The sequence below is a fragment of the Rhodnius prolixus genome, unplaced genomic scaffold (assembly GCF_049639745.1).
Source record: "Rhodnius prolixus isolate KJV_2025 unplaced genomic scaffold, Rpr scaffold_30, whole genome shotgun sequence".
NCBI classification, from domain to species: domain Eukaryota; kingdom Metazoa; phylum Arthropoda; class Insecta; order Hemiptera; family Reduviidae; genus Rhodnius; species Rhodnius prolixus.
Window position 1 is genome coordinate 398,616 of NW_027411638.1, and position 457,132 is coordinate 855,747.

A 457,132-nucleotide genomic window follows, 5' to 3' on the forward strand; every position below is an offset into this window, starting at 1 on the left:
GGGATCCATTTGTCACCTATACTGTTCAACTGTGTGCTCGAAGAGGTGTTTAAGGACTTAAATTGGAATATCAACAAATATGGAATCGATGTCAATATGAGAAAGTTGACTCATCTTAGGTTTGCCGACGACCTGGTACTCTTCGCCCAAAGTGCAAAAATTATGGAAAAAATGTTAAATGAATTGGATATTGAAGGCCGTATAATTAATGAAAAAAGACAATGACCAAACAAACGGTTCAAAGGAAGATGTAAAGTTTTCGGGCAAAGCACTGATCTATGTAGTTAGCACTATACATATATCAGGGACAGCTAATAGGATTTGGAAATGGGAATGAAAAAGAAATAGAGAGAATTACATTATCATGGATAAAATATTGGTCGCTGGTACTTCTAATGAAGAACTGCAATGTTCCGATAAAGAAAAAAGGAAGAATATTGGATTGCTGTGTAATGCCAATGCTGTGCTTAACATATGGGTGTCGAACACGGACTTTAACAAAAAATATAATTAGTAAGTTAAAAGTGACGCTAAGGGCAATGGAAAGAAGAATGAAAGGTTTGAAAAAAAAAAAAAAAAAATTAGATGCTCAATAATTAGGCAAGAAACAGAATTTAAAGACATAGAGAAGACCGTAAAGACACTGAAATGGAAGTGGGCTGGCTATGTTATGCGATTTAATGATGGAAGATGCCACATGCATCATTATAGATGCCCTTTTATGGCAGCAGGAACAAAGGAAGACAAAAAATGAGATGGCAGGATGACATAGTATACGTAGTCGGACACAAGTGCTAAAAAAGAGTTTACAATAGAGATGAATGGACCGAGATGGGAGAGGCATATGCTCGATAACTGGGTCTGGTTTCAAAATAAAGAGGAAGAATTACATTTTATTTTATTTGTTATATAAAGAAGTATTTATTTATTAAATATTTAGTTTTGTTTGTTACTTATCTGAATAATAAATAAATTAAATTTGAAAAATAAGTTACTATGCAAGTATGTAATGAAACCAATTAAGACTTATTATTATTATTTATTCAAGTACTCAACTTTAAAAGGCAAAATTTCCACGGCATTTCATTAATACATGTACGCGTTGTTCTTTAGTAAATCAAATTTAATGTTGGCCCGCTATGAATTTCATTAAACACATTCAAACTGAAAATTAATTTTAAATTCTATAAAAAGCAACATTTTTCTGTAAAATCTACACTATTTTTTCCCCCAATGCAGCAATCTCATTTAATTAATTTTAAATCCAATAAAGTAAATGCGGTTACTTTATTGGTACGCACAATAATTTTTAAGGTATGTTTTTCTGTTTTACATTTTAGAGCGACTTTTTTTTTTCTTTTTTTTTTAAATTGATTGTATCTAAAAATGTTACTGTTATGGTTAGTTATAGTACTGGGATGGCGCTAAATCTGGGCTGTAAGGTAGTAAAAAGAATTTCAATGCAATAAATTGTAATTTTTTGGAACTTATTTTGACTCGGAAGGTTTGATCGAGCCAAATCTTTTTGGTAAAAAGGATAAAAAACATAGCGATTGAACAATATTTTGTATAACCCTGATCTTAGAACATTCTTTCAGGAAGTTAGGGTCAGAATTCATGGGAGTCTATCTAGAACGAATTCATGTTTAATTACTGCTTAAACCTTAGATCCTAGGAGCTTCTTACAGCTCACTGTCCGGTGATGGACAGTGTTGTCTGTAACGAGAGAACACTGTCCGGAGGCCGGCAGTGCACTGGAAAAAGCTCCGGGCGCTAATGACCTCAGCTGTTGATGCGCCAAAAAAAAAAAAAAAAAAAAAAAAAAAAAAAAAAAAAAAAAAAAAAAAAAATTACTGCTTCGCAGTTCTGGAACAAATGTTATATGTTTTCTTGCACCAATTGGAAATGCGTTTGACCGCTATCTAAATCATTAACCATTTACCAGTAACCCACTTCCCATTAACATGTCAATATTATTTTGTAGAAGTAAATATGACGGATTTTTCTAAAAGAGAGGCTCATTTTTTGGGCGATGTATGGGGGACGTAAGTTGCAGGTTTTCCAACTGAAGAACTAACTATTTGAAAATGACATAATATGTGTAAAGACACTGACATTGTCTAAAGAGTAACATATTGTAATGTTCGTAAATTTTTTCTCGCAAAGTACGTGACTCTGGAACAAAACAAATCGTGGTTGGTGTAGTCAATTTAGTGGGTCCAAAATGGAATGATTATACGGGCAACTTAATATTAATATATATTTATTTGTCCTCTCAACATTGTTTTGTTGGAATGGACAGAATGATCCAGCAGATCTCAATGTCTTCTACTGTGATGGCAAAGTTTAAAACTCGCATGAAAATGTTTCGACACAATTAAAATTAGATTTAGCAATATTTTAATTTCTTACACAAATATAACCTTATATATGAAACATCTCCTCAAAGGAAACTGTTTTTGATTTTGTTTTAAGGATTCTTAAAGAATTGGAACTCAAAATTTGAAATCAGAACAATATTCAAAAAATTTTTTCGTCTTATTGTTGACTCACACGCAGTAATTTTGGCTGCGAGGAAGAGAACACACTCGCTCTCATGATGATCTTCAGAATACTTTAATAGGAAACGCTGTGATTTCGGTAGGATGCAAAGTTATGTTGCAATGCAGCGGCAAAGAAGGCGCCCAGAAAAAGCAGCGCTATATAGATGCAATCTGTGTCTATAGATACAATCTGCTAAGTATGCCATTCAAACCAAAAATGTTTCGAAAATTTCTTCGTGAAACCTGTCTTCTAGAGGTTGGAAACAAGGAAAAATCGTTGTGAATAAAAAGGTTTATTTATTGAGTTTTTTTTACGATTGTATAGGAGATTTCTTTTTGTTGCTACACAAATTGGCATTGCAGAAATACATAAATGTGAACAGGAACGAAACATTGTTGAGAGTTTAATGCCCTATTCCCCTTATCTTATTAAAAAAAAATTGGTCGAAACAATGGTAATATTCCCAAAGTGATGAATGAAAAACAAAGACATTTAGAGGATGTTATTAGACGGATATCTATATTATTTAGGAGTTCGTTTCACTCCTCTAGATAGACCACGGAACAGGAAATTGTTTTGAATGGGCCATTTTAAGGAAAGCTGAACTTAGCAGTTTCCTACCCCAAAAATTTCAGTTTTTGATGGAAAATGTTACAACATAAAAGTGATAGACTTTTTACAGAAACAAATGTATATTTACTATACGCAGTTCAAAAAATTCCTTGGAGTCATATTCGACGAAAATGTAAGAGCAAAATCGTTGGGATTTTTCACGCCAGGAATGCTCACAATGAATAGGAACATTTGTGTATGGAGGTTGGCACAGAGTAATACTTATCACACTATCAGTATTGGAGGAGGTTACGCACCTACTCTGGGTTGCTGCGATATGTCAGATCCGGAACCCTTTATCTTGAAATTTGATGTTCCAACGTTCCTTTTGTTTTATTTTTATTTTTTTATTTAATACTAACACGCCTTGTCCGGGATAGGTTTTTTAATGATACGAAATTAAATTTACCTGTGTGCCTCGATTTATTTTTTAAATTAATATATAAGACAATATTGAACATGAAAAAAATAATGATTTTCGAGAGGTAGAGAACTGAAATTTTAATTTACTGGTTAAAGAATTATTAATAGGTAAGTTGTAATTTATTTATTTTAAAAAAGCTTATGTATTTTAGTTTATTATATTATTTTCCAAGCTTAGAGATAGCCAAAAATAGTGGTATTTTTAGTTTCTACAAATCTTATTGAAATTGAATTCTTATTTCAATTGAAACATTCAATTTTTTCTTTGCAGTCTACTGATTTGTTTGTTACTAATTAGTCACACTTAAAAGTGATTGAGTGAAGTCCTAGCTGAGTTGCTATCCTTTTTTGCTGATTTGTATTAGAGACTAGTGTTCTGACATCCACAGCATTTTTTATACAGACAGTTTTAAATATGAAAACATGACAAAAAAGAGACATCTGATTCGACCCTTTAATCAAGTTGGATTGGTTTAAGTGACAGTGTATGTTTTCGGCTTAATTTAACTCTAGCTTTGCATTATAAAGAATGTAAGAATGTACTAAGTAATGATTAATATTTTTGAGTAAAGAAGGCGCTAATTTATACCTGTTACAGAGTTATTCCCCACTGATTAAAACTAGTTAAATAGGCAATTCATCTGGACTATTTATTGTATGCATATCTGTCAGTTATTAATTCCTTAGCTGTTACTATTCGTTTGGTTCAGAATTATAAAAAATAAAACTACTCTGCTTTCATCTGAGGTAGTAACCAAAATTTCTCCCGAAGTGAAAGTGTGCAATGATTAGTTCATCTGTTCTTTATAATGGAAGTAAAAGAAATGAAATTTCTTCAAATTCAAAACATTTTTCTGTCTATTCCGACAGAAGAAGTGTGACCGAGCTAGAACAAAATTGGTAGATGAATCTAGATTAACATGGTTTTCAAGAAGAGCCGTATTTGGACAATAATCATTGCTCACTTGTGAATAGTACAATGTATTGCTCTTTATGTATAATTTTTTCAACAATTTAGGTCACTGGCGTCTGCTGCTTCTCAATGCACTGTTGTCTTCTGGTCAGTGATCTATGGTTATAGGCAACACTCTGTGTCATAAAACAGAGAGCTGTAAAGCCTCCTAAGAAGAGAAAATACATGAGCTTGTTATACTAACCTAAGTTGGCAGCATCTTCAGTCTAGTTACCAGGACCTCCCCTGGTATCACTGGATACCCCTTCCTTGTTTGTGAATTTTGGTATTTACCTTTGTGCTGTTAAAGGTTTTAAAATATAGCACATGAAATTTATATGACATTTAACCAATTCACTTATTGAGGGCAAGAAAATTATTACTTATTGATGCAAAAAACAATTTTTTTTTTCGTTTATCACAACCAAGAACCACTATTTCAACAACCTTTAAGTTGGTTTTAGTTTTTTTAAGGGGTTTAGAGAGAGAAGTTAGATGATGAACCCTTTGATATCGAATGTTGAATTTATGTTCTGAAAACTCTGATTCTTAATATATTCAAATAGGATTTGAAAAAATGTTAACTAAACTCTACATTTAGGTACCAAGGTCAAATTGAAAACAAAAAATAATTTTTGTGAAGATTTTACTCAGTTAAACAATCAGTCTGCATATAGTTTAGTATTTTGTGAGAAAATAGAAGATTGAGCTTCCGCTGTGCCAAGATATTTCCAAAAGTTACTTAGAGTTAACGAGTTTGAAACAAGAAGAATTGTCGTTTTGCATGAAGTAAATATCTCTTATGAGAAATCGTGCATTATTTAGACTGAAACCGTTCTTCCGTGCTTCGAGTGTGAGGTCCTGGTATAAGAAAAGCATCTCTAGGACCAAGTTAGGAGGGTTACAATCATGTCAGATTTTCGAAATTTATTTGAACTCCTCGTAGTTCATGGAGTAAGTGAGAAGTAGAAAGAAGTTGGTTTGATTAATTTAGGAAAACAAATACTTTAATTTCTCATTCTGCGAGAACTGCGCGATTAGAGTTTGCTCATTGGCAGAGGCTAATGTAAAAGTATCATTTTCTTCTTTCGACATAAGCAGCTATATGTCGGTAACTTTTGCCTTTTTACGTTTTCTATTTTAGTAAGATTAAGTATTGTAATCTTGCATATTTTGAGTTTTCGCTGGTAATATCAGTTTTGAGGCTCTTGAGTAAGAAAAAGTGGTACAAAATGATCTATATGTGTCGGTTTGTTTGTCTGTGTTTGCACCGTAACTCAAAAACGAAAAAGCCCTGGAAGTTCAAATTTGATATTTCGCTTAATACCAACATAGGACGTCACCTTAAGGTTTTAGTCAAAAGTGTACCACTACTGAATCGATTTTTCTTCTTTTTTTTTTAAGATTTAAGAAACAGTTTAACTTCGGTAAAAATTTAATACGTTTCAAAACGTCGGAGTTGAAAGAGAATTGGTGAGTTATTGCTGAACTTTAGAATTGTACAAGAAAATTGTAGAAGAATAGTAGAAAAGAGAAAGTCACGTGAGTGTTCGCACCGGATTATTTCAGTAATTTTCGTGAACAGAGAACGTTCAACTCAGTGTAAAGTTTACAAAATTTCACACACAATTTACATATCATCCAAGGAAACATAATTTCTCATCAAAAAAAAAAAAAAACAACAACAAAAGACATAAATGACAAAACTATGTTTAGCACATCCAATGTAAAAGTGGATTGAGAGTTTGAATATAGGCTTCCTTGTAATGTGATTGTTCAGAACAATTGAGTGTACTCCAATTTTTATATAAATTCAAATAAAATAGTTTAGGATACAAAATTTGTAGAAAATCGGTTAATTGGAAACGGGATTTTACGGAGAAGATCCTGGGAGTTTGAGAAATTTTCCCGAAAATACAGCATCGTTTAGTATACTTCGAATTATAATTACACACACATATACACAATTGTAAATCACTCATTTAAAAGAAAATTAAAAAATAAGTTTATGGGTTCTTACTCCGAATGCTCTGAAATTTATTTTAATGCTAAGGATGAAGTACAGATCAATAACTTCACCCTATATTCCTGTGAAAGAACCAACTTATAGTACAAACCATTTCTGTACGTATTTTGAAGGAAAATATACATTTGAGTAAAAAAGGAAATTGATTTTAATAGTTGATGTACGAGCAGGTCGAGTGAGTGTACATACCAGTTTTTCATTGTATTTGTTACAACTGGATTGTTAACATCTTGTTACCTTTTGACCATACAAAAATATGGCTGAGTCTTAGCAAGATCTTTTAGCAGCCAGTTATTAAGGATTCAAATTACTTAATGGGATTTTTTTTTCACTGGAATCACCCTTACTAGACAATGATAATGTTGAATTTTAACATTTGTGCAAAATTTTAACATTTTTAAAGTTATAGTACTAGATTATTCCTTCAACTAAATTACTTTCCAAAACCTTGTTACAACTAAGTGGTTCCTACTACAAAGGCAAATCTAATTATGTTGGCTAGTAAGGTCAGACCTCTTATAAGTAGTAGAGGAATCAAATTAGTTAATTTAAACACTATTTATATCTATTCACTATGCATTTTAGGAACTTTGGCTGCATCGAAATGGAGCCCTCTGCAAATTAAGTGCTCCACTTCTTTACTATATTTTTAAATTTAAGAAGCTATGAAACGGTAATCTCTGACCGATATATTTCAGGTCGATCATTCATCTTTTCGTTAACCGAGATTTCTGTAGATCCCTTTACACGCTGTAAATTGTGGATGTAGCGTGCTAGTACGAGGGTCGTTTGAAAAGTCCGTGCAAAAATAAAAACTACTTAATTTTTTTGGGTAAACCTTTTTTATTTTTCAACATAGTCTCCTTTTAGGCTTATAAACTTCGTCCAACGTTGCTCTAGTTTGTTGATCCCTTCCAAATAATAGGATTTGTCCAAGTCTGAAAAATAGCCATTCGTTTCTGCAATCACCTCCTCGTTTGAATAAAATCTTTTTCCCGCCAGCCATTTCTTCATATTGGGGAACAAATAGTAGTCCGAGGGAGCCAAGTCTGGAGAATAGGGGGGATGTGAAACGAGTCGGAACCCTATTTCCATTAATTTTGCGACCACAACTGCTGAGGTGTGAGCTGGTGCGTTGTCGTGATGGAAAAGGACTTTTTTGTGGGCCAATCGTGGGCGTTTTTCTTGCAGCTCGGTTTTCAAACGGTCCAATAACGATGAATAATATGCACCTGTAATAGTTTTACCCTTTTCCAGATAGTCGATGAGGATTATTCCTTGCGAATCCCAAAAGACAGTCGCCATAATCTTTCCGGCCGAAGGAACGGTCTTCGCCTTTTTTGGCGCAGATTCCCCTTGGTAACCCATTGTTTAGATTGTTCTTTGGTCTCAGGAGTGTAGTGATGTATCCATGTTTCATCCACAGTGACGAAACGACGCTTTAAGTCCTGCGGATTCTTCTGGAACAGCTGCAAACCGTCCTTGCAACACTTCACACAATTTCGTTTTTGGTCAAGCGTGAGCAATCGTGGCACCCATCTTGCGGATAGCTTTGTCATGTCCAAATGTTGATGCAAAATATTATGTACCCGTTCGAGATGCCCACAGCACTAGCAATCTCACGCACCTTCACTCTTCTGTCATCCATCACCATATCATGGATTTTATCAATGATTTCTGGAGTAGTAACCTCAACAGGGCGTCCAGAACGTTCAGCGTCACTTGTGCCCATATGGCCACTCCGAAAATTTTGAAACCACTTATAAACTGTTCTAATCGAAGGTGCAGAGTCACCATAATGTTTATCAAGCTTCTCTTTAGTCTCCTGAGGCGTTTTGCCTTTCATAGAGTAGTGTTTAATCAACACACGAAATTCTTTTTCGTTCATTTTTTGAAAATCACTCGACTTCCTCGATTCAAACGAATGCCAAACACAAAGAAATAGACCGATCTGGCTGAAACTTGGTGTGTGTTCTTCCAAGAGATGCTACTAACTAAACATAACCTCGATACGCGCCAGTAGTGCTATCTCTCTGACTTTGCACGGACTTTTCAAACGACCCTCGTACTTCGGGCTTTATAGCGGTGACTCGTTGGTCTACTCTAGCGAGGTCTCTGATTTAGAATAATTCTTTTAGAGTAAATTATTTCAATATTTGCTTATATCGTACATTAATTCACAGGTGGGTCTTGTCTATTTAAGAATCGGGAGTGAAGCATTCCACACGATCTTCTCTTACTAAATTGTAATGTTCCCCCAGCCTCTCTAAAATTACTTTACCCGAAAAAGTTTCATATTTAAAGTGGTAGATCATGTAACCTCATTACTTAATGGTGATTTCATCATTTTTACTCACCTAAAAAGCGAGAGATGTGTAATTGCAAAAACTTTACAAATGGGTGACAAATTTTCTACATCAATCTACTAAACTAGCCTCTGATGATCGATGAAAGTACGAAACCTGTAAGAAATATAAAAAAAAAAATTTGCTGTGAGTGATAAAATCAAAGATGTAATCCAGTATTGCACAGCCAACGCGCCCATGAACCTTGTATTTATTAAATTTATAAAAGAATAGCATCTTCCAAAAATCTTTCACAGTTCTAGACAATGATTGATCCTAGTTCATCCGAGGAAGAGAGTGAAGAGGAACAGCATCCAACGGGAGGAGACTCTAGCAGCCACCATGGCGGGACGAGCCATCACAGTACCGGAAGTCATTACCACCACCATCATCATCAGACCGATACTCAGAGCAACCTCGATGTACCACACCAGACTCAGTCCCAACCAAGGTTGATGATTGAATTTTGTATTAGTTAATTTTAATTTCGTGGAATGTAAAAAAAATATAGTTTTCAATAAAAATACATTTTCTGTTTGGTCCAACGAAGGTTTTGTGGACAAGCATTAACTTGCTGAAACAAAAGTTAATATTTCAAAAATTCAAAAGAGAATGCCCAAACTCGAAAACGCTGGGGCTTTTTTCATTACAACTTATAGTTTGCAGGTCGGGATTCCTAGAACATTTAGGAACTTATTTGAGGTGATTACACCTCTATAATTCCAAACTAAAACACAGCATCGACTTTGTTTCGAATTACCTACTTGTACCCACCGGAAATGCCGTTTGACTACGATCCAACGAATGACTACCTATCTCAGGATTTCACCAGTAATTACTCTCCATCTAAGAGAAGTTGACAAGTTGGCTCACTGCCTGTTATTCATGCGGCAAGATCCTCTTTTTTACTCTCGTATAGTAGAGATGGTAGCGACTCTTTATACACTGCCAGTCCTGCAGCAAGTGCACGGTCTCTCTTGCCCTGAACTTTCTTTATAAAGTTATATCAGTTTTGAATTTTTTGAATGCCAGACTGCACTCTGAGCAAGAACATCTTTTTTTCGGTTTCACATCAAGCAATGTAGTTTCCACAGCTGTGCTCTATTTTTCTCTAATAACTATTTTTTATTGTCTCTATTGCATCGAACAGTCATGGTGCTCTGAAGAAGCTCACAATTTACCAGTATACTTGGAAGAGACATATTGTATACAATGTCTAAAGATGAATATGAACATTGTTTTTGCATATCGCACTCTTATACGGAGAGGTTTTAAAATCCAAAAAAACGTTTTTAGTTAGAAGTGCGGTTTTGAATTATAGGGATTATTTATAGAAAATAATGTGTTAATTGTTTACTTGTTAACTCAGTTATTTTCATTTTAGATCTCTTTCACCTGGGAGTACTCTATCATCTGATATGGCACAAATTCCTGGACCGAATACTTCGCGATCGAATTCACTTCCCAGACCTACCAGCCCTAGCCCGTCAGTTGTCTCAGAGAAAGCTGAAGCTGAACTTCAGGTAAGTTGATTTATGAATGTGATTACAGAAATACGAAAAAAAGAAATGTTTCAGCGAACGTTGTACATATGTGTGAACAAAATCCCTCTAAAATGCAAAGTCATACGAAGCTCAAACATGGCATCTGATACTAAATTACAGACAAATTCAGTCAACCAAAATGCGAATTCGGTTGTTTGTTTCGACGATTGTCAGAATATTTCACTTTTGAGTTGAGTTTGTTTTTGTTCTCTAGTGTTTGGATTGCCAGAGGCACTAATCTCTTATAGGGGACGTGAACTGGCTACTTCTTCAGGGTTGGTGTTCCTGCGGAAATTTCAGTCTAACAAAACCCACACTGACACACCAAACACCCAAATATTGCACATAGGATCTTACGAATTAGTTGATGTGAGCAACTATTGGAGTTTAGATTACTCACTGACAAACTATAGCTCATTATATCCCACCTACGAATAACTCATTATCACTCTTTATTTCTGCTCATTTGTCAAATTGCAAACGCTCATATTGTAAGCTCAATCTATACACTTAGCCACAGTAGAACCACATCAGATCTTTGGATTTGGCTTTCAGCAATTTCCTATACAACCTAAAGCTCTACAGACATTGTCGATCATTTGTAGGCATCCCAACCTTGACCTCCCTCGACGCCTCTGTCTGGGTGACGATGTACTAGGTTCCTTATTCATCCATTAGAGATTGGCACACCTGATGGGCACTTAAGAGATGACGAGCTTCTTGAATCTGGCTGCCTTTGCTTGTCAAATTCTGAGACAGGACTTGGATTTCTCTTTCTTTCTGAACCAGAGCTCGATGCCCTCCACTTGAATACTCAGAAGACGTTGAGAAATCCTTTCATTTGATGATGATGTAACGGTCAAGTTTCAGCGCCGTATAATCACTGATCTATAGGTGAGGATTTGCTTTTCTGAAAAAATTTCTACTTTTCTAGCATACGGCTATATATCTGTAAAAGTTCTACTTCCTACGGCCTGCCTCGTCTCAGTATTTTTACCACTTCATTTCTGCTTTAAAAATACAAGATACTTGATCTGAGTCAACCCGTCAAGACTGCGATTTCGTAAATTTAAATCTCTGAATGTTCTCCTTCAAACACATAATCAAATCGTCTGTACGGTATTACGGTATTAGCCTTTAAAATACTAGAACAATGTAGATTTTTTTAAATGTTAACATTAAAGCATTTTGTGTTGCTATGTAATTATACATGTGGGTTCTCTTTATTTGTCATTTAAAAGGGTTTTTGTTTTGTAAATATTATTTTTTCAATTTATATTATTAAATAAATGAAAATAATAATTTATATTTCTTTAGGATAAACAAGAAAGAGAAGAAGAGGAAAGAAAACGTAAACTTCAGTTGTATGTCTTTATTTCAAGGTGCATAGCGTACCCGTTCAATAGCAAACAACCTAGTGACATGGTCAAGCGACAGATGAAGATTACAAAGCAACAATTAGAAATCATACAAGGCAGATTTGTGGTAGAAGTTTTGAATTTATTTAAAGTAACTTTTTAAAAAACAAAGTAGTGCATTGAATAATTTAAAAAATGTTATTTATATTTCCAGAGTTTTCTTAAAGGCGACACTCAAATAATGGCCGATGAAGCGTTTCAGAATGCTGTACAGAACTATTATGATGTATTTCTTAGATCTGACCGAGCTTTAAAGATAGTGCAGAGTGGCGCATGTTCTCAGTTTGATTTCAGAGAAGTGTTCAGGAACAACATTGAAAAAAGAGTGAGGTAAATTAATTTCCCTCTTATATTTACTTTTATTTATTTCTATCTCTAAGAATTTTGGAGAAATCGCTTAAGTTTTGTAAAGAATTTTGAAGATTAATTACAAAATGTACACAAAATTTTACAATAATTTACAAATAAAGGGGCATTAGGTAAGGGATTAGCTCAGTGGCTAGTGTATACTGGACTTCAACCTGGAGATCCCAGTTTCCAATCCATCTTCTGGCCTTAAGATTTTCTCTTCCTTGGAGCTTCTCTCAGCTCACTGCCCGGTGATGAACAGTGTTGTCTTTAACGAGAGTACACTATCCGCAGGCCAGCAGTGCATTGAAAAAAACTCCAGGCGCCAATGACCTCAGATGATGACGCGTCTTATATTTAAAAAAAAAAATAAATAATAAAATGAAAGGTTATTTTTGTGTAGATGTTAGGCATAGTGTTCATTTATTATGTGCTTCAAATGTAAAGAAAAGTTTTCTAGAGGAAAAAAAGAACCGTGAAAAGTTACATTTAAAAAAAGAAGTCATTTCTGAGAAAAAAAAAAAATTAAAATGAAAAAAAAAGTATGGTAAAAGATAATAAAAAGTTGTCAAAATCACAAAAGAAGAGGGTAATACAGATGCAACAGTATCTTTATGGTAGTATTGTTTTATATGTTGAGTGGTGGTAATAGACAAGTTTTTAAAAAATGACGCCAGGTGATTCAAGTGTAGAATGTTTTTGTACGGGATTTAATAAAGTGATATTGAGACAGAGGCCATCAAACAGTAGGTACTTCACCCATCCTAATTCATATACTCTCATCGCAGTTGCTCGCAAAAGTGTATGAGGCATTTAGTATCTTTTCATTGTGAGGAAAGTTTCCTTACGTCTGTATTATTATTTTTGTAGATCTCTTCCGGAAATTGATGGCCTCAGCAAAGAAACGGTACTGGCATCATGGATGGCTAAATTTGATTGTATATTTAAAGGTAAATTGTGTCAAAATTGTTGAGTATATATCCGTATTTTGAAATAAAAGTGGTTAACATTTGTAAATTCGCTTTACTCCGTAGTGACGGATGATGATTCAAAACGGCCCTCTAGGATGCAGCAACAGATGCTGAATAGTGAAGCAATACTTTCAAAAGATCAGCTGTACGATATGTTCCAACAAATTTTGGGAATAAAAAAGTTTGAACATCAACTTCTATTTAATGCGTTACAGGTAAATGCAAAGGTTCAATTAGAACTATTTCCAAAGAGTCGGAATTACATGTTGAAAGTGTAGTTAACTGGTTTTAGAATATCATTCATCTTGCAGCTAACTGCAACAAGTTCGTGACAATTCCACTTTTAAAATTTCTGTCCGTTGAGTAAGTTTACTGCATATTTTTTCCACCTTCATGCAATTGTCTCGAAAAATTTCCCACACACACATATATTTTTATATTCACTAAATACTTACGAATCTGCAATTTTTGTTTCAAAACATTGTCCAGGAAATTCATTTATTATAATTATTTACAGCGAGTGTCACTACAAAAACAACAATAGCTTCCTTTGAACTTCAAGATTGTGCGTGAGTGGGACTATCATTGATTTTTGTTAGATTTTTCAGAATTGTTAGATCTAAAGGGGATTCAGGCAACGCCACGATGACACGTTTCTATCAAAATTATCATTTGATGTTATTACATTTTGAAGCCAACTTTAATTAAATATTTGTGTGTCTAAGAAAACATACTAGTTTTTTGAAAATCGATTTTTAATACTCTCTTGGAAAATGTCACATACAATAAAAAAAAGAGGATTAATTTTTAATTCAAGTCCTTTTTTGATGAATATTTCCTTTTTTTTCAGTTGGACTCGGCTGATGAACAAGCCGCTGCAATCAGACGAGAATTAGATGGAAGAATGCAGAAAGTTGCTGAAATGGAAAAAGTATGATTCAAATTTTTATTTCTATCGCAAAAAAAAAAAAAAAAATCTAAATGATTATTTTTTCTAGAATCGAAAATTGATGCCAAAATTTGTCCTCAAAGAAATGGAATCATTATATATTGAAGAACTGAAATCATCAATCAACCTCCTGATGGCAAATCTTGAAGCACTTCCCGTATCCAAAGGCTCAATTGATTCAAAATACGGTTTGCAAAAATTAAAGAGATACAACCATCGGTTAGTTAAAAATATTTTTGTTTCTTATTTATTGTCCTTTAAAATATGCAATAAAAAATAGAATGGATTTTTCCAATTTTTACGCGATTTTCTTGAAAATGCCTTCAATTATTTTTTTAAACATTCTTATCGTCAGAACAAAATACAAAAGCCTATCTATTTTGTTGATAAGGTTTCCTCCAAAACATAGATTTTTTAGAGGGATTTTAATGAACTGTAGATTTGAGGCCCCTTTAAAAATACTGTTCAGAATACATTATGCCTTCTGTTAATTGTAGTAGTTTTAGTTAAAATAAACTTTTAATTCATTCTAATAAAAACTTTTTTTAGACTAGGTATTACCTCTTTTGAAATATTAGAATCATTATAAACTTACTATGATTCTTCTATGAATTAAGTTGGAACCTCATTATGAGCAACCAAAATGTATTTTATACGTTTCTGAGTTTTTTAAGGTGTAGTAAACAAAAAAACCCTGCCGCTTTCCTCTAAATTTAAAATACCAATTACGCTGGTGTAAAGCTGGTATTTATATTTGAATTTTTTTCTGGACAAATTATATTTGATGGAGCTTGGGATAATTAAGAGTTCGATGTCTATAGGTCTCAAGGTTCTCTGGCGAAACTAGAGGGCGATTCCGCTGACAACGACACACAGCTTACAAAATTAGACGTTGTCTTGACCTTCCAACTAGAAGTTAGTTTAACAATCTTATAATGTCTTTCCATGAGCCCATCATCTATTTCTTATTACGTTCGACGTTTCCTTTTTTTTGCAAAAACAGGTTGTAGTAATGGAAGTGAAAGGCTTAAAATCGCTCGCTCCGAACAGAATCGTATATTGTACAATGGAAGTAGAGGGTGGCGAAAAATTACAGACAGATCAAGCGGAAGCTTCCAAACCAATGTAAGTTACGCAGGTCATAATTTTTATTTATAATGCTAAAATCCAAAACATAATTTGCTGGATAAGAAAAAAAATTGACCTCTGAGTATACAAAAATTTGTATTACATTTTGTGAATTTTGTATTAATGTTCGAATTGTTAGCCCATTCCTCAGTTTCGTTTTTAACTTTTGTAAATCATTTGTTGTAAGCTATTTTTTTAGTCATATTGCCAGCTGTTACATCCATCGATAATTGATACAATTCTGTGGGTTTCGAAAAAAATATCTGCATTTCCACTTAATTGTCTTATTGATTTTGTCTCGGACTGAAATTTTTTTACACCTTCTATCGGTATCTAAAACTTTGAATTTTAGTTTTTCTAAATGAGAAGTTGAAAAAATTTCAGTATTTTTTTTACTTTTTTAATAGGTGGGACACTCAAGGTGATTTTTCAACCACTCATCCGTTACCGAGTGTGAAAATAAAATTGTATACAGAAAATCCAGCTATTCTGGCATTAGAAGACAAAGAATTGGGTAAAGTTATTTTAAGACCGACACCCTTATCATCTAAGGTAAAATTGAAATTTTATTAACATACTGTTAGATATTGTTTTTAGTTTTTTTTTCTGACTTCTTCTGTGCCTCCTTGTACAAAAAAAGTAATTTTACGATCTAAAATCTGTAAAATAGAGCGAACTTCGGATTATTATCAGAACTGCTAATGGTAATCAAATAAACTTGTAGTACTACTTGCATACATTTGCAAAAATTAAGATAATTTCTTTGTAAATGTAGCGCAGTGGTACATAGATTCTGTTTGTATAGTCATTAAGAATCACATCTCTTCCTCTACAATTGTTTCTGCTTCCCGAAATACATATATTTATATATATATCTATTAAAGCCAATTGGTTGATAGAATAGATTCTAATCTGATCTTTATAAAGTGATGGCACGCAAAATCTAGCTTGTGTCATCAGCGCACTTATTTGAGTAAAAATATTTTACTCTTATGATGAATCATTAAATTTGTTTCCGAATTAAATTTGGGAAGTGTGTTTATACAAAAATGAAATAGAATTAAAAAAGTAAATAAAAAAAAAAAATAAATAAAAAGATTCAGATACTGAGACCAAGTTGTTTCGGTTTCTTTAGTATGTAAATGGTGGAGTGTTTTTAAACGATTTTTTGATTTCACTTACCATTTCTTCATTACCGTATGTAAAAATGCAGAAATGATAATTTATTTGCTTTCAAATTAATTTTTAAATTAAAGAAGCAATATTTAATAAATTTTTGGGGCGCATCGACTGTTGGGACTATTTATTTGTTTTTATCATTTGTTTATATTTTTTAGTATAATTTTTCTAATATTTTTATTTAATGCATTCGAAAATAGGCTTAAGTTTATATAATCATGTAAATTCTTAGCCAACCTAATATTTGTTCTATTATATATTCTTGTTTTTAAGCAATTAAATGTTTGATCATATCACTTTGTGATTAAATTTTTTTTTGTGATATTTGTGATTAAAATTATTTCATTACCAACCTTTGATTTAATTATCGCCATATCATTAAAAGGTTGCAGTAAAATTAACAACGACGTTAACCAGACATGTAACAGTATTGTGAAGTGATTTGTTTGACTTTTATGATGCATTCGAAAATGGGTTTTAATACCTGATTTATTTTTTCAGGTTCCGGAGTGGCACAAGATGTCTGTGCCGAAGAACTGCGCTGATCAAGATCTTCGAATAAAGATTGCATGTCGTATGGACAAACCGTTAAATATGAAACATTGTGGGTAAGGAGAATTTGGTGGAATTTAAAATACAGTGTGATTTAACAGTCGTTAGTGGGTATCCCCTGCGTTAAAAAAATTCGTCGTCAGAATTAATCAGTACAACTCAAAACCGAAAAATCGTAAAAAGCAAGTTTTATATTTCGATTAAGTAGCACATGGAAATTAGGTTTTAATGGCTAATTAGTTTAGCTGGAAATATCGTACTACGGCTGAATCGATTTTTTAGTTTTTGGTTTTTGTTCAGCACTTTTCGTGAATCCTTCTCCAACGGTTTTTTTAAAATTTCGGTTACACATTATGTACATGTAAATCTAAAAATTTTATTTAAAATATTTTTCCGGGAAACACTTTTTAAAAAAGTTCAGTACAAACTGGCATGTTTCACTCACTCGTCCCCTAATAATCACCATTATATTGCAGCGAATTTATATTTGTATAATATTAAAGTCAACTGATATTTTTAAAAATAAGAAATTTTAAGAAAGTATTTAATTAGAAACGTTTGAATTGCAGTAAGAAAAAGTGTGTGAGTTTTTCTTACTTCTTTTTGTTTTAGGTACTTGTATGCAATCGGGAAGAATGTTTGGAAGAAGTGGAAGAAACGTTACTTTGTACTGGTACAAGTATCACAGTACACATTTGCTATGTGCACTTACAAAGAGAAGAAAGCGGAACCATCTGAAATGATGCAGTTGGACGGCTACACAGTAGACTATATTGAGCCTGCAAGTGGTGAGTGTATGTGGAGTATTATCATAAAATCAAACAATATTATTGCATTTGTTAATATCAATGTGTTTTATGTAGCCAATCTTATGGTTGGAATGGGTATGTATGGTAACTCAGTAATTATAAACATTAAAAATGGATTGAAATTTTAATTAATTTATTAATTATATGTATATATGTCTATTATAGTAATTGTGCATTTGAATTTTATGAATATAGATCTGGAAGGAGGTAGGTACTTCTTCAATGCAGTCAAGGAAGGAGATAACATTATTCTAGCTTGCGACGATGAAAATGAATGCCACCTGTGGGTTATGGCCATGTACCGAGCCACAGGTCAGTCGCATAAACCCACACCGTTGGTAACATCCGCTGCAAAGAACTCAACGATTTATAAAATCCAAGGAGGTACTATATATTTTTAAGCTAAGATTAATTTGCGAGTTTCGTAGATTTGTGTTCACATTTTTATAATGTATTTCGTTCGTATTGACATAATGTTATATTTAAGGACGAAAAATGTTTTTATTTCTAGATGCGGATCGTGCTAGAAAACATGGTATGGAAGAGTTCATATCTGCGGATCCTTGTAAATTTGATCACGCGTCGCTTTTTAAAACTTTGCAGACACTTGCTCTTGACTACAGGCTGAATGATCCGTACTGTTCACTTGTAAGTAATAATTTAAGCAGATTTTAAACGGTTGCTTTAAATAGTGCAAAAAATTTGAAAAATTTACCACTAACACTTAGTGGAACCATAAATAATATAGTAGAAAACTAGGAGATACAGTTTACTAATTTATAATGAAAGTAATCGTTCATGTGACACACAGTTACATTCCTGACAACAATAAAACTGAAATCATTCAAAATGTCCACATCTTAAAGCATACTTGATCTTGTTGGGCTATTAAAGATCAAAAAACGCTAATTTTTAGAGAAAAATTATAAACTGCCCGCATTAAGAGTGCTCTTAGGTTGTACAGATTGATGATTTCTAATGTGATAATTCATCCTTATAAGAGTTGAAGATATAATTTGAGGTTTTAGCGAATTTTGGGCAAATTTGCAGCATTTAAGAAATCTTAATCACACAGGGTGGCTGGGGCTCCTGTGGGTTGGTTGCTAGATTTTGCTGAAAATCCGAATGCAAAAAAAAAAAAAAATATGACAAAAAATTCTGTTGACTCCAAATAACCAAACCATGGATAATGGATCAAATGATGCCTTCCTTTTTTGACTTTGCCCACAACTTCACTTGTTATTTTTAGGATTGTGCATAAATGATACTGGTGTAATTTTGGAGTTAAATTTCTTTGGTGAACATATTTTGACAGAATAAAGTTTTCAACATTATTTTGAACCATCACTTTAAATCTTTCATGTTCTAATTTACTTCAGAACTGATGTTGTCTGTGATTTTCCAATAAGCACCATCACCTAAATCATTCTAAGCAACTATGTGTATTTCTTTTTTCAGCCGACTACATATTAATGAAATGAGCTATAATCAATATTATCGATTAGAACTTGAAGTTTTCAAGTAAGACGTAACCGTAGAACATAAATATGTTTTGGTGGCTTATTTTAGGTTATTTTAGGAAAGTAGTTTTAGTCCAGGCCGATAGTAGCTGCCTTAACATTAGCTTTATGATGGTTCTTTTCATTAAAACACATTTTTCTGAGATAAATAGTAACCAAGGTTGTTGTTAGGGATATAGCATTCATTAGGGATATATTAATTCTCATAAGAATTAATGAGTAAATCAAAAAACCTCTTCAAGTTCAATGTTTTAGTGGTCAAATAAACAATTTTTTTTAGCAGGAAATGTATATTTATTTTCTAGAAAATGATTTTTCAGCAGTGGCCAGAGAATATTTTTTAAAAATCGTAAATTTATCTGGCTTTACTTATCTGATGTACTTCATTAGGAGCCTCTGAAATTTTTCAACAGAGTTCTCTTGTATTGACCAATAAAACTATGTTAAGTAATTTACTTACAAGTATGTAAATTATGTTACGAAAATTTCTGGTAGCTTCTAATGGACACAAATGGAATCTGAAATATTGAGAAACAGCACTGCTTATTACTTTGAATAGACAATAACCTTTCGACATTGATTTTTCACTGGTAATACATCATATTGTGAGAACCACTAAACACGAAACACATTTTCAAACGTATTGTGTTGTGTGTGTGGGTTTTACTGATATCTGCATTCTGTGAATCTCTAAGTAGCATGGAGGGCCCATAACATTTTTACGTCGCTGTAGATTTTTTTCTGTAGACATTTAATTATCTATTTTAATTAAGTACGAATATTCTCAAAATGTCTCAAAACTAAAAATTGCAGAAAGCTCTGATTTGGTAATACTTTTTGATGTTTTTTCTATTTCTGATAAAGTTTTAGCCGAAATCTATCAACCTAAACCGTAATTATTCACTTTTCATTTATTATTTTCACTTTATAGCGATTTTTTATAAATGGCTCCTACTACTTTTTTAAAATTTCCTATATTACCGATACACATTAATGTTTACATTTTTTATTTGAAGCTTCCAGGAAATTTGTTTTTTGGGTACTCAGGGAATTGCCATGGACATGGTTTTCTTCTATAGAGCACCTTCAGAACAAGTTAATACACCTATAAGTAATTTTTTTATACTTAATGTAACCAGTAATTTTTTAAAAACTGAAATTCCAAAATTCAGCCAAAATCGGTTTACCGGAAAAAAGTACGATTTACAGAGTCGAATATTAATTTTTTGTTAAATTTTCTCGATTAATGCTTTAACTTAGTGTGCCAACTGCTTATATTACTATCAGTTACTTTTATTTGAAATATTTTTTCAGAAAAGTAGTTACAGTGGATGGCTTATTTGGCGAAGTTTTATGGATCTTAAAATTGAAACCATACTTTCCGGGCAAATGGTGGTCCTGCCTTATGGCGGGCAGTATATGTGGCTAATTACAATCAGTTATACTTAATTGAAATTTATGGCAGGCTTACTGGCAGCACTGGTATATTTATTTTTAATATGTTGTTTTTGTTACAATAGGGTTGGTTCAGTCCGGGACAAGTGTTCGTTCTGGATGAGTACTGTGCAAGATATGGAGTTCGCGGATGTTATCGCCATCTTTGCTATCTACACGATCTTCTAGACAGAGCCGACAAGAACATTATGATTGATCCCACTCTAATTCATTATAGCTTTGCATTTTGCGCCAGTCATGTCCATGGCAACAGGTATTCATTTTTATTTTATAAAAATCTATTTTGGTACTCTGTGCTTCATTTTCCTTCTTTTTGATGCATTATTTTCTATATAGGTTTATTACTGTTTTAATGTTCTGTCATCTTTTCTCTTATTTAGAAAAGCTGCCACTTCTAGTGCCTCGAATTCATTAAAATTTCAATAGCGGTGTTTAATCTTTTATTTGCTTAATTCTAAAAAATAAAAATATAAAATAAAAAATAAAAAAACTTTTTTTTTGCTCATGGTTATCTTATTTAAATTTTTAGTTTTTATAGCTTACTTTTTTTTTTTGTATTTTATTTATTTTTCTAGGTACTTAGATGAGTAATTGTCGGTTATGATGGGACTATCAAGTCGTACACCTCTCCCAATTTTTTACCTTCCACAACCATAATGATGGTTAAGGATGTTACCTAGATTTCTACCACTGATATGACCCATGTTTGGTCCCATCATACCACACAATTACTTTTAGAACGGATGGTGAATTATTAGTTGGACCGTCGTTAGCTGCACATTTAAAAACATTTATCATTAGATCTCTTCATTTAATAGACAGGAGTAATCCACATTATTATTTGACATAGTCAATATGTTTTAATAACTACACTGCTACTCAAAATAAGTGCACTTTAGTTTTCAGGCTAAATTCTTTGATATTAAAAACTACATCATTCTATTGTGATTAATTTAATTTTAAGAATGTTTACCGAGTTTTTAATCCTATTCCGTACTTACCTTTACCCTATGCTCAGTGGTTGAAACTAAAACAATGTATTTTGTTTTTGATATCCGTTCTTTTTGTGCTGTTTCTGTTCAATATCCTGCATATTTTCCAATCTGAAGTGCTCTTAACGGTCGGTATTTTACAGCCAGAATTGAGGGGGGGATCGCCTACAACGTTTTAGGTAGCACATTGAGCAGGTTTTCTATCTCTCTCGTGGCTGGTCCAGTTTGCTTCTAATAGCAAAAGTTGAAGTAACTAAACCTCTTCTGCAGTTAATTAAATTTCTAAGCTCGGTGCTTGTAATTCGAAGCTTGTTGCTTCAAAAACCTGTCAGATCTTTTGGATATGAAGCTGCACGTCCCCTTCGGAAACTGGGCCACCTTGACAGAGGTTCATTCTTAGCTAGAACACCGTCAGAGATGCATGGCGGCCTATTCTACATTAAATTTCGTACAAATTCTTTTAAGATAAGAAAAAAGTGAAGAGAATTGAATACAAGGAACTCGGCAACTAATTGTACTGATACTGTAAACAGTTCTAGAAACTACTAAAAATGTGTAGTTAATGAAAATGAATAATGGTCATAATGAAATCCATAATTGAGCTTATAGGCTTATAGATATGACAAACTGGATTAATAACTCTCTTTACACTTCCTATTACTACTTATGTTGCATACATTAGTTTTTGATGTAAAAGAATTTTTTTTTTTAAAGTGCTACACTAATTTGAGTAACAGCGTTTTTAAGGGTTGCACCTGTTTTGTTTTTTATTTTATTTTTATAAACAATTCTAAATTTTGTAAGCTTGTTTTTAATTATTTTTTAAACAGTACGCTTCGATTAACCTGTGATTACTAATATTCGGGAACACTTTTCAAAACACTTATCAGAGTTAGGAAATCGCTGTTGTAGTTCACCAGTACACAATGATAGACGAAGAGTAATCAGTTTGATGGTTTCACAGAAAGTTTTGGATAAATGCAACGTCGCTTCTGCAACCAAAGAAATTGGAACATTATTACCCTTGCCCAACTACCATAGTTTGATAGGTTATTTTTATTTCACATTTGGTCCCCTTCGCATGAAAAATATGCAAGTTACAAGATAGAGCCTCTTGGCAAATACCTGGTCCTATCTTAAGTTCTAGGTAGGTACAGAAGTTCAATCAAAGTAAATAATCGATAGAATTAGACTAGAGAATAGCAAGCCGCCCGCCCTTATACACCTTGGACTCTTCAGGCCGTAATGCCGACCTGACAGGGTTCTTAACCACTGTTGTATGAACCCCATCTTGTGGCTAGATGCAGAAACACTTAATGAATTTTGAAAAAATACTGCTTTAATTAACCGTAAAAAAGTGGATTAAAGGTTTAGGCTTAAAATATAAATCCATAAGATTTAGTTTAACTACTCTTGCAAGTACATTTTTTAACTTTATTTCCACAGTATTTATTTTTTTTGTACAATAGCCAGGCGTTTAATGCTATTAATACTGATGCAGGTTCTTTTATTTTAATTTTGATAAAAAGCCCACGTTGAAACATACCCTTACATACCAATTAAAACAAACCTAATTTTGTCATTTCAAATAAAAAATGGTTCAAAAAAAGAATCGAAAAATTATACTGGAGGACAGTATGGAAAAAATAAAGAAATAAATGGGTTGAATGGAAGCTAAGAAAAGGATATTCAACATTTTGGTTTCTTGATTGGTAAAGATTGTACATCCTCGCGCTCAAACTTTCGTATTAGTATTTATGACAGCGCTGCGCATTGGAGGGCATTGAGCATGTCTGAACTTTGTTCTTTTATTCAGCGAATAATCATTTGACTTTATTAAAAGTAATATAATATTGAAGGAAATAATGACTAAGATAATAAAGACAATCTGGTATAATTTTATTAATATTGAGCTTGTTTCTGTTCTCTTTTTCTTTTCTTTTCCCATCTAATGATTGGTTTGTTTGCCAGCACGGAGGTTTTAGAAGATAATACCCCTGTTGCGAGGTTTGTACTTAACGATTTTTTTTTTCAAATTTAAGCACAATTTCTAACACTTTTTTTTATACTTCTGGCTTCTGTACTTTTTGAAATTTTATTTTGAAAGTTTAGATTTATTATCTACAATTATTCTTTCATGTAGTTGAAGCATGCCACTTTTTTTGCAATATTATTTATTATTAATATATTTTAGTTCTTATTAACCATTTAAGAGGAAAGTACAAATACGCATTAATTTTTCTTCTTTCTTCTAAATTTATAGTTATTTGGCTCGACTCTAAATACCTTCTTCCTTTATTTACGTTGTCATGTAATTACATAAAACTTGCTTAAACTATTGCATAAACAATATGTACTTTGTAAGTTTATATAGGCATTGACATTTATTTTGTCTATATAGTTTTTGAATTATAGATAATAATTATTTTTACTTGAAATAGATTCATATTTGAAATTTCAACATTATATATATTTGAAGTCCACGGAGCGTGTATTGTTGGTGGATTTTTTTGTGTGCCTGTATATTAAGGGTTGGTACATAAGTTATTTCGGAGGTTTTTTTTTCCCATGTTTAGAAGCGTTTTGGCGAAATCAGCTTAGCTAGAAGCGATTTACAGTAACTTCTATCGCTTCTACGACTACCTTGGAATAGATCAGATGTTCTTACGAGAGACCTTTTGACTCCAATCCTCTGAAAAAAATAAATAATTTTGTAGCAATAAAAAATTCTTGATTAGCTTTCAGACTAAGGACTTTTGGGCTAATAATCTCGGTGCTAGCTTATTCTTAACAGTCTCATCAGATGCAAGTCTCTTTGATGGCAGTGGATTTCCCTTGCTACTATTCCTTAATATTGTTTATTATTCGCTTCGCATCAACGAGTACAAACTGTTGGGTGGGACTATTTCATTATGACCTTCGTCAGCATTTTGTTGAAACTCAAGGATTTCCCAAGAATTTACTAACAAACAATTTCTTTGCCTCCAGCCTATCTCTAACTCGAGCTATGACGCTATCTGTTGGCCCTAAGTTATTTGTAGAAATAGACTGGTGGAAGCTTAGCGAAGCCCAGCTTACTAATTTGTTTATGCTCGAAGTGCTGCAGCTGGTTCCTTCATAAAATTTTCCCCACGTTGACTTTGCAAATTCTTGTTCATGGAAATCACGATATCGAAGATTCGAGCAGCATTGTTTCCTAGATCCTTTATTAATAATAGAACTTTATATGATTGTCCGTAAAAAAATTCAGGAATCTTGTACCTGCAGTGGTTATGTAAACAGCCTATGGCCCTATGGCCGCAAACAGCTCATGATTTAATACAAGTCTTCTGAAATCTGAGTGCACGGAGCTTTTATCAGTGTCTTGTCGACCTCCAGACATTGCCCCCTATTAAAGCAAATACTGTCAATCACCGGAAAGTGAGCCACTAAAAGACCCTGAGAAGAGAAAAATCTAAGAACCTGGGATCTTCACGTGCAATCCTCAATACTAACCACTCAGCCAATCCCTTCCCTTATTATTATTTGTCATATCGGGAGCTAGATCAGTAGCATCTGTTTTTAAGGCACGTCTCAACAGCTGTAGTCATTGGTGCTTGACTCTGAAGCCTACTTAGCGTCCGAGAAATCAATAGAAATGTTCTATGATGAGAAACTGTAAAGGCAGCGAGCTTTGAATTTATTCCGGTTCCTTCGCTTGCAAATCCATTGCGGCGCGAACTGAGCAGATTTCATGGATTGCTAGAGCTAATTAATTGTTTTGTAGAAATATTCAGACGATTCATTGTCTGATGTTTGGTAAATAGAGGGAGTTGTATCTCTCTTTGAAGAAAATAATGAAATTCCATCCTTTAAAAATTCGCAAGTAACTTGCAGTTGTACTAATCAGCCTCTAGAAAGTGCTTTCTTATTATTATAATTTTTTTTAAATCTTGGCATTTAGCAGTAATGCCGACGAATCATATTTTTATTACCATTATCGTACATCTAAGCTGGTACTAGCCATTATTAGCCGATAAATGTCTTTAATTTAGCCTAACATTTTATAAACTGTCATCAGAAAAAAAAAAAATCATTTGTTTTAGATCTTAACATGCACTGTTCGCAAATGTAGTTTTGTAGAAGACCAAAACCTATTTATTATCCACAAATTCTTTATACAGCACATAGTTGAAACCAATTTTCAAAATAATCAAAATAGGTTAGCTGATTTTATACGGTTTTTTGATTTTTATTAGGTTTGTGCACTGTTTACTGTTATATCGCTAAGGAAAAAACAGAACTTATGTATCAACCGAACACTATAGACTAGCATTATGATTCCCTACTCCTGCATATTTCTGCTAAGTACATTCTGCGTATGTATTTATAATTCTTAATTATTTAAAAGTGATGCAATTTTACTTTTTGTTGAGTTTTTGTAAGATGAACTGTGGTAAAGTGAAATTTTAGTTTCAAAACTAATTTTTCTTTGTGTATTCATTTTAAGTTGTGCCAACATGTGCAACCAGTGCAATGACGGCCTGCGGACAGGGTCCTCTCGTTAAAGACTACTCTGTACTTCCCTAGTGAGTGTAGAGGCAATTTGAATAAGAAAACTAAGGTTCGACCTGACCTTTCTCATGCGTGAAGAACTTACCACTTAGATAATTTCGCACCTCTTTCATTATTTATGTCGGTGCAAAACATTTTATTTCTCTTTATTATTTGTCAAATTCTATCTTAGATTATCACAATGATTTCACTCATTACGGTGAGAGGGCTTTTACATACGCCACTTCGAAGTCATATGAATATAAACTGACCGTTGAATCGTGGTTAAAAATTAATCCGATCATTTAATTAACGAATTCTGCTCACAGAAGAAAAATAAAAATTCTTTGCAAACAGTAAAAGTGAGTAATCTACAATTATGTATATTTATTTTGTACATCTAGCTAAATTGATATTATAAAAGAATTAATCGTTTTCTAGGTGCTGAAATTTTGTTGAATGCCGCCTTGACTATTTAAAACGATTGAAAAGACACTACAGTCTGTCATTTTTCTTCGATGGTACAGGAACCAACGAACACCATTCCTCCAAGTTTTTTTTTTTAACCAGCATGCTGAAGAGGCAAGCTTTGATTTGGTTCTAAATCTGCGTAGAAAAAAAAAAGAAAAGTTTTCTAGACTACGGTCATTAATATCGTCATGATAGTAGTTCCTGGTCATTAAATATGATTATACACACCTATCTTGCTTACTTATCTGAGAAAAACAGAAATATATGCAGACGGGAAGAGATGTGAGCCTTGATAACTTCATTGTATAGAAGAATTAGTTACTACTGCACTATGTTTGCATAGAAAATAGTGGTGTATTCACCATGAATGCAAGGCATAGGTGGGTGCCTGTCTATCCTGCTTGTATTTTACTACTTTAGATGATATTACTCATTTGCTAACATATCATTTCGCTACCTGACAGCATTCTTCAAATACTGATTTTTGAAGCCTTAAAAATGAACTCTAAGTTGAAAAATCACCACTTGCAACGACATTGTGCAATTTAGTTTTACAAAATTAGCTACTGTTGAAATTGGCTATTGTTATAATGACATGTAAAGAAAATTATATCAGATTTTTAAACAGGATTTTTTAGAACATTGTGGCTGAAACTTGAAGCAACTTTTAAATTCTAAAATTCAACGAAAATTATGACCATCAGTTTTACCTTCTATAATAATTTTTGAATAAGAAATATTTCTTGTGTATAAGTGCTACCATTTTTTAATAGATTTAAGGGTTACATTCTATTATGGGATAGCAGCGTTTAAGGGTTATATATAACATAATATATATTTACTTTTACACTGTTTTGAATGTGTTATTTGAACCTAATTTGTACAAAATACACTTGTAAACAGAATTATGAGTTAAGTGATAGTGAATGTATCCGTGCTAAATATCCTTCTTTATCCGAATCCCGTGTATGGTTTTAATTACATCACAATACTATAATGGCATGTTTTGCATTTCATGGAGGCTTACTGATTGAAAATGCACATTATTTTCACATTTCGTAGCTTTTATTATGGACTTGTTTTCGCTATTAAACCAATAAGCTCCTGTGCAGATTTTTAGTTCAAGTGAATAAAAACCAGCTATGGTATTATTTTGTACAATGGTAAATATTTTTCCTATAAAAATGGTTTAATAATATTTTATTGGGAAAAATAGACAATTTTATTGAATAATTAATTTCTCATCTTTCCAATTTTTGGTTTTAAGCTACTTATCAGACTAGAAAGTACCTTCAGGATTCGACAATTTTGACTTTTATTTTGGTTAGTTAAGTCTTTATCCCTTTTTGTTGAGAGGATGTAAGGTGAATCAAAAGTGTAAGAAGAATCGTGTGATCGTGCTGAATTTTCATAATTGAGTTTTACCGAAAAACATTTTTCCATAAATCTGGAAAAATGTTGTTAGCACGGTATGCATTTCGGGTGTGTGTACATTATATATAAGAAGGTTTGACACTTTCACAGCTTGCAAGATTAAGTTTAAATGTTCTAATTTACACCTTTTCCTCAGACTTAATTAAATATGACAAAAAAATGTTATTCTTTTAATTGCCGATTGGATATTGCTCTCTCTCTTTACAATCATAGGATCATTACGTTTAATTTAGAAAATGATCAAGTTTAGCTTAGAAAGCGAAAAATCTCAAGTCGCTCAAACTTGGTATTATGTTTAGGTATTACCATCTGTTAGTAACATTTTGAACAAAATGCACTAATTAAAGTATGACCTTATTGGATTTCTCCTTTAAGTGAAATGATTTTAGAGGGTTTCAGGGAAGTACAATCTCGGCATGCCTCTTGATTGCCGTTCAAGTTGTTTTTCTGTTTAGTACCAGTACAATTATTGGAAAACGATACCGTGGGACGTATAAACCTTAGATCATTTCTCGTATAATTAAATTATTATTTTTGGGACAAATTACTTGCGATACTTTTGTAATTCTAAATATTCTCGTAAACTTGTGTTTTGGCTATTTGTAGTATTAAGCTGTTGAGTTCCTTTAGAAATATTTTTATTGTTATTTAAAACATATTTACAAAATTAATTAAACCATGTTTAAACCAACTTAAGGCCTGATGGTGTGGGCACAGTCACACATGAGGAGAAAGAGAGATTCCAAGAAATCAAGGAAAGGTTAAGAGTGTTATTAGAACATCAGATCACTAATTTTAGGTAAGGTATATTGCTCATTGAAACTACTAAGTTCATTTTTCAAATGTTCATTTGAAATTCATTTTCATTATTTGGTTACTTTTAAGGTATTGCTTTCCATTCGGAAGACCAGAAGGTGCGTTAAAAGCGACACTGTCTTTGCTCGAAAGAGTAAGTAAATGGTTGATATTTATCCTGTAATAATCGTAATTATAATCTTTATTTTGTTTTCAAGTCTTAATGTCCTTTATAAAATGGAGTTGTGCCCACACATTCCACTGTATTTTCTTTAAACGTACTAAATTACTGAATAGAACTATAAAAAAAATTAAAATTAAATATACCGAAAGCAATTACTTCTAAATATCAGTAAATAATCATAGTAAGTTTAAATAAGTTGCAATAACCAATATATTGGCAGCAGATAAATTCAATTTGAATTTATACAAATTACAAGAAGTTATCATTTGTAAAAACTGTCCACATATTCGTCCAGTTATGTTCTACTACAGTTTCATGATTATTTGTTTGTACTTTCAAGTAAATCCGCAGTTTCGGATGGGTGGGAGGTGGCTCTCCAGTTAAGAGCTATTTTAATATAATTTAATTAACGTTTAATTTATAGTTTTAATAAATGTATGTTACTAGTAATAAAATACTTCTTCTTTATCCATATCCCTCATTACTCGTTCTTTATAAGTGTTGGGGAATCCAATAAGAGAATGGGCAAAAATGTCACTTATAAGTCTGTTATCTCCATCTATTTAGAGACCCTACTGTCGGTTCAGAAATCTCCGTTGTCAAAATTTAACAGTCTTGCTCCACAACCATTCTGTTCCCTAATGTCAATAGTCTTGCTGAAAAGTGTTCAGAGTTATATAAAATTGGAATGATCTCCTGTTACTTACTATCTATTCTCATTTCCTGGCAAAGCTTGGCTTCCTTCCAAAATAAATGTAAATATAAGTAAACGTTTATGTGAGAAGGAAAATTGCAATTTAAAATTTTAATAAATTATGACATAGACATGTATATCAATAATAGAGTCGTATAAGGGCTTCACTTCAAGTTTTTAAGTATATATTTGAAAATCACTCTAACATTTTATTGGACTTTTTTATTTATTGAAGCCTGGATAACTCATCTCTGTTTGATGCATTTTTTTTTTATAAATCACGATATTTTTTTGGTTTGTTTATTTTGATATGTGTGATTGCAGGTTCTGATGAAAGACATAGTAACTCCTGTACAACCTGAAGAAGTCAGAGCAATGATTAAGAAATGTTTGGAAACTGCAGCGATGGTTAACTACACCAGACTATCAGCTGAAGCTAAAATGGAAGGTATGTGATGGTGGATACAACTAATGTAAACAATAACGTTATAGGATATTTTGTAAAAATCCTTGCTCTATTTTTCTTTTTTATTGACTGTTTTCACGCATCTATTCATCTTCAGCATGTATTTGCTAAGCAGTATTTATCAAAGAGTGTGTTAGGGCTTTCAGAGAAAATACAAAGTAGTTTTGTGAGTGTGTCGTTGTTGTGATAAACGTTTCTTTGATAATTAATCGAGCTAAGGTTTTCTTGTAATAGTTTCGGTAGGTGCAGCAGGAGGTAAAAAAAAAAAAATATTTCGGTGATTGAAGACCAACTGGAACCGGAAATGATCAGAATTAATTCCTGTTACTGTGAGGTAAAATTGAGAGTGTTACATGTAACGATTTACAAAACCTCCAACTGTTAACCTCCTATATCATAATTCATTGACTTAAATCGGTACACGTATCGATAATTTAACCGGTTGCAATAATTCCTTTTAGTAGGTGTAAGAGCATGATGGCACTTTAGAGTCAAGTAGGGAAGCTTTAACCACTTCTTTGAACTAATTTTTTGTTTTTTTTTATCGGACTAAGTGTTAAAGAAAAATTAGTAATAATAGTTTCATAGAACATTCGCGAGTTACTGAAGTAAACAAAAAAAAAACTTGTTTTTTCTATTTACTTGTTATTAAAATGTTAATAGGTGAATTAATTTATCAGTTTACAATATATTTCCGTGACCCTAAAAAATTCTCTCGCGACCCCCTCGAGGTGTCATAACCAATAGTTTAAGAAAAACTGTTTTAAATCAGTAAACCTCATTTACAGATAACCTAATCTTCTTAAATCCATACATTTCAACCTTTTTTATTGTAATTTGCGTATCATGCAATTTCAGCAAAGTTAACATCTCATTGAAATGTTCAGTTTATAAAATTGTCACACAAATAATTCCTCAACCATGATGGCTCTAGAGAAGGTAGTGGGTGTGCACTAGGAAAGTTGTGGCGTGGAAATATATTAAATTCTTCTCATCAATATTTTAACTAAAATAATAATATACATTGTTTCAGGTGGTGATATTGTTCAAGCCCAACCAGGTATTCATTACAAAAATATTTTTTTCTCTCTCTCTTACTGCTGGGGTTTATCGCGTTCCTGATTATTTCGAAATAAAGTTTTTACCGGGTGTAAATGTTTTGAGGTTCTTTGAAACCTAAAAGATGATTTTTAAGAAATTGACCTGTACGTATGTATAGTCAGCTTATCTCAGAAATTTAAAATTATTATTATTTTTTTTTTTGTATTAGTTAACGCAATATAAAATTCGCAATATTTATTTTTACAATCGACTAAGCAGAAGTATATTATCTCTGTTTATCCCGAATTTATTTATTTTAATCTTACAGTTTTTTGTTGCAATTTTCTAGAAAAATCATTATATTTAGTATATATAAAGTTTATAGCAGAGGACTATTATTTTTATATGAATATATTTTGGGAAAATGTTTTCTAAGGGAAATTTATGGAAGGCCTAAACCCCTTTACATCCAAATTCAGAGTACTTTACTTGTTACATAATGTTTCACATGTTAGAACATTAGAATAAATTTATTTATTGTACAATATTATATGAATTTATTGGAATAAATACATATAATGAATGGACTGTCATGAGAAAAAATGAAAGAATTTAGTAAGCTTAACAATTTCTGGACTCAGTTATTATTAGATACAACAATAAAAACCTTATATTTAGTGTATTAAACAATATTGTACAGTATTTTTTTTTTGTTTTCTTTCTTATAAATACTTCTTCTGCAGTAGGATTCTCTACTTCTGGAACAAGCGCTCGAAGTAATTGAGATGAGATTGAAGATAGCGAGTAGCTTAACAGAATTTTATTAGGGGATAGTCTGGCCAGATCATCAAGTTGAGGAGCAAGTATTCTTTTTTAGGGAACGCCGCGCCATACCCGAACAAACGCTTAAGTGACATCCTAGAAAGTTTTTGGCCATTACGGCTTAGACCAAGGATGAGCAACACGCGGCCCGCCAAGCATTTCTAAAATTGAATTTATTTTATCGACTTTCTCCCATCAATATATTGTTATAAAATAAATTATAATAGAATGGTAGTACATACTAAACCGAAATATTTTTTTATGGCGAGTTACTTGTCGACGACGTATTTAACCATGCAATACGAACGCGCCGCGTCTGCGCGATTTTTTTGTGACGAGATACACACTTGTCGGTGGCTTGTTCAAACATGCAATACGGACGCGATGCGTTTCGTACGAAGTTTCGTAAATTATTAATAAGAGTTAATCTATATGCGGCCCGCCAAAAAAAATTAAAATTTAAATTGGCCCATTGATTAAAAAGGTTGCTCACCCCTGGCTTAGACTAAAGAGGTTTAAATACCAATAACTTAGTTATATTTCTGCTTTCAGATGAAGTTACTGGTGAAGTTGCCATACCACCTAGTAAGAAACTAGAAGATCTAATACATCTAGCTGAATTATGTGTTGATCTTCTGCAGCAAAATGAAGAACACTATGCAGAGGTAATAGAGTCTATTACAGTAATTTATTATTCACCCTCAATGAGGTCTAACATAACAGAAACCCTTCTGTACCTTTTCCAAAAATTCTGCAAAATAGATTTTTGAATTGCAGCTCTTATTTTTCTCTGTTTTGAAAAATAAAATTGATAACTTTTTAATTGGATAAGATTGGATAAAAAATGCACCGTCGTGTAAGCTATTGTAAATGGATGACGCACGTTGCGTACTAAGTGCAGATTATTACGAATTGCTCTGTTTCCCTTTTTTTTTTTTTTTTGAGTGTTTGTGTGTATGTAGTTCCTGTATATATGTATATTTATTAAATTTCATTTATTTATTTACTAATTTTAACATTACTTCATTTCGTATTATGCTGTTGTTTATATACTTTTTTTCTTTTTCTTTTTCTTTTTTTTGATACAGACACCAAAAAATTGTATGCCAGTTTTCGTCAAGCGGCATGTCCAGTGTGACATACATTTATATTTATGTACAAAAAATTTCTATGTACAAAAAATATAATGATAAAATTAATTGGAACTTTAGGATGCTAGATTTTACTAACATTTTATTCTACGTTTCCCTTAGTAGCACCTATGCAAATTAACAAATTAAAATTTTCTGCGATTTGCCGTGTTTGAGTTATGATGATTTTACTAAACACACAGAATTCACTTTCTAAAAGTCACTTTTTCTGGTCTAGAGACCTCAAGAATAAAAACTTTTAAAAACTTACACAGATGCAATACCTGCTCACCATTCAAATAAAAACAATATAGATCAACGTGAGTGTAGTTTAAATTAATTCCGGTAAAAAATCCGAAATCGAAAACCTGCAAGGTTGCATTTTTTATTCTAACGCGATATAAGAAATAATAAGAAATCAGAAAGATAATAACTATATTTCTTAATGAATTGAAATTTCTTTTCTGTACATTCAAGGGTATTTGCTTGAAATGGATATTTGCCTCACCTAATTTGTTAAGAACTCCTTGGGCTTAAAGATTTATCTGCAACGTACATTTCGACCCTTATCCTTTGTTTCTTAAATTTTTCTTTTATGGCACCACTACTTAATATAATTTTATGTTGTATTTTCTTTTTTTATAAGAGTGCAATGTACCACATTAATTTTTAATATGTTAAAGTAGTATAGATTTACTGATATAACTTTTTGCACTCCTTTAACGCTTAAAAGGTTTATAAATGTACTATAAAATTTGATATATCATCGTGTGACAAAAATCTTCTTCAGTGGAGCTTCGTGAAGTTAATTGGAGAATATTTAAAATTTAATACCTGCACTTTGAGCAGTATAAAACTCAAATGAAAACATAACAATAATACATAATTGTTATTATAAATCCCAGTCTAAATACAAAGAAATGTTTGTCTAAATACAAAAGAACGTTTTAAATATTTGTTGGAAAATGTGCAAGAAAGTGAGGAAGAATATATTATTTAAAATTGCTAGATACTTGTATTAACTTCGATAAATGTTGACACTTATTTTCATCATCAGGTTTGAAGGAATTCTAGGCACTTCACTTTATTAAATAACTGACACATTAATAATTCCTTAAAAATCACACCGTTCAGAAAATGGAGAAATTAATAAGCAACTCTGTTCTAAGTCTTGAATATTACAGGATTTTAGTATGGGGTTACTGATGGAGGGAATAAGTTTTTTTGCAGCCATAAACACTTTCGCACAGGTATTTCACTTACTCGCTGTGATCGACAGCTATACTCTGATAACAGGAACCTATCGATCAATTCGCTGAAGCCAGGAGTTCACCTATCTTGTTATTACGGTCGTATTCTGTTGGCTGATCGACACTCCAAACTAATACTTTGGCTCGTTTTCTCTGAGATTCGTGAAGACGCTCTGTCGCCAGCACTGCCTCTCTTCGACTTACTAGTCCCTTTTCTCATCTCCCCAGTTAGCACCAGACACCCAACTGTTAACTCTTCTATTTTTTTTACTAATTAATGTATTATTATTTTATCATATAATGAATTAATTATCATAATTTATTATATTTTATAATAGAGTATTATTATTATTATATTATTAAATTATTAAATAATACCTAATATTTTATAACGCTATGTAGTTATGTATGTTATTTGCAATAACAGTCCAACGTAAATTGAAGCAGAATTTGTCGCACAATAATATCTCTGCTCGTTCAAAAGAAGGAGTGGGTAAATTATCTGAATTATCTTATATAAAGCAGAAATTGATTGAATGTGTTGATATCCAAAGAATTTATGTTGCACCTTCCTTTTTATTAATTTATGTGCCCTACAAGGCCCGAGTGTTCTTAGCCTATTTGTGTATCCTACAAAATACCAAACTTTTTTATTTTATTTTGTATTCGTTTTTGTAAATTGCTTTAAATGTAAAAATTATATGTGGTGTTAGTTTAAACACAATGAAAAGGTGGTCCATTGTTACGAAAATATTTGAACAATAAATTTGTTTTGTCACCTTTTGAATGTATGGCTTACTTTAATTTAAATTGGAATGTGATTTCAATGTTTCAGCATGGTTTGTGTTTAAATGTGTGGGTTATTTTTGATTGATTTATTTTTTGTCAACAGATAATGTGACCAAATTTTGCCTTGTATTTTTTTATTTTATTTTAATTTATTTTTTTTATGTTTCCCAAATAATACATATATTCAAAACTATACTCTCATTGGGTTGTTGTAAAAAATAAATAAATAAACAAAATATGCTATTGAAATAATATTGAGGTGTGAACTCAACATTCTCTTTTAACAATTATTACCAAAGAGTTCTTACAAATTGTATACGAACTTCGAATTTTTCCCCACTGTTGTCTTCAATATATAATTTTTTAGAGATTCATGATGTCTCAGCTCCCAAGTATTCCCTTTAAAATTAAATTTCTCCAAAATATTTCAAACAAAAGTGGCAGAAAATTTATCAGTGTAGAGTTGTATAAATTTAAATTAACGACTACTAGATTTTTTTTTTGTTTTGTTTTCAAGAGATTCACCCAGTCCAGCGATTTTCTTTTCCCTTTGAATTTTCTACCCGTTTAATATCATTATTATTTTTTAACGGGCAAAACAGTAAATTCAGTAAAGTGACGTTTAAAGGAAGAATATTTTCGAGAAAATCTTACAACTGGAAACAAAAATTCTCCATAAAGTTCGCTCATCCTGTATAGCGATTTTCTGCCATGTCGGAATTATAGCAAGAGATTTATATTTCTCAACACGGTGCAAATAATAGCTTTAAACTTTTCACTTAGATTTTAGACAGAAGTTTATCTTACCCTTCCTGCAAAAATGCCCTGTAATGTGAAATTGTCGTAAAATCTCGATATCGACAATTTTACACAATCAGATTCATCCTCGTAAGGGAAAGTGGGCAAAAATATTAGTGTGACCCTTTACACGACTTTCTTTTACTAATATAAGTACAGTTTTAATGGATAAATTTTCTTCAAAAGTTTAGTTTGTTTCAACCAAATATAGATGGGTTATGGGACGATTGTTTCTCTCACAGGTATATAGAAAGAAATAATTGTACTGCAGCGCACTAGTCATTAAAAGTCTCCAAAATACAGTTCTCATTATTGCAGATTCTTTTTAAAATCATCCTTTTTGAAAAGATAATAGGCATTAGTAGCAGAAGTTATGTAGGACTAAAAAAGACTGACTTTTTTCGAGAAAATTAAAAAAATTATTTTAGTTTAAAATTGCATTTCTGGTTAGCGAATTGTCTCGTGATTTGATATTTTATTGGCGCAGAAGCATATCACTTTGCAAAGCAAAGCCTTATCTGGTAGTTTCTTGTAACCGCCAAATGTGAAAATATTTTCAATAAAAGTTAAAGGCAATAGTGTATGAAATTTTAAGAAACAGTTCAAAAATGTAGTTGGTGAAATTGAAAAATTTAGACGGGATGTATTTAATAGCAGGTTATAATTTTGCCGACGTACAAAATGGCAAAACCTATGAAATCAAATTTATACATGCTTCACCATTATAATACTTTTTCCCACAAAATCGATGACCATTCTATTGAAAAATTACAAAGGACTTCTCATGGCTTACACTCAAAGAGTTTTGAGAATAATTTTCTAGCATTTGCTAACACCTGTCTGCGTCTTCGCAGGACGTTGAAGAGCATCTACAAGAATACCAAAGCGGAATACCAGGTTTGAGCTTCCTGTGATTATTTGTCTTCAAGTTACTCTGTTCAGTACACATAAACACAGGGTACATAATGTTGAAACCATTTTTTCTTCATTTAAAGAAATTCAAAACAAGTTTTTCCATTGAAACTTCAATTTCGAAAATTTGACCAACCCTTAAAACTTATCCGGATTTATAGAAAGAAACAAGTTTGTCAATAATAATATTTAAATAATTTTTGCAACAACCCTAACGTTTCCATGTTTTTTATAGTTTAATTATAAGATTAAATATATATATTAATAATCTGCCTTAATATACAACTCATCATCTGTTTACTGTCTCATTTCATCTGTTTATTTATTTTTACTTGGGGATGAATATGTTTATTTATTTAAAAACAGATTATAGTTTAAAAATGAATTTTAAATTTTATTGGAATAACTTTTAAGGAGCACAAGACTCGTACCAATAATAATCTAATAAATTTAACAGCAGTAATATAAATGTTCACATACTGTGATGTATTAGTAATTCACAAGCTTGTGACGATAATAGTGTATTCTTTGCAGTAATTTTCGGCAGAAATAAATTATTTAAACACAGACTATCTTTTCGGAAATGTTACTTGAAAATGTAGTTAGGTCCGTAGTATTGGATAATACCGTTGATTTATCTGTCGCAGCAGTTAATTTTATCCCTCATCGGTTTCGGACTTTCATCCATCATTAGAGGTACATTAATCATTTGGTGTAGAGATCTCAAGTTCTCTTATGTTTCCGTCTCCCACCACACTTGTTGACTCGCCGTACCTTGATTCGTTTTATTATAATACATATTTGAATCAGCGTTTTAACCGAAACGGCATTTAAAGGATATCCTAATTTAATGCATCATTCAGAACTGTCATTCACAGATGGAGAACTGTGCAATTTATGTTTGCTCTATACGATGATCCAGCGAGGAAAAGATAGGTACTTCCAAGGAGCACTTTACATGTTCAATCAGGAAATGGTGAAAATGATCAAAAAATAGAATGCAATAGAATGACGATAAGTCTACACTTGTTGGAGATTGGGAGAAAATTACACTGCAGTGGTTTCCAGGTACTACGGAAATGAGAAGGCAAATCGTCTAGACAAACTGGCTTCTCAAAAACTGCGGTCAGACTTCTTCCGTCTTATAAAAAAATGCCAATATGATTGTTGGCGCCCGAAAAATGTGCTTGAAAGAAGTATTAATCACTCTCAGGAAGACATTAGAGTCAGGAAGCTTCTTGCTTCTTGGCGCAGTTGGAATCTCTACGTTTAGGTTGATCATCAGCCACGTGCCAACTATTTAGAAATCGCAGACCAACCCAAATATTCTGAGCCAGATAGACGAAAATGCAGGAAAGCACTTCTTAACTCTGCCCTCAGCTGTTAGACCTGGCCAGAGTAGAGGAAAGCAAATCATTCATACAAAAGGGTGAGTCCCTTTGCTCAGTACACTGGGTAGCAAGATAAAGAATCGCCGAAAGATCACAATAACAGGCGTGGTAAAAAAAAGTTAAGTTAGCACTCCTACTATCATTATTTTAGTACCATTAGCGGTAATAGTTGTTTAACGGAATTCAATGTTAGGGCTTTTAGATTTTGAGGTAATCGATATACATAGATACTTTTTATTCTATTCAGTGTCTACAAAACACGTATTTCCAGTGAAAATTTCAAGATCGCATTGTTTCCAATATGAGGAGTAATATCAAAATAAAAATAGAAATCCCAACTTCCGTAGATTTTAAGTAACAATTAATCAATGTATCGAAATTTTCGCAATTTATTGTCATTTCTGCCGAAACTTATTATCAGGTCTGCAAACATTTTTTTTACATTGAGGCAATACTTTAATGGTCCTATACTGAGAATTTGTTCGATTTGCATTGAGAATATTATTGTATACAAATATATGTACAAAACATAAATATTGCAGTATGTTATGTTGTTGCTGTTACTTGGTGTTGTGTACATGTCGTAATTTTACCTTCCTTTCTTCTTTCTCTTCTGTTACTTCTTTTTCACCATGTTGGCTGTCTCTCTCAGGCTTACAGATCGGTGAGTGTCTTTTTTGTTGCTTTTTTAATTATTTCTAATTAATTTGTAAATTATATTTTGTATTTTATTTTTATATTATAGTACTCTTTTTAAAAATGTGTTATTTAATTTATTTTTTTACTAAAACAGATTTTTATTTTCTAAAATAGATTTAGACCCGAAACTTAAATCTATTATGGCACAAAATTGAAATGGTATCTTCTTTTAAATCATTATGAGATTTCTAATTAATTTAAACTGGATTTTGCAGGCTATTTGGTATACTGTCTGATGTGCTTTGATTTAACGTCCGGTATCCTCTAGAACTACCGTTGGTATTCTGAATCATCTCATTATTATTGCTGAGGAAGCCCTTCAAACTGTTGCGAAACTTCCAACCAGACGTAATCCTTTCTCTTATCTCTTTACCCTTCAATCAAGGCCCAAATATTTGAAGGAACTCATTTGATTCAGTGTGCAAGTGCAACTGTGATCAATTGCCCCTTTTTGTTTCTGAATTTCATCACGTTTGCTTTCATATGGTTAATAGTCTTATTTATGCTACTTTAATTCCTCCTAAAGTATAATTAAATTCTTCTTGAAGGTCCTGTCATCGTTCACAAAATTCACCCAGGCATATGCGTTTGCCTAGTGAAGTATGCTGGCTACAGTGTTTCCCATAGACAATTGAAATTTAACCAACCTTAGTCTTCGCTTAGCATTTGTGTTATACTAATGCTTAAGTTGTACCTTAATTATAATATAATAGTTCCTAGATTAAGATTAAGAATGTATTTTTGGGGCAACTTTTGAACTGAAAGTGATATATTTGCAAATGTTTTGGGTAAAACGCTAAAAAGCAAATTGTTGAATAGATTTTTCGAACTATCTTCGTGTCAGAGAATTATGTTTTGTGATAATATTTGTCATTTTTCGCAAAAAAATTAAAGTTTCTCTTTTTCAGTAAACCTATAAGACAACCCCACGCGGTGATTACTCAAATTTCAATCCGTAACAGTTCTAACGAGCCGAAATAGGAAATAGCAAATGATAGAAACCTGATAAATTTAGATGAAATTTGGTTCTCATTTCACTATTTTTTCAGGCGGGTCTTAACGTCCAACTACCAATTAGGTGTCGTGGACGGAGGCGACTAGCAAACATACTTTACTGTAAATTCCTTTTATTAACCATTAAATAAAATCCAAGGCCTAAGATCGGGAATCGAACCCAGTACCACAATAAGTATTAGCTTCGCAGGTCTCGCCTCTAACCGCTCGGCTACCGTGGCGCCCTGGATAGAAATAGATTTTGTTTCGTGAGATTGATTTGATTTCGTGGATCTCGTATTTGTAAAGATGTCCAGATGAGTCTTAGTTGAAGTCAACTGCATCATTTCATCATTGCGACAAACTAACATAATTTCCTAAGTGTGTACCACGTTTTTTTATGGTTTCAGATGACCTCAAAACGTTATTTGCGGAAATAGCAGACACTCTGATGAAAATTACTTTTCTTTTCGTTAAACGATTTTTTTTTTTTTAATAAGTACATAAAATATATTTAATTAAAACAGATTTAATAACTTCTATTTTGCTCTTGATTAATTTTATTTTTACTTTTATTTGGTTATACTTTTCCTTTTTTATATTATATTCATTATTTGTTGATAAATATTATTCGTGTTCTTTTAAAAATTCTATGACAGGATAAAGTGAGTAAAATCAGTGTATTTTGCATGCCTTTTTTTTTTATTTTTTATAATTTGGTTGACTGCAAGATATTGTAAATGTGCATGAGTTCTTAACGGTATTGATTTTTCAGTGCTTATTGCTTGAACTCTTTTAATATTTGCTTGAATTCTTTATTTGTTGTGCATCTATTCTAGTTTTCGGAGTCTTGCAGGTGTGTGCAATTGTCCGCTGATGGTGGCCTCGTGATGGTGCAAAAATAATTTGTATCATCATTTTTTTTTTAACTGACTTAAAATGTACTAGGCGTATTTCTAATTAGCAACATAAACGGTTCCCTCGAATTATCGATTAAACGTCTAATGCGATAATAACGGAAGCTTAAGAAATTGACTTCACAAGTTGGCCAGTTTAGTAGAACAAACAAATTTTCATCCTTGCCAACGTTGTAAAAGTATAAATTAATTGCGCTGTCACTTGTTCATTGAAGTGACGTTATAGCATTACGAAATATCAGTTTGAGCCTTCTGTGATTTTCGTTTTTGAGTTATTCTTGTCACACACGCACCCACCTCAAACATTTTGTTGGTGACTGAAAAGAAGTTTTTATTACTGAAAAAAATATAGATCCGAAATGTAGGAAAGAAAGTGAAAATTTCATTATACTTCCCTGAAACCAACCTCCACAGAAGCTGATTAAAACAAATTGTTTCTCTCTCTTGTGTGTTGTATTATAAACATATGGTAAATTACACGTAAGTTCCGTGCAGTTTTCACCATTTCCATGCTTCATGGACTACTAACATCGTGACTGCGAATACTCAACTAAAAACACGTAAAATTTCTGAAGCTTCATTAATAACACCAGCTGACAACGGCAGTATCTAAGTTGTACCTTCCTGCATCACCCAATACTGTTGTTACGATCTAAACATACATATTTTTGATTTATAAGATTCTGCCATATTTAACTATTTTTATGTATATCTTTATTTTTAATAAAGGTACGTCAAAATCTAAGGTCATTAGCACCCGGAGCATCTTTCTGCCCATTGCCGGCCTCCGGACAGCATTGTCCGGTCACTGGAAAGTGGCTATAAGAGGCTCCTAAATTTAATAGCATTGTTAATAACTAATTAATTTAATGGTTGAAATCACTATCGCCACAAATAAACTTCAAAAGAACTTTAGTGTTGGTGAAGTTAATTTAAACATAAATTCGTATTCATTTTAATTTATGCATGATCTTATTTTATTTATTGTATTATTTTATTTATTAGGCTTAACAGTTAATTATAACTTTATTGCGTTTTTTTTTTAATTTTAGTTTTATTTTTTCTTCTTTTATTTTTGAAAAGTTGTGTTTCATTTTTATTAAATTAAACAATAAAATATTTTATTCAAGTAATATCCTGCTTTTATATTAGTTTATCTATTACTTTTATTATTATTTAAATTTTATTTTTTTTATGATACTTTTTTTTTAATGTATCCATAATGTTGTTTTATAATAACCTACTTGGTTATCTTGCTAGCTGCACTTTGCACTATAATAAAGGTATAAAAATGGTAGTCAATATGATTTCTTAAATTTATTTTTGCTAATTTCAATAAATTGGAGTAGGGTTGACAAACACAACCTTACTAATGCTAAAACTGTTCCATAGCTTTTTCATATTTTTCAAACAATTATGAGCAAAATTTTAATCACACAGAAAATATTTAACCGCTACAGTAATAAGCACACATATTATGCATCAGCTCTTGAGACGCTTTAAGAGGTTATGAGAAAAAGAAAATCTACGGATAGGTCGGCTGGACTCGAATCTGAGACCCCGACTGAGTCTAGTACACTACTTTAAGCTCAGCCTTTCTTTTCTATACATTTTTTAATGTCAGAAGGTTAACATACAGTGTACTTTTCGTTATGAACATGTTATTAATTAATTTATGCTTAAGTTTAAAAAAAAACAAGTCGAGGAATGCAACTCGCAAAACAAATAAATAAATGATATAGTCACCGAAAACATATAATAACGAAGATGGTATAATGTATTTTCTAAATCATAATTTGAAGAGTACATTGTTTTATGTGGTAAGCGGTTAGATACTATATTGTAGATATTTTTTTAAACAATTTTCACAAGCTGTTTAAATTTCTCGCTGAATAAAATTAAATTTGGGAGGAAGCCTGGATAAAATTTCAAAACAGTCTTTAAAAGTGAGAATGGCCCGGAAAAAATTTGTTTGAAGAGGCATTTCACAAATATTTTAAAATATACGGGTACCATACATAAATCTCATTTCCCTGGAGTAACGTAATAAAAATGTGTGGAATGTATTCTTTTACATAAGGCTTTTTAAAAAGAAACGAAACTAAAAACCAAATCAACGCATTAAATTACAGGTAAATGTAATAAATTTTGGGCAAAACAATAAAAACTTGAAAATTTCGTCATACGTTTTTTCAGCTGCTCATATTTTTTATCACTTATGTATTTATTTTTTAAATGTTTATCCTTTTCAGAAATTATTTAATGAATAAGGTTAGTAAAAATAAATTTTTCTTAATTACTAACAGATCTTGAATGAGAGTAATTAAAATCTTTAAATAAGGCTAGATGCTTACATGTGAAATTAATACGTATCAGTTTTGTTGCATACTTACACAGTTTCATTAAGGAGCAGATATTGAAATACATATTTTTTTTAGCCAACGTTTACAAAACTGTAGAGAGAAAGATTATCTTAATTAGTTGAGGACCGAACGAAACTAACTGCATGTTAGCTAGGCTTAGATTGTGACTAAAATCGATAAAGTATGATTTCTTGCTGATGCATTATTGGTAGTTTCATGGAGACAACTTTTTTAAAGGTACAAGCGGAGTTGAAACTTGTAAAAAGAGATATAGGATTAGTCCTAAAAATGTAGAACATTGTAGACTCTTCTTGCATAGTTGTTTGCTGTTTTCAGAGAAGTGATTGATGTCATTACTGCGATCGGAACTAGACGAACGTCTGTCCAACCCCAGTAGAGCTGGTAGTTCCTATTTGGTCGGTGCTTGCGATGGTTATACTTTTAGGCGATTTCTGTAACTTGTTGAGCATTGAAGAAAAATATGGCTTATAGTTTTAATTCGGTTATTTTATTATTATTATTTTTTAAACAGTTTTCAATAAAACATAAATTTTATGTGACTTTTTACTATTTTTTCTAAATGTGGCCCACAGTAGTAAGCCATCCCTCACCGAAATCAAAATTTTTAAATATTGGAATAAAAAATCACTGCACTCCAGTTACGTCTTTTATGAAGTTATTAAATTTTCACCGTTAAAGGAAATGCGGCATAGTCCGAAACAAATGGTCGGAGGAGCCATGACCGGACATTATGGTGGTTGTAAAAAATTTCAGTGTTCTTCAATTTTTCTTCATTTTGATGGAAATTACTTGGCCAGGTGTTATTGTGCTGAACAAAACTTGTTTGCAATTGACACTTGTTAGATAACGTTGAGCTATTTCTAAGGACATTCTATCCAATCCCTATTCGTACTGAAGTAATTCGGTAACGCTTCATAGATCCAGAAAACATACATCAGTTTTTTCTTAAAATGTTCTCTTGCATCATCTGGAAATGCCATTTGATCACGATCCAACCAAAGACCAGCTATCTAAGAAATTCGCCAACAAGCCCACTTCACATCATATGTATTTTTTTTTTTTTTTTGCGAGCTGTAAGTTCATGCGGCACTACTCTACATCTGATTTTTACCTTAACTAGCTAATGGCATTCAACCAGTTCTGCAGTAAAAGCTCAAATACTTGTGTTTGGATGTAGGCAGACAGATTTCCGTAAAGCTTCAAGTTTTCATAGTCACCTTCCTGAACGGAGAAGTCGTATCACCACTATTATTAAATTTTAGAAAAGACCCATTTTAAATTATTTGCAGGAGTATGTATTTAAACCCTCTACTCAGTTTTAATATTGATACAATATCATGGTTTTAAGTATTGAAGGGATTTTGATAGGATTTAAGTTCAAAGATCCACTTATAAACTTACTCAGTTTCTGACTAGGAAATGTAAATAGAGGCATTAATAGTGACGTATACGCTGAGTTTCTGAATCAAGTGCCTATCTACTTTGCACCTTCAGAAAATTCAGGTTTTTTATCAGATGTTTTGACGTAAAATCTATTGTGAAAAAAATTATTTATTTTATGAGATGTTGCTAAGAATTTGGATGATTGTTGTTTGTCTCTGGTCCAGCAAAAATGTTAATATTAAGCGTTCCATTTCCGTTCGTTTGTAATCAACATTAGACATCATAGGAGCCCTAGACAAGCTATGAGAAGTTCATGCTGTAAACTGAATAAGTGTTTGCTTTTTCTACGACGCTTTATTTGAGAGGCTAATTTGAGACTTTGCTTATGTGAAGGCGACTTAACCAATGAACAATCAAATGTGTTGCACAATTGCATGTGAGCGCCTGGCCTGGACAAATTAAATGAAATTCATGTATTTTTGTGTTATTAAATCGTGAGGCACCTATTTTCTACAGTAGATCTAACGTTTATTTTTACTTCCTCTTGCTAGTTTTGTTTTCTTTGTCTTCTTGATGTTGATTTTTGAAGTGCGAAGTAACATAATTAAATACATACGTGTGTTGCAATATATTTGCATATGCTTTTGTTTTGTAGGCATTTGCTTGGTTCAGTGATCTCCTAGTGGAGCATGCAGAAATATTCTGGTCGCTGTTCGCCATGGACATGGACCAAGTTTTAGCTGAACAACCGCCAGATACCTGGGATTCATTTCCACTCTTCCAAATTATGAATGACTATCTTAGATCTGATGGTAATTTGTTTTAATTAATGCAACTTACTTTCTCCTGTTAGGTAAAAGGTGCCACAGTTGAGATCTTGAAGATCTCGGATGTCAAAAAAATGTATGAGTTAGAACTTTAAGAATTATAGTAAGAAAGACTTACGTCTTTTTCCAGATTTTTTTTATTTTTTAATGAAGTGTTTACGTTACATGTTTTCTTAAAATTATACCCATACAATTGTACGCCTTTATTGTAGTTAATATAGCAAATTCAAAGAATTCTGATGCTTTTTGTCGTAAGAGTGCTGTTACCTTCAGTCTAACTTTTATCTTCAAATTAGCATTGAATTTCCTATTATTATTCTTTTGGAGATATTTTATTCATATACTCTTACACCGACAATGAAATCATAAATAAATAATAATAATTATGTTTCGAAATGTGAATAACACATTTTAATTAATTAATAAATTTTAATAAAAATATTGTTCTAATATCAATGCAATTCCTACTTCTTCGTACTTGCTGTAAAAGAAAGTAAAATTCTGGTGTGAAACATTCACATGAATCTGTTATCGGTTGAAACGAGATCTTTGTAGGAAGCATTCCCCAAACTAATTGTTTTCTCGGTCGTTGAGAAAAGTAAACAAAAGCGATAGGTCATTGTCTGAGAAGTCAGTTCATGAGTTCCTATAATGAAAGTTGGTGGCGTTCATTTCTCGAATAAAACTAATCGTACTCATGATTATTCAACTTTTGATGGATGATTTGATTGATCTTAATTGCAGATAACCTGAAGAATGGCCGTTTTCATCAGCATTTAAGAGATACATTTGCACCACTGGTTGTCAGATATGTAGATCTTATGGAGTCTTCAATCGCACAGTCTATCCATAAAGGGTTTGAAAAAGAACGATGGGAAATCAAAGGGTATGAAATGTACACTTAATTTCTAATCAGTTTGTATTTACGCCATACCGCCAATAATATACTGAAAGTTCATGTACATAGCGTTTATAAAGTATTGTGTGTGAGTCAAGATCAATTATCTCTTTTAGAAACTTAGTTACTTTCTTCAATGCTGCTAAACCTAAGATTACCTGGTCGATGTATATCAGAGTTAATTTGTCAGTCATCTAAAAACGTATATTACTTATTTACTTATTTGTAGTTTTGTTTTGTACATTTACTTACTAGATATATTTGTGGGTTAAAAAAAAAAACATCATATTCACATACAGCTGTGATGTAGGCTTTTCAGCCGTCTTTGTTTGGTAAAGAAAAAGCTGTGTATCTTTTCAAATGTATCATGGTTTTCAGATAATTTGCTGCAGCTCTCTTGGCTACAGATCTTGTAAATAGTAGAACTAATTTTATCTTAGCTAAGTCGTTTCTAAATAATATCCACCGGTTTTGTTGTTGTTCTGTTTTGTTCTGTTTGTAGTGGTTCTGAAGTTTTAAAGTCGGAAGTAGGAATCACGGATTTGCTATTATGCCTTCCAATTCTTTCCCTATGTGTTCATTTTATTCGCTCTAACGATTTATGAAACACTCTTGTCAGGTTATTGAAGTTTGTCCAAGGAAAAAGAAAATATATATTCGCCATAATTTCGATAATTTTATTATCTTTTTTAAGGCTCAAAACTATTAGATATGTAACCGCGTCAATGGGCACTTCACGTTACAAATACGGTTATGTTAATTTTTAACATTAAAAAACGAGACTTTGCCAAAAATACACATCGATTTTGTCTTGGGCCGAACCTCATAAACATTGAAGATATTTACTTCAATTAGTATCCAATAATTGTAACCAATATGGTTTCTACTCTACAAGGAAATCATATAACGTCAGATAGTTCAGTTGATTAATTTTGTCTGTTTATATTACACTTGTTGCAGTGGACAAGTGAATGATTGAAGTTGCCACCTCTGTACAGTCAGATCACTCTTGGTACTATTTGCCTACTTTATTTTGTATAGATTATTTGAGATTGTAGTTAAACTCAAGCCATAGTATCTAGAAGTGTCTTTTTCCACCCAATACCTGAGACTAAAACTTGACTAGAGATAATTGATTATGTGTCGATGTAATGTCTCCCCTAACTGTCCTTTCGCTTCTGATCTTCAATGATGTTTTTTGTTATTGACGAAGCGCCCAAAGACGTGAAACGAGGGCCTAATGCGATTTCAAACAATGTCACGTTACAGAATTAACTAAATCTTCTAAACATCAGTTTATTACTATGCATTTTTTAACATATCTGATGGTTTTTGTAAGAAATGGATGTGCTACTTCTGAAGACTTATTTTGGAAACTGGATGCTCTACAGTCATTTATTCAAGACCTTCACTGGCCGGACACTGAATTTAGACAACATCTGGAACAACGTTTAAAACTAATGGCTTGTGATATGATTGAATCATGCATTCAAAGGTAAGTTATCTCCTCCAGTATTACTGTCAAACGTTAAGAGAAACGGTGTAATTTTTCTCGCTCTAAATAGATTTTATCTTATAATTTTTTTGTCATGCCCTTGAGCGCTCATTGAGCAATTTGTTACAACAATTTCGTTGCAGGTAATAAGTGCAACAAATTTTGTAATATTTCAAATTTTGACCCTCAAGTGACCAACAAAATAAGAATTGGTCAGATGTCATTCTATTTTTTTGTTTTTTTGTTGATTGCTTCGACTTTTTTGGCCGTTAGCACAATTTTATTTTAATTTTTAATGAATCAGTTTAATAAAAAGTAAATTGGATTAGATTTTGTATTGTAGAGAAAAAATAAAAATTGAAAACCTTATACTTCAGGGCATCATTTCTTAAAAATTCGTGCATTTATTGAAGAAAACCATTTGCCGAGGGGAATAATGGTTGAAAGCAAAACACTCTTTTGCCCAACGGTGAATTCCTTAATCAGTGAATTCACTACAAATCACTAAAACTTAACAAAAGTTTCCGAATGAGTTTGGTCTTTTTTTTAATAAAAAAAGGAGAGGTTTGTGAGTCTCCAAAGATGAGAGGAATGAAGCAGTCGCACTTTCAATTAGGCGATCTTCTAAAGCGAAGAGCGAAGTGAAAACACAAAATCTAAGATAAGAACAAAATGCAGGGTTTGGAATACAAGTTCCAAAAAAGCAAGTATGTGAAATTATTTAGAAGCTTACACTTGAGCTTACTAACACTAGGTAAATTCTGAATCATTTCTTTTTTTAGGAATAAAACTGGTAACAATAATTTTTATTACTTCTTTTCCCTTAAATCTGCTAACATGATTTTTTATATTTTAAGTAATTACTCCTTTCGCTTCATTGAACAGTTAATTTTTTTCGATTTACAGAACTGAAAGTGCATTTCAATCCTGGCTTAAGAAAGGTGTTACTTTCATTTCAACAGACTACATCATACCTTCAGAGATGTGTGCCATGGTCAATGTAATACTTGATGCTAAAAACCAGTCCTTTAAACTGTGTGCAGTCGATGGTATTGATCTGGTAAGAAGTGGTCCAAAAGCACTATCTCATTATTTCTTGTCACTAGAGCTAGTCAAAAATCCTCAACTTTTTCTAACCTTAAGTAAAAGAAAGTAATGCAATTGTGCAAATTTTTAATTTGAATTTATTTTGAAGGTTCGGAAGTACAAAGAACTGGTTTTTAAACGAGTTGGTTTTAAGAAAACAAAACTAAAGGAAACCGATAATCGAAGTTAAAATTTGATATTTGGTTTTTGTGCCATCATGAGACCTGGTAGAAATCTTTTGTCGATGTTCTATGATTTCGAAGTGCTATTTTAACGCCTGTTTTTTTTCCAAGGATTTGGTTTTATTTTCTTAAAAAAAAAAAAAAAAAAAAAAAAAAAACTGTAACAATGTTCTTTAACGTTTCCATACAAGTACCGTACTTTAATGTTTATTTGATGAAACATTTTGATAAGAAAATTAATGTCAAAATTCTGAATTGGAAGGGAATCAGTTAACGAGAAGTCTTTCTTAAGTAATAATTGTTTCGTTTTTTATAATGTAATTATTTTAAAAAGTACTCTATCGATTATCTTTTTACTTGGCACGATGCTAAAAACGTTTAGATCTTATTTGAAATATTAAATTTTGAATCAGAAAAGCTGTGTGAGTGTTTCGCGCAAAAAACTTTATTTACAACTGAAACTTTTGAATTTTAACTCATTTGTGATAGTTTAATGACTTTAGATAGTATTGTGTGATGTACTTCTAGTAATTGTAATGAAAATTTTTATTTTGTCATTTGCAGCATCAGTATCATACCAAAATTGATGATTTGATTGAGAAAACTTCTGCAAGTATGAGCCAAGGTATGATCTCAAAATTGATTGCTGTGTTGGAAGCGACATTGTCAAAAATGTCAAGATATGATGAAGGAAGTTTGATTGGTTCTATTCTGAGTTTTACGGTTGGTATATGGTTTTTATTTTTTAAAAATAAAGATTGTTGTATTGAGTTCTTAGGGTTAGAGGCGTGGCTTAGATCCCCAATGTTTAATTTTATAGAATAACAGGCTAATGTAAGAAAGATATTACATGTGCTAAAATTTAAAGTTACTTTAAAACTATTGTTTGATTCAATTTTACTGCTCTTAGAAAAAGAGTTTTCATCGGAAATATAAGTTTTGTAATCTCCTGAATTAGAAAAGATGTCCGAAAGACGTATTTGTGGAGAACCTGTTTTTGTTTGATCGGCAATCAGAAAATATCAAAAATTTAACTTTTATATGTCCTGAAAATTCTTACCAGAGGATTTTTCGGATTACAAGTTTCTGACATTTTCTTGAAAATGGCTCTGAATTTTTCTGTAAACATCGTATAAGATCGGTGCCGTAGAGAATAGGTCCCGCCCCGCTATTTTCACCTTTAATCTCTAATCTCTATTATAAGAAACAGGGAGGTCAAATTCTATTTGAAAGTTCTTGCAATAAATATTTATTTTATATTTACGTTTTAAGGGATAGGTACGCAATTTTGTATAAATGCCATTTCAGTAAATGTTCGAATATTGGAATTGTACGAATTATTATGAAAGTTTCCAGATAGGCAAATTGGACTTCCTTTCTATTTAAGTTCCATTTCTTTGAACATATATATATACATGGGTTATATATATATATATATATATATTATATATTATACATATATACATGGGTTAATCACTAAAAATAATTAAATACGTGTTTTTTATTTTTTCGAAATTTCCCGCCGTTTAAAAAAAAAGTGGGTGGAGCATATAACTCTGGTCACCCTGTATATATTGGTAGGGCAACATATTCTTTATTGTGTCTTTCTATTGGCACCGCGAGACATGTTTAGCTCTCCCTTCCGAATTACGATTTCTGGAAAATCTGGGAGGGTTAAGCCGATGCCGTGGGGAGTGAAACTCCTCTCCCGTGTTTTAATGATATCTAATTTAAAATGATTCCAATGCTTAAACCAATAAATAATTCAAAGGATTCTAAGTTTGAGAAACGTTATGCTAGGACCTCGAGAACTTAAGAAAGAGAATGTCATGTGAATGTTTTAAACCAAATTGTTATTTACATCCTTGTTTAGAAATGAAAAGTGTTTATTACAGAATGTATCTGGATCGGGAAAAGATATGGGACAAGCTTATGTGAACTTCACAAGAAATAGTATGGACCAAATTCGCAGCAAAGTTAATGATGAACTGTGGATTTTAAACTTTTTTGAAGTAATTCTTTTTTTGCTTATAAATTTTTGTATATGTAAGTGTTATCATACCTTAATAAAATGATTTTTACTATTTGTGTGCTGAACAGCAATGGTATACTGCACAAATACAAATGCTGTGCAACTGGTTGTCTGAAAGAAACGACCATTCTCTTCATCCATGTCAGTGTACATGTCTATCCCATATTGTTAAGGTTAGTTAAAACTTTTTAATGACTAGGATTAATAAAAGTTTGGAAAAATGAAATCAACCCATTTATTTATTTGCAGAAACTATACTCTGATTTTGAATTACAAGGCGTGATGGAAGATAAATTGAAATCAAAAACTTATCAAACTGTATCTTCAAGAATGCAAACAGAAGAAGCAACTTGTGCACTTACCATGTCTTCACGACGTGATGGAGAGTCAGTTTCATTAAAATACATAATTTCATTTAAAATAACAAGAATGTATTGTAATCAGACAAATTTTTTATTTCAAGTTTTCACCGTTTTGATGTCCCTTGCCCTCAAAAGTTTTGTGTTTTTACAAATTACAATTACAAAGGAAACAGCAATAAGGTTTGACCAGTTTGGCTAAAAGTGGTCAACCGGATGTGCGAAATTGCTGAATCGATTTTAAGTTTTTTGTAGTCGAAAACGACTTCTAAGATTTTATTAAAACTTTGTATTTAATTAGGCTTTACAATTTTGGTGAACAGAAATACATAAATCTATGACTTTTATTAATAATTTTTTTTCCTGGAATATTCTAAGTGTACTTTTAGAGAGGGGACCAGTAGTATGCCTCTATACGACATTCTTGTGTAATGATACGATCCTTTCACTTATTTAATTATAAGAGCCAAATGTGTTGTTAAAATTCTAAATTAGATATTTATTGTTAAAATATTTAACACAACTGTATCACTTCAAAAATAAGAAAAGAAAACAGAACCCAAATTTACGTACTGGAGATATATGGATGGGTTTTAACCCAAGTTTTAGTTAGTACTTAAAACGTTTAAAACGTAAATTATATTATTTTTTTTCTGTTCTTTCTGTGCAGAGGTAACGACGAGGAAGGATTTGATGAAGAAGACCGAGCCCGGCCCAAGGTGACAGTCAGGGAGGGCATTGGCGGTGAAGAGGACGCAAACTATGTGGCCAAAATATCCAATGTTACAGCAAATGTTGTCGGCAGAGTTGGTAATGTATTTGGTAAAGGAATTGGAGGCCTTACATCCAAATTTGGAGGCGGAAGTTGGTTTTAAAAAAAAGTGAAAACAAATAATAATAAATAATTATAAGGAGGAAAACGCCATTTGCCTAAGGTGATATTGTTACTATAATAAATAAATAAATAAATAATAGTCCTAACGTGATATTAATAAAGGAAATAATTATAAATTTTCACAAATAGTACTGGATTTTACTGTTGTTTTTGTAATAAATTAGTGGTTAGTGAGCATTGACTACGTATTTTTATTTATAATTATTTTTTTTATAGTTTCTAAATTTATTCAATATTCGCCTTAGGGTTTTATTTTTTAAATTAGATGTTGATAACAGACTGTTTTATTTGTGTATTTTATAAAAAGCTTTGGTATTTTATTTTATATTTTTGAATTTTACAAAAATATTGAGCTAACAATAAACCATTAAAGGAAAAACATTAAAAAACAAAGAAAAAACAAAATCTGAACATCCTACTAATTTGAGCAGATGCTTTAATAACTTGCTTTTTTTCATTTATCACTTCCTGAGTTTTTTCTGTTTCTTACTTGAACTTTCATTTAAATATGTTCACCACAAAAAAAAGATAATAATAATAAATAAATAAAATTAAAAAAAGATTTTAATCTGGTGTGAGATTTCATGCGACTTTTCATTTCCTAGTCTGTGCTTCTAAAGTTAGCATGTTTTTCCCTAGCACACTACTAAAATGTTTTTTTCGTGGAATAATGTTTTGTTCCTTAGGGAGCCTACAAGAAAGTTGTTGGTGCCGATTTAGAGAAAATAACGAAGAAGCTAATCGCTAAAAACAGACTTCCGAAGAAATGATGTAGCAAAAAATTTAGAGCTTAATAAATATTGTTCAGGTGTAATCACTAGTATACTAAAGTAGTAATTTAAATGAAATCATAACTTCATGTCCTAGAAATCTTATAAAATGAATTTCCTGCTCAAGTTTTTCAAATAAAATTGATAAATACAATTTTTATTCAAATTTTAAAGAAATTTTTTGGAACCATTTTCAAGAAAGTTACCTGGAAAACTGATTTGTAAAATGGGTGGTGACGAGCATAACCTACTGTTGAGTTCCATCTTATTTGTGTTTCTTGTAACAAATTGTAATTTGTATTTGTTCATTTTTCCACCACCACATGGTTATATTCTTCCGATGTTAAACTCTGTAACAAATAGGAAAATGAAAATTATTTGGCAACCAAAGGAACAACAAAAACACGCTGGATTTGACATTCAAAATTACACTGTTAACATAAAAATTGCTAGAGAAAGATAAGACTTTCAGCTTAGATGGTCTTACTCATTTCCCTTCAACTCTGAAGCTTTTGACAGATTTAGAAAGAAGCAGCTGTATAGATCAGTGAAAGTTAACGGAGTTCATACAAGGATGGAGTGGTCATAAACAGTCTGTACCTCCAGGAAAGCAATTTAACGAAGCGAGAGTATTGTGGTCCTACATGGACATACAAGAAATAAGAGCCAGATGAAGAAGTTTCATACCAGTTTAGAATTATTAATTCTGTTGTGATTATAAAAATGTTGCTTTGGCGGATTTCGCTCATTTCTGCTCGCAAACAACTTTAAGAATCTCCAGGTACAATCAAAGCGTGCCTAAAATAATAGGCATTATGTAACTTTTTAAAATTTTTACAATATTGTCTTATTCGAGCGGATCATGAACTCTCACAAAAAATAACAAACAAACAAAAGCCTTTTCTAGACGACGGTAATGAGGTTTTTAAAGAAAGTAGAAGGGAAGACGCTGAAATATAAGATCAGGTATATGGTAATTAGATTCAGTTCACACGTAAGATCATGGCAAGAGGTAGTTAGGCCTAGTTAGTCTCACTTATCGAAGCTGGCATAGCAGCACAAACTTCATTTGAAGTAAAGCTCAATGACCGCAGCCCTAAAGAGCAACCTAGGAAGGTGGGATAAAGAAAATTAACACTAAGCGAAAGGAGATGGAGAAGAGAGATAAATGAACATGGATCAAGTGGAGATTGCTTGGGATAAGGGGAATGAATTTCACATTGCTTCAGACATTGGATAGGATATAGTCTTAGAAGAAATAAAGGGATAATGAGATAAAGTTCCAGATGATGTTTAGCATGTCTAATGGTAGTTTTCTTTAAGGGAATTTATTAAACTTACGTAAAATCTGTTCTTCCTTTAAGCTCACATTAACAACACACACATATAAACAAAAGAAAGTTTGTTGTAATACATATGTTGTAAAACCTCAAGGAAGTGAAACATGAAAAAAAGCTGATATTAGAGAAAGTTATTAAACCTATTTCCCAAATAAACCAGAAGTTCCGTTTTTATTTATTTCGTTCTTTTATCAGCCGATTGTATTAACGCAAGCCATTACAGCACATCTACTCCGTATTTTGTGCCCTAATTGTTATTATAGTTTGTAGTTCAAATAAATATTCTAAAATTTATTAATACAGAAAAAAAGTTACATTCTTCTGCATGTATATATTGATAATCTATGTATAATAATAATAATAATAATAATAACATTATAATAATAATAATAATAAAATAATATGAAACGCTGTGTGTTTACGGAATAATATTAGTATTAGAGGCGATTGATCAAGTAAAATTAATGGACAAAAACTTTGTAATGAATGATTGTTATGGAGGGGTTCCAGTTTACTGATAAATAGTACATATAAAAAAATAATCTAGTATTCAATCTGGTAAACTCTTACTTTTACCGCAATTCTCAAGTTAACACCTCAGATCACGCTAAATGAATATTCCAGGTTTTTTTTTTTTTTTTTAATAAATAAATAAAAGTAGTTGTATGAATAAGTAGTTAAAAAAATATTTAACATGAAGAAATGACACCCATACTCACACCCACTTACAAAAAAAGAAGCGATCTGACATATTCATAATCAGAGTTTAGCACTGTAATAAGGTACTTAAAAAAAAATTATGGGTTTTTAGATGGGTAAATAAGATACTAAATTTAAAAAAGGTAGCGACAGTAGGATCAAAGCGAAATACCAACTTTAAGGCCTCCGCATTTTTTTATTTTTTATTTTTTAGTTCTAAAATTATATCATCTCATTTACTGATTAGCGAACAAGAAAATATTATCTTCATAAAATAGTTGTAATTAAATATACTTTTGCTTTAACTCTCGAAAACATGAAATATTAAAAAATTATAAAATGTAAAATTTCCCTAAAACGATCGAGAATGAGATCTCGCTTTATGAATACTTTTTTCTTTCAATATAACTTGGGATTGAAAGTAGTATTAATCAGTAAATGTTACCACTTCTTTTTAATAAATAATTCGTTTTTTTAAATAAAACTTGTAATAATTAACCAGTATAAAGGAGTATATTTGTTAATATTGGATTTGCCTTAAAAAAATATATAAGTAAAAGTAAAAACAGAAATTCTGTTTTAAAAATCTTAACGGGGTACAAATCTATTGTAAATGAGTTTAAAGTAACCAATTTGACGTATACATATATAAATCAATGCACATTGTAGATGTGGTATGGCTTGTTTATTATTTGATTTTATAATTGTAATCTTACTTATTTTATAGAGGCTATGTATTTATGCCTCAAACCTGTTATGTATTTATTAAGAAACTGTAGGATAGCGTCATATAAATTAGCGTTCATAAATATATATATATATATATATTATATATAATATATAATACAGTAAATGATATATATATATATATATTATATTATATATAATACAGTAAATGATATATATATATATATATATATATATATATATATATACATATATATACAAGAAAATAATAATATAGTGTAACTTATCTTACAGTGCCTGAGTTATAAAAAAAATTAAATACGTTAAGGATACAAAGTTAATATTTGTTCCAAATTATATAGCCAACAAGAGCTAAGTTGCTGTTTTTATTAAGTACACAACTTCTTAATCCGTTGTCAAGTTATTCTGTCACAGTACTGATGTTTACAATTCCACTTTTCGCACATCTAGTCATCTTCATTGATTTTATTTAAAATTTTGTTGTTGGTAAAGCAATTCAGCAAAATACTTTAAAAATTGATTCTTAAACCTGAAGAGAGAGACAAATTCTAGTGTGAAACTCACAATTTCCTCTTCTTTTCAGTTCTTCCACTTGTAAATGACCAATTTTCTTCAGAATGAATTTTTACTACATTTATTGACTCCAATATTAACTAGCTGAAAGAATTCCCATTAAAACAAATATTCTTGGATTTAATGTGAACTCCAAATTATTCTATTTTTACCATTATTATAATTTATTGACTAATTCTTTTAGTTTTCGTTAACTAATTCGGTGATGCGGGCCTGCCATAAATTACAGACGTTCAGTAATTAGTAAATGTATCTCACTATACAGTCCACACATAATATGCACGCCAACATCGAATCTGAGACTTATGGTTTCAATTTACAGACTTAATCCTACATATATGTCTTACAGAACCTGTTTTACTAAATTACCAATATTTTTTCTTCAAATGATTTTTTAAAAAATTATTGCAAAATATAAGCATTAGAATCCAAATCATTTAGGACGGAATTGAAAATAAAGATAGATTTTCATTGAAACTGATAATTAGAAATGCTTTGAATGTCCCTTAACATTATTTAGCTGGTGGAACCGTAGCCATATTTTCCACAAAATCAATTTTTCTAGGTATTTTATTTTTCAGAATTACTTGAGTGATTATTGTAAAGGAAGTGTAAAGAAATAATTGAAACTCCATTTCATCCATCCATCGCGAAAGCTGAAAAAGACTTTCAGAATATTGGTCTTCCGATTCGGATTTTAGCTGAAATCTTAGTGTCAATATCAATACCAAGTATGAAAACTTTCATAGGTACGGATCATGCCGTAAAAGTTTATATATGTATATAAGTTGTAAAAATCCTGTTAGGGCTTTAGTTAGCTATACGTCAAATAAATTTGACTCTCTCTTACTAGGTATATACCTAGTAAGATATATATATATCTCTCTTACATATATATATAAATGATTGCTACCTAGTAAGAGAAAGTAAAATGTATTTGACATGTAACTAACTAATGCCCTAACAGGGATTTTAACAACTTATTTAATTATAATTAACTTTATATATGCTGTCAAACCGGCATCTTAAGGGGATTTCTATAGTAATCCCTCCCTCGAAATCTCCTAACATATTCAATTCAACGAAGAAAGTTTAAACAAAAAAAATTAATACAAATACGGGAGAAATCTAAAAGACCCTGTTTCAAGAAACCCCTGATGAGATTTTCGACTAAATCTTGGACCGTTCAGGAAATTCGTAATTTTATTCAAACATGGAATTTTAGCGACCATTTATTCTGTTAATATCCGACGTGACAATTCCGATCTTTAAATTGAAATCACACTTAAGGAGAAATCAACATGACCTCTCATCTACAACTGCCTAAAATGTTTTTCTGGAAAAATATTTTAAATAGAAGGTATTGATAATAACAATGTATGTAACGATATAAGTTATTTATAGAAAGTCTTATTCATTTTTCCGAAACTAGTAGTGATAAAATTTAAAAAAATCAGTTTGTGGAAACTGTGAAAATTGCAATGGTATTTCTTTCTTTCAATGAAGATGATAGTGTGTAAAATTAAGAAAACTGAGGCAAAATTTACTTAAAAAGTTATAATATTGGTAATTTAATTTATAAATAGGCACAAGTTCGAGTTGGAAATTGGGAATTTTTAAATTTGAGGGGGGATTTTTGATCACTTACCTAACCGTTCTGCAAAATTTTGTGGTCTGTTTTTCATTTACTAATATTCCATTTTATTTTTTTTTAATTTTCTAAAAAATATTTTTCTTTAAAATAATAATAAAACATTAATATTAAAAACACATGTAACAGAAAATCGTGGCCTAATTTAGTAAATTTTAAATAGATATTTAATGTTTAAGAATTTGATGTTCTTTAAATACTTGGTCATTGTTTTGTCAATGTGATATTTCTATTTTGATTTGATTTGCTAATTTCTTTATTTTATGAACAATGAATAGATGATAAGAAATTTTTACTTTATTCTGGTTTTTAAAATAAATATTTTTGAAAAAGCATGGAATATTGTTATGAGAAAGAAATTAAAGATAGTTTGGTTACTTGCCTTTTCAAGGTTTTTCTCTAAATATAAATATATATCTTAAAAACTTGATTGAATCAGTTGTCGGATTTAGTATTAAGTACAGTTAGAATCTGTCTCAGTGATAACGTATGCTATTTCCTCACTGTCAAATAGCTTTCTTGTTTACTGTCAAGAAGCGGCCTACACAAGTAACAATTTGTTGTAAATCTTTAGATGTTAGGCGGTCTGAATGATCATTGCATTTGTATATTTGTAGCACTGTTTCACAAAGTGAGCAGTACGGAAAAGGCATTTCGTCTTCATTATGGCGCTGCCATAAAGTTGGCAAATGGTGGCTGCCATAATATGAGGATCCCAATTTGGCTTCTTAGTTTCTCTTTGTATTTATAGCGACGTTTCGATGGTGTGCCAAACACCATCAAATTACAGAAAATACAAATTTTGCTAAACTACATTTTTGACCGGAGCTGTAAAAATTTTCCATTTTTAAGACTACAGAATCATATCTGATTTCAGGGACCATTTTAAAAAAAAATAAAAAAAGACGCCAGAAATTATTATATAATTTACAGAAATCAGTCCACATAAAGGTAATGCAATAGCGTTGCCTCTTTTTTTCCGAAAACATCAATTGCAGAAAAGTAAAATAGAAAAAAAAATGTGTATACAATAATCTTAATTTTTATATATTATTGTCTATATTTATTTATTTTGTGTTAACAGTTTTATTTATTTAGAGCGTGCCGACTTCATGACATAATCTCCAGCACATACCCTTACGTTAAAAGTCCTGATTCCATAATGTGTAGATTTTACTTACATATTTTCGGTTTATTTATTTTTGTCTTATTTATATCATTTTATTGTAGTTCTTTTTTAACTATTTCCTTGTGGGAATGTTTTCCTTTTATGCTTAATTTAAAAGTGTTGTTTCGTATTAAATTTCTATTATCTGCCTTCATTTTGTTCAGTTTTTTCATCATTCATTTTCTAGAACTAATTTTTTTGATTTTATTTACAATCTTATTATTAGACTATAGACTAAAAAAAATTTGTTTTGCTCAACACATTATTCATTTGTTTGGTAAGATTATTGATTTCTTGTTTAATGGTTAATAGTTAAGCAGCGAATGACTGTCCGAACGATTTATCACACAATGTATCATATAAAATTAGGTTTGCTTAATGGAAAAATCAGCAAGCTGTTTGCTATTCATTTTTCATTCAATATGTTCTACGATCGAAGGTAACATTGCAACGTGTGTAGGCCGCTTTGCAGTTTAAGCAACAATTCTAAATGTTTCACTTCTTTTTCACAAAATAGTGTATAGGGCCCAGAGTGTTTTATGGATGTGAAACTAAAACGGTAATGTGTACTAGAATAACATAGAACTGGGGTGTGTTTAATGAACCTGAGGGCTCATGAATGTTTACGAGTCGGATACTTGAGGAATAAACCTGACGGTCGCAATGTGAAGATACATAAATATTGTACCGATGTGTTATTAACAATTTTATTAATTACCAATTAAACAAACTTTAAGTAACATGGACATACGCAAATCAATGCTGTTTTGTTACTGCAGATTTCTTGTTAATAATAATAGGGGCAGTAAAGTTTCCGATTTAGCCGCCTCAAGCGAAACTGCACATGAAGCATGCAAAGCACAAGTTTGTATGCATGTTTGCTTTGCAAAACATTCCTGTAAGTAACACCTTAAAATAGAACGGTCCAGGCCTCTCCTTGTTTCTTATAAATTTTTTAACATTCAGTTCAATAACGTCCCTTTACAATGTTTTATTCTTCAATGGGAAAAATTTTCGGCTTATTCCTATACTCAGTTGAGTAATTCGCATTTTCCATCTCCATGCTTCTACAAATATAACCTTTCACTTGCGATCAACAGCTGCAGAAAAATTAAATGTTGGTGCCAACTCTAATCATAAGATTTACTTTAAAAGTACATTATAATGAATGCGCGTATTTTACTAGCTATAAGAATGTTGCTGAGAGAGTCTGCTGATTATCATGGGGTACCATGTAGCTGCGCGGTGGCCTACCTTAGTGCCGAATTTCTAACTGAAAAGTTATTTAAACACACAAGATTTAAAAAAAAGTGTTGCGGAATCGCATAAAATTATTGAACGCTCGTAAGTAGCAACTTATGGACAAGGTAATTTTCGCTGTGCATCGCCTCAAATGCAGACGTAGATTACCCTCAAATTAGGACTTCTCCGGTAAAATATACTGATCGGATGGAGTTTATCCATGATAATGCTTCGGTGTAGGGAAAAAAATCTAATTTAAATTGAAACCTTGATTTGAGAAATTAAGATGGTGGTAACCTAAACATGACACCAATTTTGAGCTTCTTGCGATTTTTAATTTCTGCGATATTCAGTTCGTTGACACACATACAATCGCGCGTAAATATGTATTGTCTTTAAAAATTTGACACGCTCATTTTCTTCTTCCACTTACGATTAGTAAGTCTCTTACATTAAAAAGCTAATGTTATTTACGGGCAGATTGCAACTGTTAACTGCAAACGACATATATTGCTATTCTAACGACTTTTTATTTTTATTTGTTTATTGTTTCAAACAAATGAAATACAAATTTTTTAATCATTTCAATAATATAATGTAGAAAAAATTAAAATATTTACAATTTATTTTTTCGCTTCTAGTGTATAGTGGATTTACCATTTCCGATATAAAGGTAAAAATAAATCAATTCAAAGAACATTTGAATTGTAGAATATCCTAGATCAAATAGATTTTTTCGGTATTTGTCCAAAAATAATTTGTTCAAAACTGTGGCATCTATTGCTGTTTAATAAGAAAATATTTAAAATGAAATATTAATTTAAAAAAGTATAGTAGCACAATTACAGAAAAAGTGTGTAAATTAACATCTTTTTTATTGTTATACAATTTTTTTTTATAAATTATTTGTCTGAATTTTACTAAATTATGACTTTTAAGAACAATGTTTGTTTTGTCTATTATTATCTAATGTCTTTGGAAATATCTATTGTTAATTTGTATATTTTTTTTTTTAACATAAAGAAAACTTTAAGTAAGCAGGGTCACTGCTTCGAATATTGTCTATTTACTATTTGTCTCAATTTCATGTCAAGACCAAGAAAATTTAAAACTTATACATATTTGGGGTTTTCACAAATAAGTGAAATTAAGAGAAAGAAAAAAAAGCTGCAAAAGCAATAATGCTGTAAAAAAATAATTGCAGAGCTACATTTATTTTCAAATTAAGTTGTTATAAAATTAAACAACTAACTAAATCTGTCAGCGTTAGAAGCTTGGAAATTACAGCTGTACTGAGAAAAAGGCGTGTGTAGTCAATGTAGTGCAATGCTAAAATTTGATGGTTCACCCTCCTTCCACACTACACCACACAATTCGTTGATGCTGAGAGATGTGGGCATCATAGTGCGAATAAATTCTAGTTTTTCGTTATTAATATTATTATTTACCTTATTTATTCTTTTAAATATAATGGAGATATCTAGTTTCAGGACATTCTCTGTTATGATGCGCCATTGTCTTGGGCAATCAAAAAATTATCATCAGTATTAATAGGAAGTGAACCCTGGTTGTCGCAGGAAATATCTCTGATTTACATGTGATCCTGCTTATTTAATAATGATAATGCTAAAAACTTTGTATTTTTTGAAAAATGTATAAAATAACTCTCTTTAAAATTTTAATTACGTCTATGTCTTACAATTTATATAATGGTAAACTTATGCTCCTTTTTTATTTGTATATATTATTATTTCTATTTGATTTTTTGTGTAATGAATAGGAAATAAAGCTCTCGTTTCATATAAATAAATAAAAATGCACCCTGCATATATTTATATTTAGATTTACAGAAATAAATTTCAAAGTAAGTGAATTTATTAAAATTTAGAGATTTATCTATTTCCAATCGTTTTAGTCACTTCATTAAAAAAAATAAAATAATAATATTTCACTAATTAAAAAACAAAACAGCATATTCAAGAAAATATTCAGGTTTTAAGAAAGAGATTTAAGAAAAAAACTAATTTATTTTTTCTTAAAAATAAAAATTATTAATTCAATAGAATTAATCTTGCTTATTAATTAGAAGTGACCTTGTTCGTGAATATTTCCATTAATTTTTTTAATAAAAAATAAAATAACACAAAGGTAAATTATCCTCTTTGCTTGGTTTGTTAATTATAGTGAAATTAAAAGAATAATTGTAATTTAAATTAAAAATAATAATTGCAGGGCACTATGTGCTGTTGTTATTGTGCGGAAGTAGACATTAAAACAAGTTTTTAGCGTTAGACGCAATATAATGTACATGTTTAAAAATTGTAGACATTAAATAAAATAATAAATTCGAAATTTATGTCTACACACAACATACACACACACACACATACACATACACATACACACACACCATACACAAACACACCATACACATATATCAATTAAAGATTGTACAATTTTTAACCAAGATTAAAACCTTCTTATAAATTGCCTGTTACTTATTAATTTAATTTTTCGTTAGAATTAGTCCTGATTATTCAAAGTACATATTTAACTTTCATATTATTCAGAAGTGTTTGGAAAAAAAAATTACTATTAAGGATATTGGATCTCAAAAAATAATTAACTCACAACCCCCTAATAATGATTAATAATAAAAAATTATCTTGTACATTATCGTCAAATCTCTTTAAATAAATTACAAAAAAAAAAGGAGTAACGCAATTTCATTTTTCTATTATTTAATTTCTTAAATTATTATTATTTCATCAATGCTACATATTACCTAAAAATATCTCAGAAGCAGTTAAAGAGCTTGCCGAAATTTTTAATTTTTTTGAAAACATTCTAGCTAAAATTTAATTTGTGATGTACGTATTAAAATAATGTATATACGGAGGAACCAGAGCCAACAAAATGTGAGGTAGAAGATGGCTCATTATGAAGTAAATTGTTTGCTTGCGTAGACTCCTGCTCGCTCCCATTTTTGGTCATAAAAATATAAAATAATAATTTGCAGCTAATTGAGAGGGTATAGTATATAATTTGCTAATTCAGAGTACATCATCATCATCATCATCAACTGACGTTACAGCCTACTGATGAGCCTTGGCCTTCTCGATGCTCTTCCGCTTGTCGTCTCGATTCATTGCGGCAAACTTCCAATTCCGGATGCATAGCATTATATGGGTACTTACCCTGGGTACTTACTTTCAAGGCAAAACATTTGCACCAGTCTGAAGCAAAAATTCTATGAATACCTGAATTTTGTAAGAAACTAATCAATTAATAATTAGAAAGTTACTCATATATAATAATATTGGGGCGGGTTTTGGTCTAGTGGTCAAGAGCGTGGCTTTTTAAGTGGGAGATTCCCAGTTGGATGCCACGTATGACTGTTTCTTATTTGTTAAAAAAAAATTGTTAATGGTCAAGTATGAGCTTCCGCCTCCGTCCACGACACCTACTTGTTAGTTGGACGTTAAGCCCCGCCTGAAAAAATAGGCGATTACTTTACTTTTACTAATAATAAGAATACATACTAAACTTACTTGGCGCTTCAAAAACTACTTCCGCTTTCCTTACAGTAAAAAAGTGTACAGGTAACCAATGCGGACAAACCAATTCATTGTCATACTTCTTGTGGAATATATTGGTAATATTTAAAACTGGACATTTTAATTTTAAAATGATAAGTTACGTATGCACCAACTTATCTTACTCAAAAGAACAATAAATTTTAAAACTAAAAGTTTTTCAAAATAGAGGTTAATTGTCAGAAGTGAAAAAAAAAAAAAAAAAAAAAAATTAAGTACCTAGAGTCGCTGGCTACCTGACAAAACGGGACTAAATGACATATTTTCGCCAGACTCATTCTATTACAACCCCCACAAACTATATTTATGTGGTATGCTCTTTTAAGATGTTTTGAGAGAGGTTTTACGACTGAATTGTGACAAGTTTTGTAAGATTAGAGTAGACCCGCTCCCAAGCGGGTCAAGTATGAGCTTGTAGAGGGAAAATGGCGGTTCGGGCACACCTAAACTGTGCACCTTTTTTGTGCAAGATGGCCGCCATCCCCACTCCGCCAACACCTACCCCACTCATCCTTATTGAATACCCATCGAATTCGACGAGGGCTTTAGGCCACGCCCCCTACCCCCTCTTTATTGATCAATCATCGACACACCTAAATTGTGCAAGATGGCCGCCCTCCCAAGCGGGTCAAGTATGAGCTTGTAGAGGGAAAATGGCGGTTCTGGCACACCTAAACTGTGCACCTTTTTTATGCAAGATGGCCGCCATCCCCACTCCGCCAACACCTACCCCACCCCTCCTTATTGACTAATCATCGAATTCGACGAGGGCTTTAGGCCACGCCCCCTACCCCCTCTTTATTGATCAATCATCGACACACCTAAATTGTGCAAGATGGCCGTCCTCCCAAGCAATCCGAATTCAACGACATCACCTTTACCCCCACCCCTTCTTAATCGACCAATTAGCAAATTCGACTACACCACCCCCGCCCCCACCATTCTTAATCAACAATCAAGAACTAGGACGAGGGCTTTAGGCCACGCCCCTTTCCCCACCCATCTTAAGAAATTAATCAGCGAATTCGACGACACCACCTTTACCCCCCTTCAAAAACGACCAATCAGCGAATTCAACCTTCACCCCCCCTTTTGCTGTGGGAGTTATAAGGGCCCCATTTCACAGCAAAACCATGACCCAAAAAAATTTCAAATCTCAATATCTCCTCAACTAATGGATCTCTGTACTCAAGAAAACTGTAGCATACTACTCAGTAAAACAGAGTGTGTAAGAGCAGAAAGTTTCATACGAATAATCTGTTGTTTACTGTGGGAGTTATAAGGGCCCCATTTCACAGCAAAACCATGACCCAAAAAATTTCAAATTTCAATATCTTCTCAACTAATGAATCTGTACTCAAGAAAACTACAGCATACTATTCAGTAAAGCTAAGTGTGTAAGAGCAGAAAATTTAATACGAATAATCTGTTGTTTACTGTGGGAATTATAAGGGCCCAATTTCACATCAAAACCATGACCCAAAAAAATTTCAACTCTCAATATCTTCTCAACTAATGGATCTTTACTCAAGAAAACTAAAGCATACTACTCAGTAAAACAGAGTGTGTAAGAGCAGAAAGTTTCATACGAATAATCTGTTGTTTACTGTAGGAATTATAAGGTCCCAATTTCACAGCAAAACCATGACCCAAAAAAATTTCAACTCTCAATATCTTCTCAACTAATGGATCTGTACCTTAGAAAACTATAGCATACTACTCAGTAAAACAGAGTATGTAAGAGCAGAAAGTTTCATACGAATAAGTTTGACATGGGGTGGGACTAGTGAAGTAAAAAGTAAAGTAAAGTAATCGCCTATTATTTCAGGCATGGCTTAACGTCCAACTACCATTTACTAGGTGTCGTGGACGGAGGCGAATAGCAAACGTACTTTACTATTTCTCATTTAACCATTAAATAAAATCCAAGGCCAAGACCGGGAATCGAACCCAGTACCACAATGCATATTAGCTTTGCAGGTCTCGCCTCTTAACCCGCTCGGCTACCGTGGCGCCTAGGGTGGGACCAGTGATTGACAACAAGTATATGCCTGAAACGACCTAAAAAATCCAAAATACCTAAATCACTGTTCCACTTTGATTTTTAACAAAAAAAATCAGTCTTATTCATAATTAATAACAATCGTTTTTTAAATTTGCCTACCTAAATAATGTAATATTTTTCAACATTACGCTTTTTCATTCAGTTATTGACGATCAACCCTTATACAACTATCCTACCGGAGAGTTTTAATTTCTTTCAAACCTTCTAGGGCATCTGCGTCATTCAATTATTGAGAAACTTCATTATACGAAACGTTCAAACTAGTATTGGTTACTTTGGCTCAAGAAACAGTTCGCTTATCCTTCTTGCAATGATAGGATGACGGTTCCGGAATGCTTTCTACCAAGATTTACCTGGTAGGTTATTATTGAAAGGGTTCGGTATATCTAGTTTTTTAATAAGTTGCCACACACTCATCAGTAGAAGGCTTTTAGTGATGGGAAACCCAGCTCTGGCAACGGACGTGATCCACAAAACTAAAAAAAATCCTCTTTCGCAGAGGAGAGTACTGTACATGGCTCCATTTGTCTGCTGACTGTAGATTTACCTTTCACTTTGTACAGTAGGGTAACTCGAGCGACTGATATTAAGTTTGTTTACAAAGAAAGTGAGCGATTGAAATCATTCTGGAAAAAACAAATAAAAAACAGACTGCAACAAGATACGATTCTGTTAGACAAGAATGATTAATGAGTTTGATATTATGATGTAGTAAGCATTTAAAAATTTTGATTGTTTGTAAATATGGCAGCGATTTCTGTCAGATTAATGTCAAATTGATGAGATTAAATAATGTTATACGAGTATTTACATACCGTTACTCACTACGGGACGGAATGTTTTAGTAGAAAACTCTGCTCGAAGATAATTTGGAAAACAAGATTTGTTAATGATTTGGTGGAAATCTGTTCCCTTAGGCTTTACTTAAGGTCTGCTTAAAATAATTCATTAATTGATTAACTTCATTGCATTTTTTAACAGAATAATTATTAAATTTTATTGTAATAACTTCTTCTATGTATAATTTTTATATTTTCTTAATTTAAGAATTGTTTTAAGAAAAGGAATGTTTTCAAAACAGGACCGAAGCCTCCAAATTATCTGACTGTTCAAAAGTCTTCCTTCGTTAAACACCAGGTTTTTAATTTCCTTTTTGCATATTCCAACTCCAAAACTTCTTTCTTGACCTCCTTGTGCAGTCATTGAAACAGCATTATCAGCATACGCAAATAATCACCAGTTTATCATTTACATAATGTACAATTGTAACAAAAACCTGTACAAAAATTGTCTCTTCCAGGATAACTCTCAACGCAATTGTTTATGGTGGCTTACTCCTATTTCACAGAAGATAAATCATTTCAAGGATAGATATCTTTAATTTTTGCATATCTATAACTAGATTGCAGTTTCACCTTGTACAAAATTGGGTAAGCCGTCTCTGAATCGAGCCGTTTAAGGGCACAAGAGAATTTGCAGTTGTACAGGATAAAAAATTGAATAAGAAATATGTAAGGGTTCCAGTTTCATACCCTATAAGTGCATAAAACTTGTTTTTAAAACGTGAGATGGCTCTCTAGCATCAAATTGAAATAAATTATTTTTTTACTCACGTAAATTGGAGTCTAAAGTATAATACTCAAACTGACTCACCTGCAACCAACAGATAAAACAGATACTAAGATTACATCAACAATAAGAGCATTTTTACAGAAATAACATGAAAGTAAAATTGTCGTGAAAATTAAGGAGAGGGTAGGTAACCGTAATTGCAGTCTGAATTGTTCTGACCTTAAAAAGCCTTTGAGCTTACGGAAGGAAATGCAATATTGCACAATTGCTACTTTCTTTCCAAACAATGTCCACAGTATGAGCTAGTTCCTGGTTTCATTGATCACATTGAAAGCAAACTTTCTAAATGTTACGATATTGGAAAGGTTAGTGCTATTAATTGATTTTAAATTCTTATTATTAAATGTAGCTTGGCGTTAATGATTGGTATGAGATCTGAAATTTAAATTTATAATATTTTTTAACAGAACAATTCATTAAATTTTATTATAATAACTTCTACTTTGTATAATTTTTACCGCAGCTTTTTGCAGTTCACTGTCGGCCTCCAGACATCTCTTGTTTCTAACAACCGGATAGTGAGCTGTAAGAAGCGCCTAGGAAGAGAAAATTTAAGGGCCAGCAGCCTGGGATTCGAACTCAGGATCTCAATCAATGAGCTAATCCTTAGTTGAGAAAATTAGTTGAGAAGATATTGAGGGTTGAAATTTTTTTGGGTCATGGTTTTGCTGTGAAATGGGGCCTTTATAACTCCCACAGTAAACTACAGATTATTCGTATGAAATTCTGTGGTCTTACATACCTGTTTTACTGAGTAGTATGCTATAGTTTTCTAGAGTACAGATCCATTAGTTGAGAAGATATTGAGGGTTAAAATTTTTTTGGGTCATGGTTTTGCTGTGAAATGGGGCCTTTATAACTCCCACAGTAAACTACAGATTATTCGTATGAAACTTTCTGCTCTTACACACTCTGTTTTACTGAGTAGTATGCTATAGTTTTCTAGAGTACAGATCCATTAGTTGAGAAGATATTGAGAGTTGAAATTTTTTTGGGTCATGGTTTTGCTGTGAAATGGGGCCTTTATAACGCCCACAGTAAACTACAGATTATTCGTATGAAATTCTGTGGTCTTACACACCTGTTTTACTGAGTAGTATGCTATAGTTTTCTTGAGAACAGATCCATTAGTTGAGAAGATATTGAGGGTTGAAATTTTTTTGTGTCATGGTTTTGCTGTGAAATGGGGCCTTTATAATTCCCACAGTAAACTACAGATTATTCGTATGAAATTCTGTGCTCTTACACACTCTGTTTTACTGAGTAGTATGCTATAGTTTTCTAGAGTACAGATCCATTAGTTGAGAAGATATTGAGGGTTAAATTTTTTTGGGTCATGGTTTTGATGTGAAATGGGTCCTTTATAATTCCCACAGTACACAACAGATTATTCGTATGAAATTCTGTGCTCTTACACACTCTGATTTACTGAGTAGTATGCTATAGTTTTCTAGAGAACAGATCCATTAGTTGAGAAGATATTGAGAGTTGAAATTTTTTTGGGTCATGGTTTTGCTGTGAAATGGGGCCCTTATAATTCCCACAGTAAACAACAGATTATTCGTATTAAATTTTCTGCTCTTACACACTCTGTTTTACTGAGTAGTATGCTATAGTTTTCTTGAGTACAGATCCATTAGTTGAGAAGATATTGAGGGTTGAAATTTTTTTGGGTCATGGTTTTGCTGTGAAATGGGTCCTTTATCACTCCCACAGTAAACTACAGATTATTCGTATGAAATTCTGTGCTCTTACACACTCTGTTTTACTGAGTAGTATGCTATAGTTTTCTAGAGTACAGATCCATTAGTTGAGAAGATATTGAGGGTTGAAATTTTTTTGTGTCATGGTTTTGCTGTGAAATGGGGCCTTTATAATTCCCACAGTAAACTACAGATTATTCGTATGAAATTCTGTGGTCTTACACACCTGTTTTACTGAGTAGTATGCTATAGTTTTCTTGAGAACAGATCCATTAGTTGAGAAGATATTGAGGGTTGAAATTTTTTTGGGTCATGGTTTTGCTGTGAAATGGGGCCTTTATAACTCCCACAGTAAACTACAGATTATTCGTATGAAATTCTGTGCTCTTACACACTCTGTTTTACTGAGTAGTATGCTATGGTTTTCTAGAGTACAGATCCATTAGTTCAGAAGATATTGAGGGTTGAAATTTTTTTGTGTCATGGTTTTGCTGTGAAATGGGGCCTTTATAACTCCCACAGTAAACTACAGATTATTCGTATGAAATTCTGTGCTCTTACACACTCTGTTTTACTGAGTAGTATGCTATAGTTTTCTTGAGTACAGATCCATTAGTTGAGGAGATATTGAGGGTTGAAATTTTTTTGGGTCACGGTTTTGCTGTGAAATGAGGCCCTTATAATTCCCACAGTAAACAACAGATTATTCGTATTAAATTTTCTACTCTTACACACTCTGTTTTACTGAGTAGTATGCTATAGTTTTCTTGAGTACAGATCCATTAGGTGAGAAGATATTGAGGGTTGAAATTTTTTTGGGTCATGGTTTTGCTGTGAAATGGGTCCCTTATAATTCCCACAGTAAACAACAGATTATTCGTATTAAATTTTCTGCTCTTACACACTCTGTTTTACTGAGTAGTATGCTAAAGGTTTCTTGAGTACAGATCCATTAGTTGAGAAGATATTGAGGGTTGAAATTTTTTTGGGTCATGGTTTTGCTGTGAAATGGGGCCCTTATAATTCCCACAGTAAACAACAGATTATTCGTATTAAATTTTCTGCTCTTACACACTCTGTTTTACTGAGTAGTATGCTATAGTTTTCTTGAGTACAGATCCATTAGTTGAGAACATATTGAGGGTTGAAATTTTTTTGGGTCATGGTTTTGCTGAGAAATGGAGCCTTTATAACTCCCACAGTAAACTACAGATTATTCGTATGAAATTCTGTGGTCTTACACACTCTGTTTTACTGAGTAGTATGCTATAGTTTTCTAGAGTACAGATCCATTAGTTGAGAAGATATTGAGGGTTGAAATTTTTTTGGGTCATGGTTTTGCTGTGAAATGGGGCCTTTATAACTCCCACAGTAAACAACAGATTATTCGTATGAAACTTTCTGCTCTTACACACTCTGTTTTACTGAGTAGTATGCTATAGTTTTCTAGAGTACAGATCCATTAGTTGAGAAGATATTGAGGGTTGAAATTTTTTTGGGTCATGGTTTTGATGTGAAATGGGTCCTTTATAATTCCCACAGTAAACAACAGATTTTTCGTATTAAATTTTCTGCTCTTACACACTCTGTTTTACTGAGTAGTATGCTATAGTTTTCATGAGTACAGATCCATTAGTTGAGAAGATATTGAGGGTTGAAATTTTTTTGGGTCATGGTTTTGCTGAGAAATGGAGCCTTTATAACTCCCACAGTAAACTACAGATTATTCGTATGAAATTCTGTTGTCTTACACACTCTGTTTTACTGAGTAGTATGCTGTAGTTTTCTAGAGTACAGATCCATTAGTTGAGAAGATATTGAGGGTTGAAATTTTTTTGGGTCATGGTTTTGCTGTGAAATGGGGCCTTTATAACTCCCACAGTAAACTACAGATTATTCGTATGAAATTCTGTGCTCTTACACACTCTGTTTTACTGAGTAGTATGCTATAGTTTTCTAGAGTACAGATCCATTAGTTGAGAAGATATTGAGAGTTGTAATTTTTTTGGGTCATGGTTTTGCTGTGAAATGGGGCCTTTATAACGCCCACAGTAAACTACAGATTATTCGTATGAAATTCTGTGGTCTTACACACCTGTTTTACTGAGTAGTATGCTATAGTTTTCTTGAGTACAGATCCATTAGTTGAGGAGATATTGAGGGTTGAAATTTTTTTGGGTCATGGTTTTGCTGTGAAATGGGGCCCTTATAATTCCCACAGTAAACAACAGATTATTTGTATTAAATTTTCTGCTCTTACACACTCTGTTTTACTGAGTAGTATCCTATAGTTTTCGTGAGTACAGATCCATTAGTTGAGAAGATATTGAGGGTTGAAATTTTTTTGGGTCATGGTTTTGCTGTGAAATGGGGCCTTTATAACTCCCACAGTAAACAACAGATTATTCGTATGAAACTTTCTGCTCTTACACACTCTGTTTTACTGAGTAGTATGCTATAGTTTTCTAGAGTACAGATCCATTAGTTGAGAAGATATTGAGGGTTGAAATTTTTTTGGGTCATGGTTTTGCTGTGAAATGGGGCCCTTATAATTCCCACAGTAAACAACAGATTATTCGTATTAAATTTTCTGCTCTTACACACTCTGTTTTACTGAGTAGTATGCTATAGTTTTCATGAGTACAGATCCATTAGTTGAGAAGATATTGAGGGTTGAAATTTTTTTGGGTCATGGTTTTGCTGAGAAATGGAGCCTTTATAACTCCCACAGTAAACTACAGATTATTCGTATGAAATTCTGTTGTCTTACACACTCTGTTTTACTGAGTAGTATGCTGTAGTTTTCTAGAGTACAGATCCATTAGTTGAGAAGATATTGAGGGTTGAAATTTTTTTGGGTCATGGTTTTGCTGTGAAATGGGGCCTTTATAACTCCCACAGTAAACTACAGATTATTCGTATGAAATTCTGTGCTCTTACACACTCTGTTTTACTGAGTAGTATGCTATAGTTTTCTAGAGTACAGATCCATTAGTTGAGAAGATATTGAGAGTTGTAATTTTTTTGGGTCATGGTTTTGCTGTGAAATGGGGCCTTTATAACGCCCACAGTAAACTACAGATTATTCGTATGAAATTCTGTGGTCTTACACACCTGTTTTACTGAGTAGTATGCTATAGTTTTCTTGAGTACAGATCCATTAGTTGAGGAGATATTGAGGGTTGAAATTTTTTTGGGTCATGGTTTTGCTGTGAAATGGGGCCCTTATAATTCCCACAGTAAACAACAGATTATTTGTATTAAATTTTCTGCTCTTACACACTCTGTTTTACTGAGTAGTATCCTATAGTTTTCGTGAGTACAGATCCATTAGTTGAGAAGATATTGAGGGTTGAAATTTTTTTGGGTCATGGTTTTGCTGTGAAATGGGGCCTTTATAACTCCCACAGTAAACAACAGATTATTCGTATGAAACTTTCTGCTCTTACACACTCTGTTTTACTGAGTAGTATGCTATAGTTTTCTAGAGTACAGATCCATTAGTTGAGAAGATATTGAGGGTTGAAATTTTTTTGGGTCATGGTTTTGCTGTGAAATGGGGCCCTTATAATTCCCACAGTAAACAACAGATTATTCGTATTAAATTTTCTGCTCTTACACACTCTGTTTTACTGAGTAGTATGCTATAGTTTTCTTGAGTACAGATCCATTAGTTGAGAAGATATTGAGGGTTGAAATTTTTTTGGGTCATGGTTTTGCTGAGAAATGGAGCCTTTATAACTCCCACAGTAAACTACAGATTATTCGTATGAAATTCTGTGGTCTTACACACTCTGTTTTACTGAGTAGTATGCTATAGTTTTCTTGAGTACAGATCCATTAGTTGAGAAGATATTGAGGGTTGAAATTTTTTTGGGTCATGGTATTGCTGTGAAATGGGGCCTTTATAACTCCCACAGTAAACTACAGATTATTCGTATGAAATTCTGTGGTCTTACACATTCGGTTTTACTGAGTAGTATGCTATAGTTTTCTTGAGTACCGATCCATTACTTGATAAGATAATGAGAGTGGAATTTTTTTGGGTCATGGTTTTGCTGTGAAATTGGGCCCTTATAATTCCCACAGTAAAGAACAGATTATTCGTATGAAACATTCTGCTCTTACACACTTTGTTTTACTGAGTAGTATGCTATAGTTTTCTAGAGTACAGATCCATTAGTTGAGAAGATATAGAGGGTTGAAATTTTTTTGGGTCATGGTTTTGCTGTGAAATGGGGCCTTTATAAATCCAACAGTAAACTACAGATTATTCTTTTGAAATTCTGTGCTCTTACACACTCTGTTTTACTGAGTAGTATGCTATAGTTTTCTTGAGTACCGATCCATTACTTGATAAGATATTGAGAGTTGATTTTTTTTTGGGTCATGGTTTTGCTGTGAAATTGGGCCCTTATAATTCCCACAGTAAACAACTGATTATTCGTATGAAACTTTCTGCTCTTTTACACTCTGTTTTACTGAGTAGTATGCTATAGTTTTCTAGAGTACAGATCCATTAGTTGAGAAGATATTGAGAGTAGAAATTTTTTTGGGTCATGGTTTTGCTGTGAAATGGGGCCTTTATAACTCCCACAGTAAACTACAGATTATTCGTATGAAATTCTGTGGTCGTACACACTGTTTTACTGAGTAGTATGCTATAGTTTTCTTGAGTACCGATCCATTACTTGATAATATATTGAGAGTGGAAATTTTTTTGGGTCATGGTTTTGCTGTGAAATTAGGCCCTTATAATTCCCACAGTAAACAACAGATTATTCGTATGAAACTTTCTGCTCTTACACACTCAGTTTTACTGAGTAGTATGCTATAGTTTTCTAGAGTACAGATCCATTAGTTGAGAAGATATTGAGGGTTGAAATTTTTTTGGGTCATGGTTTTGCTGTGAAATGTGGCCTTTATAACTCCTACAGTAAACTACAGATTATTCGTATGAAATTCTGTGCTCTTACACACTCGGTTTTACTGAGTAGTATGCTATAGTTTCCTTGAGTACAGATCCATTAGTTGAGAAGATATTGAGAGTGGAAATTTTTTTGTGTCATGGTTTTGCTGTGAAATTGGGCCCTTATAATTCCCACAGTAAACAACAGATTATTCGTATGAAACTTTCTGCTCTTACACACTCTGTTTTACTGAGTAGTATGCTATAGTTTTCTAGAGTACAGATCCATTAGTTGAGAAGATATTGAGAGTTGAAATTTTTTTGGGTCATGGTTTTGATGTGAAATGGGTCCCTTATAACTCCCACTGTAAACAACAGATTATTCGTATTTAATTTTGTGCTCTTACACACTCTGCTTTACTGAATAGTATGCTAAAGGTTTCTTGAGTACCGATCCATTACTTGATAAGATATTGAGAGTGGAAATTTTTTTAGGTCATGGTTTTCCTGTGAAATGGGGCCCTTATAATTCCCACAGTAAACAACAGATTATTCGTATTAAATTTTCTGCTCTTACACAGTCTGTTTTACTGAGTAGTATGCTATAGTTTTCTTGAGTACAGATCCATTAGTTGAGAGTCGAATTTTTTTTGGGTCATGGTTTTGCTTTGAAATGGGTCTCTTATAACTCCCACAGCAAAAGGGGGTGTGAAGGTTGAATTCGCTGATTGGTCGTTTTTGAAGGGGGGTAAATGTGGTGTTGTCGAATTCGCTTATTAATTTATTAAGTAGGGTGGGGAAAGGGGCGTGGCCTATAGCCCTGGTCCTAGTTCCTGATTGTTGATTAAGAATTGTGTGGGCGGGGGTGGTGTAGTCGAATTTGCTGATTGGTTGATTAAGAAGGGGTGGGTTGTAAAGGTGATTTCGTCGAATTCGGATTGCTTGGGAGAGCGGTCATCTTGCCCAATTTAGGTGTGTCGATGATTGATCAATAAAGAGGGGGTAGGGGCGTGGCTTAAGGCCCTCGTCAAATTCGATGATTAGTCAATAAGGAGGGGGGCGTTGCTTAAACCCTCGTCGAATTCGATGTTTATTCAATAAGGATGGGTGGGGTAGGTGTTGGCGGAGTGGGGATGGCGGCCATTTTGCACAAAAAATGTGCACAGTTTAGGTGCGCCAGAACCGCCATTTTCCCTCTACTGATTAGATTCTTGTTTTAACAAAATAGTTTTCGCTATCGTTAATTTGTTCTGCCCGCTTACTTTTTTTAACAGAAAGAACTGATAAATTGCTCTTCCAAAAAGATATACAACCAACGTTTTTTCAACCTCTGCATTTTTTGGCCATATCTAAAATAAAATATTGAATTTTAAGCAATTAAGATTAATTTTTTTCTCGTTAACTTAAGGATTTACCAAATTTTTGGAAATCACTAAAACAAGAAAATAAAATCCTATACACTGTTCAAAAAGTATCTCATTTTCTACCAATTTTACCTATGGCGTGGCGGCATGGAGTTAAAAACAACGCTAGCCTTCACTAGAGAGAATAGATTGACGTCTGCTAATTATAAGAGTATTTAAATCCCAAACTCAAGACTTGGAAGTGTTAGGGAGCTGTATGTTTTGATGATTCTGTAGAGTCGATGTACAATGTACCCTTTTCTGATATGGGAAGATTAAGTTTTTATGCCAGGGCGCAAAATTTGATCCAAAAAGAACAAATGCTAAATAGTCAATACACTGTTCAGTTTACAGACAACCTACATCACGGGATGTGAGGTTCGTTGGAAAAGTCACTTGGTCTGACTCCTTCCACAGCATTCTTGACCGAAACCTTCATCATCCATTCCTGTGACGTGCAAACCCGGAGAAAAGATTTTAGAGAAAATAAAATTATTATCTTTTTGGACAGACTGGCAGTATTACCGGCACAGGCCTTCCGTATACCTTGATAGAGATTACACGAAGTCTTTGACTATATTTGGATTGTACATATTTGAGAAGCTGCGCCTCAAAGCTGTAAAATGGTTGAATCACGTATTAGGATAAGACTCTTTTGTGAATGTTACATAGTCGTCAATCACAGTTTTGAAACAATGAGCAGCTTGACTCCAAAATTATTCAGATTCTGAAGGGGAAAAGGAGGAGCGTAAAAGTATCTTGCCATAAAGTTATAATTCTCAAATTTTCTCTAAAATAAAGATCATATCCTCGATTTAAACTGTATTTTTTTCGCTACAACTCATATTATTTAGTTTTTCTCACAAACTGGTGCTAAGGGTATTTTTGTAAAAAATAAAAAAATATAATAAATGACCGTACACAAACAAAAGCTTTAAAACAATTTATTTTATTTATATATATATAATAAAATAATATTATATATATATATATGATATTTGTGTGTATAAAAATTCAATTTAATCACAATTAATTGTGCATTGCCTTAAATTTACTGTGTGCTCAGTGCTAGTTTAAAAATATACTTACTATACAACAAAACTTAAATTTACATAAAAATTATAAAAATAAAATAAAAAAAGGTATGTCTTGGGGTGAAAGTTATAAAATTTTAAGCTACATATGTATATATTATATATACTGGAATCCCTCAAACTTAGATTCTTTTTTTTTTTTTATTGCCGTGCTTTATTATGTCTATATACTTGACTAATCTTTATGATTTCAGTTTTATTTATTTCAAATATTAATAACAATTAGGACTAAATTCAACATTGAGTTAATGGCAAAATTTTAGATGTAACAATCTCTCAGTTGCTGATATTCTTCATTGAGCGCGCTAGTACGTTTATTAATTCAGAAATGAGATACACAGCTCATAATAGTGACTAACACATTTAAATTAAATTACCGCTGGAAAATATGTACATATGTTCAAATTTGATATTTCATTTACATAGCTACCAAGTAGACAATCCGATAACGAGATTTTGGTCAAAATATTGACCACTTTGTAGTAAATGGAACATTTCCTTTGAAACTTTACATTATTGAAAATGTGGTCGGGTAGTACACAGTGCTGCAGATTGGTTTTATCATAGGAAAATGTGTGACGGATAAAATAAATGACTTCTTATTATATTCACCACTAAAATGTAAGAATATTTCTTTTACTAAAAAAGAAACGGGCAAAATTCATTTTAGGTTTCTGAGACATTAAATCTGAAATTGCGTCCATTTAGGACATACTTAACTCAAAGAATATATGCTCTTGTGTGGTGCACGTGAACATTTCGGACCCTCACTACCTTCCTTTAAAAGCAATAAATTAAAGTTTATAGTGAAAAAAATAATTAAATTGCATCAGGTAATGGAAAATAATAAGACTGGCATGAAATAATCCGTTGGCCGAATTCGGTGGAAACATTTTATGGTGAAATATATATATATTTAAAAAGACTAAATTAGCTGTTATTGAAACTACAGTCACCTTTCGTTTTAACGAATACCGATCTGATGTTGGCACTTTAATATTCACAATTATTTTGGAAAATAAATAGGGATAATACAGTACTGCAACTTTAATCAAGCACCCAAGCCGGGCTGAATTTTACAATAAAACATCCAGGTCAAACTTCACCATGTCTTTCTTCACCCTCTGAGTTAATGCTTGTGAAACCATTCAGAAAAAATCAGAAACATTTAACCAACTTTCTTGGAGTGGAATAGATCGGCAAGGTGTGCAGAGTCGCTGTGAACGTCAGCGTTAAAACAATAAAATTTCTTTCCTTACTACATTATTTTTGTTTCCTCTCTCGTAACTTTGTTATCCTTACGTGCCTCAGTAATGTAAGAAAGCACTATAAAAAGTCAATCCCAACTGCGCTTTTTAAATGATTTTTATTTATCAACACATTAATCTTGACACTATAACCAGCAACTAACCATCCATTCTCAAAACGCTGTCGTTACAGTAGGTACTAAACTGGGACTATTCTGGTCCATTAGGTGTAACACTTAAATTACAAATACGGTATAAATAAGGCTGAACGAACTGATTTGAAGTCACGATGTTGATGAACTTCTCATTCAGCATCGAACAGCACGAGTTGAGTTCGTTAGAAAAGATCCGCTCCTTCCTTCTGTCACCAGGCTGGCCAAGAGTGTTTTAGAGAAGGTCAACTGAGGGTTTATCACCTGCACCTCCTCCTGTTTCTTTCCGACCAATCTTTTAAAAAACAGTTTTAAGAAGTTATGTTACTTCTCATACCTCATACCCTGCCTACAATGACTTTTAGTTTTCATTGTGCTTAATATGTATTTCACAGCATATTTTTGTGTATGGAAATTTTTATTACTTTATATCAAATTTATTTTACTCTTGGATAAACGTTTTTCTGGAGTTCTTATTATTAATTTTTTTTATCTTCATTAACTTAGTTTTGATCCAATTAAATTAATAAAAAGAAACAATTTTATGAGACCGACGGCCAGCTATGGTTTTGGTCTTTAAATGTACATTATGTTTTATGTTGTGCAAGTGTAAATATTGTAGGAAAATGTATTCAATACTTATATTAAGACTATTAAACAAAACTAAAAAATAAATAAGGAATTCCGTATTTTTTTCACCCTCGTGGATTAAAATAATAATAATTTCAAGGACACAAAAATAAAATACAAACTAGTTTAGCTATTAAAATAATAGAAATATAAAATGTAATTTAATTTATTCTTACGTTCACTAGCTCATTCGAGTTTTTATATCAGAAAATTACTGTACACTTAATTTCTCATGTAATCTATCAGATTCAGTAAACTTGGAAATTAATACTTTCTTAAAATTAACAATTTTTATTATTTCCTTCATGTGAGGATTTTTTTTTTTTTTTAAGAAACCTGTATAAAATATAACAAAAACAAATTAAAAAAGTATAAAATACAAAATTACAAATTACATAGAAATATTTACAAAATAGTAAATGAAAAAACAATGTTGTGAATGTATGAGGTTTACACATCACAGTAAATATATTCGCAGATAACCCGATATAACTCTTACTTTATTATTTACCCTAACTAAAGCATAACTCCTCTTTAAAAACTTTCATTGCTATTGCTGACAACCTTTACATTTTTAATTCTATTTATTTAATAATTTATTTTGTATTTTTATTTAAATAAGGTCAGTAGAAAATGTTGGTAAAAGTATGTAAGATTGCAGTTTTCACCACCGAGCTTTACATTAGCGAAATGATATAATAGTGTACACGTCAGCCACCAACTACTGTCCTACACTTCAGCTGAGCTTATTAACTGCTAGCTTTAAAGCTAGAACTAAGCAAGGTCCAGCCTTCTGGAAAATCCACTATCTCGTAGACATTGTGAAGCTGGATTATATTCAATTTAACTAGGACATTAGTGCCCCCAGAAGCAAAAGAAATGAGGCACCATAAGTTTGATCGTCAGTTTTCTGGAGGAGGCTATTTAAAAAATCAATGGAAGAACGTATTTGTTTGTCATTCTGATGGTTCCGCAGCTTTGTTACAGGGTATGAATAAAGGGAATTCTGTGCTTCTTCGAAGATGACCAAATCTTCCAGGCTGAGATTATTGGAATCATTGAAGGCTGCTGATGATTGGTGGAGTTACAGGGAGGATGTAAGGAAGGGAGAATATTTTCGGATAGTCAACTGCACTCAAGGCTATCAATTTTGGAGCTCTAAATTAGGGCGTGAATTAGAAGAGTAAGGAGCAATTAAAAGCTCTTTCAAGTATCCGAACGGAAGAAATAAGAGAGCAAGTGAGTCACGAAGTGTTTCTGTGGCAAGGGAATTCAAAATTGGGGAATAAGGAAACTAAGGGATCACTGAAGGATGCATTCAGCCTTAAAGGCTTATAAGAGGAATTACACAGACAGACAGCATCTTCTCTCTACGGGATGCCCTCTCGCCATATCTAGGTTTAGATTATTCAAGAGAAGTACATTCTCAAGGAAATTACTGGCACGATTTGATTATCGCCAAAGCTTGCTAAAATTATTTATTTGTTTGGGAGATACTTTTTTTTTATATATATATCAGACTAAAACAAATTATGTTACATAAACAGGCGCTAAATAATAGCAGCCGTAAATGTTTTGCACAGAATAATAGTTATATGGTACAGATATTTTGATAGATACTATTCTTGAGTTATCCTTATATTTGGTCAATTTATAACTCTTTATGCTAGTGTTTCGAACCGTATTTGGTTAATTATCAGGGCTTTGAATTAAAAATAATAACTATATGTACATATTTTGTAAAAATTATTGCACTAAAACTATTTAATATTTTTTTCACAGATTAAAACAAACAAAAACAAAAGTTGCTTTTTTAAAGCGATATGCAATACTAAGTTATATGTGCAATAATTTTTACAGAATATGTGTATGTATTTAGCACACTTCTAAACCCTGATAATTAACTAAATATGGTTCGAAATGGAACAGTGACAACAATTGACTAGCTATATATCCAAATGCAGAATTGTGTTAAGAAATAATTATTTTGAACCCATACATCCGATAATTCGAGATTTGTTCATAGTGCAAAAGCTACCCTGTAAAGATCTTAAAAATCCGTTGTGATTTGATTTTTGGGTCAGATTTTGGAAAACTAGACTTTAATATACGAGGATAAATGTTTACCAAAGCAGGATGGTAGGAATGAAAATTGAAGCTGGTTCTTGAGCGTCTATGACTCATTCTGTACAAAAGGACAATACTATATAATAAAAAAAATACTGACTCTTTAGTCAGAGTGGTATTTTTACTACAACGTATACATTACATTTTTCTAAATATTGCTTGAATTTGTATCGAAATTCGAATGTGCGCCTTCATTAATGTTATCTTATTCATTTATCACTGAACCAACATACTGCGTAAAAGTAATGCCCAAGCACTAGTTTTCTTCAGATTCAACCTCAACTCCTTTACAACCTGCATTTTACTTTTATTAGTACCAATCAATCGACTAATCTCGATATCGACAGTATCGTATATTACTAAACTATTAGCCTTTAATTAAGAATGAAGGATGAAATATCATCCCATTCGTAAAACCATGCGGTTGTTTTCTAAAATTAAATTGAATGTAATAATGTTTTTTTGTAAAAGTTCATAAAGCACATGACAAACTTATTTTGGTAATTTAAGAAGTACTTTTCGAGAATCGTTGTGTCATAAAATAAAATGGATATTCCTTGTCGGGTTCCGCCATGCAAACAAAACTGTTATGACAAAAACTAATATATTTGGAAATTTGATTCTGTATTTATTATTTAAGCTCAACGGGGTCACCACCCACCATTCCTGGACTGGCCTAAGTTGAAACTAACTAAGTTGAAAGAACATAAAAGTACGAGTATGAAAATTGAAAAACATTTCCCGAAGTTATGACGAATATAAGGAATGAAAATAAAAGTACAGGCTTAATTCATATTTTTTAAATTAGAACTGTTAAGCAACACAAATAACTATTTTTTGGAGAGCCTGAATATTTCGATATGCTAAGAAATAGTTCAATTTATGACCATTTATAAAAGGCAAAGAACACCTTCCAATTCAATAAAAATTTAATAAATCTGGTATTGCTTCATTTTATTTACAATATTTATTTTATTTTTTCAATTTAGGGTTAACAAATGCTCTTTTACTAGCAAAAACAACTACAACTTTATATAAATAATACATAAATATGTATAGATTGTTTGAAAAGTAGTGTGATCTTAGCTCTAAGCGTCTGAGACCTACCGAGTTAATAATTACTATTACAGTGTTGATTAGAGGTTGCAGATTTTTAGAATTATAATATGTACATAATTTTTTCAATAATACATCTTCTGGCGTCCTCTGAGCACGAAACACGAATAAACTTAGTATTTGTTACGAAAAATATCTAAAATGATGTTGTCGGAGAAACTTTTTTGAGGGTTACAGGAAATTTTTTGTTTTTCTTTTGAACATTAATTATAGGAGTTTCGGGGACGCCACCTTACCTTAAAATTTGTGGTTTTACAATGAAATAATGAAACAGTTAAAACTTAAGACAAATTCATAGTTGACGAAAAGCTAAGTTAGAACTCTAAAAAGGAAAACAGTATGGGTTTAAACAAAATTGTAAAAATCAAGCACTACTTTCCAAACCAATCTTATTTAATAAAAATAATTGGTAAAATTTTTTTTGACTCAACTTATATATTTATATATATATATATAAAAAAAATATTATTTTCATCAAAAGTTTAGAAACTGAAAATTCTAAAAAATAACAACTATTTGGCTTCTTCCTTTTTAATTTTTAATATTATTGCAAATTTAAATTAGGTACTATTTTTTATTTCTCTTCCAATAAAAATATACTATTTTTATTACAACTGTGCAGCATTTTGCTGAGAAAAGTTTGATCCAGTAAGATCACTATATTAATATAATTTTATCTTAAATTATTAACTGTGTCAACAAAGTGTATATATATTTATCTTTACTTAAAAATTACGACACTTCTTTCTTCTTTTACCCTCATAAACATGAATTTTAATTTTGTTTAATTTTAAAACTGTATCATTTATTTCATTTGAATACATTATTTTATATACAACAAAATGTACATATTTTGACAAAACAATTTTTTTTTATTCTCACTATAGGATTAGTTTGAATGGAGGTTAGGTCAGCTTATGGAGACTTCTGTCAGTTCAAAACTTTTTAAATTGCTTAATTTTTTAATTCAAAAGCTTAATTCGTGGTTTATACTTATTTATTCAAATAATCATACATAATGAGAAAACATAATAGTCCTTACATTATCCCTAGTCAAAAAGCTTTTTTTACAAAAATTAGCAACCAAATTGCAGTTTGTTAGTAAAAAAGCAGAAATTTCCTTTGTCCTGAGAGAAAAAATATCTTCTAGATCCCAAAGAAAAATTAAAAAACAAAAACAAATAAATTTAAGATAAATTGCAGTGATAATGCAGTAACAAATACAAATTATAGCCCCAATCCTCGTTTTAAAACGTTTTGGGATAAAATTATTAGTGACTTTTAAATAAAAAAGACTCCTTTTTTCATAGAATTTGTGAGATGGATAAGGAAAAAACACCAATGTATCCACCTTAAGAAGGATTGTTCAGGGTGTGAGGAGGTTACACATACGACATTTGTCAGGATGAAGGTAAAGGAACTTAAGCTGCATTTCTTAGGTGGCAGGCCTAGGAGTGGATTTTCATCGTTGAGCAGTTGCTCTAATTGTTTTTCTTTTGGATAGCTAAATGGGTCTCGTAGGGCTTTTGATAGCATGAGGCTTCCATCTCAACTGACGAATAATAATAACCATCAAGTGAAATATGAGGTAATCGGTGTTTCTTTCTTCATCGGCGTTTATTCATCAATAGGGTGAATGCTTTGAATTTATACATTTATATTCGGGGATTTGTAGCAAACAAAGAACACCATCTCTCGCAAGCAAAGGATGCAATTTGGTTGCTAAGGTAACAAGTGAACAAAATATAAATATATCATTTATAAAATTCATAAAAAAAACAAAAACCTTTTTTGGCACTAAACTTCAGTGTTTTTTTAAAAATACTTTACAGAGGCTATTATTAAACCACTGATTTTTGTAAAATTATTTTCAAAATTAAACTGACGACACTTAAAATTAAAACAAAAATCAATTATATCGTTTGTTTTTAAAAACATGATATTTTCAAAATATTTATTAAATTTAATAGTTTAATTAATTCTTAAGTTTTTTATTTTTTTTTGGTAACATGGAACTTTTATGTTGATGTTTAAAACTCAACATTTCAATTACTTTACAATAATTTTATACAGAATGTATTACTGGTTTGTAATTTATTTTTAAGCGGAATATACGATTCAAGCCTATTTATAAAAATATATAAATATTTCGCAGTTGAAAATATTTCTTACTTTAAATGAGCTAAGTGACTAAACACTTCTATTTTGTCAAATTTAAATTATAAGTTGGTGCCAATCGGTTATTTCCAAAGAAGTAATTAATAAAAATTAATTCATTAAAAATATTACGACTTATTTATAGCTTTATTGAAGCACTGTTTACATTTCAAAATTGTCGCTTATGGCAAATTTTTATTTAAATCCAATAAATTTCAGTAATTCCTAACCATAGAGTAACTCTATTCATATAACTTTCGTGATGGTAGAAGTCATGATTCCACAAACATATTACATGACTTATGTAACTATTTAGTAATGTTGCCTTAAATACTGATCAGCCACGGATTGCTTTGGTTATATTGTATATGTCGTTATCTTGGTAGTTGCATTTTGCATTTTATTAGCGAAATTTCAAGTGCTAGACCGTTTGCGTTCATTACTTGTTTCATTACATGGAGTGGAATGAATATTGCTTCTAATAGCTCTTCTAAAGTGTCCAAATCTGCTTCTCCAATCTTTTATAACACTTAATTCTCTAGGTTAATAGCTGTGTTATTCAGTTTTTAAGAAGCACAAGAAGTGACTGTAGATTTGAATGAGAGCACCAAACAACTGTTATGATTTGGTGAGCCAATGAGCTATCACAGGACAATACAAAACTATGATAACTAGCGGAAAAAAGGTATCAATGTTTTATGAATCTCCCCAAAATTTTTTCAAATTTTCACTGAATGTTTTTACAAGATTCAGCAACTTCTGTAAAAAGTGTGGTATACCCAAGAATGCTGCTCAGCTGCTCAGTTTATTAATACTATAGATTATTATATTTTTAGGATTGGGTCCTAAAAGCAAGCCTGGAGATCACAATCCTCTGTACGGCAATATATTGACAGATCTTGAGAAAATGCTGGTAATAGATGACATTCCAGGGTAGAGCTTTAGTGAGTGGTTAGTGAAGGTCAACTCACCATTATCTCGTTAAAATTTGCGAATTTAATGGATGGATGGTTAAGAGACTCAAAGCGTGTTTTTACATATTTTTTTTGTTTTGTTTTTTATAGTCCTTGAGGATGTTACTGTTGGTTACCAATAAAAATTTTATTTATTTTAAACTGGTGATCTTCTGTTTTGTGTATCAGTATTTAAAACAGCATCAGATATATTCGCCATTCGAAAACCTTCTGAACTATCAAAACTAAGAATGGAATCCTCCGAAAGAATTTAAAGTGTTCAATTTTTTTATTATTAACAAAAATGTCTTCTGTTTCATCTCCAACAACTGCACCAACCTCCTCATTACATTCGTGCCCCTTTCTCACAATAATTAAAATCTTGTAATCTCACACATACAAACTCATCTCATCTTTAAAAATTACAGCTTAATACTGTGATTGAAATTAATACTAATTTACAAATTATTTGTTTTGTTAACTTATTGAACTATTATTTACAAATATAATCCTTAGAGCATATATTAATGCTTACTATCTCGACAAGATTGGCAACATTGAGTTTGGTACCTGTACTTACGACACATGTTCATGGCCCTTATGTTTTGGCAATATTTGGAATGATCTGTACAGTCGAATTCTGGAAAAGCAAAGCAGAAGTGAAATGTTATATAAAGTACAATCGCATATTATGAATGGATGAATCAATGAGGTAAGAAAGAAGTGGAGCAGTTATAATTAGAAGGACACAGAAGAAGTGACAAAAATAAAAGGATTTGTCTGTCATTTCTTAGGAAGCACTTTAACAGTCGAATTAAAGGAATGGAAACACCATATCAAGGTCTTAAAACAGAGGAAGAGCTCTTATAAAGAAGTGAAAGCCGAGAGTTCTTTAAACAATACAGCTCTATCAACAGGCTTTAGCACCTTCATGACTTTGAATCCCTATACAGGAGGTTGGAAAGCAGCAACTGAATGAGTAACGATAATATTAATTGGTTAACTACTTGTCTTGAGGATAGGCGCGTAGTAGGCCCTTTTTTATTCACAGTTCATTCCGTAAAGAAGATAAGGCACATGAAAGCGCTAGTCAAGAAGATAACATCGGGGTGAATTTATATCAGAATGCTACAAAAGAAAGAGTTCTTATCAGAGAGATACGATCGGGGATCTCTGGTTCGTTAGATATGTTAGTATCAGGAAAGCCAGAATAGAAACTCTTGGCTTAAATAGGTAGATTAGAGAGGTAAGTATATAGCTATTGTCAACGAAAGAAAAAAGATTCAAAAGCATTTATTTATTTTTTTAAATTTTATATAGTAAATTTCAATCTGTATATAAATATATTCAATAAATAAATAAGAAAATAGTGAAGATATATTTGGAGCATGAAGAGCAGGAGAAGAAAAACTACCCAGCGATAGCACTCCCTACAGGAAATCGATGATGATCTTCAGACCTTAAGGAGGGAGAAATAATATAAGAGTATAAAACAGTTTCAATGTGAGATAGGACAGAAGGATTTTTTTTTAGAATTGAAATGAATATATTGTCAAGAAGACTGCTATTCTTAACACTGTTTTCTAAAATTTGAAAATTCCTAACTTACTGTCTGTACATGGAGGGCCTTTGCACATCTTCATGACGGCTGGACGTGGTATGTCACGGCAGGCATTACCCGCAGCTTTCTTAGTGCCGAACCACACACATTGGAGTATTCTATATTTAACTCCCTGGGCGTTACAACTGGCTGCACACTAATTTTTACAAGAAGGTAAATAAATTTTAAAATCTAGAATATTTTTTTTTTATTCAATGAATTCAATATTGGATACCTCAGACCAATCGCCAACCCTCCAGGTGCCTTTACAGCGATCATTGTAACATTCTTGTCTCAAAATTGGTTTAGTCACTTCGTTGCACATCTTCTGATCAACTATGGTACCATTTGCTAATGCGCATTCAATTCCTCGCCTTTGCATGGCTATAAATTGAAAGCAATTTAAACGGGTAATTAGTCATTTTTACTATTTTTATACAACGTAATTTTACAAAGAGGGTCTGCAAAAAAAGCTGTAACCAGCGCAAATTTATGTGTGTCCGTTTGATTTTCGCAAAAAAAAAAGTTTCGAATAATAAAATGCCAAGGATTGCTACTAATAGAGGAGGTTAATAGTACTAATGTAAAATTTAATTTAAAAAAACATACGCAAAAAAGGGCCTAAGAGAAAATTATACAGATTTACATATTTTAAGCACCAATGAAGATTAAAAACATAATCATAACAACTGTATAAATAAGGAAGTTCGCTAGATGTTTATCCCTGACACTTTGCTATACATTTTCATAGCAAACCTTTTTACAAATTTTTTGTATTTAAATCACACTGATATCAGTTAATAAATAAAAGTTGAGTGCTGCATACTAGCACTGGGAACAATCTAACTATTGAGAGTTAGTAAAGTTAATTTCTCCTGTGGCAGTAGCTGTTATGTACTATCAAAGACAAGCTAAAATGAGTATTTTAGTTACACTCACCTGTATTGTATGTAAAACAGCGAGCTTCAGAACAAGGCTGCCATTCGGCGACTTTCCATTTAGGACATGGAGTCGGCGTACAAGCTCTTTTAATTTGTGGCATCTCTATTCCTGCATCTTCGCACATGTGGCCATCTACAGATTCAGTTCTATTGTCCAGTCTAACCGTACATTGCGCTACTCTCATCTTGGGGCAGAAGTAATGTTATGTTAATAATAAGAACCAAATAATGGCGTCATTTAAAAATAATTAATATTAGTATTCATTAACTGACGACATGGGATAAGAACCAGTACGTCAGCTGATAAGAAAACATATAATTATATATCTTATAGCCACAACTGAAAATGAAACTATTTTTAAACACAATAAATAAATAATCAGATGAAGTTCGTATATTAAATAGGGAGAGTAAAAATTCTCTTGAATTTTCTTGCAAAGAGTTTGCAGCCTTAATGCAGCGACATGACACAACAGAGTGAACATCAGATTCAAAAGCCCTCCATTTAAAATATTGTAACGAAGTTGACCTGGGCGGAGAAGAAAGGCCTAGATTGTTCTAGAGGTTGAACGACCAAAGTCAGTAACAGGCCGCCACTGCATCAACAAAAGGGGCGGTATCTACTTGTGGCAGAAAAGAAAGGCCTAGATTGTTCTAGGGGTTAAGCGACTAAAGCCGGTAACAGGCCACCACTGTGTAGACAAAAGGGCCGGTCTTTACTTGAACTAGAAAGGAAAGGGCTAGATTGTTCAAGGAGTTAGTGACCTGTGTAAAAGCCAGCTAAGAGAAAGGCCTCAGTTGGGGTGGTGGCATATGTGTTTCCCAGCCAGTGATTGACAGGTGAGAGTGAGACAGACGGAGTTGGAGAGAGACGGAGAATGGGAGGAGGCGGCTCACAGCTGAGGTGGTGGCAGTATGTTTTCTCCAGCCAATGAACGTCAGGAGGGCGTGGAAACTTATGCTCAGAGAGTTGGAGGAGGGCAGTCCCAGTTGGAGGGAGGCACGCAGTTAAAAGGAGGCAGACACAGCTGGAGAAGTCAGTTTCAATTAAGTTTTTAATCAAGTTTTAAGGAGTTATTAGAGTTTATAGTTATTAGTCAAGTTTATGAGTTAGTCTTGGAGAGTCAGTGTTGCGGAGTGCTTCAGTGGTAGCTAGTTGGGCAATTAGTCAGTTGATGAGTAGAGCTGTGTTAGTGTAGCTGAGACTAGTGCAATTCGGTGCAGTGCGGACCAGTGGTCAGTCGGGGAACAGTTTTGTGGCGTTACGAAGTGAGTAAGTAACAGTAAACTGTTGGGACTGTTGTAAATGGTGACTGTAATGAATAGCGTTAGTTGCTTGTAAATGTTAATGTGAATAATGTTAACGTGTTAATAAATCAGGTTATTACTTACAACTTTAGCGAGTTTTATTAGTTAATCAAACCCACATATTTAATAACTAGTGGCAGGCATTAGTTGTGTAAGTAAAGTTTTTTTTTGGGGAAAAACTTTACAATATTTTTATAGTGCAATACGTTCCTTAAGTTGCGAATAAATCCTAACTTAGTCAGCTTTATTTTCTTAGCAAAATGTTCGCTAAATAACTTGGAGTTTAAAGCTATTTATTATTAAATCGTATTTCTATTTCTGAGTCTTTCTTTTTTTAATTTCTCTTTTCATCACTCAGTCTAAATTTAGTGTTAGTATGTTCATTTAAGAAATCATTATCTTAATCTACATTAACTTTATACGCTTTTAAATTATCTATGCTTTTCTACAAAGCAGTAGAAATTTAGGCCAACAGTTGCACATTATCAGAAATATGTTTACAAAAAAATAAGTATGTGTTGTAGTAATAACGTCTAATTTACACGGAACCTATACTGCCTAATCCTAATCAAATAGGGACACTCCGTTGTGAATTTTAATTTGGCATTTTGATTCTTGTATTATTTGAATGTTTCTTTTTTTAAATTATAACAAAATGAAAACAAATGCTGGTGTTTTCGTTTCAAATAGATTCTAGGGAAAGGATTACTGAACGCTACCGTACAGGACCGTTGTGGTCCTGGGCTAGGCGTAGCGGCCTTAGATTTTCTTTATTTCTGAAACCTCTACAGCTCACTGTTTCAGTGGTGTATAGTGTTGACTCTAAAGCAAGAACAATGATTGGAGCCCGGCTAGTGAGCTGCTACGGCTCCGAGCGACCACACATGCTTACTCAGCTCATCGTACTCACTTGAAATCCATCTTTACCACAGGATACAGTACAAGGTGACCAATCTGTCAATTCCCAATGAAATTTTAGATCATTTGCATTCCCTAAAAGCAAAATGTTAGTGATTAGCTGAATTAAAAAATAAGGAAATTTAGATGTTTGTGATAAAAAAAAAAAAGGTTCGGAACTTTGTTTTTTAAACATACCTTTACCAAGCACTACGGCCACACCAAATGTATCATCAGTTACAGCTGCTAGTTTAGATAGTTCAATTTCTTCAGGCTTATCAGTGTTAATGGCGTCTTCAGCTTCAACAAATTCATCCGCATCAGCGATGAAAGCAGGTTGTTCAGCTACTGGCCTCTCATCTCGACCTCCTCCCAACCTCTGTGAGCGGTGTAAATACGATTAAATTTGACGAAGTGTATTAATACTCACTTTAATGTGGGGTTTAATGAATAAGCCAAAAAAGAGGTAAAACCATACCCCTGTTCACAAAAGTACAGTACTATGTGACAGAGGACAAAACACTATTTCACCGAAATTTGGACTGAGCAAGACTTGAACCACTCTAGAGATAAAATTCCATATCATATTTGGAATACCAAAAGTTGATGAAATACCTAGATGTGCAACTTTATGAGATAGAATTTTTTTGCAAGAAAGACTTCACCGACATATATCACAGGGATTCCGAAAGATTATGTTGTTAATGTCAAATTTATGACTGTAAGCTAATTCACTGACCTGTAAGTTATAAATTAGTTGGTTTAAATGAGGCATAGCTCTGGACGCTGAGGAGACTGGAGCTTCTAGATGGTCTGGCTCTTCTGAAGTTGTTCCGCTAATAATCTCCTGCAACCCATTACCAGCTGACGTATTAGTAAGGTTAGTTTCATGCAGATTTCTTTAGAAGAATCTTTAGTCCTCTGTTCATGCTATCTACTTAGAGGTGTTAAAAGTTTTAGTGGTCTTACTTGACATTAAGGAGGTTAACAGAATGAGGTTAGTATCTTGATAAAATGAGTTACCAAAATATTTATATATTAATTCCAAAAATCAATTGAAGCAAATTGATTAATATTAATCTAAAATATTATTCACAGAAATTGTTATTTCCCTCAAATTGATAATATTAGCATAGTTTGTATTGAGTACAATAAAAAAAAAAATACCTTGGTTTTATTGCCGTAAGAACTGTGTTATGTTTCCAAAGGTTTTCAAACTTTCTGTACTGGCATCCTTTGTTGTTCAAAATTAAATTTTCGCGCCTCCTTGCATTTTTTTTTCAGTAAATTTTATAAATACTATTCCAATACTAAAATTAGTTTAATGAATCAAAGCATAACATTGTGCTATATTCTTCAAAGTTTTTACGGGAAAAATGTAATCTTTTTTGTTACAGTGTACTATACTTTCTTTTCCTTATCTTCCAACGTATCATGCCTATTTTGTAGCCTAATGAGGTACCTTTAAATTATATTTATATTTTAGGTTGTTTTTATATATTTACACGAAGTTCTGAAAGAAGTTGCGATTGTCTCACGCCCTCTTTGAGACGCAGAAATATTGGTATACATATCTCGCTTTTAAAGTGAACAAACAATTTTCAAAGATACTTGGGTTATATTACAGAGATGATATGAGTTAAACAAACACCCACAGACCTGGTCAAGATGTGAATTGGTTGTAGACTGGGAATGGTGTTGTGGCCAAGCGGGATCTGGTTTATTCCGATCATGTCTAATGGTTGTAATCTGTGCCGGCTTTTGGCGGGTTCTTTGTGTTCCGGTTCCGCTCCCCAATTCTCCAGGACGTTGTTCGTGACTCTCGTCATCGCCAGGAAGTAGAAATGGACGGCTTCCTACTTCTCCATTGTTCGTCATACCTGTTGGCAAACTTGCTTTCTGTAATTTTTTTTTTTCTAGTCGGGTTAAGTAATTTCGCTAATTGAGCTTCCACAGAAAAGATATAATTTATGTAAAATATAATAATATATGTAAAAAAAACAAACGTTATAGGATCACCTCCTAGAGAGGTACATAAACTTTACTAAGAGCGGAAGCAAACAAAAAATAAAGAATAAGCTGAAAAAGCCAGTTCAGTTATCGAGGAAGAATTGCTTTACACGTCGACTTAATGCAGTTGACGCGGTCCCAATGTTTGTTTCTCAATGTAAACAAACTCATAACAACACAACCACAAAAAGTTAATTACCTGTATCCAACTGGTTACTTATATGCTTTTCAATCTCCTCGGAGCTTGGAAACTCGCCAGGTCTCGCTTTCACAGTAATGGTAATGTCCGCAGATGATCTGCCCGCTACAACGGGAAAGAATTTTTTTGTTATATTTCTCCTTTAATTAAATGTTGTTACAAAAGTTTAGGTAACTTTAGATTTAAAAGGAAATATAAGAATGCTTACTTAAAAATCTTATCAGTTTTGGTGTCCGTACTTATTACTGTTTTAGACATCTACTAAGAAGAGGAGAAAAGTTCAGAGCCGTGAGCACAAATGACAATGCTCTCATCTTAGTGCACTGCCAGTATTCGGACAGTGAGTCGTAGAGAATCCACTGAGGATATAATCTAAGAGCGGTAGGTAATAATTCAAGCTAGATTCAAATACTCGTTATTATGAAAATACTGTTTTGGTCTTGAGGGGACTATTCACGTACTAATCATTCATTGTATTTATTCTTAATTTTCAACGTCACTTTTGGCAAATCTGGCCCGAAACAATCATATGGTGCAACATCTGTGCTGATTATAATTCTTACTTCGCTTACTTGGAGTATATGTTGCTTTGCCATCACTACGTTCGCTGATTTTAAGGTCATACCAAACTCACCAAGGTATGCAGGGATTCCTAAGTTACTCATGCATCTGACAAGTTTGTGCGTGAGTAGGTATCATTTATTATTCTAAAGAACTGCTGAAAGATACCCATTGAAACCACAAAATAGGCTATAAAGAAAAACATTTTTCTTTTTTTAGGAGAATCTTGTGGGCACCCAAATTTTTTAACAACTTAGAAATTTGTCATTATCAATTTCACCAACATTTAAGCAAAAATCACTTACCAAGGCAGGTAAAGATACCAGTATCGCCGTAACTTGCTTCTTGTATTTTTAGAGCTCCTTTTTTCGAAATTTTATACTTACTCGAGGAAGATATAAGCTTATGATCTTTGGCCCATTGGATTTTGGATCTAAAACCGTTGGAATTAACAGTGAAGAGATTTCAAAAATAAGACCATGTGTTTGGCTGAACTAAAAACAATACTAACCTGTCGAATTTCTTCACTGGGCATTTAATCTTTACTTGTGAACCATGAAAAACTTGCGCTGTACCACCAATCTTTAAAGCAACTCTTCTTTTTACTGGATTCGTTTGGACATATGTTTGATTGGAAGCGATTATTGGTGGACGTTGATCGTGTGAAGGACACGGCTTGGTGTTGCATGGCCTGCGAGATGGTGGACGATTCTTTGGGCACAGGTTAGGTGGCCTTGGAACAACGTGATTCTGGGCCATCACTTGCTTGCACTCCACAGTCCGAGTTTTTACGCCGCCGCCGCATCTCTTATTACACTGACAGATAGTTATTCATGAATAAATTAAAAACAGAATGAATGATGGAAAATGACATTTAAGTGGACACAATAAATAATAATTGTGATACCTTGGACCACTCAGATGTATGCCACGCCACCGGACAGTCAAGTATGTTGCAGTGCTGTCGATCTGTGGGCGGAGGCTGAGGGCACATGTGATCCGGAACTACGACCGTATTGTCACCACCTCTTGTCACTTCGTGGATACACTCAACCTCTCTGGTTTGTATCCCCATACCACACGGCTTGGAGCAACTTTCAAATTCTGAATAGTTCCATCGAGGTGGACATGGATGATCGTTGCAGGTTTGTGTCAACGCTTCTGGGCGAGTTTCTGATGAACAAAGAAATGGTCCAACCACTTTTTCATCATCCTCTTGTACGCACATAATGATTGATTCTTGGACGCCTGGAATAAAATGAATTTATTATTTTGATTAATTTTCTTGAAATTAAATGTCTAGTTGTATGGTAAAAACCAGCCAACGAAACAAATTAGGTGTATTCATACGCATGTCTCTCACTATAACTGAGGATTTTACTGTTGGTTGCCAAATAAAAGTTATGTTCAACATCAAATTGTTTTAACTTGTTTTCAATTTAACATAAACAGTTGTATGACAAAACTCAATTTAACTTTTATGATGTAGTTTCTATGTACCTCCAAGACAACTAGCACTACAATGCGTGTAGCCCTTCATTTTCCAGGTATAAGTTTTACCAGTTCTGTGAGGAGCGACTCTGATTGCACTTTCAGAAAACTGTCTGAAAGTATCGCCATAGGTTCCATCGTTGTATCCATCACGAACTGCTTCCATCCTAGAATTAAAGGCAAACATAAATCTTATTTTAAAACACTGCAAATATCTGATTGTTATAATCACTCCTACCTCTGAAATTTGGTTTAATAAATCATTATACATTTTTTGAGGTAAATTGATCTTAAAAATATAAAATAGAAACATAGGGTTTGATTGCTTTTTAAAATTACATTTTTGTAACAAGTATTTTGTTTATTGAGAAAAAATTGATTATAGAAAACCATCTTCAGTTAAAAAAAAAAAAAAAAACAGAAAATTTATACTTTTACTCGTAAGAAAAAGAAAATAAAACAAAAAAAATCATTTAAATCATTTGAAGATTTACAAAAACACTGGAAAAAGTCAGAATCCCAGCATAGATTCACCTTAATTAGTCAGAAATAACCATTTACTAAAACAGCGCTGGATGTTCTTACTTCCTAATATAAATTCAGAAAAACATGGGAAAAGTGAGAATCCTAGCCTAGATTAACCAAAATTATTCTCAAAAAACGATTTACTAGAACTGAGCTGGATGTAACAACCCGGGAAGTCCTTATTTCTTAACAGAAGTTCAGAAAACATGGAAGAAGTCAGAATCTCAGCCTAGATTCGCCTGAATTAGTCTCAAATAACCATTAATTAGAACAGGACTGGATGTAACAAATTGGGTCGTCATGTATTCGTAATAAAAGTTCAGAAAACAAGGAAAAATTCAAAATTCCAGCCTCAACTAATTATTTACTAGAACGGAGTTGAAGGTTACGCATTGGATAGCCCTAAACTCTTAATACAGGTTCCGAAAACATAAAAAATTAAGCACACTGGCCTAGATATACCTAAATTAGTCTGAAACAACCATTTACTAGAACAATGCTCGATTTTACCAATACGATCGCCCTAATTTCTCAGTAGAAGTTAAGAAAACATGGAAGAAGTCAGAATCTCGTCCTATATTCTGCTAAAATAGGCTCAAATAACCATTACTAAAACTGGGCTGGATATTACGAACTGGGTTATCCTTAATTCCCAATTCAAGCTTTAAAAACATTGAATAAGAAAGAATCCTGGCATATATTCACCTAATTAGTCTCAAATAACCATTTTCTAGAACGGGGCAGGATGTTACAAACGAAGTCGTCCTTACAATACAAGTTCAGAAATCAAGGAAAAAGTCGGAACCCCAGACTAGATTCACTTAAATTAGTCTCAAATTACGGCTTACTAGAACAGAGCGGGATGTAACAAACTGGGTCGTCTTTATTTCGTTAAAAAGTTTAGAAAGCAAGGAAAAAGTTGGAATGCCATCCTAGATTCACCTAAATTAGTATCAAATAAACATTTACTAGAATAGGGCTGGATGTTAAAAACTGGGTCGTCCTTAATTCGTAATTTAACTTCTAAACACATGGAAAAAAAATCAGAATCTTGGCCTAGATTCATCTTAAAAGGTGATTTTTAATGTGAAGTAACCATTTACTTCAGTAGGGCTTGTTGTTTGACTTCATAAGACATAATACTTCGTTACTTCATAATATTAGTTCAAAAAACAGAGGAAAATGTCGTTATTGCAGTTTACATTCGCCCTATATGTGATTTTAATCACATACCTTAACAAAAACTTACAGTTTAAAATGTTAAGTATAAGGGTTGATTAAACGTAGGACAGTTTTAATAACCATTTAGCGGAGCAGTGCAGTTGTCAAAACAGTCTGGATTTTCCTTATTTCATAAAATAAGTCCAAAAAATATTGGAAAAGTACATGAGATTGGTTATATGAATCTGCTTTTTTTTAAAAATATGTCTAGTGTTTATACAAAAACAACCATTTCTAAAGTTCTCAAATCTACTCAATAAAAATCCACATTTCAAACAGTTATATTGGTAAATGCTACAGTAGGAATTATAGTTTCTTGCTTGATCTTTAATGGAGAACAAAATGTCTTAATTACAATGAAGAAGGAAAATATAATTAATTACTTATCACACTTACCTATTACCAAGGGCACATGGTTTCTCCACACATCGTTCGCTTACCGGCGGCTTAGTGCCTTGACAGTGGGAGTCGGGAAGTCTAGCAAATGTTCTAGAAAATTCAAGAAAGATTGTACAGTGTACTTCTCTACGGCGGACTCCCTCTCCACAAGTAACAGAACAATCGCTCCATGGTTCCGGTTTAAAACTGCAAAACAATAGTACGTTGTTTTCTTTGTTTTTTGTTTTGTTTAATTATATCAGTAATAAGAATCTAAAATAATGAATAAAAATAAATTCAGTACAATTATTATTTATTGTATTATTAATTTTGCTATGCACTATTATTATAATAATTTCCAGAATTTAATAGGGGACTAAGAAGGACGAACTGAGGAGAAGAAGGGCCAGTCGCAACATTGGAAATAGGCACAGCGCGCTTTGCCGGGCAAAGCAGAGAAATCCTTCTGCCTTTAGTCAAAAATATGAGGAAGATTGATTAACATTTGTCCGGTTGCTAATATATCTTATAAACATCTCAAGTACAATTCCAGAAAGATGATGATAGGAATGCATATGATAGAATGCCTCTGGAGTTGGGTCTATTTTGCTTTCCAATTTTACGTGTAGATGTACAAGGAAACCGTGTAATGGAGATGCGCTCTCGAACTAAATAAACTCGAGTAAAATTTAAGAATGTGGAGTATATTTAGAGCAGAAATGTTAAATTAGTACCGGAATTCTTTAGTGTTATACAATTTTTCTTTATGAACTCCCTCGCTACCAGACCTCAGTTTTGCTGGGGACTAAAGATGAATTCGTACAGCCATAGTTACAACGCAGAATTAGTTGATATCGTAAAACATTTATCAGACCCTTCTTGGGGCTAGTTCGTCCGCCTTTTAAGTGCTGATGGCCATGATTAAAAGGTAAAACCCTAACTTTCATGTGCGCCTCACTGACTCTCTCCATCTTAAACTACTAACCAACCATTTCTCTGATAATGCTTTTTGTAAAAAATGGAAACAACGCCCAACCGTATGTTTGCTGTTGAGGCAAGGTCCATGTTGTTCACACAATAAGACCAAAGACGAATCAATAAGTAATCAAAGTCACAAACAACTTTGCACCTTCAGTCATATTAATTTTCCCCTGGATAGTTCTTTTAACTTATTTATAATTATTATACATTTAAAAAACTGTAATAAATTTTCTGAATGAACTAAATAGCATAGTTCTTGAATAATATAAAAATAGAATAAGCAGTTTTAATAAATTCACTCAAAAAATATAAGAAATAAAAGGTGCAGTAAAGAAATTTTTTTAAGGAACGAAATAGAGTTTTAAAAAGTGATTTTATCGAGTAGGCAAAAGATAAAGAATTGTTTTTCGTAGGAAAAAACGAAATCATGAAATAAAAACACAAAATCAAAAGAAGAACAATTTTGGATCACTTTTTTCTATTTTTCAAAAACAAAATTAAAAAATATCTTTTCTTTCTTTGTAGAGTAAGACAAAATAAAAAACTGGTATTTGTTAATTGAAGAAACCCAGAAAATTTAAGAAAATAGTTTTATTGATAATACTAATAATAAAATTTTGAGGGATTATTTTTGATGGATGTAGTTCAGTTTTAATGAAACAGAGATATACTGCAACCTACTAGGCAGCCAGTATGGTTCGAACCTTTTACATCTCCTCTTTCAAGCTTCTTTCTGTAAAATCTATCGTAAGACCTGGCGAGTTCCCAGGTTTCTAAACCTTTACAGACAAATTTCAACAAATTTACAGGAGGTTTACTAAATTTACCATTCAGAATCTGCAGCCCTAATGTTCTTCTAACGTTCAACAAAAAAAAATTAGACGGCGATTCCTGTATCCGCAGAAATACTTGTGCTCTAGAAATCTAAATGGTTCATTAAATAAGTGGACACTACAGCAAGAATGCTCTAAACTTATTAGTATGAGCTATTACTAGTTTGTAGTTTATTAAAATTAATTTAAGTAAATCTGAACGGTATATCCACAAAAACGCATTTTTTCAAGTTCTCTTATTAAATAAACAAAACAAAAAAAAAAGAAAAAGTTAATTCAAAGGAAAAAACTGATCCAAAATTTAAACATAAAATAGCAGAAGCGTATAAATTAATTATCAATAATAAAAGTTACTATAATCTACAAACTTGCACTATACAAAAAATGAATCTATGCAAAATTGTCAGAATTTTAAATGTTTCGTCCATAAAGGATTTTAAAAAATAGTTGGAAGAATGCAACAATAAATTTGTAATTTGATTTCGTGCATTTTTTAATTATTATTATTTGTTCTGAGCTTTCTACTCAATTTTTTTTTATTACTGTGTAATTCCATCTTATTACTTTTGGCTAATTTGTGCAACAGTGTTACAGCAAGGCTTGAGTGAGTTGGCAAGGAAGTGAAAAGTGTGTATAAAATCAATTCTCTTTGCTTTTTAAATTGACGGAGTGTTCAAATTTTGCTGTTTCGTTTCAAATAAAATGAGATTTAATATAATTAGGCGCAAGATCAAGTAAGAGATCCAGCAAAAGGGCTTAAGTTGTTTGGATTAATGTGAATTCGAAACAAAGTCTGGTGTGACACACTCACACGTCTCTCAGTGCCATAATTAAGAGCTTTCGCAGTTTAAAGCTAAATGCCCACTATTAAAGTTTCAAATGAACCTTTCTAGTTAACTCATTTATTTCCAAACCACAATTCTAGCAATGTTTATAATGTCTCTTAAACTTGTTCTCGAAATACCTTTGCTGCTTTACTAGTTATTCTTTCCTTATGAAAATTAGGTAGATCTGTGCTTTGTATTAAAAAGCGACACTTTAGAGCAATGTTGAAGACTGTAGATCTCTGCATTATGTAGGTAGTAGGTATGTACCTGTACTGACGACGTACTTTAGCTGCTTGAAGTTGTAGCTCTTCTCAATATTATTGGTTGTAATAAATTTTTTTTAATCTAAAATTTAAACATTATACACGGACTGACGGATTACTTTAGAGAGATGTTTAAAGTGACAGTGCTTTAAAAAAACCTTTCAAAATATGTTTTGAATAAACGAGATAAGCCTACCGATTGAGTAAACAAAATCGTTGAAATAATTTTCGAATAAATCACGAAAATTGCAGAAAATGAAAAGTTTCGACCGAAACCATAGAGTCGGTAACAACAAAAGAACGTATTTTTTCAGCTATATGTACACACCTCAGAAGCCATTATCTACCGAAAAATATAAACTCCCGGTGTAAATTAATTTCGAAAACTAGAAACGCAAAACATCTTTTAACAAGAAGTAGATAGATGCATTGCGCTGATTTACTTGTCAAAGCTGGTTTAAATTCTTAATTATAAGCAGTGTGCATTTGATTCTTTTGTATCTTATTCGAAATTGGTCCTTCTGGTTTGACTTTTTAACACCGAAGTTTTATCGTCACAAAGTGTCACACGAAAATGACTTAGAAAGAAGGGGGAACAAAACGATCATTGCTCTGGAAAACCCTGCCAGCACTGAGGCATACTAAGATTTGACTGGCCAAGAAATTGTGGGAAAAGAAAAGAAAACCAAGAAAAAGCACTGATCTGTTCCATCACTGAGGCTGTTTAAGATTTAACAGGCTAGGCTCCCTCTTATACCACCAGACCTATTTCTTTAAATTGTTAAGTTTTACCAGAAAAAAAACAACAAACAAAACATTTTAGTGGAGATCTTGTGGAGTTAACAAGTCACGCTTCTGTCTATTTACAAAACCTGTGTAATATTACAGAGAAATTTGTAAGTTAGAATTTTGAGAATTACAGTATGACAAAGTCGTGAGAGTGTTTCACCACAGATTTATAAATTTTAACAAAACTACTGAGACAATTTTCACTTCATCATAAAATGGAAAGAGAAAAAAAAAAACATACCTGTGCTTTGTGTGCATTAATTGTGTTGGAGTAAGGTAATTATAAAGAAATAAAAGGATTTCTCTGAGATGGATGGATAGAAAACGAGAGAAACCAAACAAAAACGAAAATGAAATAATAAATTCAGAATTAAAATGGATATATGATAATTTTAATCAAGTTCAGGCCAAGTTTGACAACTAAACATGTGTGATGACTTTAGCTCGGAGCTCATACTTTGACAGTGATGTCCATCCTAGGACAATGAAATGTAGAGGCTGCTAAGAAGTAAAAGTTACAAGACACCAGTAAGTTACCAACAAGAAAGAATAAAATAAAATCGAAAACCGATTAAACTACTTTATTCAAATTTTAAATTCACACTTAACAAACGCAAATATATCACTGGGTCTGAACACCAATTCTCAGACTGCATGGTTAATTTCCATACTCAGAAGCTTATCAGTAAGTAATAAGCACAACTCTTTAATCTGAACAACTGCAAATAGAAATCTCTTTGGTTTATCTCCCTCAACAATATAATACCAACAGTGTAGGGATGCATAAAAACTCTCTGCATTCTCCAATTACTCGACAGAAAGCGGCTACATTTACTTTTAAATCCAAAAAACTCGTAACTTTTTTCTGTGAGTTTCGCTATCGAATGCCACCAAGTTTAGCTTTCTGCAATTTATCATTTTTGAGGCATTCAGTTCACACACACATGTTTTAAATAAAAACAGAAGAGTAATTTGCTTTTTTTTCCTTTCTTTTTTTATTAAAGTATTTATAAAGTTTTTACAAAACCTTAATATCAGGTGCGATGGTGGAACCCAAAATTGAGACATGTTTGAGATACAAGTTGGTACGATCACAACACATTTCAGTTTCGAACAGTAAGAAGCGATTCCCATACCATGATTTCATAAATAATAATAAAAAATACAAAAATGAAAAATAATGCTGACAAATGATGCTGTCAAATGTATTAAGGAAATCAAAATGAATGTTAAGACAGGAATCCGTGCTCTGTGTTAATTTTGATGAAATAAATTGTTTGTTAAAAAAAAAAAAAAAAACTTATTGTTCTCAGATATCTGTTTGGGGTCAGAAATGCTGGTTTACTGTTTACCTTATGTATAACCATCCACACGCAAAATACATTCGAACTGTGACTGGGCTGAAAAATAAGGTGTGTATAGATCAAGAGTTAGGTGAGGATATCATCAGTGTGCAAAGTGCGTTAGTAAACATGGAGCTTTTTTTAGTTTATGTATTTTATTTAACATTTATTTCCATAGTTCTGATTTATAATATTAATTTTTAACCGAGAAACACCTTGTTAAAACTGAAATATTGAAAATAGCAACTTTATAAGAAAATTGGCTTATTCTGAATTTTGACCCATGGATGCGATTTCCAATCATACATTAACTGGATTTAATACAATGACAAAAATGTATAATTTTTGGACCTGTTGTTTTGGAGCATGTTATATTCTTATTGAAAAATAAGAATAAAACATAATTCCTTTTTACTAATAATAAAAATAAATAATACAAAAAGATGTTTTTTATTTTTTAAATTTAAGGCGCTTTTACATTTGTCTGTAGCGACCGGATCCTTTTTCAGTACAGTGCCAGCTTCCATACATATTTTCTTGTTATTGAAAACAGTGAGCTGTAAAAGGTATTTTAGAAAACAAATTCTGAGCAGCTGTATTGAACCAAGGATTTCCGCGTGGGAAGAATTTTTATTATTATTAATTAATTTTTAATACCTCGCGGTCGAAGACAAGAAAGGTATTAGTTTAAATCAAGTTTGAAAAATCACAAAATTATCAAATTTTCTTTCTTTCGGGGAGGGGATAAAAGTGATAATAGCACCCTATATCCTTATAACAAGGTGTATCCCCGTTGGTGCGTTCACTCAATATGTGAAAATAAAAAACGACATTGATAGAAAAAGTAAAAGACAATTTTTTTCAAAATAAACTCTACAGGAAATCAAAAGTGTAATCAAAACATACAGGATAAAACATAGATGTACCAGTCCAAGTGATTAGGGGTGTGACATTTTTTTTAAAAAGAAATACTCTTTCAAAGTAGTAAACGCATAGATTTAATTAATTACTTATTAGGTATCTTTACTAAATTTGAATTGACAGGATACGTAAAATGAATAGAATTTGATATATGAGTTTGGACAGAATTTTATTTTTTGTTTTTTAAGTAAGTGTTTGATGCTAAGAAAGGTAATCAACTATATAAAAAGTAAATTGCATATTTAAACTATATTACCTAATGGAAAATCAGCTGAGCTCCGTTAGTAAATAGTCAAAGAGATTAGAACTTCCAGCTCGCTGATTTTTTAAAATATATATTTGGAATTCTAGTAATGGTTTGAATGCCCCTTGATATTATTTAGGCGGTAAGTCTGTATACTGTTTGCTGCGAAACTTCAGTTTGATTATAGCTGAAAAAGCAGAATTCCCTGCGACGTTTACAGGTCCATTGTGGATACTATGTGTTTATTTCTAAAACGAAGGCATTTGTTTTTGCATGTTTTGAGACTTCTAAAAAATTGTCATCCTTGCAGAAACTTGTATGTCATTATGTGAGCGTTGGATGGTGACAGCATTAAGTTTTTTTACTCGTTTCTCTAAGGAAACCCCGAAGAAACTCTAACATCCCTAAAGTTGTGTCTAGTCGGCTTTACCCCATTCAGACTGATGCTTAAACTTAAGTTCCCCTTAATATTATACAAGTAATTAATTTGTTAAGTTTCACTGTCTTTAGATATAAGCTTAAGCTTCTCCAAAAACACTATTTTTCTGATGAAGTATTGCATATGAAAGATTTCTTAAAAAGCAATTAGTACACAAAACAAGTAATGTATGTAATCGTCAATTTTTCAGGTGGCCCTAACATCACGGGAAAGCTCATATTTATTACTAAAGGAGGGCAGATAGTAAGAGAAATTTATTCTTCATATTTCTGGAGACTACAGCAGAAATTCCAAGGTATTAACGAGATTGGAAACTTACTTTGGCTCTGAAGAAGGTACTGAAGACACTATCGGCTCACCGATCAATCGTTCAGCGACTGGTCTGAAGGGTGGATAAGGATGTAGAATTCTTAATGTGTCCTCAACGTCTAAACTTAGACCAGTGGTGTCTGTCAAAAGCAAAATGAAAATATCATTATAGATGATAATAAGAGTTTGGGCGAGAGATAAGTAAATAACTAAAACTTCTAGCTCTGTTCATTGGCAAAAACGTTTTTTCAGTAATTTTTCCCCCCTTTAAGATAACCTTCAGCCATAAAATAATAATCAACTGATGAACTTGGGTTTAACCGCCCTATGGGTTTAACAAACCATAGCAAGTTTACATCACCGAAAGCAAAACAAAAAAAACATTATTTAGACGAAAACAAATTCTTTAAAACTTATTCTTTGCAAACCCAGCAAGGTTACAGTAGCTGGTAGAAAGTACGAGTCTATTGCTAGTTATAAGCTCCATTTTGAAGATTAATAAAAACAATTTCTTAAGGGCAATGCAAAATTGATTAAAAAAAACAAAGTTCATTTTGTTTGAAGACACTCAATTATTAATAAGTTTTGAAGTTTGCAGCAGAAATCTTGTACCTTGGTTGCAGGGTATGCCGGTGGTGCAAGGATGCGAGGTATCTGGTTTGAGGGTTTTGTCACAGGCCTCTTCTTCCTCATTTTCGTAAGTTGTTGTCTCAGACTTGCAGGTCACCTTTCTAGTCCGTACTCCCTCCCCACAAGATACAGAACACTGTCACAAGTGAAAAACAAATATTTACTAAACACTTTTATTACGAGAGGAGACACAACTTCATCAAAGGCCAGTAGTAATATTTGTAATTTTAATAAAATACTTGTTTGTGACAGGATTAGTTGAAACTTTAATTTTTAGAGTTTTTCATTGTTTAAAATGTCTTCGTTGAATAGTTTTTGTAATTGACTTTTCTTCAAAATTCGATCGAAAGTATTATAGTACCACATGTACCCTTTTTTTCATTCAGCTTATTCTTGTTGAAGTCTCTGAATGTAGTGAGTAAGGATGCATTTAAATGAAAATGAATTTTTTGAAGCATAATAAAGTTAAATTTGAACGAGTGTGGTCCATTTTAGTTGAGTTAAGAAATTTGAATGAAAAGGCTTATGCTGTTACTTGAGAATAATTGGTTTGAAAGGAGCACTTTACTGGGGATGAAAAAAGGTGAGTTGGATTTAATTTGCTACAAAAAATGCTCCATTTCTAAAAAAATTAAGTTTGTACAAAAACTAATAAACTTTTTTTTCTGAAACAACTGTTTATATCGTTAAAAAAATGCTGCAATGTACATTAGTGTATATCTTGTCTACATCTAAAGTAACCACAGTAAATTAAGCTTGCCAAATGGCACACAGTAAATTATTTACATTTATACTAAGTTCAGTCTGAAACTAACTCTGCATTTGTTCGGCTAGAACGAATGCTGCAGAAAGTAGGAATTGTTTACATAACAACTACTTACTCCAGACCAAGGTCCTACATTCCAAGTAGGGGGACAGGGCATCATGTTGCACAGTTCAACTTCTCGAAGCTTTGATCCTTTACAAAGTTCGTCTGGCACCTGTATACCAAATACAGTAATTACAAACAAAGTAACAGCAAATTTTAACATTAGAAAAACAAATCTACTCCACTACATATACTCAAATTTTTTATCAACTTAGAATGTTCACTGAACGTTAATTGACTTCAATATAGTTTCACTATAATAACAGGACTTTGGGGAAACTATACTAATAGTGAGTGCCCATACATAACATTGAAGTGATAATCAATCACCTTGACCATAGTTGAGTTTGTCTTCTGCATGCAGCTGACAGTTCGACTTCTAGTGCCACTACCGCACATCACCGAGCATTTGCTCCAAGCACCCGCTACCCACCTGGGAAATAACATAAACTTTATAACAAATTGTACATATTTCATTAACTTATTGCATTATCTTCTAATTGGTAAAAAAACAATGCATTACTTTGATGGGCATGGATGTGTGTTACACTCAATCATGGTGATCTCTGGTTGCTGCGAAGAGTCACACAATTTTGGATCCACAGGAACGCCGGAAACTACATTTTTGCACAGTACTTGTGACATTTTATAACCTAAAAAAAGGGGAAAACAACCAAAATTACTGTTTCAAAACTTACGATTTAACTTAGGATTGCAACCGTGAGGCAAATAAGTTGAATTAGTAGGAATGATACTCTAATTTAAGGGCAAGAGAAAATTTAATGACAACCGAAGTTTAAACTAGTGTGCATGAGGTTTTTTTTATTTTTAATCCAAATCCAAAGAATAGGATCAACGAGGATTCCAATCTGATGGAAATATGCCATTCAGTCAGTCACAATAAATAATATTCAGTCAGTCACAATAAATAATATTCTGAACATTAATTTTGAAAACATTAAATAAAATTATTATTATTATTTTATTGTAGTTACTTATCCCATTATATTACGTTTATTGCGTATTTGTTACAGACTAATGTAACGTGTAATATAAACTGATTTCGGACCTAATAATTCATTCAAATTGCCTTATTATTTCATTTTATAACATTATATTTTAAATTATGATTTTAAAATTTATGTTAGTTAAAAGATTGAAGATTCTGAAAGTTTGACAGAATAATGAAACCGTTAGATGGCGACCAAATTCTCTGTCCTCCCCTACGCAAGAAACATTTCCATCAAAGTTCGAATTTGAATGAAAAAAGAAGCAAACTTGAGTCAAATTACAAACAGTTATTTCATTTAAAAAGTAAACAACATCTGGCTTTACCACAACTTAGCATAATGCAATATTACCTGTTCCACAAGTTACTGAGCAAAGTGATGCAGATTCAACTACCCAATGATAAAGTGGCTGAATGCATGAGGTACTGTCTCCACCGCAAATTCCACAAGCGTCCACTTTGGCATCGGAGCCAATTACGAGATCACAACCAACTTTCTGCACAAAAACGAATGCGATAAAATTGGTTTTAAGGATTTATTAGTCTTCTTATTTACTAGGTATTTATTTACCAAATAGAATCATTTAAATGTTCTCTCCCACAGTCATTCTATTTCTTCTTAGAACCTTTCTCTAAGACTACATATTCTACCATTATAACTATCGAAAGCAGAGATAGGGAATATCACTATTGCTTACCTGACAGTGCCCATCTACACATAGATCCAAACTTCCAGATCTACAACGTGTGCCATCCTTAACTGATTCAGCCAGTTTTGCCACAAGACCAGATTCGGTTTGACACCACAGTTGGCACGGCTCGGGTCCTTCGTAGGCTCGCCAAGTATGCAAGGAGCCTTCGTAAGGGACGTCATTGTAGGCTGCACACTGTTGGTCTCGAAACTCAATTAAATCAGGGCATGGCTGTAAAAGTAAACTCATGTTATTATAAATTCGATGATAAGAAAACAATAACAGCAGTGAAATAAAGTGAAAGTATTATACGACTACTTCATGGAATAAATTGAATCCTAGATGTATTTGGGTCTTAAATTTGCATAGGGAAAAAAATAGAGAAATAATGTTTCGGCATGGTGCCAAGGCATACAGGCTGTTTTTGGCACGGTAAAGTTTTGTTCGCAATGGTATTTTTATGAATGATTGATTGGAGTGAATCTTACGAGAACGGAATAAGGAGTTTCAGAATAGTCGATCACATAGAGCTCTAAACCAAAGACACAATCCTGTTATAAAACACTTGTATTTTCTCCATTGGAATTTTTACGAATGTAATTGACAACTTTAGATAATTTATTTATTCAATATATGGTTCTATAGCGCCATTACGGGATCTGGACCTGTCTCTCTTGTCTACTGTTCGACATTCCGCAGTACCTAGCATCTCGGAGATTTTTGGCATATCGTCACTATATCACCTTGCCTACTATGTTTTCCGAGGGAATTTCTCTTAAAGTATTCTTTCCACATGGCATGTTTTCTTTGATAACATTAACTAAACAGGATTGTCTGCTGATTCTCTACAATTCATCATGACCGCTTACCCAAAAGTCTGTTACAAAAAAAACAAAACAAAAAACAAAGTTTAACTTTACGAGACTTCAAATTGTGTTAAAAATTATTATTTTGGTTTCTTATGCCTTTCAAAACTAAGGGCTTCTGCAGTGCAAACGTATCTCTCCGCAATCATGTTTTGTTGCACAACTTCCGACTGGCGAACTTAAGACTTGTGCTCTAAGCGACCTCTTTTCATCATTTTTAACCATCCAAAACATGTTAGCGGCTTTTTTCAGTTGTTCCAATGCCCTATCCATTGCCGATTTAGTGCGTGCCAATATGAACCTACAATTCTTATATGGAAGGAGTTGAATCAGCCTATTGTATATTGCACATTCAAAAATAATACGAATACAGAAAACAATTTTGAGTAATCCCACTCAAATTGTTTATAACGTTTTATAACGAGACTAAGTCGATGTTCTTAATACCCATTACCAATCATTAAATGGTTCTTGAGCACTTAGCTGATTTCAAGTGGCCCAGCTAATTGGACAATCAATTAATCGTGCACGAGATATGCCTATTAATTGAGAAAATATTAATAGGTAACCAAAAAATTAAAAACAGTAAATCTACTCAGCGCTGTTCCTATTTTTAGAATGGTATTGTATTCTACCTCAATTATTTCTCAAAATTTCAGAGCTGGACGAAAGAGTATGTTGTCTTACTTATCTAACCTTTACTCCTACACATATGTGTACTTCAGTTAGCTCAATAGTTGTGATTTTATATTAGAAAATGGTCTCGCTTCGATACGTTTGTGTTCGTTATTTATCCTTTTATATATATCAATACTTTACATTTCTCAAATATCACATCTTATATCCCATTCCTCTCACTAGATATTCAATGGAGACCTAAAATGCAATTTGCTAAACAGCCGTGCATGTTCTAGACGCCCAAAAAGAGAGAAATACAAATGGTACGAAAAGTTAAAAAGATTTTATAAAATATAAAAGAAACTGAAAAGCATTAATATAAAATCATTTTAATGCTTTTTCTGGTAACACACTTATAACAATGTCTTGTTCTTGTCAGTTATTAAATAATAAATTAAATTCGCCCAAATACAAAACATTTAATGTGTCCTTAAAGATATAAGTAACTTCTAGAACGAAGATAAAGACAGAGCCACAAACAACGAATTTATCGCTTATTTTCTAATTTTCTCCCTCTAAATCAAATCAACGTTGGAAAAAATGTATTTTTTCGTAAAGCCTAACATAATCCTCACCCAAAACATCGCTAAAATACATTTTTCTGGAAACGTGTTTCAAATATAAGTGGTAGAACAACATGTAAGTTAGGTATACCCTAATTTTAAAGGAAGTATGTGATTTATAAAACAAAGGACTTAGTACTAAAAACTAAGATAAAAGCTGATTGTCCTAGTTCATAAAGGTGGTAAAACTGAAAAATTAAATAAATTTAATTTTTCTTGTGATCAAATGAACATTATAAATTCGATACGACGGAGTGCAGTTCTGGTCATCTACAAAACTAAGAAAACGCGAGGAATATTTTGTCTGTAGGAGTCAGTTTGCAGGGTACTAAGTATATAATGTTAAGTAGAAGTAGGGCAAATTCGTGGGTAGGTATTCAGAAAATGTTTAATGCCATTCTAAGTTCTCCTTAGCTAAACTGCTGTGAAGTTCAGGCGTTGGAATATTCAGCGTTGCTTGGTAAAAAGTTTAGCTAAAGTTTTGGTTATCCTCTTCTCGGTGTATCAATCACAACCTCAAATTATATTGACTTCATGGAGTAGGTTCCTATAAACCTACTGCTCATCTATCTAGATGCTACAGTTTATGCACTGTATTTGCTGAATGACAGTTTTACTCGAATACTGCTGAGTTATACCAAAAATGTGGAGATTGTTCAACTAATTGTAAACAAAGATGTGCAAACACTCACCGAGTGTGAGCGTATTTAACTGTTCAGCAGATTTGTTTAGAAAAATACAAAGTATTTCCTTTCCTCGCTAACTAGTTTCAAAAAAAAAACAAAAACAAAAACAAAAAACAATATATTTCCTATATCATCATTGAATTAATTCGTCTTAACCTGCTTTCCTGTGAGATTCTTGCTTTTGTTATGCATTTACTTCCATATTTAAAGATTGAGTAATCAGATTTGTGAAGGAAAAATTAGTGTGACAGTCAAACAGTGTGATTCAGACTAATAACTCAGGCATTATAGTAAATAAAAAACAAGGTAAATTTCTAAAGATGATGATTTAAAACCGGTCTATAACTGGATTATACGACTACTGATGTACTGTTAACTGTTGTAAATGAAATAAATGATTAATTTAGAATACAACTGATTCGCATATTCGCACTTAAATTCTCACGTACGAAATTAAATACTGTAAGTAAGAACATACCTGCATGTTGCATATTCTATATTTGATAGCAGAGCCTACACAGCCTCTGCTGTGGGTACATCGCCTGATTTGGAAAGAAGTGCCACCGTCACACGTCCTCGAGCAAGGAGACCACTCTGACCAGGAGCCACGCTGGAAATATAAAATTTAATAATGTTAAAACTTAATGTAACCGAAAAAAACGAACGAAAAGTTATATAAACTTTTGAATTTAAAACGATTTCAAAAAATGCCATTATTACCAGCTATACAGCTACGTTTTCTCCGCATTTCAGTAAAGAATTCATTGAAATCTGATAAATACGAGAAGAGATATAAGAGTTTGAAATATGAAACATCTGAAACCTTTCATATCACCAAAACGTTTGTATCTAGAACATTGCCATGTATACCAGTTACAGAGCTTTCTTCACTCTACAATTTGGTAGAGAATTCATTGAATTCCCAAGAGTACGAAAAGAGATGTAAACGTTTGAATTTATAACGATTTCGAAAACTCAGATCGAAAACATGGAAAATGTAACCTTCCATTTCTCGTTTGCTATTATAGGTAGTAAAATGCCATTGATACCAGTTATACAGCAAACACTTCCCTACAGTTTAGTGAAGAAATCATTGAAATCTGATAAATACAGAAAGAGATATTAGAGTATGAAATTTGCAGCGAATATGAAAACCTTCAAATTTTATCCTTCCACATCACCAAAACCTTTGTATCTAGAACGTTGTTATTCATACCAGGTACAGTGCTATCTTTAATCTACAAAACGCAAAAGAATTCATTAAATTCCGAAGAGTACGAAAAAAGATATAAACGTTTGAATTTGGAACGATTTCGAAAACTCAGATCGAAAACATAGAAAATATAACCTTTTGTATCACATTTACTATTATAGCTAGTAAAATGCCATTAATACCAGATATACAGCAAACATTTCCTTATAGTTCAGTGAAGAATACATTGTAATCCGATGAATAGGAAAAGAGATATTAGAGTATGAAACTTGCAACGAATATGAAAACCTTCAAATTTTAACTTTCCATATCACAAAAATTTTTGTGTCTAGAGCGTTGTTAATCATACACGTTATGGAGCTTTCTTCACTCTACAACTCTGAAGCATCAAAGAACAGAAAACTCAAGCTTTAATAAACAGCGTAGTAGGTTATTATTCCACTAAAACGGCTCTATTCTACCCAACATGTCCACTTAGTAGAAAATTGGAGTAGACACTTCTTCGGGGATCTCGGCGTCCCTATGGTATCCCAGCCTAACGCACAAAAACCACACATACTGACATACTTACCTCAGAAATCTTGATTAATGGTTGTCTTCTTAATTTTTTGAAAGACTTTCTATTAGAATAGATGGATCCTCACAAATTTGGATGATTGAAAGCAAGACTGATAGGCTTTGCTTGTAAATTGGGGGATAATTGCCACAATAAAGCCTGAGAAACTGCAAGACTAGACGATTTCTGCAATTATGTGAGTTTTATAAAGTCACTGACTAACACTAGTTTATCATCACAGATGCTGTTAGAGACATTTACACTTTTTTAGACGCCTACATTCTTATGTACTATGAATAATGACTCATGGTTGGACTCGAAGTCGAATTTTTAAGTCACCATGGATTTGGCTGTGTAGTCACACTCTACATAAATCTATCGAATAAATGTTTTATCTTCTTTTAGGTTTTATATCATATCGACTTAACTTTTAATCTATCGTATAGCGTGGGTAATGTGACCCATTAGTGGGCGATGATGAATCACAAGATTTTTTGGGGGCGGGTGTAGGCGATAATAATCAACAAAAAGTATATAATGAAAAGAATTTCATTAAGGAAAGAAATATCCGAAAAGATGAAATATCACAGTTACAGTATTACAGGGAATCTAAAGGATTCCCGTCCGCTAAACACTGATCTAATCCCTTCATCACTCATCGTTATTTATACTTTCCAGGCAATAACTTCTTTCCTCCGAAAAGTATATGGCATCTACATGTAGATTTTCATCAAATTTTTACGGAGAGAAAAAAAAAATCTTCAAAGTTGGTTATACATATAACATATGTTCAAAAAATTGGAAAAACCTTTAAAGTAGATCGTTCAAATAGCTGATATTTATAGCATTAGTTAAATATTAACTATTGCTGGGCGTTTAGTCATTGGCGGAGCCCAAAAAGAAATGATAATGATGGGTAATGGCAAGGATCTGTTATTCATGATAGTAAGATATTGGAAAAGTTACTGTCCAAGGCTCTTTGCTCGGACGGTAATCAGGAGACTCCTGAATTAATGAAATCTTACTTAAACTTAAATTAAAAGTAAGTTTATTTTGCCTACTACTTTCTCTTACTGAAAATTGGACAATTAAAATGATAATAAGTGCAGTAAAGGGAAGCTAGATAAACGTTCACGCCAGATTTTTATCTAGTCCAGAAATAATTGTCCGATCATATTGTAATGAAAATGTATCTATTTAAAATAACCTGGTTTATTTGACTTTTTTTTTATGGTTAATAAATGATTAATAAGGATTTAGCTTTGCTAGAAGTTTCAAGTCTTGTTTACAGTGTAGGTAACTAAGTTATGCTATTAGATAAGAAGCTTTTAAACCCTCACGAAGTTGTTCGACCATTTAATTAAAGAGGCTAATTTTAGAGAATATAAACCTATTACAACCTTCGCTTTTTTATTATTATCTTCTTTTACTGCGGTCAAGTGGTGCAGGTAAATTGAATCAGTAAATAACTAGTCATTACTTCACCCTGATAATATATAAAGGTAATAAAACATTTCGCCGACTGTGACAGATATGTTTTTTTAAGTAAAAATTACAGCAGCTTTTTCAATTATGTTCTTAGATTCGTTTTAATGATAAGTTTTTGTTAGTTTCAATTTTAAAAACTATCCTATGTAAATGATACATTTTCTATTAAGATTTTATATTATTAAGACGGCAGATAAATAGTTCAAAACGTCAATAATATATGATGAGATGGAAAAATAAAAACATTTTGTAGACAATTGATAGTCACTTAATGAGGAAAGCATCATAAAAAAAAAAAAAAAATAGAGTTTAAACAATTATTTTTCGTCATATTTATTTAAAAAAGTGACAAACTTTCACCGTTTCTTATTCATTGTGTATCCTCCTTCTTTTGCTCGATCGCAGTTTAGACGATATGCATTCAATACTGCATTTATAAATAATACGGCTAACAAACAGGCCACCATAAAATGTACAGGAAAATGTGCTAACTAAAAGGTATGCAATGGATCAGCCGAGTCATGACTTGGGCGAGAGATTGTTACCTAACTGACGGTAAACTTTTTTTATAGGACATATCAGCTTTAGAAAACATTTCCTTACAAGGAGAGGCACTCTTGAGCAGACAGAAAGGAGAAAGAATGGTCACAAAAGGAGTACAAAAACTAAATGATAAATATGGTGGACCTAAATGTACCACATCACATTTCATGCAGTTAAGTTTCATAATTTTCTTTTAATAGAAGCGAACCATTTTTGGTGTTTTTTTTTTTTGTGACTAACTACTTAATGACAGGTACCATTCAAAAGGATAACTGGAATAGTATTAATTATCTAATTTTTACTTTGAAATTTTTTGTTGCAGAATCTGATAATTCATCAAATACCTACGGGTGAAAAAATAATCAAAAAATTCGAAGACTAATTTAACAAGGAAATTATGCTCACTAAGTAATTGCCAATCAGAGATACGAAGTGAAAGTTTGAAAAATGGGTGTTTGGACTGACCAATGAAATCGTAGGGATTCCTCACTGATCATGCCCCTTACATGAAACCACGCCCCTACATGAAACCACGCCCCTAACTGAAACCACACCCCTACCTGAAACCACACCCATACATAGATTAAACGCCCCCAATTAGTTAACTATTATTTTTTCTTATTTTTACATATTACATAACATAATATGTTTACGAAAAAAAAACAGAATACCTAAAATTACAAGTTAGGCCAAAAAATTCCAGAGATAATTTAGAAGAACCAACATAAGGTGGAGTAACACATAGTTATTGACAAATGAATTTCTAAAAATTATCGAGGTAGTATGAAAATTTTATCTGAAGACTAGATAAATTTATGTTTTTAAAAACTGTATCTGTAATTACTTACTAAACTTACGTCACAATCTCTCAAAAATTTAATACTTAAATACTTGCAGAGTTTATTGTATAACTTAGAAAATCAACTGAATTTTAATACAAACGTAGCGAATCAGAAAGCCCAAAATTAAAAGTGCTTCGGCAGAGTAATTTTTATAGCAGGGTGTGTAATTTATAGGTTTACTGAAAGACATTGGAAAGAACGGCATCTCAACCAAATTTTCAAGTTAGGAATAAAGTGGGAGGGTTGACGTTTTAAAACACGGTTGTCGTAGGTATCAGTAAGTTGAAATTGTTTCATTAATGTGAATTAAATAAATATAAAAACGATTGTGTTGTTTTTATTAGAGAAATTAATTTACCTTGTTTTTATTTTTAATACATAATACTTATTATTGTAGTTTTCTTACTTGCAAAAAATCGTACTGGATTTGATGATTCTGATCAGTTATATTCTTATGGTAGGTGAATTCCTTTCTTAATGCCGACGCTGTTTTGAGGCCTACTTTTTTGCAATTAATAACAGATTTCTGCGTCAGTTTTTAACATAACCTTAATTATTGTATACCGTTCGAAAGGTGATCGTATGTAGATCTTTTTCCTGAATAGTGCACGGTGTTTTCATATTAAATGTTTTTGAGAAAAATGAAGTCAAAGTTTTTGGAAAAAATTAGAAACTTGCTATTTCTTATGTTTGGGCCACAAAGTAAAATACTTAATATTATTATTTTAGAATACAAATTAGCTTATTTAAAAGGAAATTTAACCTTCTTTCTAGTGAGCTTATTAAAATAGCTGTAGCTTTAATAGTTTGAGAAATATAGACATCTTTTTGCTAAAAAGTAGTAAAACCTTGAAAAAACATAAAATTAAAAATATCTATAAAACGGAGCCGAATCGAGCCATAGTTTATATGGAATGTTTTGTTGCAAATGATGCCCAGAATCGCCTCCCGAAGTTACCGTAGTCTTATGCTGAACACCCTGTATAGGGTTACTACAAGCATTGACGAACCTGACGACTGGCGAAATTGTAAATGGATTCCTGTGCTAAAATTAATTCATTGATAATTAGTAACTCCGTCTGAGATTCATTGGACCAGTGCTCACAGTTATAGCTGGTAGAAGAAAAGTAAAGGAGGGTATAGAAAGTATAGGAGGGAAGTCGAATAACACATTGTACCGGGTGTTTACATGCCATTTTTAATCCTAGATTTCATTCTATTTGATTCTTAGACGATTCGCTATTTACAAGCACTTTTTTTATTTGCCATGATCTGTCACAGCTGACAAAACGTTCAATAACTCGGAGCGTGACTTTTTACATTTTTGAAAGTAATGATGGTACCCATCCATTACATTAACGATAAATTTACTTTATTTAAAATTTCTGCGATTTTCCGTTTGTAAATATTTGGCTTAATACATTCATAAACAAAGAGATACAGTTTACAATTTAAAACCACAGAACATGTACATATTAACTTCATTCTTAAAATTGACATGCCAGCAATAATTCCTATTCCCAGTGGTGCGAGAATGTAACATGGAAAATAGTGATTTTAAGTGAAATATTAGATGAAAGAAATCGCCCGAACGACTTATATTCCTCGCTTGCTTTCAGCGACATGGCGAGCTCGGTTAGTACTGGGCTGAGTAATTCCTTTGAAGCAAATAGCTCTCTCTTTACTGTCAAAAAACCTTTGAAACATCCCTAAATGTAGCATTTTCTTACTCGTGTTAAATCTATCGTTAAATTTATTTACCATGTCTCAGTAAATTTGAATAATTTATCTTACATATAAATAAAGAAACTTGAGATTCTTCTTTAGTTAAGATGAATTTTACACTCTTATTCTCAACAAGAAGTGTGAAGAACGTTGTGGAAATTTAGTTTGAGATGTTTTCAATTCGATTTACCAGTTTCTAGTTCTGTGAAACAAGGAATTTATTCAGCTTTGTAGTGTTACTGCATTTTTGTTTAATAATGCACTTGTTAAAGCCAAGGTAAGACAATAATACACTATTTGCTGCGAAATGATTTCTGCGGTCCCTATTACAGGAATTCGTTATTTTTCATTCAGACAGAATGACATAGATTATTTATGATTCTTACAGAGTTGGGCTATCGTCTAGGGAGGATTGGATAAGTAAGATGATATCTCATACCTAATGATCTACGTTGTCATACCGATTATTCCAGAATGGATGGAACAACGGGCAATCATTCGACAGTTCCTTGGTCAACGGACAGCTTTTTCTAGGTGAGATTTATGCCATTCTCGTTGGGTTTTCAGATGGGCGGGTATGAAAATCAGCTGAAGGCAAGCTTTGTGTCTTCAACTGGATAGTATGTCCTGGATAGTATGATAGTAAATCTTCCCCGTTTTTTGGTCTCCAACTTGCTGTTCGCTTGCCTCTGTGGAACATGTGGTGTAGTTTCCAGAGAACGCGCGTACCAGTCTCTGACTTTCAAAGCTCCTTAAAACAAATTTATAAATTTAAATTTCTTTCATTTAGTTAGTACTTTACCATGTAGTATTTTATTTCCATTATTTAAAACCAACTTCTGACGATGATCAAGTAAGAAAATGCTATTGTAAAAAATATAAGTATGTTTTTTAATTAAGTGAGATCCATATTTCTGACGAGTAACAAAATTCAAAAGTTATAAAATATTATATCCTATCCTTGAATAATGTTTTGCGAAAATAGAAGAATTCATCAAACTATTATAAAGTTATTTGTTATTATTTAGGTTTGCGGAAAATTCGATGTTTTAGAAGAATCTGGTTAGTTACATTAAAGTTTGAATTGCTGTTAAAGTTATTGGGAGCGTTTTGGTAAACAATGTAGACCCATTCAGGCTAACTTCCCATCCCACACTAAGATAAAATCCCCATCTCTCATATTTAATGAAAATTTTAAGAAAGAATTCTGCTGTAGACGGCTGAGTGGCCAAACAAGATGGTTTGTATATTTCAGACTAATTGTGTTGAAGGTTATTTTAATAAATATTATTAGTTGTAAAAACATTAGAAGATTTTATTTCTAGCAGGGGGGGAAACACAAACAACGAACTGGCACCGCAAATACTATATTCAACGCAAATCTCTCACTTTTAATCTAACAAAATTTGTATAGCAGAGTTTATTTGTACTCGTAGAATGGGCAAGCCAGAATAGGGGGTCGAAGGATAGTGGCGACAACTTGGAAATCCATCTTCAAGTTAACACTGCTTTACATTGACCATCATGGCTGAAAAAAGAATCAGAAAAGTTTTTCACTAACCAGGAATAGAATTAGTTCATACATTTAAGATGGAACAATATCTCAGCAATGTACAAACAATAAGATCTGGTCTCACAGTTTTTCATACAAATATTCTCATTTTAAATAATCAATTATCTTCAAATTCCGAATAAATGAATAAGGTTTAGTTGTTAAAAAACAATATACTGTTTGTAAAACCATATATTACTCTAAAATAACACATTAGACGGAATCATATTGCCAAATCCTGTTCGAGAACAGAGAATCGGGGGACAGTTCCGCTTATTACTCGAGTAATCTCTTGTGTGTTTATCACAAAAATTCTTATTCCAGTCCCACCAACTACTCATTCTATGGCTTCTTCTTTAATGTCCACATCGTAATTTGACTCACTGAAAGTTATTATTATAATTTGTACAGGAAAGTAGTTCAAACATTGTTAAAAGAACGTGCCGACACAGTAATATTCAAGAAATTCCAAAAGTTTGTTTGAAAGACAAGTCTTGAGTGCCAATTGGTGCCGTTATGTGTAATGAATGCATTTAATTTCGTTACAAGAATGCGGACACCCTCGCTAATTACATTAGAAAAGTTATCCTTTAATAACGCCTATCGCTAACAACTGACTTCCTTTCCACCCGCACACAAGTTCCTGTAATAACATTTTTAACATCAAGATGCTTTGCTAACGAATGACAAAAAATTTCTTAATTTAATTTCCTTTTCATTTCTATTTTACAAATTGTAAAATTTTAAAGAGAATTGCTTTAAGAAAAAAGTTTATTTAATAAAAAAAATCAGCTTTCTTGGTAAAAATATTTCAAATAAAAGTAAGGATGACATTAATGTCTACTTAGCATTTGTAACTTATTACGTAGTTAAATCAATACGATATTATACATACGTTCACTTGTTTAATCAACAAAATGGTACTACAAGCTATAGTTTAGGCGTAATGGACTGATTGTTGCTTCACGTCCGTATGAAGATCAACGCTAGTCATCCCATATTTCTTGTGTTTATTGACAGCTCAACTGCTCAAAGTAAGAGACATCGTTGAGATCTCCGATTTTCGCACGATCTGTGCCGCAGTGTCTATTTTCTACATCATCTACACAGCCGATATCTTGTTCACTGACACTAAAATATGACACTGCTGATTCCTATCCTATCCTCAGCCTGTGATCCTAATCGCGTCTCTACCTTTATAAAATGAACACTTTGAAGTCATTATAAAACTTGGTGTAAAAATTGGAAAATAAAACATAACCCCACCAAACTTTGTTCGGGTTAACAAACATGTCATCTCAGACTAGAAAAATACTGTATTTAGTTTTCCTTTATTATAAAACATAACGGTACTCTCTGCCGCCAAATACTTAAACAAAAATAGAAATACTTGGAACACTATTAAAGGTGTTCGTGTGGAGCGTACATCTGGTGAAATTGAATTTTAAAAAAATATTCGTTTTTGGAAAGCTCAGTAGGTGAAAGATCAATTTTTAAAAATTTGACGCCATCACAATTCTATCCTTAATTCCTCCACAATTTAAAGAATAATTATTGCAACTAACCTTTTCTCCTTGTAAACTGATGAGGTCACTTTCTTCCTTCAGTGATTCTGAGCTGAGGTTGGTCGGAATATTGCATTGGACGGCTACCTGTGAAACAAAGCGAAACAACTAAAATTTTTATTTTTATTTATTTATTATTTACAAGCTTATAGGTAAATACCTTTAGCTGGGAGTTGTAACAAAAATGTACAAACAGTAAAAATAAAAATAGAAGTAAATAAATGAAAAATACAAAATAGAAAAATAAAATAAAGCAAAATAAATAAATAAAATAGCATTTCATTAATATAGTAATAAAATAAAGGAAACTATTCTTTATGAGGTAAAAAAGTGGATAACTAAAACATAACTCATAGACACATGTACATGAGTGAAAATAGCTTAATTAGTTAAACATAAATTACTCAACAGTTATCACTCTAAGAGCAAAGAACTTCTGAGCTTCAGAGCTTGGTGCATAAAACTGTAAATATCATTAATTTGCTGCACACTATTTATGTCGAACAGCTTGAGAAGGTTATCATTTTTAGATTCATTTGAAGAATGGTACGTGTAGAGAAAGTGACTTCTGACGGGTAACAGTGAGGTACATTCAAAGAGGAAATGAACAATTGAATCTGGAGAAAAAGAGTTACAAATGAGGCAAAGATTCTTTTCATCAAATTCATAACAGGTTTCATTAATATAGAACCTTGCCTTGGACAAATTGCACAGCCTTAATTGCGCTATCACTCTCACTTTTTTAATATTTACTTTCCAATCGAGATATGGCTCTGGTAATCCGAGTGTAGCTAAGGATCTATATAAACATGCGAAACAACTAAAATACATTAGGATAGAAAAACAAATGGATAAAACAGCTGAAGAACTCATACGAAGTTCTCTTGCTACAATTACTTATTTTTTATTTTAAGGCGCGTCAACATCCTGTAGTTATTGGCACACAAAGCGGTCTCACTGCACTGCTAGTCTGCGGATAGTGTTCCCTGGTTACCGCTCAGGGAAGAGGTCTTGGGACGTTGAAAATCCAAAGGCAGCAAGTTGGGCTCAAATTCCGTAGGTCCCGACTACCTTAGCTAATTTTATGCCTATCAATTTTGTTCGTTTTGTTTTAGCCTGTTCTTTTCAAGAACGCCATTGATCACTTCTGACGAAGTGGCTAGTCCATTTCTTCCACAATGCTTTTGAAAAAATATATATATATAAACTAATTCCAACAAACTTAAACGCAATCCAAATTATTCCATCCATCATAACAAGGTTGTTTCTTTCTATCTTTTTTTTTCATAGTTTCAGATTTTTGCCATTTTGTACTGTTCCAACTCTGATTTTAAAAATGATACAAGTCTTTTTATTGCTTTTTATTAAATAGATGTAAGAAAAAGTAAGGAAACATTTAGTAATATATCACTTCCCTGTATTTTGTGTGAAATCAGTTTAAAAAGAGGCGACCACAATATTTTCTGTTAGAAAGAAGAACATTGAGAATGTTGTTGATTCAGAGACAGGTGCCAGGGCGTGGCTTGTTAAGCCATAGTCCCAACGTTGATTGGGCCTTCCTCGTTGCCAATGTAGTTAGAATGCGAGAATGCGACGATAGGGATGAGTAAATAAGCATTTCGTGGAGACGACACTGAGGCAGGAAGTTGCACACGTGCTTCGTAGTAGTTGCTTGGATAAAGAAGGGATTTAGTTGGCTAAATTTGCAAACACATATATTGTGTCGTGACGTCAACTAATTAGGTGAATCATTCGCACGATGTTCTCTTGAGAGTTTTTATTGTCGAAAATGTCATTTGAGGGAAACGTGTAAAATAGATTAATTAACTGCGAACTGTGTATAGTTAATTCTGACAGAAATATGTTAATAGTTAAATTAATTATATTTACACGTGGATAAAAGATTAGGGACTTAGTATAATCACTTTAAAAATAAAAAATAAAAATCCATCTGTGACGTGAAATACATTTTTCTAAGTCGAAACAAAACTTAAAAAACAAACTAAGCTGGATTAAGAGGGGACATTTTTTCTTTTTAATCACCTTCGCAGCATTGTCAGTGATAAGGTTCATTCTACAGGAGCAGGATGCCTTTAGGAAACAAACTATGGTAATAATTCCTTATGCTGACAACACAGACAGAGATAAACTTACCCACTTTCAAACTAATTTGTTAAAATTCATTTTTGTACTTGGAGGACCTCCGAATATTGATTATTAAATAAATAAAAAAAATTATTAACTCAATAAAGTTTTATTTGTTGTGCCTAATTTTGATTGGGAAGCAACACGAATACTTGATTTATCAAACATCGCAACATCATGAACTGGTAAATCGTAATACTTACATTAGAGTTGGAAATAAAATACCAGTACTCCAAAATTTCTAATTTTCTGAGGGGCAAACAAAAAATGGTAACTCCAATACAGTTGAAATCAAAATACCTAGCAACTCATGAATTGTCTTGCGTTTCTTTCATTTTCATTGAAAAAAAAGGTCTCTCAATTAAAAATGTCAGCTTCTTGTCAGGAATGGTAGTTAATACAATAAATGGGAAGAAATTATGAAATTGTTTTTCGAAAAAGTCGCAGAAAACTGTAAGGATCTTTTAGGATAATCGCATTTTCCCGGTTACGCACTTATTTCAAAAGTTGGACTTTTAAAAACTAATTTTAGTCTACTTAATATTATAAATAAGTCCATACAAATTTCTAAAATAGCTCTTAATACGTAACAACTTCTCCACTAGTAATCGAATTTTCCGGAGGGATTTTCTTTAAAAAATAAACGTTACGGGCCTATATTGAATGAGGAAATAATAAAAATAAGTGGTTTAAATATAATCTTCCAACTGGGTTATGAGAATTATTATTTTTAGTTAATCTAGATACCAGCAGTTAAAGAAGAAACCTATGCTGTAGTTGACAGACTATTACTGATACTGTCCGATTGGAGACAGCAAGTAACCTTGCATTCTCTTCATCCTAGAGGACAGAAAATAGGACCGTCAATGGCTTGCCCTAGAACCGGCCAAGAGTAAATTTTAAAAACATCAAGATAAAACATGTTTGTAGTAATAGGATAGATATTCTTCCAGCTATACTAAATGGGTTTTTATTAAATTCTTTACGGAGTTACAATATTATATAGATTCCAGTAAGTTGACTGTACTCCTATAAAATCTTTTAAAAGTCAATTTCTCTAATATTTAGTTTACGTTTATTTAAACATACGAGGTGTGTTCAAAAAGTAACGGGAATTTTCGTTTTTTGAAAAAAATATTTATTTATTCATCTACATTAATATTGTCGCCTTCAAAGTAGTCCCCTTCGCATACAATACACTTGTGCCAGCGCTTTTTCCAATCCTCGAAACACTTCTGAAACTCGATCTTTGTGATAGCTTTCAGCTCTTTCAGCGATTCGCTTTTAATGTCATCTATGCTTGTAAAACGACGGCCTTTTAATGTTCTCTTTATGTTTGGAAATAGAAAAAAGTCACATGGAGCCATGTCTGGCGAATATGGAGGCTGGGGCATCGTTAAAGTTTTGTTTTTGGCCAAAAATTCACGAACAAGCAATGAAGTGTGAGCAGCTGCATTATCGTGGTGCAAAATCCATGAATTGTTTTGCCACAAATCCGGGCGTTTTTTTCGGATTGCTTCACGCAAACGGCGTTGAACTTGTAGGTAGTACTCCTTATTGATTGTTTGACCTTGTGGCAAGAATTCATGATGCACTATGCCATTAAAATCGAAGAACACAGTGAGCATAACCTTCACATTCGACCGCACTTGTCGAGCCTTTTTCGGTCTTGGCGATCCAGAATGCCTCCACTGGGACGATTGAGCCTTAGTTTCGACATCATATCCGTAAACCCATGTTTCGTCACCTGTTATAACACGTTTCAGTAGATCCGCATCGTTGTCGACTTCATTGAGTGACTCTTGAGCAACTTCCATTCTCCGCTGTTTTTGTTCGAAATTCAACAATTTTGGAACAAATTTTGCTGCCACACGTTTCATACCCAAAACATCCGAAAAAATTTCATGGCATGAGCCAATTGATATGGCAACATCATCAGCGACTTCTCTGATTGTGATTCGGCGATCGTTCATAATAATAATAATAATAATAATAATATACATTTATTTTAGAAGATATAGTACATAATATTTTTTAACAATGTACAAAAGGCATGGCTAACGCCGTCTGCCAGAGTCGTTCATAACCATTTCTTTCACTTTTTTCACGTTTTCATCGGTTGTTGATGTGCTTGGACGTCCAGGTCGTTCGTCATCTTCAACGTTTTCGCGGCCATCTTGGAAACGCTTATACCACTCGTAAATCCTTGTTTTACTCATAGCAGACTCACCATATGCCTTTATTAACATTTCACACACTTTATTACACTTTATTTCATTTTTTACGCAAAATTTAATACAAATTCTTTGATCCATTTTTTTTAACAAACAAAAATCGCCAAGCTCGAAAGACACGTCTAACCTTAACGGCTGCCACTTAAGAAGTAAACAATGAATATTACTGAAAATTTTATCGTACTTCAGGGGCTGGTTTACCAACATAATAAAAAAAAAAAATTTACAATCAGACTCTCCAAACCCGCGAAATTTAAAAATTCCCGTTACTTTTTGAACACACCTCGTATTTGGTTTTAGTTAAAACTGAAAGACCAAGAACGTTTCTGTACTGAATAGATCGTTCAGTTACCCACGATTGCCTCCAACCTTCCTTCTCAGATGGCTTCTCCATGAAAGAAAGTTGTGAGAGACTCTATTCTGTGTAATCATCATAAACTTATATACAAGGGAACAAAAGTTAAACAAACTTTGCTTAAATAAACAGTTATTTACTGTGTGAGAATGATTCAAATAAAAGTGATTGGTTAATAGACTGAAGAGTAATTCATTGCTCCCAGAAGTGCTACAAGCAAAATCTAAAAAGTAAAACACTTACGACAAGAATGACCAAAGTTGTGACGAGTTTAAAGGAAGCCATTATGATCGCTGGAGTCAATCTACTTTAAGTTTCGCATCTCCACTTCACACCTGTAACAAATTGAAAATTACATTATCAATTTTGTTTTATTAAATAACTCAAAACTATTGTCTAAATGGTAAGGTTTGTTCAGAAACGACAACTGAGGGAAAGACTTTGCTGAAACTTTTTTTATGTTATGGTTTTGTGCAATTTTATCGCAAATCGTTTTCACCAATTTTCTCTAAATTCGTACCCAGTTTAATAAAAATAATAATACACAAAAAACTTATATATTAAGTAAGTTTAATAATAAGTGCAAATTGTTTCAGTGTTTATTCCAATTATAAACAGAATTAAAAATCTACACGACTGCAATATTTCCTTATAAGAGCGGTAACTATGGAAAATTGAGACGTCACACAAAAAAACGTCAAACATGGATAGCTATTGAACAGGTTTTTAGATTTTTAGCGATTTTCTATGAAAGCCAAATCACTTTTTAATCAAATTACTTTGACTCCTTAACAAAAACTTACAGTTTAAAATGTTAAGTATAAGGGTTGATTAAACGCCAAAAGGTACACAAATCAGCAAGTACCCAACATTTCATTAATTCTTCATTAATATTTATGTAATTTTACTGCATTAATTTTCATTAATATTTTTTAGAATTTATTAGATGTCACAGACCCTTATGCTGGCCAATTTCGTCTACAAAATATATGTTCAAGTAGCACTGTACATTGACTGTAATATCTAGTTATTTATAATAATCAAACTTTTAATTACAGGTTGAAAAGAAAAACATTCATCCCACAATGTTGTATATATGTAATATAAAATAAATAAGATATGCATATTTTTAGGACAGCTAATTATTCCGGGATTTTACTATAAGTAAAATTAGGGGGACTAAATTAAATTACAATTGAGAAATGAATAATTGTTGTTGAATAATCTACTTGTTATTATCTGTGTATTATTTGTGCTCACGAATATTTCGGTAAGACGAATTCAAGACAGTAGCCTACTCTAACTTTGTCTTTTTCTACTTTAACATGCATGTACGTATGTTTTATGTGATTTATCATAATTATAGCAAAAAAATATTATAAATGAAGTGGCCAGCATAAGGGTCTGTGACATCTAATAAATTCTAAAAAATATTAATGAAAATTAATGCAGTAAAATTACATAAATATTAATGAAGAATTAATGAAATGTTGGGTACTTGCTGATTTGTGTACCTTTTGGCGTTTAATCAACCCTTATACTTAACATTTTAAACTGTAAGTTTTTGTTAAGGAGATTTTTGTACCTTTTGGATAGACTTTCCTTTTTGTCTATTTTGCAAAGTTACATATCTGTTTTACAGATTTTTTTTAAATTTGGAATAAGCTATTCTATCATTATAACCTGATAAGGTGTTAAGTCGGAACCGTAATTACCACTAGAGAGATCTTTTTAAAGAATGGTTATAGTTGCGGTCCCCAAACCATCCTCAATAACCATTTTTTGGAGAAAGCGTTTTGAATAAAATAGGAAGGTATTTGTACGTAAATAGCAAAATTAAACTGCGATTTCAGTACTTCCTTTTAAGAGGAGTAAGAAAAATAAACTGCGATTGCAGTACTTCTAGGCAAAGAAGCAAAGATTTTTTAATCGAACGACAATTCATTGATTTAAATCGGTTCACTCATTGATAACTTAAATGATTGCAGTACTTTCTCTTAGTAGGTGCAAAAGCTTGATGGCACTTCACAGCCACGTAGAGGAGCTTTAACCACTTATTCGAGCTGAATTTTATCAAAATCGGACTAAGCGTCATGGAAATATTGGTAATAATAGTTTTAGATAGGGCCTTACTTATGTGGGGCAAACTCCCCTCCTTATGAGGCACAGCATCGAGACTTTAAAAGTGCAAAACTGTACGAAATTTCTATTCGAATGACACTTCATTCGTGAAAATCGGTTCACGTGTCGATAATTTGAAACGATTGCTATACTTCCCCTTAACCAGTGTAAGAGCAGATCATCGCTTTAATGTTACGTAGGGGAGTTCTAACCCTATCGTCCTACCAAATTTTATCAAAATCGGGCCAAGATTTACAGAGAAATTAGAAATAATAATTTTGGAGGGGGCCTTACATAAAGGGGGCTAAATCCTCTCCCATTCGATGTACAGCGTGGAGACCCCCAAAAGGCACATCTACATAAAATTTCGAATCGAATGACACCTCATTCATGAAAATCGGTTCACGCGTTTAGGCGCTACGATGTTTACAAAAAAGGTAACAAGAACAACAAGAAGAACAAGAACATTTTCTGAAAATGCCGTTTTTCCTCATTTTCGGCAACTTTTTTCTCGAAACCTATTAGATCTATGTTGTTGAAAAAAAATTACAGTTATAAAGGAGGGTTTGCCCTTTATTTTAAAGAAAATTTGGGAATTTTATCTTTTATAGAAAAAGAGAAAAAAATTGTCAAAGTTGGGTGTTTTTCAACGTTACGCTTTTTCGTGCAGTTTTTGACGATCAACCCTTATACAACTGTCCTACCGGACAGTGTAGCTATAGTTTACTTAAATATTAAATTAATAATCACAGTAAGAGGTAGTTGGGAGATTTTTTTTTGGAATAAAATGGTTATAAAATCTCTCTAAATTGGATGACTTGGCAGCAGTAGTCACTGGGTATACAAGAGACGAACTCGAAGTGTGGGCTCAGCCGTTTCACATAACTCTTCTACAGCAGTGATTATTTATGACTGCGGGTCAAAAGGTCACACAGTCATAAATTATTACAAAATGGAGTCTTTTACTGAAAAATTTAACAATTTTATTTAATAGTTCTACAATTACATCTACTGAAAGAGGAAAGATTCACTGTTCCTTTTAATACGAATGAGCGCTGAACTTAGTAACCAGAACCATAAAGTTAGAAAATAAATCAATCGTGCAGATATGTGTATTTAAAAATGTGGCGAGTAAAAAACAAATTCGTTTTGCAAGGTGTATCTTTTCTTTTTTTCTAACTTAAGGCGCATCAACATATTAGGTCATTGGGCGCCGTGTTCTTGACTTGGAACAGTTCTGACCTGTGTGTGTGCCGGGCAACTATTCTAAGGAGCGAAACTGACAAAGCTTTGATCTCTTTAAAGCCACCAGAACTTGACCATCACTTAACACTAATTATTTAGGAAGCTAAGATAACCAAAATGCACCAAAGATATTCGAAAGTTCGACCATTTACGGAATAGGTTTTAAGTTTCTGTTTTTCTTTAATAATGAATGAAGTAGTCTGAAAATTTACATTGTGATAAGTTTTTGTGGTTGTGGAAGCTTCAGGGTGTATTATTTTTTTCCTTTTTTTAATTACAAGTACAGTCAAGATGTAAAAGTGTTCTCAATAATGGAACCTGCAGCCCTCTAGGTAGGTACTACGTGATTAATATGTTGGTGAATTTCAAGAGTGACTGTATGAAAAAAAATTGAAAAAATTATATATTTTTTTTTTGCATTGTTTACAGAATATGAAGAGGGGGGACTTTTACTAGGCAGGGTGCAGTAGACAGCGTTTCGGAATGGTATGACATCATTTGCAACAACAGGAGCTGGAAGTACCAAACAAAATGGACAGCCTGTACTGACAGAGTGTTCTGTCAAACTGTCACACAACCTCCATACTCAACTTAAAACAATCGAACGCAGCACTAAACTTGAAATATTAATTATTGGTCCAGGGGACAAAAAAGGAGACCCCGGCATTCATCCCCTGTCTGTACCAAAAATGAAGTTTAGCTTCATTGGTGAGTTTTTGTGTTCTCGTTATTACTTTCTCTTGCTTTCGAAAGTGAATAATGTTGCGATAAAATAGCATTCATTATGAGAAATAGAAAAATAGAAATAAATCTAGTGCAAAACTCCCAAACTTTACCACCTTATATCTCCTTTAAAAATGCAACTAGAAAACTGGAATTCTGTACGATTGTAGAGGTAAACGAGTACTATGATTGTACCTAATTTCGTATAGATTACACCAATAGCACAGGAAATACAGCAATTCGAAATATGAAGGTAATGTAAAACTCCCTAACTTTATCACCTTATACCTCCTTTAAAAATGCAACTAGAAAACTGGAATTCTGCACGATTGTAGAGGTAAACGAGTACTATGATTGTACCTAATTTCGTATAGATTACACCAATAGCACAGGAAATACAGCAATTCGAAATATGAAGGTAATGTAAAACTCCCTAACTTTATCACCTTATACCTCCTTTAAAAATGCAACTAGAAAACTGGAATTCTGCACGATTGTAGAGGTAAACGAGTACTATGATTGTACCTAATTTCGTATAGATTACACCAATAGCACAGGAAATACAGCAATTCGAAATATGAAGGTAATGTAAAACTCCCTAACTTTATCACCTTATACCTCCTTTAAAAATGCAACTAGAAAACTGGAATTCTGCACGATTGTAGAGGTAAACGAGTACTATGATTGTACCTAATTTCGTATAGATTACACCAATAGCACAGGAGATACAGCAATTCGAAATATGAAGGCAATGAAAACTCACAAACTTTATCACCTTAAACCTCCTCTAAAAATGCAACTAGAAAGCTGAAATTGGGCACGATTATAGAGGTAAAGGAAGGATTTAAAAATTCTGATCACGGTATCCAACCGAATTATCAAGTTCTTAAGTACATATTTATAAAGCTACCGTCATTTTCTAGTACTGTCCTAGTAGTGCGATTACAACAGAGCCTGAGACAGTTCATGTTCCATTGCTAGGTCCTTAGCTTTTAGCGCACTTGTTCTTCAGCTAGCTTCAATTTTGCTCTTAATTTCACCATCCAAACTTTTTAAGGTTTACCATCAACGGAAATTTATAGCATCACCATTCCAGCATTGAATTCTAGTTTTACAGAATGATTTCTTGAGCTTCTTTAAATGGAATTTGTTGAAAAATTACTGGATCAGCTACCTTCAAATTAGTTATAAACTAATTGCAAAGTTATAACACTTATAATTACATAAAGATATTACTTTTATCTGAGCCATTTTCACGTTAAATTGTTTTAGAACAGTCTTGTAAAGCTCTAAATTCAATTAATGTTCAAAAGGTGTGGGATGTGGTATGTACAAGTTCAAGATATAGAAAAGAAGTAAACCTGGTCAGAAATGTTAGTCTTAGATTTTTAATTAATGAAATTATAAGTTTCAGTCAACGAGTAGCATACTAATCGGATGGTAAAAATGATGTTAAATCTCAAATCTGTAACAAATTAAAGACAAGTACTGAAACGAACAGTCAGCAAAGCAAGAAAGAAGCAAAAAGAAATAGGAGAAAGAGAAAAGCGTATAGTTGTTAAACTTATAATCGGACTAAGTGAACTTGTTTGGGAAGTAAAGGCTAGATTTCTCCAAGGAGCCAGGAACTAGTTAAGGGGAATTGAATTGTCCTGGACGGCGCCTGCTCTATCCTGGGAGATGGGTGTACGCCGTAACGGTGGATATTACCTCGGCTTACTACCTGGCTTGTTACAACGCCAAATGGCAAGGCATCCTTTCTCTGACACGCTAAACTTACACATTGAATAGATCTACCAAGTGCATAAACCTACACTAAATCTCTTCCAGGCAGTCATCTATCAGCAATCTTATATCGTGTTCTGTTTAAATCTACAAAACAAAACTGGCAAATCATAGGCAAATGGTTATTTTAGATAAATAGCTTTAGCCTAGGCAGAATGCATTTGGCTGCTCTAATTGCTTCGTGATATTTTTGTCTATTTCTTTCTCTTCGTGAAAGCTACAATTGTCATTTGTAGAATTTCGGTTTTGTTTCTTCGATATCCACAGTTCTCGAAAAAATGTTTTTTTACAGACTGGTCTTTTATCTCTGTGTGTAGTGTGATTTTCTTTCTGTGGTCATCATTTCTCAAAAAACCTTAAATTTTTCTATTCAATTTTTAGTTAAAATTCTATAAACCAAAAGATCTGCTTTAGGCACAGATTTTTTTTTTTAAGGCATCTAAAATTCTTCAAACTTATTATTATATATTCACAACAAGAATTAAAATTATAAGTTCTATCTAAAAACTTCTTCTTTTTTTTAAGAGAATTTATTTCTTTTTAGTAAGAAAAGTCAATTTACTAGTTTTTATGGAAGGGTGGTTGGTTTTTAGGCTAAATTCTAATGTTCCATATTCGTGTTATGTACAACCGTACCACTTATGTAATATTTACGAAGGTGAAGTAAATATCTTTGAGTTCTTTTTAATTTTGAGATTAAAAAAATCGCTTGACATAAATGAAATTTCGTGAACGATTTCACATTTTAACTGATGTACACCGTCTTCTCAGAAGACTAGTCTTTTTTTTTGTTTTAAATTAATTAATTCATGTATCAGAGCACTTCTGTATTTGTAAAGTTATCAACTCAAGGTAAGTTCAATATTCTTCTGGAGCACCACATTTCAAATGGTACGATTTTGGGTAAGAGTCTATGCCTCGACTACGTATAAGAAAACAGAGAAGATATAACATTTCAGAATTCTATTTATTGATTCTAAATTATCTTCTTGATCCTTGATTCTAACTTGGGAATTAGAAAAAGTAAAAATGAATGTAAGGAATGTGGTAAATTTTCGCAGCACAGTAAAAACTGGGAGGAACATTTTGTTGTCAATTTAAGTAATGATTCTAATGTACTTTTCATACGGGCTCGTACTTCTTGCTTCAGAAGTGTTAGAATTGGGTAACATCGTTTAGTGTCAACTCGCTGACCTTTTCTGTCCTAACTTATCCAAACTAAAGTAATAAGTTTGACGTTTCTACACTAAACAGGTTTCTTACAAGCTGCTAGTAGCTTCCAAACTCCGAAAAAACTTTTTCTTATCTCTGTAAAAACTATTAATGCTATCTTGTGTCCGAATGTTTTCAAAGTTGAGGGTTCACGGGAAATTCATAATTCAAGGTACCTCTCTGGGTTTAAGAAATATAATCTGGCGTGGAAACTCATTCTGCAATTCTCAAAGTTCTCATATATTTTCTTTTGAATTTTCTAATTCTTATTAGAAACATGAAATCGTTTCCAAATTATCTGCCAAATCTTAATAAACCATCATTTCTTTTAGAACAGGTGCATCATCCAGTGTACTTTTTTTAAGTAATCATCACAGAAAACAATTTAATAATTTGCTGTTATTACCAATACTTTATTAAAACTGTCCGGTAGGACAGTTGTATAAGGGTTGACCATCAAAAACTGCACGAAAAAGCGTAACGTTGAAAAACACCCAACTTTGACAATTTTTTTCTCTTTTTCTATAAAAGATAAAATTCCCAAATTTTCTTTAAATCTTACTCCAAACCCTCCTTCATAACTGTAATTTTTTTGCAACCACCCAGATCTAATAGGTTTCGAGAAAAAAGTTGCCGAAAATGAGCAAAAACCGCTTTTTCAAAAAATGTTCTTGTTCTTGTTCTTCTTCTTCTTGTTGTTCTTGTTGTTCTTGTTGTTCTTGTTGTTACCTTTTTTGTAAACAACGTAGCGCCTAAACGCGTGAACCGATTTTCATGAATGAGGTGTCATTCGATTGGGAATTTTATGTAGATGTGCCTTTTGGGGGTCTCGGCCCTGTGCATCGAATGGGAGAGGAGTTAGCCCCCTTTATGTAAGGCCCCCTCCAAAATTATTATTACTAATTACTCTGTAAATCGTGGCCCGATTTTGATAAAATTTGGTAGGATGATAGGGTTAGGGCTCCCCTACCTAACAATAAAGCGACGATCTGCTCTTACACTTGTTAAGGGGAAGTATAGCAATCGTTTCAAATTATCGACACGTGAACCGATTTTCATGAATGAAGTGTCATTCGAATCGAAATTTTGTACAGATTTGTACTTTAAAAGTCTCGACGCTATGCCTCATAAGGAGGGGAGTTCGCCCCACCCAAATAAGTCCCTTTCTAAAACTATTATTACCAATATTTCTACAAAGCTTAGTCCGATTTTGATAAAATTTAGCACGAAGAAGTGATTAAAGCTCCTCTACGTGGCTGTGAAGTGCCATCATGCTCTTACACCTACTAAGAGGAAGTACTGCAATCGTTAAAATTATCAATGAGTGAACCGATTTACATCAATGAATTGTCGTTCGATTCAAAATCTTTGCCTTTTAGGGAGAAGTACTGTAATCGCAGTTTATTTTTCTTGCTCCTCTTAAAAGGAAGTACTGAAATCGCAGTTTAATTTTGCTATTTACGTACAAATACCTTCCTATTTTATTCAAAACGCTTTCTCCAAAAAATGGTTATTGAGGATGGTTTGGGGACCGCAACTATAACCATTCTTTAAAAAGATCTCTCTAGTGGTAATTACGGTTCCGATTTAACACCTTATCAGGTTATAATGATAGAATAGCTTATTCCAAATTTTAAAAAAATCTGTAAAGCAGGCGTAACTTTGCTAATAGACAAAAAGGAAAATCTATCCAAAAGGTACAAAAATCTCCTTAACAAAAACTTACAGTTTAAAAAGTTAAGTATAAGGGTTGATTAAACGCCAAAAGGTACACAAATCAGCAAGTACCCAACATTTCATTAATACTTCATTGATATTATTTAAGTAATTTTACCGCATTAATTTTCATTAATATTTTTTAAGAATTTATTAGATGTCACATACCCTTATGCTGGCCAGTTCATTCATAATAGTTATAATTGTGATAAAATGTATATTATATCTTCGTATAAATAGGTACTTTATTTTAACTCTATTCCAAATTATTCTTCTGATTTCTCTTTAATGTGCCCTTTATTCTGAAGTTGTCACATATACATGCATGTTAAATTAGAAAAAGACAAATTTAGAGTCGGCTACTGTTTAAATTTGAATCACGGAGGATTTAAAACAATATTTCAGTCTTGAATTCGTCTTACCGAAATATTCGTGAGCACAATGACACACAGTTAATAACAAGTAGATTATTCAAAATTATATATTCATTTCTCAATTGTAATTTAATTTAGTTCCCCTAATTTTACTTATAGTAAAATACTGGAATAATTAGCTGTCCTAAAAATATGCATATCTTATTTACTTTATATTACATATACACAACATTGTGGGAAGAACACCTAGATGGAGAATGTAATTGAAGACAACTATATTATTTACGATAAAGCCAGATTGACTACTACATAAAATAACAATTACTTTAATCGAAGAATGAACTTAAACCGACGATTTTTATTTAAAAATAAAAATAAATAAACAAAATCACTGATGTATGTTGGTGTAAGCATTTTTTAAAAATTTTTTTGAATTTTTAAGCCTCATATTTTTTTATTTTTATAACGTTTTCTTTTTCACCTGTAATTAATAGTTTGATTATTATAGATAAATAGATATTACAGTCAATCTAAGTTAAATGGTGTGCTACTTGAACAAATATTTTGTAGATGAAAATGGCCAGCATAAGGGTATGTGACATCTAATAAATTCTTAAAAAATATTAATGAAAATTAATGCGGTAAAATTACTTAAATAATATCAATGAAGTATTAATGAAATGTTGGGTACTTGCTGATTTGTGTACCTTTTGGCGTTTAATCAACCCTTATACTTAACTTTTTAAACTGTAAGTTTTTGTTAAGGAGTACATATAGTTAATTTGAAATGTAAAACTGCGGCATCGACGAAATCATGTCCACCCATGCGACTAATAGTGTAACTATTAATCTAACCTTTCATTTCCAAATTATGATGTATTATTTTTGAGTGCTACAGGTTTATTGTTGTACTCTTTGTATATTCTTGGCAGATTTATTATGAAGCATAGTTTTTCTTACCCTTTTCAAGTATTAAAGCTATGTTGTAGCAATTATTTCATTATGAATATTTCACATTTATAGGAATAAAACTGTAATAATCTTTTGTTGCTTAGTGTATTATGAATTGACTTTTTAAAAACAATTTCGTGGTAACTGATTGAACCTCAAATTGAGAGAAATAACAAAATCCCACAAGTTTCGTAAGAAATTAGAAGGTATGCTAACCAATCTTTTGGGTGGGAGTACCTGAACACTAAATTTCTGAAGAAGCATCAACTTATGGATGTAAAAGACATTGCTGAATATGTGAAAAATCTTGGGATAAAACGACAAGAAAGTGGTGTAGTCGTTGCCAAAATTGGGTCTTCAGCGTACATTTAAAAGAAATTTGTGATAAATATTTTGGTGATACGTCTTCATAATGATTTGTTAAATTACAATAATTGTTTTTTTTTTTGGGGCGCATCGACTGCTGAGGTCATTAGCGCCCTTATTTGTACATTACTATTTTTTCAATAAAAATTATGTTATTAATTTATTATTAAATGTATTATTTAAATATTTATATATTTCAAATAAGTTTCCTAAAATGAGACATGAAAATGGGTGCCGTAAGTGCCCCACTTGCCAGTTTGAGCACTGCTTCATGACGCGCCCGTTCCAGGTTTAAAAAAAACATTTCCTGGTGAAAAGTAACAAAGTTCGAGATTAGGATGAATTGATAATCTGAATAACCTCTACAGGAAATACGCATTCCTTGTAACATTATTATCTTAATACCCCACAAATTTTTGACAAAGTTTCACTAGTGAATTTCTTTAAACAAGATATATGTATTTATTACACACAATAAACATAGGGTTATAATTTGTACTTATGTGATTATGGGCAGTTCTAGCAGAAGAGGCATCCTACTAACGTGCTATTGCCATGAATTGTACGTTCTTAACTCTTCAATGGCATCGACTTCTTTTACTCACCAGGTTACCCAGACTAAAACTGTTTTTAATGTAGATTATTTGAGATATAGGAATCTGTCCTGTACCAAATATATTTGGATTTAGCTTGTTAAACTGAATTAATTTCGAAAGTGAAAGAAATTGAGTTAAAATTATAATGAATCTAATCTAGAATAGTTTTTATTTCACTCAAAAAACAGTTAATCATTCATCCAAAAAAACGAATTCAGTTTTAATTGTGAGCTTGGAACACTGACTTAGAACACAAGTCAAACTGAAAAATACAGCATTGCTTATTATTTAGCTTCGTCTGAGACAATTCTTTGTTTCGCCCCGCAGGTCACTTTCTTGAAAGCATAGTTGATTTAACATTTAAGAAATTGGCAAACATACGCCTTATACTAGTCAACCACAATATTTTCAGTATGAATAACAATTTTAAAAGGATTTTTTCCCCCCTTTTGAACACATCTTTAAAAAACAGTATGATCCTTCATATGTGCATCCTTTTTTTTATATAGATGAAAAAAATCGTTTGGGTTCAGCACTCTCTAAGTAGGCTAGCAATCGATAGAACTTACATCAGAGAGCAGAACATGCTTGTGAATTGCATTGCAGCGTCTAGAATGAATTGTGACAATGAAGCCGGGTTGGTTATCGATCATATCTGCGGCTTACACACACCAGAAGGAGTTGGATGCAAGCGATGGCCCACTCTACTAGCGTTAGTATTATACAGAATACTACAATACTATTTGCCACTTATCTCTTGCCATTGTAAGTCTTACAAGAAGTATGATGCTTCCCTAACACTAACTTTCCTTAAATATCATTTCAGGGCATACTCAAATTTAAAAACATCTTTACAATCACCCTTACAGAAACTATAAAATAAGATTATGTTAAAAAACGTGGTATTCGCAATTTTATCGTAAAAGTAATAGACTTTTTTAAAAAATTTCTTTTGCACTCGGTGTAACAAATAGTTCTTTCATCACTGCGGTTGTGGAGTAAGGTAGAGGTTAATTATAAGATGACTATCATATTATCTACTTTCTACCCTCATTGCTTAACCTATCTCTCTTATTGAACCACTTAATAATGTGGTTCAAAATTCTCGGCCGAAAATACTATATCGCAGGACACCTCACTCTGCCTCTGTCTCACAACAGATTTCCAGCAGAACTGCAGCAGCAAATTTCCACCACTTGTTTGGTCCCCATGGGCTAGGATAGCGAGCACAATGGGACTAGAAATGAGAGATCATAAACACATTATATCTTCAATCCAGTTGGACATATATGTCTATGCTGACGGATCTGCAGAATATGTAGCTAGTTACACTAGTAACTGTCGGTTGCAATGGGAAGTGGTTCAGAGCATGTTGCATTATAAACCACAGACATACGCACGTACCGCAATCAATCAAACAAACAAGCGAGTTGTCATGGCTTTACATGATCAAGTTACCGTTCACACACCATAATGGGTACTCCGAATTAAAGTAAATGATTAGAGTTAATAAATTTATTTAAAGTGAAAATTTCATTTTAAAACCTATAATGTTACCCCTGGCCTCCCGTTAGGGAGAAAACATATTTTAGAGAGGCTCAAAAGGAAAAAAGATCGAATGAGCGTAGTTTTTTTATTCATTTATTTATTTTTTTAAAATAACTTCAATGATATTTATTAACACTAGAACTACCGACATTTGAGACGAAGCTATTTCTATCGAAACCAGTCAAAATTACTGGTCTTAAAAAATTACGAAATAATAAAAATTTGAATGAACTGTAATATTTGGTCTTGGTTTGAAGCAATTTATACTATTTTCAATAAACCTATCTCACATACTGCTGATACTAAAGCAAATTTATCGCTTTGTAGACGTTGACTTCTCTCACTTTTTTTTATCAAATTGAATAAATCTCAAAATTTCTGTAAAATCATTTCTACTCATGGTGTTTACAAAGAAGTTTGGTCCCAATTTTATTGTTCCATAATGGTAATCTTCCCTAGGACTAGACCCTTCTTACATTTTTTTCCCAACGAGTTCCATCTGCAGCAATTCCATTTTCATTACCTTGTCGTATGCTTTCATTTTCATCTTCAGAACATGAAAGCACCTCGAGTACATTTTCTTTTACTAGAATTCAAAATACTCTCAAATTCACTATCACTTACTGAGGACTCCTGAACATTTTCTTCGTCTAAAACCTCATTATCTCTATTTTCACTATCAAAAACTTCATCTTGGGTACCGCATAGTTCATTTTCAATTTCTTCTGATTCACCTTCACCGTCATAGAGTTCACCAATTTCAATATCAGAGCATTCCATTCCTATATCGTTCAGGTTTTCCTAAATTTCAGAGATCGTTTTGCCATTTTCAGGGCTTATAAAAATAAAATCAGAAATAATGATTACATAAAGTTTATATTTGTAATCATTTTTCTCACCTTATACTTATTGAAATAATATGTCGTTTTTATAAATTATATAAACTTAAAATGGTATTTTTTTAATGTAATAAACAATGATCTTTATTTGAAAAATTATCAACGTAAAAATTGGGCCATTATAGGGTTCTGGCTGAAGGGACATAGTTTACTTTTGAAATTGAACTATCTTTACTTCTGGCGGACTGTTTAACACTTCCATTTAGGTTCCTGTGTAAATAACTGGTCCCAACTGACATCTCCCACTTGCAAAAATTAGTTAAGAATAACTGTAATCCAGTAAATATCAATGTTATTACTGAATTTGTCAATTAAATTGTGTGAATGACTTAAAAAAAAAAAGAACACTATGATTTTCATACCAGTTATTTTTAGTTTAAGGGTCATTACAATTCTAAATTGGCATTGCTTAGCTACGTTTCTACGTTATTACATTCTTGTAATAGCAAGCTACACCAAAAGACTTGGAAAGGGAGATTGCTTGGGCTGGAGTAGACGCAAGTCGTTAAGACGCTAGACTATGACGTGTAGCCCGTGTCTAAAGTACATTAAGCACTGTATACCAGCATTAGATAACCAAAAGAAGAAGTACCACATTGAATAATTCAAACTTAGAAGTAAATACAATAGAATGCAATTGCTGCCGTCTCACTTATATGACTTTCACCATGTTTTTACTACAATAATTACATTTTTCGTTAGCAAAATCCTACTTTCTCTTACTCCCAGTAAAAGAAAAGTTTGCAATCGTGAATGGAGTTATCACAAAATTTAATAATTTTATGCTTTCTCGTACTAGGTAGTGAATCATTTGCGATTTCGGGTTTTCACTAGATATAACCCGTTTTGAGGTTCCAGAGAGTGGTTTATCGTGTAAACCAAATATCTGAAAAACTAAAATCAAAGGAAGCTGATAATAACAGTATATTTCTGTTTGGTACATCTAGGAAGACGCGATTTTTTACTTTTCAACTTCTTGTAATATTTCCCTATTTGAATGCCAAATTCTGCTTTTTTTAAGTGTCTTTCCGAGAACATTTATAATAGTGCCCAACAAAAGCATGTGTTAGAATTTTCAATTGAGGAAAAGTATTAACTGGAATAGCAAAAGACATGTTGGATTTGTTTGAAATTTACTTGAAAACAACAAAAATATATCTTCCTTTAAATTTGGACTGTTTACTGCTTATATGATAATGTATCACTTTTATTTTAAACATTTTTTCAGAAATATTAATTTTTAGATGTATATTTTTTTTTAAGAACTTTGAGTGATTTGGGCATTATTAAAGTTGTGAGAATGTAAGAACATTAGAATTGGTCAATTAATAGCTATAGAGTCTCTATTTACAGGCACCACAACTGATAATCTCATCTTAATTACTTCCGGACATTCTCGGCTTATATATCCGGCTTCCTTCCTCGTTAGTGGTGGCCGATTTATTACTCAACACTATGGCAATCTGTCACACCTCGCCTAGATCCACCCACAGAGTTGATAATCCGTCAATTCGGTGCCTAGATAGATAGAATTGCTAATTCTATTAGAAAATGACTTACCAACTAAAAATGAATGTTTATAGAAATATTTTCGACAAAAGCGATAAGAGAATATTACTTATTTAGTATGAAGTTCAAAAAATTCCTTTAATGATATTTGTAACAGGTAAATTGTTTGAGCTGATTTCGACAGAATAGTAAAAACTGACAAATCGATTCAGAAGATTGGCACTTCCGTGTCGAAATATCGTATTTTAATATCAGTTTCGAGAAGTTGACGCGACCCCAATACTTCCTTTTTCTATGGAGTGAGGGCAGTAGAGATCATTTCAGTAATGTGATACTTTCGTTTTAACGGACTTTGACTGATGACTTCTTTTTTAGACAATTGGATCGGCTAAATTTTTATTCAGACGTAGTACTCATCTTAAGATCAAGCAGCAATTGTTCTAAATAAAAAAAGTTAATACTGACCTTACTGGCATGCTATTAACTCACATAATTATTGATTTCGTAGCCAAGCTATAACCAAGTTGATCGAAATGTTGGTGGGGTTTGGTGGGCCAAAGTTTGCTAGAGCAATTTCATAAAGGTCTAAAAGTGGTCAGAGATTTTTGCTTGGACAGTGGTCATAGAATTCGCAGCACTAATGGACGCTGGACACTAAACCCTTCTACGTGAATTCTCCCTACAGCATTGACGTTTAAACATGACAGATCTGTACTCAATGCTTGCATATTTCATAACCAACTACTGTATATATTATTTATATATTCTCTGTAGTATGACCCTAAGGGTTCCACTTTAGGCTCTCCTAGAGCAAGAATTAGAAGGTTCAACCTATAGCAACGGAATTTTTTTAATGTCTGAAATTGTCCAAGAAAAATGTTGATTAGCCCTTATTATTGAATAACAAAATATGATTATATTGGGTACTAGTTATTGTTGAAAATTATATGGATATTCGTTTTAAAGTAGGTTTTATAATAAGTTATTTTACCTCTCTCCAATGAACTGACACTCAGACCTCACCAGACCCCTTGGAGAAGTCTCCGAGTAATGCAATAGAAAATTAATTATTTTAATATTGTAAGGCACTACATCTCAAAATATTATATTACATTATATAAAAACAAAGAGCACGAATTATTTTCCCTGTATAAAATGTAATGAGTCAGCTCAGGCAGTTCGTATTTTTAAGAAAAATAGATTTAATTTCTCTGCTTCCTGAACCGAATGAAAACAGCATACAAAATTATAGCTATATAATATATTTTATTTTGAATAAGATAATAAAAGAAATATTTTCTTTTGTTCCGATTCACAAACAAGAAAATTCAAGTGTTGAATAAAAGGTTAAAACTTAATTAACACTTATCAATTGAATTATGGGAGTCACTATACTGTCAATGTTTTTATTGTACGGTTCTACCATCTGGTGCATGTTAAAAGAACTAAAGCTAAGAAAGCCCATTACACAGACTAATTTAAAAGGTAAATGGAATAGGTCTGGGCCACATGAAGATACATCACACACACATTGAATCAAAGAGTAGAAAATTGTAAGAATACCTAGTCTTGAAGCACATTGAGTTTACATATCGTTATATTTAGCATAAGAAAAATATTCTAGAGAAACCGTACATCTCATACAACTGAAGTAATGTTTATGTTCTTACAAATATTCACGCTAGTGAGTGTGTTACGATTTCGTCACGCCAATACATCACGAGAACTTTTTTTGTAACGATATGCACGTCTGTGCATTCCATCGCTTCATAATGTGGAAAGCTTGCGAATTGATAGCGCAAACTCAAGAGTAGAAGTTACGATCGTATACTGATGGGAATCATTGAATCAATATGGTAAGGAATTTACAATACATTACGTGCCATTCCCTCGTGTAAATGCTGTACAAGTGTGCTATCATTGAAATAATGCCACACCAGAAATCTTTTCCTCTTCATATGAGAACTTACAAGGACCATAAAAAACTTTCTAAAATGACTTAACAGAAAACAAAATGTTTTGTGTACAAAATTTGATGTACTGCAATTAGCAAAGTTTTCATTTGAAATTTCTTGTTCACACCTCGACATTTAACTAAATGTTAGTTGGTTCCAATGTTTTTTATAAGTTCGACAAGAAATTGTCTTAGCTCTTTCTCAATCTTCAAAAGGTACATTTTCTTTGCTATCATCATTATCAATCAATCACAACTTAATTAATCATATTAATAATTCTATTAGCTTACTAGCAGTAACTCTTCATCCAATGGTTTGCCCGTTTTTTTTTTAGATTTTCACGAAAATAGCTTAAGATTTCGGCAAAATTCGAGAGTACATTACACACAACAGATCTATAACATTTGCCCGAATCATTTTTCTTGAAAAATTCCCCACCAGTAATTGTAAATTAGTAAAAATGAAATGTGATCTAGATTGTTACCAATATAAGATAGAACTTTAGAGAAAAAAAAGTACTCTAAAACAAAATCAAGGAGTTCACCCTGTACTCCATGCTTTTTCACTAAGTTTGACGAATACTAATTTATGATTAGTAAATTAGTGTTTTATCATTTGTAATTCGACAGGGTATTGGACTTAAGGTCCTACACCCTGTTCCAAAAATTTGCCCCAATGGCTATTTGGCATTCAATCTAACATAAAATAGAAATTCCTTCCAGGTTATTTAAGAGGTTGACCTGAAATTGAAAATTTCGGGAAGGAAGATCGTATTTAAAAATTTTGATAAAAATTAGGTATAATTTTTTTACAAAATAACTGTAAAAATAGATTACTGATTTTGTATAATTTAGAAAAATTTGGGTTTTTGGTATTAAAAAAAAAAAAAAGCGTGATAATTTAGGATAATAGTAAGATGTTTAAATGTAGCAACTCTCGTAGTTCATTTAATTGGGCACCTGAATGCGCTAATGTAGTTTGAGTAGTAATAGATCTCTACCAAACATTTAAAACTATTATTTCTTTTCTTATTATTAGTGTTTATGTATTGCTTAAAAACATTAATTGTATTTTAATTACAGAAAAATAACCAAAAGCATGAAGTGACATACTCCGTCTTCCGAGAGTTTTAATAATATAAACTTAATGAAACGAAGCAACACTAATATTACCAAAATGAGAGGAAATAAATATATTTCCACCATATTGCTCATGGCACATTCCCATCCGTCTTCGGTACGGCTAATATTGCAACTTAAATTTAGAAGTTGTCCAACAAAAATATAACACTCATTAAATATAAATTATTGTTTTCAGATAAATAGTGATTATTATTTTTGGATACCAGTTAAATTATAATTTTTATATGTATAATGAATAGATTTCAGAATATGGATCTTTTTCTGTTAGAAAAAAAATCAGGTAATCAATCTCAGAATCATGAAGTACAGAGGTAAAGACGACAATTTCAGTTAGTCCTCACCTGGAGTAAACCCTTCAAGAAAATATGTGTTGCAGGATATTTTGTTTAGCAGATCGTTTTATTTGCGTAATTTAATCATTTAATTTGGTTTGGTAACATTTGACGGTTAATAATTGGCTTTGTCTGGTGCATTTCTAGTTCTGTTTTCTAAATATTACATATTCTAATCAATCCTTATTAGTGAATTATTTTACTAATATGTTCAGATAGCCAGTTGTGTGTAGTATTATTATTTTATAAATACAATTTTAAAGGAAGGTCACTAAGAAAATGTTTTGAAATTTCTCCATCGTTGTAATTTAAGCGGAAGGGTTCATTTTGTTGAACTGTTTGTGATTTTTCTGGTCATATTTTGTTTGCAATTTTTCTGACATACTTTGATGGGATTCTTTATTAAATGTATGTCCAATCGCTACTTGAGACTTTTGCATTTTATAATTCTCTAAGATTTTAGATGCATTATTTGTTTAGTTAAAATTATTTTCGTTCTTAATTGTGTCAAATCATTGCCCCTCATAAGTGCATTTAAGGAGAAGAAAGGTGTTCAGCGTTGATCTGCCCAAAAAGTTTAAAAAATAAAACTTTTTTAATAATATTCCAGCTCTAAAACACTCATGTCTGTGTAGAAACGTTAATCCATATACATATTCTTTAATCTAAAAATTGGATGAAAGTTTAGATTAGATTTTGCAAGGATTGGCCAGTCGGCCTATGCCAATGCGACTAATAAGGAGCTTCATGTCTGATGATTGGACTTAAAAGTTTGGTAGAGGATTACTGTGTATAGCATGAAGGCACGAGTTTTTTTTTTTTTTTGAAAGAACCAAATTCTCAGCCAAACAATTCCTTCACACCAACAGAAAATACTCAATACGTGTAGTGCCTTTTCTACTTCTTTCTGACAAAGTTACAAAAGCTATCCGAAAGGTCTATGTAATGCATGGTTTACCTAGTCCTGTGGTGGCCCATAAAGTAATAATAAATAATTCTGCCAACTAGACTTTTCTTTTTTTTTGCATTTGCGGCTTGTTAATCGAAATGGTAAAAGGTCTACTAAATATTTCAAGTTTGAAAAAGTATATTTCAATTAGAATGTCTTTTTTTGCAGAAAAAGAAAAGTTATAAAAGAGTGTTCCCGTGTCAGATTTTATATTAATGCTAAAAATATGTCACAAAACAAACATAATCCCATGGCAGGTTTATAATGAAAATGAGAGACTACAAGTTGGCTTGCCTTACCAGATTCATTAACTAACACCGCAGTTCTTCTGCAAACACTAACGGCACAGAGTTTCTGTGTTTGTCTTCCTTTATTTATTCGCACATGGTTCGCCGGTTAGAAATTAAAGATATTACATCTTTTCATTGCCAACCGACATGTGCATGAGTAATGAATGAGCTAGCTAAATCTGATTGCAACATATACATATCAACTATATCTGTGCGATATTTAGGATCTGTAAAATTAAAAAATCTGATGCGGAAATACACGCCCTTTTTTGGTAGGTTATTGAAAGTGGGAGGAAAATGAATTGTTATATTTACGATATTCATTATCAGGCACCGAGCTTCTCCTAACGTTCCTCATTTCTACTTCTAACCAATCAAACTTTAAACCATTTCTTATATTACCCCTTAATAAATAAATATTTTTTTGTATTGTTCATGAGATATAGGTTGGATACAAACTTTTCGGGGTTTCACAGTGCACTTTTCAAAGTATTTTTCTAAATGAATTAAACTGCTCAATATTTGAATTCAATTGATCACTGGTAAAATTACTATAATCTTTAAAAATATTTCTTAGCCAGAAACGTCGCTGTAAATGATACCGTATTTAGGTTGTTGGCTTCTTTCAGATTTGATGAGTGGACTACAAAAAGTTACCTTTATGATACATTGTCTGAAAGTGTTCTTTTATATTTATAAGCGATATGGAGCCATACGGACTATATTCCTGTTAACATTCACACACAAAAAAGAATCAACTATCTACACTCCTTAATTTTCCAATTATGAGCCCACTTAAAATCTCTTCATAATCTTTGTACTTAATCTTGGCGTTAAAACCCACAAAACTTAAAAACTATACTTATAAAAGAATTGACTAAAAGATATTTGCCCAATTAAAATAGAGGAATTGATTTTAAAAACTTTACAATCTAACTGGATTCAATGATATAAAAAGTTTTAAGTCAACAAACAAGGCTGCAGAATTGAGAACATGTTCTGAGAAATCAAAGAGTTGCTTTCGAGCACTTTCCCTTACCAACTGATTTCCCACCCCCCATACAAATGCGAAAGAGGGGACTGGAGTTTGTTGCTTTCAATCCTAGATCCTAGGAATTATTTGTCACGCCCATGGATTCCAGTTACAGAAAATATGGAAGAGATTTCGATGTTGTAGAGAAAGTATTGAGGAAATAGGGTGTCAGAAAATGCCGGAGGTACGTCCATGACAGAGCATTAGCGCCATGGGGTAGGTATTTCCCTTCCACAATGCCTATCACTTTTATTTACAAATTTTGAAGTTAAATTAAGGAAAATTAATTTTAGTGCTGTACTTGAGGGGATCACCGAAAATTTGACAATCAAAATGGCTCTCGTTATTGTAGATCTTATTAAATTTATTGATAATATCGTAGAGAATTATTGTATACCGTCCGCTTATACAGCTCAGAAGTTTGTAGTCTGTAATTGTCAGATTGTAACTTAATATTAGTTGTTACAGATGAAGTTCTCCTACCCGCTGACAGAGGTTTCAAATTCATTTAACCATTTAAGTAACTGTACAGTTTAAATTATTAATTCCTAGTTGGATGGATTGGTTTGAAACCGCCAAATAATAGATTTTCCCAATCTAGTCGCGTCACTGTTTCTCTTAATATTAGTTATTAAATTGCCTTTGCTATTTGTTGACAGGTAGAGTTGTTATAAAGCCTATAGAGGAATACACAGAGGATTTCAATTAAAGATATTGAATGATGTGTCTTTGGGATTTAATAGTATGGAATAGCAAGGCCACAAGAAATTATTGACAATGAGAGACAGACCTGCAAGGATAAGATAAGAGAGACCTGGTATAATAGGCGCAGGATGTTAAAGAAAATTCTTGGTAGCTTTTTTTGAGAACATTATGAAGACAGTTTGGCTTTCGACCGTTGTTTATAGATTATCCATGGGAAATTTGAGGAGCTGTCAACCGATTATGAAGATACTGAAAATATATTAAAATAAATTCCAAGTATTTTGGTTAACCAATTATTTTCACCATGTTTCCTGGGTACCATTGATTAAAATTAAAATTTGATTATTTAAAAAAGGTTTATGTAGATAAATGAATTTGGGAAAATATTTATCGAAGTTCATTTTGTTGTTAAAGTATGTACAATATATTGAAATTAGGCGTAAATTGCTTATAGTTGGAATTAAATTTTATGAAGAATGTTTTAAAGAAATAAATATTTAAAGATTGAAATATTTTGCGCTGAATGTTGCTAAAGTAACTCCATTAAAAAGTCTCATATTCTTGCTATAGAATGCCCTCAGTATGCTTGCTAAATTCCTTTGAAAACCTTAGTACTAACTTAAGATTTTATTACAATTCCAGTTGCTATGACATCGGCAGATAGCAGCTATATTAAAATAAATCAAAACCTTCTTACCCATCGATGTTTCAAGAAATATTGTCTAATTACATCTAACTGTATACTGAAATATCCGCTAGATGGCATAGGCTGTACTAGTTAGCTATATTTTATTTCAACTAAACTAGAAGAGTGACCTTTACTTAAACAAGAATTGTTTAATTGTTTCTCTTTTCTACTAAAATTACTGTAATTTATAAAAATTTTCTCAAGGGAGGAGTATTTATTAAAACTATTATTTATTTTGTATTTTTCTTCTAGAAACTGTGCTTTCTTTTATTTTTGTTTATTATAGCCACTAGTAAAGAAAATTTCAGGGCAGTGGACTTCAAAATTACCCCCAGTTAAAGAGCCTTAAGTGAAAAAATATACTTTTTTCTTTTTAATTTATTTTGGCATTATTAATTTATTTTTAGATTTAATTTCGTTATTTATTTGAACGTTAGATTTGATTTATTCGACACAACCATAATTGAATTTCAATAAACCACAAGAGAGAAAATAAATGAAAATAAAAGATAATTTATCTTGTGGGCCGCGTTATCGTTTGTAAGAGGGCGGCTCTGCGATTAAATATCTATTTGCCACACAAAAGAAATCAATATAAATTTAAGATTTAACCTCCATGAACTTATGAGTGCTGTCAGACAGAAAGTTAAGGCAGAAGTGCGGCTATTCTCTGAATATAATGTCTAGGCCAACTGTCAGTCTTTGAATAATTGTGGTAAGTAGTTACAAGAAAATTCTAGCGCACCAATTGTTTGGTCTGGAGTTAATGTGGTCGTGGCACGCAACGCTCTCTGGCCAGTTAGATTTCTCCACTGATTTCTGGCAATCCAAACCATCTATTTCCAGCCAATGCCTTGTAAGTTTAGAGTTGTCGATCAGAGGCACTACAACAACCATTTTACTACTTTAATTTCCGATTTATTTCTCTCGCTTGCCAATTCCAACCTCTATTCCTTGTTTTTCTTATAAACGTCAAAGCTATAGATAAAAGAATTTTAGCAGCCTACTTCAAGAGGGACGGGTTTGTTACAGCCTTAAAGGACTGGGTGATCCCAAACTGATATCTTTTGAAAAAAAAAAACATTCAGGTTGAGATGTGCTCATGTGCAGTAATCTTCCTGTGGATAATCACCACATATTCTTGGCAAAAAATATTCACATAAAATGCTTAAAATTGGATTTGATTAAAAGCAAAGAGCATTTGTCAGTATTTAAAATAAGTAGTACGAACAAAACGGACAATCAGTCATAAGAGTAAACTGCCTAAGCCCCTTAATCATCAACTTATTCCGGCTAAAGACCATGAACTTGAGCACTGTTTCTTCCTTAAGGGATAAAAGCATAAGCCACTTCAATTAGTGGTCTCAAAACCACTGTAAATGATCTTATAAGGAGTATGAATGGTACTTGTATTATTGTATTTGGCCTGTTTTTGGAGCAAAAATGGTAAAAGCTTACTGTGCTATTCCTTCTACCTTCATTCTAAGCTTTACAAAACTTTACTATTGTTATAAATACACGAAGAAAAGCATTTGGCGATGTTGTTCCTACACCAGTTTAAACAGGATTGCCACTTACATTTATCGTCTAACATGCTCTTTAGTATAATGTACGACTCTACCACCTATGAAATTAGAAACTAACTCTTCTACAATATTGAGAGAAACTTAAACATGCCGAAGGGTAAAAAAAAAAAATTATGTTTAAAGAAGCTTTTACAAAATGGTTTTATTTGAATGAAATTTTACTCCATTGTCTTAGGCTAGCTTATCATAACGCAATAAGGTGCTGAACCTGGCTACGTCTACAGCGTAATGGATAGATAATGAAGTGTATTTCATTACATGCAGCATAAGCTCTTCTGTTAAGATTTATACGCTAGTTTATTTAGAATAACGAATGTTCGTAATATATAAGCATTTTAATTAACACAGTCGAGCCACTATACTTTCAAGATATGATTGCCTGAACAAATAACGTTTCTTAAAGAAGATTGTTATAAACTTCTTTGTTTTATTCACCTTACGCAATCTCCACCCACGTCTGTCTGCATGCCTTTTGCTATCCTCCATAAAGCGGGGTGCTCTTAATCAAGTCAAACTTAATTTTCTCTCTCATCGCAATGAACCATCTGGCGGAAAGTATACATTTACTGCAATACTCTACTTTCTAAGTTACGAAGCGTGCTAATGATTATTTCATTGATTTGTTAGATTATGTCCTGAAGCCCGGGTGAACAACGAAATGGTTTGGGTAAGGCCTAGGCGTTTTTTTAAATATTTTTAACTCTGGTTTTACGTAGGTCCTTCGCCTGCGAACGCTATGATCCGTGTGGTTACACATTTTCATTCCCGTTTCATGCATTTGGACAGTTCTTTCCCATTCAAAGTGGGTTCACTCGTTGTCTTTCGGTAATTCATGGCCTGGCAGAAGTTCAGTGTCTATTTTCGTATAAAATCTAGACATGTTCTTTAATTTACTTACCAATATGACCTTTGTGTCTTTAACGTTTTCTTTACTTGTTGTTGTTTCCCTCTACTTGTAATCATTCATATGTAAGGAACTGTTTTTTAACTGTTTCTTCTATAAAATATAGTTTTAGTATTTTTTTTTATTTTATTTTATTAAACAATTATTGCTCTACATTTTGACCCAGTTAGTTCATTTTCTAAAGCATCTTATTGTTCATTTAAACCTTCAAATCTATTTCTTCATATATTAGCCACTGTAGTCCAGTTTTCCTCTAGATTTTTCTAAAAACTCAAAAGTAAAGGATTTAGGAAAATTACAAATTTCTTTCTTTATCGCCTTCATGTGTAATTTATGCAATCGCTCTTTGACGAACTTCCTGAAATAATTTTATCTTTTCTGTATTTTAAAAACTTACACAAGTAAAACTGTTCATTTGTAAGTAAAATACATATAAATTATAGTATATTTTTAGATGCACCTGCATGTGAATTGTTATTTGAGTAAGTATTAAATTTTTAGTTTTTAGACAGATCTGTAGAAAGAACAGAAAAAGAAAAAATACAGACTACAGTTGCTAATATATTAGAAAAGGTTAGGTTTCATTACAGCCATGAAGATAGTCTAAAAAATGACCCAGCCGAGCCAAAACGTAGAGAAATAATTGCTTTTCTAAAAAAATAAAAACAAAAGGAGAATAAAAGTGTATTTTTTTATTGAAGAAGCACCCATCAACAACAAGTCTGAGGCACTCAGCCGTTTTACCATAAACTGAAATCGTTTCAAAGTATAATTTAACTTCTGGTTGATGATTTTTTTTTCACGTTGTTTATTTTAATAAATGCTATAAATTAATAAATTGAATCTTTATTATTCAATTATTGAACTTCGAGAATGTATTGAGAGTTAATAGTCTTTTATGTATTTATTTTTTCTGGTGGGCCTAAAGTCTAACTACCACCTTAAGGTGCAGTGATTAGGGGTTGAAGCGAATACTTTATTTTAAACCATGTTAGTATTTGCGGGTCTCAAACTAGAGATATCCCTCTTTTAAGTTTCTGTTCACTATCCCAAACTTATCCCCAAGCAGTGTGGATTCCGTACGATAGTTTTTGATTTCAGCAGTTTTTATGAGTGATTTCCAGAGGAAAAAAAAAATCTTAAAATTTAACCCGATCGCTTGTGAAAACAAAATCAGTATTCGTTGTAAATCGGTAAACTCAGTAGTCCCAGTAGTTTGTACTTATAGTAGCAGTATTTTTGGAATTAAAACACAGTGAACACTGTGGATGAAATATGCTGTCAAGCCACAATTGCTGTCCCAATAAAGTTCTAATTATGTAAATTTCCAACTGTATAAAAATACATTTAAAGATAAAAAGGAAGGTTTGGAAGAGGTAAAGTTTTGAAGTGAGTCTTGGGCAGTTCAGGTTAGAAGAGTAAGCTGGTAGAGATCCACGGCCATACTAAATCATTATTCATGGCCGAGTTGTACGGTAGCAAATTAATGCAGCTTCTTCACAGCTTCTCGCTCCTTTTTCCCTTTTTTAGTGCCCCACTCGGTGTATACATATATACGTGGTGTTAATTTGGCATTCAAAATGCAAGATATCAGATGGTTAGAGAATTCATCTTGCCCTGTTTTTTTATACAAATAATTTTCGCTATAAATCAAAAATGAATTATAACCGGGCTAAACTCTTGGCTAATCAATTAGTATGTAAGCCAAACTGTTTCCGTCTAAAATAATTTATACAGAGAAAGTATAGTTTTACTTTATGAACTGTTTTCCTTCGCTAACAACAAAATTAGCCCTAATGTAAACGTCTAAAAAGGTGCATGCCTACAATTAGCCCTTAGATTCCGTGACTTTTTTTTGGGTTAAAAGAAGAGGTAGCACTGTCTAGTTATTAGAGATAGGTTTGTAATCTGAATTTTACTAAGTTTAGAGCTGATGTGGTAGGCTTCTTGGGCGGTCGTTCGAAATCCAGCTCTGCGCGACCTGGAAGATGTTACGAAGGACACCCTCTATCTTAAAATCCTAGCAGGTTTTGGGCAAAAGAGATAGTTAATTAGTACATTAATACCAGTCAGCATTTGACATCAATTCCAACAACCTCTGCTGGTCAAGACATACGAGGTTTCGGCATATCCTGGCTATACCAGAATGCCCATGCCAACTTAATCTGGCTTTATGTCGTTTTTCTGTTTTGTTTAGGGCAAGATCGGCACAGAAACCATCTTCACACAGTGATCCTGAATCTCATTCTCTTGCAGATGGCGACAGGAGAAGAGGAAACGGTCTTTTCCTGACTTATTGCGATATGGAAACTCTGTAGTACAAAGTTATAGAACTACAAAGGAGCGGTACAATAAGCTTTTTCTAGAAGCAGTGCCTGGGACAAAGAACTCGCGCTATACGAGTATATGGTCTAATCTAGGCCAGGGCAAATGGCGCCCCACGAAGTAATATTTATTAACTTAATTTTAAAAAATGAATATATTCATTAAAATTAAGTTTTTTTTGTGATTGTGTCCAGCTAAAATATTACTTCAAAAAGAAAATATTTACTAATTTATCAATACATAGTACCCACGATAAAATGATCCCAATTTAAATCCCAACATAAACAAAAAGCCACAAAAACATCGGCACATTTGGTCTTTCTAATTATTAGTGGTGTATACATGATGGATATGAATCAAAATTAATTTCGGAAACCAGATGGAAAGCAGCAGATAAATTAATCCAAAATTTAATCTCTTAACAAAAAACATTGGCACAGATGACTAAGGAACAAGAAGATGCTACTAAAGTGAGTTATGCGATTGCTTAGTAAAAACTTAAATCTATTGTGAATTCAATGTTATTACATTTATTTTTTAATGTCATTCATATTGCATTTTAATTTATTTATTTATTTACATTCAATTCAAGATAGGAAATACTAAGATTGGTGATAGTGGAAGGAAGTGATGTCAAGATTGGAGAGTCCATTAGAGGATGCAGCTGCATTCCAGTTCGCAGTTCAACAACTAGATTCCATTCCTGGCATGCCGAGCTTTCTTCCCATAGCTCATTATCAGATATATAAGTACATAAACAGTATTATAATAGCCAAGAATATCAAACAATGTAAGGCTAGCATAATAGCTACTCGTGCTAGTTTGCTATAGAATTACTGCAATAAAAATAGGTGACTATATCACGTCTTATAGCCATTGTATAGGTAACAAGGCGTACATATGTCAGTTGAAGGGCTGGTGAATTCAAATTAAAGGCTATTCTAAATTTTGATCCAAAGCATGCAATTTATGCAAGGACAGTGTGATCCGTGAGTGTTCCGTTAGTAAATATGTGAGCGGTGTGGAAAGTTTAGAAAAGAGCTGTCATTAAATGGAATGAGATTATAACAGTAACCAGTTACTTCGTATATCTTAAGGCAGGACACGCGACATAACAATACAGGTAAAGTACCTGTAAGTAAAGTAAAGTAAGCAGAGGATTACTCGCAGCATGATAACATTCAAGTATAAATGGTAAATGAATAGCGCTGCTGCCCAATTTAGTGTAAAAAAGAAAGTCACATTTTCAACCGAAATCTTAGTTGCAAAACGGAAGCGACAAGATAGCAAAGCTGAATCCGTTGTCAGAGTTTTTCTCTAAGTATACACTTTTGAAGTATAGAATCACATACACATAAGATTTATTTCGTAATTAGGTTACCACAAAATACTTATCGCTAGTCAAAACTCTTTTCAAAAATTTAACAGTAAAGATTCCATCATTCGAACAGAAAACAAAGTAAAATAAGGAAATTATATTTACTCTTTGAACGGATTGTGAACAGAAATGAATTGATTTAGCTGTGACCCAGGCTGCACGATCGGCCTTTTCTGACCTTGCCTATATATACAGATAATAATTCAATACTCGCGGCGATACAGGACAAACCTACCACCTCACTCTCACTTCCATTCAGTATTCTACGTCATCACAACCAATCCTCGTGTTATATATATATATATGCCAGATTTTCTCGAATTGCTCGCAAGAGGCTGTATAAAGATCATATCGAAAGTTATTTTATTTTTATAAATTTAGATCTAAGTAAATACAGTGAGATTGTAGGATGTTACAACAACAGAATCAAGAAACTGCTAATGAATACAAAATGTAATAAAATTAAAGTTGCAATTTAGTGAATAAGTCGTTACAATAAAATATATATATTTTTTTATTATTACTATGTTCTAGTGCATATTAGAATAAATGTTACCTATTTGCACAAACTTACTAGTTATGTAAAAGTTGGGTGTTTTTCAACGTCACGCTTTTTCGTGCAGTTTTTGACGATCAACCCTTATACACCTGTCCAGTTTTAATTACAATACGCACAATTAAATTAGTTAATATCCATTTTAAGACAGAAAAATAAGATTTATTAGTAATTTTCAAAAAAAAACTTGCCCTTTAAAATGAATTTTGGTTTTATGATGATTGGCTTTAAAAATGAGTAACTAATAAATATATCTTGAAATTTTGAGTTTAAAAACAATCTAAGGTGCGTTAAATCTGAGGTTATGGGCGCCCATAGCCTACTCTATGCAGTGGGTTGCCGGTCTTTAGACAGAGATTTTGTACCCTGTATCTTCACGTTGGGATCCAGTACATGCTATCCAATGACCTAATCCCCTACCTAAACGGCTTTATTGATATTCACTAAACTTAGACTGCATTTTTGATAATTTCTACAGCGAATAACTTTCGTGTGATTTGGTGACTGTAAATATGATTTGAAAAACATACTTTCAAAATTGACGGTTGCTCAGACAAGTTGTATACCTATTAGTTTACATTACCTGTAGACATTTATAACTGTATGAAACGATACACAGTTAATTTCATATTAAAGTTCATTATTAATGTAAAAATGGGTATGTTGAAAGATATATTTAGTATTGTAATTGTCGCAGTGATTGTGAGCATTTTATCACCAGATTTACTGATGGCAGATTGTGTACACAATCTGTGGACTGAAAATGGTAAGACGCTAAAAGAAATAGAGCTAACAGTAGCTGACTCAACCAGCCAAGAGTTGGCATGCATTCCTATTACGTCACATCCATCGATTTTCAATAAATTATTGCAAAAGCGCGTTCTCTCCAGTTTTTTGGAGGGAGAACTACGTAGCAGCAACTACTGTAATTTCTTGATGTTTTATATATCAAGTTTATATATATTTCAAAAAAAGATAATATAATTATAAAATGAGCATTTGGCATTATTTGAAACTCACAAGATTTTCTTGAGCTACAGTTATGATCCTATAGCCTGCCTCTAGACCAAGGGTGCCAAATTCAATTAAAATATGGGCCATTTGGTGCAATAGGCAAGATTCACTCGGGCCACATCACATTTACAGATTTGATTATAGTATCGATTTAAAACATCACAACCCAGAATGGTTTGAAATTCTAAACGAACTAGAAGCCAATTCGGTGTTCTTCCGTTGTATTTTAACTTTCATTTTCCAAATGAAGACGACCCTTTATCTTTATTTTAGCTCTGGCCATGAAAGCAGGTGATAGAGACAGAAAAAGTAGAAATCTAGACAAACTGGAAGCCAATTCGGTGTTTTTCCGTTGTTTTTTACATTTCATTTTCCAAATAAAGGCGACCCTTTATCTTTATTTTAGCCCTGGTCATAAAAGCAGGTGATAGAGACAGAAAAAGTAGAAATCTAGACAAACTGGAAGCCAATTCGGTGTTTTTCCGTTGTTTTTTACATTTCATTTTCCAAATAAAGGCGACCCTTTATCTTTATTTTAGCCCTGGTCATAAAAGCAGGTGATAGAGACAGAAAAAGTAGAAATCTAGACGAACTAGAAGCCAATTCGGTGTTTTTCCCTTGTATTTTACCTTTCATTTACCAAATGAAGGCAACCCTTCATGTTTATTCTAGCCCTGGCCACAAAAATAGGTGACAAAGTCAGAAAAAGTAGAAAAATTCCATGAAACTTGCAATTGAAGAGAAAGTAGCAAAATATGGCATTGTAACACAATTCCCTTTCACCGCAATTTTCTTACTTAAATTATCTGCAAACTTGGAATTTATACTAAAAGTGTAATTTAAGAAGTTTTGTAAATTGCAGTAGGAGGTAGTAGAGGATTTTTTTATTTTTGGTTGTCTAGAACTTTGTAACCACGAACTCTGTATCAAATACATAATAAATACATGATGTTCCCTAAAAAGATTATATATAAGTTGTCACCGTTTCGTAATAGTTAACTCAAAACTAGGACGCGCTATTAATTGCAAATTAATTATTCTGCAAGTTACATAGATTTAAAGTGCATCAGTGGCTGTAACCACAGAGTAATGGCTATGAAACTGGTACTCGTTGAAGGGCTGCCAATGCCTCCTCTTCTTTCGTTGGTAAAGTCTGTGTGACGCTAAGGGCCGCATCAGTATCTACCAGTCTACTTAATGAATTTATAATCTTGTCATTTAGGGTTTCCTATTAGCTAAGCGAATTTACTACAATAGTAAAGCGATTATCTTATCCAAGTAATTGAGATATTACAACAGCTTTCTCTTACTCCTTACAGGAATTACTGTGATCACGTTTCAAGTTTGCAAAATTGATTTCTAAATGCAAGTTTTTAGGCCCACTGAATCCGAAATAAGTTTCTAGCGCGTGTTTATTTAAGAAAAATTTACTTTCTTTTAGATAAACCTAATTCAATATAATAATGAACCATTTTTAAAAATATTCTATCGGGTAATTGACAGTTCTGGATTAATTATAAACCCTTGGAGAACGAATTTAAGGTAAAAAATGGTTTAGTCAACCATTCTGCACTAGACATTTGGGGTATATAAAACCAAAAATGACTCTTTAATTGTATATAGGTCACCTTAGCGGCGAAGGATTGTAAGAATAGTTAATGAGGATAATAAAGCAGTGACAAAGAAATACGAACATTGGATGACTATCCTTAAATAAAGTAAGCACATGAAATCAATAATTTTTTAAGATTATTAGAAATAAATTCTGAATTTTCTTCTGCTGGTGACAGTTAAAATAAGTTATCAGTGATGAGTTCTGCTCGAATATTGACAAAATAAAAATAAATACAAAAAAATAATACTGGATTCGTAATCAGTCAGGTTATTTGCTAAAGGTTACTAGAAAGAATAGACTTAAACTTATGCTAATTTGAAAAGAAATAGACAGTTGAAATCTTTGTTAAGATTTTTTCAGCTTAAATTTAGAAGGTGATCAGTTAATTTGGTGCAACAAGAAGGGTTTTTATGAACTTAGTAAGAACAGTTTACTAAAATTATGCGAACTGACTAGTGTGAATTTATTTGTTTATTTAGTATTCAATAATAACAATTTGAACCTTCGTTCAAAATTTCCTAAACTGCCAGTTTCACGTTATTCTTAACGTCAATTGTGAGATAGGTTTTGAAAGTGAGTTCTCAGAACATTTTTTTCCTTCTGCAAGATAGCTCAGAGATAATTTTAACACAGAGTGTGATATTATTCATTGCATTTGTTTATTTTTGAAACCATTAACCAGCTAGATAATTTAGTTATTTATTTTAAATTATTATTTTTAATTTAAGTTATTCTTGGAGACGCTATTATTATTATTAGCCTAGTGAGAATATGTTACCTGGATTGAACTCAAGTATTTCCACTGAAATTAGTTGCTTCATTAATTAATACAGATACACTGTTTCACCCGTAATTAATAATTAATAATTTTTGAATGATATTAGCTACCTAATCTAAATCGTACGATTTGATCTGTTCATCTCAACTAGGATTTCATTTAACTTTTAGTTATAATAAAAGAGAGCATAGCTGTAAATGATATATTTTTCAGAATTCTAATGATCTTTATTACGTATTAAAACTGTGCGGTAGGACAGTTGTGTAAGGGTAGGTCGTCAGTCAAGAAGTGCATGAAAAAGGGTAGCGTTGAAAAACGCCCTACTTAGAAAAATTATCTATTACATTGATTGAAAAGTACCAAAAAAAAAACACCAATTGGATTTACGAGTATATCTTCAATATTAGAAGAATAAAATAAAAATTAACAAGCAATCATACTTTTTTTTAAAAAACATCTAACATATTTTATTATCTGTGCATCTAAACTATTGCATCAAAACACCAAAAGTTTCGCCAAAATCTAGCGATTGAAGTCCCCTATATTTTAGCAAAATTTCATTCATTTCGAAACAATGCGTGGAGAAAAATTGAGGTTTAAAAGTTCAGTAAGATACAATGTTGAGAAAACACAACTATTGCTTTAAGAAAGCTGAGATTTTCCACAAAATATTGAAAAGTTAATAAGGAGCCACACATTAATGAACAAACATTTTGTATATGAAAATGGCCAGCATAAAGGCCTGTGTCATTTAATAAATATTTAACAAAAACATACTATTCAAAAATTTAAGTATAAGAGTTGATTAAACAATAAAAGATTCAAAAATCTGGGCTATTATCCCATCATTTTATTAATACATTAATGAAATCATTTAAATCATTTTACTAGATTAACTTTTCTCTACAATTTGGTAAAGAATTCATTAAGATCGGAACCATCCAAAGAGAGATATAGAGGTTTGAAATTTGAACGATTTACAAAACCTCTAAAATTTAACCTTCCATTACTCAACTATGACTACTAAAACAATGCGATTACAACCAGTTATAGAGCTCACTTTTCTCTACAATTTGGTAAAGAATTCATTAAGATCAGAACCACACAAAGAGAGATATAGAGGTTTGAAATTTTAACGATTTACAAATCCTCTTAAATTTAACCTTCCATAACTCATTAACTATTACAATTAAAACAATGCGATTGCAACCTGTTATAGAGCTCACTTTTCTCTACAATTTGGTAAAGAATTCATTAAGATCGGAACCATAAAAAGAGAGATATAGAGGTTTGAAATTGGAACGATTTGGTCAAATTTGGGTGTTTTTATACGTTCCGCTTTTTCGTGCAGTTTTTGACGATCAACCCTCACACAACTGTCCTACTAGACTAATTAATTCTAAACAATATTAATGAAAATTTATTGCAGTAAAATTACTGAAATGATACTACTGTAATGAAACATAAGCTTTTCTGAAAGTGTCTATTGGTTAAAATTACGAGCTGTAATTTGTACTAGCTGAAATATGAAAGAAATGCTGGGTACTTGCTGATTTGTGTACCTTTTGTCGTTTAATCAACCCTTATGCATAACACTTTAAACCGTAAGTTTTTGTTAAGGAGATTCCATATTGTAATAACCTACACTAATTTTTCTATCAATCTTTTTCACAGTTTACCTGTGAATGTAGCATCCCCTGCAAACGGCTTTCAGCATGTCCTTTATTATTAACATGTTCACTTTTAATTTAATGCTTGTAGTACTAAATAAAGTTACATTTTACATTAATTAATGTTTAAACAGTGGCTGCCTTTTTTGTGTCAGTTTGAAGCACGTTCAAGAGGCAGAATGGTTGGTACCTGAGCTGGTGAATTCAGGCCACCTCAGTAAATTTTAAATAAATTATATCGTAAAAGAAATTTGAGTGAGTGAATTCTGTATTCTGGTGTTAGATAGAAACTGCAATTCAGTCTGTTTGTCAGTTCAGTTTAGGCCAGTGACTGAAGTTATTAGAGCCAGCTGGTTATGAGATCGCTATTCTCTGTAAAAAGCATCTCACAACAGCAGAGTAATGATGGATGATGATCGAATACTTTCTGCAGCACTCATCCAGAGTCTTGCAGTGCACATTTGTCTGTCACTTTTAATTGTGGCTGATATACAGGCACTCCCTGTTCTAAATCACTAGTCTTTACTTCTAATATGAATATAGTAAAATTGATAAATCAATTTTAAATATCCACGTAATAATCCCGCTTCTCGCTTTTTTTAAATAAAACCTTCACAAAAAAGATGTAAATAAATAAAACCTACGCTCTATGCAAACGCAATGTTACCAAAATTTTTAATTCAATGTAATTATTTTTTACTTGATATTACGCAATAACTTTCGAAACTTAAGGGACTAAATAGAAATATGTAATTCAGAAGCGCAATCTAGAACAAAACTACACATATCAGTCCCTAGGAAACCTACAAACAAATCTATCAAATTATGCTGGTAAATGTTCGGAAAGGGTTTAAAAACGTAGTTTAGAATTTTTTAAGAAAATCGTTGCACTGGAACCGTTTCTTTTTGAGAAAATAGAAAACAAAAAGAAAAACTAAAGTAAGCAGAAAATATCAAAATTCTCTCTTAAAATTCATCTCTCAAAATTTTGAGTATATTATCAGGCATCTTAATTATAATATGAAACTAAAACTTATGTTAAGGTTGTTGATAGACAAGTTAGATAACTGACAAACACATGGTATATTGCTGGATCGCGTGAACATCTATGGCTAGGTGTAGGTATATGTGAACATATGTTTATGTAAATAAACCACTTACTTCAATTATACATTACCGTAAAATCATTACACCTGGTAATTACTTAATTCCAAGTTGTATTTGAACCCAAGTAACAGGTTAATGTAGCTGTAATTTATTGCCGATAGAAAATTTGAAAAAAAAGGAGTGTTTTTACTGTAGTTTTATTTGGTAAATATAATGTTGCTGGGTGTGGCGTACTTTTGTAGGACTTCTAAGCAATCACTTTTGATTCCTGCGAGTCAAGCAATTTTTACTGTAACCTTCTCTGCATTTATCAGAAATGAACTAAATGTTTAAAAAGAATTTACCAATTATGATTACAGTACTAAAATTTCGGGTGCATGTACTATATATAAGTTTTGAACATAGGGTAATTCAAAATGTGCTTTCCCAGTAAATTACTCTAACCCCGAAATCTGTAAGAAAGTAAATCTTCCAACAAGGATTTTACAGCAAGTTAAAACATATCGTTTTAAGTAAATCTTTATAAGAATATAAGATAATGTATTTGCAAAATGTATTGTTATATTAAGGGTATAGAAGACAGAGCTGTCCTGGCCGACTCAAGCCACTCGGTCTTATTTATAGGCAGCTAGTATTGGTGTGCGGGCAAATTTATCGGACAAAATGGATTGTGGCCGTGGTAGAGTAGGCTTTAGGTGGCCAGCACACCTAAGTCTTGAGAATTGGCAATTTCTTATTTAAAGGCAAGACGAGATAGGAGATGCTCTATCTGGTAGGATTTAGTGCCGCCTCCAAACCATTCTAACGGGATAAAGTACCTCTATCTTCTATAGTTAACATTTCTTCAGATTCCCCTAACAACATTTTAGTATTCCATTTAAATTTATTAAAAATTTTACACAAATAAGACCATCATGAAAGAATTGTTGCAACTGCAATAGATTTTTTTTTTTTTTTTTAATATAGAATAATTATTAAATATTAGCTTTTCAAGTAACCCACCACCAAATTGTATTCAATATTTTTGCAGAAGAAGTGGCAACGATATTGATATATTGAGTACGTTCTGTGTAGTTCATAAACTATGTAAATATATTTTAGTCAAGTCTCGCTTTGACGTAATTAAACGTCATCTCCGAAATCCCAAGTATAAATCTTCACAAAGACAATAGTAGAGGGAAAATGGCGGTTCTGGCGCACCTAAATTGTGCCAGATCCAAACACCTCCAAATCTGACCGGGTAATCATCGAGTTCTAAGAAACTGTAAGCCATACCCATCAGCACCATTCTACCCCACCTATCATCGAATTTGACGAGGCTGAAGGATTTGATGCGGATGCACCATCACAAAAAGAATAGGAATCGTTTTAAAAGATCTAAAGATTTGAAAGATTTAAATCGGTACAGATATACTCAGATCTCAGAACTGTTAAATAATAATTTTGTTCAGAATAATGTTTGAAATAAATAGGTTTATGATAGAGAAGTTTAAAATAAACAACAGACTAAAGGGTTTTTTAAGCGTATGCTTATTATTTTCGAAAAATGAGTTTAAAAAAGCACTCACACAAAACAATAGGGTGACGGGAGCTTAAGAAAAAATTCGAGATTCGTTTAGAATATCTTCCGTTATTTTGGCTCCAGGTGTTGGTTGGTACAATTGTGCCGCTCCATTAGATTGTATTATGTATTCAGTAAATTCGATTTTTATATCAACCAAAAATTATTACTTTTTTTAAAGTATTTCAATGACCGGTGATTGACATACCGAATTTTCGGTGGTACCAGTGTTTGACATGGGGTGGGACCAGTGATTGACAACAAGTATATTCCTGAAACGACCTAAAAAATTCAAAATACCTAAATCACTGTTCCACTTAGATTTTTAACAAAAAAAATCAGTCTTATTCATAATTAATAACAATCGGTTTTTAAATTGGCCTACCTAAATAATGTAATATTTTACAACATTACGCTTTTTTATGCAGTTATTGACGATCAACCCTTATATAACATCCCTACCGGAGAGTTTTAATTTCGTTCAAACCTTCTAGGGCATCTGAGTCATTCAATTATCGAGAAACTTCATTATACAAAACGTTCAAACTAGTATTGGTTACTTTGGCTCAAGAAACAGTTCGCTTATCCTTCTAGCAATGATAGCATGACGGTTCCGGAATGCATTCTACCAAGATTTACCTGGTAGGTTATTATTGAAAGGGTTCGGTATATCTAGTTTTTTAATAAGTTGCCACACACTCATCAGTACAAGGATTTTAGATATCAGGGGTTAAAATTTTTTCGGGTCATGGTTTTGCTGTGAAATTGGGCCCTTATAATTCCCACAGCAAAACCATGACCAAAAAAAATTTCAACACTCGATACCTTCTCAACTAATGGATCTGTACTCAAGAAAACTATACTATACTACTCAGTAAAACAGAGTACGTAAAAGCACAAAATTTCATACGAATAATCTGTTGTTTACTGTGGGATTTATAAGGACCCCATTTCACAGCAAAACCATGACCCAAAAAAATTTCATCTCTCAATATCTTCTCAACTAATGGATCTGTACTCAAGAAAACTATAGCATACTACTCAGTAAAACAAAGTGTGTAGGAACACAAAATTTCATACGAATAATCTGTTGTTTACAATGGGAATTATAAGGGCCCCATTTCACAGTAAAACCATGACCCAAAAAAATTTCAACTCTCAATATCTTCTCAAATAATGGATCTGTACTCAAGAAAACTATAGCATACTACTCAGTAAAACCAAGTGTGTAGGAGCACAAAATTTCATACGAATAATCTGTTGTTTACAGTGGGAATTATAAAAGCCCCATTTGACAGCAAAATCATGACCCAAAGAAATTTCAACTCTCAATATCTTCTCAAATAATGGATCTGTACTCAAGAAAACTATAGCATACTACTCAGTAAAACCGTGTGTGTAGGAGCACAAAATTTCATACGAATAATCTGTTGTTTACAGTGTGAATTATAAGGGCCCCATTTCACAGCAAAACCATGACCCAAAAAAATTTCAACTCTCAATATCTTCTCAAATAATGGATCTGTACTCAAGAAAACTATAGCATACTACTCAGTAAAACCGTGTGTGTAGGAGCACAAAATTTCATACGAATAATCTGTTGTTTACTGTGGGAGTTATAAAGGCCCTATTTCACAGTAAAACCATGACCCAAAAGAATTTCAACTCTCAATATCTTTTCAAATAATGGATCTGTACTCAAAAAAACTATAGCATACTACTCAGTAAAACCAAGTGTGTAGGAGCACAAAATTTCATACGAATAATCTGTTGTTTACTGTGGAAGTTATAAAGGCCCCATTTCACAGTAAAACCATAACCCAAAAAAATTTCAACTCCCAATATCTTCTCAAATAATGGATCTGTACTCAAGAAAACTATAGCATACTACTCAGTAAAACCGTGTGTGTAGGAGCACAAAATTTCATACGGATAATCTGTTGTGTACAGTGGGAATTATAAGGGCCCTATTTCACAGCAAAACCATGACCCAAAAAAATTTCAACTCTCAATATCTTCTCAAATAATGGATCTGTACTCAAGGAAACTATAGCATACTACTCAGTAAAACCGAGTGTGTAGGAGCACAAAATTTCACACGAATAATCTGTTGTTTACTGTGGGAGTTATAAAGGCCCCATTTCACAGCAAAACCATGACCCACAAAAATTTCAACTCTCAATATCTTCTCAAAAAATGGATCTGAACTCCAGAAAACTATAGCATACTACTCAGTAAAACCGATTGCGTAGGAGCACAAAATTTCATATGCATAATCTGTTGTTTACTGTGGGAGTTATAAAGGCCCCATTTCACAACAAAACCATGACCCAAAAAAAATTCAACTCTCAATATCTTCTCAAATAATGGATCTGTACTCAAGAAAACTATAGCATACTACTCAATAAAACCAAGTGTGTAGGAGCACAAAATTTCATACGAATAATCTGTTGTTTACAGTGGGAGTTATAAGGGCCCCATTTCACAGCAAAACCATGAACCAAAAAAATTTCAACTATCAATATCTTCTCAAATAATGGATCTGTACTCAAGAAAACTATAGCATACTACTCAGTAAAACCGTGTGTGTAGGAGCACAAAATTTCATACGAATAATCTGTTGTTTACTGTGGGAGTTATAAAGGCCCTATTTCACAGTAAAACCATGACCCAAAAGAATTTCAACTCTCAATATCTTTTCAAATAATGGATCTGTACTCAAAAAAACTATAGCATACTACTCAGTAAAACCAAGTGTGTAGGAGCACAAAATTTCATACGAATAATCTGTTGTTTACTGTGGAAGTTATAAAGGCCCCATTTCACAGTAAAACCATAACCCAAAAAAATTTCAACTCCCAATATCTTCTCAAATAATGGATCTGTACTCAAGAAAACTATAGCATACTACTCAGTAAAACCGTGTGTGTAGGAGCACAAAATTTCATACGGATAATCTCTTGTGTACAGTGGGAATTATAAGGGCCCTATTTCACAGCAAAACAATGACCCAAAAAAATTTCAACTCTCAATATCTTCTCAAATAATGGATCTGTACTCAAGGAAACTATAGCATACTACTCAGTAAAACCGAGTGTGTAGGAGCACAAAATTTCACACGAATAATCTGTTGTTTACTGTGGGAGTTATAAAGGCCCCATTTCACAGCAAAACCATGACCCACAAAAATTTCAACTCTCAATATCTTCTCAAAAAATGGATCTGAACTCCAGAAAACTATAGCATACTACTCAGTAAAACCGATTGTGTAGGAGCACAAAATTTCATATGCATAATCTGTTGTTTACTGTGGGAGTTATAAAGGCCCCATTTCACAACAAAACCATGACCCAAAAAAAATTCAACTCTCAATATCTTCTCAAATAATGGATCTGTACTCAAGAAAACTATAGCATACTACTCAATAAAACCAAGTGTGTAGGAGCACAAAATTTCATACGAATAATCTGTTGTTTACAGTGGGAGTTATAAGGGCCCCATTTCACAGCAAAACCATGAACCAAAAAAATTTCAACTATCAATATCTTCTCAAATAATGGATCTGTACTCAAGAAAACTATAGCATACTACTCAGTAAAACCGTGTGTGTAGGAGCACAAAATTTCATACGAATAATCTGTTGTTTACTGTGGGAGTTATAAAGGCCCCATTTCACAGTAAAACCATGACCCAAAAGAATTTCAACTCTCAATATCTTTTCAAATAATGGATCTGTACTCAAAAAAACTATAGCATACTACTCAGTAAAACCAAGTGTGTAGGAGCACAAAAGTTCATACGAATAATCTGTTGTTTACTGTGGAAGTTATAAAGGCCCCATTTCACAGTAAAACCATGACCCAAAAAAATTTCAACTCCCAATATCTTCTCAAATAATGGATCTGTACTCAAGAAAACTATACCATACTACTCAGTAAAACCGTGTGTGTAGGAGCACAAAATTTCATACGGATAATCTGTTGTGTACAGTGGGAATTATAAGGGCCCCATTTCACAGCAAAACCATGACCCAAAAAAATTTCAACTCTCAATATCTTCTCAAATAATGGATCTGTACTCAAGGAAACTATAGCATACTACTCAGTAAAACCGAGTGTGTAGGAGCACAAAATTTCACACGAATAATCTGTTGTTTACTGTGGGAGTTATAAAGGCCCCATTTCACAGCAAAACCATGACCCACAAAAATTTCAACTCTCAATATCTTCTCAAAAAATGGATCTGAACTCCAGAAAACTATAGCATACTACTCAGTAAAACCGATTGTGTAGGAGCACAAAATTTCATATGCATAATCTGTTGTTTACTGTGGGAGTTATAAAGGCCCCATTTCACAACAAAACCATGACCCAAAAAAATTTCAACTCTCAATATCTTCTCAAATAATGGATCTGTACTCAAGAAAACTATAGCATACTACTCAATAAAACCAAGTGTGTAGGAGCACAAAATTTCATACGAATAATCTGTTGTTTACAGTGGGAGTTATAAAGGCCCCATTTCACAGCAAAACCATGACCCAAAAAAATTTCAACTCTCAATATCTTCTCAAATAATGGATCTGTACTCAAGAAAACTATAGTATACTACTCAGTAAAACCGAGTGTATAGGAGCACAAAATTTCATACGAATAATCTGTTGTTTACTGTGGGAGTTATAAACGCCCCATTTCACAGCAAAACCATGACCCATAAAAATTTCAACTCTCAATATCTTCTCAAATAATGGATCTGTACTCAAGAAAACTATAGCATACTACTCAGTAAAACCGAGTGTGTAGGAGCACAAAATTTCATACGAATAATGAGTTGTTTACTGTGGGAGTTATAAAGGCCCCATTTCACAACAAAACCATGACCCAAAAAAATATCAACTCTCAATATCTTCTCAAATAATGGATCTGTACTCAAGAAAACTATAGCATACTACTCAGTAAAATCGAGTGTATACGAGCACAAAATTTCATACGAATAATCTGTTGTTTACTGTGGGAGTTATAAACGCCCCATTTCACTGCAAAACCATGACCCAAAAAAATTTCAACTCTCAATATCTTCTCAAATAATGGATCTGTACTCAACAAAACTATAGCATACTACTCAGTAAAACCGAGTGTGTAGGAGCACAAAATTTCATACGAATAATGTGTTGTTTACTGTGGGAGTTATAAAGGCCCCATTTCACAACAAAACCATGACCCAAAAAAATTTCAACACTCAATATCTTCTCAAATAATGGATCTGTACTCAAAAAAACTATAGCATACTACTCAGTAAAACCGAGTGTGTTGGAGCACAAAATTTCATACGAATAATCTGTTGTTTACTGTGGGAGTTATAAAGGCCCCATTTCACAGCAAAACCATGACCCAAAAAAATTTCAACTCTCAATATCTTCTCAAATAATGGATCTGTACTCAAGAAAACTATAGCATACTACTCAGTAAAACCAAGTGTGTAGGAGCACAAAATTTCATACGAATAATCTGTTGTTTACAGTGGGAATTATAAGGGCCCCATTTGACAGCAAAATCATGACCCAAAGAAATTTCAACTCTCAATATCTTCTCAAATAATGGATCTGTACTCAAGAAAACTATAGCATACTACTCAGTAAAACCGAGTGTGTAAGAGCACAAAATTTCATACGAATAATCTGTTGTTTACAGTGTGAATTATAAGGGCCCCATTTCACAGCAAAACCATGACCCAAAAAAATTTCAACTCTCAATATCTTCTCAAATAATGGATCTGTACTCAAGAAAACTATAGCATACTACTCAGTAAAACCGTGTGTGTAGGAGCACAAAATTTCATACGAATAATCTGTTGTTTACTGTGGGAGTTATAAAGGCCCCATTTCACAGTAAAACCATGACCCAAAAGAATTTCAACTCTCAATATCTTTTCAAATAATGGATCTGTACTCAAAAAAACTATAGCATACTACTCAGTAAAACCAAGTGTGTAGGAGCACAAAATTTCATACGAATAATCTGTTGTTTTTTGTGGAAGTTATAAAGGTCCCATTTCACAGTAAAACCATGACCCAAAAAAATTTCAACTCCCAATATCTTCTCAAATAATGGATCTGTACTCAAGAAAACTATACCATACTACTCAGTAAAACCGTGTGTGTAGGAGCACAAAATTTCATACGGATAATCTGTTGTGTACAGTGGGAATTATAAGGGCCCCATTTCACAGCAAAACCATGACCCAAAAAAATTTCAACTCTCAATATCTTCTCAAATAATGGATCTGTACTCAAGGAAACTATAGCATACTACTCAGTAAAACCGAGTGTGTAGGAGCACAAAATTTCACACGAATAATCTGTTGTTTACTGTGGGAGTTATAAAGGCCCCATTTCACAGCAAAACCATGACCCACAAAAATTTCAACTCTCAATATCTTCTCAAAAAATGGATCTGAACTCCAGAAAACTATAGCATACTACTCAGTAAAACCGATTGTGTAGGAGCACAAAATTTCATATGCATAATCTGTTGTTTACTGTGGGAGTTATAAAGGCCCCATTTCCCAACAAAACCATGACCCAAAAAAATTTCAACTCTCAATATCTTCTCAAATAATGGATCTGTACTCAAGAAAACTATAGCATACTACTCAATAAAACCAAGTGTGTAGGAGCACAAAATTTCATACGAATAATCTGTTGTTTACAGTGGGAGTTATAAAGGCCCCATTTCACAGCAAAACCATGACCCAAAAAAATTTCAACTCTCAATATCTTCTCAAATAATGGATCTGTACTCAAGAAAACTATAGTATACTACTCAGTAAAACCGAGTGTATAGGAGCACAAAATTTCATACGAATAATCTGTTGTTTACTGTGGGAGTTATAAACGCCCCATTTCACAGCAAAACCATGACCCATAAAAATTTCAACTCTCAATATCTTCTCAAATAATGGATCTGTACTCAAGAAAACTATAGCATACTACTCAGTAAAACCGAGTGTGTAGGAGCACAAAATTTCATACGAATAATGAGTTGTTTACTGTGGGAGTTATAAAGGCCCCATTTCACAACAAAACCATGACCCAAAAAAATTTCAACTCTCAATATCTTCTCAAATAATGGATCTGTACTCAAGAAAACTATAGCATACTACTCAGTAAAACCGAGTGTATACGAGCACAAAATTTCATACGAATAATCTGTTGTTTACTGTGGGAGTTATAAACGCCCCATTTCACTGCAAAACCATGACCCAAAAAAATTTCAACTCTCAATATCTTCTCAAATAATGGATCTGTACTCAACAAAACTATAGCATACTACTCAGTAAAACCGAGTGTGTAGGAGCACAAAATTTCATACGAATAATGTGTTGTTTACTGTGGGAGTTATAAAGGCCCCATTTCACAACAAAACCATGACCCAAAAAAATTTCAACACTCAATATCTTCTCAAATAATGGATCTGTACTCAAAAAAACTATAGCATACTACTCAGTAAAACCGAGTGTGTTGGAGCACAAAATTTCATACGAATAATCTGTTGTTTACTGTGGGAGTTATAAAGGCCCCATTTCACAGCAAAACCATGACCCAAAAAAATTTCAACTCTCAATATCTTCTCAAATAATGGATCTGTACTCAAGAAAACTATAGCATACTACTCAGTAAAACCGAGTGTGTAGGAGCACAAAATTTCATACGAATAATCTGTTGTTTACTGTGGGAGTTATAAAGGCCCCATTTAACAGCAAAACCATGATCCAAAAAAATTTCAATATCTTCTCAAATAATGGATCTGTACTCAACAAAACTATAGCATACTACTCAGTAAAACCGAGTGTGTAGGAGCACAAAATTTCATACGAATAATGTGTTGTTTACTGTGGGAGTTATAAAGGCCCCCATTTCACAACAAAACCATGACCCAAAAAAATTTCAACTCTCAATATCTTCTCAAATAATGGATCTGTACTCAAACAAACTATAGCATACTACTCAGTAAAACCGAGTGTGTTGGAGCACAAAATTTCATACGAATAATCTGTTGTTTACTGTGGGAGTTATAAAGGCCCCATTTCACGGCAAAACCATGACCCACAAAAATTTCAACTCTCAATATCTTCTCAAATAATGGATCTGTACTCAACAAAACTATAGCATACTACTCAGTAAAACCGAGTGTGTAGGAGCACAAAATTTCATACGAATAATGTGTTGTTTACTGTGGGAGTTATAAAGGCCCCATTTCACAGCAAAACCATGACCCTAAAAAATTTCAACTTTCAATATCTTCTCAAATAATGGATCTGTACTCAAGAAAACTATAGCATACTACTCAGTAAAACCGAGTGTATAGGAGCACAAAATTTCATACGAATAATCTGTTGTTTACTGTGGGAGTTATAAACGCCCCATTTCACAGCAAAACCATGACCCAAAAAAATTTCAACTCTCAATATCTTTTCAAATAATGGATCTGTACTCAAGAAAACTATAGCATACTACTCAGTAAAACCGAGTGTGTAGGAGCACAAAATTTCATACGAATAATCTGTTGTTTACAGTGGGAGTTATAAAGGCCCCATTTCACAGTAAAACCATGACCCAAAAAAATTTCAACTCTCAATATCTTCTCAAATAATGGATCTGTACTCAAGAAAACTATAGCTTACTACTCAGTAAAACCGAGTGTGTAGGAGCACAAAATTTCATATGCATAATCTGTTGTTTACTGTGGGAGTTATAAAGGCCCCATTTCACAACAAAACCATGACCCAAAAAAATTTCAACTCTCAATATCTTCTCAAATAATGGATCTGTACTCAAGAAAACTATAGCATACTACTCAGTAAAACCGAGTGTGTAGGAGCACAAAATTTCATACGAATAATCTGTTGTTTACAGTGGGAGTTATAATGGCGCCATTTCACAGCAAAACCATGACCCAAAAAAATTTCAATACTCAATATCTTCTCAAATAATGGATCTGTACTCAAGAAAACTATAGCATACTACTCAGTAAAACCGAGTGTATAGGAGCACAAAATTTCATACGAATAATCTGTTGTTTACTGTGGGAGTTATAAACGCCCCATTTCACAGCAAAACCATGACCCAAAAAAATTTCAACTCTCAATATCTTCTCAAATAATGGATCTGTACTCAAGAAAACTATAGCATACTACTCAGTAAAACCGTGTGTGTAGGAGCACAAAATTTCATACGAATAATCTGTTGTTTACTGTGGGAGTTATAAAGGCCCCATTTCACAGTAAAACCATGACCCAAAAGAATTTCAACTCTCAATATCTTTTCAAATAATGGATCTGTACTCAAAAAAACTATAGCATACTACTCAGTAAAACCAAGTGTGTAGGAGCACAAAATTTCATACGAATAATCTGTTGTTTTTTGTGGAAGTTATAAAGGCCCCATTTCACAGTAAAACCATGACTCAAAAAAATTTCAACTCCCAATATCTTCTCAAATAATGGATCTGTACTCAAGAAAACTATACCATACTACTCAGTAAAACCGTGTGTGTAGGAGCACAAAATTTCATACGGATAATCTGTTGTGTACAGTGGGAATTATAAGGGCCCCATTTCACAGCAAAACCATGACCCAAAAAAATTTCAACTCTCAATATCTTCTCAAATAATGGATCTGTACTCAAGGAAACTATAGCATACTACTCAGTAAAACCGAGTGTGTAGGAGCACAAAATTTCACACGAATAATCTGTTGTTTACTGTGGGAGTTATAAAGGCCCCATTTCACAGCAAAACCATGACCCACAAAAATTTCAACTCTCAATATCTTCTCAAAAAATGGATCTGAACTCCAGAAAACTATAGCATACTACTCAGTAAAACCGATTGTGTAGGAGCACAAAATTTCATATGCATAATCTGTTGTTTACTGTGGGAGTTATAAAGGCCCCATTTCCCAACAAAACCATGACCCAAAAAAATTTCAACTCTCAATATCTTCTCAAATAATGGATCTGTACTCAAGAAAACTATAGCATACTACTCAATAAAACCAAGTGTGTAGGAGCACAAAATTTCATACGAATAATCTGTTGTTTACAGTGGGAGTTATAAAGGCCCCATTTCACAGCAAAACCATGACCCAAAAAAATTTCAACTCTCAATATCTTCTCAAATAATGGATCTGTACTCAAGAAAACTATAGTATACTACTCAGTAAAACCGAGTGTATAGGAGCACAAAATTTCATACGAATAATCTGTTGTTTACTGTGGGAGTTATAAACGCCCCATTTCACAGCAAAACCATGACCCATAAAAATTTCAACTCTCAATATCTTCTCAAATAATGGATCTGTACTCAAGAAAACTATAGCATACTACTCAGTAAAACCGAGTGTGTAGGAGCACAAAATTTCATACGAATAATGAGTTGTTTACTGTGGGAGTTATAAAGGCCCCATTTCACAACAAAACCATGACCCAAAAAAATTTCAACTCTCAATATCTTCTCAAATAATGGATCTGTACTCAAGAAAACTATAGCATACTACTCAGTAAAACCGAGTGTATACGAGCACAAAATTTCATACGAATAATCTGTTGTTTACTGTGGGAGTTATAAACGCCCCATTTCACTGCAAAACCATGACCCAAAAAAATTTCAACTCTCAATATCTTCTCAAATAATGGATCTGTACTCAACAAAACTATAGCATACTACTCAGTAAAACCGAGTGTGTAGGAGCACAAAATTTCATACGAATAATGTGTTGTTTACTGTGGGAGTTATAAAGGCCCCATTTCACAACAAAACCATGACCCAAAAAAATTTCAACACTCAATATCTTCTCAAATAATGGATCTGTACTCAAAAAAACTATAGCATACTACTCAGTAAAACCGAGTGTGTTGGAGCACAAAATTTCATACGAATAATCTGTTGTTTACTGTGGGAGTTATAAAGGCCCCATTTCACAGCAAAACCATGACCCAAAAAAATTTCAACTCTCAATATCTTCTCAAATAATGGATCTGTACTCAAGAAAACTATAGCATACTACTCAGTAAAACCGAGTGTGTAGGAGCACAAAATTTCATACGAATAATCTGTTGTTTACTGTGGGAGTTATAAAGGCCCCATTTAACAGCAAAACCATGATCCAAAAAAATTTCAATATCTTCTCAAATAATGGATCTGTACTCAACAAAACTATAGCATACTACTCAGTAAAACCGAGTGTGTAGGAGCACAAAATTTCATACGAATAATGTGTTGTTTACTGTGGGAGTTATAAAGGCCCCCATTTCACAACAAAACCATGACCCAAAAAAATTTCAACTCTCAATATCTTCTCAAATAATGGATCTGTACTCAAACAAACTATAGCATACTACTCAGTAAAACCGAGTGTGTTGGAGCACAAAATTTCATACGAATAATCTGTTGTTTACTGTGGGAGTTATAAAGGCCCCATTTCACGGCAAAACCATGACCCACAAAAATTTCAACTCTCAATATCTTCTCAAATAATGGATCTGTACTCAACAAAACTATAGCATACTACTCAGTAAAACCGAGTGTGTAGGAGCACAAAATTTCATACGAATAATGTGTTGTTTACTGTGGGAGTTATAAAGGCCCCATTTCACAGCAAAACCATGACCCTAAAAAATTTCAACTTTCAATATCTTCTCAAATAATGGATCTGTACTCAAGAAAACTATAGCATACTACTCAGTAAAACCGAGTGTATAGGAGCACAAAATTTCATACGAATAATCTGTTGTTTACTGTGGGAGTTATAAACGCCCCATTTCACAGCAAAACCATGACCCAAAAAAATTTCAACTCTCAATATCTTTTCAAATAATGGATCTGTACTCAAGAAAACTATAGCATACTACTCAGTAAAACCGAGTGTGTAGGAGCACAAAATTTCATACGAATAATCTGTTGTTTACAGTGGGAGTTATAAAGGCCCCATTTCACAGTAAAACCATGACCCAAAAAAATTTCAACTCTCAATATCTTCTCAAATAATGGATCTGTACTCAAGAAAACTATAGCTTACTACTCAGTAAAACCGAGTGTGTAGGAGCACAAAATTTCATATGCATAATCTGTTGTTTACTGTGGGAGTTATAAAGGCCCCATTTCACAACAAAACCATGACCCAAAAAAATTTCAACTCTCAATATCTTCTCAAATAATGGATCTGTACTCAAGAAAACTATAGCATACTACTCAGTAAAACCGAGTGTGTAGGAGCACAAAATTTCATACGAATAATCTGTTGTTTACAGTGGGAGTTATAATGGCGCCATTTCACAGCAAAACCATGACCCAAAAAAATTTCAATACTCAATATCTTCTCAAATAATGGATCTGTACTCAAGAAAACTATAGCATACTACTCAGTAAAACCGAGTGTATAGGAGCACAAAATTTCATACGAATAATCTGTTGTTTACTGTGGGAGTTATAAACGCCCCATTTCACAGCAAAACCATGACCCAAAAAAATTTCAACTCTCAATATCTTCTCAAATAATGGATCTGTACTCAAGAAAACTATAGCATACTACTCAGTAAAACAGAGTGTGTAAAAGCACAAAATTTCATACGAATAATGTGTTGTTTACTGTGGGAGTTATAAAGGCCCCATTTCACAACAAAACCATGACCCAAAAAAATTTCAACTCTCAATATCTTCTCAAATAATGGATCTGTACTCAAGAAAACTATAGCATACTACTCAGTAAAACCGAGTGTGTAGGAGCACAAAATTTCATACGAATAATCTGTTGTTTACAGTGGGAGTTATAAAGGCCCCATTTCACAGCAAAACCATGACCCAAAAAAATTTCAACTCTCAATATCTTCTCAAATAATGGATCTGTACTCAAGAAAACTATAGCATACTACTCAGTAAAACAGAGTGTGTAAAAGCACAAAATTTCATACGAATAATCTGTTGTTTCTGTTGGAATTATAAGGGCCCCATTTCACAGCTAAACTATGACCCAAAAAAATGTCAACTCTCGATACCTTCTCAACTAATGGATCTGTACTCATGAAGATTATAGTAGGTTTGAACCAAATTAAAACTCTCCGGTAGGAATGTTGTATTAGGGTTGATCGTCAATAACTGCATAAAAAAGCGTAATGTTGAAAAATATTTCTTTATTTAGGTAGGCTAATTTAAAAACCGATTGTTATTCATTATGAATAAGACTGATTTTTTTGTTAAAAATCTAAGTGGAACAGTGATTTAGGTATTTTGAATTTCTTACGTCGTTTAAGGAATGTACTTGTTGTCAATCACTGGTCCCACCGAAAATTCGGAATGTCAATCTCCGGTTATTGAAATACTTTAAAAAAAGTAATAATTTTTGGTTGATATAAAAATCGAATTTACTGAATACATAATACAATCTAAAGGAGCGGCACAATTGTACCAACCAACACCTGAGCCAAAATAACGGAAGATATTCTAAACGGAACTCGAATTTTTTCTTAATCTCTAAATTACCGGTCCCTTCACCCTATTTGTTTTGTGTGAGTGCTTTTTTAAACTCATTTTTCGAAAAAAATAAGCATATGCTTAAAAAAAATTCTTTTAGTCTGTTGTTTATTTTAAACTTCTCTGTCATAAACCTATTTATTTTAAACATTATTCTAAACAAAATTATTATTTAACAGTTCTGATATCTGAGTATATCTATACCGATTTAAATCTTTTAAATTTTTAGATCTTTTAAAACGATTCCTGTTTTTTTTGTGATGGTGCGGATTTCAGCCTCGTCAAATTCGATGATAGGTGGGGTAGAATGGTGGTGATGGGTATGGCTTACAGTTTCGTTGAACTCGATGATTACCCTGTCAGATTTGGAGGTGTTTGGATCTGGCACAATTTAGGTGCGCCAGAACCGCCATTTTCCCTCTATTGACAATTTAAATCAAAGATGACTGTAATAAATAATTGATAATTCTTAAAAAAGGTTAACAGAGTAATATTAAAACTGGTAACTACAAATAACGTATTAAAAAAAAGTTATCAACCTAGAGAATACGAGAATCTCCTCCCAAGTAAATGTATAACTGACTAAATACTACAAAAAATGAAAAAATTAAAAGACTAGGTTAATAGAGCATGCGTAAAATTTAATATATGACTTCAAAAAACAAAGATAAGATGATTTTCTCAAAGATAATAAAGTAAAACAATAAAATGAAAACCTCAATGTTTAAATAAAAAGTCTCTAAAGAAAACTAAGTACAGTTCAAAACGTAAGACTATGTACAAAATATGGAACTAGAAATTTAATGAATTTCATTGTTAAGATATATAACCACATACAATTCCGCAATTCTGTTCTAACTTTGTCCCATTTGTACGTACCGTAGACTGGATCTGTCTGTAATAGTTCTGTTCTGTGATAAAAGACAGCAAAATTTCAGTACAAACAGTATTTCGCAAATTGGTGAGGGTACACTAAGTGCCTTTAGTTTTCTATCTTGTAGTAACTAACACTAATTGAATTTAAAATATTCTGATTTAAGTGTCATCGAAATCAAATAAGCCTAGTTTTTTTTTTTTTTACCTGCTGACTAACTAGGGCTATGCATGATCGGTCTGTTTTGTGAAGTTCTGGTCACAGCAGTTGCAGAACAGTGCCACCGTGAGACGATTGGCTAGAACTAGTTGTGCCAGCACTATCCTAGCACCAGCAGACACAATTGCATGCTCATAGCTCTTATACGTCGCTAGATTTGGCTCGTTCCAAGCTGTATTTTTTTTTTTTTTCTAATTTTGCACATTTTAGTTAATTAATCCAGATAATCTAGATGATGTTTAATTTTGTTCTAGGTTTAATCTGAAAATTAACCAGTTAAGTTCTCAAACTAGAATCCAAGCTGATATTAAAAGTCTCCGTGGCATCCAAATAAACTTAAAGTTGATCTTAGACAATGAAGCTTTTAAGAATGAGATTATTTTGATGAAATATACCTAGATATTATTAAAAAACAAATCGTTTTTAGAGTGAAGAAGCTGTTCAGAAGTGGAATCAAAGGTTTGACGAGGAAACAGTGTTGGGGGTCATCGATTTCAACCATTTATTGTTTATTGTTGCTTTTTGCTGATTCTAAATTGAAAAATATTAACTCCATGTTTTGGAATTTTACCCAGATAAGGGGTTCGAATGTTCGATAAGTTTTACCAGGTACTATCACTTAGTTTTCTCTCTTTTTTTTTTTTGTATCGTATTAAAATAAGTACATGATGCATTGATCTCATAATTTTTTTCATGCTGAGCGCGAAAATGAAAAAAAAATTATCTGAAATAATATTCCGTTTAAAAATAGTAGTAATAAAATTTGAGACCAATTTACGCCCAAAAATACGTAAAATATTTTCAGTCGTCGTATATATTATTACGCAAATGTCCCAAAAACTTGGCATATCTTCTAATCGTATCTAGCTGAATCATGTTTCTCTTATTTAGCATTTTTTTAGCCAATAGAAAACGTAAGTACAGATACATCATCGAAGGGGATACAATACACGAATATAGTTTTTAATATTTATATTAATTTTTATAAATAAAGCTTAATTATGATTTTTGCATTGTTTAGAATACATATAATTGAATAGATTTCTTTTGTGGTATAAAATCATGCTTAAAAACGTTCTTTATCTTCTTTAAAACTGTGAGGAAACAGAATAGATTCAATATATAGAAAAGAGCTGTAAATAGTTCTTTTAGATTATTATTGAAAATAGAAATGTCAACTATTTTTATAAAGTTCGTGTTTTACAACTTCAAAATGCGCGAACAAGCATTATATTAGAATGAATATCTATTTATTGTAATGTTAACTAACATTTAGTAAAAATGCTAAGTTTGTATAATGTTTAAGTCAGAAGTCAGTGACAGATATGCAGTGTTTCCACACTAAATGTTAGTGCGAACATCATCGCGAGAATGGGAAATTTTGTTTTGAATTATAGCCTGTCAAGTGGATGCTAAGTAGGTTCATCGCTAGGGGAAGGTTCCACAGAGAGCTGTAAACGATAATAAAATAGAAGCCTTGCATCTAGTAGTACTCTAGTACAGAGTTAGCTGATAGCAGACAGTTTGAACAGGCCACTTGATGGTGCTGTACATATAGTTTCTCCACACTAGCTCTACAATTCATTTAACAATGGCAATATTTTACAGTTTACAGTAATGACCAAACACTGACCACAGTAGTAAACCAAGTGAGAAAAAGATCTAGCTTCACGTTTTCTCAAATAGATAGCGCCTTGTTTAAAAATAAATAATGGATTTTTTACTTCTAATACGACTTATTTCTTGTTGCAACGTTTCTAGCCCTGAATTTTACTTAACGTTTAAATTATCTGCTTGCTTTACACTCGCACTCCGCTCTTCTTTATCTCTTTAATTAGAAATATGTTTTTACAATAATTGATTTGATATGTAGATTCTGTGGATTGAGTTTTCCCAGTTTGAGGTTAAAACAATGGTAGTCTGTGCATGACGGTGTATTGAAAGTGTTTATGTCGGCAGGTGTGGGTTGATGTGTTGTTTACACTATTCTCAAACACTTAACATCTCAGCCAGTCCAAATTTGATATTCCGTACATCACAATGGGATAATGTTGGCAAACTCGTTAAGTCGGTACACGGAGCTACCGTATCAGTACAATAGCGCTGTAGTAATGCTGGTTGAATGAGGCTTAAATGTCTGTAGTTTGGCGGTTGATTAAGGCCTTGGCTTAGCTACCTATTTCAGTTCAGGTATCGATCTGTTTTTAAGACAATTTTTAATAGTGTTCTCTTCTAATATTACATTTAGTGACGCCATTAACTTTTTTCCTAACAAAAATCTGATATTAACAACTCAATAAGATTTTACTCTTACTGCAATTAAATCCATTTTATTCCCTTTAAGTTGATGTTTATTGAACAATCTATTTTTTTGCCCTTTAAAACGAGAAATGGTTAAAAATAGTTCTCCGCGTATTATATATTTATAAGTGCCTGCTGAACCTTAGGGGCAAGTGGAATGTAATAGCCACTTCTTAAGGGATATTAGCCTCTTTGTGTCGGTATCCCAGGCAAGCAACACAAATCAGCACACATTTCTGACCTCAAAAACTGGCACAATGTACGCAAGGTCAAGAAAGATAGTTGATGTGTACAATGCTTTAGGAAACCCACAGGCAAATATTAACTCAGGCCAAGCTAAGTTGCCGTGGAACCCATGCCCAAAAGGATGGATAGCATATGGCGTCAAGATCGGAACTTGTGAGTCACCCTACTGTAAGAAGTCCCAGAATGAATGAATCTTCACATAGACTCCTTTTCATAACCAAAGAGATGATGGTGGTTGAAAAAAAAGTAATGTGTATCGCTGTTCTTTTATTGGAACGATATACAGAGAGACTACGGCTAATGTATAGAGAATAAAGTGTTTCGAAGATTGTGAAGGCCTGTGGTAGCACAAATGCAGTAACACAAGAAAACACTATTTATCATTGTCCAAAGTGTGCCACATTTTTATTTATTCATTTTTACTGAAAAGCATTTACTTCTTTCACAGGAAAACGGGTGGAATTTTCTATTTACCATTTGCACTAATTACGATTGAAGTATTGAGATATACGAAGCAGGTTTTGCCTTTTGTACTGCTTAATGATAAATCGATGTACGGAAGTATGTGAATATCTAAGTTGAAGTTTGGTGAAAAATTCAGGTGAAATTAGTGCTTTGCAGCGAGATAAAAAATAAATAAGTGAAAAACACTTTTTTTTAAAAAAAAAAAAAAAAGTTTGCTAACTTGTATGGTTTCCAAACTTACTCCTTCGAATTCTCCAAAACTCTTCAAACCACCTCAGATCATTCAGAGAAATGTTTTTTAGTGAAAACAACTGGCAGTGTGAACACTTATATGACTTTCTCTAGCTACAAATATTGTTTTTAAATTCTATTGAAATTAGAATTTGTTCTGAAAAATGAAGTATTACTTTATAAGGATAAATGTCTCCATATCTCCCCTTAGAACCTCATTATATCTTATAAGAAAAATATTAAAATTAAACCAATAAATACGTCTAACAAGTTTTTATGCCCACGTTTTCAAATGTATCACTTTGGTACTACTAAGAAAATTACAGAAAACGCGAAAAGTTTTCTGGTAGATCGAACTTTTTTTTTTTGTTTTGGTCCTGGTTTGGATCTTATATGCTTTTATGAGATCATATCGTACCTCTTTTTTTTTTTTAGAGTTTGTGAGATAGAGAAGGAATCAACCATTTCTTCTCATGACGAATTGTTTGAAGTGTGAGGTGATTAGAATGTGTGATAGGAATAGATTGATGGTAAAGGTGCTTCATTTAAAGTTGCTGTTCGACTAATTCCGGTATCTGTGATTGTTGATAGGTATGTAGGACCCAGTGAGGTTTTGGAAAGAGAAGGTTTTATTTCGTTCTCAAAGAAGAATAATAATAGCATCCTGAGAATGGGTTACTAGCAGAAATATCTCTTGGTAAGGCTCAAAAAGTCGAGAAGAACTTGGAAGTTATTATAAATTTCTTTCTCACAGTTGGTAGGACCAAGTTGAAAGAAGTATGCTAGATTGGCAATTTTTTTGAATAAATTCCCATTTATGTTTTAAATTCGTGCTGCTAATTGCATAGAATCAATTTCAAAAATTTAACTCGGTCGCAATAGCAATGAGTGAAATTTTGAAAAAAGGGAATTCTGTGTAGCAGAATACATGTTAGGGATCTGAGCTAGTTTGCTGGGGAGCTGCGAGCATTCAGCAAGGAAGTTAGCGCTACTAATCTAATTGAGTGGAACAGACTGACATGCAGGGGTGGCTCTCGCAAATCAGTATGCAGTCAAGTTGCCAGATAACCCTCACAGTAAGGACAGCTCCTTACCAAGGAGATGGTCCTGTCTATTAGGCACTCCTTACATTCCTATAAAATTCCTTCGCAGATAGATTACACCATCTTACTCTCGTTTAATACTTTTTAAAAATAAATAGTAATAATTGATCTAGAAATACAGTTATGGTTACAAAAAAAAACAGTTTAGAACACTTACATGACTATTCTCAAATTTTTAGCTAAAATTGTTATCAAAAACCCATTTTAAAACATATTTATTTTTTAATACTTCCCCTATATACCAATACAAAGTAAACAAAGTAATGAGAGAATTAAACGATAGATCAATTTCCGTTGATGCCACTGTTCGTTAATCGTAACGTAGACCTGTTTTAACCTGTTTGCATAATAACAGCTTTTGTTTTTCCTCCTGGAGGAGGTCGAAAACGGTTAAGATTGCCGCTTTAACCGAACTTTTTCCTTTAATATTTAATTTCAACTCCTCTCCATTAATGCCAGCAAAATATCTACTGGAATCGTAAAAATAAAATATACATAGTACTTCCGTAACTTTAGTATTAAATTTAATGCAAACCAACGGTAAGAGATAATGAGGAAATTTAAGAGAACCAGTAGGAAATGAGGAGAGATAAACGCAATCAGATTTCAAGCCTCAGCCAACTAACTCTACCCTTCCAAACTGTTCCCTTAATTCTCCCTAATTAGTGGGTAAATATTAATAAACTGGTTTTTATTACATTCTACATTTAGTTTAGTAGTTGAGAAAATCTGTTGTAAAATTCAAGCGTCTTTACACTTTTTACCTTACTTACGTTTGTGAGAGAGAACTATTTTCTTAAGACTGAATTTTTACCCTCGTTGCTTTCAATGTTAATAATAATAATAGTGTTTATTCAAAAACTTATAAACATACACAAAAAAAAGTATTTATCCTAACTATAGCAAAATATTTCAAAACTAAGCAAAACATTTCTCTAGTTCAAAACTTAACACTCTTCGAGCATGGACTTAGTCCATCTGCCGAGTTGACTCTAATTTACAATAACATAAACTACGAAAGTAAACATATTTCTGTATTAAAAATTAAAATGATATATTAAAAATTGTCTATAACTCCAAGCGGATATTGCGTACCTATACAGCTTGGACCATTCAAATAAAGAATAATCTCACCTTTATTGAGTTTTCTATTTCCCAAGTACTGTACCCTGAACTCCAGTAAAATCGGACATTCTCCAATGAAATGGATGATATCTTCAATTACTCCAAGATTACAGAGAGAACAATAATGCCTATTTTCATCCCTGTTTACACTAAAATTTAAATTGAACAGTGCACCGCTCAGCTTCATTATTACATTAATAAATTGTAAACTGTTTTTATCATTAATATACCCGTTTTCCCCTAAATCCAACAATAATTCTTTGTAAATACCATGGAATTTCGCGCTATTTGCTTTTCGTAACAGACTATCTCTAAATTCTGATTTTATTCCCAACATCAATTCATTATTAGACAATTTGATTTTATTTGCTGAAATGTAATTGATCTGGGCTATGCCATGTTTCTTACACAGATCGAGATAATCTTTGTACCAAATCAATTTCTTTTTTATCACTTCCTGCGCTAAAATATAGGGTAGTCGTGAATTAGGCAACAGTAATACTTTTTGTACATAATTATATTGCAAATTGAACATGTAACAGAAGAGCGGGTCACTGTTGGTCTCTAGGTGCAGTATATGTAGTTTGGCGTCTTACTTGGCAGCATAAACAATTTCTTTAAACAAAATGTGTAAATTTTTGTTTTCAATGTTATACTGATGAGAAAACACATTAAGATTAGGCCCAGTCACGCTCTGGCTCCCCAATGCATTTTCTCATATTCACTGATTTAACAATGTTAATTGCTGCAATCCCATGGCTCTAACTTATACATTTTATTCAATTCGATCTTTTAAAACATTCGTCTCCCGCTCACATTAGTTAGTTTTCAAAATGAATAATTCCAAGCTAAAAGGGCATTTGCGGTTGCCCAAAACCTTGTCTGATTCGCTGGTAGTATCTAAACCGAATATTAAGTTTGAACATGCTGCGATTCGTATTTGAATTATATTGACCACATCTTTAATACCTCCGCACGGTCCACATGTCTAACAACCACTTTTACGGATTCAGGATACCTTAAAATGGTGTTTTTCCTACAAAAATTTGATACGACTACTACACTTTTTCTTACTAATATAACTTAGTGAAAGTAAGAAGTTTATATCCAGAAATAAGTCAAGGTGAAAACAATTTTTAATGAATTAATTGCAATCAATACACATTGCAAGAATTTCAAATTCGTTGGGCGTATTTTGAAATACTCGTGTGAAATAGTGAAAATAACAACATTGGCAATTTAAATTGGAATAATCTATTTACTTTGAACAGTAATCAGAAGAAGAAAGGGAAATAGAGCGAGCCAAATGGCACGCAATTTAGGGCTATGCTAGCGCGGCACGCAAAGCTATTGCTGGTTTCAATCTTTACTAGTAATTGCATTTTGTAAAATATTTAGCGTACCCTATCGCATAACCTTTCTTATAGATTATCGTGTTTTAGTTCTATATTTATTAGTGTTTATGCTGCGGTCTCAGTAAAGATGGATCCATTCATGTAGACATAGAACCAGATTTTTACATTTTAACCTTTAATTAGGGCCGTAGAGGGTGCTGCCACAACCCCCATTGTAGAAAATTTCACCATTATTTTAAATTTAACTTGGATACACTGCTGACTGTTCTATTACCTTCCTCGAAGAAGCTAATGAAACTTATAAGACAGGTTTTTTGGACGTTATTTATTTGTTCTGGTTTTTATTTATACCTTTTTTTTACTTCGTTTTTTTTTAAAGTCCCGTGCGTTCGGAAAAGCGGTTATTTTCAAAAAGAAGTATGCTGGATGAGCAACAATGTTTGCTTGATGTGACTCGAAACACACTTTTCATCGTAAGTAGTAATTGATGTAAGTAATAATAATTGATCAGTGGAATTTTGAAAATGGGTTTTACTTAAGTCGGTCGGCTTGCGGCTTATTGTGAAGTTCAGTTAATTTCATCAATTTTTGGTAACCATCCGGCTGTTTATTGTTATTTTTTGTTCACTGGGGCACACTAAATTCATCGAAAAGTTTTCTGGGACTAAAGCAAGAAGCACCTACCTACAGAAATGATGATAACAGAAAACACTCTGAACGAAGTTTACACACTGAGATCATTAAATGTTTTTGAACACAACTGAGCAGCCCGTATAACAGAAACTGGGCTTTTCGTTCTAAATTATTATTAACTAAATTTTGTTTGTTTAGCTGTTTTGAAATGGCATTCTATGATTCAACGTTGCTGATACAACAAGCAGATACAATCTCAGACTAGAGCAAAAAAGGTTTCCAACAAGCTCGTATTTGATGAACGTAGTCGGTGTACTGTACAAAGAACAATTGATGATCAAAGGTAAGAAAGAGACTAGTCCACTAGGGTCTTTAGAAACTACTGTTAGATTAAAAGATAAGTCTCCTAATATTGAGCATTGGACATGATTTATTAATACTGAGTAAAGAGCCTAAAATAGAATAATTTGCTTCTATAGGAATGAAAGTAGGGAAGCAAGCAAACAGTACTCGAGTTGGGCAAACAGTGCCGTGGAGCTGCACTTGAAACACTCCACTATTGGCAATGGCACCCGTCTAACAGAATCACCAATTCTAAGCGAATTTGAATTTAAAATTAGGAAGAATTAATTTTACCTCTGAACTGCCTATTATAAAAACATTCTAAATTTAAATAGAAGAATGAAATCAGTTGTGAAACCATCACGTGGCTATATATAATCAAATAATCTTTAAATTCGCGAGAAAGGGAACTGTAGAGTGTCTGGTCACAAATTACACTTTTATTTTATTCTATTTCGAAAAATATTGGGCCAGTGGAAAAACAATGGAATGGATCTGAGGAATGGTTTGGAGGTTCTCTGGTTTGAAATAGTGTAGAGGTGTGTATGCGAGACTTCTTGAGCGATGATTGCGGTAAGAATATCTTGCCAGGGTGTTGATCTAGTTGTCATGAGCGTGGCTTTGTAAGTGGGAGATTCCCAGTTAGAATCCCGCGTATGCAGTCATTCTTATTACTTAAAAACCCATAATACTTTTTTAAATAAAATGTAGTCATTCGCGGGATTCTAACTGGGGATCTCCCACTTACACAGCCACTCTTTTGATAACTAGACCTACAACCGCCTATCCCTAGCAAGATATTCTTACCGTAATCATAGGTCAAGAAGTCTTGCATACTGGTTACATTAAAATGATGTGATGATTGCTTTTATTTGATGATAAAACAAATTTATTCTGACCCACTCATATAACACTATATGTTTTAAAATCTTCAATTATTATTATTTTTTTACTCTGCGTTACAAATAACATTTTTTGCAGTCAAAGGACCTCCCAAAACGTGTATTTCTGGTGGAAAATTAATATTGAAAACCGTTCACGAATAGATAAAATTGTAAATTTGGTCTTAAATATCTCGACAAATATTAGGGATAACAAAACGGGGTCAACGTCATTTTTTACAGTTTTTTATGTAGTTAAATAATAATTGTCAAAACCAGTGGTATTTATGAAACCCCAATCAGGTTTTTGGCCGTAACTCCGCCAAAAATGAAGATACAGCAACAGGGGTAAAAAATTTGAAAACTAGACAAAAAAAAAAAACATAGTTTACTCAGTGGGTTTTTTCGAAATTCCGCTTTCCTAAAAAGTTATTAGGGATTATTAGAGATGGTGCATTTTAAATGGATCACCCTGTATATTCAAGTTTTTCCACTTGTATAATAATAACAATAATAATAATACAAATGTGGGACCTAATTTCAAAATTACTGGAAAATTGGCTGACTGAAAGTGCCAGATTTTTCAGTATTTGGAGATTTTTTCGAAATGGCTCCTTCGATTTCCCTTAAAATTGGGGCACTAATTGAATATCTGTAGAATAGAAGTTAATTGGAACATCAGAACAAGAAACAGTTTTGTAGTCTATAGAATATCAAGTAATACGAGTATTAAAAGCTTTGTCGGAATTTAAAATTTTTTGAAAAGCTGTTAAACGTAAAAGTGACAGAGAATAAGTTTTTGAGAATTATTTTTTTCACCATTTTTGTTTCTTCTACTTATATTTGTAACAAATTATTTGCACTTATGTTGGAAGCCATATGAACGATTTGAGAAAGTTCTTTCGAATTTGACTGTTCTGGTACAATTAGATGGTAAGTAGTGTAACTTATCTGCTGATCATTTAGGATGTTCCAACAGATACATAGTTAATTCTCAAGGTTTCAGTTAAATGTAGTATGAAATTGTTAGATTGGAAGATCCAATTAGGATTGACATTTAGAGCAAGAGATTGTTTCTACCAACGATTTTTCGAACACACTGTAAAATATTTGTCACTTTTATTTGAAAAATTCGTATTATCGAAGTTTAGAGGACTTCCTATCTGCTTAAAACTGTTTATTGTTGCTAAGTGCTCGCTTTGCTTTTTTTTTTTTAAAAAAATAAACTAAAATTGGCCAATTATAATGTAACGATTCTTGTAAAAGTAAGTTTTTTTTAAATCTCACAGACTCTTATCAGCAGCCCATAGTAGAACGAGTTCATCGATCAGTCATGGAACGAGCACATTTTTAGCGCCGACTGAAGTGGGCCCTTGTTATTCCCGGAGTCCCAGTTTTATTCGTTTATTTTCTCAATTAAATTTTCGATTAAAGAAACACTGGAGAGGTATGAAATAATTAGAATTAATGGCAGTAAACCTTCCCTGGGCCTTGCAAACTAAAACGCAATTCCTCCCTGCAATGATTACAATTCATAATTGGCCAATTTATAATTAACATTGAAATTTTCACCGAACTGCTTGGTTATCATTAATTTAGGTGGCATTGTAGCCGAGCGGTAGGCTAAGATATATTGTTGGTACTAAGCACCATTCCCGGTTTTGTCCGCGAAGTTTATGTACAATAATAATACGAGAAATTTGAGTAAAAGACTATCTCTGCCTCCATCCAAGATATCAGATCGAGGCCCCTTGAAAAAAAAAAGTCCGCAATACCCTCCTTAATTATAAGTGTCAGCGAGCTTCTTTAGACAATAATTTTTATGACATTTCACAGCATTCGCTGATTAGAAGCACCATTTCCCTAAAATATTAATGGGCAATTCTAGAGATCAGCCCAATAAATCTATGACCCACCACAGACTATCTCTGAAATATTTTTTTTTTCTGAAATAAAAGAGATAGGCACTTGTATAAGTAGTTCAGTACACCTGGCGCTCAAGTTGGTTTAGTTAAGTCGTTATGAGCGTGGACTTGTTAGTTAGAGATTACCCAGTTTTATATCCTAACTTCTCCTTTTTAGACCATCACTTTAAGAGCATCACTTCTTCCTACTTACTTCCCACCAACTTTATTCGGTCCAAACATAGTGTGTTAGAAAGAATTTAGTGATATTTAGTTTATAGATTTGTTCAATTTTGGGAGCGGATGTCAAACCATTTTCATTAAACAAAATATGTTTGATAGTAAAATGGATTTATTATTAATGCATATATTAATATTGACATCTGATGCCTAACACATGTCCTTAATTATCTTAATTAGAAAAATCAATAATACATTTTGCGAAAGTGTACAACGCATATAGGAATATGACGTGAAAAACAGACCATGTAAACTTGTAAGTTTAATTTTCTTGATCATATGTTTTTTTTTTTAAAAAAAAAGTATGAAGTTCTGAGTGTCTTTCGTGAAAATCGTGGGGTAAACAAATATCTTTGTTTTGGACGGAATTTCGCTAATGAAAATTTAACCACAAGTTTGTGATTCCGTTCGTTTATATTCTTACACTGAAGAAATGGCTAGCTAAATTTAAACTGGTCGAAAAAAAAAAAAACGTGGAGATGGCTCAAAGTTGCAACCACAGATCGAAACATGGTTGAATAAAACGGTACTAGATGAGCAGCGATTATGGGTATATGAAATTGGTAGCACAAAACAGTAAAGTACATTTTACTTCAAGAATTAGATTAGAGAATACTTTGTGGAAGATTGAAGCCGCATTTGTTTTAATTGCTGGCAAAAAAACTGAAGGAAAATGAATTTTACCACAAATTTTTGGGCGGTTTTAAGAAGAATTCAACAGATTTTTTTTTATATGAGATGAGGGCCTACTTCTACACCAGAAACTACTAAATAGCAATCAAAAAGGAATGAGGGTGGATACCGTGGCTTCGAAGTTGATTTCAATCTACCCTAAAGACCATGTCCGTTGTATGCTGGGAATGCAAAAGGAATTTTTCGTATGACCATCTTGTGAAAGATGAAAAAAATAACTGGCAAATATTTCGCAAGCCTACTGGATCAACTAAATGAAAAGAAGCCCTGGATTGCGAAAGATTAAAAAAATCCTCTTTCATAAGGAAAATGCCTCTGGCCATACAGATGTTTTGTCTAAAGAAAAAGACTAAGAGATTAGAAGTACTAATTGTTGAAACATCCACTCTATTCACCAGTTTTGGCCGCTAAACCATATGGTTTACTTTAGCCGCTGTTTTTGGTTACTTTTCGGAAAATTCATTTCACCACAGAGACATTAGTTGTCTAATTAGTTTTCAGACTTCTCAAACAATAGAAAATCTGTCTGAAACTCTTGAAATTTCATCTTAGAACCAACTATTCAATTTTTAAATAACGTCAGACGATTTTCTTTTTTTGGTTGAAACAGAGAAAATTTAATAAGAGAGTGTTTGATAACGAGAATGGACAGTTTCGCTCTTTAAGTGTGTATCTAATCGGCAGTTAATGGAGAAAGAGTATGTACTGAATAGACTAAATAGTTAGTTACCTGCTGCAGCACTAGCGTGTAGGGCCCAACCGAAAGCACTAACTAATGTAAATTAATGAGTAGATGCCATAGGAATGTAGACCGAGCTGTCTGGATAAAGCCCGGTCAAGTTTGGTCAGCCCGCACCATATGGTCGACAGTCCTTTAAATACCTATTCGGAACTATCACTTTTAAATAATATAACTGATACTAAAACTAATACTGTATTCAATCTTCCTATTACTCAAAGGACACACACAAACCTGATGTAAATCATTCACTCTACTTTCTCTTTACGCAAATCTCAAGATACTAACCTACTCATTTTTTCTATAAACACCGAAATTTTAATGAAATGTTAATATAAATTATTATTTATAGAAAAATTGTAATAAAACAGTACTTTTGCAAAAATTTGGACATTTTTAACTCTTCTAGAACCTTTCAAAGTTACTTTACTTTGAATTTACTCATTTACCGGGCATACCTGAACTTTTGCTTGCCACCAAATGGGTTTATTTTCAAAAAAAAAAAAAAGGGGATGCCACTGCATCATCAAGGTACTTGTACAAGACCTGTTCACCAGAAGCGTCACAAAGCGTAACACCCGTTCGCTCTATTAAAAAGAGCAGGTTTAGTAGCGCTCAACTAGCACGTAGGATGCTTATCTATCTGTACATTCCACTACCAGATGCAACATATTACCTCATTCACTTAATCAACTAGTGTAGTCAAGAACAGAACATAAGTGAAGTCCGAAATATGTACCACAAAAAACTGATTAATCTATTTCATATAAAGAATCTAAGTCCTAAACCGGTCGGGGTTACAATAACCATGCACGCATACGTCACATAAAATCAACGATATTATCAAGCCTAACCGGATATTCAATGGTGCCAGTTCCTTTTTTGGGGGGCATTAGCGTTGAGCTCATTAAATCTTGAAATTAAATTCAAAATTGCGCGGCAGAGCTAAATGATAAAATATGATAATACAAACAAATGATGTATAAAAGGGAATAAATGTTACTTAAATTAATAAATATCTACACCAACCGCGGGGCATTCATTCTCAAAATTCTCACATATGTGCGGTGCGGTAGCGAATCCTGGCTCAGATCCACCCGCTCCAAGAGACTACCCGAATTAACATAACATAGTAACTGCAGGAACACCTTACTAACCTACACGAACGTTTGTCAACCCCAGCCGGTATTGGTCCACTCTGGTAAAGTATTACAGACTTTCTTTCATTCTTAGCTAGCCCTGTTTAATATCATTTTTATTACCATCAATTTTTATTTACCATCAACAAAAACGCCTAATAGGTCTAACATACACTATTGTATACTAAACTTACTGTAAAATTTATAAAGAACTTATGGCGTACGCATTGGATTATACCTTTAAATAAGTGATTGGATTAATAGAGTGCAGGTTGGTTTTATAAACGGCCATTAAATTTTAATAGGCTCGTTAAAACGACTTAGGGGTGCCTCAAATCCTAAACACTTCGTTAAATTTAACTATCTGTTGAATTATCCACTCTAAGTAGTGAGGTGGAGAACGTTGCATTCACGTACCCTTGTGAATCTGGGTACTTTATAAGGTTAGTTACATTTCATCAATGCCCGAATGAAGAAGTGTTGCTATAGTACAAGACTTTTTGGAATCCTGTTTTTAAGCGGAAATCAAATCTATTTAACACTCATCTACGTCATACTCCAAATTCTAATCAACAACTCTTCTCCAAACCGAATTTTCGCTTTATATTAGTTCCTTTTAAGTTCTTTTAAATTTACCTATAATCAAAAGTGACTACTTCCCCACAAATCCCTTCTACAGATACTTTCCTGAACAATTCTTTTAAAAATAAAAGCCGTAGGATATTGTGTTTTTATTAAATATTCAAATATTAAAAGGACATTTTGAGTTCATTTTTCTAGAAATTCCACCAAGAAATAGAAATACATTGTTCAGTAAAGTACGCACAAGACAAGTTGTATTATCAAAAAATAAACAGAAATCTTTGCGATTATTTTGTAGAAATTTAAGTAAATATTTTTAATTTATTAGAAGAGTCTGAAATTCTTTAAAATTGGTTTAGTTTTTTTGGAAGAGGCGACTGCAAAATATCTTTTTTAATCAATTCTCCTCGACATATTCCACCTTTTGAAACATACTTTTGAAAGTTGCAATCAAATTAGTTTGAGTTCTATCTATTATTTAAGACAATTATAATTTTAAAACTATTAAATACACAATATCTAACAGTAGTTGAAACTGTTGCCGCAAAGAAAGCGGAGAAGTTCCTCTTAAAATGTCGCCTGTTCAATCTAGTACACACTGTATAATACATAGTTTTATTTTGTACCATTCTACTATTGGTAGAGAGGAAAAAAACATTTTTAGAAGCGGTTTTTCTTGTACATTCATGAATTAAGCACTAACATTGACATTTGGGAATATGTAAACATCAGAACTATTTGGGAACTCTGTGTGTAGTTCAGTTGGTACAATTAATCTATAGTACAGTGAGCGCTAGAAACAATTTGTAGTTTTTTGTTGGCATTTAAAAGAGAAGGAAGTGGTTAAGAAGTTAGGGTCCTTGCTTTGGCGCTCAACGAACAAATCAATACAAGGCACTTGCCTCTTGTAATGTGAACGTTCCTTTTCCGAAACTGATAGCACACATCAACAGTAAACTAAAGCAACGGCAATAAATAAGCAACTGGCTAAGTAATCAAATCTAGCCATATATATGTATTATAACTACGTGTTATTGTAATAATTGTGATTGTACAAAGTTTCTTGCACAAGGAAAAATCTAAAACTGATGCACCAATAACGATGTAAACATATTTAATTTAGAAAAGATTTGAATAAGTTGTAACACAGAGATCATTTCAACAAAGTTAACTAAATAAACAAAAAAATCACGTCATGCACGTAATATGAGTATACATTCAGACAGTTGTCTTGTCAATCTTGTGCTAACCTGGCGTAACAAGCTCTTGAAGCACTGAAATCAGTTTCTTTTGTCAAGAATGTCCTTTTAGTCGATTACCGAACATGAGAGCAAAACAGGAAATGAAGAGATAGAAGGGTTGACCAAATAAGGCGAGTCCGTTATTCTCTCTCTCCTTTTTCTTTTTATGCTCCTTAACCTGTTGGTGACCTGTCTCTTGACACATTTAGCTTCCAGGAATGGATGGCTTTCACCGTATTCATCTTCATGAATAAACTAGGTGGATAGTCAAATGCTGATTAGGATTCAGAGCAGGGATGATTGTAAGATGATTCTATGTTTTCCATTGAAACTACCCAGACTCCCGATTAGATCCCTTAATGGGTGGTGTTGCTTCAAGCGACACCTCTACCTAACGGAGGCGTTGTGTTACAGTAGAGTTCTTAAATATAAGATTCGTTTTGGTGTGTTTGATATAGGGAAGAACTTACTCATTTATCTCATATGGTTCGGGTTTGGAGAAGATTAGGTTCAATGCCTTTGATCGGAACAGGTTTACGGAGTCAGAGTTTAAACAGTTCCCCTTTAAGATGATTATTCCCTTTGGTTGGATCGCTGTGAATCCTAGGTTTCAGATGTTCCAAAACTGAATGCCAAATTAAAAGGTTGCGAATGTTCTAAGAAGAGTATATCTCTTCCATTCCAGGAAACTTGGCGGAATCGAGGAAACAGAAGAATGAGATAATGACTCAGAAGGATGTAATTTTGCATTTTTTCTTGTCAAACTATGGGCTAGTTTCTACTAAAATGACAATTCTTATTTGACCTGCTAGCATCTTTGTAGAAAATCAATCTTTTGGATTATTAAAAGATATTTTTTGAAATCTAGTACTGATGGGCCACAAATCCAATAGTAATGATTTAAAGTTTTAAGAGCCATATTAGCTAGGAGTAAGTAAATTTATTAATTGGCCAATTGCAGGGAAAGTCTGCTTTTGATTAGTTAATTTTAGGTATTGAATTCTCGCCTATCGGCTTTTACATTACTCATCTACTTCCTGCAAACCTTAATTAGGAAACGGTGATAGTGTGGAAGTTACCTTCGAAGGCCTGGAGGTAGCTGGACATTAATAAGATCGCTATCCCTGATCTTTCTGCAACTGTGTACCCAGTACACCATTTCATCTTGCAGAATTACAACAAACAGTTTGCAACTTAAAACCTCTAGCGTCAAGGGGTTTTGTGAGCTCAAGAAGAACTATTGTTTAAAGTTTTAAGAGCTGTTAGTAAGGGGCGATTAAATGTATTAATTGGCTAATTGCTGGGCAAGTCTGACATATCAAGTGATAAATAAATAATACTCCGTAGTTTCTTAGAACGTGCATTTGTGGTATCTATGAAATTCTTCCGAATGCTGACTCTAGCCAGCCAGTTATGAGAAGGTAAAAATGAAATAAAATAGATAGATAGATAAATAAAGTTTGAAGAGCAGTAAGTTTGATAGAACGAAGGAGTTGGCTTGCAGACGGGCCGAAATGCCCTGAACTAACTGTCGCTTGGCAGCCGACAGCCTCATATTTCAGAACGGCAGCAGCTAATGTACCTGTCAGTACCTATATATTACTCTATGCCACCTAAAGTAATACTTCTCAACTATCACATCGTCTGGCAACCGATAAAAACCAAATTCTAACAATGTATTTACGTCGTTATTTATTTCGCGATACATTATTGCGAACATATGTCCAAATTGAGGGGTATTATTGACAAGGAATTCATCTACAAGAACAAGGTGTGACACTATCAGTTGACTTTTCTCTTTCTTCAGTAAATATAAATAATAATTACACAATTTTTGTAGTACAAGTATTACGTATTGATAAAAAGTACAGAAATTAACTTATTTTCTTATAATAAACACCTCAACCTATTTTTTATTAAGGTCCATAAAGAATCTTGGCCTCCGTCAACAAAATATCAAATATGGAGTCATTCTATCTATCCATACTTTGTCAATAGCCTCAAAAACCAAAGACTCCTATCTTAATAACTGTTATCAAATCGTCCTTGCTCATTTTTGCACTTTATCTGATCCGATATATACCACGATTTAACCATATATCGTCCGCAGTACCTTCTTTACCTTTCTCTTCTAGTATGTAAGATGAATTTCATCTGCCAAAATGAGGAACTCAGATTCAGAGCCATAATTAACGATTGGCATGAAGAAAGTTTTATACTTACCTTTGTCTTTTAGCAGATTTTCTGGTTTCAAACAACTCATTTACGATTAAAAAAAAGAAGTATACAAAACGGAAAAATAAGATAGTTATTTAAAATTACCCTCTAAGAAATTTTGAAGTCCACTAAATGTTATTTATTATTATTCTTATTATTATTATATTAATTATTCTCCATTAACGTTAAAACCTTGTATTCTACAGAGTGACATTTGTGAAATATTTACGTGAGTGATACTTCGTTTGATTTTTCCAAAACCTGGAAGTCTACCAAACATTTAATTATTGTTAATAACGGAAGGAATAGATTAGTACTTAGTGTACAGGACTCCCAAAAGGAGATCCCGATCTTAGTTCAGCTTCTGACCTTAGTTTATTTCTTCAAAGAATCATAAGATAATACACCAAATTTTCTCATCATCAATTCCAGACAATCCCTCCCTCGCTATCTCTTATAATGTATCTACAGTGAAATAGTTTAGTGTTTGGCTAGAGTTCACTGTGTGGAATCCTCATCACTGGGTAATATCTCTTTCGCCGTCATTGTACGAGTATGCCAGACTATTTGCTTGTTACTGGTTCAGTAGAGGAGCAGTAGTAATAAATTTGGAAACAAATTAAAGAAAAATCAAACTAGAAAATGTTACCTTAATAAAACATCGAATTTGATATTATGTATTTTTTTTTTCTTTTGTTGGGCTCAGGGATGCCAAAATTCTAAATACCTGTAGAATATACTCGCATATACTTTTCAATATTACAAACAGCATTTAAATATGTGGTAGATCTAGTCATAAATGACTTTTTAAAAGCGATAGGCGCTTTGTTGCTGGCTAAAGAGCTAACGATGAACTAAATGCGCTGGTTCACCACCATGCTAGTGCATTAAATGGCTAATCTTTCTCAACCAAAATGAGCCGCAAAGCTCGTCCATTCGAATACACACACAATCGTAATAGTATTGCTCGCTTTTTTTACTTTGCATTTGGTCTTGAAGAGTGAATCCTTTGTAGAAGTATGTATGTCTGTAAGTGAGGTGAAATCAATAACCCTCTAGACTTGCACACACAGTCCTACAACCCTTATTGTCCCAACAAGGCTTAATATACCCTGCAGTTTCCTTTATGTTATATAAAAATTCTATCGTGAAACCCTCAAATTGCTTTCCTTTACTTCAATTTTCAAAGTTCTGATTTATCAAGTTTGTTTTAGTTTTACTAAATGTTAGTTTATAAAAAATTTTCAAAATATGCGTATATATTGAAGGGTATATTTCAAAAAGGACAAAAATCACGGACAGCTCAATCGTGGTATTTCATTTTGAATCTATTGTTACTTACTATACTAAAGATTTGGGTGATATCCGACCATCGGAAGTGAGTCTTTATAGAAGTTAATTTTGAGTTTCTCGAAATTACCTTGAAAATGAATCTACGGTTTTATAGCCATTAACGTTTACTTGAAACCTTTTTCTAGTGTTCATATATCTTAGGTACCAAAAGTACCCCCATAAAGTGCCAAGTCAGTATAATGTAGGAAGCTCTACAGTTCGGACACTTTAATATGGAGTTCCTCAGGATCTGTATTTGTTACACCTTTGTTCAGACTTTAAATTAATGATAATGTCTAAACTAAAAGTTAAAAAAGCGCTTTTCAGTGATGATGCAACCATTTTTTGCTAACTCCATGGCCAATAAAGTTATATTCCCAGTTTTTAAAAATTTTCCAAAGCAAATAAAGTTTTATTAGAATAAGAGTAAACTGGTAATTGATAAATGTGTTACCAATAATAATTTGTTTATATAATCAGGTCTTATTGAAGATGGGACAAGTTGCAGCATCAAATAGACTGATCAAACACAACCTAAGCTATTTAAATCGATCCTTGCTTAGTTTAGGTGTCTTCTTTGCAAAATAATTTAGTTATATAAGTTTAGGACAGTATAAGGTTTAGAGTGTATGGATAAAGTTTAACCTACTTTAACCATTGCAAACAGAGAATATTTACATTGCAAACACATTACTGGGTTTTACACAAATTGCTCATGACTGTAATCTTTGCCTGTCCCCCTAATATTCCATTTTATTATTATTATTTTTATTCTTTCTGGTAGAACAAGAGAACGTTAGTCATATTAAAAGTATAATACCAATCTTGGATGTATTTATTTTTTTTTTACAAAAAATCAATTCAATGGACAGAATCGTAATAAATATTTGTGTGGGTTATTATTTACCTTTACAACACTTCGTTTCACGTCTCTGTATGATGTTTTTTCAATCATTGTTGAAGATTATAAAAGCGTCAGTACAATTGTTTTGTTTTTTATCGCAATGAAGTTAGAAAGTTAACAGTGCTAAGAATTTATCAGCTTAAGTTCTTAAAAAAAAAGAAGTAATAATCACTTTTTTTATTGATTACAAGTGATTGTGTGAAATAATTGGTAGAAAATTATTGTAACTGCTTCATAATCTTTGTTAAATGGTCGATAATTAGTACCTTCCTATCGCGGCTATTAGATTAGAACAAAATAATTGCTGCAACAAGGTTATTAAAATATGTAAAATAACACTTTTCGAAGTTAATATTTCCCGATCTCTTGTCGCTCTCTTGAAAACGTTTCATCCGCTTGTATACTGAAGCTTGCTTTTGGCTAGTCTACTCGCTAATCTCGAACTATTTTCATTATTATAACTATAGTCTAATAGCATGGGTTCTAAGTTACTTTTAAAAAGACTACAGGACCTCTCCCCAGTAATAACATTCCGATCTGCCTGCAAAATCACAAGATATCCCCTAAGCTCCAAATCCCCAAAACATTATCTCTTGGAAATGTATCTCTCCCCCCAAAAAAAACTAAACCCAGGGTTGGCAAAAAGGAAAATATTATTTTTGGGATGTGGAGTAACATCGATGGCGTCAACTGGGAACCAATCATAAATCTTTGCCAGAAACAAAGCTGCTATGCTTTCGTTTTTAATAATTTTGTTTATAAAGTACACTTTGTTTTTTGTTTTTTTAAAGATAATTTTTAAGTTTTAATTATTACTATTGAGTTCAGAGAAAGTTTGAACAGTGATTTATTTTATTGGAAAAAAAACATACTTGTAAAGTTTAACTCTTCAATTCTCCATTTTAAGCTGTCTCTCGATTGGATTCAATTGACTATTCAATATCTTATGGCTACGGATATCGCAGGTAAGGCCAAAAAATAAATCAAATAAATGTACTAAAATATTTATTTGGCTGAAAATAATTAATAAATAAACGAAAAATAATTTAGAAATATTAATTTAGAGTACTATTAACCAAAACTACAAGTACTCTAATCAAAATTATGAAAATCTTGCCTCCTTGACTTTGTTTTCAAGACTTTCAATTTATTAAATAGAAAAGAATTTGCATAAAATATTATTGTTAGATCTATACTTATTCAAACTATTTACAGTAGTTTCATTTTATTATTTTTTTAATCGAGAACATAACCAACTTATTTGAATTGGAAGGCAAAACGAACAGACGTTAACTATGCCTTTACCTACCAGGTAAGACACGACTCGCCAAATCGGCAATTTTTTGGTAAACTTTGCTCGAAGCTGTACGATCATCGCCATGGAAAACTCATTGACATAAGTTTTCTCACACGACTTTCTCTTTTTGCAATTTTCTTTAGTTTCTCTTATCTAAAAAAATATATTCTGTGAAAAAATCAATTCCGTTCATTAGACATAATCATAATACTGTCTGTGACAAGTAGTAAAAGAACAGACCTAATTACTGATCTATTTATATTACCTTATTTTACAATTAAGTGTTTGGCAAAAAATTTATGATTGTAAATCGCCACAACTCTATTTCGAGATGATTGTTATGCCATTGTTAAACCATCCACATGGTTTTCTACGGATAGATGTTGGTCATTCGTGGATTCTTTCAAAAGTGGACTGGTTCGTTAATAATGGTCTGATTTAGGTGGCTTCAGAACGGATGGAAGGTCCTGGAGCTGCAGTTTATTTGGCAACTTAACAGTGTATTTTATGGAATGGACAAACGCCATTCAGGCTGAGACCTACGCTATTCTGTTATATTTCGGATGATCAAGTACGGAATTCGATTTCAAAAAGGATTTATATATTGCAGAATAGTCAGGCTGCGCTGATGGCATTAGTTCTTGTGCTTATCAAAGTTGTTCCTCTAGTTCTTAGACGCTAAAACACTTATACCATAATGTGCTGATTCGAGAAATAAGGAGGTTGAAAATATTTCCAAACTAGGTGCCTCTCTGCCATTTGTTGGACACTTTCATTCATGTTCCTACAGGTTAAGAAAGCTTCCTCTGGAGTTAGAAAAAGAAACATTATATTTCATTATAGCTGGTTGCAGTTTGATTACTAAACTTTAAGAATGTTCATCGTGTAGGGTCCATTATTCTTTGTTTTCTTTCCAGCTCATCGCAAAAATGAGCATTCTACTTTCCTTATACGCTAATGTGGTCAGAGCACATAGTACGTAGATCGTATTTTCGTATCTGGATAGGAAACTCTAGGTCCCAATTGTTAGCTACGTTCAGCAGCATACTCAACTGACAATAAAAACAGAGTTGTCTTTGATACAGATTTTAAACTTAGTATTCCCGGTGTAAAATGCATTTTAGAAACTTTGGCGAGTAGATTAAAAACAATATACATTTAAAGTAAGTGGATTTTATTAGAAATGGGTTTATTGCAATATTACCAACTGATTAGTAATTCGAGTACGTTGGTCAACATTAAAGCTATTATAGGAAGCATATTAGAAGCATTTTGTGTTGACATGAATAACACAATAACACTAAGGCTGCCTCTAATATCCCCCAAAATCTCTCATTAAAATAAATTAAAATTTATCATAGTTAACACATTTTACGTGACCCAACATAATAATGTCTACAGTAGGGTGGTGTAAGGTCTCGAACTGGAGCACTAGGGGTCTGGACTAAACCAGCTGCTAGGGTGGCCTACGCGCCCAACGTCTCACCACCGTTTTCTGCACATATTTAGAGACAAGAGGAGCATTCCAAGTCTATGGAATATTTCTTACATAAAAGTAGAAGTTTATTACGCAGGGTGTACCAGGTTGAATAAACCGTACCCCTAGGAGATGATTCTATAACTTGTACAACAGATTTAAAAGAAAAAACACCACGAATATATAGTATAAAGAAAGATATCGAAGACCTGGGGAACCACATGGCTTTTAATATGCTAATAAATCTACAAAATAAGGTGATAAAAAATTACCCTTGATGTTGGTTTTTCGACAAGTTTTAATAAAGTCAGCTACATGATTATTAAAAATTCATGTTTAAAATGACACAACGTACCTTACTAAAGATGCACTTAGGGTGGTCCGAAACAATTTTTTTTTAAAATAAAAAAGAATTTGAAACTGAAAATATGGTTTTATTACAATCTATTAATTATAAAGGCACCTTTTTTAATGTTTTAATATTTCATGACCTTTCTCCGTCGAAAAAAAAGATGTCTCAACTCTTTGAGAGTTGGGACAAAAGCATATTTAATTATCCCAACGAAAGAACACTATATTTCACGTAAAATGATTTTTTTTACCAATTTGAAAGCTTGATATTTAATAGGAATCATTTTCAAAATTTGCAATAACTTCATCTCTCATACTTTTTTAATTTTTAAGGTATAACCTGTCCAATTGATTACAAACTAATTAAAATGGGTGTTATTGCTAAACAAGAGAGCTGTGGATATTTAGCAGATTTCGATTATAGTTAAGAGAAATATTCAATTCGTTTATTATAACAAACATCCGGCGTGAACACTTTAATACACCTTTCTCTAACTGCATTTTGTCATTTTCTTGAACCTTTGATTTAAAAAAAAAAAAAAATAGGAGGTTGACTGCAATATTTTTCAAGCTAATTTTAATTAAATAATAATATGCACCTACTATACACCTAAATAATACTACTGATATAATATGTAACGTTTTAGTACTTACTCGAATCTCACTACAATTTCTGAGAAAAAGACTCAAAACAAACAGAGGAGGCCTAACCCACAAAGATTCCATTTTCAATTGAATCAATTTGGCAACTGCAACGATAAAATTTCAGAATTCGCTTAATAGCCTTTGTGTGAACACCGATGTACTGATATTCCTTCTACTCGGAATTTTGATTAGACATTCAAAAAAAAAAAATTTGTACAGGTAGTAGAACCGCATCTGGTATCTGCACATCCTACGTTCATGTATTATCCTTTAAGCTGTTTCCTCATTTTGTAGACATGTGCGGCGTATACGAGGATACAATGTGTCCTTCTTCGTAGTGTAGTCATGTTCCATACATTACTCGTACACAACTACTATATATACATACGTATATACACACCTCAGCCTTTTCTTCCTTTTTCAAAGTAAGAATTCAAAAAAAAGGTATACAAAAATTAAATCTGAGTTAATGGGTGATATTTGATATGATTTTTGGATAGATCAGGGATCTGAGTGTCGGGTTTATTAAGGGAGATGAGTATTTGTACAAGTTCTTAAAGGAAACAGATAAAAACGGCTCGCTATCAAGATACGTTCTATTAATGAATCTTATTCAGAAACATCTGAAGTAAAATCTCAAAGTTAATAATAGTAATTAATAATTGTATGAGAAATGGGTCAATATAGAACATTGGAATCCGGGATAGTGCGGCCGAGGCTTTGAGGCGTTAATTTTTCCAGTCTTCAGCAACTGACCCCTTTATAAGCCTGTTGTTTGGTACGAATGAAATACAATACTAACAAAATGGAGTCTTAAACTTATATGACCGGGTTGTGAAAAAGGTTGTTTGACAAATATTTTCTGAGTTCGTAAGTCCATTTTTTTTGGAGATACTATCTGATTTACAACGTTGACCATATTTGCCCGATTTCCAGTATGGTTTAAAAAAATCTAAATTTCGCGCAGTTCTTGAGATGTATCTTGAGAAACAAGGAAGTTAAACCTGTTTTGAAAATAGAATTCTTAAATAATCGATTGTATGCCTAGAGTCAAAATTCAGGATTCAATTCACTGAAGCCAACATTTCGTAAATGAACTAATACTTGTAAATTGGAAGTTTTTTGATTTTTAGAAAAGTTGGATAAGTATTTCGTAGCAGATATGTTTATTTTTTGCTCGCAAGCATGTAAATATTGAAGAGGTGTGGAAGCTGAGATGGTACTGAGGCGCCCGAACGGCTTGGTATAGGTCGGCCGCAACTCTCTGGCGCATTGCAGACCCACACTGTCATCCCCAGCTTCTCTCTGTTTATATAATGTACACAAACAAATAAATATATAACACATATAAATCTAAAGAATTATAAATATCTTTTAAAATTTAATCAATCGCCCATTATCTATATTACCGCTTTGCTTTAGCCATTCTAGTTTTATAATTTCGTATCTCGTAAACAATCTGGGATGAAACATTAAAAAAGGCAATACCTTTTCATAATCCATTAATTAACAGTTCTTTAATTTGTGTTCGGCATAACTTAAAAAAAAAAAGGGCAACTAGTTCAAACTTAATATTTGATTAAATATTTTCAACGTACCCAATAAAAAGCGCTTGGACAATATCAGACAAACGGAAGTGAAATTAGTGAAATAATTTTTCAGGTTTTTTTTTTTCTGTAGGTTTCCTAAATTGGCTTCTCCAATTGTCTCTTAAATTCATATTACCATTTAATGTTTTTAGATCTTTCAATTTTAAATAGTTTTTTCTTGTGAATGAGAATACGTTTCAGGGCAGTTTTATATGTTAGATGAACAGTTATAGACTCGTTTCTATTGGAATGTTCAGTTTTCCCAACTGTTCAATAGTTTAAATAAGTTTTGAAATCTCAAGTTAGAAAAAAAAAAAAAGTACATATTATTTAAGTAAAAAGATAATCATTTGAAAGTTCCACAAATTTTGTTCCCGTGAAGTAATGGAAGCTAATTAAAAACACAAAATACTTGTGAATACCCAGTTACAAAAAAGATTTGATAAGATCGTTATATGCATATATGGTAATAAAACTCCACTAAACAAAGCACTAAGTTAAAGCAGATTGTGTTAATATTAAGTTATGAATCATGTTTATAAGATAAGGTTGCTGTTCGTTTGCCGATAATTCATTGGTAGAAACGTGGCGATAATGTAACAGTAACATTAGTGTTAATACTTTAACACTAGTATAAGTAGCACTTTCCAGTTTTGGTGATCCACTCAGTTCAATTGAACACATCCGAGTCTTAGCTGAAGATTTGTGAGTATGTTACTTATTTAAGAAAAGTTTACTGATCTTTTACTTCTAAACAAATATCATTGTGAAATTTCCAAAGGCTTTTTCTTGATTTATATAATAATTTAAAAGTTTCTGATCCAAATAGAAACTCTAGAAACTTCCAACCATCTCAAACATGGATTCTGTTAAATCGCATTACTGATTAACTGATTTCCTCACCATTGAAATCTGTTTTATTTTTATTTTTATGTTCATTGATACCATAGAAGGCGCAAGAACGGATGGAGCACATTAATTCAAGGTTATTGGTGCCCTGAGCTTTTTTTTTTTTCAGTGCTCTGCCGGCCTCCGGACAGTGTTCCCTCTTTACAGACAACACTGTCCATCACTGGACAATAATCGAGTGTAAACATATTCAGCTTTCCCTTGCTTCAATTCTTGATAATCTAAATTAACACATTCTTTTAAACTACGAATTTTAAAACTATGCAATTCAAAGGTTTTGAATGTAAATTTGATTCTTCCATTATCTGCACGATTTTTAATTATTATAGCTATATTTAGTGGTTCTTCTAAGAAAAAGATCTATTTAACTAGTTTAACCAAGATCTATCTTGCCAATTCATTCGAAAACCTTCTTACAACAGTCTTTAGCTCAGACTAATTCACTGTTCAATTTTTTGAGAAACAACTTACCTCCAGAAGTTTTCTCCTACATGAGTATGCTGCATCAGCCAATTTAATAAATGCAACAAACGCATATATGAGTGAAGGTAAAGTGTGGTAGAAAAGAATATAGATAATAAATGAAATAAAATGGAAAAAATAAATAAATAATACGAATACAAAATGACTTAAACTTATTTGTGATTTGTACAGTTTATTTGTTCTCTTTTGGTTATCTCTTAAGATTATTTATTATGATACTTCATGTGCAGGTTATTTGTTAATTTTATTTTGAAAAAAGAAATTCAGAATTTGATCTACTTTGAACCTAAAAATTGGTTTAGAATTTTTTTTTTTAAATTTAACTTTCATTTCATTTAAATCTATAATGAAGCGAGCATTATTTTTTGTTTACTTTTTTGATTACTATTATTGTAATTTAAGTAAACTTGTATATTTTTTGTTGTTTGTAACTTATTGTTATGGAGTTATCGAACTAAAAAAGAAATCTGATTTGATCTCAAATAAATGCACAAAATATTTTGTACAAGGAGGCCCCAAAAAACCGCACTCAGGGCATTGATACACCTCCTGTCACTTATGATATACGTCCAAGTTCAGAATTCAAGGTGAATTCTCACAGAATTTCACTAAGAGTGCATTCCTTTTTTAGGAGGAGCCGTGGTTAGTGATTTAGTCCACTCAAAAAGAAAGAAATATTCTTATGATGTATTTTGGGTGAGTTCACGTCCCCTTAACAGTTTTTCTTATTATATTTAAGAAATGAAGAACAAAACAAGTTTTTCTAAAAGAAAATTACAGTATGAATGATAGCCTTTAAGAGTAACTAATAATCTGAATACGAGAGATTTGATCTTCAAGAATTATTTAATACTGAACCTTAAATTTCAGACCAGAATTACGAGGCCGTAACCGCTCGTAGATAGCTAATAATTCTCTTATTAGCTGGTTAAAAGTTAAAACATTCCAGCAGCATATTCCACCAACCACTTCATACCAACTCAGTTTATTACACTATCGACCCGCGTGGTCTCTAAACTAGGGTCGTCATTTAGGAAACAATCTGGATGTAAACCTTCTCGCACATTTTCCTATTAAAGCAATTACTATGACTCTAATTTTAAATTATAATCGATTACACTGGTATTTTTCTTCACTACAATAAAACAGCACCTCCCGAAAACCGTCCGATATAAACCAATCTGAGTCTCATCTAACCGTTTTTTAGCAATTGCACATGTTATAATTTTTTAAGAAGTAAAGCAATTTTATTGCAGTAATATCAAATTGAGGTTTAAGCTAAATTTTCCTTTTTTAAGTCTCCGAAGTGCTTTTTAGAACTTGCGGTTGTGTGAAGAAATTATCTTTAAAAGTAAAATTTCTTTGTGCAAAGTTTCATTTAACTCTCCATTATCAAAAAAATTTTACTTGCCCTTAAAAATGATATTAGATCTGCAGATATTTTTTTAGAAAAAAAAAGAGACAGGCCAATATCCCCAGAACCATAATTATGACCTTCATTGTACCCTTCCTTGAACAGATTTGGCACTCACTTCTTATACGTGGTTAGGGGTAACCACATTAAACCTGACCTTTAAAGACTCGTTAATACATTATAGGTAGAGAAGCCCACTATTATGCAACATTGACTCTTCAATGAACAACTTGTTACATCATTATAGACGTAGAACCAATTTTGGAGTACTTTATTAAATCTTTTCTTAACAGAACTGGTACTTAACTATAGATGGTAGGGCCCACTTTTATACCAAATTAAACCTTCTTTTACAGAAATTGTACTTCATTACAGGTAGGGGTCCCACTTTAATCCATATAAAACCTTAAAAGACAGTTCTTCATTATAGGTTGGGGCACACTATACCTCAGTAAACCTTCTTCCCAACAGTATTTGTGCTTTATTCTAGTAGTAAAGGCCTACTTTTATACCACTTTGAATCTTTTCGTAATGGGCTTAGTACCTCATTAAAACTGTCCGGTAGGACCGTTGTATTAGGGTTGATCGTCAAAAACTGCACGAAAAAGTGTAAAATTGAAAATGTTTTTTTAAGGACTCTTTATGGTTTAGGAAGGGAGTTCGCCCTCCACGTAAGAAGGATTCCTCTTAAACTATTAGTGAGTAATAACTCTGTAAATCTTCGCCAATTATTCGCCAATAAAATTTGGCTGGAAGAAGAAGTAGGATGGAAATTATTGCAATTATGCCGAATTCGCAGTTTAATCCCTCTTTACCCTTTTAAGGAGAAGTACTGTTAATGCAATTTAATTTTCTTGAGAGGAATACTGATTGACGGTTTAATTTCTGTACGATAGTGCTAATTATCTAAAAATACATACCTACCACTTTATTTGAAACATTTTATGAAGGTAATTTTGTTTGTCGAGTTCTTTGGATAAACTCTTTAAAGTCATTCCGTGCCAGTTGAGCCGACCATCACAATAATAATTATTATAGTAATAAAACATGAATGTAAAGAGCGTGAAGCATGTTCTCTACCATTAAAAGTGCTTTATTGAAGATTTTACTTATTTACGCATCATTCGTCAAACGATTAGAATCACATATTCATCAATATTTAATTTAACAGCAATTATTTCCCAATACAAATGATCTTGGTATGATTCAGTTATTGTTAGTGTTTTTAAATTTATAAGTGGCTATAACTGTCTCAGTTGGGTTATGATTATTACAGTTTTGTGTTGATGTGCTGACGCCCAGAGTTACGTCGAGCAAGCACACTTCTTGATCTTTCTGATTCTAAGAGATTTCTCGGTTGTTTAAAGGGATCTTAGATTTCCATTTCGTAAATGTGTGGTCCTCTTTAGAATATGTGATTCTAATCGTTTAAGAAATGATTCGTATATAAATAAAATCTTAAATAGTACACTTTTAATAGTAGACATCAATGCTTTTTTTGTCAGTTTTACACAGCTTTGTCGGTGTGTTTGGTAGGTAATGACTTTAAAGAGTGTATCAGAGTTTTAGTGAATTTGGTCTTTCATAATGTTTTGGTAAATGGGTTTCTGACTGTATATTTCTAAGATATCTAAGTAAGTCTTTCTTTTTTCCTGAATGTAACAGAGTTATTTCGTTGTTGATACTGTCGAGTTGATGGCTGTGTTTGATAACGAGGTTGGCGTAAGTTGTGTTTATACGAGCGGATGTGTTCTTTGTATTTGTCTTGCATAAATGCATAAATATTTCAAACAATTTTGCCAATGGGGAGTATCTCATTCCTAATTTGTCATTAGCAAGGTAAAAAGTTGTTAAATCTAAAGTAATTTTGTTTGAAGGTAGTTTCGGTTTGGGTTAGTGCTATTTGTTGGTCAATGTAGTGTGTTTTCGACCTTTAGTTTCCGTTTTCTAATAATTAAAGAGTCTCTGACAGGGTTGAAGTTTATACTTTGTAATTTCAAGAGATATGAGGGGTGATGAGAATGTTAGTTCTGTGACTTTCAACAAGTGGATAATGTGTTCTGTATTTTTTATACATAAACTTTGGGAACTGTTCTCAGGTTGGGTGCTACGGGATTCATGGATACATATTTGAGTATTCCATTTTTAGGACGATAAAGACGGCTGTTTTTATAGCTGTCTTTATTTGCTGTTATACACTGTTATTTGTTGTTGGGTAGTTCTTAAGTTGGGTTTGCCCGCTTTTGTTTATGAAACCGTTTAGTTAACATACTCTTAAATGTGTTAAAATTTCCGTTGCCTTTATCCGCTTAAGTTAGAATGAGATAATTCTTATTTTAGTTTTTGTCTTAGGTTATTTGCTGTTCGTTTATTCTGTGTCTTCAGTTTTTTAATGTATATTTTTGATAATGTCAGCCGCGTATACTTCTTCAACACGTCATTTCTGCGACGATCAACAGATGTTCAATTCCTGGGCCTCAAAACCGCGTTTTGGAAATAGAATAAGTAAACAAACCGAAACTTATTACCTTACGACAACAGCGGACTTTAAAAACTAGTCTCTTTTATATGAGGTAGTGGTTATATTGGTGAAAGAGGGAGAAAAATCAAAGACTGATACCAAGAAAACATCCGTTCGTGCAAATATACAACAAAACAGACTCAACTTATGCAAATCACCTTATCAAATACAGTCACTAACCGAATAGTATCAAAAACACGCTGTTACTTACACGAAGGATTCAGATATGGCTGAAATTACGAGCTGAAATATGAATGAAATGTTGGGTACTTGCTGATTTGTGTACCTTTTGACGTTTAATTTAACCCTTATGCTTAACTTTTTAAACTATAAGTTTTTGTTTAAGAGATTATATTGGAGCTTCTTTTAACTGTAATTTCATTTTCTCAGGGAGATTCATATGGAGGGCAAGATTTAAGTATGGTTTTTTGTTTAATTTCTTAATAACTTACCATTTATCTTTTAAATTGGAATTTTTACTAAATTTTTTTAGCATCCATTTAGATTCAGTTTATAAAAAGTATATTTGAGTACCTGACGTCCCAGAAGACCATTAAAATTCAACAGGCCAATCAAACCTGCCTAAGAAGCATTTGTACAGAGTAGGGTTGATAGAGAGCGTTATATGTCTGCTCTGTCAACAGTAGGAAATGAGAAGCCCCTCAATTAAATCGATGCTCCGTCTTGACAAGGGTCGCCAATGTCGCATGCTAAATTTTCAGAATTTTATTGAGCTGCCAAATGCTAATTGAGCAATACTGAATAGCAAAGGCGTTACAACATAAACTTGTGAATGGCCTGGAAAGCTTTTAATACGCTAAATGTTTTAATAATTTTTTTTTTGATAATATTTATATCCAAAAATTTATTGAAGAAATAGTTTTTGAAAATTACTTAATAGTTTTGTGACATTGACCAAAATAGGGGTTTGGTAGAATCAGAGCAAAAATAAACGTGTTTCCGCGAACAGACACGCATTTTCTACCCCCCATAATAACTTGTAGCCATCTAAATGAACCCAATTTTGTGTTGTCTGTTCTCTCTGTTAGGCGAAACCCTCTCCCATAGTCGAGTATAGAACTCATGCGCGTGTCTAGGATAGTAAAGTTGGTTCGCAGAAATAGCACAACTACTGTCTTCTAGATCCGTCTGTATTTTCTCAATACATGTGCTGTCATCACATATTATTTTATTACTTTCTATTTTGTAAGAGAATGTACTGTAATCATCGTGGAAAAAAAAATCGATTGAATCGTAAAATGTAAAATGTGATTGTTATTATGCATACAATTGGCTTGCAAAGTTTAAGATCGTTAGAGTACCGTTATGTCCTTTAATAAACAAGGACGGATTAATATGTATTTAATATACTTAATATGAAAACTAAATTTAATGTTGAAATTGAACTTAGCATTGTAATCTCCATTGTCTTAAACACTTGTTCTATATCGACTTCAGTGATCTTGTGCCCTTGGAATAGAAGGAGTCTACTTGAAGATGTGGTCTCTTTAACCGCATCATCGTCAGGAAATCATTTGCTACGCTAGAGAAAGGTCAGGAGTTTAGGGGTGGTGCCGTGATGCCGATTGCCTAAGAGCGGTTTGTGAATTACGAGGTTTATATCGTAATTTCTGACCATCATTCTAAACAACATGCATGATGGTAGAAATTATATCTAATTCAAGTGCCTTCTTTTTAATTAACTGGCCAACTTAAGTAATAAATAAATTAAGTACAAAATGTGGAGAAAAAAAGAGACACAATTATGAGAATGTAGAATTAGAAAATGGGCCTGAAGTGTCACGTTACCAAATAGATGTTTTAAATTTAATTTTATTGTATTATTTATTAATTTTATTTTTCGTAAATGGTACCAATATTCTGTAAAACCTTTGTACACCACTGCATACATCCACATTATTTGGACCCTTTTATTTGTCATCTTCTTCTAGGAATGTTCATATAAACGGTCTTCTTTGGGAGGGACTGAAGTTAAGATTTCTACAAAAAGTACCTGGATAATGTAAGGCCATCATTGTGTTAATAGAAGTCCGAATTAGAAGAATATTTAGTTCACAAGAAGTGTTGAGTGAACGAAAGTTTATTCGAATTTTTTCGTATTTGTCTAGACGGTCACTAAAAAGAGGTTTTGTTTGATCTTTTATTTAATAAAACTGAATAAGTAGATTTCCTAAAAAGTTTTTTATTTTTCGAGGTTTTCATACAAACTACTTATGTTATCTTCTCGAGTAAAATTTTTGTAAAGACAGTTTTTTTCCAGAATAATTTATTTTATTGTTAATGCTATAAAGTGCAAATTAATTTAATTCCATGTTATTACCACCTATTTAATATTAGTGAGAATTTAATTTGTTACTAAAATTCTGTGTTTGAAGGACGCCGTTCGTCCGGAAGTGACGAATCATTTGAACGATTTCTTTTTAACATTCGAAACTTCTTAGATAAAGTTCTATCGTTATGATTGAAAGTCTATTCAAGAAAATTTATTTACATAAGTAGGTTTTCTCGTAAGATATACTTCTAATATAGTCAAGGCTATTTTCTACTTATAATAGTGCAGTAAATAACTGTCTCTATAGTGAAGTCGATGAACGTTCAGTGAACATTCGATGTTGAAGGAAAACCTTGAAAGTAGGAGAACATCCTATAATTGTGTTAACAATTGATTTTCATATTATTTTTTTTTATTTTCGTAAAGAAAAAGAAGGTCCAATTTTCATTGAAGTTTGTAAGAGATTGCAAATTCATCTATCCACCACATTTAAAACATTTCTCTGGAAAGATTCTTCTAAGGCAGTGTGGGGTCACTACCCGAATTTACCCTAATTCATGTATTAGGAGCTTGAATTTAAGCATCTCCTTGATGAGTTATTGTACTATACGATCTTAACTCTTGTACAGGAATTTTTAAACACTCTTGACAGGACATTCGACTTGATTCAATTATTTTAATAAACCAAATACGTTTTATTTCAAACTTGCTTCTGGCCACCAATTTTTGTTTGATAGTTTTGTTTTTTTAAGAGGATGAGTTTCAGGAGGAAATATAAAGTGAAGCATTCCTCTAAAGAGCAATTCGAATTATTCTAACATGACTTAACATAAGTGTAATTCAAGATTTACGAAAAAATAATTCAACATTACTTCAAAATTGATAATTTTACGTTTTTCTGTTATTTTCTACTTGAAAACACACACTTTGATTTCTTTGAACTTCGTTATAAATAACCTAACTGCTTCACGTAAAATGTATCCATATCACTTTTGTTTAAAGAAAGCCAAAAAAAAAGAAAAAGAAGTCAATTATTATTGTAAAAATTACAATAAAGATAATCACATGTTGCTGCACACATAAGTAAATTTTGATTTAAGGATAAATAGAAATACATATAAACAAATTCATATGACACTTACTTGTTTAAAAAATACAGTTTTATACATATTATTTGTATTGCCTATTATGTAATTGACTTACCTTTGGAAGAAAAGTGAAGTCACAATTTTTGCTTGTACTGGTACAAAATTTCTATTGCGAAATTTGTTTAATTAGGTTTTTTTTAAAAAAGCTACTTAGTTTCGTTTTTAAATTGATTAAATTTTAAAACTTCTTAAATTGGTTAACAAAATAAAATAAAAAGAAGTTTTTTAGAAAAACGTTATTTTTCCTATTCAAAAACACGACTGCATTGACCAAAATGTGTTTATATATTCTATCTAGTAGTTTTAAAATTTGATTAAAATTATTATTACTATTTTACCTAAATGTTTAACTTATTTTTATTTATATCTTATTTATATATTATTTTAAACCTTCCTTTTTTATTTTTTAATGGTGTAACGTTTTCCAGCGAGACACGATCTAAACTGTTCTCGTTTTTGAGTTAGCTGGCGCTGGCCTTAACCCGAGTCCACCCTTTGCGTACTAGCGAGTGAGCCTTGCGCAAACTCTACAGCTGAGTAGGGCCCCACCTCCTGAGGGTTGCCTTATAACACGACTACTTGTGCTATGTCCCTATATTACCCACTGCAAACCGCCACAAACATCCATCGCCACACAAATCGATTAATCCTTTCATATATGTATAATATGTGTATGGTATATCAGAAATCCCCGTCAATGGTGGTTGATTTTTTTTTTTAATCAATCTTCTTGGTGGGCTTAAGAGCTTAAGTACGCATTATAATTATGTTAATTCTGTTTTAATAAAAAAACAAAATGAATAATGTCCTCTAAGAATACAAGTTTTTCGCTGAGATCGACCATTTTACTGAATTGCTTTCTTTATGTCTGGTGCATAATCATAGTGCAACAAATATTCTTCAAATTTAAAAAACAAATCCTAAAATTAAGTTCCTTTTATCATTTTCACATCTTCTTACTCTCCTCATGGTTTCCTTCCAACAACAAATTTTTAATTTAATGCTAGACCGTTTGGCCATAATAACAGTTATTACGCTTTACTTCTTTCTGATGGAAGCTTTACGTCCCCGAAAAAGAATTTCAAATAAAAGCAATCTTTAAATTCACTCACTGCGGACGGACAAGCTAGTCCATTAACTTGAAGAGCACTCCATTTCCTACGGCTGACGAAGTGTAATTGGCGAGAGGGTTACATGGATCACTCACACACGACTTAAACGTCCAGAACTCAAACTTATATGGACAGAAATTTCCTTGATCCTTTGGTTGGATGAGAAAAAGTTGAAAGTCCTGTGAGAGATGCAAGACCTTTAAGAAGAAGGGAATCTTAAAACAAGAAGAAAAAGTGGATATTTTTGTACCTACTATAAGTAGAATAAAAAGAAATTAGGAAATGAAGTTCTCGAGGATGAATAGGAAAGGAAGATGTTAAACATGGGTAATGCAGAGTGCGCGATTGTGTACTGCAGGTGCATTAACAGAAATAGTAGGCTCTATTTACCCCAATTTAATCAGTAGAATACTTTATTCAATAAGCAGTAACGTATTTTGTTTGAATAATTTATTTTAAATCAATTATTTTGTTTGAGTAAATCAAATTGAAAAAATGGAGGAGAATGCCAGACTCAACTCATGTGTGCTAAATGTATTTTAATTTCTACAACACAGCTTAATAATCTATAAAATATTACTTGAAATGAAACAATTTAAACAACAAATATCAGTAGATGTACAAAAGAGAAACAATTTATGCTAAATATTCAGTGAGTAGCAAGTTATTTAGTTAGTTTATTCTACAATAGATTTTTTTCAACACTTTAAAAATTTTAAATACATTTATAGGAGCCGTTTTCGAAAAATAAAAAAAATCACAAAGTACAGAAAAATCTAGAAATGGAATTTTCGGTCAATTGGTTTTCTTTACATTTCTCCACATTTTATTCTTATTAATACAGGCAGAAAGCAAGACAGTACAATACACATTAGAAGAAACTTAACCATCCCTTTCTCCAATTGCTCTTGGAAAATGTTTCAATAAAATGTTCTGGATACAAACACATACAATCAGCAAATGAAGTTCTCGAGGATTAATAGGAAAGGAATATGTTAAACATGGATAATGCAGAGTGCGCCATTGTGTACTGCAGGTACACAGAAATAGTAGGCTCTATTTACCCCAATTTAATCAGCAGAATACTTTATTCAATAAGCAGTAACGTATTTTGTTTGAATAATTTATTTTAAGCTGGAAAGGTGGCTTTCTATTGTCTAATACAATTCTCTGGAATCTAGGAGCATGTCAATGGTATTCAACCCGTATGAATGTGTGCTTTGATTTTGTTATCACTAAAACATAAAAACGGTGCTTGTTTTTATCAAAGAGTTGGCTTAAGTGTACCAGTACAGTGTAGACTTGTTAATCATATTCTCGAACTTTCTCTACTATTCGACTGACAACTTGCTGATGATCTACATTCCAAAACCGTTTCCAGGATCCTATTTTTTTCATCCAATTGGATTTCTTTTTCAAAACTTTATTCTTATGAACATTCATAAACCACTTATAACAGCAGAGATAAACTGATAAGGTGGTAATTTACCTTCCCAATTACGAAGAAGTTTACGATTCGATCGATGTATACCACTGAATCGGAATTTATTTTGCTACTAAAATTTGATTGAACAAAGCAATTATCAGATTTATGAGGCTAAGTAGTGTACATTAACTCATTATTAATGCCATCTGGGCCAGAAGTTTTTTCTTTCTTAAACCTCCAGAGATTGTACTAAATCATTTCTCCAAAAATTACTTAATGTTACCTATTTTATTTCCTTCTAATTCAGTGTGTCCTAGCTCAAATTATAGACAAGTTGATAAGTTGCATAAGTAGATGCTTATAACAGATATCTATTTCGACTATGCTTTTTTGACCTGACTTAGTTTTTGCTTCTTTATCTTTTAAACTTATTCAGTTTTTGTGAAGGAATATATATTGAAAATGCGGTCATGTCCGCAGTGCTGGATAATATTGCTGAATTTATCTGTCATAACTCGAATGTTTTTCCTATCCCTGATCGGTTTCGAACGTTCATTGCGCATGAGAATGTTTCTAAAGGGATTTAATAATTGTCTTCAAGGTAGAAGCACAATGCACCCGGTTGTTTCTAAAATTGTTGACCTCCTTGAAAGCAAAACAATAAATTAGCGGGATTTGAAGAAATTATTTTAAGCAGTTGTCCAACGATTCGTTATAAATGTCGCTGTATTGTATTTGCTCAGTTCTGAGAGCGTGCTCTGTCATTAATTTTGCTTAACTTGCTTTTTTTGCCTGAATGTTTTTTGAAGAATGTTACGCCTGGTCGACGGAACCATTTGAAGTTGAATAATATTCTTTATCCATTATACACTCATCACATTTTTCTGATCATTCCTTCTGGTGGGACGATTACAAATGTTGGGCTTGACTAATCCATTGATTTTCTAAGTTGAGACTGTAACCCAATTTTCATTCGTTTGATGAATCGATATTCATCCTGGTTGTGAAAAAAAGTTTTACAGCCTTCAACGTGGCGTGTGAGTAATGCTGGGGTGTGAGAGATGTGGAATACTTCAGCAGCTTCTGGGAACCATGATGGCTGCCTACAGATGCCAGTGTATGGTTGAGTGGAACTCGCCTATTTGTGACTGTTTGCTAGTGGTAAGAATGGTGCTGTCAAATTTCTGAAGCTGCGGATACAAGAAAGATCTAAGCAAGCTTATTTTCCAGGCACATATTACCTCTCTAAAAGTTTTCAACCAGAACAGAGCAGCAGATGAATAAGTAGATACTCCCTTTCTAGTTCATGAATTTTAAAGCAGTGTATGAGCTGTAGTTTTCTTTAAAATAATGAAGCAACGTCGCTTGAATTTTTAGACGGAACACGGCCATTTAAAATGATATGTTTCTTCTTATCAGTGTAAACAATCATAAGCTAAAAGTAAGAGGAGGTACTTAATCAGAAATTTGGGGTAATATTTAGATACTGGGCGCCGATACTTAAACGACAGAAAAATGAACAGACTATCATGCCCCCCCCCTAAACAGAGCAATTAGAAATTTTAATTATCATTTATTTATAGCTGCATCCTGATTCTCTATTTTATTTGAACACTTTTAAATATTTTAATTTTTAGAATATTTAGTGTATGTTTTATCCATGACAAAAAATAAATATATTTTAGGTTTTTTAACGCAACTAAAGGTTTTAAAATCGCAACAACTCTATGAAAGCTTAACTTTAATGTTTATTGTTGAAACTATTATTATTAAAGAATAATTTTAAAAAAGAAGTCTACGTTGCGTGATTTTGTGATTTTACCATTTCTTGAAAATGATTTTTTTTTCATTGCTAAAAATAATTTAACGGCTGATGTTGGTGTTCCTGGGACAACCAGTCTCTTTAGTTGTTCACTGATTAGAAAACTCATTTCTACGACAGATTCCTTTTTTTAGTTTTTAGTTTTTGTTTAATTTGTACAGTTATTTTTCGGAAACTAGTAATTTATTTCTTCGTTTTTTGTTTTAATAATAGATGAAATCCTAAACAACTGTAATTTCTATTGAATGAATGTAACCTTTTGCTTGAATAAGTGCGTGTTTATTCCATTTCGATGAGACAATTTGAAAACTTCAAAAATAAATAAATAAAGACATAGATTGGACTAAAGTTCCTTTTTATTTTACCACAAATTTTTGTGATTTTAAATCATTTTTTTGGTGAGACGAACAAATCAAAAACGAAAAAGTGGGATAATAAAAGCTGTGACAGAAACCAACTTCCATTTCTGTAAGTACAATCTATTCATCTGTTTTATAAAGGTGATCATGATTTTTTTTTTTTACGCATTATTTTAGATTTAGTTATAAAAATGTAATAATCTGCTATTGAAGGTAATTTAGTGTTTATTATTTTATTTTTTGATTTATTTTTTAGCTGCGTTTAGAAGATGCGCGAAATAAGTTTACGTTCTTCCTTGTAAAGTTCATTTTTATTAACTAATTTCTTTATCTGCTAACCTGAAAAAGTTCTACTTAAGATCTTATAAATTAGGAGCCATTGTTTAGTTTCTTTTTCTCAATATTTTCAATCTAACTTTACCTCTACATATATATGTATATCTATAGATTTTTTGGCATATGTCCATTATTTTTATTCATTTACTTATTTGCTTTATGTTTTCATTTTTATACATATATATTTATATAAATCTTGTGTGTAATATTACTTTTGAATTTACAACTTTAAGGTTAACTTTATTTTCATTGCAGCTGTGTAGTAACATGTATCGTTTAATTTCCATCGTATAGTTCAAAAATTTTGTTTAAATCAAAAAGTTGCTCCGTTATTTTAATTTTCTTATCAACGTCGAAATTACTTAATTTTCAACTACGTATTGTTAGAAATACGTATGTTCTTAATTTTGCTTTGGAAATTGAGTATCACTTATGTAAGAATTTTTTCTTTCATATTCATTATATCATTTTTGTTTATTTTTATTTGTTTTACAAGATTAGATAAAATGCTACATAATTTAAATACAAAATAATAATAGATTTAACATTTGTTTCTATTACTGCAGTCATATCAGTATGGAGGATGAGATGGAAGTGGAGCAAGTTATAGATGTGTCACATCTACAAAGTGCACCCAAGTCACAGATTGTTGCCAAATGGTTAAGTAAATTAGATGAAGGAAAGCTGACGCATGTCCACTTCAGAGATCATTGGAGGATTTGGGTTCCAAGGGCGTTTACTCCTGAAGAAAATTTAAGCTGCCTTGATTGGAATATCAAGGAAGAAATAGGTATGTGAAAGTGTAAATACCATTTTAACGCAGCAAATTTGTTCTCTTGTTTTATTTAAAAAAATAAATAATATACATGATGTAATGAAATAGAGGACCCTTTCTCTTACCAAAAAAGTTTCGCAGGCTTTTAAACCCAGCCAAAGGCGTCTAATGCAAAAATAATGTTAGATTAATCGTTTAGACCCCAAAGTAATTTATGTACACATTATGCCAACGTCAAATATGGGGAGTTTTTTTTTCAGAAAACCGTGACTGTGATATGTTCGTAATCCGAATTCAGCTAGTAAAGAACTACGAGTGTTTTAAGTGAAATTGAGGTTTTAAATTAAATCATTTAATAATGTGATTCCTCTTTATGAAAAGAAGCAGGTCGGTGATTTGTGAAATGTTAAGACAAAAGGGAAAGCTATCGATTTAAATCCAACTACAAAAGTACAAGTGCTTTGAAATCCAAGATTTGCAGAACTAGCTTTCTCCAAAGGCACCGTTAGCCGCTATCAACATCCCATGGAAAAGGTGAAATGGAACTTTAGAGTAATACCGCATAAAAGTAAACATCAAAGTTAATATATGTATATTTGAAGCTTTGAAATCTGGTTTATTGCAAGTTTGTTATAAAAACTCTTCTCTGTGCATAAAAGAAAAGATTAGAAGTAACAAACAAATTTAGGAATAGAAGGAAGTTAAAGAAAGTTATTGATCAATCAGCTCTCAAACAACGAAGTTTAAGTTTCCCTCACGTGAGAATTGCATGCGTATAGATTTTCGAGTTTTTTAAATAAATATATTTGGTTTTATGAGTACAAGAAAGTGGATTTTTGAATGGGTTTGTGTGATGACAGCACAACTCAAAAAGAAAAATCTTGAAAAGTTAAAATTTTGTATCATCTTTAGGTCAAGATTGGTCCCTTCTGGATTTTTAGTTAATTTTTTTGAATTTATTATAAAGTGTTACGTTTATTTGAAACCTTTTTTTTTGGCGGGGGGGAGCTTATTTTTCATCTCTTCATTGAGATCTATATTTATGTTAATATAAGAAGGTCTATTAATGTCCACATTTTCTGTTTTTAGAACAAGAACAGCTAATAGATCCATTAGAAGAATTTATATGCCGTGGTGATAAGCAGATCGTATTCAGTTACCTGAGTGATTGTGATAGCACCCCATCAGTATGTGGCAAAGTGTTTAAATTAGGCGAGCCAACATATAACTGCCGTGATTGTGGTATGGATCCAACTTGTGTCCTTTGCTTGGACTGCTTCAAATTGTCAGAACATAAAAGTCATAAATACAAAATGGGTACATCATCTGGTGGTGGATGCTGCGACTGTGGCGATGTGGAAGCGTGGAAGCAAGGACCTTATTGTAAAACCCATGAAGAAGGTTTGAAGAGTAAGAATGGAGCACAGTTCCCCAGCGATTTAACTGATAGAATACAATATGTATTTGCTGCTGTACTTCGATATGCATATCAGGTTATTGAAATTTCCGTTTGGATTATTACTATTATGGTAAAAACAAACTGGACACTTGTGAGTCATTCATTTTGCAAAAAAAGTAAAGTAACTGCCTATTTTTTTCAGGCGGGCTTTACGTCCAACTACCTAATTAGGTGTCGTGGACGAAGGCGACTTGCAAACATACTTTACTATAAATTTCTTTTATTAACCATTAAATAAAATCCAAGACCGGAAATCGAACCCAGTACCCAATACATATTAGCTTTACAGGTCTCTCTTTTAACCAGTAGGCTACTGTGGCGCCTCATTCGTTTTGTAATGGGGAGGGTCGATAGTCAATTGGCCAAGCAGAATGTGTTAAGGCAGGATCTGGACATGTACAATATTTTTAGTTTGTAGTCGTTTTGAAAATTTTAAGAAAGAAGAAAGAGAAAAAAGTTTATTTTAATTTCAAACTGGTTGAGTTTCATCTCAACTAGTAGTTTCTGATCGTGTTACCTGTTGCTAGTAGACTATCTTCTCTTCGATCTCTGCCTTCCAGTGACCCCTCACCGAATACTTGGGCTTTGTATCATTCATTTGGTCTGTTAAGAGGCCTTAGACTAGCTATGTACCTGAAGGCAATATCTGCATGAATAAATAAATACAAGTATCCAATATTTTTTATTTTATATGTTTTTTTAGTTTTTACAGCAATTTAATGTTTTCTAGGTCCTTACGCTAGAATACACTCCTGGACTTCCATTAGATTTAAGAGTTGTAGAAGAAGATCTTGATGCATTAAGTTCTGGCGAAGCTGATCTCTATTGTACCGTTTTATACAATGACGAAACTCACACATTTGAACAGGTCATTATATATAGTACATTGTGTCTATGTATGTGTGAAGTTAGTACTAATTACTTTGAGTTTTGTTCTATTGTTATATCCTCCCAATTAATCACTTAATCAATGGCTCAGAGAACGTATCCTAGCTTGAAAAACGGCACTTAAACTGTATAAGGCTTCAAAACGGCTAATAGCGCGTCGATGTTCTGTTTTAAGATATTTCATTCTTGCAGTGGGCAGAGAGTATAGGAGTGTTACGCTTCTAAACTTAAGCAAAACCAACAGCGACCGTATCAAGGTTGTAAAGGACAGGCCCAGTAGGGCTCAAATGTTCCCTTAACCTGCTACAGGGTCTCTGGGTCTACGAATCCGCTTTTATCTTCCATGAAGATTCCCTCACGAGATTCTGACTAAAGAAGTTATCCCACTAGCCTAAGGATTTGCTACGATCCCACCTTAAAAACTAACTCTGTGGTTGCCAGGCTACAGGATTCGAAACTCATTTGAGCCTACTTACAGTCAGTTTGTTCGCCTTCTCATTGCTTTCATTTCTTTGTTTAGTACCCGATAAAGTGAGCTTATTGGCGCTGTCTGCCTCAATGAGGAATTGAATACCACCCCGTACTTAACAGTTACCGTCGGTCATATCTTTTTCGAAGTGACTGCTATTCTCTATAGCATTTTTGTTATCTCTCTGTCTTCCTACCGCTTCTTACTTTTTCATTCTCAGCGGAGGTAAGAGAAAATTATTAGCCCCCGTGTTCTAAGTCTTAACAGTTGCTGATGGAATAGATACCAAAAGTGTCTAAAATGCCGGAACAAATAAAGTTGTTCTCGTTGTAAGGTGGGAAAATTAATTTTCACATTCCCTATTTTTTAAACATTTGGTTTGTGTTCCATATGTTTATGTGTGTGTGTGTTTAAATTTTCTTCTCTAATATATTTTTTTTTTTTTGTATTTCCACTTAGGTCATAAATACCTTAGCACGTGTGATCAAATGTACTCAACGAGATGCTATCGAGTTTGTAACAAATATCGATCGAGAAGGACGAGCTGTCGTCAAATCGTCGTCATTTCAACATTGCACGGAATTAAAGATGGACATTGAAAGGTTTACTTCAAGGCACAGTACTCGTCCTTTAAAAGTTTCAGTTGTTCATTCTTATGTAGTCGCTCATCAAATGTTTGCTTTGCGTTTACTAACATGGTTGCAAAAACTTGTTGGAATGGCCGAAGGTTTCCGGAAGATATTTTCGAATGTTATACTTCACCAAAAGCATCCTGATGGGAGTAGTGGTAAGTGTTAATTCATAACTAATGCTGCTATAGGTAGTAATATTTTAAACTGCTCATACGATTCTACCAAATCCCTATGCTTCCTAATTGCTGTATGCATGTACTCTATCACTTAAAATTTTACGGTTTTCCTCTGTGTAAAAAATTTCTGCGTTTTAAAATTCGTCTTTAAATTATATATATAAAGAGTTGTGCTTAGTGTTGCAAACAAAACTTAGATCTGTGCTGAGTAATATGCTTTAGAGCATTGTTTATTCAGAATGCAGTTGTATAACTTTGGCAATGCTAACGTTCGTTTACTCGTAAGTTTTTTCCCCAGAAATTAAATACGAATGGTTTTAATATGTTCCTCGTACAATCTAGTTCACATATTACAGAAATAATTATCTTCTTCCAGGTACTCTAATAGAAAGTATATTATTGAAAGACTCACTATTGTGGAAATCGGCGAGGTTACATTGGCATCGTCTTTTAATCTCTGGCATGTTCATGGAATATGAAAGCAAGAAATCTTTTGCTAAAGTGTTTACCAAAAATTATGGAGCTGTCTTGAAAGATTTCATAAGGGACGACCATGACCATGGATTTTCCGTAGCGTCATTGTCTATTCAAGTGTTTCCAGTGCCGACCATTGCCCAGTATTTGATTGCTCATGAAGATGTACTGTTTATACTGCTCAATACCTTCATATCTGAATGTTCAAGAAAATGCAATAGGGTTTGTTTTTATTTATCAATTAGACTTATTTATGTATTTTAGCATATTTGGTCTGTGAGCTATACGTCCAGTCACCAAATTAGATGTCGTGGACGGAGAGACTAGCAAACTTACTTTACTGTAAATTTCGCATATAACCTTTAAGTCAAATGCAAGACAAGACAATCTAAGGCAATCAATATATGTATATATGTGTGTTATAAAAGTTTTAATGTAATTTTGAAATATAAATTAGATGTTTTTAAAGTAAAAATCAAAATAAAAATATTTTTAGGATTTAAAAGAATATAAAGTAAAAGCAGTCATAAAGAAGGGGAAAAACATCGAAAAACTCATATAAAAAATCCTTGCGATCAGTGTTGATCAAAACCTTATTGTTGAGTTCCAAATAACAATTAACAAGGTAACAAAATATCAAATCTGAACTTTCTTTGGTTGTCAGATTTTGAGTTGTGCCGAACCTACACAGAAGCTGTGGTAACAGTATCATAGTAGTACATCATTACAGAAGAGTAATCATTAAACGACATAAAAACTTAGGAGCTTTTATGTAAAATTTGTTTATGTAGTACACAGCGTTCATTGTGGTAATTCCTACTTTCCTGCAAGTATTATGTAACTCTTTCTAGCGACGTACATTATCATGCATATAAAATCGTGACTTCAATTAATTTACTTTGTGATTTAATTTTAAAATTCCAATGCATTATTAGGTTGGCAAGCTGGAGTTCGACCGCACTGCACCAACAGGACCATTTAAGAGAGCCACTTACATCCTGTACGATATAAGATTTTTGTTAGGAAGTCCTCCGACCAGTTGGACTGATGAACTTCGCAAAGGTAAAAAAAAAAAATCTGCCTGAAAATTTCAACCTAAATGTATGGGTAGAATTTTAAGTGCTATAGATACAATGTAGTTAACATTTATGGTCGCTGTCTTCCCGCCCTTGAACTCAAAATTTCACCCGTTAACTAAGCTAACTTTTAGAGATTCCCCAGAACGCCCAAAAGTAATTAATTTTCCGGAAAAATGTTTTAAATGAGAATAGGTGAAGTGCTGTACTGCATATGTGAATAACCGGTTTTTCAAATTTTGTAATCTAATCAATTTCTAAATGTTACCTAATTTTATATAGATGACAGAACCGTACATTGCTCTGGCGTGGCAGTTGAGGGGTGCATGCGTTTGCCTTTCCCTGGGAACCTCCCAAAAATCCATTACCTTAAGAAAACGTTACAAGTTTCTGTATCTAGTAGGCCTGTAATTAGTAAATAAAAAAAAAAATGAAATAAAAGAAAAATATTCAGGAGAATCTCATTTCTGGCCAACAGATTTCTCTAAATTAGAAAATAAAGAAATTTTCGCAAGAGATTGTATTCTTTGATACTGTACCGGACAATAATGAAGTTCTACTTTAAAGAGTAGCATTTAAGCTCAAATTTACTTCAGTTCTCGCTAAAATAATTTTTCCTAGAGAAAGTATGTTAAATAAAAGCGACATACTTTTATTTTTTTATTTAGTTAAAAAAAAAATGTTAAAACGGTTTTCGAAAACTTTATAAATCTGGAAAATCCAATTCTTTCAGCTTTTGCTGATTTTGACCCAAACCTTTTTGGTTCCTCTATTTACAATAAAATGAAACAGTAATTTTGATTATGAATTAATATGTAATCTATTTTTTTTTTTTTTTTTTTTTTTTTTTTTTTTTTTTTTTTTCAGGATTTTTGCAAGGAGTATCTTTGATATTGACACTGTTAACCTACATGCAGGGTATGGATTCAGTGACCCGGCAGGTTGGACAGCATATGGAATACGAACCAGAATGGGAGTCAGCTTTTAACTTGCACATCAAATTAGCACCAGTTATAACAATGATGCTAAAATGGTGTTCGTCGGACAGAGTCGTTCTCATCAAGGTAATTTAGATTCTGAAAAAGATTCCTATTCTCATAAGAGTCCTATGCCGTAAGTTAAGTCTGAAAACATAGTAAATGGATGAAGTCTGGCAACCCCCCCTATTGTTTTCTGTTTCAGGCCTATCGTTTAACTCTAAAAAAACTCTACGAAAACCCTAGCTTTGATCCAAACCAGCCGGGTGTTGTAAGAGAGCTGGCAGATCACAGTGTATCCTGCTTGCAGTATGACGTATCAACCCAGCCTGTGTCTATACATCTGCCGCTGACAAGATTTTTAGCTGGCTTACATTTACATTTAGAGAAATATGGATTAACTTTTGATTCTTCCGAATTCTACCATCTCACCAAACAGACACCTGTGCAGATTATTGAACCAGTACTTCGTACTCAGGTTGTGGCTTTAAACCAAGTTCCTTCTGTAATATAGATGTAATAGATATAAAGAAATAATTCATTTAAAAATTATTTATTCAAGCCTCCGATTATAAAATAAAAATAAGAACGTCTACTGTAGCTCGTATCCCAAATAAATAAGTAAATGAGAGGGTTGAGAAGTGACCAATAAGTCTGCCTACTCCATTTTAAGATATTTTTAGAACACCTCCAAGCATCCCTTGTTAGTGTACTTTTTCAAAAAAGAATAAAGGGTTACAAGTATGTATCGTCAAACCAGGATACGAGCATAGTCAGAATTTTCTATTTTTTGTAAGTGGCTGGCTACCCAAACCGCCCAGTTCCAATTACATTCCATAACTATTTATTGCATTCAACTCAGCGAGTGAATGTACTCGTATAACTTTGAAGAAACTAAAAAAACGACCTAACTTTGATCCAATCCATGCGTGGTTCGTAAAATAAAAGAGCTGGATACTCAAACCGGAACTTTACCGCTTATTTATTTTGTTTTTGTTTTGTTTGTTTTCGCATTCTTTTCGAATATAGCTCCAATCGTTTCTTTTTAACTTAAAAAAATATCTCTTTACAAACCTAGATGCAGACAATGTTGCTGAGAAATCCAGTGCTTTTCTAAGTTTCTACCTAGCCTAATTTTTAATTATCTGTCTTAAGGAATCAGGATTTCTTGTAAGTTGGCGAACAGAGTATTTTACAAATGAAAAATTTTAGGAGCTAAAAGCATCATTGATTAGCATTATCTCTTCCAGTACTAAGGTTGCAACCGTTCAGCTACTCTCGGTGACTATTTTTGATTTGTTACCTTTTTTCTCGAAAATGGTCCTAACGATTTCCTTAAAACTTCGGATATTAATTACATACATGTTACTTATTTATTTAGCTATATAGCTTTATATGTTTTTAGCAATTGGATCATTGTATTATAAAAAAGGACTACTTGTTGTGCCCATATTTGTGCAGGAAACAATACTGAGTATTAAATATTGCTTTCAGGTGATGATAGCGCAAGTACACGCCGGAATGTGGCGACGAAACGGCTATTCTCTATCAAATCAGATTTTTTTCTATCATAATGTTAAATGTAGAGGAGAAATGTTGGACAAAGATGTAGTACTTCTCCAAATTGGCGCTTCATTAATTGAAAGCAACGAATTTCTTATACATACATTGAATAAATATGGTCTTATATATTGGGCATCAGATGATTTTGAAATCAATTCTATTAAAAGTTCAGAAGAAGATACAATGAAGCAAACTATAAATATGGTTGAGGAATTTTTGTCTTTGTTGATCGTGATTACTGGTGAGAGGTTTGTACCGGGAGTGGGTAAAGTTACTCAGGATGAGTGTATTAAGAATGAAATCATACATCAGCTTTTCATACATCCACTTACGCATTCTGAAGTAAATAAGACTCTACCAGATGATGTGAACCATGAAACAGGCATGGAGAGGGTCATCAACGAAGTTGCGACCTACAAAAAACAGGTAAGTTAGTATGTACATCATTCTGCATTTACGAGTGGTGGGATGCTCTTTTTATGCTCAAAAGTGCAAAAAAGAAAAAAAAAAGGAATACTTACTTGATACATTGACATTGCCTTCACTGGAAAAAGACATTGGTTTAGGAGGTAACTCTTCTTGTCTTTTCCCAGACCCTTCGGCTTCTGTCTTGAGACCGAAGCCAGAAACGACCATCTGGAAACATCTATCTATCTATATATATATATATATATATATATAATTCCAAATATTTCAATTAGATGGTACAAGTGTGAACCAGCCTCGGGGACCGCCCAAAAAAAAAAAATTAAATTAAATAAAAAAATCCAATTATATGATAACAAATATAGACTGCATTTATTAATGTGAGAATTAACAATTAACCAAATCTTTAAAACAGTCTATTTTAATTTTTTCTTCTGAAGATCCGACATTGTCGGTCATTTTTAACTCAATTAAACTAAATATTAAGTAAATATATATTTTAAACAATATAAATCATTGTAACGATTGTAATGTAGTGTGTATGTGTCTAAAACGCTTATTCTTAGATTTTTTCGCCCTAGGAGCCTTTTAAGCTCACTGACCAGTGTTGGACATGTTGTCTGAAACAAAAAAACACTATGTAGGGTGCAGAAGACTGAAAAAGACTAGGCACTAGTGACATCATATTTTGGCTCGCCGTAAACCTAGAAATACGTAAATACCATATTATTTACAACTGTTCTAGTTAACTTTATCGGGTAATATTGATCTACTTATTTATTAACTTTTTTAATTTTTCAAGAACTCATTTCTTAAAAGAGATGAAAGTTCAAGGGTTCTACAGCTCATTCGCCTCCTGGACCCCATGAATCTCGTGAGGTTTTTATCCCGAGGCTGGACCATTTTGGTCTGCTCTTTTTGACAGTCGAGTATATGTTGCCATAGTTCAGTGGTTCTATTAAATCCGAGATTACTCTCTAAACAAGCCCAAATCATTTCCCTATCAAATCCATTTTTGTATTTTTAATTTATTTATTTTCAGGTTTCAGGTAAAGGAGTTTATGTAATTAAACCTGACTTGTTAGATAAATACAATGTATTTTTCTACCATTATACAAAAGAGGAAATGTCAAAGTCTGAAGAAGAGCAACGTAAGCTCCGCAGAGATAAGAGTGGTCTTGAATGTTGCCCGCCACCTGTATTACCGTCGTTTTCAGAACCTTTCAATATGGTCGCAGATCTTCTGCAATGTGATGTAATGTTGCACATAATGAAAGTGGTGCTAGAGCGGTCATTAAATTTACGCGCTAGAAGTTTTTCAGAAGCCCAACTTCATAAGGTAAGGTGGAATCTTATTTTTACTAATACCTTCTTTGCAAGCTTTATTCCATAATTTCGAGCATCTAGCTTGGAACTGGGATCTCCAATAATTGTGATCATTCTAGTTTCTTGCCCATGTCTCTATAAAACATTTCTACCGTAGCATCCTGCCTCCAGTGAGTACATCTTACATGTAGTCAATCACTCTTCGCGACCACTAGTCTCATTCATTTTCTGTTATGCCCGAACCATTTTTTTCTTTTTTTTTAAATAAATAATATTTCTTTCTTTTGTGCAGTTATTTCTGACTTCCCTTTGGTTTTTCACAAGCTTCTACTTACTCCAGAAAACCTTATCGGATGTATTTAATAGGGAATATTCTTTGTACAGGTCTCTCAGGCGCAAAAAATTATTTATGTTTTTAAATATATAAATTAAAAAGTATTGCTTTTGGTTCAAGTAGGCTTTGCTTCCTACTAACAATCACATGCCATGGAGGAAAGCGAATGACAAAACATTTTTTACCTAAAACATTCACACTCATCGTGAATAAAATCCAATGCCGAGACTGAAAATCGGAACCACTACTACAATACTTTTTAGTTTTGCGCACCTCACACCTCCGCTACCTTAGTGCCTTTTATAACCGTTTCATTGATGTTCTAAATATATTCCACTGGGTCCAATTTTCTTATTGGCTTATAAGCCATCTATCTGCCAATTATTACGTCTTTTGTTGAAACCATTCTTTGGGCTTTTGTCTTGCGAGGAGTTTTTAAAAGAAGTTGGCGAAAACAAATTCTCTTGGTTGCCTGTTAAGGGGAAAGTTCATTCAGTCCTTCCCTCATTTCTTTTTTATCATTTTCTAGTATCGAGATGGTAGCTTTTGACATAGTTACGTGCTCGCATTCGATTCGGCATCGCTTTTAACAACGATTTAAGATGCTATCGTGTTTTCTATGATCATATCACCATGATTTATTTTTTGAAACCAACGTCGTACTATCGTCATTTCACATAAAGCGTGTGCAGGCTTTACTAGCTGTACACTTTCCTAGAATGACACAAACAAAAATCTTTAAATGTGAAAAACATTCCACAATCGAACTTCTTGTTCTTCCATTCGCTCTGTGGCCCTTAAAGAATCTTGGCTTTGGCCAGAAGAGTTAGCTGCCAGGCGTCTCAGTCATTCACAATTCTTCTCCATTGCCTTATTTCGTTCCTCCCTAAATCCTCCTCGACATCCTGAAACCATTTTAAGTGAGGCCTTCCCCGCGGTATTTTCCTTCCAGGATGTTCTTTTTTTTGCACCACGTTTGGCATCCATACCGCCCCAACCAGCGTAGTCTGCCTATCTTTGCTACAATCGAACTGTCTTTTCAAAATCGAAAGCGTAGACTTGAATTTCTTAACTTTACACTTGAATAGATACGTTTTAAAATTAGGTTTTAAAATTCTTGAACTTCTTAAAATGGAAAAATAGTCATTTTTTATTCCCCTCCTTTCATTGTTCAGACATTACAGTTGTAGCAATTGTATTAAAAGAAATAAGTGTGAATTTTTATCTAAGAACTTGTTTGAGCCTAATTCTTATTTTGCCTCAGATTCTACATCTTATTGGTTATGCTTTACACGAAGAGGAACAGAAGTATTCAACTTTTTTTCAATTTACGACAAGAGCAGAAAAGTGGGGCCTAGAAAAAATTTTAGAAGAATTAACGAGCAGCGCCCGAGTGGAAGTACATAGAGATTTACTGAATTTTATTCTGAAAAAATATCGGCAAGTTGCTTATAAGAAGTCTGAAGAGAATATGGCCAGCAGTAGCTGTGGTGAAAGCTCTTCGGATGTTCGGATTTGGCCGGATGCTCAGGAGAAGAAATATCGAGCAAAACTGGCCGCAGAGAAGAGAGCTAAAATTATGGCTCAGATAACCATGCAACAGCAACTGTTCATGAAGGAGAACGCTGCTCTTTTCAATGAAACACATTTGTCTGACAGGTAATATATAAATACAGAAATAATATATATCTCTTAGAGAAGGAATTAGCTACGTTGTTAGCGTTTTGGATTCCCTCGCGGAGATTTGGGTTCGAACTAGCCGCTGGCCCTTAGATTTTCTCTTCCTAGAAGCTTTTTACAGCTCACTGTTCGGTGATAGAAAGTGTTGTCTTTAACGAGAGAACACTGTCCAGAGGCAGGCAGTGCACTGAAAAAACTTTGGGTGCCAATAACCTCAGAAGTTGGAGCGCCTTAAATTAAAAATAATCATATTCCTCTTTTAAATTTTTATATTAAGATCCTTTTAAACAGTTAAAAATGTTCATCTGTTTGTTTTTATTTTATTTATTTATATTTATAATATTAATATTATTGAAATTGCAGGTCTGCCTTAGAGAAAGGAGAAATGGATATGGAAACATCAACTGAGGGGCCTGTAGTGTGTTTGGGTCCGTATCAAACCCCACGATCAGCAGATAGTCGTAAAAACTGTATGCTTACTTGTATCATTTGTCAAGAGAGCCAACTAGTGAAGCATTATGGTCCAGCCATGGTGCTAGCAGCCTTCGTTCAAAAATCAACCGTACACTGCCGTACGAGAAACAAAAGTAGATCAATAAATACACTAAAATTCGTAAAACATTCACTTTGTTCATCTAATTTTTAGGGTCAAAATTCTTTTCCATTCTTGCAGATGGTGAATTTGGCGTAGATCCACAGAATTTCGCAAATTTAACGCTAGATTACAACTTGGGACCCGCGCCGCATGCTTCAACTTGTGGACATGTAATGCACTCAACTTGCTGGTCGTCATACATTGATGGTATCCTGTCAAAAGAAAATCGCCGTCCGTATCGATTGAGACAACCTACATCCTTTGACATTGAGAAAAATGAGTACTTGTGCCCATTGTGCAATTGCCTAAACAATACGGTAATTATTCTCAGTTGGTCAGCATTACTCAAAACGGAAAAAAACAAATTCCAAATATATTTCATAAGTTACTACTGGTTGACCCTGAAAATAAGGTTTTGGTGTAAACCAGCCAACTGTAAGTGCCACATTACAGAGAATTTTTTGTTACTATTTTTGTTAATTTCTGGAAGAGATTTTCTTTAAACTTTGGATTCACATAACATTCACGTAAATCTGAAAGTTCAATTTGAGTTGTTTTCCAAAACAAAAAAAAAAAAAATCGTTCTAGTGAATTTTTAGGGAAAGGGTAGTTTTAAGGTTCCAATATAAAGTATATTTCATACTACAGCGTACGGTGCTAACACCTGTTCAGAATTAAGAAGACATTTTTGGCGAAAATTCATAATTTTTTTAATATTAGGTACACTGTATAGATTAATTTTTACTTTCTCTTGTTTGCCAAAAGTGTCAATTTTTCTAAATTGGTTTTTAGAAACCTTGATATTATTTATAAAAAATCGTTTAATATTTGTGCACAGAATACTTTAAAGGAAAGTCAAACTTGTTTTTATTTTATTTTTTTTTTTATAAACATTCTTGAGGTTTAAATATTACATATCAAATTTAAGTTACCAGTGTATTATTTGTTTTTATTTTTGTATTATTTGTATCTTCTTTTTTAAGGTAATACCCGTTATACCCGAATTGAATATTATTGCTGGAACTAAGCCCATTGAGTCGTTAGTAGAAAGGGTGTCGTTCCCGAGCTGGTACGAGGCCTCCTTGTTGGCCGTGAAACACAAAAGAAAGGTAGATGAGGCTTTGAGGACAAATCCGAACCAGTCTTCAACCATTAGACAATCAGATGATGATGGACAGCCAATATGTGAACAAATTGTGGACACTGCTTCGGAAGTAGAGTCTACCGACCTTGAAATGGAAATGGTAAGTATTCTTTTACCCCTCAAAAGAGCAAGTACTGCAACTCTTGCATTTTTTTGAATTTGGTTGTTCATGTTTTAAGGTCCACCTGAATATGAAAAATTTCTAAAAATTTGAGTGAAAATCTAAATTTTTGGAAGTATCGAAAAAATAGGAAAAATCGAACACTCCATTTTTTTTTAGATTTTGTGTTTTCTACAACTCATAAAAACAAAATCGCAGAAAATTTAAATTTGATATTTCATTTTAGTAAAAGCAGGATATGGAACAAAGAAGATTCAAATTCCTGCTTTACTGTAAAAATTTTCATTTTTTGCGGTATTTTCGTAAATGCTTCTAACGGTTTTCTTTGGGGCTCCCTTTGTAATAATACTAAAGTTTTAAGAACCTATTATTTTATTTATAACATTTTTCCGGTAAAATTAGTCTTTTGCTTTCCAGAAGAGGATTAAGCAAAAATCTAGAAAGATTTTTCTATAAAAGACTCCAAGAATGGAGTGCCAAGTTAAAGTATTTTACACACTCATTAAATTCAAAATAATAATAATAATAATAATAATAATGTTAATAAAATAATCAAATTTTTCATTTAATATGTAACATTAAAACTTTAAAATAAGTACTAATTCACCGGGTTGTTGCTAAGGCCAAGTATGTTAATCCAAAGATGTATGCAGTCAATCAAGTGAACTATTTACATTATTATGCGAAGTGTACACAAAATAAAAATAAATATGAGCAAAAAGATTTGTTTTAAGTCCAAAAGTTATTTATTTCCGGTTACTTCGAAATAATTCGTCTCTTATAATGTTATACCGATTGTGGGGTATTTTTCAACTAAGCTATTGATTTGGGATTTCGTATGTAGCTGCCGTTGTTGACACGATATACTTCTTAGATAAAAATCAAAAGCGCATTTCTTTTAACAATATAACTAACTTTTTTTAAACTTTGCGACTACTACTTCGTACTATCGCAATTATTTTTATTTGAACTTTTTTTTTGGGGGGGGGGGGGAAATCGTATTCGCGGGGTTGGGTGGTGTGGTATTAATTTGAGAAGGGTTTTAAGGGTGGAGGTAAGTTTTATTTTATTTATTTTTATTTTTTGCTACTTTTTCGAAAATGGCAATAGTAATTATTGTACATATTTGTAAACTTAGATTTATCATTAGTTTAAGTTTTGTGTAAATGTAAGTGTGTAACTTTAAGTAAAAATTATACTTCGATATTTGTATATTTTAAAAGCTGGATTTAGATCAAACCAGTACGAGTAGTTCGGACGTAACTCCGCAGTCTTTGAGCCAGCCTGGCTCAACAGATGAATCATCCGGCAGTATTAATAGTAATGTCACAATGTCTACATCCTCCTTTCCAAGGTAGGTTGGCTTAGTGCTTGTACATTAATTATTGATGAACATAATCTGCGCTAGTCTTTCATTTTTTTTTTTTTTACATTTCAGGACAGCTTCACTTAATAGATTTGTAACCTTAAGAGAGGGTGATATTTTCATGAAATTACGAATATTCTTAGGAATGCGTGATTTTAATCAATTTAAAGTTCCAGAAGAAGTACCAAGGCAGTCTATAGTATCCTCAGATCTACTAGAAATGATTCAACTGTTTGCTCAGGTGATTGTAAAACGTGATAAACACAGAAACATTAGAGGAAAGGAAATAAAAAATATTTTTAACGATCAGTGCATGATTTTTAAAAATCTCTCCGTAATTTGCCCTCAGAAATCATTCCACACACACACACACACACACTCATGGTTGAAAAGTGAATAGTTGGTTTGAGGGTAGGCTTCTCGGCCTGTTTTAATGTTCCTCTAAAGTGCCCTTTCAAGACTGTTTCCTTTTATGTACATACTTATACATCATAAGTATAGGTTTAATGAAGATCGGTAAATCAGAAGCGCGACTTCGGTTTTTTGTCCCCCTACACCGGTATCTATCCAGGCTATTTAGGTTGTAAAAATGTTATGTGCAAAATCGATGCATGTATTAAATGGAAACAATAGTTACATGTGTTTTAAAGCAAAAGTATAATAAATTCTCATAAGATCATGGACGGTTGGTGAAAGAAAGGGTCTCGCTGTACTTTTTGACAGTACGTTAAGAAAATACAAAAAAAAACAAAAAAAACGACCAGAATTTAGTTCACTAATACTATGTTTATTTAATCGTATATATATAAAAACATACTCGGCGAAATCATTGATCGATTTGCTTTTCAATTTTCATGAAAGCATAGGAATGTATGCATTTACAGTTATTTATTAAGAAATAATCAACTTTTTCAGATGTGTTATACAAAAGGACTGGAGGTACATCCTCACGAAGATGATCCAGCAGTTCCCATGATGGCTTGGAAGTGTTGTGCATATACAGTGCGGGCGACTGAATGTCTGTTAAGGTCTGTTATTAGTTTATAATTTTGGGTTAAAATAAACACGGACAACTCCTTGAGTTGAAATTATTTAAGTTAAACTGAACTTCATAATTTAAACAATGTTTTCTATTTAATGTTTAGATATACAGATAAACCTTTACTAGGAGATTTTACATGCCGTCAACAGGATGGTCTGGAGAATTTAATAAAATTATCGGGACTGTTGGGAGCCGTGTGGAAAAATAAGCAAGTTGCTAACAAAATAGGAGTTAGGCTGCTCATGATGGTACGTTCTCATATTGTTTCCCCACTTTTTTTTCTCCACCCGTTTCTCCGTTTTTATGTTACATTTTTTCGTGAATTTTGCTTACACAATTCTATAGGTCACAGCATTTAGTTTATAAAAATCTATAACAAAGTTGATTATGAAAAAGTTTGTTAAGTAGTAATATCAACTTTAATTTTATTTGAAATTGTACGACTTGATAGGATAAGTGCTCGAGTTTTTGAAATTTTCTCGAAAATGGAAAAAATGATTTATCATACTGTGAGGATGACGTTTTTGAACAATTCCCAAATATACTTAAAATGTGCCAATCAGTATTACAATAATCATTGCTCTAAATGTAAGATTTGTGATAGTTAAATACAGAATTTGGTTTAAGTAGCATGTTAATGGTATGTACACTGTTTACTGTAATGTATTTACATTACAGATAATCGATAATAAGGTTGAAGATGCATGCCTGATAGATTGGGATTGTCTGGGCTTACTAGTGCCACTCACAGGAGCTCTACCTAGCATCTTCCACGGAGACTTCATACCGGTTCCATGTGGGTCTATACTCGATCTGCACATAGTAACCTTGCTACTTCTAGTAAATATGGCACAAGCGATAGTTCTTTCAGATTTGTTGCCTGTAACTGGGTCCGATGAAAGTGATGAGGTAAGTAAAACATTGTTTAATAATGGAGGTAACGCACAACTTTTGAGATATTGAGTAAGTGGTTATCACTTTCGAGCAGAATACGCTTTTCTTATTGTTCACAATATGAAGCCCTCAAGCCAATCCATCCGAAGAAAAATCCAAAAGAAGAAAACTTTTGAATGGAGTTACAGAATTACTGAAATCTGATATATTAGATAAATACTCAATAATTACCCAATTTGGTAGTTAAAACCTGTCAATTTGTCTGTTGTTGAATATTGTAGTATTTTCTTGATGTGTACACATTAAATCCTGTTACTGTACACAATTTAAATCCTGCGAAATTCAGTGTTGTGTCCCAGTATTTGAGACTGACTTGTTCTGTAGGAGTACTAATTTTATGATACACAGTCCAACATCTAATTTAACTTCAGGCCTTTCCCCAGACCCTCCAATACATCTGTAAATCAGTGTGGATTGTCGGTGAGTGTGCCACATTAATCCTGTGAGGTTGTTCAAAGCTGAATGAGTATAGGCTCCAGCAATACTGTCATGTCCCAATTTATTTGTTTACAATACAACTTCCAACTAAATTGGGCCCTCACCTTATAACTTTGAGAAATTATGTAAACTGCAGATTTTCTGACAGTGTGTGGTATTTTCATTAAGTGCAACATTAAACTTGTGAAGTCCATTGACAACAATCTTTTTTAACTGATATTTTTTTTTTTTAAATTTTCCGACAAACTAATGCTCTCTTACTCGACTACTATAGGCTGTGCTGCTGATGAGTAGGTTTGCGATTGTGTGCAAAAATGTATTTAGGGATATTTCAATATACATATTAATTTTTTCAGTTCTCTTATCTGATGAGTGGCTTTTTATTCTTAAAAAATAATAATAATAAAGGAGAACATATTTATATATATATATATTTTTTAAATTACAGGACACTGCTTGTTTAAAAAGTCTCGTTCCCATCTTGAAACATGTTGACCGCGTAAATACTATCGCCATGTGGGATCTACTGAAGCGATCATGCACTTCATTTCTACGTTCAGCGGCCATATTTTACCATTTCCTCACAGGAGTTTCAGCTCCACAGGATCTAAAGAAACAACAAGGAGATACCTATGAAAATCTGTGTAGATACCTGAGTTTACCGACTAATTGTAGTGGTTTACTTGGCATGTCTAATGTTAAAGCACTCTTCACAACTTGGTCTACACATCCAAGGGTAACATTTTTTAGAATACTTTGTTACTATCTTGCTCTATAAAAATAGTGCCACACTTTGAAATATATGTTTTATACTTTTTGTTACTGCTCATAAGAGGAAGTATTTGCGATCTTGTTTAATTTTCGAAGTTGATTACTGAAAATACACGTTTTGAGGTCCCCTCAAAAACGATATTCCGTTTAATTCTGCATATGATCACAACTACCCTTTTCTGTCGACTTGTTATTTAATGATCTTTTAAAGATACTTTTACTTCTACCCCATCACTGTGTACTATTATGTTTATACAGTAAGAATGTCCAGTTAAAAAAAAAATAATTAAATAAATATGTGTGAATGTTTGAGTACCTTTGTACTTTCAGATTCTAAGTTTCGTGTAAAATACGTCAACTGCGAAAATTTATTTTCGAGTGATTTTGGAAGTATTAACGAAACATTGATTAAAATTCATAGATTAAAAGTGGTGTGTGATTCAGATTTTTATTTATCTATTTTATAAGTGTACCACTTCTTGTTTGAGGAGCAGTGATTTAATTAATTCTTGACAAAAAATAAATAATTTTTTCTTTTCTTTTTCTAGGTTTCGCGATATAAGCGCGAAATTCACTTACGGGATATGAACCCAATGAATCAGTTGGTGAGTCTTCCTGAGGACTATTCAGAACTGCTGAACACAGTATCTTTGTTCACTTGCCCAAACAGTGACCGCGAAGATTCAAGGAACCCTACTATGTGTCTTATTTGTGGAGAGATGTTGTGCTCGCAGACTTACTGTTGTCAAACGGAAATAAATAAACTTTTGGTAAGGGCACTTCAATATTTAAATACCCGCAAATTTATACACCTTTGTCCTTTGGTGGTATTTTAAAAATCAAGAATTCCGCTGTTCTTTTTTTTTTTTTAATCTCTAGTTTCACCATAAGAAAATAAGCGAGTGCATTTCTTGTTGTCAAAATATGTTTAGAACTGGCTAGCCCCATTCCATTGTGTTCATTCCTTACTATCCGCACGAATTGTCTTCAATTCGCAGCTAGATGCGGATGCCTTGTCAGTTCTACTGATCACTTTATTTAACGCTTTTTGAAATCTGAGTGGTGCATTCATCAGAAAACATAATTTTGCTGCAATAAAACTTGAAAAACTGTCCTGGACTAATAAATGGACTAACCAGAGGTTGAAAGTATTTCAAAAATCTAAGAAAAGCTCGTTTTAAAATACTATTCGAAGCAATAATTTTCAGCTAAAACAGTGAAATGAGCTAAGCAATCAATATTTACTGAATAGCTTTAATAAAAAGGTGCCACTAATCAATCCTTATTAACATTAAGGGTAATTAGATGTGTCGTAACTTTTCACTTCTTCAAGAAAAAAAAAAAATTATCGAACTAACGTTTACGTAAGAAATGTATTGTTAATTGTTTTTAGTGACTGATTAATAATAAGAAATGATATTTTATTTATCTGCGATTTTGACACCGTAACTAATTCAGTTGGATCAATTATTATAATTCACAGGTGGGAGCTTGCACTTCTCATAGTCACACATGTGGGGCTGGAGCTGGAATATTCTTAAGGGTTAGAGAATGTGAAATATTGCTTTTAGCCAGTCCAAACAGAGGATGCTTTCTAGCACCACCGTACCTAGATGATTATGGCGAGCCAGATCAAGGATTACGAAGAGGAAATCCTTTACATCTGTCGGAAGAGAAGTAAATGTTTATGTTTAAATTTCATTTTAATCGTGGCTACACTGACAAGAGCTGCATTCTTTCATACTCTGAAAAATCAGTTTTAGGGTCATCTGAGTGTTTAATTCTGGCTTATTCTGTTTTTTAAGGAAAAGAATAATTTCTTTTTTGTTAAAAAAAGACCACACAAGTTAAATTTTGAACAATTTTTTTTATTTACTTTTCACTCAAAACAAAGCTATTACAACAATTACCATGTTTTATTTTCCAATTTAAAACATTTTGTTCTATTGCCTTATTAAATTCGGTAAGTTTTTTACGTACATTTTTTGTTGCTTTAAAACTGATTCCTAACAATCGTCTTTTAAAACATTAATTAGAAACTGAAGGTACATAAATCAGAAACTGAAGAAAATAAAAGTTCATATTTAATATTTCACTGCTTTCAAGGAAGCCATTATCTTTTGCAAATTACTTTCTGTAGGCCTATTACTTATATTTTAAACTTTTCTTAAGAAAAATTCCTTAAAGAGTTCCGAGGGGGGAAGTGACTTTAGGCTCTCCTCTAGAGTACCAGTCAGGTGTATTGTACGATTCAGCCCCTGTTAAAGGAATTAAAAATTAGAGTTTCAATTAGTTTAAATGAAATCAGTTTATATAGCAAATACAAACATTAATAGGCTTCTTTTTTATCATCATTTATCCATGATTTTCTAGAAAAAGGCAAACGGGATTTTATGAAAATTGTATACCAAGTTAACGTATGTATAGTTACCTATTCCTTCGACTTGTATCTTATTTCTGGGAACACTGAGTGAAAATCAGGACCGTTTTCGAAAAAATTGCAAGTAACTGAAAAATCTACTAATATGGTGTCTTTATGATGTAAATCCTACGTTAGCTAATATTGACCAAACTCTTATTAGTTGCTCTCTTTGGTTACCGTAAATCAAATTTGAACTTGCGTACAAGAAATTAAGAGAAAGTAAATAATGATGTGAATTTGGAACAAAATTTATGCTTATTGTTGTTTTCAGATATAAGCGACTACAGCTACTGTGGTTGTCGCACTCCATTCACGAGGAAATAGCTCGCGCCATTGAGACAGCGAACTCACTCATGCCTACACAGTGGCAGCACTTGTAATCACTGATTCAACTACCAGTAACTAGCCAAAGAAACTGACGTTAAAACGTAAGTTTATCTCTTTTGAAATATGCAATATATGTGAATTGTATCTAGTGATGTCTTAAATAAGTTATTCCGTTTCACATAAAAATAATGTGATAAAGTTGTTCATTAAATATTTTGATTGAAAGTTTGTGTGTGCGCATGTGTTGGTGTTACACCTTACATATTTATAATGCATTCAAGTACAACTTGATTCTATAACCTAAAAAAATCTTGTTTTAAATGGGATTGCAAAACTCGTAATGGGTTATTGACCATGTTTTTTTCCGAAAATTGCCTTTAAAAAAACAGTGAAAGCAGTCGTTAAGGTAATTAGCGGTATGTAAGAAATCTTCGTCGGTTAAAAAGAAGCGTGCTTTGCTATGCCTCCTCATTAGTGTCTTAATTTGCGCCCACTAGCAGAAACATTGAGCTAGCAACACTCTCTCTTATAGCTAATCACAATGGGTTTTAGTCTGAGACAAGACATGAGTCTATCCTTGTCATTAACAAGCTAAGAAGCTTCTCTAAATTTGTGGGCGCATACACACAAAATGTTTCTTTGAAGACTGTTGGTGCAAATACCTTATCTGTGCTAGCCTCAATTATGACAGACTGAATACCTGTATATCAATAAAATTAATTGATTACGTTCGCCACGCTTTCTTCAAAAGTGTCTCTATCTATGTACTTATAGTGAAAGAGGTCTTTTTGATAATTGTTGTTTGAGTGAGACGCATGAGTGTTTTATGACATAATCTGTTATTATTCATTAATGAGTTATTTTTATTTTTTTCAGAAAAAATCGAAATTTTATGTGAAATGTTTATATATTTTATTAGAAAATTGTCTAATTTTTTCGAGCATTTGTAAAAAAAAATAATTTTTCATATTTGCCCCAAAATTTTAATAAGAAGAGAAATTGGATTTATTTGATTCTTTTAAACCTGAAGTGTAAGTTTTTGTTAAAAAATTAAAAAAAATAATATGTTCTCAATTTTAAATAGGTTTTGTTTTTGTCTTTCGTTCTCATATTTGTTTTTTTTGTTTGTTTTTTAAGTTGAATGTAATATTTATGTTTATTTTAATTACACTTAACTATGAACTCTCTTCTTTAATTAGTTTTTTTGCTTTAAGCAGTATTAGTAATAAAATTAATTCAACTTGTTACTTTTTATTACCAATATTATAGTTTATATTTTTATTACAATTTGGTTATTTTTTCTTTTATAGTACTGAAAAAAAAATAAATGAAAAATTTATATAGGTGTGTTACTTACAAAAAATTAGAAATGAAATAATTTTATCATGATGTGGAAGACAATTTTTTTTTTTTAATTTTTTTTATTGTTTTTTTTTTATTCGGCAGTAGCCAGAGAAAGTAGTGTTTAGGAGAGGATCTTTATTTTTTCTTTTACCATTTGTTATGATTAGGACTGGTATCTTTACTTGGTAATTTTTCGTCCTGATGAGTGGCTCTTCAGTGGCTAAATAGAGATGTGGAAGGTTAATACTTTACTTAACCGTCACAAATAACACTATCAAATAAATGGACTACACACCAACTTAATCAAACCATGTAGATAGCTGCCGCATTTGCAGCACTTAATTATAAACTCATCGGAGTATAACCTTTACACATAAGTTCTAAGCTTAGCCTCTGAGGATCCTCATAAATGCTACCGATTTTTCGTGACCAATAACCAAAGTTTTTAAAGGTGCAAAGAGAAAAAGTCTGCAAGAAACCGACAGATGTTTAATTAAATGCCTATTTCTTCTAAACTGTCTTTTCACCTTTCTTTATTCTAAATTATTATGTCATCTTTTATCTTGTCTAAGTTGTCATGTTTTAAAGTAAAATGATATAAATATAATGAAATATGTCTAATCACTAAGGGCCCTACAATAGAACCTGTCGGAGATATTCCACATTAGTTAGAATTTTTCAGCTGAGAGTTTAGAACATCACATATATCAATAAATTTTCTTGAACTTTCTTTTGGCCATTGCCGAATTTAAAGTTTTTAGTAATTTTTAAGGTCGATGATATAGAGACCATTATTTTTGTATTTTTTTTTTTTTCAGATTTGAAAACTTGAGTTTAAATTCTTACCTTAATTTAACAGATCTTTTTAATTTCCTGTGGACAATAAAATGCACCTTTCTTCAAAATTTAGAGACCGATAGGGAAGTCGACGTGAAATTGTCGATCCGAATAAAACTTTTTGAAAAGTAAATTAATGAGAGTGGATCACTTAACAAATGAAGCATGCCATTAAGGGAAAGATCATAATTTTTTTTAGATCAGTTTTGACCAGTTTTAGTTATCACTTTCTTGTATTTAGGATTTTGCGTCTAAAAAGTCTCCTTTCAATTTAAATAGTGTTCCGTTAATCCTCATACAACGAAGTTTGATCATAGAACGGTTATTAGGCAAATTAATAGGAGAGATAAATTCAGCGGAAACCTAATCAGAGCTTGTTCCATTTTTTTAAAATTAATATTAGCGATCTGCAGAGAGCTTCTTTGTAAGTTGTGAGGTCTTCATTTTGTACATCTAAACTCTCATCCATCCAAGCCCCTTAATCATAGGCTATCAATTGCCAGGCTGTTACGATTCAAGTGGTTCCTCACTCTACGGTGATCCTTTGGGAAACCTGCAGTACGTTCGGCCTTCTAGGAAATAATTCTGTAGCTAGTGGTCGCTTGTATCTGTCTCTGAACAGGTGAGTTTGAGCCCACAGTTTCTGACTTGATACTCCCCCTTGGCTATACCTCCTCTTTAAGGGACAAAACCTAATTCATAACAACTCTCCATATTTTCCCTGTCTCTTGCCAACTTAGATCATAAATTCCTTCACCTGTAGGTTTCGGAAATTATTTATATTATTTCCTCTCTGTTTGTAATAACAATTCAGATACTAAGCTGCAAAATATCTACGCCTGAATGTGCCTTAAATCTGAGGTGGGCAAAAATATTAGCAATCATATATCTTGAAAAGGTTATCATTAATTTTACTGATATAAAAGAATGTTTGATATGTTTAGAGACCCAAATATCATAAACATAGACATTCACATTCTTGGTCTGTGTAGAAATAGCAACATATATTTGGATCGACATACAGCATGCTAATACAAGAAAATAATTGCTTGGATACTTCAATTATACATAGAGTTCAAATAAGAAAAACAGATTCGGACGTGTGTCGTGTACATACTTTTATCATAAATCACCTTATATGAAGGCCGTAATCTAGAGATGAATTTCTTAATATCTCTTAAATGTATCAAAATTATGGCATGCATCCCTTTTTTTACTGATCAATTTATTTTAAAGTTATAATTTGTTTTAAAAATAGATTTTCTTCGACAAGGTAGAGACCTCTTAACAGACAGTTAAGCTCCGTCCACAAGACTGCTGGCTTCAGAGTGCTTGAGAGTGAGTTGGCTCTGCCTCTGTGATCTTAAAACTGCCTTGTCATGCTATACAAATACACTCAGTCGCGATCTGATGCGTAAAATGGTTAAAAAATAATAATAGTTAGGAAAACAGAAGTAATAAAATTGGATCATTTTGAAATAGTATCCTCCTCAATTAATTCGGGCTATTAGTTCGGACACGTACTTAGCATGCGACCGTACTTTTTTAGTTTGCCTTGCTTAAATTCCTCTTTTTTCGCTTTTCTCATAATTTACTCTATCCAATTGTTTTTTGAGGATCTTATCCAGAAGTCTATTTTTGCAGTTCTTGTATTATTTTATGTGAGGTCGTCCAAGTCGCCTACTGTTGAGAAGGTTAATCAAAACAAGAAACCATAAATTCCTCAATTCTGCGTGTTGCGTGTATTGTAATTGTTGTTTTCTTTGCCTCTCCACTTGTTCGCTCGCCTCTTTTCTATCTCTGATTCACCCATTGTTTCCATCGCCGATCTCAGATACTTAGAAGTGACTTACCCCTTTCCTACCGATTTAACTATCAAGATAATAATCTCTTGTAACATATTCAATTTTTTTTTTTAATAATCCCCACTTGTTGCTTTTATTCTTCTCTTTAGTGAGTAGTAAACAACAGCTACTCTATTCTGAGTCAACAGAACCAAATAGTCGGCAAAGAAGATTGACGAAATGCATTTTTCTTCAACAGGCACCATATTCCACTGCATTTATTGTTTCACATAAATTTTCATTTATTATGTAAAAAATGATGTTCCAAGAAGAAACATCAAAATAATGGCATGCAGCGGCAAATCAAATCTAAGTCTTTTTGACTCTTTTTTCAGATAGATTGATTTTAATGAGCCTTAATTTGTCCTCAGTTATGTACTTTAAAAGAGTAAAAGAACAAAAACGTGTGAATATATATTAAAAAAAAAAACAGATGTGCTGTGATTTAAAAAAAAAGTAAATGATAGTAATAAAAATAATTTGTGTTACTAACGACTACCATGTAAATATTTGTTGCTTTAAACACAAAAATTTAACTTGGTTTGCTAATATATATTTGAAAACAAGCGTTTTATTATATTATTCATTTGCTTAAAAAAATTTTTTTCTTTCTTTCTTTTGCGAGTAGATCTGAGTTCAGTTAATCGTTTTTTAATATTTCTTAAAATTTTTATAATGCAGATTATTTGTTTCAGCAAGTAGTTTCTAGTCTTGATATTAAAATATAGAAGCAAAAATGTTGATTAAAAAAAAAATAATTAATCTTGAATCATATATTATTTTTTGTTATAAATAATAGAAGTTCTAATAAAAATAAAAGTCTTGTAAATAATATTGTAAAGAAATGTGTAGACAGACATTTGTAACATAATAAAAAACTGGAGATATAACCTTTGTTTTATATTTATTATTTACCCTTCTTAATTTGTGTCACTAATTTAATATTGTTACAGTTGTCAGATGTATCATCTAGAAAGGTGTAGTCTGTGTGCTAAAAGAGCCGAGTGGCTGGCTGCCTTACATAGAACGTAGTCATCAGTTTAATAAGAATAGGCTTTATTCAAACAATCATACAGGAGAAAAAAAAAAACTAATCAGACATATAGACATGGACATTGATCCATGACCGTCTGAGGGGTTCTATAAGTGTACCTGTATTAAATAATTTTTATTGCTCATTTTCTTATTTGTAACTTCTTATCTCTTCATCAGTATCCAAATCGCCCTTGCTGCACAGGTCGCATGTTACCATATGTCTGGCTATCAAGTTGAAGTGAATTCGATATGAACACTAATATATTCCGAAGTGAACTTTTATCAAATATTGGATGAAGAGGCTAAGATGAAAGAAGCTGTTTTATTATTTCTTTTAAAAATCTATTATGCTATTATAATGCAACAAGGTGAATGTCAGAAAGCTTTGAAGAAAGAAACTTGTTTAATGCTGTTTCTAGGAAAGTACGGTAAAGTTAAATAAAATATTCATATGTCACTTATTCCAAAATGTTTAATATTAATTACAAAATAAAAATATCATTTTTCTTGCATTAACATATCCGCATAAGCGTTAGTTAACAGATCACCTTCTGCTATCTGAATCTTACTCATCAGATCTTTAGCAATCTTAATTCCATCTTTAGCGGACTGGCCATCATTAAGAACCACCTGAGATAAACATTAATGAGGGGAAAAACTGTAACTTAATAAACGTTAATAAACTGGAAAAAAATTACCTACCTCTATCTCTATAAAATCGCCTAAATTTTTAACGTGATCTATATGTATTCTAGTTTGGCCGATTAAGAATAACTCTCTTTGCTTTTCAACACAGACTTTCACGCCAAGAGCGTTTGCTAAGATTACTTCCAACTCGAGGCCACTGCCAACTTCAACTTTGTTATACTGGCAAAGTTTCGGACCTGCACAGTCAGTGCGATCATAATATATCAATTCGCTCGTGCTGCCCTAAAAAAAATTGCACTAGCTTAAATTTGACTGTATATTAATATTAAATAATACAAGAGATGATGCTTTGAGAGAAAGATGGTGTAATTACAAAGCTAGTACCAGTGATTTTATCCGTCATAGAACGCTTTATTTTGTTATTATTAAGGTTCTGATTGGATTCGAATTATCATCTAAATTCTAAATTAGTTATTCCACTTTTGTAAAGACAACCTAGACTTACATGTAAGCAAATAGGAAGAGAAAACGTCAGTCACATTCTCACCACGGTAACTTACAAGCTGGTCGGAAACAAATATTCTTGATACTGAACGGTATTATAGATTTAACTATAGGCTAAACTTTAGCATCTGTCAAAAAGTTAGAACTAATCAATTTTAGAACATGTACTGCCGAAATACAAACTTAAAGCAGCACGCTTGGGTTTCAATACGCACATGGTGGTTATCCTTCATGCAGAAGGCAAGTTCCTTAGATTTGAACAGCTTGTGACTTCATATCCAAAACCTATTCGCCCCAAAAAGTTCTATTGTGGCTTTATTGCCTGTTAGTGTTGTTCATTGTTAATAAATAGTAGTTCTTGAGGTGTTCACAGTGGTGTGGTGATGAAAATAACTATACCAAACTAATGTCCCACATTCCTCTGCAGACCCTACGTACTTAGTCTCCACCTCATCTACGTTGCGGAGTAGAAGTGCAGGCCATATATGATAATAGGAACTGTCAATTTAAGCTGTTAGTTTAAAACAATTTACGGTAACACCAAATTCCTGAAAACGTGGCTAATCCACTTTCACATATAGGCGAGAATGTCAATTTACATAATAACTGATAACAGAGGTAGCTGTTATTTCATAAAATAATTATCAGTATCTCACCAGAGAACCCATAACTGAATCTCTATAAAAATATAGAAAATATGGATAAAACACGTTTTCTCCATACGTATCAGAAGAAAACGTTTCGTGATAGAATAGAACATCATTTTGGTTCGAAAGGCTAGTTATGGAATAACTAGCTTCAATAATCACTTTTGAATGAAGAGAGATGAATCTCCCATAAAGTTCTTTCCTTTACGATAATGAAGTTTAATATGAATCTTTGGTATTTATGTTCAATACTATTAATCAGTTTACTGTTTAGCAATTCAAGATTTTACTAAAGCTGGAAATAGAATAATTCTTAAAAAACCAGTATACCTCAATATATCTTAACTTCAGTCTTCCATTAAAGACATTGAAAAAGACATCTCTTTGCTTTAACAAACTTCCTTCTTTAGCATCACTTAGGTTCTTCACTCTGTTTACTATCGCCTCCTTATCTCGTAGTTTCGCCTTTATCTCTACGTTTTTTAACATGTTAATCTATACGGTATTTGTCAGAACATAACTTTGAATTGGCGGAACCTACTTAATTTGGGCCTTGCCAATTTGTAAAAATAATTTTCCCTAAAGTTAATAAAATTAACATACTCTTTACAGTTTAGAAAGAGAAGATTATTAAATTTACTTTTTTCAAACAGTTAAACCAATCAAATTGCTTCATAAAAAAAAAAACTATTTTCGTCACTTTATAAAAAAACCTAAAAAAGTAAGTCTTCCTAAAAAAGCTAGATTGGTTAGGGAGGTGCTTGCAAATTAATCCCCTGCGACTTAAAGTATTATTATGACTCAGTAGTTTGTATACTGATTGTAGCGTTCTGAAAAATAAAATGAATAAGGGCGAGAGAGTTAAAGTGGCTAGAATTTGCTTATGAACACCACTAAACATAGATAATGGTGGAAACAAAAGAATGACTGACCAGCCAGAAAGATTATGAACCAATTGGGTATAATTTCTCTTAAGTCCAACAGAATAGATATGCACAAAATAGTATTGTTCTAGATTATGAATTCAATCATTAGTTATTCTGACCTTCTTACAAAATTCTGTTGTCCCTCGGTTTCCAGATTTTACGAGTAGTATATGTACTACCGAAATACAAACTTTAAGCATCATGCTATCTAAGCCACAAATGTTTTCCAATTGACTTTTTTTTCTACATATTTATTGCCGGCATTACAATACGCACATTGTGGTTATCCTTCACGCAGAAGTATGCAAGAAGTTCCTTAGATTTGAACAGCTTGTGACTTCATATCCAAAACACATTCGCCCTAAAAAGTTCTATTGTGTCAGTTCTTTTCGCTCAACACGTTCTTCATTTAGCACCAACTCCAGCATAGATTCAATACACATAGAGGCCTGCACAGGTTGGTAATGTGTGTAACTACTTGGGTTTAGCGAAACCACAGGCAAACTCTTGCGCATTATCTCACACACATCCATATTCAGACCCCTTCACAGGGTGCTACAATAGATTATTACAATTATCTACAATAGAATATTTTGCATTAATATTGCATTTTCCATATTAGTCCCTACACATGCAACTGTATACAATAGTTTTGAAATTAATAAAAATGAAGATTGGGCTGTAATAATTTGAAAGGGTTTGGGAACGACAATTCGCAACTAATAACTGGTTTCCAACTGTTGAAAATTATCCTTAATTATTTCTAAGCGTTTCAATAATTTTATTTGAATGAATTGGTTTGCAAAGAAATGTGAACAAGTACCTTCTTAATGGACTTTTTTCTTCCCTGCAGGTATCCCTACCTAACAACACATACATTGATACTTGAAAGATTCCAATATTATATGCCTGCACAGATAGTTGAGTGCAACTATTTAGGCTAGTTTAACCCATATCAAAAGGCAAACTTTTGCTCACATTGCATTTTTTCACTTCACACTTTTCATCCGCCTTACCAGCTAGAATATCATTTAGCGGCTTTTTAATTTATTATTTTACCTTAACAAATATAAATGGATAAAGTATCAAGTTCAAGGTAAGTGCTGCAACCTATTGGCGGAATTTATAAACAAAAAAAGTTGGTGAGGAACTCGCTTGACTTTCTGCTATGGTAAATTTCCAATCTAAGCCACAAATGTTTTCTGATTTACTTCTTGATGTTTGTTTCCGGTATTAATATGAAAGTGTGATTTAAAGAACTATTATTAATAAGAAAATAGCATTTTAGCTGATTGCGTGACCAACTACCTACCCAATCAATTTTAACGAAAAAATTTCAAAGACAAACTGGAGGTGTTTAATTTGCTGCTACAATCATTTAGTGAACATACCACAAATTTAAAGAAACATACTGTTATAAAAATCGCTCTACCTAACTAACGAAATTCTTCAAAACCGATTAAAAAAATAAGAAGAAGAAGAAAGAAGATTACTTTAGGGTAAAACGTGCTACCCATGGTCTTTAAAGCACCATAAAAACTAGTCATTTTCAAGCAAGTCTATCTCAATTTAAATTTAATATGGTCATCATTTATTTTATTGTAAACATTAATAAAATACATAAACCAATAATTAATTCTAATAGTTCTTATCATCTAAGTTTTTCTTTAATTCAAGATGTTTAATATAGATAATTCAAAAGATTTTTCCTTTTCTCTTTCTAAGTGAGCAAAATATTGCTAGCACTCCTCCGGAAAATCCGTTTTGAAGTTATCTAAGCCCAAAAAAAGTGTTTTTTTTTAGAAAATGGTCTGTGTTAAAAGATTTTCTTTTAACTCGGTATTCTGAATATATTGTAAAAACAATAACCTCGCAATTTTATTTGTTTACACTTCCCCAAGAAATTGATTTTGGATTTTTTAGACTCTTATTTAAAATGTCATTTCAATATATTGTGAAAGTGTCTTAAATGAATCTGGGCCAACAACCATTTTGCACTGATCTTAGCTTGCCTCCTCCATCTTCTAGTACCCATCTTAATGAGATCATCCTGAAAAAACAAAACATGGCCTTAAAGAAGTATCTTACGAAATCTCCCATCGTACATTCTTTTTAAATACCATAATAAACTTACTCGGGCCGCTTCATACTGGTCATTATATTCGCATCGCCATACAGATCATTGTTATATTATTTCTGAGGTCTCTATCATTCTTTATCTCTTTGTTTTCAAAAATCTTACGAAGAAAATTACATACCCACCACCCACCAAAGATAATTTCACTCTTGTCAACAATAGTAGGCGATTTGAGTTGGTTAGACATACTGAGAATGAAAAGTAATAGCTAACGATAAGACTTACCATTTCTCTTTTATGTACGTGCATCCCTTAGATTAAATATTGCAAATTTCAAGTTTAAAAGATAACTCATTGTTAGGTTTAGTTGTCGCATTAAGTTAATCTTATTGTAGCTTAAAAATAATGTTACCAATCATCTGAGTTAACTCGACTGGGCCAAGATAACAATAATTACAAGTTAGACTGCCGAAGATCTTTTATAGTAGTCAACAGAAATAAAGTTATAGGTCAGCGTCCTTGAAATGGTACGAGTTCTTCGTTAACTGTAATTTTTTCCTCGAATTTGGTTAAAAAAAACACACTCCATTATTTGCTTCCCAGATCTCCGTTATTGAGACTAGCTTATGCTTTTCTATATTCAAGGGACCAGTTTGTTTTGACGAACAGCTAATCTTTCAGAAAAATTAAATAATAAAAGAAGATTTGTATACCAAATTGTGATTTTTGCATTAACAGAAAGGTGTATGTATGTTCACAATAGTTATTTTTATTAATTTTTGTTTTAAACATAAGTAAGAGAAAGTATAAACACTAGGCATTATTAATTACATCTACACAAACATTTAAATCAGTGAGTTGAGTTATTAGTTTAGACGGCAGTTGGTAGGAGTCAGTGTATATCTGTAGGTAGCATTTTTCGCTTGTAGTGCCCTCGGGGGACATCTGACTCCCCAATCCATGGAGTTGGGTCTGTCCATCATAATACCCCCATTCTGGGACTGGAATTACAGTTAGATTGGATTAAACTGCCGTTAAGAATATGAATCTTTTTTGAGTCCCCACGGGCCAACGCGGGCTGGCTCGTTCTGCACTTGTTCGTACAGTCTCTTTATCATTGTGAAATATATCCGACTTCAGCTTCCTTGTATTTAATATATGACACTTAAAAAATTATTAGAATTTACAAAATGTAAAAGAAAAACTGGTCAGTTCATTACTCTACTTTTCTCTTACCGCAAACTTAAATAGTGGAAATTTCCAGTAATCTTCAAATTTACAGTAAGTGAAAAAATCTACACCAAACTGATTAATGTACTTTTAATGAAGAATGAAAGTGCAAAACCGGTCAGAGATTCAAGAAATATGCGTGCAGCGACGGATAAAGTCACAAGATATTAAAGTTTTTATTTTAATTCTACACCAGAAGCAGGTGGAAACAAGTCCAATTTTCTTCTTGTTTTCAAATATTTGTATTAGTTTTTCTCATCCACTTTCGAGAAGGTTAGATATAAATAATTACAAATTGCAGTATATTTCAGTTCAACAGAGTTCGGCATCTGGCCGATATTATAGCAAATTAATGATTTTCTGTTAATTATAATGACTTTTTTAATAATATTAAATGGATCATGAAAGCTAGAGGTGGTCTGTTTTATTAAAATGTACCCATCTGAAAGGATTTCTCTATTTATTGCGTAATAGGGACCAATATGATGATTTATACCAATTTTTATCATGCTGCACCAAATTAGGAGAGTTTACCTTTTTTTTTAAATAAAAGTAAAACTTTTAGTTGAAGAAATTTTAGGAATATCTGCTATTATATTTAAAACTGGACGTCACTTATTAATAATTTTAAAGCCTGACATCTGATTGCAGCGAGTGTTCCGCAGAACATCTGTATTCCATGGAAAAAAAATGGAACCTGGAAACATCCGCCAGTGAAAAATACAATAAATAGTTCCAATGCAGTAATATTGTTTCGATATTAAGAGACGTCAAAACAAAACTACAGAAAGAATGAATGATAATCGTCTGCCAGATTCACCTACTGTCTAGTAAATTAGCCTCCTCGCCAAAACGGGCGTTCTTGACCCGTCATTGTTATTGTGTCTACCTAGATTAAACTAAATCAATTATAAAATTTGAACTTTGATTGGATTTTTTTCAGGAAACCCAAGAATATTTTTTCCTAGAGCAAAATTTAAAATCCGCAAGAGGTAATATTAAAGTAAATGTGGGAAAATGTTTGGTTGAAGTTTTAATAACAGAAGCTCTAATAATATTAAAATAGAACGTCGTCCTTGAACACTTTGATGACGTTTTGATAATTCAATTAGTAATAATAATTCAATTGATAAAATTTTCCTTGGTTTAGGGTTGTCTTGTTTGAAGGGAAGATCTTGTGATGAGTTTAGGGCGCTTGGGGCAAAGTCCTTCAAGTTTATACATTTAAAGAGTTTTAAACGAATTAGATGGCTATAAGAAAGTTTTCTATGTAAATTTATGCAACGACGACAAATCAAAAGAAGAATTAACTGGTCGTTTTAAAATAACGATCTCTCTAATGTGCTGCATATTAATACAAATCACCAAACGAGGGGATGACTAGGGCGCGGCCAGACCCCTCAGACGGGGCGCCTGTCACGCGTCTATTGGAAAAATATTCAAATGCCGTTGGGCTTAATGGATTAGCGGGCTATTAAATAGCAATATAGTGGTTCTGTGGGTGACCAGCGTAACACTAAGCTGCTTGCCAACTGTGAGACAGCTATCCGCCGAAGCGAGTTACGTGATTTCTTCCACTGCTGCGTTTATTATTCATCTAACAATGTAGTTTAGCGTCATAATTGTTAGAAGTTATTGGTAAAAACCTATGACTGGATTCTAAATTTTCAGACAGTTTGCCTCAATCCGTTAAACTTTAAAATCGACCTTAAACCGAAATCTCATTTGCCCCTAGTTCTTTTCATAGTATTCCTGGCGAACATATTTCTGATGAAACTGAAATTAGTACCTTAAATTTAGTAATTATGTAATTAAAAAGACGTATTTTGTTCTAATTCCGTAATCAAAGTTGATCTATACTTTACATTCTTATTTTGTCTTCATAGCTATTATCATTTTGTATACGACTTTGTACTGACCTAACTCTGTTTGTAAAAGCTAATGTTTAAACAAATAAATTATTATTACCTCAGATTTAGTTCAAATCATTGAATCCGTTTTATAGAAAATTTCAATAAACAGAAATAGTAAAAATATTGAACAACTGGTTTTTGCGAAGACGCATTTTGATGGATTTCGGTCAAAGTGTAGTAGCGGTAGTGACCGTTGTACTGAACTAAAGATACATACTAAAGATGTATGAAAAATATTATATATAAAAAATAAAAATTTACGGTAATATATTTATATAAGTTATTGTTAATTTTTACTTCATTTTTTAATTTAGGATGGTGGTAATGGAAGAATGTATTTTTGTAATTTAAAATGGAAGGATAGCACGTTTGTAAATTCATTTTATAAACGAAACTGTTTGATGTGTTAGGAATTGTTAGCTCAGATGAGCATTGTCTTTCTCCCAATAAGATTTGCGCCCATATGACCTAGAAAATATTTTAGAATGAAGTAAGTTGCGCTTGAGGCGGACATATTACTTTAAGATCTTCGAGAAACCTTTATGTAAGAAAGGCGAAGTGATTGTGACAAAGCGTCGCTTCGAGGCAAATTGGCTGTTTTAATTAAGAAATTTTCACAAGAAAATAAGGGCTAAATAGAAAGAGCGAGGTAAGACAGATAAAATATGGCTCTGTGTAGATGTTACCTGGGGTGCAGAAAGGGTTGTAGGATATTCCATTTCATTAATGAGCACCGTCTTAGGATTGTCTACCTCAGCCTACCTCGGCCCAATCAATTATATCCACTGCTGCTCCAACACCAACCGGGTCTTGCGCGCGCAACTTACTTAATATCACTAATATTTAGTGAACTTAATTCTCTAGTCACATTAGCTTTGCTTCATGAACTTGTAACAACTTTTTGTTGCACATATTCTTACAATGCTTTATCTTACAAATTCAACAATTTTACCAAAAAAGGCTCGAATTTGTACAAAAAGGTCTGTTGTGAAACATTACACGAATTTCTCTTAGTGTAATAATGGGGTCTACAACAAAATTACTGTTTTTAAAACATAATTCTAAGTCCCATCTTGAATTTAGAAACATACTAATACATTAATAATTTTTATCTTTAGTCTCTGTTTCAATACCCATTATACCCCATCCAAATATTAATTGTGTGCTGTTTTTCAAAATTACGGTTTTATCTTCAAATACACTTCAATAATTGTAATCGAAAAACATTATGTATTGTTACAAAAGTTAAGCACGCTCTAAGTGAATAGATATCCTTGATCACCTCACTTTCCAAAGAAGTTAAATCGAAACCAAAGCACCCGAGGATTTGAAGCAGGACAGGTAAAAATGGTAGGGGAGCAATTAGTAAGAAGAATGAGAAGTGGATACACAGGTTAATTCTTACACAGGAAATCAATGATTAGATAGTGGTAAAATGGCGTTTCCTTTTAGAATTAAACAAACCATATCAGGAAGTGACGATCTAAGTGCGTTTTCAGGAACTAGCTAAAAGTAACTGACTACTAAAAATTGGGTATCAATGGGTCCTATATGAATTCCGACCTGGTTGCCAACCGTTAGAATGTAAAAACAAAAATATGAATAGCAAACAAGTCTTGTTTTATATACCATCCGTTAGATTAAACCAAATTTGACGAACTGGACTGCATGAAACTTTACCTAATTTCAAGATGCAAAATTTCTTTACTCAAAGAAAACTTAATAAATTCTCCCCAACGATGCCGCTATTTTAGTGTAAATTTGGATGAAAAGTAATGAATTAGTAATGTCTGCAACAAGAACAGATACTACACTTTGATCTTAGCCAAAAGGCCGAGAAGCGACTCCCCAATAACAGATTGCCAAAGATCCTGGCTGAGGAAATTATTATGAAAAACTGTTTTTGGCATAAAGAGTTTAAGATTACTTGCCAGAAATATGACTGGGAAAACAGTGACTACTTGATTAGTGGAAACAAACAAAGTTTTGATGGGTTATTTGAAAATATTAAAACTAAGTTTAGAAATGATTTAATTTCGAAGGCCCAAAACTCTACTTATCACACATTGTATAAAAAACTTAATATTAACTTAGAGCAGAACAATTACTTTTCTGATAAATTTAAAATAAATTTTATTAAAGTTATTTTCAAATTAAGAGGACAATTGCTGAATCTGAATTTTAATGTTGCCAGAGATGAAGCTGTACATTTATGTTCCATGTGTAACCAGTTTGCGGTTGAGGATACCTTTCATTATGTAAGCGTCTGTCCTGTACTGTCTGAATTCAGAGTAAGATGGTTAGGAAAGAAAGCACTATCTGAATCAGAGTGTATAGAATATTTAAATGGAAGCGACTGGGATAAACTATATAACTATCACATGAGAGCATGGAAGTACAGAAGTTTCCTCATACAGGAATATAACACTTAGTGTATATTAGAATGTAATGTAAATTGTGCGATAAGTTCTGGCTGCTATTTTTATATTGTAAATTTTTAAATAGAATTTGGTCAAGCAGATGGACTGCTGTCCATGCTTTTGTGTAAATATGTTTTGTTGTTTATAAGATTATGTATATAGTAATTAAAAATAAAACACTTAATTATTATTATTATTATGTCTGCAACAATATTCTCCGTCCAGGTACAATAATTTTTTTTTTGTAAATACTTTTAGTGTAACTAATGGGTAAATTTTATACGCAAACTCCTTGCTAAAGATAAAAAACAGTAACACTTAAGTTCTCATGATGTTAAACTTACTAATTCTAGTCTGAAATATTAAATTTAATTTAGTTTTCTTCAATTATATTGTTAATCTAGGTGTTCTCCGCACAGTGTTGTATATATGTAATATAAAATAGATATGCATATTTTTAGTTGGTTATAAAACTTCAAGAAGTACTCAATTAAAGGGTTACATTAAATTAAAGTTTGAAAATGAATGAATTATAATTACAAGTATTATTTATTTGATATTAACTATGTAATTTGTGCACACGTAAGACGAATTTAAGTCTGAAATTTCGTTGTAACTCCGTAATTTAAATTAAAACAGTAAAAGACCAACTCCAACTTTCCATTTTTCTTTTAATACGCGAGTGAATGTGATGATTATTCAGAAAAAAGATAAATCACAAGAATAATTTGGAACGGGGTTAAAATGAAGTGCCTTTTTAATACTAACTATGATGATGAGATACATCTTTTATTATTCTAACAGAAAAATATTTATAGATGATAAAAGGCCAGCACAAGGGTCTGTGACATCTAATACATTCTAAAAAGTAAGAATAAAATGTTGGGTATATACTTATACTTATTCTAGTCTGAAATGATATTGCTGAATTCTTATATCGAAAGGTTCAATGAAAGATAAAATAATCAAGGAATAAGTCCGATACTTTTAATTGATGATTTTTATTAAACTTTCCAACTTTTAAGGAAATTTCAAATTACGAATAAATGAATAAATATTTATTTCTATAAATATATACATGAAATAAATACAATAGTACAAAACATTTTAACTTTCTTAACAAGTGAGGAACGAGAAAGGTTAAGTTAGTAGGATAGGAATTCAGGGAAAAAAGGAGAGGAAAAACCTGCAGCTAAAATTTCAAATCATTATTAAGAGAATTGCAGCATGGAAAGGAGAAATTTGACCAATCATGCATGAATGTTGTAGTAATGATTTAGAACGTTGCAGCTAACATCTAGTATTAGTGTAAAAGAAATCATAGAAAATGATAATGGCATCGGTTACTGTGGCGTAGGAGTGAATCATATCTGCAGGACATGTTTGGGGAAATGTCCAGTAAATGAAGATCTATTGGTCGACCGATAGTTTCATAAAAACTATCCAACGGATCTAGGGGGTTGGCTATCCCCCTCGCGTAATCAGATTACCACTTAGCCACCCTACACTGACTCCTTCAAGCCCACTTACTTCACCTTTCAAACTACTTATTGCTAAAGAAGTACCCTTCTGAAAGATTCAGTCGGAAATGCAGGCCAGCAGGACACATTAAACTGGCACTCTTACGTTCTAGAATGTTTCACTCAATTACTAAAATACTTTCTCCTAGCTCAGTGAGAGCAAGTAATGTCAAATTTCTGAAATTAAGATATTAATGGAAGCACAGTATGGAGGTCAAGTTATAGACGAATGAAGTTCTAGCATCACAAGATGTGAACCTTCTGCGAACACTCATACTGCTTTCAATTACTCGAATATTCTATTGCCAAATTTTCTTATGGATTGAATTTCGCTTAATGTACAGTTTGCCTTCATAAATTGAGGTGTAGAATGGCGACCATAAAACAACCTAAAAGGACCAAAACTACCACGCAAATATCATCTCAGCAAATTATTTCAGCTTTAGAGTAAAAGCTACGTAAGCTAAGAACTAGTTTTTTGAGAAAATGTTACAAATACAAAAAGTAATTTCTATTTTAGCACGAGGAGATTTTAATACAAGCAGTTACCACATCAAATTAAAACATATCAGTTTGAAAATTTACACGAAAATAAAAAAATAATAATAAAACTTCAAGTTCTATTCTATGGAAATGCTCTATCAGTTAACCAATTATCCTCAAATTTGAAGTTTTTAGTAATGCTTTAAACATTACTCGATATTATGAAGGATACGGGTACGTAACTTGTCTCCAAGAAGCCCTTCAAAGGAGAACAACACTGCAGTTCTCTGAAAAGCCCCCAAAAGAAATTGGATAAAGCTGTTTACAAGAAAAATCGCTAAAATAAAATAAAAAATCCTCGTACATCCATTATTTCAATACAATTTTCAGGAAAAGTTGATTATCTGAGAATATATAATACTTCTATTTTGCTCTAAAATTTACACCAGCTTCTGGTAGCCCTGCAGGCAAAAAACAATTAGTAAAAACCTATTTCCGAGTTTTTTTTACCAGAATCTTGGTATTAGATGAGATTAGCTTCCAGCGATTTAACAATTTTTTAAGATAAATCATTTCTCCTCAGATATACACCATTCGCTAAACCTTTTGTACATTCTGTTCTCTTATTATTTATTTGAATAAGCATTACGCGCTTGGCAATTAGAACTGGTGATAAACGAGTTGCAAACGAAAACCAAACAAAATAGGCAAAATTAATACGTTAAGATGTTTTATGATACTGGGTTCGATCCTCGATTTTGGCCCTTTCGATTTTATTTAAATGTGTATTTGAGAAATGTAAGTTGTATATTAGCCATCCGAACTATTCCAATCGTTTTTCACAAATTCAACTCAGTTTATTGCGTACTAGTTAATTATAAGTGCGTTTTTTTTGTTCTTTTTTTTAAAAAGTAAAGTAATCGCCTGTTTTTTTCAGGCTTAACCTAACTTCTATCGGTCAATTATTTGTCGTGGATGGTGGCGAAATCATTAACATTTCTTTAACATATAAAACTCTAGCTACACCCGGAATTCGAACTGGGGATCTCCCACTGATTAATGCACGCTTCATAACTATTACACCAACACTTGCCCCCATTTTTTGGAATAATATTGTATTTAATTTGATGGATACATTTATTTAATTACTAAAATAATCAATCTATACTTAGCATTAAAAAAAATGCATAGATTCGTTGAAAATTATTTTTCGTAAAATTAAAGATGAAGAGAATGAAGTGATATTTTTTTGCAATAAAATGGACGATTACCGATCCAAAAAGTATGTAATAATGATCATATGATTATATTATAATTTAGTGAAAAAGTTATATTATTATTATTATATTTTTTATTTGTTTTATAGGTTCTAATCCTGTAACAAAAAGAGTTGGTTTTATCCTTATCATTATCAATTATATATACACAATAACAATTCATACAACTTGGTACAAAAAATACAAACAAAATAATAAAGAACTAACGTACAATTAAATTCAAACATTACTCATTTAACAGGAATGACCGTAAAATTAGTATATTTTCAACATATTTGTATATTCTGTGAATGTTTCTATGAGAGCAATCATTAGCTAGTCTTTCCATTTCTCTCGCTAAATTGTTGTTGTCAAGGTTTAAACTTTGCCTATAAATGGCTATACGCAGGACATTCTAAAAACGAATGAGCGATATTCTCTAATTTAGTGATAAAGTTATAAGCAGAAGCCATCAGTAAGATTGTAGATGAAAGCTAGTTTGAGATAGATTTTAGACTTGGTTTGTCACATCCATAATATCTTTGGAAAAGACTGTTTATTTCATTTATTGTTGTCGCGAAGAACTGACTGGCATTATTAGGTTTTCTCCTAAACATCTAAAAATGAACTCTATTGATTGAAATAATTATTTGACAGAAATGTGTGTGAGGGAAATTGGGAAAAAATAATATAAAACCGCAAGTTCCTTGTAGAATTTATTTGGCGTACCCATTTGAAAGAAGACGCGTTCTCAGAAATGTTTAATGATATTGTATAGTTTTGGTTTGAAATTAAAATGAACTTAACTTTTAATAGGCGCATGTTTCTTTTAATATTTATATTTTATTTTATCATATAGTTACTAATGAAATTTAAAATTTAAAAAAATGCGCCTATACAATTAACAAATACCATTCTTTCTTTAAAAAATCATGATCTTCCTCCAGATCTGGAACCTTTTTGTGGCATCTCGTACAAAACTGCCTGTGGGACCGTTGAAAATGGCACTCATGAAGACATTTTTTTGTGCAGTGTAGTACAGCGAGAATGAGGACGAAATGCTATATTTTTGCATCCACTGCGCTTTCTAATGATACCCTAAAGCATGATTTCTTAGCGACTAGGAATGGAGCTTACGATCGTCTCTGCGAACTTGATGTGAGTTGTTAGATCGGGGCCAACATGGGCCCACTCGTGCTTAAAATGTAGCTTCTTCTCTACTGAGGTTCCTACTCATGACAACAACTAAATAGATGAACGTCATCAGAAATGGTGTTAAGTTGATTTCATAATATTGTAGTAGTTAACAATTTCCAATTTCATCTTCTATATTTAGAATTTTTCCCGACTTTAAAAGCTGAGGTGTTGACAGTGGCAAACTGATTTTGTGTTACGGCTGGGTTCTATTGAGTTAGCTAATGTAACTAAGAACAGAACGTTTTATTTTTTTGATTAATTTATCAGTATTGTCGGAATATTAGTACAGCGGTTGACATTAGTTTATCTCTTGTCGACAACGGGGTTATGGGGGAGACAATACTTAGAGATTATATTTAATAGTAGATTAAGAGGGGATACAGTTCCCCCTTTAGAAGTAGGGAGAGTACATTGACGCTGATGGTAGTTGTTAAGGAGCATGAAGTGGGTGTAGTGGGGTTAACACAGCACGCTTTATAGTGGCAGAGTCATTTTGTTTGGCCCCGCCCACTTCTTTGAAGCTCCGCCCACTAAAGGATTACATTTGCCTCACCTTGGTCGTAAGAGGAAGAGAGGCTAACGAGCATAGCTCGGCCGTCTCTTGAGTAACAGCACAATTCCCGAAATATACAGTGGGTATCTCATCGGATTATTCATTATAACTCTCATGGAGGAACTTACACATTTTGTATCAAAATCGTTCGACACACGGTTGAAGACACCATCAACATCGCCTTCGCTCTTGGAACCAGAAGAACCTGCCTCACCGCAGCCATTGTCACCTCAAAATTTAGGTAACCAAATTTTCTCTTATCATTTAAGTTAATAGGACCACACAAAGTACAAAAAGTCAAGCTTGATCAAGTTGTGAGAAACTCTGGCACCTAAATGTTGTTATCATTACCTTGTCTACACACTTCCTCGTGTTGCTATTTTATCACAGATTTTGCTGTAACATAGCCCTCAATTATGCGTGATAACTCATAAAACTCAGTAGGCGAGCATAATCTAGCTGCGAGTAACTCTGGCACTTTTTGTCGGTACTAGTGCCTTGTTTTCATTTTATGTGTTACTATCTTAGCAAGATTTACAACAAAATATGCCCCAAAATACAGGAATACTACACAAAAACGCAAGTATAAATCTCAACTGCAAGCGCCCTTTTGTGTAATTTATCATTTTCTTCTGATCAGAGTACTTGCTTTCTTGTTTCGCAAAAGATATAACTGAAGTAAACACGGCAATTCATTTAAAAAAAACTTGATCTAGCTCTGAGTAAATTCAGTGACATTATTTTTTCTTATCAGTATTTTGTTATCATGACCATATACTTTGCCGCTGTCTTTTATCGTAAAATCACTTCAAGTTTACAAGGCGTGATGAAACACAAAAAACCGAGCTTGATCTAGCTCTGAGTAAATTCAGTGACATTATTTTTTCTTATCAGTATTTTGTTATCATGACCTTTATATGCTTTGCCGTTATATATACTTTGCCGTTGTCTTTTATCGTAAAATCACTTCAAGTTTACAAGGCGTGATGAAACACAAAAAACCGAGCTTGATCTAGCTCTGAGTAAATTCAGTGGCATTATTTTTTCTTATCAGTATTTTGTTATCATGACCTTTATATGCTTTGCCGTTATATATACTTTGCCGTTGTCTTTTATCGTAAAATCACTTCAAGTTTACAAGGCGTGATGAAACACAAATAAACAAGCTTGGGACGTTAACGGTGTAATAATTTATTGGTGTAAAGAATACATACATTTTTGTATTGCTGCCTTAACAACTGTTGTTTAATTGTAATAGAAATGGCGACTTGACAGAATAGTTTCTTTTTAAGAATGTTTTGACGGAAATTCCTACAGTAAAAAGCGATTTTCTAAAATGTGGCCATTTACAGAGGATATCTGGGCTTGCTAAAGCAATCTACAGCAATAATAAACTCTATAATATTCAGGCTTTGCTAGACCTCGCTCAGCACTAAATCTGGCTGAAACACACAGTATTTCTAAAAAATATATTACCTTTGCTTCAGCGTTTTAACAATGAGTCCAAAAAAAATCTCCTTTCTGGCAATGGTTTGTCGCGAGCTTTAAAAACACTCAATACACTAATTGTATTTCTGTACCCTGATAGCTCCGTGTCAGATAATGCTCTCCTTTAACACTACCAATCACTTCTTTTGCTCCACTTTAACCGTTTGCGATAGTCATTTAGCTCTTCTATGTTGAACTTTTTTTTTACTTCATTGAACAAACATTTTGCAGTAGCGTATACTCAATTTTGACCAAGGCTTGCAATCATATACTTAACAAACTTTTTGTTACCGAAGTTTGGTACTTATAATCTTATTTCACTTATCACTTATTCACTTAACCAACAAACAAATTAAACTAAACTGCATACAAGACAAAAATAAATCTCAAGATGAATAAATTTAATGTTGCTACATTTAAGAGCAATTTAAGATTCTTAAAATTTTGCGAATTTGATTATGACTGCTTTAACCATTATTTGCTAAATAAAGCACCAACCGTGCTAACACAATTCACACAAATTCATGCTCTAAGTACAGAGAAAATATTAACATATTATGGTGAACTTTCTTGAATTTTCCTGGACTTTAAAGAGCAAAAACTCGTAGCTTCAAGCTTTACCCAGGAGTTTTTTTTCTTGTTCCTGACTATAATCAAAGAGAACATCCTGGAGCGGTGCTCCATCAACGGGGTTCCACAAGAAACCACTGAGTATTAACAGATGTATAGGTTGCAGTCATAATCAAACCATTATTTTATACTTTCGAAATTCGCACAATGTGAAGGTTACGATGGTTTCTTTTCAAGTCATATTTAATTCATTCATCGTGAAACATCCTTTAGTAGCAGTTTGGTACTCTTGCTTTTCTTGTTTTTGCAAGAGAACAGCAGAATCTATCGAAATTTACATCCTTTATTAGAGAATTATATTTAGAATGCATGAACAGATGGGTTCAAGTCTCTAAGTAAGTGTAGGAGAATAAAAGCCATTTAATCTTGTCTTTGAGATATAATTTCTTTAATAAAGTATAAAGGGCCCATATTGGAAACTCTTATTTTTTCCATAAATATATTCTAGGATTACCGCCTGGGTCGCCACTCATTTCAGTAATACCTTTTCATTCTTAGTTCACTTCACAATAAGATGAATATTTGCTATCTTGATTACAAAAAATCACAGATACGTTGAAATTTTTTATTACATTTAAGCGAGACACTAGATTTTGATAAAAATCAATCGGCAGTACAAAGTTAGAATAGATTATGTATAACTTGTTGGTGGTTATTTTTGAAAACGATTGTAATATTTTCTTTACACGTGGCATACAAGTACTGTCTGTGACTTTTATTTGAAGCATTAGGACATTTCTAGAAGAAATTTAAAATTAAATTTACCGTTATCATTCAGCGCCTGCTACATGAATTTGAGTTGAATTACTGCAACTCAATAAATTATTTATTACTCAATTGCCAATCAAATTTTTAGTCGTATAATGGTGGCTAATCTTTATTATTTGGGAAATTTATTATACAATAAATAAAAAAGCTATGATTAAACCAAGTGCTTTGAAACTTAAATTTAAGATATTTCAATAAGTGGAAATCAATTTGTGCAGTGAATGGCTCAATTAAATAATATTATTAGGCTTTAAATGAGTCGAACGAATTCAGAGTTTCATGTAAGTTGCGTGGGCAAAGGTGTATATTTCTCGAAAACCACTCCAGCTGAAATGTTTTAGTATAGAAAATTAAGTTTTCAATATAAAAGGCAATGAAATTAGTTCGACCTTTAGAAAGTTCATTTTAGGGTAAAGTGTAGATAAGCGGGTGGTCTTCCCTCTAAGGCGTCATTTCATTTTATGAATTGTACTGTGTTAGCACCAATGTAATGTTACTTTTAATTAAATGATGCTCCAATTTTAAGTTTGGAGAACCTCGTTCAAGTGAAAGTAAACGGTTTCTTCTTATCATGGTATACAGTCGACTAAAACAGAGATTCTGCTGGGTCCATTAACCTGGCGGCACTTTGGTTGAATTTTGAGACAAAACTTTTGCACCGAGCTCGAAACACATTGCACTCTTATGCTCCTACTAAGAGGAAGGTAAGTTGGCGGGAAAATCTTTGAAGTAATTTGTAAATTACTTTGGAAATATGCTAATTTTTGGCATTTCCTGTGTGGGGCTAGTTGTTCTAATACTAGTACTTGCTATTTTGGAAAAAAGCGCTCCAATTTTCCCGCAAATAAAACTAATTTTTTTTAAATTTAAATATCGCGCGTAACTTTAAATGGAAAATTGAGGCTTTTCCTTGGTGGTGCTAGCTTTTTTATTGGTGGTGCATAGGAGTGCAAAGTGTTCTGAGCAGGGTGCAATAATTTTTTCTCCAAAATTCCACCAAAGTGCCGCCAAGTTAATGCTTTTTTTAGCACTTTGATTCATTATATTTCTGTATGTGTGCATATTTTATTAGATTTTTTTTGTGGTTCTAGCTGGTGCTAGCTCTCCTCTACCTGTATACTAAGTCCCGGGTCGAAATTCAGTGTTTGCGGCAAATTCCTTTGATCTTTTGAAAGGCCATATCTCCCTAATTATTAAAGTTACAGAATTTTTTAAAGTGGTGCAATGGAGTGCAAAGTGTACTTAACATAATGAAGTAAGTTGCAATCAAATCCGGCCAAATTTTTTTTGGCGGGAAAAAACTTTAATTGCTTATTGTGGCTTTTCCTTTGCGAATTTAGATTTTTTCTTGGTGGTGCACAAGAGTGCAATGTGTTTCGAGCTCGGTGCAAAAGTTTTGTCTCAAAATTCAACCAAAGTGTCGCCAGGTTAATGGACCCGATTCTGCTTTTTGTTTCACAGTCTTTGCAAGAAGAAAATTGATTCCTCAAGTCTTTTTTTAATGTGAATGTTAATTACTAAAAGTTAAAGTTGATATTTACTACTTAACATTTAATAAAAATTCGTATTTTAAGAAGTTTAGGGAGAGAAAAATCTGTGTTATTTAACTCCAAGTTACTTGCTCAGTTAGGAGTTCTGAAATTGGAAATGGTTTTGTATTTAGAATATGAGAATTTGGTGTCAAGTTGGCCAGTCTGAGTGATTGTTAGCTCGGGCTTACTGGGATGGACCATGATTGGGATGCTGGTGGAGATTTGCATAAAGTAACTAACTGGGTGGCAGGTTGCTGCAGCAAGCGGCAGACAGGACGTGCTAACCAATCAACGGTTCCTGTTTACAAATTCAGATTCTAATAACGACAATTACGTTATTAGCAGGTATGGGCCGAACCTTGCCAGCCTGTGAACGTTCCAAGCCCCCACCTCAATCAAATTTCAACGGTCAGCTAGCTGTACCGCAAACAAATGTATGCCAGCTCCGACCGACCACCCAGCGGTACCCCTAATCATTGCTAATGTAACCTTTCCATCTATACAAATGTTCACTCACTATTTAATGTAGCAATTTTAGTTCAATTAAAAGTACATACATTTATTATTTACTTCAGATAATATTATGGGGTTAATCCAAGAAAATGAATGTTTTCCAATAATATTTATTACTCCACAAAATTCAATCATTTTTAAAAATATATTGACTGTTGTAAGTAGCTATCTACCAGCTGTCGTGGTACAACAATCAAAAAACTTGCATTCCTTCAACTTCGGGGAAGTTATTACGTACAATTTTTTCTCCAGCGAGGACAAAAGTTATAAAAGATATTCTGTGCCTTTAACTTCAATGTTAACTTTATCATTGTTTTCTTTAATGTAACCCACCCTTACTAATTCCTTTATATCCTGAATGGCCGAACATCTAGGTGAGAGAGGACTTCCATCAGGATGTCCAAGGCCGCCTAGCTGACTAAGAGTGTAATGGCTCCTTGGCTGTTTATCCCCGTCTTATGATCTGAGCAGCTAATAATTATTGCGATTTACTTTGCCTAAAAAGGCTAAAAAAGGGTTGCTTATTCCTTGGCTTTGCGTAAGGACGCTGTAGAACCTTTTTTCGATCATTTTCATAACTTTTTACAAGATGGAAATTCGCTTTAGGAATCTAGGAGGGAAATAGGAATACAAGTCATCTCAAAAAGTCTTATATTTGATTAGGATTCGGTTAGGACCTTGAAAACGGATACAGGGCTTTCTGAAGAGATAGCATGCTCCTCTTTGACGAGGGTAACCGCTTTGTCAGTGCTCAACATTTACCCTCAATGTTTAATTGCTCTGGATCTATTGTACAACAACTACTGGTCAACCTCAAGCAGTTAGAAAACCAATAACCAGAAGTAAGCAAGTAAAAGTAAAGTAATTGCCTATGTAAGCGATGCTTAACGTACAAATACCAGATTAAGTACTTTAGATAGATTAATCAAACGTGCAATCTCAAAAGTATGCAGTCTTTACTATCTAAAATACTTCGAAAAATTAAAAAAAAAAACGCTCTTTTTTACGTCTTCAACCGGACTATACATCCAGAACTTAGCATTTCTTTTATAACCTAAATCGCCAAAACCCGATGAAGGTAACAACAACACCTCTTCAATCTACAATCACACGCAAATCCTCTGGCTCAAAATTTTCTGTTAGAACTCTTCCTACAAACCAAACTCGAGAAGAAAGAGCGCCTTACTAGTTTTTTTTAAAAAAAGAAATCTACTCGTATTAGAGATGCACTTCTACAGAAGAATAGAACTTAAGATTTACTTGAGAAGATCTGAACAGTTAATTTGGTTGAATCGCGATCGAGCGGCGTGTCCAGTTAGTAATTTATGAAAATAGAGTCAATGTTCGCGTTTTCTGGCACTACGAGGAATTAGCCAATCACGAATTTGTCACCAATATTGATGAATGCTGCTCATTCAATCTGCTAACTAGTTCTTTTGCCGATCATTATTCCGCTTAAGTTAATCATAAACACGGTTTGCTCTAGCGAGATGACAATGGCCTAAAATACCTCTCACCAGATTAATGGAAAAATTGAAGAATATCTAGTAGGTATTGAACTTGTTTTGCACGTATTTTGTGATTCAAAGTTAGTTCATCCGATTACTGTTTACATTGGTCTAGGGCACAATTTCTTTAAGAGAGAACATTTTTCAAGTTTTTTATTCTAGACCCAAGGAATGTATCAGCGAAGGATCTTCGAAGAATGATAGTTTATAAAAATCAGCTATAACTGGCTAAATTTTGACCAGTAATATAGAATTCTGAAATAAATAAATAACTCAGGTAATATATAAAATGTTAGTTCTTGAAGAACGGTTATTTTTGTACATGTCTTGAGAGAAACATTTTTGGAATTACAATAATAATTGCTGTAAGTAAAAACACTTTTTTCGAGTTGAATACGTGCGCCTCAAGTCACTGCTTTACTCGGTTTCATTGTTAAATCAATTTAGTAATGAACCATTCTGGTGTAAGTTCGGCTATAGTCGACAATTCCCGGCCAAGTGTCGAGTGCTGCACTTACTTCCCAACGAGTGCAAGAGTTAATGTTACTGAGCAATAAAATCTTGTAAATTTCATAGCCATTCTGTGCTCTAAGTCTCTACAAATATGCGTTCCCGATAAAACCCTGGGAAGTTACAATTGAGTCATTTCCTTACAGGCTACTTTCTACTCGTTTCTTTGGAAAACTAAAATTGTAGGAGGTCTTATGGAAACTGCGACCGAAACACATCCCTCTAAACTTCTACTTTTTCTCTATTAAAATATTTTCTAAAATCTTTAAAAAAAATTCATTACATCAGAGGTTGCGCCGAGAAACCCGCTTGGATGGGTTTAAAAATTAGATTTTAAGAGGAAGTTTTGAGTATATAAATCTTGCTATAAAATCAATGTAACAAAGTTAATTTTCAGTTTGCCTGGAACATCAAAATTCTAGATTGTAATTTACGTAGGCTTTCAGTACGTAATTAACTATAAGTGATCATTGAGAAGATCAATGTCAGTTAGAACTGAAGTAGTTGCGGTAGGAAAATGTTATGCAAGTGTTGCACACCAGGATTCTGTTGTAGAATAATGGAAGACTGACTAGAAGCAAGTGGATAACCTACTTACAGCCCACCTGTATGTATTAAAAATGTTTAGAGAAATCAATTATTTCAGTGCCTTCTCTAAGCACTCAAAAATAATGCAAAATTCCATTGTGTGCCACTTACGACAATTTTTCCAACTGCAATTCACAACATTCTAACTCACAAAATTTGGCTTCGAACAACGAATATTTCCAATAAAGTTAATTGGCTTCAGTATTGTGTAGTATACTATGGATAAAACGTGATTTTTGAATGAAGCGTAACTTCTAGCTCTCATAGGTCCTTCTAAAACCAATGTTCAATGGGAAAAGTCACCAATAGAAGTGATATTCATATTTGTACATGAAGTTAGTACATACATGCATGCATTTCAAAGAGTCCAGTTCGTAAAAACCTAGAATAGAATGCAAAAATTTTGTGTATACTTATGCTAATATAAATTTAAAGCAGAATTAAGCAAAAACAGTGCAATCAATAATCAATTTTAAAACAAAATAAAGTAAAATTTATGTAATTGTAATATTTACATAATTTCTCTTGATAATAAATTAAATGAAAGAATTAATTATCAAAAATTATTAAATTATTAACAAAAAATATAACTATTTAAATGAAAAAAGCTGAAATAAAAGTATCACCTACTTACTAGATATTTTAGATTCCATTATCAGGTTCATAGAGAGAAATAGCTCTAAATAATTTCGTCCATAGGTAACTTTATGTAAAAGAATCAAAATATCAGAAAGTCAGAAAAAAAGTTAGTACGGTTAGCCGGTCTTTTTAGAACTTCCAATTTTTGGTAAAATATGTAATAATCCTTAAAAATTTTACTATAGAGGGGCTCTGACATCTAAGAGATTTAAAAAATGAATTAACCATTCCGAATTGGAATGTCTACTGTCTCTTCTTCCGAATCCTTATCAGTTTCTGTCTATACCTGCTCCTCACCTTTACATTCTCCGAATATTGAACAAATTCTATCTATCGTCAGACTATTTGCTGTTTAAACCTAAAAAAGATTACAACTCCTTCACTTAATTCCCAGAATGTTTTTCCAAAATATTGCTTTTATTCTGGATATCTCTAATGAAAATGAAAACTAATATGAATTAGGCACTTTTGCCAATGTTGAACGGTCTGCAGAGCTAGATAATATCCTTGATTTTCTCCTTCATTATTTTTGGCCAGTTTTTGAATTTCATCAGACTACAAAGATCTATTTTTCATTAGTTGAACTATTTGACTGCCTCTAAAAAAACAGTGCATTATTTTTTCACTTATGTCCTTATTTTAAATAATAAACAAATAAACGCTCAAACATTACTCATAATTATATATTTTTATTTAAATCCTCCTTAACAAAACCCAGTAGTTTAAAAAGTTAAGTATAAAGTTTGATTAAACGCCAAAAGGTACAGATTTCCACTTGTTTTGTCTTTGTTATCTAGTTTTAAGACCAAAGCTAAAACAAACATAAAGGGTCGCCTTCTTTTAGGAAAGTAAAGGTAAAATGCAACGGAATAATACCGAATTGGGTTCCAGTTCGTCCAGATTTCCGCTTGTTTTGTCTTTCTTATCTAGTTTTAAGGACAATGCTAAAACAATCACAAAGGGTCGCCTTCTTTTAGGAAATTAAAGGTAAAATACAACGGAAAAATACCGAATTGGGTTCCAGTTCGTCCAGATTTCCACTTGTTTTGTCTTTGTTATCTAGTTTTAAGACCAAAGCTAAAACAAACATAAAGGGTCGCCTTCTTTTAGGAAAGTAAAGGTAAAATGCAACGGAATAATACCGAATTGGGTTCCAGTTCGTCCAGATTTCCGCTTGTTTTGTCTTTCTTATCTAGTTTTAAGGACAATGCTAAAACAATCACAAAGGGTCGCCTTCTTTTAGGAAATTAAAGGTAAAATACAACGGAAAAATACCGAATTGGGTTCCAGTTCGTCCAGATTTCTACTTGTTTTGTCTTTGTTATCTAGTTTTAAGGCCAAAGCCAAAACAAACATCAAGGGTTGCCTTCTTTTGCAAAATGTAAGCAAAATACAATGGAAAAGTACCGAATTGGATTCCAGTTCGTCCAGATTTCTGCTTGTTTTGTCTTTCTTATCTAGTTTTAAGGCCAAACCTGAAAGAAACATAAAGGGTCGCCTTCTTTTAGGAAATTAAAGGTAAAATACAACGGAAAAATACCGAATTGGGTTCCAGTTCGTCCAGATTTCCGCTTGTTTTGTCTTTGTTATCTAGTTTTAAGGCCAAAGCCAAAACAAACATCAAGGGTTGCCTTCTTTTGCAAAATGTAAGCAAAATACAATGGAAAAGTACCGAATTGGGTTCCAGTTCGTCCAGATTTCTGCTTGTTTTGTCTTTGTTATCTAGTTTTAAGGCCAAACCTGAAAGAAACATAAAGGGTCGCCTTCTTTTAGGAAATTAAAGGTAAAATACAACGGAAAAATACCGAATTGGGTTCCAGTTCGTCCAGATTTCCGCTTGTTTTGTCTTTGTTATCTAGTTTTAAGGACAATGCTAAAACAATCACAAAGGGTCGCCTTCTTTTGGAAAATGTAATGGAAAAATAGCGAATTGGGTTCCAGTTCGGCTAGATTTCTACTTGTTTTGTCTTTGTTATCCAGTTTTAAGGACAATGCTAAAACCATCACAAAGGGTCGCCTTCTTTTGCAAAATGTAAGCAAAATACAACGGAAAAATACCGAATTGGGTTCCAGTTCGTCCAGATTTCCGCTTGTTTTGTCTTTGTTATCTAGTTTTAAGGCCAAAGCCAAAACAAACATCAAGGGTTGCCTTCTTTTGCAAAATGTAAGCAAAATACAATGGAAAAGTACCGAATTGGGTTCCAGTTCGTCCAGATTTCTGCTTGTTTTGTCTTTCTTATCTAGTTTTAAGGCCAAACCTGAAAGAAACATAAAGGGTCGCCTTCTTTTAGGAAATTAAAGTGAAAATACAACGGAAAAATACCGAATTGGGTTCCAGTTCGTCTAGATTTCTACTTGTTTTGTCTTTGATATCTAGTTTAAGGCCAAAGCTAAAATACTACAATTTTGATCTTTTATATTAAAAGAAGAATGAATTGTCAAATTTAAGTGTTTTGAAACGTTATGCTTTTTCGTGTACTTTTTGACGATCAGTCCTTTTACAACTGTACTACCGGGCAGTTTTAATATCCATATTTTCAAATGAAAGATAGAGTGTTATGTGGTCTTACGTTAAAAATAAATTATATGTACTTTCAGATATTTAAATTTGTCTTCTTTTAGTATTAGAAAAAAAAAATACAAGGATTTTCTTTTATGTTTATTAAAACTCTCACATTATATGTTCCACTTTGTTTTATTAGCTGATTTCACTTTAAAAAGAACCTGTCTGTTCCACTCCTAATACTGTCCTTGGTATAAGGCAAGGCTGTCACGTCGTGGGACGCACTTATCAATTTGGGTCTAGGGAAATCAGTTGCAAATCTCTGGCATTTGTTCTGGATTTGCTGAAGATTCAGCATATTGTTTAAACACGTGTAATTCCATGCTGGAGAAGCATAAGTTAGTCTCTGATCTTTTAACCATTATCTATATTAGGAGTTTATTGCTAGAATCTAATTTGGAACTTCGATTTGGAAGTAGTTATAAAGAGCAAAACATTTTCTGACCATGATGTTCACATGTTGGGTGATAGACGTCCAGTGAATACTTCACTAACCTTTTGATTATTAATTCAAACAGTATGTTGAATTCTTGGTCTCCTCCTTTGTGAAATAGAATTACCTGTATGTTAGATAGATTGATTTTGATTTTCCAACGGTAGAAATATTTACAAATTTGACTTTGCCAATCTATGATAGGGTAAGTTTACATAATTATTGATCTATGTATTATGAATGTTGCATTGATCTCAGTATTTCTTTGTGTTTACTTTTTGTTTCAGAGTAGTTTTCTTTGCGAGGATTTGCCCAACAAAAACCTGTTATGTTTTTCATTTTTCTGTTACACCTATTTTAGGAAGTACAGGGTTTTTTTACTGGGAGCTGAATTAATCACAAGTTCAACGGAGAGAAAAGTTTCTTCATTCCTTATAAATATAATATTAAAATTATTTCTCTTGCTACAAACAATGTTATTCGTTATCTAGGAGTCTTGTTTGTACATAAACTGACTTTCAGCTCACTCATTGATCTCATAAACAGCAACAGGTAAAGCAAATGTTTGGGTTCGTCTCTTATAACTTAAAAGGCTTTCATGTAAATTCACTGGCACTGTTAGAGATTGCTATTGCCATGGTTAGTTCTATTCTGGAGTATTGTTCTCCAGTTTGAAATCCTGGCGGTCAGTTCTAAAACTACTAAATATCTCTTTTAAACTTGACCTCTCAACTCCTAACTTCACACGCCATTAAGCTCACTTGAGCTTATCTTCTGTAAGACTCGCAGACTTTACACTGATATAATGAGTTTAAAAACTGTCAAAACTCTTTTATAGAAGTTAATTTCTAGGCAACGTCATACTCACCTAGACATCAATAACTTCTTCACATTTCATATCACTACGATAAAAGACAGCTCTCTCGAAAGAATGATGAACTTTGCTAATCATTTTACCCAATTGCTGGTACTCCAGAACTAGATGTTGACTTTTATAAAATGATGCTGCATTTAAAGGCGTTAATAGATTAAAAAAATTTGTTTATATTTTAAAGAAATTTAAGATTATAGTAAAAACGATTAATTTTTTAAATGCACCTACTATCTTCATACTTTTTTATACAATAGTATCCCAATTTATATTTATGTTATTTTTGCGTATCCATAAACATTTAATGTATATTAAACACAAGTGATCTTACTTATGTAAATAGATTTCTGTAATCCGCCTGTTCAAAATAAATAAATTAGTTAGGGATCGTTTGCCAGTGTTTAAAAAATTCAACACTGTTGGTCAGAACTTAAATACAAACCTGCCGTTCATATTTACGTCTTGTACACTTTTACGATAAGTTTGTTATTCAGCATGGTAAACTAAGGAAACTGTTACACACCAGATTTTTTTTTTTTTTTAAACTCGCGGATGGAGGTGAGTAAGAGGGCTCCCGGGTGCTGACCAACACAACAGAGACACACTTATCAGATTAGGCACCCCCGTCTGTTTGCACTTCTCATCATTGTTAGAGCATTGTCGGGATTCGCTATTTAAACAAGACTGGCGCTGCAAGACAGCCCGCGCCAATTTGTAAAGTAGACACTATAAAAGGGTGTTCGGTTAATGAAGGCGCTTTATATATTCTGTATCTTCATTAGACTAATGGAATTACAGGACTGTCGGTGGGGGAAAGAAGCGGCTTGCAAGGGGCGGTCGAGGCCCCCTCGCTGGAAATTGCATTAAGGTGAACAGGGCATTAAATAAACAGCCACTCTCTCCAGGCCCCTGGAGCACAATTTTTCTCCTACTTGCCTTAATTAATTGTGGGCCAAGTGTTCAGGATACTTGCACCTTAATTGCAGCCCCACCAGCTGCCATCTCCCAACATCTTAGACGCCCAACCAATTCTTACAATTGCCTTCTTCCACCTACTCCACACAAACATCTACTAACTCTAGCCAGATTCTATTAGGCCATGTCTTCTCGGCTAGTCCAGCAATTCTCACGTTATATGTCTCTTTGAAGCCACTGAAACACATCCTGTGAAACAGTGAGTCAAAAAAATTCTGTTGCAGTAGTTCTCTCAATCCCAGGACTCAATCTAGGTCTATCTTGTAAGTTTTGATTTTGACACATTTTTACTTTCTCGTACCATCCATTAAAGAAATTATTGTAATTGTGCAAATTTTCTGTTTTGAATTTCACAAAGAATATATTTGAGAGGTTTGAGGCCAACTGAGAGTCTTTTTTTTTTTTATATAAATTGTTCTGAGTGTGGGGGTGGATTCCTGTTTTTTTTTTCTTCTTGAGGATTTGGAACAGGGTCGCCCAACCTCCAGCCTGGAGGACCAGAAATCTTGAATCTGGAGGGCTCTGCCCCTAGAAGAGTTGCCATCACTTAGGCGGTAGATTTGTTGATTCGATGTACAGACGTTGCCTTGACCCAAACGAGAGGATTCTTTCACCATTATCGAATGTTTGGAAAGCCAGTTGGGATGCGAGGAGAAGATGCCTGCGGGAAGTTTATTAAATGGCAAACCAGGAAGCCAAGAAATCGAGGACGCCCTCGACTTAGATAGTTAGATGACGTAGTGGAAGACCTCCGTCGGGTTGAAATGAGAAGATGGCGCCTTAAGGCCTTAAGGTGCTACTCTAAGGACTGTTGTACCAAATAGTAAGTAAGTGGGGGGGTGAGTTCTAATTAGATATTTGATTAGAGCGCCTCGATGGTGATCTTCAGTGACCTTTTAGGCAAACAGATATGAGCGACTATTCAGTCCATCTGTTTCTAGTTTCTGTAATTTCTAATTCTAGTTTTTTCGTGTAGACTGGCGCCAAAGATTTTTTGTTTTGTACTTTGATGTCAAGCCTATCATTTTGGTTTCAACTTTTTTCACAAAACAATTTTACTGGAGTTCTGTAGAAGGTGTGACTGCCTGATTCATTCAACACAATCATTTGATGAAAGTGTACATGCATAATATTTAACCTTAGTATAAATTATAAGAGTTCACTTTGTACTTATTCATCTCACTTGGTCTTGTGGTGTAAGGGTGTCTTTGGAAATTTCAAAAAAAAAAAAAAATTACAATTAATTTTTTTAGTATCTTTATTTTTTCTCCATTCTCTTGTAATTTTATTCATTCTTTACATTTAAGTAAGGAATAAATTATAAAATCAAGGAATAAATATTCATGAAGTAACTGATTAAAGAAAATTAATTAATTAAAAGTTACATGGATTACCAAAATTCCGAATTTTAAGAGAATCCGTCAATTAGAATTGTAGTAGATGCTGCCAGAAAAGTCATGTGGTAATGATCGGCTCTCAGCAATGAAGGTAGCAAGCAAGAGGTTGTTGAGCCTCTAGAAGTAACTCCTGCAGCCCCGGTACTGATGGTGCCGTACATAAAAAAACTAACCTGGCTGTACAAACAGAGCAACATAAGGAAATAAATTTGATAAAAAAAAAAAAAGAAAGATATAAAGAGATAAAGGGAGAGAATATTGCGTTACGGTTGGTCTTAATAATGTATCAGGGCGAGCCGAGGAGGAGCGAGGCGAGATTTAGTGGGCCCTTGGGGTCTGCAACTTCAACTGCGCAAGTCCTCAACTTATGTTGATTTCACTGCTCCAGCCGGTATCATAATTGAATTATTTGGCTATTGGTGAAGCAGGGACCTTGATTTGGCAGCCTCGTCTCGCCGGCTTGCCAACATCCTCCAGCAGTCCTATAACACACTATCTCATAGACCTTGTAACGTTTAAATCTTAGTATTTGCCAAAGATTTCACAGAAATAACTTTTTCCTGTATTAATTAATTCAGAAATAAACATTTAGTAAGCAGCGGTTCATAATTACGGCTGCATTTTAGCAGGGGAGTTTTGGGTACAAACTGGAGACAAGAGTTCTCCTTCCCTCAAGAAAAGTGCTTAACAGCAGTGGTCAGAGTATAGAAGTATACAAAAGTTAAGAGCAATAAGGGTTATAGGTGTCCTTCAGTTAATTAGCAGATAGAGATGTCTGGGAGCCTTGATTTCTGTGGAGTTCAGGTTACTCTCGCGTGGAGTTAAACTATAACTAAAAATTATTACTAAAATGGAGTCAATCACGTTATCATTTTGAATTTAAAGGCTAAACGCTCTGTTAATCTCCCTTCAAAAAGTTTTTATTTATTCCTACCATCAACAGGTACTTTAATTTTCCCTCTTTCGTTACTAAATTAAGTTTTAAGGACAAAAGGACAACTAAAGCATAAACTTTCTCTAATGAAGCTTGACGGGGAGCTTCATTTCTAAAGTTTCCCATCTATCTCTGCGACAAAATTGAAATATATCATTTAGAGGTTTAGGCTATACAGGGAATATTTTGCTGAATAATGACTGAAAAACGAAATATTCTCACTTCTGGTGATTTAGGTCCTTTCTTTAAAGTAATTTTCAAAATACTGTTTTCAATTCGAGTATAGTTTGAAATAGAATCAAATTTTGTTTAGTTAAATTTGTGTATTTTCTGCTATTAGCGATTTCCTCAAAATGGCTCTAACAAGTTTTTACGAACGATTGAAGACAATAAATGACAATGATGAACAATGAATCATAATGACATTTATGTCATTCTAGTGACTTTCGTACCTAGTGTCATGCTCTTGAAGTGAAATCTGTGTAATATTGAAGCCAAGTTTCATTTAATAACAATTCTGAGCGTAAAACAAATTTTAAAGAAAGAATTTAAACAATTGTAGTAAGATTAATTAACGTGAGGCTTCACTAAGCTTTTTCAGGTTAATAATAGCTAGGTAAAACAGTAGGTATTAATAATGTTGGCAAGTTCAGCTGCATTGATGCCTGTGAACTCTTAACTTCACGAGAGCTGACATACATGGGCCATAATCTTGTCGTTTAAATGAAATGCATATTAGAGGAGTTATCAGGATCGGCCGTGGGGATGAGTGGAATGTTTGGGGGTGAAGAGGGCCACGCATGCGCCAAGCCTATTCGCACGCGAGGGCTCCGTAACCAGGGGCAATACCAGTCAAGTGTTTTTAATACATTTAAGTTGGGGTCGAAGGGCCAGAGGCGCCAGCAAATGAACTCCCGGCAGTGCCGCCAGGCCAAGATTTCTGATGGGGTGGTCCATAAACTGTGACGGGACGGCTGGCAGTACGCGGCAGTAACGCTCAAGACCCCTCAGCTAAATCTCGTTATCGCGGTTGGAATGGCAAATTGCATTGTTCTTTGTTTTGTTATGTTGTTTTTTTTTCTGTCGGTCGGTTCTCTCTATTTGTTTGAATGCGCGCCGCACTTCCATATAGCGCTAGCAGACAATTGTGTCCTTGCGCAGATTTGGCAACTTCAAATCCTACTGAATACTTCCTACCACTACAGTAATCACTCTAAATTTAAAGAAAGATCATTTGTTTTGAATGTATTTCTTAATATTAAACAGTTGTTATTCCCGTTTGGGGGGAGTGGACTAGCATTCTTTGGGGATTTTAGCGGGTACCCCATTCTAACAATACTTATATTGTTACCCTAAACACTCACAAATAGGGCCTGTAGAGATAATGCATTTATACAACTATTTGGGTTTAGCGTACCCACATGCAAACTGTAGCTTATCAAACGTTTTTCTCATTTCTTTTATCTCATTTTGTTTTTGAATAAGAAAACTTTGATTTTTACAAACGTTTGGAAACAAACACTGAATACAATACTATCAAAACACAAAGTATGATTTGGATACAAGTTTTATTAGGTTCAGATAGTTTGAATAGCTTTGCACCACTACTTTTAAATCAATTTGGTCAGTTTTGCTTCAAAATCAATTTTGAATGTGTGTGAGATTTTGCGTATTAATTGTAGAGTCGACTTAAGGAGTTCTGTAAGGTTTGGAGCCACGGAGGACTACATGGCACAAATTCACTACAGCGATAGAAAGTGGAATATCCCTATTTTTTATTTTTATTTTTTTGTTCGAACTTTTTGTTTAAAAGAGTTTATGTTTGCATTTTTATAAGAAGGCCTTTCTTATAAGATGAACTAACATCATTAGCCGACTCAGCTGTAGTATTGCATTTTCAGACTTTTTTTCTTGGGTACAGAAACAGAATCATAAAAACTTCAATTTTGCTTGTAAACCGTAACTATTTCTCGTCAAAAATTGCATGCAGTACCTGATGAACGGTACACAAAACGTACGACAAGAATTAAGATTTTTTTAAAACTATTTCTTTGTTCATTGCTCAAAAAAAAAACTCCAAGTAATTTAATGTCTGAGCATAAGAATACGGAATATTCTTTGATTTATCTTATTGAATGAAAGAACTAAATATGCGAACTGGAGGACGGTACATACAAGTTCTGTATCCCTGTATGTGTATATGTGTGCAGGGATGGGTTCAGGCAGGAACTCACCAAGTGCCAACAAGAACTCGACGGCCAGCAACAAGCAACGCAGGAGTAGGACTAACTTCACATTAGAGCAACTCAACGAATTAGAGAGATTATTTGACGAGACCCATTATCCAGACGCATTCATGAGAGAGGAACTCAGTCAACGCCTGGGTCTGTCCGAAGCTAGGGTCCAGGTAAGCTATTTACTAATTCCTTAAAGAAACTTCTTAAAGGAATCTTCTATGGCAACAATGTTTCAAAATTTTGGAGTATTTAGAGGCAGTTTGTTGCTAAACAGTAGTTGCCTGTATCCTGATTCACATCGTGATTGAGAACTAAGGTAAAATGTTGTGCAACATTTCCTAATGTGGACGTTGCCACTAGACAAAATCTATTTGTTTGCCTCCATTCCTTTGATTAAATTCCAGGGCTATTTTGAACTGGAGATTCTAATTATTGTTACTATTTTAGGATAAGTATTTATAACTTATACATCTCACATGATTGTTCATTATTTACACTTAACAGCTGACAAAATACCAAGTAACGTACAGTGTCCCCAAAACTAAATATCCTAAAAAAATAAAATTACATTTAAAAATGATTGGATATGAAGTTTGATGTAAGAAACACGTTTGGAACCTGTTTCCAGAAAATTAATAAAATCTGAAAATCCATTTAATAAAAACGCAATTCTGTTTCTAGGTTACTAGCTATAACTTTATTGTTAGGTCCTCTGGCAGCACCCTAACCAGTAATTAGGTAAAAGTCAATTTACTATTCCGAAAAGTTGTTTTTTTTAACCTATTAGCCAACAAAAATGGAATTCCCAAAATTCCTTCCTACGAATTATTCGATATACGAACGAGAATAATAGCTACCAATAGTAATACTTAGAATACTAATTATTCGAAGTTTAAGCTTTCTGCGTTATGTATGTAGTTGTCAAGTCCGATGGAGGGAACAATTCTGTTGGACAGTTTATAAGTTCACACGTTCTTATACAAATCGTACGAACACACGTATTCAATTTGATGTGTTAAATGAGAAGAGTCAATAACGTAATATTGTTATCTACCTCCGTTCACGACAGCTGATAGTATTTGGACGTAAAGCTCTCCTGAAAAAATAAACATATCTTTCTGACACTGATGCTAAGTTTAAATAAAATCATTAGACCCTTTTAGATATAATATATAGATATATAGATTCAGTCATACGGCAATGCACTTCTATTTCACTAATTTTGACCAAGACGCTTTTATCGAGGCACCTAGATAGCAGTGCGATTTTTCATGTTTCAGTTTTTCGGACCTTAAAACTTATTGAAACGATTTCAATACTTCTTTTCAAATATTTCAGATGGTAAAAGTGTTTTAAAAAACTGTTTACTGCTTAATTGTGATATTTTATTTATTTATATATTTTTTGTTTTGACATCTGATTATTGGGTTTAGGACTTGAAATCTAGTTGTTTTTTTTTGTAAATCAAACTTTTAGGTACGGATTTGTGCTCTCATTAGTAAGCTAATAATGTACGGAAGCGTACTTCGTATCGTAATACGTGAGAGGAAGATGATCCATTGAGAGGTATGGAAAGTAACTCCAAAACTTGCGAAATTTATCAGCCAATGTGAGCTCGCAATAATGCCAAAACATTTGGCATACAAAGAAAGACGTATTCTCAAGAAGTATGGGCAAAAAACAAGATTTCAAAACATAGTTTGGTAACAATTGAATTTGTTACAGGTGTGGTTCCAAAACAGAAGAGCCAAATGTAGAAAACACGAAAATCAAATGCAGAAAGGTAAGTAAGTACCTATAATGGTTATTAAATATTATATCTTGAAGGCGAACTAATTATTAAACTTGATTCTTCGGAGTAATCATAGAAAGAATCACTCTTCGCGCAGCTGGAAATTGAAGCTAACTAGAAAATAATAAAAAGAGGCTGTTTTCCTTAAATATGGAGTTCAGGAGAAGTTGTCCTTACTGATTTGTATGACCTGATTAGGTCATAATAGTCTTGGGAAATAATTACGACACTAAATGTCGAAGGTTTCTTTCATTCATTCATTTAGAAAAATTCGGAGTTATTAAGAACACTAAGTTATGATTTTGAGAATTGCTGTTCAAGAAAGTAGTGTGTGCGTATATGTAGGCATCACATTAGAATGTTACACGTATTGGTAAGGAGGGAGGCTGTAATAGTGTTAGAAATGTGAAACACAAACGTTTTGTAATAAAGGGTACATAAAGTGGTGTGGAACTGCCCGATTGACAATGATATTAAAAGTTGGGTGCTGGTAATTCAATGAAATGGAGCTCTAATCAGGGGCAATGGGCCCCCAGGGGCCAGACTCGGCTACACGTTCAATCTCTTAACGCCCCTCACTGGCTGCGCTACGACACCCCTTAAACAAATTATTCTATTCCACTAGCGCAGAACTACCCTGTATCTGTACAACTTCTGTTCATTATTTTATCTATATTTACTATCAATATTCTATTAGGCGATCATTCTTAGGGTGCTATAACACCAACTCGTCTAAACAGCTCCTCTGTGTCGATTCTTCCGCCTCAACTTGTCTATGCACGCCTAAACTGAATTAAAATGAAATAAAATCTAGTGTTTGTTACACTTAAATGATTTTCTATTACTGTAACTTCATTCTAATTGACAATATTACACAGGTGTTAAAACTATATTATAATAGGTTATATCTATAAAATGGACTACAATTTAATACAAAGAATAATATATATATCATTCATACTATATATATTTAAGTTTTTTTATTAATGTTCGAAATAGAATCGATCGAGATTGATTGTAGTAAAGTATCTTTCTGGTAGCAGTTGGATTCTTTCCTCTCAACTACCATGTCTTAGGTTTTTAATAAATGAGAACCCTCACCCCAATTTCAGTGTCATTGAAGTTCTTAAACTTTTTCCTCGCACATTACAAACAAAAGTGAACTATGGCCCAAAATAAATGAAAGACTGATAAAGTCAAATGTGAATTCCAATTCTTCTAACTTATACAGCGTCAACAGTAAAGGCTCCTAAGAAGAGAAAATGTACGTTACATGTAATATTGAGTTTGTATATTTCAGACGTTCCCGGATGTCTTTTAAGGTATATGAAACTTTCACATTTTGCAAAATGTCATTTTTTAAAGAAGAATTTCTCAAAAAGAAACCAATAAATATTCCAGGAAAATGTTACAAAGAAAAACGGGACATCAGGTACAATAGTTCAACAAAAACAAATCTGACGCGAGAACTCACGCTGCTATATGTTATACTGAAACCTTATACCTATATGTTCTACATTTTTAAGAGATAATATTTTCGAACATTCTGATGTGTTTACACTTGAAGAGCGGTACATATTGCTTCTCATGCCCCTAAAACAAGAAGTCAGCAAGTTCTCCAGACTACGGAACTCTCTTAAACTTACTAAAAAAAATGTTTTCAACAAAAGTATTAGGTATTCATGCTGATTATGTTCGAAGTGTACAAAAAAACTGTTGGAGCCCTTTAAGAAGAAATTCCAAAATTCTTTTCTATAAAATCACACCTCCAGTTAACTCGATTTTCTTCAAATTTGGTATTCCAGCAATGCTTTTAATATTTCTTAACAACACGACAACGCTTGTTCTGAAGGGGTGTTTTACATTAGCAGTAATACCAGATAAAAGAGTGAACATGTCACCTTTCTCATATTCTGGGATTTAGAGATACGCCTTGTTTTATCAACTCCTTCACACTTGTTATTTTGAGATGTTTGTTTTGGTCTCTAACTTCATCAAATGGTAGCATGTTTTCAGCAACAATTCTATTAGTACGTTAAAAACAGAATTGAATGGTGGCGAAAAATTAAATCATTTCTCACATTCATATGATATTGATTTTTAAAATGTATAATTTGTCTTAATTTATTTATAATCTGATTTTTGATTTTTAAGTGATTATTTGTTTCCAGCGACGGGTCTGCTAGTGTCTAGCCAGGTGGCGAGTAACGGAACGAGTCGACTGGAGCAATGCAGCAGGGTGGCCCCCTATCTCAACATGCCCAGGCTGCCTTTTCCACCGCAAACAAACGCAGCCAACTTCACCTCTGCCTTCGACCCGGCACTCATCACAGCCGCACATCAGGTTTTTTTTTTAATAATATAAAGTTTCGTGACTATGGCTGTAGATCTAGAACTCATATTTGGGAGTATAGTCCCATCAAGTACAGCCTGAAACGAATCTCCAAAACTGGAAGATTGCCATCTTCTCCGTTAATCTGGTCTGCTTTAAGCATGAAAATTACATACTTAATTTTCTGGACTACTGGAAAGTGATCTCGTTCGTTATAGACATTATGCTGTCCATCACCACACAGTGAGCAGTAAGAAGCTCCTAGCAAAAGAAAATCAAAGGGCAGGATAAGTACTTATTTCAATATATTTTGTTTCTTTCATAGTATGTTACTCATAGCTTTAGAGAAATATCCCAACATAACATGATGATAAGGCCTCCTCATCTGCATACTTCTAACCGCGCCCTTCACCTAAGTGTATGTATTTAAAATTCAAAGACATAAAAGCATAACTCTTAATTATGAGTAAAATGAACTCCTCTGAAAAAGCATTCTTTAAAATATATACAGGGTGACCAAAGTTATATGCTCCACCCACTTTTTTTTTTAACGGCGGGAAATTTCGAAAAAATAAAAAACGTCGAACTTCTAGCCTGTCTAGATCTTGACTTCGCCACCATAAGTGCTGCTACAAGCAAAGCGTGGGAGTCCAGAGTTTTGGCTTGCCTATCCGTTGGTTGTGCCCAGTTTGAATAGATTCTTTAAAAAAAATAACGTAATTTTGACAGTAAACTGAAATTTGTTTTTCATATTTTAAATTACCATAACTTTTGAAAAACCTGACCGATTTCAAAAAAAAAATTTTTGTTGTTTTTAGGAGATCAAATACTACAAAAATATGCAACAAAAAATATAACGTTCCATTTGAAAAACAAAAGTTGGATGCTGTATCTCGAGATACAAGGGTTTAAAAAAATGGGTCAATCACTGAAAATAAACTAGACTAGAAATGATTAAATACGTGTTTTTTATTTTTTCGAAATTTCCCGCCGTTAAAAAAAAAGTGGGTGGAGCATATAACTTTGGTCACCCTGTACATAATATATTTAGACATTAACAACTAGATGAAAAGATTTACTTCTTTTACCTCGTGTAATTTAATAAAATACAGGTCATGAGACTGTGGTCACAGATGCCTTATTGTGTTGATACTCACAGTAAAATATTAAATCTACTTAACGTTTTCAATTCGTGACAGAAAAACATGGGTAACTGTTTTTGGGTATAGAACGGAAATTTCCCCTTAAGCCTCCACTAAGGGAGAATGTGTGTAGAACCTATGGTTTTAATTTGCACTTATTCTTTTAAATTTAAGTGAGTAAGGAAAGACTTTACATTTTAAAAAAAAATTGGTTATTTTTCGATTTAAATAAAGTTATAATCTCTAAAAAAAAAATAAATGTTTATTGATCACCCATCTGTAACTTATAAATTTGAAGGCAAATGAAACGGTTGTTTGGTGTTGGAGCGATGAATTCCTATTCACGAGTTAGGTAATGAATTAAACACAAAAATGCTTTGAGGCTGCGTAATTCTAAGTTATCTATATTATTAAGGAAGGACACAAATGTCTTCGGCCCGATTAGGATTTGATCCAAATAATCGCGTTTGCTGTGGACAGCTAGGTTCACTCCCTCTCCTCTCATTCTATTCCTTCTTTAATGTAGCTATTATTTTGGAACAGAGTGATTTAAATAACTATTTTTGTTGCAGTACCTTGCACTTAGCGCTGCCGGTCTGAGTCCCGCGGCAGCGGGCACTTCTTCACCTATGTTGCTGTGTCCCCAATACGGCCTGGCCGCTCTAGCAGCTCTCCACCACGATAGACTTCTCACCAAGAATTCCTCCATAGCCGACCTAAGGCTTAAAGCGAAAAGACACGCCGAAGCGCTTGGACTAAATCGAGAAGCAGCCGGAAGTCCGCCGCCTCATCTGTAGCTTATTTGGACCAGCAGTGCTGGATTACATCTCATAACAAACTTGAGAGTATTGTAAAAATCTTAAGATGTCAGCTTTAAAAAACAAAATATAATGAACTGTTTTGCCTCAATTATCTGAGGCGTATTTTTTGTTACACACGTTCAACTGAGAAATATCTGTGACTTTCGTCCGTCAGAGATGGAAAGGTTGAAATAATAATAATTAAACAAGCTCGTCAACTATCATTTTCGAAAATATTGACTGAATTTATTTAAAATATAATCCAATGAAGGGAATTTAACTTAGTTACTTTACCATGTTTATTTTCTTGTTTTTGTAGACACCACTTCTTGAAAGTTTAAAAAAGTCGTTGTAGATGCAGGGTAACTTTCTCTTACTGCTTGGGTAAGAAGAAATATCGTATTCGGGCAGTCTTACTAAATTCTTATTCTACAAAATGGGAATTTTGAAAATACTTTTAATTTTTATTAAAATATAATAGATAGTCAGAAATTCTGACTTCAAATTCCCTCAGACCCACTATAAAATGTGAAATTTTTCCGAAAAAAATATTTCAAACAAAAAATATTGCCTCTAATAGGTGCACAAAATTTAAAGCTCCTTTGATACTTCTACTTATAGACCGCTTTTGGCCGAAACAATATTGTACTGGAATGACACTTATTTCAGACACAGGGGACCTCAAAATAATAATTACCTGTGTAAACTCAACCTCAAAAACATTTAGTCGATCGTAAATTTTATTCTTTACGAGCAGTAAGGGAATAAAGAAAATTATAAAGATAAAGATATAAAGAAATTCGCCCTCGCTGGTAATTTTTCTGGTCTGAAAATTTAATATTTGCCACTTAATCTTAATTCAATTTTTGATTTATTTGGTACAGCACTTAACAGTTACTTATAATTATGTTACCTATTTTTACCAACCTTTCATTACAGGCAGCGTGCCTATGCTTTTGTTAAATTACATTCAACTAAGGATAACTTGAAAACTACAGCCTTAAAAATTTGATTTCTGTTACCTACAAATTATTGTGTTTAATTGAATGTTTGAAAATAAATTTCAACATTAATTATAAAATCTTATTTGTGAATATATGTACATAGTTTTTAAATAAAGATATATTAAAAACAATATTTTCCAAGGCCACTAAAGGCTTTCCTTCTTATTTCCTTCAAAATTTTGGAACAATAGCAGTGCTATTAATCACTTAATATTCGTAAGATAGTAGTTCTGTAAATTATTCTCGCCAGACCCTTAGTTTAAAATTGCCAGAACAATATCTGCCTCGGTAATCAAAATTCTCTCTCAGGTTAACCGTGGCGTTTACTGGCGATTCCTTCACTGAAGCTTAGTCCAAACATCACTTGCCTTGAAATACCCCCAGCTTATAGAAAGACCAATTAGAATTCTGGCAAAATTAAATAAAACTTCTAACAAGTCTAGTATAACAAGAAATTGGGATATGAGAAAAGTTGTTATGATTCGGTAAAATAAATTATAAATAATTATATTTACACCTTTACACAACCAATATAAAATATAGTCATCACGTTGTTTGCCTCTTTTAGATACCCAGTTCCCAGTTCGAACCCAGTTCGCTAATATTAGTGTTGCCTGAACAGAGATGTCTGCCAGTAGACATTAGAATACTGTGTGACCAAACTCCACACATATGGAATGAAAAATTCTTCCGGTTTCTCTTCTTCAACGTATTTAAACTTCAGCTCCGGAAATTTCTGAAATAAAAACGAGTCTTTAATATAGTCTCAAATCCGATTAAATTATATGTTTCAAAGGATCCAAAATTTAACCTCACAGTGACAGCTGAACTCTAAATTTAGTGGGACACATTAAAGTCTGTATCAGGTGCTCTCAACGCAGACACATTCCGAAAGAGGGAACTGGTTCATAAATACTGCTTTGAATAATTAGAATTCTAAAATCCTTTTACTTAGAGAAAGAGATTTAGAATAGGGGTCCGGCACAACGTTGCCAAAATCATGAATTCTGCGGTTTAATTGAGCTATTTATTTGCTTACAAATCAGTACAAGACTGGTGCGTTACTCTTAGATATTGAGTAGAACTGATAGTCACAATAAGGTCATGAGAAGAGGTTAGAGGCGTACAGCTAACATATTTAAGTGACAACGCAACCTTGTTTCAGTAATTCCAAATAAAACTTAGGCACATAGTTTATTAAGTTTTTCGCCAACCTTTGACTTAAGGCTTCCGATCACTATTCACCGTACTGTCTATGCGCTTGTAACGTATTATTGGTTGTGCAGTTGTGACCGGACAAATCAGGGATCTGGGCGGATGAAGTTTCCTCCGAGTTTACTGAGTCTCAATCTCAGAGATGTAACCAGAAGAAGATAGTTTGGGGAGATGTGAAGAGTACTCCAATATTGACTCCGACACCTCTTGTTTGATGGTATAATGTAGGTTTAGAAACCCAAGTGCATATTAGAAGACGCTTTTCAGCACCATTTTTAGTCATGAATTCGGGGAAGAAAGAGACCTGTGAGAAATACTTTACTATAATGTATACATTACTATAAGCTTATAGTATCCTCAGATAACAGAATGGGGCACAATAAATCTCCCACATCCTAAACACTTCAGTAATACCTGATCAATTAACGAACCGTTCAATGATCAGTTTAAAAACAGAATCCTTGAGACAATTACTGATCTAGAACACAGTAATACCTGAAGTCTATGCGTAGGCCACTGTTGGGCCGCCTTCACAATGACCGCTGAGACTTTGTCCACGTCATTGCAACTTTCCCCCTCCAAATCCAACTTTGATGTGAAGTATTGCATGACCTAAAAATTATTTAAGATTAATATGTATAGAATATGCTCGCAGAAAGACCTGTTTCTTATGCTATCCTGATCCAACAAATGCCCTCCTTGAGGCCAACTTTCTTACGAGACTACTTTCTACTAGTTGCTACTTTTGCTCAGACTGATTTATGCCACAGGTTTGGCACGGTTCTCCAGAACAATGCTGCCGTAGCTTCTTCATTTTACCAGGTTGTCATTGCAGTCATCTGATTATAACATCAACAGAGGATAACCTCCTCACACAGTTCACTTTCGTATCGTAAAAGAGCCACTTTTGCGCCAATACGTTTGGGATTGTATAAATATTATTTTTCAAAACTTCATCATAAAACAGACTTCAAAATGTAAAAAGAGAAAAACAAAAAGTAAAAAAAAAAAAGGAAAATGACTTGGTTACCTGATCTAGATTGTGGATTATATCTTGGAAGGCAGGGTTATTTCTAAAAGTTTCGAAAATATCTTTCTTATAAAGAAGTGTATAAACAAGGTTGGTGTTGTGCACTAGCTGATTAGACAGACACGAGTTAAGTACTTCCAATATGATTCGCAAAGCTCGCTCTATCGCCACAAGCTGTAACAAATTATTAATTTTTTTTAATTTATTTATTATTTGTTTGTGTGAAGGGAAAAGCCCTATCAAACCCAATTCTACTCTATCCAAACCCCATTTCCCCAGTACAGTTATACCGAAGTAAAATATCCGTACAACACATATTACGTCTAAAACAAAAAAAAAAAAAAATCGGATTTGAATCACCTATGATTCACATAAATCGAACAATAACCTTAAAAGAACATATCTTAAGCTCTTACACCGTTACTTCTTTCCGCCATAGAACTTGGCCCTAATTATTTCGCAGTTCGAAAAGTCCGTCATAAAAAGAATTGGTGTTCACTCACAATATCTACACTAGAGATCTGGTATGAGTTCCCATATGAAAAAATGTCTTCTTAGATCACATCGCGCAGAACTAAATTAACCCCTCATTAGACTCATTAGAGTTGCTTTACAGAAATTGCAAAAACAAAACAAAAAAATTGAATCCATTCACATTCGTTGGCTGAATGCACCGAAAACGTGCTGTCCTATCTACCTGGTGAATACCTAAATGAAATATCAAGTTTTAACATTTTGAGATTCAGAATGGAACTAACGTTATAATAAATACTTACTTCTTGGTTGGCTCGATTGTAGGTCTTGGCCAGCACCTCAAACAGCCCTATAAGACGTTGGCATACGTACGAATGTAGCTCTGTAAACTGGGAAGACATGTTTGCCAGAGCCGCAAGACAGTTCGTATGAAGATATTCATCCTAGGAAGTGCAATACTTTGTTTATTACGTGGGCAATGGATATATAATATCCATAAACAAATACTATTTAGCTAATAGTTTACCCTCATCTTCAATAAGTTGTACTGAACAGTTCTCGTTGTAACCAAAATTATCAATCCTCCAAGAGAGATTTCTGTCAAATTCCTATCGGTATACCACTGTATATTTTTTATAATCTGGACAAACAAAATATCAAATTATAATTTGTTGGTTCCAATATCGTGAAGGTTCATGATAATAAGACGAAACCTTGAAGGAAATCGAGACGTCCCAAGTATTCCAAGTTTAATGAAAATCGTTGGAACCATATTTTAAAAAAATCAAATAAATCACTTTCTTGCGAAAACTGCATGTCAGCAGCATTCAGAAAGAAAAATCAACGATAATTCTTTCAGAAAATCACTAAAAACCTTCGAAAAATATTTATATCACAAGTCGGGATTCCGAATTTCGATTAAAATCGTAATAGTACAAATACTTGAACCAATTAAAAAAAAAAAAAACTACTGTTTGTGCATTTGAGACAGCTCATATTTATTTTCAGAGTTCCAATTCGAAAATGTGCAAAAAATATATATATACGTATTTTCTCTAAGGCGTAGAGGAAAAAAAAAAGAAATCTGGTGAAGGAACTCAAGACTTGTTCTTAAACTATTGTTTTTTTATCTGAGCGAACCTCAATAAATCGGGGGATAAAATTAAAAATCAAATTGAAATGACACTTAAGAAGAAAGACCTCATAGGAGTAAAAAACTTTTCTCTAAAGAGAAAGAAATAGTGTGAGATAAAGTAAAAATAAATTACTCACGGTCGTATGTATTTTTTTATTGAAAACATTGTCTTCTGTGAGAATAAGCAGAATAATGAGCGACATGTACATGTGGTGGCAATTGTTGTCTGAGCCTCGATATATAGTTCGAAGCATCGGCAGCACCTACAACACAAATCCTAAATAAATACTAAACCAATTATTTCATTAAATAGATTCTACTTACAAAGAAAACAATTCACCAAGGATGGAATATCTGATCTCGAGAGAACGAAGCTCCTGAAGTGTGTATTTCGATGGAGCAAATAGTACAGGACTAAAGTGGTTTCTTCCTTGTCCAGCGCACAGCAAATAGATTTGAACAAGTTATTCATACCGTCTGTAAATTACAAGTTAAGATTTTAGGACGAAATTGGGTCACAGCTTTTCACAAAGCCAAGCCGATAGTTACAGAGTACTGTGATTCAATACGAAGCTAAGGCCGCATATAGAGGAATAGGGTTAGAACAGCATATTTTATTGATATTTAAAAAAAATCAGAAAGTTATAGTAATCGAGACTTAGTTAACTACCAGTAGAATACCGTGGGTACATAATTAAACTGCGATCTTTAATCTTTCATTCTCTTGTCTATTCAGTGGGAAGCCTGGAAATTACAGGAGAACTTGTGGTTGTATTTTTGACTGAACAGCTTCCCAAAAAGCATTTCTCCAGTACATTCTGTAGAACATTTTTTTTCTAAGATCATATCACTCATTTTAATTAACCTGCTAATTTTTTTAGGCGAACGCCGCGTTATGTAAATAGGCTATTGAAGGAAATTTCATCTTTCGATTTCACTTAAGCATTAGAAAATTATACTGTTTTTTTCAGACAAAGTCGTGGTTTTATAATAAGAAAACCACAATAGGAGGGCTTTTTGAAAATAACATAATTATGTGAGAAACACGCTACTCAAAAACAGTAAAAAAAAAAGCTTAATATAATTAAGCTTTTTGAAAACAAAAACACCGTAAATGCGTTTAAAAATCCTTGGAACTTCTATAATTCCTTTTTTAAAAACAGTTGCATGTTTCCCGTGGTTTATAAATGGATTAAAAATATATAAACATAAATTTTTCGGCTAACCTGAAATATTCGATAGAGAGTTCCTGAATACATTGTTTCCGTCCAGACAGTGATTTATTAGTACGGTTATCAACAATACGCTGGACCTGGCTAAAGGAGAATGATCTGGGTCCGTCGGTGGTGTGATCAGCCCAAAAAAATCTGTAGGCACATAGGTTATTTACTCACCACTTACTAATGGTGAAGGAATCACCAATCAGAAATTATCTCCAGAACAAAAGTTATCTAAGGCTGCCAATCCGATAAAAGTATACTGCCATCTCTAGTGAGTTATGAGTTATATGGGTTTTGACAACAGTAGAGAGATAAGGCTAGGTTGGTGATGTTAAAGAAGTACACCGAGAAGGGTTTTAGTGGACGAACACACTTTTTTAGACAACTATTTAGGGATGGTCACTTCTGAATTTTATAATTGTGATGAAGGAGTTGAGAAAAAGATACATATCACGTTCAGTGTGCATGATCATTAATTTAGGGTTATTCAGATGCTCGGGAAAAAGAATCACTCTCAAGGGAGTGCCTAGGGGAACTTGAAGCTGAAGAATGTCTACGATATTGCAAGCAGACTGGCAGGCTGCTTCCGGGAAAGGTCTCTCAGCAGGGTTAAAGGAAGTTCATGCTTTGGATAGCGTAGGGGGTGTCTCATGGGCAGAACTTCCCCATGATCGAATAATAATAAGATTAAATAAAAATAGCATGTACGTGTGTCAACTCTTTCGAAATTTATCTACTTAGTATTTTTGTTAAAACAATTTCAAGTACACATATTAAAATATAAATTATTGAACAGAACTACCTATGATTTCGTACATATGATAGTCTAACCTTCAAACATGGAGCTCAGTAGGATGTAGACTGTCTAAAGTCCCTGAAAAATCCATGAATGAAGGAAGCTAGCGTATTGAGTGTTGCATAACACTGGCATTAGAAGTCGAAAAGTGAAACATTGCTGCCTACAAAGGGACAATTACGCAAGTACTGTTAGTTGTTTATAATTAGATAGTCAACAAGGTTACATACAAACAATACGTTTTTTTACTTAAATGCAGAAATTAAATACTAAATTCAAGGATTTAGACATTGTTAGAGTTTGGTTCAAATTCCATTTATTTATTTTACGTTTTTATAAATATGAAAATATTCTAAGATTTATAATCTATGTTTATATCTAACTGCAGACATTAAATAATCTTTTTCAATTAATGTTAATCTATGTTAATAAATTTCGCAAATAAAATTAACAAAATAACAAATTTGAAAATATAATTTATAACTTTTTTTTTTTTTTTGTAGTAATAGATTACAAAATAACGAAAAAATCAAATTAATATTTCTTTAGGAAAAGCATACTTGATGTTTTTGTACTTTAGTAACTGAAATAAATAAATTATATATAATTTCTGTGATTATGATTATTTTAATTAAAAAAGTTTTATTTTAAGAGAATCTCCTATATTTCAATTCTAAATTTCTGTAGACCCGACGAACAGCCAATAAGCTATGCCACAATAATTCAATACTTCTATTAGTGAAAATGTAAAGTAAGTATAAGACGATTTAAATAAAAATAGTTTCGAACTACAAAAAAGATTTTTCTTGGATGGAGCAACGATAGCTCGTAAAAAATGCCTCTAGTTAACACATACGTTCCTAACTCAATCTAGAGATTTCCTATGCACGTTACACCCAATCAGTTGCAACATCAACTTCCCTGCAGAGCCTTATGTGTACCGTGAAAACATTAGGGCAATTCGTGTTAAATGCTGTTTATGTAGTGAAGCTGGGATATCTGCAGGGACCAAAGAACTCTGAAAGTGACAAGTCCACTTTCCACTAAAGAGGAATAAAATATTAATACACCTTGATAATATTCAAAATATAAAAACTGAGTTCAAACAATTTACCAGCAATGTGCAGTATTATACTGCCTGCACTCTCCTCGGGCTGTTTGTGCTGAGAGATGAGCCTGCTGACAAGCGTTAGTAAAAAACTTTCAGCTTGTCTATTTTGATATATTAGTCGATATACCTCTAAAGCCGATGAACTCTCAACTGTAAACTGGGACAATGACAAAAGGGTGAGAAGAGTTCTAGTAGTTTCCATGTGTAAATAATATGTTGCATCCCTGCCACAAAAATACATAATAGATGAGGCTTCTTGCATTCTTTATAATCTGCATTAAAAGGTAAAATCAATTAGTATCACTAAATCTTTAAAACAAATAGAATTGGCTGAAAGAAGTACATTTTGAACACCAACCGATACTTACACAAAAACCAATTTCTACAAGGAATACCTAACCTTAAGGAAAATCATATGTGTCATAATCTGTTTAAAGTTTAAAGATAATTGGTGTAGTCGTTTTTTCTGCAAACAGATTTTTCTCAAGCCCGAAACTCCAGCTTCTCTTAATGTTGTGTAATGTTAAACAGGCGGTGGATTTTTAACTTGTAATTTTTGTTTTAAAGAGTTTTACTTTGGGGCGGGGGGAAGAACCACTGAACTAATTTTACAATATCTGATGTGAAACTTTCAGTTTTTATTTTATTTTTTGAAACAACTTCCATAAACTTTAAACATTTTCTTCAATTCATTTTCTAGCTTTCATTAAACTTGGCAATTAGACACACCGAACTTTCCAATTCGACAAATTTAGAATTTTTCAGGAAAGTATTTCATATAAAAGCGACTGGCATACATATAGGAGTTAAGGAGTTAATATCTCAATCTGAAAGAAAATGAGAAGCTTTCAAAAATATGAAAAAAAAAAATTGAAATTTGATTTTAATTTTTAATTAAACTTGGTGTTATTAAAAAGATTTTTTGATAAATACATGGCAGATAGAACTTTATTGTGGCGTGACACTAGAGAAATATACTTCCTGAGAATTCCCGAAACACAAAAACAAAAAATCCTAAGGTGCATTTTTTAATTAATAAAATGATTGACCTTTATGTATGATTTTGATTTTTGAAGCATACAGATTTTCGAGAAATCTGCGTTTTTGGTAAAAACATAAAAATTTAATAGAACACAATACTTCCTCTTACTGCATGGCAGAAAGAAATATAAAGTTGGAAAAAAAATATATTACCTTACAGGTACGTGGACAATTATGTCTATGAGAGAATCGATTAGCTGGGCCAACATCGGCTCTGCATCTGGCCTTTTCGTTGAGGAAGAACCTGAAAAAATTAAAATTAAAAACTGGCGAAACACTCTCAAGATTTCCTCTTTCCAATACTATTGCCTAAAAACTCAAAAAAAATAATAATAATTAATAAATTAATAGTAATAATTAAGTTTTAAAAAAAAAATCTGGTGTGAACACTCATACGTTTTTATTTTATTAAAAATCTCGATGCTCTATCTCATAAAATTTTTAAATCTTCGAATTATGGTATGTAGGTCTGCAGAACTTATTATATAGAAAACTTCACAATCACGAACAGAAAGAAAGAAACCTTGTGCTTCCAGCTGTCGGATGATTTCACTTTCCGGGTACTTGTGGATCAGTTGTCTGAGAAAATGTCTTATGACTAGCAGGGCATTGTGAGTGAATAAACTGCATGTTCCGCTGCAAAAAAAAAAAAAATTCCATCACTTTACATTGAAAACCACAAAGTGTATTTACTATTGTGAGTAAAGTAAAATTGATAAATATGAAATTTAAGTACTAACTCATCAAGTTCTGCTGCTACCAGCACCTCTGCACTTTTACTCAGGAAGACACGAATTATTGATCCAAAGTTGCCAGATTTCAGATTGTTAGCAGCAAACATTGTACACAGATTTTTACATTTTTCGTAAAGTATTTCATCTTCATTTCTGCAACATTACAAGGTGTATCCTTTGTTAGTTAACTTATGATCCTGAGAACGTACTGTCACATAACATTTTTAAAAAATGTCTCATCACAGTGTAGCAAAAATTTATTTAGCTCGCATAGTTACTATGGAAATTCTACGAGCGTGCTTTAAGCTTAGAGGTAATTTTGATTTTTTTATTTATCTTTCATTTTATTTTTTAAACAGTTGGTTAACGCTCCCTCATAATTATTCTTGATAAATTAACTTGATAACACCACTATTGACGTAAAATTAACCACCCCTCCAACTTTTCAATGTTCGCTGCTTGTATTAAATAACTTTTTGATGTAATTATAGATCGCAAGAATCTGTTGCAAACAAAAAAGCTCTTATTTTCGGGTTTTACCGGTGTAGTATTTTTATTTATCTATTTTTCTTTTTCTTTTTTAAAGCACTACTTAATAAAGGAGGGATTCCCTCCTTTCGTGAGGGCATAGGGCGATAAAAACTTGTACACTTCGTTTAGTGTACTTCGAAAAATAGATCGCTAAATTAAAGTTTACTCTCCTTTCAAATATGTCGACCTTTACCTCGTTACTTTTAATATTTACAGCAAAAAAAAAAAATCAATTAACTCACGAGAATTCTCAAAAAATAATAATAATAATAATAATTTACTTACAATGTGAAAGGCCTTCTTTCGAACAGTAGAAGTCTATTCCAAAATACATCATCCACAGATATATGTTCCGGAGAAGCAAGTCTTTGCAACAGTTTGTTGCTGCCCATATTCTCGACCCTACTTTGAGCACCACCCATCGCATATTCACCTTTCAATTTCTTTAAATAAAATAAATTATAATAAATAGTAACCACAAAATTGTATAAGTTATTTTATTATTATGGCGTTCCACTCTACAATGTGTTAAACTTAATTTTTTTTTTAATCATATTTCTCTACTAATAAGCATAATTTAGTTTCCAAAGGTGTGTCGATTTTATTGTTAAACCAAGCGATCAAATAATCAATAACTGATATACTTTTCGGAGTGTGGTCTTCTTCCAAATATTTATCTTAACACAAAGGATAACACATTTTTTATCATAATAAATTCCCTGAAGAAGGTGCACAGTTAACTGGAGAAATTTGTTATGAATATTTATTTTCAGTTATGAGAAGTATCATTTATTGAACGGAATGTTTGGTGTTAAAATGAAGATTGTAATCTATTTATAATAATTTACTAGTAATTAAAACTGTCCAGTGTAAAGGGCGGATAGTCAAAAATCTTTTATAATGCCTTTTCAATTACTAGGTATGTTAGCACAAGAATATGTGAAACATTAAGTAGTTTTACTAGTAAAGCCTGTAGGATTTACTCAAATAATTCAAGTAAATGGTTTGGGCACCTGAGCAGAATGCTGGATAGCAGGGTTTCTCAAGGAGTGAAGAAAGAAGATAAAAGTCGAAGAGGAGATTTCAGAACATATGGGAAGATACTAACAAAGAATTAATCTCCAAAAGGACAAGATGGAGAAACAAATTGATTCAATCTAAGAAAAAAATCCTCAAACCAATTCAGGCAATGGTAAGAAAGTAGTAAAAGAACATATACAGTAGATGTAAACATTTGCTTCTCCTTAAGGAAATGACGAGACTGACAGGTCTGGCCAAATTAGGCATTTCTCTCCCCGCATTACTCTAAAAGCTGCTTTTTGGCTTATCTATGGATTCAAAAATAGGGCAGGTGGTAAGAAGTTGCTGTCTTTCACCGGCATTTCTCACTCTTGGTTGGATTCGTTGAAGGAACTGTGGTTTAACCAGACCACTGGTTTTTTGAATTGTTAAGAGATGAAATGAAAAACAGGTTAAATTGAGAAAGATCCAGCTGATTATCCCTAAAAGATTATTGTCCTATCACACTAACATTCATTGAGTTCTAGCCAGTATATTGAGCTGTCAACAAAGTAGGTAAAGGTTGAAATCAACCATCATAACTGGAAAAATAAAAAGTATTTGAATACTTACATTAATATTTCGGACGTCGTGCAGAAACTAAGTATCAATCCCCTACAGCAGGAGCCTATAATATTTATTGAAAAAAAAATACAAAATAAGCTTTTGTTCTAAATTAATTTTACATCTAAACTACAATACTTGATACAGGGGTAACATGAGAAACAGCATTTCCCAAAACTGAATTATAAGATCCAAAGATTTTTCGTACCAATTTTCACTCAAACAAAAAATTGTCAATTATGTACAACAACAAAAATGCAAGAGGATTAATATATTTACCCTCATCATTAACTTCTACTTATATCACCTAACAATTTTTATGTTTGCAATTACGGAAGGTTTCATAAGTGGAGGTTCCACAGTCCACACACCTCACTAGGCCAAGCACATTTGGAACTTGAAACGAAATAAAAAAAAATCATGCCTGCTAACTGTTACATTGTAAAGACAATAAATTGACCTACCTCTTTTTAGTTAATAAGAAATTTTTGGGAATGAAAAATTTAATATCGAGATAAAAAATATATTTTACTCGCCAATTCATCTAAATGAGTCAATTAATCAATTATTCAATGAGGCTATCAAAAATTCAACATTGAGGAGAGTTGCAACCATTTCATTTTCAAATTTCTGCTTTAATACGTCAAGTTAGTTGTATCATTTTTTCGACATTTGTAACTGCTTAATTGGATATTTACCCTGGCAAAAACTCCGGAAATGTTTGATTGGCTTCCATCCAATTTCATAAGTTTGATTAATATTAAAAATGGGTAATTGTTCTCTAAGTCTCTATCGTAATTGGCAAATTTTCGTTACCCGTACCAGCTTCAAACTAACATATGTAACACTACTCCTACTACTACTTCTACTACTAAACATATGCACCTTACCATTATCGACGCCCTCATATTTAAATTTTAATACTTTGATTTTCTATGAACGTACCTTTACATGTTTCCGCTGTTCATTTACTTTTTTTATTTTTTTCTTATTAAAATTCAATCACCCAAACATTTGCAGTTACAGCGCGTCTTTAAACTTGTCACTTTTATCAGTTTTCTGTGTGCATTCATCGCGTTTGTGTCGTCTACCCTGTTGTACGTAGCGGAACCGTGCTAAGGAAGTAGGGAGCGATTAAGGTTGGCCAAAGTACACGAAATCTGATCGAAGGAACGGAAGGAGTACTCCATTCGCGATAATATTGTGGGGTGGAATAGAGCTAAAACAGAAAAATTTGGGAGATTACGAATATGAATGTCAGAGGTGACAAGCTTCTGGAGTATTTGGTAAGTTCTGCACCTAGATTGAGGTGATTCACATCCATTTCTGCATTCCGGATATTATAAGAAATGTAGAAAATCTACAATTCTTTCTTGCGGCACTATTTCAAGTAGTCTATACATAAGGTAACAGACTAGTTACGTAACTAATTTTTTTAAAATCTGAATGAAATTTCAATTTTGTTAAGGGAGGTATTAATCGAATACTCTGGTAGACGGCGTTAGCCTGCCTTTTTTACGTTGTAAAATGATTAAGTGTATTATAATTTTTTAAATAAATGTATATTATTATTAATCAATTAGTCAAAATTTTACATAATAAAATAATGAATTTGCAATAGGGTGCGTTCAACCCATCAAAAAACCTCTAAAAGAGCATTTAAGTGCTATCTAACGGCAAGCGCTAGAACTACAACTCTTAGTAGTTTACTAGAACGCTATTAGGTAGCACAAGTAATAATTTCTTATTTTAAATAATTCAGTTCATTCGAATTAACTTAAATACTTTTTTAATTTAAAGGTCCATTGAAATTAGTTAAATTGAAATTTAAGTTTTTAATCTGAAAGACGGTTTGTGTTAACTCAAGAACTCTTGACGATTAAATTATCTGTTACAGGATCAAATTTAGGAAACAGACCGTACTGGTCAATATCTATTACAAATTGTTACAATATTGAGATATATAGTCGGTCTTTAAAGTGTAGAAAAAATTCCCTCATTAAAGTCGTATTAATTGCGTAAGAAACTAAAGTTATATATAAAATAATCATGTAAGCTTCAGCTATGATTGTTGGGCTATGTTTAATATTTGCGAATGTAGAGCTAATATGTCTTTAAATTTTAAAAGGGAAAAAATATCTTTACGGAAACTACTTTAATTCTAAAGTTCGTGGGTCGTGAAATTGTGTTGTTGATTCTATCGAGGGTATTCTGTACGTCAAAAAGTTCAAAATATTTCTTTCCTAAGTTCAGAATTTGGAATCTGCAACGTCGATGATGAAGGTGATTCTAGAAATAAAAGGATTTCGTATATTTTCGTTATGTTTTTATGTACAAATATTTGTATTTATTTATTATGGTAATTACAATCATATACGGCGAAGACAGTGAAAATCTCATTTTTCATTTCTTTGCCAACTAATGGAATATCACACACAATTTGGCCTTCTTAAAATCTCCCAGATGATATGCCTCCCTGCCATGTAGTCAGATTTGTTTTTGGTATTATTAAAAAAATAGTAAATCAGCCTAATTAAACTTTATTCTAGCAGATGAAAATATTATAAATTGAACAGAAGGATATTTTTGAAATGGTTGTGCTTTACAAAATATTTTTTTTAATTCAGTGTTTTTATCTGCTTTATGCCATTGCCTCCTTTCTTTCCAGCTACCGTGTATCTTCCTTCAATTTCAACATTTTTCAAGTGTTTAATCAATATTGTTCGTTTGGGGTAAGTGCCTTTCTGGCTATAATGAAACTTTTTATAGTACAGCTCGAAATCTGTGATAACCTTAAACGTGTTTTCATATTTAATCATCTCAGAATAGAAAACCTTAGTTCCATTTCATGAAGCTAGAATGGAAAAGAATGAGAGGAAGCCAAAGAGGTAATAGCAAGAAGGAGATCATAATTCAGAATTTATAAGACAAACGTATTAGTCAGGCAAAGCGCTGATTTGATGGTTATTTTAAGAATTTTTACAGAAAAAGAAAACATGACAAGTAAATGTGTGTATATAAACAATGGGGAGATGACAAAAAGTACACGTTTTTCATGCAACTTTTGTTCCTTCATGCCTTTCGAATACCTTCTACAATTTCATGTTCAGTCAGTGGAACAATGCCAACAGAAGTTTAAAAAAAAAAAAATTCTAATTGTAGTGTCCCGACTCTAAGGATAATCTTTTTACGAACTATGACTCTCGAAATTCATTAACAGATCCCATCATTTCAACTTTTCAAATGGCAGCAGGAAAAGATAAAAGTTGCTTTCTATTAAGGAAGAGAAGATAGTAGATGAAGATGATGCTTACCTGGAATGCCATGTTTAACCAAACGATTCACTCAATTCAGTTTAACCTTTGCAGGTAAACATATATTGAGAAAAAAAGAAGAAAAAATTAGGAAGTGACAGGGGGAGATGACAAAAAGTACACGTTTTTCATGCAACTTTTGTTCCTTCATGCCTTTCGAATACCTTCTACAATTTCATGTTCAGTCATGCTAGATCCGACAAACGGGAATTAAGGTGTTCTGTTTCTGATCTGAATAATTGCGGTACCACATAAAAGGGTAAATTTTCACCTGTAATTTATAGCATAGAAACAATTTATATTATATATAAAATTTCAAAATAAAATATAACAGTATTTAAAACATGTTAAGAGATCGCAAACTTTAAACATAACCGATTAAAATAATTATTAATTTTTTTTTCTTAATTCAATCAATACTATTCATACATTCAATATTCTATTTTCTTCCATAATTTTAAGTGTCACACTGTGTAGGCCTGAAATAGAAATAAATTATTAATATATTTCGAAGTAAGTTAAATAAAACTCAAAATCTACACCATCCTATTTAAATGTAACCAATATTACATTCCGTTACTAAAGTAGCTAAAAATCCATGACATGCAATTTAACGAAAGAACATTTACAAACTTGTTGTTTATGAAGTTTTAAAGCACATCAACACTTTTGTAAAGCATCAAACTATACTGGGTGTCCGCTTGATAATGTCAATACCGTAAATTTTATATTTTATTAATTAATAAAGTAGTAGTAAAAGTAATATTTTTTCAGGCGGGCTTTACGTCCAACTACCTGATTAGGTGTCGTGGACGGAGGCGACTAGCAAACATACTTTACTGTAAATTTCTTTTATTAACCATTAAATAAAAATCCAAGGCCTAAGACCGGGAATCGAACCCAGTACCACAATACTTATATTTTATTAATTACTTTCTTGGTAAATTTTCCTTCAAAATATTTCTAATTCAAAAATGCTACCATTTGATACCAGAGAGTACATACACTTCATATTATAGATTTTTGTACTTCATGAAATTAAGCTTGTAAAAATTAACAGAAACAACAAGATTGAAATATCCAATAAAACCAACTGCACCACGAAATTACAGAAACTAAGAATAATACAGGTTTGGACATCATCAAAGATACACCTGGCTTATCTTTACAGGTTGTAATTTTTAAGTATCATACATTCAAAAACTTTGAAATATCTCGTTTTCTTTATCGCGTAACTGCACTGTGACGGCCTGCTAAACTATATGCAACTAAAAATGCAAGGAAAGAGCAAGCTCAGACATCTCTGGGACAATTTCACCTGGAAACGTTGACCTGATATATTGTTAAATTATGAGAGAATCTAAAGAGCTGGACCTAGACAGACTGCTGCAGGTAACTAATGGGGAGAAAGAGGAGACACCAGATATATTTCATAAAAACCTACCACCATAGAGAAAACGTTTAAGAGCCTGGTCCTTCCAAATTTTGGGCAAAATTTAATCCTAAGAATTAGAATAAGAACTAATTAGAATTACATTTTATTCAGCACTACCTCAGCATTCCTTAGAGAAATAGTCTGGGTAGAACTGTAGTTTGTGAAGGGGCGGTAAGGAAAAATGTTAGGCAATATATGGCTTACAGCCAAGCATGCGCATTTTCCATTATAAAAATAAGAATAAATAAATAAAACAGGACTTTATTTAACAATCTAATCGAAACAAATTTTCTATAAAGGAAATACTCACATATGTAAAGGGTTTTCATACTCATGTTTCCCTGGTGCGATCTCAACGTGAGGATGATCCGATGTGGTGAGGATTTGGGCAAGTGTTTCTTTTGAATTATTTTGAAACATTACCCTAGAAACATATATGCAATGTAGTTCAGCCAGTTTTTCTGGATATACAATTTACATATTTGAAATACATTTTTGTTGATTATTCCAACGTGAATTCAAAGTTTCAGTTTTATAATAGCACAAAATTACGTACAAATATGCAAACATAATACTTACGCAGGTACAGAGTCGTCGGGTGACCAATAAACGCGGTAGATAATTCCGCCAATCGTCATTGCAACGCCAATGAAGATAAAGAAGGCCATCAGCCAACCAGAGATTTTTTTCTTTTCCACAACTGTTTCCTTAATGAATTTTTCGCCACCATTCATCATTCCCTAAAATCGTTAATCTGATCATTTTTAATCATGTTGAAATAGAAGTTAGAATACTTTTGAGATATTACAGTAAGACAAATTTATGAAAACTGAATTAAATTGTTTGAGACTATATAGTGGTTATTGTTAGAAGGTATGATCTAAAATAATAATAATAATTATAAGAAAACTAATAATAATAATAATAACAAAGAAAAAATGTGAAGAAAGATGTTAAGTCATCCGAGCAGTTTAAAGACTTACATAATAATGAAATGAAATTGACATAACAAATATTTTCCTTGATAGACTTCTTAATAGGCTTCTTTTTATTTTTTGACTGATTTCGAACATTCCTCCATTTTCAGCATATCTCGATAAGAATTGATTTTGCAATGCGATAAAAAGAGCAGCATTGTATTTCTTTACTTCTCAAGAATGATACCGCCCTCTTTTGAAATTACTTTCAATGGAGTCTTTGAATACGATATAGCAAGGTTCTAGCCAGGATATTTCTTTCGTCATCTGGAACGTTCCTCAAACTTCTTCAATGCCCTCCATCCAGAGTTTATAATGACCTATTATACCCCAAATATCTTATTCAATAGTACCCTCAGTCTCTGAGTTCTTGTATTGTAACTTGAGATCCCTCGATCACACTGTTAACGAGGAAATCCTGAATACATGTCTACGAACGCGCCAAAATCTCGAGTAGATCTGGAATAAGCTCTTCCAGAACTGCGTAATTCGCACCATTAACAGAAACTAAAATAAATGATACTTACAGTAGCGTTCGAACATTGCACTCCTGATTTGACTACTTCGCCATTTGGGCATATACAGGTTGGACCCTTCCTCCCAATCACACACAGATAGTCACAATTTTCGTTGAAACATGAATTTTTACCTAACAAATAAAGTAAATTTTAGTTGTTAACTTCCATAATAAAAAGAATAATGAATATTAAGATTGTATCAAAATTTTTAAATTTGACAGTTCTAAATAGCTTTGCGTTACACTAATATGACATTTAATAGAAACGTTTAATTCCAAAATAGGCACTAGATGTTGGCGATTTTCAGACGTGAATAGATTAATAGTCTATTAATTAATTTTTTTCAGAAAAACGTTTCAAATGAAAGTAGTTTATAACACGTGTCTACGTTAATGGCCAATCGCTGGAGGCATTTTCAAGATAAAAACTTAGAATACTATTTTAGAATGTAGCACACCTGTTTAAATTGTTTTCCGAAAACTGGAAATTCGGGAAATGTGTCCGTTTACATTAAACATATCTACACTTTTACTGACTAAGCACTATACGGATGATTAAGAGTTGCAGTTCCACTTAATGTTACATATATTAGGATTAGATACTTGGGAAATATGCCTGCAGTGGATACCCAGCCATTGTGGTATCCAGGGTAACGAAGAAGCAGACCGTCTTGCAAAAACTGGATCGCTAAAAGATCAACCGCAAGCTCCCCTGGATTACGCGACAACGAAAAGACTCCTACGTCATAAATTTAACTCCGAGGCGATAGAGAGTTTTGAAAGGCAGGCAGAAGGGAAAAAGTGGAGGGTTCTGCTTGAACAGGGAGGACGAATTCCCCATAACCTCCCCAGAAACGAATTAGTTGCCTGTTTCAGACTAGCCACTGGACACGATTACCTGCAGGCTCATCTTGCCCGAATTGGAGTCGTGAACAGCCCTACCTGTGTGTTCTGTGGCGTTGGGAGCATGACTGGCTCTTACCTAGATGAGTGCCAAGCTCTTTTAGACATTCAACAACTGCCAATTAGGCAGACTGATAACTATAAGTATCAATCTATTTTATATTGGACTGCTCGAAGTCGAATGGCTGAACGCCAATCATGACTTGGCATTGGAGAAAAAAAAAAAAAAAAAAAAAAAAAAAAAAAAAAAATTACTTTCTATTAGCAATACGAAAAAGTAAAAAAGCGGTTTTATCAGTATTTATACTCACTAAAAATTGAGAATCAATGCTAGTTACCAGAAGGTTGTAAAGCAGGATGTAGTAAACGCAGCCTGACAATACTTCCGAGCGAATTCATGGGAAGTAATCTAATGTTTTCACACATCTTATACAAACTACCATAAAGGCCACATTTTGTAACATAGTCAACATTTCCCGGTGTCCCCATCACATCTTGTGGAGTATTAAGCCAATACAAGTAGTCTTCAAACACTCCGATATCTCTTGGCTGGTGCTGTAACATGGAAACAAAAAATCAGATGGTATGAAACACACCCGCTTTCTTTGACTGTAATTTTGCTTAGTGGACTAGAAACTCATTAAGAGATGTCGGCGTCCTCGCGGTTTCAAAGTCTTGACTCTTAAACTTACACCTCCAACACTAACCCATTTACATATGGGACCTTCCAAAAACAAAAATTTGTCAGACACCCTTTTGCAAGAGCGAGAAAACTAGGTATATATGGGTAAACATAGATTACAGTATTATCCGTACCAAAGAAATCTACCTTTGTGAGGAAGATTAGCTCCCTGAGAGTGCCATTGTAGGTAGCTCTTTCGATGCAATTATTTTCCTTGTCTGCCCAGTAAATCATGTGATGTATGCGGTCAATTGCGAAATCAATCACATCCCCTACATCTTCACTGACAATAATGTTTATCACATTCCCAGACATGTCGCTTTTCTTGATTGTAGTTTTACTTTTACGGAATGGTATTGTCTTGGTTTCACTCCAGAATATATTTCTGCAACAATCATAAAATTAAGCCAGAGAATAGCATTTGTAATTCCATTTGAATCCTACTAGACTGTTACGGATTGAAAAGTAATAAATCCAACGTCAAACACATACGATCTTCTCTTTCTACAATTCGAATCATGGTAAAAAATTACCATGTAAAAATGTAAATTTGTAAAAATTCGTGGGTTTTACTATTGCATAGATTTGCTTTAAAAAAAATGGTACTTTAAAGAGAACCATGGCGTACCAGCATCAGTCTAAAGTAGCTTTTAATGATAAAATATTTTTATAGAAGTAATACAGTGAAAACTAAAATCCTTGAATTGTACGGCACCTCACAGCGCGAAAGTGATGCGGTACTGTCAATAAAAATATTATTTCAGCTGTTTAAAATATAGCAGATCAGACCCGCTGCAAAACAGAAAAAGAAGTAAAGTCATTCTAGGTAAGATTTATTTCTATTTTGTTGGTTCCATCTCGAGCTGGAACATGTTTTAAGTATTTGAAAAAAGGTTTCCGGACAGTATAAAAAAGTTTTTGATTCAGACAGCATGCATTTATGACTGGGTGGCTTAATTTCTCGTAAAAATGTTATCTGTGATGGTATCACACCACATCATGTCACTTTTATCATGTTAAATATAAAACTGCTTTTATAGAGAAAAAAATGTATCGAAGATAGAATTTATAATTCGCTATTTGTGAGCAGCTTACATTACCTAGTCATTGCGTCCACAGCTATTGCTTTTATGAAGATATCCGATTTGGATGAATAGAAATTGGCACATTTATGTTCCTGAAAACTGCACACTTTGATATTTCTGTGCTGTTCTACTAAGTAGACGTGGCCTGTCAGCCAGTCATAAGCCAATTTGGTAGGAAATTTTAAATCTGCGATGTAGTGCAGGTTACGTTTCTCCTCATCAAGAGACATTTTGATCAATTTACCTGGCATTTCTGAAACAATAGATATTTTTTACAGTCTGTTTTTATAATGTGGACTCTCCTCTTAGTTAGGGATTTTGGGAGGTATCCCAGTCAAACACGATAAACACTTGCGTGGACCGCACTCATACGCTACACTTTATAAGTTAGTTGATCTGTAAAACTACTATAATTTATTGTTTCACAAACTCAACTCCACACATTAACCGTTTCTAATGATGCCTGTATATTGTAAACAATGCTAGTGACTACCAGGGACCAACGATACATTCTTCTTCTTAGTACTAACCAGTTGTCCAGTATACAAAATTGTTGACTGTGTCTAGTTCTAAGCCTCCAACAGTAGATGCCAAATTGTCAAATTTGTATATAGTTTTTACTTGACGAAGAGACTGCGACTTCTTCCTAATGTCAGTTTTAGTAGCATACACAAATTCCATTGCACCACCTGCAAACAATTATAATAGTTTTTAAGATTGAAGAATAAAGTACCCACCATTTTCCAAATAATGTAACTAATTCGGAATTCAGTATTTGTGATTCACAGTATTGAACAAGACATTCTGAAGTTAGGAGGAAGTTAGGCCCGATCTGATTGGTTGAATGACACCTCCAATTCGATCTGTTTCACTTTCATCAAAAGTATTCTTTATTACTTCAATGTTACCTAAATGAAATGATTGCCAACAAACCTTTAGCTTTGCATCGGATGCGATCGTTGCGAAGTTGGTACTGCTCATCGCAGGCGCATCTATAACTCCCTATTGTATTGTGGCAGAAATGAGAGCAGGAAAAATGAAACAAACATTCGTTTATATCCAAGCAGGTTCTACCATCACCTGACAGCCGGTAACCCGCGGAGCAATCGCATTTATGCCCTAAAGGCGTATCAATGCATAAGTCATCACATCCTGCACTCTCACAGCTTTTACCTGGAAACAGAAGAGTGTAAAATTATGTCACAGTCATACATCAAGCACAAATCAAGCATCGACTGTGATCACATGAATTTAATAATCGGTAATAACGGCTTTACGTGGCTCTCTGGTTCGTAGTACATAAGTTTCTCTATTTAATAATATTTTGATTTCTTCCCTGTCATCCTGACTTGGCATCATCACAATTTAGAAAAACTGCAGTTTAACTGCAAATAATTTTCTTTCTTCAGATTTGTGGCACAAATTTACTTATAATAGATTCAGAACCTAGAGTTAATCATAGCTTGTTGAGAACTTGCTAGTTCACGTTTAATGTGAGATCCTAATATTTTACCATCCTTTATTTCGTCCCATATCGTACGAGTATCTCCAAAGTTGATATTTCAAATTTCAAAAGAATGTTAACAATATTGTTAAAATCCTGAGAATGTCCAGGTATCGCTAACAAAAATCCTGAAGCAATCGGAATATCTTATTTGCACTGTCATGAAATTTGAAGAAATTATTGCTATAATCACGTTACAACTAATGGATCGGTAAATGAATTATTTTTTGAATATGTTTCTCCCACATAAAGTACTTAAAATTATTGCTAGTTTTAATCAGTGAATCCCAGAAAAAATGACCAGTTTACTCTCCGCGGGTAACATGAGATAGGTTCGCGGTAGCAATTCACCGACGGCTGATCTACAGCAAATTATCCATTAAATTAGCATAATTTCACTTGCCACAAAGTCCACCTTCGTCAGTTCCATCTGGACAATCTCGCTTACTGTCGCACACTTTGGACCAAGAGATACAGGAACTGCCATCTCTGCAGTCGAATCCTTCGCATGCAAGAACTGCAACACAAATACTGCAAATGCTACAGAGGTTTTTTTTATATTTAACACGAGAATTTAAAATCAGAATTTTATGAAGTCCAGGTGACACAATTACATTAAGAGAAAACGCGAAAATCTCAAAAAACCTCTCAGCAGGTTGTAATTAACGGTAGACGGTTTTCTTCTAAAACAATATCTGAAGCTAAAATACATCAAAACGAAATACTAAGCTTTTGAATTTTGTTTCATGAGATATTCTGTTGATAAACACAGAATATGCCAAAAATATTTTTCCATTATTAGAGAAGCTCAAACATGTATGAAATCTCAATTACGAAAATTTGAAGCAGTACTTGATTGTTACCAGGTATAAGAGAATGTAAAAATTGAAGTTGTAATATAAAAAGTCCTAAGGGCCTTTCATTGCATTTTCTATAGTTACTGCGGACAAATAAACACAATAATCAAGATGCGCAAATACCTATGTGGCTGCTTGAAGAGGTACAGTTGCGCTCGTCAGATCCATCCTCACAGTCTGTGGCCTGGTCACACAGCCATGAGTTCGGAATGCACTTACCAGATGGGCACATGAATTCATTGAGCGGACAGATTCCCTCACACTCCACTTCATCCTCTCCTTTAGGACATTCCAATGTACCGTTGCACCTAAAAAATCATTTAAACTCATGCTGAAGATAACATTATTTTCCTAAACAATTTCGCAAGCCTAGACGGAGTTATTCGGTGTTATTCTCGGCTAAACTTAGTTGCTGTGTGAATTTCTTCAACCTCACTCTGTTCTTATATTTCCACCCACCATTCCTGCGACTTATATTGCTCACATAAAGATAAATGACAACATAACAACTAACATAAACAAAATTCCTCTTCCCACCAAATGTCAAACGAGTAACTTCCACGAGCTAGATATTTATTATGTACTATTTACCTTACATCTGCCGGCAGGCAAACTTGAGATGAAGTGCATTGAAAGGTGGTTGAGTTGCATTCAACGGGCTTTACTGTGGTGGTTGGCAGTTCAGTAGTGGTCGGGCAGTTCTCTTCGTCTGTACCGTCCTCGCAGTCGTCCTCACCGTTACAGCGCAACAGAGTATCCACACAGTGCTTGTTCTTACAAGTCAACTCGGTGTGATCACAAATCTTGCTTTCACCTATTAAAATTAAACAACGTGGTAAGGTAAAAATACCTTATAATTAAATAGCTCAGTAATGGTAAGATAATAATGTTATTTAATGTCGACTATTGTTATTGCATTCCTTAGGGTAGCTGAATGGTTCCTCCACAGAGACCAGTGATAGTAAAAATATTTTCTTATTGTTATTACGTTTGTAATTGACAAAATTTTTGCCAGCACTCAATTATTAGTTAGCTCACTGAATAACTTTACTTATTTTCAACTTACTAGGTTATGTGAACCTGTCATAAATTACATTCGCAGGTAGGTATGACTTGTTAAACCACCTTTCACAAGCTGAGCTTCATAAAGTTTGGAAGTATTGTTTCAATTTTTGAGTCAAGTACATATATCGTTCTCTGAAAGTCCCAATTGGTTTTTTTTCTGAAAATTTTTCAGTGACTACTATTCAAGCATTAGCACTAAGTTAAATGAAAATTGTCAGCGTCATTTTTTGAGAAATATCTATCGAAATTCAGAAACAAATACAGTAAAATCGCACAGATGAAATTCAGAATGCCTTTTAATGCTGATTATCTTGGTGGATATGTAAATATGTAATAGTAGTACTTTAGAAGAAAGTTTAGAGTAGCAGTGGTGAGCTTCAGCAATGGTAGCTGAGCTTCTGACATAAAATGATTTTCCAGTGAAAATGTTACAAATAAAATTGATTCGCCATTAGTATTTACTTAGCTCACAAAGTTTAAAGAAAATTTCATAAAAATAATTTAGAGCTAATTTCATAAAAATTGTAAAATCCATTAAGATGTGAATCCAGATGCGATGTTGGTTCTTAAACGGAGCTCCCTTTGACTTTTGTATTGAAAATAATGTACCTTAAAAAACGATCATTAAATGTACAGAGTTAATTTTTTAAAAAAAATTCAAATGAACTCACCACATTGAGTAGATTCATCAGAAGCATCACTGCAGTCCATCTGTCCGTCACAGGCCCATAAAGCTGGGATACAACTGCCAGAATCGCATCTGAATTCCAAAAGTGGGTTACACGTTTTCTTACTGCATTGCTTTTCATCACTTGCATCATCACAGTCTGGTTTAGAATCGCATTTATATTCGGCAGGAATACACATGCCAGATTCGCATTTGAAATCATCTGTGGGGGGGAAAAATGTGATTTAGAACTGTCACATACTTTTTTTTTTTAACTTTCTCTTACTTTAAATAAGAGAAGGTAATACAATCGTACAGGTTTTCTATTTTGAGTTTCTTTGGAAATATCAGTTTGAGCGGGAGATTAGTTTACATTTAGTCTAGGACAAATTGTTATGTTTAAAAATAAAAAATAAAAAAGGCTTCTTATCTGGACGGTAATCAATCCCAGTGAAACGCATATGTACATAGTAAAAGGGATGATGAGGAAAAAAGTATAGACCAAATAAAACCGATTTAACGCTAATGGAATAAAAGACGAAATTCAAATCACAAACCTAATAAAGATGATTCATAAAAATATACCATCGGAGAGAGATGAAATCAATTAAGTAAGAATTAAGTATCAGAATCACTTAAACCCGTCGGCGAATATTACACAAAGTGTAGGAACATTTAGAAGAAGAATACAGAAGTGGAATACTACTAGCACGACCAAATCAACTACAGATTCAAAATATTACGTGAAATCTTATAAGTAAATTATAATAAAACTATACGACTGATTTAAATTCAATTTCTCTATTTCCATTCATTTGCGAATTAAAACAAGATAATAAATAAATAAAAATAAATTTTTAATATTTATATGTTTAATGCAACAATAAACTAACACTAATTGTAATATACTCGTAATTTCTGCTAACTTGAGTTAATAAAAGAAACTAAATTTAACGTTACATGAACAAGATAATTCTTTTTTTTTGTTCATTAATATATCGATGTTTCATTTCTTGTTCTACCGGACAGTTTCAATCCATTTGTTTAAGTAATTGGTCATTCCGCCTCGTCCAAAAGATCTTAAATACTCTTTGAATATCCACATTTCAAATGAGAATTTAGAACCATAATGCAAGTTTATCACAGTTTATGTACTAGTTTTTTTAAAAACATTTTCAACCTATAAATTGAAACAAATCGTAAATTGTTCGGCAAGATTTTAGTATCTTCGCGACCAGCAAAAATTAATCGGATTTTTTTTTTTAATAACTAATTTACTACTACTTATTGGCAACAAATAAATATTACGGTTTGTAAGAGGGCTTCTCACTTGGTAAGCATATAGCTGATGGATGGCAGTCTTGTTTGTTCAGACACTTGTTTTCGTCACAGAGCTTATCGTTAGGCAGACAGGCATCGCCGCATTTATGCGTGCCGGGCTGACAGTGTATGATGTACTCGCAGTCCTGTTCGTCCTCTCCTCCAGGACAGTCGGCTTTCTTGTCACAGCGATGGGAGAACGGCAGACATTGTCCATCTGTGCACTTATATTCATCCAACTTGCACGCCACAGTGTTGACACAAGCGTGTCCATCTGGACCGATATGTTTTCCATTCTGGCATATACATTTCTGGATAAGAAAAGAAATAGATGGCTTACAGTGAGAAAAGGATTCAACAGAAGTTAAAAATGCCAAAAAAAGTATGCATAACTCAAGTCTAGCAAAGTTGTAAAGTTGTGAGATGGTACATTGAAAGTTAGAAGTCACTTACTTTGGCTCTACCTTTAGGAAGACATATTGCACTGCAGTAACCATTATTCCAGAAACAGTCGTGAGAGACATTTGTTAGCGGAGGACGATATGCTGTAACCTTGATGACGTCGCCCAAACTATACGCGCCTGCAAAATATATTACACGTTTTCAGCTTATTTTTGATTATCCAGCGAAAATAGTAAACACTTTCCTATATAATGAAAGGGCATGATCATGATTTTTCAGGCTGAGATGAATGATACTGAATGCTAATGCCTTTCGGAGTACTGTCACCTAGTAATAAAAAGTTAAGGATAGTAAAGAGAATCAGGCTAAAGGCTTTGTATTGAATAAATGTGAACAGATTTGAATGAATTTAAGAAAAGAGTGTGAGTTGAAAATGTTAAAGTGACTATGACTCAGGACATGTCTAGAAGTTGTTCAGCGAACGGTAGAAGTAACTTATTTTGAAAAAAGAATTAAGCCAGGAGTGGGATTCTTTTGAGTGCTTCTCCATAGATGAATAATAACAATAAAGATATTTCACTGAATAGGAAACTAAGGTTTTGCCACAAATACTGTATGGGCAAACTTGGATGGCACACAAAATAGGAAGGACAGTCGATGCTAAATGTCAATAGTATTGGGAAAACAGTGTACCATTTCTTGATCGATCGTGCAAGTATATACTTTTCTGACTACATAAAAATGCTGTTGAACATACGACTTTTTCACTCACTGCAGTTATCAAGTTTTAAATTCTAATAAAATAAACGTAGCTTGTTCAGCAACAGGACTTGCTTATTTAAACTATTGTAATTATTAGATGGGGCTTTACGACTGACGCTTGGCAGCTATTCTTGAACAACTCACCTAAGTCTATATTTTTATTGGTGTTTTGATTAAATTTGCTATCAAAGTAGAGTAGAGATGATCCATAGGTGGTCCAGAAAACCAACGACCCAGCGAATGCTAGATTTATCGGAGATACCTTTGGTAGTTCTTTGAAGATGTGGAAGTCATGACCTGAAATAAGTGCACATTAACAGTTAATAGAATCAAAATATTGATTAAAAGAAACCATCGCAAAAATTGCTATCACAGCAATAGCCAAATTGTTAAAACTACTCCTCTCCTGTAAACTGTCTGAAATGACTGAAGAAAATTAGTTTAAGCCGTTTTGTCGAAAATCATACACACAAAACTAAAATATATATTCAAAAGAGTGGCACTTTTAGTTGGCATACACATATACATAACTATAAGTAAAAATAATATTTTTCATAATTAGTGGACTTCAAAACACTGAGCAACTCTTCAGTTGAAAACTATTTCAACATATTGACAGATCGCAATACTTTCCTCTAACGAGGATTTAAAGTAATAAAATTAGAAAACACCACTAACTAACCATTTTTATCTGTAGTGCTGATTTTTCCTGAAGAATCAGTCCAAAAGAGGCGCTTCAGTTGGTCATCGTACGTCAGGGATACTCTCGGTCCAGCTACTATTCCATTCACCAGATGGATTTTTGATTCTAGTACACCATCGATTGCGACCTGATATATACTCGGCCTACCATGTTTGTGCACCACCAGGTACATTTGACTATCAACAGAATGTAACCCAATAATTAGGATTTAATAAAAGTTCTTGACTATTTTTTTTTCTTTAATTGTTTTGAACAAGTCTTTCAATAATTTGTACTTGCCCTTTAAAGCCCTCAGATGGGACAAAGAGTTTGGGCCAGTCAATGCCAAGCTATTCTGTGCACATAATTTGAATAAACAAAAGTAAAAAATAATAATGAAAATTACATACCCATCTTCCAAGTTAAGTGCGATATCCATAGGGATTTCAGTGCCGAAATTTCTTACTAGAGTTGCTCGTGCATACGTTTTCAGATTCATTACCTCCACAGTCTGTAATTCTTCATCAACCCAAAACAGATTGTTGCCTATATGATCAAAATCCATACCAACTATTGTTCCAATTCCATCCGATGCAATAGTTTCCTGCTGTTTGGATTGCAAATTGTACGCAATCAAAGTATGTCTTTCAATGTCACTGATAATAAGTCGCCCTAAAATTGGTTTTATTTCTTTAGCATGAAGATAATTCACAAACAATTTTTTGTATCCTAGAATTTTCTCTTCCAAGGAGTCTTAACATTACTGTGGGGAGAAGATTGTCCATAGATAATAGAACGACCAGTTTCTAAAAACTTCTGTTATTTAGTTTAAAAAATTTTAAAACGTGTATTTTTTATTAAACAATGCGATACTACCAATTCCAAGCAGTGAGAAAGAGTAAAATAACAAAAAGACTCTAAAGAATCTTTTGCTAAAGCGTACCAACATTATAATGTGAGATCACTACTTTGACTAAAGGTACATGTGAGACCAATTTTTGTGAAATAGAAGCTATTATCTTACCGGAAACTGAATCAAATATGAGATCACCAACTTTAGCTACTATATTCTCGGCCAGATACTTCACAGGAATGTTTCCAAAAGTTGTTGGTTCTATCTGAAGAATTTTATTCGCACCACCAACGAAGAGTCCAGTTTTCTTAGTCAATGGTGTGCAGTTATGTTTATTAGTTGAAAGTTCCATGCCGGCGGGACATTTACACGCGTAGTCAATACCTTTTTCCGAGGGAGCCAGAAGGCAAAGGTGGCTGCATTTTGCCCATAGGCAAGGGTTCTGTCCCTGTAACCATAAATATAAAACCTGATATGAATTTATCACATTCTAGTGTGAAGTATTCATACTGCTATTTTCAAGTGCTATTGTTTTTATTCATATTTCGAATTTCTACTGAATTGTAACTTCACTATTGTACTGCACTTGGAAGGAAGCATGAATCTGCAGAAACCCTATGTTATCATTGTCTCTCCCTTTAGAACCTCTCTGATATGTCTTTCCAAAGAAACATAAAAACTTATAATTGCAAGATCTAACAGAACTTATTGTAGACAATGATTACAGTCCTTTTCAAGATCATAACCAAAAAACGAGAAAACCGGAAAATTGTTATATTACAGGTACATTACAAATTAGTGAATATAATTAATAATAAATCTTCGCAGAACAATGAGTGATATTTACCTCGACTAAGGTGACTGGGTGATATACATGGATACCAAAGATATCATGAGATTGTAGTTTGATTATCATTTCACAATTTTTCCCAGTAAACTTATTACACGCCATAATTCCCTTCTTGGCCCAGTCGCTCCAGTAGATGGTATCCTCGAAAATGTCCAAAGCAAATGGTATGATGGTGGAGGAAAGAATGGTCTACAAATACAAATATCAATAAATGCTCCTTTGGTAGATTGTTTTTAAATCTTATAGAAATGCCGGTTTATTGGATAATAAACTCTCTACTCGTCTCAAATTTTTATTTCCAAATTGTCCCTGAAGAGAAGAACCATGATCTTAGAAAAGGATCGCATTAATTTGTTTACACCACACATCTGAAGGCAAACAGTTAGCTGGGAATGCTAATAATTTTGCTATCGTTCAGACCTCAAAAGAATCAATAGATTAAAGAATAGGCGCTTATAAAGTAGCAGTTAATCCGTCCTTATTAAAAATAGTTAATGACAAGCATGGAAATATATATATGAAGTAGTTAAAGAATAATAAATACTCACCCTGCGGTCAGTGCCATCAATTTTCATGGTTTCAATTTTGCGTAGTTTGGCATCAGCCCAATACAGTCGGTCTGTAACATGATCCACGGCTATACCATTCGGCCATATTATGTTTTCAGTGACCAAAATTCTGGGATTCGAACCATCCATACCAGAAATCATTATTACTGGTAATTTACCCCAATCCGTCCAAATCATTAAACTGGAAACCAAATTTTAATTTTGATCATTTGATGATTTTGAAGTTCTAAACAATAGTAATGTCTAAATATATAAGTGTAGTGGGTAGACCAAGCCTTTTTTTGGGATAATTGCTAAACAAATAAAAATAATAATAATAAAATAAATTGTGAAAATCGTTCAGTACGTCGAACTTCTCGTAAATGTTATTTTTTTAATTCCAAACTGCAGCAACAAATTTGATTCATAGAAATATTATGTTGGTGTTAGAATCGTTAGAACTATAACATGTAATGAAATGTCAATTTAGCGGGGCTTTATATCACTTCTCCTACAAAACCATTCTAAAACAAGACTTTTCTATAAAACACATTGATCTCATGAGACTAGTTACTAAACAAAGTTAAAAACAAAAAATCGTTGGAGCCTTTTCGAGAAAAATTGCAAAAAATAAATAACTGAAGAATCGATGCATAGAGTGCATTTCCAGTTGTTACAATTGAACAATCTTATGGTCTGTTTCCTTGATTTTTTTAAAATTGGTCTTTCTGTTTGTTTCTTATTTATACTGACTACACAAGCTAATAGGCACACAAGTAAAATAGAAAGTATACAAGAATACAATACGTAGAAATAGAGTTCCACCCACCCTTTAGCATGATGTAATGCTATTGCTCTAGGCTGATCGCAGCCTGAATAAAGTATGGCACATCGGTAGCCATGTTCATCACAAACTGCTATGTGTTTGTAAAAAGAATCGGTTAGGTAGATGTTGCCAGTTAAGTGGTCAACTGCCAAATCTTCTGGTATACCTAAACCTGAAGTAAATAATTTTTCCACTTGTGTTCCAAATACATCAGATCGCATCAGCGCTTCATGCCCATCAGCCACTGTCGTCCAGTAAATGTACTTCCCATCGTAGGCAACACCAACCACATTTTTCATTCCTTTGGCAACCGGAGCATATTGTTTTGCTTTTATGAAGTACAGCCTTACTTCGTCAACAGTAGCAAATACAAGCATCTCATCACCACCTGTGAATGATTATTCATTTATGAGAAAGTGAGTAACGATAATTAAACACCATCAACAGATGTATCAGTCTCCTCTCGAAGAATCTGCAGCAACCTGTCTAGACCTAGCTTCTTTACGTTTCCCATTAAACTTTATAACGCTCCCTGAGGAAATCCATCGCCACAAGCAGCCAATTCTGAGTTATGCAGCTTGCAATTTTTTGAGGTCGTAACTGAGCAGACAAGTCTTAGGCAGTAGTTGTTTGATAAGACGGTAACAAAGAGTTCCGAGCGTGTACTATTACGTGTGCAATAGCATCATATGTTGTCTCGAGTATTGTCAACATGCTATAGCAGTAAAGACATCTCAGAATGTAACAATTATAAATATAATCTCTGGAGTAATACTAGATAATTACTGTATGTAATTCTTGATTTTATGGGCTCAGTAACAATTGGTAGGATTGTAGATGGATAAGGGGGCTACTGAAAGAAACATCACTGCTGAATAATAACAGATTTATTGTGTCACCTTCAGCTAATATTTTTTGGAATTTTCAATGATAGCGAAAGCAATCATTTGGCAGTAGTTGTATTTTTTTCAGTGGCCTGATACATCCATCAACAAATACAGAAGGTATTTCACCACGTTCCTTTTTAATGGCCAGAAAAGCTTCAGGAAAATGTGTCCAGTACTTCTCCAAATTCCATTTACACTACATAATGCATAAAAATCATACATACCTTGAGCTCTGCAAGCATTATTTTCATACTTGTAATTTTTAATGCAACTGCAATTGTAATGCCCTTGTGTGTTTATACAAAGCTGGTCGCATTTTCCAAACATTTGGCATTCATCAATGTCTATAACAGAATAATTTAAAATTTTAAGAAGAAAATGTTGAAACTGTACCTGCATAATTCAAAATCATGAGCTATTAGCTTTTTGGAATGCTGTGGAATTGTGTAAAGAAAAACTGCTTAAAAAGGTACTTATTTGAGGAGAATTTCTGAGTGTGGTTACAGTTATAGATGAGGCTGTTTAGGTAATATTGAAACGAGACTTAAGGACGTAATGAACGTGATACTGAAAGGCTATAAAAGCCTAAAAATAGGTCTTGGAATAGAACTTTTGAAAAGAGTCTAACTTCACACTTTTTCCGTCGAATAAAAGTAATTTAGGGATATTTTTTAGTGTAAGTCTAATTTCAAAGAACAATCATCGAAGCTGGTTTCAAGGAAGTAGTAAAAAACTGACACTTCTATTCAAAATGGAATTCAATCAAAACTTTCCCTAGTAACAAAACGATATTACTTACCTCTGCAAATTCCTTCAACTTCTTCAAAACCTGGAAAACATGTACATTTGTGGCCACTTGGTTGGGGGATGCATGCTTGAGAACAATTGTGCGTACCGTTAGAGCATGGTGCTAAAAAAAACAACATTGAATCAATTTTATATAAATTCAAGAACATTCAGAGTAGTTACAACTTCATAAATGTAGGATTTGGAAATTAAGATACTGTTGAAGGAAATTTATTTCAATATTCTTACTTGAAATAAGACTTACAATTAAAGCATTTTCCACCCTCATCAGACCCATCGGTACAGTCAGCGTGCCGATTGCAAACATCCGCTAAGGGAATACATTGACTCTCGTTCTTGCATTGGAATCTCCTGTTTTTGAGCTCGCAGCTCATTGTTTCTTCTGCTACACGTACAGTTATTTTTATTAGCCTCTATTGTCTTTTAAACATATTAATTATAGATCCCTAATTTAAAATTATTCTTTTAAATACTAACAAGAATTTCTCGCTTTCTGCAACGACTAAAATTCCATTTAACATTTTTCTTCTATCTGAATTTTGCTAATACGATTAGTGTTACCAAACATAGTGGTCTGAGACTTCTAAATTATTCTGGTTTTCATTCTTTTCAGATAGCCACGCGCCCCTTAGGATCCTCTAATTCGGTAAGATCATTCTAGCCTAAAGCCAATTGCATGGATATTCTAAGGAGATTTGTTAACGATTTCAACCTTAACATCAGATCTACATAGTTGTCGCATTTAAATGTAAATATCAAAGAGCTCTCCACGAACTTACATTTTTAGAATTCTCAATTATTTTCTCACTACATTTTGAAAGGATCGTAAAAATGTCTTCTAATCTGCAAGAAGAAGTCAAAACATGTAAGGAACACTTACGACATCCAATTTCATCTGATCCATCGCTGCAATCCTTTCTGCCATCACATTTCCACTGCAGTGGCAAGCAATGACCACTTTTACACTGGAATCCCTCGCAGTGGTGCTATTTTTTATTATTATACAAAGATTAATTAATGACTCGCAACATATTACAGTTAATATTTTATATTGGGCTGCCAGAAGTCGCATGGCCAAAGTAGCCATTGACCGTGAAGGTGTAGGATAAAAAAAAAAAAAAAAAAAATATTACAGTTAAAGGCAGTTTCTGAAATAACATACGCTATGCTTTTTTTACTAACATCTGTTTTGCATCCCAAGTGTTCGTCACTTCCATCGAGACAGTCTAACTCTCCATTGCAAGCCCACTCTAGTGGGATACACAGTCTGTCCAAACAGCGAAACATACCTCTACAATCATCTGGTCGCCTTGTCTGAAAGTTATAGAAATTGAATTGGCGAGAAAAATACACAAAAATAACAGACCACGCCCCAGATTAGTCAATTTTCTTCAAATTTGGAATTCTAGCGATGTTTTTATTTTTCCTCTATATTATATGGATGATTAAACGGTACAATACCCTGATAAAGTACTTTAAAGTTGTACTAACAAGTTGTTTCTGGAGGGTAATAAATAAAAAATCTTTATGAAGTTTAAACTTATATAACGATATATGAATTTTATTGTAAGTTATATAAGGAGAATCCAAGGAGAATTCTCCAAGATAAGGAGAATCTCAAAAATGTAGTAATTTCAATTTGTTTAATAGGATTTGAATGAGCATCCTATTAGAAAAAGCGAACAGTATCAGAAAGGAACAGCTAAACAATATCATCAGTAATTTTAACAAAACGCTCTGAGTGCTGTGTACTTTCTGATAACAGAATGGAATCGATCTAATAAGTTATTAATAGTTCAAAAATCTTTTAACTGACATCAAACAATCCTTTCCAAGAGCTTGAGAACAACAAGGAGCAGATATAGTAGCTTTAAGTGATTCATAGAGCAAGAAAGTTTAGCTTTTGGTAGAAGACTGATAACGAGAATGTTTCCATAATGTTGGTTATATTGAATATTTAAATGAAAAATTATAAATTTCTAATAGTGAATATATTAGAACACCCATTGATATTTGAGAAAGACTATAGGAATTTCATCTTCACTTCTCGTATAAGATTTATGGTAAAAAAGATTAGCTGTAAGTACATCAAGAGTTTTAGATATGAAGTAAAATAGTTCGTGAGTGAAGTTCAACATAATTAGAGAATGACTTCATTATTTTTGGTGACTGATTCATTGTTTCAATAGGATGAAAAAGTTAATGCCAATTTCAGTCATATTTGTACTTTTTATTATGCCGAGCTTCGACTTAGGGACTAGGTCATCTTCAGGGCTAATTACCAATGTAATATTTTACACCATTAGCGTCTTCTGTCTTGACTGCATCACGAGACCAAGTTTCCTCAATTTATTCCAAGCTGCCTTGGAATCAGTTATAACGAAAAATTTACCTATGAAAATTTTCGTTTAGCCTTATTAATTATATTTTGTACTGATTTCTCTTAACTCTGTACTTCAAAGGAAGAACATCATCACGCGTTCTAATAAAAGCCTTGTTCGTAGAGATATATTTTTATTTCTTTATTTTAAAGCAAACTTATAAAAGAGATGAAATTCAATTGAGAGAGTAGTCAACTAACAGACCAACACTTCCAACTCCCATCCCAAGGCAGTTCCACCTGATATATTGCGATTATGTAAATTTAGAACTGAGTATTTAAGTGAAACTTTATCCAGTTTTTGGAAAGAGCTATTACATGAAAAAATTTTTGCGAGAAATCTAAATTATAAATTTTTGGCGATCTTTTTTTTTCATTCTGGCCGGAAGTTTAATTAACTCCGCGTATGCAACTTAAAACTCGGAAGTAGAAGTTTGTAACGGTGTACAAAAGTCACTTCGAATATTTAACAAAAAGAATTACCTATGAAGTCAGTAATTAAATTAGTGTATGTTTTGATAACTCACTGTAACTTGATGGCATGACTGCTCGTCTGAGAAGTCATCCGTTCCACAATCGTTTTCACCATCGCATACAAAGAAACTGGAGATACATCTTCCGTTTCTGCAGAGAAAATGGTCACTGGGGCATTCGGCTTTGTTAGATTCTTGTTCTGCAACAAAGAGAAACGAATTTTGGGAATAATCTACCCTAAAAAATAAGTACCGGGGGAAATATAAGTTCCCATCTCTACCTGAAACTCTCAAAAATAAGTATAGAAGTACAAGTTTCAAATAAAAGTGATAGTTCTACTTTCTTTTAATTGAATAACTAATTTAAAAAATATATTTATTTAAGTTACGAAGTTTGAAGAAAAATAAGTGGGCTACAGAAAGTTAAGAACTCATTTTTGAAAAAGTACTGTAATAGTATCGCAATAACTTTCTAATTTCAAGAGAAATTGCATTTCTGGTTGCCCCAAATTTGTACGATTGAGCATGAAAATTTAGTTTATGCAAACTCAATCTTTGTGTGTCTGTATGTGTAAAAGAGAAAGAGGAATCAAATTGCTGTAAAAGTATGAAAATTTTACATCAGAAATTCATTTAACATTTTTTACTTTTGTAAATGGAAGTAAGCACTAAATTCGCATGTAAGTTCACTAATGAGTTCTTAAGCGCGTTAATACTTCATTGAAACTCCAACAAGGCTGAATCCTGGCATAACTCATTGCAATAAGAAAAGAGATATAGAACTCACCAGTTTTGGTTGCAGCAACGAGTAGTATGCTTGCAAGAATCGTTACCACTTGGGACTTGCCCCTAGAGCCACAAAAATCAAAATAGTGTTACAAAAAATTTTTAACCTTGTTAAAAAAATAAAATAAAAAATAAGATAAATAAAAAAAAATTAACTTACATTGTGCACAATAACAGAAGTGTAACTCAAAACTAACTATTGGTGCGAATCTGAACTTACTTGCAAGTGAACTGAAAACTAAATCTATACCCGTGTATTACTCAGTGAGATGCTTATCAAAGTCCCTTCCAACTGAACTTACTAACATAAACAAATATGGTCAGTCACATTTTAAACTAATACTCATAATCTATAAACTATATTAACTCGTGCGATATGAGAAGTAGATAAAATGTAATAATTACCCCTCTCTTTAATAATCTAATTACATTTCTTAATTGCATTTAAAAATTTAAACTCTTTCTTCGTCTTAATGCTGAGTTAGATAAAATTATTCCAATCGTGTAATTTTTCCTTTCCCTTATTTCGTAGTGTAGATGTTCTATTTTGTGTTTTCACTGGAAATGAGCACTTTGAGATCTCCAGAAATTGAAAAAGAGTTTATTTTTTCACTTTGTGTGTGGGAGTGCGCCTACTACAACTTCATGATTAAAAGACGCCGAAAATTCAGATCTGACATTGGTCCAAATTGGTCGTTCGGAAAAGCACTTTTATCTTGAAACATTTTCTAGAGAAATTCGATTAATAGTCCTTTGGACGGAGTGGTAGACGTTAAATAAATGTTATTATTAATGTTACATTAGCAGCCCTACGAGATTTCCAAACAGAAATATCCAATAGAAATTAAATTTCTAAAATTTGATCGCAATACTTCCTATTAGAATCAATAAAAGGAAAAAAAAGTACCATTTTTAAAATTTAATAAATCTAGCAAACATTTGTTACAAGAAGGTTGTAGTTTCTTAGTTAACAAACTGAACTGCTCTACCATCTAGTGACAGAAAAGGAAACTATACTTACAATAATTCTTCAAAGAGAAGCATTCGCACGCACTGATTAAATTTGTATGTAGTAAAGATTTGAGGGTATCTCGTATATTAATATATAACTTAAAAATAAATATATACAGATATTTTAATATTGATATTAAGTTGGATGAAAACAATTGTGGTCATGTTTTAGTGGATATGCTTTCAAATTGGATGGACTGACTGAGCTATGCCTGAAAAAATAAGCGATTTCTTTAATGTTTACTGTACTTTCTTTAAAATTGTTTAGCTCATTTTAATGCTTGTCCAATTTAATTAATAATAATAATAATAAGCACATTAACATCAATTCATCTTTGCCAACAAAAAAACAAGTTGATTTATTCAATCTATGTAAAAATCGTGTCTCTGGGGTGCAAATAATTGGACGAATATCTGCCGTTTTTGCCTGGTCCAAGGCAATGAAGGTTTTATCAGTCAGAAAGTTATCCAGAGGTGATAATCTTTGGGCTACGGTGAATATGGGTTCTGAGGCGAAACCTCTACTTCAAAAGCGTTCAATTTTTGTCAAGTGATTTTTGAAACATGTGTAGGAGCGTTAAATGCAATAAGATCGGCTTCTATTGGCCAGTACAATTTGTTGTTGGCGTGATTTCTGGCATATTTTGTCGATTTCTTTACTATACCTCTTTGCATCGATGATTTCACGTTTTCAAAAAATGTAGAGTGGCTGACACCACATTATAACTATTTTCTTTTTTTCGTATAGGTTTTAGCCAGTTGAAAGTTTTGGGGGATTCAGCCTTTTCCAAACAATGTCCATAATATTTTCTGTTGATGTAAAGGATCTAATTTTCATCGTAAGTCACAATTTGCTCAAAAATGTTACCCACGACAATATACTGCAAACATGCAGATCTATAATTTTTTTGTCATTTTTGTAGAAAAATTAATTTTATAGCAATTCTGAAGAGGGGGTGACAGAGTTAATAGATTAAGTGTTATTTTAGTAGAATGTACGCTTCTACTAGTTGTATAATGATGTAACAATTAAGTACGTTTTGAAATTCGGATTTTGAAGGAAATGATTGTGTAAAACCTTGAGAATTCTAAGAAAAGTCGGTATTCATGCAATTTTTTTTTTGTGTGTTTAGTAGATTACAGATAGTTTTGAGTGTTGACATAATTCCGGGCGGAGAGGGTGGCCATTGCAGCGGTGTAGTACGTGACGCAGGAATGCCGAAGAAAGTAAGTACGTACAATCAGCACTGTCAGGAGAAAGTGCCCGCACCCTACTTAGCGCTGACAGAAACGTCCGGCTCCATCTAGCGGCACTTTCATTATCTACCTCTCCAGCCTCCAGCTGCCGCGGACGATGATCATACTATCTGCCACCATTATTTTGGCGATTAGTATTTTACTTTCTTTTACTGCTCATAATCAAAAGACGAGCGTATTAAATTTACATTGCCCACAGATGATTTTAAGATCCAATACTTTTTCGAATAGTCTTTGATATTCATTTTTGTAATTTAGTATTCATCTGAAGTTCAAAAACTGAGGCTCTCTTCCCACTGACCATGAACAAAATAAATAAAATAAAATACTGCATGCTGCAATCGCTTGCAGGAAGAGAATATCTTAAATTCGGTTTTCTATTTGTCCTCATTGATCCTTAGCTAATGATATTTCACAGTTTTTTTTCTAGCGATTTTTCAAAAATGACTCCGATGTTTTTCTTTTAATTCTACATAAATTTCCTTGTACTATTCATCGTAATAATATAAAACAATCTGAGAAAAAACAAATTATCTTGTATGAAGTAACGCACTACTTTCTTTTACGGTAATTATTAAAATACAAGTGATGTAGGTGTAGGTTCAGTGAGGGCCCATCAATCAACAACCCGCCCCCGCCACTCTAACGGCACCAATCCACAAAAATCACCAGTATAAAATAATTATTTCAGGGAAAATTTTCAAAAAAATGTGCTACAAGGGGCTGAGGCCTACTGAGGTAGGCGAGCGGTAAGTTAGAGTTAAGTAGTCTTTATATGTTACATTGTATTACTGGGTTCGCCTGCCGGTCTTGGTCTTCGATATTATTTAATATGTGAAGTGAGAAATTAAATTGTAAAGTATGTCTGCTAACCGGCACCCCCCAGTAATGAAACCTATCCCCGTAATTGGACGAAAAGCCATTTCTAAAGAAAAATATTCAAAATTGTTCTAAAATCTATTCTCATAAGTGACATTACAATTTATCAAATTTTTCACAAATTTTAGATGAGTTTTGGGAACAAGCAGCACCTTTTAATTTGCCTTTTGAAAAAAATTAAATAATGAAAATAATATGTTCAATCAGTCATTAAGTCTGTTTAAGGAAATATAAAAACCAGTTATATTTATGTTAAAAAGAAAAATTATTTGAATCATAAACCTTAAAATAAAAGACAATTAAATATATTATTCTAAATTACTCACCAAGTTTTATTACTGCAAATAGCTTGATTGCTTTTTTGAAATTTATACTTTTTAAATATAAATTTCATTTTACTTATCGTCTTTAACTAGACTCTTATCGCAGTAACAACAATTTTTATGTATTAAGTATTTACATGAAAAATAAACAAGATCTGTTCTTGTTTCATTAATTTCTCTTTATCGCAGTTAATAAACAATAGAATATTTACTTCCATTTGTAAATTTTCAGAATTTATTCCGAATTAGTCGTATTTATTTTATTCAACATCGACTGATGTTCCAAGTGTCCTTTTAGTTTTCAACAAGAACAAAGAAGAGAAATTAAATATATAAACCTTCATTCTGTGTAACTATGGCATTTAATGCGCAAAGTTATGGTGCCACGAATCATTGAAGAAAGAAATAGTTTATTAAGCTGATATACTACCCAAGTATTTCCGCTACAAGAGTTTAGGCCGACATGGTAAAAGCGGTTCTCCCTGTCAATCGTTTGCTACGGTGAAGTTTTTCTTGCGTTTTTTTTTATTGATTACAGTCGATAGTTTGAGACCAGAGGAAATGATAACGCAAAAGAGACCGGTTGGAAAGCCTCTGGACCTTTTATAAAAGAAGTAGTACAAGTCCTTCTACTAGACCATCAATGAGTCGACAGAATAAAAGCCTGTTTTGACAGCAACGTCTGGCAAACAGGAACAACTCTATATTACAATCCAATCAGCATTAATAATATTCTATGAATGTTCCTAGCAAAGAAAAGTTGAAAATATAACTACCAAAACTAACCTTCTACATCTCATTACTTATTATAACTAAACCATTGCGATTTATACCAGTTATAGAGCTAACTTTACACTACAATTGGGTGAAGAAATCATTGAATTCTGATCAATAGAAAAACAGATATAAAAGTTTGAATTTTAAAGCTAATTGAAACCCACCAAAGTTAAACCTTCTATATCTAATTACCTACAATCACTAAAACATTGTGATTTATGCCAGTTATAGAGCTGTCATTTCTCTACAATTGGGTAAAGAAATCATTGAATTCTGATCAATAGGAAAAGAGATGTAAAGGTTTGAGTTTTGAACCCAATTGAAAACCACTAAAACTCACCTTTCTATATCTCACTACCTATTATAACTAAAACATTGCGATTTATACCAGTTATACAGCAAACTTTTCTCTACAATTGGGTAAAAAAATCAGTGAATTCTGGTCAATAGAGAAAGAGATGTAAAGGTTTGAGTTTTGAACCCAATTGAAAACCACTAAAACTCACCTTTCTATATCTCACTACCTATTATAACTAAAACATTGCGATTTATACCAGTTATAGAGCTAACTTTTCTCTACAATTGGGTAAAAAAACCAGTGAATTCTGGTCAATAGAGAAAGAGATGTAAAGGTTTGAAATTTGAAGCTAATTAAAAACAACCAAAGTTTAACCTTCTATATCACTTTACCTACCATCTCTAAAACATTACCATTTATACCAGTTAAAGATATGACATTTCTCTACAATTGGGTAAAGTAATCATTGAATTCTGATCAATAGAAACAGAGATATAAAGGTTTGAATTTTTAAGCTAATTGAAAACCACCAAAGTTTATCCTTCTAAATCTCTTTACCTACAATCACTAAAACATTGCAATTTATACCAGCTATACAGCTAACTTTTCTCTACAATTGGGTAAAAAAATCAGTGAATTCTGATCAGTACAAAAAGAAATATAATGGTTTGAATTTTGAAGCTAATTGAAAACCACCAAAGTTTAACCTTCCTTATCTCATTATCTACTATCACTAAAACATTGCGAATAATACAAGCTATAGTGCTAAGTTTTCTCTACAATCGGGTAAAAAAATCATTGAGTTCTTATCAATATAAAAAGAAATATATAGGTTTGAATTTTGTTGCAAATTGAAAACCACCAAAGTTTAACCTTCTATAACTTATTACCTACAATAACTAAAACATTGCGATTTACGCCATTTATAGAGCTATCTTTTCTCTACAATCGGGTTAAGAAACCATTGAATTCTGATCAATAGAGAAAGAAATATAGAGGTATGAATTTTGAAGCAAAATGAAATCCACCAAAGTTTAACCTTCTATATCTTATTACCTACTATCACTAATACATTGCGATTAATACCATTTATAGAGCTAACTTTTCTTTATCACTGGGTATGAAATCATTGAAATCTGGTGAATAGAAAAAGAGGTGTAAAGGTTTCAATTTTGAAGCTAATTGAAAACCACCAAAGATTAACCTTCTGTATCTTATTACCTACAATCACTAAAACATTGCGATTTATACCAGTAATAAAGCTAACTTTTCTCTACAATTGGGTAAAGAAATCATTGAATTCTGATCATTAGAAAAAGAAATACAAAGGTTTGAATTTTGAAGCTAATTGAAAACCACCAAAGTTTAACCTTCATTATCTCATTATCTACTATCACTAATACATTGCGATTTATACCAGTTATAGAGATGACATTTCTCTACAATTGGGTAAAGAAATCATTGAGTTCTTATCAATATAAAAACAAATATATAGGTTTGAATTTTGTTGCTAATTGAAAACCACCAAAGTTTAACCTTCTTTATCTCATTATCTACTATCACTAATACATTGCGATATATACCAGTTATAGAGATGACATTTCTCTACAATGGGGTAAAGTAATCATTGAATTCTGATCAATAGAAACAGAGATATAAAGGTTTGAATTTTTAAGCAAATTGAAAACCACCAAAGTTTATCCTTCTAAATCTCTTTAACTACAATCACTAAAACATTGCGATTTATACCAGTTATAGAGCTAACTTTTCTCTTCAATTGGGTAAAGAAATCAGTGAATTCTGGTCAATAGAAAAAGAGATGTAAAGGTTTGAAATTTGAAGCTAATTAAAACACACCAAAGTTTAACCTTCTATATCTCTTTACCTACAATCACTAAGACATTGCGATTTATACCAGTTATAGAGCTAACTTTTCTCTACAATTGGGTAAAGAAATCAGTGAATTCTGATCATTAGAAAAAGAAATATAAAGGTTTGAATTTTGTTGCTAATTGAAAACCAACAAAGTTTATCCTTCTACATCTCATTACTTATTATAACTAAAACATTGCGATTTATACCAGTTATAGAGCAAACTTTACACTACAATTGGGTGAAGAAATCATTGAATTCTGATCAATAGAAAAACCGATATAAAGGTTTGAATTTTGAAGCTAATTGAAACCCACCAAAGTTTAACCTTCTATATCTTATTACCTACAATCACTAAAACATAGTGATTTATGCCAGTCATAGAGCTGTCTTTTCTCTACAATTGGGTAAAGAAATCATTGAATTCTGATCAATAGAGAAAGAGATGTAAAGGTTTGAAATTTGAAGCTAATTAAAAACAACCAAAGTTTAACCTTCTATATCACTTTACCTACCATCTCTAAAACATTACCATTTATACCAGTTATAGATATGACATTTCTCTACAATTGGGTAAAGTAATCATTGAATTCTGATCAATAGAAACAAAGATATAAAGGTTTGAATTTTTAAGCTAATTGAAAACCACCAAAGTTTATCCTTCTAAATCTCTTTACCTACAATCACTAAAACATTGCAATTTATACCAGCTATACAGCTAACTTTTCTCTACAATTGGGTAAAAAAATCAGTGAATTCTGATCAGTACAAAAAGAAATATAATGGTTTGAATTTTGAAGCTAATTGAAAACCACCAAAGTTTAACCTTCTATAACTTATTACCTACAATCACTAAAACATTGCGATTTACGCCATTTGTAGAGCTATCTTTTCTCTACAATCGGGTTAAGAAACCATTGAATTCTGATCAATAGAAAAACCGATATAAAGGTTTGAATTTTGAAGCTAATTGAAACCCACCAAAGTTTAACCTTATATATCTTATTACCTACAATCACTAAAACATAGTGATTTATGCCAGTCATAGAGCTGTCTTTTCTCTACAATTGGGTAAAGAAATCATTGAATTCTGATCAATAGAGAAAGAGATGTAAAGGTTTGAAATTTGAAGCTAATTAAAAACAACCAAAGTTTAACCTTCTATATCACTTTACCTACCATCTCTAAAACATTACCATTTATACCAGTTATAGATATGACATTTCTCTACAATTGGGTAAAGTAATCATTGAATTCTGATCAATAGAAACAAAGATATAAAGGTTTGAATTTTTAAGCTAATTGAAAACCACCAAAGTTTATCCTTCTAAATCTCTTTACCTACAATCACTAAAACATTGCAATTTATACCAGCTATACAGCTAACTTTTCTCTACAATTGGGTAAAAAAATCAGTGAATTCTGATCAGTACAAAAAGAAATATAATGGTTTGAATTTTGAAGCTAATTGAAAACCACCAAAGTTTAACCTTCTATAACTTATTACCTACTATCACTAATACATTGCGATTAATACCATTTATAGAGCTAACTTTTCTTTATCACTGGGTATGAAATCATTGAAATCTGGTGAATAGAAAAAGAGGTGTAAAGGTTTCAATTTTGAAGCTAATTGAAAACCACCAAAGATTAACCTTCTGTATCTTATTACCTACAATCACTAAAACATTGCGATTTATACCAGTAATAAAGCTAACTTTTCTCTACAATTGGGTAAAGAAATCAGTGAATTCTGATCATTAGAAAAAGAAATACAAAGGTTTGAATTTTGAAGCTAATTGAAAACCACCAAAGTTTAACCTTCATTATCTCATTATCTACTATCACTAATACATTGCGATTTATACCAGTTATAGAGATGACATTTCTCTACAATTGGGTAAAGAAATCATTGAGTTCTTATCAATATAAAAACAAATATATAGGTTTGAATTTTGTTGCTAATTGAAAACCACCAAAGTTTAACCTTCTTTATCTCATTATCTACTATCACTAATACATTGCGATATATACCAGTTATAGAGATGACATTTCTCTACAATGGGGTAAAGTAATCATTGAATTCTGATCAATAGAAACAGAGATATAAAGGTTTGAATTTTTAAGCAAATTGAAAACCACCAAAGTTTATCCTTCTAAATCTCTTTAACTACAATCACTAAAACATTGCGATTTATACCAGTTATAGAGCTAACTTTTCTCTTCAATTGGGTAAAGAAATCAGTGAATTCTGGTCAATAGAAAAAGAGATGTAAAGGTTTGAAATTTGAAGCTAATTAAAACACACCAAAGTTTAACCTTCTATATCTCTTTACCTACAATCACTAAGACATTGCGATTTATACCAGTTATAGAGCTAACTTTTCTCTACAATTGGGTAAAGAAATCAGTGAATTCTGATCATTAGAAAAAGAAATATAAAGGTTTGAATTTTGTTGCTAATTGAAAACCAACAAAGTTTATCCTTCTACATCTCATTACTTATTATAACTAAAATATTGCGATTTATACCAGTTATAGAGCAAACTTTACACTACAATTGGGTGAAGAAATCATTGAATTCTGATCAATAGAAAAACCGATATAAAGGTTTGAATTTTGAAGCTAATTGAAACCCACCAAAGTTTAACCTTCTATATCTTATTACCTACAATCACTAAAACATAGTGATTTATGCCAGTCATAGAGCTGTCTTTTCTCTACAATTGGGTAAAGAAATCATTGAATTCTGATCAATAGGAAAAGAGATGTAAAGGTTTGAGTTTTGAACCCAATTGAAAACCACTAAAACTCACCTTTCTATATCTCACTACCTATTATAACTAAAACATAACGATTTGTACCAGTTATAGAGCTAACTTTTCTCTACTATTGGGTAAAAAAATCAGTGAATTCTGGTCAATAGAGAAAGAGATGTAAAGGTTTGAAATTTGAAGCTAATTAAAACACACCAAAGTTTAACCTTCTATATCTCTTTACCTACAATCACTAAAACATTGCGATATATACCAGTTATAGAGCTAACTTTTCTCTACAATTGGGTAAAGAAATCAGTGAATTCTGATCATTAGAAAAAAAAATATAAAGGTTTGAATTTTGTTGCTAATTGAAAACCAACAAAGTTTATCCTTCTACATCTCATTACTTATTATAACTAAAACATTGCGATTTATACCAGTTATAGAGCTAACTTTTCTCTACAATCGGGTAAGAAAATCATTGAGTTCTTATCAATATAAAAAGAAATATATAGGTTTGAATTTTGTTGCAAATTGAAAACCACCAAAGTTTAACCTTCTATAACTTATTACCTACAATCACTAAAACATTGCGATTTACGCCATTTATAGAGCTATCTTTTCTCTACAATCGGGTTAAGAAACCATTGAATTCTGATCAATAGAGAAAGAAATATAGAGGTATGAATTTTGAAGCAAAATGAAATCCACCAAAGTTTAACCTTCTATATCTCATTACCTACTATCACTAAAACATTGCGATTTATGCCAATTATAGAGCGGTTTTTTCTCTACAATTGGGTAAAAAAATCAGTGAATTCTGGTCAAAGGAGAAAGAGATGTAAAGGTTTGAGTTTTGAACCCAATTGATAACCACTAAAACTCACCTTTCTATATCTCACTACCTATTATAACTAAAACATGGCTATTTATACCAGTTATTGAGCTAACTTTTCTCTACAATTGGGTAAAGTAATGATTGAATTCTGATCAATAGAAACAGAAATGTAAAGGTTTGAAATTTGAAGCTAATTAAAAACCACCAAAGTTTAACCTTCTATATCACTTTACATACAATCACTAAAACATTGCCATTTATACCAGTTATAGAGATGACATTTCTCTACAATTGGGTAAAGTAATGATTGAATTCTGATCAATAGAAACAGAGATATAAATGTTTGAATTTTTAAGCTAATTGAAAGCCACCAAAGTTTATCCTTCTAAATCTCTTTAACTACAATCACTAAAACATTGCGATTTATACCAGTTATAGAGCTAACTTTTCTCTTCAATTGGGTAAAGAAATCAGTGAATTCTGGTCAATAGAAAAAGAGATGAAAAGGTTTGAAATTTGAAGCTAATTAAAACACACCAAAGTTTAACCTTCTATATCTCTTTACCTACAATCACTAAAACATTGTTATTTATGCCAGTCCTAGAGCTGTCTTTTCTCTACAATTGGGTAAAGAAATCATTGAATTCTGATCAATAGGAAAAGAGATGTAAAGGTTTGAGTTTTGATCCTAATTGAAAGCCACTAAAACTCACCTTCCTATATCTCACTACCTATTATAACTAAAACATGGCGATTTATACCAGTTATAGCGCTAACTTTTCTCTACAATTGGGTAAAGTAATGATGGAATTCTGATCAATAGAAACAGAGATGTAAAGGTTTGAATTTTGAAGCTAATTAAAAACCACCAAAGTTTAACCATCTATGTCACTTTACCTACAATCACTAAAACATTGCCATTTATACCAGTTATAGAGATGACATTTCTGTACAATTGGGTAAAGGAATGATTGAATTCTGATCAATAGAAACAGAGATATAAAGGTTTGAATTTTGAAGCTAATTGAAAACCACCAAAGTTTAACCATCTATACCTCATTACCTACCATCACTAATACATTGCGATTAATACCATTTATAGAGCTAACTTTTCTCTTCAATTGGGTAAAGAAATCAGTGAATTCTGGTCAATAGAAAAAGAGATGTAAAGGTTTGAAATTTGAAGCTAATTAAAACACACCAAAGTTTAACCTTCAATATCTCTTTACCTACAATAACTAAGACATTGCGATTTATACCAGTTATAGAGCTAACTTTTCTCTACAATTGGGTAAAGAAATCAGTGAATTCTGATCATTAGAAAAAGAAATATAAAGGATTGAATTTTGTTGCTAATTGAAAACCAACAAAGTTTATCCTTCTACATCTCATTGCTAATTATAACTAAAACATGGCGATTTATACCAGATATAGAGCTAACTTTTCTCTACAATTGGGTAAAAAAATCAGTGAATTCTGGTCAATAGAGAAAGAGATGTAATGGTTTGAAATTTGAAGCTAATTAAAAACCACCAAAGTTTAACCTTCTATATCACTTTACCTACAATCACTAAAACATTGCCATTTATACCAGTTATAGAGATGACATTTCTCTACAATTGGGTAAAGTAATGATTGAATTCTGATCAATAGAAACAGAGATATAAAGGTTTGAATTTTTAAGCTAATTGAAAACCACCAAAGTTTATCCTTCTAAACCTCTTTAACTACAATCACTAAAACATTGCGATTTATACCAGTTATAGAGCTAACTTTTCTCTTCAATTTGGTAAAGAAATCAGTGAATTCTGGTCAATAGAAAAAGAGATGAAAAGGTTTGAAATTTGAAGCTAATTAAAACACACCAAAGTTTAACCTTCTATATCTCTTTACCTACAATCACTAAAACATTGTTATTTATGCCAGTCCTAGAGCTGTCTTTTCTCTACAATTGGGTAAAGAAATCAGTGAATTCTGATCAATAGGAAAAGAGATGTAAATGTTTGAGTTTTGAACCCAATTGAAAACCACTAAAACTCACCTTTCTATGTCCCACTACCTATTATAACTAAAACATGGCGATTTATACCAGTTATAGAGCTAACTTTTCTCTACAATTGGGTAAAAAAATCAGTGAATTCTGGTCAAAGGAGAAAGAGATATAAAGGTTTGAGTTTTGAACCCAATTGATAACCACTAAAACTCACCTTTCTATATCTCACTACCTATTATAACTAAAACATGGCGATTTATACCAGTTATTGAGCTAACTTTTCTCTACAATTGGGTAAAGTAATGATTGAATTCTGATCAATAGAAACAGAAATGTAAAGGTTTGAAATTTGAAGCTAATTAAAAACCACCAAAGTTTAACCTTCTATATCACTTTACATACAATCACTAAAACATTGCCATTTATACCAGTTATAGAGATGACATTTCTCTACAATTGGGTAAAGTAATGATTGAATTCTGATCAATAGAAACAGAGATATAAATGTTTGAATTTTTAAGCTAATTGAAAGCCACCAAAGTTTATCCTTCTAAATCTCTTCAACTACAATCACTAAAACATTGCGATTTATACCAGTTATAGAGCTAACTTTTCTCTTCAGTTTGGTAAAGAAATCAGTGAATTCTGGTCAATAGAAAAAGAGATGTAAAGGTTTGAAATTTGAAGCTAATTAAAACACACCAAAGTTTAACCTTCTATATCTCTTTACCTACAATCACTAAAACATTGTGATTTATGCCAGTCATAGAGCTGTCTTTTCTCTACAATTGGGTAAAGAAATCATTGAATTCTGATCAATAGGAAAAGAGATGTAAAGGTTTGAGTTTTGATCCTAATTGAAAACCACTAAAACTCACCTTTCTATATCTCACTACCTATTATAACTAAAACATGGCGATTTATACCTGTTATAGCGCTAACTTTTCTCTACAATTGGGTAAAGTAATGATTGAATTCTGATCAATAGAAACAGAGATGTAAAGGTTTGAAATTTGAAGCTAATTAAAAACCACCAAAGTTTAACCTTCTATGTCACTTTACCTACAATCACTAAAACATTGCCATTTATACCAGTTATAGAGATGACATTTCTCTACAATTGGGTAAAGGAATGATTGAATTCTGATCAATAGAAACAGAGATATAAAGGTTTGAATTTTGAAGCTAATTGAAAACCACCAAAGTTTAACCATCTATACCTCATTACCTACCATCACTAATACATTGCGATTAATACCATTTATAGAGCTAACTTTTCTCTTCAATTGGGTAAAGAAATCAGTGAATTCTGGTCAATAGAAAAAGAGATGTAAAGGTTTGAAATTTGAAGCTAATTAAAACACACCAAAGTTTAACCTTCTATATCTCTTTACCTACAATCACTAAGACATTGCGATTTATACCAGTTATAGAGCTAACTTTTCTCTACAATTGGGTAAAGAAATCAGTGAATTCTGATCATTAGAAAAAGAAATATAAAGGTTTGAATTTTGTTGCTAATTGAAAACCAACAAAGTTTATCCTTCTACATCTCATTACTTATTATAACTAAAATATTGCGATTTATACCAGTTATAGAGCAAACTTTACACTACAATTGGGTGAAGAAATCATTGAATTCTGATCAATAGAAAAACCGATATAAAGGTTTGAATTTTGAAGCTAATTGAAACCCACCAAAGTTTAACCTTCTATATCTTATTACCTACAATCACTAAAACATAGTGATTTATGCCAGTCATAGAGCTGTCTTTTCTCTACAATTGGGTAAAGAAATCATTGAATTCTGATCAATAGGAAAAGAGATGTAAAGGTTTGAGTTTTGAACCCAATTGAAAACCACTAAAACTCACCTTTCTATATCTCACTACCTATTATAACTAAAACATAACGATTTGTACCAGTTATAGAGCTAACTTTTCTCTACTATTGGGTAAAAAAATCAGTGAATTCTGGTCAATAGAGAAAGAGATGTAAAGGTTTGAAATTTGAAGCTAATTAAAACACACCAAAGTTTAACCTTCTATATCTCTTTACCTACAATCACTAAAACATTGCGATATATACCAGTTATAGAGCTAACTTTTCTCTACAATTGGGTAAAGAAATCAGTGAATTCTGATCATTAGAAAAAAAAATATAAAGGTTTGAATTTTGTTGCTAATTGAAAACCAACAAAGTTTATCCTTCTACATCTCATTACTTATTATAACTAAAACATTGCGATTTATACCAGTTATAGAGCTAACTTTTCTCTACAATCGGGTAAGAAAATCATTGAGTTCTTATCAATATAAAAAGAAATATATAGGTTTGAATTTTGTTGCAAATTGAAAACCACCAAAGTTTAACCTTCTATAACTTATTACCTACAATCACTAAAACATTGCGATTTACGCCATTTATAGAGCTATCTTTTCTCTACAATCGGGTTAAGAAACCATTGAATTCTGATCAATAGAGAAAGAAATATAGAGGTATGAATTTTGAAGCAAAATGAAATCCACCAAAGTTTAACCTTCTATATCTCATTACCTACTATCACTAAAACATTGCGATTTATGCCAATTATAGAGCGGTTTTTTCTCTACAATTGGGTAAAAAAATCAGTGAATTCTGGTCAAAGGAGAAAGAGATGTAAAGGTTTGAGTTTTGAACCCAATTGATAACCACTAAAACTCACCTTTCTATATCTCACTACCTATTATAACTAAAACATGGCTATTTATACCAGTTATTGAGCTAACTTTTCTCTACAATTGGGTAAAGTAATGATTGAATTCTGATCAATAGAAACAGAAATGTAAAGGTTTGAAATTTGAAGCTAATTAAAAACCACCAAAGTTTAACCTTCTATATCACTTTACATACAATCACTAAAACATTGCCATTTATACCAGTTATAGAGATGACATTTCTCTACAATTGGGTAAAGTAATGATTGAATTCTGATCAATAGAAACAGAGATATAAATGTTTGAATTTTTAAGCTAATTGAAAGCCACCAAAGTTTATCCTTCTAAATCTCTTTAACTACAATCACTAAAACATTGCGATTTATACCAGTTATAGAGCTAACTTTTCTCTTCAATTGGGTAAAGAAATCAGTGAATTCTGGTCAATAGAAAAAGAGATGAAAAGGTTTGAAATTTGAAGCTAATTAAAACACACCAAAGTTTAACCTTCTATATCTCTTTACCTACAATCACTAAAACATTGTTATTTATGCCAGTCCTAGAGCTGTCTTTTCTCTACAATTGGGTAAAGAAATCATTGAATTCTGATCAATAGGAAAAGAGATGTAAAGGTTTGAGTTTTGATCCTAATTGAAAGCCACTAAAACTCACCTTCCTATATCTCACTACCTATTATAACTAAAACATGGCGATTTATACCAGTTATAGCGCTAACTTTTCTCTACAATTGGGTAAAGTAATGATGGAATTCTGATCAATAGAAACAGAGATGTAAAGGTTTGAATTTTGAAGCTAATTAAAAACCACCAAAGTTTAACCATCTATGTCACTTTACCTACAATCACTAAAACATTGCCATTTATACCAGTTATAGAGATGACATTTCTGTACAATTGGGTAAAGGAATGATTGAATTCTGATCAATAGAAACAGAGATATAAAGGTTTGAATTTTGAAGCTAATTGAAAACCACCAAAGTTTAACCATCTATACCTCATTACCTACCATCACTAATACATTGCGATTAATACCATTTATAGAGCTAACTTTTCTCTTCAATTGGGTAAAGAAATCAGTGAATTCTGGTCAATAGAAAAAGAGATGTAAAGGTTTGAAATTTGAAGCTAATTAAAACACACCAAAGTTTAACCTTCAATATCTCTTTACCTACAATAACTAAGACATTGCGATTTATACCAGTTATAGAGCTAACTTTTCTCTACAATTGGGTAAAGAAATCAGTGAATTCTGATCATTAGAAAAAGAAATATAAAGGATTGAATTTTGTTGCTAATTGAAAACCAACAAAGTTTATCCTTCTACATCTCATTGCTAATTATAACTAAAACATGGCGATTTATACCAGATATAGAGCTAACTTTTCTCTACAATTGGGTAAAAAAATCAGTGAATTCTGGTCAATAGAGAAAGAGATGTAATGGTTTGAAATTTGAAGCTAATTAAAAACCACCAAAGTTTAACCTTCTATATCACTTTACCTACAATCACTAAAACATTGCCATTTATACCAGTTATAGAGATGACATTTCTCTACAATTGGGTAAAGTAATGATTGAATTCTGATCAATAGAAACAGAGATATAAAGGTTTGAATTTTTAAGCTAATTGAAAACCACCAAAGTTTATCCTTCTAAACCTCTTTAACTACAATCACTAAAACATTGCGATTTATACCAGTTATAGAGCTAACTTTTCTCTTCAATTTGGTAAAGAAATCAGTGAATTCTGGTCAATAGAAAAAGAGATGAAAAGGTTTGAAATTTGAAGCTAATTAAAACACACCAAAGTTTAACCTTCTATATCTCTTTACCTACAATCACTAAAACATTGTTATTTATGCCAGTCCTAGAGCTGTCTTTTCTCTACAATTGGGTAAAGAAATCAGTGAATTCTGATCAATAGGAAAAGAGATGTAAATGTTTGAGTTTTGAACCCAATTGAAAACCACTAAAACTCACCTTTCTATGTCCCACTACCTATTATAACTAAAACATGGCGATTTATACCAGTTATAGAGCTAACTTTTCTCTACAATTGGGTAAAAAAATCAGTGAATTCTGGTCAAAGGAGAAAGAGATATAAAGGTTTGAGTTTTGAACCCAATTGATAACCACTAAAACTCACCTTTCTATATCTCACTACCTATTATAACTAAAACATGGCGATTTATACCAGTTATTGAGCTAACTTTTCTCTACAATTGGGTAAAGTAATGATTGAATTCTGATCAATAGAAACAGAAATGTAAAGGTTTGAAATTTGAAGCTAATTAAAAACCACCAAAGTTTAACCTTCTATATCACTTTACATACAATCACTAAAACATTGCCATTTATACCAGTTATAGAGATGACATTTCTCTACAATTGGGTAAAGTAATGATTGAATTCTGATCAATAGAAACAGAGATATAAATGTTTGAATTTTTAAGCTAATTGAAAGCCACCAAAGTTTATCCTTCTAAATCTCTTCAACTACAATCACTAAAACATTGCGATTTATACCAGTTATAGAGCTAACTTTTCTCTTCAGTTTGGTAAAGAAATCAGTGAATTCTGGTCAATAGAAAAAGAGATGTAAAGGTTTGAAATTTGAAGCTAATTAAAACACACCAAAGTTTAACCTTCTATATCTCTTTACCTACAATCACTAAAACATTGTGATTTATGCCAGTCATAGAGCTGTCTTTTCTCTACAATTGGGTAAAGAAATCATTGAATTCTGATCAATAGGAAAAGAGATGTAAAGGTTTGAGTTTTGATCCTAATTGAAAACCACTAAAACTCACCTTTCTATATCTCACTACCTATTATAACTAAAACATGGCGATTTATACCTGTTATAGCGCTAACTTTTCTCTACAATTGGGTAAAGTAATGATTGAATTCTGATCAATAGAAACAGAGATGTAAAGGTTTGAAATTTGAAGCTAATTAAAAACCACCAAAGTTTAACCTTCTATGTCACTTTACCTACAATCACTAAAACATTGCCATTTATACCAGTTATAGAGATGACATTTCTCTACAATTGGGTAAAGGAATGATTGAATTCTGATCAATAGAAACAGAGATATAAAGGTTTGAATTTTGAAGCTAATTGAAAACCACCAAAGTTTAACCATCTATACCTCATTACCTACCATCACTAATACATTGCGATTAATACCATTTATAGAGCTAACTTTTCTCTTCAATTGGGTAAAGAAATCAGTGAATTCTGGTCAATAGAAAAAGAGATGTAAAGGTTTGAAATTTGATGCTAATTAAAACACACCAAAGTTTAACCTTCAATATCTCTTTACCTACAATAACTAAGACATTGCGATTTATACCAGTTATAGAGCTAGCTTTTCTCTACAATTGTGTAAAGAAATCATTGAATTCTGATCATTAGAAAAAGAAATATAAAGGTTTGAATTTTGTTGCTAATTGAAAACCAACAAAGTTTATCCTTCTACATCTCATTACTTATTATAACTAAAACATGGCGATTTATACCAGATATAGAGCTAACTTTTCTCTACAATTGGGTAAAAAAATCAGTGAATTCTGGTCAATAGAGAAAGAGATGTAATGGTTTGAAATTTGAAGCTAATTAAAAACCACCAAAGTTTAACCTTCTATATCACTTTACCTACAATCACTAAAACATTGCCATTTATACCAGTTATAGAGATGACATTTCTCTACAATTGGGTAAAGTAATGATTGAATTCTGATCAATAGAAACAGAGATATAAAGGTTTGAATTTTTAAGCTAATTGAAAACCACCAAAGTTTATCCTTCTAAACCTCTTTAACTACAATCACTAAAACATTGCGATTTATACCAGTTATAGAGCTAACTTTTCTCTTCAATTTGGTAAAGAAATCAGTGAATTCTGGTCAATAGAAAAAGAGATGAAAAGGTTTGAAATTTGAAGCTAATTAAAACACACCAAAGTTTAACCTTCTATATCTCTTTACCTACAATCACTAAAACATAGTGATTTATACCAGTTATAGAGCTAACTTTTCTCTACAATTGGGTAAAGTAATGATTGAATTCTGATCAATAGAAACAGAAATGTAAATGTTTGAAATTTGAAGCTAATTAAAAACCACCAAAGTTTAACCTTCTATATCACTTTACATACAATCACTAAAACATTGCCATTTATACCAGTTATAGAGATGACATTTCTCTACAATTGGGTAAAGTAATGATTGAATTCTGATCAATAGAAACAGAGATATAAAGGTTTGAATTTTTAAGCTAATTGAAAGCCACCAAAGTTTATCCTTCTAAATCTCTTCAACTACAATCACTAAAACATTGCGATTTATACCAGTTATAGAGCTAACTTTTCTCTTCAATTTGGTAAAGAAATCAGTGAATTCTGGTCAATGGAAAAAGAGATGTAAAGGTTTGAAATTTGAAGCTAATTAAAACGCACCAAAGTTTAACCTTCTATATCTCTTTACCTACAATCACTAAAACATTGTGATTTATGCCAGTCATAGAGCTGTCTTTTCTCTACAATTGGGTAAAGAAATCATTGAATTCTGATCAATAGGAAAAGAGATGTAAATGTTTGAGTTTTGAACCCAATTGAAAACCACTAAAACTCACCTTTCTATATCTCACTACCTATTATAACTAAAACATTGCGATTTATACCAGTTATAGAGCAAACTTTACACTATAATTGGGTAAAGTAATCATTGAATTTTGATCAATAGAAACAGAGATATAAAGGTTTGAATTTTTAAGCTAATTGAAAACCACCAATGTTTATCCTTCTAAATCTCTTTAACTACAATCACTAAAACTTTGCGATTTATACCAGTTATAGAGCTAACTTTTCTCTATAATTGGGTAATGATATCAGTGAATTCTAATCATTAGAAAAAGAAATATAAAGGTTTGAATTTTGAACCATTTTTTTGTTACTCTTTATTTATCATCGCTAAAACATTGCTATTTATTTAGAAGGTTTGGAACTTGTTAATCTAAATGCTAGTTATTAATATTCAAGGTTGAGCTATACTATGTCACAGTAAAGGATATTTCGAGTACTTATTTCTGAAAAACTTTCAGTGTTATTATTGTAAGAAAAATGTTATCTTACTGGTTTTAGCGATTATGTTCATTGAGAGACGTTTCATAGTTAAATAGATTTATTGATTTAAATCCAATGTGAACCAATTTATTTGTTTATTTTGTAGTCTCTGACTTCTTGTAAGTGTTATTTTTGGAGTTTCTCTGAAAATTCTCATATTGGGAAGTTATGAGTTATGATTGGTGTATTCTTAATTTTTCCGGCTAATATGTTAAGTAAGCAGGCACTAAGTTGTTTTCTTTATTTTTAGCGGGGATTTAGTATGCTTTAGTAATCCATTACCTATAATATTCAATGATTCGCAATACTTGCACTTAATGTGCTGAGAGAAAGTATTCAAGCCAGGAATATAATTGCCAAATTTAGGAAACGTATTGGCTAGATATTACTGTAATATTTAGGGTATTCATAGACAATATTAAGAGAAGAGTGTAGTACAGGTAATAAGGTAAGTGTGTCAGAGAAGAAGATTGGAAGATGCTGTAGTGGGGACAAGAAGTTAGAGCTCTTTGCTGGTTGGACCAGAAATCAGCCACATCTGTTCCTGTCATCCGTCATCTCAGGTATGCTGCACACGGTTCAAGAAGTGCTCGCTACGGGCTATGATTACTATCTCTGGACACTGTCGTTGGCAGGTAAACTGGATTTTTCTAATTTAGCGCGCTAAATTCAAATAGATTATATACCTTGTGTGCTACTAGTGAGAGCCGTCAATAATGTTTTTGGTCAAAATTATCAATTCTTCAGTTTTATCTTCTTTTTTTAATGTTTTTTTTTTTTAAAAATAACTCCAAATATTTTCTCTTTTAACTTTTATCCACATATTACCCATATATAGGTCTATCGTTTTTATTGTAAAGCAAATTTCTGGAAAATTGTAACAATTTCACATGAAGAAGATTTTCTTGCATTAATCGTTTCTTTTTTTTTAGTGCAGTTTTCTTGAAAGCTGATTGCAATTTCCCGTTTGTAAAAATATTCCTGAAAATGTTTTCTACGATTTTCTTTATAAATTGAAAAACTATGTTTAAGTAATTTGTTTTCAGTAAAATTCGTTATAGGGTGGTCTTTTTAGGGAGAAGTAATATTAGGCTATAGTCTGAAGTACTATTTAAAGTATTTTGCTCTTTAGTTACTTGCATAATAATTATAAGACTCAAATTAATGGTTAAAGTTACGAATTTTAACCAAACATCTCTAGACCGGAAGTCTTTCTTAATCTAAGAATTTTTACCCACTTTGAACTTCGTTATTATAGTTAGTAATTCAATTGTGCAGGTTTTTGATTTCAAGCTTTCAGCAGAAATACTTATTTTCAGTTTCCTTGTGTCCGAGAAAATGGTTTTTAGAAATTGGTCTGAGAATCGCTGAATTTTCAAATGTGATATTTACATTTAATTGTCCATTTTGGAGTATAGCTTATTTTGGTCAAAATAAGTAATCCAAAAATTCCACTTTCCTGATACGATTTTTATACAATTTTTTGTATTTTGTTCCCTTCTGAAGACGAACGCGATAATTTTCTTTTTACACCGTATTTACTCTGCGCAGATTATTTATTTTTTTTAAAAAAATTCGTTTCAAGAGGGTTCTGAGGATGAGGTGATGTTAAACTTTTTCATACACCAATATCTATTCCGGTTTCAACAATTTTATATTACTCAGAATAAAATGTGATATTAAATCTCGAGGTTGAATAATTTCAGTTGATACGAAGATTTTAGTGAACGATTGGTTTCTGTTTCACGAATTTTGGCAAGTAAATTTAACCTTAATTTATGTTTAAAAAAAGTCCAGCACTGCGGATCTAACCACATTTTCAAAAACACAAAGTATTTGTGACTGCCCGAATAATGAATACAATATTTTTTTTTTTTTTTTTTAAAAAAAAAACATAATTGTTAAATAACAAATGTTGTGTCTTTTCCATTTTATATTTTTCTTAAAAGAAATTTGTCAAACACTAAATCTTTTTTTGGTATCCGAATTGCATAACTTTCCTACTGATCATTTTCAAATTCTGGAAATCATTTTCAAAGGTTTTCTTATAGATAATTTTTAATTTTTACACACTAATTGAATTAGATTTGTGGTTTAAAACTAACCAGCCATTGACCTATTTGTCCCATTAAAAATAAATAATTTGTTAATAATCTATCATAGTTTACTTAATTATCTTGATTCAGTAGCAATATACCTTTTTTATGCAGTATCTTCCTTGATCTGCCGGTAATAATAATATCTGTACCCTCCATACATTCATTGATTAGGCGTGACAAAACTAGAAATAATAATAATAATAATATTCTACAGTAAAAATTTCAACTGTAATTTCGTTTATCTTTTTGGGGTATCTGATGGATTCATCTGAAAGGCAAGAGAAAGCTTGACAAAAAAATAAAATAAAACTAAAAAAAAGTGTAAATTTTACTTCCCTTTGAAATACTTTTAGTAAAAGAAATACTTTAAAGACCAGTAAACTTGAGAATCTGTTCATTTCTCAATCAATTTGAGAAGAAAATTGGTTCAAAAATTCAATTAAAATCATCAATTTATAACTTTTCTCAAAATAAATTGAGCTAAACTCTTTTAATTTGGCGAATTAATAATTTACGTGAGGACACAGTTTTATTTAAAACATTTTTCTAGGTAAGGGTGGTGTCGAATTCTTTCTCAACTGCGATTTCAGTACATTATAATGAAACATGTAGCTGCAGTATCTAAACCGTCAGGAAAGAAGACAAATCAATCTTTAATGTTAACAATGTAAAACAAATTATGTTTATTAATAAGTATAAGCACTGAGGATGATTTAGTCCCTCTGTCGAAAGCTTGGTAAAAAAATAAACTAATAATGACTGAAATCGGCAATAATCTTTCTTCTCTATGTGGTTTCTGTTGTGATTTTGCATAAATCTGAAGAAAATGTGTAATTTACTGCTGTGAGAATTGTGGTGAACAAGTGGTGCGAGTGTCTTAAACCAAATTTATTTTACTACTGAACTTAAACCCATAATGTGGCAATTCGGATATGTCCTTGAAGCTGGATAAAAATTTGAATGTTTAAATATCTAAAATTATATGGAATTATAATGTATTGCAGTAAGAGAAAATCGTGTGAATGATTTACATCATTTTTAAGTTTAATTTAATAAACAAATCATGTCTAAGTAATTACCCAAAGTCTCATAACAAATTGTTGTACAATTATGGCCACGTTTGATGAGAATTAGGCTAGGGAAAGCTTGCGAATTTCTATGTGTCACATTGTCACACTTGGCACCATTGCTTACTTTCTCTTACACCTCGTAAGAGGAATTATTGCGATAGTCTTAGATTTTCTGAAATAAATGCTTTGATTAGCTATGCGGTTAGCGTGTTGGATTCTCACGCGGGAATCCCGGGTTCTGCTGGCCCTTAGATTTTCTCTTCTTAGGAGTTTATTACAGCTCACTTTTCCGTTGATGGACAGTGTTATCTGTAACGAGAGAATACTGTCCGGAGGCCGGCATTGCACTAAAAACGCTCCGGGCGCCAATAACCTCAGATGTAGACGCTCCTTAAATTATATTTTTAAAAAAGAAGTGCTTTGAGGTCCTCTAAAGACGAAAAACAATCTGGTTTGTACTTACGCGACTTTTCCATAATGTCATCTTTAAACTACTTGCTTACGGTTTCTTCAAAAATGGTTTACTTTACTCAAATTTTAGTTGAATTCACTACTGTCTAAATTCATTATAACCAAACTGAACAAATCTGCGAGAAACATGTCGTTCCAACTTTACTTTATAAAAATTCTTCTAAAATAACTTTTCCTGTTAAAATGTTTTAAGCCAATGGTGATGTCTTCTTTGTGTGGTTATAAAATTTAAAGAAACTCATTCAGCCGTTTTTGTGAAATCATCCAAAAACCAAAACTTTTTATTCGAGTTACGAGATAATGGGATAGCTTCTCAAATATATTTCTATCTATAATGTGCAACAGAGAAACGATTGGAGTTAGAATAAAGAGGCAGTTTGTACAAAGCAATAAATTAGTACGCTGGTACATTTTAGAATCCCGTTCGGGACCTTTTTTATTGTCGCTTTTATTGAAGTACAGGTCGATTAATTATCTGTTAATGGCAGACATTTTTCCCTTAGAACCCATTTCCATTTTTGACGCCCTAGAAGCTGTGTAGCATCTTCCACATATACTATATTCCTTTTCATCGTTGGATTCTGAGTCTGACTCATTTTGTTCTATATTACTCTTCTTGCCTCTTCAATACGCATTATAAAACTATTGACGCTTGGGATGCGCTTGGGGTTGAAACCTAGCTTCAACTTGAATTGCTCCAATTTAATGGGCACTTTGCAGCAAAATTAAGCTTTGATACAGTCATGCTAAAGGCTGTATATCCCACAAACTAGCGATTGAACCGCAAATCAAACAAGATATAAGAGACCGTTTCCTATCTTCCTGTCAAACTTTATACTGGGTCCCACCCAATGCAGAACACTCTTTGGAGTTGTTTTCTGAGCCCATCCGTGCCCTATAGAAAGGCGTAAGGACGGGGCAATCAGTCTGGATCGGGTCAAGGCCCACAACTCAGTTAACCAGTGAGCTTCTACGTCTATCGCATGAACGTGGGCCATTAGAAGTATGTTTAAGGTGGCAATTCCCTTTTAATCTCCTCTTCACCCATAGAGTTCACGTTCTCATCTTCTCTCGCTAGGATCGCTTTATTATTGTAAACTTACACAATAATGATTTCAACTATGATCTAGTCAAAATATAAAGTTTGAAGGAAATTTGTAAGTTATGATCGTGAAAATTACAGTCAAAGAGTGAGTGTAACTGATCGCCCCAATTTATTTACTTAATGTTGACTTGAAAAATTAAAAAAAGGCCAGGAATAAAGGAAAGTGGGTTCACGGACTTAAAAGCCTGCCCCGATGGACACCCTACTTCGCACTGGCCCTGGCTTCTTCAATTTCTCTCAAAAGAAAGATTCCTACACTTTTTTAAATGAAACAGTAACAAAAATATTAAGGAATTAATATTTCGATATTTTTACCATAAAAATAAGCAAACATAGTGAAACCAATAGCATAACTTGGTCTTTATGCCTTCTTAATTTAGAAAATTCAAACGAAATTTCTTCAAACTTGTAAATCAGAACAGTAAATTTAATTTTTCTTTATACTGAATGTTGAGGTGAGTACGTGCAAAGTTCAGGAATATCTCTAGATTTTAGATCCCCAAAGGATCCCCGTCAAATATCTCAATTTCGATATTAATATTGACCAGTTTTCAACAAATACTGAATTTGACTGAACTAATAGGATAACCTAGGTTCCTTAACCAACTAAATGATATGGGCCTAGGGGACTGTCATAAATTGCCCTTGTAAGTAACTGTGGTTTATTTTTCGTGAATGTATGGCGTTCTGTACATAGATCAAAAATAAGTTTTCCTTGTTTCTAAGAGTAAATTTTTAAATTCATAGAAATAATAACTATTAGAAAGGTTGATAGATAGATAGGTAATACCTTAATTATTACAATAATTACTCCAGTGACTACAAATATACTTATAAAAATGTATAAAGGTTTGGTCGCAGACCATCAGCAGAAAGTGTGCCTTTGTAACATAACATCTTTGTCATGGAAACATATTAGTCACAGATAAATAATAAACTAAATAAACGAAAGTTTTCTACAAAATAAAAATTATTCTAACTTTAGAATTTAAAATTTCCTTTTAAAATTATTCATTCAATTGATTATTAATTAAATTCCAATATTAGACTATATCTATATTTCCAGGCATCCCTAATATCTACTTAGTGATAACGATCCTCTAAAATAACCACCATTAGCTTCAGCACATCTTTGCGAACAAGAAACAAGTTGATTTATGCCATCACTGTAAAAAGTTGGTTCTTCAGTATTGAAGGAATTCGACGAGTGCTGTTTTTTCCTGGTTCTCAGAGGTGAATATTTGACCGTCAAGAAAGTCATTCAGATGCTTAAAAAAGAAATAATTTGTTGTTTAATGGTTCGAAGGGTATGGTGAGTGAGGCAGAACTTTGAACTTTGACTCTTACGTAGGGTATGATTTGTGAAATTTGTAGGCGGTTCTTGTTATGCCTTAATATCGGACCATTTCTGTTGACCAATGCCAGTTGTTGTTGGCTTAATTTCCTGTACGTTTCGTCCTCCCTTCATTGAAGGTTTCAGTGGTTTTCAAATATATACAACTGGATACCAGCCGCTCACCACCGTACCTAACCATGGTTTTTGGCCTTACAGAAGTGTTTTTCTCAAACATTAATAGCTCAACTTTGTCAAACCACTAAACAGAACGTTTCCTATTTTCGTACAGGTTCCGTATTTCATCTCAAATCACTATTCGATCCCTAAATGATCGTATTTGAAAATGAAAGTTTAAGTAGAAAAAGCAATAGAGGATTCTCAAAAAACAAAAAATTTACTCTAAGATAGTCTACTTTTTACATAACCACACGGTTCAAATATATATTTTATTCAGAAAAACGCTTTGAAAAGTACATGTGTCAAAACCCACTAAACTTTCCTTACAGTCTAATATTTTTAATTCTTTCATGAAAATAGCTTATAATAAAATACCTATGGAACCACTATAGTTTGTATGTTGCATTCATGGAGATTTTCTATTGAAAATACGTTATTTTTTAAGTTCCCAGTGACTAAACGAGTGGTTTTTGCAGAGTGGCCTAGGTCTGTTACCATCTTGACCCGATATATTAGATATTTAGAGACCCTGCTATTTAGGTTTTGGATAAAACCCTACAGTCGAAATAGTCCTCGTTGTTAAATTGAAAGATTTTGTCGTTAATCTCCTTCTTTTTTTTTAACTGTGCACACCTAGGCAATACATATTGATCTACTAATTTTATTTTAAACATTTTGAACCTGAATGTTGAAATCAACATTTAATAAAATTTCAAAGTTTTGAAAAATGTTAAGTGATTTGCGATAGAAGAAAGTCGTATACGTAATCAATTGTTCGTGAAAAGAAATTTGTGGTCCAAAAATTAATACTTTTTAAAAATTTAGGTTTTTTTCTCCAAAACAAATTCGTTAAAATTTCAAGGAACTAGGAAATATGGTAGATAATTATTGATTTTAAGAGAAAGTAAGTTCTCTTTTATATCCCATTATTTTGTTGAAATATACTAATTTATTTCCATAAACCTCTCTTCTCATTAAACTCCCAACAGTTAAACTACTTATAAATCATTTAATTGCCTTTTTACGATATAGTATAGCCGTCACACAAGCCACCTACATATGTGTCTTGCTAGGAGCCAAATTACTGCATGACTCGACGGAAGTTACTTTGGGAAAAGTGGGTTAGAGTGGAGAGAACCTACTTTACGAGTTGTCCTGCTTGCCGAGACAATTTGTAATATTGTCGTTTAATTTATTACTATATCATATTGTAGTAATAAATTTCGCCTCAAGTTTATTACTATCTCGTACTTTTGAGGGATGTATTTAAGGGTAAGACCCGTACTATTTATTAAAATCGGACTTCAATAGGAGTAAAACAAAACTTTTAAGTTTTCCGCTGAGCTCGCCTAAAATAAATTTTCCTGAATAATTCAAGTACAAGTTATCCCTCTTTTTTTCTTTTCCTTATTTCTTTGCATATTACTCACTGAGTGTCAAACAGTGATGAAGTTTTCCTTACAAACAGTTTTTAACCCGATTTAAATCTTTAAATTTTTAACACTTTATTCTCAAATCAATACCATCCTCTATTTCCTTGCTTTTACATCAGCTTTTAGATAGACTTTTATATAGATTAGTTAGGTTATAATGTGTGAATATAATAATGAACTGAAACAGTTTTCTGTAACTCAACCAACCCGCATAGCCACGCCCCGAAGAAGGCAATATATTTGTCGAAAAGTTAGCAAAAAGACGAGTTGTTGTTTTTATTTGACCGATTCCTCAATCCTTAATTGTAATTAGTGAAAATTTTTAAGCATGAGTGTTTTGTAAGATATTATTTATCTGTTCTCTCAATTATTTTGTATGTGTGCAGACAGACGCACCCAAGGATGGCCGTTGGTAGACTCGCCGCTTCCGACACTGCTTTACACGGTCCTCTACCTGAGCGTAGTGGTGGTAGGACCTCGGCTGATGAAGCACCGACCGCCCTACAAGCTAACCTGGTGCCTGGTGCCCTACAATCTCGCAATGGCTGCCCTCAATCTCTACATAGCTCTTGAAGTCAGTAATCCTATGTGTCAGAAAATTAAATAGTAATTTAAAAATTAAGTTTTAAAGAATTATTCTACGAATCCTTATTACTTATAAAAGACGGATACGATCGTTATGGCAAAACACACGACTACCTTCTTACAAACGTAAATTTAATCGCCTAGCACGTCTTGTTAAGAAGGAGTTGAGTAAGTACAAAAATGAGCAGCACGAAAAATTCACTGCAGCGTTAAACACTACAGACAACTCACTATGGAACACTACACGACGCTTACTTAAGTATAAGTTCACTTCACCTCCAATTAGACGTGAGGATGGTTCTTGGACCAAGACTGACCGCGACAAAGCTGATCTATTCTCTCAACACTTACATACCACTTTTACACCCCACACTAACATATTCGACTCCGAACATACCAGCAAAATTGTAGATGAACTTAATAGACCGTTACCTCTCGAACTTCCTCCCAAAGCTTTCTCTCCTTCTGATGTTAAGTATGCTATCCAGAATCTTCCTAGGAAAAAATCCCCTGGTCACGATCTTATCACCGCCCAAGTCCTCCGGCAAATGCCAAAACGTGCTATCGTTTTCCTTACCTACCTATACAATTCAGTACTTAGAACCACATTTTTCCCGACTCAATGGAAATTCTCCAAAATAATAATGATTCCTAAACCTAAAAAGCCAGTAAACAGCGTTTCGTCCTATCGTCCTATAAGCCTTCTTCCAATCTTAGGAAAACTCCTTGAGAAACTGCTCCTAAAACGAATTTATCCTCTCCTAGAATCACAGGAAATACTTCCGTCCCATCAATTTGGTTTCCGCGCTCATCACTCTACAGTCCAACAATGTCATCGTGTTGTGGATGTAATCTCAACCTCTCTTGAGAATGGACAGTATTGTCCGGGAGTTTTTCTCGACGTTGCTCAAGCTTTCGATCGCGTCTGGCACCGGGGATTGCTTGCCAAACTCAAGAGCATCCTACCAACTACATATTTTCTCATCCTTCAATCTTACCTTACTGGACGCTTATTTAGTGTCGTCTGTGGAAATTCCTACTCTCCTTGTTACCCAGTTCGAGCAGGTGTTCCCCAGGGAAGTGTCCTTGGGCCTGTACTCTACACCATATACACTGCTGATATTCCTACCAATCCTCGTACCTTCCTTTTTACTTATGCCGATGATACGGCCATCCTCTCTCCTCATAAAGACCCGGTCCTTGCCTACCGCTTCCTCCAATCCCATATAGAATCTCTTGAGCCTTGGCTAAAGAAATGGAGAATTAAAATTAATGAAAATAAATGTAATTACATTACATTCTCCCTAAGGCGAACTATCCTTCCACCCGTTTACCTAAACCTCACTCCTCTTCCCACAACAGATTGTGTTAAGTATCTAGGACTCTTCATGGACAAACGCCTAACCTGGAATCCACATACTAGACTCAAACGGAAAGAACTGAACAGACGATACAAACTTCTCTCTAGACTTCTTGACAAGCGATCTAAACTCTCTCTACAGAATAAACGACTTATCTATACTATGATACTAAAACCTGCCTGGACTTACGGAATGGAACTTTGGGGCTCAGCCAAAGCTTCCAATATCTACAGAATCCAATCCTTCCAGTCAAAAACTCTCCGTAGAATCGCTAATGCTCCTTACTTTGTTTCCAATCATACCTTGCACCGAGATTTCCTTGTTCCCTATGTTTCTGAAGCTGTAAGATCCCGATACTTTAAATTCCACACATCAATCACCTCACATCCTAATCCTCTAGTAGCTCAACTTACCACTCTACCAGGAAATCCTCCCAGGCGGTTGAAGCGCAGGTGGCCACGCGATCTTCTAAATGAAGTAAGAGCCAATGTACAGTAGTGAACTGTACCACTTTGGGAGTTTCACCAATGGGTGAATTCTCCCCTCATGTATTCATGTATGTATTCTATGTATCATGTTGTATCAGCTTCACTTGATGCAGAATTATTCTGCAGTTGTGAAAATAAATAAATTAAAAAAAAAAAAAAAAAAAAAGAATTATTCGTATAAAGTTTTTTTTGATTAAAAGAAATAAATGATTATGGAGAGTTTACCATAACTGATTCCGGGACTTAATATAATCTTTAGGAAGTGAACAATTAAAACAGAAAATGTGTGGGCTCTCATACAAAATTTAAAATTTACATCCTTCAGAATGATTTAATAACAGTGTGATACTCTGATAAAAAAATTTAAATATGAAAATTCATTAATGGAAATCTAATTAATGCTGTTTTCCTCTATGTACGCCGTCAGTATTTTGTAAATGCTTGCCTACATAAATTCATAGGTATTGCAAACTTAAGTATGCTGATTTCTGTCCACAGTTGCTGTCCGCATCTACCAGGTTAAAGTATAGCTACGTCTGTCAGCCTATAACGAACTTGGACAACAAAGAAGAATGGAGAGTAAGTATACTCTTCGATTTGTTCTATTTATATTTACATTCACTCATTGCTAATAAGAGCAAGTGTTTTTTTAAAGCGTTCTCTGACAATATACATTTTGAGGCTTGAGGACACAATATTGATATTCCTTTACATGCACTGTAGGCCCTTCAATTAAGTTCTTAGTCAAAATCAGCCAAATGGTTCTACCACTTAAACCACTGGATTTTATACTTTAAATTTACTCGAAAATTTCTCTGCAATTCACTTCATATTTCATTAATCATTTCTGTACTTCCATTTTTACATAAAGAGCTAATTTATATCAACCGTTTTTCCCATAAAAAATTATTTTGTGACTATTAGGATAATGTTAGGCGTGTGCCATTTTTATGTATTATATGAATCTATCAGCCACTTAATATTATTGAGAAATAAATGTTTTACAAAAAGTTCGATTTTAAAAAATGAAGATAACTATATGGCTAGAAGTAATAATTTCCTGAACGGTTTTTTCCATTTTCCACGAACAACAGTAGGTATCTTGAAATTCAATGAACCACTTATTCACATAGACTTTAATGTAATCTTTCCTTAATAGCCAGTTTTGGTTTGTTGATACATATAACAGAACTTAATGATTTATATAAAAAAAAATTCTTTGAAAATAGAGTAAAATTCAGATAAGCAGAAGTCGAATTTGAATCTTCTTTTTTTTGTAATTTTTATTTATTGATATCTCCGTTTAAATATGTTTTTAAAGGATAGATTCTGAGGAAGTTATTTCTTTAAGATATCTTCTGAAGAACTACTTCCGTTTTAGTATAGTATCATCTATATAATACTGGCAATAAGTATTTAAAAAAAAATCGCTCCGAATAAGAATGATGGAGTATATATAACTATGGGAAGAGAAAGTCGAATGTGGGTTGGTTTAACGCATACTTTTTTATTTTTCCCTTACATTCCTCGTTCAATTTCCGTAATTGCTTGTAAAAGAAGTATTGCATTTGTGAGATTTCAAGTTAGAATAGCTCAATAGAAAGTTCAAATTGGATATTATTTTTTAATAAACTCCTTAAAGTACTTATTTGGTTCGCTTAGAAATATTTCCAGTTTTTAAAAGAAGAGTCGAAACAGGCGCCAGAGTTCACATTTATCAGGGACATAAACTGTATAACTTTAACAGAACAATGTCAATCTTTTCTAAATAAGTTTATTTTCGAAACAATTCAACTAACTAGTAAACTTAACCAGTGTTTGTATGTACATGGCAGGTGGTGAACGCAATATGGTGGTACTATTTCTCTAAGTTGCTGGAGTTCTGCGACACGTTCTTCTTCATACTGCGCAAGAAGGAAGACCAGCTGACCTTTCTCCATGTCTACCACCATTCGACCATGTTCTCGCTGTGGTGGATTGGCGTGAAATGGGTGCCCAGTGGGTCGACCTTCTTTCCAGCCATGGTCAACTCCTTCATACATGTACTCATGTACACCTATTACGCAATGGCCGCCCTTGGCCCTAATATTGCAAGATATCTCTGGTGGAAGAAATACCTGACTATCCTACAATTGGTAAACAGTTTAATTCTATTTGTCTATTTAGAGGAGCGTTTTACTTGTTTCACTTGTTGGTAAGATACATTTCCTTTAAGTGCTTCCAGATAGTCTTAATCCACATCTAGGTTAAAAATTACACATTATATTAAATTGCCGCTTACAGTGTTTGCTGCCGATACTCAAAAAAATACTCAATATACAATGACCTCAATGAGCTTTAAATTCATCGATACGTTTTATTTTTCACCTGAAGAAAGACATATTTTTATAATGTATTCACTTGAACTCTCTCCATTGGTTAAACGGTGAAAATGGAATAAAATATTTCTTAGGCATACTGAACTTCCCACATCTCAATTCCGACCCTCCTTGTCACCTTACCAACTCATTCTCTCACTAGTTTATTGTTAAAATACGACAGACTGGCACTGACTTTACTTGACTCGTAATTCCCATATTTCGCAATAAATTATGGAATTCCCAACCATGATCAATCAATAAATGTTCAATAATCTCCCCCATTAAAAACAGACTATAATTTTTTTATTTTCCTTGCAAGAGAAGTTAGTTTATTTCATTATTTTAAAGCACTTTTCTTTTGATTTGTTCATTTTTTTAATTGCCTTCACTTATTTTTAGATTTAATATTTTTTCTAATCTATTTCTGATTCATTTTAGTTTTGTAGTGTGCAGCACGACCTGAGTTTCTTTTATATTTATGTATTTCAATTTGCCATAATAATAATCTATTCCCAGGGCATTAATAAATATTCCTATTCCGTTAAGAATATTTCTATTCTATTCTACTAGGGAGAAATATTTTGATCTGGTCACATTTCTGAAATACATGTACTAAGAAAGGTACATGGTTTCTCATTATTCTCTCCATTGTGTGTGCGTTTATTTTTGTTTAAAATAGAATATCTCAAAATTGAAAACTCGCTGGAGGCTTGAATTTGATATTCCATTTGAACGCATCAAGTTATGATATCGCATTAAAATGTCATTTCAATTTTCAGGTTTCTGCTAAAATCCACCAACCAGAATTGCAAATTGGCAGAATGGATGTTTTTGTTTTTCACGATTTTCTCAAAAATAACTCCCGCAATTTTCTTTAAACTTTGAACACCATATTTACCTAGTTTATCAATTGCCGTTAGTGAAAATTGTGTGTCTGTTAATAATAAATTTTGGTTATTTATTGTAAATTGTTTCAAGTCACCATTACGACTTACAGATTCAGTTCACCACTGCTCTTCTACTGGGAATCAACGGAATCAGATCTGGCTGTGACTTCCCACTATGGATGCAATACGCGCTCGTTCTTTACATGATATCTTTCATCGTACTTTTTGGCAATTTCTACGCTAAAGCCTACATTGAAAAAGTAAGAATGAAGAATACTGTTAGAATACTCATTATTAAGATTCTACAGTAAATTTAAGTCTGCTTCAATTAGAAAATATTAGAGAACTCATTAAATACCCTCAGTAACTTTACTGAACAGTTTTCATTTTCTCTTACTTATACGTACTAGAAGTTGTAAATGACTTCTAGATAATGAGCCTCAATGGCAAATGGGAATCTGGTTTTCCCATGGTTAGGTTGTTTCTAACACCGCCTTGTAAAGGGGATGTCCTTAGTTTAATGTGGATCAATGGAGAAATCACTCATCCTAGACTTGGACTCACGGTGTGATCCCCCCAAAAAAGTATCCGCAAAACGACCAAGACTACTATCATCAATTCATCAGCGAATTCTAGTATGTAGCAGATTTATTAAGTTTCTCTACAAGATCATTGGCTAGAATTCTCCACAGTAATAAAGATGATTGCTGCCTTAGACTTTCACAAAAGTTGCATTTCACTGCAACTTTTATAGTAATCACCTATTTTTTTTTTTTTTTTTTTTTTTTTGGCTGGGCTTAACGTCAAACTACTAATTAGGTGTCGCGGGCAGTGGCGGAAGTGCATACATGCTGTTAACATTTTTTGTGACAAATAAAAAATAGCTTCAAGCGGAATTCGAATTGGGGATCTCCCACTTACAAAGCCACGCTTCATATCCCTGCACCAATCCCTGCCTCACTAATTTTATCTACTGCCAATGATTGGCGATTAGCTTCGTCTTGCATTATGGAAACAACGGATAACTATTAAAGGACCCTTTTATGGTCGGAAAGGCGAACAATAAGATTACCTTTCTGTTACTTCTTTTATTTTTATGTTTGTGTAGAATTACTACGCGAAACATTTCTCTTATGTTTTTCATAATCATATAAGTTACAATTATCTTATAAAGAATCATTTAAATATTGTAGTAAAATTTTGTTTGTTCTTCATTTTTAGGGGAAGAGAGCAGTTGGTTATGGAGATTATGGAATAAAAATAAACTGTTCTGCACCTTCCACATCATCCATGAAGTGGGAATAAAAATTAATTCAATAACAATTAAATACTGGACAAACTTAAAGAACTATTGCAGTACCTGTGGAAATGTATGATTCCGGCAAAAACTAAGAGAGAGCATATGAGCAAGGAAACAAGAACTTAAACCAATTAATTGGGTTGATCAGAATCAGTAATGTTGGTTTAAAATATACATATTCAAATTTTGAAATATTTTTCAAATTAGAATCGAGTATTGTTCTGAAAAATAGGTTTTAAGTCATCGGTTTTTTTCTAAAGATTCCTCAAAATAGAATTTATTTTTGTTTATAGACAGATAAATGTGTCAACTTTTTCTAGAAAAATGTTTTAAATAAAAGATATAGGTATTTATTTTTAGGATGGGTAAATAAAATTCAATATTTATATAAAATCATTGATATCATTTTCCAAAACATCGCAAAAAACTGAAAAATGTATTCAGTAAAGTGTTAAATCTTATTGATAAATTTCAGTTGAAGCCTTAACAGAAGCAACAATAATAACAAAATGATAGAATAAGTTACAGCTTTCTGGAATTTTTCAGATATTTTACTGAAACCAAAAAGATTCTCAGCTGCACTTGTTCTTGCGTACATGCAGTACAGTAAGAGAAATTAAAAATCCGTCATTATTATCTGATCAACCCAGATTTAGATAATAAACCAGTTTCTGGTCTAAAATAACCATGGTTCTCGAAGAATGATGAAAAAAAAATTATTTATGCTTATTGCTTTTAGTGTAATAATTGTCAAATTCAGTTGATTTACAAGTCTGAATAGAAAGATATTCATTGATATTTGTATTTATTAAATGTTAACATTGGACAAATATTCACAAAATCAACGCCTAGTGTTCATTGTTGACCTGAACATTCCTGAGGAAGGTTTGCTTTTTTTCAATTAGATGGTCCTTTAATAAATGAGTCTACTCTTTCCAAGTTCGTAATAGATCAAAGACTGTGCATCTTTAGGACTAAAAACAGGCAGAAGATGAAACTTGTGGTCATGAATGCTGACAATAGGAAAATTCTCAGTTCGATTCCCGCTTTTGGCTAATTTTTATTTATCAGACAAAAATAGTTAATTGTAAAAATTATATGATTCCGCTCTCATCCACGACACTAGTTTAGTAGTTGAATTTACACTCCGCCAGAATAAATTGGCGATTACTTTACTTTACAGATGGAAGTGTCTGAAGTAGTCTCAAATGTTTTTAAACTGGAAATAATCTTCCAAGATCAAGATATTTTTACAGCTCTGTTATATTCCTGACATGCAGTGTGTCACACAACGACAGTGTTAGATGAAATAAAAATTAATATTACGGAATAAAAGTTTCAGAAATTTTATTTTAAAAAATCGTGTTTTACCTATACTACAACCGTTAGCAACATCTCGAATTATTGGAAACTACACGTAAAATAAAAAACCGCAAATCTAATTTGATTATTACTATTATTATGAGTCAAATTACTATTATTAAGATAATAGAAATCCCAAACATAAAGACAGTACCATTGATCGCCAAGTTAAGTCAAACAAAAAGTGAATTACATTTTTTGTTACTTAATGAACCAGTTTTTTTTTGTGATTTGTACAATTGTAATGAGTTAGAATCCTTTAATTATAAATTTTTCTCAATATAAAAGTTAATTATTATTTCCTTAAATGTAATTCCAATGTTGCTTTTAGCTTAAACAAGTTTAGGTTAATTTATTTCTGTCTTTTAACCTTAAGGGGCTTTGCAGGGCACAAAGAGTGGATTGCAGAAAAATTTGTACAATTAAAATATTTAAGAATAGAAAGAAAAGAATAAGCTAAGGGGAATTATAAAAAACAAAATGTATAATTCAGTATTAAAGTAATTATTTATTTGTAACTGTTAATTTATTTATTATCCCTTATAATATACACTTACTTATTCCCCCCTCATCAACCTTGCGGTGTAGAGTTTGTAAGAGAGTCCTGTTTTCCTTTTTCTGTTTCTTGTAATCTGTTTGATTTCGGAGATGTGGGGGATTGGCCCACAGTCCCCTAGAGTAATGGAAGGATTGGCTCCTTTAGGCCTCTACACTTGCCTTGTGCGCCTTCAGAGTTCTGAACGCGGTTAAACTCCTACTTCCTGAGACCGTCCGATGGCTTACCTATTTAGATTGGTGCACTGTTTGATTACGCGGGGGCACTAAACAGGCTATCAAATTCACCCCCTAATAATAATAGTTAATAATTAATTATCTAAAAACCATTTTACATTTATTTAAATCAATCAGCTTATTTAATTTTGATTTCATTAATTATTCAAAATTACTATTTTATTAATTAAAAAAAAATGAATTTCTAGATTTAAAAAAAAAACTTACCAATAATTCACATGACTTTCTCTTACTACTATTCTTCAAGTTCTGACAAATCTTTTTCAAACTTGTAACTTTTGAGTCACATTAAAGTCTGACCTCTTAAGGATTCTACGTCCAGGAACACAATCCATCATATAGCAAACAGTTAGATGGGGGGGGGGGTAATGGGACTTTTGGTACATACTGTACATAAGTAACATAAGTGCTCTAAGTTGAAAAAAAACTTAGCAACCATTTTTGAGAAAATACTAAAAAATTTAAATAGTAATGTTATATTTGCGGTTGACCGATTTTGGTCGAAACCTTATTGTTGCGTCTTTTGTTTACCTAAGCTAAATCTGAACATTCTGTTTTTTTTTACTGTGGATTCAGTTTTTCCGGAATCGAGACTTTAAATTGATATTTCTAGTGAAAAGATTCAATTAAAATCTGCAGGATAACAAAAATAAATAATAATTAAAGATTATTTGCTGGCTTTTATATGAGACTAATTACTTCTTATGCTACTATTTTGGTGGACATTGGACATTCACTAAAAAGATATTGCAAGTTAACAGAATAATTCAAAATACGGAGTTTCAGTGAAAACTCGGTTTCCAAATGGTTACATGATCGTATCACTTCTCTAACCAATAATAAGAAAATTAACAAAAAATGCTGTTTGCAAGAAATGTGATTGAGAAATTGTAAATTATATGAGGGGGGCTGAGTACTATCGATTTTATTGCTAGTACGAGAAGTGCATTCTACTTGATCAAAAGGTTTCGAAATAGCTTTGTAGAAAATTCGATTTGTTTTGTTTTAAGGAAAGAGTGAAAATAAAATAATTCACAATACTAATTTGCTTAGTTAATACTTATTGCTAACATGTCCTTAGTAATTGTAAATTTAATATTAGAGAAGATCTTGAATGTAATGTTTATGTAACATTTATGGTACAATTTATTAATTTAAATTTCATTTAAATATTTTATAGTTCTTCAAATATTTGTTTAAATCATATATTTTATTTCTATATCGAAGGCTAAAAAAAATACAAATGGGTGGATCAAGGAGCTAAACTGTGTGACGTAAAAGCTTTGAAATATAGAAGTTGCTCGGTGATTGGCCGTTGAAGTTGTACGTAAAATGGACTTAACCAATCAGAATTTACCATAGAGATTCTACATACTCCAAGGCTAACCCTCAATCACATGATCATATCTACCTAGTTCCCCTTCTCAGCGGCAGTGAGTTCTTTGAGTTCGCACATTACATTCTAGTTCTAGAAACTGTCCAGAGAGGACTTAGGTTAATTTGTGTAAATAATTATAACTAGAGAAAATTTTCTATTTTCATAATCAATAATTATGGCCGCACCAAGTACCAATCCAATTTACAGCCCATTTTTTGGTGTAATGGGAGCAGCTTCAGCCATGATTTTCAGTGGTATGTACACTTTACTGTATTGATCATTCTTTAAGTTCATAATATGATGAACATTTATTTGAGATTAACTTCTTTTATTTCTTATTTATTGGATTATTTAGTAATATTCAATCTAAAACCTATTAAGAAATCTTAGTTTTCATGGTAGCCTATTTTCAAATGGTTTAACCTTAAGCATTTCGGTACATTAACCCATATTTTTTTTTTTTAAAGCATTTATAGAAGTCTAGTTTAAAATCAATATTTAAAAGGTGAAACGTATTGTTAAAAATTAAATAATACTTCTTGTATGTTAACTTGATGTTTCAAGTTGTAAGGAGACAGAAAAGCTGAATAATTTCTTTTCGTCAGAATAATACCCTGCTTAAGTTTCTTAAACATTTTCTTGATTATATTTTAAATTATTGAAATCCATTATTTTTAATTATAGGAATTGTAAAGTATGAAATTTTAAGCAGAAAAAAGTTTTAAAACATATGCTCTGACTGAGGGGACCCGCCCACTTTTCAATACACTTCCACTCAAAACTTTTCGAGTTTTACTTAATTTTCTCTACGGTTTATTAAGAGAATTCGTCTAATTATTTCTCTTCAGTGTAATTATTGTATGAAATTATTATTATTTACTTATGATAGGTTTTATTTACTTGTTTTTAAGATTAAAAGTTCTTATTCGTTCAGAATTTGCCTAATAGTATTTCATGTATCAGATTTTTTGAAATAAAATATATGTTTTTGTTTTAATAACATAATAGCCGGAAATCATTTTTGTACTTCACATGTGAAATGTTCAAATTTTTTGAATTTTTTTGGTGGGGTGGGTGTGGTCCAATTTGAAAATATGATTATAAACTGATACCATCCGTTTACTTCTACATATATATTTTTTTAATTAAATTGCAGAACATTGCCACGGCTATCTCTTACTGCAATCCTCGAGAAGTAAAAACTTCAAAAAGTTTTTCAACATTCTTCCAAGTTTAAAAAAAAATATATAATTATACACATATACACCTGATATTTGAATTATTGGAAAGCGTTTAAGCTTGTTTGGAAGAAGGTCTATATATCTATAAATGGAAAAGAACTCTTCCGTAAAATAAAAGGGGTAACTGAGGTTAATTTTGACCAAACTCAAATCTTTCCAGTCTAGCGGGTAATTGTAAAATCTTTTCTTTTTTTTATTTAGGGAATCCCAAAATCTGTTCGAAACTTCCTACAATGTTTTCCAGCAGTAAGATAAAGGAAACAAAAAATTATTCTTATATCATTTCTGAAAAATCATCTTGTATTTGTACAGTATTTCATTTACCATTCATGGTTAGTTTTTCCTCATATTTACTTATTCAAGGAGCGTTTGTTAACGTTTTTATGAGACTAGTAAGAAAACTAAGTTCTGAAACGTAGAAATCAAATCAATTATCCATTAAACTTGTTACTAAAATAATATTTCGTTAATCTGGGCATATCTAAAATTTATTTTGGCTGTTACAATGAAACAGTTTTCTTGAAGACTGGTTGATGACAATTTCATGGCATGATAGTGGAAAAAAATTAATTTATTGTAGGTATTCATAAGCCAAATTTATAATACCAGCATTTTAATTGGACTGTTAGTTCTGTTGTTAAGGAAATTTAGATGAGCTTTTCACGAACACCACAGCAACTTGGTGGAAAAGTAATGGAATACATGTTGAGTTATAACAGTAATAACTGGAGGTAAAAAATACTAAGTTTCACAAAAGCGAGTAGTAGCACTGGTCTCGCAAGTCGAATATCCCGGTTTAGATCTAGGCAGGTAGATTTTAGATTTTTCACTTTCTGACGGCTCCTAAGCTATTAACCGTAATACGTACATTGATGGAAAGTGATCAGGAGAACACGGTCCGGAGGCCAGACCAAAGAAAGTTCCAGATGCCAGTAACCACACACCTGATGATTTTAAGTAATGACCTGTGTTAATTATACAATAAAACTGAAAGTCACCTGTTTTGAATATTTTAGAATTGAATATTTTTTAAACAGGTATTTTTAGAAATACCTTCCACTCACCCAGCATAACTTTCAAGAACCAACCTTCTTGCATCTTAAAATACCTTCTTCATGATTCCCAATTTCTATTGTAGCAACGTTTTTCAAGTTTATTGGTATTAATATACAGAATTCAGGGGGTTGATTTGTTCAGTCAGTTGTGAGCTACATATACAGCAAGATTACCAGTTTATTCTCCTGTTGCACTTCTATTAACCTAGTAAGCAAGTTTAGTACAGCTTTTCAGTTTATTTTATGTTGAATTTAAAATGTAGTTGAACCATTTAATTAGCTTATTTTGAAATTCTGCTGTATATGAGCCTAGTAGAGAAGACCATTCAAATTTTTTAGTATATGAACCGCTAAATTTAGCGCCCGATGTGTTCGTCTTTTCTCTAGCCAACTGAAGCATAGTTTACTTATTTTATATTTTACACAATGTGCCATGTAATTAAGTCAAGTTTTATATTTTGCAGCACTTGGAGCAGCCTATGGCACAGCGAAGTCTGGCACAGGAATCGCGGCGATGTCTGTAATGAGGCCCGAATTGATTATGAAATCCATCATCCCCGTGGTCATGGCCGGTATTATTGCTATTTACGGCCTAGTGGTTGCAGTACTCATAGCTGGAAGTCTTGAGAGTTACGAAAATTATTCTCTATTCAAGTAAGTTTTAAATAAAACAAAAAAAATCTTTATTATCGATTCGTATTTTCTTACAAAGAATTTGTTCTAAAAAGATAATGTGCAAATAATACAAAGATACGGTTGAAGGAAGTATGACTCCACTGCTTTCCCAGAACTCTTCTAGAATCATATATACAAAACTGAACTTCAAAATTTCAATCTAAAGTGGTAGGCCTTATGTAAGTTGTATCTATGTTCGATACGCACGATAATGTTTTACCCAGTAGTATTATCCTAAGGCATAGGTTCTATGCCACGTGTGGGTCCCCAGCCTACCCAGTTACCTAGCAGTAAGAGAAAGCAACAAGAAAAAGTACTTACAAATTTTTTAGTTTTCTCAAATTCAGTGCCTAATGTTTTTATTTCAAACATTTATCCCCGATAATATAAACTCATTTTACAGTTGTGGGGGATGCTTTAAGGTTCTGAAGGTTGCAATAGATTAGTCGAAGTAAGATTTCATTCCAGTAATTTCTGAAAAATCACAAAAAGTTACACCGCTTTGCTCTATAGATAAAATTATTTTATTGGAGTGCGTAACCGGCGAGGAAATTGTGCCTAATGAGCTCTTATCTCTTGCTTAACTTTGAAAAGCCAGTTAGCCTACGCTAACATGGCTTAAAGAACTACTAACTCCATTATAAAAGCACCAATTATATTCTTCTTAGGTTAGGGTCCGAGACGCTCCTGAATTAAGTTTGAAGGAATAAGAATTTCTTTTCCGAAGAGCTGGCGCACTAGACATGCAACTAAGAGCTGGCGCACTAGACATGCAACTTTTCACATTGCCATAAAAAGGTGTAGTACTGTATTAGACACTTCCTGAAGCAAACTCGAAGGCTATCCGTAGCCAGGTCCGTGCGATGCATGGCCTTACGCTTACAATGGCTCTTAAGGAGGTGTAGTTAATCTGAGTAGCAGACTAGCTTTGTTGGCTTTAACAACGAGCCACCTAGGCGAGTAGCTAATGATGAACTTCATCAGTCCCTTTCCTGACTTAACAGGCGACCTACGGCATCAGTACGTCAATGTCCTGAATGAATGCCCGAATGTCCAGGCATCAGTCAGAGTGTCAGAAAGCTCAAACAGTTTTGAGACAACCTCGTAATACTTCATAAGCCTAGGGCCGCATGGATGACGGAATATATTGAATTTGGAAGTAAACCTTTTTTATTATCTCAGCAGCCAGATGATTATTTGATTACTCCAGCTGAAATTCTGTGACTATCTTGCTAACTTAAGATGTTAACTGGAATGTACACGTCTTTATTATACCTAGACTCTCTCGAATAGTTGCAGTAAAAGTTATATAAACACCTCTGAACAGATAACACATTCAAATCATATTTTTTAATTTTCGGCAAGATATGCACTAGGAATTGTTAAAAATGACGTAAATTTTTATGCTTCCTTATAGAAAACATTTAGAATGCAATCAGCTTTGTCGCCCTGTTGGATCCTATGCCATTAACTACAATCCTACCACTTATGGTTGTTATTTGTTTTGCAATAATTGTTATAGGATTGCAACTATTGCAGTAAGAGAAAGTTTTATGTTCTACTTCAAATTTTATTCTATTTTTACAGAGGTTTCATGCATTTGGGAGCCGGTCTGGCTGTTGGATTCTCTGGACTAGCTGCTGGATTTGCTATTGGAATCGTTGGCGACGCTGGAGTCAGGGGGACCGCACAACAGCCTCGTCTTTTCGTAGGAATGATTCTTATACTTATCTTTGCGGAAGTACTCGGTCTTTACGGCCTAATTGTAGCTATCTATCTGTATTCAAAGTAAAAACCTTTACCAACAGAGTCACCCCAAATTATTATAAAAAGGACTCTAGTACCCAAAACAAAAACAAAAAAGTTAAGAACTCCGGAATATCCTTTTCCAAAAAAGAAAAAACTAATTTTAAGACATCCCTGAATAAAAAATGTGGTAGTTATAAACAAATTTAGTTCCTTCATAATAAATACACTCTCCCCAAAACTAACCAATGTACTGTACCTAAAAGTTTTTTCTTTCTATTTCATTCTCTTTTCGCCTCTTTTTTCTGCCTAAACTTTACGGGTCGTATTTTTTATGTCACATTCTTTTTTTAATTCCAGAAATTTAGCTGACTAAAAATCATTGAAAATAAAACACAATTATAAGTTTTTTCGGCACTTTTCTGGGAAGCATCAATAATTTTACCCACAAATATGATCATTAAAATACTTTTCGAATATGGTGGCTTCCGCAAAAAAATAAAATTAAAAAAAAAAAGGAAAAAGTAATCCTTCTTAGTAAAAACAAAATAATATTTGTATTTATATATATTCATTGTTATTCGTGGAACAGGAATATTTAAAATAAATACTGTGAATTTATTTAATAAAAATATGGTTGCATGATGGAATAAAAAAAATTATTGGTAGTATTGTGCAAAAGTGTAATGATTTTTTTTCAATTTAATGATTAAAAAGAAATTAAATCGTTAAATTTTGAATGTATATTTTAAAGGGATGGTCTGTATTTATTGTTTAAAAAAGAAAGTTAATGAATAGATACTTTTAGTGGATGAATTAAACAAGAATTCTTGCACCCATTTGTTGTTTTTTGTTTTCTGTTTAAAAAAAAAAATGGTAATGTTGTTTACTATTATTATTATTGACTTTTATCCGTTATAGCGATGCTTGTTGTCGTTTATTTTGACCGATTTAGTTTCAAGTTCTATCAGAGTGAAATTGGGTTTGTCAATTTAGTTTTTGATCTTTTTTTTTTTTTAGTTTCAATTTATAAAGCTGCTTGCTCTTAACTGTAGATGAAATAAAATTGGCACAATGGTAAGTTACCAATGACCTGTATAGATTGCAAATTATTATTACAATTCTAATGCACACTAGTTTCGTAAGTTTGCAGTTCATCGTAATAGTGGCTTTGAAGTTTTTTCGACTGTTCTACATACCGTGGTGTGCTTGGCCTGATTAATCCGCCGCTAGACTACTGAGCCACTAATTGGCTTAACGGATTCAGATTTTTTTTATTTTTCTCTTAACCCCTCTCTTCGTGAGCTTGTCCTGGTCTCATCCTACCATTCGGTCTTCCTTGGTCCTCCACTTAAATATTCTTGCGCCTATTCTTTTTTACCGATTACTTTTATGAGGAATTATTTTGTCTGGTTTTATTATACACATCAGGCGCCACTGTGGCTGAGTAGTTAGAAACGAGACCCGCAAAGCTAATATATACTGGGTTCAATTCCCAGTCAGGCCTTGGATTTGATTTAATGGTTAAAAAGAGAAATTTACAGTAAAGTTTTTTTGCTATCCGCCTCCGTCCACGACGCCTAATTAGTTGTTGGATTTTAAACCAGCCTGGAAAAAATAGGCATTACTTTACCTACTTACATCGATCATTATAGACACAGTCTTGCTTTTTTCTGACGTGGACCACTAGGGTGGGTTCATTATTTACTCAACATTTTTGCGTTGCGCATCGCTTCTCGACATTTTGGTTAAGATCAAAGTGCAGTGTCTGTTCTTATCAGCTTAGACCGACAAAAAAACTTTTTTTAACAACTACCAGTCCCCCAATTTTAATTTTTTACAAAACCAGATCTTCCAAACGCGATGAGGGGGCTACGAGAAACTAAAATTACACAATGCTCGGCGAATCGATGGCTAGTGACATTGCTCAGAAACAATTTTTCACAAACTGTCACTCCGCGAGTTTGCTGCAGTAATAGTTGCTGCAACAACAGAATATCACCTTTTCCTCTTGACGTCGTTGGTTCGGACGTTTGTATGTAATACGGCTTCCATTTAGCAAAAATATGGTCTCATCCAAACCTGATCATTTCAAGAATGCCAGAGCTGAGGCGAGAAGCGAATTCCGAACACGAATTCCGTTCCAAATTGCAAGAATCTTGTTTTAAAGTCATCTGTGAGCGCACGCCAAAAAGAGAAGTTGAGTTTCACCTTCTTCGCTAGCTTCTACATTAACTACAAAACTGGTCCTGAAAGTAGATCCATTTTATGTAGATGTTTTCTGAGAAGAAGGCATTGCTTGTAGCTAACCAAAGGCCAGTGACCCTCCTCATTTTTAGTTCAATTTAGATAAAGGAAGTAGGATTACGCGATTTTTATTGCCAAACCCTCCAGGCAAGAGTTAGTTTAAGAGTCAGAGTCGTGGTCATTTCTTAAGGTTCAAGGGACTAGTAATATTTGCAGGTTGTCCTTGGCCTCTTCGTCGGTACTTGTAACTTCTTTGATTGGTGCCTTTCAACAGGGACTTCAGTTCCTTAAGGTAATTCACTAACCAATTAAAACTTCCATCTGAACACAGTATGCGTCTAAAAGCCTTTTAGAGCTACTTTTTTTGTTTCGAGCAGGCCTCATCGTGCGTTACTTCTGCTGTTTTCGTTTTTCAAGTGTACATCCGAATTTCTCTAAAGTATGCCTGACGAACCCAATATAATCTCTTTCTAAGGTAGATGTAACATGTAACAAATCAAACCCTTACTATAACGGATAAAATCTCTCAAGATAGTCTCCAGAAATTATGGATCAGACAAGTTACACAAAAACACACACAAAAAAAATATCGTATTGATAAATTAAAAAAGGAAATTAAATGAAATAATTGTGACGAAACCCCCATTTCATGTCGTTATTATTTAATTTATTTTATTATTTTTGTTTCAATAATTAAAACGAAAGGTTATTAATAAAACTAATTTTGATATACTGTTTATAAACATGAAGTGTAAGAAGCCATCTCGTTCGGATTAAAAAAAAAAAATCTTTCCTACTTCAAATCCTTTTTTTCTTTAAATAATTGCTTAAAAAAGACAATCGGGATCCAGCAAAACCAAAATCTTATACACATTCCATTAGTATTTTTTCGTGTGTGAGTGCGTGAATTTTGGAATAGTAAAGGGAATAATTTAAAATAAGAAAAAGCTTTCTGTTTTTCTCGAATTTGTGATTCCCTAAACGAGGTTTTGGGGCAAAGAATCTGGAAAGCCAAAGGAGTTCCATCTTCAGCAATGCGATCCAGCGTCTACATTATATTTAATAACCTTATTTGTGGTGAAGGTTACACCTGTACATTTTTTTGCTATGCTGAGACATTTCTATTAATTTATCCAAACATTTCAATACGCTTTTACCCTTCGAAAGGGTGATGACCTGCCTATTGGTTATAGGGAATTATAGCACTCCTATTCAGTGGAGGTAATGTTACCGTCCTTCTTAAAGCTTCTAATAATCTCTGGGAAGTTCTGGGATATTGGCAAGTCCACGATTATCTGCCCAGCCAAAAGCTCTTTCTGCAGCAACTATATACAAATTTAAATCCTATTGATTTTGTCCATTCATAAGCTGCCCTAGTTTTTTATAATGCTAATCCCAGTTTCTGTCTTATTTTTTTGAAATAAAATTTTTCGAGATTTGGTTCAGAGTCATTTAGCGTGCTGTAGCTTTGGGGTAATATAAATAAACATATTTTAATACGTGAAGCTCTAATGAAGTTGGATATAACTATCGAGAAACAGGGCAAGAATTGAATCAAACAAATGAGCATGCTTTGATGGTTAAAATTAATGACAAAAAACTAAAAATGTACTGTTCCGAAATTTACCGTTCGTGAAGGAGTGTTCAGACCACTTAACAATTGCGATCAAACATGATTTTTGATGGGTGGCCTTCCAATACATATTGCGGACAGCCAACAAAGCTTACTTTAGCTTTTTGGCCCTCTGAGCTCTTAAGATACTCTAATATGAACTTCTGACCGCCCACAACTTCCTCTCTAGGATCCCAGAAGTTCCTGGAGTTAACTAACAACTGGAGGATGGTTCCAGTTCTACCAGAACGCCCTTAGGTTTTACACTTTCTAAGAGAAACAACAATTCAGTGGTGGTTGAAAGCGTTGGCTGTAACGAGAGAACTCATGTCTGTTTGTTGACCAGCACATATCAGAAGGGGTTGGACCTGCAGTTAGTGACCAAACATTCACGCGCTTAAGTTGAATTTTTGTTGAAGATGGCCTACACATTTGTAGGAAAAGTTGCAAACTTGATCTTAGCAATTTTGTTTTTTGGTTTCTCTATAATCTATCAAATACAAAAATAGATAAAAAAAAATTCCTTCATGAATTAGATGGAGATTGTTTAAAGTGTTCACATGTATGTAATTTTGTATGTAATTAATTGTAAAAAATAAATTAAAATTAAATAGTAATATAATAAATTACGTAATTTTCGTACTATAAAAAATTGTTTTTGTTTGTTGAAATATTTGTTTTATTAATTTAAAAAAAAAAAACAAAAAACATAATCCATACTTAATGATGATATTAATAGTAATTAAACGTAAATTGAAATTTTTAGAGTATTCTAATATATTATCAACAGATGGCCTTTGAAAGATGCCACAATGATTAAGTAAATAAAATAAGAAATTTTGGTTATTTAAAAATATGAAGTACAATAATCGCGTGAATTGAGGTTCTCACAATAATTTCATGGTAGCGCGCTCGGCTCGCAAGGCTGAAGGTCCCTGCCGTCGAATCTGAGGCAGCGCTGCCCTTGTAGGCCAGGCGAGGCATTCAATGGTGTGGTGAAAGAGTGATAATGTATAAATTTAATACTAATAAACTATATTTTTAGTAGCGCGCTCTTAAGTAGCAGTGATTTGTATTTGGCAAGTGGCGTATGGAACAGACTTTGCTACTTGCCACCGGTCAAGTTGATTATCATTCGCGTCTGCAGATTAGTCCTTTTTACTCTCTGAATAAAGGGCTTCATTTTTTATAATTAACGCATTACACTAAGGCATATTTTCAAGACATTGCTTGAACTACAATAGCCTTGAATCTCTGTGACGGATTACATAATTTCTTTTTTAAGTATTTTTGGTTTGCCAACAGCGGTTGAGTCTGACTGCTGGAGTTCTATTTCCAGGCTCACAAGCGTTATGTAAGGTTTCATGTTATGGCTGTGAACTCTCATTCAGTTGTAACGTCCTTTTTATTATTTTTAATTTTTGGTGGGGAGAGGAGTCGTTCTAGGGACCAGACATGTTGGTACGATGTCAACCTCTCCAAACGGAATCACTCGTAGATACAGTTGGCCAATGGGTCCATTTTGATCTGTTTGATATAAAGGAAGTTTTTTCAGACGTTTCATCTTTAAGGGGTCAGGCGAATTCCGCCAAAAAATTGGCATATGCGACAGTGTAGACTTGTGGATAGTCCGTACGTCCTGGATGTAGATGTGTAATGGTGTCAGGCCAGCCTCATTTGGCAGTCTCAGCCCACTGCCGGCCGAGGTTCCCATTAGCTCCTTTCTGCTGAGACTTAGTCCACCAAACCTCCTTCCTACGGTTGTCAGAGGTAAGACAAGAACCATAGTAAAAAGTTGTTGACTGCCTCTTTGATTCACACGACACCACTCCAAATCTTGCAAGTGCGCGCCCAGTATTTTATATTTTTCTCTTCTTTTGAAGCCTTTTTTGCAGCACACCGGTAATCGGACAATGTTGTTTTAAGGCCAGTGAACACGTGTACTGAGTAGGCCACTGGCGCCAGTCATGAAACATCTGATGCGCCTTTAATTAACAAGAAAAATAAAATAGTGAAGTATTAGTAATGTTTAAAAAAAATTCAAAAATATATATATTTGTTAATATGTGTGTAAATCACTTAGTTTGTGTTTTGAATTTTATTTTGTCATTTTTTAGTTGGGATAAGGTATGAGTTTAGCCGATCTTTTAAAGGGTTTCCAATAATTCATGGTCTCACTGAAACCGTTTTAAATTAATAAAGTGTAAATGCTCCTTAAATAAATAATGTAAAACAAAAGAAAATATATATACATATACTTTAAATATATATTTGCCAGATACCTTCGCATTATAAATAAATTTAAAAAATGAAACATTATCATTTTTGTGAATTTTATTGTGTAAATATATGTGTACTTAGTGATTAAAAAAATACATTTAAATAAATAAAATAAATTATAAAAAAAAATCATGGACTTTCAGTTATTGTAAGTTTTTTCTACCCTTGTCAACTTTTACTGGCTTAAATTTAAAATTTTTACAACGTTGAATCTTTTACAATACACATTCAAACCTCTTTTGTACACTAGATACAAATTAAAAAATTATTGTTAATACTCACACAACTTTCTCTTAACGCAGTTTATGTAATTTGTTTTCTTAAAGCTTGGAATGTTAAAAAATATATTAAGCATGCACACTGTAATTAAATTAATGATTTCGTTGAAGAATTTGTAATGCGACAGCTTTCCAAGGACCCCACAAAAATCAGTATTCGTTGGAAAAAAAGTATCAAACAAAAGTGATCACAGCCTAACATTACGTTTATCCATGCCCAAATAAAACAGTTTGACAATCAGTAGAAAATCACATGAACCGTCTTTGCACACAGTTGCACTTCCGGAGGACTATGTGCCTCTAACATGGTATTTTGGTTCGACATTTAATACACAGAAATCTTATTCAGATTTAAGAACCATAAAAAATATGAAACGCCCTTTAAGAGGAGGACTTAGGACCCTCCACCCCTCCTAATCTTCCCTGTTTAAACAAGGTTTCCTGATAAATGTTCCTAATTAAAGTGATAGACCTGCAAATATTTGGTCAATAATTGAAATTTTGTTAACATAATTTCTACGATTATCCAGGTAGTGGAGACCTCACATTGAAATTATACTGAGGGAAACCTGTACCCATCATAACCTAAGAAGTGGCCTTAGATATTTTTGAAAAAGTGTTTCAAAAAACGTTCTAGATCTAACTACATAAACGTATTTATTAATAAATCAAGTTTAGAGAAAATGTTTGTAGCCGCTTTCGAAAAAAAATGGAAAATAAATTCATTAAAGTGTTACGTTCGGTTGACTGATCTTGTCTAAATCTTCTTACATATGTTCTTAAATTAATTGTCAAATTTCTACTCTACAAATTTTCGTGTTGAGATATGCTTACCACATTCTTCAGCACTTATAAAAACCACTTTTTGGAATACAGGAGACCTCTAAAAAGGATTTCACAGTGTTAACAAAAATTAAGAAGTATGCTTGAATGCAATACTTCCTCTTACTAATATAGTAAATTGCTGAGTGAGTAGCCGAATTGAGATTAACTTACGATTCATGAATTCTTAAATTTGAAATTCTAGCAAAATACTCTTAATATTACTTGAACAGGTCGCGGAACAGTAACCTGATCTTGGAAACTCAAGATGACATTCCCTGCTCCAAAATGTCATTTTCCTGGGAAAAAGATTCCACAAAAATGGGAGAGCTATAAAAGAATTTGTATTTAGGGAGTTTTAGTAAAATCTTTCTATGTCAAAAGGTCCCAAGTTTGAGTTTGAGCAACTTACATACTTATATGAAAAGAAACTACGAGCTACAATAATTTTTCTCGTTTAGGGGACCTCGAAAGTTTGAGGTTCTATGGTTGCAGAAATTTTTACTAGAGGTGAGAGAAATTAAAAATGTTTCAGCAAATGGTCTAGCTCTTTAGGTAACGAGAGTTTTAGAAATTAAAAGACAAAAACTCAAAATTGGTTTTCCGTTTTCTTGGGGTTTCTGTTGAAGTGCATTAAAACTGATATTTCACTTTTTTTATCATGTTCTTGAAAATGGCTCTAACGATTTTACTTAATATTAATGTGAATTATTTACCTATCAAAAGCCTTAAGAGTCTTGTGAGGAACTAAGTATAAAGGTGTGAGTTTTTTTCGAAGAGCCATACTAACGCTTTTCGCACGGGGCTACCTTTTTATTCTTCTTTAAAAAACCTAAACCTGTATTCTTGTCATGCCCGTGCGATGCGTGTGTTTACACAATCTACAGTGGCCTGCTAGGTGCCTTATGATTATCCGAAAGGCCGCTCGGTCTTTTTGGATGAATAGCGTAGTTAATGTAGGCTTGTAGCTAATAAATTGAACCTTGCCCTGGGTTTTCTAACTCCACGGTGGTTAACTAATTGCTGTTCAGCTGTTTTTTTAATCTCAAGGAGCAGTTTTTTATTGCCACAGAAGGTTCGGGTCCCTTAAACAAAGTTGGTGTTCTTCAGAGGTTTTTCTTATTTGCCATTCGCCTAATAATTGGATCCATCTGAAAATTAGCTTTACTATTCAGTAAATGGCACTCCCGGTCAATTTTTGATCATTAATTTCAGAATTTAAAAAAAAAAATCTACTTATACAAATGTTACAACCGAAAAAAAACTGAAATAGTACTTTAGAAGGAAATCTAACATTACAGATCTAATAGAAGAAAAATCTCTAAATGATTTTTTTCTGGAAAAATGTTTCATATTGATAGGTAATAGAAATCAACAGAACAATCCTGGGTAGAACTTTATTTAGGTTGGGCGCAAAGCACAACTATGGTATCTCATATTGAAATCATTGTTGAGGAATATGTCAGATAGGAGTAACGAGCCAGTTGTTGAGTTACGTGAATGTTAGGGCCAAAATCAAACGGAGATTTAGATTCTTTTTTTTTGAAATGAAAGGAATGACACTTCGAATAGAATTTGTGACACTGTCGGATTTGTATGTGTATTAATGCCTTCCGATTGCTAAGGGGAGGGGGGATTTGTTCTTACCCTGTAGTGATCTATCCACATTGTTTAAGATACTTATTTTGAATATCGCTATTATTTTTTAGAATAAATTTCATCTACCTCTTCTAAAATTCATAATTAATACTTCCACAAGTGTTCTTAGTACTCAGTGTCTGAAGCCATCTTGAGCTTCAGACCATATGACGCAGATAACTAATTGTCATTTTTTTTTACGTGTTCTTATTCAAATTCTTTTTTCTTGTTTTTTATCTGAATGTTTTGACATTTACTGTTAAACTGTTATGATTGATCTGAATTTGCAAGGGATATAGATGGACACCATTCTAATTCATAATACCTACTTAAGGTTATCTTATCATCTAAATTATGGATGTTTGATAATTTAAATTAATACAAATTATGCCTCATGTCATGTGTCTAGATGTAAATTCCTTTAAGCCTTGCCTTCTTAGGCTTGAAGTGATATCTATTATGTATTTAAGATTTGGTCAGTGTTGAAAAACAATTCAGTATTAGCCAATTGTTCCTTTGTTTTTGGAGTAAGTTGCGAAAACTATACATCTTCAGTATTTCAGTAAAGGATGGCTGAAGTACCACTAGGCATAAAATTTATTCAGTATACAAGTAATTCTTGTTCTGGATTTTGTGGTTCAAGATTTGCATGGTAAGAACTTTTTTTTTTATGTTGCATGACTTTTACACTTTTTGCTGCTTTATGAAAATGAAGGGTATTATTGTAAAGCACCACTTGGTAGGGCCCAAACCATGTTCTTATAACTTTTCGTATGATCAAATTGCTCGTCTAAGAATTATCTAATAGCCTTTGTGGATCGTAAACCTCGTTCGTAATTCTACTACTACGGATTTGTGTTTTCAGCTATTACTGCCTGTTTTTACCTTGTAGCCTTACCCATTCTTAGTGGTGCATGGTACATGGCTGCATTGAGCCGTGCAATGTACCTCAAGCTCTGAACTTCTGTCACTCCACTGTTTGAGTAATTCTTCCGATGCTATAACTCAGTAACATCTAGAAAATTATTGGGACTTTTTTTTTCATACGAAGAAATGAAAACTAATGGATAAAGGTCGTTATGTTTATTAGTTTACATGTCTAATGTAAACAGATTTTTACCAGCATTGTCATGAGACATGAGGTATGAACCACCGTCTAATCTTCATATTACAGAACAAATACAAACAAAATGAGGAGAAGGTACTGTACTTGAACTTATGCTTTAAAGCATGGACTTAATGTTCTGACCAACTTCTGCAAGCATTTCGATATTGGTGACCATATTAAGGTTTTTTTTTTCACGGTAAACGCCTCCACCATAAATGCATTTTCATTATTTTAAAAGTATCGCCTTTTAAGTAAAAAAGCCATTCTTTCCACTTCCATTGGATAGATAAATAATCTTTATTATAAGTATGTACAATAAATAAGTACATGAAGTGCTAATGAACAATACATTATAACCTTCATAACAATAGTACGGGGAAAGCTTAAGTTGTGAGGAATACAGAATGCAGGGTAAAAGGAAGGAATCGCTTTCATTGGAAAAAACATCGTATTGCTTAGATTTATACTGGTTTCTACAAAGAAGCGTTTTCTTTACAGGTTTAAAGCGAGTGTATTTTTCTTGACCTTTGCCACTTATGCAGCTTATCACGCAACCAGAAAACCATTGAGTGTGGTGAAAAGTTACTTCAATAGAAGTTGCGACGGACTGACACCGCCTTCAACGGTCGTCATAGATGATCACAATCGAGATACTTGGTGTGACTGGGAACCATTTTGTAATAATTCCTTTTTTTATATTCGTAACTATACATTTTTTCTGTCTCTATTTTCTCTTTCTTTTTTTTTGAAAAAATATTTAAACCTTGCGGTTATTAAGTTCTTACAGCACATAGGATGTTAACGATTCCATTCAAGATTATATTACTCTGAAGCAGGGGTGGCCAACTCAAATGATCTTGTGGGCCACTTTGAAAATTCATTATAAGCCTACAGGCCGCTTAAAAAATTACATGTATTAGCTTGGACCCACCACAAAAACTTTTTGCAGTGAAAATACAAAACAGAATTTATTATTGTTTTAATTATTATTTTTGCATTAAACATAGATAGTATAATAATGACAATTATGAGATGGTCGAATACTATTTAATTTACTTAATTAGTGAGATATTTGTTTCTAAATTCTTTCACTTATCTCTTGTAAGTCGATCTCAATGCGCACATTTGCGCAACATAATTGTTGCAGGATTTCATCTGTTAAGTTCGAGCATGATATACATATGTTTGGTAAACTTTTTTTTCGAAAAAACGATACCCGGTGAAAGTAGATCCAAAAGAGCTCACAAATTTTTTGCTAGATTTCTTAAATTATAAAAATTTTCGTTTGTGTCAAAGGTAAAAATCTATTTCTGATTCTGGTGTTTCAAAAATGTGAACTACATTGTAAGTTAATCAGTTCCATTTGGCGATTCAAAACTGTTTTGTAAAATTAGAATGAATATCGAGGGCCACATGCGGCCCGCTCTGCCCTAAATCATACATTTACATACGCTTACACGCCATTAAACCACTCGTATTCCAAATAAATACATTCAAACTTGTCTTATTAAAAATTATACCCATCGATTGTTAGGATTGAATACCTAACTTTCCCCAATCGCTAAATCTCAAGGCCAGTATTTAAATAAGGAAGTAAGTAAACAAGTAGATAAATAAATCCTATTTACTTGGTACTAACTGAATTCTGAATTCTTTTATTCCAAAAGTGGATTTTTTATTAGGGGTTTTGCAATTGTAAGCATGTTTCGTCCGGGCAATGTACAGATTTTGCCCTTATCTATTATTTAGGAACATTAGATAAAATTAAAAGAATTATAAACTTTCAATAAAGAAATATATGCCAATAAAAAAAATATTTAAAGAAAGGCTTAACGCTTAAGGGCTACGTTGTAAGAAATTGCAACACTTTATTGGACAGATTTCCCAGTTTTGCTTTTATAGGAGGGCCATAGATTTAAAGTTTGCATTGAAATTAGTACGGCTGTGTTAGATGGTACCGCAGCGTATGAGTGTCTAATACCAACCTAGAATTCATTTTAAAAGATAGTTTTACATCAGAACTTTTGCTTTCCAGATGGTCCTGAAGTTGGGACAATACTGGGAGTTATGGATAGTGCATTTCTCTTCGCTTACGCAGTAGCAATGTTTGCAAGGTAACTAAATACACCATGTTTCATTAGATTCGTAAACTCTTTTTCTTTGTGAATTATGATTATTGCGCTTTGGACTTTCAGTGGATTTATAGCAGAACGAATTAGCTTGAGATATTTCCTTGCCGTTGGCATGATCACCTCTGGAATCTCCTGCTACTTATTTGGAATTGCTTATAAACTTCAAATCCATAATATGTGGTACTTTATACTAGTTCAGGTATTATACTTATTGTATTTGTACATTGCATGTAATCCGGTACTAACATACCTATAACTAGAATAGCTGTGCGAAACTCGCTGCCACATTCAATTTTCTTTGAACTTCGTATTCTACACTCATATATATTTGAAGTTTTTTTCCCACAAAAGATAATTTTTGTTCTTTATGAAGACATTTAAAATGCCATTATAAATTTTCCTTTTAGTGGCTGCACCAGAACAATTGCTACTTTGCACAGTTCTTGTAGAGTTACAAGGTTAAATATTAGCATTGCTTCAATTTCGTAGTAAAGTCATCAAAATTTAAAAAAAACCTATCTCTCCATCCGAAAAAATTCGTGAGCACTCTTGATACAAATCCAGGTTTTAGCACATAAATAAGTATAGGTAGATGTAAAACTTTGCCAAGATGTCAAGGAGATAACAATGTTATGCATAGCTGATTTAGGAAAACTTATCATATAAGTACTCTGTTCTCATTCACCAACGGTTCAATATATAAGAAAAGTATAAGAACACTTTGCATATAAACTTGAAACAATGTTACACCTTAGGTTTAGAACAGTATATGGTGGATCTTTCTTATACGAGTATTTTAACTATTTCTAACAAAACAGTCGCACACTTAATATTCGTAAATTAAGTAACTCTTTAAATAAGTTTATTTGTACTTTATTGATTATAACCATACGGTTTTCTTCATCAGTCCACTGCATGTTTATGTAATGAGCTAAAAAAAAATACTAAATAGTCTTTACTAACATAGGACTACAAAAAAACAGTAGGTTTCTACTTGAATTAAAGAGCTGTGAACTGTAATAATATATAAATATGACATTAAGTAAGCTTATTGTAGAAGTAGTTATCCGGAATTATTTATCTGTTCTAGAAATACACAAGTGTTAAAAAAGGTTCCTAACAAGAATACCTAACTCTACTTTTAGATATTTGGTGGCGTAGTACAGACTACAGGATGGCCAGGAGTTGTGGCTGTCATGGGCAACTGGTTCGGCAAGGGAAAGCGAGGTAATGTTCTGGAAATAAGCCGTAATTGTTTCGGCAGGTAGAGTATGCATAAATGTAGACAGAGAATGAGCTGTGAAAGGTGTAGTACTCTTAGACAAAAATTCTTGTTCGTTTTAGTTGAGAGCTATCGTATTCTGTCTAAATACTAAGTAAAAATAATATTAGAGATTTAAAGGATTTATTTAAAAGTTCATCCAAAGGTACGCACTTACATGTATTGTAACTTTTAAGCAATAAAATGGCTTTATCGGTTTCTATTAAACCTAAACAATATACTTAACAAACTTTAATATATATATATATAATTATGTATTTTTAATTTATTTTTCTTTCTTTACATACTTTTCTTAAGACGATTTGAACAAACAATGTTCATTATGAATCTACACATTTAAAAGAGTACATAGAGTACATAAATCTACACCTTTACACATTTCACATATACACAGTATATATATAAAAACATTATTTATAGAATTTGAGTTTTTTTTTTTTTTTTTTAGGTTCACCTTATTTTTTACATACTGGAAGAAACCATTCTCCAAATTAAAATTTTTTTCTATCATATCTTAAGCACCTCTATTTCTTTATATATGTAATAAAAAGTTGATGGTCATTCGTTGAATGAATAAAAATCCAATCTTAATTTTATTAACAATATTGTTATATTACTAACAATTGTAATATTTATTTTGGTAGGAGCTAGAGGCCCAAAATTAGCTGTAAGTTAGAGAAAGTTGTATGAGCATATGTTTTTTTCGAAACTTTTTTTTTATTTCTGAAGTTTCAGATTTTTTGTCTTCAGAGATTTATTCATCAGGTTCGTGAGAAAATGTGACTACGCTCCTTATATAGTTTTAATTTATTCTCACTGAATTATGTTTATAAAGAAACATAATTTGTGAAAACTAATAAGTGATTAACATTATCTCTATAAAAATAAGTGGAATGTTAATCATTGCAGAAAATGAAAAGTCGTAGGGGAATTTTTATTTAATGTAAATTGATTGCAGGCCTAATATTTGGACTATGGAATTCACACACTTCTTTGGGCAATGTACTCGGCACACTGATAGCTAGTTACTTTCTGGAAACGAACTGGGGAATGTCCTTTATAATACCTGGTTTGATGATCGCCATTATTGGGTTTATCAACTTTCTCTTTCTAGTGGAAAATCCAGAGGCCGTTGGTTGCATCTCTCCAAATAGAGAAAAAATAGGCGGGGAAAACTCTGTAAGTCTTTATTCACTATATTGAATGCAAATTGGTTTTTGAAATTTTTAAACTTTGTTTACTGCTGTACAAAAATAATTGCATTCGGATGGATTATATATACATAAACCTAAAGGAAGGGGGGCAAAAAAAATTAAAGGACACTCAGAAATTGGTAAGCGGCGAATTTTGTTAAACACTTCTCTCAATACGTGTTATGTCGGACAGTAATGGCCAATGGTCGATCATGAAGCGAATTTTGGTTGATCAGAACTGACAAGAGGCATTTTCAACTAGCAAACTCAGCTTAGTTGTGACTCCGTTGTACGTTGATGATTTAGTGGCAATTGAGTCATCTCCTTCCCATTTTTCATGATTAGTATTCAAGAAACAAGAATGAGTGAGTTAAAAGTCAAAATTTTAGTATTGGATTGCGACAAATTTAAATTAACAAATCATTTGTGTAATAAGTTTGGCCACCTTTACAATAATGAATGTACAAGCTCTTTCATAAATATAGTGAAGGATTTCACTTCCAGAAGGATTTCAGTGTACCTTAAGTGGATAATGTTCGCGTTTTATTTGTCGTACGCTCTACTACAGGGCGTCCTTTATGAGATAGTTACAAATATAAGGTATTCTTATCGGTGAGCATCTCGCCATTGATCATTTGTTCTAACGAGATGTAGTTTTGCCCAATAAGTCATCTTTCTGATCTGTATCTATCTAGTAGGTCATTTAACGTAGAGCATCTAAACTTTAGATCACAACTCACTCAACCTTCTTACTGTTTTAGCTAATTAGTGCCTTAGGAATGTTTGCTGTTGATTTGATTCTTGGCATGTGTTAATTGACGGTAATCAAAATGAAAGTGTTTATAGCTAAAGAACATTGCGGTCGGTCATTTCATAGCCTTCGATCGAGAACCTCTTTGATACCATCATAATTGGAGAACATAATCATATAGCTGAGAATGTTAACTAAATTAAAGATGTAACAAAAGTACAAAAATAAATACAAAAGTTCGGGATTTTTTTTCTCTGGCCAGTGTTTAGCACATTCACCCAACTCGTTTGTTCTCTCTTAGAGGTGCCTAGCAAAATTTTCGGTGTAAATTTGTTTCGGAAAGATAACATTCATCTGATAAGCAATACTTAACTCTTTAAAGCAATGAGAAAAAGTAATCATTTGTAAAGGGCTTCCTTGTTCTGTTGTGTAGTTATGTTCAAAGGAACCTCATTAATCCGTCCAAGTTGTTGTTGAATGTTGACTAATGTGATGTTGACTGCTTTATGTTACATGACCATACTGCTTGCTTTCTGTTCACGACCATAGGTCAATTGTAATAGTTATGATACTACAGAATCCGGAGAAGATCCTGCTTGTGACACTGAATTACTGCTTCCACAGGTAAATATTAATTTGGTTTTGGGATTGTTTTATTATTTTTGTGCATATGTATGATGTGCATTGCATTTTGTATAAAATACGCTGTTTCCAAAAGAATTGCTTATTTAAAATGTTTGAATTTTAGGTAGGAAGTTTAGGTTTGTCTTTCAGTTGACCAACAAAATTGTGCTTTACTACTGAAACCAAACTTACTGACTTTGCTAAAGTTGTAGGAGGCTTAAATACTTCAGAGTAATATTTTCTAAATATTTATTGTCAATATACTTGCAACTCTTATCGCCACGATGGTTTAGCAAACCTGAGGATGGGGTTCATTTTCCGATCTATGGCTAAGTAACCAATAAGTTTCTAAGTTAATCAAAATATGTTTTCTAGAACTCTAAGAAGACTAAAGAGAAACGAGAAAATACGGCTATTGGATTTTTGGGGGCGGTTAGAATTCCTGTAAGTATATTTTGGCTAAGTAGTAACATTATATTAGCCGACATTTATTTTATTTTATTTATTGTTTTTAGGGTGTCATTGAATTCTCATTGTGTCTGTTCTTCTCCAAGCTGGTTAACTACACTTTTCTTTATTGGCTTACTTTCTACATAAATTCATCAAGTGAGTAATGTACTAACGTAGATCTATATTGTTCTTTTAACATATAATTGCACTAGAAGACATCTCATGCATTGTCGGTTGTAGAAAGTCTTTTCTCGTTAGACCAACACTTCCTGTCACTGGATAGTCACCATTAGAAGATTCTAGGGAGAGACCGTTGTTGTCACAATTACTTTTGTATTTATAAGTATCCAGAAATATGTACGCCATTAGGAGTTGTAATCCTATAAACTAATCTAATTTCTTAAATATGTGCTCATGTGCAACTATTGAACAGGTGTATAAGATTATGCTCCAAATTCTACAGTTTTTAACGGTGTTTTGAAAAAAAACAATGGATCAAAATAAAGAGAAAAGAGGGATTAGAACTGACCAATCATACTTAAAACTTCTTCAGTAATGAGCATAGTATAGTAGTCATCTGGGACAATCTTGCTAGCCAGTACATAGAAATAATTCGTACTTGCTTGCAGATATTATGCAACATTCGAATTACGTGCACTAGTGTCATGCTTAAACAATATATCTACTTAAGTAAAGCAATTTACCTCTTGCTGAGTAATTCCTTTAGTCAAAGCTTCGTTTTAAAATGAGATGGTGGTTTGGGCAAAAATAAGAGCCTTCTACAGACCTCTTAAAGCTCATGCCCCAAACTGCTCTATCCGTTCGCACACTTCGTAGTCTTTCAGTGTTTTACATATATGTTTCATGTCAGATTTTCTGTTGAAATTCTAGCTTCTTATTCGGCAAGCGTTAGCGCAGAAATTTCAACAACTTTTGATATTGGTGGAATTCTTGGTGGCATATTTGCTGGAGTTCTCAGCGACTACCTGAATATGAGTGCAGTCACCTGTGCCGTAATGTTGGCCCTCTCTATTCCAAGTGTAAGATGATATTGTCTTTAAAAGTAAATTATTTGTTCTACTTTTAATTAAAATTACATGATTTAGTGTTTGCGTTTATTCTAATTTTTCAATAATTATTAATATAACTAGTTCTATTGACAGCAGGAAATTGAAATTTTACTATTTCCAGCTACTGTTGTACAACTTGTTTGGCACCCTCCACTTGTGGCTGAATATTTTGCTACTAAGCGTGGCGGGATTCCTTGTCAACGGACCATACGCACTCATCACTACAGCAGTCTCTGCAGAACTAGGCACACATCCTTCGCTGCTGAACAATTCCAAAGCGCTGGCTACAGTAACTGCAATTATTGATGGAACTGGATCCATTGGTAAGCAGTTTAGTAGGCAATTAGTAGGAGTCAGGCAAAATGAAAATAATAAACTATAATCTTTAGTTTTCTCTAAACTAATTTTACTTTATGTACTGTAGGAGCTGCCGTGGGCCCCTTGCTTGCTGGAGTAGTGTACAGCTGGGGCAAGGATTGGAAGAACGTCTTTTACATGTTAATACTATCAAATGTAGCTGCGCTAATTGTAAGTATCTTGCAGGTTTTTAGATGATCTTATAGTAACACAATTATTACGATTTATTATTGTTTATTGATATCAGGATGTCGAATTTAGATAATCAGCGAGATTGTTTAAATATTATAATGAGTACTCCTTTGTGCAGCTACTCCCAACTCAAGTAGTTACAAATCAAATACCAGATGGCATGACAAGGTACAACACTGACAGTGAAAACTGGATTTATTTAAAAAATCGAATAGATTACGCCAGCCAGCCAGCATACAGCTTGAAATTATTACTTCAAATGACGAGCTGTCCAGCACACACAATATTGGCACGGGAGACTAATATTTGATGAACGCCAATGAGTCTGGGCATTGGAAAAACAATTCCAACGTAGTATGTCAAGAATCATTAAAAGTACTGTTGGAATTTCACGTTTGAGGAAAATTGCGATTTTACGAGTAGAATTTACAGATTTTGATTTTGGGAGTTTGAGGCAAGTGGTTGTCCTGATGTATTTCATTGTTCGTGTACGTTCAAGTTTCGTAAAATGAATCCAGTTTTCATTGCAAGAAATGATTCTTTTGATAAAAAAAGATATTGAGTTTAAAGAAAAGTTTTGCAGACTACGCCGTAATAAGGCTTGTTTGGGGAGTTTTAGTTGATGTGGAATGACTAGGTAGCTTTTGACAGCTGCTTACACTGAGTTTTTTAAGCGGACTCGCTTAATCATCTGAAAGTTTTTGTGGTGCTAATGAAAAATCTTCTACTTAGTCTTAAGTGGTCAATTAAGGATATTTGACTAGCGATAGTGTAAAACTTTCAACCTCATGTCACTCTCCGTGAAGAGAACCAGACCTGAGCTGCCCGTTTAGAAACGAAGCCATCTTCCTTTACTTCTTTAATTTCGGAATTGCCGTTTCTGGTAGAGCTATTTAAGATAGTGGCTTGTAACAGCCTGAATTTCTATATTCAGCCCGGCATTTTTTAAATTTTAAATCGAATTGTTGGATCTTTTGTAAACGCATTTTTACTGAATGACTATTTGTTAACAGATGCTGTTGCGACTGGTGAAGAAGGAGCTGTCTACATTGCGAAGACCTGTAGAATCTCGAATCAATAATCATCATTTTCTGTAAAATATATTTTTAAATATTGTACATATTAAATATTTACATTTATAACTTTTTTTACCGAATATATTTGTACATTTGTAAATTTCTTTATTTTACTTTCTGTTAATATCTTATAGCAACAATGTCGGTAACAATGATAAAATAATGCGGTGGTTGGACAATTTCGGCTTTATTTTTATTACAAAACTAATGAGGTAGAAAAATTGTAGTAGAGCTTGTCTTAGATTCCAAAGGTAATGGCCAGATTGTGATGGGATTCGAGGCATGTATTTAAGAGTTGTGAAGGTCTGTAGTGGCACCAATACATAAGTTAAAGGGTTTGTAATTTTAATTTTGCACTTATATTGTAGTATTCCTTTTTTTATTTTATTTTTGCTTCTAAAATTAAGGTTGAGGCCAAAATCCGCTAGTGTGAGTGCATTGAATAGTTTTTATCAGTTTTTCACAATTCCCTCGAAAATGGCTATTCAATTATTACCTTTTATCTTTCTAGTCTGAGTTCAAAAGTAAAAAACTATGATCTATTTTATTCAAAGCACATTATTTTAATTTTTTTTATTAAGTTATTTTATGGGTTCTAGAGAATCTGTTACGTGGCGTTGATACTGGTGATAATGTCATCACCATTTTGGCTAGATTCACAGTATATTTGCGAGTAAATAAAGTATTCTCCTATCGCCTCACAATTTTAGGGGAAACTTCAAGTTATATGAAAATGATTAACATAGAGATGAGTTAAGAAAGAAATTCTACAACCCAATTATAAAATTTCATGTTACCAAGTTTCATTTCGTCCATATTTTTAGTATTTTCAACAGGTGAATGAATAATACACACTTTAATAATTTTCAAAATTATAAATTTATTTATTTTAAAAAATTATTTAAATAAAAATATTTTTCATAAAATTAAATAATTTTTTTTTCTGAGGAAGTGTACATTGGCCGACCATATATTGGGTCCTGCGTTGTTGTGCAATGTCGCCAAGATTTCAAGGGATGTATTTAAGAGATTGGTTAGCAGACATTTCAAAACTCCAATTAAGCAATAAAACAAACACTTGCTCTCTAAATTGTTGCACACAAAACAAAATCAACAAATATAAACTCATTTTTCAAAATTAGTCACTTTTTACGTGGAGCAGTTACTGCTACATTAATGTTAAATGTAGATGAAAGACAATTGATTTCCATAAATAATACCAACGCACTAGTACATCAGCAATATTGTACTGTAGGATTATGTCTCACTGAGTAACTTTTTTGCATCACATGTGGTATTCTTAAACCAATTAATTACAAGTAACTTTAAAATTTATAAATGACATAATTTTTATTTAATGTAACATAATCATAAACATAATCTTTTTTGTCAGAAAATTAATAGTCAACAAAAAAAACCATGAATTTTGGTAAATAAGTCTAAATAGATGTTCTTATGACTAGCTGTATGATTAAAAAGGATATAGCGACTTGTCAATTTTTTGAAAAACTTTCAAATGAAATTTCCAACTTCATTTTTCAAATGAATTTTTTTATACAGAATTGAAAAAATTTAAAATTTAATCAGTAAATGTACATGAATTTTAATAGCATAAACAAACTAGCGTGACACAACATTTCTTCGACGTGTCTCGTCTCAGAAGAAACTGGAGTATGTACTCAGCTTCTCTGACCTCTCATGCACAAAACACATGCCGGGTGACCTGTAATCAAATAGCTTCTGAAAAGGTCTTTTCAATTTATTTCAAGCCTTCTTTAAAAATGTATTAATTTAAATGAAATCAGACTAATATTTTGAAATTATTCCGTATGTGAATTTCATTTAAAGAATATTCTAAATTTATGAGATACTTTAAGAGCAGACTGCAAATTTCTGTAAGTATATGTTCAAATTCATTCAAGCTCATTAGCTTTTTAGGGTAATGGGTTCCTTCAGCCCGAAAATATGTTTCGAGCAAATTTTATTGGTTTGTTGTAAAAAGCGCTCAAACATATTTTTTTAGGTACCACTAATGCATATTATAGTAATGTTTGGTCAAAATATATCAACTGCGCAACCTAAATCACCTAAATATATCAACCTAAATTACTTTTTTTGCGATTACCTCATGAAGTGAATTCAATGATCTTCGAATAACAAAAGACTATTACTTTGATAAGAATCATTTTCCCAGTAAAAATAATATTAAAGTATTTTGTGAATTCTGGAGAAGCAAAGTTGACTTCAACTATTTTGCAACGTCTAGATTGCAATTAATCACATTCTTGACTACATAATATCTGCGAGAAGACTAACTACATCCGCACCTACGTTGTCTATATTTTGTAGAAAAATCGGAACAAATTTGTTACTTATAAATTACATTTGCAGCCAGAGGGAAGATCGTGTATTTCACATCAAATTGTGTACCATGCGAAAATACTGCTCAAAGAGAAGCGAAGATAACTCACTTAATTAAAGCCTTGTGAGATACTATGTTACAACTCAGAATGGACATGTTCGAATGCTTCTTTCGCATGATTCAAATCCGAAGGGTGTATAAAGAGACCTTCTCCAGCTTTCCAGTGGACGGAAGACATCTTACTCGTACCGACCACTTCCATTTGCCCTGAGATAGGAGACCCATATTGCCTTCCACTGACACTTAAGTACCTGCATAAAAACAAACATTTCATTTAAAAGACGCTCAAGCTTTTTTAACTTAGTAACATAAATTCATGAATCCTTAACATATTAAAAAAAGAAATAGCAACTTACACGTCAGTATCAACATGTCTCAACATGATCTCTTCATTTCTATTCCAAAATTCGCTACTGCAAAGCACCACCCAGTGATCACCAGAATCACCTTCACCTGGACAGTTAAGAGAAATTCTGATTCTGACACACTATGATCTTCAAGAAGAAAAGCTCCACCAAACTCCACATAAGAATATCATAATAATTAGTTCTATTTTTTATTAATATTTTGACAAAAACTTCTAACGATCGAACACGTAATATAAGCTCTATTTTTGTTTTAATATAAAATATCACGCTGAATGGGGCCCCTAAAAGTTCTCTTGAAGTGAACGCTACAGAGCTCATTGTTCGGCAAAATAAGAAGATTACATACTTACATACTCGCTACCTAGGAGGCTCAACTTTTGTTAGAGCTCCCAACTTTCTGATCTTAATTAATTGGTGTATTTGTAAATAGTATTATTAATCAAATACTAGAATAAAATTAACATACGTAGTTCGGAATTTAAGACGAAGTGTTGTATCAAGTGTCTGGGTTATCGATTATATTTTAAACGTTTTTAGGACTTATATTAATACAAAATCTTTATTTCAGTATTAATCAAATAAATACCATTAACTCCATAAGCTGAAACCTCTTGGTTACCAGACAGAGGTGAAGAGAAATGATGAGAATGAAGATTTTTTGAGGTGCTCAAATGCTGTAGTCGAATTTTATCTCCGCACTTCACAGGCTCCCTAGAAAAACAATACATTTTGAACAAGTTATATTTCTTTTCACAATTTAATTATAGGGGGGGAAAAGCAATCGCACTAGAACGCTTCTACAAATGAAGTGAGACAGAGAGTGTAAGTAGGGCAAAATTCACGTACCCAAACATTTTTTATTTTGTTAATTAAGGCTAATTATTATTAGAACACGGGACCGGTCCTATTCCCCAAGTCACTGAAGTCACAAAGACTTGGGTGCGTAACCCGTTTGGTGAATAATTCTCAGTATTCTTCCGGCTAGCGACAATCTCTCATCACAGAATTATCCTGGCGAAGAGCTGCTAGCAAGATGTACAATCTGGACCGGGTGGATTAGAATCTAGTATGCCAAAACAGCGCACGACCATTTTTACACAACAAAGCTTGCCTGATTAGGCAAAAGAAATTTGATAAGATAAAGATTCTGGCTCTCATTAAGTATCATAATGTGTTTATGGTACATGAGAGTTGCATAGAAAAAAAAAATCCTGTATATCTTCTACAATGTTTTACCGCGCTTTTTAAGTAATTACGTATGAACGAAGTTTACACTCACAGTATTAATTTTTAGAGATAATATTGCTTTACAAATAGAACCTCTTATAAAGTTTACAATACCAAGGGTATTTTTTAACGATGACCGTGTTTTACAACATTAGTAATTTACGTCAAACTGGAACTAGCACTAGTGAAGTTCAAACGACTTCAAGGGAAGTTGTTGATTCGAATCCAACCACAAGTATTCGTAAAATTGCAGTGCTTCACATCGTTTTAACCGCATCTCCACACCATGAGAAAAATAAGAACTTACTCCTTGTCAGGCCACCAGAAAATGGCCTGCTTCTCTTAAAAATTTTATCTAGAAAACAATTGTGACATGTTTTGAGAAAGAGATTTTCTGAGAATGGCGGTAAATTGTAAAATCGCGGTCAAACGGTTCATGGTTCTGTGCGAACCGGGAATAAGTAGTTGTTTTGCGTTTTCTGGGGCTATAAAGGAGCATCTTATCGTGAACTTGGTCCATGATACTCGGTGGAAATTCCACGATTTCTGACCTTTACTGACTTCAAATACATTGTTCGAAAAAATGGACAAGGTTAACCAGTTTCGGTCAATTACGAACCTTAATTTACACTCAGGAAAATAACGTTGGCTTCACACCGCGTCACATTTAAGAATAAAACAAAAATACAATCTAGATGGTAATTACATTTTATTCACCCACCATGTAGTCCAGACTTGACTCCTCCGACTACCATTTTTTTTAGTCCATTGTTTATAACTACCACAAAGTTTCAACTAGAGTGGATGAGACTTTTTTGTAGGATGAGCAAGGAGCAACAATAATAAAGAATATTCTGAGTTGAGAGATACTACTGTCTTAATTAAGTGTCCCTTGTATGCTGGGGCATTATAACATACCCTCTGGCAGATGGTTTGGTCGGCGGCTTGATCAGCCAGTGAGAATTCACGTCCTCCTGTTGATGAGTGGCTGTAACAGACTGCTGTCCACTCCCTGTGCCATAGTTCACATCGTGCGAGTGCAGTCTCACCTTGTAATCCATGTTAATCAACTTTATGACGCTTCCATATGTGACACGTTGCTCGCTGCCTCCTAAATGAAATATAAGAAGAAACGTAAAGTAATCTTTCAACAGAAAAAGAAGATGGATTATTTTCATTAAATGGAAAAAGTTGAGAGACACTTGAAAATGCCCACTACCAGTTAGGGCTAGGTGGGTCCGCAAAAATGGAATACGGAAGCTTTTTATGATGGGGAGAAAAAATAATTGAAACTATTATTGGATTTTTCAAGGATATATAACAGTAATTTCCACGCAGTGATATCTGCAGAGTCTACAAGATCCATGATTGCAGACTGTGACAAAGGGCGGTCCCTCCACAAGGAGGAAGGAACGTAGGCAAACCAAAATGCCTATTGTTCCCCGCCCACCCTTCACCTCATAAGAAGTACTGGGGTTTCATAACCAACAAATCCGATTAAAAATTGCCAGATGTCTATACAATAAACTAGTAAAGTAGCAACAGGACACTAGGGAGCATGGCTACTCAATCGCCCTACAATATCCATGAAGCTAGCTAGCCTTTCCTCTTTGTGCGGCTACTAAAGTTAAATACCATTAGGGTTTCGGAAAGGATGGCGACCGACATTAATCAGTTGTTTTTTTATTATCGTACAGCAAAAACAGTAAAAATCGTGACAAGTTTCACGCTACTGCCTGTTATTTCGATCCCCATGCAGTGCCAAAAGTATTACGGATATAACGAAGTGCTACGGTACACATGACTTCTTTCCAGAGAATAAATGGTCTGTATTTCATTAATACAGCGCAATTTGAAATTTGAAAATAAAAAATTTGATTAAAATGTGCTATTATACAAACAATTAGACAATATTTACAGAATATCACAAGTGCACACAATATTCATAAAAACACGGTCAAAAGTAGGTAAATTTCTAAGAAACAAAAGAAAATAAATGCAAAACTTAATACAAAGCGGGCTATAAAGAGTTAGCAGCATTTAAAAGCCCCTTATCTCTTGTTTGGAGTGGATGAGAGTGATGTGGAAGAGGTTGCAAATCTACGCATGAAAAATAGAATGTTAAAAAAGACAGGGCTATTTTGCATGCATTTAAAAGTCAAAAGTAATGTCAATATGTTGTTTTTAAATCGTCAATTTGCAAAACAAAACCAAAACACAAATAACTAGCTTTATCTATTTTTTTTTTTTAGTGTGTTAACATAACACAGCAACAAATTGAGAGTATAAACTTATTAAAGGCTTTCTCTACACAAAAATCTTGGAGTAGTGCGAAGCTTCTTCAAGAACAAACGTTTAGGACTCAATACTCAATGAAATGCTCAGTTCGTTTTATAAATAAGCCATATTACAAACAAAACAAAACCAAAACCTGGTTTATAAACCAAGTAGTTCCTCTTAAGAAAAAATAAATTTTTAGTTATCTAAACATACAATATTGTATACAAGTTTTATTTAAAAAAGCAATTGCAACTAAACTAAAAGCGAATGACACAGTTTAACTAATCAACCTCTCCTAAGAATACAACTAAGGGACTTTGTTTTAATAAATTGAAAATAATTAAACAGAATGTGCTTCTAAAAATAAAAACATTGTAAACAATTGGAAAAATATACATGTAATAAAGACCAACAGTAAATAATTACTTTGTAAAAACTATACTTACCGGCAAAACACAGCAAACAACCAGCAAAACTAATATAAATTAATGTTAGATGCATTACTATTTTATAGTAAAAATACTGTCAGTTTAATATTCATAAAGATTTTTAAACTTTCAAGTAACTTTGAACATATCTGTATTATAAATGACACTGACTTAAAAATGTTTACTGATTATGGAACATTCATAGACGTACACGTATGATTAGTGAGCTAACAGCCAATAGTAGCAGAGCAGTGTTTCCCCAATCAATTCGACAGATAATTTTTAATTGTAGAGGACATTTATTTATAAGCAAAAGTATTAAGGTTTATTTTTGAGAAAAATAAATTTTACATTAAATAATTTGCTTGGAATAGCAAATGGTCACTGTAGAATGAAGTTACTCGTGGCCCACTACCCCTCATAAAATCAAGTTCCATGAAAAAGTATTAAAGCAGTTGGGTCTACCTCGAGTATTACTACTTGCCCGATTGGAAATTAATTACTGCAGGACGCTACAATGCTCAAGAGTTACGTCATGTTTCATGAAATTATTTATTTTGGCTAATAGAGTGAATAATCCATTTTTGATTTCTTGCCATGAAAATAACTGTTACAAATAATGTAAATAAAAATTCTCTCTCACTTTTTTTAATTTTTTTTTTTTCTAATGGAAGCTTCACTTTATGTATTATGGAGAACCGCGGCTGACAGTCCACATTTTAATAATACGTATATGCAAGACATGCCAGCGGACTGAGTGGGCCAAAGCAATTGATGTCCTATATTCAAAAAAGAAAGTCTTAACTAGAACAATTATCGTGGCATACCTTTATAACATTACTCTTACAAATTCTTCTCTACAATACTTTGGATCCGTTCGCAATTAGGGCCAAAAAAGCCTAAGACAATGATGTGTGGCGCAAGGCCTAAGAGAAGATAACCCATTATCTCCCTTATTGTTCAAAAGTCGATCAAAGCCATTTGAATAAGCCCTAATGGTATAAATAATAAAATGTGCCAGCAACTGGGCGCGCAGGCAGTTTCTGGCCAATAGCGATGTCAGCAGGCCTGCTTAGTGAGAACTGGGTATTTCTATTAATTATGGGGATTCGGCAGGCTTAGAGGACTATGTACCAAGCCCAGCCTGGACTTTACAGGTCCACCCCTACCTACTACTACGTCTGTTATTGTGAAGGTTCCCAAAGTGAGGGTGAAACGACCGAAGCATTGAGCTACGGAGGGGCCTTTCGGGCAGTTTTGAGGTCTGCTATACTGTTTTGGACTTGGGTATGTGCTATAAACAATTGATTAACGTTTTTAACAGTCACATGTTATAATAGATCTTTATGGGTGGCAGTGATTGTGGACCAATTGCCCCCCTCCTTTTGTATATTCGGATAGCAAAGTCAACGGCAGTTCTTGTGGAGCATTGTAAGAGTTTCAAAAAGGTTTTAAATGACTTGTTTATCTACCAAGAAAGCACATTAATTAAATGTAATTAAACTATCTGAATCTCAAGAAGAAGTGAGACAAAGGAATGGAACATAAGAATAAAATGGAGCATTTGGGTTTTTTCTGATATATTTATTGTCTACTAATAAATGGTATACTCGTATACCAATACCGATTTTTTTATGTACCATTAAGTGTACTAGATGCTGTAGTCGGACAGTTAGGAAAAGTGGAAATAAGAAGTAAGATATTCACTGGTCACTGGTGACTAGGTAGAAAAAGATGTAAGATCCTTGAGGAAGCTGGCTTAGAACAGAGATGAGTGGAGAAGGATGGATGAAAAGGCCACGGGCTTCCCTCCAAAACTCCAAACAATTACACCAAAAAATTGTTGATTATTTATTGTTCTTCCTAAACTTTCTCTTAATTCAAATACACTTCTAAAATTGAAGGGCAGCACTTAACCTTTTAGCTTATACTATTTTTTCACACTTCATTTTCATTACACCACTTCATGGGAAGTAACAGTTTGATCTCTTTTACCCCTCTTCTATATTATCTACAGTTTATATTTTACACGTATATAGTAGAAACTATTGTAGCCTATGGGTGTATAAGATTTCATAATGGTCAGTTAAATGCAGAGTAATAAACATTAAACCGTATTTTGAACCAAGCAAACTTTAGCGGACAGTAACTCTTTGGCTAATACGTCGATAGAATTGATCTTTGAGAATGATAGTCTATACGTCTTCAAAGTTTTCGTAATGTTCTGATTAATGTGGAGTAAGATATTGAGGCATAAATTTAGAATGTATTTTAATTCCATTATCTTCTAAACTATTTTATCGTTTAAGTTTATTTTTACACCGAGATATGTAGTCTATAGGATTCCATAATGATCTGATGTTTGTGGAGCGAGATAATTAGGCATAAACTTAAAGTTTTTGACTCAAGCTAAGTTTAGTGGACAATATCTCCTAAACTAATGAATCGTTAAGAGTTTATATTTTACTAGGATATGGAGGCTGCTGTGGTATATAAGTCTTTAAGATTTTGTAATGATCTGATGAATGTGGAGCGAAATATTGAAAGTTAAATTTAGATTGCGTTTTGTACAGTGAAAAGTTTAGCTGCATTATACCTTAGTTAAAATTGATATTTTACTCGTTTGCAGGGACTAATATTGTCTATAAGTGTTCAAGATCTTATAATGAGCTAATGAATGTGAAGCGAGATATTGAAACTTAAGATCTTAACTTTTACTAAGAATCTAATTAAAGAAAATTATATTAATGTTCAATATATGTACGCTATATTATTATTATTAATGCTTAACTACGTAATAAAGTGTAGTTCCAATCAGTTAGCTTGTGGGACAAACGTAAACCTTCGATTCCGTGCTTCATTCATCTGTACTAAACTTGCTCTTAAATCTGAATTTATAAAATACGAAAAATAGTTTCCTTTGTGTATGATGGTGATTGCAATTTTTGAAATAATAATAATCCTTCTGTTACAATACTCCTATTACAATTAACAACCCTTACACAACTGCCCTACCGGACAGTTTTAATTTAAGTTAAATGACTATTCTTCAGTTTATTCTTCTATTATTCAGCTATTCTTCAATTATGTTTTGATGAAAAATCCATTTAATGAATGAAATTTCCAGCATATGAGTCTGTTACATCTAATAAATTTAACAAATAAATAGAAAATTCAAGGCAGTAAACTTAATGATCAATTATTTAATAGTTTCCAAAAGCAAAATAGATATTTATGTGTTTTTAATATCTTCTATAAGGATTCATGATAACATTGTTCAAAGAAGAAGTAAAAGTTTTTAGAAAACCCCTTTAGTACAATAGTAATCAGTTTAGGTAAATGGGGAAAAATTAGAAAAAATTCAAATAATATACCACCTTTATTTAAAATTTACAAATGGCTGAAGTAAGAATGAAAAATTAGGTACTCGCTGGTTTGGGTAACTTTGGACGTTTAATCAACCCTTACACTTAACTTTTTGAACGGTTCACTAAGTATGTCATGTTATTTATCTCATTTATTACTTTAGATTGAAACTTTTTCAGGTGAACATTAATTCCGGAGGCCAACATCATAAGGAAGTAGCATCTTGGAATCTTCTTTTCAGTGAAGTGTAAGTTTTACCAGGTCTGCAATACCAATGTGAATTCAATATGTTGCCAACATGCAATTTTTAAAATAAGCTGCTTGACAAAAATGTGAATCTCATGAACGATTTTTTGTTCATTTTCATAAGTCTCAATACAGATAAACTCATCGTTCTTGTTAATTCATTTCATGAATATTAATTTTAAGGGTAGTTCTGAGAAACTGGCATGTCACAATATCTTCGAAAACATAGTTTTTATTTAAGTCATTTCACGGAAGCAAACAAAGATTTAGACAAAATTCGAAGTTACCAAGAAAATTTTTACTCAGGACCTTGAGTTTTGAATAGTAGTAGAGAAAGTCGTGCGAGTGTTATTGTCTAGTTGGGAGATTTTCTGCGCTCTTTTGGTCAATACCTGAACTATATGGTAACAAAAAATTACTTTACTTACTGTTTGATAAATTACTATTTCCACAAGAATGACAATTAAATTGAAAAGACAACTAAAAAAAAAAAATCACTATGTAAAGAATAGACTTCTCTGTTTGACAGGGGCACCTGTACCAAACAAATTTCCATCCAGAGTTTGGTTACGGACACTGTAACATTATGTACGAGTCTGAAATCGTTTATTCACGCTTTTTACTGAGGCCGTGCTAGAGCGTATTATTGCATGCGTATTTGTTTTGTATGTAGATTGTGTTGGTGTGTCCATTGTTAGGCTGAGTGCGATGAAAGGAAGGTTGATGAACCGATTTAGTGTTGTTTGTCGCCTCTGGTTGCCGTAGCGACCGTACCTATCCTGCTGGCCTCTGATCTCATACTGCTCCAGTAGCCAACTGCTTTCCTTAACGCAATCATCTTATCAGGTGAGTCAATAATTGCAGCTTACCTCAGTTCACAGAGCCGTAGTTTTAACAAGTCTCCAAAGATCGCACTGTATGTAAGTGTCACTCTAAACAAAAAATAAAAATGTGGTTTTGAAATGCACATGAATTTCTCTTAGTAGAATAACCAAGTATTCTTTAAATTTCCAATGACGTTTCGCCGATTTTCTTGAAATTTGATATTTTAGCTCTGCTCAGTATTGTAACTTAGATCTCAACATTGCCTTCACGGGGCATTTAAGGGGAGCGTTAAGGGCACAGCTACCTTGAAAACTTCAAAAACAAAAACAAAAACTCAATTTTGGCGAAAATGTGCAAATAAAAACGGAACACTTTAATGTGTGTACTTAAGGTAAGAAATTTGAAGCAAATAGTTGTGGCTATTTTCTTAAAAAATAAATAAATAAACTGCAAACTGAAAAAATGCACTTTTGATTGACATATTTCGGCTTACTGTTAAACATCAGATTTTGCTCAAATGCGGTAGTAGTGTCTGAACGGACTGAGCCTTCAGCGAGTTTTCTTTTTTGCAATATTTTTTGCTAACGGCTTCGTATCTAATAGGATACCATCCTGATTCCTTGGATTCAGCAAAAATTTGTCAACTAAGTACCATTTCACTGAGTTCTTTTCTTTTTGTGACCGGAATATTATAATTATGTAGATTTTCTACTTTGAGCTATACTTTTGCGGCGCCTCAGAACACGAAAAAGTAATTTTTCAGTTTTTTGTTTTGTGTGTATTTTTAGCATGACTTTGAACTGAAAAACGCTAGATGTTTAAATTTTATAAATATAAAACACTATAAATAATTTAAGTGATTTCAGGATACCTGACAAAAACATAACCAAAATGCGCCAACGAAAATGCTATAGCATTATCTTTCATTTTTTGTTTTCTTTCTTGTGATTTTCTCGAAAACAGCCATAACGATTTTCTTTAAAAGACTATTACTTCAATTTGAAATTAATTTAGCGGAATTCTGAGAGCGAAAACCGCTAAAGTTTCATTTCAATCTATGACCTGTATAATGTTAATAATAATTAATTGTAATGCCACAATTCAAAATTTAAAGTAAATCAGTGGAGCGGAAATTACTTTACTAAATCTTTTTCCAATTTTTTTATTTCATCGACAAAAACACATCGGGTTGCGTTGAACTTGTCATACTAACTTCACGTAGATTGCAGTAAGAGAAAGTCTAATGAATATTTAATATTGAACTTTTAAGAGTTTAAATATAGTATTTCAATTTTTAAATCCATTTTAAATTGCGTCTGATCGTCGGTAGTACAAACTCTGATGGCCCCGAAGTACTGAAAAAGAACTCCAGGCACTTCGGGGTTTTACGCGTTACAATTGCCTAATTTTGCTCTTTAAGTCATATTTATAGTTATGAACTGTATTCTAAAGTATAAAGAAATTCAAATATTTAAACAGTTTCGGCCACTTCAACAATTACAGTATTCTATATGGGATTGCAGCTAAAGAAAACAGTGATTGCTCCCACTAACTTTTTATTTAATATACTTTCTCTTAATGCGGAAATGGAAAAATCCGTAAAAGAAAAATGATTCAAGCACAATTGGCAGCTTAGTAACAAATCTTCTCTTAGATATCTCTATCCAGAATATGGGGGTAAAACATCAACTCAAAATAGCGTTTTGTTAAGGCAAAAATTTTGGTCAATTAATTTTCTTATACTCTTAGTCGGAAACTTGCTTACAAATTTTATTGATATCAACCACATAGGTAAACCTTGGTCCGTAAGGTTGCTAAAACGTTTCATTTTAAATTGGATGTTTCGCGCGTTTGGAGTTAACTTACGAGGGTCGTTTGAAAAGTCCGTGCAAAAATAAAAACTACTTAATTTTTTGGGGTAAACCTTTTCTATTTTTCAACATAGTCTCCTTTTAGGCTTATACACTTCGTCCAACGCTGCTCTAGTTTGTTGATCCCTTCCGAATAATAGGATTTGTCCAAGTCTGAAAAATAGCCATTCGTTTCTGCAATCACCTCCTCGTTTGAATAAAATCTTTTTCCCGCCAGTCATTTCTTCATATTGGGGAACAAATAGTAGCCAAGTCTGGAGAATAGGGGGGATGTGAAACGAGTTGGAACCCTATTTCCATTAATTTTGCGACCACAACTGCTGAGGTGTGAGCTGGTGCGTTGTCGTGATGGAAAAGGACTTTTTTGTGGGCCAATCGTGGGCGTTTTTCTTGCAGCTCGGTTTTCAAACGGTCCAATAACGAAGAATAATAAGCACCAGTAATAGTTTTACCCTTTTCCAGATAGTCGATGAGGATTATTCCTTGCGAATCCCAAAAGACAGTCGCCATAATCTTTCCGGCCGAAGGAACGGTCTTCGCCTTTTTTGGCACAGGTTCCCCCTTGGTAACCCATTGTTTAGATTGTTCTTTGGTCTCAGGAGTGTAGTGATGTATCCATGTTTCAACCACAGTGACGAAACGACGCTTAAAGTCCTGCGGATTCTTCTGGAACAGCTGCAAACCGTCCTTGCAACACTTCACACGATTTCGAAAATTTGAAAATCACTCGACTTCCTCGATTCAAACGAATGCCAAACACAAAGAAATAGACCGATCTGGCTGAAACTTGGTGTGTGTTCTTCCAAGAGATGCTACTAACTAAACATAACCTCGATACGCGCCAGTGGTGCTATCTCTCTGACTTTGCACGGACTTTTCAAACGACCCTCGTAAGATTGACACCTTTTTTTTTTTTAGAAAATACGGATTTTAATAAGAAAGGGGAGAATTTCTGACGATGCGCTTTCGTCATCAATATTATTTAGATATCGTGAAGTTGCATACTATTGAACCTATCAATGCTGTCTTCGTGATCAATTATAAGTCCCAAAAAAAAATTAAATACGTAAACTGGGATTACAGAAAACTGTATGAGGGTTCTCAGCAGATTTGTCTCACCACAATGAGAATAAAATCGATGTTAGATTTTGTTTTTATTTCTATTCAAAAATTTTTTATGTTTATTTTGATTTATTTACGTATTTATTTTTGAGTGTGGGAATACTCGGTTTCAGGGCGTCCTCCGCCTGCCGCAATCCCTTTAACACTTTTCCACCCTTATCAAGTTAAAGAGAACTCCTCAGATTGTTTAGGACACCTCAGAAAATAATGTTAACAGAAAAATTCATCAAATGAAAGCTACAGTTTTGTTTTTTTCAATCATTAACAAATATTATTCCAATTTTAGTAAGGGTACAGCCAATTTCCACAGCATTGCAAAAACGTATAAATCTACTTTTAAAAATCTCACTTCCAGATAACCGAATTTGTTTAAACTTAGTATAGTACCATAACTTTCAATGAAACTAATTACAATTAGCTAACGCAATTGTAAATTGACGAGTTTTTAAGCAAATGGTTAAAAAAAATGTGAAATAGCAATTTTATTTGAAATTTGATGGGAGTTATGACCGCATTAAAAAATAGATGATTATTTTATTTAAATCGAAGCGAAATATTACCAAAACGAAATTTTAAATTTGTGCTTTCTGCCACTTTTCCTACTTGGGATACTTTTGCTCTTATATACTTTCAGAGAGAAAGAGAATGTTTTGAAAACAATATTTTTTGTTCAGGTAAACTAAAAATATGCATGGTCCTGTAGCGAACTCGGAGATAGTGTTTTGATAGTTTAGGGTGGTGACTCAATGTGTAGTCTAATAGAGCACTGTTACAGTGGAATGTCATTAACATAAATGTTAACTCACTGGAAAGATCTAATCACGCATATTTAACTTGCCACACCAAGTCTATGATTTTCTCGGCCTGACTCAAAACATAGTTTATCGCCAAAAATTTCAAATTTGATATTTCATTTAGGTGCTATCAACGGATCCCGGATAATAAGGTTTTAGTTGAAATTAATATACTGGAGGTCCATTAACTGAATGTATTTCATAACGTTACGCAATTTTCACTTTTCTTACTAGGTAACCAAAGTATTACGATGATGTCAAATCACTGGGAATATCATTTTTTAGGCTGAAAAAAGGTTTCTATAAAATGGTTAAACAAACTATTCCGAAAACCAATAACCTCAGGAAGCTGAAATCCATTTGGTAACTCCAGGTGATCTGATTTTACTGTAGCGAACAAAATCGCTTTAAAAAAACTACTATACAGAATTGTTTACTCCTTTTCAAATTTTTCGAAACCTCTAAAAAAATTTTTAGATTTAGTATACACACTATGGAAACATCTCTGTTACTTTGTTTGTAACTTTATTTAAACAATATTGTTTCAGTGATTAAAGTTCTATGTTTTAAAGAAATGTATTAGTTATAACTTCGATAATTACAATAACAGAAAGTTGTGAGAGTGATTGACTCCAGATTTTTTTAAAAAATTAAATTCTTTTTTTGCAGTTATGGAAATGAACTACATCACCAAAATATCAGTGCTGGCTTACTGGATGTTACTTGGCAAATGGGCAGCTACAATTCCTGCCAAAAGTGATGGACCTGAACCAGAAATTGACCCAGTAGATCATCAATACAAGGTACTTTCTCTATGGTTAAAATTTCCTTTATATGATTCATAACAAATGATGAGGTACACCATTACTCCTATATTTAGTAGAGAACTGCTGCTTTAAACAGTTCTCTACTGTGCAACAATATTATTACAAAACTGATATTTATGCAAATATTTTTTGCCTAGAAGTCAATTACTATTTCATTTCGGAAGGCTAGACTGCCTGCTTCGGAAATTGGGTTTTACTTAACAAATTTCTTGTTTTGAATAAAAACTTAATTAGATGCTAAGCCATTGATTTCATTCTCCAGAAGGGAATTTTAGTATGCACATATTTATGGACGTGACTGTAAATATTTGACATTAACGTGGCAGCTTTTATAGCTGATGTGGTAATTATAAGAGAAATTAATAATAATTCTGAGGGAAGGGATTAGCTATGCGGTTAGCGTATTGGATTTCCCTGCGGAGGACACGGGTTCGAATCCAGCTGCTGACCCTTAGATTTTTCTCTTTCTGGGAGCTTCTTATAGCTCACTGTCCGGTGATGGACAGTGTTGTCTGTAACGAGAGAACACTGTCCGGAGGCCGACAGTGCACTGAAAAAAAGCTACGGGCGCCAATAACCTTAGATGTTGACGCGCCATAATTCATTTAAACCAAAAAAAAAGAAATTAATAATCATTCTGTATGTGAATTAAAAGCGAAATATTGACATATGTTTACAGGACCGAGTCAAGAGACAGGACACATCAGGTGACTAGTAGTTTTGCCCAATGCTTTAAAGACACTTTGCTCGAATGCGCACCTCCCTCACATGCGCAGCCTTTAGCTGGTCTAGTAAAGGACCAGAGCACTGCCTACTTTTTGTCACAGCGCTCATGTGGGTTTCATTCACATTAATTTCATTTAAAAATAGTGTTTACTGATATTTCTTGATAACTCAAAAATTCTTCTTTAAGGTAAAGACAATTAAATGAAAGTAACCTTAGCTGAGTCATTGTCTCGACAGAATCTCCTGTCTATTTCCAAAATAGAGAATAGATACAAACAGTACAAATAACCATCTAATCAATCCGAAATCTCCTTCAATATGCTAAGTTACTTTTAAAGTGACAATCAGTCTCTTCAACTTCCAACAAAAAAACACACCACTTAGACTCCAACCAAAGGAGTTAGCTGAGTCGCAATCACTCGTTTGACATCTTTGTCCCTTCTAGTCAAGAAGAAATAATACAAAAAACAAGTGATGGAAAAACCATGTTTTAAGGTAAATAAAGACAAGTAAGATGCCTGAATAAACTGTAGTAAGAACGAGAAAATGAAGCGGTATTAGGCAGAGACAAATGCAGGACTGTTGCAGTCGGGCAACCTATCAGTAGAACTGATAAACTATTTCGAGACTTTAATCAATTCGGTCACATTTCTACTGCATATTACAAGATCACTATGAAAATGAGCGTCAAATACATTTATTTTGTTAGATAGCAGGGCATCGTGGATTAGATCCGTGCAATATTAAGTTAATATTACTACACATGTGCTTGCTACCATCAGCTCCAGGTACTTGGATCTGAAAGTGGTAAAATTTGTTTGGAAAGATTTCTTTTGACTGAAAAAACATAGTATTTCAACCAAATTTAACTTATAATTTTTCAAGTTCAATTGGAAAAGATCGAATGGATTTTGAATAGGTTTAACGAATATATAAATTAAAACTCGCCTGGTGTTTGTGTGTTTCTGGCTTGTTATGTGCAGCATGTTGGTCTGAAGGAGCTAACTCATTACTTCTACTTATATTTTCAGAATTATGCGATTTCGGGACAGACACCGATCTAGTGATGTGCGAATGGACGAATAGAAATGGAACTGCATTAAAATGGGATCTTGGTGCGGGAACTCTGGCCAATTGGCTGGGAGGTCCAATCAAGGACGCCAGCGGCACTGAAGATGCTGAAAAAGGTTTCTTCTTACTTGGTCATTCCACCGCCTTTCATTTGCCTCTATTTTTTCAAATAACGCCTAAAAGTCGTGCGATAAATGACAAAAAAAGTTGATAGCAACTTTTGCGAAGATTTTTATGGCGTTTTGCTATAAACTAGAATGCTGTCTCTCTTCATAATTGTGAGAATTCTTTTTATCGAATTAACTATTTATTTGTGCTTGCAGGTGGTTATGTGTTCTTCGAAACGTCACTACTAGCAGCGCCCGTGCTTCGGGTGGACGATATTACGATAAGAGAGGGCCAGAATGCTTATATGGAAAGTCCGGTCCTTGGATCCACTGGGCCAGAAGGAAAGTGTATTGGCTTTAGGTTAGCTAAAATAATCAATGATTTTTCATTTAGTCTGCTTCACCTCTTACGGCTCTATTGTTGAAAGGATCCAGATTCTTTGGTTTATATCTGTTCACAACAAACGCGAAAGCTCTCCAAAGCTTGGCGAAATTATATTTAGTTATGCTCAAGAATCGACGAATTTAGGCAAATTTCAATGGCATTGATTTTATAAAGACAAATCTATTACCTATTGATTGATTTTATTACAAATTAAAATCTATTACAAATTGATTCCCTGCATAAAAAAAATAAATAAAAACATGTTTAGCAAGTGAATCATTTGCAATAAAAGTAACAAAACTTAATTTTGCAGTTTTTCTATTGATGGTCTCAGCGCTTCTGGCTTAAGAGTAGTTTTACAGCCTGTGTCAAAAGATGGCAGGCCAGAAATGTTTTTCAGAGTTCTCTGGGGATCAAAAGATCCGACAAACAAAGGCTGGATGAATTCGGAAGTATTATATACCTATAACAAAAATCATCAGGTATCTGGTTTTGAAATTACGTTATGATTATTACCTAATTGTTATAAATTTACTATTTATATTAAATATTATGGAACATATTGCTGCTCTTTGCTATGTGATAAAAATTCTAATTGTTATTTGGATTTATATAAGTTCATTATTTACTAGAGAAGGTTCAAACCAAATTTTTTTAAACCTATACTTATTTGTATACTGATTTTTTGTCAAGCCAACAATCTGCTCTAGGATAATTTAAAAACTCTTCTGTTACAGATTGTATTTGAAGGTGTAGCAAAGGAACTTCCAGATCCCTACAGGAAATATAGAGGTTTTGTTGCAGTCGACAATATAATACTCAAACCGGGAGGTGAATGTAAAGGACATTGCACTTTTGAAGGAGGTTTCTGTGGTTGGGTTAACGAAGAGAATGACGATTTCGATTGGTCTCTTGTAAGTTAAATATTATTTAAATTTATACTGCTACTTTAGGTCCTTACAAGTTATTGATCCTTACAAATGCAACAAAAAAAAATGCTTGCCTTACCAGCTTATCCAAACTTAACTTTTAAAGTAGTTTTAGCATTTGGTAAGGTTTTAGGCAGGATCTTTCCTTCTCAACCTAGTATATAGCAGGATGTATTGCAGTCCTTCATCAGATGTATTCCGATGGAGAATGGATGTGAGGAAATGGAGTTTCTTCTCAGAAACGGCCATTTCATCTGCAACATCACGTTCTAGTGCAGTGGTTCCCAAAGTGGTCCCTACGGACCCCCAGTATCATTCAGGGGGTCCGTGGAAAATTAAAATTTATTTGGGGGGTCCCTGAACAACGTCAGGGGGTCGGCGCAAGGTTCAATATAAAATAATAAAACTATGATCCATTTTTATTATTATGGAAATTAGAGACTAACAAGGTGACCAATTAAAGTTAATCAAAACTAAAAGCGTAATATCTGCGTTTGTGGCAAAACGTTTTCTGTAAAAACAAAACTTGGGAAGAGGAGAACGTTCTCAGTTTCCAAATCTTTCGAAATTGCAAAACAGAGATGTAGATTTGGTAGTTTACTGTCGAACACTTAACGGCTCTTCATGCAGACCTGAACCAAAGATTACTCGTGGGGATTTGCGGTTGCTACTCACAAACATTGAGCCGGATATAAATACACTCATAACATCTCATCACGTTCATCCAAATTATTAATTTTTTTTTAAATTTTATTTTAAACAAAAGTTATAATTTCAATAAATACTTCTTCAACAAAATGCTTTTTTAAATTTGTTATTTTTAGTAACTATGCATTTATGTAGCTTTATCACTTGGGGGTCCGTGGGCAAGTTTTGACTATAAAAAGGGGTCCATGGGTCAAAAAAGTTTGGGAACCACTGTTCTAGTGTAAGGCCCAAGCTACTTAGTTGAAACGCAACGAATAGCAAATATTCATTGAAGAGGATTGTTGTGTTATTCTCTGCCTCCGTGATATTATCATACCTGCTTTATATATGAAGTTGCCATGGCACTGCCTCTTAATTTGGTAACTGAGGCTAACAATTCGAGTAGTTCTTGGCTATCTGCAGAGCAGCTTTAAATCTGCCAGAGCAGAATCATTACTACAGCTCTCTCTATACTCTTATCTAGCCTCGTAAAATAATTATTGAAGAATCTTAATTTCCTAGATGTAACATCCTGACCTCTAGAGGAGTACTAGAAAATATCGTCAGGATAAAAGAGAAACATAGAATAAGTAAAATTGAAGTATTATGCATACTTAGGGCCGAGGAAGCAGAAATCCATCGACAGGACCGGCGACCGATAGATCATCCTTCATCTACGGAGGAATGGAAGGCGGATATGCCTATATTGATTCCTCTTACCCACGGCGACCTGGTGATATGGCAAGACTCTCCAGTCAGGAATTCGATCCAACTGGTAATTTTGAAATTTTAAACGGCACATGATTAGACAGTAAAAACTTTTTCTAGAGTTACTAATGGAAATAAAATTACAGCTCCGGACACCCCGCTTTGCTTACGGTTCTGGACACATCTATTTGGAAATGGCGTAGGCGCATTAAGCGTATTACTCAGTGACACTCGAGAGCGGGTCGAGCGAGAATTATGGACCCTGATCGGCGAAGCAGGCAATGCCTGGTACCAGGCGGAGCTTACTATATCTTCTTCTAATTCTTTTAAGGTGTCAACTTTACATATGTGTTCTCTGCCTTCAATTTTTATTTCTTTTTCCCTTCCTAGGTCCTCTAAGTATGAACATTTTTTTTTTAAAGTGGGTCTGCACATGTGAATCCAACTTAAAATAGAAAACTGCAGAAAGTTCCAATTTGATGCTTCTGGCGAAAAAATAGAAGGTTTGGTCCAAAGTAGGCCAACTGAAAATGATATACTCCAAGATTTTTTTGTTCTCGTACTTATATATTTTCCCTGCGTCAAGCCTTCAATCCATTCGCTCTTATTTTTTTAATTACAATAACAGCATCCCACTTTGAATTTCAGATTATTCTGCTGGGAAAGATAGGAAAGAATAACCTTGGAGACATAGCGATAGACGACATATCGCTTACCCCAGGCAGCTGTCCTAGTGGGTGAACTATACTTTTAATATTCAATGATATCAAATTTTGGTTCTAAATATTCCTTCCAATTTTGTGCTTGTGTTTTTACATGAATTCTAATAAGATGCAATTTCTATAGCTGCTCCACAGATTGCAGCACCTGGTTCTGGCGATTGTACGTTTGAAGTTGATGAGTGTGGATGGTCTAACGTAGTGTCCCGCGAACGGCTTGACGATATCGACTGGGAACGCACATCCGGCCAGTCTCTTAGAACACCAGCCAGGGACCACACTCTAGGCACTGAGAAGGGTAGGTTGCAGTTTTATTCTAGATATTCTTGGAAATGAGACTATCAAATCTCGTGTCTGAGTTATTATTTTCCCTTACTGCTTCATCTAGCAATACTTATGTAGAGGTCCACTCAAGTCAAGAAAATTACTTTTTACAGATAGGTCTAAGCGAGGTCAGCATTACTCAAAATAAAGACCGAATTTGATATTTCGTTTAGGTACTAAGAGGTGAGGTCAAGGTTATAACCACAATTAACCAACTGGTAATAACACTGAGTCCACTTTTCACGTTATTTGGACATTTCCTCTAAAAATCTTCAATGACATAATGAAACTTTGTATATATATTAAATATTTCTCCAGTTTTTATTGGGGAAGACAATCTAAATCAATGTAAATGATCAAATCGACTAATATCTATTTGTAAAAGTTCATATTTTGAAAAAAAAATGGTAACTTATAAATGTTGAGAATTGCGGTAAGTAAAATCCAATTGATTATTTTGTACCAAAATTGTTTTGATTTTGCAGGATATCTTATGACACTTGCGAGGAGTACTGTTCAGAAACCAGGAAATAGAGCTTGGTTCACATCCAGAGATTTGAAGCCAGCACAAACTCCAAGATGTCTCTCTTTCTGGTTAGCGTGATTTTATTAAATGCAAAATTTCTTATTATGAAGATTTTAAGAATTGGAGTGTTTAACAGAAATCCTTGTTCCCATTGTTTGATAAAGAGGTCCGTGTAAATGTTTGTATGTATGTGGATCGTGTAGTAAGCATATTTGTTATTGATTATTGGTTTGAGGATATGAACCAAGCCCAGTAACGTTGTGGTCACAAGAACATATATACAGAATATCGTTGAAAGTTAAGATTTGAAATTTTATTTAAACACTACCAGTGTGACAATAAGGTTCTGGTTAAAGTCGACCCCACTTTACTGAATAGATGTTACTATTTTTTTTACCTTGAAAAAGACTTCCAAATTTTTTTTAATCATTGCATATAAATTTTTCATTAATTACGACTAGACTTATTGTGTTCATGTAAAATGTTATTCACTTTATTTGGGTTGTAGGAGGGTGTTTATAAGGCTTTCCACTTTTCGTGGGTTTCTTGAACATTAAACTTCCCTCAAAAGTATCCTTTTATTACTGTGAATCTAAATAATTATAACCAAGCATCAGTTAGTAATTTTACTGAAGTTAGTATGTATGTACGAGACACTTAGAGAATTGCAGCGAGAGAAAGTTCTTTTGAGAATTTTATACACCACTTTTATTGCTATTTTTTTAATTGAAGGTTTATAATGAACGAACTAGTAATAGACAATTCTGGGCCAACTCTGGGAGCTCTGACAGTCTACACGAAGAACATTATGGACGCAGATTCGCCAATGAAGCCAGTCTGGCGACTCTACAACCACCAAGGGCCAGACTGGAAGTACGCTCAAGCGGCCATAGCAGATCCGAATGACATGGTCAGTCGTAAATTTCTCTTTCTTTGGATCTCTAAATCTATGATGTAATTGTTTATTTATTTCTTTTATTTTAAGAGCCTCAAGCAACGTTCACTAAAATGGCACTTTAGTTTTACATTTCCACTCCTCCAGAACACCTAGAAAATATTTTTTCCGAAAAATTACTTAAATTAAAAGTAGTAGAGCAACATTGTACTGTAGGTGCTATTTTATTCGCAAGCTCAAAACATTCTTCTGCTCCCTCTTGAGCAATTTTAATTTTATTTTCTTTCACTACTTCCTCGTGTCCTTGAGTTCATTTTATTTGATTCTTATTGTCATTTCGTTATAATATTTCTTTTTAGTTGATAACCGTACGAAAATTCACATTGTACCACCATCAAGCACACGGAAAAATTTGGGCTACTCTGATGGATTGACTATTCACCTTGATTAACTCAACAAGAATTTTAACAGATTACTGTTTGCCATATATGAAATAAAGCTTTTGCGGCAGACAGTTTGCAGCATGCCAAGTTCTAACTAAGCAGCATCAAACTACATTCACACTCCGCTAATATATACCGGGTTCTGAGTGACCAATTTTCTTTTAACTTGCAGATTTCTTTAAATAAAAGCTTTGTTTCAGATCACAATTGAAGGTATCTGGGGATCTAGCAGGTCAAATGGTTTCATTGCGTTTGATGATATCACCTTCTTTGCCGGCGGTTGCTCAAGTAAGCACAATTTTAAATGAATGTGTTAAGAAATATGGTAAACTTCATTGAATACCATACCAAAATCAGCCATGTTTATGTACTTTTTTCTTAGCTCGCTCTCAAGTGATTTTAATTTTATTTGCTTTCACTATTTTCCTATGCCCTTGAGTTCATTTTGTTCGATTCTTTATGTCATTTCGTTATACTTCATTGTAGTTGATAACTTACCAAAATGTAGGCTTCTTTAACTTTGAGAATTGTTAAATGTTGGTTAACAATTGAATTGTTTTTTGGCAAAAATCGATAAGATTATAGCCCAATTAATAATGAATAATTTGTATAATACGAGTATATAAACAAATTAAATTACTATATATATTTTTATATTGAAGTTGATTGAGGTAGTGTGAAGAAAAAAGAACTGAATTGTGGCAAATATAATTTTTACAGGATAGCTTCCAATGGTTTCTTAGTCTATGACTAAAGATGATAGTAAATTGTGTAAATAAACAAAGGTAGTTTAAAAAAAATATCACAATTTTGAACGTTATAATTTGATTAGCTTTTTGGAAATTCTACAGTTTCGGGCAGTTTTAATTTCAACTGGACCAATCACATTATTACAGTACACACTATTATAGCACAAAACTATTTACAGCTCGGTCAGTATCCTGGAATGCAATGTATTAAAGCTGAAGAGGAAAGAATTCAGGCAGCGGAATTCCAGTTTCATAATGTTGCTAAAGAAACAAGAAGTGAAAGGTGTACATTAGCCGAGTAGTACAAACACCATAATGAGCTACCTAAAAATTGCTGCTCTCTAAATTATTATTTTTTTAACCAATTTAACTAAAATGGTCATTTAAATCTTTCAAATTATTCATATTTTTACTCTCGAAATGCTGTTACAGCAATGCCCAGCGGAGCAATGGTGCGGAGCGCTGAATGTAGATTTGAACGAGATATGTGCGGATGGTCCAACGGGACAGACAAAGTAAGCGCTTCCTGGAGGCTGGCTACAGTAACTAGAAGACCGGCAAATCTCGCTGACAAAACTTTCGGAGCACCTGGTCAGTGGTTTAATTAATTAGAAAAAGTAAATTTTATTCACTAACTTCATGCGAACAGTATATGTCTGATTTTTTAAGAGAGCTATTATTTTTTAAAGGAGTTCTAAGGCTGAGATGTCACCCTTCTTCAAAAGTGTTATTTTTATTACAGTGAACTGTAAGGTTAAAATCAGTTAGTCAATTAATATCTAGTATAAAATTCGGAGTTTCATTGAAAATGGGATGTTAGTTGTAAGAATAAGTCGTATCAGTGAACTCCAGATTTTGTCGTACTTTCAGGCTGAATATGCCCCTGTTTATGGATGGTCAAATGTCGCATCTATCCTGAGTGTTCTATTTTGTAGAATTCTAGAAAGCGTACAGTTGATTTAGTTAGATGGGGCAGTCCACATCCCAGTGCTTCAACAATGTGGACACAGAATTAAGGCATTGAGAATTGAAGGTTTCGATCCTCGGTTCAAGTGATCGTCATCACTCTTCCAATGCTTCAGGAACCATCTATTGAGTCTTCCAGAAATATCTTCCCCAAACATTCTTCCAGTTCATATATAATACATTTCGTTTTACTAAACCGTAGTTATTTATTATTTGTTTCAAAATACTTTGTAGATGGGTACATCTATTACGACCTGTTCAACCAGATACTCGGCAGTAATATGGTGAAACTAGTGTCTCCGGTAATTAGCGGTGGTGAGGATTCTCAGCTGTGCTTCTCTTTTTGGTACGCTGCCTTCGGTGCAGGGGATTCAGCTGTGATGCAGTTAATTCGCCAAGACAATGGATCAAATAGTAATGAAATGGAAAAAGTAAGCTTTGGATCCCATTTGATATTAAAGTGAATAAAAACAAATATTGAAATAACAATAGGGATTTTTTTTTTAACGTAGATCTGGAGTTTGGAAGTGAAGAACATGGACACAACTCGGCCGACTTGGATGCCAGCCCAAGTGACTGTTGATGCTACTACCGACTTTTTGATGATCCTGGAAGGTCAAGCAACAAATGGAGGTTTCGCTGTAGACGATATATCTTTCACTCCTGGAACATGTCCTAGTTAGTATGTTCCTCAGAAAATGAGAGAAAATGCATTTCAAAAGTTATTACGTAATATTTGATGCGGCTTGATGCAGTATTTAAGAATATCGTATGTCACTTAAAACTTTGGTACATAAACGACTTCAGTGTTCTCCTGAGAGCTTACTCATCGGTGTGCGTTAGGAATTCCATACCAGAGGCAGGTGTAAAATTTATAAGTAGTTTACACAGAATTACTCCAATAAGATGGCTGAGAGGTCAATCAAGATTTTTTCTTTGACCGCTTCTATGTCGTCAAAGAAAACGATCACACGACGTTAGGTCAGGTGGATTGCAATAGAAAAAACATTCCCCCGACAGCCGCAAATATTTTTTTTACTATTTAAGTAAGCAAATTGATCTTTTACTATTGCAAGCCCAAAACCAGTACTACATTATCTCAATAATTATCCGCTCATCTCGATACGCCTTTTCTAAGCCTATTTTTCTTGAGCCTTAGGACCTGGGGCAAACTAAGTTTCTAAGCAAACTAAATTCCTCATCTGGTTGTCAAGCTCCTAAACCTTCTCTGAATCACAATCTTAGTGGATGCAATGGGGTTTTCAGTAACTTCCCACAGAGTTTCGGCGATCATATTTTAGGGTCCCAGCTTCTTCAGCTGTCTCCCGAATAATTGAAATATCTGCAACTACCTAATGAATTTAGGGGAAGCTAATGTTTAGTTTAATTTGTTTATATTGTTTCGTAGCACGTCCGGAAAGAGCTGAAATAAAAAGTCAAGAGTTGAGGGCACCATAATTGTTGCTATCAGGAGCAGAAGAATAATTCTGTAAGTACTTTTTGACATTCTGCACTCTCGCAGAGTTTCGAATTCGAGTCTTCACTGGTAATGAGAGACGATTCAGTTATTTAAAATGAGTTATTAGAAGTGATTACAACCCGTAATAGGATTCTGTCACCTAGTATTATTTTCGTTTTCACTACTGTTTACAACTGTTATAAGCAATAGAAAGATAATTATCTTGTGGTCATAATATATTATTTTATTTTCAGGTTAGTGAAACAAGCTTCAAGCCGTGCAACTTGCACACCAGTAAATAATAAATTTTGCCAAGCTAACAGATTGCATGGAGGTAGCGGTGACTTGCATTCAGTGTGCATTTCTGCTCTATCAGATTCTCTTTACTACGTGGCAATGTTGCCAACCTTGTCTAGTATGAAAAGTTATTTTAAATTTGATAATCTGTTTAGGTTTCTATTTTTTACTGAATATTTTTTTAAAATCATTTATTCTTCCAGAATTGTATAAAAAAAAAAATATATAACATGCATTGAACAATTTATTTAGTAATTTATTAATATTCCCCTACCCTACTTCTCCAGATATTACCAAAATTGTTTCGGAAACTTGACACACATTCTATAATGCTGCATTGACTGTTAACTATATTGCTACAATCATGGAACTCTACTAATGTTTTTAATGTCAATTTGTAAATTTTTAGAGGCATAAGATTTCAGTTCCTCTCAATGTCGCTGGTAGATAATGTACTTTGCGCTGAATTTGGTACAATAATAGAGCTATGTCTCAGTTCCATTTACTAATTTAGAGATTGCAGTGTTGTAAGTTGTAATTTTGCTACTCTTTAAAGGCGCTATGGGTTGCATTTCAATGAATCAAATAAAACTATTGTAAAAATGAGGTAGTTCTTATAGAAATGTTTAACTTATGAACGATTTAAACCAAACAGAAAATAGATAAAAATTAGAGTTGTGACACACATTGATTATATTTACATTAACTAATAATTGGTAATTCCAGTTTAAACTAATAATTGGTAACCAAAAGTTTAAACTTGACCACATTTATGTGCATGCATATTTTGTACAGATATATGTATAATCACTTATTTTTCATTAAATAAAGTAACAAAGTCGAACGAAAATATGTTAATATCCAGTTTTTTTTATGATGTTTATGGAAGATAATTAAGTAAAGAATTAAGATTTTTAGACTGATGTTATAAAATATAACCGAAATGATTTTCTAAGAATTTAAACTTCTTCAAGATATTAGAAAATATAAATATACAGCATTGATGGAGCTTGGTAAATTGCTGTGGTAATCGCTTAGTAGCGGATATGCCGGACATTTCCAAAAAATATGGCAGCACTTTCAGCGTATTGATTACTGCATTCATAGCTGTTCTCTTGGCAAACTATTACTGACTGAAATGCTTTATTTCTATAAGTTTGGAGGTAGCCGATCTCAGTTGACAAATAATTGTCATATAATCCAACTTTATATTAGATTTAAAATAATCTTGATAATTTAAAAAGCCAGCTTTTTGTTCATATAAATTTAAAAGGATTCTTAGTTCTACTAGTAAGGTAGTCAGCATCTTTCTTATTTTTTTTGTTTATTATTATTATTATTTTTAAACATATATTTGGATAAAGTGAGCCTATTTTTGATATTTTTCTGATTTCATCATTAACAATTTTATATACCAGCTGATAAATCTGGATTAGATTTGGTAGTGAAGAGTAATCATTCGAATATTATTAAATTACTAAAAACTAAAATATCTAGTAAAGAGGTATTTCCGGTCGTGCCATTAGAATGATTAAATTTTGTACTTCGATTCGTTTTTTTTACATTTTTACAGAATTTATTTCTGAGCCCACTGCACCATAGATTTAAAAGCCCTAAGATAAATGTGTGAAATAAATATTCTGGACTAATTATACATATTTGGAGAGTTCTTGGCCTGGGGCAGCTGAGGACAAATCAAGTTTACCCGACGGGAAGCTGAGCTGAATAGTTGTGCTAACTACCACAGGAGACCGCCAAAGTCATGCTCTTTACTACCTTTCGTTTGGTTACAGTAGTTAGTACCTTCTGCAACGAAAACAAACGTGCATGTGGGAATAGGTATTGCAGGATTTTTCTGTTTTAAACTGCTAATTTAGAATTATCTCTTTCATTATTTACCTTCTACTTTCACACTACATTACATGTCAATATCTAAAATGAAATATAAATAATTTTTATAGATGATTACGAAATGTCTGAAAACCGTAGCGTTAGTTTTAAAAACATTCTTAAAGAGACAAACAGGAATGAGTTCTATTGGGCAACTCGGATGATATATTTTATAAATGCTTATCGGAATGATTCTTTCCCACCGCCTAAGCCATGCGTGATAAAAGAAAGGTTACTAAAAGATGAAGAGCTATACAAGCTGTTGGTAAGTTCAAAAACTTAGTTGTTATCTGTTCGTAGAATTGTAACTTACTTGCCGATAGCAAAATCTATTAGATCTAAATGAAAATTTAATTTAATTTAAGATCTAGATAATTCCTTGTATTCTTAGGAAGGAGTGCCTAAAACTCAAATTAAAGAAATTGTCAACGAAATAGCAAGTTCGTTTAGCTTAAATATTGTTAGATGGTTGGGATATTTTTTAGTGAAAATACTCTCTAGGACCGTCTCGAATTTATATGTTAATGAGACTAGGCTAGTTCAGGTATGGTAAATACTTATTTTTATTTACTCATTACACGTTTTACGTGTTTCAGTTGAATTTTATTTAACTAGTATAGTTTTGAATTGTGGATTATTGTAAATTTCAGATTAGAAGTAGTATGGGCTCAAATCCTGTGATATTTTTACCTACTCATCGCAGTTACGGCGACTTCATTCTTATGGCTTTTATCTGTTTTCATTACAGCATCCAATTGCCATATGTAGCCGCTGGAATGGGTGAGTATGAAAGAAACCAGCAATTAAATCTGAGTAAAAATAGTCGAACCACTTTCTTTTACTGCATTTTCTGAAATTTCATTTGATAGATGTCCTTAGAGGTACACAATTTTATTTTTGTGATTCTGCGAAGTAGTATTCGTGAGGACTATAAAGCAAAATTCAAAGCTTTTTAAAGTAATATTTTAGGTCTGTACGTGTTTGTTGAGCTGAATTCGACTGATCGTTCACTCCTTAATCCAAGCAGTTGCTTATTTCTGCAATCCCTATGTGAAGTGTGTAAGTGTTGTGCTTCTGTCACTGCTAAGTGTATTTGTATTGTTTGGTAATGACATGTACATTTTGTGCGACCTACATTACACAAAAATAACTTTTGATTGACACCTTCCCTCGTCCTTCTTTAGACACAATTAAGGAGTCATTTTCGAAAAAATCTAAAAAAAGTGAAACTTTCTTCAGTAAACTGGTATTTTTGGTAGAAGTTTTGTTTTTCAATACAGAAATTTTAGCAATAAATATTACATTCCTTAGTGGTAGACAAGTGCGCTTTGGAATTGTCAACAACAACCCCGCTAAGGGAAGTGATTAGCTATGAGGTTAGCATACTGGACTTCCACGCGGAGGTCCCGGGTTCGAATCCAGCAGCTGACCCTTAGATTTTCTCTTCTTAGGAGCTTCTTACAGCTCACTGTCCGGTGATGGACAGTGTTGTCTGTAACGAGAGAACACTGTCCTGAGGCCGGCAGTGCACTGAAAAAAGCTCCAGGCGCCAATAACCTTAGATGTTGACGCGCCTTAAATCATAAAAAAAAAAAAATCCCCGCTGATGGTATTAATCAAGTGTATGTCCTTTATTTTAATTTTATAATTCTTTTCCGTGTTTTCATTTGTAATCTTTTGTATTTTGTAAAATAAAAGACTCTCTCTATATATATATATATACATATGTAGTAGTCAAGTGATTAGTTCATATTATGATGGTATAATAAATGCAGTAAGAGAAATTCGTGTGTCTGTGGAAAGCGGGGCTTTTCTACCTTAAATATTTTAAATTAACTTTTTTTTATATATACAGATTTTCATTCAATGAAAGTTATGGGTGAAATTTTACGGAACTGTAAAGCATTCTTCATGAGACGCAAATTTGCGGATGACAGAATATATAGGACTATATTTGAAAAGTATTTTCATTTAATCATGGAGTTAGGTGAATCGCCGATTGAGTTTTTTATTGAGGGGACAAGAAGTAGAAGTGCAAAATCTCTATCGCCAAAATTTGGTTAGTAATTCACTTTTCATTCTTTACGACAGGATATTACAAAATTTATAACCTAGCCTGAGCTAGGTTTGTTTAACAGTGAATAAAAAACTTTTAACTTGAATCCTGTTCCTCAAAATAAAGATCTATTTACCATCAAAAATTAATTTCATATTAATTATTATAGTATATTATTGCGATTGACATAATTGATTGCTTTAAGCAGTCTTCTGCCCGATATTGGTGGTTCTCTCGCAGATTCCATTCATTGGGTTTGATATGTTTATATTTATTGCACTCTAATTTCAACATTAAGATTTAGACGGGTTTTAAAGACGTTTAATGTGCTATCAAGTCCTTAATTTTCTTTATTGAATCTGACGGGATGTGTAGCCGAGCTTTTTTGTCTTCTGCATGATCAGAATCGCGGAAAATTTCTATGCTGAAAAATTCTCAATCTGACGTGCATCAGCTGGAAATTCCGCAGTGTCTTCAGACATTGCAGTTTGTAAATCTAGTGCAAGTCTACGTGATTTCACTTGAGAGCTTTCAGTAAATCACCGCCAATGGACTGCTTTGTCCTCATTGAGGTCGTGCCTCTACTATCAAATAAACTTTGTTTTTTGACTAATTCTTCGTACATAACGACGATGTCATTAGAAACTCTTATTTGAAATTCCTTTCAAAAACAGTTAAAAATACAAAGTTAAAAAAAATCTCCGATAAATAAATATGAATGTTTTTATTCTATCATTTTTTAAAATGATGATTGTTATTAAATTTATAGTTATTGTAGTCGGACAAGACATGTAATAATGATGACGAAACGTCCTTTACTATAAAATATAAAGATTTTGTAGGGTAATTTAAAAGAAAAGTGTTTTCATAACTATTGTACTATATATAACATAACTAATATTGTATTTCATAGCCATTACATGTGAAGTTTTATCTTGAAAATATAGTAAACTATTGTAGGACTACTTACAATGGCCCTCGATGCTTATGTAAATGGCTTAGTACCTGATATTACGGTCATTCCCATCAGTATTAGTTACGACCGAGTTCTGGAGGAGGAACTATTCGCATACGAACTCTTAGGAATTCCAAAGCCAAAAGAATCTACCATGGTGAGTTTATTATTGTCATATTATTTTTATGACCTCTTTAGCAGTTTTAGAATAAATACGGAACCCTCTAATTTGACCTTATCTAAGGGACAGTAACTGGACTCGCTGACTTTTTATTCTACTTCTTCTTCTTATTATTATTTTTATTATTACGTCAAAAAGTGCACGAATTCTTATTATTATTATTCTTGTTATTGTTATTATTCTTGTTATCATTCTTCTTCTTCTTCTTCTTATTATTATTATTATTATTACACATCAGTGTAGTAATATACGATTCTATCAATTGCATAAATTTTAAGTTGTTAAAAACGTTTCTGATGAACGTCATAAATTGCGTTTAAAAATCACAGTTAAAAAGCGACCATTTGAATCTGAAAATTTTTTCTTGTAAAGTTGTTTTTGGTTCAATCGGCGTTTGAGATGGGAGGGCACTGCGAGATAGTGTGGATAATGCATAAAAGCCAGTCAAAAACTTTACAATCCCCTCCAATTTGTTCACTTTTAAGTTTAATTCATTTTTTTAAATTAAAATTGTAATACAGTGGAGTCTCGGTTATCCGTCATGACCGGGATCGGACACGTGACGGATAGTCCAATAGACGGATAATGGAAAAAAACAGGAAAATTTCCAGATTCTTTTGTTTAACGTGTATAAAACTTTGTATTAACTGGTATACATATTTTATACGTTTATACGCTTAAGCCTTAAAAGTCAGGTATCTTTCATTATTCAATTCATTCTATTGTGTATTAAAATTAATGAATACAATGTCTGCGACATAATTTTTTGATTTTTTTTTTTTAATTTTTAAATACTGAGGACAGTGACGGTTAATTGGAATAGACAGATAAAAGGGTGACGGATAACCGAGACTCCGCTATATTTGCATTAAGGGAAAGTCGTGTGATTCATGCCACATTATTATTTTTTCAAGGGTCTTTTTAATGCTTTTCGCAAAATGAAAGGTGTTTATGGCGATGTCTTTTTTAACTTCGGCCAGCCAATTAATGTCCGCGACTGGATCGGAGCAAATTTCGTGGATTCACAAGGAAATGGCAAAATTAATGTATCGACTGTGACTCATCGGCTGGCACATCACGTCATTGAAAGGTTGGTACATAGCACGCCAGTAAACTGGACTTATCATTTTATAAAGATCCAACTTTCAAGTACCACTTCTCTGCGAGTAGTTTTAGTCTATCTATTACCGAAATGAACCTCAAGCCAACCACTTCTTTTTTCTTTCCATATGTATTGCGATCGCGTCTAATTTTTGGATAGGCTCCAAAGACTTTTATTAAATTAGGAATTGCAACTGTAAAAATGATTATCACTTTTTTCAAATATTACATTGCTTGTTTTCTTTAAAATTAGATTTTAGAATTTAATCCATTATTAGATATTAACACATCAAGTTTATGTAGAGAATGATAACGTTTTCCAGTTTATATAGTATGTATGTATAGTACGTCACATCCTTTATGATAAATGTTGTGATAAATATAAGCAAGGCTTTTCGAAAAAAATTAATAATTTTTTTAATAGATAAATATTAATGGATAGTTTCAATTGAAATAATTTTACATTAAAATAATTAGCACTACATAAAAATCACATTTTTTGGATGAAGGAACATCGTGTAAATGCTCTTTAATAGGTTCGTTACTGTTTTTAAATTAGTAGAAAGATATATTCATTTTCACTTCACAAATGTGGAAAAAATGATAAAAAGAAAGATGGATGTGATTACTGGATATTATTCGATATTTCGTTGCCAACTAATTTATGGATTAGATTGTTTTTACTTTTATTACTGTTTTATTATAAATTTATATGCATACATATTTATATGTGTCTTTCATATTTTTTTTTTTTTTTTTTTTCTAGGCAGAGTGATTTGCAGATATACGGGATTTTCAACGTGCTGGCGATTGTTATGTCTTTTCGTGTGTGGAACTTAGATTCATATTCAATTTTGTTCACGGACGCTGTTGTAGAAGTGGAGGAGTTATGTGGTTTATTTAAACGCAGATCAGCTCAAGTTCACTATCATGGTAGGAATATTTTTATTCTTACATTAATTGCTGATATTTTAAAGAAAACGGAATCTAGCGCGCTTAGTAATTTTGTCTCTCTTATTCTTTTGATAGTAACATTAGATTTTTCCCCCCCTGAAGATAACATTAGGAACGCTGTGATCAACGCATGTAGAGTGCATTCCAATTTAGTACAGTTAGTAAACGGTACACTAACTTTCAAGAAATCGTCTGTAACACAGGCTGCCAATTTGTCTGAACACAAAGGTAATTTCTTTTTTTTTTTTCTTTTTTTTTAATGTAATTTGTCTGTTAATCAGTTTCTTTCACAAGTTTGTGGCCATGTAGAAAGCTGATTTAAATATTATTGCCTCTTTATGATATTCCTTCATAATTTTGAAAAACTATTGTATATCTTCTGAGAAATGAGCCAAGACCGGGGAAGACCGTAATCACATAAAGTAATATCGCGTCTAATATTCCGGCTTTCTGTTGGTCCAACGTACCACTTAATTTCACACTTGTAATATTACTCCATTGTGATTGTTTTATTCTTTATTGTTAATTATTTTTAGGAAAAATATACAAATTTTTTAACGAATTTTTCTTCCATACGTACTTCATGAATTGTCGAATATGCTTTTTAAAACAATTATCTCAAAAACACCAAAAATAAATATTTAACCTTCATTACATTCTCTTTTTGTATTTCTTATGCAAGCCAGAAATGGAAAAGTTAAGAATATTAGCTATTTTATTGAAAAATGAGGGGGGAAAAAATTGGGCACGTTGTTCAATATAGATCCGCCATTTTCTTGCTTTGTTTCTATCTAGCTACCAATTGTTTATTTTCGTCCTGTAATTCTTTACGTGTAACATAAGATTTATAATTTTCCATGAAACTTCTTTTTTGGGAGTTTCAGGTAATTTTGGAGTAGCCTTGGGGGATCTGATTTCTACTTACAAACTAAGAGAAAGTTGTGTGAATGTATCTGAATTTAAAAGTTCAGCTTTGTGTTTGCGGTCCTGATACAAACTGTTCTGATGACATGGAACCATGTGATACCTGTTTTATATTAGCTATAAAGAAATGTTTTGAACTTGCAGACATTCTGAGTGAAGAATCAATTTGCAAGGTAGTTCCAGTCATTATGCTCCAGCTTTATATAAATCCCTGCCTTCACCTTTTTGTAACACCAGCTCTTGTTTTGTTTTCATTTAAGCCAGCTAAGAAATTGTTCGGAGGTACGCATTTTTTAGTAACCTTATTTATGTATTTATTTATTTATTTTCATTGTACTGATTTCTAAAAACATTTGAATTGCCAGGTTCAGTTCAAGACGCGTTCACTTACATAACCCAAGTTTTTAAATATGAATTTGTGACTCTAAATAATGTTGATGGCAAGGTTTGTTAAACTTTATTATATTTTTTCTTCGAAAAATTTGATCCTCTTTTACTTTCTCAAATTGGTGGAATTGGAAATGTTACGTGTTTCGTTGTAACCCAAGTACAAAAAGTAGTTATTAAAAAGTTCAAGACAAAAAATATTTTGGTATACTACAGAGAGTAGATTTATGACATTTATTGACACGTCTTCTTGGGAAAATTTATTTTAGGAAGTTTCGTTGTAGGATGGGCGAAGTTAGCTCTCTCTGAAGATCGTTTTCAGTATAATGTCCTTCATATCAGCTCTTATTTAAACGATGAGTGGGCAATGGAATAATTGTTTTATATCATGAAAAAATTAATTTTGTTAATATATTTGTTACAATGGACTTTTTGACTAGACAAAAGTACTTAACGATTTGTACACAAAATCATCACACTAATAATACCCATTAAAAGTGGATATCGCAAATATTTAATTGCAGAAAAGTCGACAATTACTTGCTAGCAGCGTTATCATTATTACTATTATTAGTAATATATTATACTACTAATATTACTAATAACATATTATTTTATTATATTAGTTGTAATATTAGTTAATTTTATGTTGCACTTCTATATTCATAAATTCGCTGCAATATTAGACCCCGGGGCGGTACTTAGTTCAAGTTGCGGTTAACGGTCTGAAAAAACTATTTCAATATGGGAGCGATTCATTCTTGTTTTTTGTTGTGTTTTCACAGAAGTGGATGGGTTTTATACTGATTAGTAGAAGCGTTTTGTAAATTAGTTGAAGGACCCAGGGGTACAGTGCTGCACCATTAAATTCGTTATTAACGGGTTTTGTACTGTTCGTTCTGTGTATTATTATTAAGCACGCACACATGTAGCTACAATTTCTAGAAAATGAGGAAGAATTTTTTTCAAAACATTTGGATATTGTCTTATTGTATTTTGCGTATCATGAATTTAGTCTAAATCATCTCCTTCTCAGTAACAGACAATCTGGTTATCACACTTTTTTTTTCTTACATGGGGATTTCAAAACTTGTATTTTCATTGAAAACCATTACTTGAAGATACTAATAACTTTCTATTCATCTTCTCATTATGATTTTTTAGGATCTATATAATGAGGCATTGATGTTTTTACGAGATGCCCAATGCGTAAACGACAAACAAGGAGAGTTTGGTTCAAACAACAAAGTTATACTTATATTGCTGCATCTATTACAGCCTTTCGTTACTGGATACAGAATTGTGGTTATAACATTATTAGAGGTATGGTGGAACTGTCAAACATTTTACTTAAATTATCAATTTAATTCATGTAGGTGTAGGGAATGTTTTTTCAGCAGTTTGAAGGCAGTCATAAAGTCCAGCGCTAAGAAATAATCTTGATTATCCCTTAGCGTGCCAGATGCCTATTATTCCTTGAGTCCCTATTGCGTTGCACCATTCCTTGGCCCTACTCTTCTTGTGTTATAGCATCTTTAGAAACTTGTGGAGATATTATTTATTATCAAAGGAAATGATAAATAGAGACGCGTAGGTTCAGATAATTCTGATGTAAAAAGTTCACTGAAGAGGTGAATTAAATATTAATACTTTATTGCATCAGTTCTTCAATAATAAATTGAAATCAGTAACGAAAAAAATTATAAGTTATCGAAGTAGAGGTACATCATGACTGTGAGCAATAAGAAAGACAAAAAATAATAAAACTTATAAAATGTTACTAAATTGTATATATTATACTATTTATTAATATACACTGTAGATTGCAATTATTCTTATTGTTATTATGTAATACGTATGACCCATGGCCAACAAAATGAAATTCCAAACATCTTATGTTTGTGTGCGCGTATGTGTTTAGGTCTTTTGTTACAGTGGGTTTCTTGATACAGCCAATTGATTTTAAAATTTAAGGCGCTTCGACATCTGAGGTCATTGGCGCTCGGAGTTTTTTCAAAAGCTGTTAAGAACAAAATCTAAGGACTGGCCGTTGGATTCGATTTCGCGATCTCTGCGTGAGAATTAAGTACACTAACCATTGAACTAATCCCTTCCGTATTATCTTATTATTTCGCCACAAAATAGTAGTTTAATGTAACTTATTAATTAATAACTCATTAATTCTTTAACCATACAGCTAATTTTTCTCAATCTCTATGTTATTAATTAATTACGTACTATGTTATTTACTTGTTCTAGATGTGTAAACGGAATATGCAAGGGACGCCGACTGAAATTCTGCTTTATTCGCAGAAAGTTGCCCAGAAGGGGCTCGCCCAGGGCTTAGTACATCCCTATTGCCTCTCCAGAGACATGTTGAAGAATGCCTTGTTTTCATTTTGCATATTGAAATATATAACTAAAAATGAGACGTAAGTCAAAGGGTTTAGATAATTGATTTTTAAAAATTAGACCTTATTTATTTATTTATTACATTTGTTTCAGAAACGGAGAAATACGGTATTTACCTAACGAGAAATTATTACGACAACTGGCATGTTTTCTGGGTAGGTATTATCTCACTAATAGGAGTCAATAAAAGAAGAGAAATATCCTCATTTGCAACTAAATTATCCACCCCATCATTTCCCGATATTCTTTTTATGTAGTCTTTAGGCCCAGACTAAAACATTTTTTTATAGAAGATAGTTCTTCGTACTTTTAGTACAATCCAGCTACCAATTTCAGAATCAAAAAATTTGTCTTCAGCGCACCACTGTTGTTCAATAAGATATAAATCTCTTCTTTGCTGTTTTCTTTCCTATAAGAAAAGTTCTGGTCGCCCTAACTGGAAATGCTATTTTTTACTTTTTTGGTGTTCCCCCTATTTACACGAAACTTGCTCCGACGATTTAGTTTAATCCGGAAGGTGCGATTTTACTGGTCATTTTTTTCTTCGTATTTTTTTAAAAATAATTTTCTTCAAAACGGATTTAAGAAGTTCTTTTAAACTTTTGATAACTAAACATATACAAATTATTAAATGCTGTTTGAAACGTTCAGAGTACATTAATTTTAGAGGGGTTCCTGGGTAGATGGCAAGTCACACTTTTCTGTCTTTTTATTGCAATGCTCGTGGGAAGTGTTGAAGCTTTCAACATTTACTAAAAATTGCAGTAAAATTATAGATACATTTTTTTGTCATTATCAGTTTTTGTCATCATTAATATATAAATTACAGTAAGAGAAAGTCGTGTGAGCTGTCACACCTGATTTCTTTAAGTTGAGTACCTCATCCGTTCATCGGAAGACATGATAGTTGTCGTTTACTAAGACCAAGAGGAAACGCTGAATGCCCACTGAGACAAACCATACTCCACAAACCTTATTTAGGTTCTTAGATCCCTATTAGAAAAACTGATGCTAAAGATTATATATATGTATAAGAATTGTCAAATTTATAGAACCTCTTGCTTAAATAGTAGAGATCACTTACTTGGCCAAAAACCTATTTTAATTTTACCCATCTAGTATTAGTTGTATTTATAAATCAATCGTAAATGTTTTCAGATCAAGAGGTAGTTGAAAACAGTCAAAAGGAACCAAAGTGTCGACTATGAGATGCTGAACCAAAATTAACACAACTATGGACCTGAGTCACTGCCAAAAAAAAAAGAAAAAAAGGAAAAAAAAAAAAAAGAAAAAAAAAGTTTATTATTGATATAACAAAGTTTTATAATGTACTTTCTTAGAAGATTTTAGGATTCTTTTAAATATTTATGCTTGGTATGAGTCTTTATATTTCTGTTAGGATTTTGTGATAACTCAAAAGTACTAGCAACTAAAACGTTCACCAATCTCTTAGAAATATAGTGTATAGCACATTCAAAAGAGAGCCATTGAAGAAGCCTAACACATCCACGACTAGGGTCTTTCTTTCAAGTCTTATAAACTTATGATTTAATAAATTTACCAAAGAAGTGATGCTAGTTGGTTTGCTAGTACGTGTGAGGTTTTTAAAAATGGGTCTATAGCAAGAAGAGTGGGTGGTATATTTGTGAATTTATAGCAGACATTTCTTATGTTTTCTACTTAGATAAACAAATGTGAAGGAGCGTTTAATGATGATACAACGAGTAGAATTCGCAAGTTCTAGCGGATGATGAATGGAATAATTTCTCGTGCAAATAGAGGATTTGTATTTGAATTTTCCATGTATATTCTGATATCGCCGTAAGTTGTTCATTTGGCGCGTATCCTTCGTTGGATCTTCACACTTCTAGATCCCCATCTTTAATATTTTATGATTATTTTACTTAATACTAATTTAAACATGTCATTTGTATGCTGCTTTAGTATGATATATGTCTGCTGTAGCTTCACAGTATCGGTTTTTGTTCTTGTAATAGAACCATTATTAGTAAATAAAAAATTATTGACCCGTCCCAGTTTTACCATAATTATTTTGTAGTCATATTAATTTTGTCGTTTTATCTAAAAAATTTAGAGAGAAAATTATTTATTTGACCAAAGAAAATTGGTTGGTTACTAAATATTTGACGAAGTAGTCATTTACTTTGCTCTTTGTGTTAAGGTTATTAAAAGAACATTGCCCGTCCCATTTTACCAAAGATTGTTAGAATTTTGTGTCTAAGCAAGTTGTTTTGTTTTTGCTGCAAGTATTCATTCAACTGTTCACTTATGTTTTTTAATAATAAAAAGAATTGTACTTAATTACTCATGTCTGTTTTTTTTAAAATGTTTTTGCAATAATTATGTGCTGTATGTACATACATCAAATTCATAGAATGAAGAGTGAGATTCTCGGCAAGAAAATTCTACATACAACATTGAAAAATTATCTTTTTATCTTATATGTAAGATTAAAAATAAATTTACTTTGTTTTATTGCAAAGTAAAGGGATCATACGCCTTATTTATGAAAGAAATAATCTGGCCCTGGAATTTACAATATTCTATATACCATGAATGTTGCTTCCGACCGTACATAAAATAAATGTAGATACATATTCCATTTGATTCAATTAAATAAAGAATTAAAAACTTAACCTACTACAAAGCTATGCATAATACTTTATTTTCAAATATTAAATATTAAATTATTATGTTAGTGCAACAAAAAGAGAATTTCAACTCAAATGAGACACAGAACTGAAGGAAATTAATTCTTAAGCAGAAATTAGGAAAATAGTGGATAAAATTTACTCAATTTTACTGATCGAACTCACAAACAAATGATGGGGTGAAGCAATCAATGATTTTGAGTTTATGACTGAATCAGGTCTACAGTAACTGAAAATTATTGAAGTGATCAAGGACCAGCAACTTTAGTAGCTATTCTTAAGGAAAACGTACATTCCAGCTTTCAAAACTAGGCCTCGGTTCAAATTTCGTATTCCAACATGAAAACGAACCAAAACATGTGCCAAAGTACTAGAAAAATGACTGCTTAATGCTGTTTTTAATTAAGAACCCCTGCCTTCCCCAATTGGGGTATGATAGGAAGTTAAAGCAAGACAAAATCTCGTTGTATAGAAAATAAATGGCACTCTAAAAGTCCTATTATAGGAATGGATAAACATTGAGCCACATGTAATACAATTATAATAATAAACTTGTTTCTGTGATTACGATCGCAGCAGGTAATCATCCTGTTATTCTGCAGATCACTGAAAAATAATTGTTGGCTAAATTCACAAGTTATTAATTTTTTTGTTTCTGAGGTTGTATACTGGCATTTTTTGGAAACATTTCTTGAACGCCACTTTATTATATATTTAGTTATTACGTACTTAAGAAATGATGCATTGCTCGGAAATAATGAGATTGCAAAAATATATCGTTATCTAAAAGAGTAAACCGAACTATGCTGCAGGGATTTTTCAGCTTGTTGTTACTTTTCGAAAACTGGTGCAATGATTTCCTTTAGTACTCACCCCATGAGAATATAAATCTAGCACTCCTATTTTAAACTCCAAGATATCCGATTAACCGATTTTTGTGGAGTCGGTAGCTCTTAATGTGATTTAAAGCTTTCTTTTATACATTTCAATACACTACAGCCCTTAAAACCTTGCATAGGTTTATAAATAGGTGATTTTAGTTGTTTAAAATAAAAAATATGTAAACCAGAGGCGCGATAGTATTAGTTATTTTTTACAGAAGGTTTGTAAGTTAGAGCTTTGAGTACAGCAAGAGAATTGTGAGTTTTTCACGCTACATTTTATCAATAGCGAATCGAAGAGCAATACTATCAAACTTTCATACTTAGAAGACTTAAAGAACTTGCATTTATGGTAAAAACTCAAATTTTTATAATCTGCTTTGTTCGCATCACTTGCTATAACGAGAACTAAAATTAACATCATTAAGGAAAGTACAATAACAGCTACAATTTACTTTTCATGTATTCTTCTTTCTGGATGCACACAATAGTGTCTGTATAAATATATAAATTAAATAATACAAAAATAAATAAAAAATTAAATTAAAACAAAGCTAGGGGGTCAGCAAATTTAAACACCTCCACTTTTTACTTTTCCTAAGTGCATTTGTGTAAATAAAATACAAATAAATAATTAAAATTCTTAATAGAACGAATAAATGCTAAATTTGAGGAAGCAAAATACATTCTGGAAGCACACAAATTATAATATCGCTACACAAGTACATGAACATCAACAGAAATAACAAACACTCTTCGCTTCATATCAGAAGACAATAGATACTCGAGAGATCTTAACCCGTGATATCTGGCTTCATTCTATGGTCAGTAGAAGATCAGAAGAGAGTCGCCCCTGCCAATCAATAATTATTTTAATCCAAGGAATGTCGGTAATGACAATGCCTCAAATAAATAAAATGTACAGTTTTCATTGCATGTGATTATTTTCTCGAATACATATCACGATAATAAAGGTCAATAAGAAGTCAAGTTTAGTTAGTGTGGTTGTTTAAATAAAGTCGAATACTTTTTTCTACATCTACACCTAAACACACTGCCTTTTAATAAATGCCAAAAAGGATGGCTAGAACCCCAGACATTGCTACTTACACAGTAAACACATACAAGACACTAGACTCAAAGTAGTGTGTTCTACTCCTGCTGCTTAGAAGCCTATCGTAACAAAAAAAAAAACTCAGCTAAAGAACTGGAAATTGGTAATCGCTTCCAGAAATCTGATCTCCACAATAAAACAAATATTACGAGAAAAGATCTCTCAGTTTTCCCGAATCCCAAACAGTACCACCTAATATTTACTGATTTCTTCAATTTCAAGTTATTATTTTTTTAGTACAGAATAACTATTAAATTTCTTAAACTAAATTATTGTTTGTTAAAGTGATTCTTCTAGATTTCAAAACTACTAATATATATTTAATTGGTATTCACAGATCATCTTTTTCACACTAAAAAGGCAAAATTCTGCTTCCAGAAAAGAGAGTCCTAGCAAGAATTAACTTTTCCTTTTTTTACTCTTTAACGAATATAAAAAACTAATTTTTAAATTACATTCGGAAACTTTTTTTTTTTGTAATTTGCTCCATACAAAAGCTTTTTTTAAAATTATTATTATTTTTAGAAGTCTTTAGAAAGTTTACTTTTGAATGTTTCTCGTCAGGACATTCCACTCGACTACAACTTACCTTAAGTCTTAGCTACTAATAATCAATCTACTTGTACTAGCTGATTAGAAAAGTTATCGTGCATGAACACAAAGCTTGATCTTTGAAGTAATCAGTGTTTGTATAATGTAAGAGTTAATAATACTCCGATTCTTACATATACCTAGAAGATGATTTTCCAGGGAGCTGGCTTTTTGCAATGTAACGCCAGGTATGCTCATTTCCTAAAACTTTGATGCAGTTACTATTTTAGATCCCCAGTAAAATCACTACTGGGTCCATATAACGTTTTCATTGGTGCCGAATGGAACGAAGAGGAGGGATGAATCAATTTGTAACGGATCTGCTGTTTTTTTAGAAGAGAGACTGACCCATTTCGTGCAACTGAAGATGGAACCAAGTTGAAGAATTTGATTTATTACGAAAGTGTGGAATCTCCGAACTCCTTTGCAAATACCCGCTTAAGAAATCATTCCAAACCAATTATTAATCAATGATTAAGCAATTCTGCAAGAGAAACGCTGCCCGATCTATCGTTCTTCTGTCCATCCGACTTATAATTAAAATTAAAAGAGCTGGAGGAAGTAGGCGTTTACCTTCGATGCACCATTGAATACGGTCTTTCCCCTAATATATAGCTCAAAAAAAAAAAAATTAAAAAAAATTAGAAGCGGTGTTTTTAGGATGCGAAAAAATATAATTTGAGAAATAAGATTCAAGTCAGCGTTTTTATGCACAAAAACTTTCCTAACAAGCTAATAATTAAAATGTAAGAAGTCGTATTACAACAGCAAAGAAACTACGAAAGTATGATAGAATTGGAATGAGAGCACTTATGGATGGGCTGTGTACTAGTGTGTATAGTGTTCATATTCTGTCTATCAGTATTGTGACTATATCCGGAATCAGAATCCTGTCCCGGTGCGCATAAATTCTGCGGATGCCTGGTTAATCTTGTATAAGAACCAGTGATATACGGTAGATGGTTGTCACTCTGAGGATATATCCGAACCAAAGCATCTAACAGTAAACGCTCATCCACATCTAGATTACGTGGAGGTACATGTTGCCCTTTATATCCCATAATATTAGTTCCCATTAATCCACGATGGTATTGTTGTTGACTAGATCGTACAAAATTCTGTCTTCCTAATTTATTCTTGGCACGCGGTCGTTCCAATGAACGCGGCCTCCTTTCACCATTCCGTCTTCGTTCTTGTGCATTCACACCCCTGTGTGCGGGAAATGAATGATTGTGCCCAACATATCTGAAAGAAAAAGGAAACTGTTTAAAGTAGGTTTCCCACATACAAATACCCAATAAACGCATCCCAGGCGGAAATACTAGCAAATGAAAGATGAGTCCCAATTTAATCTGGCAAGTCTGTCGGAAACAGGAGGCAATTATCAAGAGTTTACAATCTGAGAAATACTCAAAGCAGAAGCAACAGTACTGAAATTTGTTGTTAGGAACATGTCAATTTACACAATCATACAATCTCATAGGTTGTAAAATAGTTAAAAAAAAGTTATTGTTGATTGCTGTGATTAATATGGATAAGAGGGAAAAAAAGTTAAGAAACTGTGAATGATTAGCTGTAACTATTCTAGTTACTTCGCTTTCTCATTGCAGCTCCAAAAAAAATTTAAAAAAATTAAAAAAGATATGCTATTTAATTTGAAAGAAGATTCTACAGCAACATAAAAAATGGAGTGTGAAGATAAGGTGTAATTTTTAAGCAATAATAATAATAATAATAATAATAATAATGAAAGAGATTAATTCGTGGTTAGTATTCGGACTCTCACGCACTGTATCCGGGGCCTTAATTATATCTACCAAGAAGCCTCTTACAGCTCACTGCCCGGTGATAGACAGTGATATCTGTAACTTAATAACATTATCTGGAGGCTTTTAATGCACTAAAAAAGGCCTCGGGCGCTAATGACCTCAGATGATACACCTCAAATTACGAGAGAAATACAAAATAATAATAATGGTATATGCAAGTAGTGTCACTTAACCACCCAACTGTGATTTGGTCAAACGTGCAACGATCAAATTGTGACCATTGCCGCCTAAAGATAAATTTCAAGGAAAAGACAATACTCATAACAAACAGAGAAGAGGGTGTGATATAAGATCCCTTCAATTATCTAAATTTTTCTGGTACTGGTCTCGTGCCTAAGACATCGGTATAAAATGTAGAAAGAGGGTCGGATCAGAATGCCAAGTTTTGGAAGAAACCAAAAAAGCCAATCTTTTGAATATTAACACCACTCTATAGGAAATTAATGCAGTGTTAAATCATAACACTTCTTACATAACAGCAATGAACAAGAGGAAGTAAATAATAATACCTGCTGTTGTCAAAATTAGAATCGACTGATGAGGGCAGCGGTAGTCCACACAGGGAAAGCTCATCTTCAGCGAATTCATCCTCACTGCCCTGGCAGTGGTGTGTACTCTCGGTTTCCCCTTCTGACTCCTCACGCCCTCCAGACTCTAGATAGTCATAAAATGTTAATTTTTTAAGTGGAAACTATCGAAAATCATGATGAAATTATTTTTAAAAAAATTGTTAACAGAAAGAAATTATACCGTTAGACAATTCTTCGTACACAGGATTGTAGAGATCCTGCGAGCTGTACTGGTGAAGTGGTATTCTCGCAGGTGGAGGACAGATGAACACAGGTGAGTGTGACAGTACGGGGTAGTTGGTCCGGGCGTATCCCATGTCGACCATCCCACCTCGACTTTTTACATCCACCATCTGAAATGGACAATTAAGAACAAAGGGTTAATCTTCCTTAGATGCCCATAATGGGAAGTTAATAATATGTAAAGCGAGTCGCGAGTTAATTGCATTCCCTTAAATGCAACAGTTTAATTCTAACCCAAACACTACGATTCAAAGAAATCGAGTTGGAGGCTAAAACTTAAGCTCAATTATAAAATCTGCATTCAGGAATACTTTGGTGGAATATGTGCATCTCTATTTGCCCCCGATGAAATTTCATCAGAAAAGCGCATTGCACAGTTGCCGTTCCCTAGCAAACTCTCTAATTGTTCATTGCTTATAGTGAAGAATAGTTCCTGGGGCCTAATTTCTGTAATAAATGAAACACTACGGACTGCATCAAATGTAAGAGTTATTGCTACTGTAAGCAACTAATAATCGTTTGCCATTTGAGCATTTTGAAAGAATTTTGAGTTTGGAGTGATATTGAAGGGCATTCTTTCCCTGTTACTCTTTCCAAACTAAATGTTCAGTAAGGGGATTTTTAAGAACCGTACCGACCTTTCGCAGGGTATACCGATCCCCCCATTCAAGCACGGGGATCGTTTTACAAAAAGGAGATGTCACTGCTCCTGTTGGTTGATGTGCAAGACCAACTGGGAGCAGAAGCACTCGAGAACGCAACTCCCTCTAGGACCATTTAAAGACAGGCTGAAGTCGTACAGCCAACGTGAACTGGCCGAACCCCTAAGTTACACGACTATAGTTAGAGGAAGCACACCCTAACAGGCTCTGGATGACCGTGCATATCTAGCCAGAGCACTTCCAACTGCGGGTTGTTTGTATCAAATATGAATCGAATATGTATGAATACTATATAAATTGGCCTCCAAATTAAAAAAAAAAAACTCGGCTACAGTTGCGCCTTCGGCCTTCAAATACTTTGAGCCCTATGACTGATCTGCCATGCAGAGTATTTTTTGGCGATCCTTTAGTCCTTTAGGGATCAATGATGCAGCTACTTGAATACTCTACTTCTTTCTATAGAATGCACTTTGCCCGATTCAGCTTTTATTAAGACTGTTACCTCAATGGATGACTGAGGTAGAGATCGAGGTCTCATGTTGGTTAAATCTTCATAAATCACGCCATTACTGTGTGTCAGCTCACATCTACTTTGTGGCGATGATTTGCATGGAATCAGATTCCTCATCCTCTTCTTATGTCTATCGACAGAACACCTGTTAATTATGTCTTGAATTACAAGTGAATTAAATTCATAAAAGTTTAAAACTATAGAGGTAGAATAAGACTGTTGCCGTAGACTGACTTGCAGACGAGGGCGGTAGCGATGAGCAGCATGGCAAGCAAAAGCAGCGAGCTTACTACGATCACAGCCAGCGAAGAGAGTGCCGGCGAACTGTGGTACTCCGCATCAATCACCTACATACATGTCAAACAGTACCACCTCAATATGGCCTTGAATTTTATGAGCGAACAATTATTGATGTTTTTCAATGAAATGAGGGATCACAGTTTAAGAAGTTTAATGTTACCGGTATAGCATTGCAGGTGTTGATGTCGATTGAGCAGTCAGGAAGATCGTGCAGGAAGGGCGGTCGAGGTGGTGGCGGGAGATGGAATACTGGGGGCGGTCCTGGACACTCATCGTAGTCCGAGCATTCCACACTCCACATCACCCGGCAGCAGTCCACGCCGAGAGTCATCTACACTCCTGCAACAAATACGATTCTCATTTAAGACACACAATCTTTTTTTATTAACGCTGATAATACGGCTTTGAGAGCGCTTTGTCTCTACGAGGCCAGCGTTGAGTGCTTTACTAGACGTCAGGTAGAAAAACGAATTTTAGGCCACGCCAGCATCTTGTTGGGCACTTGATCAGTCACAAACTGTTCACAGATGAGTCTCGCTTTAGTTATACGAATCAGAAGATCGACAACACCCAAGTGGAGAGTACCTGTATTCTTCTGGAAGCTGTGATTTACTCTATTTATTTGGTGTATCGAGCGAATAAATGCTAACGATGCATGTAGCTCAAGCCAAGGGTTCAAGCGACCTTTATTTAGCTATAGAGTTCACGAGATACACGCTATACGCTAAAGAAACATTTTCAATTTCGTAGAAGAGAGGCCTCTAAATCTGTATTTTCAGTGAAAATGTATACGATTATTACACTTCCTTGTACTGGTAGTCAAAGAAATTAATTCTTTATTTTTTAGCAAAAACAACGGGTAGAAAATTAATCATCCTTTAACATAAATTGAATGACAGTTAAATTTCCAGTTACAAAAAATAAATAAATAAAAGGGGTAGATCGATTAACTAATGCAATATTTTAACTTATTGGCACTTTTAAAACTTAGATATGTGTAGTTCTTCGGGATGAACCAGCTTGCATCACAAATCTGAAACAGTATGTGCCTCAGAAGCATGCGAATGAACTTGGTAGGTTGTGAAAATGCAGTCTTTAACACTGATTAGTGGTATGTACCGGGCTGAAATCATAAGAAGATGCTGTGTCTTGCACAGATAATCTCTCAAACTGCTCTAGATCCCTAACTAGGCACTGCTGATTAGGTAAACATATGCACGAACTAATGAACCAATTTTTTTTTTAAAGATACATTAAATCCAAAATGTGTTCAGAATTAAAACAAAAACAAGCTTTGACGAATAAAATAAAAACTAAATGTTCCAGTCCTGTAAAACCAACTTTTTCACTTAGACTGAGTGTTCTTAGTTTACACTACTCTAATGAATACTGAGGCATATTAGCTTATATGGTATTAAAAAATGGCATTTATGGTATTAAAAGATTTCAGTTAAGCAAAAAGTCAACAATTTCAACTCCTGACACAGATCCTGTGCTACGCTTATAATGTGGTTCTCATCGTACGATTGCTGCAGTATCGAAGTCATCTAGCTTTGTATAAGAAATAAAAGTATTGGAGTACGGTCTTCAAGTAAATGAAAACTAGTGTGGTGTTTTGTTATCACACAACAAAAGATCCTGGAAATTCGGCGACATTAGGATATTAATGGAATCTTTAAGTTAGGGATTCAAAAGTGGTTAGATCACCTAAGTACGTCTAAAATGAATAAAAACTACGTTTAAAGAAGTAACATCGGTATCGATTGGTAAAAGACCTATGGTGTCTCAATGATGAACATCAAGGCTTCAAAATTATGTGAGTAGAAATAGGGGTGAAACGAAAACTAGCAGATGGCCAAGGGACTCTTTCCACCGTATAACTCTAAAAAAAAAAGTTATCTGCAAACTTAAGTCTGATTCAAACACATGTTTTCTCTTCCTTATTCCCACAGTTCATAGCTAATGTTAAGGAAAGCTATTTCACCTGACTTCTATGAAACGAAGGAGTTGTTCAAACGTTTAAGGTAACTTGCATTTTTGCAACATTACCCACATCTTGTTTAGATGTAGTAATTGCTAACTCTTAGAAATATGATTAGAGACATTACTTTTTCATACAAAAAGATAAAGGACCAGATCATCTTTACATGACTAATGAAAGTAGTTTTCTGAAAGCAGGTCAATTAAACTTTTTTTTCAGATTCTATTGTCTCATTTCCCGCTTTAATCCCACAATAGAACAAATGTTTTTATTATTATTGTGTTCTTTTTAAAGGTGCTCAACATCTAAGGTCCTTCGCACCTGCGAAAAAAGCACAAATGTTTGACGCGAAACAGTAGTGCTATCATACCTTAGTCAAAACGAATCAAAACTTTAGGATCAGAACATATTAATATCTAAATTTAGTAAATGAGGATCCATTCTCTGGAAACTTAAAATGCATTAAACTATCGCGATTTTTTAAGAAGTATGATTCCAAGCAATAAAAAATATTAAAATTATCAAGTAAAACTATAAGTACTAACCTGGAGGAATTAGAGTGTAAATTAAATAGAAAGTTGAAAAACGAGCAGGAATATGAAAACAGAGATGAGGCGTCTGTAGTAGCGCTGGCATAATCAAATAAAGTTGACGAATATATTAGATTAAATTCACTACCAGAAAATACATCCATAAGCAAATTTTGCCTATTCTGGTCAATTTGATCAACTAGTTTTTAAAACCAACATATCAAAATTGTTGTACACAACAAATACACAAATACACACTAAAAAAAATACACAAGACCACACTGGAATCACACCACAGATTATACATGAACCACTGATAACTAGCCACTCGCCTTGTCAAGCTATCTATACATCTAGCACGGAATCAGCCTCTCTGCAGGCTAACAACATCTACACAAAATTCCCAAAAGTTTGTTCTAAATTTCTAGTAAAATTATCATTATACCATACATTTATCAAATTTTCTAACTAATTTATTAGATCAATAAATATAGGATGCAAAGATGCCATGAAAAAGATAAAAGCGTTCAATAATGTAATGTATGTACTTCTAGGGGAGGGAGCATTCTTTTTTAAAATAACCGATCTCGAAAAAGCATTAATTATTTTTGTTAATTTAAGGCGCGGCAACCAATCAGGTCACTGCCGTCCGGAACCAGAGCTTTTTTAGTGTAATGCTGGTCGTCGGACAGAATTCTTTCGTTACAAATAACGACATCACCGCATAGTTAGGAGTAACAGGCTTCTAGGAAGAGAAAATCTAAAGCCAGGCTGTACTTGAACATATGAACAATATATATATAAGTCAATCAATATCAATATATATACATAAGTAATAGTTTTGTAATAGTTAAATGTTAACATTAATTGTACTTATTAAGTAGCTGTTAATAATATTGCAATGCTATCACAAGTGCAGGTGTGTACCACTGAGAAACCCTCTCGCGACATCTCGATATGCACTTTATATCATCCAGTCATAATTATAAGTTAATTCCTATTCGTTCCTTCATAGTGTAAGGACAATAGAATTCCCTAGTTATTATAAGTTAAGAGAATATTAACTATATCAATTTTGTAATCCCGTTGTTAAATAAAATAGTTGTGTATCTTTTCAAAATCAGCTTTATATATATATATATAATCAGCTTTATAGATATATATATATCTTTCCTAAACGTAAAAACAATGTACATAAATTCTTCAAAATTTATATGCGTAATACAAACCAGACACCTGCATGTCAATTACAATTATCCGAAACTATTTTCTAAAAAAATTAATTTTATGACAGTTCTGGAGGAAGAGTGAAGTAAAATTCTTATTGCTTCAGTAAATTTTACGCTTCCCTATACGTACATCTACTCTTCCCAATGGTTCTAAACCACAGCGAAGTCCTCGCAGCCTTCATTGACAGAAAAGTAGTAAATTAAATATTTAGTCACCATATCTAAGAGCAGTGCTGGATGTAACATAGAGAGTCGCCTTTATTTCCAAGTAATAAATTATAAAACAAAAGAAAAGTAGAAATCCCAGCATAGATTAATCTAAAGAAGTGAATTTAATCTTTTGTCACAAATTTTAGGCACAGTGCTGGATGTAAGATAGAGATTTCCAAGCACTAGCGTATAAAATAAAGAAAAAAGTCGAAATCCCAGCCTAGATTGACTGAAAAGAAATAAATTTAATCTTTGGTCACTAAATTTAAGAACAGGGCTGGATGTATGAAACTGTGTCGCCCTTAATAACAGATAATAACGATAAAAACACTGGAAAAAGTTGAAGTCCCAGCCTAGATTACCCCAAAACACATAAATTAAATCTTAGGCCACTAATTTTAAGAGCAGAGCTGGATGTAAGAACTTCGTCGCCTTTATTTACAAGTAATAGCGCAAAGCACACTGGAAAAAGTTGAAATCCCAGCCTAGATTGACTGAAAAGAAGTAAATTTAATCTTTGGTCACTTAATTTAAGACCAGTGCTGGATGTAAGAAACTGGGTCGCCTTTATTTACAAGTAATAGCGCAAAACACAATGGAAAAAGTCGAAATCCCAGCCTAGATTGACTGAAAAGAAGTAAATTTAATCTTTGGTCACTAATTTTAAGAACAGGGCTGGATGTAAGAAACTTCGACGCCTTTATTTCCAATATTGTACTATTCATTGGTAATAGTGTATCCTTTTTCAAAAAGGTTTTCTTTGATTTTGAATACTTCAACATAAGTTCTTTAATTTCACTTTATTACTTTTTTGTGAAAGTTTTCACACTCCGTAATTCTCTATTTTATTAAATAATATTAGATAGCAACACTATTGTATTCGCTCATCATGAGGACAACGTAACTCGTATAATCTCCAGAATCCGTAATAAAACAATGTACTTTGTAAAACGTTATAAACAAAAATGATATGCTTAATGTTTTGTTCTGTGTAAATGGTTTAGAAAATCATCATCACAATTTTCGAGTAAATTGCCAATAAGGGAAAACCAACACATTAATGTGGCCCTTCTAGTCTAAGAATTTTGATGGAAATCTTATGAAAGGTCTCTTCGAAAACTAGTTTTTTTTACACAGACAAAACAAATTAAGAACAAAATATTGGTGAAATTACTGAGTGCGAAATGTGTATAGTGGTGTCAGATCAGGAATTATAAAAGCAGTGGGTGGCGAAGGATTCAGCCGATGGGTCCTGCGCAATGATAGCCCAAGATCCTGCTAGTCCCGTTCACACTGTAGGCGCGGCGTTAACCTGCCTGTTTGGGCCCAGTCTTTACCGGCTATGTCGTCAACATCTCTACCACTACTATTAGTGCTAAGCCTAACTCTGTATGGTTGTGCGGGAGGCTGGACGGCTCAGATAAGACACAGTCGTTCGAGGAGCTCTAATCTTGGCCGCCACAACAAGCGTTCGGACACAAGCTGGTTAAGTTTGCCATCTAGCAGGCCAATCCCATTGTCTACCCAGCCCTCCCTTGTCAACTTGCACTCAACAACATTGACAAGTCCGACGGAAAAAACTGAAGAGATCAACAGAACCAGCCAAACAGTTGACAAGGAACAACCACAGGATATTGTAACCAGGTTCCTCAGGATCGTGGAAAGTCAGCAACAGTTAGGCGACAATTGTTCCGCAGGAACTCATCTTAACTTGGGAGAAGGTGTCGTCGATAGATATGCACAGGTAAGGCGATACATAGTAAATTTTAAAAAAGGAATATATCAGCTAGATAAGTTATCCGGCAGAATTGGCCAAATCCTACCATGTACACACCCACAGACTTGCAACAAACATAGAACCATCCACAATCTCATTGAAACATTCACACTACTCAGTCACCAAATAAATATACTATTTTTTTTTACACTTGGTACTTCTACTAAAGGTTTGGTTATGATAGAATGTAGTCTAAAAGCCGTTAGAGTAGGAATAATAATGGTCTAATCTATGGCCACACAACACATCCATTGTTTGCCAGTCAACAAATTAAACATTTTTCAATGAAACTGAACATTTTTTCAACCTAATTAACTTAGTTTCTATAAAATTATACCAATCTACACGAAATTATATCTATTGCAAGCGAATTATTACACGATTCTATTCAACTAGTAGATCCTTTTTCAACCAAGTTTTTTTCTTTTATCTCTAAACTTAATGCTATTTCAACCAATATTACAAATTTTCAATAAAATTAAACCGTTTTTAAAATTAAAATTAATGGTGTTATGAATCTGTATATATATATTTTTTAAATCAAAGTCTTTTATAAATTAAATTAATCTATTTTCGAATATTTGCCTTTTAGGCTCGTACAACCAAACCAAATCTTTTTTTTTACATTAAATAGATTTAATAATTTAGATTTTTCTCAAAATAAACCTCTTTTAAAGCTATTCTCAATCAAATTAAACTTAATTTCATACAATTTTTTTGTTAAATTATAAAATAGTCCCTTTTGAAATTTTTCAGCCAAGTAAACTTCTATTCAATCAAATAAAATCTTAAGAAGCGTTTATAGATGTTCGGAATATGGAAAAGTAGTTGTTACGAATTGGTGTATTGTATATCCAACATATCTATGATCAGAGAAGCTCGGAGAGTTAACATTTGATATTTGGCTTTAAGTTTTGGTCAAAATAATACAGACCGACGAAAATTTGCAAAACATTTTGAGGATTTCAGTTTCTTAAACCCAACCCGACAATAAATGAATTATCGAAAAACATTCAAGAACAAAAATCGCATTAAATTTTAATATTATTTTTATTTGCATAAAATAAATTATTTCCCTTTTAAGAATTGTCACTTTTTTTGTTCTCTGACGTTATTATAGAATGTAAATAAAATTGGTACTAATTTTATTTTTATTTTTTATTTTTTTAAATAAAAAAAAATATTTAAGCTCCATACTACATTACAAAACATCTGACTGTGCAGCCCGCTTAAATTTTGTTTTTGAAAATGTCTCGCTGTCCAGAAAAGGTCGCCTACCCATTCGCTACTGTATAGGCTGTGCATAATCTGCTTAGCCAATTTCTTAAAAAAGACTTTTTAAAGGTTCGCATTGTACAAATGGAAATCGTGCATGAATGATATATTTCATAAGTAGTAATTTTGTCCTGGTCTAAAAGTGGCTGTAGAAATGAGAAAAAGGGTGGGTGAGAATGATTTTTCATGTTCCATGTGCGGTGAATACCATGGTTTTAATAACTCCAGAGTAAATGCTCATACTGAGTGTTTACTCAGTTTTATTCATATCAACCAATAAATAATGGGCACTAAGCAACAACATATCCGCTTGCTGCGCCCGGAAATGTCCAGCCAAAGGAGGGTGATTGGAATGGTGAGTATCGTTTGATGAGTCTGGAGCCAGTGTGGTTATCTCTCTGTCGATGGAAGGGGCTGATATGTGATCGCTCGCTGGTGAGCTGTGACGCATGATTAATAGATCGATTTCAAATATGTGATACTATATAGGAATAATGGTTTCCATTGTTGATGCCATTTACGTGATTTGTAAGTAAGTCGTTTGTTGCTTCCTGCAAAAGCAAGTGTTTCTTAATCATGTCAAATTCCCAAAGGGAAATACATCAGAAAAGCACAGGAAGTTGTCAACAAAGCGTTACTCCACCCAAATCTTCCACGGCTGCGAGAAAATCTCGAATAAAGTACTAAAGTTCACTTACAGCAATTCTTCAAATTCTTTATTTTAAATCTACTTCACTGAGACATTTTTGCAAAAAGTTAACTTTAATATAATGTTTGGTGATTGAAGTATTTTAGAACAGCCAGTAGCTACCAGCAGTTGAATTTATTTAAAAGTAGACTTAGAATTAGACGAATAAGCAGCAATATCACAGTTACCGCTTTGAAATAGGATGTACGTCTTCTCTGTTGACTGGTTGGATCTTGTACAAACTTGAGTTTTTTTTGTGTGATTTACCTCTTTTGAAAGACTGTAATTTTATACGGTAAATCTCTTTTTCCTTAATTGGTGCCTTAACTCCAATCTTTTCTCTTAAATGAATTTTCGAGTAAATATTTCTAATGTGATTTTTCTGTATTTCTGTTATCAGCAATAATAAACGTTTTGGGTCGACATCGAAAAAGTGGTATTTGTACATTGGTCTGTCTACCTTAAACGAAAAATTGTAAAAAGATCTTTGGTTTAAATATCATAGCAAACTTTTGAACAAAATCAGCCAACCAAAATGAAGTCTTTTTACTAAATAGATTTTTCAGTTCTTTCTGACTTACAATAAAAACCGTTTCAATAATGTTTTTAACACATACGCGTAACACATATGCACATAGATTACATAGAAAGTGTCAGAGGTATCCTAAGTTTAAATATGATAGGTCGGTTCTACAAAAATGTGTTTGGGTCAAGTCGCTAACTGGACTGGCGCTGCCAGAACTTAGTGAAATTTATGTGATATTCACTCTCATTACTCTAAAGTGTTTAAGACTTTGTTAACGATATAGCTAGCCTCAAGAAGTCATTAGGTACTCCCCAGAGCTGAGTTCCACCAAATAGTTCCTATGGGTACGCCAAAGTGAATTTTTTATTATCATCCATGAATATTGCACCACAGTAACTTTAGCCACATAAACACTAAACATTTGTAGATTTACCACGATATATTTTTGGAGTAAATTCATCTGAGAGAGGTTATATAGTAAAACTTACGTTACGCTTCTCCCCAGAGTGACATTTTATTCTACGATTCTGACACTAGCTTAAAACAATTTCTTATATGACTAAAATTCTGGTATGCCACTCACACGACTTACTCTTACCCCAGTTTACGTAAATAAATGTTCTTTAAGTTTAAAATTCGTACTAAGAATTTGATCGTATAAACTTTAAATATACTCACTGTAATAGACACTTTCTTTAGATTCCTAGGAGCACTTTTGATACTCGTACATACTGTTCAAGTGTGTACTAAAAGGCACTTTTAGAAAAAAGCTTACCTTCAGTCTTCAGTAACATCACGCCTTAAAATAGTTTCCTGAAAAAATTGCTATGAATAAATTTAAGAAGGGATCTCTGCAGTAACCTGAGCTGATTAAATTAAACAGAGTCAGACTCTGACAGTAGTGAGGTCGTTTTTTGAAATTGCGAAGACGATTACCTGAAAGTTTTGAAAAGGCAGCTATTTCAGCGGCTTTGTATGCCAATAACTCTAATTCCAGACAAAATATTTTGAAAACTGAAAGAGAATCCTCAATGCTTTATCTTTGATTTTATCCGTGGATACCATCGAAGTGTGTACCTACGACAACAGCTTTTCAATAGCTCGAATGAAACTCCGAATATCTACAAATAGAATTCGGATAATGTGGCGGAGACAGCGGTACCGAATAACAGGGAATATTAACTCTGGCCACTGGATCCAAGATCTTTTCGCCGTTTCGAAAGACATTTTTAGGTGAGGATGTGAAATAGGCATCAGGTAACATTGCTAGGGTGGCGAAAAGGCGTTTGAATGGTTGCAGAGTTGTTGAACAGCTTGTTCGGAGTGGGTGCGTTGTATGTGATTGATGAGAGAACAGGAATTCTGTCTAATGTTAGTAACTTATTGCCAATGTTGGCATCCGACTTTTTCTGACGCTAACAATCACTAAATTAGAAAATCAAAAAGAAACATTTCTGTAATTACGTACCAAACTGAAAAATAATTAAAATAGTAAACAAATTCAAGAATAATGATAAAACAAATAGGGAGAAAGTATGAACTAGTACAATTTTTACGATTTTTTTTAATACATGAGCGTAGCCAGCTTTCAGGCTAGAGAAACAACTATAAATTTTATAGAGCTCAAAGGAATAAAGCAGACTGAAAAAAAAGAAATAATATTTGTTAGGTAATGCCTATTTTTTCAGGCGGGCTTTACGTCCAACTAGGATTAGGTGTCGTGGACGGAGGCGGATAGACAAATAGATAGGCGAACAGACTTTGCTGTAAATTTCTTTTATTAACCATTTAATAAAATCCAAGACCTAGGCTGAGAATCGAACCCAGTACCATATCAACACATTTATTAACTTTGCAGGCCTCGCCTCTAACCGCTCGGCTACCGTGGCACCTCCAAAATAACATTTGTGTTGATAAGGAAATAATTGATGATAATTATTGAAAAAAAAGTTCTTAGCTTCGTGGAAAATTTTCGAATATTGTTTGAATAAAGTAATTAATCATTGTTGTCAAACACAAATTGTCTTTGTTTACGCAAAATATCTAAGCAGTTTAAGCAGTCCTCTACCATTGCTTTTGTAGTGTAATGTAATGCTTCGCAGTCTGCTGAAAGAGCGCACTATTTTACTGGTGGTCATGATTGAGCGAATGGTAAGGCTTACATTTGTACCTGTTCGTCGCCGTAAAGAAATGATCATCGCCTTTACTACTTGGAAGACGACAACGTCTAAGTTCTTTACTACCAATCTTTCTTCCCCTTTCTTAATTTGCACAAAAGTTTCCAGCTGTAGTTCTAGACCTTCAAAACGATGAAAAATCTACGATAAAGATGACTTTTCTTTTAATGTACACACTTCTAGGTTTCTTCTAGATTTTCTAGGTGATTCTTACTTAGTTTTGAAATATATTCTGCCCTTTGAGTTTTCTAGGTGATTCTTTTTGCACAGTGTTCGAGGCCGGAAGTGCATCGAAAAAGCTCCGGACGTCTATGACCACAAAACTGATATTACTATTGAAAATTCAATTTCGAAAATTTAAATACTAAACACTGGGACTCAGGAAAACTGGCCATTCATTAGGCAAGACACCATTTTCTCCTTATGAAGAAAGCTTTTGTCCAAATGCAAAGCCGACGTACATTGGGCAATTAAGCAAGAATATAGAAATGGTCTTCACATGCATTAAAGTAACAAGGACTTTAAGCAGTAGAGTCTTTCTCAAACCAGAGAAGATAATTTATGTAAAACAGCTTGCCTTTAAACTTCAAACCAACGGAGATACATCACATTTACCCCATTATAAAGTTAGGTCTGTATAAATTACAATATTTATCTAGTATGGTCACAAAATGCCGAATTTAAATAATATTTTGTTTATTTATATTCAAGTGTGTGGCCTATTTCTTTTCTTTGTCTTTTTTTCAGAAGTAAACATTTATTTATGGATGCTTTGAAGAAGTTGGATCGTGACGCTCTTCAACTGTGTCGTGTTATTATGGCCAGCTTCTATTTGACTAATACCAACAATAATAATAAACATTTCTAAGTGTCTAGAAAGTATGTTACTTAGAAATTTAAGAAATGCAGTAAGAAAAATTGGTATGATTATTTCCCACCAATTTTTTGTTTTAATTAATTGCTAATTAATTAATAAAAAGGTTATTTCTAAATTTATTTTCTTGCGTTGGCCGAAGTGAATGAGGCTGAAGTACTATTGATCTGCTACTATCTCACAGCATCCAACTGTCCACAATCCGTTCCCTCCACTTCTGTTATCCATACCTTTAATCTGCTAATTAATATGTTTACGTTCGGTCTATTTCTAGTCATTGGAAAAGTAGATGAATTCGCTGGCTAGACTAACATTGCCCTTGTTAAACACGGACACATGCACAACCTCTTGAACTCATTTGAATATACCTGTCAAGCAAAGTGGGCTAGTCAAATCGATAAGTTATTGAAGTTAAGTTGGAAGAGATTTCAATAAAGATTATACAGTATCAGTTAATATAATCCATTAAAAATGTGTAAGTGGTATATTTGTTCATTGTTACTTTGTGGCACACTTACGGGGTAAAGGCTTGGTTGAATTTTTCGCTTAAAATCACATACCAAAAATTAATATTATACGGGAGAAAAACAAATATAAGGAATAGGATGTTTTAAAAAAATTGTTGGAGAATACACGTGAAACTGAAAAATTCATTATAGAATCGAATGAATTACTACACATTAGAGGAAAGCTTAACTTCGCTCTTCCTTAGAACTCCTTTAAATTTAATTCGCTCGGAGAAATGTAAAAAAAAAAAAACACATATACTCTGTGGCGCAACCTAGGGGAGGAAAAGCTATCGGAGTAAGAAAAATAAAACTTTTCCAATAATACTTTATTAAGGAAATTCCAGCTATAAGACAAGATTAAATGGCTTAACTCTCCTACGTCTGTATAAAAACATGAATCTATCTGTTGTCTGCATTCTAAACACTGGCCGTAGTTTGGATTTGATTAGATTTCTTGGGGATTGGCCAGACTGATGCAATGAGTGAGGGGGTAGTTGTGGCACTCTACTTAAAGCCCCCCTCAAGTTCTATCTGTTTGATTAGATTTAACAGTTTGGAAGGAGACTCCTAGGTAAAGCTTGAACGCATGAGTTTTTTTTTTTTTTCTTTAAAGAGCCGAGCTCCTAAACATAAACGTCCTTCACACTATAAACCGTAATTTTTCAGACGGGCTTCACACACTCGCGGGGTACCCCCCGACTGCCCGCTTCATCTGTCTTGAAGTTGCGTAGAACATCACAGAATCAAAGCTTTCATTTATACTTCAAAACCTATCACTTTTATTGGGGACTTTCCCATGAAAATTGATTTTGGGGCCCTGGAAAAAGCAATCTTTGACACTCTCTGAAACACAGAAAATGTTTTTATTTTCAAGTAAAACCTGCGCTAAAAAATGTGTGCCACTTTACCATACGCTACAAAGTAGAATCTGGTGTGACACCTACACGGCTCTCTTACCGCAATTTACACAATCTCTTAAACCGAAGGGTTAGACTAACTTACGTAGTGAGTTCTTACATCTACTTTTACTTTATTATTCTTTGAATTCGGAATTTCGGTTAGATTAGATGGTACAACGTATAGGATCGGTACATTAGAGAAGAGTTTAACACTATCACTCCATAAAAATGTAGCCTAAATAAAGTACCTGGAAAAATTAAAAAAAAATAGAACTACGTAAAAGAAGTGTTTAATTAAAGTAAAAAAAAAAATCATGGAGACAATTTTCGAAAAACAAATAAACAAAAAAAAAACATGAAAAATCTATACATTAAAGTTGCACTTTCAGTTTGATTTCCTTCAAATTTGGAATTTCACTTACATATTTAATTCTTAATAAGATTATGTAGGTTTTAAGACCGTACTTACTATAAACTAGAGTAGCGCATTAGAAGAATGCCTGCCACTATGCTTTCCTCAAAGTGCTTTTGTTCAAACTCACAAGTACCCTTGTGTTGTCTCAATCAGACTACTGCTGTTTGGCGTATAACGATCTAACTACTGAAAGAGCTCTGCTTTTCCGTATTACATTTAGTTTTAATATCATGAAAAATTTAGATGTTATTACTACTCATCTTGTTAAGGTCCTAAAGTAGGAAAAAGTAAATTTGTCAATTCACTTGTTTACTAATCTAAAGTTAAAATGCAACTTACTAGATCTGACAAACTGTATTAATAATATCAGTACTCGGTACAACCTCCAACCAAAAATCTTTCATTATTGTAAGCAATAGATTCTGTAATTCTATTTAAAAAAAGAGCTACTAAAACTTCCAACAGCTTTTAAAACTGAATTATGTGAGCCTTCATTTTCTTTTCTACATTCTTGAGTTTACAATAAAAGGTTTAGTATTCATTAAAATTTTAATGTAGATTTTGTTTCCGTTTTTAAATTATGAGTTGTGAAATATGGACACCATTATATTTTTTTTAATAATGAATATTGTAAGTTATCCCTTGGGAATCTATTCTCCAGGACAATAATAAATATTCTGCCTTCCTTTCCTTTCTTGTATGAATTTTACTGGGAATATTATATCAAGATTAAAGAATATCGTTGAAGCGTCTTTGATAAAAAATAAAAATAAAATAAATTCAGTAATGTAGCCTATTTCGTCCAAAAGTTTATTATTGGAAACCACCTAAATCAAATGTTGAATTTTAATTTTATACAATTCTATGTTTTTACAGTTCTGAACTCTTTGACCAATTTATAAGAACTTTTCTTCGAACCTCATAACGGGTATTCACTGTGCAATCACATAATAGAAAATCTGCTCGAAAGCAATACTTTCCAGGCCAGTAACTAATGGATTTAAGAGAATTTATTTACTATATGCATCCAAACAAATAATTACTTAAATTTGTTAGTATTTTGCATTTCTGATTAAACAATGAACTACACGGGTCGTTTCAATATTCCTAAAATTGGATTATAATGAAGTATTCTTAATAAAAGAAAAATATGGAAGAAATAAATAAAAGAAACCAATATAAAATAAACGTATACATATTAATAATAAACTTGTTTTGATTATATTCTTTCTAAAAAAACAAATCATTTTTTTATTCAACTTTTATTTTGTTAATAAATTAAACTGTTCACCTTTATAAAGTTCGGAATCCAGTTCTTTCTTCTTTTTAGTGTTTCCGCCAATGTGTTCCCTACTGTTGCAGACTTGTCAGGAACAGTCAGGTTGTTTTAAGTGATTTGGGACACTTGTTTAGGCCAAATCTAGTTCAAAGGCTGAGGCAGTCAACGAATCGGTTTGCTTTGTTTTCTCAAAACCCAGGAAAATTCGGCAGCTCTTACCTCAGAATGGGGAATATGAGAGAGTAGAATGATAAACTCTTAATAATTAATGTAAAGAAAAGTTCTTTCGGATATTTAGAGATTTTCCTGAAAGGGTACGTGTTATCTTTATCTTAAAAACTGTTACAAATAAGAGTGATAGGTGAAAAACTTTGAGCTTAGTGTCACAAGTGGCAACAGTACTAAATCAGAATACCAAAATACCAAGCTTTTTGTAACTTACTATTTATGAGATATTCTCTTCACATATACAGCTGTACACTCTTATACAGTCACATGCACATACAGAACCGTACGCTTACATTTTTTTTTGTCTTCAAGGGAAAAAAACCCTTTTAAACCATGTATTTTAAACAATAGATTTTTCTCCTTCCTTTCTCGCGAATATGGCATGTTCTTTGAACATTGAATACATGCATATAGGTTTATCACTTTTGTGAGTAAAATTTTGTTTACGACAAGAAAGTAATTTAGTTTAGATAAATTTAGCCTCGTTGGCTGTCCAATCTTGTGGAGATTGAGAGACAAGCTAGTCTCCGCTCTGATAAATACGAAACTAGATATTGGCTGCCGACAGATGGCATCTAGGTCAGCCTGGCAGACCGCGTTCTCAGTAATTTTTTCTCGAGTTAATTTCCATGGTTGGTCCTTCTTTACTCCAGTCAACCTCCCTCCTCATGAATTAAAAATTCATTTACTGCCTCAGCTTTTCAGCAGAGCGCCTTAGTTATGACCATCCCAACACCCACTGGTTTTGTAATAGAATTCTCTATTTTATATTTAAAAATATGTATATAAAAAAGTAGTATTTATACAACTACGCTACTCTTACCTTATTACCACAATTAATAAAGGGCTTTCGTTTAGTTCTTACTATAAGTAGGGTGTAACAAGTCCACCTTTTAGGCTCCAGGAAGCCGAAAGTTTAGAGGCAAGACCTGCAAAGCTAAGATGTGGTACTGGGTTCGATTCTCAATCTTGGCCATGGATTTTATTCAATGGTTAATACGAGAGATTATAGTAAAGTGTTTTAGCTATACGAGAGTCGTTTGAAAAGTCCGTGCAAAAATAAAAACTACTTAATTTTTTGGGGTAAACCTTTTTTATTTTTCAACATAGTCTCCTTTTAGGCTTATACACTTCGTCCAACGATGCTCTAATTTGTTGATCCCTTCCGAATAATACGATTTGTCCAAGTCTGAAAAATAGCCATTCGTTTCTGCAATCACCTCCTCGTTTGAATAAAATCTTTTTCCCGCCAGCCATTTCTTCATATTGGGGAACAAATAGTAGTCCGAGGGAGCCAAGTCTGGAGAATAGGGGGGATGTGAAACGAGTTGGAACCCTATTTCCATTAATTTTGCGACCACAACTGCTGAGGTGTGAGCTGGTGCGTTGTCGTGATGGAAAAGGACTATTTTGTGGGCCAATCGTGGGCGTTTTTCTTGCAGCTCGGTTTTCAAACGGTCCAATAACGATGAATAATATGCACCTGTAATAGTTTTACCCTTTTCCAGATAGTCGATGAGCATTATTCCTTGCGAATCCCAAAAGACAGTCGCCATAATCTTTCTGGCCGAAGGAACGGTCTTCGCCTTTTTTGGCGCAGATTCCCCCTTGGTAACCCATTGTTTAGATTGTTCTTTGGTCTCAGGAGTGTAGTGATGTATCCATGTTTCATCCACAGTGACGAAACGACGCTTAAAGTCCTGCGGATTCTTCTGGAACAGCTGCAAACCGTCCTTGCAACACTTCACACGATTTCGTTTTTGGTCAAGCGTGAGCAATCGCGGCACCCGTCTTGCGGATAGCTTTGTCATGTCCAAATGTTGATGCAAAATATTATGTACCCGTTCATTCGAGATGCCCACAGCACTAGCAATCTCACGCACCTTCACTCTTCTGTCATCCATCACCATATTATGGATTTTATCAATGATTTCTGGAGTAGTAACCTCAACAGGGCGTCCAGAACGTTCAGCGTCACTTGTGCCCATATGGCCACTCCGAAAATTTTGAAACCACTTATAAACTGTTCTAATCGAAGGTGCAGAGTCACCATAATGTTTATCAAGCTTCTCTCTAGTCTCCTGAGGCGTTTTGCCTTTCATAAAGTAGTGTTTAATCAACACACGAAATTCTTTTTCGTCCATTTTTTGAAAATCACTCGACTTCCTCGATTCAAATGAATGCCAAACACAAAGAAATAGACCGATCTGGCTGAAACTTGGTGTGTGTTCTTCCAAGAGATGCTACTAACTAAACATAACCTCGATACGCGCCAGTAGTGCTATCTCTCTGACTTTGCACGAACTTTTCAAACGACCCTCGTATATGCGCCTCCGTCCACGTCATCTAATAAGATTGTTAGTAAAGCCCGCCTGAAAAACTACGCATTACAAGTCTGCATTTGTTTTCTCATTCAATTAGTTGAAAGAACTAATTATATAGAAATGCGTTTATATGGTACTTTAATCGCTTAATGCTGAAATTCACTTTTCATTACCTAATTGTATTTAGCCGAGTTTTGACCGTATGATAAAAGAGTAAGTCAAAGTCGAAAGTTTGGGCGATAGTAAAGCATTAATTTGAAAAAGGCTTTACTTAAAGCAAATTCATTGAAGACAAAGAACTTTCGTTGTACCACCAATGAGGAATTGAATAGCTGGCTTGAAGACAGATTGAAGTATTTAAAGTTAATAGATTTACTTTGACGAATAAACTGGTATGTCTAATTTCTTAATACTCTTTGAAGTATTAAATTTGGTATATGTATTGTTGGTGAAATCTTTACGGTGTCAAAAGGTCTTTTGAGGAAAGCGGAGGACCTTCCAGAATATACTCTTAAAATCAATTTTTATGAATTCATTATTTAACCCGTCTTCAGATTGTCAGCTAATTAGTGTGAGTTAAATGTGTTGTGAATGTCACACATTAGGAAAGTTATATTATATTCTTTTTATTGTAAAGAAGGTTGAGGAACCAGGATCTTAATGTTAATCAGTTCTAGCTTTACTGTAATAGTACTAGCAATGATTGCAGCAGCTACAAACATAGCTCATCGATCAGTACATTTTACTACTGAAATGCACATTAGGGGTACATATGCCTCAGGTTCTTCGATCTCGGAACTTTCTAAAAAACTCAATTATCCTGTTCAAAAACTATAACAATAGTTAGGGATGAAAATTACTTGACTTCACCAGTCTAGCATAAATATTTTGTTTAGGAGAGTATAGATATGTAGGTTGTTTTATTCTTGCCACATAACCTGCTTAAATTAGACCGTAAGCTTGATAAAAAATGGCGTGATTTCAAGTGACACAGTGAGTTCCATAATTGCGCATAGGTGCTTCCATCCAACTTAGAGCCCACCCATACGTGGGCGCGTACACGTAGGCAAATAAATTCACTTAAGGACCTTTCTCTGGAAATGTAGCTGCTTTACGGATTTGGAGTTGGTCCAGCAGTCAGCACCAAGTCTTGTTCACTTGCCTGCCCAAATCAACATCAGCACAATTCACTTTCTATTATAGCAAGAACTGGACCTCTTGCCAAATATCACTAATTAAAAACCAGCAATACTGATTTTTAACCAATATTTCTTAAGAACTCCGAATTTTTGAAACTTATTTATTACTAACTAACATACAATTTAAAAAACAAATTTGCTTAGAAAAATGAAAAATATAAGTTACAGGTCCATGAATATGTAATGTATATACGAAGTTTAGAAAATAATCGTTGCATCCATTTTCGATGAAATTGCAAGAACAATAAATAAATAAAATTAAAATAAAAAAAGTTCAGTTAATAGGAGTTACATTTCTGTTACCGTTGAGTTAATGTTATGTCGCATGAGGGTAGCAAACAAAACATAAAGTTTTTCCCGTTTTTGTTTTTCGGAACTAGAGTTGGTCACATGCCAAAACACAGGTAAGCCAAAGTGATTTACTCAGGATCTTAAAAGTATTCGTAAATGAATGTTACAGGAAAGATTCCGGATAGAAGCGGAAGTTGCAGTGAACCGAGCGAATATGTTGACCCGGCTTTGGAAGTATGCACCGCAGACTGTCCTCAACTCTGAGTACCTATTGCATGCGGGACTCTTTTCAATGGTGGAATTTGATGAGGATATCTTCGCTGCTGGAAACTGCTATGATCAAAATCAGTACAAAAGTTTTCAGCTATTCTGTCCGTATGCTTATCGATTGCCGGAAGGTCCTATCCTGGTAAAGGACCTAGCCGTGGAGTATAAGTACTTGGACAACACTTCCGAATGGTTCTACATCGCCCGCAACAACGCTCATCGTGTGATCACCAACTATGACCACTTCTCCAGAGGTACAGTGCAAGGTTCTACAGTTAGTAACCTCTGATATTACTCACTAAAAATTAGTCTTTATTAAATTTTACTGAATTGATTTTTTTTTCGAAAATTACTCCAAAACTTTTTAAAAAAGCATAATAACTGAATGAATACAATCATTTGTTGGGATGAACCCCTAATCAGTTTAAAATTTAAAACTGACATTAGTAGCGTTTTGCTATTGATACTAATTTTATAATTATAACTGTGCAGTAATAGTAACAATTAGTCTGTCCAACAGGCTAAGTTTTTCAGTGATTTCAGCTCAGTGATTCGTTTACCTTCAGTTTCTGCATTTTATCTCAGTATGCTAAAGCTTTTTCGTAAACGTATTATGTTTGCTAACCACAGTGTATTATATTCTTCAAACCCAAAGAAACTTTTAAAGTTCTTAGCACGCGAGCTTGAACGAATTTTATACTGTTTTACTTTTCTCATATTATCCATCTCCTGCATGGCACAAACACTAATTCTCGCTTGAGACTATTCCTGTCTAGTTTCATCGTTTTTAAAGCATTTGCTTTTAATATCACGTACCTACAGATTTACTTCTGCCTTAAGCAAAATTTCAAAACAAAAAAGGATTCGCTCACTGAAACAAGTTTTTATTTTGCAGTTTTCCTTTTGATTTAGTACATACTCTAAGTATTTGATTCTAATAAATAAAAAAGATTTCCTTCAGCTTATTCAATGGTATAATAATGAGGTTCGAACTTTACAAAGACTTCTTGAAACTTGTTCATTCAGTAACACTAAATAATTTCGATTAAAGTATACCTGTTGAAGTAAGGGTGAAACTATTATAAACCATAATGGTATGATACAGTATACATATACGTATTTATGGACAATTTCTTTTGTTGAACTTTGCTAACAGGCTACAACTCGTACACGTGGAATGACTCTGCGCACACGGAGAGAGTGCCCGACGAGATCCTGTCGGTGGTGTATGAGGATGGCAAGTGGAGCAAGCCGTACTACGACTGTGGTGGTGGCAACATCTGGATGCTCACCTACACAGTGCCTTTCTTTGGCTACGCCAACGGTACCTATTTCTTTAAGTGAGTCTACATTTACCACAGAAATTTGAATTAATTATTTGTTCTTGTAATAGATTTATTTTAATATTATTTCTCCTATTTCTAAAAAGAGAAAGTATTGCGTCTCTGACAAAGTTTTCAGAAATTTAGGTTTTATCGGCAATAAATGTTTTTGTTTTCTTATGGATTTTGAGTTTTTTAATCCTCCTCAAACTCTATTGGTTTTATTGTTTATGTAATTCCGGTGAAAGCTCGAAATTCTGGCACGATTGCATTGCTCCCTCATACGAGCAAGAATGGAATGTATTGAATGAAAGGAGTGTTGCTAAGGATTCCTGAAAGTAGTAGAAGCGTAATTTTACACTCGGACTGTAAGATATTGCAACAGTTTGTACTTCTTTACATTTTTGTTTTGCATTGCAGAGGAACTAGTGGGATTGACATCGACCTTAGGCGAGTTGACATAGACCAATGTCCCTTACCCATGGGCGCCACACAACTAAATATTTTCGCGGCGTCCGACAAGTGTAAAAAGAAAACCACAAAGGTTCGTTCCTTTCGTAATGGTAATTGCAGATATGAAAACCTTTCTTCCTGTAGCTAATTTGACAGCTAAATTCTATTTTTCTGTTTCATTGTAGTGCGTGCCGATACCTGGCCTCGGCTTCCGACGAGGAAGTTACAAATGTGTCTGCAAGCAGGGTTTCTACTACCCGGATACAAAGGCCACTCACAGATTCTACAACGGATCTCTTATTGAGGAAGAATACGAGAAACTTATGATGGTAAAGAATTTTCAATCTCTCAAGGCTAGACTTTCCCTTTGAGCAAGTTCTTATTTACAAATTGTTCTTTAAACTTGGAAATTATTCTAAATTTTAGGTAGCTTTGCTATTTACAGGTTAGATCAAATCTCACTGGCCTTGTTCATTTTAATTGGCAATTCCACTTGAAATAGATTTGAGATGGAGCAGTCTAACTTTATTTACTTGCTTCTCTCTAATTAACAAAAAAATTCGCGACATGCCTCCGTAAAATACCTCAGTGGTTGTTATCACTAAAATTAAAGAAATGCCTCTCTAGAGAAGCCAGCGGTTTGTCAGGTTTTAAGCGTGTTAAGTGAACACACTATCTGTTATGATGAAGGGTGAGGACAGTATGTACAACGTGAGCGGCGTGTTCGAGTGCCTGGCATGTGCCGAAGGATGCGAGACGTGCAAGGACGGCAGCGCCTGCGTTGTGTCGCTCAATTGGATCCTCCGCACAGCTATACTCACCTTGTCGCTACTACCCATTTGCTGTCTGCCGTTTGTGCTCATCTTCACTTGGAAATACTCCAACATCAAGGTACCTGTTTGCTGATGATTCAATAACATTTTTTAAAATATTAATGTCAACCACATATGTTTTTAAGAGATATTTAACAAGTTGTGTATATCAGGTAGTTCGCGCAGCCAGTCCTGTGCTGCTGCGGGTCATCATCCTTGGTGCTTTCTTCATTTACTGCACGGTAAGTCTACATTCATTCTGTCTCACTCATGTTCGCATTTTTGTTGTGTTTGTGAGTCGATTGCGTTGTAAAAGATATATTAAGAGTTAAGATAAGTCCGTCTTAAGGGAAAAAGGTTCCTTGTGTATGTGTGTTTACATAGGTGCAACAAAAGTTCTGTTGTATTCCCTCACCTTCTCCTAGTATTACTATTACCAAAACTGTATCGAGAAATCACAACTTCAATTGCGTTTCTTCTGGCTACAACAGGTTAGATGTTATTTGTGTTCATTAGGTGGTCATATATCCTTAGATTTTAAAGAACTATTTTGACTCTCTTCAATATTAGGTAGTCTAAAAAATATGATATATATGTTTGAAGGTTACAGGTGGTAAGCTAAAGTTTTCCTGTAGGTTTGATATACATACATAATTCGCACATGAATTCCGACTGCGGACGTTATATGTACTGTGTGAATTCGTGGTACCTGCTGAAAGCATTGAAAAAGTGCTATAATCAACTTCTTTTTATCATTTCTTATAGATTTTAGGCTCATCTTATTTAGGCTGAGTTAAAATACATTTGAAGGAAGAATATATGTGTTCGTTACAGACTATAGTGATGTACCCACGTCCGAATGTGTTCAGCTGCACTGCCAGAGTGTGGCTAAGAGAGATTGGATTCTCGCTTACCTATGGCGCCTTAATGCTCAAAACGTGGAGGTAATATGCTCATTTCATTCTACTACAGCATATTTAAGGTCTATTGAGTTATAACTTCAGGATGAGGCCAGGATATTTCCTTCTCCAGAATGTGATAATACCGAGGCTTCTAAACTCCTTTATAAAGAGTCTGGTTTCCAGGTGTTGGAAGGAAATATACTCTCTAAAGAATCCATTCTCTATAGATTAGAATCTACTCTATATAGAATTAATTTGGAGGTGTCTTATTTAGAACATCTTGAAAAATCCTGAGATAGCTTAAGAAGGCCTTAATAAAATGAATTGGGAGAGCTGACTAAAAGTTAATACTGCTACTAATTCTGAAATGACAAGTTGAGAGAGCAGACTGAAAATAATATTTAAACTAATAATTCTAATATTAAAAGTGGGCATCTAAAGGGGAAAGGGACGCCATCAAGACTCAGAACACCAAAAAATTAGACCATAAAATCTTATATTCACATTTAGTTCAGTTGTGCATAAACACAATAAGGGCGGTCAGACCAGAAAAGAATAATTAAAAGACTCACTTTTGTGCCTTAATAATTTAACATGACAATTTATATTCCTTTGCAATATTCGTTATCTTTCAATTAAAGCACTGACAGGCACATTAGACATTGACTTCGCGACGATACTAGGGAAGAATGGCCATTAAAATTATATTAAAGTCTCATTCAGGGACCAGGACCGGTGTAGACGGGACGACATCTTAATCACTTGCTGGACTCGGCGGTAATGGCGGACTGATCCACGGAACGACGCTTGGGTTAAGCTCCTTCTTTTAAACATTTCTGCCAACTGTTTAGACGGGGATGACCTGCAGGTAAAGTGGTGCGAACAATTTCAAATGACTTCCTGAAAGATGATCGAATATTCAGAAAAACAAGTCATGCAGCAAAACCATTTAATTATAGAGACTGACCATTCGGTTGATGCTGATAAGTAAATGTTGCAGAAAGGAATTTACTTGATTAAGTTTCTCAACTTCTTCCTCTGCATACGCAGCAAGGGTTACATTCTTAAAGATTTAAGGGGCCGATATCTAAAATGTAAGTTAAGAAGTTATTTTACAGATACTTAAGCCACCCTAATTCAATAAAGATTTAGGTTTTAATAGAAATTTTGAAAAAGATAAATTTAAATTGGATGTTATTAGTTCTCAGCATACTCTGCCTTTTCAATTTGACTTTGGTCTTTCGGATATTTAATTGGACTCCTACATACCCTGGTATGCAAAGTAGCCTAACGTTAATCCTCTTGTGCAAACTGAACTTGTCGCTCCCACACCAGTCACGAGCTTTTAAAAATATTAAAAAAAGGATAAATTATAGATATTATTATTAAATTATAAAATATTTTTATGTTTGTGGCAGGATATCAGTGATCTTTAGGGTACGTTCTGCAAAAGCAGTGAAAATAACAGACGTGGACCTGCTGAAGAGGCTGGGCATGATGGTGAGCGGATTTATGACTCTGCTGGTGATCAGAACGTTAGTCTCACCTCCGCTGGTGATAGTCGGCAAAACGGCTGACGACCTAAAAGCCTATCTCTGCCAGACTGACTGGTGGGACCATTCCTTTACTACCAGTTAGTATCTTTACTGTAAAAATTCTGCTTCGAACAGACACCTTGAGCTGCTTATCAGAAAATCAAGAGTGTCCTTCCAGTTACAAATTTTTCCTGCAGTCGTTTCTTGGTACTTTCTATTTGTTTTTCTCCTTTTTCTCCTTTGCAAAAGAACACGTTTTTCATTCACAAGGAACTACCGGATTATTCTATTTACCTAGTGCTGCCAAGAATCCTGCTATTAAAAAATCAATCATTGCTAACTGTTGTTAATTGTGCGTGTAGTTAGCTAGGTTCTTTTATATTAGTGAAACTTTAATGTAGTCAGTATGAATTTCTTAGCACATTTCAACACGTAATTCGGCTGACAAATACAAGTGTAATACTATTAATACTTGATCACAAGATTGTAAAATCACCTTCTGTGGCAAATCACTTCATGCTGTAAAGATTAGTTAGCCTTATACATGTTTAACAGATAGAGTAAGAACCTCTTATCGTGATTGGCATCAGAAAGATCTAATTGGGACTAACATAACATCATGACACATTCTGAAGTCTGTCACAATCTACAATAGAAAGAACCATCTCTAAAGCTGATCAAAAATCTTATACTTTATACATCTTAAGAACAACTAAACGTCTAATAAATATATGATATGAATTATTCACACAACTTTTCTTACTGCTTTTTTCAATGTTATTTTTCTCTTTAAACAGCGAGATTTTTGTAAATGATAGTTGGTTTTAACATTATACAACTTCTCTTCAGTACTACTTGCACAGAACCTAATCTAAAATGAATTTTCTGAGCAAAATGTTTATAATAAAGTGCAAGGCATTTTTTGTGTGTGGTTCGTACATTATGTTCGAAAAAATTCTTTGATCCATGTTCAAGAAAATCGTAAACAAAAGAAAAATGAACTCAGCAATAAAGTTGCACTTTACTTTCGGTTTGCTGATTTGACTGAACCCTTACCGTCCGGTGCCCTGATGATATCTTGAGGAAAAATGAAATTTGGAATTTTTGCATCTTTCTCTTTTTGAATTATGGTAGTTTATCTACCATGTTTTATACAAACAGACAAATAAAGTACAAACAACACATTTTGTGATAAGGGGTAAGTTAAAGTAAAAATAAATTAGTTACAGTTGTAATAATTGATGTAGAAATTAGACATATGCGTGAATCTCACGTGATTTTTACAATAACAGCTTTAAATTAATACTTTTAAAACTGATTTCAGTTGAAGTGATATTTCTCGTGTGGGGCATTAGACTATGCATAGTAGTGCGGAAGGCCCCTTCAGAGTTCAACGAGAGCAGGTTCATCTCGCTGGCCATCTACAACGAGTTCCTGCTATCTCTATTTCTCAACATCTCTATGTAACTATCCACTTCAATGATCTAGCTACCACTACTATAGTGCTTACGTTTGTTCGGGGCCGCTGTGGAGTTTAACCTTAAAAATATGTGTTCCCTTACAAGGATCAGATATGTATTAGTTTCTTGATTCTGAAAAAATTCTTTAAATCAGAACAAAAATATTTTTTTAGGGCGCAAGGATATACGGAAAACTTAAATATTCTTTCTCATTGGTACATGGTCAAATAATGAAGCTGAAAAGGAAATCTACGCAACATTATAGATTTTCAGGAGGCATTTGATTCTGTAGCTCAAACTTTACTAAGTCATTAATTACATTCATTTAGCATCACAAGAGATTTATTAAAATTTTTAAAGGTTTGCCAGTAACGATAAAATAAGTATCATTTTGTGAGTTATGATTAAGCTATATTTCAGTGTGATTTTTTTCCTTAAGAATTTTATTCTTTAGATCAGCTCAAAATACAAAAGAAATGCCCGTATCCAGAAGATTACTTTAAGGTGTTACCGTATACCCGCTTTTATTTGTAATTTTCTTAGATAATATTGAGACATATCTTATTTATTACTAATAAAAATTCTAGTACGGTTGCCAGAGAACACTCGAGCAGAAGTTCAGAAAAAGCTGGGCATGAAAGAGCGCTTGAAAATTATAGTTGAAAAATTAGAATTGAACAGAGTTTTGTCTCCTAGCATTCTAGTTATTTGCATTTTATTTGAGCCATATCGCTTTTTGAACGACCATACCATGCACATTATTCTCTTTGTTCAGGTTGTTTCTGCAATCGCCGGCGAATCCGGATCTACTGTACATAATCTTTTTCTGTCACACACAGATGACTGTAACTCTTCTGCTTTGTTTCATTTTTGGAAGTAAGGTAAATGATAAAGATATCTATACTTCAGATACTTCAGATCTGTGTAGTACTTTTATGGTGGTGTGCTATTAAAATTGATCTACCTTGTTCCCTGCTGCACTGCGCTCATCTCTTACAATCTCTTATCAATTAGATTGATTGATTTCCCTGAGGGATCCCAGTACCTTGGATAAAGATATTACATTTTCTCCTCCAACTAAGTAGCTAGCCCTCTAAACATTCTCTTAGTAATGGCATCGCATTCTGTCTGAAAAGATTTGTGTCTCCTCCAACACCTCTCTTAAGATTTGTAGCTGTGAGACTAAGCACCTTATCACCCCACCATTTTCGTGCTAACACCCCCTGGCACATCGGGCGTGACAGTCAGCACTCGTGAGCACAGACCTCATGATTCAATGATCTTTTCAGGCATATATTGTACTAAAAGGAGGAGGCCGAGAAGAAGATACCTTCAGCACCTCGCCCAAAGTGCACATCACAAAATTCCTGAGCAAGCCGAGATCTGGTAACTCGCATTATGTTGTCTCAACGAATTCCTCAACTTTAGGACCTGAGATTAAACTAACCGAACAGGATATTCAAGTAAGTCTGTAAAATATTTTATTTTATTTTTTACTGCACGTATATTTTATGGCGATAACATGGATCTCGAAGATAAGATTTTGATCAAAGTTGTTGTTTTTTCAATTTACAGAAAACAGCTCCACAAACTTCTTTAAATTTTGAGCATGCTCTCAAAACAAAGTAATGCCTATTTTTCAGGTGTACTTTACGCCCAGCTATCTAGATGACGTTCACTAAACAGACATAATGTATCCCTTTGAACAGAAATATTTTTAGGAGAATTAATTACAGAACAGTAAGCCCTTTTTACTTGGAACAGGAGTCATTAAATTAACATCTAAAGTGATATTTCATCTTACATGTATGACATTAGTTCCACTAATATAGTGTCAGGGTTTTTTTTTAGTTTCTTTCCGCTTGAAATTGCTCTAAAAATTAGCTTTAAACTTAGTATATAATATATAGGATAAAGTATTTCTATTACTTTTGTTTATTTTTTTATTTTATGATGTTCTGTGGGACTGAGCATCCCCCGCTCCTTTCAACGGTTTGCTTCTTCGTTCATGTATTCATAGATTCATTTGTGAATGCTTGTTTTTACATTTTTAGGAAGAACTGAAGAGACTCTACATTCAGTTAGAGCATCTTAAGGAGAAAAATCTACGGTACGGTAACAAGGAGGTTGCCGGTCGAATTGTAGCCATGCAGGAAGCAGTGAGCTGTGGCCACGGAGGACTGCGAGAGGACAAGGGCTGCTGGACGGGAGCAGATTTGGCTCCAGTCACTCGGCCTTCCACTCCGGAATTGGCTAGCCAGGCTGAGAGGCTGGTTGCTATTCTCGAGCCAGGTCCTGATACACAGAAAATTAAAGTCGGCTGAGAGTGATAAATGGATGTTATTTTATGTGGACTCTATCAAAGTGATCTAGAGAGTTTCTGAACATAAGTTTTTTAAAATATAAAAATTATCTTTACATATAAATTATAAAAATAAGTAATCGACATTACAGAAGTTCCAAGATACTAATATAAATCTATGGTTGCAGAAATGCAGTTTCTATCGCAGTCTATTTTTGTTAAAAGAGACAAATTCTAATGGATTTTATTTTTCTATCAGAGTCAGATTTTATTAGAATTGGTGCAAAAAATAAATGACTTTTATACTTTCAATTACTGTTCTAAGAGCCAGAAAAATATAGTCAAAATCATCTTATTAGAATTAATTTATTCAACTTGCTTTACAAATTACGTACATCAAGATCTTTCACTTGATTTTTGTAAATTGTTTTATCGTTAATGCTTTTTTGCTGAGTCCAGGGTTAGAAACGGAGAGTTCATCTAGAAAGAAGCTTTTTTTTCAAACTCACATTACTCTCTCCAAATTTTTGAACAGACCCGAGCAGTCCTTTATTAATTTTGAAAGTGGTATTTCAGCTTTTTTTTAAAAGAAGTGATTTCAGAATTTGTAGATTCAACTTGGCCATTTTTAAAATCATATAGATCTCTAGATAAGGTGGGTCTTACATAAATTTAAAAAGGTTTCCTAATAAAAAACCTTAGTTAACGTAGTTGGTGAACAACAAAGAGTACCATTGAGAATTAAGATAAAAGTATACTGACATTTTAGCAGCTCATTCCACTAGACCTAATTCCACAATTCGCGCCAACTACGAAGAATCTATTTTATTTCCTACAATGAATTCGTATATACATCGTACACCTTTTATTTTCATCATAGCTAAGTAATTTCAGCGCTACCAATGTATCGTGAAGTAAAATGAAGTGCCATTTGAATGCATTGTTCATTTTACTTCTGCATCAATGAAATAATTGTGATTTTTATGAAACAAAGCAAACAAATGTTTCTTAAACTTTAAATAACACCATTTATCACTTTGAGGCTTTATATTCAAAGAACATTGTTTTTATTGCGGGGTAGAGCAGGAAATCACACTTTTCTGAATAATGTCAAGTTTAGCTACAATCCTCTATAATATTGATGCCAACTAATATTTACTACAAACGTTAATTCTAGTAAAAGAAAATAGTCTGCTTTAATTTGACATTTTGTTTAAAGAATCTTTAAAAAAAGGTAGCGAACATGTAATTTACTGTGAAGAAGCTTCCGAGATTAGAGTAGGCTATCTGAAATATCTGTGCAAAAATAAGTGCAACTCGTGAATGGGCACTCAAAGAAGCTGAACTTGAACTTGCTGCATCAGATTCTGAGAGGAGTTACTGTACTGTACAAATTCTGATGAGACTGCCGTCATCCAAACCCGATATAGAAATCGGGGTATTTAGCAGATGTTGGATGAAAAAATATCCTTGCTAGAAAGTTGCTACAACCTATGTTTCGTATGAAAACCAGGCTTAGATAGGGCTCGCTTCTTATCTTTTAGACGCTGCTTTAACTCCCTCTCAATGACTTCTGTAAAAGAGAAATTTTTTCCCTACCAAAGTTAGTTTAAAACGCCCTTCCGGGCTATTATTTTTTGCACCAATTGTAAGTAGATGTAATTGTGTTACAAAGAACTTTATAGTTTTAATATTTTAAGATCAAAATTTGTAATGATCTCATTTGTAATACCAACAATTTCAAGTGAAGTCACTGTATCTGCACCACATATCGGGCAGAGTTCTGTCAAGAAGGTTTAGTCGTTATATTGTGAATTGAATTTCAAATGTTCAAAGTACTATTCTTACGGTTGAAGAGAAAATGTACTTAAGATCTTCTGGTATTTTTGAATAAAAGTATGTAGTTTTGGATCCATAGTTATGTATTGCTAGATAAAATGATAATGATAAAGTGGACATGATAGTTATTTTTCAATTAGAATTTGGTAAGACTAGTCGCAGCGGCTTAGAATGCTTAGACAACTGAAGCTCCTCACTTTTAAAAGCACAATTAAGAACACTTGAAATTCAATTCCTCTATGTGTTTAAGTTGCGAAATAAAAGACACATTAAATTTAACAAGTGATTTATAGTGGTCTTTGATGGAAGAGGAATTTTTAGTTACAAATTGGAATGGAGTTTCTTTAGAAATAAATAAATAAAATTAAATATTAAACTAACATTATTAAATTTATAAAATATATTTATATTTATTAAACTTTTTTGCTAGCATTAGATATAATATTTAAATAAGTCATATATCATGTGTTAAAACTGCTTTATCAAGCCTAAAAACTTTGAGGGATCAACATTAGCGTTAACTTAAATAGCAGCAGTTATTTGTATTGTCTCTTGTATTCAACAAAAGTATATAATTAAATATACAGTGGTTGCCTAATTTTTGCCATTTTTGTTGTAACGTATAATTAAAGAAAAAGAATGTAATTCCCGGTTTTTTAAAAATAAATTTCAATTTAATTATTGCTGAATAATTTGAAACTAATCGTAGCTCAGGTAAAAGCGTATTAAACAAATTTTTAATTCAGTGAATTGCAAGTTTTAGTGAGCAAAGGCAAAGTAGGAGTGTCTTCTGCTCCATCAGGTCTATTCGTCTCATTTTACGCTTCTTTGTAAACATTCTGAAACTTGTACTTCGCAGATTGAATTCTCCTCCCATCCACAGCTTTCGTTATCTTTACTATTATATTCCAAGATAATAAGCCTTGGTTAAAACTAAGAGTACTCCAGACACTCAATTTATAAGTGTTTCAGACCTAAAACCAAAATCAGAATGGATGGTTGTGGTTAAGATTGTGGTTTTGTTTTGAAACTTGGAGATCACTTAGATGTGTCCCTTGATGAATGGACCAGTGACTTTCAGATAGTGGTTTATGATATTCTTTGTTGTGTTTTGAGTTTGGCAACAAACTCAACTGTAAAAGGGATTTCGGTCCCTCGCTAAAGCATTAAACATAATAAGGACATGTTTATTAAATACATACACAGAGATTGTGCACCCACCAAATGAAACGGTTACTTGCGACTGTTCTAAATACATTTGTAGTACATCATGTAATATAATGTATAATATTTAAAATAATTTTTAAAAATTGCCTTTATGAATTGTTGCAAATCTGAACAGAGCGTAAGTTTACTTGTTTACAGAGCGCTAATTTAGTATTAAGTTTAAACCTAAGATGCACTGTGGTCCTGGTTCGATTCACGGTCTTGGTCTTGTATTTTATTTAATGGTTAAGATGAGATATTTATAGTGAAGTACGTTTGCAAGCCACCTCCGTTCACGGCACCTAATAAGGCAGTCGGACATAGAGCCCGCTTGGCAAAAGTAGTCATTACTACACTTTTTTTTGACACGATTGGAGTCCCTCGAGTATTATAAAGAAAAATTGGGAGTTTTGCGGGTTTGTCTGGAACTTGTAATAATAAGACTTCTGGCTGAGGTTCCCCAAAATATATATTTGTCAAGAAATATATTTGTTCTTTACGCTGTCTAGGAAATAAAGCCCGAAGTCGCTGACTACAACCGGAAGGATTCGTGTTGTCTCAGCCTTCTGCACAAGCGCATTTCTCTACCCATATATGAGATACGGAACTACTAAGGCTCGACGTCAAAGTCCATAAATTAAGTTCATTAATTCTAGTCAATTATATCATAGCTTTCTAAACGTTATAATGGCAATTTTTTTTTTATGATTTAAGGCGTTTCCACATCTGTGGTCATTGGCGCCCGAAGCTTTTTTCAGTGCACTGCCGGCCTCCTGATAGTGTTCTCTTTTTACAGACCACACCAGACAGTGAGCTGTAAGAAGCTTCTAAAAAAAGAAAATCTAAGGGTCAGCAGCAGGATTCGAACCCGGGTACTCCGCGTGGGAATCCAATACGCTAACCGCATAGCTAATCCCTTCCCTGTTATTATGGTAATGTTTTTGAACATTTTTGCCTCAAGGTCAAGTACATCAGGTACAATATGAAAATTGTTTGCTATTGATTACGGTAAAAAGAGGTTACGTTTTTAATTTAGAAGGAAAATTTACCAAATATAACATAAACCTTGACTGTCTTCTTTTAGGTGGTGAGTAGATGTTCAAATTAACACCATAAGCCTCACACCTAGTCATTCTTTAAGAATGGGTTATACAAAATGTGGACTTCAATGAAAAAAAAAAGTTTCTGTGCAGCTGCCGTAAAATTGAAGAATGGTTATAAACCTTCCCAGATAAAATAACCAAGCTATGCAATCTACTACCACCTTTGCACCTTTTTGTTTAGCGACTTCCTTAATTAAGGGCGCCTCTGAAGCTGGAAGTAATAGATTTCCCCTAAAGTACCAATTTTGAGTAATGATTTCTTCAGTTAAGGAGCGTTAAATGTATTGCTAAAATTTTGAGTATGAAGAAAATTTCTTAACCGAAGGAACTTTTATAATCAATGAAACTTTTTTTTGAAAGAGTTTCTTGTAATTGCCGCCTAGGATTATCTTGTAAACTCCGTATATACGCAGTTAAGCCTCGGGAGGCGCTGAGTTAAACTTCCCAATAATTTTGGATTTTATAAACTTTATATTGCAGCTAATAATTAAATACGACTCAAATGTTTGGACTGTTAAGTAATTTGTTAAATCAAAACATTGAGAATAATAGTAAGAGAATGTCGTGAATTGTTCACACTAGATTTTTGTTTTATTTTAGCTAAGTCCCAAAACTTAAGTTACCATTGTAAATGCCCTTACTGGATTTATAGGACTTACTAA

General features: G+C 32.9%; 15 protein-coding genes and 1 pseudogene across 28 annotated transcripts; 9 read left to right on the plus strand and 7 right to left on the minus strand.

The window, feature by feature from the left end:
* The first annotated feature begins 3,393 nt into the window (after positions 1-3,393).
* On the plus strand, positions 3,394-52,832 carry Cadps (calcium-dependent secretion activator 1). 5 transcript variants are annotated; one of them, XM_074144062.1, is made up of 33 exons: positions 3,394-3,687; positions 9,160-9,353; positions 10,287-10,425; positions 11,764-11,931; positions 12,019-12,194; positions 13,083-13,162; positions 13,247-13,398; positions 14,034-14,114; positions 14,182-14,351; positions 14,954-15,047; positions 15,136-15,257; positions 15,668-15,812; positions 16,941-17,047; positions 17,604-17,779; positions 17,855-17,875; positions 17,996-18,184; positions 18,312-18,448; positions 20,841-21,028; positions 23,739-23,774; positions 28,903-29,004; positions 29,091-29,154; positions 30,203-30,326; positions 31,378-31,404; positions 32,760-32,872; positions 45,509-45,665; positions 46,425-46,566; positions 47,918-48,073; positions 48,980-49,133; positions 49,906-50,064; positions 51,237-51,353; positions 51,442-51,546; positions 51,623-51,759; positions 52,403-52,832. In XM_074144062.1, exons 2-33 carry the CDS (start codon positions 9,169-9,171, stop codon positions 52,605-52,607), a joined length of 4,128 nt encoding a protein of 1,375 aa, XP_074000163.1. In that variant the 5' UTR covers positions 3,394-3,687; positions 9,160-9,168; the 3' UTR covers positions 52,608-52,832. The 5 variants fall into 5 exon arrangements, with proteins under 5 accessions (XP_074000163.1, XP_074000166.1, XP_074000165.1 ...); XM_074144063.1 differs by lacking the exon at positions 3,394-3,687 and adding an exon at positions 3,923-4,064; XM_074144065.1 differs by lacking the exon at positions 23,739-23,774.
* A 24,475-nt stretch (positions 52,833-77,307) lies between these two features.
* On the minus strand, positions 77,308-209,403 carry nolo (ADAMTS-like no long nerve cord). Of its 2 annotated transcripts, XM_074144059.1 has the most exons (25): positions 208,961-209,402; positions 124,096-124,187; positions 119,119-119,205; positions 110,113-110,244; positions 106,848-107,072; positions 106,502-106,646; positions 105,664-105,793; positions 105,471-105,573; positions 105,154-105,252; positions 104,255-104,408; positions 103,653-103,782; positions 96,712-96,900; positions 94,579-94,736; positions 93,986-94,326; positions 93,590-93,894; positions 93,384-93,511; positions 92,518-92,622; positions 91,968-92,188; positions 91,048-91,155; positions 90,507-90,687; positions 90,322-90,404; positions 88,102-88,288; positions 87,398-87,546; positions 87,172-87,319; positions 77,308-86,202 (listed from the first exon to the last, which is right to left on the minus strand). In XM_074144059.1, exons 2-25 carry the CDS (start codon positions 124,135-124,137, stop codon positions 86,087-86,089), a joined length of 3,666 nt encoding a protein of 1,221 aa, XP_074000160.1. In that variant the 5' UTR covers positions 124,138-124,187; positions 208,961-209,402; the 3' UTR covers positions 77,308-86,086. The 2 variants fall into 2 exon arrangements, with proteins under 2 accessions (XP_074000160.1, XP_074000161.1); XM_074144060.1 differs by lacking the exon at positions 91,048-91,155 and having other exon boundaries at positions 208,961-209,403.
* Ubr1 (Ubr1 ubiquitin ligase) lies at positions 182,277-235,496 on the plus strand. 3 transcript variants are annotated; one of them, XM_074144057.1, is made up of 25 exons: positions 182,277-182,404; positions 182,763-182,907; positions 214,527-214,750; positions 215,825-216,228; positions 216,925-217,062; positions 218,011-218,338; positions 218,736-219,055; positions 219,769-219,895; positions 220,777-220,973; positions 221,092-221,364; positions 222,381-222,875; positions 223,918-224,214; positions 225,800-226,194; positions 226,579-226,802; positions 226,889-227,127; positions 227,794-228,054; positions 229,299-229,429; positions 229,514-229,682; positions 230,357-230,469; positions 230,587-230,731; positions 231,162-231,392; positions 232,324-232,611; positions 233,195-233,416; positions 234,130-234,323; positions 235,340-235,496. In XM_074144057.1, exons 3-25 carry the CDS (start codon positions 214,537-214,539, stop codon positions 235,446-235,448), a joined length of 5,514 nt encoding a protein of 1,837 aa, XP_074000158.1. In that variant the 5' UTR covers positions 182,277-182,404; positions 182,763-182,907; positions 214,527-214,536; the 3' UTR covers positions 235,449-235,496. The 3 variants fall into 3 exon arrangements, with proteins under 3 accessions (XP_074000158.1, XP_074000159.1, XP_074000157.1); XM_074144058.1 differs by lacking the exons at positions 182,277-182,404; positions 182,763-182,907 and adding an exon at positions 200,779-200,842; XM_074144056.1 differs by lacking the exons at positions 182,277-182,404; positions 182,763-182,907 and adding an exon at positions 213,317-213,733.
* A 5,413-nt stretch (positions 235,497-240,909) lies between these two features.
* On the minus strand, positions 240,910-242,809 carry LOC141462314 (uncharacterized). The gene is made up of 3 exons (XM_074144061.1): positions 242,585-242,809; positions 241,158-241,385; positions 240,910-241,085 (listed from the first exon to the last, which is right to left on the minus strand). The coding sequence occupies exons 1-3, from the start codon at positions 242,741-242,743 to the stop codon at positions 240,954-240,956; spliced, it is 519 nt and encodes a 172-aa protein (XP_074000162.1). The 5' UTR covers positions 242,744-242,809; the 3' UTR covers positions 240,910-240,953.
* Positions 242,810-250,034: 7,225 nt separating this feature from the next.
* On the minus strand, positions 250,035-250,245 carry LOC141462329 (U2 spliceosomal RNA; annotated as a pseudogene).
* Positions 250,246-255,721: 5,476 nt separating this feature from the next.
* Positions 255,722-280,499, plus strand: LOC141462328 (short stature homeobox protein 2-like). The gene is made up of 5 exons (XM_074144093.1): positions 255,722-256,070; positions 273,389-273,585; positions 275,141-275,198; positions 277,379-277,551; positions 279,254-280,499. The coding sequence occupies exons 1-5, from the start codon at positions 255,944-255,946 to the stop codon at positions 279,476-279,478; spliced, it is 780 nt and encodes a 259-aa protein (XP_074000194.1). The 5' UTR covers positions 255,722-255,943; the 3' UTR covers positions 279,479-280,499.
* A 477-nt stretch (positions 280,500-280,976) lies between these two features.
* On the minus strand, positions 280,977-292,181 carry LOC141462327 (dymeclin). 3 transcript variants are annotated; one of them, XM_074144091.1, is made up of 15 exons: positions 292,094-292,181; positions 291,405-291,459; positions 290,058-290,215; positions 289,248-289,394; positions 289,031-289,143; positions 288,661-288,751; positions 287,470-287,690; positions 285,566-285,706; positions 284,680-284,816; positions 284,477-284,602; positions 283,731-283,844; positions 283,507-283,647; positions 282,731-282,904; positions 282,196-282,312; positions 280,977-281,221 (listed from the first exon to the last, which is right to left on the minus strand). In XM_074144091.1, exons 3-15 carry the CDS (start codon positions 290,192-290,194, stop codon positions 281,090-281,092), a joined length of 1,791 nt encoding a protein of 596 aa, XP_074000192.1. In that variant the 5' UTR covers positions 290,195-290,215; positions 291,405-291,459; positions 292,094-292,181; the 3' UTR covers positions 280,977-281,089. The 3 variants fall into 3 exon arrangements, with proteins under 3 accessions (XP_074000192.1, XP_074000190.1, XP_074000193.1); XM_074144089.1 differs by lacking the exon at positions 292,094-292,181 and adding an exon at positions 291,675-291,791; XM_074144092.1 differs by lacking the exons at positions 285,566-285,706; positions 292,094-292,181 and adding an exon at positions 291,675-291,791.
* A 1,738-nt stretch (positions 292,182-293,919) lies between these two features.
* Positions 293,920-316,292, minus strand: yl (Putative vitellogenin receptor yl). 2 transcript variants are annotated; one of them, XM_074143992.1, is made up of 30 exons: positions 316,138-316,292; positions 315,979-316,040; positions 315,246-315,391; positions 313,521-313,652; positions 313,219-313,324; positions 312,583-312,720; positions 312,331-312,441; positions 311,756-311,875; positions 310,648-311,032; positions 309,819-310,020; positions 309,268-309,459; positions 308,592-308,868; positions 307,978-308,239; positions 307,568-307,764; positions 307,030-307,182; positions 306,175-306,302; positions 305,732-306,032; positions 304,406-304,624; positions 303,261-303,483; positions 302,793-302,977; positions 302,216-302,329; positions 301,242-301,481; positions 300,839-300,997; positions 300,324-300,561; positions 299,371-299,608; positions 298,880-299,096; positions 297,649-297,770; positions 296,724-296,884; positions 296,455-296,568; positions 293,920-295,188 (listed from the first exon to the last, which is right to left on the minus strand). In XM_074143992.1, coding segments are annotated over exons 1-30 (5,166 nt in total). In that variant the 5' UTR covers positions 316,140-316,292; the 3' UTR covers positions 293,920-295,166. The 2 variants fall into 2 exon arrangements, with proteins under 2 accessions (XP_074000093.1, XP_074000092.1); XM_074143991.1 differs by having other exon boundaries at positions 312,583-312,723.
* Positions 316,293-336,327: 20,035 nt separating this feature from the next.
* LOC141462308 (very long chain fatty acid elongase 4-like) lies at positions 336,328-351,993 on the plus strand. The gene is made up of 6 exons (XM_074144050.1): positions 336,328-336,461; positions 343,904-344,091; positions 346,450-346,530; positions 347,787-348,086; positions 349,309-349,458; positions 350,420-351,993. The coding sequence occupies exons 1-6, from the start codon at positions 336,392-336,394 to the stop codon at positions 350,501-350,503; spliced, it is 873 nt and encodes a 290-aa protein (XP_074000151.1). The 5' UTR covers positions 336,328-336,391; the 3' UTR covers positions 350,504-351,993.
* A 2,061-nt stretch (positions 351,994-354,054) lies between these two features.
* LOC141462299 (V-type proton ATPase 16 kDa proteolipid subunit c) lies at positions 354,055-359,406 on the plus strand. Its single transcript, XM_074144029.1, has 3 exons — positions 354,055-354,284; positions 356,791-356,980; positions 358,589-359,406. The coding sequence occupies exons 1-3, from the start codon at positions 354,206-354,208 to the stop codon at positions 358,791-358,793; spliced, it is 474 nt and encodes a 157-aa protein (XP_074000130.1). The 5' UTR covers positions 354,055-354,205; the 3' UTR covers positions 358,794-359,406.
* Positions 359,407-367,689: 8,283 nt separating this feature from the next.
* Positions 367,690-377,959, plus strand: MFS16 (major facilitator superfamily transporter 16). 2 transcript variants are annotated; one of them, XM_074144067.1, is made up of 13 exons: positions 367,690-368,276; positions 369,231-369,409; positions 370,768-370,846; positions 370,928-371,063; positions 372,010-372,091; positions 373,105-373,325; positions 374,640-374,714; positions 375,090-375,158; positions 375,230-375,320; positions 376,056-376,204; positions 376,356-376,557; positions 376,659-376,762; positions 377,797-377,959. In XM_074144067.1, exons 1-13 carry the CDS (start codon positions 368,194-368,196, stop codon positions 377,878-377,880), a joined length of 1,554 nt encoding a protein of 517 aa, XP_074000168.1. In that variant the 5' UTR covers positions 367,690-368,193; the 3' UTR covers positions 377,881-377,959. The 2 variants fall into 2 exon arrangements, with proteins under 2 accessions (XP_074000168.1, XP_074000170.1); XM_074144069.1 differs by lacking the exon at positions 374,640-374,714.
* A 755-nt stretch (positions 377,960-378,714) lies between these two features.
* LOC141462318 (stromal cell-derived factor 2) lies at positions 378,715-384,800 on the minus strand. Its single transcript, XM_074144070.1, has 6 exons — positions 384,603-384,800; positions 382,795-382,987; positions 381,236-381,360; positions 380,638-380,734; positions 380,331-380,532; positions 378,715-379,582 (listed from the first exon to the last, which is right to left on the minus strand). The coding sequence occupies exons 1-5, from the start codon at positions 384,655-384,657 to the stop codon at positions 380,358-380,360; spliced, it is 645 nt and encodes a 214-aa protein (XP_074000171.1). The 5' UTR covers positions 384,658-384,800; the 3' UTR covers positions 378,715-379,582; positions 380,331-380,357.
* A 3,124-nt stretch (positions 384,801-387,924) lies between these two features.
* On the plus strand, positions 387,925-405,444 carry LOC141462288 (MAM and LDL-receptor class A domain-containing protein 1-like). The gene is made up of 19 exons (XM_074143994.1): positions 387,925-389,042; positions 393,478-393,611; positions 394,315-394,342; positions 395,393-395,548; positions 395,756-395,900; positions 396,238-396,406; positions 396,662-396,838; positions 398,159-398,315; positions 398,395-398,579; positions 398,897-398,981; positions 399,095-399,265; positions 399,777-399,885; positions 400,550-400,727; positions 401,356-401,443; positions 402,337-402,495; positions 403,105-403,301; positions 403,383-403,548; positions 404,279-404,359; positions 404,584-405,444. Exons 2-18 carry the CDS (start codon positions 393,480-393,482, stop codon positions 404,326-404,328), a joined length of 2,352 nt encoding a protein of 783 aa, XP_074000095.1. The 5' UTR covers positions 387,925-389,042; positions 393,478-393,479; the 3' UTR covers positions 404,329-404,359; positions 404,584-405,444.
* A 904-nt stretch (positions 405,445-406,348) lies between these two features.
* Gnpat (dihydroxyacetone phosphate acyltransferase) lies at positions 406,349-417,690 on the plus strand. 2 transcript variants are annotated; one of them, XM_074144071.1, is made up of 15 exons: positions 406,349-406,465; positions 406,588-406,781; positions 406,908-407,060; positions 407,167-407,296; positions 408,372-408,575; positions 409,533-409,684; positions 410,623-410,798; positions 411,576-411,742; positions 411,839-411,991; positions 412,832-412,969; positions 413,053-413,132; positions 414,239-414,397; positions 415,334-415,506; positions 415,580-415,641; positions 416,645-417,690. In XM_074144071.1, the coding sequence occupies exons 2-15, from the start codon at positions 406,599-406,601 to the stop codon at positions 416,692-416,694; spliced, it is 1,980 nt and encodes a 659-aa protein (XP_074000172.1). In that variant the 5' UTR covers positions 406,349-406,465; positions 406,588-406,598; the 3' UTR covers positions 416,695-417,690. The 2 variants fall into 2 exon arrangements, with proteins under 2 accessions (XP_074000172.1, XP_074000173.1); XM_074144072.1 differs by having other exon boundaries at positions 411,866-411,991.
* A 2,122-nt stretch (positions 417,691-419,812) lies between these two features.
* Positions 419,813-427,718, minus strand: pxb (putative Hedgehog signaling attenuator pxb). 2 transcript variants are annotated; one of them, XM_074144074.1, is made up of 7 exons: positions 427,385-427,718; positions 425,019-425,197; positions 424,793-424,905; positions 424,550-424,688; positions 423,324-423,495; positions 423,083-423,227; positions 419,813-421,989 (listed from the first exon to the last, which is right to left on the minus strand). In XM_074144074.1, exons 2-7 carry the CDS (start codon positions 425,187-425,189, stop codon positions 421,521-421,523), a joined length of 1,209 nt encoding a protein of 402 aa, XP_074000175.1. In that variant the 5' UTR covers positions 425,190-425,197; positions 427,385-427,718; the 3' UTR covers positions 419,813-421,520. The 2 variants fall into 2 exon arrangements, with proteins under 2 accessions (XP_074000175.1, XP_074000174.1); XM_074144073.1 differs by having other exon boundaries at positions 424,550-424,703.
* A 2,359-nt stretch (positions 427,719-430,077) lies between these two features.
* LOC141462301 (probable G-protein coupled receptor CG31760) lies at positions 430,078-454,759 on the plus strand. Its single transcript, XM_074144034.1, has 13 exons — positions 430,078-430,552; positions 443,439-443,790; positions 444,693-444,876; positions 445,279-445,402; positions 445,497-445,640; positions 446,002-446,202; positions 446,297-446,365; positions 446,958-447,067; positions 448,444-448,658; positions 449,885-450,023; positions 450,796-450,901; positions 451,310-451,483; positions 452,075-454,759. The coding sequence occupies exons 1-13, from the start codon at positions 430,151-430,153 to the stop codon at positions 452,342-452,344; spliced, it is 2,490 nt and encodes an 829-aa protein (XP_074000135.1). The 5' UTR covers positions 430,078-430,150; the 3' UTR covers positions 452,345-454,759.
* Positions 454,760-457,132: the final 2,373 nt, after the last annotated feature.

Coding starts and splice junctions, on each gene's coding strand:
- Cadps (XM_074144062.1), top strand. CDS start 9,169: ATGATTGATCCTAGTTCATCCGAGGAAGAGAGTGAAGAGGAACAGCAT. Junction 11,932..12,018: donor TCATACAAGGCAGATTTGTG/GTAGAAGTTTTG, acceptor TTATATTTCCAG/AGTTTTCTTAAAGGCGACAC. Junction 31,405..32,759: donor TATTGTTCAAGCCCAACCAG/GTATTCATTACA, acceptor TTCTGCTTTCAG/ATGAAGTTACTGGTGAAGTT.
- nolo (XM_074144059.1), bottom strand. CDS start 124,137: ATGGCTTCCTTTAAACTCGTCACAACTTTGGTCATTCTTGTC. Junction 105,574..105,663: donor ACACATCCATGCCCATCAAA/GTAATGCATTGT, acceptor GTTATTTCCCAG/GTGGGTAGCGGGTGCTTGGA. Junction 90,688..91,047: donor AACTAATTTATAACTTACAG/GTCAGTGAATTA, acceptor CACCGCTCACAG/AGGTTGGGAGGAGGTCGAGA.
- Ubr1 (XM_074144057.1), top strand. CDS start 214,537: ATGGAGGATGAGATGGAAGTGGAGCAAGTTATAGATGTGTCACATCTA. Junction 217,063..218,010: donor AAACTCACACATTTGAACAG/GTCATTATATAT, acceptor ATTTCCACTTAG/GTCATAAATACCTTAGCACG. Junction 219,896..220,776: donor GACTGATGAACTTCGCAAAG/GTAAAAAAAAAA, acceptor TTTTTTTTTCAG/GATTTTTGCAAGGAGTATCT.
- LOC141462314 (XM_074144061.1), bottom strand. CDS start 242,743: ATGTTAAAAAACGTAGAGATAAAGGCGAAACTACGAGATAAGGAGGCG. Junction 241,386..242,584: donor TGAAGTTAAGATATATTGAG/GTATACTGGTTT, acceptor AATTTTTTTTAG/GGCAGCACGAGCGAATTGAT. Junction 241,086..241,157: donor GCGATTTTATAGAGATAGAG/GTAGGTAATTTT, acceptor TGTTTATCTCAG/GTGGTTCTTAATGATGGCCA.
- LOC141462328 (XM_074144093.1), top strand. CDS start 255,944: ATGGAGGAACTTACACATTTTGTATCAAAATCGTTCGACACACGGTTG. Junction 256,071..273,388: donor ATTGTCACCTCAAAATTTAG/GTAACCAAATTT, acceptor ATATGTGTGCAG/GGATGGGTTCAGGCAGGAAC. Junction 275,199..277,378: donor CGAAAATCAAATGCAGAAAG/GTAAGTAAGTAC, acceptor ATTTGTTTCCAG/CGACGGGTCTGCTAGTGTCT.
- LOC141462327 (XM_074144091.1), bottom strand. CDS start 290,194: ATGGGTGGTGCTCAAAGTAGGGTCGAGAATATGGGCAGCAACAAACTG. Junction 285,707..287,469: donor TATAATACTGCACATTGCTG/GTAAATTGTTTG, acceptor ATGTGCCTACAG/ATTTTTTTGGGCTGATCACA. Junction 284,817..285,565: donor CTCTCTATCGAATATTTCAG/GTTAGCCGAAAA, acceptor TGTAATTTACAG/ACGGTATGAATAACTTGTTC.
- yl (XM_074143991.1), bottom strand. Junction 313,653..315,245: donor AGTCATGCCATCAAGTTACA/GTGAGTTATCAA, acceptor TATAACTTTCAG/ACAAGGCGACCAGATGATTG. Junction 306,303..307,029: donor CAATAAAAATATAGACTTAG/GTGAGTTGTTCA, acceptor TATATTTTGCAG/GCGCGTATAGTTTGGGCGAC.
- LOC141462308 (XM_074144050.1), top strand. CDS start 336,392: ATGCTGCACACGGTTCAAGAAGTGCTCGCTACGGGCTATGATTACTAT. Junction 344,092..346,449: donor ATCTCTACATAGCTCTTGAA/GTCAGTAATCCT, acceptor TTCTGTCCACAG/TTGCTGTCCGCATCTACCAG. Junction 349,459..350,419: donor CTAAAGCCTACATTGAAAAA/GTAAGAATGAAG, acceptor CTTCATTTTTAG/GGGAAGAGAGCAGTTGGTTA.
- LOC141462299 (XM_074144029.1), top strand. CDS start 354,206: ATGGCCGCACCAAGTACCAATCCAATTTACAGCCCATTTTTTGGTGTA. Junction 354,285..356,790: donor TTCAGCCATGATTTTCAGTG/GTATGTACACTT, acceptor TATATTTTGCAG/CACTTGGAGCAGCCTATGGC. Junction 356,981..358,588: donor GAAAATTATTCTCTATTCAA/GTAAGTTTTAAA, acceptor CTATTTTTACAG/AGGTTTCATGCATTTGGGAG.
- MFS16 (XM_074144067.1), top strand. CDS start 368,194: ATGGCTGAAGTACCACTAGGCATAAAATTTATTCAGTATACAAGTAAT. Junction 370,847..370,927: donor GCAGTAGCAATGTTTGCAAG/GTAACTAAATAC, acceptor TTGGACTTTCAG/TGGATTTATAGCAGAACGAA. Junction 376,205..376,355: donor TGGCCCTCTCTATTCCAAGT/GTAAGATGATAT, acceptor TACTATTTCCAG/CTACTGTTGTACAACTTGTT.
- LOC141462318 (XM_074144070.1), bottom strand. CDS start 384,657: ATGCATCTAACATTAATTTATATTAGTTTTGCTGGTTGTTTGCTGTGT. Junction 381,361..382,794: donor ACCAAACCATCTGCCAGAGG/GTATGTTATAAT, acceptor TTGTTTTTCTAG/GGAGCCTGTGAAGTGCGGAG. Junction 380,735..381,235: donor TTCAGCTTATGGAGTTAATG/GTATTTATTTGA, acceptor TTAACTGTCCAG/GTGAAGGTGATTCTGGTGAT.
- LOC141462288 (XM_074143994.1), top strand. CDS start 393,480: ATGGAAATGAACTACATCACCAAAATATCAGTGCTGGCTTACTGGATG. Junction 395,901..396,237: donor GGAAAGTGTATTGGCTTTAG/GTTAGCTAAAAT, acceptor TTAATTTTGCAG/TTTTTCTATTGATGGTCTCA. Junction 399,886..400,549: donor CCAAGATGTCTCTCTTTCTG/GTTAGCGTGATT, acceptor TTTTAATTGAAG/GTTTATAATGAACGAACTAG.
- Gnpat (XM_074144071.1), top strand. CDS start 406,599: ATGTCTGAAAACCGTAGCGTTAGTTTTAAAAACATTCTTAAAGAGACA. Junction 407,297..408,371: donor ATATGTAGCCGCTGGAATGG/GTGAGTATGAAA, acceptor TTATATATACAG/ATTTTCATTCAATGAAAGTT. Junction 409,685..410,622: donor AGCCAAAAGAATCTACCATG/GTGAGTTTATTA, acceptor TATTTTTTCAAG/GGTCTTTTTAATGCTTTTCG.
- pxb (XM_074144073.1), bottom strand. CDS start 425,189: ATGACTCTCGGCGTGGACTGCTGCCGGGTGATGTGGAGTGTGGAATGC. Junction 424,906..425,018: donor ACACCTGCAATGCTATACCG/GTAACATTAAAC, acceptor ACATGTATGTAG/GTGATTGATGCGGAGTACCA. Junction 424,704..424,792: donor GCTACCGCCCTCGTCTGCAA/GTCAGTCTACGG, acceptor CATAATTAACAG/GTGTTCTGTCGATAGACATA.
- LOC141462301 (XM_074144034.1), top strand. CDS start 430,151: ATGTCGTCAACATCTCTACCACTACTATTAGTGCTAAGCCTAACTCTG. Junction 430,553..443,438: donor TCGTCGATAGATATGCACAG/GTAAGGCGATAC, acceptor TGAATGTTACAG/GAAAGATTCCGGATAGAAGC. Junction 447,068..448,443: donor TTAATGCTCAAAACGTGGAG/GTAATATGCTCA, acceptor TGTTTGTGGCAG/GATATCAGTGATCTTTAGGG.